The sequence below is a fragment of the Neodiprion virginianus genome, chromosome 2 (genome assembly GCF_021901495.1).
Source record: "Neodiprion virginianus isolate iyNeoVirg1 chromosome 2, iyNeoVirg1.1, whole genome shotgun sequence".
Taxonomy (NCBI): domain Eukaryota; kingdom Metazoa; phylum Arthropoda; class Insecta; order Hymenoptera; family Diprionidae; genus Neodiprion; species Neodiprion virginianus.
Window position 1 is genome coordinate 41,987,813 of NC_060878.1, and position 566,060 is coordinate 42,553,872.

Consider the following 566,060-nt stretch of genomic DNA (forward strand, 5'->3'; position numbering starts at 1 on the left):
GTCATAAAAGCTGGTAAATGACCTGAAAGCTCTGGTTTACGGCGGGTACTTTAAATAGGCAGCCAAGCACTTTTCCTTTCTTTCTCATTCTTCTGGGCTCTGTGTTAATCCAATATCGCTCGTCGTTAAGGTCCTTTATCGTTTCCCTGGAATTACACTTTTCTGCTTATCGGTAAATACGATCCAGAACTAAAGATCGAGTGAAAAGAAGAACGACCAAAAATTTTACCATTCCCTGCAGAGTGTAAAAAAAATCACAGCCTGCTCTCCCGCATTATCGAACTGCCAACACGGCGCTATACCGCCGTTTCACTGCAGCTCCTGCAGTGATTATTATCGGGTCTTATACTTTCTCATCAAAAATCACTAGGACGAGTTATTGCAGCCGCGCGGCAATACATGCCTGCAATATTATGGCTAAGTAGCAGATTTTTTGTTTATTTTTTTTTTTTCAACATTTTTCAACCCTTGTTTCATTCGACTACAAGACTACAGCCCGTACGGGGTAACCATAAATTTTTGAAATCAATACTTTTTGTTTCCGCTCGAAACTTTTTCATCTCCAAAATAACTTCCAGCCCGCTAGATTCGATTCCGCAGCCGATATCCTTCGCCTTGTTTATTTTATTCTTCCCGTTCGCCCCTTTGATATGAATACTGCTCGTGTTATTTCCGCATCGCTTCGCATCTTCCAGCCCGATTGGCGGCGGGACTCTTCAATATCTCAGGAAACAACATTCTTATAGCTATCCTCACGTCAGGCGCCCGTCGGACAAATAATTGCACAAAGATCTGCCCTGGACGGCCGTGGCATCGTCCTTCGAGGGAACTTCGTCCTCGCGATCGATCTCTCGGGTCCCTCTTTCGTCATTATTTTCAGGCCGGAAGACTTCGAGGGAAACGGCGTCTCTGTCCAAGTTCGAATCACGTCGCGTCGAAAATAAAGAAATTGTCAGAAATTACGTATATCCTCCGCCGTTTCCGGAGGTTCGGATCAGCACGAGCTATCACGTGACGTAGGTACGAGGTGCCGATTGCCTAGCCGCACTCTTGCGCGCGTTGAACGGTTCACGGTACATTGGACTAGGCAAATTGCTCGTCGTTATCCCGATAAAGTTACACACCGCGGTGTAAACACGAGCGAGTTTAGCCGCGGCTTGCACGAGACCGTATGTACGGTAAAACCTGAGTTTTACGTTTTTCTCGTTCATGGCAATTCCCGCCTTTGAACCATTGTAAAGGTATTTCACTTGTACGTTTTCTGCGATTATACGCCACGTATTCCGTCCCCTAGCGCTGTTCTCTCTTCGGTTACACGTTACTGCAGCTGATTTTTTAGTCGAATCTTTCTACTTGATGTTTGACTTCTATTTAGCGGGCGCGTTTCGATGTTTCAAAGCTGGATGGCGCAGCTTGACTTGTGCGCCTATTGCTACCCCAAACACGTTCTGGCAAATTCAGGTTAACCTCATCTACGGAAAGATGTTCCTTACTCACCGTCACAAACCTATTTTTTCGGTCATGGAGAAGGCTCTGGGTCAAAGTAACCCGGTCCCATTTTTGCTGTGTTGCCATTTCAAATTTACGAGTACGATCTACCTGAAAAAATTCCCGGAAATAGTTTCGCGCTATCAGAAATCGGGAAATTAAGACTTTCTTTGAGAATTACTGTTTTAAAGGAAAAGCGCTGTGATAATAATATTGGCCAATTTCGCTACGATGAATGAATACACAAGATGATGTCTATAAAATCACTGAAAATCATCAATTTTTTCATTTTCCAACCACGAACACTTGAAGTATTCAAGTATTTTACTTTAACGTTATTCTCGCTTGTACGTCAATATTGCCATATCCCTTGAAAACCGTATAACTGATTGTACACTGTGTACGTATTTGCGTCAGCGGTAAAACTCAACCGAGAGTAAGAGACACGAGGTTCGAGGAATTTACAGGTGTCGGTAATTGGACGCACAGAGGAGTTTATCACGAAAAATTTTGTAAATAATTGTACCGACGACAACAAAATACTTGTACAATTTGAACAAAGATCAAATTACCGATCCGCCAGTAACTGATTTTTCTTCGTCGCTGTGAAAAAATTCACCTCCGCGATGTGGAATTTCTACGCAGTATAACGCGCAATTTCCCCTTCCCGCTACCACTTGTTCAAGGCCCAGGCCCAATGTCCGTTCTCTTATTGTTAACCACTATTATATTCGCGAAAATCAATTCTCCCAGCTCCGTACCGTTTTCCCAAATAACAGGAGCTTCCTTCATCCATACAAGCCAGAAATAGGTAGGTAGGTATATATACGTTATACACGTACGTGCATGCACACACACTATGAGAAACCAGCGGAGAGCTTCTGATTTCGATTTGGCTTGGACGTATTTTCCCATTAGCTCTAGGGCGAGCAGCAATTCGGCCGAACCGAAACGACCCCATCGGTGCGATCGCGGCTGTACTTCAGATTTGAACACTCTCTCTTCACGATCTTCGAATCCACTATCCGATGTAGCCATAATCAGGGAGGGAAAGGAGAGACTCCGGAACTTGCAGTCAGAAATATATACGCGCGATCTGCGATCATCTTGCATTCGCTCAAGGTGAAGATAATTTCGACGAGGGTTGAAACATATCGAACCGCGTTCATCGTACCTCGAGGAAAACCTGTTGTCGTCGACAAAAATTAACGACGATACGTCGAAGAATAATCATTTCGTCACGTGTACGCGTCAAGGGAATTGCTGTGTGATCCGGCGAATAGACAAAAGGCGATGATTACAGTCGTTGAAGGAGAATAACTGGGTGATGAAATAAGTTAATACACGAGTGCGGGCAACCGCGAAGCAAAAATTACAGACCTGGACGTCCGGTTTTATCTGTTTCAAATTTCACCGAGGTTGTTTGACGCAAAATAATCTATTTGCCACGGGACCGAGAGATCAAAGAGATAAGCCAAAAACCTTGATTACTCGATCTGGGAGACGATTCTCGGGGGTTGGGGGGGGGGGGGGGGGGGGGGGGCGGAGGATCAAAGGGAAAGCCTCAATTCCTGTGTTAAGCACGCTGTTTCGTTCTTTTTTTCTTTCTCTTATTTTCGCTCCTATCCTTTATTCGATCATCGCAACTTCTTTTACATCGTCCCCCGTCGCCGCGAAAAGAGTTAGCGCGAAGAGAGTGCTGGAAAGGAATGTAAAGAACCCGAAAAAAGTTTTCCACTGAATCTTTTGCAAACAAAGCAGAGCCTGCCGTTAGTCAAATTCGTTGAGAATGCGTTTACTGTACGAGGCATGTAAAAATCGACGATCCATTAAATCGCTTCTTGTTAGTCGATTCGTCAAAGGTCTCGGAAAGGTGAAGTGTAATTGTTGAAACAATTTTTTTGGACAGACGTTGATTGTTAGACCATCTCGGAAACAGAAATCTTGGTGGGTGATAAATTTGCGGGGGTAAATTAGAGGCCAGCTAATTTCCCGCCAACAAAACGGTGGCGAATCGCAAATAACTTATTGATGACCGGTTTCGCATTTATGGTGTACTATACGGTCACCGCAGGTGCTAACAATCTTCGGAGCTCGGTTAACGCGGACAAATATCCTTCGGCGCGATAGCTTCGGCGACGACACCTGTACCTGCGGCGTAATCCTGAGCTACATGTATCGCTGGCCACTTTGATCGTCGGGTACACCTGATATTCGGAATAAAATGCCTCTGTAATTTTGATTAAAGAGATTTTAAAACCTTTGTTCTCGTTCACGAATTCGGCTTTAATCGGATATAGCTTGATTAGATTAAAGCGCGTTATATTTCTTACCCGATTGTGCGTTTCATAGATCGATGATTTCTGTAGCGCCGCTTACTTCTCAGAGCTTGCATGTAAATTCAATTACAAATTCTACTCGCCCGAACGTCACGCGTAATGGCTAATCTTAGTTCAGACGTCAGGGTAAATTAATATCGAACCGCGTAAACGTAATAATAATGTACAAATTGCCCTAGACCATAAGCTAACAAACAGTTGGGAATATTCTGAAATATGATTGAAAGTCTTGGGTTATCGATAATGAGTACGGAACAGCTAGAGGGAGAAACGAATTTCTCACTGCAGAGAATAGCGATCGAACTAATATAATTATTTGCACTCTATTTAATCTCGCGTGGAAAATTCTTCAGTCTTAACATGCGGAATGGATTCTCAATGGCAGGTGAAAAATGCGAGCAGAAAGAGCACCCTCGTCATCGAAATCTGGAGGATCGATCTTTGCGGGGTGGAAAAAGCCAGCGCGAAAATAAGCGAAACTTGGAACGGCCACCGTTCGAACGTATTCAGCTGATATCGGAACTTTATTTGTTACGCAGCGCGTTCGCAGTTCTCATCGTCACAATCGACGTTGATTCACAGAAAAGGCAAGACAAGGTAGCGCGAATATTCGAGAAGATGAGCGGGACGACGTTGTTATCTTTAGAGAATAGAGGGAGCGAACGAAAAGAGGATATTGCATCGCGGTCCATCACCCGAGTTTAATGAGTCATAAAGAGCTGAGGAAATGGTTTATCTTGTCAAAATTTCACCGTACCGCCAGCAGGTCGACTGAAAGAATAAAATAACAAATCGGATGTCGCGAGTCGTCGTAAATGGGGTGAAGATATCTTCCGACTCCTGGGGCACCTGAACCTCGTAACTTTGATCGACACTCAATGTCGTCTTGATTTTACTTCGCTCTGAGTATCAGGGCGACTCGGAGTCCACCCCTTTTGACAATTAAGTCAAGCTGAATTCTTCGATCAAGTTTCCGGCGAACCTATTCATTCCCTCTACCCTTCGCAGATTCGACAAGAGCGAAAACGGATAAGCGAATGGATTGTCACGCCGATAAAGTTACCGGGGATAACGCTCGAGTTATCCGAAGATACGAGATAGCTGCCTGTTCCACCCTCTCACCCTTCGTCGGAGTTGAATAGAAGCGCGTTTCCCTTCGCGCAAAGTATGGTGCATGCACCGCAGTCGCAGCAATTCGACGTATCGCCCGAGGCGGATGATATGCTCCGTTTCACCCGGGACGAGAACACCTTCCTACGGTTCTCATCTCTGACCCCGTGCAAGCACGAGGCGTTGGGCATCAGCAATATCGGGTACCTATGCGATGATCTGCTGCGAAGTGGCGAACCCCATCCCAGTCATCGCAGGAAGAACGTCCGTCATTGTATGCCCGGAAACTCCAAACTACCCCGTATCACGATTTTTCTGCTGCGGAAGTCGAGTTCGGAACAGGGAACGACATTCTTCCTCTTGTCGAGGCTCCGGTGATTCTGCGACGGGATTGGATCGCTTTCATTAATGGTGAACGTCGACGATGAAACACGCCATTGTCATTCTACGCTTCTTTGGAAACTAGGATCGAAACTGAAATTTTTTTACTAGTATCGGAGCCAATCTACTCGTCTGACATTACATTTCTTCCTCAGATTCAAGCGGAATCTCTTTCCTGCTCAGGAAGAAGCCGCTTGCTCGAACATTACGCTCTGGTAAGCTACCGGAGCTTTGTTCTGGAGTGTACTTACAGTCCCTACTTGTGCACCTACTTAAAACTGTAGACATTGTTGGCCCTACTCTATTTTACACTGTGCTATTCCAAACCAGAAGAGAATAAACTATTTCACCGAGCCGAGTAACTTCTAACAGTCTGGTAAGAAAAAAAGGGAATCTGTATAATTAAACCGATAAACTGACTCTGCAGAATTTGTTCGGTATAAATTCTATGCCAGATGGTGCAATTAATCATGACTCACCGCACGAGGCTTAATTGTACGAGTCATAGATCACGTTCGTTCGGACATCTAAATCGTAGTGTTTTCGACTTGCATATTTGACACAACTGGGTACCATTTGTATTCACATCATGGCGATAAGTGAACACGTTATAGTCACGGTCTGTATTTTATCGTTTATGACCCTACAGCAATGTGAACGAGTGTATCTGCCGAGAATGGTTGTGTGAGGTGGCGGGATCGAAAGGCCAAAAGAGACGACAGCCGCCACTACCCTTAATTGATTGCTCGCGTCATTTATCAAATACCAATCGGAATGAAACTTTTTCATTCTCACGGGTTTTACGCTCTGTCACGCAGTCGCTTTCACGCTTTTTCTGCTACTCGCATGGCGGTAAAAAAGTAAGAGTTTACTAGTTATCGGGTGTTCTACCAGTTCTTCTATACGATTTACTCGTTGCTAGTTCAATCCCAAACCTTACACTATTGCATTTTTTCATTTTCCAGGAGTAATAAAAACAAGCGTAAAATGCAGTATTGTTTACGAGGCTGCTGAATGCTTACATTTTAATTAAATCCATTATTTCACGCGAAATGTCGAAAAAGATCGCAAGAGAAGGAATCTTCCGAATTAATTAACGATATTCGTATTAACTTCTACCCGCTGCTTGCAATGAAAATAGTCGGAAAACTGCCACCGACTATTTCAGTATAGGGCCACCTTATGTATTGCCTAACTGGTGATTATTACTGCCAAATATCGATTGAAAACTTACAGCGATTTTCAACAAATATGATATAAGAAACACGAAGCTATACGCAACTACCGGTGATTGCGTTATGTATTGAGCATGTAGCAATTTTCTCGTCGTAGAGTCAAAAAAGCGAAAGTCTTTTTATAAATTTCTCTGCTGCTAGTCCAACGCTGTTTTTGATGTCATATTGTCTGCATTTTTGGGGGTCCGATTAATCTACAAGGCATCATACAAATCAGTTTGAGACAAAAGATTTTTTGGTTCAAAAAGTAGGACTAACTTCTTTGGATTTTTTCAGTGGGAGTTTGTCTGAGTTTGTAAAATAGTTGAATTACTTTTTCAGTGCACCATCTCGACTTAACTTTCCCAGACGAATCCATTGCGCAGTCTAGACACGCTGCCAGCTACGCATAAAAACTTACGGCTAAAGAACATGAATTTTGTACCTGGTTTTCAAAGAGAAGGAAAAGCAAAATCACAAACTCACAGCTACAAAGTTCCAGTTCCAGTTTATCCAATGTGCCTTAGTTCTCGTACAAGTGTTCAGGTGTCAGTGTATTCATCTATAGACATGTAGACAGTGTGTGTTCAACAAGCTGCCAAGTAATATTAAAGTGAAAGACAAAGAGACTAGGAGGAAAAAGAAGTGAAATATACATCACTTCAAGCAAAATACGAAAAACGTTGTATGAGATAGTTATTTTTGTAGTTTGTAAGTACGGTTCAAGTTCTGTCCTACACACAGGTGCAATGTATGTACATACATACATCTGCAGGATACGATATGTATAATATTGTATTATTACTAATGCATGGAACCTGTATTACAATCAATAAAAAAACAATACCCCTGTGTCCTCTTCGTATTCTCTCGACATAATTCAACGAGAGATTTGATATTCTCCGTTTTTTCACACTTTCAATTGACAATCCTAGATTTTTTAACTCTTCGAATGAAAATGTAATTGAGATCCATTGACCTAACCACGTGGGTTTCAACGCGCGGCAATCCACCGTTGCGTCGGTATCCATTTTCATGAGCCGATTTTCCCGCCGACGCGACGGCGTGAAGCTGCCGAATCAAGTCGCCGTCGTGTCGGAACCGTGCTTAGACAGTTGCCGTCGCCAGCAGGCACAGGCGCATTTCTTACGCTGCAGAGTTGACAGTACATCCAAGAGATGAAGTATCACGAAGGTAATCCACGAGTGGTACGTACGGACAAAGATAAATCCCCCTTTCGAGTCACTGATCACCATAATATAACACCGTCAATATGTATACTGACAATTAATCTAAGTTCGCTAATGTTTATCGTCTGTTAGTTCTCAACCACCCACCAGCATTCCTCGTGATAAATGCACTCTACATTATCGACTACTTTCGATATCGACATTCGCTTACCAACGAAAATTAGTTCCACGAACCTCTTCGTATCAGAGGGCGCTGGCAGGCGAAAAACGTTAGAAACGCACCTGTCAACTGTTTCCAGGGTGCAAACTGCAAAGTGTAAACTATCTAAAAGGCAGACTTGTTAAATTCATTTATATCCGTGATAAACTCGTACGGTAGAAGTTTTAAGAATTACGAAATGGATCCAGCGCTGTTAAGGGAGCGAGAGCTCTTCAAAAAGCGAGCTCTCACCACACCAACGTGAGTAAAACAACGCTGCGCGTTTCTAACCTGTAAATTAGTGAGAAACTGTGAATTAACCGCATTGCGAAGAATTGAAAAATATTGGAAGGCTCTGAAGTGCTTAGTTTAAGAAATAACCGCCTCTTAACACTTTCAGTGTAGAGAAAAAAAAGAGAGAACCCGAGAAGGAACCGATCCGTGATGAGCCGCCAAAAAAAAAGAGCAAGCCATTATCCTCCTCTGCCGCGCCAAAGTTGGACATGGTCAACTACAAGACCATGTCTGGCAGTTCGCAGTACAGATTCGGAGTCTTGGCAAAAATAGTTAAGCACATGAAGTCGCGGCATCAGGAGGGCGATGACCATCCTCTCACGCTCGACGAGATTTTAGACGAGACGAATCAGCTCGACGTCGGATCTAAGGTGATCCAAAAATTTTGTAGAACTGCTTAAAAATACTTGCGATTATTTCAATCAAAAAATAAATCGTGCTAAAGCCAGAGCTTGCATTAAAATTCAACTATACTACCAGTAATTCTATTTACCATTCTTTATTCGTGCAGGTAAAACAATGGCTGCTGACAGAGTCGTTGATTAACAATCCAAAGATCGAAGTCTCTCCAGATGGAAGATTCTCCTTCAAAGCGATGTACAAAATAAAAGACAAGAAATCGTTACTCAGACTCTTGAAGCAGCAGGATCTTAAGGGACTCGGAGGCATCCTGCTTGAAGACATTCAGGAGAGTTTGCCGCATTGCGACAAAGCTCTGAAGGTAAATCGTTCTCCCTCAGGATATTAATGAGCTATTATTTTGGTGCAAATCGTATTATTTTTTATCTTACTGATGCGCAGAGTCTCCAGAACGAAATACTCTTCATAACAAGACCTTTGGATAAGAAAAAGATAGTGTTCTACAACGACAAAACGGCCCAATTTATAGTCGACGATGAATTTCAAAAATTGTGGAGGGCTGTTGCAGTCGACGCAATGGACGATCAGAAGATCGATGAATACCTTGAGAAACAGGGAATTAGGTCGATGCAGGATCACGGACCAAAGAAGCCTGCACCCATTAAAAGGAAAAAACCAAACGCAAGGAAGAAGCAGTTCAAAAAACCACGAGACAACGAGCATTTGGCAGATGTTTTGGAAACCTACGACGACAATAAATGAAGCGGAAATTTAAAGACTTTATAGATAGATGGCTTAATCAAAGATTGTAAATATCGTTTGTATAAGAATAAATAAACAATGTGATTTATTATTGTTATCGTCTAAACTAGCTTGTAAGTACAAAATAAATATATATCTATAATATTTTGAACAATAACTAGTCCGTTTCATCTATATTTCAATTGCCATTTCTTTCGTCTCTCTAAATGATATATTAAAGACCAATAAGCCTCTCGTCTTGCAATATTTAGTTACATCGGAAGTCTACCTAGTTGTATTCGCGACTACATAGGTATGATGATTGAACCAAAGTATATTGTAGCACAAAGTTTGAAAAATAACAAAGTATCAAACGACGATCGTTGATACTTTTTCCGCCACCATGGAATTCCATAGAAAGTGCATTTCAGACATGAGATTTCGAGGATTTTCGCGCAACTTTGCAATTTGCTTTCTATTTCTCACGGCCAAGTTGTGCGAAATGGAAAAAGCATGATTTGTGATATGCATTGATATATTAGAACTGTTCAAAGTGTGTTCAAAGATTAATCTGTTCTAACGCTTGTTAAACAATTTTCTCCTGATATCCACGTTATTCAATGCTTGATCCAATTACATGGGTTCGGATTGTTGTCTTAGCGCGTTGGATCATCGGGATTCAAGTTTCCGCAAGATCTTATTTGGTAGTGGCAATTAAAATACTCCAAAAGCGTAGTATTTGAGTACAATACGAATGATAGTAAAATTAACGACGGTAATTATATCGATCTTAAAGGCACTAGGTCAAGTCTTCGGCACCTTAGGGTATAATAATTTAACTTACGATTTACGCAAATTATACAACCTTCAACCAGATTATTTTACAGCATTAATATAAATTGTAATAGTTGAAATATAACGACGAAAGCGTTTCAGCTCCACGGACATACAGGGTATCCCGTCGTAAATCATGCGTTAGAATATCTCTAATTGTAAAACTAGAGTTGCTGTTGAAAAATTTTTCAGAAAATAATTGTATGGTTCCTAGAGGAACGCAAACTGGTGATATCAGTTCAGTCGGAAGTACCACTGCTTCCGGGATACTGACACGAACTTGATTTTCTTAAATGGCAACCGATTTTTATTCGGCTACAAGAAAATTTACCCTACATCAAGACAGATTCAAACGTATAGAGTACGTGGTATAAGTGGCCAGCCTTTACGCTTGGCACATCATCGCTGCGCAAAATAAAAAATTGCCATTTTGAGATATTTTAAGACGTGAATCACGATGGGACACCCTTTTAAATGACTTTCCTGATGGAAATTACTTTTCACTTCAAGGTTTATTACCACGGTTAACATCGGACTAAAATTAATATTACAAATAGTTTAAAAGAAACTTTCTCATTTATTTTAAACGTTCCCAGTTATGAAATTATGTTATTACAAGAAAAATTCAGGGCAAAATATTTCTCAGAACACGTTCGCTAGTGTTTATTTTCCAGTTGCCATAAGGAATTATTGTATCGAAGAATATACCGACTCGCTATAGTTTCTTCCGAACAATAACGTTCCTGAACCAATTAATTTTTCTTCTTCAATTCCGATAACCGAGAAAAGAGTTTCCAAAGGATATCGCAGGAATTTTTTCAACACTCTCGGATCCTTCTACCAAATTTCAGCTGACAAATTCCCACCAGGAATGACTCAATTTCCACTCCGCCGTTCGTTTCCAAAGCCTCAACGACGACGTAGCTTTCCCGTTTCCGCGGCTGGCTCGGAGCGTCCCGGTTCCACGATCCTCGCAAGTCCCGTACATCCCGACGGGGCGAATCCTCGAGATCGATATCGCTAGTCCTTAGGTAGCGCGGAGTCGCTTTTTCCTCGGGAATAAGCTCGGGCAGCTTTGCTTCCTAGCATCCGGTCGAGGAGAGATTGTTTGTTTCGTCTCCTGGCAGCCAAGACTTCGCGGCAAAGTTCGTGAAACGCCTCAGCGACTTGGACAACCTGTCGGAACGGGCACGAAAGGAGGTACGAAAATAATCGGGGATTAAAAATACGGGCTATTCGTAAAACAATTTCACCGCGCCAAGGACCGCGATGCAGCAGCCAGCCAATCCCACGTGTATAATAATACCAATTCCCAGATATAGGTACCAGGGTGGTTTCTTTTTTAACTTTTTTTTTTTTTAAACGAACAATGATTAACTGAACCGCGATACGTTGAAAAGTAAACTAACAAGTCCGTACAGCGTGCACGTAAAAATAAATAAAAAATAATACAATAATTGGCAGCGACCTCTGAATACTTTCCTACTTCCTCCAGGTTTTACGACAATTTTTTTCAGTATTTGTGACAAATTTTTCGAGTGGTACCTTGACAAAAAAAAAAAATAAAATTAAAAGTTAACAGGTATCCAAGAGAAAATATCGAATACCTGCTCCGCGGCTGTGACCTCGCTGAACCAGCACTCGAAATCCTTGGCCAAAATTTCACCCTCCTCGGCGCTGACCTGCCGCAGGTGAACCATGTCGGCCTTGTTGCCGACCATCGCGAGCGGTATCGCAGCCTCCGGATCGGCGACGGCGAGGGCTTCCTTCGCCCTTCTAACGAAGTTGAACGACCCCCTGTCCGTTATCGAATAGACCAAAAGGAGGCCGTCGGCCCACTGCAGCGTCTCCATGGTCGGCAGCTCGTTTTCGGTCTGTAAATACATGCCACTTGAAGCCGCGACGTGTTCTCATTGCGCGGCCGCTTAAGCGGTTCCCCTTACCTTTGGACAAGAGTCTAGGATTTCAAAGAGTATCGGCTCTCCGTCGACCAGCACTTCGTGTTTGTACCGGTTTTCTGAAACGGAATAGGATTTTTAGGCATTTTTAAGCACGCGGCGTGGCGAAGAAACGCGGGGACGATAGAAAGAAGTTACAAGTTGAGCTTTCCGAGCGTTTACCTTTCAGCGGGAGAATTAGAAACGTTTACGAAGACATTAATATTACAATTGGCACGGGAGCGCGGAAGCGTGCGAAAACGAGTTCGGCGATGGGGCGTGAAAAGTGGACGGGGAATGAGGCAAAAGTTTTATAATTAACGAGTCTGGTGTAACGGGAAACAAGTAGCGTTTCGCTCCAGTGTCAAATTCGTCTATGATATATTTAGCTCGGACGTAGAGCGAGGAATGCGTGGCGGAGAGTCACGGGGGATCGGCCAGAGGCCACGCAGTTGGTGCCCATTTTTCAACTCGCTCTAGGCCTAATTTCGGGCACCGGCCTCCCATTATTCTCAAGGTGGTTAATCCCGCGAACCTTACCTGACTGGTGGTCGTACTCGCCGATGTATCTTCGCGTGAGGAACCTCACGGTTAGGGCTGAAAGAAGAAGAAAAGGCCACATAAGAAGGGGAATCGAACGTGGCTAATTTATTCGCCCACTCTACGACGATGTCAGAATTTTCATGCGAAATAGTTGCCTCCCCAGGATATTAAAATAACTCGGAACTAGCTTACAATACAGACAAGGTCATCACTTATCCGGGACTTGACGAGCTGTGCGATTAAGTTTCGCTGTGCGGAAGGTAAGAAATTATTCCTAAAGCTAGTCTCGAAAATACAACGTTTCTATGATCGTTAGGCAAACGCGACCGATGTCCGCTGGTTTCTAGATTCTACCGTATATCGTGAATGAAAACTGTTCGATTTGGAATATATCGGAATGTCGAACAAAGAGCGCGCGTCTGGCCAACTTGGCGTAGGAATACCTACCGTACCAAAGTATGTATGCGGAAACGCAACGGAGGATAATTTCACGCGGGGAATGCGTTCTAGGATATCGTTAAATCGGAGCTGACAAAAACAAACCGACGGATGTTTTCGCAATTTAATGACTCTAAGATGGACTGGACCAACTTGGATTCGCATAGCGCTAACAATAAGGAAAGCTGCACGGATTAACGAGCCTTTTCGATTTACGTGAGACCTTGGCGTACCGGAATGCTGAGATCCGCGGCTGATGAGCCGACCTTTTTATCGCGCTGATTTAACGGTTGCATCCGGCTGGACCCGTTGACCATACAACTTTTCATCTTTACGTAATAGTCGGTATATGTTCATCGCTCAATATTGCCGAAAACGAAAAATAAGAATTCTTTGTACTGGTGATGTTTCGTTGCATTTTTTATTTATCGCGAAATTAAAAGATTCGAACATTGAAGCTGAGTTTATACGTGTAAAACGTAAAGACTTCCAGGCATCGTTGTAACTTTACATTAATGATATAAAAGAACTGTCCCGCAGCTACGTTAACTTACCCATATCTATATCGCATCGTCTAAACTCAAAGTAAGAAAAAAAACCTGTGCATTTAATCCGTCGTAAATGCGTACATCGGTTTTGACCGCGAGGATTTATTTTTTAACTCACGGGTCGTTATTTTCGAGTCTTTAAAAAACATAGACAGTATATATAACCTTTCGTCGTATAATGATATTTTTAAACCTCTTTCAGCGCTATTTCAATCGCGGCAAATATATATAGATATATATATGCAATACGTGTAATGTATGATATATAATATATTGTGTATAATAAATATTTGCCTACGCGAGGAAATCCTCGCACAATTTGTTCCATTTTGGTTTAATCTACTTTTTTTTTTTTGCTATTTAATACTTTTTTCATTCAAACTTACATTAATCACGTATAATTGACAACATAATTTTTCGCGTCAAGTTCCGGGGTGTAACCGGGAGCTCTGTGGATGAGAAATTCAATTTCACTGTGCATGCCTGAATAAATCGCTGGTGATCTTGTCGAATATTAAGATTAGCTGCAAATCGATTTTCGACATAATTTTCCATCGCACGATTGCCGATGATTCGCATACGAAACGTACGTCAAACTAAGACAGTTTTAGACGAGAAATTGGAGAACGTTGAAAGACAGCACCGCTTTGAAAAGAATAAAACCGATCAAAAATTCAAACAAAACTGTCTCTGTTCGTTCAACAAAAGTCTCTTTTCCGAACTTCTGCAAACCATAACAGTTAAAATTACACGCAACTTTTGAAGTTAGAAACTTACGACGGGCGAATCGTCTCCTTGAAAATGGTCTCATACTGTTAATATTCATAAAACTGTAGGCATTTATAAACTTAGCCGAGCTTCCGAAGGCTGAACCATCACTCGTATTGTTGATAATACGATCTTCTTGTTAGTCTGAAAAAAACAATCTAGCTACCACGTAGAAACACGGTAAGATTCGGACCCTCTTCCTCACCCTTCACCTGTTGCAAAGATCTAAAGAAAGGGTCGACTCCGAGCTTAACGGCAAATTTCGGCAGGTTGTTCTCTAATTATTTTTCAATGCAAAAAAAGAATCGTCATGTTCGAACCTTAAGCAGATACAAGTACAATATTTTATAGAATTTCCATTGAAAAATTTTGAAAATTGGTTTGTCGGAGAAACAAGTATCAAAGAAACTAAACATTTTCCGTTCGTAGGTGTAATGTACAGCATTAGAGAATATGTCTTGTTTCTTTCTCTTTGCCCTTAAAACCCCTGCACGTAACCCCTCGAGGAAACCCCGATTGCGCGTCGGGGCGGCGAATCAAGTTGAAAGTTGCACATATAGCGCAGACCGAGGTTCAAGTCGAAAGCCATGCAGCAGCCTGGTGACCCGCTTCGATGTAGACCGCACTATTTTTACCTCGGACCTGTCCACGCCGCCGCAAAACCTTGTATGAGAAATCCGTTTACATGTCGGCCCCGGGGTACCTGCAACTAACGCCGTTCCCTCTGCAGCCGCGATGTTTGTTGTCTTTGTAATGTTTTCGAATTCCTCGTTTGTAGTGGTTTATACTTCTCATCGTTCCTTCCCGCCGTTTCGACACGCCGCGTATAGATGAAATCGGGATTTGTATGGGTGATTCCTGGGGTGTAAATCTTTTTTATACTTGGTGATATTACCATTGCAATGTTGTATACGGTAGGCGGAATTCTATAACCAAACAACAGTCAAGGCTCTCACCTTGTTCTTAGTCGAACGGATTTACAGGATCCGTTTTAATTTCGAGGTATCCGTGAAAAGATATGAGATTACAAATTTTTCGTCATTTTCGTAACGGTGCAATTTAATTCCGTCGGTAAAATCAACCGACACTTTCAATCACTCGCAATTACTTTACGTGAATCATTACACGGATAACTCTATATTGGTTATTCGGAGCACGGATATTATTAGAATGTAGGCCTGATACCGTAAACCGAAAACACTCGAAAAGAAAAATGTGTTTACGTCGTTCTGTACGCTCGATAAATTTCTTATTAATGAACAACTTAGCAAACGGCAAGACCGGATTCTCGAGTGTTTTATCAAGCGCTCCTGTTGCGTGTTGAAAGAATTTTTATATGCGCCGTTCAGCGACGTTGAACACAAGTTTTACTTCTTACGAAAATTCGTGTGGGATAAATTGGAAACTTCTATAAATACCACCTTTCATCACATATTTATCAGACCCGCAGGAGTAACAACTGTTTGCTTAGCGGACGCACATGTACGCCGATCAGTTATTTCAAGTCCGTATGAAGCGTGAAAGCAAAAAATAGCCGTTTCGCAGGCCTTAATTCAAGGTGGGTGAATATTTTCCGAAAAAATTTTGGAGCGAAATTATCGAACATTTGGGCCTTGTCAAAATTATTTGTCACAGTTGTAATCATTTCAAGTTTGCCGGCATTCGTCACAAGGTTCCAAGTTGATCCGGAGAAGAGCTCGTTTCGACTGCCAGGCTTTATACTCTTCGGAATATTAGACGGGATCGAAAATTTCAAACAGATTTACGTTCTCGAAGCATTGATCTATTCGACTCCGGCAGCTTCGTTGTATATCGCGCTCGCATGGTTTGAAAAAGAGGAAAACGAATCGCACTCGAAGATACAATGAAGCAGCCAGCCTACTCACTCGGTTATTTCGGATTCGCGTGATAAACGTGTAATGTCGCAGTGTCGAAAAGTCACCTGGCCGTCAATCTTCGCACGTTGAGATAAATTTACGTGTTACGTGCAATCGAGATTTTTCGCTTGATTTTCGTCGGCTTGTTTGTCCGTTTTTATATATTCGAAATAATTTGTAACACTCTGTCGTGATAGATCCTGAAATAAACTCGCAAAGGGGAAAGAGAAGAAATATGACGGTAATAACAATATTGCTATGATCAGTGATAATGATACTGAAACGTATGTTACACATGTACATCTATACTCTTGTGCCACTTAGTCCACTGTAAACATACGGCTATGTGTGTTAGCCCAGTCTATTTGCGACTGCTGGTGGCTGGAAGAAATAGAAACTGAACAACACCGAATTTATAGATTCATAGTGTTTACAGGGTGCGAGATCGTGGGCGCGAGCACCTGTCCGAGGTTTATCTTATTTATAGACGGAAATCTTCTGGATGGATCAAGTGATATCAATCCAAAAAAAAATATCACAAATGCCTGTATAAGTCGGTAGAAACTAATTGTAAGTGAGAAATGCGGTCACACGCCATTTCGAAACTGTGAAAATGAATATTGTTACAATTGCGAAGAGGAGATAAAAAAAAAAGTCGTAGAAAAAAAGAACACGCAAATCAAATATATTTATACACACGTCCATACGTATCTCGTGATCCGAAACGACTCACACGCTACAGGTACAGGCGTTCGTTCACAGCTGTTGAATCATCTTTACGGATCAAAGGATCTAATGGACTTGATCCAAACGTGCATACCTATGTATATACCATGCCACGCGTGGATCGGATCCACAGGGATCCGCCAACGCTCGGCTGGGTGAGTCGCTTGCATGTAACCGTCGCAAAGTAAACTAATAATAATATGCGTGCCGTATTAACCTTGCGGATTTGAAATTTAACGACTACTTCTCAAAATGAGTCACACGGCTACCTTGTAGCCGATGACATCGTATCGAATTGCCCAATTCTTCAGGGTAATCGTCCCTCAAATTTCCTCCTTTACAACCCGCGAGTCGTTGCCCTCGAAGTTGTTTACTTTTGGTAGTTCAGACTTTTGAAAGCCTGAAGAAAAATAATTGGAAATAATTCAGACACATCTTGAGAAAAAAAAAAAAAAAAGAAGTAAAACCGTTTTATCGCGATTACGTTAACGGACATTGATTTTTTATTCAAGACCGCGATATCTAGGTCCCATCAATGTCGTCGCTCGTGTTTATTAACCAATTGAGTTTTCAATTTTACGACCAGTCGTTTCGTCATACGAATCCGCCGGTTAAAATCCTCTTCGAGAGGCCATCGTAACGCCCGTCGTAATTTCGTACTCTATTTTCTACAATATTCACAGCGTCGAGTGAAAGTTTTCACGTAAAAAACAGTCGCGTTCGCTCTCTTCTTCATTTAAGAACGTGAGAACGACGGCTTCCCCTAGTCCGCCAGACGGTGTCTCTCGTTTTCTCAATACTTCGCGATATCGGCACTCGAACGATCGATCGCTTGCGGTGATCCAGCCCTTGTACTTTGATACGCGAAGGATGAACGAGAAGTGTGCGAAAAGAAACGCGGAAGTCCTCGCAGCGATCAGCTTCTCTTTCTAAGTCGTAAAACACGCATACTCCGTCTAATCGCCCGAGCCGACTCGCCTTGGCTCGAGTCACGGATTACTACACCTACGATAGTACAATTAGGCAAGTACGTGAGAGGATGGGATGTATGTCGGTACGAATAGGCGTGCGTGTACCGCTAAATTATACCTATGTAAACCTAGAGGAAGTTGGCGTTGCACCCGCCGAGCGGATGGCTGTCCGATTTTCTGATCACCTTCCCGGACGAATCCGCCTCGCGCGTGTGTCGTAGAGACGAATTGCAGCTTCACCCTGCACTCAAGGTATACCAGGCGAATTCTATTTTCACTCGTAACTCTTAATTCTCGGCACTCACCGCTCTTGCCAACTCCTGGAGCACCGATCACAGCAACCTTCACTTCGCAGAGGGAGCTTTTCTTCCTCCGTATGCCACGGATTGCGTTCGACGTCATGGCGCGGGGGGCATTTGACTCTGAAACATGTGTTAGCGCCGCTTTACTCATCGCCCTCGGGTTACGTAAACATCGTGCATGCCAAAATCTGGGACTCGGAAAATCTTTTTCGCGGATAGAAATTAATGCGAAAAGACAAACTGACGCGCGGCCAAGACAAACTTGTTATGTTTGCCGACTCGCGATCGGCCCGCTCGTAAAGATGATTCTTTGTTACCGCCGGAACGATATTTGCATTTCCTCATATTGTCCGCCTTTGCGTTTTCTTCGCACATATTTTCGCGCTGCTTTGGCCCCGGACCCGATCCGGCGGATGCAAGTTGCTGTTTTTCGATATTCGCTCTGCTCCATCCTCGAGACTTCGCCACCGGCGTGAAAAATGATCGTCGAGTCGCCGTTGAGTGATGCGCGTCGTATTTTCGAGCCAATGTTGAACACCGCATGCATAAAAACGTCGTAAGATTCCGTGACGGACGGCCTAAGAGCCTCGCAAAGCGTGTCCCAACAGCTCCTCGTGAATGAGACATCAGCCGGCCGTCTCGACTGCACTCGGAAGAATTTTCCGCTCTCTAATAAGAGGTGTTCTATTTCAAGGCAGAGCTAGGAGATAAAACAACTGGACCTAAAGTGCACGAGGAAAGAATCTGACCGTCGTTAAGTGCGGCCCGCGTCGTTTCATAAGACGAAAACTGTCGCTCGTGGTTTTCTAACATCTAGCATACGATCACGGTTGCGAGAAGATTCGACGTAACTTTCTAGTCGATCCCTGCCAACGAGATAACTTAATAACGAATATTCATGGCTTGGTTTACGACATAAATGGAAGAATTGCGTCAGTTTACGCAGACTGGAAGAAAGTTTTGAGATATTACATATCGATGTTGCGGCTGCACGCACGGCCGTTGAACTCAATCTCGCGGACATCTGAAACCTCAAAGCAACTCCTTTTCTCACTAGAATATTTCCGTCACCCAATATCCCAGCCCATTTCCTGTCCACTCGAACCGTGCACTTCCCGCTCACTCTCGGCTGATCCGTTGAATTACCGGCTACGCGGCCGAGACTAGGCGAAAGAAAAATATATACCCGTAATTCGAGGTAAGTATAAACTCGGCGAAGATTACGCCGCCGAAAAAGCAACGCGAGACGTGACGTGACGGTGATTGTCGCAATAATAGAACGACGTTCGCACACGTGAGTTGGGGAATTTGAAAAATCTGGTCTGGCAGCTCATACCTCTGCTATTATTACACAACGGTTTGTGAGACTGTCAGTTTTTAGAAGCTACGCTCAATGCTGATCTTACCCTAAACATTCGCTAATCTACTTCAACTGAAATAAAGTCGATCGTTCCCAGGCTGGGCAGGTTTCCTATTCCACTACCAATGACACAGATTACTAACCGGCTTTTATGCTCAGGCGGAAGCGAGTGTATAATTTATCTTTTCTTCCGATTTAACGTAACGAAAGAAATAAGATTGTACAGCTCGTGGGATGAAGGAATGTAAAAAGTTTTTCACGTTGGCAGTCGGACGGTTCTTTTGTCCCATGGTCATGATTTTTTACTAAACTATGATGCAAATTTTGCTCACTACGGACAAATAGTTGACTGGAATTAAATTTGTTTGGAATCAATTTTACAATCGAGGAATTGTTTCAATACAACTGGTGAAAATAGATGTTCAATGGCGATGAGAAATATCAGATATTGGTACCGGAAATCACCAGGAAAGGACCAGAGCACATTATCAATTCAGCAGAAATTGGTAAACTCTGCACCATCAAGAATTATAATCCAATGTTAGAAATTTACGGAAATAATTAATGACCACGTAGCGTACGAAGGTGAATATAATTACATTTATTCACTTGATGCGATATAAACTACTTTGACATTGAGTAAGAAGGTTTAGCCAAAACCTCAGCGTCTCAAATCGGATGATAAATTGTTTTCTCTTCATTTTTATACTGTATCATTACAGTGACTCTCCGTTTCGGCCATTGACGTTTCCATTAGCTGCGGGCTATCCGGGTTACATACGTTCACTTGAGAGAAAACAATCTTAATTGATAACTCCTGAACCGGTAACTTTGTATCTTATACGTATAACGATCGGTCTTCTCGTAACGTATTACCCACCTTCAGCGTTTGTTCGACGATATTTTGCCTAACTGGCGTACGTCGACCGCTTCACTTGGCGAAATGTTTTATTCGGAATCACAGTCAGGTGTTAGTTTTTCGTTTTCACCGGGTGTAAAACAACGTTTGCATTCGAAAATTTGTCCGGAAAAACGGTCGGTCAAATAATTTATTCCGATATCTGGAACGGAACAACTCATCACAAGTGGAAGCAGAGAATCCTGGCTTACGTCCGGAGAGATTATGCTCAGGAAGTAACCGTCACGTGGGTATGAGGTAAAATACGCGACCAAAACTTCTCGGTCACGTGTCTTCTGTCAGGACGAAGCGGGCCGATCCGGCGATCGTCCAACGCGCTTCTTGGTCAACGCTCGACTAACTCTGGCTCATTCTTCTTCTTCTTCTTCCGCTGCTGCAAGCTGCGAGTGAAATCTTTTTTTACCCTGAAGCCTATTACACACGATACCGTTTCCCGTACGCACTACGCCGCTCGCGGAATCAACATGACAGGAATTACAGGCTCAACCGAACGAACCCTGTATACACGATCCACGCGCGCTCCACAAGTGGAGGAATTATTTGTTTAAACCACAAACGCAGCGTGGAAATAGCTACGATAACACTGCACGCACAGGCGGTCGTGTTTAATTGCAGCGATCGGTTGCGGGGGAATAATTGGGCGCTTCGAACGGTAAAAGAATTATACAGTTGGCAGACCAACTTGTATCACCTCGCGAGTTAACTGCACGAATGCGCATTGGCACCAGACGATTAGTTGTCGAACGGCGGGTGGTGTTTGCATTTTTTAAAGACATCACTCTCTCGCATATCAGGGAATTGACGGACTCCCAGTGCGAGTAATTAACATTCATTTTCCTCTAAAGATGCGACAGCAACGTAATCGTGGAGGCGTCATACGCGAAACGTCGAATTTTTTGCTAGTAGTAGGTGTACGGGAACTTTTTCTAAAATCCGCTAATTCCTGTCAGTTAATTTCACCCAAGAATTATAGCACTGAAAGCTGAGATTGTCAGTAACTGTCTTACCAGATGCGGGTTGGCGCGAGCAAGACGAGTTGTTATTTTCAACCACATCAGCTAGGGAACCCGCGTTGCGGCAACCTGCCTGGCTCCGTCTTTGCCGACGCCGTGTTTCTTCCCAGATGTTCCTGGACAGCCGGTAAAGAGCCAGTCGAATGTTCGAGTTAGGTACGGCTTCACCCGATCTGCAACCACATCGACGACATGGATTAACCTGGGCGAGTTACCTTTGGCGATTGATCGATCGATGATTTGCGGCTCAAATTGATAAGGTCACTCCGATTCGTTTAATTTACGAGGCTTTCAAGGTCCGTGGCCGAACGGTTCACCCTCGTATTTTCTCTCTTTTATCTCCTTATCCTTATTATTCTTCACCCTTGAAGAACACTCCGACTTTTGTATCAACTTACTGGTGAGTATCGGTGCGAGTTCCTCTTGGTCTTCCAGCACCGTTTCACTCCTTAAAATGGTCAAGTCCAGCTGACGCACGAACTTTTCTTTTTCAACAGATTCGCTTCCGAATGAAGCTTCTTCGGCGACAGAGGTCAAGGACTCGGCCTGGGCGTCATCTTCGAAAAAGCAATCCTCCTTTTTGGCGGCACTGCGTCTTCGACAATGTCCGATCTGCTCGAAATTCAAAGGTATTTGTGACACTGATAGCTATGCACGTTTAGTCTTCACATACCTCATCAAAACTGCGTTTCATGTCTTTCAACAAGCTTTCGATGTTCTGCAGAACGTAATCATTCCCAACACTGTTCGCGCGCATTTTCTTGTTCACCTCAGGCCTCATCATTCGTATGGATTTCTCGAGTTTTCTTATCTGACCTCCGAGTTGACCCAAGACTTCCTCGTTCTGTGTAATTTGAGTTTGGTCCAGGTCTGGAAATAATTATTTTACTACTTTTACGCACGTTTCTGGAAGGGTTGGTTGACCTCAGAAAAAAAAAAAAAAAAACATTTATTGACCATCTACCGCTTTCTTCTTGCCTTTCACTCTCTCGTTTATCCTCACCGCATCCTTGATACGACTGACGAAATTCCCTTCAGCAGGCGGAAGTGACACTCGTGCTCTGCATTCCTCGTCATTATCGTCCAACTCTTCGCAAATGACTGAGGCTCTGTAGTTGACCCAAAGAAATAGGTTAGTTGTTGCATTTGGTACTCACCAGTCACAAGGTTTGCTGTCATAGTGATAGCCTCGACCTTCTATTCGATATCCTGGACCTTGCATCGTCCTCCCAATCCTCCACCGTATCCTTACAGTCCTGAACATTTGTCGAGACGTTCTCGTGACCCATTCGATGCCTCTGCAGATCACACGCGTCAAACTCTCGCTCTGGGTATCCCAAAGTCATTGTGCCGAATCCAGCTTTCGATTCGCCGTCGCAGTTCCACTTGGAGTCCTTCGGTAGGAACGGAAAATAAGCGAAACGAGTTACGAACCTCTATTCCGGAAACTCCTTCCGGAAGTCACGTTACCAATTCACCGAGCCCGAAGATATCGCAGTCTCTTGTGGGGCCCTCGTTCTCCGGGTAAAGCGTATTCTCGGGTCTTGACCAGCCGCTCGGAATGCCTCGTTGCTTGTTCACCGTCTGCGGGCACTGCTCTTCCTCCATTGTGTCGACGCTTTCCTGCTTGAACTGCGGTTCCATCTGCACTATATCCGATGGTCCGGTCTTTACGCCACTGGAATAAATGATGGTCATATTAATGCTGGTTACGGTCGCTCGACGTTAAGCGAAACGTCGCATACTTCACGCACCTTATCACAAACGATGTGGAATATTGAGGACCTTGAGTAGCGTAGGCGGATGAAGGATCTGCCTTCCTGTCTCCAGGGTGATAAAACCCGTTCGATGTTCTGTCCGCGTTAATTTTCAATGGAGGTGGGAATGTCGATTCGATCTCTGCCTCTTTTAGGACTGATCTCGTTACCGGTTGAAGTTGATGACGTTGTGTGGACTGACCTAATGGCTGGCTGTTTTTTTCATGCCGATGCCTTCTCCTGTCATGCCCTCTGGAAAAAATGAGGTTGATCAAAATCGACGTTGAAATGCGTGTTTTCAAATTGGACGAACCTAGTCTTTTCATCCTCCGACTTCAGGTCTTGTTTGACCTTACGTCTCCTCCGTGACGCGTGAGCTGAACCGTTATACTGTTCTGCGTGTACGTCTCCGTTCGTGGCGATGGTATGCTGGATTTCGGGAAAGCTGACGAGGCGGTTGGAAGAATAGGAGCTTGGGTAAGCTCCGAAACGTGCCTCATAGCCGAAAGAACCACTCACTGCTGCTTTCAGACAGCTCGCCACGATGTCGATCATGATGTAACATCCTCTTCCGGCATCTGAAAGAGAATCAAGTACGTCTCATTGTCAGTTTAAATGGATTCGCGAAAATAAGTCTATTTACAGGAACGAGACCCAGGAACAAAGTAGAGAACAAGGCAGGAGATGATGAAGAATACTATGAAGAATCGCTTGACGCATGCTCCCCAGCTGCAAATTGTTGCCGCTTCTTCAAGGTAGCCTGAAAGGTAGGTGTAACTATCAGAGCACTGGTTCTGTTGGAATGAGCTACTCGGAATGTCGATAAATTACTTACTTGCGGCATCGGAGGCTTTGATGAACATACATTGCACAATGAATGCGGTGTACAGTAAAACTGGAAATTTCATATCGACGATGTACGCGTCCCAAAGCTGTGCCTTGAATTTGTGCCGGTTGTATATATTTTTTTTTATTGACAGAAATTGCGATTGTTCGATTTAAATGCATCGATATTCGCTCGTCATTCGCCTTCCCATGATCGGACTTTGTTTCTCTTATCGACTTGGCAAGCCTCACACGCCGTGACAATTAATACCTGATCGGTGTAGGATATACCGTGGAAATGAGGAAAATAAGAATGGCGGAAGAATGTAAGATACATATCTTGATTTTTATTATGCTCGTTCTTTACAATATAATACAAACCAAATGATTCATACAGTTGGATAGGTATTGATAATATATGTGTAATAGGAAAAAACGTTGTGAAATTTTCTTTTGCATGCAACAAATATAATAAGTATACAATTACAGGATTGTGCAGGGTGCGTATGAAGCGTGTACCTCTACACTATCTCTGTGAGGTGTCAATCTACTTTCAACATCGACTTTATACCTAGGCCCGAGTAGATCTCTACGGGCATTTCTATACGCGTCATCTTTACAGGGAACACCGATATACACGTACTATAATTATTTAAATTATACATCGTATATATAGTAACATTCCATCAAAGATCAAACATATATGCGTAATCGGTATGATGCCTGAATTATATCTGCTAAGTAAAGTGCAGTATTAAATGAAAGATATGTCGTTGAATCATTCGGTGCTGTGCAATCACATCCACAGAGGAGATCTACTTGAAGATAATTAAATAAAAACAAACATTTCTTTCACATTAATTAAATAATAATTCACGGATTGCTGCGGTGAAAACCCGCATCAATTTAGAGTTATTTAATACGGTATCCAACAAACTACGGAACTACGCTCGCACCCTATGATAACCAACATCTTTGGAACCAAAAATACGAGATTACGAGTATGGGTGCGCGCTTATCGTGGTTAAACAAATACAACAGTGTATCAACGTATGTATACGTATGCGTACGGAAGTACGTACGTACACGCAGACATACATTGAAATGTGCGTACGTTAATAATAATCAATAATAATAATAATAATAATAATAATAATAATAATAATAATAATAATAATAATTGATGGCGACTTTATACACAAGGTGGAGACAATGAATTATCGAGATGGGGATGCGAATAATTGAATACCATGTACTGTTTCACCGCGAAGGCAAGTCTTGACGACGGCATCAGTCAGTTTGACGATATCAAGACCCGTCGCCTGCAGTCACACTAGCGACGGAGCCGACGAGGGTAGCCTACATAGGTTGATCCAATTACAGGAAAGTGAAAAAAAAAAAAAATATATATATATATATATTCAAGAAATATAATGAATGTGAAAGGGCGAGGGTGAGTTGACTTTGGGTCGCTGACGGTGTTCCGGCGTTCGCTTACGCGGATGATGCCTTAAGTTTGTTCAGAGCATTCGTTAGGTGAACCATCTCCGTGTTCATCTGCGCAACGAGACCCTCGAGCCTGTCTACGCTGTCCAGAACCTCGACGCGCTGGGTGTGCGGGTTGAACCTGACCTCGAACGATCGGCTCATGGTCGACACCCAGCGGCGGAACTTCTCCTTGGCGTCTTCGAAGCTCTCGGCCACGTAGTAGATGGGCTGATAATCCTGGTCCTGGTACGGCTGGACCGCGGTCGTCGATGGCTCGAATGGGCGGTGCTCGCACTTGTCACTCAGCGAGTGAAGGAGCTCTCCGTAAGCCGACAATAGTCCGGCACCGTAGGCCTTAACTTCGGAGCCCTCCTTGCAGAGACCGAATTCGACTGTGAACCAGTAGATGGTCGAAAGTTTCTCGATTTCCTCGTCGGAGGCGCCGAGAGAGGCGAGTCCGATTTCTTGTGAAAACTGAGCGAAGCTGGGATCGGCAAGAAGCGGCATGTGACCAAGCAGCTCGTGGATACAGTCTCTGTAACATGGAAGAACGAGGGTTAGTACGAGGTGGTTGTGAATTGGCCAATCTGTGTAGACGGTGCATGCCCGGAAAATCAACTCCGTAACTATCCCAGCTCGGGATGATAATTTTCCCTATCATTCCAACGGGACGAGAGAAGTTAGTCGCTGCTGGCGCGAGTTGACAACGCCATCGTGTCGTTAAAAGCCAATTAGAGTTCCATTACAGGCTCTGAGTAGCCTGATAATTACGTTACCCCTACCTCCGCCAACGAAGCACACAGTCACCGTGCGACATTGTATCGATTGCCACCTGACAAAGTCGGAAGCTCGACGAAGCGCGGAACAGACAGGTTGAATCCCGAAAGTTAATCATTTACAAAAATCGCGAATTCGATTAGATTTCACAAGTTGCGACAAAGTAATTCCGCAAACGAACTTACGGCTCGGGAGTGTGGTAAGGACTGTTGATGTGGCGGACGTATTGAGTGCTCTGGAATATCCTGAAGGCAAGACTAGCCAGAAAGTCTCTGGCGGTGAGAAGACCGGCAGCTGGACGCAGAGTGAAGCCGGTGTTCTTCTTTAGGAAGTCACTAACGTCTTGAAGCTGTGGGATACGGTGAGCCTCGAAGATGCGTTCCTCCTGAAGCTGCTTGAAGGCCTTCTGATACTCGATGCAGGCATGCTTCGGAACGAGGTCAAGAACGGTGTCGAATACTCGGGTCCAGGTGGTGTTCTCGGTCTCGGTGTAAGGGATGTTGGGAATCGGGTCTCCGTACTTGTAGGCGAACGCGATCTCAGCGATGATCTTTCGTCGGGCGCGATACTCCTTGTCGGCGAAGCCTGGGTGGTTCATGTCGAGATCGGGCTCGTACTTGGTCATCAGATGGTTGCAGTTGTCAAGCTCGGATGCGTGACGTGGGAACCACGGGTCCTTGATGCTGACCGAGTTGTCAGCCAGAAGGGAAACTCCACCGAGCGAAGAGCTCTGCCTCAGGTTTCTGATCAGCTGGAGCAGACTCTGCCTGGTCATGTCCACCTTGACGAGTACGTCTAACTGCATTCCCTCCTTCTTAGACGGGCGGGACTCGAGGTGGTCGACGACCCCCTTGAAGTTCTCGATCGTCTTCAAAATCCTCGCCAGCGAGCTGATTCCGTCGCGCATGCGGAGGACCAGGACAGCCTTCTGCACCGCATATTCTCCCTCCGGTGTCTCCGCGATAGTCTTAGCTAGGACGACCTCTTCCTCGGTCAACCCAGAGTCTGCGTAACCAAGAGAAAAAAAAATACCTCGTCAGATGTAAAGACAGCTAGAGCCAATCTACCAAGCGCAACGATTTCTCCCCGGTGCAGTCTGAGCCGAGAGCTATGCTTCGAGAGATAGCCCGCAAGTTCGAATCCATTTACTCGAGTCAAACGCCAAGTCGTCGGAACCTGAGCGCCCCGAGGCTCAGTAACTGGCAGGGGTGGAATATCGGTGCAAGTATGTATATACGTGTCGGCATACGGACGTAGAAATACGTATAGCGGGAGAGAAATGGAGAGGTGAAAATCTAAATGCACGACGGCTGCCGTAAGTCGGCGTAATTCAGCGAAGTGCCGGGCACTCGGCCGGATGCCGACAATGGGGCCGTTTCACCCTCCATTTCCTTCCTCCCGCTTAGCCTCCGCCACCTCCTCCGCCTGTTGCAGCTCAATGGAATTTTTTCGCGGAAAAACGAGAATGAGAAAGTGGGCGGAAGGGGTGGGCGTAAGTGCAGGCGGGTAGGTACGTACCGACATTATAAGAATTAGGACCACTTACCGTCGTCGTCTGGTTTTCCCTCGCTATCCGACGAGGAAGCCTCGGCCTTGGCCTCTGCAAGTCAAAGAAATAACGAACACGTTCAAACACACATGCGTCTCATGCCAGGGTGGGAATCGAATTTGGTACCCGGGTAAGTAAAACAATGGGCCGAGATTTCCAAGCTTACCTTCTTCCTTGGCGGCGCAGGACAGCGTCTCCCCTTGTTCATCGTCGCTTGACGAGGCGTCGTTGTAATGCTCGTCTTGCGGCAGTTGCTCCTGAGAGCAAATGATTGCCTGATCTGCGCTCGAATCTATTAAAACATCAAACACAACCATGCAAAAACGGGCGTGCAAAATCATAATGTGTCTGTATCTATACTGTAGATGCAGTAGGGTCGTGACGTCTTTATGTCAAACTCTTTTAGAATCACAGAACAACTGGGGAAATAACAACACTGAACGTCTAAACGCAATATTGAAAGAAAGCAGGAGTACGACATGCTTGGGAAAAACAGAAGAGAAAAACTTACCATTGGCTCGTTGACGGGCCTCCTCAAGCACACATTGCTTCGTTTGCTTCACTACCAAAGTCTCGAATCGAGCGTCGTCTACCAGAGAACGGCGACGTGCTGGATAGCCGTTCTGTAGCAAACGTAAAAGAGAATTTTTTAAACGGATGCTAAAAACGATCCGATCTTTGACGCGTCCGATAATTATTCGACCATCTCAAAAATGCTCGTGAAATCGAAGCATTCGCAACGAATGCCGCATTTCGGTCGGTCCAAGTTATCGTAGTTCGGGAACAATTGCGTTTCCGTAGATGATTAGAGACAGTTAAGAATGGCTGGAGCCGAATCGAGTCTGCAAAGTCGAAAGGAAGGCGCGAAACTTTCGTCTTTGCGAGAGCAGTCTGGCGCTGAAGGATCGGAAATGAAGTAATATGCTTTAAAGAAGTACAAAGCGTCGGAGGTCGAGCTTGAGACCAAAGAAGAGACGGCACCGGAGGCAGGTGGGAAGCGGTGAGGCATAAATTTGACTACATGGCTGCAGGGCTAACGCGGTCACGCTGGAAGCCCGCAAAGACTGAAAACACCGGGGATGGTATTTATTATCTTTACGCCCACCCCGCCGAGTCTACAAGACTTTTGGATCTGACGCGGCCCTTTCACATATCGCTTATTTTCCTCTCCATTTTCAAATGCGCGACGCCGCTCGAGCGACTGAAAACAGGTACGTTGTCTTCACCTGCGAAGTGGTTAGCAATTGACATGGATCTAGGCAATGTTTAGCAATTCTTCAACGCTCGCGTAAACTGGGCCAAGTACTTCGCGGTCGAATGGTTGTCCGATGAGCGGCTACTGCACACGCAATTGCGTAACGCGATGCAGGTACGCGGGTTATCTCCTGCCGTGAACTACAAATCGGTGAGTCACTTTCGTTCGACCGTTGCGAAGGGACTCGTCGCGGGAATTCTCTTGTGCGTCTCGTTCCAGCGCAATTCGATGACTGCGTAGAAAAATCCCGTTCTTCTGAAAAAACGACGAAGCATCGTGCCGACCGTTAACCACGCAGGAATGTCGTCGCCGACCTTGGGAACACCCCCCTCAATATCATCCGCGTCAACAACACAGCTTGCGCTTGCGATGGAGCCGATTTTTCTTTTCACGCAAAACCCGATCACCACCAAATTTTCACGTGTCGTTTCCCCCCGTCTTTCAGCCGGTTACCTATGCGCTGAAACTCTTCTTCCAGCCTCGCCGCAACTCGGCTGCCTTCACCCTATTATCCTTTAACAGCCCACGTGTGAATCATTAATTGTATAATTACCGTCCGCCGCGAACTCGGGCCTGTTGGACTTTAATGATCGTTTTCTCGGCCGTGTGCGAACTTGTCCGACACAAGTTGAGAAAAGAGATACAACGAGCCGCGTACCGATCGGAAGAATATCAATCCCACTCGTTCCGATATCGCGATCATGGAGATTTAATTGCAGCGATAAATATCGCCGAGCGTAGCACCGAGGTGCGTATGTTAATCGGAGTAAGACGGTAGTTATTCGCCGGTGGGTATACCGTGCTCGTAAGAAACAAATCATGCGGCATAATCGAGAGCAACACAAGTCGCGGCGTTACAGCCGCGGCGAGCCTCCGACAGGATAACGGTGTTCAAATGTTCAGGGTCTCGGTAGTGACTGCTCTTGCACGCCACTCCGTTACAATCGTTTCACGCTCATAATTATAACACGTCCGTAATTATCATGCCGACAAGGCCGATCGATTTCTCAATCGATAATTAGATCCTACGAGCCAGCCTGTTTGCGACATTACAATAATACGACATCACCTTCACCTTTACGTTGTAACCCCGGCGACTTCGGAACCTTTCGCAAGGACGCGACGCCGGTCGCTCTGCTCGATATTCGCGACGACGATATGAAAGGACCGACGGATGTCACTTGTCCTTGAATTTTTGAACTTGACTCGCTCGAGCACCGACAAACATTAGCGAATGGCACGGCACGGGATACTCGACGCAACATCCGACGGACGATTACCGCGGTCGGTGCATCGCCGCGATGCGGACTTGCGAAAGATCGCACGGAGCCCGTGAGTCATATTTTCGCATCGCGGAATGTTGTTGCAAAAATATCTTCAAGAACGAGAGAAGGGATGGAAGAAAACAAATTCTATAGGCAAAAACCCGCCAGACCGATGATGCGCTTAATCCCAAGGGTGTCAAAAAACCACGATATAAACAAATATAAATGAATGCAACTCAGCCCAAGTCTGCCCCGACAAATCCGACAAATTAATTGGCTATAAAATCTACGTGTTATTCGAATAAATTAACCTTGTTCCATCCCGTGATCAAAGTATTAAAATTCTACGCGATCAGCTGTGAGAGTGTTTTGAATATTTATGTAATGTGTCTACGTTTCGTGACCAAACATTTTTTTTTTTTTTCTTTCAACTTCAGCTCGATGTCGGTTCAAGCGGTTTGACTCTTCGGATACTGGAATTTCATCTCCATCCCGATACGCCTGATAACGATCAATTTTCGCGCGTGACCGAATACTCGACTCGACGCTGACCTAGCCCACTGCAGGGAAGCTGGTTATGCCGATGGAAAGCGAGTTTACGAAATGACAGATAAGAAAGAATCCACGGTATTCCCGGTTGGAGAATCGAAGTCTCCTGTCCGAGAAGAGTGTTACACAGAGGCGAGGCGCTCGCTTGATTGTTAACGTGGCGATCGTCGATGAGACTCGGTTAGTTAATTCACGGATAACCTGGTGAACGAGGAGATTGGCTGAGGGGTTGGGGAATTTTATACGTACCTCAATGCTATAGGATTTCTTGATGGCGAACATTTCACGGTTCTTTTGGGCAGCGGCGACGGCCATCATGTCGTTTTATCGATAGTAAAACTTGACGGTGACGGAAGACAAAAGTAATTTGTAGATTAGCACAGGTAAAAACCGGTGGTAGGTAGCACGGGTTGTTCGACGGTGAGACGAGTGGCGAAACTTGGATGCAAAACTTCGACTGTCGGCCTGATTCCTGCTTCTTTCAAGATTCACTGCCGATCTTGATAACTCGGTGGATTTTCCGTTTGACGAGATGTCGGCGCGCGGTGTCTAGGAACTTTACTAATTGCGACCACAAACAGTGACTGGTGCTTGTCTGTCGCAAGGTGATTTACTACCAAGTTCAAAATACTCCGCACGATCTACCTCGAAATCTCGAGCGTTACGAGCTTGCCTTCGGGTGAAGCTAACGAGCGAATGTGCGGTTGGGGCGGTTGGTCGCAGCATATAAACGCTGCCTCCCTTCACCGCGACTCCTGGGGTCAGGGGTGCCCCCCACCCTGGGTTTCGGGTGTCCGTACCTGACAGCCCCGCGGCGCCGCGACGCCGACACGCGGTGCTCCCGCATTTCGTAACCCGACTCGCGACGGCGCGCTCGCAAAGGACGAACGCGATTGGTCCGGACCCGGGGGATCCCGCGTGACTCACGATCAGGAACGGGGGACGCGTGCGGGTGCCCCACTATCGGCATCCCTCGGGGGGCGGTCCGAATCGACGTTAAGATACGTTAAAACAGGTTAAAACCGAAAATGTATTGGCTACGACAGCCTTCGACGACGTCGCTCGACCCAAACAAGAAATACACGCTCCGTACGTCTCAGTCACAGTTTTCGCACCTTGTCGGTCAGGGTGAATTTGTAAATTTTCAGGAACCGCTTGGGCGGAAGAAACTTTTTGCCAAACTGACGGTACCCTAAACCCTTACTCCGCGGTTGAGGCTTCGCCTTCGTCATTTAACGCACGTTCTCTGAAAAATACACCAATATTCGAGAAAACTACCGTACCTTCTCTTTGTTTCACCTGTGAACACGGCTGTCATAATTTTAACGAAACTAGAAAAACAATCGGTCAACTTTACAATCGGAACTATCGTTTCATTCCGCAACAATGGGCAATACTGCATATATGTGAAAAAATGTCGCGACATTCGTCAGACGTCGAGCGAATAAATCACTCTGCTGAACAGGTGTGCGGTTAAAGTGTACAAGTCGTGCCGTTTATTCACTTCACATAATGTTTTTATTTACCAATAACTAATTTTCAAAGTAATTTATTTCAGTCTGTCCAATTTCGAGGATACCTTGTTTTAATGATCAATTTCTGTCACCCTCTTTAGGTCAAGTTCGATCGGACCGAGCCGCGATGTTCGCTCTGTGTACAAAATAATCGTGCCGAACGTGCAAATCAGTTGATCGCGTTCAGATACTCACGTAGCCCAAACAGCCGTGACATTACGTCTATCCAAGCTGATCAACCGGCTCAGCTGGCGAAACGTTTTCACCGTCGATGAAATTCGATCATTTATAATTTGGGAAGCGATGCTTTCGAGCTTAAAGATCCATCTGGGACTCTTTTCAGCTCGGTTTTGAACTCGCGTTCGACAACCGGATTTTCGAATGCAGTTTTTGCACCAGCGCGATCCGCTACTTGATTACAAAATAATCGTTATGTCGAGCAGTAAAGCATTTCAGACGGGAATTATCCCATAAAAATCGTACACCAGGTGTTGAGTCATACGCGTCTCGCTAATTCTCCTTCGGTGTTGTGCATTTATCCCCACTCATTGCTCCCTCGACTCTCCGTAATTTCATCCGATGGCTATAATTAAACTCCAACAGCGAAAAGTATTTCATCTTCATGAATATACAAAGATTGGCATGCTTGTTCCGAAAATCATCTTCGAATCAATTATCAATTCGACCATGCAACCGTCACAGGCGTATCGTAACTCGAGTTTCTCAGCTTTCCGTGTTTCTCTTTTTCCTCGTGCGACACGTTGCGCACCTTGACCGGGAAAATCTTCTCGCTGTAGATTTATGATTTTTCAACCGCGACTCCCGGATAAACATATGCGGCCGGAGGAGCTACTCGGATAAATTTACCATAGGAATGTAACGGCCAGGTGAGCGAAGCTGTATTCGGTCCGTCGCGTAAGACTGAATTTCTTGGGCCACGGATCTCTCGAGGCTGATTAAAAAACAAGTCACGTTTCATTAGCTGCTTCCCGACTCGATATCATCCACGGTACTTCGACTCGGATCCATCTAAGCATCTAAACATGACGGTCCAGTCTGAGGATTCGCGAATCTTGGGTGTCGCCTCGCAATCACTCGTCGCTCGTGAGATGTCTCTATTTTACGATCAAGATCTCGGCAAGCGAGCGATGCTGATAAATTGCTATGGAGAAAATCGGCGGTTCATGGACCGCGGAAGGCGCGAGCGAGTCCCTCTCTGCAAACAGTCCGATTCGATTCCGCAAGGTTCCAGGGAAAAAAACACCGATTGTTAACCGGTCGATGGTCAAATATTTACCGAGTCGAGGCGTGTGATCGGTCCAGGGTATCAATTAGCGACAATAATCGAGAGTAAATACCGGAGGTAGATATCAATTTCCTCAATAATTAATTCCGGGATCAAATATTACCGTACACAGACGATCGGCACCGTACGAAAGTGCTAACGAGCCGTACCTACCTACACAACACCATCAGCCTTGAGGTTTCTCTGTAACGCAGGTGAATTACTTATACACCTGTGTATTCATATCCATCGGATAAAATCGGTTGACCAGCCGAAAATCCAACGTATTTATTAATCAACGTATTTATCAAATTGCTTCCTTGGTGCCCGTCGAGGTGATTTCTTGCTGTTGCTAAGGTTCCGTTTATCCTACTTGATAGTTACACATCGACGCCTCCGGCTCTGGCTGCGAGACCCGCTACCGATTTCAAGATCTAACAATAAGTACCGGCTGAACGGCAGATGGAAGAAGAATTCTTCAGTGTCGTAACGCAATTGCGTGTCGAAGGTACTTGCCAATGGATCATTATATCGGCCAAACTACGTCAGATTCGCATAATAGTGGATCGACAAACTAATTGCACCTTTTTTTATTCATTCAACGCGGTTCCGACTACTCGCTATGGGATAATTCCGAGGTGTCGTCAGTCTTTCGATAATTCCCTCCGTGTTATGCCAGCTATTTGTAATTCGACGTCTGCCGGTCACCGGTAATTCACCTCATTCTCATAAAACACGCGACTAATCTTGCGGTCACATGCAATAAATTTTACCCGGCTGTCGAGTAATTCTTGGTACTTCCAGCCCGAGCTGAGAGACACGCACGTTATTAATTGGTAGCTACAAATTTCTTTCGTTGTTATGAAGTGAAATGGTTGTATCGACGTGATTAATTAAAGTCCATCATATTTCATACACTTTTTCGTAACTCGTTCGTGCGGTCCAGCGGGACAAAAATAAAGGATGCATAATTTATCGCTGTACAGTAAATTGCAGAAGCTTGTTGTCTAAGTACACGTAGCCTCGAATTTCGGATGCAGTAAATTACGATGGGTGAACAAGACAAGTCCGCGAAAACTGTTCGTAGTTTTTTTTTTTTTTTCTTTTTCTTATCACTATCAACAACGTTTCGTTCTATTTAATACTTACAACGTTACGCGATTTGACAAAAAACACACGTGCACATATCGAATGTACATTGTACAATCACCCGAAAATTTCCCTTTCTTAATAAATTACACGTCTGTATTTTCCCAGTATTGTTATCCAGCTATCATTACGTTACCATAATTGCGGCTGACCAAGGACCCGAAACAATTATACGGTAAAAGCATTTCCAGGATCACTATAAATAGACTTTTCTCGACTGTACCGTGACTGAGCTCTTTTCTACGAATTTTTCATAACATCTTTGTTTAAGTAAACACGTTGTTTTGAAGGCGATTTATGAAAAACAGGGATGGGTATCCAGTTCGGATGGATCTCTTTGCAGTTCCACCTTCTCAACTCGACACTTTTCTAATCAATCCATCAGCTTGCCTACTTCGATCTTACTCGCGGCTCCGCCCAATCTTGCGTTGCAGCAAAGTACCTGTGATTGCGGAGATGACGTTTCGGCTAACCTCTGACGTCCTCACGTACGTACAATATCTGCACACCTTGCGTCACACGTACTATAGGTACCCTATAAATACACCTGGATCGCCAATTGCGTCACGGGGTCAGAAATTCTTTGAAAATACGTGCGACGCGGCGATTAACGGATGGCGGTGATAATCGTGCCGGTCCTTCCGGTTTTTCGAGCTGTGACGTTCGAAAGTTCGGATTCGCCAAATCGCGGCAACGGAGATGCGAGGACGGAGGCTTGTCGGCGGCCGGCGTATGCCGTGTATCCTTTCAAGTATCAAGGCCTTCTGCTCTTGCCACTTCCAGCATCCAGCGCCGAGACCAGGTTCCCGATAACCGAGAATGTGCGGCACTTGCTTCACGTCACCGGTACAATGCTATGGAAATTCCGCTGCCACGATCCATTGCCTTATCTAGATCACTGACTGGTTTTTACACCGGCTCATATCGAGCCAAGGTATCAATAATCGTACTTCCGGCTCCCGCTTATGTCGCGACGGGTTTCTCACCCGCGAACTCAACTCTGCGCACACTGGGCGCTGGGTTTCCCTCGCACGATCGTAAATTCGAGGGGATAGTCAATCAGATCGCCGATAAGTCAACCGGATGTACCGTTCCCGAACTATTTGTTGGATATCGGTGAAGTTTCTGGTTGGATTGAGCGAAAACGAGCCGGCATAGTTCGAAAAGAGTCATTTAATCGAGGCGGTGGATGGAAAGAGCGAGCTAGCTGAAACATTTACAGGTTCGATTCGGACAAAACTCAAGGTGGCAAAGTGTTTTCGGTCACTCTGAGGTCATTTTTGCCGATCGTACGATCGAGGACTCGAACGAAAGTGATCTTTGTAAATGGATTAGCTCGCGATCCCGCGTCGCTTGAATAAACCAAACGGAATTATCGCGGAATCTTTTTTCCCCGTGTGTAAATCCTCGGCGATTCCTGTTACAGCTACAAAGCTACAAATACGCACTTATAACGTTGTGCGAGTTTTAGTTCGAGAAATGGAAAAGCACAATTCCATTGAAATCACGGTGGAAACAAGTACGCATACCTGCCTATATACCGCTTTTTCGAAATGGAAAGCCGGAGACGCGAAGCTGGGATATTCGGTTTACAAATCGAATCGCTGTGCAAGCGGAGCTCAGTCCCGAGTATCGTAATCAGAGAAATTTGTACGATCTGAATTTCCATTCCGGAGCTAGACCATATGTAACAAATGTCAAAACTCGCGGAAAAAAAAACCGGACGTTAGATTTAGAATGAAATAATCTGCGCGCTAGCTTCAATTTCCAACATCTCGGCCGTCTAACACAACCTGATTAACCGGTGACGTACTCTTGCGCTTTCATGATAATAATTACGCTCCGAATGATCACGGAAGTATCTTGAACAAAGGTCGGCAACGCGCAACAGGGAATTGGTGATCTTCGAGGCTTGATGAGCCATCATTTTCTTCTCCATGCGCCGTTGCCATTACATCCGTGATCCGTTTTTATGGCAAACCTCGCCGATACCTGTCGTGCATCAATTAATCAAAATTGTTGACATTTCCACGATAACGTTCGCGTTCCGCATTTGACGCTGGTAGTCTTCGTACCATTTCTTCATCTCAATAACACGGCACTCGAAAATCTTGCCGGTCGCCCTTGCCAGTTTAATTAACCGAAAACGATCGGCCGATCGCTTCTTCGTGACTTCGTTCGCAAACAATTGTAGAAGATCGATACACCAAAAATGATAATATCTTACGCGTGGCGTTACACAATAACCGAGTGCAATTATTTCCTCGATGCAAATGAATCGATTAACGCAGCCTTGAATACTAGGATTTCAACGGTGTGCCCAGAGGCTCGGCCATGTTAATCATGTCGTAATAAAACAAACTCGGAAGGCATGAAGAATAGCTTTTTAATTACAGGTTAAACGCATGAATCACCGGGTGGCAGGTAGCGTGATACTTAATATTCTAGTTAACTCGCATCTGTTTGTTTAATTGACCCGTCGCTGGAACGATACAAACAGCCGTCCGTATTTATACTTCAAACATGAGAATTAGAGTAAACAGGTTCCTCGAAATAGATCTGAATTCATGCTTGCGCCTAGCGCATTAATTGTAACGTTTGAAATCGACAAGCGTTTTTACTAAAAAATCAGAATCCTAGCATCGTCGTGGAAAAATTAGAGAAATCTGAATCAGCCGGTGTGTTAGCTGAACGAAACACCAAGTTTCACACGTCTGATTCACAAACGGTTTCTGTTTTTCACTCCCGTGAACTATGCAATGCAATCCAATTTATGTGAATAAAGTATTAATTATTATCATCGTCTTACTTACCGACTACCTAATTCATGTAAGTGAAAGATAAATGAATATTTCAACCTGTAATCAAAAAATCTTTTGAACGAAACTGTAAATTATCGAAAAAGTTTTCCGCTTTCAATACTACACATTGAAATTTACAATATTTTGGTTTCAAATGCGCGACCGATTGATCGATTAACTTTTATCGATTCAATCGAGTCGTATTTTCGATCATCACTTCCGACTCGATTCATCGACGCATCCCTTATCTTTAGTTCAGTGGCCACCGCTAAATTCGGCACTTGACGGGTATTCCTGACGCCAGTTCCGTTTCGCGCGGCACGAATAAAACCGGACCGGTCCATTCGGAGATCAGCTTCTGATTAACGAGTGTTGAGATGCAGGATACGTGTAGCCGGTGAAGTGAAGTAGTGATTTTTCATTGATAGAGCGTAATTCGCACACCTTTCGAATATCGATACACCGGTGCAGTAGAGCTCGGGCAGGTTGCAGCTGACTTTGCGATTACAGATATGCAACGTTAGCGTGATTCATTGCGGTTAATCGACTAGGTTTTCCCTTCGATCGCGCTTTTGAGCCTTTATTAATTATTTCCAGGTAGGCAGCTCGGTCGGCGTGTGAAACAAGATTAACTTTTTCGAACAAAGTATCGCAATTACTCGCCTATCCCGCAGCTGCGCCTAAATCACCTTGGGAATGAAAAAAAAAGACATTGTTGTTCAAGCTTTTGGCAAAGTTTCGCGTTAATGAATCGATGAAAAAAAAAAAAAAAAAAGAACTGTACGCTCAGCTTCCATTTCTCGAGGCAGCCGCACACGCCGGTCCCGATGGTCAAATCCTGCAAATGGATCAGGGTCAACCGAACCTATCCAATCGATTCTACTTCGGTAGTGACACAGTCGATGCACACTGTGGTTTTCAACCACAACAAAATGTCCTGAAAATTTCCTACGTGTGGTCCGAATACCGAGGCGTTGTCAAAACGCTTCACCTAACGATCACATAATTACGAAATGTCGCACGAATCAGGTGACGTACCGATCCCGAAGAGGTCTTGAGGATTTCGTGAGCCGAATCCCGTGAAAATATCACGCACGACGCGCGTATCGGGAGCCTTTGAAATTCCTTGCATGTTCAGGAAAAATTGGTCCAACGTCAAAAGTTTCCCAATCGCGTTAACCGATACCTGGGAGTGTATCCGCCTCACGTTTATCTGATTAATAGCCGTGTTTATGGGACAAAGTGGTTCTGGTCCCAATTAAAGGTCACGAGCCCGGACAAAGTGGTAAAAAATGTGCGTAAAGAACGGCTGGGCATTGAACGCGATCTGCGATAAATCAATCTGCAGTCGGTTACCGCGGCCCGTGGTCGTTAGTGCAGAAACGTTGGTCAAATGGTAACACGGTGAAAAGTTTCATGGAAACAGTGAAGCAGCCGACTGGAAAACCGGTATCGAATCGTTGCAGCCTGCAACCGGATGCGGATCTTCCCGTGATGAGGACACCATTCGTACAGACCTCGAGTCCATTGTTTGCGCCTGATTCGGCGAGCCGTTTATATGACGGTTATCGCGAGCTTTCGGTACGGGGTTTGCGTGCTTCTGACGCGAAGAACACTCGGTCAATCAGCCCGGTCGATTTTTAATAATTACACATGTCCTGCACCGCGCACTTTCCGACCCTTAGCCTCGCGGTGATTCCTATGCGCAGACGTTATTTCAACCTCGGGCATTACTGTTTCGTTGCTGGAAGAGTTGCGTTCAATATTTCGGTTCATTGATGAAATTTTGCGGTTTTGTAAGAACTTGGTCTGCAAACCTTGCCTATCTTACACGTGTTTTTACCAAACGTCACTTGGATCGTTCGACTTGAGTGATTCTTTTCGCATGTGGGCACAGACTCGTCGCTGCCTTTCCGCATGTTTTTATATTTCGCATTTACAAAGCGATGTCTGTAGTGTAATTGAATCGGAGTCACCCAACTAGTGGAAAAAATAAGTATACGAGAGTCGAAATGAAAAAAAATATTCGAAGAAAAGTAAACAATCTGTATTAAATTATAGGCTGAACGGGACTGTTGTCTTACCGTTATAATTTTTTCTACTTAAATCGAGCGCCGGTAAGAAACACTGATCCAGCTTGATTCTTCGAAAATGATGTTGCAATTGGAATTTCCACGCTTTACAACAGAGAGTATAACGCAAAAGGTGATATCGGACTAGTTTTTCTCCAGTCAAATGCGGGCGTGAATCGGTGAATAAAGTCAGGCGATATCAGAAGCTCGCACAAGCTTTGACAATTTTTTTCAGTGCTGAGAATTTCACTCGGGCAATTTCAAAGAAAAAAATTTGTTCCAAGAGGTCACGCTAATGGAAAACGACGAACTGAGTTATATATTTAGCGAACCAGTCGGTGTCTCGTGAGTCATACCCTCCCTAAATAAGTATGTAACAAAAATTAAATAATCGCGGAGAATTCTTGCCGATTCTGTTATTCGATGCGATTTTACCAGTCTTTTCCAACATTCAAGCATTCGCGTAATATCCATATACCTATTGTATACCTAAATATGTCACAGTTACCACAAATCGGGTCGTCGGAAAGAAGTCGAAAAAACACCAGACTTATCTTTCTCGGTGCGCGAACAACGTGTCTCGTTAGTTATCACTTTCGCGTTACAAATGCAATACTTTCAATGTCGGACCGATTATCAACATTGTATTTCATTTCCGATTGTCATAGACTGTTGTTGCTATTACACGAGTATAATTACTCGAAGCCGGGCAATTGAGGTCAATGCTTTTATATTTATGGTTTTTGTTCATGAACGTTCGCCGTTAGACACGCTCTTTGCTACCGATTATCGAGTGCAGGGGTATCGCTCGGCTTTGACGCCGGGCCAGTCCTCGCGATTCTAATGTGAAAACGCGCGAATCGAGCGTGGCCAAGTTCTAGTCGGGACCGTGTAATCGCGATGCCATTGAAACGGAGAAACAGAACAGCTGGAAAAAAAAAACAAATAAAAATACAGAGACCGCACGAATATATCTATAAAATGTCGATCGACAACTGATACGGCATTTATTGATTGAAAATCACCTGGAGGGTATCAAGGAGGAAAGTTGCCGAGGATTTCTTAACGTGTCTTTCCTCTCTCTCTCCCTTCGGCGTTGCACTTAAAACACCATCATTATAGGAGAACCTGCGTCACGCATTGACGTCAATCTCGCCTCGAGGCGTTACTTTTCCTCCTCTGCAGACTTGGGCAAACCTTTTTATGCCAATTCGCGATCTGGCGATGTACGGAATTCACGGTATCGCCGTTTATAATCTTACCTACGCGTGGAGTTCTGTGAAAAGCTAATGGACCCAATTTTCCTCGAGTTCTTACCAAGAAGGGAACAAGCGCTTTAATCTCGGACCTTGAATAATCGCCCATCGAACGTGAACTCGATGCACAGACGTCGCATCTTCTCTCGCCGGATCGACAGATCGAAGATCGTTACGTCGAAACGAGCTTTCTATGGTCCTGCGATAGCAAAGCTTGCGACAAACGGCCACACTTTTTGCGCAAAATATAACGAATTTCACCTTTGTACGCGCGTTACAGGACATACTTTTATTTCCAACGCTGAGAACATCCGGGTGCGTTGGCCCCCGTGTTCCGGAACGTTCAGTCCGACGTATAACCGGAGAGTATCGCGGAGCATAAGAAGTGGAAGAGAATCGTGAAAAAGAGGATAACGCGACGCCGGTCGCTTGATTATGGGATATAATTGCGCTAATCTGTATAATAAAAGGGAAACTATAAATCCTGAACCCCGGATGAAAGCAAAGGATTATATCTTGTTTCTGGATTCGAGGAGCGCCGGTCACGAAATCGGTCTCGTGACTGAACGTATTATTATATTACACGTATAGCTAGCCTGGTGGACAAAAAATTGCAACGCCACGCCGAGTAAGAAGTGTTATGAATGAGTTTCTTGTCCGCTCGTCTGACGCACGGGGAAGAATAAGTGCAGAGGCGTTATAAATTCCCGAAACGTCGCGCTGTCCGTTCTTCCTGCTTGTACAACGGCCCACGGTCGGCAAAATTCGGGTCTTAAGTTGAAAGTACGTTAAAAAGTGTGAGCCGACTGCGGTGATGGTCGTTTCTCTCTTTTCCATTTATTCGGTCTTTTCTTTCTCTTCTCCTTTTGTGCTTTAGTTACCGCGATGTTGTCCGTCGATACTCGCCTTGAACATTACCGCAGTTGCCAAGCCGCAAGGCTTTGGTTTCGCAGTGACGTTCTCGGCGGATGCTCGATAAGCAAAATTTACACGTCTTCGTAAATAATTAGGGTAAGTAAACGCGATGTAACGTAATAGCGAGATTACTATAAACATTGCGAAAAAGATGGGGCAATGCGAAGAGTTTTACCGCGATCTGCGTACACCGGCTTCTAGAAATGTTCGTGATTTATATCAACGGAGGGATAAGAGCCAGCTTCGTGTTTTATAGCCAATGGCGATCGGCCTCGGAAATACGAGAAGAAGACGGAATGGTGTTCATTCAGTCGGCAGGAAATAAAGTGAGAGTCTGTCAATATTACGTGCCGACATGCGTGCGCGGCATAATTATGAGAGAGGGGATTGAGAATTTTATGTAACTTGTACGACTTTAAAAATGGAATGAAACAGGTGCGCATTACAGATGCAGACACTTCACTCCGACCGTCCGAGACTTATGCCTCCCGCAATAAGACGTGAAAAAACTCCGAGAAAGTTGACAACGTTACGAATCTGTTATTTTCCATCCCAATCTCTATCTCTCGTTTGAAATCATTTTTTACTGCAAGAATTGTCCGAGTTAACTTTCGGGGAGCATTTCGTCTACGTTATAGCGCTTCGGTCAATAAAAGATTGTAGAATCAATTTCGTAATACTTGCGAAACGAAAATTTCACCGTCGGTAATCGCAACTTCAAACCGACCAGATACTCGGCCCTAGGTATAAATCAAATATACGCGATGAATTAAACAAAAATTAAACGGTAAATTCGTGGTTATAAAAGTGCAGGTACGCTGCGAAGTAATTGAGTTTGTAAAATTTCGAAACCAATCCGCGGGGTCGTAAGCGAAGATCATTCGCGCAACCGGGTATAAAACCTACCTCGAACGGAACGCGTCAGCAATGATTCGTATCGCAAAAATCACACTACGTACAAGCTTATAAAATTAATTAGCGAAAACTTCTATCCGTTACGCTCTGGGATTGTGTATTAATTTCTGAGTCACGTCTTAATACACTTTCAGGGTGAACCCAGCCTTTGTACGAGGCGAACTAAGGACAGCTGTCATTGCCATTATACTCTTACTGTACCGGCATTGTTATGCCGATTTTCCATTGTTATTAACCACTCTGCACCTGCGAATGGAAAAGCCATCGACGCGATAAAACGACAATAATAATAATAATAATAATAATAACAACAACAATAATATTAAAAATAATAATAATAATAATAACAAGAATAATAATAATTGACAGTAAAGGTACGGATCATGCGAAATAGAACCGAATCGAGTTGGTGATGAGCATAATGAAAACATTCATGGAATTGAATTGACTGTAACTGAAACTGCAAAATCTCTGTTGTTGTCGACTATTCTTGGGTTATCGCTGTCGCTTGTTCCACCGTTCATTGGGGTCATGACGAAATATCTTGTTCCTCGACTTTTTGCGAATTATTATTGAAGTTCGCTTTGGACAGGAGTAAACAAATTGTATCGGATTGATTTTTAGCGCATGGTTATATAAATTCATTGCAGACGGCCGATAGTGATATTTACCTGCGTGGCAACCTCATTCCAATCAACCCGAGGCATGATAAATCCCTGAGGTGTTATCGCTGGATAAATGACGGACCGTAAAGGTACGGGAAGTAGGTTCGTTTCATTAGCAATTGCAACGCCAGCGTCATGTAAACTCGTTTCCAAACTCTTGCAAAACCGAAGTCATGCTCTGTTTGACCCGGACCCTGGCCTAGTGAGACCGGGGTGGATACCGATCGTGGCTACGTAGGTACAAGTTTGTGCATTCGCAGAGCGTTGCTGGCTTCGACGCGGCGAACTCGCGCCTTTGCGGTCGGACGGATGTGGCGAAAACTGCAGGATGCGCGGAACCTACTTTGCTTCGAGTAATATAATTACCGCCGCACTATTCTCGATGATTACTTATCTTTCCACCTACGGTGAGCCGGGGTGTCCGATCGGTGGTCGAGGATCGCTTTCTCAGGAAATAAAAATCGACGCTTCTTCGATACGAAGAGAGAGAGAACGTATAATTACTTTGATTCATTGCACGAAAGCTGGCGAGTGAAACGCAAGAAGCGCTTCGTCGTATTTTTAAACTGCTTCGAGTTGATCGGCGACGCAGGCGCGGATAACTGCTGATGAAAAAATACAGATTATTGCACATTCGTTGACTCGACAACGAGACTGACGTTCAAAGGTCCGAGAGTCGCGCGAAAATGAGCAGATTTTTATTTGAACACGTATGCGTTCACCAGATTTCTAGGAGTTGTCAGGTGTGCTAGTGAGAAAGCTTAACGAACATTTTCATTTTATTCCTCGTTTGCGATCCGACAAGCGGAAGCCGCAACAAAGCCGCTCTGCAATTTCGATCCCAAATTTATTTTCATTTCAACGACGAAACGAGCGGACCGAGATGGTCGTGGACCAGGGGCAGGGATCGGTCAATGTTACGTTTCCTGGACTGACGCATACTTGTAATCCGCGTAATATCTTACCGTCCCTCACGCTCGTGCACGTACAATAATTGCGTCCAATACGAGCGGTGATTACCGACCGTTTTGTTCCAGCAATTAAGGTATTTGCTTTGCAACAGCGTGTACCGAAGGTGAATATACATGTAATAATTAATAATCTCGAAGGCGGGAATCGGAACCGAAGATAATTAGCCGAATGGTAAGGAAAGCAATATCTTATAAAAACTGACCAGGGTCGTCGATCACGCGGGCGTAGGAATGTGCTTAATGCGACATGACATGGACACGGTTATCAGCCAGGAATTTGTGCAGCCTCGCCTTAGTTGTATTCGGGAACCTGGCGCGGGAGTGACAATAAAAATGTGCCCATTTTTCGCACACTCAAACCGGGGAAAATTCGCAGAAAATTCCATCACGTCGGTTTTTCTTTTTAACTCGTCTCCGTAGTTTCATTCAAAGTGAAACTCCCGTTCAATTCGAAATCTGATATCCTATTCTTGATTCTAAAAATTCGGTGCAAAATTGATCGCACATCCCACGAAGCTTAAAAAAACTGTTTCTTGCAGACCTGTATAATCGACACCGTCCGTGTCACGACGATCGGCTTCGTCGGGTGAACGGCCATTTGTTGTCGATCGGCCATTGCAGCCTCGCCGATGAGAACGTAAGCCGTGAAACTCTTGGAGGTTTAGGCGCTGGATCCTTGGCAAATTTTTCGGTAGTTGTAACAGCTCCAGCGGTGTAAAGGTAAACTCTTCCGTGGCGACGATCTTTATCGAGAGATATCCAGCCGAGCAAAAGGATCATGCACGTGACCATGAGGCGTTTTATTCGAATCGCAGCTGATCCGGCGCGGCAGCGAAATTGGTTATTCAACCGAAAAGTCCTTCTCCGCAAACCGCCAACAACTCTGGCCTTCGCGATCCTTGCCTGATCGAACTAGGTTCCCGATCCTTTTTTCTCCTCCTTTTTTCAATTCCCCTTTTTTTCATTTGGAGGTTAGTAAAAAGAAAAAGAAAAAAAAGAAATCCCCGAAACAAATGCGTCGCCGTGTATAAATTCACGTTTGATAATGTGCTACTTATCAGGGTTAGAATCAGTGCCTCCGTAATGAGTAACGGGTTTTTTGTTGAACGTAGCATACATTATACATAATGTATGCATATGTTTGTACTTTTATAATTTGTGCATGCATGTTTTCATATTTTAATTGTATTATGAATAAAACATCCGATTTCGAATTGGCCAATTAGTAGCAGCAACCGAGTTGTGATTTGCAAGTTCGGAATAAAACAGATCAGGCATGAAGATTACTGTAGTCAAATCTATCGTTGCGATTATCACCCGTGTAAGAACAAAATACTAATAAAGCGGAAGGCAAAAATTGCTCGTATGCCGGAATATTTGTGAAGGTGTTGCTAGCGGCTAAAGAATCTAACGACGTACGATTTTTATCCGAAACACAACTCTCTGGTCTGCCGTAGGTACAAACGAAAAGTGAAAATTGTAACAAACAAAGAGATCATAAATAAGACGCGTAAATAAAAAATTATCGACTCGCACGTTCGAAAAGATGTACCGATCTATAGCTGAAGTACAAGACAAGTAATGATAAGAAAACACAAATGACACATAAATGCTCATGAATGATAAAATAACAAGATTGTACGGGTTTGATCGGATCGATTCTAATCGCCTGAGCTGTATTTCCAGTTTATCCAGTTTTCTAATATTCACACGGCTGCGACAGTTTCTGTGTTTTTTGTATCAATTTTTTTTTCGCATTGATTTTTTGCCGTCGTTTTCTTTTTCCTATTTATTTACGCATGTTAATGTATTTTTTTTTTTTTTTTTTCGATCGATCTGTGTTTCATTGCCGTGCCACGCCCACCTCAATCAGAGGCTCACCTGGACTGCTACGGGAAACGGACAAACGACAACCGAGCGATTTCTGCACGTTCTCAGCCTGTTGTCAGATCCCGATAAATTATAACGTCGGATGTACGAATTACATAAGTGATACGTAATCCGCATCACGTATAATTGCCGTCCACGTTGCGCAATGCAGTGATTATTATAGGTAATCAAACGCGTCGGAAGTCTTCGATACGCGTGTATCCGTAACTCGAGTTTTGGCCTAAGTGAAAAGGTTGAAAGAGCCTTTCACCGGTAGTAAAGTACCATCGATATAGTCTGCCTGCTAAGCTATCGAACATCTTACCGACGAACCTGCGCAAGCAAAGTTGGATTTTTCCCGCAAGCATGCGCGTAATTTTTTCCTTTTCTTTCTTCTCGGTAGTGCGAAACGCCTGCTTTCAAAACTCGAGGTTCACCTTGCCGAAGATTGCTCCGCTTCGGTCAAATCCGACACAGAAAAATGCCGGATGATCTTTGCTGCGTGCTTCAAACGAATATTCATGGATACGGGGCGGAAGCTCTGGTGGAAAATATTTACCCTAGCTTGCCGTGTAAGCAAATAACACACGCCCATCGGGTAAGACGGTTTCTCACGCGTCAGAAAATTGTCGATTGAACGGAGAAGAATTTAACGATACCGGGTGACAGACTTGCGAACTTTGAAAGCTGACGGAATTTCTTCTTTGCGAGCGTTCGACAAATCATTTCCGTCAAATCGTGTCGATCCTTGAAGCGCCTGCTAACGACCGATCAAACATTGCCGCAGTATTGCACTCGGATTTGAGTCGTTGGTATCTGATATCATTCTTCTTATACGGAAGCGAAGAGTTATACAAGGACGCCGACAAATGGCGGGGGTGTGCATGTCTCTCGGCGATCGGCGTGCGGACTTAACGATGAAATAATAAATGGTAAGTCGATGAATAATGGATCTGGTCGAGTGGCGAGCAGGACGGCTGATGTGGCACGGAGGCATAGAGGCGAGAAAGGCGGCGCAGGATTGCAGGGCTCCAGGATCTGACGATGAGCCGATCGCATTTGCATCTCGGCGCAATTACGGAAACAAGTGAGATAATTAAAAAAACCGCAACATTGTGGCGGCAGGTTGTGCAACAATAATATCCGCGCGATGCGGAAATATGCTATTTGCCAAGATGCGCCAGAAGTCGAAAGTGAAAAATGATGAGAATGATGAAAATGACGAGCTCCTCCAGCCTCCGGTATCCACCCGGTTTTTCCTTGAACTTAGAAACGGTAGGCAGCGGGAAATTATATTTTTTATCTTCTCCGGCTGAGCAGAGACGATGAACGTATTATCGAGCGATCCAGTAGCTGCGGCAAGCCGCGCTCGATCGCTCTAAGGAGAGGGTATTAGAAACTCAGAAATCACATATCGTATAGCTGTGATATAACAGCATGCAACCGAGGTGTGCTGGATAACCTTGGCGAGATTAACTTCTTGCGACAAAGGGGCAAAGAAATGCAAATATCCAGCCGATCGCTCATTATTATCACTAATCGAAGAACAGGTGAAACCGGGTTCGGTCGAACCTATAGCCGGGAAAGGTGCACCGATTTCGTCGAAACGCTTTCCCGACACGCGATACGTTCTCTTCTCTTTTTCTTGACACCGTCGTCCTACGGCGAGGACTATCTCGATGAAACGCGTGAACCAGCCTGGAGAAAGTTCAGCGCCATCGTTTCAGAGCCTTTGATCGAACTCCACCGGCGCAGGTCGAAGTGACCGGATGTTATTCGGGATGCCGTCTGAGCTTCTGATCCCGACAAGCCGCAGCTCCTGCCGAATCGTGAAGCCTCGCGAAGTTGAGCTTCGCGGCCTACGTGACTGTTCGCGTAATATTTGCGGGGCGAAAATTCTACAGTGTACGCGATGTCTGAAGTCGTGCTACACGTTAAAGCCAAGGCGAACGGTAATCGTCGATTAACAGCGATGGGATTCGACGTTGACGAGAACCCTGCAGCGTGTGCCGAGGCGAATCGAATCTCGCTCGTATCTCGATCGATGATCTTCCAAGGCTCCCGCGATGAACTCGCCGACATCGCCGATATCTGCGCTGCCATTGCCTTGGGCAGGACCGGTATAATATTATACAACCACGGCGAACAACGAACGTTTCTGGGTTAAGGAGCGGAACGATTCGATGATCAAAGATTCACCGATTCGTTAATTAATTTATACACATTTTTATAATCAGTTCTACGCGTGTCTTCACATTCGGGTGCGAACTACCGACCGTCGGAGTTGAACAGGATCGACGTCGACCGCTGCTTCGATTCTTCAGCCTGCATTGATACTTTAGCCATTGTTTCTCATTTTTTTTTCTTCGTCTCCTCACTCGCAATCAGTATAAACTGGGATTCGATCAGTCTGTTTATTTTTTTTTATAATAAATTTTAACGAGTCAGTAGCGAATGAAATTGTGTGACAGTACGTCATGAGAAATTTTCCACTGTTAGAGAATTGTAAGGGGGGCTACAGCTTGGACGGTCTATGACCGTATTACATATTTTTAGTAGTTTTTTTTTCGAGAAAATGAAAATACTCAAAGCAATTCGAGTTTGAGGGCTTTATTATTTCTAGTTTGAAAAACAGTTTAGAATTTTTTTATTGAAATCAATAACGAAATGGTGGCATGGCGCATATAAGTAGCTTGAGGGTTTTTGCGATGGCGCATCTCCTGACGTCACTGTCCAACTTGTTACGGATGGAAAGAAATTTTTGACGTTAAAACACCTTTCGGATTTGAGCTCGAAACCCAAATGTTGAAAAAAAAATTTCAAAAGTACACGATTACGGACATATGATTTCATTCTTCGACCACGAAATTGCTAAAAGAATTTGTATAAAAGAGTGTTTGAGACTGACAAAAATCTAGCCACCGGCTCGAATGGGCAAAGAAGTTTTATAAATTGTGTCGAAAATTTCAAGTCGATGGGATAAAAATTGAGCAAGGAATCTGCGCCACCGGATTGAAAACGTCGACGTTCGCTACTTGTATGTACCATGTCACAATTTTGTTATTGATTTCAATGAAAAAATTATATAACGTTCCTAAAACTATAAATAATAAACTCCTCAAACTGAAATCATTCCGAGTGTTTTCTCCCCTTAAAAGTGTATTGCGATTCGTCACTGGATAGACGATAAAATTATGCCACGAACACTTCATCTTTATCCTGCAAACCTATGGAAGACGTGCTAATCACAGTTTCATCTATAATCATACAGATCCACACGACGCGCAACATAAGCGATTGTAATTGATCTGTAAGATACCTGTTACCCTTCAAAGATCTTATTTTTCCTTCCGGATCCTTAAATGTAAGGATTCTTACTCCGATCTTTATTAGTCGCTAAGAAGTTTGTCGACCTTCCGTATACCTATAACAGGCTTCCAAAGATTGAATTCCTCGGTGAAAGTGATCAGAAAAGACGAAACGTCTATTTAGCCTTTAATATTTTGAGCTATGATATTTTACCAAAGATATTGAATGCCAAATAGGTATTTGATCCTTTCTTCTCACCTCCACCCACGAATCCCATCTTCTCAAGAAATTCTCGCTCGGGAATCGCAACTCATCTATAATATGCTTCGTGTAATCTGACGATTCGCCGCTGATATCCGCGAAGGGACGCATGGATCGAAAAAGACATCACACTGCGGTAAAGCGGAACGACCGTGTAACTGACGATTAGCGCTGGACGACTAGCTCTCCAGCATGCATAGGCATAGATATTTTAGTTGGTATATCGCACGGAACTGATCACCGCGAGGCAAAAAAGTAGCCCGGTTGTAGAGACAAGCAACGTCGCGGGAGTGCATTCATTGGTCGGTCTTATTGTGAGAGGCGTGAATCACCTTTCGTTCTATTAGCATTGAAGCCTTGTGTCGGTTTATTGTACCGGTGACTGGCGATTACAACGAACGCAACTTAGAAATCTGCCTCTTTCTCACGCCGTTGCACTTTAGCATTGGGGGAAAGAAACATTACATTACACAGGCTTTCCGAAATCACTATGCAATTCGTGCATTTTGCATTTTACCGTTCACCGATTGATTATCCATTCATATTTCCACGCGGTTTCTTTTTATTCGACAAGCTTATTGGAGTAGCGAGACGAGAAACGAAGTGACCCGTGTATGTATTTGCCAGTGAATTTTCAGGTATTCCATGAGAGTATTCAATCGTAATTCAGGGCAAAGTCGTTGGAGGTAAAATCCTTCGTCGCGAAACACGACACCTTATTATAACCACTCCGTGATTCATGTTGACCCCTTGGTGGTGAAAGGATCGGAAATAATTTGCAAGGTGAAAGGTGTAACCTGTACCTAAATAGTGATATCACAGCATAAAATCTCCGAGTGGAAGGACTTCGGCTGCGCAGCTGCAATTTTTGCGAATTTCTTTGCACCGTGGTTAAGGAGAATTTTTCAACAAGTTTCCAAGGCTTTGAATGGGATTGAAAATTCTCAAAGTACCGGACCGCTCGACTTTAACCAACGATCGACTCCCGGAACCAAGTGTGCGCATATTTAAGCAACTAAAACCGGGAAATATACATATCAGTCTTATATAAATCACCTCAGTGAGATCAAGGACGAAGAACAGGCCGAACCTGTCATTACGAGTCCGTTGAATTCTTGACCAAATCATTTCTCCGATACGCCAGCCTGCGATTTGCAAAGGATCTCAATTTATTCGCACAGGCGAGTAATTTTTTGGTCGAATGCCTTTTTTGCTTTGGATCTGCGGCAGAACGAATTCACTCCTTAGCCAGAGACGTATACAGTGCCGTTCAAAAGTTTGTGAACACTTTTAAAACTTTCGATCGGGACGTGAAGTTGAATATCTCGACCAAAAGTAGGCGAACGATTCGGGTGGAATTTGAAATTAGAAAAAAAACTATCTTTCGTACCTTTCTTTTTTTCACTTTTCTCTACGGCTTTGCTTGCACTCACTAAGCGATTTGAACTTTCTTGGAAATATTTACGCTCACGCGTTCACTAGTATGATTTATGTTACATGCTTTGACAATCGATGGATGTACGTATTCACCCTCAAACATATAAGCTGGAGTTTATACCTATTTCTGAAGTGAATCAATCACCTGAGTGTACTTTGCGTTATACATTTTCAAGCAGATCCCTGCAAGGTTCTGACCACCGCACTTTTTTTTGTCAAGAGAACGCAATAACTATTATTGCGAGACGTCCTACGTGCTAAGACCATTCATTGACAGAGAAAATTCCGCGGAAACTGACGAGTGACTTTAACTCCATCCTGGTGATGGTATAAAAAATTCTACCGCTAACGAGATGTTAATCAAATAATTATCGAGGATCAAACCAACCCCAGATCACGAAATTTATCGACCTTCTTCATTACGTACCTGGAGTTTATGATTAATCGTATCTAATAAAATTCATTAATAAGCGTTGACCTTTCCGTAACAAGATCCTGGCGTTAGCATTTTCTTGTATACATCGTAAGATAATAAATAAGCACAAATCTTAGTTGCAACAGCGCCCATATAATCAATCGATCCGGTTAATCCATTTAATTATTGGCTTCGAACAAGCAGCGATAAATTGACAAATTTGTGTGTCAAATATTGGCACGTCCTCCTCTTTTTATTAAACTCAACGACCTTTGCAAAGGAAACAGTGAACAGGAAATGGAATACTGACTCACGTGGGTATAATTTCATGAAAAATGGATAAGGAAAGTAAAAGTTTGGGCCGATACGGGACCCATTGAGAAAACGATCAAGATCAATTTATTGGCAACATGTTATCGTGCTGCTAACGTACCAGAGGCGGATAATTAATTTAGCGATTGAATCAAGGCTGCGGGTTAGATCGGTGGATCGATACCAGCGGTAAAACAGAGCAGCTGTTGTCCGTAATTAAAAATCTTTCGAATCCGTCGTTCTCGTCCTCCATAAGGTCCAAGGACGATGTTAATAACGTCGCTACACCGCTCGTCATTAGTCCCTAAGGCACTGTTCGGATTATCAAGCGCGTATAACTCGAGTTATGAGCCAGCATGCATACACATAACTGAATTACACCCGTAGATTTTACACCTGCTCAGTGCATAGATTCCAGAACAATTGGCTCAAGGTATATTACAGGTTGTTCCGTGCTCGTTGCCTGCGAGATAATTGATTTCTCTCTCTCTCTCTCTCGCTCTCTTAATAACTCTCGAGTCCACCTCACCGTCAAGTTTCTTGTCAACACTCTGGGGATCCAGCTTCTGCTGGATGAACTTATGCATACATGGAAAAGACGCCGAGAACGATTTTAATTGTGCATATATCGAACACTCCGTTGTCCAATATTTATCGACGCGACGGTGGAATGAGATCACGTCATATGATACATATAATACATTTTAATACGAGAAGGCTTTTGTAGTAATTAAAAGACAACTCGTGTCGTAAATCAATCGCGCAGCAGGTCTGGCTGGATATTCGAACCAATGTCACCAGACACTATGCTGTTTTTACAATGTTTACCGGACATTTTTTATCGAGATTTCAAAAGCGTTCTCAATGTTCGAAACGGTCATTACTCTGTCGATCAAAGTTGTGCGAGACGAAGAACTTTCACATGGCACTGATTTTACGGTAACTTGACAACGGTAATTTTATGAATATTTTATACAGAAGACACGTTACGGACAATTCTACCTCATGTTTCGTCAGCACTGATTCGTTAACGTTAAAGGCGCTTCGATTCGCCAGCAGCATGCCGAGTCCTTTGACGCATCAACACCGCAGTTTACGCGTCAGTTGACCAACGGACCGATCTTGTTTGGTCTTCCGATTGCAATTGGTTTCTGTTAATTCGGAACCCATTTCGGCTGAAACCAACCGGTATGTCTTACTTTCAATTAGAAGTGCATGGCACTGCTTATTCGTAGTTGCCGGAACGTTGTATCAGGTAGTCAAAGTGAAACAGGCATGTATGGGATGTAAAAAAATTACGCGTCGCAGTTTTACCAGATGATTCCCCAGGTCGAGATCGATGAAGATCCTGAAAGACATGCTCCTGCAAAATGGATCGTGATCTTGAAACAGGGTCCAATAGGTTTAGTAAATTTGAGGGTCCTAACAAAATTCTACTCGTCGAAAGGAACAAAAGTCTCTCAGGAACGATGAGTCGCAAGCAGCTCTTGCTCATAGAAAATGGTCTTTGAACATAGAAAAATATTTCTCGTCGTCTGTCAGTTTGACAAACGGATTTTCGGATCTGTGGTACATGAGTTATGGCCTAACTGATAGAAGAAGCGTCTTTAAGACCAAGAGCAAAAGAAACGCAGTATCTGACTTATGAATTTGATCATTTTATAGGTTAATTAACGTAAACGCCTGAACTATGCTCCTTCTGCAGTCATACTGTATTTGAATAATATATTTCAAGTGTCGACTTTACAATTATCAATATTATCTTTTCATACAATCAATCGTCGACACAACAATCTGACTTCAGTTGATTATTTTGTCAATAATTTGAACAAATTCGTTACATTTAACCAATCGCTTGAAAAATATATTCTACCTTTACCAAATTAATCCATATTTGGTCATTCATTTCTGAACAATCACGTGTCCTTCATTATTCTAATTTCGTCTCAACCATTTGCACAACTCTCACAGCCCTGTATAAGACTATAGCAGCACGCACTCACGTGCCGACTTATCGAAAGGTAGGTCTTCTCAGTTTTTAATCTTTATTCATCTACTAATAAGCATTTACTAAAAGCAGGTTGGCTTTTCACCGTTTGATGCAGGTCGTTTCGTTCTTGCATTTGACTTGTGCAATTCTTTATACGCAATGTCGTAGAGTTTAGAACATGCATGTTCGACACGGTATGATAAGTGGTGTGTTGATCGATCACCGGACTGTTCCGCGGGACAATTACACGAATTCCTGACACACATTCGACCCACGATCATTGGCATAGCTGACGATGAAGCCTGCTCTGGTACCTACGCCGATATTGCTGGCATTTTTACAACTTGTAATATCTGTGGAATACCATGAATAATCAGTCAAACAGCCATCTCCGTGACGACTACGATACTATTAATCATCGGTGTCGATACACCTGTTGATACGCCTTTACAGTCGTTCGTGGTAATAAACGATCGTATGTGGGTTACGTATGCGAGATGTATAACCGCAACACGACGAACTTCCGACCACTATTTGCCAACTGCGCAGCTTATCCTGTCACAGTTATAGGGTAAACCCTAGTTAAAACGTGCCGCCTGTGATAAAATGTGAAAAGTGACCTCTCGATGACTCCGGTGTAAGTGAAATTAGCCTGCAAAGCCTTTATCGATACTTGATTAGCCTGGAAGCGCTACGTGCGCACGTTGTACAGGTACCTACGAGCATGAATGAATCGCCTGTCTGAGGTAACAAAGCTTGTGAAAAACGAATGACAAAACGACGTGAGAATCCAGCCTTCCAAAGACTGTGTCAACGATACGTTAACGAGATCTAAAAATAATCCGCTACGCGTATGAGGTAGACGATTCGCAGATATTGCGAGGAATAAAACGAGATATGGTAAGCAGCTTTGCGGTTGGTGTATCGGGTGTGCTATTTGAACGCGCATCTCTTCCAGATTGTTGCCTCGAGCGGGAAACAAGTCCGCCGTTTATACCGAATCGCGATTTCGTTCAAGGCATTGCCGCACTCTGCAAGCGGGAGGCTCTTGTGCACGATACGTCTGCCAACTCGTTAACGTCACGTACGTAATACGCGTCGTTTCGTTACCACTTCTGGGGCACTGACAACGAACGCCTCGCAAATACCGCAATCCGACCTCGGTCTTGAACTCGCTCAACGAGTACGTTCATCGTGTAGGGAAACCCCCGAGAGTCGAGCAGCCGCCTTTGTCCACCATGGCGAAATTCGTGACGAATCCACCGGGTCTTTCCTCCTTCCCGTAACAGGATGGTCTGAATATTCCAGAGAAACTGGTCTTTGCGTACGCAGCCAACGACCAGACGCTCGATCGTCAATCGGCACCGGCAACTATGCGATAATGTGCGTTATCGCCGAGCTGTCCAGACTTAGTCCGGAGACGGTTTAAAACTTGCGCGAATTGAAACTTACTAGAATCAGGCATAAGAGTTCGGCAATTTGCAATCCGGCGAACTCTGCGAAACCGATCAGCGGCAAGTTGGCGGTAATGTTTCAAATTAGCGTTAAGAAAGTTTTATCGTGTTCAACGTTTTTCATCGTTTCTCTCTTCTTTCAATGGTTGCCAGATCAGAACAGTGAGAGAGAAGGAAACACGTGCGGTCAATGTCTGTCTCTTTCTAAGCATTTGATTCGTCTTCGGTAGATGGCTCAGTAATATATCACCGTCAAGCGAACCCACGGCTGCCCGTATTCATGTAGATTATAGTCGTATATGAGCAGAGATTCCAGTGTATAAGACGATCATTATTTAAGAATCAATGTCATATATTTCACCATAGTTTTTAAATTGTATATAGGTAAGAATTTATAACTGCGAGGAGATGAAAAACCTCGAAGATCGTTTCACAAGTAGATGGAATGTCACAGCGTGAGGTTAAGTTCTTGCATTCGAGCACATTGACAATAATAATTAATTGATACGATGAACAAAGGAAAGAAACTGTTACTTGATACGGTAAATACAGTAAGAAAAACATATTGTCCTAGCACAATGCTCAATGTCTTTTTTCTACTCATTTTCGAAAACAAATTTCACACCAAGGGCACTCGATATGAAAGTTACGGTTAGAAAGAAACGGACCTTGACCACGAACGTTTCTGTCCCTTTTTACGGACCTATGGATTTTTGGCCCAAATCCACAGTCCACGCTCTATGTCTCTACGCGTGTTGCGAGTGTAAGATTTGAGCCACGTAGGTAAAGAAATACGGAGAAAATAAGAGGAAGGGAGTTAACAAGTTCTTGGAAGTATTACGAGTATAATTAATACTTTCTCGACAACAAACAAATTGCTTCAGCGTAACAGAGCTCAGTATATCAACCAAAGGTCGCTCTTTCTTGTTAAAAACCGCAAATAAAAAGCCTGGAATGACTTTTTCGAAGCAGACGAAATTTCAAGAACGGAAATCAAAAAACAGTGTAGGAAGATTCCACGCTTCTCTCCCAAGTATCAATCCATGCGTACAAGCGACGTTGAATCCGCAGGAGTAGAAAAGTAGAGTTAAAAATTTTCCATAGCCACGGAAATTTAATCGAGATGTAGGATTCGATTGCGCATGAAAGAAACATCTTGAACACCGCGAGGCCTTTGGTCCTCACACCCGTTTGTTCCGAGCGTACCAAACTACGTCCTCGATAAATCTTCGGTCCAACGATGTCGCAGAGCGATAAGGAGCGGACAACGGTGCGCAATGCCGACAGCCCTTTGTAGCAGACGCTTGTTCTTCTCGGCGGCAACGCGAAGCCGACGAAGGTCGATTCCTCCGGCTCTATAAATCGCTGCGGAGATAAAGTCAAAGGAAGCTGTCTTTGCCCTTTTCCGAGTAGGCGGACGGACACCTGTGTAATGGTTTTAATAGCTGGTCGACTCGCTAAACGACCTGCAATAATTCGCCATGCTGCAGCGTACGCGTCACGAGTTCCTACATTGTCGCGATATTCGACCGTGACTGAACGAACGTTACGTGCAAATGGCAGCATCGCCGCGGCTGCAATATCGCGATCAATCAAATTCCGGATCAGCATTGAGTCATTCGGCGAAAAATTATCACCGATGACGCGAGCCAATCTACTTCGAGGTTACAACGTTGATACAGGACGTCGACGGAGAACTGACAACGAGCTGCACATCCTGCTCGGTCCGAGATATCGAAACTTTGCGTGACTTTATTTCCTTATAAACAATCAAAGTCACGCAGAGTATCGAAATCTCGAACTTCCACGGCCCTCTTGACAAATCGCGATGCAAGCTACTCGCGATTCGGTGACTGAACATCTTCGCGTCGCTGGGAAAGAAAACTACGGATCTAAAGAGCTTCTTTTAGATGGTCGATGTTCCAATCGCCGCACAACTGAGCTCAAGTTCGAACGAACGCAAAAAAAACCTGCGACGGTGGTGAATAATAAATTTAGCTCCTCCCGTTATTTCCCAGCTACAATTTTCGCCATTGTCTAGTGATTTTCCTTCACGTCGTTCCAATTGTCATTGCGCGGACAAGGCAGGTTCTTTCCACGTGTTGAAAAAAGTCGAGCCTCAGCAAACACGGTGAATCCCCGACGGCTGTCTTACCTTCCGAGAAGAATCTCCGCAGACCGCACAGTATTGACGTAGATCGCACAGGTGCTTCTGACGGATTGTCTAATTGAATAGCGAAAGAACGTAGTTGTTATTTAAAACCGCGACCACGGACCTCTATGTGGTGGTATTCACGAATCCACCGAGTGCGTACTACCGAAACATGATGAGTGACTAAATCCCTTCACGACGGTTTTTCCATTCCATCCGCCTGTTAAGGTTTGGTGAACGATCTCTACGCACTACCTGTTTTAATTGGGACAGTAATAGCTTGACGCACGCCGGCTGGCCACACAATCCATCTGGTCATTGACCGTAAGGTTTTTGGATTGGTTAGCCGGCAGCAATGGGAGAAGAGAGATTTGCGATAGTCGATACTATACCAGCACAGAGTTTGCAAAAACTGATCACCTCCGAACGCACTGTACCTAAATTCTGCTGACGTACGAACCTGATTGGTATGAAAAAAGAACAGGAGCCGGTGTTAGATGTATGTTCAGCGATTTAGATATTATTTTATCGGCGGCGATGACGTGAAGCAAACCTGAAATCTTTTTTCATATCACCCAATATCCTTATAAGGCTCATCTATGGTGATTGGGTTCGGTATGTTTTTTTTTTCTTTGTTTTTCGTATTTTGTTTCTTGTTTTTCGTATTTTTTCAATGATCATTCCATACATTCGTGTCGTGCTATACGGAAAAAAAACCGAATGTAAAACAGACGGTAGGAATTTAGACGAGATTATATGAAGAAAAAAAAATCATACAAAATTTGCTGTTGTGTTGTCGATCGGCTTTTTCTTATTTTTTCACTTGTCATTTCAATTGCTTGATTTCACTGCACGGATATCAAAATCATTCGCGACCGATCCTTTCTCGCGACACTGTTTATTCCATGATGAAAAAAAATGTTTACCGTATGCAACTGCAAACTACGTAGCGAAATAGACGATTTGCTTTTTACGATATTTATAATGATAATGATATCATCGGGCGACCAACGATAAACTGAGTCGATGAAACGTAAAAAAAACGTAAGCTAACTTGTTAATGTACGTGTGGTAATGTGCATGTGGCGAAATTTTCGAAGAACAGCGTGAATATCGCAGAGAAGTTTACAGTTGCAAGTAACGAACGCTAATCACTCGCAAGTCAACAAGCGGCATCGCAAATCAACTATTTGAATTCATACTCGTTGCCGGTCCCGTCGTTGAAATGAAAAAAAAGACATACTCACATTTTGATGAATGTCGACTGATGAATGCGGTTAACGGATGATGTCATTTCTCATTGACAGCAATTGAAGGTATTCAGACACATCGAGACACTAATCAAGAGCGAAGCGGATCACAGTTCTGATAATTTATATCGGAGTAGTCGGACAATAATCGTATTTATCGATGAAAATAACTGCTTCTACGAAATTGATCCTCGCAACTTAATTCTAGAATGAGTATAATAGAATCGGTTTCACATTGTTCGGGGAGGAGGATTTTATTGAAGAATATTCCGTACACTACCTTTATTGCGGATCACCGTTGAACAATATCATAAAACTTGAATATTCGATTTAATGATGGTACAACTTGAAAACATAAAATGGGAGAAATTAATTTTTAAGTGAAACTTTCAGCAGTAATTAACCATACGCTTTAAACTCAAGGAAGTTACTTTAATAATAAAACGTGAAAGTACTTTAAGAGCTGGAATTCTGAGATTTGACTTGATTATTTGCGCGCAATTGCTCGAGCCTACTGTATTACCTACGTCTATCAATTTCACAACGACACGAATGTATCGCTGAGGCTCGGCATACGGCTACGTCGGTCCCTGGTTAAGAGTGTAAAAACAATTCATTCGTCAGAATAAAATGGAATAAAAATGACGTGCACAGCCGTAAACCGAGTAGAATATGAACCCCGTTATACCGGTACGAGTAGTAAAATGTCTATGCAAATCGTGTAAAATTGTTGAAAACAGAAAGAAAGAATAAAACCAAATTCAGTCAATCGCTAAAAGAGTCTGAGCAAACGTTTGGTTCATCAATGATGAATTGGAAATTTCACGCGTCTATAGAGTCGCAAGGCTCGTGGCTTCACTGAGAGTTTCCAAAAATCGAGCGGGTAGTCCCCACTTACTGCTACACCCTTTACGATTTTCCTTACAAGATGCCGAAGGCTCGGCAGGCTTCGCCTCGAACGAAGGGACTTCTTCGATCGGGGATTTAACAGCCTCGTAGCTGTCCAATTGTGACTCCAAATTACGCCTGGAGCGCATTTCGTTCACGGAAATCGACTCCGAGTTCGAAGCCTCGGCACCGAGACTCGTTTCGAGGACCCCCGACTGCTCGTTGCGACTTCCGAAGGGACGTCTCCAGAAACTGGAATGCCTTCGCCTCTTCGTCTGGGGCTTCTTAGGCTCTGGAAGTCCTCCGGATAGCCGGGAATTCGGGGTCGAGGTCGAGGTCGAGGTACCGAGGTCCTTTTTGAACTCGACGAAGCGCGCGACGTTCCCCGCTAATCCTCCGGATATCGTGATCTCCAGCCTGGTCGTGTCGTCGGCTGCCGTTTCGCCCTCGAACTGCAGGGGGAGAGAAGTACTCGCAGCATTTTCCCGGCGACTCGTCGCTGGCCGGGTCGCCGGATGCCGCAAGGACGAGTCACTCCTCGCTTTCAGGGCCTTCGGAGATCCCGAGGCGCTGGCGTATCCCTGACTCTCGTCCTCTGGGGGCCTCTTCGAGCCGTTCCCGAATATCACCCTCACTTCTATCATGGACCTCGAGGACATCTCCGCGCGCTGCGCGACTATTACCGGGCTCAAGACAACAGCTGAATCCGAGCATCGTTCGTTCGTCCTTCGCGCCGATGACGAGTCCTCCGTTCCGGACCCGGAACCGTTCGGAACTTCTTCAGGGGTTATCACTGCGGCAAAAATCGCACCGTTCAAGAGTCAGTCGGCTTTTCGTCATGATCGATATTGCGGGAAGGTGAGAGAATTCAATATTGAGGTGGAGGAAAGAGGTCACGGCGAGGTCGATCCGGAGGACGAATTGTTAAGCAATTCTGATCTAAATATGTTCTCAAGTTCCATTTCTTCACGACTGAGAATAAATCAATGTTTTTTTTTATCCTTGTTCCCGCATAACGAAACTACAGCCGTAACACTTTATGATTTTAGCATACCGTTTCGTATAAATGTTTATGCGACCAGTCAACTTTAGCGCGTGTAACAAATCATCTAAAATTAATAGCTTCAACGATCCCGCAGCGGCTTAAATCGTATCGCTATGCAAATTTCACGAATTGATACTTACGGCTGTCTTAGAAGTAACTGCAAGAATGAAGAAACAAAAATAGTAAACCGAACACCAACGTTTCGACGCTATGCGCAAAAACTCAACGATAGTTTGATGACAGTGAAAAGATGAATCGCAGGTGTCCTTGAGATAGAATAAAGTGGTTGAGAACGGACGAATAGCAGATATCGAAGGAGATACGTAACCAAACACTTTTGTGAGCTCACCTTTTTTCTTGAATCGTCGAGATATGAAGCATCCAAAGGGAATCGCACAGAACGAAAAAATTCCAACAACTGCCCCGGTTACTATGGTAAACATGTTCCAACGAACCATAAGCTGATGAACGTGTACATGAACAAAAATTTCAATCAAAACGAGAACTATTCCGGAGTAAAGCGACGAAAATTTAATACCGACAGAAGGGAGACTGAAAATGGAGCTAAGAACAGCAACACCAGCTTACTTCAAGTGCTTTCGATGGACGTGGTAAACACGAGAGAAAGAAAGTATGAGAGAGGGAGAAAGAGAGAGACTCTTCGTAGGGAAACAGAGAAAGACGTCCACGTTGTCAGTAAATCCTTGCCTTGGCAATAAATCGATGGCGTGTGTGGCACTCGTACATATTCTCACGTGCAACGGCACGACGACACACAACTTTGGACGTGGTTCGATTGAGTTGGTAAGGTAATCCCTGAATGAATTCGTTGAGCGGCGTTTCATACCTGACGGACGAATAGTGTTCTTGAAGTGCTATGGTCCAAAGAGTCAATGTCAGGTGTGAAAAACGTATCGTTCAAAGCATATTCGGATGCTGTGGATCACATGACGCGATCACGTTTGGAGAAGATTGTGTATACGAATAGAAACGTGAGATCAGACGTATGCATGCGAATGCTCGATTTGAATCAAACCAGCCCGGTGAAATATGAATTACGATATTCTCCGCTGCGGATCGAACCTCATGTGTTTATGTGATTCCCGAGAGTTGTAAAATCGCTTTTAACGACACAGCCCACAGCCTGGTTATAAAATTTTCTAACGGACCTTGGCCCAGAGCCTGAGTAGTTTTGCCTGAAACCAAGGAAAGAAAAATTCATACAGGGTAATAACGGACAAAAATCCATGCCCGAGCAAAAGCGGCGTTGCCGCATCGTATCCGTGGCTTTGCCATCGATAATTGAGTGTCCGAAGCATTACGCAAGTTACGTCGTTTGTTCCACTTCATAAAACCGGGCAGCCTGCGCGTTCGGTGCTGTATCTGCATGGTAAAAAACCCTGTTAGCATAACGCTCGTTTTTTTAAATCTAATACATCGTTGCGCTTCAGCGACACCCATTGAAAGATCTTTGTTTATTTGTGACTAAGCATCGTTGTGCTGTTAATTGTTGGAGGTAGCTAGAGAATTTTCTTTGGTTTCAGATGGACGTGTAAGCACGTGCGATCGAAATCAGGAAGTATGAAAACGAGTTCGGATTATAAGGAAGAAACAAAAAATGGTGTTGAAATCATAGGTGTCTTATTGGTTATTCGACATTAAGCAACAGGCGTCGTTGAGAAATGTATGCATTAAAAAAAAAAAAAATATATCTTCGAACAAGCTCTTCCGCACTCTGGCAGACTTAGAAGCTTGGTACTTTCATCGCTTCTATCGATTTCCGGGCGATTTAATCTAAGGTTTTATCAAATCCAAGGATTTTTTCACGAACGCCTCGATCTTATCGTCGACAATATCAAGTATAATCGTATCCGGTATCGCGTCTCCCATAATTTACACGAGAAGCTCAGAGTCTTAAACTTTTTCCACTCGATCCATATCGCTTTGAACGTTAATTACACTATTTACAAGAAGCAAGCGAATTTTTTACACACTCGACATTGGCAGTGTTCTCGTTTTTTTTACACCGTAGGCACTAACGTCTAACATAATGCGACAAATTGAGTCGAGTTATTTGTTATTTTTGCGATAATTTGCACGCATCCTCACTGAGGTCAAATTTTGAGCTGGCCGATTAGTCAATAAATTGTCCAAATTGACTTGAGACACCGGTTAACCAGCACGTAGCTCTGCAATGTAAATCAGGGTAAACAAGCTCTTCAAAGTTGACTTGCCTGTGTTGAACCAGAACAGTTGCGCACAGTGTAGAAGAGAAACCGCGTCAGCAACAGCTTGGTAATGGCACCGGTATTCAAGGAGCGACCTCCACCTCCTTCTGTCAGGTTCAACGTGATTCACACCCCGCGACAGGCTTCAAATGAAAATTAGGGTATTACAAATTGTCGTCGATATAATATCGTACTTTTCTCAGGAAGAACGCGGTACCGTACATATCTGAAGATATTTCAATGATCGCTTTCGATCGAGGAGGATCAGGTGGTCAAAATATCGCGTCGATTCTCCGTCGCAGGTTTCTTCCGTCTATTGCACAATTTTACGCCGGCCTCGCGTATTATACAGCCGAGTTGGAAAAAACCAGATCGCTTCGAGGCCCGGCAAAAAGGGCAGGCAAGCCAACCGCGGATATTCCGCACAGTGTGACGAAGAGGATACGCTACAGGTTGATAGTATTATAGTAGCTGCGCTAGTATCGGGAATAGTGGTGTTTATTTACCTTGCTACGCGTCACGCTCGATTACTCAGGATTGGCGTTTTTTTTTTTGCCACCTGAAATATCAGCTGCAGCCGCGGGTAGAGCACGTGACAATTGATTCTACTATTATTTCTCCAACTTTCGTTACACCAGCAGTTGCGGTTTTTCGCCGGTGGAAGGACGCGAGGTCCTTGATTTTCTCACTCGTAAAGTCTGAGGCCATTGTTGCCGAGCTTTTATCACGTGCGGCGTCCGTGTGCGGAGCTATCAACCGGATGCTGGACCTGGAGTCGGTTTTTGCACTCCGAACAGGAGAATTAGAAAAATAATCATGAAAGAAACCAGCAATTCCTCACCTCCGAAAGATCGCGAGGTACACAAAGGCGCGTATATCGCCTACATAACGGCCTGCCGATTCCGTCTCATTGTCAGCAAAAAGTTACAGATTTATCGAGCATGCGCTTTACAGCACGGAACAACTGAACAGACTCTCTGTGACGGTTGCTCGGTAGCCAGACTTGTACTTTACGATTGGTATAAAGCAGAAATTAGGGTGTCGCATTTTCGTATTCGGGATTATTTGTTTTTTATTCACCGCCAATCGTTATCCAGGTTTCCATGTCGCAAACTACACAGTGTTAACTCGTGCCTGGAAAATATAACTTTTCCTCCTCAAGTAATAATGTTTTTTTTTAGGTATGTAGGCTGTGTTGAATAAATATATAGCACGAGTTTTTTTTTTTTTTTTTTTTGTTTTTTTTTTTTATAGTAGATACATCGAGTTTTATTTTTATGCAAAATACGCATATTTACACATTTTTAAACAATTTTAATTTTTAAAAAATGTAATGAATATAAAACTTAACGTTTAGGTATAAAATGAACATTAGCTTTAAACAAGATTTGTGATATCCGTTGCTACTTTCTTCAAAACTCCTCTTCAATCTTTTTCTCTTGTGCTTACGAGGAGAAAACCATCGCGGGCCTGTTTAATTAATTCACCCCACTATCGGAAGATGGAAACGTGCGTTGTTAGGGATTCTCGGGAGTTAGGTATTATAGCTTTTCGACGAGCATGAACACAGACGCTAATCAGACACTACTTGACAAAGTTAAACTCAATCACAAATTTGCATTGCTTTCATTTATGACATCATTATGACAGCCAGTCGATCACTCGGCGAGATCGTTGAAAATTCTTGGCACAAATTAATCATTCATTCACCGTCAATCATGTTCATTTCTGCGAAGGTGTGAACTGATTTAAAATGACGTTGCGCTACCGTCTTGGTTTGATGGTCATCGATAGGGGATGGATGAGAAAAAATACAGCGCATTATCTGCGATCTTCGGATTGTGAAGATCACTGGGAATTAAAAAGCTACGGCTTCTTGCTATTGCTCAGGAACAAAATCAGGGTCGAGGACAAGATCGGAAAGAAGCTCATGGGTTGCGTGATGTGTGGCAACTCGGCCCCAGCTACTCAAGTTTGTCCAGGCATGTTAATTATTTTGACATCAGTTACTGCACGAATCCACTTAAAATTAAGAGACAATCCTCAGGTCTTATCTTGTACTGCTTATAATACGATTGCAGGTGAAAGAATTGTTCCAAAGCTCAGACAATCCTACGTTCTACCAGGTACATCGTATTCTGCGAGTTTGTCAAAGTAAGTACGATTGATACACGTGTAATGGGAAACTCGTCGTAGAACATCCTTGCAAGTATTAGAAGCTACTTATTAATTGTCAATCACGTCGTACTGGTAACAGTTTGACAAATTGATCGAGAATTTTTTTGCGATCAAAGAGCTCGTACGCCTTGAAAAGAAGTAATTACTAATAAATGGAATATCTGGAAGGAATTCTCTGCCAGCATACTTCTTTCCATTAGCCTTTTGGAGCGAAACCTAACATGATTACCAAATTTGTATACCCCTCCTCCAACGACTGGATTTTTTCAAAACTCCTACCATCCTCATGCGTTAAGCATCGCCCCTGCATTGCAACGATCCTCCAAAATTAGTTATCATCAATACTTTCAAGATCAGTTTTTCTACTGACTCGAGACCTTTGATCAGCTGTTAATTGTCAGGGAAAAATATCTCCGTATCACGCTTCATCTTTCCTGGAATTACACGTGTGGAATGAAATGCGACGTAGTGGCAAAATATGTAGTACGATAATTACCACGGATGACTACGTACGTCAACATTGTTGCTCGCCAGTTTTATCGAGTCTTGATCGCCTTCGTGTGACACATTATGCCACGAGTGTGCATTGTGGATTTAACACACGTAAATCCGTGTAACGTTGCACGGATAAAGCATTACTTTGAATCGACATTACCTCCGCTAATAGTAAGCGACAGTCGAGTTGTTAGCTGACAGAACCAAGGGGCCTTGGATACACCGCCTGACTTTTTGCAGACATTCCGCACAGTTCCGATCGCTATGTCGCATGCCACCTGGCTGTGTCGAACGAATCCGTCCATGGCAGGGATCCTCGTCCTGAAAAAACGCTGCTTCACCAAACCGAAATACTTTTCTGTCGACGGTTCTACCGTTGGATGTCACCTATGATAATTCGATGTGTTTTTTTTCTTTTTGTGTTCCATCTGCAGGTAGAACGAGAAGCGTTGCCACGCGGATCGATCGTGCAAATGTATTTATGATCTCTGGAACAGTCGGAACGATCGACAAGTTTCTTCAAGCCTTACTACACCTACAACTTATCCACGCCTCGACGGAATGACACCGTATTGTCGAGCACGACACTTTAGTGCGGTGAGGGTATTTAATTGTTGAGTTGATTTTTGTAAAATCTAAATATATATTTACAAGTTGAAGACAAGAAATTTCGTTACCATGTTGCAAGAAGTATTTATTCTCAGCGGGCTGTAAATTTTCTAAATCGCAACAGCAGTGACGTTGACATTGTCGATCAGTTTGTTTGTTGAATTTGTCGGATGTCGAAATAGTTGTTTATTAGATAGACTGATAATTAGCTGCCTTGATAGTTAGTTATGCAGTGTCCACATCTGGCAATCAACCGAGTATTGTAAACGAGTAAAACCCGTGGATAATAAAGGGGGAAAAAAAAAACAGCGCCGGAAGTCGCACGCGACCCTTCGACTATTTAGTCATTGTACGATATTGTTTTATCGTTTGGGTTCCTTCGGCGCGGTATCATCTTGCTAGATGTGAGACTCTTGCCTTTTACGAACAAAGACGAACGTATAGATTGAGAATAAGACTGATTATCGTTCCTAATTACATCGAAAAAAATCGTGATTCCGAGTACTCGTCGTATCGTCAGGTTCCGCAAGCGGATGAGTGACGAGAATGCGTGGGTGTCTCTGCGTGTGTGTGTGTGTTTAAGAAATAATATACAATGAAGAAAAAACGAGGCTATCTAGAACACGTGGCCTTGGCTCACCTCCACGCCCACATCCGCGCACCCGGACGACCGAGAATGTGTATCCTGTACATTTGTAGTCCGCGAAACTGACAATCGGTCGATAGGTGCGTACGTGCGGTGCATGTTCCAAAACCACCGTTTGGCAGAAAATTCGCCGGTATAATTGGCGGCGAAAAAGGCCGAGCGAAGAGGAGAGGAAGACGATCGAAACCAAGAGATAAGAACGAGGCATTAAGCATCGCCAAAGTTCAGCTCAAAGAACCTTTATGAAAGACATTGACATAATTTACTCCTAGGATAGGGAGGCATTCGAGTAATGCTCGCTAACATTCGACCGAAGCACGATAAAATTTTAACATAATTTTGAAACATGGACTAATCGGTATACGGAATGAATGATCACGGACGTGTTCGAGATTTGTTATTCGGGCGGCCGAACGGTGACGGTCAAGCTCAATGCTGTATTGCACAGTTCGGTTCGCGCTCGCCTCATACCGGCTGGAACGTTTAATTGCGTCCGAGCTGGATTAGCTCGGGGGCTTAGGGACAAGGGCGAAGGTTTGTCGAACCCTTCGTACAGCGCCGAGCCTTTCCGCTAGTTTCTTTTTCTATTTTGCTTTTTAATTTTCATTGCCGCGATTCTTGCCTGGCATTGTTTTTTTCTTTTTTAATTCCGGTTCCCGGTAGACCTTCCAGACTAATTGAGAATTGGGATTGTGTGAGTTTCGCACAACGCGTACCTACCCGCAAGAACGTACGAAAATGATCTTTAATCGGTTTCGAATATCCTCCGCGCCGTTCAAGGTGTCCGAGTATTGAACTGAAATTATTTCTGTACACCCGCGTCGATCGAAAATTAATATCACGCGTTGTCATCAGGAAACCCGTGGAGCAGGGAATTATTACCGACGAAAGTGATGAAAATAGATTTTATTTTTTTGCCGATCTAAAAGGGCCCGCTAGTCTCACACCGGATTATAATTAAGACGATATTTACCGGCAAGGACCCGCGTGTTTGAGACTCAGATTTTCAAGGTAAATTGGTCTATTCAGTCAATGTCATGCATACTTGCCTGGCTGTCGAAGGTGTGAAAGAGAGTGCCTTTGATCAAGTCTCTTTCTCTCCCTCTCCGCAGCCAGCCTCTCTGCATAGGTATAACTATACGTAACAGGTATGCACCGATTCCGATTGACGTGAGATCGCGTAATATTTACCCATTCGCACTCAAGTTATATCACCTATAATTACGATACCTCTGAACAAACTTCGCCGCGTGGAGAGTGAAAAAAGTTTCTACACGTTTATTACAGGAAATCATACTGAAAAATGACGAGAACCGTGACACGGGTAAAATCCATACGTTCTTATTTTCTTTCATGAGCATAAGTAATCGACGTGTGCGAAGCTCGTGACGAGTTATTTGGCATATGAAATTTTTGCAACTAGAACAAAATCTGGTCCAGATACCTATAAGCCTGAACCCAAAACTTGCCAACGAGCCGAACATTCGTAGGCACGGTTGTAGTAATGAAACGCCACGTCGAACGGTCCGAATAAACTTTTTTCACACGCTACGCATAAATTAGCAACCTTGGCTAGAGTAATTCAGAATCCGAATTAGCATAAAGTAGAAGTTATCTGATCCTCGAAGTAAATAATAACGATATCAAAAACACCAAATTGCCGTGTAACACATACCCGTGTATCCTCAAGTTCACGACCTATTGAGAAACTCCCGACACTGCAAAGTGTCCATCGAATTTTTCAGTAACACGTCATCCGTAAAAAGCAGCACTCGAGCATCGTGCAGGATGCGTAACGACTCGTCGTGATTCGCGACCGCCTGTCGTTGAAAGAAAATTTCATTTCAACATTTTTTGTAATCTCTGGGCGTAAATGCGACGGTGGTAAGGAACAGTGACACGTTCTAGCTGCATGCTTCAGACCGGCCTGCGCACGCGCATTGCCACAAAGGAGCCGGTGAGACCTCACGTTTCCTTTCACGCTCCGATTTTGCCGCGACTCCGGAGTTTCTATGTATATATACATATGGTATATACCGCATACCCGTGTATGCAACCGTTTCTGCGCACCGTGTGAGAATACCAATGCTAACTTCAGGGCGTGCGTGCGTCGGTACGTTGGCATAGATATAATTGGTTATTGCGTCGATACCTATCCGTGGATCGTGGATTCTTCAACTTTGGAGAACGTTCAAGTCCGATTAGACCGGCAGATCGTATGGCCGGGGGCGTAGGGTCAGTTTGCGATTCGATTCCATGCCTCGACTTGCGGCTTCGTAATCTATGTATCACCGCCGGTTTCGGGCAAGGTCAACTTTTTACCCGTGCCCCCGAATTTAATAGCCTTCTAACCGCCGTCCGTAAGCGTTTAAAGAAAATCATTTGATCGCGAGCTCCCGATAATATCACGTAGCGAGCCCTCGATGAGCGGATTAACAGGTTGCTCGACTACGCGATACAACCATGCCCGACGGGACGGCGGTTTGATAATCGATTGCCATTAAGGGGAGGGGCACAGCTTTGACGGTTTAAGATCGCAAACAATAAAGCCCTCAAACTCAAATTGCTCCGAGTGTTTTCATTTTCTTTGAAAAAGAACTCCCAAGAACAGGTATGCGACAGGTTTTTACATCTTACAACAATGTCACATTATACGCTTTTATTTATGTACTTATCAATTTGACCGCCAAATTTTATTATTTGTGTTTTTCATTTATCGTTATTTCATTACGTTTTATTTATTCTTGTCACACCAAATTTGTATCATTTTCATCCCCCCCTCCCCCATAAGTAGCAGGCAAAGGCAAAGGCAAAGGGGGCGCGTCCAACCAACCTGTTAACGACGCCGCGTTTCGAGCCCTCCTCAAGCGGTTCAAGAATGAATCGAAAGTGTTTATCGAATTGAAATGTCCAGAGTGAATTAGCGAAGGTTAGTTGTAATCTTGCGGCTGAAATCTCGGGAAAAAATACCAGTGAAATGTCAGCGACTACAAGATTTCGAACGATACGGCGAAACGAAGACGGCAACCCCGGCATCCAATTTGGAGGTGAATATCGATCCGGCTCTAAGATCGTTTCCAGCATTGACCTTTCGCCAATTGCTACTTCGCATCTGGCACAGCCATGGCAAGGGCCGTTTACCCGTCGATTAAGCCTCGACGAGGTCCTTAAAACCGTCAACTCCGATTCCGTAATTTCCATCGTTCTTGTCTCCTAACCGTTGCAGCCTTACTCGATGCGCCGTACCCCGGGATACGTGCGATATGCAGAAGCTGCGCGTCTCGCGACGTGTCGAAGGCTACGGTAATTAATCGAGAGGGAATTAGGGCGACCGAGAGAACCAGGCCGTGACAGACACGACGGAGAGTCGCAATTGCAGCTGCTCGTCGCGTTGCGCGAGCAATTCCTGCACATTTCCTTGGACTGGGACACTTTGTTCGGGCTCGTTTGTCTCTTTGTCCGTCCGAAACTCGGAGAGAATTACCTGTATCGAGGAGGGATTTGGCCGTGCAAGATCTTTCCGTTCGACGACGGTTCGGCCTCTCTGACCTTGCTCCGTGTGCTCAGCTGTAAAAGAGTTCTTGCAGCTGGTGGGCTCGATCACCGTCGCCCACTTCACTCCTCGTTCATCGTTTTACATAAATACCTGTTGTGATATTGTAAGCGCAAATTACAATTCCGATTAATTATTAATCGACCACTTCGTGCTTTTTTATACACGAGGAGCGGTAATTGCCGTAGACGGGCCGAGACTACCGAGATCCGGTCGCGAAACATCTCGGTACATTAACGCTTCGGGGTTCACTTAAATTTGGTGGTAAGCTGACCACGAGCTTCGATCGCATACCAAAGCATGTATGTACGATAATATTCGTCAATGCCTTTGGTTTCTGGCTAAATTGTTTTCGGTCCGAAAGAGAATGCGAGTTCGTTCCTGTAGGAATTTTTTTTTTCCTCGGAAGCAAAGGCAATAACGAATATTACCGTACGACGATTTTCAAGATTCGTAAAACGAAAATCAATTTTTTTCTCTTTCTTTCGAACAACAGATTGCATCGATACTTGTGTGTCCGCAAACGCGATGACAAGTGTTTGAAGCATATCACGGGTAGCAAGAATTTTGAAACGCATCTTCTTCTTTTTTTTTTTTTTTTCTCTAATCGAACGTCAAAACAAAGACGGTTATCTTACACGAAATCTAAGGTATATACGTTGTGTAAGATATAACGTGAGAATCGCATGCATGCAGAACAAACGCTTGACTGGGCAATAAAGTCTAACCAAGTGCAGCTTGGACAAAAGGTTCATAAAAACCGTGTACATTATACAACGTTCTCAGCCTAAATCGGCATGGTCATTTACCGTCTCGACTTGTACACAGGTATAATATACGGTATGCGCGTGACCGGGTCTAAGCGCGTCGAGGAATAAAATAGAACGAGGGCATCGGACGTGTTGCGACAGACGAGATATTTCACCTGTAAAATCGTATACAGAAATAATTGAATGCTTTCGAATTACAAATTCATACCGTGACGGCCATCACTTGTCGACGAAGGACGCGCGCCCTTCCTCAAAACGCTATTGCAATTTTCGACCCTCGCCCGCGATCCAAGTTGACAATTCTGACTCCCGCAGCCCTCGAAGACTTCGACGGTGATCGTTTCTATTTTTTTTTTTTTTTTTTTTTTACTTGACTGAAAAATGACCTCATCGCAACGCACCGTCGCATTGATCGATAAGCCATCATTCGTATCGCCGAACTCGTGTCGTAACGCTGCAAAATGGATTATTATTACGTTGTTTTTTTTCCCCTCTTTCTCGCAGAATAATTACAAATCAACCGAATCGGTATTTTCCCGTTTGACAGCGTCGAACGTGACGCGTTGTACGGCTGGTCGTATGCTGATTCGATAACAGGTGTGAGATTGGCGTGTAATCCATACGTATCGCTTTACAACGGCGATCCGCACGAGCCGGCCGCTGCTGCAGCCCCGTTTGATTGATATGCGATAATATCGGCTGCATATACTCCTATTTACACGCCACACCTCCGCTCCAAGGACAGATTTTAATCCCTCGTTGAATATTCCACCACTTATGTGGAAAATCTCGAAGGTGGATGTAACGCAACGGGTATTATAAGTATGTACAAGCGATATAATGGTGCGGCACCTCTGACCGCGGCGTGCGATGACCACACCCTCGGATGTGGGTGGAGGAAGAATTATTGACGGCGTCGCTCGTCGTCGCACACGCGAAACCGACGACTTTGACGATCCCTCAAGCTCACCGCTACAGAGGGTAAGACTTGCCCGTTGATTAGGGCCTTTTCAACACGATGCACGGCGCGGACGAAAGACGCGTAAAACCGGTGTGGTAGGAATGTCGGAACTCGATCCTTGGCACCACGCAGCCTATAATGGCTTGGTTGTTTGCATTATCGTTGAGCGTATAAAGGTGATGTAAAACTGGAGTGCGAAAGATATATGTTGCAGCAAGACGAATGCATAATACGCATAAACTGGACGCATAACATCTTAATCGACTCGATCGGTATCTGAATTAAATTCCAATTAATATATTACGAGGCGAGATAATTAACCGCTGCGATATTAATGAAAACCATTATTTTTTTGTTTTATTTTATTTTTTTATTCTTTCACTCTCTCTCTCTCTCTCTCTCTCTCCAGCTCGTTCCTTTTTATCTCAACTTATTTTTCACCACCGTCTGGAGGTGGGTACCCAAGAAACAGGAATATGGTTTTAAAAGCATCCATCATTGTGACGTAACGCACTAGATGTAGACGTATAGCGGGTTGAGTGCGCGGCGATAATTTATTGCTTTATATTCCCCCGGTCGGCCCTATTTTCGGTTTGGGGGATGCTTAAACACGTCGAATGACCCGACGTTTTCACGTATAACGAGAGATCGTCGAAACGGTGTAACATCGAGACGAATCTCTCGCCCTTCTCACCCAGTAAACCTCTTCTTCGGAACCTTTCCGCTTCTCCTCGGGTTACCGAAATCGTGGCTGCCATTCCTCGCGACTCCGTTCTAAATCCGTTCGTGAATCACCTGACACTTAGCCACCCCTCGGACCGGCACTCGGCGATAACTCGCGCGGTCCGATTCACCACCCACTCAACTTATCCACTTTAGCGGGGATCCACCAGGGCTCTGCTGGTCAACTTGCGGGTCACGCAGTCCTCAGTTTATCCCTGGAGCTATATAACCTTGTACTTCTATACTTCTCCCCTCGAACTCTTACTTCGACCACGTCGGTCCGACTCAACGGCACGGGATCAAGGAATATTTACGGCCAACGTGGCTTTTCCTTTCTTTCTTCGACGCGTCGCCGCTCACCCTCCTCTTTGCCCCATTTCCCCTTCGATTCGTCCAGAGAGAGACGAAACATCGCACATTTTAGACTTCATTTTCTATTTCTTACCTCAAGTATGCAGCAACGAAAGTTGACAATAAACGTCGTGTGATTATGACGATGAAAAAATAAAAGTGGGTAAAATTACTTCAACCATCCCAGTAAATTGTCGTTGAATACACGGTACCCCATTTCTTCCATGGGATAAACGCAGCAGGCTCTGTGCTCAAACTTAACATATGTAAACTGAATAACTCAGACTGCAGGCAGTCGTCCTTCCTACTTATCCTACAGGTTTTCACGCAATCTCTTTGCCTCGTAGCTACAGTCCAGGTAATTAATTCGTCACCTGATCAGCTTCGGAGGAGCTTTATAGCTGGCGGAATGTTTTACAAATCGTGCTGTACACGGCACGGCGAGAAAAGTTTTGTCTGTAATTTCATGGGTTGAACCAAATTGGAAAAAAAAAAAAAAAAAAATACCCGAGCAAATCTCGTGCGACTGGCAGCTAATCGAGGCCTGGAAATACGGGGGATAAAACGATCTCAAAGCTCGCCCCTTGATATATACGCGACTATGAGAGTTAGCCATGAATTGGTCGTCCTCGAGGTGAACCTCTTCCATTGTTTCTTCATCGACTTCCGGGCCCGTTTTCCCCTCGCAAGTCAAGTCAGTCACTTCGTTTATTGTACGCGACGGTATGAATGCCAGAACCGGGACAATGGAAATCGTACGCCGGCTCAGGGATGGGGACTTTTTAAAGAATTCTATCCCATTCGAATCTCTCTTTGTACTTCGATTCGAAGCCAAGTGTTACTCCTCGATCGGATATAATACGACGACTTAGTTTCGGAAACGTTGTACGGTTGGCTGCGTTTATTACCCTCGATCGTTACGTTGGCATAGATAGAATGGCTTGTCAAGTCCGTCGTCATTTCATCAGGTTGCATCGTGAGACGCGAAACTGGTTCTTCACCTTCTTTACAATGTCAAGTGTTCGCTGAATCGACCCAGTTTCCATGAATAAAAATCTTTCGTTAAAAATTATTATGCCAAAAATATGTTTTTACCGTGAAAAGTTGTGCCATGGGTAACATTTTTTATTCAATGTATATTTACTCGATGTTTCTATGACTGATTTCCTCTGCAACCACCGAGGACTGTTGACTTATTTTGCAAATGAGAGTTTTCTTGCAAAATTATTTAGGCAACCGTCGGTGGGCGCGATATTTTTCGAGAAATTTCTCTGTCGCGCGAATACTTTATTCGCGACAGCGCGGTACGTCCTGCGAGTTGCGGGGCGAAGGAAGAGGAGTAATCCTCGAACAGATGCATGTGTCTCTCCCTAAGGAATGACGGGATGGAAGCGAGCCGAGAGAAGGAATTGAGGGGTGGAGATCTAAGCCGATTCCCTTGCAGATCTACTTTATTTCTTTATCCCCGGTAATTAAGCTCTTCCCGTACCCTGAAGAGACACTTTTATTACAATACCGTAAGGAGGGTAATTCAACAGGGTCCATTATTACGGGGCGAATCGGTTCTGTAAAAAATCACGGCCAAATGTTAAGGGGTCACATTTCAGTTTGCACGAAAAATTAATTCGTGTAACGTACAGACGTAACTACACCTATAGAGTTTCATTTGTACACATTATCTTAAACTTGAATTGATTCTTGTAATAACTAACAGTTAGATATCCTGACTGTGAAATTCCATCTTGATATATCTGACTTAGACCCAGTCCTAGGCCGATTTCATCGACTTCTCTACGTTTCTGTTACAAAGAAGAATGACAAGATATTATACCTGTCAGCCAGGCAATAAAATTTCACTCGCGAAACGTGAGTTGCATACCATGCTGGGCGTGAATCATCGACGGATGTAGGAGCGCGATTGTTAGAATGATTAACAAGTGTGACGGGTAGTCGATGGATATATAACTGGTTCGGGAAATGCATTCGTGGATTTCGATCTGGATAATTGCATCGCCTTAACAACGATACGTGTTTTCGGATACGTGTGTCAATGTATTCTCAATTTGACGTATTCTAATTTGAAACTGCTGTAAGTTATAACCATCACCGTCACAGAGACTGTGGCGAGAAATTAATTAGGATAGTTATTATTTCTGTAGGACAATCACATTTTCTGAAATTGGTGCAACGCTTGAGTCAAGAACGGAACAGCCAGAAAATTCACCAGAGTAATTAAAATCCGAATCTCGATAGCAAAGCTTCGAAGTTTCGTTGAAAAAAGAAAAAAAGGATACGTGAGAAATATTCTTACACTACGATAACTTTCATCTGTAAACTTCCGCAGCTTTTTTGAATCTCGTACGGATATTCAGACACCGCTGCCAATCCCTTGTTACATCCAATTTGCTCGAGTGCTTCGCTACGATTTAGAGGGTGGAGGGCACAGTTTGGACGGTCTAAAATCATACCCATTTTCAGGGGTTTTTTCCTAAAGAAAATGACAACACTCGAAACAATTTGAGTTCGAGAGCTTTATTATTTATAGTTTCAAGAACATTTCAGCATTTTTACATCGAACTTAATAACAGAATGGCGGTATGGCGCACATAAGTAGCAAACGACCACGTTTTCAATCCGGTGGCGTAGATTCCTCGGCCAATTTTTTTTATCCGATCGACTGTAAATTCTAACTCAATCTGTAAAACTTGTTTATCGATACAAGCTGGTGGCTAGATTTTTCAATTTAAATCTCGACATTTCTTTGTACAAATTTATTTTTCAACAATTTTGTGGCTGAAAAATGAAATTACTTCTTCACAATCGTATATATTTAAAAAAAACTTTCGAGCTGAAACCTGAGTAGATGCTTTTAACGCAAAAACTTTTTTCCATCTACCGTACCTCTTCAAACGATCGTCTACGATTGATGAAATTCAAATCTATCGAATCCTTCCGCTTCTCGTATCCCACACGAAGCCGAGACAGCTTTTGCGAGTGTCGTCGCGCTATCTCTCGTCACACCGAAGAACCAAAAGCTCTCCGTCGTTCCAAATCCGTCCGCCAGATGGCAGATCGATGGCCGATCCGGAAACTGAGGGAAACAACAGGAGCTCGGCAGGAACATGACGGCATTGCGTCGCAACGTCAAGTGCGGAGGTCTGGTTAAAAAAATTTCGTTAATAAACGAGTTACTCGTGTTAATAAATAAATGTGAAGAGTGAGCGTGATCGTTTGCTGGATATGTGCTGTGATTTATGACGAAAGGAACCGCCCTATGTGGCCGGACACATTCCGTGGATACGTATTCGATAAAGCAGAATAAAAAAGGAAGTTTCTCGCCCGCTATCACGATATCAATTCGTTTGGTGCGTATTATTATTATCGCTGTTATTGTCGTCATTCCTCTCCGCGTATTTTTTCCAGTCCCAGCCTCCGTCTCCGCCTCTCCCACCGTTTTTCACACTCTATCGAGCGATCTCCTCTTCGTCTCGACTTATCCTCGCACCTAATTAGAATTACCTACTACAATAATACGCACGTCCGATACCCTCGAGTCTGTTCTATTTCATTCTATCCTAGCTTAGCTTGGCGTTTATTTCTCGCCTTGCCTCCTCCCCCCTCCGTCCCTCCGTCCCGCGCACACACACTCGCGTTTCGTTCGCCACGCACTCGCGGCACGCGAAATGCCAAAGGTGGCGAAAAGTAAAATAATGATTTCTTAATGCGTCACACCCCGCGATTCGTGTATTACGTATAATACGTGCGCCGTACCTCGACCCTGAAGTAAACCTAGGCACGTACCCCAAAGCCCCCCCCTCTTCACTCGCCGACCCGCTTCGCGATCGTCTATCGATTTCGGGGCAAATACCGTACTACGCACGCAGGGTGGAGATCCTGCATCGCATACGTGTACACGTTGTACGTACGGCTCGTGCATGCGTATACGCGTACACTCGTAAATACACCCATATTATATATTTAATAATACCAATCGAACGTACGTACGTACGAAAGGTCGCGGGTGTGTTCCGTGTTGTCATCCAGAGGGCATTGACCCCTAAGCGCTACCCCCACCCCGTCCCTCGTTCTTCGTCCTCCTCCTCCCTTCCTTCTCTTTTCCCTTCACAAACCCCCTCGACCCACCCCGCGGTGTCTTACCCCTCGCTTTACCCCAGCGCTACTACATCGTACCTTCATTATAGGTAGGCATATATGTCTGTGTGTGTGTGCGTGTGTGTGTCGGAGGCGCAGCTCTACCTGCCTGTATAAGCGATACTGGTATTACTTTGGCCCTGTGTATAAACGTAGCGTTCCAGATGCGGCGTGAAAGGCGTCAACGGGGGGCGGGGAGAGGGGAGGGGGGGGGGGTCAGTCATTCACACCGAGAGAACGGGAGGAAAACTTGAAAGGAAATTCACGCATCTACGATCTTTTTTCCTATTTTCAAACGCATGCCTGCCGTCTGCCTTATGCTGCGCTATTTTCTTTCGCCGCGTTCGCATTGTAGATTACAGACGGTCGAGACTGGTTCGTCGCGTGGTCTTTTTTTCCCCTCTCGTTTCTTCTTTCTTTTTCTTATCGCGCACTCCGTCTCACGGTTCTTTCGATTCACGTAATACACGTCAGGGGCGGATACAGAAGGTTCACGCTGGAGGGAGGGGAGGTTTGAAATATATATCCGAATGAGAGAAATTTTTGTACAATGGAAGCTATGCGGTCCTATGGATCATAATGACTGAAAAACAATAGTTACGAAAGCACAATTTATTACTCTACATTCTACATTAAATTTCTTATTTAATTATATACATTTGCATTTGTGAAACATGAATATTGCCTATGCACACGTATTGTGAAACCGTAGACTAGTATTCACGTCATATATATGTAGAAATATAAATCATTATTGACGAATTGCAAATAATTGCACGTATCGTAATAAAAAGAAACTCGAAAAATTCCTGTTAATAACCCAACGATTGCTGTTGCATACTTGTAACATTTAAATATCATCCCAACTAAATTACATTATTTCTTGGGAAACGATTCGAATTCAATTGGATATAACGATGTTTGCCTCAATTATAAGAGGGCTATTCAAAGTTGGTCCGAGAAAGTCTCCTCGTCTCTGATATGTTAAAATTATTTTCCGCGCACGGAGCCCCCTCCGGATCCGCCGCTGAACGTACGTAGTACACACACCTTCGTCGGCCAAGACGTATGACGTAATTAAACACACGCGCTGTTTTAACTGGTCCGCCCGAACCGCGGCAGCGCCGATCTCGAACCTACACGGCACGGCATACATACATTACCGTTTTACGAGCAGATAGCTGTACGTGCGACTCACACGCGCGTATGCATTCGTCAATCCGTATTAGACACGTAGTACGTCCTCGTCTTCCGCTGCGCCAGCGCGCTGCTTCGTCTCTGTCCAGCCTACGACACACCGTATGGTAGGGGTACGTTTGTCGTAGAGACGCATCATCTACCCATGCCTACGCGACATGTATGAACATCCGTGCGTTCGATGCGAGAGCAAGGCAGGGGCCGAGGGGGATAAAGAATCGGGAGAGACGCGAAGAAGTTTCCTCAGCTTTCAACTTTGACGAATTTACGCCGGCCCCTGGAATTCATTTGCGCGCGTATGCAAGAGCATTCATTGATAATCGACGCTTCGGCGGCTGTGCTTGCGCGGTGTGTGCGCTTGTACAACGAGTTATTTCTGGAGATTACACGCGGTCGCGGTGGCGGATGGAAACGGCTCACCGCCTTTCCTTGCGATCCCCGCATATCCGTGCACGTCTCGTTGCGGCGTCCCGTGCTTCGGGCCTGACCTGCGTCACGGCAAAATTTCTTGATAGGATCGAGATAGCGATTGAGCACGATCGCTGGTGGCGGAGGTCTCCTTTTTCCTTACGAAGAAGAAAAGAAACGATTCGGGGAGAGGGGGAGGAAATCCGTTTCCCTCAGCGCCGTATCGTCGCCGTCGGGACGGTAAGGAAAAATTCTTGGTCGGAAGCCGCGCGACCGGGCCAATAAATTTTATTGCGCCGCGGCCGCCGCGGCTGGTTTCGTTCGTCGTCGACGCCACGCTGCGCGTACGCCTCGAACACCGTCAGCGCCCGACGGACGACGGACGTCGACGACGACGACGTCGACGCAGCGTCGCTGCGCGGCACTAAAATCGAGGAACCGAGAGCGAATATAGGTCAGGCGCTCCTCAACATTGGGGTCATTGCCCCAGGCCCCCCAGGCCCCGCTCCGCCGATAGAGAAGCTCTCCCCCGACATCCACCAACTCCGCGTCGCTCGTCTCTCCTTACCGACACCTGTTCTCTGTCACTAGATGACACTACATGTGTCGTAGCACGCCGAATGCACGCAAACTCTTCCTCCGTCCGCGTGATCTCAATTTTTTTCAAGCGTTACCGAAAATGGGATCGAGACCTTACCGAGGGGCAAGGGGTCACTCGTCTCTGGGCACAATGTCCGTGCGACGGCGTGCCGGGCGACGTTTCGATAAGGAAAACACCAGGGGGTCCAAGCTGTCAGGGAAATATGGGAAACCGGAAATTTTCGGGGGATCGGCATGCGGCTGGAGAAAGAGGGAAATGTCGGGTAGTTCGGTTGTGTGTTTTGGAAATTTTTTATTTCATTCTTCACTGGTGTACCATTCTGCGAAACGAATTTGGGGGGACGGTGTGAAAAAGGTGTAAAAAAGGTCGAAGAAAAATATGATTTTTGGGGGAATTTTAAGAATTTATAGATTTATTTACACCGAAAGAAACATTGGACTCAACTTACGATTGAGACATCCGATCTCTAAGATACAACTAATTTTCATGAAAAAAAAAGCAAGTTTGTCAGTAAAGTTGGGTTGAAATGAATCCTGGAAAATGTCTGTTTTCATCTGGGAAATTGGGAAATGTTGGAATATTTGATACGTTTACGACGCTAGACACCCTGAAGATGGAACACCATTCAGCTCTGTGAACGATGAATTCTATCAAACGTCGAGCTTTTTCGCGGCGATCGAAGTAAATCATCGATCGCAAAAATAAATACTTGAGTTCTGTGGTGTGACGCTGAGTACTAGCCGCTTTCCAAGGACGAATCTGGATCACGGCCCTCGGAATTGAGGACAAAGAATTATTTTTCATCTCGTTGAATTCGTGCCTCGAAATGTGCAATTACAAAAGTAAAAAACAAATAGCAGGAATTTCGCAAAATAATTCTACTAAACGAAAGTAGTTGTTCGTTCGGTCGAAATAATTGAAGAATTATCTTCGAATCCGATTTCATAATTAATTAACCGAGGTCGACTCGTCGCGGGCATTCCACGTTACGACGACATTCAGAAATTATACCCAAGTGGGGAAAAGAATCCGCGAAGGCGTGTGAAGTTGAAAAAATTGGACTCCTTGGGGGGGGGGGGGGATCCCGATCTCGGTTCCGTCCGTCGCGACGGCGTCGCGTGCGAATTAAGTCAGCACTTAGAGGCGGTGCGAAGGGTTCAAGGTCGCCTTGGCTAATTTGCCATTGGAGTCGTCGTCCTTCTCTCTCGCTCTCGCGCGGGTGGGTTTAAATATAAGTCCAGGCGACGCGCGGCATCCGCGGTCACGGGGTTGGAGCCCATGTAACGCGTCTCGTGATATATTTACCATCGGTTGCTCCGCGGGTTCACTAGCCTCGTAGGTAGGCATGCACGCACACCCACACGCGCATTCCTGACGTAAAACGACAATTTACGCCACCGTCCGCCCTCGATGGGAATATGCGAATACGCGTGTGTTCGCGCCTCCTCGTGTAGGCGACGCCTCTGCAGATCCCGTTGTAATACAGGCACGTCACGGGTTCACCATGGGGATATACGTCCACCTGTCCCGTAACAAAACCCCATTCGTCCTGCTGGTCTTTCTATTCATCGCAATTCCGCACCCCGTGCTTTATTATGATTCTTTGCACGCGTGCACTAATGTATCAAGTTTATATATATATAAACCAAACTCTGCACTTTGTTCCTTCGGAAAAATGACTCACGGTGTGTATATTTCAATACCGAATACAAATAATCGTTGATATATATATATATATATATAAACACATATATATCAGCAGTTATTGGCATTGAAACAATTTCACCGTACTCGGAACATTGCGAAAACATTGAATTCATTCCAAAGCCACTGTTTTCGGTTGGACAAATTTTCGATATACTTCCTGTACCTGTCCAGATAACCGTAAGACGAGCAAATTGTACGAAATTTAATTTCCACATTATATTTATATATGTATATCTCGGTTGGAAATGATGAATGGGAGTCAAATCGAATGAAAGTTATGCAATGTACGAGGCGCTTAACGAGGCCACGCTCTCCTGAAATCCGAATTTTAAAACACTTGGAAAAAGTAAAGAGACATCGCAATTATTTCGATCCTAAATCTCCACCCCATGTACGATAATTAGGTATATATAACATAAGCCTCGCGCGATAAGGTTAACAAAAAAAGAGGGTGGGCATTCCGTATGTAACAAAATGTTTGACACCTATTAGAAGATGAAGCTTTTATAACTTCAAAAGATGAATAAGAAAAATAATTTTCAAAAATATCATTATTATTGGATCGCTTTTTGACGTAAGAATGAACATGAGAGCTCATCGCAATATTGCAACATCTCTCTGAATAGATATTTTTCGACCCGTATCAATAATAATAATTTCTTTTTTTTCTCAGATTATTCTTCTCATTCACCTCTCGAAGTTATGAAATCCTCATCTTCCGACAGGTGTAAAAAATTTTGTTACATTCTTTAAGATTAATGGTAAAGCCGATCTGAGTCATCGACGTAGAATCTCGATCGAGATGTCATGGAATGCCCCATGTATAATGTATATATACATATAACAAGCCGTGGCTCGCACGGTCGTTTCCTCCGACGAAAAACCTCAAGATCTATCCGCCGCGATGAAGAAGAACCTCCGGGCTTCGACCCCGGATCATGAATCAGCGGCCCAGAATGTCGTCGGTCGAGCCGTCGCGTCGTCAGAGGTCTTGCGGCGCTTTTTTACTTGTCATACTTACCTGCGTCCGAGGCGGCATGTCTCGTAGTCGCGAGAACCGTTTGATATTGGGAAAAATTTTCGCACCTCGTTCCCCGGTTTTCGACTGGCCGCGCGTGCGGGAGATTCGAGCCTCCGTCCTCCGGCCTAGATTCTTTCCGTCTTCTTTCCTTCTTCCATTTTATTTATAGAGATGGACTTGGGCGTCCGTAGGTACATACACTTGGGAATAATATACGCACTCGTTATAACTTCGCACCTGACTTTCGGCCAGAAAATAGTTGCTCATTGTTATCCCTCCGTGGCTACGTTGCGGGCTAGAATCGTTGTTGTTGAACGCTTTCGTTCTCTTTTTAGAATTCCTCCCGTTCTTCTTCTTCTTCTTCCTCTTCCTCTTCGCGTCACTAAAGCCCCCGTTACCGGATGATGAATAACAATCTGTCAAGAAACATAACTATCATACGACTACTCGGTGTTTGGCACTAGTTATCGCGCGAGATTATACATGTATGTACCGTACCACTTTGTTTTTTTTTTTTTATCTCATTCCCAACGACTCCACGATAATGTTCTTTTCGTCATAATAATTGCGCAATATTCAGGGACGCCGAGATGAGTGAGAATTTTCCAGCAATTAGTAGCGCCATGGATTCTTCTTGCGACGACTGTCGGGTCAAAGTTGATTGTAATTTTTTGTAAAATTGGTAACGTGACGTTTTTTTCAATCGCTAATTACGAATCTAAAGTCGGATTTGCAAAATTTAAATATGGCGTATTCAACAAGTTGAAAAACCTCAAAATATTTGGATTTTGATGAAAATTGGTACCCGTCGGTTTTTTGGGTGGCTGAGCACGAATCTGAAGTCAGATTGCGATATCCAATATGACGTTCCAATATGGCGGAAAATAATCTAAAAACATTCCGATTTTGGTAAAAATTGGTAGGGTGATGTTTCTTGTTTGTAACAGTGGATCCACTCTAGTGGTTCAAAATAATAAAAATCGTCATATTTTCATGCAACACGGTATCCGAGGGCCTTAAAATTATTAATCACGAATCTGAATCTGTAGTTCGGTATTCGAATTGGATATTATTCGTTTTTCCCTCCACAAACTTGGAACTAACAGTGTGAGAACGGGAAGTTCGGGAGCTGGCTCACGGCCAGTCCAAAGCCGCTTGTTTCTGTTGCGGACAACTGCGTTACGTACAATCCTAGGTGTACGTAGTAACGCAAATTTTTCTCAAATATAAATTAGGCGTAGTAATAATAATGATGATAATGATAATGATAATGGCTACAGATCGCATGCCCAAGCCATAACAAGTTGTACCTACACGTACAGAGTTGGGCAAGATTACGCAATGAGCATTTCATTTCCCGCGCAAAACCGGCCATTCGCCCCACTTACGTACGCAACGGAATCTGCGACGGACTTTTTCCCTTCTACGATGTACCGGCACTTCTGAACTATACCGGATACAAAACTTCCTTATGTAAGCCAAAACGTGATACGATAGATAGTAACACGCATACCTAAGATGATTTTCACACGCACGCATCGTCGTCGTCAGCATTTTTACGTTCACGCGACACGTACGTATATTTCGTGCAGATGATACGTGGGCGGATGGGTCATAGAAGTTAATTAATAAGCCAGAACCAATGCCCGTAATTTTGGTCCGATATCGCGGGCCTATCTTTGTATCCAATTTGGGCGCGATTAGGCGAAGTTCATTGATTATTTTCCCCGAAACCCGACAAATTCTTGGCGACGGTTTTCGCCCGTGAAATTAGCAATACCGAACAGAGGTTTCATCGAGACGATGAATCGTAGAGTTTACGACAAACGAGAAGTCAAACGAACCGGCGAACGAAAGAAATTTTTTCTCGCTCCTCTCTGACTCTTGTCAGAATATATCGACCGTGTACGCGGTGTAAATTTTCAAAGAAAAGATCCTTTCTCCAGAAACCTTGCGAACGTTTATGAACCTCACACAACGGCCAGTAAATTATTGCCGTACGTATGTAAAAAATACCGTACGGATCGTGTCATTCTGTACACGTCTCTGGGCAATCTGCAATTTCAATAAATTAGTCGCATTCTTTTCTTCTTTCCGTTTTCTTTTTCTCCCACTTTCTACGGTGTAAAAGCGATTCGGCGACTCCGCTTCGGCTGCTACTCAAAACCCCGCAGGAAGGCAGCGCAGTCGCCGCTAATCTCGCATAATTTGCATCGAACACCTACGCAGCTATATACATGTGTGTGTGTGTGTGTATATATTTTCATTTTCATCTTCATCGTCATCGTCATCGTCATCATCCATCTCCAGCCACAGCGAGGAATAGCGAGCATCGCTCAATCCGTGCGCTCGAATCACGTCGTTCCGTTGACCTTTCAACTTTTAGGTATCCATAGGCGTACGCGTGGAAAGCAGCGCTTATCAATGAGCCTCAAGTGGTACGCGGGATTACGACCTTCTCCTCTTCTTCTCCTCCGTTTGCATCGTCCGACTGTCGCATTCCGAGCCAATTAATCACCGCTAAACAAACTGCGGCTAAGATTGCAAATATTATTGGGATTGAAAAATCAATCCGCATCGCGCAGCAACTATACATGGGTATCCGTCGCTGGCGATATTTATGCACTTATTGCTGATCGGAGCGCGCGTTCGTGTTTTCTAACGTCTTGTACGTATCACTTGTGTGTAAAGTGCGTCGCAAATCGCCCGAGGCGACACACATAATACGCTTATTATTATTTATCGATAGCCGAGGACCGCCTACTTGTGCATGCATACATTATACGTTGTTCGCCTCTTCCTCCAACTCTCTCTCTCTCCCCTCGATATAATTATCTCCGATGCATGCAGAGTAGATGGGAACGTCTGTGTGCGCTAGTTTGTCAATCGTTGGTTGGTTAGTTCGTAAACAAGAGGTCTACCTACAATCTACTACTCTGTGTAACATTGTACGTAGGTGTGCGCAAAACCTCTTTATAATTCTCATCCATATCAGTTCGCCCCGATAGATTTCTTTCGATGACTGATTTAATAATAGCTTCAAAGTACGGCGTTGGCATTGTAGAAAAAATATTAATAATAATAAATCAATAAAGTAATACATATTTATCGTACTCTCATCATTCGAAGAAGAGCTTCGCGCGATGAGCAACAATTTGTGTATTTTATTAATGTTGTTGTTGCTGTTGTTGCTGTTAATTGAGAGTTCACGGTTTTATTTCAAACTTATTCGATCGTCATTTCGGATATAGATATTGTCAGATTATACAGTATACTTTGGATCGTGTAATTTTCATTTCGATTTCATGCCTATCTATAAGAGTTGAAGAATTTGAATATTTCTGTATAAAAATACGTAAATTCAGTACAATTTGTACGAGAGAACGAGAGAACGAGAAAATTGCCGTCACTGTTTGCATGTAACATAGATTCCGCATCACCTTTTAATATAATTTATTGTCAGACGTTACAATTCCGACAGTAGGCTAAGCGCAGTTTTAAATTTATCACATAACAAATGTAGGTACATTATACGTAACATATAAGTGTACAATAAAATTAGCATTCGCTGCTATAATACACAGCAAAGTAAAATCTCTCTACTTGGTATAACAATAACAGGAATAACAACAACAGGCGCGTAAGGATCCGCGGCTTGCAGCTTTGATCCGTACATGGTAATTCCGCCGTCCGGACGACTCGACTTCATTCAACCTGGCATCTATCATTTCGCGATATTTCATCGGCGGGAGTTGCACAAAATTATTTTACTCCCCGAGGCAGGTTGCGCAATCGTTCGATCGTCCGCGCATATCGCATTTTCGAATTATCGCCGCAATTCCCCGACTCCGATTATGCGACGTGGTAATTGTACGATATTGGAATCGCATTCCGTGCCCGCCATGCCTCCCGGGTAATCGCGAATAGAGCTGCTGTTGCTGCGCAGAACATGCACCGGGGATATTTTTGCCCGTGGAAATAGCGAAGAATAATTGTGTAAGTGCGGTGCGTTTGCGGCCAACTCTGTACGTATGTATACGTATACGTATCAGGCCTAATACGTATACGTACGATACGACGCGCATAGCTGCACCGCGGCGGGATGGATAAACTATGCGCTAGATAGAGACAATGTTGACTTACTTGGGAAACAAAGTGGCGATACCGATGCTTCTTTCCCTGACGCATCGTCTGGCCAATGTCCAACTATGTTATAGCATAGGTATAGCTCCTCTGCATCTATCCGTGGCATACGGATACACGCAACGTAGGTATTGAAAATTTCTCGATCATCTTTTCCCCCTCATCGTTTGTTATACCGATAATCCGTTGAACTCCATCCTATTTCTCGAGAACTAATTATAAGTCCTTGTGATTAAAAGACGTATTGTAAGCGATTCTGGCCGGAATTATCCTCGTTACTGATTCAACTTTATCGTAATTATTACATCTCCGTTGTTCCGTTCGCCAAGCTTTCGCGAATTAACGTTTTTCAAACGACGATCTCTGCAGACTGCGAGTGCTCGGTGACGGGGGAAAAAAGTCCTAGCGGCAGTTTGGTTTTGACCGATTCTAACATCATTCCACTTGCCTGCAGTTATAGCACGATTACACGCCTGCACCTATTTCATACGGACTGAAACGGAGTCGTATTTATGCGCTGTTTGAAGGTTGACTAGGTCAGGCGAATTACGCAATCGACTTTGAACGGTGCACCTTGAAACTGACGAGGAGAAAAAAAAGAGAGGAAAAAAATGCAAGAAGTCGAGAGAGTAAAAAAACTGCGTTAATTTCAAAGAACCGCGGAACGCTGCGACGGTCTTACATGTATGATATGCATAATTAACGCAGATGCTATACAGCTGAATATCACGATCTTCGAGGATCGTTAATATTCATCGATCCTCCAATTGATATCCAACAAGTTTCACCAAATTCTTTGTTCCTACCTCATTTTTATTCACGGATAAACAAGAATTACACAACCGCGATACAGAGAGCGAACTGACATTTTATCCTTAAAATTATTCGCATCCTTGCAAGGTAAATAATAACCCTGACTTTAGCTAAAGGTGAACCTGTACGTAGTCTAGGGTGGTTCATTTTTTTTACTTATTTTTTTTTTGTTCTCAAGGTGTTACACGAAAAATTTGTGACAAATACTGAAAAAAAAAAAATTGTCGTAAAACCTGAAGGAGGCAGGAAAGTATTTAGAGGTTGCTATCGATTATTGTAATATTAGTTTCTTTTTTTTCGTATCTATATACATGTACAAAAGTCCGTAAAGTGTACGCGTAAAAGTAGACAAAAAATATTACAATAACGGGTAGCAATCTCTAAATATTTTCCCATCTCCTCCAGGTTTTACGATAGTTTTATTTTACTTTTTTTTTTGTTTTTCGGTATTCGTAACAAATTTTCCGAACGACACCTTAAGTAAAAAAAATGAGCCAGACTAAAGTAGTCGTGATAATACACATTGCCAAGAAGAATAATCGCGGTTTTTTCGACGCATTTTTTGCGCTCGTTCTTTATCGTTCCGGATTTTCCGAAGCGCCAGTCCTTGAATAAAAGCTGCAAGCCTTTCGAAGATGCGACGAGGAGCAGCTGATCCAGACGTAGAGGGAAACGCGCGGCTTACAAGTAACTATCAACTTTTTCACCACTGTTTACCAGATGCACCTGGCGCAGGTGCAGACGACGTCGACGTCGACGTTCGCCTCAAGCCTCGCTCACTCGGAGATGATGCTAATTACGCAACGAGCCTCGTTCGTAAACTAAAATAGCCGTGTAAACCTTCCCGACCGCGTATTATTACCACATTGATGCGGAACATGTTTTTCAAAACTCTTCGAAGAAGTTCGCTTCGCCGCATTTCGCACAGCCCGCCTGCTGCAGTTGCTACGATTTTAATTTCTTCTGCAACATTTATTATTTATCGTCTTCCAGAACACGAGTTGTACGACATCGCGAACTCGCGATTTCCTTTTGGTAAAACAGACGACATTTTCAGGGGTAGTAATGTATTTACTCGGGAACGAATAACGAATTTGAAACGCAACGAAACGCTCGATTTCGGGTTAATTCTGAAACGCAATTTATCGATCCACGATCAACGTTGCAATTTTTCCTTTCAACGGGGTTTTCAATTACCAAATCTTGTCCTTTAGTCGATCCGGATAAGTTCGGGATGAAAGAAAGGAATCCCTCGGCAAAATTCAGGGGCATCTGTTGGAACGATCGAAATTTTTCTCGATCGGATAGCAGAATTGCTCGTAACTAGAACAAACACTGTACCCATGTTCGTGAAGTATAACCGTGTAATTTTCTCGCGCCTGATTCTCAGTTCCGATACCCTTAAAACTCGCATCATCGGCATACAACGATTAGATCTATTTCCTAGGCGTTCGCATGGCTGCGCCGCACAACCGCAAGCGAGCAAGTGAACCGTGTTTTTTTATACGTATATTTATAACCTCTCATCGGTGCACAAACATTGTTGCGTTACACGATTCGCGCATCAAGCACGATGCACGTACCTATACGTATACACGCGTAGCGTTGTCAACGTGCCATTTCGAGTAACCGACGGCTTATCGTCTCGTGCTGCATGCCACGGGTCTCAACGCGCGCTTATAATTATAATTGCACTCCTCGGTTATACTGCAGCTTACGTAAATCCTTCGAAGTTTATCGCTACGTGGCTCGTTTATCGCAAACTGAATTTTATGGAAAACTTTTAACAATCATTCGACTTTCAGCCACCTCACGTCACGGTAAATACGACGATCCAAACGACCCGCGACGCTGTAATTTACTAATTTTCATTTCGCGTTGTCACGATTACCATTTCATTGTATATTTTATTCTCTTACTCGGAAATCGATCGTGACTTTTTGCTCATCGAGTATGAAATCAGGGAAGCTAATAAAATATCAGTTCGATTCTATTTCCAGCATCGCGTACGGTTTACGGTTTGGTAATTTCTAACTCCGTACTTCGGAATATTGACCGATTGGTAGCTCGGATACGGCACGAATTCTCAAATGAAATATAATTGCGGTGGAATCAACGTTCGACAATTTATTTTTAACGTCGAAACGATTCCCGAAATACGTCGTTGATATGCCTGGTCTGCATGCAAAGAGATTACAACTGGGGACAATTCTTCAACGCCTCCGGTTCAAAACCTGTTCCAAGTCTGGTTTTTCAAGCTGACAAAGCATCGTGCGTAACTGTATTCGTACTATGCAACGTGTTTCCTTCCTGCCTGCCCCTATCTTATCCTCACTCGATAATAGTGCGACATGCGGGTACTTGCGCCGATTTGTCCGATACGTCGCGTGAAAATTAAATTCATTGCCGATCGGTCGTCCCAAGGCCAAAGTCGTTGGTGTTGTTGACCAACCTGCGTTTCTAATTTCTGGAGAATTAGACGCGACGGAGCAGTCGTTTCAATGAAAAGAAAAAAACAAAAACTGCTCCGATCATCGTTCGTTCATTCATTCGTACCAAGAAACGACGTCAACGTTGAATATTGCAAAAAGTGATTGCACCGTGTTATAGAACGGAACTCCTCGAGATTCTAAATTCTGCCGTCGCGCCGGCGTCATGCCAACTGCGTTTTCAAGAGATAATTCAGATTGCGTAAATTAGTCTTAGAGAGGTGCGACTTGTTTGGCTACTGTGTAACCTCTGAGTTACCGTTCACCACTCGGTATTCGTCGAGGAAGGTGGCTCAGGTTATCGCAAACTTATCGTTAACGTCGTTCAATTAATTGTAAGCTGCCCCGGTCACGGTGGTCGTAAACGTTCAAGTTGCGGAAGATACGGGGACTTTGGTCAATAAAACTTGTACTGTAACAACGACGATAAGGGTGCGTAGAATGGAATCTTCCTGATCTTTGTGTTCGTTTTCATAAACACGGTTTGGCCGCGACTCAAGATTTCCCGCAATATTTCGAAGCATCTCGAGAATTCCGTAAGCAACTTTAACCGGGTAGGCACCAACCTCCAAGTCCACGGTTACCTACCTAATCCCAATAAATTACCCGACCGGCTTGGTCTGGTTACTTGGAAATTTCGAGACATTTGATACCTACTGGCTCAATTATTATACGTATACCGCGTATTCGTACACTCTGACGTACCTAAGTAGATTATCGAGGAACAGACAGCAGTTGAAAGCGATTACTGATCCCCTTGATTACACGTGCAAATATCCGTACCTAAAATCGTGTCGCGTGATTGGCTATGGGGGACGGAAAGGGTGCCTTTTTCACTCGTGCGCGAAACCGACGAAGATGACGATGGCGCACAATTCGTGAGCAATCTTTGCACGGCTAGAACGATGGAATGACAATAATCGTGACAAGGACGCCTTATCTCCGTTGCGAGTCGCGGATCACGGCTCTTGCTACTCATATGGTATATCCGAAGGTGGCAGCACTCGCACCCTGTCGATCACTTTCGTTCAGGGGGACCTTGTGGCCTTGTTTCGACTCTTCGTCGCATCCAAAGGGATACGATGACTCCGGTTTTAAGGAGCATCTAATCGTGTCCCGACCTCGTACCTACAGATACGCCGCCTCTCGTATACACCGTGTACACAAAGAACAGAACCGTCAGAGCCTGAAAATGATCTCGGCAAAGAAACAGGCGGTTTTTTCTTACTCCTGTGCCGCAGGCGTGGAGGTTTTTTGTCTTCCATAAACTCGGATAAGGTATTCGCAGAAGTCTGAAGGAACTCTTCAACACAGTCATCGACGAGCGAATCGACACCGACGACGTTCCGACGCCTGCAAAGTACACGCTGCACCGGATTCAACCGTTTCGATCGCGTACCCACCCACCTACCTATATCGATACGGGAACGCGCGTGCAAAGTGAATGAAAGACAGTTCTGTTCCAACGCGACGTGGCAAATGCAAGGCGTCGTACCTTATACCTACTCGTTGCTTATCCACACCAGTCTCAGGAAAGAAGCAGTGTAAAAAAGTACACTCGGCATATCGCTTTGGGAGGAGCTCGGCGATACAAAGCGCAGAGGAGAGGAGAGCGAGTGCAACTGAGTGCAACGGCCATGGTGCTCTTGCACGCTGCTGCATAAGCCCGTCGCACCCTCCTTCTACATATTCGTGTGTGTGTGCGATGCGTTTCGTTGCGAAAGCCTCCGAGTCGTCGTCGTCGTCGTCGTCGTCGTCGTCGTCGGTGTCAACGGCCCGTCGTGTAAACAAACCTGAACAAACGGATAATACCTGCATACGGTACGGGTGTAATATCGTACTAGCTGACTTCACCTGGCGCCATTTTTTTTTTTTATAAGATAACTCGATCCGTACTACCGAGCTTTGGAAGACCGGTGCTACACGGCGCGACGAGTCGAGGATCGAAACGATACTAAAATGCTTAAATCTCCTCACGAATGATTGACCTTTTTTGGTTGCGTATCCGTTGGATTCTTACTTCGAAAGGTACCAAGATATTAATTTCTAGTGTCTGACCCTATGGAAAAACCACAATTCGTGCAGTCGGTTTATAATTTTGGAAAATAAAAGGGTCAATAAACGGTGCTCTTACAACCTTAGCTATTCGCGGCGTTTCTCTCGCGGTTTTCGTCACCCAGAATTAAATATTTTTAACGTTGATAAAACGAATCGCCTGCACCCGGAAGTTTGGGGCGAATAACGTTGCCGCCTGCTACGAGCGATACCCTCGTTCTTCATCCTCGCGGGACCTTCGGGGACTTTATCGGGCCAACAATGCGTTCAGGATGTGGTAAAGGCGGTACAACCCACGTAGATATGACAAATGGAGCCCACTTTTCGTATAACTAGCTAAATTCCGTCACGAACCTTCGGACGTGACAAAATCGTTACTGCGACAACACCGTGGTGCAATTAACAAGAATTTACCGAGACGAGGGAGAGATTTCATCGCTGCTCTCGAATCAACGCAATCTTAACTTCTGTTTTTTAACGTTCACCGTGTGATCGTGGCTCGCAGATTTTCCTGTTCCGTTTGTTCGGAGAAATTCTTTCAAATCCCAACGACCGAAAATTATACCTTACGTCGTCGTGGCTTTCATTGCGAAAGTTTGAACTTGAACTGAAAAACGTGCAAAGAAAGGGGGGTAATCGCGTCTTGAAAATTTTTTACATCATTATTCGCAAGTATTATACAATACCAGCTAATTCTACGCCGTCCGGATGAAAGGAAAACAGTGTATAAAATTATATACGCATATAATGCAGATTCACGTGCGCAAAAAGGGCAATGACACGTTATCCCCCCCTGCAGGTACACAAATCCGACGTATTATAATCGTGTAAAAGCGTTTCTTTGGGTATGCTGAAAAAAAAAAAAAAAAAAAAAAAAACTGCTAGTAAACAAAGTAATTTCGCGTTTTCACCGCGGTATTAACTCGGCACACGAGGCGATCGCCTCCAGAATTCGAGGACGATGTCACGTCGTTTTATACATACACGCTGATAATATTTGCTGCAGCAGCTTAATATAGACTTTTATTTTCACTTGACGACGTGTCTCATATTCTCGTCTCACCGCGTGGAGTCGGCGCTCGTGTCGTTTCGCCATTCAATTCAATTTTTGTTGCAGAACCTGCAGCTCTGAAGAGATGAAGGACGAGCTGGAGGACGACGAGTCCGGAGCCACTTCCTCCGGAAGTATTCCCGAGAGCACAACCTCGTCTTACAGGTAAGGCGACTACTTCGTTTTCATTCTTCCCCCCTGACTCGAGGCACGTTGCTCTGATTATCGCGTGCGTATCGAACGGAATTTGAGATGTAATCGATTGTCACGCGAACGAATATGTTTCAGGTGTTAGGGTGGTCCTTAAAAAGGTCATTTTCCTTTACCCTTATATATAATATTGTCTACAACTCTCAACCGAAGTACAAGAAGCAAAATCATGGAAATTCTCGATCCCACGTAAATTGACCGGCATATCCTCGCGTAAGCTCGGAGAAGACTGATTTTTTTTTTCTTTTTTTAACGATATCGAAACTATCGGATGTTGCACGCTCCGTAACGGTGAAATGGTAAACCTTGCCCACCGTAGGGCTCGACGCGTTATCGCGGAGAAATAACAATCTCGAGTGCCTGCGGCAGTTTGAAGAACAACGGAGCGATTGTCCGACTCTTCGCGTTATGATTATACCGATGCAGGGAGAGGAGTTGACGATAATCGAAAACTGATGGATTTTCTCGTCTATTTTCCGATCGTTGTATCGTCATCGTGAGATTGCGTTTGGTAATTTCAGCCTCTCTTCGTGCAAGAAAGAAATCTCCCAGCGAGCCGATTTTACGAGCTCGGGAAGTGAACGTGCTACGTGTAAAGTGCGATTACTTATAGGCTCCGCGCATGAAAAATGTAAGAATAAACGAATGGATGAGTAAAGAAAAATTCGGCAAACCGAACAACCGCACGCAGAGGAGTATTTTATCCGTTTTCCCTTGACGACGTCGGACGCCAAGTACGCTGTACCGACACAGATTTTTACAACCCGAGAACAAGATCGCTATCTTCACCACATCGATAACCGCCAGTAACCGTCGGCGAAACGATATTTCCCGTTTCCTCTCTGCCCTTCAACAGCCCTTCTCCCTTCTTTATTGCTGAAATAAATCAGGAACTTGCGAGACTGAAATTTCACTCTGTGCCAAATTTATACAGCTGTAAAAAAGGAGAATAAAATCAGTCGCCCCCGTGTCGAGTCCCGTAATCGGTTAGTTTGACCTCGACGTCTGCTGCATGTGGATCGTGTGACAAATTATCCACCAAATATAATCCAATACGCGACTGCAGATTCGCTGGTTGGCGAAAAATAAAAAATTCAAATACGCCGAGAATAAAAAATTGCAAAAATTCGTACAAATTCGCCCACCTATAGTATAATATGCGGACTATAATGATCGGGTTCGTCATTGCTCGTGGTGAAGACCCGATTGCATGGCACTATATCCAGCAGTGCTGGGCACAGTTCGGACGCAGGAAATCCTCATTGCCGTCGTAGACGACGAGCCTGTCCGCGGGTCTATGCGAAATCACTTCGAATATAGGTATATAGGATTTGTTCCTTTTCTTGCTTCTTTTGCTATTATTTTTATCGCTTTTAACACTTTTCCCTGCAATGTGCTTCAGCGATTTTCCTACTCGCTCATCGAGTGCCGTTCTGCACCTATGTCGAACACGTACGTATAATTAACAACCTACATGTATACACCGGAGCGAAAATAATTCGTTCCGTTCGCGAAATGTTTTATTATTATTGCAGTGTATATTTATAACGGGCAGCTTCGTTCGATTTGTATACTTTGTTATGTGTATAATATCAGGTGGTGGTAATCGACAAATTGTATAGATATATCCGTTACACGTGATCGTGGTTTTCTTTTTTTCTCCCCCTCTTTGGACTTTCTTCGAATCATCTGTAGTTATTTAAATAACCGCTGTTTCAAGTCATTGAAAATGATTTTCCGTTCTTCTATACGTGGAAACAGTTTCGGTAACTTTTTTTTCTAATCCCTAGCTTGTTGCAATAAAAGCATTTGAAATATTTCAAATTTCGCTCCTCGTGTCGAATAATCGGGCTCGAAAATGTTACTCCTATACTTTGCCGAATGCTTTTCGTAAATTTTGAAAACTTTACTCGTCGGTATTAAAGCGGAATGATATTGCACAGATTAAACAACAGACTGATTCTCACGACTCTTCGCCAGACCTGATTTCGGTGCTAGTTGGAACAAGATGCAAAAATAACCGATGCATTGTCAGCAAACCGAGATAATATTCCAATTTGGCTTGACGATAATACGCACGATATACATTATATACGTGCTGCAGATGAGAGTCCGTTTAACCTAACCTAACCCATTATACCTTCCTACCTATCGAAATCGTTATAATGACTGTATGTTTTTCAAGTGACGTCAGTGGCACTTGTCTCCGTCTCTCAGCCCGCATACAATCCGTACAGTGTGTAGGTAGGTATAACCCGTGTGCGCGTATACACATATTACAACACAAGCACGCATGTAGTACACATATCCCCTGCGCAATCTTCAACGCGTATACACTTATCTCGAGTACTGTCGGGTCGCTGCCGAATAACAAAACACCAATTACTTGATTGCTCTTTGCTATTTTTTTTTTTTTTTTTAAATTTCGTTGGTTACATTCCTTTTTTATTCTCATTTTCGTTTATCACACGTCTTTGACAAAGCTCACTCGCATCTACTTCAACATTATGCGCACTACGATTGGAAATAACGTGCAATCGTTGCAGTTCGAGGTGATTTCAATCCAAAGACGACGTATATTAATAATTAATAAACGCTGCCTCGAATTGATCGTTTTTTTTTTCCCCTTGTTTATTTTCTCCTCCTCTCGACAACGCCAATTGCAACTCGACTTCGCTTTTAAATTTCGCACATTTTCGCACATTTTCGCCAGGTTCCCTCCCTGCAACGGTGTGTGTTACACGCGCGAAATCGCGCGCAGTAGATCGCGGAATCAGCGATTGCCGGTAGATCACGCCCCCCGCCCTGCGGGCATCGCGGAACATTGACGCGTATCGTTCGAGAAAGATCGAGGACCGGCCGGTCAGCTGGTACGCGCCCACGCACGCAAGTCCGTAATAATCGGGCAAGGCGGCGGCGACGTCACAACAAACGTCCAACCTATCGCAACAATGTACGGCATTGCACGTATCACAAGGCTCAACGCGACACGCGCATACGCTGCGGCAACGTTGTTTCATCCCACGGCGGAGGCACGCGCAAATTCATCCCGCGTTTGCGTCGCACGGATCCGTTCGTACGTTCGTACATTGTCATACACGGGCCTGCGTTTACCCGGTACAGCTGTAACAAGGTGTACCGTCTCGTTATCAGTGCCTCGTAACACAGCTGCGTGTTACCCTTGCCTCGTGCATGCATCGGAGAGACGCGTATACGCACGCACGTATGTAGAAAAACTCCGCAAGGCGAGGCGGCAGGGAGGCGGAGAGGGGGGCGGCCGTCTGGCGCGGGGACAGATCCGGCGGCAGTCGAGAGTCAGCAGCCGCGGAGAGTGCGCGTTTTGTACGCCGATCGCGAATTCCGACTCGCAGGTGGCCCCGCGACCTCCGATACCATTCCGATACCTGCCGCACTCTCTCTCTATCCATCCGTCTGTCCCCCTTTCCTTTTCTCGCTCTCTATCTCCAGCTCCGGCTCTCTCTCTCTCGATCCGTTTGCCAATATCGTCTCCGCAGAGTAGATCCTCCTCATCCCCCTCCTCATCGTTATCTTCTCCAGAGAGGTGGAGGTGTAACAATCGCGAGTGTTTGTGACAATCGGACGTGCATGCGGCGAGTCGTATCTTTGGATATCGCGAACCGTCTGCACCTCCGTCTGGACGTGTTAACGAACGTCTCGCGGGTATACGGCCTGTGATACGCACGCACCGTCTCGTCGTCAACCTTCCGCGAACATATGAAATTGTGGGTGGTCGGCTGCACCGGCGATATCCATTCGTCTGGCCGTTCGGCGACGATTAACACCTACGTATACACGGCCTCTGGTGTGTTTGTTATTTTACAAGGCGACATGTATGCGTGCGTCGAGTACATGCGTCGGTCTTACTCCGTGAGCTCTCACATCGGTCGAGACCTTGCGACGACGAGGCGTTGCATTAATCGCTCGACTCGCGACTTTCGCGGCGATGAACGGGCAAAGATTAACTAACGGAATCGCCTAATTTTCTTCTTGTCGCGTGCTCTCCGTCGGCGCTGTGAGGGACGATTGAAAACTACGGGGATGAGGGGGAGGGATAAAACGTTGTCCTTCTTATTAATTACTCTACCAGTCCACCATTGTACCACCTACACCCCGACGAGATTGATCACGGCGTACGTACCGTGCTTCGTGCACACCGACGAGCGGTGGGTGTCGGTTTGCCTCGTAATTTGATCGCGGTTTGACATCACCTACCCTGGTGTACACGCGTACCTACCGAATCGTTGCCAATGAAATCAATGGATAGAAACGCGCGCGCATTTACGCTTAAATGATATCGTTGGTCCTTCGTTAGATATGCGACAGTCGCAGCTGTTATATTTTCATTTGTCACTTGGTACGACGATCTATGCACGGTACGTCCTCCCGTCCCTCCTCCTCAGTCTAGTTTGTATAGTTGGAAATACTCGGCGGATTTCCCGCCTCGGGGCTTCATCTAGGACACGGTGTCAAGGTCGCGCTCGCTCAACAAGTTTCAATTCCGATAAGGCTCTTGTGATATATACGTATACGTGACAATAATGTAACATATCATACCTATGTAACAGGGACTTGCTTGCGTCAGACACGGAGAACGTGGTTTTCAATATTTCTTTACAGCGTCGAGGTTTGATACGGGAGCGCCGTGTCGTACCGAACAACTTACTCCGCTTATTAATCATTTGAAGTTTACACCGAAAAACTCGAAAAGTCTCACGCAATAATAATTGAGGCTTATTCAAAGAGCCGGGACGATGAGAAATCCGTCCGCAGCGCGTATAACAAGACACGTAATACGTGTGCGTTTGTACACGCGTATGCGATACGCGAATATTACATGTAATATATACGTATACGTACAGGGGAAATGAAAATAAAATATCAAAATGAAAAACAATGTTACCGAAAGGGGTGTTTTTTTTAAATTCATTTATTTATTTATTTTATTTTTTTGCCTTTAATCTTTTTTTAAATTCTATCTTGTTCGCGAAACTTTGACAAATAATATTTATACAGTTTATAAATTGCGAAAAATATTGATGTATTTACATATCTTGTAAGTCGCGAGTTGCCACTGCGAGCGTCGGTTGGTCCCGCGTATATGTCTTTCCGTCTATGACCACGTATGTACAAACGCGCGTGTACGTGTAAACACACACACACGCATATACACATGTATATGTGTGCGTGTTCTTCACGTATGCAATGCATCGTGTATCCCCAGCTGCGCGCAACCAACTCTGGCAGTAACGGTGCGCTGACTACCTAACGCGGCGTAAAAATTAGCGATAAGCGGACCTGCGCTGCCTCGCCTCGGAGTGCATTCTCTCGAACGCAAGACATGCGGTGCTAACCGAAATATTACTTCGGGAGAAAAAGAAAAAGTAAAGTTGTGGGGGGATGAACGAGGATGGTGGAAGATAATGTAGTGAAAGTGAAGAAGTTGTCGGTTTAAATGCAACAGTTTCACCCTGCGCAAGAGGATAAGCGACACTGACCGAGAAAGTGGCGTTGCGTGAAAAGAGATGGTGAAAAAATGTTGCTGGTTAATCTACGTCGGATGATCAAGAACAGTGCGATCGGCGATGTTTCTTTATACCCCTACGAAGGTGATGAACTCGTTGTAATTATCGGTGACGCAGCAGCGGCCTTGAGGAAGGAAATCGCTTCCGCCTAGGTGCATACATACATATATATATACACACACACATACGTACGTGATGTACGAGGCAAACGAGGATAACAACAACAAGATGTGGCCACAACAGCAGCATCAGCATCAACAGTTTATGGGGCCCGTAGCGCCCCCTCAGCGTCCGGCTCCTCGTCAACAACTCGAGACCTCCTCGTCCTCCTCTTTGCACCATCGCCATCACCACCACCACCACCACCACCATCACCAGCAGCGAGAACTCGAAGCCTCCCCTCCAGCCAACCACCGGCTCGATAATCACCTGCCTCCCCAACAGATTACCCATCAACGTCACGGGGTCGTGGAACTACCCGCACCAAGGTCAGTCTACGAGTACAGCTATACCCGATCGATCGATCGATCGCCTCGCGAAGCGTCGCGCGCACTTGTGAAAATAAAAGAATTAATTACAAACGTCTGTACGGAGAAAAGACGACTCGCGAAATTCGTCGCGGAAGAATAAAAAAATACATTAATTTTTAATCTTTGTCATAGACGCTCGCTGCTCGGCGGAGAGCTGAGCGGATGTAATTTTGGACGATTTTAGCGTTCATTAACGACGAGGATTTTGACAAGACTTTTGACTTGTATGTATAAATTGCGGGTTCGACACCTTCGAGGTATCGATACAGCGATTCGTTGTCTCTGTTCCGGTGGTCGTCCATCCGGGACGCACCTCTAATACATAGTTATGACACGGGTGGTCCAAGAAAAGTCGTACTGAAATCAACCTAATTTTCAGAGTTTACGCAGGTAGAATATTTGAAACATCGAAATTTTCCGTAACGGCGATTTTCGCAATTTGCAGGTTTCCTTACATTAGTTGATCGTAGCATGGACGCGATTATTCGTCGTCGTGTTATCTCTCTCTTATTAATATCCGTCGATAATCCAATCTTAATAGTTTATCTGTCTGAAAAATAAAAAAAAAAAATAAAAAACTAAACGTCAATGTTTGAATTCATCAACATCGATGGATTCAAAGTCTTTTAACGCAGACCACACTGTACCTAAAATACCTAACATGAATGCAATGGGGGGAATTGATGCGAACCGAAGTGCAATACGATACCGCATTGTATGTATGTCAAATATATTATACACGAATCAAATCAAAATGGACCGAGCGAAGAAAAAGAAATGTCAATTTTGTAAGATTGAATGTCTGCGAATAACGAGATCATATCGAATCCTGACTCTTGAGTGTTGCATTTACATTTGTATCTTCGTTGTTACTTTTTTTTTTTTTTTTTTCTTACTATCATTTGCTTGTTACTTTTGATACTTATTACTCACTATCTGAATTTTATTTTGGTTCTGCAAGACATCAAAGTGTCCACTGTCTCCGTCGCCGGTGAAGAGTAGCGAGAATTGTGTTTCATTCTGGGATCCGATTCGGTGTGGATGAATTTGTTCTTCGCGATACACGATTAAACGTATCTTAAAAATGTCCGCAGCTGCAGCTAATTCTGCTTCTCCCCCGTATATTCCATTTTTATTCATATGTGATTTGTAATCACCAGGTGATCTAATCACAGCACCGTTTGACTCATTACCTGTAATAAAACCCGCAAACGTAGACCAATTATCCGCTATATTTGAAACGATACTTAGTCTCACCTCTGCGTGTCGATCTTGAGTGCCGTATACACAATACGCCAATGCGCGAAAAAGACAATTCCCGATGGGGAATCATCTCAATAATTTTCGTTTGCATGTTCATTGTTTGCGTGTCAGAAACAGATACCTGTAAAGATATTTGTCAAAGATTGTCATAAACAGCCGATGACAGCTGTCAAATTAAGTTTTGTTTGCTAGATGCTTTTTGTTTTGTTTTCGGCATCTCACCCCACCGCCAACATCATGCGTATACTATTGTTATTATAATCTTTTTTATACTATTGTTATTATAATCTTTTTATACCTGTTCATTTGTTCGAAACTTTTTTATTAGATAGAGCGATGATTACCAATATACGACAACTCACGAGTATAAAGATTACAGAAAAATTTCCACGATTAGGCTTAATAAATTTGGGGGAGGGGCGAAAATTCGGGGGTGCGTACAAACAGCAACTAGAATTGAATTCAGGTTCGAGTTGGATCGGCCTGTCCTTTTATTCGTAATCCGGGGTGGTTTCTCGCCGCGTTACGAAAACCCTCACATTTAGAAAATTCACGGTGTCAATAAAAGTGTCGCACCGATTAGTGTAAAATTAAACATCATCCGTGTAAACCGGTCGATTCTTGACACCGTGTGGTCTTAAAATCGACATCGTAAAAAAAAAAAAAATAAATAAAAACGGCGTGGACTACCATAGAATATTTTCGGCGCTACATTCAAAACCGCATTTCTAACAGTGCAATATTCTTATCGTCCTCTCACTATACCCCCTGCATCGCTGATGTAACGCGATCGTGGTAAAAGGCATAGAGAAAAAAACGAAGCAGAAGAAGATAAAGAATTTGAAACGTTGTATCTAAAATTCATCATATGTCCAGCGTCGTATGATCATTTGAAAATATACAGTTAACTCGCTAGACAAGTTGGCGACTGAATATACATGTGTGTATATGTATATGTACAATATATTATATATTTGTGTGCCCGAACCCGCCACCGCGAGACGACCACCGCGTACGTAGAGTTGCGAACAGTCTCGCCTCGGGGTACAAATTCGCGAATTCAATCGTTAGCCTTGCGCAACTTTGTATTATGCCGCCAGTTTCATGGCTCTCCCACTATTGCTGCTACTTAACTTACCACTTGGCGACATTCGTCGTCCGCGAATCGTGTTTGTTCTAAGCTTTATTACAAGTGTACCGATGGCACGTGATTGTTGCATCCTTTCTCTCAATCATCCGACCGCGGTGTGAGGATACGAGAGTTTCTGTCATATATAAATATCAATGGTCGACGGTGGTTTTGTTACCCTTGACATTTTAGCGGTCTTGCAATTAGCATTAGAACTGTACGTGTACCGAGGTAAAATGTATGATGAAGTAGGAATTTTGAAGTGAAATTGTAAAACTAGTCTGATAAAACAAACACAAAATTCATTATATTACTACTTTGGTTGTCGTTGTAAAATTCATTGTCGTCATTGGGGGGGGGGGATATGTAACGTGAAGTAAGAATTTTAAAATGAAATTATTAAACTGGACATTTTGACTGGTCTGGAAGTTGTAGTGTTGGGATGATGATTTGATGTCGACGATCCTGGGAGTAAGCGTAGTTTTTTGAAATTGGCTCTAGTTATTATTTTTTTTATTAGTGTCCAAAGTGTAGCAAGGAAATACCGCTATATACGAGGGAAAGACAATGCAGGTCTTTCCTCATTACAGGTGCACGTATACTTGCTCCACCGTCTTACCACTTTATCAATCTTCGATCCATTGGCAGGAGGAGGAACAAAAGTTCGATCTCTCTTTGATCTCTGCCGCTTACGGATCGCGAGTAAGTTAAGGAAGAATAAAAAAAAAAAAAAAAAAACGGCTAATACGAGTGACCGTTGTTGCGTAATGAATGGATATTTTCTTGGGCAGGATACCTGCAGCTACATTGTCGCGTTCCACCTGACATATGTAATAAGTACGCGGTACAATACTCTTCGATCTTAGCAGGCATGTACCACCTACTTGTTATACCTTGTACAACGCTCGTGCAGAGATAAAAATTAATTTACAATCCACCGCAACGACGATGCGTAGTTTTTATTTCTTCGATTTTTTTTCTTTTTTAACTTTAAATGGAGCAGCAACGTGTAATAATAACAATCATACGTGGACGGAACCTAATTTCGATGGGTATGTAGAACCTTTCACGCATTACGCGGGAGGCAGTCCTAAATGAAAATGACGAAGAGGGGAAGACGCAATGATCGAGGCCTCTCCTCGTCTTTTGCCGCACTCTCGCGTTGCCATTTTCCACATTGAACGGGAAAGAAGCACGGGCAATTAGAATATATATGTGTGTGTAATAGAATGCTAAGGCATGATATCTCTCTGTCTCTCTCGCACTCTGTTCGCCAATTTATTTTAACAATTAAAAATCCTTGACAGTGCTCGAGGTAACGACTCGTTGTTCCGTGCACCTTATCTCTGTAAATCGTCCGTTACTATTTACGACGACGAGTTCTTGGTCCGTCGATAAATCTCTCTCAATCTCCGAAGTATTTCCCTCGAGTTTTCGAGACCCGCAATGGCCGACCTCCGGGTTTACACGCATGCATGCAGGCAGCTTAAATTATAATACCGCGCGAATCCCATCCTCGCGGATTACTAAACACCGTCACGAAGTTGGGCGAGGATGAGGGAGGGGGTGGTGGTGGGGTTATATCGCGCTTGCGTGATTCCGGTTTTACAGACGTCGCGTTCGTTCGTGACCGAACTGTACGCGATATTGCCGATCGTCGCGAATTTCGCGGCCGCCGCGCGCCGCCAGCAATGAACGCCGACTTTTAGCGACGATCGGGACTGCTTCGGGTTACATAATTACTCACAACGGCGGACGGTTTCGCAAGTAGGTGACGACGCCGGGCGCTCCTCGTCGTTTCGTCCGTGCAACACGCAGCAGCAACGGCGGCAGCGACCCTCGAGAGGTCGCCGCCGCGCTTAGGGTCAGGGTTACTTTCGATTTTACGTGCAAATCCCCGCCCCGCCTCGCCTCGCCTCGCCTCGCCTCGCCGCTCCGATCGATCCGTCCATCGTTGGCGAAATTTTATGCATTAGATGCGCGTCTATCGCCTTACACAGCAACCAGGCCTATATTCGGGCAATTTTCGGGATTAGAAGAGACGAAAAAATTCCTTCATATGTAACGAGTGTACTCGCATACGTATGTGTAATGTGGGCCATTCCACGACGACTCGGTGAACGGTTATAACAACCCCGTGGCACTTTTTAATTTCACCGAGGAAATTGCCCTGTGATCTTTAAAACCCGCCTCGAAAACAACCAAATTGGTATTTACGAAATGAAACATTTTCACACAAGTTTCGGAGTGGGACTTCGTCTTTGTATTTTCTTTTTGACGTGTTTACTATTTTTTAAATTGTTTTCACGATTGTGCTTTGGAACTGGAAAAACAATTTAAAAAGTCTGTAATCAAATCGGAACCGTATTATGATAGATTTTTAACGGGTGCGAAGACAGAAAGATCGATTAAAAAAAATTGAGCAAATTGAGTGCAAAATGTTTCGTTTTGGAAACCAAATATTTTTTTTCTATTTCACAAAAATCAATACGAGTGTTTTTGAAATGGGTTTGAAAAATCATGGGGTAAAAACGAGTGATGGAAAAAATTTGAAAATTATTTTGGAAGCTTTTCAGGGGCCCCCCTAACATAGGAAAAATCCTTGGTGAAATTTACCGAGTTGTGGCGTGGAATGTCCCGCGTATATTGGCACATAACTAATCCAAATGCCTTTTGTTGCAAAACTATTAGATATAGCCATGTGCTTTTGCGAATACATTTCCTTTTTTTTTTCTGACCTCGTCCTTTAAGACCCCTCGACACTACTTTTCTCTATCCACGTAAGAGTTTTTCATTCACCGTTCGTATAATTTGTGGGCAATCTCACGTATTCACAGACAAAACAAGACTCAAAGTCGATTCGGTAGTTCTGGAATTACGAGCAAGCATGCGTCAAAGAGAGATTCCAAGTAGAAGAGGAGATATAATGCAATTTATCTGGTTCTTCAAGTTTAATTTTCCTTTTCTTCCCCGCGTATTTTTCTCTTAATTTTCTCTCTATTATTCTTCCCGATTATATTCACGTACGGTACGACATCAAACCATATACAGCAGTGATATCAAAAGATGTACAAGTACAAGAGCCAGATAGTTTAACAGTTATCACAGAAATCTTGAGGCGTTAGACAGTTGGGTGTAAAAAATGTCAATAGAAATGAGAACCGACTAACCGTTTATTTGTTTTTACTTTTCTTTGTCCCTCGTTTCTCATGGTGAATGTACAATCTGTCGTTTAATGCTTGTTTACCGTCTACCATCGAACTCTGCAGTCAGTGCTTATCTTGATAAACGTTTTACTACACTCTTATCTTTTCTTCGCGGCTTGTCGAGGCGGCTGGCTAGTTGGAGCCGACTGACTGGCTAATTTACTTATTTACTTATTTTCTCTTCACAGTCCAGCTATCATAAGTTCACACGAGCAAATATCACCGCGCGACTCAAATCCTTGGCGATTAACGAGCTAGAAAGAAATGTCGGAGAGGGGCGTGAAATGGAATACAAAAAAAAAGAACGAAGTAGTACAATAACAACAACAACACAACAACAACAACATGATTGAGTGCTCAACGCGCAGTTGTTAAATTGTTTTTTAGGTTGTAACGCTGAGTATGTTGTTCATGATTGCCGTCGATGTAGATTTAAGAGGTTGTATTAATTATATATCTATATCTTATTATCGAAGTATCAAAGTGAGAATATTGATGCGATGAAGTCGAAATCCGTCTTCAGTAAATTTGAAATCGAATGAATGATTAAAATATGAGAAAATAAAAACCTGCCAACACGTTGGAATTCGTTTCATGCGCTGCAGGGTATCGTCGACGCCGGCAGTTGTTCAAACTTGGCGAGAAATCCGTACGATTAAGCAAAAAAAAAAAACCGAGGTACAAATGTTTAGAAGAAAAAAAGAATCTCGAAGAGGCGAGAAATGGCAACAGAGAGTGTATAATAGGTATAAAAAAAAGGAGGAAAAATGTTTGAACGTACGTAACGTCGTAGACCCGAGTAAATTCGATTCCTATCCCTCCCCTCGTTTTTACGATAGTCAGTCAGAAATAAGGTTGGCTACGGCAGCCTTCGACCAATCGCAGCGACGCCATCCAGCGGATACGACGTCTGCTATTCGATAGGCGTGAGGTAGAAGCCAGTGCTGCCAATCTTAATTCTAAAATCTAAGGTGGCTAAAATCAGGGGGGTCAGAAACGACCCGTGTAAGAATTTTATGCGCGGAGCGTGCACGCGATACATGTTGAGCTTATCGATAGAATATGTCTATTTACTCGGGTTTGAAATATTTTTTAGGCGTCTGCCATGCTGCCGCGATCACGAGTCGGTGTTGTTTGCGTGTGTGCGTAGGCATATAGATACAGCTGCTTCTTTATGTCCGCACGTTACAATGTTGAAGATACCGCGAGAGTTTGTCGGTTGCTTTTTGTCGTTGATTAATCGCTGCGTAAGGAACAGAGAGCGTCTCATGGGCGGATGGATGGTGTCTGACATCCCGCAAGGTGGAACACCTTTGGTTATCCGCACTCCCTTACCTGTAACCAAGCTGAAACTAGCAGCCAGAGTTAGCAGCAAAACGTGTTAAACTTTTTGGAAACCGAAAAATCTAACTAAAAAATTTTCGTTATTTAGCCGCAGAAAAAAAAGGTGAAACTATTTGATTTTAATTTTCGTCATCATTTCACTATAAATAACGTCGAAGAAATCACGCTATTCTTTGCTGCTATTTTTTTCTAACAACAAATTCGTTTAGTTCGTCGAATTTCAATTAAGATTTGACCGAATCTATGAATTCGGACGATTAGTGAAGAATTCATCCACGCATCTTCGTGCAACGTGGATTTTTTCGGTGAAAAAATGCTCGAATATAATATGTAATTTCTTTAATTTTGTTAATCCAACGATAAGTTTAGAATTGAAATTCAGTGACAGACAGATGTGACGTAATTCTGACTCGCGTGACACTTTTCAAACTTTCGTCCTATCACCACTGCCGGGCAATAAAATGCTCAAATAGATCCATTCAAAATGGAAAATGGAAAATAGATATTTGAATCGGGTTTATAAAATGCGAGATGACTTACGCAATGAAATATTTTTTACATCTCATCTGTTATACCACACATGTCGATTACACTTTCGTTCCTCCTTTTCTTTCACTTTACGTACACAGCACTCGCTTTGAGGAGCAACTGCTTCTCGAACTTGTCATCATTCATGCTTCTCAGTCCATTCCACCCATTTAAAATGAAAAGTGGAAACCGCTTTGCAAGACACGATTCAAACGGATAAGTGTAAATGGTTATTTTGAGAAGATTTAAAACGTCGAACGCAAAATGCCATTTACATTTCAAATATTACCCAGCAGCGCAACTTTTCACGATTTTCATTCGAAACATTTTCGACCCGACTGTACGTCTACGTTTACGTCACAAACGTCGAACGAACCTGTTCGCAAAGCTGTCGTCGCCTTTTCGTCGCCGAATGCATCGACGACCGACACGACGTATTTCGATGTATAAATTATTACACGCGCGTTCGTCGTTATCAATTATCCGAGCGCGAAACATCCGTGACTCGAAAGCCGATCGTTGGGATTTTGTCCGTCATCTGCAGTCTCGCGACAAAATCAATAAGTATGCAATTTGCAAACCGGCCAACCGCAGCCACGGGCTTGTTTAATTCGCCTTCTTCCTTCTTCCTCGGCCATGGACGGAGTGAAATATGAATGGGTGGGTCATGAGTACGCGTCTCACGCCTCGGCAGGCATGCATACCCACGCGCAATGCTCGTATATTTGTCAATTGTTAACGTACGGTCGGTTCTCTTATTTTATTTTCATTTTTAAATTTAACCACCGTCACGTATCGTTATACCTATACATACCGGACTACCTACGTACCTGTGTACCTCTGTCGTAAGCGGCCTTCCCGACCACTTTTTGCCACGCACAAATATAACTGCAGAAAATATCGGAATATTTTAACTTTAGTTCAAAATCAGACACGCGTGCCTCTATTTTATACATACGTTCGACGGGCAATTTTCAATCCAAGGCACGAAAGGTCGAGTAATTTTTAAACACCCTTCGTACGAATAGCTGCACTCCCGGGAAAGCGGATTGAAAATCCAACATCTTCGTTGTTTTTCATTGTTCAGATCGTTAAATTGGATAGATTGATCGTCAAATGTTGATGAACTTTTTTTTCTCGCATACCGTGTTTTGGGAACAATACTCTAAATAATTTTCCTCGTCTTCTCTACATCTTTTTATTTCTCTATCCGTCTATTTCTCTGTCCTGTCAATAATATTGTTTTTTCGCGAGACTTTATTGCCACACACTTTATGCGTATACTTAGTGTGCGAAATTTTTCCCAGCGACCAAAGTCTGACGAGTCGCGTTCGAGGAAACGAAAGCGGGTTCAGGTAATTAGAACTGTTAATTGGGTTCTGTAATGAAAACCTCGTTAAAATATCGCAGACGACGCGACGGAGGCGCGTTGACGGAGGAAATCTCGAATAATATCATCCAGCCAGCAGAGCTTCTCTCTATAATGTTTTATAATACACCAGCCTACCGGCAACTTTGCTTCATTATCGCACGTCGTCGAGTCTCGAGTTCCCAGTTACAAGTTTGCCCTTTCTTGCAAAAAGTCTCACCATTCGGAAGAGCTTTACATGTCTATTATTCGCTGCAGACTTTACCCCCTACCTTGAATTACACGTACTCTATATATATATATATATATATCATATATATATATATATCTCCGAAGAAAGAAAGAATAAAATTCAATTTTCTTTCAAAGTAATAACACGTGCGTGTAATTAATACGTATCGTTTCAACGAAAGTGTCAAAATTATTGTTACTTTGCAATGCAAATAACGGAGTTTCCGAACTGTTGACAACTTGAAAAATATCTTTCGTCGTTCGTTCGATTATTCATTTGTTTTTTTGTCTTTTCGGTTGTTGGATTTGGAAAAAAAAAAACAATAGAAAACGTACAAGGTACCTTAATAATTATTTCTGTACGTCATGTTTGATGCATGTAACATATATCTATGTATAACTACATTCAATTCCGAGAAATGAATAATCCTTGCTGACAGTAATTGTGTGCGAAATAGAATGAACCGGTAACACCCGATACGACGTACCTACACATACCACGTACATCGTACAGGTATTCACGAGCACTGCAACCGATATAGAAAATTTCTTCATTCTCTTATGTAATACGAACTGGGCAAAGCAATTTTGCGAATAATCGTTCTTCGATTCATCTCGAGATAGGAACGCATTTAATAATTCCAAGTATGGTGTCTCGTTGATGAATGTTGAAATTTGACGTGTAGGCATTTCCCCCCATTCACATGTACGTGTCCGTTACGTGTAACGTTTGTATAATATTACACGGCATAAAGGAGGAAAAGTTTCTCGCAATACCTTCGTTACGAATTTGAAAGAAAGTCCAAATCCTCTGTAATAATACATCCGCGACGAAACTCGAATATACATATTCGGGATGCGGTGCCCTCACCTGGGATTTCACCCGGATTCTCGAGAGCGGATTTGGAAATACCTGCCAGGTCTGCGGCAGTGATGCTCAACGAGGATGATTATTCCCAGGCGTTGTTGCAGATCCCGCCAAGAGATTGCCGTTGATACATATATATATGTGTGTATGTATGTATTATTCGAGGCAGGGGATAAAATTGCAGTTTTCTTGACAAATCGAACAATCCAAGAGATTATCGAGCTCCCGGCGACTTGTTGTCGATTATGTTGTTGTACCTGCATTTCGAATAATAACTTGATCGCATTACGTGTGTGTGTGTGTGTGTACACGGATATATCTATGCCATAAGGAAAGTTCAGGCGATGCGCAAGTCGAAAGTCAAAAACGCAGGTGCGAAGCGTTTCTCGTTACAGTGTTACAAACGCGATATATGATATATAATCTATAGGAGCATTATCTAGATATATCTAAGGCATATTATTATTATTATCTATATTATTATGCACCAAGCTTAAAAATTCACGTAGGTACATTATATGTAGAGAGCTTGTCCGTACAACGTTTGAAAGAGATACACTCGACTCGTGCGTATATAATTGTAACGTGGATAAAGCAGAGAAATAAAAAAAAAATTTTTTGTCTAACAATAAGAAAACAAAACAAAAAAAAAAAAAAGAAATTAAAAGTAAATTGAACGACTCGCGTCTAGACTTGAAAGAATGTCCAGTTCTAGGTATACACCAGTTTTTATATACTCAGTGTCCAGTTTGAATCAATTTCCTTCCTACAAGACTTCTGCAAAATTGCTCGTTGCGATGAAATATATTTTATTTTCAAGCGAATGTTTCGCGAATGCGACACATGTAATTCTTTCAGATAACCGTTAGTCGTCGGTGACAATCGTCCGAACGTAAAAGCGTAAAATCTCCTCCCCCAGGTCGTTCGAAAATCAAAGAATAACTCGATAAAAATGTTTCTTGCCCTCGATGCCAAGAAACCTTGCTTCGTAGACAACCGATCGAAACAACACACCCGGTATAAATTGCCGACCCGTTGCAATATTTCCCTCGACAAAATGCAGGCAAGTCAGCCGATGAAACGACGTCGTTCAAAATGGCAACCGAGAAGCGCTATCATCGCTCTGCGCAGCTTCAATTCTCCTCGCTTGATTATTCTATGTTCTCGTCTCGTCTCGTCTCGTCTCGTCGAGACCTTGGGACAAATCCCAGTTCGAGTCTGGCGTAAATATTTGCCCGGTAGCGTCACTCAATATTTTCGGAGTCGTGGACGTTATACGCGAATCGACCGATTACGATGCACTTTGGACTTGGAATATTGCAATTTTTATTAAATACCCGCACGCCTATCTTGCTGTACCTACGTTCCTGGAGAATGGTGATATTTTTTATCGCGCTCTTCCTTCCTTTCTTTCACTTCGGAAGAGACAACATATTTTGAAAACACGGGTAACGATGGGGAAAAAGTTTGGTATCGTGACGTAGAAATTATAATATATGTCGCATATATTTCTTTGCATAATATTATAATTATATTATTACTTTGTAACGTAAAAAAAAAAAATAAACATCGCAGTTGCATATTATCGCGAAATGCGGTTTAATCCGGGTTCAAAGCCTCTCAATATCCGTATATATATATATATATATATATATACGGATGTATAAATGATTTCGTGATAATTCTTGTCCTGCTTCTCTTTGGGGAATAGAAAACACGTTTCGTCACTATGCCACGTCTCTGTAATACTCGTTTTACACCGAAAAACTGGAGACGTTTAAAATATTCACGTGATTTGAACCTTTAAAATGAAATTGAAAAATCACAAGTTTCGTCGTATTATTCTGATTGAAATCACTGCGAATCTCCATTTTTTCAACGTCATTTATCTACACCGAGAAATTCTGGTTCAATCGATACGAATTCACTAGATTTGCCTGAATGAAAATAAAGAAATTTTTCAACTCATTTGCCGATTGGAAATTACGGATTTAAAAATATTGCTTTTTCAGCCGCGGTGTATGCGGTTTTTAAATTTCATCAGAATTTCCGGGCACGACTGAAACATCGCGACTTTCTTACGACGCTTAGAGCTTTAATAGTTGCTTGAAACATCGGGAAAAAAAGGGCGTGGCCCTGTAATGGGTGCGAATTCCAATTCATTAGTTTTCTCGACGCTGAGTCCTTGCGACAAACTTCGATATTAATATACCAATAGTTATTATAGCTATTATATTATTGCTGAACGACACCGCTATCCAATCAACCCAATACTATGAAGGCACAGAATCTATTACCGACCTTTGTATATCAACCGATCGATTCGTATTTATACGATCATCATATTGCCGTAGTTTTTACCGTTTTTGGGAATCCGAGAACCGTCGTGTCGCGATCACTCGAATCGATTTCACGTCGCTTGCATTCTCGATTCCGATGAAAAAAATTAGCTACAAGTTTGACGAAAAACGTATTTAAATGCAATATTTATTCATGTACCGATAACGAATTATTGACATCATGCCACTCGTGAATCTTTTATACGAAATGCCGTAACGTAAATGGTTTTTTCACAGGTATTGGCCAAAATGTTTGGAAGATAAGAAAAAATATATTATCGCGGGTACTCCCGTTTGTTGTTGTTTATCGCACTTTTGTACTAATTTTGACGCTGTATTCGTAACTGTGCAGTATTCTCTCAGACGAATCGAATCGATCGGAAACAATTTCTACATCGACGTGTCTGATTTCGAGTACGGTTGTCAATTAAATCGACAAGTCAATTTTTCAATTTCCTTCCGTCGTTTGAAACCGTCAAAACCGCGTATCATTTCACTTACTTATGACTTTACATCTAATCGTTACAGTTTACAAAACGTTACATCAGAGGGTTCGTAACTTTATCGAAAATCTACCGGACATATTTGGCGAACTAAAGAATCGATCTTTCACGCTTGGATGAGAAATTAACGATCGGTATATAATATAAAATGGACCACGATGACCACGAGGACTTTTCTCATCGAGACGCGTCCTTATCGGGATACTTTAATTTTGGTCGAATATACCGACCGGAAGGTGACGACTTGGACGATCCGATGGAGCAAAAATTTGACGATGCTGAACTTATTTTAACGTTAACGTAACGATACATCCCGATAAAAAATCATTTCAAAGAGTTGGCATTTTGTTTATGGTTTGTTTTTTTTCAACATGCATCGTTTATACGGTACAACTTTACTAAGTTCATCGTCGTGAAATTTATAGGTTCTCGGACCTCGCTGCCCCCTCGATTCGTCAATCGTCCGCCCCTGAATCATCGGTGCTGTTGCAGTCGAGTCGGTCCGAGAGACGCGTCGTGTCCTCTGCCTAGGACACATGTCATGCATGCCTCTTTATCACGTCTCTTTTCGCCTTCTGTCTCTTTCAACGTTCGTACAATCCGCGTACATACGTCGCCGCGCTTGGACGCGGTCTGCGGAATCGATTGCGTAACGTATAAACGTATCGCGTGCGTGGTGTCTCCGTTTTATACGGGATTCGGAGGAGGCGAAAACCTCCGAGTTGTTGATTGGAGCGTTCATCGCTTGGTTTGGAAATTTTTTAATTTTTTCGTACCTCGTATCCAGGGCGAATTACTCACTGAATTGACGTGCCGATAGGTTTGCGAATTAATTGCAACTCGTTAAAAATTAACGGAAATGACGAGAATCAACTGAATTATGGTATGTCGAGTCAAATTGATTTGAATTGGTTTGGAAAAAAAGATATTTATTTGAATTAACGGGAAACAGGTGAGAATAAATTTAAATTTTTTTGCTACTCAATCGGTTTGGAATGAATTATCGAGAATTATGGAGAAAAAAACATTGTAACTCACGAATTCGAGTAAATTGAGTCGAATTAAAGAAAGTAGCTCGGAAATTAGCGGATAAAAAAACAAGTTAAATCGCATAAATTAATTTCAATCAATTCAACAAAAACAATTATCGCGTTACTGACATCTCGAGTTGTTTCCCCCTCGTTTCATATTGCAGCGATTACACCAGATACGGACAAGTTGTGGATAATAAACTGATATTGCGATAGAAATTTCATTCGTTACCTGTGCTGTTAATCGTTTTCAAAGGTAATGGATCACTCGCACAGCCCTGTGTAATAATTTACTATAGGAACCTCATTCATGTAGCGAATTGTAGGTATATTACTTTCTTTATACAACGAGGTTGGCAAAATGCTTGTGAACGAAAAAAAAAAAAAAATAAATAAAAAATGAAACTCAAGTCTGGTAGTTTACAATATAAATCACGGGGCTGTTGTTTCTTCCGAACTTTCCTACTAATCCATTCCTTCGCACTAACGACGACATGGGAAAAAAAGGGGAAAAATTGCACGCAAGCCTTGATTCATGATTCGTACAATGAGAGCGATATTGCACGTATGCAGAGCCAAGGAATCGAGGAGTGACGACGAGCAATTTATAATCCACGCCGCGAAATCATATTTCACGTGGCATATATGACATATATTTCGCTTGTGGTTTTGCGAAGAGTGCGTATGCAGGATTTATTTACATTTATTACGTGCTTGTCGAGCCTCGTAAACCGATGATAATAATAACGAGCGGTTAAGATTACATCTGTCCGTTTCTAGCATCGAGCCACGCCGCAGCTTGTGTCGGTCATACCCTATCTCAACAATACGCGCCGCGGAGTGTCGGTCGACGTTTAAGTCGAGCTCTACCTCCCGCACTCTGACCTCACTCTCCCTCTCTTGTACATAGGTATGCATTATATACATTAGGCTGGTCCTTGTTCAGGATGTCGACGAATTTTTGCCGCCTCACCCCTCCGAAAACAACTTCAAATCATTCAGAACACAATTGTCTAATTTTTTCAGAATTACACCTCAACTCTAAGACAGTCCGCATTGTGATCGAAGTTTCTTATGGAAATAACGTGGGAGAAAACTTTTCTTCTCGGTGTATATTTTGTTGCAAAATTAATCATGTTCCGGAAAGTCTGTAGCTGCGAGGTTTTAGTGGACATTGGTGCTATTGATTGGAAAAAAAAATTCACATCGTGGTAACGGTCGATATCGACGAATTGCACACCCTCGAAATCTGACCGTTTTTTTCATTTAGAATGGAGAGAAGATGAATGAATGCGAAAAAGAATTGGAAGGAACGCCGCTACTGTCGTATAAGATGGAAATTCTCGCCAAATTAGCTTCTTTCTTTACCTGTAATAATTAATTTTTTCCCTGGTGTTTATCCAACAACAAAATGCACACGCGAACTAAGTTTCTCAATTTTTTCTGATTTCAGGTAAGATCGAAATGACATTTTCGCTCCTTGCAACCAGCCCGACCATAAAATATTCATTCCCATCTATGTATATCCGAAAAAATTCTATCTAAGGTATGTACAACTGTTATAACCGTTTATTATCATCGGTATACGATCTACATGGTTTCGGGTTGAATTTAATGGATAGAGATATTCGATTCGCTGATGGTAGATTACGTTCTTCTGCATCGACGTTTACCCAAGCTATTTCAAAGAAAAAACTTCTCTCGAAGGATTCTTCAATTTTTTATTATCCATTTTTACTTGAAATATCTCAACGACTTCCCGCTTACTTGGGTAAATGTCGACGCAGAAGAAGATTCCGCGGATGATAATACTCACGCGTATCCTTGTTTCGATTAATACGGAATGAAAAAAAAAAGAAAAAAAAAACAACGTTTACATTAAGGATTATACAGGTTTTACAGGTCTTACGGTTCTTTGCACATAAACGTCGAAATTGACGAGACACGCCTTATTTTTCGCCGCGGAGTTCAATTGAATCTCAATGCTTTCGCAACGGTCGAAAGGTTTTATACGTATACGTTATTTATAAATTTAATTTTAGCAGTACACCTACTCGAGCGAATCTTATTTTCCTTGTGTCACTTCCGTTGCTGAAGAAGAACAGACCGATGGTCAAAGTCGTAAAAAATAACGCGATCTATTTTCGTTTCTGTACAAGACACTAATCTACATACGCGTATTATATACATGTATATTTGTACATGCGATTACGCGCGATGATCGTGTCAGTATCCGGCACACGCATACCTGTGTACATGACTATATGTATAATCTGACTTCATTCACAATTTCTTCTCGATCGACAAGTACGCTAATGGGAGCTGCAATACTTAACATTTCTTTAATAAATCACAGACTTGGGTCGTGCTACAGGAATCGTTAGTGACATGAATAATTAAACTTTCTTGGGTATTAAAAGCTAACACAAAAATTAATATACGCATATTATTTTTTTTTTTTGGTTTTTTTTTTATGCTGCAGCGTGCTTTGCTGTAAATTTGAAAGGCCCGGTGCGTGTGTGTTTTTTTTCTTATTTTTTTTAATCGTATTAACTCGTTTTACATTCGAATACGAGATTTGAGTATTTTTCCTTGGAAGCTTCGTCGATTTCTAATTTGCTCGAATGCGCTGTAATACGATGCACGTTATATATTATACAGGCGTTACAGAACAGTATAATATATCTGTTGAAGTATATTTGCGGTATTGTTCGTATATCGCTTCGGGTTGAACTGTGAAACTAAAATCATCCCAGGGTATACAATCTGTTAAATTTCAATCGTACGTTACTTAAAGTAACGCTACCATGTCGATTTAACCGTAAATAACGCACCGCGATTGACAAATAAATATTGGTCACTTCAACCCAGCGAACGGCTAAATTAAAGTGTGTCGTACCTACTCATTCATCAGGCGTCGTGTTCTTTTTTTTCTTCGCAAAGTGAGAGAGAATTTGCGGTCGTCGGTAAAACAGATTTCCTTTTTCAATACCTTGCTTTACTTGAGTCAACCAATTGTTGTTTTTTTTTCTATTCCTTTTTTTTTTCCTTTGCGCTCCTCGCGCGCCGCAGAGTCATTCCCCTTCCAGTCTCACAATCAGTATTACAGGTACAAATTAGCCCGAGGACTTGGCTACAAAGTTCGCTGGCCGACTGACTAACTTTCAAATATTTAAATGCCTCGGTTGTTGCAGCGGTATGAAATACACGTAGCGTAGATTTTCATAAGACGGAGGGAAAAATATGACAGACCGGGAAAAACTGGGTATGGTCGACGCGAAGAATTTAATTTCATTCTCAGATAACGTCTCTCCGCCTTTCGTGCAAGGTAGATTCTAGGACATCCCTAGTTTTACGTGTCTGTAAAATTCGTGCGTGGAAAAATGAAAATGAATCGGAGTTGTATGGAATTTAATTTATTAGTACGTTCGATCTATTATTAACGCGGGATTAATCACTGATTCCTCATTATTTGTGTTTTTTTTTTTTTTATTCATTCTTCGCGTAATCAAGGATTCGTCGTCCGCACGAGTTTAAATAGCTGGTGTTTTATTTTTCTCTTTCGCGCTTTACAAGCTGCACCTTCTTATCTAACAACGTATACGACAATACGCTTATCAATGTAATAAACCTATATGTAATAACAGCCGTGCACATGCACACGCAGTAGTCGAGATTTTTACATAACCAGGCGAGGTCTGCAAAAGGATATTTTTTTCCAGCTACATGGGATGTTATTGGTGAATGATAAGTTTTCGAGTGTACTGAATCCAAAAATTACTTCCATTTCCCTCCATCGCGTACGGTGTTCTTGCAAAATACAAGGTGTTTGCATAAGAAAAACAAAGGAGAACAACAATGAAGAAACCACCATTTCATTACATTGAACTGAATAATACTTCTTAGAAAATGAAAAAATAATTTACTTATACAACGTATTTAACATTCCGTGTTTATTCTTTTCGCCTGTGAAACCGTTTCTTCTCCTCTTTGATTCACCTCCGGACACGCTATCGCTTTTCATTTTCTGTTTCCTTGTTTGTATTTACCCTTGGCTTTAACTGTAATACATATTAAATGGAAGTAAGAAATCACTTTTGAATAGGATATTTAAAATCAAGAATAGGATACCAGATTTCGAATTAAACGGGAGTTTCTCTCTAAATGAAACTACGACCACGAATGAAAAAAAAAAAAAAAACCAGACGTGATGGAATTTTCCTCCGGATTTTTCCCCGTTCCAGTGAGTGAAAAATCTATATGCAACGGTATAAAAAAAAACCTGTGCAGTTTTTTGCTTTCAGACACCCGTGTTACCGTACAGCCGTGACGTTATAAATGATAAAAACGTAATGAAAAATGATTTCTGTTGTACCGTATAAAAAATATACATAATTTGGGTGACGCATAACTCTTTGCCAATAAATTATACGAAAGATGTATGTGTCACGTATACATACACGCGTATTCGTGTGTACATATTCTTGGCGTGAGACACTCGTACTCTACATATACAACAGAGATAGGCATCTCTGTGCGTATACGAGGTTTATTAGATTTTATATTATCATCACCACTGGCAGGAATGCTTACGATGTGAATCATCGCGAGCATTACACGTACGCGTACGTATACGTATGAGCATACTCAACGATGTATGTTGAGACGTACTTTTAGCCGCGTTAACACGCACATATATTTATATGTGTATATATTCACCCATACCAGCGTAAACTGTGGATTTGTGTACGTGGGGGTGTCGGTTGTGCGTGTACGTGACGCGGCATTGAACAATGCGTAAAAATATTTTTGTATGCATGTATATCACGTCCAGTTTGATCAATTATTATTAAACTGGCTACCGTTACACACGATATAGATCAAGGCTGCAGCTTGCTGCCTTCGTTTGTGTCGCCGTCGCGTCAGCCTGTCACCACTGCTTTTTTAAAAGCTTCTCTTTTCCGTTTCGATTATGTATGTATAGGTGTAAGATAATCGGCGTAGCAGTCCGGCTTTGCGACGTGCAGAATTGACAATAAATTAAATAATAATCGCTAGATAACTCGTTGCAATTATCTCTTCTATTTCGACGAACATTCGATAATTATATACTTATACCCTAAATTTTGTCTTGTCGGTTTGATGCAACCTTCGCGTTATTGCTCGTTCAACAATAAATTATCATTTTATTGGCACGCACGCTGCACGCTGCAGCTGGGAATCGCTTAAAGATGGGAGAGTAATTAATTATTCCGTGCTGCAATTTCGTCCGAAAATCCTACGCAGTGCGGATGAGACGTATCAATTATAACGGTAATTGGTAGCTCCGAGGTTTTTTTTTTCTTTTTTCTTTTTTTTTCTTTTTCCCCGCTATTTTTCGCATTACATGTTACAAGCGCACGTGTATTATCTTTTCGATAAATTGCACGCACACCTTGCGATATTTTATTATACATGTATTCACCGTTGCGCAGTCTCTGCCGCGTGATTGCAGATAAAATGGGATTATATAAAGAGCGTATAAATAACTGTACGAAGATTGCATTTAATGAATAATATTTTCATCTGGAAATTGCAGAAACTGCGAATATAACAATATCATACGAACACAATGATTCGACACTGTTTGCGGTACGTCACTCACAGTCCATGTTACGTATTACGTGCTCCCTAAAATCGCCGCAAAGCTTAAGGATGTACAGGCGTGTAGGTCGAACTCGTGCCAAGTCAATGAAAATTGCACAAATTGTTCCAACTTTGATTTTGAACGTCCGTGTAAAATTTGAATACGTTTGTCCGAACCATATTGGAATTATTCTACTTTTAACTTTCTTCTGATTTCACACCGATTCTTATGGGAAACCGTCTCTGGTTCGAAGTAAAATCATGCAAAACCGAAGGTAAAATTAAACTCCGGTATGTTTCGGAAAGTTGCGTATGATATTTTACACAGGTGTTTAAAATAAAAGTAAGGACAATTTGTGTGATTTTCATTGACCTGGTAGGATTTTAATCTACACGCCTGTAGATAAATCCGAACGTATAATTATGTCCGTAAACAATTATTTGTAATTATATTATTATGAAATATTGAATTGAACGTGCCAAGATAATTGTGTCGATAATTACCCCGAATATATATTCGTCGATGATCCTCGAATCAACCGATGTATATAAGTTTCGCAAAATATTTCACGCCGCGCTGCAGTTTACGGGAAATTATTTATTTTGCATTATGACACGTATGATATGACGGAGAGAGAAAATAGAATAGAATAGAATAGAATAGAATAGAATAGAACAAATTTTATTATACTAGGGTAGCGAACCGAGAGAGAGAAAGAGGGCGAGAAACGCCGGGCGTACAAACGACCAACCGAACGATCTATATCGATGCGATAAGATGTTTCCGTAGACCTCGCGAGGCCTCGGCCCGTTTTCTCTGTACGGACTGCACGTATTTGTTATGATATATATATATATATCATATATATATATATATATGTATCAGTATGCGAGGGACGTGTGAGAACGCGATCAGCACTTGATACTCGACGGGCCACCATCATGCGTCACGGATTATAATATCGCGCAGGGTCAAAGACGAGGAAGAGGGGGGAGGAGGACACGTTGAAGAATCCGGGCAAACAACAGCAATTAAATATCTGACCTCGAAGAGGAAAAGAGAAAGAAGAAAAAGAGAATGGAGACGCGGCGTGGTTATAGGCGAAGAAATAGGAAGAGAGAGAGAGAGAGAGAGAGAGAGAGAGAGAGAGGGGCGGAGGGATAAAAAAAGAAATAAAAAAAAAAAACACTAAAAACGAGCGTATGTATGTACGTTTTACACGCGTATGGGTAAGCTGCCGATGGGTTAAGCACGGAATCGCGAAACGCACGCGGACTGGCAACGGTGCTGTCAAAAGAAAAAGAATTCACGCCCGTTATTGTGTCACTCGGTGTCTTCTGCACCGGAATTATCCGTGCGAGTTGTCTTCCTGCCGCCGATGATCGATTTTATTCGATTCAACGCTGCTCGTTTTATTCAAGCATACGCGATTGTACGTATATCTTATACATGTGCGTTGCGACGTGGCGTTTCTCAACCAGCTAGTCGGCTAGCGGTACGAAATATTCGGTAGGTTCGAAAAGCGAAGGGTCCAAGGTACGAGTCGCGGCCCGGTCCAAGCCGTGAAACATTTTTTCGGGGCGGGGTTCAAGTTTCGAATTCGATAAGTTGCGAAAGCAACCGATTCCGAAATATTTTCTGGCGGAACTTTGAGTTAAGAAATGAAACTTTGAAGAAACAACAAAGTTTCGAATGGTCGGAAACGCGACGGCTCGAAGTTTCGATAGAGTGAAATTCGGAAAATTAAAATATACTCACACGGCGGAGTTTACTCGACGAGTGAGTGTCATAAATTGGAAAAACCGAAAGACGGAATGACCAGAATTCCGAATGTACAAATATCGAATATCGAAAACAAAGAAAGATCAAAGCGGTGAAATTTCACCAAGCCAGAAATTCACAGAACTGAAAATCTTCGATCGTTCGGAATTTCGTTGCTTCGGAGGTTTGAATTTACTCATTTTCGCACTTTCGGAACCTTGACTCGTCGGAGTTTTTCCGCCCTTTCGGCACTTTGTCCTTTCGGAAATTTGAGCGTCGGGTCTCGGGCCATTCGAAACTTTGATGTTTCGTCAAAGTTTGATTTACCTGTATATAATACATTGTTTTGCAATTGTTTTTGAATTATTTGGTGTTGGTTTGGGGAGTGGGGCGGTAAAAATTTTGTCAACACCCTAAATATGTATACACCAACTCCAAATAATTCAGAAAACAATTGCCTAATTTTTTCAAATTTTTACCTGAGAGAAAAAGTTTTCCCCATGTTCTTTCCGTAATAAGCTTCGATCACAATGCGGACCGTGTTAGAATTGAGGTAAAAAAAGCGTTGAAAAATTAGGCAATTGTTTTCTGAATTATTTGAAGTTGATTTAGAGGTTGGGGTGGAAAAATTTCGTCAACACCCTGTATATAATACGTATATGTATAAATGACACACACACGTATATCGTACATCTCCTTCGATACTCCGTGGCAAAAGCGGTTTTCTTTTTCCACGTTTTTTTCCTTCCTAACATATACCTCTTTTTTGATTCGCGTTTTTTTCGTTTTTTTTCCCCTTCAATATTCCGCCAGTTATATTGTTGGATGACGACGACCTCGCATACACACTCGCACACGTACGCATCTCCGAACTTGTCGGCTATCGTTTTTTCAAGGCGCGGGTTATCGCCCCGACGACCAAACAGCTGCCGCTGAATAATGAATCCTTATTCTCTGAAATGTACAAGGTAGGCATATGCGGACGTATCTGTACCTCGAGTGGCCGCGTGCTTCGAGCCACCTTCCGCTGTAACACCGGAAGTCTTATCTCTCGAGCCTTCCTTCTCTCTCTTCCATCCCAATAATTTGACCCCGCAGCTTTCGTCGTCGCGAAAGCTGCAGAGACTCGTCAAAGTTGGCGCTTGGAACTATAAGGTGCGGATTATTTATTTATTTTATTTCCTTTCCGTTTCTTTTTTTTCTTTTCTTTTCATCAATTGTTTCTCGACTCGAGATGTAGAACGCGCGATGACGTTCGACTGCAATAACAGTTCCTTAATTGCAAAAAATATTGATGTACGCGATACTTTTTTGTGCCGTATGGTTTTTCAGCCTCGAATCATGTCCAAGTTTTCCGGGACACAAATTTACATCGCAATTCATGTCAGCAATTGATGGAAATTTATTGCGATATCGACGATCTCTGCACTCTCGGAGATCAAGACCGAATCTAACGTTCTCGCGTATGTTGCACCGTTTATTCCCGTTTACACTGCAAGCTTGTCGTTAGTCGTGGATTTTTATACCCCGTATTATTACAGCACGAAATTGTCGATGAAATCGTTGAACGTAGTCGAGTTTCGAATACAGGTTAATTTTACCGATATTATTGTGTCGACGCGACGATCTCACGTCCATGTGGCATGCGCATACGACATATATGCATGTGTATCATAGAGCTGGGAGCGGAGACAGCAGGGATGGCCAGACGTCTCGAGTCGCAGGTATCAAATCGCGAATCTTAATTCCTGCATTTCGTTCAAGTTCTCCACGTGTTGCCGAGATGAGCCAGCGTAGCGGCCGACGCCGGGGATATCGTTTGACAAGTCTGTGGTGTCTAGACTCTGGCCGACGGCGAGATATCCATCAAAACCGCGTGATGAAGAAATTTCACGATTCCATCCATGATTGCGGTCGTATGCGCGCTCGCGTGTTTCATAACCAGACGCGTCTGCCGGTGTCTCGTTTTCCAGTTCTCTCGCAAATTCCTGCCTTATCTCGATTCTCCCGTACCTCCGTGATCGTGTCGTTCGAACACTCGACCCTGAGGAATTGAAAATTTGGCGGGGAGGGGGGATCGAATCGAAATATTAACTCGTAACAATCCAGAGGAAACGGAACGGCTGTTCTTTTTTACCTCACTTTCGCGCCACGCCGTGCACCATTTTTTTAGACGAACGTTTCTGTTAAATTTGAGTCTTTAGCCGTGACTCGATCCTTTTTCTTTTCTCTTACGTCCCGTTTCTCGCTTCGCACTTATTCACGTTCAGAGCAGATATTTTTGACGGTCGATCGACGCTGTTGACTTTTATTCGCGTGTAGGGTAATGCGGATCGCTTATCTGACAATGAGCGGGAACTCTGATAATATACGCGTTACAGAATTGCGACGATATTACATACGTGTCAAACAATACGTGTCATTGCGACAATTAATTTTTTTAAAGCGGATTCAAGTGTGTGACTCGAGACGATGCGCGATTTTATCCGGCGATAACGCTTCTTTGTTCCGTGCACTCAAACATCGGCGATAACGTATTTCGTGTGTGTGTGTATGTGTAACGATTGTGTCCGCTTGCATGCTCGAGCAGAAATTAACAACGATTAGGCTAGGGCAGGGTTGTCATTACCTTATTGTCTCGTATTGTAAAAAACCGAGGTAAAAACTATAACGAACAACGTGTACAATACTGTTGTCTATGAACAAGTATTGCACATATTTTCCCTGCTAAAATTTCACTTCGTTTTTCAACCTCCTTCGGATTCACGATACCTGATCTACGCATTTTTGCACGCATCTCATTGTCATAGTTTACATGTATATTAAGATGCAGAATAACGGAATTATCGGAATTTGGAGTAAGAAGTCGTTTGAGCTTAAATCCCGATGTTGAAAAGGGGGGAAAAATCCTTGCCTCTCCCCCCCCCCCCTGCTTCCTTCCTCCACATGATTTTTCGAAAACGATTATCGCAATTTAACGTGCGTCCGGATCGTACACATCGTCGTAATACAACACTACCAATTCATGTAAGTTTCACACCTACGGTCCCTACAGAATATACGGAAGAAAAATAGAGATAAACTTTTTTGCTTCGGAGTAAAGATAAGCTCTGCATCGGTCGAATAAAAAAATCGGTCGTTGATCGGTAGCAGCAGCTCGACAAAAGTCGGCGAACTTTTGTAATAAGAATAGCTTATTTTCCCACACAAAGAATGCCCTCCTCCTTCGCGATATCGCCTCTCTTCCTCTCTTCCTCTCTCGCTCTCATCAGATATCTAGATATCTACGTATGCGTCAGCTAACAACTCCGCATCCTCTGTAGTAGCGCAATGTCAACCACACGGCATGTTCCGTCCCCCCTCCTACATGCTTTGAAATTCTTTCTCACAGTCATTGGTCCGTAAAACTCGTCTGGCTATGCCGCAATTATACCTATACTGTACAACGAAGAAACACACGTGACACACATGCACGTACGTATATATATACGTACGTACGTGCAAAGCAGAATGAATTAATTTATTCTCCCTCTCTCTTTCTCCTTCATTCATTCTTTACTCCCCCCTCTTCCTTTCGTCTACTCCGATTTCCCAAGGATCGCGGATCGCGGATCGCTTTGTGAGATGAAACGGCGATCGTGACCAGGCGTAGTAGAAAATTCGTTTCACTCTGCCGGAGTAAATTTATTGCGCTGATCGACGGTGTTCGCCGACCACCGTGCATGGTTCGTATCATCGAGGTAACGAGGAAGTTGAAAAACAAGTGACAACCTTCGGGATTACGTCACAGCCTGGCTCGGCTCCGTCCCGCGGTCCAGCAGCCGACGAGTTGTTTGCGTCCAATTATGGAAATGATAAATTATTCGTATTTAGGTACCTGTGCCCGCCATGCCCGCCTACCTCTCCTTGTCGTTTCCTAGCTTGCTTGTCTTACGATTGTATTAGGCCATCGCGCCGAATGTCTGCACCGGCGAGGAGACGTGTTTTTTTTTTTTTTTTTTTTTTTTTTTTAAGCACTTTTATCGTTTTATTCTTGCTCTTTTGCCTCGTTTTTAATTTATTCTAATATTTCACTTCTGCGACTCGTTTACCGTAAATACGTCTGCCGTTGGTTGTTTTTGCATTACCCGACGGTCAGCTGCATTCGGACTTATGTTGCACTCTTTCACACACTTCGTATACATACCTGTGTTGATGACAATGACGAAGACGACTCCTTCGCCAAGTAACGAATGAAAAAACGACAATTTCTTGACGAGAAACTCTGCGAATCCAATCCGTACGACAACTCGCTGCTCTCGACGACGATCGGAATTCTTTATGCACGTCTCGGTTGGATGGTATAACGTGAAATTGTCGAAAGTGAACGTTGCTTGCGAAGAAAAGTATGTAAATATATGAATAAATGAATCGAAAAAAAAAAAAAATAACAATCCCTTCGAACATGAGGTGACGATGACAAGAAAATAGATTCACTAGGATTATGTTTAAAAAGATGAAACGAGAAAAATAATAATAATCCTCTTCGTTATTTATGTAACTCAACTGCACACTTGGCAATTTGCGGTGATAACGCGAAATTTCTCCTCACGACACACGAGGTGAGTTTACCTGAACGTCGCGTGGAGAATTCCGCGCGTGTTCGCGAAATCCATCCATCCATCCATCCATCCATCCATCCGTACACGGTATACGTTGCCTATGTTGCCTGTGGAGTGTAACTTGTATAATATAGAGGTGAAATGATGCCATCAGCCGACCCACCAATCGGTGCACACGTGTACCTGTGTATCCCTCGTCTCGACGATCATTTCTGGCGCTCCGGTCGGCCGGAGTGAATGTTTCTCGTCAAAGAGCACACTCGGGCCATGCGAAGTTACTCCGATTGTTCGACCAGGATCGTCATCATTTTTAAAACAAATCTCTTCGTTTCATTATTAATATTTACCGTTACGTTACTCGATCTCGGCCAGTTTCTCGTTTTGCGCCGGAGCGGAGTCTCGGCAATTCCTGTCCTTGAAGTTCGTGAGACTGATCGGCTGCTGCGGACATTCTTCCAACAACAGGTTTAAAATGTCAGCTGTTGGCAAGGTCGTGTCTTTGTACGTACGTATTTTTCGTATACCCTAATAATATGCAGCTTTGCTAAAGTCACCGCGGATATTGTACGATCATTGATCGGTGCACGCGATTCGTTCAATATCCTCAAATTTATCCGTGTTTTTGACGAAAAGTAACGAATTCGTTCCGTCCTGTCCAACGTCCTTCCGCGTTACACTCTGACTTCCTTTCCACACTCACGATCAACATCAGCACATGTACCGGCTGTGGAAATGAGAGCGCTTGACTCGAAAACGCTGCGTTGCTGGAGCAGCGAATATTTCAGCCAAAGGTTTGATGAAAGATGCGGAAAACGGAACGTCGAGACTCGTACCGTAGGCATCAAACGAATTTCTCATTTACATTGCCCCTGTCATTTTTTTCAAATAACTTTGAGTACTCGTTCGAGTTTTCATTCCTTCGAAAATATAGTATCTGCATATTCGCTTGATGAAAAACTTTTGCAACGGCTCACAATCGTGTATCCTTAGGTTCCGTTCTATAAGGGGATCAAAGTTTGAATGGCCTTTCCGAGTTCGCTATTCGCAATGATTGGCGCGATTTCTATACTCAACCGAGAATTAACAGCACCGACCATGTACACACCGCGTATATTCGTACACGTAATACCACCTCATACAGTCTATGTTTATTATTGTCTACTTGACTAAAATCATTTCCCTGCAGCCTTGATCCGCAGCCGCTACAGACGATCTGGAAACGCTTGCGGCCTTGACAATACATCAAATTTGTCCTACGTTTATGATATGTATACGTATAATATACGTAACGTACGTGCTTTATTTCTGTATACGCTCTACACCTAGATGCGGCGTGTAACGCGTCCGCTGCCCTGATACCGATGTTGCGATGTTATTCCATCCGCCTGGATCACGAACTCGAATTGTCTATCTCTGCATAGCTCTTTATAGCTCTGTATTACCGTTGTAGGTACTAATAAATACCGCGTGCGTATTCAAATTCATATCGGTGACTTGTATTTATTCGTGTGCATTGTGTTACTTCCGATCGATCGTTTCGCGGCTTCGATTTAATACCCATCCAACATTGATGGGTCTTTGCCTCTTCGTTGGCCTTATCGTCGAAGGATCGGTTATATTATTAGTAGTCTTGCGTTTGAAGAGAATCTGTAATAATGCAGAAATAACAACGACCGATCAGAGAACTGTTTATATAGTGCGGTATATGAGTTGAAAAATTAATTGAGCCTCTCTGCGAATGAATATGCGATTGCGATGAAATTTTCCTTTCCTTTGACTCGGTGGTTTTGCACGTTTTTCATTAGTTTATTTAATATTGTAACTTTTTATTACGGGGAAAGGGTTGACTCTCCTTCGAAGAGCCTCCTTACTATGGTTAACCGCCATTTCCGTCAACCGTAAGTAAACGGAACAACGCAATGCGAATTACCTTCAAACGCTATCTCGTCTTTCTCTTAATCCCTGCTTTATTACCCTCCGTCCTTATGATTTCCACAACGGCAGAAATGGACAGTCGCCTTATCCGTTTGAATTTGCAGCAAATACGTTGTGCCACGGAACTTGGGTAACCAAGCCCAGTTGCTGTCATAGGTTTTACACGGAGTATGGTAGGCCGGATTTTCCGCTCGCGTGAGTTTTCTTTCATATCTCTACGTATGTTAAGTCGGCGGTGAATTATTTGCAAACGAAAGAACACGGAGTAAAAATTTGATGCGAATTTCGCCGTTCAAAGGGGGGAAAAACAAAACTTACAACGCGTTCGAAAAAGCTCGCAAGCTGCGGGGAATTTGAACTTTAAGCCGATCCCAGTCATTGGCGAATAATTCAACGCACATTCGTCTTTGTTAGATGTCGGCTACAAACCACCGACCGCGAGATTTAGAAATAAAATTAGTCATTCTGTCATTGTAGAGCGGCGGTGGTAAAAACCTAGATAATTCGTTTTGGGTATCAACATGGCTGAGGGTTTTATACGTGCCGTGAGTGAGGATCGAGAGTGGAGAGTGGAAACGTACCGTAGGTACACAGGCGAGCGGCAAACGTGCGTACCTTGGCTCGATATTAATTGCCAGCTGTCACCCAGGATTGGTTGTATCTACAACGTACGTACATATGTATGTTTCCTGGATGAGTTTCTTCTCTTCGATCCTCGTTGTCAGTCATCTTGCCGTCGTACTTCTTTTGCCCGCTTTATACTTATCGTTGGCAGAAGGTGATAGATTTTTTTCGTATAGCCGTGATTACGTTTCTATGCCTGCGTATAATAATCTGCAACGTAATGTATCACCGACGGCTTAAAGTGGGCACCGTTCGATTTGTCATCTCGCCCAGTCGCCGTGTTACTATACTTTTTGCAACACCTGCATGAAAAGTCCTTTTTTATGCACCATTTACAAGCACCGAAAGTAGTCTTTTATACACATGCGCGGGAAAAACTTTCGCGCATCGCTAGCGGTGTGCGTATATGCAACGAGCGTATCTTTGCAGTTGGTACGTAAACAGGTATAGCGATTGAGTCGACTGGATGTCGTATAAGCAGATCTGACTCACGACGCTCAACGATTCCAGTTCGCACCAGCTGAAAGCATACCGATTCGCTCGCACAAGCTTTCCGGCTAATCTTACTCTTGTTATATACAAGTGTATGCAAGTAGTACAGTACGTATCTATTCTCCAACTCCGCGTTAGTTGAAGAAATTAATTGTCGAAAAATGCCTGGAAAATTACACCAAGTATCATTATTCCCTACAATCACGATGACTTTTGACGTTGACGCGAAGTGTGTAAAATTTCGTTGCTGGAATGACGTGATACTGCACGGTGCACGTTGTTTTGCGAAGGGGACTCACCGAGTCGGTGGCAAGACCCGTGATCGACGTGAGTTTCCTGAGCCAACTCCATCTTGCCGGAGGTGCCGCCTCACAAGGAAGGTATCCCAGTATTGATTTCTTTTGTAATATATTACAGTAGACTAAGAACTAAGCGACACGTACAATTCGTCGCATCGGTTCGTATTAGTCTTTCCCTATCGAATCCTCTTCCTCGGGTTTCCTCCCCTACCGTACGAATGTGAGCGAGTCGGTTTCGTTCCGGGCCTCGGAGCCTACCTCAATCCTCTTACACCTACAAAGATTGCACTTGAACCGAATGCTGAAGCCGGCACTACTTGCCGCATATGTAACTGCATGCGCGTATAACAAGCCGAGTCTGACCTTCGGTACCGACGTCGCAGTAATCGCTCCTCGGCCGAACCCTCAACGTGCGTCGTGTTGTCCAATCGGGACATCGCGATAGGTGTTCACTGATTCATCGGCCTGGTGAAAAAATTTCAAATTTTTGGCAATCCAATTGCAGGGCGGTTGCGACAGTCGATCGGGTCTGAAAATGACGGAAACTAATCGATGACTTTTCAAGCTCCATCGAATAAATACAATATCAATTTATGCGACTAAAAGTATCGGTTATTATCATCGTCTTACTCACCGAGGTAGCTATTTGTATATATTCCAAGTCAAAGATAAATGAATATTTTTTACCTGAAATTGAAGAATACTTCGAATGAAATTATATAATATCCCAAAACTTTTCCGCTGTTGAGACTACGTACCGAATTTTACGAAATTTCGGTTTTGAATGCATCGTTTCAAAGAAATATGATATAATCGATTAATATTTACCGATTCGATCGAGTCGTGTTCGATTCTTTTTTTGGATTCGATTGATCGATGCATCGATTATTTTTAGCTTGTGGTTAGTGGCCATCGCTAATCGGGAGGTGATATTCTAATCGCAACAGATGTTGACAAAAAAACAACAACGAAATCCCGTAACTCCCGTCATCGCAGCAATTATCAAGCAATTACCAAGAAATTACACTGAGACTAATTATTCGTTTTTTAATTTCCATTTCATATTTCTCAACTTTTATGAACTAATTGACTAGTTTCCCGAGCGCGTCTTCTATACAAATTATCACATGAGGTATTTTTTTTATCGATAATCCAAACCTAAAATTAATAAGTGTATAACAATAGTTTACGCAGGGTTATTCACGTCGGTGATTTTTATGCTTATCACCGTGATTCCAGTGCTAATCGGCCAATACTTGATACCTACGCTTAGAATTACAATAAAACCATGGGCCTGGCAGCCTGCCATAAATACGAGTCTCTTAATTCTTACCGCTAATTGCGCTATTGGTACGGTTTATGCGCGCGCGTGTGTGTGTGCGTATTTATATATATGACGAAGATACGAAGTCTCTCCCATCCGCGCGATATTACACTCTAGTCTAGAAGTTGGTAATACTGCACGTTGTTTTGTTTTTTCTTTCTTTCTATCAATTCGGTGCTTAAATCGTATTCGTTTCTTCCTTTATTTCATTTGATCGTTGATGTTTTTTTTTCCCACTTACTCCGCTGTTGCCATGCGGTACAGGCAGGACCTAGAGGCTATTACATTTGTGTGGAAAATTTACGCGTTAAATTTTGCGAACCGGTGTTTGAATTTCAATCTTTTACGAGGCATTGTGCGCGGCCAGTCTCGAGACACGTTCGAGATAACGCGAATGTTTTAGTATACTCGTGTGTACGACTACCGACGCGACTTTCTCCTGCACGGCTTGAACCCCGAATGGTATCACACGAAGCTGTATTACATGCATACGTATGTATATACGCATAAGTAACGTGAGCCGAACCTTTGATCAACCGCCCACTGTAATATCCGCATGTGCACCCTCGCTGTAAACATCTGTCAACGGGTAGCGACTAAGGTAATTCGACGTTCCAATTTCAAACGAGCGCGTACGTCAGAAAATCCTGCTTTTCGTAAAACTTGTCCGTCGATCGTACGTACGAAACCAAAGTTTAATGACGCTTTTCCCTGCCGCGACCTCCACCGACGGCTCATACCTGTAGAGGGTGGAGTTCGACGATGTAGAAATGACAAAAGACGTGACGCAATCAAATTTCTTCGTCGTCAGTTCCGTTTTAAATTTTTATACATTCAATAATATGACAATATCACAGTATCACGATACAACGTTGTACGCGTAATATTTTTTCAATTAGAGACTCTTACGACACCTAATATTTTCATTTCCGCTATTATAGGATTAGAAAATCTTGACGCGAGGAAAGAAATGGCGATTGTTTATACCCAATGCGATTGTGATAATGTAACGTAATTAAATTAATGAAATTATAACAACTATAACTCGGGCGTTGTGAAATTTTGTGCGTGAACTAGGACCGAGCGATATTTGCCTAATAATAATTATTTATTGTTGCACAAGAAGCAGTGAAATAATAACTACTGTTAAAAATAGCGTGAAAGTGAAAAAAAATAACAAAAAAAAAAAAAAACAGAAGTACTCAGATACCCAGTCAAAGCATTTAATGTGCGTGTGTGAGAATAATATCATACACCTACAGTCTAATACCTTCAGGTGGTATGATTGATAAATGTAATTCGTTCGGCATGCGTTGTCGGTTCTGCTTTACTCACGTTACATTATTTCTATCTTGGCTGGAAAATATGCCTCCGATATTCCCTCTAATTGGATTATTGAATGGTCCGCACATTCAAATGGCTGGTCAGCGGCGGGGGTGTGAGGTGGAGGGGGAGGCAAAACCGTGAAGATAAAATCGGACCGCGCCTGCGTCGTAACGGTTGTAGTTCGTATGTCTGCATATAATACGCGTATACGTACGGCCGACCCGCCACCTTGATTCAACCTCAGAGCTTACCGGCAGCTTTCGCCAAACATAAAAGCACGTAGCGGGCGGGGCGGGGCGGGAGAAGGGTGCTGGATCGAAAGCCGACGCAGGCGAAATGTGGCCGCAAGGGGGTGGGGGTGGTGGGTCTCTCGGGCAGTAGCGGCGGCGGCGCCGCAACTGCTGACGAATGTAGCGTCTGGCGCAATAAAAGTCCGTGCGAAAAAAAGTCTGACCTTCGTCTGCAGCGACGACGTCGGGATTCCAGGAACTGTTGCGCCTGATGAACGAGTTCGGCTCAACTCAACTCTTCGGAAGCTACGCCACTGTATTATAAGCAGTGCGTAGGTATATTCATGCACCTACAGCCCGCCCGTGCGTGATACCTGCAGCCCGGTTGGACGTAACGTTGAGCTTTGTAGACGCCGCTTTTTTTTATCCCCTCCATTCTATTTGCGCGTCCAGATGCGGGAGCTTAACATTATTATAATATGCACGACGCAAGCTCCTGCAGTTTCACGAAATTCAAACGGTCCGACGATGAGTAATTGACTTTAACCAGTCGGGGAAGGGGGGGGATATCGATTCGTGATAAATTGTCGATATATTTTCTGATATGCGGCATAGATTCTTCGTAGATTGACGGGAACAAAGAAATCGGTTGCGCGTATCAATGAAGAAGCTTTACGCTTCGTTGTAATCTTCATCCGTCTTTACCTTTGATTTATTGCTACGTACAGTAGAGCACACGGTATGGTAATCATGTATAGTTGTAACTTGATCGTTGTTTACTGATTACAAAAAACAAAAAAGTGATATTTACCAAAGACTCGTAGATCCGTGACTTTTTATGTATTTTGACGTACCGATTCCGAATCCCGATCTTGAATTTTTTAAATATGATTCCAGATTCGTAATCACCGATCCCAAAAGGTATAAAACATCAATTTGTTGTCAAAATTGACGCGGCACAAAAATTTGTGCAATAAAGGGTTAAGGGTGTTTTTTGGCAACTTAAAAAACAGAGTGACGGAGTAATCCTGACCCCGGATTCGGATTAAGCACGTCAAAATACACAAGATTTTATGGGTCTAGTCTTTGGTACAGAATACTTTCTTTTTTTCTTTTCTTTTTTTTTCGTGTACCTGTGTAATAGCTGGGTTATCAGGGTCTCTGTCATTTTAGAAAAGAAACTCTAGCCTACATTATAGTTATTGTGTATGATGGCGAACGATTGTTCGCGGATCACTGACGCAAAATTAGATGTCGTTATATCGGTGCTATACTACCAGTTTCTGCAAGCCTCCTGCAGCTCTCTTCCCTCGTATGTGTGTTGTGCAAAAAAAGAGACCCCAGGAAAAATAACGCGAAACGAAACAACCTGCGATAACGTGAATATCAATGGAGATATCACGTGACGCGAAGGGTGGATGTTTCCCCGATGATTTTTATCAAGAGGCTTGCTTCACGTAACGAGTCCCTTAACCCAAGGTCTTCTTTTCGACGTTTTCCGGTGTAAGGGAAGCATGTTAATGATATTTTCATCGCCCTTCGTCGACCTCAATACCTTAATACGTTGTACACTTTGTACAATTTACGTGCCACGTTGTCTGACACACTTGAAAAACCGCACGATGATCGAGGAGCTGTATGAATTCGGATTGCTTCGGTACGACTGACATTCGAGTCGAGCATACATATTCGTTTGGGCAATAATCATTTTAACTGTCATCTAAGTGTCTGTGAGAAAAAAGTAAGGGAATTTCGATCGTAGCTTATAATATATAGTACACGCGGAAATCGATCCATCCATTTTATCGTGAGTAAAATATTTCGTCATCGCGCGGTCTGCGGGTTATGGATTACGTAATACGCGTACACACCTATATGCACGTAGGTACGTAGGTATGTAACGACGGTACGTATGTACAAAATTACGGATCCCAGGAGGAATAACGTGAAAAAGAATATGACGTAAGAAGTGACGTGGTGTTCTGGAATGCTAATTGGACGATTGCGACATCCCAGATCAGTAGAAAATGCCTATGAGCTGGTACGCCGTGTTTAGTACAAGTTTCCCGCTTTACGGTTCGTTCAAACAACGCATTTTTCAGTTCCCCTAATCATCTAACCCTTTTCGTTTTGCCGCAAACACGCTGCAGTTCATTATGTACAGGAACCCTACAAAGGATCATTCTTCCGCTATATCTATTTGCTCGGTTCAATGCTCTTTCCTTCTTCTCATTCTCGTTCTTCCCCTTCTTCTTCTCCTTCCTATTCTTCGGACAGCCTCTTGTGCATGCGCGTTAGTTCGTTCGTTCGATGCATACAGTGGAATTTTCTACCCGTTGTAAGCCCGACGAAAGCGCCCTATCTAGCTTTTTACTCGACAAACACAACCGCGATGCAATGCGCGTAGGTATAACAACGTTGCGCACCGTGCACACCTGCCCTTTACCCTGGCTTGCCAGTTTCCCGTACCACGTTTACTTTTTTATTGTACTATTTAGATTATACTTGGTACTAATCTTATCATGGACGCAAAACTAAGAGAGAAACCTTCAAACACACCCTCGTAGCTGTGGTACATTTTTGTACTTGGAAATATCACACCTATAGGTAGGGATACGAATGAATGGAGAAACTTTCTTGGAAGGATCGATCAGTATTGAACGAGCGTTCAAAGTTTGCGACTCGTTTTTTCAAGCTCGTACGGTATTCGGCCACCGAATTCTTCTTTTTCACCACTCGAGAGGCGCCATTTTTGTCATACCTTCCGTCATCTTGTTTTCACGGCACAAAGGTACTTAGTTAAGTACCTACACGTTCACCTGCCGGTAATAGCAGCTTTAATTTTTCAATGCAAATCCTAAGACATCGAGATTTTCTTCTTTCGTTGAGCGACCGCAGTGACGAACAATTGGATTTGAAACAATTCCCATGATTATTGTCCCACCTCTCCTTGGGCGATCTTTTCTTCCACAATTATCGCAATAAATCGATTGAACTGTATTTTTCGCTTGATCGATCACAGTTACGACACTCGATACGTGTTTAATTGCGGTGCATGCGTGTGACACCTGCAACAACAGAGCTATCGGACAATGCTTGGAATCAATGCCGTCGGGGAAACATGCGTCAATACATATTTATACGGGTTGATTCGATTTGCGAATCGGACGCAAGTATCCTGCGTAGGTAAACCTTACGATACACGCGCTGGTACTGCACACGCGGACACGCATACCACACGTGTATAATTTATACGCATCAGTTGTATACGTAGGTATCGTTAACGATCCGCGAACATCCGAACGAGGCTTTTGGCGAATCAGCCGCAGGCAGCAACGGAAAACGGAACAACCGGACAAATTACTTTGCCAATTTTCTCTCATTACCTTCGGAGTCAATCAGAGAATTGAAACGCCCACTTTTTCTCTTGGTGTACCTCCGCCTTTCGTCCCCGCCTGCGGATCGTCGTCTAGTCTCGTCGCCTTCGCTTTGTCTAACCAAAAGTCTACGATGGCAGGGGAGGCTAGACGGCAACCTTACATCCAAACAGACCAATTGCGACTCTGCGACTTCTTTCAAAGGACCGTTATGTTAAACACGGATGATAGAAGATAGGCGGACGCGAATGGTATGTACAAAAAACGTCTCGAAAATAACAGCCATTATTTCCATTATTTTCATTCCTCGTACTTCGCGTCATTGTGCGGCAGTATTCGCCGAACGATCGTCGTGCGAAATATACGAGTATAGATTCTCCCATCGCGGTATATTGTACGACTGTGTAAACTTCGCGGTAGTCGTCGAGATTCGCGGTAGTGGAAATAACAAGTATGCGAATGGCGGCAGGACTTGCTACAGAAATCATACAGCGACACGCTTTATTTAACGCGGGGGTGAATTCTCGGAAAAGATAATAGGAGAGCGATACACACGCGTATCTTGGCTGAATGAAGCTCTCTTTCTCTCGCCGTTGGCGTTGGAAAAATTCTTATTACCGTACTCTTTGCCCTTATTATGTACCTGTAAATTTCCTGAAGACCAAGCTTTCGCACACGTGCCGGTAAACCTTGGCTATAGGTTTATAGCGTTTATAGCGGGTTTGTAAAGGGGCGGAGGCGGCGAGGGAGGTTTGAAGGGTCTGAAGGTCACCGTTCGCAATCCTTTGAGCTTCCCACCTCTCCTCGGCTTTGGCTTTGGCCTGGCAACGCAACGCGACGCGACGTTGCGACGGGCCCTGTTTGTATAACGGCGACGGTTCCGACGACGCCGAGGGACGGGAGAACGGTTTTTGGTTGTTTTCCCCGACGGCGGGGCGGCGGGAGGGCGTTGACCCGAGGGCGTTTCGAATGCGAAAGGCTCACTCGGCTCTGCAGTGAGGCAGGCCGCGCCACCGACCCCGCCAACGCTCAGACGAAGTCGCACACCAGAGGTTCCCAAATCTCTCGCGATGCTCTCTCTTCTCTGTCGAGAGAGAAAGAGACGGACCGCGGGGGGGGGATAGCCGACGGCTGTAATGGTCGTCAGATCAGAATTCACGCGTTTCTGTGCTGCATGGGGGATTTTTTTTTACAGATTTGCTGGTAAAATCGGTAAAAAAAAACAAAAAACGTGTCTACAGTTCACTCGTGGTAGAAGCGAAACCATCGGAAACTAAGGTGCGGGAGAATGGGGGGAATGCAGTATCAGGAGTGAAATAATTATTCGTTTCATCGAGTTTCATCGAGTTTCAAATCACTCTCGTGCCGAAGAAGCTTTCACTTAAAAAATTAACGTGTAGATGCCAATTGCCGTTATTTTCATTTTTTTTTCTTGTTTCCAGATTAAGCTTTTACGGGTATAAAGTATGTATGTAAGAGACGATAGTCTGGAGCGTGGGCGAAAGTTACATGCGGCGAGACTATGTACGAAACTTTCTCCCTCTCTTTTTAGGGGTTGAGGGTTGGCTGGGTGGGCCGATCGACTAACTCTACGCCGGCCAAATCGATGACGACGCCACGCTAGCGGTTCACTTGTGTATCTCTATGTAGATATAGATGCTAATCTGCGTACATCATTTGGGGACTTGTACTATACCGGCTGTGGAATGTTTTTGATTACCCCTCTGATCTAGGATAAATCGAAAAACACAAATTACAAAGGTTCGGTTATTTTTCAGTATTTCTTTGTCCCTTGAGTTGTATGTTTATATACTCAAAGAAGGAGCCTGAGAAGAGGGAAAAGGTAAACGAGTCAATCGTTAAAGTTGTAGATACCATGTAATGTATTAAATGGTATTGCGAAGTTTTTGTAACAAATACGCTGACTCTGCAATATAGCGGTATAAATTAGTCTCGAGCTTTCTCTCAGCACTGTTACAACAGTCAACTTGTCGTAATTCTCAAATTTATCGACTCAATTTCATTGATTAGAGGCTGCCGTTCGCGTGTTCGCCTCTTCGTTACACGTATAAATCAGGGATCAGACATCGCCCGAAGCCGTTATTCATAGACTCGGCTAAGTTTTGTCTCGAGTAATCTGCGTAATTGATCAATCGTACACTAGCTGAATTCTCCAAGTTCCATTGTACGTTGTAGAAATGTCAAAAGAGGAAAAAATAAGAAAAAACCATCAAAACCATCACACAAAGTTACTTTACTTGTAAATCTTGAATCGCGCAAGGGTTAAAGCATTTCTATAGGTAGGTCTAACAATTCTCCGGCTGGCAAGTTCTTCATTCAAATTTCAAACGGTTCCCCGGGGAATTGCGTACGGTATAACACAAGGATCGAGCAAATAGAACCCGGCTTACCCCTGCTGTTAATATACGAAAGTACACGCTGCAGGGTGTATTAGAACGCGAGAGCTTTCTAAGCACGCCGACGGCGACTCCCTCCCTCCCTCCCTCCCTCACTCAGTCCTGCGGCTCATTCCTGACCGTCTGACCTTGAACTTCTGGTGGGTGTAATCCAGTGCCTGTTTAATATCGACCGCCGGCTGCGACTCGGCTCTCTCCCCCTCCTTCCCTCTCTGTCCTCATCCCTCACCGCCATTTCGCCAGCTCTCGAGTCGCCCCTTCCTCCGCCCCCCACCCGCCCCTCGCTTTTTTCGCCGCCGAGCCTGGCGAACCTCCCGACGTTCGCCCTTCGAGCGAACCCCGAGTCCTTGAGGCTGCAGGGGCAGACGCGAATGGGGTGAGGGCGTCTGGGCCGAGATACCCTGTATAGGCGCACATCTCTATATAGTTGGGTAGTTTGAACGGGTCGGGACGGGCGGGACACGACCTACCCGACGTCTCGACGCCGACGCCCGTCGCCGTCGACGAGAGTTGCCAGGCTGCAGGATCCGTTTGCGATTCGTCGCGTATAATACTGGGTTTCATTTATTTTTAGTGGTGTCAGGTCGAAACGAAGAATGGTTTAAAGTAATTGGGGGGATTTTCACTCCGCAAGCTTTTGCTTTTTTTTTTTTTTTTTTATGATTATCGTAGGTATATCGATATTGTACCTATTCCGAAAGTCGAACGTTCGGGAATTCGGTTGTATTCGGTGTGGATATAACGACCTTTCGGAGTTGCGAACATTTTACTTGTGAAATTAGGCATGATGATGGTCGTTTGAAATTTTGTTGACCCCAACCCGAGATACGGAACGTTTACATTAATGACGTTGCATCAATTGATTGATAACACATATTACGACCGTTAAGCGATGACGATTAGAATGATAGTTTTCGACCTCGGTTTCATTCAAAGCTAGGCTTCTTTTTGGGATTGGACGCAACCGCGTGATCACGGCTCTCTTACCTGTCCAAACCTGAAACGCAAGAAAAGAAAGAATCAAAGAAATGACAAGACTTTTAATTTTCTTTATCGTTTATCTACGTCGCCGGAAACTATACTATTATGTTTGTAACGTTATCCGCAACGTATGCACGTGTACCTATCAATCCAGACTTCGTGCCCTCCGCGACATCATGAAGCTTTTTGTATCGCGAACCACCGTCGGATCGCCTTAAAGTTTTTACGTCACGAATTATTATTATTTTATTTTTATTTTTTACCCTCTCCGTTATGTCGGAACCCGGTTTTATTTCGCAAATATCGAAAAACTGCAGAGAAACGCCTCGTGAAGATTGAGGTGTTGGGGAAATTCATGGCACGGTATAATCGAAAGCTTCGAATTTCTTGACCTTTCTCATGCAATTAGTTTTTGATTCTGTTACTTCTTTGCGAAAGCTGAAAGTAGAAGGTGATACTAACCAGGTAATCTGTGTCCAAAACTTGCAGGAATATATTTAGCAGAATTCCCTGAACAATTCTGCCACGTTTCATCGTTTGCTCACCTCCTGAAAGCTCTTTACCACCTACGGCCTGCTGGATTTTACCTGCTAATTTCGACGTCAATACTTCTTTTCATAAACACAGTTTTCGAAGATAGTTTGAACGACTATTTTCAACGTACTGCAAATGTACCATTTTCTGAATCGTTCGTCGATTTTTCGTAACGACAACACGCCTGATTATTTTGCCGATATTTGTAAGCACTATAAACGGCCTGTGGATAAAATGACAAAACATATCAGCTAGCTGGTGTGTGTAGATTAATAGAACAGAGATAGAAATAACGAAGACTCGCGTTGTAACAATATCGAAGAACTTGCGTCAGTTCCTCATTCCCGTTTCGCTAATCACAAATCATCGTGATATTGAAAACTCTTCGATGCAGAGATGTAAATAAATTGTGACGTAACGTTTCAAACGTCCCCCCCAAGTTCGCATACTATAGTGTTGTTATAACAGCAATGTACGTTTTGTGGATTTTTTTACTACATACATCATACCTGTATGTGTATAAAAAATGTGTGTACATTCTCGCCGAGAGATGGTACCGTGCACACATTAACCGACTGAACGAGTCAATGGAATATATTATTCTCAGTACGTGACAAAATAGTCAAATAATTACCGTCTACGCAGACGCGAAATATTGTGCATCTGGCTGAAAGCAAAAAAGAATGTGTATTTAAAACATGTATTGTATAAAAATTTGGCAATTCGTGTGAAAACCGATGTCCTGCGGAAAGCTTACCTTGTCAAGGTATATTATAAATAGCGCGAAAGAAGCGCGATGGCGTGTGGAATTCGGTTCACCGAAGATTACAATTATTGTTGGGTCGAACTGCGTGTCCCGGACCTTATCGCTTCAAGCCCACATTGTCACACGGCAGAGCCGGCATGTGTTGCATTCAATTATTTCGCAACGGTGAAAAAATGTTATAATATGCACGTGGTACGCGTGTATGTAGAGTCCTTGAAATATTACAATTATCGTACACGAAACAACAAGTTATTTTTTCCCGCACTCCCGCGGGCGCTAATTTGTTAAATTATGTCGTACGGTTATCTAGACCTTTTGGCAAAGTTATAATACCTTATCGAACGCGCGGCGATCGAGGCGTCTGAAATCGAATTACACATGATTCTGCATGCGTATTACTCATATTCATGTATGCGTTACGTATGCGCTAATTCTACGTGCGTCGAGCATCAAAATGCTGTGTGTCGGTACTTTTTTTACACGTGGCATCTTTCACTTGTCATTTATCACGTGTTTATCAATCACAATTTCTGCGACCTCGCTCTCCCTCGCTTCTCTCTCTCTCTCTCTCTCTCTCTTTCTTCAATTTCAAATCGTCCGACTATCACGCCCGTATCGTCAATTGATGACACCCGGGTCACGTTTTCAAGGTCTTAATTGTCTGCAGCTCGTATTTTATGTTGATCGTCTTTCTTTGCTTGTCGGTATTTGCACGGTCCTGAGAAATATGTAGTTTTTCGGCTACCGTTCTTATTTTTCTTCCTCTCATTTCGATGTTTAAAAACCTTATCAACCGGCAAACGTATCAAATATCACCGATTTCATCGGAAAACATCATTTGCCCCAAGTATTTAAAAGTTCGACAAAAAAAGTGCCACTAAGTATGTTATTGATTTAATAAAGTAAACACCGTTCGCTCCGAAATATCTCAATATGTAATTCCAGATTATACGATAGCAGAAATTCATGAAGTTGAACATTATTGACTACGCAAATCAAGCGGTTGATTACGTCCGTGTAAGCGTCAGCGAACAACGAATAAAATGAGCTTCAAGAACTTGTTTGCATGCCTGTAATATAATGTAAATATCCGTGGTATATGAGACTTATTTAATGCAACTAAGTTTCGAATTCACATACTCGCCTTATATATATCTCAATTGTGACAAGATGCACGGCAAATATGTGCATTTACACTGTTTACCGAGATAGAAAAAAAAAAAAAAAACAATTTTGCTGACCGTGATCCAAATTTTCGTCTAGATATGTATTCGTAGTGAAATACATTGTGTACGTATGCACTACGCATGGTATGTTGTGCGACAAGGGACGAAAGTTGGAGATTGCGACGAGGGTGAAGTTCGTTGTGACAATTGCACGAATTGCGATCGCAAACTTTGTGGCCCGAGTCGCACACGATAGTTTTTGTAACGAGCGAATGAAAAGTGGTGGGGCTTTGCCTGGTAATTTTGGCGAGACGCGAGTGATCAATTTCTTCTCCCTGGGGACGAAAGCGAAGCAATTGTAGACTGCGCATTCGCGAACCTATCCTTGCAAGACTGAGATGAAATTGTCTGCTCTCATCCCGCTAAACTGTTACGCAAAGCCCCACTTTTCGTCCACGTGTGATAAAAAATATACGTCTTACGTAAACATACACACAGGTATGTGCGAGTATTAGGTGTAACTTTTTTTTAGTCATTTTTCTTCTCGCTCGAGGTTCGTATAATGTAACATTGAATTAAGTCGAATTTATGTAAAGCAGGTATACCGTACAATTAATCTATCGACGTATGTGTTTTTTTTTTCTTTTTTTTTTTATCTTGATCGAATGGTTGATCACCACTGTCTCGACGTCTGTCCTTTCCCGATCCTCCGAAAACCAACGTCGCCCTTTTTGTCTGACGAGTCGGTGTACCTACCTCAAGAGGAGACGAGTAAAAGAGGAGAGAGAGAGAGAGAGAGAGAGAATAGAAAGACGGTGCGGATCATGGGCGGAGAGGCCAGACGGAGGTTCAGGATTCGTGGGAAGCGGCAGCGTGAGCCAACGTGTGCGTTTCTCTCCTACTCGTCTCTCTTCCTCTCCTCCTCCACCTTTCATCCTGGAGCGGAGTGCGGAGACGCAGTCGAGCAAGCAGGAACAGCGACGTCCCAACAGAAACTACGTTGGCTTAGGTCTCGGATTTCTCGGTGCAGCTTATGCAAATCGTTGCGCCGCGTCGCGTCGCAGAAATTTAATTGATGTGTCAGAGGGTGACGACGAAGAGGGAGAGGGAGCGTTTTGCACGGCGTTACGTATTCCGCAAGAGCTACCCCAACACCGCAGACTCTTGGACTATTTCGTACGAATATAGGCGGGCATGCGGAGACCAGACCAGTAGATACGACCGGTCGATGCCAGACGGCCGACGCAACCTCGCCTGGGCCTGGGGATGATGCTGGTCGAGAAGTGGAGCCGGTTTTCTCTTTCCTTCGAATTCTGACTCATACAACGCGAATTTTGAGTCTGGGTTCTAGATGTCAAAATTTTTATTTCTTCCACGTAACTAACGAAAGAACGAAACAATGCTTGCTTTTGTAGAAACCGGAACGATATTTCGGATTTTAAGGTAAATTACCTGTTTTTCAAACATTTATTGTAAATAACGATTGAACAAACTTCAATTTTGTATTTTGAATCACTTTTATTTGAAAATAATAATTCAGAATTAAACTACAAATGTAAAAGAATTTGTAAACAATGTTTAAAAATTAATATTTTTCGTACTGCTTCGATTTTCGTATGAACTTTAACGCGTCAAACCCCAAACTTAATCTCCCATCGTAGTCTCGTTATACTGCCGTTGATAACGTTAATAACGATTAAGTCCGTCACATTTTGGCGAAAACTTTTTCCTTTTGCTTCCGAATAGGCACCCACGTTAGCTATCGACGAAAAACTTCAAGACTTATTTATCAACGTAAAACAAACAAAAGCAAACCTTACAAGTGACAAATGAAGATTTTGGTTATTATTCGATGTATAGAATCAAAATTTATTTATCTCATTGTCAACAGAAAATCAGAAGAAAAATTGATAATTTGGTTTTGTTGACCCGCGTTATCGCACACCCTAGGCCTAGGCACAATTTGGTCATTTTCACTATTTGAAAAAAAACTTCTCTCTAATTCAATATTTTCGCGCGATATTCGCTAAAACTGTTGTAACACAAAACGTATGCTTACACATATTTTGAAAAACTAACTCCGTGAAGCTCGTTCTTCGCTTACTCAATAATGGTCGTTTCCCCGATGTTTCGCTACACGTTACTAATTTTGGAGATTTTGGGGTCGCTGATTGCGAATCTGAAATCAGATTTTCAAAATGCAGTGTGGCGAATCCAATCAGCGACTCCGTAAACCACTCCACAGAGTTTTTAGACCGTATTCGATCAGATTTGAAATATTCGTCCACCAAATTGGAACCGCCATGTTGAATTTTATAAATCTGTTTCGAGATTCGCAATCAGTGCCCCCAAAAACCATAGCTCCTGTCACCAGTAGCTGATGTTTGAAACAAAGTACAATAATCGAGTTACACAACTAAGTGTAGCGCGTTTACTATTAAAAGTTTACTTCTAATGTTCACCGTACGGTAGAATTTCCAACTGCATAAGTAAAGAGTCGTAATTTAAATCGCAGAATGTTCCCAGTTGAAACACACCTGTAACCTGTTACCATTGTGACTAAATGCTTCCTTTATAGATATGGATATATATAATATTGTAACGAATTTCGGAATTATAACTCAAGACCACCGCAGATACATACACCTGCTATCGATAAAATGTGTGAAGAATTTCGGAATATCTGCCTCGATATTTAATCGGGGTGTCCAAGGCCCTGGGAAACGCCACTGTCTCGAGGCCACTATTATACGGCCTCGATGTGAAGCCGAGGTAGGCAATGGTGCAAGATCCGGCCATGCTCGTTGGTCAACTCGTCCAAAAATCCCCGTTACGCCCACTTTGGTTAACGCTTTAATAAAAATCTACGAAGATAACATCTTTGCGCGGCAATTGTTTTTATCGTTATCGCATATCGGACGTCGGGGTCGATTTCTTGTCTTCGAGTCGGTTGTACTTGCACATTTTCTCATCACGCAACCCGAATCATCCTCTGGCCGATGAGCGAGCTTGAAATTGGCGGTAGCTCGCGCGTTTCAATTTTTTAATAAAAGTGGTGTTTGTTTAGTTGTTATTTGCAATAAACGTTTGAGAAAGTAGGTAATTTTTCTTAATATCGCAAATATCGTTCTGGATTCTAGAAAAGGAAACTTTGTCCGATGAAACCTTTATTTTTTTTTCTTTCATTTGTCAGTTCCGTGGAAGAAATCAAAATTTGACATCCAGAACCCAGAGTAATAATTCTACTTTTAACATTACTACAGGCTCGTTGTCTTCGGGATAACTGTTGTATAATTTCAATTGATCTACGATTACACTCGGATAATAACCGTTCGGACAAGATCCGCGCGGTACAAGGAAAGGGGGATCGAATTAAATATAACAACGAATTTTGGCCCGTAATGTAGATGCATGCATACATGCATACATACGTATGTACGGACACCCAACTCTTACGATAGATATAGAACGGGCGAGGATATTTAAATATATTCGTCTTTGTGACCTACGCCACGAGCTTATTTTTGTCGCACGACCAACCAACCATCCGATCATCGCTTACGCTAGTAAAGTTACTTGTTGACTCACACGGCCACCTCGTGTAAAGATACAGATATAGATACAGATACAGATTACAAGATACATTCGTGGATGACGCGAGTCCGAAGGAAGCGCTGCGCCGAACTACTCGACCATATTGCGAATTTCGAATTGCAAAATGCAAAAGCTCGGAGGGGAGTAAAAATTTGATCGTTGTCATCCGGTGACGTCGAAAACTCCCAATTTCTCCCATAGCCTTAACACTTCCAGCTTCGACTCGAACTTCGTGACACCTTCGTGATTTTCAATTACTTCTGTTCGCAGCAATCCCAGAGCATCGCGAAACATGGCGGAAAAACAACGTCGGGACAATTTGAATACCAACATCTCGACGATGGCATCGCTGGTGCCGACTGTCGCCGGAAGCTCGAGGCGGATGGACAAGATATCGATACTCCGACTATCGGCAGCATATTTAAGGGCCTATTACAGTAAGACAACGTTTCACGTTAAAAATTATTGTTCCGTTTGCCGCACCTTATGCAACGGCAGTATATCGAAGAAATCTACGTTATAGTTGAAAAAATATTTGAAAACATGTACGCGTTCATTTTTTTACTTGTAAAAGTAATTTTGAAACGCTCGAGTACCTGCAAGAAGAAGATTAAATTGCAACAATTCGCTATTTTCGCTAATTCGCCTATCTCGACTGGTTCAATAGCACGTAGAAAAAGGATTTAAGAACGGAAAAAATAACACCCGGTTGAGTTGAATGCCCTACATGTATTATTTATCACATGCTTTTCAAACTGCTCGGTAATTACTTGCAGGCCTTTTTATTTCGCATCTAATTCGCGCAGCGCAAATCCCGTTCTCTCTCTCTCTCTCTCTCTCTCTCTCTCTCTCTCTCTCTCTCTCTCTTTCTATCACTCTCTCGCTGATCGATTCGCACCTGCGATATAGCTCATAGGTGTTACGCGCAGGTATGTATACATATGCATATATATATATATATATGTACACACACGTATATGTGCACAATCTCATCTAGCGCGAGAAAAACTCGCAGGCACGACCTTGCGTACTACGCACGCGGCGGGCGGACTTAAGTAATCGTAAACTTTGAGTAGTACGATAAATTTGTCCGCCAGTTAATCGCAATCGCATTTGTTTGTGACCTTCGTCTATGATTGGTTAAAACGCGCTGTCAAATCTTGCGAGAGCACCGATCACTGGTACGTTACACATGCGCCGCACGGCGTCATGTCATATCAATCTGTGCGGATATACAATCTATTCAATGAATCTGTCTGTTTCTTTTATTTGATTATTTATTTATTTATTTATTTAGTCATCCGTCATTTATTCCTTCTATCTTATACTTTTTTAATCTATATCGTCTCTTTGTTTAAATGTGTATGAAAAACTCGTGCGGAAAAGACGCGAGTACAAGGAATAGAAAATTTCCTGTCTTTTTATACGATACGTACATTGTACATGTGGGGTGAGTGTCACAATTATTGACCCTTTCCCAGTTGTTGACCATTTTTCGTTGTATCCGTTTGATCGTTAGTTTTCAAATCGCGAACAAACAAATTTGTAATGTCCAACTCTCTAGGAATTGGTTTTGGTAATCGAAAAATTCACAATTTGTGCCGGCAATTTATAATTTTGGAAAATATAAGGTTCAATAATTGGGTCTAAATGTGTCGATAACTGGAACACTTATCTTAAGACCGTGTCATACAATTGGAGAAAAGGTTTATCGTATTGTTTTGTTGCAGCGTTGGGCTCGGGATCGGTCAAGTTTCTTCCCCAACAATTCAACGATTTGGATCTCGAACAGTATATAATCGAAGTGAGTATTTTCAATCATACATACACGTATAATAACACGTATAACGCAAATAGACACGTGTGTATTAGAATTCGGTGAAAAGTTTGATATTAGAATAACGGTTGAATTTTAATAATCAGTGACGATTCGCGGCAACAAATCAGAATGAACTGATTTTTATAGCCCTTGCCTAAATCACGTTTATATCGATCGTAATCCGAGGCTTGGAGCAACGAGCCTATAAAAGCTTTGCAGAAGGAAATTTTGAAAAAGTAGATGAAGATTAAAAAAAAAAAACAAGGTAACAAACGCCGATTTATCATCGACAGAACGTGGTCGCAAACGCTGGGTTTTTCCTCGTGGTCACGACGTCGGGGAAAATCGTCTACATCAGTCGACAAGTCGAGGATCAGCTTGGCCACGCGCAGGTGAATATGTACATATAATTTTTCCATTACCATTTGTTGATTTTTTTTTTTTTTCTCTCTCTTCATTATTTTGCGATCAGTCGAAAGCTTCCGAAGTGACGCTTGGAATGAAATTTAACCGCGGCTGGAGACCTCGAATCGGCCGATTTTTTTACGGGGCATCTTGATATATGTAAGTATCGGTGTTAGGTATAATGGACGGGATCCAGGCTAGTAAAGCAAATGCAAAGGGAAAGAGAAATTTTTTCTATCGATCAATCGCTGCACGCGTATGCAACGTCGAGACACTCGCTCCCATGGCGACGTTTCATCTGGCACCGTGTCTGCAGACGTCTCCTTGTTTGCCCTTGCAATCGTTGGTGCGGCTGAGAGGAATAAAAAAAATAAGAAAAATAAAAAAAAATAATGCAAATGAAAATTAAAGAGACAATGGAAACGGGACGGGAGGAGCAACGTAAACTTTTCTTCCACGTATTTCTCAATGTACACAATCATATGCCTGCCGGTGAAAGAATCATGCGTCGTCACTTTTACGTATTCGGCTTGGTGATTCTAATATTATATGTCTCTAGAGATGAAAGACATCTACAACCCATATGTTTTCAAAGTCACCGGTGGGTGCTGGAATAATTTTTTTTGCTTCCACCGTAGAATGTAGTTTTTTTTCTTTTATTTTCTTTTATTTTTATCTTTCCTTTTCTTTTGTCAAAGAAAAGCGTTTATTGTGTTTGTTTTTGTTGTGTTTTTTTTTTCCCCCTTTCAGATCTAGTGAATCAGGTTGAATTAGAGAATTCGTTGTATTCAGAAATACGACTTTCTCGGAACAGGTTATAAGTAATGTCACGTAATCACTAATATATAAGCAAGCTTTGAGAAGGCAACTTCGTTAATGATCCCAACACGTGTCAACGAATCATAGCATTAATATTCTTGGGACGCCGGACGTGCAGAAGATGTTCGTCGATAAGAATTTCAACCTCCGTAGGACCATAGATGTCGTATTTTCTCATGGCAACGATAACCCAAGACATCCGTATTGTTGCTTGGTTTTTGGCGAAAGTAAGACAGGGTTTTTCGTTCGGTATTGCCGCGTGCATTGTCGAAGATCAGATTTCAGCGTGATTGATAGAAAAGGATATCTCCGACGTTAGGATTTTTGAAAGGTTGAAAATCGTTTGCCCAAAATGAATTCGATACGCGTATAATTGGCGAGTGAGAAAAGGAAAATTTATGAATTAATTATAATCATACGTTCGCCAGGGATAAACAGTCTTTCGGCGCTTATTTTCCCATTTATGCCAGCGTGGGTGTTGCCAACAACACGTCTTCTTCTACTCTCCGTGAGAGAATAAGAGAAGCACACGTGTGTGCATAGCTAGTCTCGCGTCGTCGAGAGAGAGCAGGTGGATAAGAAGGTAAAGAGAAGGGAAAAAAGCCTAGTCGGCTTGAATTTCTTACCTTCTTCCTCTTCACCTCCATCCCGTGTTGTCACGTCAATTTCCTTTGTCGCTGAGAGCTTTACTCTGCACGTGTCGTTAAATATATATATACATATGTATATGATATATATGTAATATATATAAAATATATATAAGAAAATTCGATCATTTTACAAAATCTGCAGTAGAATAGTTATTTCATCGAATAGCCAATTTTACTGCAGAATTTATTTTGACCTAAATCAGATGTCACGCCGTTTACACGTGAATTGAATGAAAAAAAAAAAAAACAAATACATCGTGCAGACGGAAATAAAATCTGGCAAAACATCCCGTATAGCCTCAGTCCCACGCGTGACCGGATTGCGCTGCTATAATAATCGGCTGTTTATAAAGAGATACGAATTAATTAGCAAACTTGTCGAGTTTTATTACCACTGTAGCTTTTACCTGCTTAAACCTGCAATAAAGACTCAAAATTGGTAAATATTCGGTTACGCGTGGATATTGGTTTTTCGTTCTTCGTGTTCGCGGATGAATTCTTAGCCTCCGTTATCCCCGATAAATTTAGTTTTTTGCTTTTGTAAAACGAACATGTTGCAGCGATCGCCGAAAATAAAATTCGGTCCCTGTCACATTATACGTTTTTAATACACGATTATCCAAGAACCGAGGTGTCGATCAGGTTTTCTACGTTTCATCATTTTTCTTCCGGCTTTGCTTGTATCTTTGAACGCAGTTTAAAGGTGCAGCAAGAAACTGAAAGAAATTATCAGACAATTTTTAGTCAAATTTTTGTCTGCCAGCATGAAAACGGCCGCGCAACAAATCAGCTACACGTATTGTTTATTTGGACCGTAAAGTAAGAAATAAAAAAATATTAAGATCTTGGCTTGCCGCTAAGAAAGCTGAACAATACCTCTCATTTGATCTCTATACTTGTATAATGTAACACTGTAGGGGATCGGTTGAGATCGCAAACTCAGTGTCGTTATTGGATGTAACACAAACTGCGATAGAAAATAGCGAGTGAAACTTTGGCTTACTTTTCTTCTATAATTGGGGTCATCGGATAAAGAAAAACGTTGCAAGGGATTGAAATGCCAAAAGTAGGTGTTACGGCCCTCGAATTCGAGTAAAGGTACGTTTGGAGTGCCGGACGCCCTTTTACAAATTGACATAATACGTCGTCTGTATATATGTATATGCGTAGATTATACGCATTCACGTATCGAGGGCAGTATGAAAGAACGTACCATCTCAAATTGTGCTAAAAAAACGTAACATCTCAGATTCTTTCCAGAAGAAGGTCATATCTGAAATTGTGAAAGAAGAACGTGACATCTCGACCGAGGCAAAATTTTTCATTGATGCGGCATTGGAATTTTGGCTGTACGAACTATACGAAGCATTTTTTCCGATAGATTTAATAATTGTTTCAAGCATTTTCTCGTTCATTTAACCTTCATGATGAGAAACCAGAAACTTTCACAACGAATCGAAGAAACAAATATTCTTCAATTTTAATATGTTATTTTCATTGAATTTTTCAATTGACGAAATGAAAACAAAAATTATGTACATTACGGAATTGGAATGCTATTTACGCAGAACCTTACGTTGGGCTTACAGAATGGTCAACAACATTTACATAAAATCAAACTCATTATGGAGGATGAATGAATGAAAAAATGACTGTAACATTTATTGAATCTGTCGGAAAAAAATGCTTCGTTTAATTCATGCACCCATAATTCCAGTGACGCATCGACGAAAAATCTTACCTCAGTCACGATGTCACGTTATTCTTTCACAATTTGAGATGTCATCTTCTTCTAGCACAATCTGAGATGTCGCGTTCTTTCATAATGCCGTCGGTACGTTCTGGGATTAACTGTCGCATTGAGGGTAACAGTCAGGCTACTATTAGTACCCAATTGTAAGCTGAAAAAACGGATCACTCTTACGATGATCGGTCCCTGATAGTGACCCCGATGTCAGGGCTCTTCGTGCGCACCTCATGGCGACCTGATACACGCGTTACGTGTACCCAGTGAGCTTTTGAGCCTTGGCATGCTCAGCGAAACGATTAAAGACGAGGCCGGGAATGGGAATGGAAATGAGGATGAGGATGAGGATGAGGAGGTGGAGGGGCTGGCTTGTTTTCGCTGTTTTTAAGTGCAATCAAGTTATATTCATGTGGGGTGAAAGAGGTGCCCCGCAGAGAAAATGAGGCACGATGTCGCCAACGCGTTGGCTTATGTGCCTGCACGAGCCGTATAACCACGTGCCATACAACCTCCGTTCACGAAATATATCGGAAACCTTCCCTTGACCGTTCCGTGTCGTATGAGAAAAGAGATAGTTTTACAGTAGCGGAGTCACCTTCTTGTCACTTTATCCTCGCTTAACCCTTTGTTGGCCACCCAGGACGAATGGACGTCCACTCGTACTTTCTCTGAAATGCTCGCTCCTCTCGATTTCTTGAAAGTTTATTAATTTTCATTTATCGCGTGACTACATATTTCGTTACTCTCAACGTCGGAACATCAAAAAAAAAACCTCAAACTAGTTACCTCAATTTCTTTTTTGAATTTTTGCTCGCCACTGAGTGGGTCAAAAATAGCCTAGGACGAATTGTTTCTGTAAGGTGGCCCACGAAGGGTTAAACGATAGCTCAAACCTGTTTCGCAATGGCTGCATTCAAGTAGCATACCTTCGAACATGAATTTTCAGTCAAAAGACCGTATTCCCTTCGAGTAAGACTTGAAAAGTAACGATAGTACAAACGTTTGCATGACTCTTACAAATTATATGTCCGATCGTCATCGTTCGTTTCTATTTTGCGTTACAGCACGAGCTGCTGGGCCAGTCGTTGTACACCTTTGTATGCCCCGAAGATTACGCCGAATTACGGAGCGGACTGACCCCAGACGAAACCCAAACTTCTACCTCGAACGCGATACAGGCGAACGACGAGACCTCGAACTCATCCGAGGAGTCGCAATCCCCGAAGACGGAAAGACAGTTTACCGAACAACGCCGGAGCTTCAGCATACGGATGTCACAGAAAGCCCTGAACAAGAGGGATCACGGACAGTACGAGTGCCTGCAGATATCCGGGCTTCTCAGGCTTGCGGACGCATGTGGGAACCAATCGAACAACAACAATAATAATCGATCGAGACCTCGAGGTGAGAAACTTTCGGACGATTTACGGACACCCGTTTTGCACCCGATCCCGGGTTCTTCCTTCGTGTCAATTGACGTTTATTCTGGCTGGGAAATACCGAGGGACCATTTTTTTTCAACGGGAAAATAATGACGACGCACGCAGTTATTACTGCGTACCGGGATGAACTGTAGGCGCTTTTCATTCACGTCTCATATTTCTGAACGATGCTGCGATGTGTCCTATTTTATATTCGGTTGATTAAAACAATTTGTTTAAGTGGCCTTCGTCCGATTTCGAGTGCCATTGGCATTGAGGCCAGGACTACAAAACACCTGGCTTATTTTTCATAACAATTGTCAAATAATATCCAAATACGTTATTTTTTCGCCAGATTAATGCAATTCGATGTTATTACACGAAATATTCCTCATTGGGAGTCAAAGTTACCGCAGTATTGTACATCAGTAGCTTCTGCAAATTCATAAGCATGGAGGAAAAAGAATTAAACGGATCAGTTGACACACGAAGTGAGAATTCGAAGCACCTTGTTCCCCCAGCTGTTCTTTCAATGCTGCATAATTAGAATGAACCGAACTTGCACCACTCGCATATATCTATTTGCGCGTGTGGTTTTGCTGTTTCTTTTTTCATCAATCTTTCAATATCCGTTCATCCTCATTACGGAAATATGACTGCCATTGTTACGTGATATGTTAGTTGAACGGTGGGTGTTGAACTTGACTAGAAATCAACGGGACCAGCAACGACATAATTTTCGTGGGGATCGCACGGCTCGTGAAACGACGCACGATAACAGAACTGTCTCTGCTCGAGGCAACGAAGGATGAATACGTGACGCGGCATCTGATCGATGGGCGCATAATATTCTGCGATCACAGAATCTCTGTCGTGGCTGGTTACATGGCAGAGGAGGTATCGGGACTCAGCGCGTTCAAGTTCATGCACAAAGAAGACGTCAGATGGACTATGATCGGGTTACGACAAAGTAAGAACGGCTATTTTACTTCTTCCGTTTCTTTTTCCTCGGTCAAACTACAGGCGAAACATCGAAGGATCTGTCATCACTCGTCGGTCGATATGTAACATTTTAAAAGTACGGATGCACATCTTTTATCTTTCAGTGTACGATCGAGGGGAGGGATTTGGTTCGTCGTGTTACAGATTATTATCGAGAACTGGTCAGTTCATCTACCTCCGTACCCATGGTTATCTCGAATACGACAAGGCTACGCAAAGCGTCGAGTCTTTTGTCTGCGTAAACACGTTGGTTACGTAAGTATTGGTCGCGAAATCACATACATAAACGTAATGTACGAGTTCTGGCTTTACGGCCTTGTATCAGTATCTCAAAGAAATTTTTCTCTGTTCCGTGAACGATTGTGAAAATAGGGAAAAAGAAGGCATCGAACTAGTGCGGGAAATGAAAAACAGATTCTCAGCAACTGTTTCTGGTCCGGCTAAAGTCGCAATTCCACTACCAAGTTCGATCACGCCTCCGGTAAGTTTCAGAAATATTTATTATCCAAGTGTTAATGTCCGACGTCAGTTGTTGATTGTGAAAACGGGGTGATACGAGGGTGAGAATACATTAGGAAAGACTCATTACGACTATCCGCAGAACTGGAAGATTGTGGCAGGACGGTAGAAATATGACAATGGAACCAGGCTGTTTCAGATACTGCCACTCTTGCCTTCAACATTACGAGCCAATAACAGATGTTATAAACCTGTCATTTTATGATCATCAATACGAAATGCCCAAGTAAACATGTTATCGCAATACGAGATCTGACGGCGTAACTCTGCTTGAATCCTTTGGAAAATGGAATCTAATGAAGAAATTCATCAACGTGCAGAACTGCTTTCCCGATAATTGTAAAACATCTTTTGTGTATTCTTACAGGTTCAAGACTCTCAGTGGACGGATCCGAAACTGACGGTCGAAGACCCCGCTCAGCTCGAGGATGCTGTGAAACAATTGATAAGTAACCTGCCGTCTCCCGCGTCCGGTATTTCGGCCTCACCTTCCCCGATAACGCATAATCAATTCTACAAAGCTGCGGTGTACTCCACGAAATTGCCACCGGCCTCTATTCAGGCCCACAAGATGGGGATGAAATCGCTGCAGCTTAATTCACCCTCGGACGAAGAATCGAGTCACGTCCTAACCGACGGTCATGAGACGAGAGAATACAGTTCGGCACAGACTGATTCAGCATCGATCGACGAGCCGCAATGCGACAGAGACATCGATGATACTCGGACGTCATTTTTGTATACGCAGACAAACACGACGGTTGAAGAATCACTGGGTGAATGTGAAACGGAGGACATAGTATTGGGACTCGGTGACGATCGTTTTGCGGAGGAGAAGCCGAATTTGGAAAAGAATATTCATATGACGGATGCCAATCGTAACCTGAGTTTGCAGAACTGTGGAGCGGCTGGGTCTAGAACATCCGATAATGTACGAGAAAAACGGGTGTCTCGTAGAAGGGCTACTCATGGCGCAGTAGGAAAGGTGCAGATGGACAAGTGCAACAAGACGATTCGGACGAAAAGCACAGGAACAGCGTCACACAGAACACACGAGGCAGTCCGGGATGCGAATAGTTCGTCGAACAATCGTTGCATAAGACCAGACTCTGCGCGAAAATACTCGGGCAGTAATTTCGACGAGAAGATTTTGACCGACGAGACACAGTACACGAGAAAAAGGTCGAGAAGCATCGAGGAGGTGCCCGTCTCCGTCTCGAAGAGAAAAACTAACAAAATGGGCTCGGCGTCGAGCAGTAACGATTTCGTGCTGAGCAACGAAGATATTAATTACTATCCAACCGTCGGATCGCCTCTGATTCCAAGGCTCGACGACAACGAATTAGGCGAATTAAGCGGCGAAGCAAACTTGATCAGTGATATTGTTCTGGAATCGGATGCGGGATTATCGAGAGAATTGGCGACCGCATCGTGTTTGCCCTCGATCGACGGTTATCAGCAGTCGAACACCGGGTTCTCATGTTCGTCGGTAACGGGCTATCAGATTAATGAGTTTCACGATGATTACTCGGGAGACGTCTTGAGCCCGAGCTTGGACGTTGACACAGGTACCACAGTAGTGTCACGTAAAAACAAAATTAAATAAAAAATTTTTAATAAATAAAATGACTGCACGTACCTACACAACACTGTTAGCACCAATCTCCAATCAATGTTCCTACCGACCAAAAAACATCTACCTTCAATTCTATAATCGTCCGTTGTACCTGAAGCGAATCTGAAACCATCTGAATGTGTAGTATCAGTTCGACCTCAATTTCTTCTTCCTAAAGCCAAAAAAAAAAAAAAAACAAAATAGAAAACAAAAAAAAAATCAACATATAAAAACAATTTGATTTGTGTGTCGAGAGATGACAACTGCTAACTCGTATTCTATCTGGCATGTTTGTAGATCTTATGAAGACAAATTTTGAAGACCTACAGTCAGTGGTGTGTAATGAAAGTAAGTTTGAAAAGTGTTTAGAACTTTCACTAATCTGTAGAGTAACACATTGGGTACCTCGGTGCAAATTGCTGCATAGTATGAAATTTTATGACAAAACCTGACCAACGATGCATGAAAAATCTTTCTCATAATTGTTGAAACTTCTGAAACACAATTACTGTCTTGCACTGCAAACTCTACTAGTGATTTTATGCTAATGTTCATGCTCTTTGGTGTAAAGTTGCGATTGTATATTCCCCAAGGCGTTACCTGATACTGCCTGCTTATACATACCAATATTGAATAGTTGACGAGTAAAATGATTTTAGATTACAACGCAATGCAAAGAATGAACAGTTATTGCCGCAATATGTTTCATTTCGTTTTTCTTTTTCTCTTACAACGATCCAGCATGTTCAACTGCAAATTATGTGTCTCTGGTGTTTGCATGAGCTCTTAAATTAGAGGAAGCACTTTTTCTACTCTGGTACTTAAAACACAAACTTAAGGTTAATAATCTTAGCACGGTACTGTTTTCCATGGTTTATAAGGCCTACGAAAAAACGTGTACAGTTTTGTCGCAAAGACCCAACTGTAATAGTTGCCAAAGTGTGAAAATTTGATAATCAAAATATTTTAAGAGAAAAACACAAACGCCAACAGTCGTCATTCCTTACTTAGATTTTTTTCTTGAAATTTATTGTTTCAGAAACCATTGACGAGGCACACATTAACGAATTTACAGCCTGCAATGTGAGTATCGCACGTATCACATCACTTATCCAAGCGATTACACATCACATGTAATAAAAACCCATGAATAAATTGATTTCTTTTTTCTTTGCGTTCTGTTACAGCAAGCTGTGAACGAAGAAATCCGAAAGACGCAGTTTCAACTGGAACAAAGCATAGCTCTCAGAGAATCCCAATTGAGCGTACTGAAGCGTGACTTGGATAACCCCGCACTACTGGCTCAAAGAAAAAACTTGAAACAAATAGAGGTAAGCAGACCACAAAATTATGTAATTCTGAACAGTAATTTAACATTTTCGAAAAATTATTATGTTTCAGGCTGAGCATAACGAGACCAAACAAATGCTGATAACGCTTCAACAAGATCATTATAACTTGCAGGTCAATGTGCAGCAAAACATCGGAGTGTGAGAATGAATGAAGGAGAATGTTATTTTAATTAACGCTGCAGCAAAGTTTGCTCACATTTCTTTGGTAATCTGAAATGAACTCAGACACCTCCCCACCCCCCTCGCTCCCCTGCTACCCATTTCCTATCCACCAATAATTTAAGCAACAAGTAATTCACGACTGCAGTGCGAAATTGCCATGACGCGTACGGAATGCAACTGGAAGATATACGTGTGTATAATAAAAAACCGACTATTTTTTTTTTTTTTCAAGAACATTGAAAAATATTCCGAGTGTCCCTAAAAAATGACCTCGGTAAAATATGAGCTCTTAATATTGATATTTAGAGGTGACGATTCTCAATTTTCTATTTCCCATTTAAATAACATGGGAAAAAATTTTTAAAAAATTTAGAATTTTATTGCTCGAAAACGAATCAGTGTGAAGATATGAACAAAACATGTTCTTGTAGGAAATTTTACGCTCTACAAAAAAGATCTGAATAAAGATTTGCGTAAGGTAAGTCGTTTCGGAGTTATCAGGCCTCAAACATCGAACCGTTTGAAATAATGATGTTGTTAATTTATAAATGCTACAAAACTGACTCATATCACTTAAATACACAATATTATCGATTTTAAAATTAATACGATAGACTTCCAATGAAATGTTAATTAATAAATTTCATTAATCAACGATATGAGTCAGTTTTGTAGCATTTATAAATTAATAACATCATTATTTCAAACGGTTCGATGTTTGAGGCCTGATAACTCCGAAACTACTTACCTTGCGCAAATCTTTATTCAGATCTTTCTTGTAGAGCGTAAAATTTCCTACAAGAACATGTTTTGTTTATATCTTCACACTGATTCGTTTTCAAGCAATAAAATTCTAAAATTTTTAAAAATTTTTTCCCATGTTATTTAAATGGGAAATAGAAAATTGAGAATCGCCACCTCTAAATATCAATATTAAGAGCTCATATTTTACCGAGGTCATTTTTGAGGGACACTCGGAAGATTTTTCAATGTTCTTCGAAAAAAAAAAAGTCGGTTTTTTGAAACACTCTAAGTGTGTGTATATATATATATACACAGTGCAGTTTGATTTGAGAATAACATTTGTAGATAAAGAAAGAAACAATCGTCTGCACCGGAAATTTGAGTATAAATATAGAATTGACCGATTATAGATGTAAAATATCAACGTAGGCATTGTAATTATTATAGGCCTATACATCTTCAATATGGTAGAGTTACTCTTATCATTGCCCGAAACAGTACAGAATTTTCTATCCTTTGCTTGTGAATGATTTTTGAGTTTCTAAGCTTCATAGCAATAATGAAAGCGTTCGCTCTTTCAGTTTTTGTCATTAAAGCGGAAAAAAAAAATTAATTACCATCCGGATCGTTAACGGCGATTGATCGTGTCTCGTGAATTCTTACATCGAATAGTGGATATCTAGTAACAGCAAAATCAAACCCACGAGCGCATGTCGGATTGGAATGACAAAGCAACCGCATTGTTGCAAGGATATTATTAATATGCAGATAAAAAGATAGGTGCTTCGTGGTTACAATGGTACGTAAACGCATAAAATGAACTGATGGCAAATGGCATTCTTTTTTCATAATCCTGAATTAAACCCCAATGGATGCATGAAAGTCGTTGGACATACTTGCGCTGTCAATCTACGTCCGTAATTCCACGATATACCCTGAATTTGTAAATACATTATATTTATACTTACTTGAAAAAATTTGGTACGAAAGCTTAACCTCATAAAATATCCGGCTAACTCGGAAACAGGTACCTACAAACCGTTTTATAAGTCTGTCGTCTATTCAACAGTTTATCAAAGTGAACGATATATTTCCCGCAATCGGGAATAATAAATAGTAATAACATGTGAATAAAGGGAAAATAATCAAGGATTAATCTGTTATCGAAATAATGGATCGTTGCCATCGATTTTATTGGCTCACTATAAGACTGCAATGTTATAATATATTATTATTACTATTATTATTAATAATTTGATTATATTATTATTATCATTTTATTTTTATGACCATTATTTTATTTTTATTACAATTACCGTCATCCTTATCATCACTACTATCGGTATCATCATCTACATAATATGAGACGATTGTATAGTAATTCCCAGATAGCGCCAGTGTGTATAATTACATGCTCAGTCCTGACTGTGACTCCTGCTACATCGCAAACTCTGCGACTGATTGAATCAAAAAACCAAAAAAGTTTATTAAACAAAACAAAAATAAAACATAAAAAAACATTCAGCATTAAGGGAAAAGAAAACTTACCATTTAAAACTCAAATAAATTAATCATAATTTTAAAAAAAATCGAAATAAAATAGAAAAACGAGATCTGAGTGCGGTGGTTGTACCTTTATTGTGCACTGACTGGTTATTATTTTTCTAAAAGCTATCTGGATGCCCATTTTGTGTGTGTGTGTGTGTGTGTGTGTGTGCGTGCGTGCGTGCGTGCGTGCGTGCGTGCGTGCGTGCGTGCGTGCGTGCGTGCGTGCGTGCGTGCGTGCGTGCGTGCGTGCGTGCGTGCGTGCGTGCGTGCGTGCGTGCGTGCGTGCGTGCGTGCGTGCGTGCGTGCGTGCGTGCGTGCGTGCGTGCGTGCGTGCGTGCGTGCGTGCGTGCGTGCGTGCGTGCGTGTGTGTGTGTGTGTGTGTGTGTGCGCACACACAAATACAAATAACAATACAATATTATAATTATGTTATAATTAGAAGTGTACCTAATTTAAAAACAAAAAATATTAGCGTGTAAGCATGGTGTACTAATAGCTACTTACATCTAACTTGTTATTTACTGTAAATCAACATTTTATCTATCTGCAATCATAATTACGTCTCAGTCGGCGTATTTTCGCGGAATCACCAAGTTATTTTTTTTCATCAATTTCTCATAAACTGTACAAGTACCTATGTCAACGAAATTAAGTTTTTGCTCAATTCGGTTTTCACAAAGTGTAAAAAATTTTAAAATTCCTGCAACATTTTCACAGACTTGTATTGTATTATTGAAATACAATAATCAGATGAGTATTTACAGAATGTTTATATCGTAATTTAAATTTGATATCCAGTTACTGTAAAAGTTACACAGTGCGGAACGTATTAGTTGAATCTGAGTACCTATTCACTGTTACATAAATATTATGTTCGCTATGTTAAATTGATGAACATAAATATTGAAGCTTGAGATTTCGTAAAATAATATCATTTCATTAACCTGTAAGTCTGAGTAGAAAAAAACTATGTAAATGCATTAATGTCATACATGCAATAGAATAAGTTGTAAAATAGTATGATAATTATTATATTACAGCACCAAGTATGTATAATATATATATAATACTACAGCCCTCCCCAAAATGTAAAGTACAAAATACAAATCCAAACTGTCTGTGTTCAGTGTTCTCCCTCTAAACTTAACAATGTACAAAGGTGGTGAAAATCATGTGACAATTTTAAGCCCACGTACCCGTCTACTCAAATTTGATTTCATACATACCGATCACGCTCACACATAATATGCAGCATATATACAATATTAAGTCACAAAGATGAGGAAAAAAAAACAAAAAAAAAAAAAAAAACGCTGGCGTAATTGTATCAAAATCACGGTGTTACAATTGTACATAATTATATATCCTACAGTTCGATTACATTACCGAATTGAATGAAAGGTCATGAGAATTTTATGACCAATTCAATAACCACACACCACACACTTATGTCATTGAAAGTCTGGAAATCGATTATTAACTTTAATACTTTTTTTTCTAATGTAAAATATCTAAAGCAGAGAAACGAAGCAAAAAACTTATAATTAATCCATATTTTGTTTCTATTTTCTAATATTTATTATGGTTAAATAAATGATGAAATATACATTATACAACACTGTAACCATCAAATGGCCGTATTTAATGCGTGATGTAAATTTTGATGATATACTACATGGATAGATATATACTATACATATACCGGATAACGTAACTGAAAATATACTGTATATGGATGAAACAACGCTCGACGAGTGAATGATTGATGTCGATAAAAGTACTGGAAAATTCTCACACAATTTTTCACCCAAGGCATATTAATCTGTGTAGCGATACAGGTATAATGCAGCTTTACAACAAATTTCTGGCATATTTACTTGCGAATCTTGGACATTGAGACAGAAAGAGATTTAGACGTGGATTATAACGTGACACAGACAGTCGGCGCTCCAGCACTATAATGTAATACAACAAACTTGTATTCTAATTAATATTATCATTGTAAATACGTTATAGATTTTATACTTCGTTGGTTGCATTTGCGAGTCGTGTTTTTATTTTTCATTTTTTTTTTTTTTTTTTTCCGAGTGCTGCGCCAAGACACCGCCTATTTATACATATGCCCTTCATGCAAATTTTTCAACCAATGCACACGAAACACACCTACGCAGGTGCAGAGAAAAAAAATGGTCATATTGAAATTCCCAAGCAGTGAGTTTTGTACTCGAAATACCCGACAGATCGATAGAGCAGTATTTCAATATGGTGATGATATTCGCATTACCTATTTCACCGCTATTTTATATTCCTCATTGACTTTTGCAGTGACCTGCAAACGGTGCTTGAAATCATGCGATAAACAGAATACAAATACAACAATCATCGGTTTACTGATTTCACTGCGTAACAACACTGCACGATACAAAATTTAGACAGCTATCTGCTGTGAAGGAAGAAGCGAGTGATAAAATTGTTAAAATGTAAAAAATCTTTAAAATAATCCGCTGCTTATGATAAAAACATAGGTATATACCTGTATTATGTGATTAAAGCATCTCTGTTCGATGCAACATCACATCTCCCTGAATGTAACAATGCCTCGTCTCTAGTACTAAGTGCAGAAATTTTGTAGACCGATGATGTGATTATTTTTAAATATTTTCAACTTATTGTCGAAAAAAACCGTGCTTTGATATTAGCGAAGGGAAGCTGCTAGTAAAATTGATAATTATGATAAATATAATATGATAAACACCTGCGACGTTCACCGAGCGTGATCATGAATTCAGCGCAACTCCTCCGAAAACATTCAAGAATTACTATTATTGTCTTGTTTTTACGGTCAACCGAATAATTTTGGAGATATATCAGTCATAAGATCGCTGACGGCTTTCAAAAGATTTTAAACGCAAGGTGTGTGCACACGTGCAGATAATACGCGAGGATGAGAATACCAAAAAATTTACTTAGAATGATTGAAAAAAGTGGGTAATTTTATTTTTAAAGATTAGTTTATTATATCGAAATTAGAGGGAATGATTTACTTGCTTGAATATTGTAATGTTTAAATTAACTTCAATATTATAAAGAACTTTTGAAATTCAATCTGATCGATTATATTCTAATTCAATATGCTACTAAGCTCGCTTGTAAAATCTATCAATCGATTAATGACCGTCGATGATAATATATTATATATGGCTCGTAAATTATTATAGCAATGAGCTTCGTGTTTGCGGCGTTCGAATTCGAACGATTCTTGCACAATTATTCATAATTTTTCTCAGTTTAACAAATGCAGGGTTTCGGCATCGTATAACGTATTTGAACTGAAAAACATTTCGTACAGAATAGATTATGATTTAAATGGAAACGAGAAGTTACTAGACGAGATTACGATCAATCAAATTCCGTTTTGACTTTTCCAAAGTCATCGCGAAAGTGTAGATATTGAACCTTGAAATGTACCGAGAATGTTCTGGACATGTTATAATTGTTCATTCGAATCCACCGATATATTTGATTGTTGAGAGTCGGAATTACTGATTTTTTTTTTGCTCGAGCTCGAATCAAAAACAAATATTAATGTACATAATATTGTGCCGGGATCGTTCATCTTGGATGGTTTACTAATAACGCTAAAAAAAAAAAATATTGTATAAATGATTACGAATTGATAATAATAACAATAACAATAATGATATAACGAGTAAAAAAAAAAAAAAGGAATTTTGAAATTAATATTAGGGATCATTGTAAACGTATAATATAATATAGTTATTATATCAAGACTGAATAATATCGAGACTTTGTAGAGGTGGAACACTTTTGTAAATAATACTGCCTGAAAGAAATATGTACATGTAGGAAAATGATTAATTAAAAGGCCATAATACATCTACGATAGTCATAATTGCGATACTTCATCCGTTTCGTTCCACGTGCGTGCAGATCATAGATCGATTAAAAAATTGAGGAACCGACTCCGCGGCGGGAGGAGGAAAATAAGGTAAGAAATATTGAACTTTTCTCGTAATTCGTAACAAGGCAGAAGCAAGCAGAAATAAATAGCCGCCGTTATAGGTGTATCGGGTAGGTTCTATCGTTTGCGCATGCGCGGCAAGCCGACAGCGCATCGCCATATTGAAGTGAGTGTCGTCCGCGCGCACGTGATCCTACGTAAGATGCTCGGATGTGCGATAGCCGATGGGATATTTTCGAAGCAGAGTTTATTGCTGCGGGGACAGAGCGTTGCGAGACAATGGACATGGCCTTGTGTGAAAGGTGGGTCGCAGGCAATTCGATGTAAATTAACGGTGCCGAGCCTTCGACTTCTCGGGACGTTTGCGCCGGGCTTCCGTTTTGCGTCGTTTTCTCGGTTTTCACGGTCAGGCGGCCCGTCGTTCAATCAGGCGCGGGAAGTTCAAACGAACAAACCATACGAAATACCCACGAATTTGTCAGCGGACGCGATACTGTACAAGAACGAGAATAGAAAACTGTTTAAGCTCCTCAACATTTTTGCTATTTCCCAATTAATATTTTGGACATATTTGGCCCACTTTATTTATACCATGCTGAAGGATACCCCTGTAAGCAAATCCCAAGCCGATAATTTACCCTGGTGGAGGAGTATCAACTTTGGCGAAAAAAAGATTCGGATCATTCTCTCTGTATGCACATTTCTGATCGGTAATTAAATTATTACAACCGAATTTATTTCACAATTTTTCCTGTGTTCGCCATAATCGATTTTATTTATTATTCACAGGGTACGCGATGTTCGCGTTTGCATGGATGCATACATTGAAGTCCGTTAAATATCTCGTCTTGCGCAAGGGTGGAAATAAGCTCACCTTCATTACGCACACTCCGTTTGGAGGGACCAGGACGAGGACGGTTCCCCTGGATAAGGTATATACATATATATATGTATACATATACGTATATATATATGTGTGTGTGTGGGAGTTCCTGGAGCCGCGCTTTCCCTTGATAGCCTCGGCTATTCACGCAGTTTACGCGAAGTAAATTACCATTACTTTATGAGCAGAAGATCGTATAATCGCCACGAGCAATTCAATAAAACTTCAATCTTTGCAGATTTGTGAAAATATTTTTTGAGTTACCAAGTTTGTAATATTTCATGAAACGGAGCTTACTACAGCATATAAGCTATTCGGTAAAGCTTGACGTTGTGTAAAAGAAATAACGGACAATTTGTTTTGTTGACAAAAGTCCGTGAAACTGTTTCACCATTATTCACAGGCTTGACAAATATTTTACATTTCCAAACACATCATTTTTAATTTTCGAATAATTCATTTATACAGGTATGTTGCAAGCTGAACAGAGCCGAAGCAAAAGTTCACCTCCCGATAAAAGTGAAAGGAGATATGATGCATTACATTCTTGACATGCGAGGGCGATTCACGAATACGAAACTTTTCGACTTCACGGCCGGCCTGCAAAGACCGATATAGGATACGATGCTTTCAACTATTAGGGCTTGCCAAGTTTGAAAGATGTAACTTTGTCACTTACTTAATTGAAATTTATTATTAAAATAACGAAAAACAATTTGTACGATTTGTAGTTACTTAAACTCGTCCCGATATTGTTTTTCAATAGTGATGTTGGAAATTTCCAATAAATCCACAAATATCGAGTCACTCAGGTAAGTAAGTATTTTCCGCTAATATTATGCAAAAACGCGAAGCTAAATCTAATTGTATTTCCAGCACCTGCAATCTGGATCAAAAACGAACCTCAGACTTGTTGAATAATTTTATTCCCTCATATGTATACTTTTATCTCTTACGTTATTAGATAATTATAATACACGGTGACTGTATACAATGATTATTACATTGCCACTCCAAACTGTTGTTTATACTAATTGTTGTATTAATGACAATGTATACGTTTGGGCACATTTTTTTTCTTCCGCATAACAAGCTAATCAAATTTTATCATCCATTTATTATGTCATTTGTTCTACTTGTAATTTCAATCTTATACAAGCCGGTAAAAGAACCATTTGATTTGTTCCATTCCCGTTTCCCTGCAATAAATCGCGTGACAATATCGATAATTATGAGTTAAACGTACTCACAAGAAAATGACACGCACCCAGGATGACCAATTTTATTGAAATTCGAACTGGTGAAATAAAACTGAATTTCATTTATAGACCCGCACTTTTTTCCTGACCAATGGACACTGGTTGCCGAAAAATCACGTATACCAAACTTACTTAGATGGCATCCCTTTTCGTCAGTCTAAAAATTTATACTGTTCTCCTTCATAAATATATGCGTATAATTGCCCATTCCACCAATTATTAGTAAGTGATACGTGGGAGAAATTTCAACTTTCCTGTAATTTCGATATCTTAATGTTTGTATGAGCTGATATGCTAAAATTCTGCAAGTAGGTACCAGCCCGCTAGCTTTTACTCGTTATCAGAAATACGTTTATTAACCTTTCAATTTTGAACGAATTAATTTTTATACTCGCATTCTTATTGTATCTTATCACGGGGAAAAAGTGTGGCCCAAGGGATTATCAATCGAGAAGAAACTAATTTTCCTAACCGTAAAATCTGTTTTACAATTAGGGTAAATCCTCTAGAACGCTCTTTTCCATAAATATTCGTTGTTATTCTATCGTTATCAACTTTGATTTGAAATTTACCATGTTTATCTGAAAGTTCGCAGTTTATGCACGAGAATCTGAATATTTTTGGAAGTTGCTGAAAATGGGATCAGGACGAAGTTACAAGTGATTTTATAAAGCGTAGGTAACATTTGTTGTTGTCACATAAAGAAAGAACCCCGCAATAATCTTATGGTAATTCGGTTTTTGATTGAAATCGTCTGGATTTTTGATAAGTTGTAGATATTGGCAGTCTGAAAAAAAGTCTCCATGGGACGTCAACGGTGGTTTTTAGCGTCCAAACTATTCATAGCAGAGGGTCGTGCTCACGGAGATCTACAACGTATCCAGAATCCAGACGATTTCGCTAAAACCCAATTTCCCCAAGATTATTGCAGGGTATTTACTTTATTTCATTCTTGTATTCAGTTTGACAAAGATTGCTGTTGTAACATGTTTTTTCACAATATTCATTTCATGAAATGCAAGTCTTCTGTCGGAAGAAAGTAATTCATTTGGAATGTAGGTACTGTAACTAGTATTCACAGCTGTCAAAAAGCTAGTGAACGATTTTTTGTCATTAGATCAGATTAGATCCACATGATTTTTTTTGCAACTACCGCGCATTGTTCGGAAAAAAATACGGATCTAGCGAGATTCGATCTGATTTGACCGGTTCAAATTTCAAAGAAACCAGCCATCCCGGGTGCGTGTCCTCCCCTCATCAGTTCATTTCCAAATTGACATTATTCACTGTCTTATACACGTTATACAGTATTAGTAATACAGTGGTTACGTTATCTTAATTGATAGAATGAAATCAGAGTCAGTGTTTTAAAAATTTTGCAGCTCATTGAAAAGACACAGAAAGGATCGGTATTTGAAGTATGTGTAACTCATCACTTGCGTACTTCACACGTCCGTGGTCATGTTAAGGCTTTTTTTCATTATTATAATTAATATCATCTCTGGTAAGAATTTGCAATTGATCGAAAGGCTCACCTTGCGAGTTCTCAACAGTCCATCAGTACACCAATTGTGAAAATCGAACGCCCAATCGTCACTGTATTATATCTATGTATAAATGCGCGAAGTTTAGTACATATTAAAAACAATTTTTCTCAAAGTTTTCAATCTCTTCGAATAATACATTTCGTCGTGCGAAAACGATATACCACGAAAAACTAATTTAATCGCTGAGGGTGTACAGCCGCTACAGAAAGAAAAATTAACGTTACCGTACGTATTTTCTTGTATTTAGGCGAACCGGCGCGAAATATTTTCTGCAAAGGCTGAACACGTCGCAGTTTTTTTACCATGCGAATAATGATTCTTTATTATCGTAATTGTTTATATTGGGCATTTGATTTAGACTTAGTACATATAAGGCTAAATCAGCTAAGGGGTGGTATTTACAAGGGAATGAGATCGTCAGCGTCAACAGCAACTTATATTTCAGCAATTCATTACTCTATGTAGATGTCCTCTATGGGGAAAGCAGTCTCGATGAATTTCGTGTAGAACCGGTGAAAGGCTCTCCTGCAACAGAAGACGCAAGACATCCACGTTCCTCGTTACGTAAGCAGAAACCATGCAACATACGCAATATATCAACATAGTTTTTATTTACCCAACTGCTTCGGCAACAGGTCGCGTCGACTCTTGGCCAATAAATACGTGACAGGCGAACCTCTGGAGCGTTGGATGTTTCGTTATGAATCCGAGATAGCGATGGTCCCGTGGATGAAAAGCGCAAAACGAGACGTTCTTCAGCGAGTAGAAGTAGTCGTGGCAAGGGCCTCGATTTTTCTGCAGGGACCACAGAAAAAAACGAAACATATTGTTCGTGAGAGTTCTAATTAGGACCGAAGGGCTACAGAGCTGTGGTTCTTCTTTCGTGAAACGAAAACTTCTCCGTCGAAGACGGTGGCTTTCGAAAATCGTTGAAAAATACTCCCCTGCCATTACCTGCGGTTTGCTCCGGTCGACCATCCGCAAACCCTGGTCAGACACTTCTAGAATGCAACTCTGAGACGCGGGCGATTCCTGACTCGGGGCACCGACGATTCTGCGAACGGCTTGGCAGACGACGCCCGTTCCTTTGTGAGCAAGAGTCTCCACCGATCCGAGGTATCCCAGTAGGTATCGTTCCCGTTTCACCTTCGGAGCCGAAGGATCGAAGTCGCTGTAGTCCATGTCCACCGCGTAAGCCGAAGGGAAGATACCTTGTCTGCCAGTCCTCAGGTTCACACCTGAAACGAGAGGAGGCTCACTCTGCTTATCGAAGACAATTCTGCCACCGGAGTTTCATACCTTCGCACCAAAGATCGTCAGCCTCCTTCTGCACGTATATCGGGTCCCCGATCTCTAAGTCGATTTCGTCGTGATGTCGCGGCACAAACTTGTGCAGCCCGCGATGAGTCGCCTCCAGTAGTTCCAGCTGCGTGAAAGGAACTCCACCGCTACCTGGAGGGAGCAAATTTTCAATACGAATAAGGTATTGTTTTTACAACCACCGTAGATTTGGATACTAATCGAAGCTTTAATAATTCTGCTACTTATTTTCTGCTTTTTTTTTTCTGCGTTCACCTGGCGTGCTGCTCGGCGAGACTGAGTTCGTATTCTGTACGGTACTGCACGGAATTGGAGACACACTCTTGGGCCCGTTGTCTGGGGAATGAGCGGTGGAGTGGCCACTGTCCGTCGTCATTCTCTCGCTGTCCGGGGAACTATCCTCATGACGGAGACGCGGATGATACTTCCTCAGAACGAGATGCGGCCGTCCCGCCGTTGACGTTGCCGCCCCCAGCTCGTCGGCGAGCGACGGAGACGAGTGAAGAGACGAATGGCACATCGACACGGCTGTCAATTAGTTATACATATACGTTCATAACTCAAGGAAATTCTCCAGGTTCCACATTTACGAGCACGATATTTCTTTTCACTTTAAACTAACGATTTTCTTAATGTATACCGTTATGTTTTCACGATTCAATCAATTTTCAAGGAAACATAGAGCTTTTACGACTGTGAAACTCACCCCTGTTGTAGACACAAGAGTAATGCATGATGATTGGAATTGCAGAAGATTCTCTTTTCATAAACCGTGTCTTTGTAGCATTCGGTGAGTACGACTATTATTTTCCACCGAGTTTATTTCGAATAATCTAAGAAATAAAGGTAAGTAACGACTGAATTCTCCGAAGATCGAGACTAGAACTGATTCGTTACATACAGCAGTTTTCTTTTTGTTTCCTTTTGCTCTCTTTCTGGCGGTTATTTTCTGTACGCTTGTCTATTTTGCGGTTAATTATGTCAACCTCATACAGCAAAAGCCTCTATTTCCTTTCGTCACACATGATTTGTGATCAGAGACTGCTAATGTTTCACGCAAATGGCGATCGACGGAGATCAAGTTACGACGACAACATCGGCATAATCTCCCGAGTCTCGTTACTTTTTCTTTGCTCGGGAGAACCGATGGAAATACAAATTTCAACAATACACCGTGAGCACGTTTACTCGTCGTCACGTGTCAACCGATGTGAATTACGTAGAACTGGCAATGCTTACATTTTTTCGTCTTTGGAATCTCCGGAAGTCGTCTCCGCCTGCGTTCGCCGCTTGCGGTGCACCCGCTTCCGCTACGATTTGACGGCACGTGTTCCGGAGTGGGCCAGGAGCTGAGGCTCGAGCAGGAGTCACCTACGTCACTGATTACACTCTCCCTGCCGCAGCCTCCACCTTCCGATCTTCCTTGTCCTCCTCCAGCCCCGGAAACCGATCGCCTCCTACTGCTCAGTCCACCGAACAAGCTAATGTCACCCAACGCAGTGTCCTTGTCACTAGTCTACTCACATGCCATTGAAATCTTCTAACCTCCCATCGAGAGTCGATCTTATAAACAGACTCATAGCTACGCGGGTTCGGACTCGCCTGCCGTTCGTATGAGCGAGAACCCACGCAAAGATGAGATGCGAGGAAAGTGCACTTGCCATACCTAAAGTCGCTGTCAGCTACGATGGAACAGTGGTGGTCTAGCTCTTCGTCGTCGTCTCCTGAGCTCTGCTCGCTGTGGTTTCCGTGACGATGAATAAGCGCGACAACCTCGTCGTCCTCCGAGTCCACGGCTGCACCATTCTGACCGACGTCTCCGTCGCTGCCCTGCGAGGACGTCGGTGAATCGTCGACCATGACATCGTGGACCAGTCTGTCGCGAGATGAAAGACGAAACAAGTAACGCTCATTCATAAATTTCACTCTTCTACCTCACGTCATATGCTTAATACTAGATTCCAGATTAGTAAGCTCTCTCCTTCGATTCATCGGTCTTTGGTCCGAAAGTGCTCGTTGAAAGAGAAGCTGTCGAAGCGCGTACGTTTTCTTCCCTAAGATGCTATTGATTACCAAAAAAAATTCACCACGCCGACCTCAAAGTTTGAATACCGTACGGAAGGACATTTATGTACCAGACCTCGTCGAAGAATAGTTTATAAACGTTTGATCACATAGCCAGCCATTGATTTTTACTAGAGCGCACGAAACGTCTATACTTACTCCGTTTTTCCAATGCGCAGATGAAGTTTCTGACCACCATGCTCTTGTGGTAAACTGAAACCCTAAGTCTGGGAGCACATCGGGTTTCAACGATATTTGTAATACGCTCCTAAAATATTTTTTATATACTAATGATCTTGGACGGCTCGTTTATGGTTCATATGATTTACCGACCATGAACATTCCGCTTCAATATCACGGCTGGTGATTTTACCTCCCCCCCCCCCCCTCCTGCATGACATGTCAATAGTTTTGGTTTCAATTACAGTGTTTCGGGTATCGATTGAAACTCCTGAAGTACATTGAAACCACATCTCTTGATTCACCCCCTCTACCTGGGTTGCGGAACATTAAAAAGACGTTATTGGATGAAATTTGAGTTGAAATAAGGCTGGCAGAATACAAGGAATACGAAATTTTACAGTTGCCATGAGAAATGTCTGAGAATCCATTTGTATACAATATGTATGCATACTCGTAAACTGCAGTTCACTAAGGCTCGGCAAACCACAAGTTGTACCAAATGGTCAGAAAGATTTTGTCGACCAGGATGATGTAGTTATATTTCTTCTATTGGAACAGTTTTCCCTGTCATTATTTACGCTGCATCGACGAATTTTTTACTCATTCTGTAAATTGCACCCCGTGTTTATTGACAACCGTCGATCGCCCCAACAAACCATTGATCGATGATGATTGTGACGTTATTTATAAATATCACCGTGCCCTATAGACCCATTAACGTTGACAAGGATAGTGAAAACGATGTCGCATGTCAGGGTGCTTCATCATCAACGCGAGCGGCTTCAACGTGTCAAGTGTTTTCCTCCACAGTAAAATCCACCACGGATGGAAAGATAACTGATAAAATTACTCACGTGTAATTTGATATCGGTGCCTTGAGATGTTGAGGCAGTCTCTCAAAGTAATGCCGGAATTCTTCAAACTCTGAATCAGCCATTCTTGAAAGGTCGGTCCGTGGAGGCGGCCGACGGCGGAGGCGACCGGGCCGGACGAAGGCGGCGCACGCGTCGCAAACCTATTGATTCCTGGACGCAACGTGACGCGCGCACCCCTCGAGCGAGCCTCGAGATGAAAAACGAATATGGGGGCGCAGAGGGATGAACGAAATACGAAACTTCTACTCGTGTGATGCAGCGCGTAAACGCCGTCCCGTCACCCGTGAACCACTTGCATCAAATCCAAGCAAATAATTGCAAGAGTTCGGACACTGGTGGCATTGATTATACCTAGAGAAAATTTGGCTAAACCGCTGTTGTTAACGATCGTGAGAAGTACCTACAATACGGATACCGATGTTGACGCGTTCAACGATGACTACCTTGTACAACTAATGCGGTTTGACAAGGTCCTTCCCCTAATTCGGCCAATGAAGCACCTCGAAATTGAGTGGTCTCACCTTTCGTACGCTTTTTAATTTTCGGCTGGCTTCCGCCTTCGTTTCTTCAGCATACCTCCGTCCCATCATTCGTGCCGAGGAACGTCGTTGAAAGGATCCTAGTGTTTGCCAACACCGAATGCCCATCATCTTGCGCCTAACCATTTGCCTCCCACCGGCTTTGCAAACGCTAGTTCGAATCGAAGCTCTCTTTAAATAACCAGGAGACTCCTCTCCACTTTCGTTCCATGAATAAAACTCCCCGCTCTCAACGAGTACTATATTGCCTGAGAGAAACCTTGTACCGAATCGCGTACGACCTCCGTCTACCTGTTACAACGAGCCTGAAAAGACTTCACGCAATTTTCTTTATCGTATAAAAATTTATGCGGATTCATCATGCTTATCGAAGTACATGTAGTCATATCTCAGAGTTTCCAGCTACCGACATCGAGTGATAACCACAGGGCCGGTACTGGGCCACCCTTAACATAACACTCGACGAAGTGGGCAGAAGCAGTAAACCGATCTCCGATGCCGGCAGACGGTCCGAGCATCGCCATTCATCTGGACCCGGTCTTGCCGTTCGCTCAGCGAATGAGACGCTCCCCGATGGATGCGGGCCGTAAGTAATTGAAGCAAGGTGAAACAGACACTTCCAGAGATATACGCAGTGTAGCCTGCGACTATCGCCCACACCCCAGACCACGGGTGAGCCAAAGTCTGGTACAGGCGTCTGTCACCTCAAATCCCCCGATAATCAGGCCACTGGATGTCGCTTGCGAACTTCGTCTATGACGCTTCTGCCCTGCTGACCATTTTTAATCGGCATGTATTTACGTCACCGTTCCTTTCGATGCACCATATGGATGAAGTGCGTTCTAGCAGCAAGGTAGGTCTGTAAGGTCGTTATTCTTCTATTGCAAAACCAAGCGAAACACCCGGTACAACTCGGCCACCTCGACTGCCTCTGGATAGTAGCTGATAGTGGTAAGTGATGGGCTGGCTGGATAATGTGCTGCATCTGCTTTGTGGAGAAGCGGTGAGAACCGATAGGACTCGCTAGGGTAGAGAAGTGGGTTCGGGCTTTTGTTAAGCATTGTCTCTCCTTTTCTCATTTGCTTTCCGTTCTCCTACTCTCGTTCCCCAGCATTTTCTCATACTAAACACACATTCATCCAGAAGACCAACCTCGCAATTTTAGAGCACAGTGTCGTACCGTCTGATGCATTTTCTTTTTTTTTTTTCTTTTCTCGACAAATTACGACGTACTCCCGTCGAATACGTAAGTCAAGTCTACGTAACGTACGCAACATCGTGACAGCAGAAGGATACGTGGTATATTTCTTGCCGATCAGACGATAATCGTTCCGTCGTCTACATTATTCGTCCATGGACATATTATGTGCAATGATTAATTGTTCGTCTGGTTCGATCCGGACTGCTGCTCTGGAGTTACGAAAGTTCACGTTTTCACGGACAAAAGAGTGAGTGTGTAACGGTCCGTGTCTGCGAAATTAAATACTATCTTGCAGCGTTATGATACTGCTCGGTTTATAAGCCATGCCAGATGTGCATCAACAATGGTCCCGTACACGACGAATCCAATTAGTAACTCATTTGTAAACGAATTGACGTAACTTGGTCGTGCATTTTATGAAAACGTCTTCTGCAGCAAACGAACAGATAATCTGTCTGAACTCGGTTAAATTTAACAGATTTTCTAGTACCTGTGTTCGAAATTAATTAAAGCTGTTCGATAATACAAACTCGACATACTGCTAATTTTTAACAATCTATTATTTCTCCAACAATCAAAGTTACACTTCTCATTGTTTCAACTGTTTCCGTAATTCGTCGTGAATATTCTCAAGAGGTGAGGATAGAGGTCAGAATTCAAGGACGTCAGAGATTATACAGGGTCTCGCCGCAAGTTTGCCGGAAGGACCGGGAAAGAGGGAGGATAGCGTCCTCAGGAGCAAGAACGAACCACCCCCATAATCCCCGTACTCCTATAGAAAACCGTCTCTGCCAATAGTTGCCCGTCATCCCCTTGCTCAGGGACCAATCGGGAGCCGATGTTGGACGAAGACAGGGAGCGAGGACGCCACGGCGGAGGGGTGAAAAGCTTAAGAAGACCGGAATCGGCTGCAGGGTGAACACTGTCGGTCCTTCCGCAAGAGAGATAGAAGCATCATCCAAGAGTGAGGTTGAACCTGCGTTGCGTTCTTTACCGAGACGTGTTTATCCAAGTAAAATCGAAGATCTCCGATTAAGAACACGTGAAATTTTTCTTTCCTGAGCCTTGCGGCGGCTGCGGATTTCAAATAAAATCCCTACGTAAATACGCAACAGTTATGAGCGGTTCTGGAAAAGGTCTTCTGGGAATGTGGCTCTACAGAAGAGGCCAAGAGTGGGCCATCAAAGAGGGAAGCCCGATGCACAAGGTTCCAGACGTGAGTACATGAAATCGGTGACGAAGGCGACCGTTGATCCTCAGAAATGAACGATCTTCTGATCCGATTATACGTGTCCAGGTCCCGATGACTGAGCGGGACGCAAGTGAGGAGAATAAAAATTCGGTAATCTTCTCACTGAAGAATCAAGTTGGAGGCTTAGCTCGAGCGTTGCAAGTTTTCCAGGTAAGCTGCTTGCCCGCTGATCGAATCAAGTACGTATACCGCAGCCGAACAAATAAGGATCCTAGATTCTTTCTTCTTGAACACGTCGAATCTCGGCAGCGAAACCAACTTTATTCGATTGGAGGATAGGCAAGTGGAGACGGAGGAGAAGCAGGAGTAGAGTGATTCCACATGATAATTTCCCCCTCTGGGAACCAGTCCCACCTTTTAAAGAAACGATAGGTGACCGGTAGGAGCGCGGGAAAATCGTTGCGTCGGAACAGTTCTTCGGATTGCGTGACACGACACTCACGCTCACTGCTCGTGACATAACGGTCCAGTCTTGAGCAACATTTCAAGTTACTCACTCGATGACACGTGTCTTGCTGCACGGAAATAACAACAAGATCATGTGCAATAAAGGCGTCCTCGTGCATCGGAGACGGTAACATACACTAGTTTCTTTATTCTACTCACGGTATTAGGCTAATTTCCGACGCTTTATAGCGTGGGAAGTGAAAATGGAATGCTATCAAGTATCGCGTGTAAAGTCGACGAAAACCAAATTCACCGGTGTTTCACTTTTCACCCCATTAATTAACCAAAAGTCTGAGTGCAGAGTCGAGAGATATTACTTGCGCAAATGTCATAGTGGGATGTGGTTAACTGATTTCTGCCATAGATTTCTATCAGTCGAGTATTATTTCTCTATTCGATTTGGCACATTTAACATTACCCTACGTTTGGAACACCGTTAACAGCGGGGCCGTAACGAGTTGTGATAAAAATTCTATTTTTACATCGGAAATCTCGTAATTCAACATACGCGTGTACATTCTAGTGAATATACGCGTTCAACTCCGTTCGGCATTGCAGAAATTAAGATACACGCCGCGAGCACGATATCTCGGAACAACATCTTTTAAACTGAGGTGAAATTCAGATAACACATGCGAGCCGGATGCACAATTTCGAGATTACGAACCAAAAGCTTTTTTTTCATGAATTCGTTCTTGCGCTAATCCGACTCGGGCTAAAAGTAATAATAATTTCAATGAAAATCCTTGAGAGTACGTCAATATTAAGAAATGAAGTGTTAACGGACTTTTATAACATTAGGTACGAGCCATTTTTTTTTTTTTTTCTATCCAAATTAGTCTTGATGCTTGTACTTATAAGTGCAGCCTTTGATATAACTATTGCATATTTGTCGCTGCTTCGGTATTGGGACAAGAACTCGTGACTCCGCAAATTCCATTGACTACTTTCATTAAACGAGTAACGAAAGACCTTAGCCAAAAAAAAAAAAAAAGGAAAAAAGAACATCTATCCCTATCTTGATGTTCAGTGAATAAAATGAACGCATGCCGCCCTTGACCGCCTAGAAATAACGTGTCCGTCAGTCCGGAGGTTTCGAGCCGTTCTCCTTGAAAACCCGAGTAGAACAAGACAGCAAATGGTTTCTACACTCGATGCTCAACGCACAGCGCATTTTATTCCTAGGTTAACGTGCGGCATGCGTGAAATATCTGTATCGCGCGATCGCGGACTGAGGTTGTTCGTTTGTCAGAAAGAACCGCCAAACCGGGTATTACGAAATGGTACTGTTTTGCGCAAGGCTCCAATTAAAACAGACCGGCCGGGCCGTTAGATCGTAGATTGGATTCCGTTTGAAATTCACATTCACTTCTGTTCAGGACCTAGGCGTCAACGTTGTCCACATTGAGTCCCGTCGATCGGCGCAACGCGGTCCCGAGTACGAAATTCTGGTCGACGTCGAGTGCGACGGAAAAAGGATGGAGCAGCTCATGAGGATGTTGAGTCGGGAGGTGGCCGCGATAAATCTGGCCCAATACGAACAAACAGGAAATATTCCTCAGCCGCCAACCTTGTCGGCTGCCCCGAGCTTCGGTCAGTCGATTCTCATGGCGTCGATGTAACCTTCCCTGTCTCACTATTCGTGTTAGAATTTGATAATTGATCGCGTATTGATCCCCATATTTGGCATTGATTCACGACTCTGATTACTACTTTCATTTTCCCTTCGGGACTTGCGTCCATACATCTTTTCGGGAGTTATATATATATATATATATATATATATATATATATATATATATATATATATATATATATATATGACAGAAGTTCCCTTGAAAAATAAACTTCGTCACGAGACGCGTAAAAGTTGCACCAATTTTATTTCTGTATAGTGAAACAACGGTTTCTCAAGATATTAAAAATGATCAATATTCAAGGCATGAAATCAACTGCGGTTTCGGTAATGCGCGGATCGGAATCGGTTTTTCCCCGCTTCGATAATTAATTTTTCATGCGAATTTGAGGTCCTTTCAGATTTCAGTGAGGTCGACATGCCGTGGTTTCCGCGCAAGATCGCTGACCTTGATCAAGCTCAAAAGGTGCTGATGTACGGCTCCGATTTGGATGCTGATCACCCAGTGAGTTCATCTGCTTACATACAGAAACTATTTTCGTCTATCCATGCTATTTGTACAACGTCGAGTTCGCCCATTTGCGGAATGGGGTTAGATCGAATGAGTTACAGTACCCACTCGGTCTCAAATTACGCAACAGAAATATTTCTCCGTTCCTGAACCATTTAGGAGATTCTCTTCCGTAACTGCGAGTGCTTTTTGTAAATTTGACAAAAAGAAAGAGCCTGCGTAACAAGAAATATTTGTGACTCTAAATCGCTTCATGCACTCAATTAATATAATCACGGTCCCCCGTCCTAGGGATTCAAAGATCCAGTATACCGAAGGCGCCGGGAAACATTCGCTGAAATCGCCAATAGTTACAAACAGTAAGTGGTGACGGAGTTGAAACTTTTTTATAATCTGCATTCCAAATTTCCTCTCTTAACCGCTTTGTCTGTTCTCCAAGTGGACAGCCGATCCCGAAGGTGCAATACACTGCGGAAGAAATCAAGACTTGGTGAGTGTGAAATTCTTGGTTTGCATGTGGGTGAAGAAATTGGGCTAACAACGGATTGTGAAAGAACGTGATCTTTGCGAGGAAGCCGAACCGTAAAAAGTTCGCAAACTTGGCAGTATAGTAAAACTCGCCGAGTTTTCACCCGTTTACGTGCTTCTTCCGCGACGAGACCAATCAAATCTTTTTCTACGTTCTTCGACTTTGTCCGGGTACCGCGGAAATTACATCTCTTCAATTCACGACTAGTTTCATTGTATCTATGGTAACTGCACAAGCCGTTTGTTCGACGAGCACAGAGGCCGAAGGGTATATCGAGGTAGGTATAACACTACGGATGGGAGATTCAAGTTCTCACTGAATGCTTCCTTAATTGCCCTGATTTCATCCGCGCGTTCAATCAAGAAACGCGAGGGAAAATACGGGAGTTTGCTCGAAGGGTTGCAGATCCGTAAAAGCGTTTTTCTTGTAAGGACGTTCACACTTGATTCTCGTCTTGATTAAATCAGCCGACGACGCGTATTTCGTTATTCGGTTATACTCCGACTTTCTACCATTGTAGCTTTTGGCAGATATCTTCTCGGCCAGACCGCTCCGTGGCTATTGGATCACAATATTGTCTTTATAATACATGTTTATTTGATAATTCGTAAACTGTGAAATTTCAGGGGCACGGTATTTTGCGAGCTGCACCAACTTTACTTGAAACATGCCTGCAAGGAGTATCTAGAAAACTGGCCGAAGCTGGTCAAGTATTGTGGTTACAGGTAAGATCAAACATTTTTATTCTTTTCATTCCTGCACATACTTCGAATTGATTGTACGGAAAGGTTGTTCAAGGAGGAAATACACAGTAGCACATAGTTGAAGCCTGTGACCACCTTGAGACGCTCGTTTCATGTTCAATCCTTGACAGCTGAAAATTTCGTTTTTTTCATATTGGCTGGGAAATTCACCTTACGCTATATTCTGAAACAAATTAGTCACTGCTTTTCATATTTAATTAAGTAGCTTCACGATCAAACCCCTGTGAGTGTTGTATTTTGAATGATTTCTTTACCATCTCTCAGAGAGGACAACATACCGCAGCTCCAGGATATCAACGTCTTCCTGAAACGTGAGTTGTGTTCGCCTAGGAACCCGATTTATTATAGCGATTACCTATCGGTCATTGGGTCAAAGGTCAACAAAGGATCTTGAATAATTTTTGAAAGAGGAGATTTGTCATAAAATGACAACAGAGCTTTTTCGTAGAGCGTTCGATACCCTAGATAAATACGTTCCGGTTTTAGCAGTATACTAATGCGTTGACGAGTTATAAAATTCAAAAGTTTAATAAAAAAGAATTTCGAATATATTTTCGACGTGTATTTAAAAAACAAAAATTGTCGATTTTTTCGATACAATCTACTATTTATACTACGTGGCTATTTTACGTTATTTTCAGGAATGACTGGGTTTCAACTACGCCCAGTTGCGGGATATCTTTCGCCGAGAGATTTTTTGGCTGGTTTAGCATTCCGAGTCTTTCATTGCACTCAGTACATCAGGCACTCTTCGGACCCCTTTTACACCCCAGAACCGTAAGAACTCTCCGTTTTTCGTCTCTGGTCCAATCAAGAAAATGTCCTGGTGACGAACCTTACCAATTAATCCGACTTCTTTTTCCTCTCATTTTTGTATCGTAGGGATTGCTGCCACGAACTTTTAGGACACATGCCACTCCTCGCTAACCCAAGCTTCGCCCAATTTTCCCAGGAACTCGGTCTGGCGTCACTTGGAGCTGCCGACGAGGACATCGACAAGCTAGCAACCGTGAGCAGTTTCATTCAATTTTCAGTGAACCACAGGATAACGATAATAACACTATGCACAGTAGCACATAGTACAAGTCTATGATAGCCTTGAACCGCTCGTTTGATGCCTGCAAAACTTGGAGCGTGGATCTTGTGTCCGTAAAACAATAGATCGGATTCTTCGTTGTAGAATTAATTACGACTCGCGTACCTGTCAACACGGAGATCAATCGTTTCACCAAGATAAATGACGCACCGACTTTGCAATATGCGGCATCATTGATCGATGCTCTGTTCCATTAAGTCAGTTCATCTTTGTGCAGTGTTTTTTTTTTCTCTTGTATCCGTCAAGTTGCGGCGGTGTGCACAATACAGTACGTGCCGAAAAGGAATAGAAAGTGTCACGTTTTGATTCGCAGCTCTACTTCTTCACGGTCGAGTTCGGCTTGTGTAAACAGGACGGCACTCTCCGCGTTTACGGTGCGGGGCTTCTGTCCTCCGTAGCGGAGCTGAGGCACGCCGTTAGCACCCCCGAAAAAACCTTCAGATTCGAGCCGGACGTTACTTGCAAGCAGGAATGCATCATAACGGCCTTTCAGAACGCCTATTACTACACGGAGAGCATCGAGGAAGCGAAGGAGAAGATGAGGTATGACGCCGCGGGTAACCCGAGCGAGGAACCTAGCTGTGAGAAAGACAAGTTTTATTCCCGTTTTTCAGAGCCTTCGCTAATCAGATCCAACGCCCGTTCGGCCTACGTTACAACCCCTACACTCAGTCCGTCGAGGTTTTGACGGATGCGCAGAAGATCACGGCTCTCGTCAGCGAACTGCGCGGCGACCTCTGCATCGTCTCGAATGCTTTGCGCAAGATTCACGAACAAGACGAGACGGTCGACGTCGAGAGGATCACCAGTCTTCTCACCCAGGGGATCGACGTTCCCCAAGAATCATCCGATAGCGATGAGGACGACAGGAGCCCCAACGTCGACGAGTCTCGAGGAGGCCGGGATGATCAGAATGAAACCGACGCCGAGTTTCACCCGCATCTGAACCTTGCTTCGCGGCAACGCTAAGCGACCTTTCCATACTCACTGCAGCCCGTTGACAATTTTATTCGTGTCTGATTGATGTATTATTTATTTCACATGTCAGCGCTTTGAGCTAATTCTATAATGCATAAATATATTGCGTATAATTGTAAGTTATGATAGTATCTGGAGTTTTTCGTCGATTTTCGAAACACGACCGGGCAGATTGTCAAAGTTAGAGTGCTAGAATCATACGTTCCTCAAGATCGAATCGATGTCCGATCATTGATGAAAAATTCCATATGTTATAACAGCGTAGAAAAAAATGGCACCACTGCATACAAACGAATCTCTATGTCTGATGATAAATAAATCAGACGTGTGTTATTACATGTATATCGAACAATATCGTTGTATCCATGAATCAGGCGTTAATAGAGTCGCGATGTAGTAAACTATTTAGTAATAAATGCAATGGGTTTCAGTGTGGAAATAATTTTCATTTCGTTATTTCTATTCGTTGTACGCTCAAAAATGTCGGAAAAACGTATATTCTGTTATTTTCGTACCGAGCATCAAGGGGTCATCGATTAAAAACAAAATTAGATCTTTTAGACCATTACAAGAATGAAGAGTTATTAATGTGTCAATTTTTCTTCCTCCAATCGAATATTACGTAGTGCAACTCGTGCGACGATGAGACGGTATTTTTGAATCATTGAAAATGGATATTCATCTAGCAACGAGTGAGTTAAGAATCATAGGCACCGATAGTCACTTTGTGTGTAAGAATTAAGAATGAAATCAGTTTACTCTACATAATATGCAAAGTTTACGAAATATGTGTTGTGTGCTTTCCAATAAATACTGTCAGTTCGACTTGCAACCAACTTCATGTAAGTTAAGTTCGTTTATTATTTTCTTTATTTCCTTTATTTCTTCATATATTATAACATCTATTTTCATCATCCACCAGTTTTCGGAAAATAAACAGCAAAAATAATCATCCGATCGAACAGTATACATTTATCTAATCATTTTTCTTTCGACAAATGATTTACTGTTAGACAACTCCGTTGTTGCCTTCAACAATTCGCAGCGGCATTCCCGCGCGTCAAATTCAAATTTTGAAATTCGAACGTAACATTCGCCGTCCATCTGACCGGGTTGTCGCAGTGGCGAAAAAGTAAGTGATCTGCCACTTCGACGTTTCGTTTATCACCAAATGATTTTACAAAGCGAAATTGAACCAAAGTCAGCAGCGGATTAATTAGATGTACGCGAAATGGCATCGCCAAGCCCGAAATCGCCTGAACAATCCGAGAGAACGAGAAAATACGACCGTCAACTAAGGTGAGGTTATGTTTATCGCAAGACATTTCAGGTTATGCCTAAAATGAATTATGACTTCTATCCTGTGGCTCAATTTGGTAAAATGTAAACTCGCCTCTGATTCATATGTACGAATTGCTCGGTAAATGTGCACATTTTACTGAATTGAGAAGCAGCATCTCTCGGATGATTCTTTAAATAAGTCATCGCTTCAAATAACAGGTTATGGGGCGACCACGGACAAGCTGCCCTCGAAGGAGCGCACGTCTGTTTGATAAATGCAACCGGGCTGGGTACCGAGATCTTGAAATCCCTCGTCTTGCCTGGTATTGGGGCATTCACAATAATCGACAGCAAGAAGATCAGCGACGATGATATTGGAGCGAAGTCAGTCCTTCATTCAATTATTTGTTTGTATTTTCGATGCTAAGATTAAAGTTTGGTCACTCCAGGGAATGCGTGATACAGTGAACATCGCATTGTAATTAATATAATTTCATCAGTTTTTTTCTAGATTCAGAGAGTGTTGGAAAATCAAGGGCAGAAATAGCTACTCAAGTTCTTCTTGAACTAAACTCCGATGTACGTGGCGATTACGTTGACGAGGGCCCTGAACAAATCTTATCAAATAGCCCAGACTTTTTCAATAATTTCACCGTCGTTATCACTACTGCACTCCCAGAGAAGTATGCATCAATATTTTGCTACCTTTTTTTTTGAAGTAATGATCATCATCCATATTTTTACTATATCTTGTTGCCTCCAGGAGTCTAATTCGCTTGTCAAAAATATTGTGGGACCTGGACATCCCGTTGATAGTCTGCCGAAGCCTGGGCTTTATCGCGTACATGCGAGTTCAGACCAGAGAACATACTGTGATAGAAACTCACCCGGACAACGAGACACCTGATTTGCGATTGGACAATCCGTTTGAAACATTGAAAAATCATTTTGATTCAATAAATTTGGACGAACTGGACCTGAAGGATCACACTCACGTTCCATATGTTGTGATTTTGTACAAATACCTTGAAAAGTGGATATCTGAGAATGGGGATGTACCAAAGAATTATAAGGAGAAACAGCAGCTAAGAGATATGATCAGGAGTGGTATTAGAAAAGATGAGCACGATAATCCTATTGATGAGGAAAACTTTGAGGAAGCAATCAAAGCTGTTAATACCAGCGTTGGTCGTTACGAGGTACCTCCCAGCGTCATGGAGGTCCTGAATGACGATTGCTGTATAAACCTTACCGCCAAGGTAGTATCGTTTCTTTTTTGTTTGAGCACTTCGACACATTTCGAACAAAACATAATGATGAAAATTTTAGAGTAAACCTTTTTGGATTATCGCCAAGGCTGTAAAAGACTTCATGGAGAATGATGGTTCAAATTCATTGCCACTCAAAGGTGCTGTACCAGACATGACGGCAGATACAGAAAAATATATATCCCTGCAACAAGTGTGAGTGTACGTGAATTTAATGTAAGTGCCGAACGGACATCTCAATGTATAATAAATTTCAGGTATCACAAACAAGCCGCAGCAGATGCGGAAGCAGTTTGGCGAAGAACAGTCCATTTGCTCAGACAGATTGGTCGCCCCTCGGATGCGATAACAGAAAAAGATGTCAAGTTATTTTGTAGACATGCTTCTAACATTTACATTCAAAGGGGATCCTGTATAGCGGATGAGTATGATCCAAAAACTGTGGATGCCAGCGAAATGGGTACGCCTTACTTTCATTTCATTCATATTTTACTTTCAGCTGTATATAGCTCATGTAAATAATGTTGACTCTTTTAGCTCAAAGTCTAGAAAATCCTGAAAGTATGATGGTGTACTACGTGGTACTCAGAGGGATCGAAAAATTCCAGGTGGAATACAATTCGTATCCAGGCGAATTCGACGATCACGTTGAACCAGATATTGTGAAACTTAAGGTACTATTTCAAAGCCTAGCGTAGAGCAAAGTTAAAATTTGTAAATAGTAGAGTATGTTTCAACTAGCGATAACTGTACTTATCACATTTGGGATGTGTGCGAACAGAATTGGGATTAGATCCAAGTATATTCTTTATAATCGTGTAATTCTGATTCTCAACAACACAGGAATTTTCAAATCTGTTTTTAGGGCCACCATACCAATAGGAACAAAGCTTTCATAATATGTAACATATTTCTACGTTTGTATGTGTACTCAGGCCTGTATTTCAAAATTGCTGATGGAGTGGGGTTGTGGGCCATTGGCCAAGGATGACTACGTCCATGAATTTTGCCGTTACGGCGGATCTGAACTACATTCGGTGTCGGCGTTCTTAGGAGGGCTAGCTGCGCAGGAGACTATAAAATTCATAACTAATCAATGCAAGCCGATCCACAACACTTTTATATACGACGCGGTAACGTCAAATTCGGCTAGTTTCTTTATTTGAGTAGTAATAGAAAACTTGCAATACTACCGCGTAATACTATAATCACGTAATCATGAAATAAAATTCATTATTTCCATACAACTTGGCTAAGCATTAAATTACCTAGTCTGTAACACACGCCAAAAGATGAATGAATATCGTTAAATTAAAAATACGAAAATGCTTTTGTGTATAAAAAAGATTTGATGATTGTTCCTGACAAAAAAAAAAAAAAAGAATTTCATTTTATTATTACGTCAGATAAGGCTTACAGGCTAACTTCATGTCTGTGAAATATCAACGTTTTTATCGAACTTAAACTAGAATGCATTGGTATTAGACTTGTTTAAGAATATAAAACGTTGGTCAGTGGTGTAATTCACCGAGGTGCGTGGGAAGAGAAATCGCAGAATACAACACCTCGTTACGTTTCTCAAAAATCATCAATGGATCAACTATTTCAAACACTATCGCCTGCCTCTTCCTCTGCCACGACCTCCACGTCCACCTCTAGCGCCACGTCCACCACGGCCTCTTCCACGAGCCGCACCTAGTACAGAAAAACAAGGATTAGAAATCATCGATATGTATTAGAATACTATTGCAAAGTCTGGATTGAATGTGTCGAAAATTGAATCAAGGAAGATTAGTCACAGAAAATACTAAAACATAAATAAAATTGATCACAAAGGCCGCAAAACTTGAATGACTATAAAGACCTCGTGCGGCTTCTTTCTTCTTTGCTTTAGCCTTGGGCGTGTCGTCAATAAGCAGAGTTTCCAAGGGAAGGGAATCAGGCAGAATGTAGTATCGAATGTTGTTTCCCCTCAAACTCAACGTATCGAGTTGTACAGGGTCTCTGTTCTTTATCGTCATCTTCACAGTTTTTAAGTGGGTGTTCATGGCTACATCCACACCTTAAAAATAAACATTTTTGTCATACATCTGCAAAAACTATTTCACTTGGAGACAAAAGAGAAGCGGCCTGCTCTATACGCTATTCCAACTGTGATTTGATTGTGTCAAGTCAAATGGCATAGGTTATGTTTACAAACCTGTGATAGTTCCGTGAACTTGGGTGCCATTTTTCAGTTCTATCGTAACCGTCTCATGGCTGAGTTTCATCAAAAATCTGAAACACGAAATATCCCAATTAATCCAGTGTCTTTTCACTCATTGCATTAATGGTGTTCGTAACGTAATTGCAACATCACTCATAGAGGCAGGTTAGGTACGGGATTTAAATCAGTATCTACAATCACACGGTAGTTAAGAAAAAAAACTATCCGAATTTATAGCAATCCAAAACTTCGATCGACGGAATGAACAATTATCGGCAAATTTTTACCTCACTAATTTCATGATGCCGATGGATTTTTCGTATAAAAATTCACAAGCACCGGCAAACCATAAACATCGTTTCAACGGCCGAAGTTCGGCGGGCTGGACGCGTTGAAAGCAGCGCCACTCGATGAACACGGATTTTCCGACAAACTGTACTTTGTGTCTATATTCACGGAGTAACAAGTTCGATTCGACAATCAAGTCACGCCAAATTTGGTTTGAAAATCGAATTTTGTTTCGAATTATATGTACACAGTTCTGAATATTGTCTACACAGAATTGTCGATTGTACAATTTTCGTGAGATACCAATTGATACATCTTAATTTTCTCAAACGTTTACCTTACGTATCCAGTTTCCAAAAGTTGATGAGGTATCTCGCAGAACGTTGGAAAATCAATTTTGTTATTTGACGATATCCATGATACGCCCACACAAGTGTTTTTTCAACTTTATTTCGATTTCCCTTGATGCGTGAAGTTGTACAAGGGTCATCAACGCATAACTCTTCATATGCCTGTATGTATTATGTATATACGAGTTGTTGTAAACATCGTGGATATAATTAATCGCCGAGGAGTATTTAACTCAAGTCACTCACGTCGCTACTCACTACTAATTGATGTGCTTGTTTTTCCTCTAGACGAACTCATCTGCACGCTCGACGAAGAACTACCTACGGAAGGTTACACATATTGTCATAAGCCCGGTTGAGTTCGGTGCACGCGATGTTTTGCCACAAATGGCCACGGCGTATTCCATCTGCACTCACCCTGCACTTACTAATCACGATAAAACGCAGGTATTATACCAGCGTACAACATACGTATGCATTGCACATCATGCGTTATACGTATCCATCCAAGGGGAGAAATTAGATAAGTTTATTGCAAGTTGTCGATCGACAGATGATTATCGTCCGTGTAAGTGGCTACGCAGCGTGTGTGCTTTACGCTGCTGTATAAGACGTACACATCAGACATATTATCCATAATATTTATATTAGGCAAGCGTTAGTCCTGCATAATTTCATCGTACGGAGATCGATCGCAATACCTACTATTAGGTAGGTCGTAGAGCTCTTCGTTCAATGCTGTTTAATATATATCTGACAAGCTTTTACAAATATTACGAGCTTACGTACATAATGTTAACCGCCAACTGTTTCCCACATTCTGATTTCAACGAAAATTAATCAATGAGTATAACCATATATCTATACAGGTCATGTTAATTAACATATGTCATACGCTATTATAAATCCGTTAAAATGAAAGTGTAAAATTAGTGTAAAATATTGTGAACCCAGATTCGCGAATCGCGGCACTTAATACATTATTGCATTTGCAGTCTATTACAGAGGTGATCGCGTATGCAAAACGCGTCTGGATTTTAAACATCGTATTGGAATAACAAAACTTGCGCGTAAGTGGTCGCGTACATCGTCGATGAATCATGTATGAAAGCGAGAGGTGGGGAGGCGAAGAATGACTCGGTGTATCCCGACAAACTAACTTGCGCCTTATATGCATAGGCACAATAATACAACGTATTTCCAACCATTATGTTCTCGATGTTTATCCAGCTTTATTACAGGCCTCCTTAAGGTGCCGCTGACCTGGATCTAAAAGTTGTAATTGATCGAAGCGCCCTCTGCGTAAGTTTCCTCGGTTCTAAACCATTCGAAGGTGGTACTCTCCACCGGGGAGTAGCGCAACACAATATCAGACAAAACGCGGTCGGTAAAAGGCCTGAATCTGAGTCGGTAACCATACCACCAGGTTGACCCGAATTTTGCATGCAAATGATGACGTCATGTGTGTAGCGATTGCATCACGACCGAACTGATTATTTTGATAGTTTTACGGTGAATATAGCAAATTCAATTTATTGTTCCGTGAAACACCCTTGAATATGGGACATTCTTTGACGAATCGGAGAGATTTAGATAAAAATCGACCGACACAATTTTGATGTAGCTTAAAATTGTTTCACGGGTTCTATATCGAAAAAATAGGGATACGTATTCTAGGATTTTTTTATTTTACATATTTCGTAACATAGAGGGGATCGAAAATTTGATAATTTGGTGTTTTCTGGCACGGAGAACTCATTTTCAAAAATTCATAACGCCGGCTCTGTTTGAGCTGAAAAGTTCGTTTTTTCAAACCAAAGCTAATAAAATAAATTTTAATGCAACAATTGTTTCATTTACGATTATTCCGAAATTTATATTGTTATAAATAATTAATATGTTTAAATCGATTTTTAGCAATTGCCTTCACCTCGTAGCGAGTTCTCAGCACGACCATCGTATTCTCCATCAATTCAAAATACGTTATGGATGAAAAATTTGACGTAGAATACGATGGTTGTGCTAAGAACTCGCTACGAGGTTGGGGCAATTGTTAAAGATCGATTAAAACATATTATTTGTTTATAACAGTATAAATTTCGGAATAATCGTTAATGAAAGAATTGTTGTAATAAAATTCATTTCATTAGCTTTGAGATGAAAAAAACGAACTTTCCAGCTCAAATAGAATCGGCGTTATGAATTTTTGAAAGTGAGTCTTCCAAGCCAAAAAACACCAAATTATAAAATTTTCGATCCCCTCTATTTTACGAAATATGTGAAATAAAAAATCCTCGAATACGTATCCCTATTTTTTCGGTATAGAACTCGTCAAAAAAAATTTCAGCTGAATCAAAAATGTGTCGGTCTCAAAGGTGTTTGGTTGTAAAAGAATGTCCCATATACATTAAAACATATCGCGCAATATTAATTTTACACAGCACGAAGTATTTTCAAAATGATTTCATAAATATCACCATTCACCATTTGTAAATATTTGGAAATATGTTCGAAAAATACGATTGAAAGAAAACGGGTACGAATCGTTGTGGTCTCGTTTTATGAAGTTACGCCATCGGTCGCCCCCCCCCCCCCCCCCCCCCCCCGCCCCCCCGCCCAACTCCGCTTCTCCTTGTCGGCAGACTTGAATGGTCATGTTTATTTTCCGTCCGTGCATTACATTGTATTCGATTATTCGTTCAGTCTACGGATAGTGACTGTGCGCGAGAAAAAAAAATCTTTGTGTCGGCAGACGACTGTGCTCGAACATTTTCTATTTCCAAAATAAAGAGTATTTCTCATTCTTCTTCAGAGGTTTTCTATGAGGTACATACATGATTATCTCTGGTGAGTATTTATACATATATATATATATATATATATATATATATGTACATTATACAGTTGTATAAAACGTGCACCCCGACTTACGTTTTTTTCGACTTACGCCGTCAATGCCGGAACGACCCATAGCGTAACTTCGGGGTATTACTGTATTGGAATCATTCTGGAATTGTACATCGCTTGTTACACACAACTCTACTGACAATAATGAAATAATTTTATGTTCGAAGCTATTTTACTAGTGAAAAGGGTTTCAAAAAATGATTATATATAATATTGTAACACTTTATTCATGTTACTATGGATATATGAAACAATTGTTGACATCGACGTTGAGGATTATTTTTATACCCTCTGGGATATTAAATGCAAGGAAATAGTATCTGAGATTCGAGGTAACTATGAAGCTGCGGGTTGTACGAAACAGTTCCTTCTCCCGGTTGATGGGAGTTTCTAACATCCTTTGCGAAGTAATGTAATTCGAACATAGTTCACCACTCCACGAAGATCTCCTCGCGGCATGTGACATTGCGTCCGTCCAACGGTTACGACGGATTATCCTGTAAAATATAAGCGTGTTTATTTGGTTGTTTCGCTTTTTCAATGCAGAATCCATAACATGATTAGTACTTGTCGATAAAAATATACTTTGGCAGAGAATTCATGCTCTCCCCTCCTTATCATATAAAGACACATACAAATACATGGGTCCTCTTCTGTTCTCTTATAACCATGTGTCCGCGCCATCTCACTATACCCAAAAATGTTAAAAGTGAATGGTCGAATCTGATGAAATGGAATAGTGTGATTAAAAATTTTGATCATCTTGAATAATCCGAAAAGTTGAGATAATTCTTTTGAAATTAAGATATTCATTTTTTACGAATCACTCTAAATTTCACCGTGTTCAATATTTTACTACCGATAGCAGATATCTAACGTATGGTCGTTCGGAATGAATACGAATGGGAAATTCCTCGTCAAACCCGACGGATTATTTGTAATCGGAAAGATTTTTTACAGAATGTATAAAATGGTAGAAGCCTCGCCAAAAAATGGTACCATTAAACAATTCGTTCGTTAATAACAATTACAATGTTCAATGTTTCCGGATAAACCAAAGTTTTCTACGAAAGCTTATCCTCCCTGCTCGCGAATGTGCTGTGAATCATTTTTCTACGTCAAATAGAACCGGAGATGAGATATTGATTCTTCGAGTTTACTGCGCGCCCATTTTGCAACAAAATTGAATGACTCGGCGCTTTCGGAAAAAAAAATCGTAGAAATAGGTTTTGACTTTTTATGCTCACATATCACTTCGAAAAAGCTTTCATTGTTTTGGAAAATACGCGGTCATTTTTTGTCAGAATGATATTTCTGATTCAAGAACCTAAATTTCGTTCCAACTGACTTTTTATGGTTTATATGATGAAATAATAACAGTCGTAATATTTATTTTCCTTAAGATTTAAAATTTCTCGCATATTTGCATCGTACTTAGGGTATATGTCAACACGTGTAAATTTCTCCTATTATCGGAAAAGAAAATTACCGTACGATTATAATAATTGAACTCTCCGAGCATTCGAATCTAGGCTCCGATAAAATTGTGGTATTCGCAACGAAGCATTCAGCAATTCTTATGTTCTGCACACTCCTAACGAAAAATCAAAATGATTATATATGAAGAGAACAGAGAAAAGAAAATTTGAAACACGTATACAATTTGGTTACTCAATATTTTGAAAAATGTATAACAGAACGACGATCGAAACAAATGTCAAAAAAACGACGATCTTTCGAACGCCACTCTTTCGAAGTAAACGTAAACAAGACGATTTGTTTTCTACATTTTTTTTCTATACTATGAAAATGCTGGAAGTCCCTCCCCACTCCTCAACGGTGTACATTTTCGTAGAAATACAATGAGCATCATGGGTACAGTGAGAACAATCTGGGGCGAGTGTTTCCATACTTATGAACGGTAGTGTATATTCATTTGAAGAAAAAAACGGCAATTTCTCAAATAATGAATTGCAAAATCTGAAAAAATTCACGCAGAGCACCTTTTAGTAGTACTTTGATTTAACCAATTATGGGTCGAAAAAAAAGTGGCCGTGTTGACGGAGAATCCTTCCTTTTCGGGTTAAATTCCGAAAATATCGATTTTTGGAAAAAAAGGTGAGAACCGAAGTTGTTCAGAATTTGATTATCAACAAGTTTGTTGCTATTCATTTATGCCATTAAGTTGAAAATAAACGAGATAATGGAAATATTTCGAATTTGTCGCTTTTTTCAGGTTTAATTCCAAAAATCTTGATCCTGGAAGAAAAACTGTAGGAACTAAACTTGTAGAGAATCAAAATTAATACAACTTTTGTTCTGACGGTTTTTCTGTAAAATCAAAACCAGCCGAGTTATTCAAGAAAAACCATTTTAACCTAAAAAAACCATTTTTCGAATATACGCATAAGCATGATTTGGTCGCCATTTTGAATTTACACTTCCAGTGACCCCCCCGAGACAGCTGTGAAAAAAAAATTTTCGTACAAATTATTTACAAATTAACCGGGGAATTTCGATATCAATTCTGACGATGACCCAAGAAATTAAAAGGTTGATCGAAACAGAAATCCGAAAAAATTAAATTTCCATTTCTTTGAATGAAAAAAGGCGTTTTCCCGAAAAATTTCTTAGGAACTTTCGACTCCAATTTTGACAAGGATTCGCCCTGTCAAGTATTTGCTGTGAATTACGAATCACCCTGCATAGCAAGTGCAGATTTGGCAGGATTCTTGTAAATGATATGTATAATTGCATAACAGAAATTTGCAGTATAAAACACTTACCATTGCAACGAACGATTCGTTCGTCGGTGCGTCAAATTTAACCTTTTTTCGGTTCAGCCGTGCGACGTAACTCATCCATTGTTGCACTCACAAGATTATTGTTGTTTGTAACAAATATCTGTATACACACTGGCCGCGTGAAAATTTGCACGTGATTAGAACTTGTGAGACGGCAAATTACCAAAACACTCGCGTTTGCTTCGTTCGCCGCGAAAAGTGAATGTGGACGGTACGCGAGGAAACGCAGAAGTGACGGCCGCGCGGATAGTGGGGACAGTGGGGTGTGAGGGATAGTACTCGGAATCCAAAGAAGTTGATTCCTTCGAGAGTTCCAAATTTCTGTGAAATCTTATAGGATTGTGCCGGATTTGATGTACAACAGTAACATATACCCTGACTTTTCGTAGGTCGTATACGATGCAGAAACCAACCCAAAACTCGCTAGCGTATCCGTAGCGTATACCATCTACGAGAAGTCACGGTATGTAGTTTTATAACGATTTCCACCTAATGAGTAACTTTCAGGTAGTTCGTCTAATGTAAAAAAAAGAGACGCTATACTGATGCCGCTTGTTTTCTTTCCGAGCGCTGTGTGAAAGAGAGAGAGAGAAAGTGGGAAAGCTATGAGAAAGAAAGAGAGGCAAAGTATAGACGTACGCTGTGAGAGAGCGCGCTGCGGCCCAAAGTATAGTTGTACGCTGTAGGAGAGAGAAAGAGGGGCGAAGTATAGTCGTGCGCTGTGAGTGAGAGAGACCGCTGCTGCCGTCTCCCACCCCAAGCGCTGAGACAGAGAGAGAGAGCGCGCGCACACGCTGGAATGGAGAGAGAGAGAGAGAGGGAGATCGCGCGCACTATACCAAACGAGCACTATAGCCAAAAAGTGTCGGTTTTTTGCTGTCGTTTTTTTCCGCCTAGCCCCTACGGTGAACGAGCGATAAGGAACTTCGTTCCAAAAATTTTGGTAGCATCATTCAGAACTAGGCGTAATTGACAAATGAAACGAAGCAAATAAAGTATGAAATCCTTATTTGTTGAGAATTAAAAACAGAAAAAATTGGCAAGCAAATTCTTGATCAGAATTTTAACAAGGATCGGCCCTGTAAAATATTTGCCACGAATCTCGAACCGTTGTATGCAGTAATTGTATGTATGTACAATGACATAGATTTTTTGCGGGATGTATTTCTAGTATTGTTAAACACATCCGGTTCAGAAACAATTTCGCGTATGTATTAGGGTAATCTTTAAAACAGGCTCGGACGATTATCAACCGGCCCCCCCCCCCCTCCATATTTGCTATAAATAAATAAATAATGGTCTGTTCAAGAGCACAATTTTTCATCTCAACCCTAAACCCTCACGCCTATACTTGCGTGTTTCCTGCAATTTCGGTATTTATTTTACTGCCGCATCTAATCTTTCGGTCAATAATCTGTAAGTATGACAATTTTGCGGACATTGATGCTACTATTAGATGAGGATATCCGGAGCGTATATGGGGCATTCTATGTCAATTATTCGCCATTTATATCTGCCTTTTCGACGAACAGAAATTAAAGGATAGGTATTTTCGTTTTTGTTAATGATTTTCTATCAAATCGATGAAAAAAGGTAGATTTAAGTGGTGCGTACTCGATGTAGAATGCCCCAAAACCCTTCAATAAAATAAAAAAGAATAATTTTCTTTGCGGAACTACGACTCAAAACGAGAAAAGAAACAGTATGTTATTTTAATATCGGGTTTTGGAAAAGCCATGAGCATTTAAAAAAAAATTGTGCGATATTTTGATAAATTTATGGTGTTTGGATGGGTTGAGACAAACATCTAAAATATTTCAGAAAGACTGCTTTTGGCAGGTACAAGAAAGTGTAAAATTTTCAATAGAATAAAAATTGGTCGAGGTCACGGGTTGGTCGGTTTCGCATGGAATGCCCCGTTCACGTATAGTCGGGCTACGTGCGATTACGAATAGTTACCGCGATTGTGAACTGATGTTACCATTTCCCAACGATGCCTTATAATATGCACGAATTTCGAAATCTAACGGTTATTCTGAGTGAGTTGTACATTTTTTCGTATCCACCTAAAAGCCTATGCTCTCGTCGGCACTGCAGATTGTTGCTTTAGCAGAAACATAGGACGTGTGCGTATTACCATGTCATTTTACCATCTGGTACCGCTTCGGTCGACTACAGCGCTTCTGGAGGTTCAACGTTGAACTAAATTACAGACTTCTCGTGCATCAGAACGGGCTCCTGTCACCTGAAAATCGCCCGCACAAATCGTGACATATTTACAGAAAACTGACTGGTGCTATAGGTTTTCCCGGATTACGTGTGTGTTTTTGTACGTCTGTATCTCCCTGGCAAAAGTGAAAGAAATTCTGATATCGTACAAACGGTGAATATTCAACAAGTCGCTAGCCCGATCGGCCATCTTTGAGGCGACGTGATTTTATTGAGTTCATCATTATTTTTATTAGACGTTATCAGTGATCTGCGATAGTAGTGACTGAGATACAGACGTACAATTTTATTCAAGCTATCTTTTAAAAATTTTCCCAGTCAGATTCATACCCCCGTTTTATCAGGATTTGTGCGGGCGATTTCCCCGCTTCTGACGTCACGAAATATATATAGGACATGCCAGGTCAGCGGGACCTTAAAGGCCTCCCGCTTTACGTATACCATAAACGTGGACTCTCCTTCATTCTGGTCCTTCACCTTTACCACAAAAACCGTCGGCATCGTTTACCCATGGTTCCTCGACGTCCGTTAGCTGGTTAGAATTATTCCAAAAACTTGTTTACGAGTACCTACATTGACGGTCGAAGTTTCTGTATTTTTATTACCTCGGTATAACTGCGTATGCGTTTATACATGTATACGGAGAGCCGCAAGTCATTGGAGAGTCCGGCGCAGTGATCTCGATACGTTAATTTTTTTTCTTTTTTTTTTCACCTTTCTTACTTGAGGTTCTCTAATCACGTCTACCCAGAATCGCCGAGGCGTACGGCTGTGACAATGATGTCCCGACGGTCTCACGCTGGTGTGACGTCATCGTCTACGTCAGCAAAATCCTCGAGGGGGCCTTGAGGCCCGATCGGAGTCGCTGCCGCATCCGGAGGCACGCACCCACGTCAAACGATACAGCGCGTGAAAAGAATTCTAGCGCAGGATAGGTGGGGGGCTCGGATAAAACGATAAATGGATACACCGATTTTTGCATATCGTACAGTCGTGCGAAAACTCACTGCAATAGATCACACGCTTTATCTCGGCAAAGCATTATAATTTTACACAAATTGGAAATTTTAAACATTTATTACGAGCTAAGCGAAAAAAAGGAATTTTGTATCCAGGATCGAACGTTTTGTTTTCTTTTCTCGTACAGGTTATACCATAATATAAATACTGCAGCGTATTATCTACAATACGATGTTGTTGAATTTCAAATATTTTCACACGATGGCGAGCACGTCCCTTGTGTAAAAATACAATTTCTAATTTGGAAAAGTAAACTTTATCAGCGCAGAGTACGCAGCGTGGTTTGCCTCTGTAAATAGCTTCCCTCCGGGTTGACCTTCTGCGTACGTTATACAATTAGCTGTAATTATCCGCGGGCTACCAAGGGACATCGCAAAGTTACACCATTAAGAATAATGTCATTATACCTATACCTAGGGAAGTTGGTTTATGTTTACATAGACGTAGCCATGTGGTACATACACGTTCCCGCGAGCAAGTTGCAAATTACATATACGGCGACAGGTCCACGTAGCCGTAGCGGACGCGACTTACGTGGGTACCCAGAGTCGCAGGGACACAAATCACACATTTGCGCTGATCCAGAGACCTGTGGACACTTGAACTTTGAAAGATAATTCAAAAATTAAACTCGTTACAGGAAGCAGAAGTCCAGTTGAAGTGGATTGGATCTTTTTCCAACTCACTCGTGCTTTCTTCTTTCGTTATTTCATTCCATTCTCCAAACCTGCTTCCCCGTTCCAGGCCTTCAAATTTCTCGTCATCGTCGCACAGGGCGCTGAAAGCATACCCGTAACATACGCGACATCGGACGACGATCATTCGATTCCGAGCTCTACGAGCTACCAATTCCGCTCGTAATTCCGTGCAATTACCATCGGCAAATCCCGGCCTCGGCGTAAATCGAGTTTAAACTTTGAGCGCGGCTGCGCGCGTCGGTGTAAAGTTGAAATTGATTGGACGCGCGGCGTTGTTCCCGCGGCTGCGGCGACGCGGCGTCATCCCAGCCAACGATCGCCGCGCGTCGTTCGTCGTCGCTGTGGCGAAGGGAGGGGAGGCGATCGAGGCGCCGCCCACCGAGTCAACGTCGGATCTCGGAGTCACTCGGCAGCACGGTCTCGGGTCTCGGCTGGCTGAAAATTTCAATATGGCAACTGTCGTAATGTCTGGATGAGTTTGTGTGTCGCAAAATGTTTTGAAATTTCCTTTACGTAATCGCGGACAACCGGTCGACGTATCGTGCATAGGTTAGTAGGGTTATGCATTGCATCGCACCGCCTAACTCAAGCCCCGCATATTACCTACGGTACGACCAGAGTGTGTCCCTCGGGCGATAAAATAATATCGAGAAAACGTGACGATTCCTTATTTTATCACCGTTCGCCCGATTTCCTCCCTTCGTTTCTTTCTTCGCATTTTCCTAATCTTTCTCCCTATTTTCATCCTCTCTTCAAAATCGGCGACCCTTCTTCTTTCGTTCGACGGACGGGAGGGGGGCCAAACTTAATATCCAGTCGACGACTTGCCCCGATCCTCCGCCAACGTATACAAATAAATCACCTCACCAAAAATGCGTACACGCCGTGTATACACGACAAATTTTCCGTATCTCTCGAACATCACAGAAACGTTTTAACGTGCCTAGACAACTGCGTTCCGAGTATCGCGTAACTACTCCTCCTCCTCCTCCTCCCTCCGACTTCTGGATTAATTGCACGTCTATTCTATCGTCACCCCTTTCCTCCTCCCCCTGCCGCCCCTCCGTCATTTCAAACTCTCGGCATCCCTTCGGTAAAATTTTTCACACCCGGATTTATCAGGACGTGTGTATGTGCGCGTGTCTGTGTGCGTGTGTGTTGTTGTTGTTGTTGTTGTTGTTGTTTGTTATTACTCGGCGAGGTCCATCGGCCGGATGATCGAGGTATGAATGAGTGAGTATTCCCGTAGAAATATCGAGTGGACATCCCTGCGAATATCTTCCAAGTCTGAATGAGCCTCCGTTAGCTTGTGCATGTTTTACGGAGGAAGTTGCGTGTGTGTTTCTGAAAGTACGCGAGGAGAAATAAAAAAGAATTCTTCGCTTCACCCTGCATCGACGCCACGTCGCGGAAAGCGGAGAACGAGGTAAAACAAACGGAAGGAAAAACCAGTGAAAAAGTGTGATTTCTAACTGTCAAATCATTGATATTTATGCGACGAGTTCGAAAGGTGCGTGCGCGTCGTCGCCGGCTTCCACGATCTACCTGCGCTGTTTGTTGTTTCATCTGTAATTCATCGGTGCCGATGATGGTGAGTTCCACACCTACCTATTTATTAAATATGTTATTTTTACCTGCTAATCGCTACATGTTTATCGAATTTACGCCGACCTCGACAATCGCGCGATGACGCATCATTCCCCCAGGTGCTCGACGATAAGAAAACTAATTTTTCTTTCGGTCTTATCCATTACAGTTTACCTATGCTTCTATTTTTCGTTTTCTTCTTAGCCTTCTTATCCGCAGCACACTCTTACACTTACAGGCGTGAGACCGATTTTCCAGAATCGCGATCGTTTCTTCTCATTCCTTGTTAATTACCGACTTTCTCACGTTTCTCTCTCTCTTTTCTCCACCTCCTCTCTTTGCGCGGTAATCCTGAGAGCGTGGGCGGAAGAGGTGGTGGGTTTTGTATATTTTGTTACGGGGCCGCGATTCGGTAAACTTACCTGCGACTATCGAGAGTACGTGTTTATTTGGTGTATCTCGAGTTTCGTTTAGTTTCGACTGTCGTTAAAACGGCAAATAAACTTTCTAACCCGTTGATATCGGTGTGAGGTGTGTAAAGATAAGGTTGGCACGTCTTCGAGGGAGATTCGCATGACGTACGTCTACGAATATAATTCCTCGGAGCGAAGAACTTACTTGAGGATTTCAACCACGCCGCATTATTTTCTCGTCGTCGCGTCAGACTAGAAAAACGTTGCCCCGTATCCCGTACAACTATTTGAAGTGTCCGCAGCGAAGGTTCCCTCGGCACTTTGAGATGATGCATGTTAAATTTTTTACACGAAAGGCGGATCTTTGGTCTGCTTAAAAACCACTATTGAGGTTGCCAGGGCGATAAAACGGAATGATTGCGCTTTGCCGGTCTTAATTTTAAATTTTGTTCCTTAATATTTCGTTGTTGCGTTAACGTTGCTAACTTCAGTCTCGCAGACATAGAATCCCACGGTATTGAATACATCATATTATACGTGATACAGTCATTAAACATGTAAATTATTCATTCCGTAAGTATGGAAAGCGCTTCGCGGAAAGTAACACGCACCGTATCACGTAACATTATGTATCGGATATACCTAGATGAAAATTAATAGAGCGTTTCACTTTTTAACAAAGGAAATAAATTCCCTCGTACCTAAATTCAATTGGGGTCATGCAGCAATTCGCATTACAGTTATACGTATTACAGTACGCGGAACGAACGAAGACGATTACGATTCATTGAAAATCCAAAGGCTACCCCAAGAGAATCACATGGCTCGCCTTTTGCACATTTTCCATCTCCCAATCAAGCGTGGGTAACGACGTAGCTGCTAACCGTCTCAACAAGCAGCCCTGCATTTTCGAGTCCTTCCTCGTTGTTCCTCTTACCTCTCTTTCCTACGCTGTTTCTTCTATCTTCTTCTCGAATATACCTACTTTTTCCCTTTGAGCTGACGAAATTTATTATAATTATACTGTGAATTGTTCGCAGCTTCTAAATTGCTGTCGTATCATTTTGCGCCTTTCGTCGATTTGTCGAAGTAACGCATGCTGTACGTCACGAATGAAACAACCTCTCGCAAAGGCGATTGGGTTGGTTAGCCAACGTCTCCCAATTTTAATCCACCAAATTACGCGGATTGGGCATTCGATATCAATATCGAGTGAATTCAGTGTGTTTCTATATCCACAGAGGGGTATCGGTTCGTCATAGCAATAATTACATCACAGGGTATCGTATGACGAACAATCGTATCCAAATGCCGGTTAATTCGGATACATATATCGAATTAGGGAAAGTTTTCAAGGGTAGCCGAACCTAAATATCAAATAAAAATCAATGCAAAAAAGTTGAGTAAGTATATCTCCGTATCCAAGACTGCAGCAGCAGACTTATAACGATGAAGTATCAATTAAATCGTGCGACTCCCTCGAAATTCGCTTTTCACTACCCTTTCGACGAAAGGCATTTGTATTTAAATCATATATTACGTTTCTTTGAGAAGGAATATATTATTACGTGCAACTGCCCGTCCACAACATTTTTACGTCACAAGTGAATCACATTACATGTGAATCCATATTAAAAATATATCACGGCGTACAATTATACCAAGTTAGCAAATTCATTTCAACGCGTTAATAATCGTCGTGTGCGTGCGTGTGTGTGTGTGTGCGTGTCTGTGACGTCATAGATATAATTTAACAAGGCTGCACGTACACACGTGTGTAAATACATGTGCATGCAACGTGTGTACGTATAATGTGTTATAAATAAAAACGTTATATACATGGGTAATCGTATATTTTCACACATCTGATATACAAACTGGGTAATTTTTTACGGTGTGGTTCACGTACGGCGGTCGGTCGGTGGTTTATCGTTACATATGTTAAACGTAGGTATATCACGTATACCCAACAGCGAGCGGAAAAAAAGTTACAGTCTCTCGAAAATCCCGATGCACCGCGTTCATTCACGGCGCCACTTATCTGATCTTTCCTTCATTCTCCGTCACTCGAAGTACGTACTCTTATTGTCAGCATCCCGTCTCTTAATTCCTCGTACGCCAAATTTTAAGGTGTATGGTATATTATTATACACGTGTCATCGTGTGTTACTATACATGTACGCTGTATCCACACGTGTATATTCTCAAGATCGTGTAAACGTGCCGCAGCTACATTATATATATATATATATATATATGTATATAAATAACGTCGCTAGTAGGTCTTCTTCACACCGTGTTTACGTACAACGACAGTATATTGTTATACGCATACATGTTTTCGCACGTATGTCGGTTCTCCGTCATTAACCCGCGATGACGTCAAGCTTTTCAAGTTCGACGTAACATCCAGCGAAACTATTCGCTACAACGCACGATGCGGAGGTGCTCGCCCTACTCGCGCATACGTTGTACACGTATCTTTATCTGTGTATTATCCGTACATAGAGATGGATGGATGGATAGATGAATTTATTTTACCATAGCGATGTTGCCAAATGAAGATACATAATCCACGGAGAGACGGGTTCTTAGAAAATAGACACGTTCGAAGAGAGTAGAGAGATAGAGAGATACGGAGATACGAAGATACGCGTACATGTATAACCTAAGGTTCCTCCTTCCTTCCTTCCATATTTCTTTCCATTCTCCGTTCGTTCGTTCCTTTACGTTTATCCATCAATCACGCAAGCGGTGAAGGATGATGTCAAATGTTTCTATAGTTCGTACAGCTTACGTACCAGGAACCCATATGTACATACATTTAATGTAATACGTTTATAATGTCCGTCGATGATTGAAACACCAACTTTATATCCGCGCGTACAGCTTATAACGCGACAAAATTACTTCGCAATCATCGTCGAGAATTTATTGCAAAATATATTTACCACGCGTGTAGTTTCTTCATCCGCACTGACCAGCCAATAATTATTATCATACTTTATCGCGCATTATTTGCGAGAATTCATTATTTATATTCTTACACATTTCCGCGGGTATTTTCATCTTTTTTGTGTTTTATTCTCACATTCCTTTTTCAAGCACAACCGGTCGGGCTATGCGAAGGTTGTAAATAAGAAAGAACGAAAACAAAAAAAAGAAAACACATTAAAAAACAAAGCATCACACATACCGATTTCGACTACGTGGGATTAGAATTAGAATCGCTGGCTCCCGGAGGCGTGCGTAAACACAGACGAGACTCGGTCGTCGTTCAATCAGTCTCGGAAATCAAAAGTATCATCTCTGTGCTGCCGTATTATGTCTATGTCATACCCATACGTGCACGTCCAGCGTTGCATACGCGACATAAATAGTACATACGTATTATAAGACCGGCATTGTTTGCACCCACGTCACGTCGTCAAACCTTTGTCGCCTTCTCTCGTTTTTCGGTTTTACCGTTTCGATTTCGTATTTTTGTTCCGCCCGGCATTACGGATCGGGTATTTTCTTTTTAATAAAAACTTTTCATCTCCTCCACGTGTAACATCGTCATTCATTCTTCAGTGACTCACTTTGGTGTACATTATTTATCTGCTATACGATGTTACGGAGTTTGCGATATGTATTGTGAGCACAAAAATAGGGCTTACAAAAATACGTGTCGAAGAAAAACAAATACTTGGCTTACGCCTGGATGTTGTACTTGGGAAGTGCATTATAATATTATTTCAGAGCTCTTCGTGGAAAGACATGTATTATGTACATGTGTGTCGTCACTGGCGTAGAAAAAAATAGCGGGCGCGATAACAACTGCATAGGCATACGTGTACGATGGATGTGTCGTTTGAGGAACGCGATAATAACGGGAAACGCAACGGCGATCAGTTCAATTGTCTAATCTTGACGAGTCACAGGTTGGACTTTGGATGGGCTCTCGTTTCAGGTCCGTGCAGGGTGCTTATCCGGCAATAAAACTAAATTGATGTAGATTATTCAATATCGGACCATTTAATTTCGAGGTACGATGAAGCAGATACGACTGCAACAATGCGTAAGCTCCGTTGCTTTTTAAATATATCGAGTAAAAAAGCGACCCGAATGTTTAATATTCAACGATCTCCGAGCCGTTTGCACGCACTCGTGCTTGTATGTTTTATTCAGACGATCAGAAGAGCGAAAAAGAATTATGGTATACATGATAATACGACGAAACGTAGTCGAGGAAAGATACGGGATTACGTTATTCGGTTATAGAAGCCACAACCTTGTCCTCGGCTAATTTTTGCGCTCGAGCAGTATCTGATGTTTCCGGCTTCCGCCGCGGGCTGCTGTTGCTTTTAATTAGTGAGTTTGTTAGCCACATTCTGCTTGACTCGAGGACTGGGTAGCTACAAGAGAAAAAGAAAAAGAAAAAGAAACGAGGAGAAAAAAAAAGGTTACGACGACGAGCCGCGTGTTGCAAGCAAACTCGTGTGAATACGAAAACACGAGAACTTCTTTTACCTGAGATGTGAGAAAAGAAAATGTGGGAAAAAAAATTCATCGGGATGTAGATACAATAATAAACGGACAGGCCTGTGTAATATACAACAATACTTGGATGTCGCAGCATTTGATCCGACGACCACGCAAGAATAAAATTTCTATCGAAATTGAATCTTTCCGCGTCCGGGAAACGGTAAGTTGAGCGTCACAAGCGGCATGTGTGGAAGAAATGCGGCAAAGCCGCGAGGATTCGAAGTGTAGAAAAAGAATTTAATATTCTTCTTCCTCTTCTTCGGCGTAAACGGATGTCTGTATGTCCGCAGAGAAGGCGAGAGAGAGAGAGAGAAAGAGAGGCTCTGGTCTCTTACACTTCGGCCTTTATCCATTCCTTCGATTTCATGCAGGATATGGATCGTACCAGACTTTACTCACGCGGTCGGCAATCCTTTCGCGCCTCGGGCCCCTAGCTCTATAATATCCCCTCCCCCCCCCTCCAATACGACTAATGTCAGATAAGCCCGGGACGAAGATTTTCCAGCGTGGCTGGTGCGATCCTCGAAGTCCCGCCGACGATCCCTGATCGGCGAATGATCTGTTTGCAAAGTCCTTCCGCGCGATGAGTAAAAATTTGCCGACGATTTCTCCGTCTATCCAGGCCGTGAAGTTTGAAATTCAATTCCGAGACGCATGCTGGCAAAAAAGCATTTTACATTACATACGACGACGTAGATCGTTGAGGAAGCGTAAGGCTATACTTTATATAATTTGTTTTTTCTCCTCTTCTTTTTTGCTTCTCCAAATTCTCGTTTAACCGTTGATTCGAAGTCGCCGCGAAGTCTGCTACGTTGCCTATATGCTGCAATGAGGTTATAATTAGCTTGAATTACACAGTCAATGAAGCGTGCAACGTACTGAATCTGCAGTGAGAGTGTTGTATATATTTGAACCGTCTGGTAAACGTCTGCGGTTAAAGTTGATGGGAAGATTGTGAAAGATCGTACAATTGGTGCATAGAACTACTCTTCCAAATAACTTGCGGCAAAATGATTGTGATTTTTTTCTCTAGAGTCTGCTTGGAAAACATAATTAACGTCTGCACATCTATACGCATATCGGCACCCAGTAAAATAAAATTGAATGAATAAAACCGGGGTCATTCGGGTGCGTTATATACGCTAGAAATAGAGAGATACGATCGTATCTGTATAATCGATCGTAAAAATGATATTACCTGTTTTATTTACGAAACCCTTTATGTTTACATCCGCAGTCGAAGAAGAATTCGAAGTTTAATTCATTTATCACGCAGGATCAGCATCGCGTTGCGAAAGGCGAAAATTCAATCGGCCGCAACAATCTCCGCTACATCCCCGAGATCGAAGTTACCGTAACGTTATAGTAAAAAAATTGAAACTAAAATCATTGTTTTGTAAATTTAGATCGATGTTAAAGAGGTCTAATTTCCGAAATGCTTTTTAAAAATAGGTTACTCGATTTGAGACGACTTTGCATTTGTGAAACGACGCCTTTTGCTAAAAATGAATCGTTACATCAACGTTACGAACTTCACTCTCCTCCACGTATCCTGAAAAATCTTTTCGCACGCCGCGTTGACTGTTCATCTTTGTACTTTGGCAACGGCGTTTATTATTAGGCTAAGGTGTCGGCTATATATCGCGACTATAACCGACACTCCCGGCCCATTCGGCGACATTGTAGGTACCAACTGCCGAACAGGTATATAGACATCGTACATCCCGGGGTCTAATTATACCTCGAGGAAGAAGCGGGGAGAAGGTTGAGCTGGCACGACGTCGCGTCGCGAAACCGAACCTCCGACCACCACTCCTCGACTCGATCTAGTCGAGCTGGCTAACGAAGGAACCGCACAACACCTGTCGGCTGGCTTTTCCCTAACCTGCGACCAACAAGTGGCAGCGGCGTTTAACTTGCGTGAGAGTCGTCTAGCTTCTCGAGCTGCTCCCTTCGCATTGCCCTCTGCACATGCACGCCGATCGATCCTCCGCGATCGTCGCGTAATACAGGGCGTACGAATTCCTCCGTGTTCGAAGCCGAAAGCTCGTCCGAGACGGGAGGAGAGGGAACTGAAACAGAGGAGAACAAGAACGAAAGTTTACGAAATCCGAAACATCGGCATGCCGCGGTAGATTTCTTTGATCGGCGCTGCGAGCGAACGAACAGGGGTAGAAATCGTGCACGCGCGGTGCGATATCGAGGCTGATCGAACTTGCTCGCTGTGTTCCGGTCGAAGTCAAAGAGGGGAAAAAGGAACTCTCGTTCCACGGAGCTTAGCGAACGGAACTTAATGAGATGAAATTTGAGAAGCTCGAATTTTTTGGTGCCTCCAGCCTGTGTATAACGTTGCACCGAAACGTACGATACGTTTACATACATGAATTCATACGCGTTGAAGATCATTTGTCAATAACTTACGTGGGTTTAATGCCTCGCAACGCACGCACGCACATTCACGTATGCATGCGTATCGTAGGTATTCCGCGGGGATGGATGTGTGGGGTGAAGATAACGCATTTGAATAGGCACGCATAGCGAAGGAAGTTTAATCTCTACGGAGAATTCGTTTGCTCGCTGTGTAACTCGCGCGGTGTTTACAGATTCGTTATCTTGTACTCGTTATCAAATGAAAATTTATTATTATATACTCACAACTTGTGCGTGAGTGTTTAATATTATATGCATATAACTAACCTACGCAGATACACGTATACCATACACGTTATTATATGGGTATAATGTGGGTATATTTAGTCGATGCCAAAGAATAATTTAAAGATAATACAAAGATAAATTTAACCCTTACTTGCCACTTCGGGGTGTAGTAGACCACTCGAGGCTTTTTTTTTACCTTAATTTTAAGTACTTGAACGGCTCAGCTGATAATTCAAGCCCTTAATGTTATAAAATAAAAAAGTTGATGAATTTTTTTTTGTAAAAGTAGCCAGCTTTTTACTTAAACTACTGCTAGTTAAATTAAATTTTTGACTATATTAACTACACGATCCTGTGAATTAAGCTTTCGACATGTTCTAATAGAAATTTCAAGTAAAAATGTACGACAGTTTATTTTTTGTAACAATTTTTATCACTGCGATGTAAAGCATGGCACTTCGGTCCGGCAAGTACGTGATTCTGAAGAAGTGAGGCAAGTAAGGGATAACAAGATTTAGAAGAAAATTTTGAACAATTTCTTTTATTCCAAATGCACGATAAAGTCATTCGAGTTGAAAACCGATTTTCGAGTCTGTGATTTTCATCCATTTCATGGTTCCTGGAGGAAACCTTTCACCTACCCGTATATTACTGTGAAATTTGTTCTGAAAAAAAAAAAAAAAAAAAAAAAAAAAAACAAAGGTGTGTATACTTTGGAGTGTGTATATTGTGTACACATTTTGAGTGTTAACTGCGTGCAACCGACGTTCCAAACAGTTGAACCGCAAATTGACCGACCGCCGGGTTCAAACTGTATATCTACCGCGATTAAACTTTTGCATACCGAAACAGCAGGTAGTTGTACGTGTGTATATATATATATATATATGTATATACACGTATGTATACATATAACGCCGCCGTTTTCCAGACGGACGGAGGTCTTCCCATCCGTGAAACGTCCGGCATTTCATCGTTTGCATAAATCTATAACAGTCGCCGAGGGGGTTTTTAAATACAGACCACGCCGCGACAATCGAACCTGAACGGAAATTCGAATTGAAATGCAGATACGGATGCCTGCAACCTGCGTAAATACGAGCTGAAGTACCACTCTTGTCGATTGTTTGGTGAAACGTTCGTTCGATCGAAACGTCACGTAACGTTTGAATGAAAAAGCGAACCGCAAAGTATGACCACGCTGAAGTTGGTAGGTAACGTTGTCGTACAACGCGTCGTGCTGAGGAAATATCGTTTCTTTGGGATTGCGGGATTGTTTGAAAATCGGTAAAGAGTAACAATGCAAATCATATGTTACTCAAGTTTTGAAGTCTTTGCTTCTTCGAAGTCGGTGTAAAAATAAGCAAATAGTGATGTTTTACGATTGCGTTACTAACTTCGATCGTAATAAACTGAAATCTGTTGTAAAAAATGAATCGAAATTTTCAAAGTTGGATCGATCTTTGAAACTGCAGCAGCGGTAATCGACCCCAGCTCCCACCTAAGTTTCGAGAGTATCGAACCGCTGTGCGATTCAACTTCCGTGCTCAACCTACCCCCTGAATGCATACACGTATAATAATGCCTGTAATAATTCTGCAAACACGCGCGAGGCGATAAAATGCCTCAAGGCGATAAAATAAAACTTTGTTCACATTCCCCGGGAGATGTGTCGCGTATGTGCACGGTGTGGGGCGAAGGTGTGCCGGCCACTCGATCCCTTCCCTGCTTACGTTAGCTGCAGGAAGTACAAACCGCCATCTCGCCCCTTTTCCAACCCTCCCGGGGCCCTAAGGTCAGTCGATCCAAATGCTGACATCGCGTGTCCGTACGATGGCTAGCTCGTACAGCAGAGCCCGGATGCCTCGTTTCCTGGGAGGCTGGTACACAGCCAGGGTTCCTACGCGTAGGGAAAAGCTGGAAATTTCGATAGTTACGGTGGAATTTTGAGTCTGTCGAAGATACAAATTCGTTGTCGAACAAAGTACCTTGGGAATAGGATGATGAATAATATTTAAACGCTGTGAATTGTGCGAGGAAGAACAGTCTCTTTTTTTCTAATGCCGGTAAGAGACTAATTGTAAGAGCTGTTCGGACCCACCGGCGCCTTGGAGGGCCCAAGGGCTTCGGGTTTCAAAGTTTCGGTCGCAAAAGCAGATAACCATATACCTATCGTCATTTTTATATCGCCTCACCGGTACTCTCCGTGTCGATTCGTTTTTGAACCCATGATCTTAAGGGCACGTAATTCTAGGTACTAGTGATTCAATAATCCAATACGAACTACTATCGATTTCGATAATCAAAAAAAAAAAAAAAAAATGGAATTGAGATTTTGTTTCGTCGCGCTGCTCCATACTTTCTACGCAGGTACATTACTTAGTACCGAACCTTCGTTCATTTTTTTTTCTTATGGAAAATCACAGGCCGTTGTTTGTGAATTGATAGTCATTAAAGTAAGATACTTGAGACGTAATATTGAAAGTATCAGTGTTAATGTGCGAAGAAATTGTCATCGATCAGCGGTAGATTTTTTGAAAGGTTACTGGAAAAATTCTATTTTCAGGTTGGAATGCCTGGAAAAGTCGGGCAATTTCAGATTCCAAAAAGCGTACGAAGTAATACGTGGATCATTATTGGTATACGTCCGTTTCGTTTGTACTCGCAGGTACAAAAGAGCCGAAGACAATTCTTCTTCTTACTCTCGTATATCCGGACTTGAACTTTACCAATTTCAACGATTCAGTCAGTACACTCGTTTCTTTCAAAGATATCTATACCTGAAATACCGTCCCAACCCGAGATTGTACTTAATTACAGGATTAGCAAAATAACACCGTTTCGATACTGCGGATCGTTTACATCTGTTCGTTTTAATTTTTTATACAACGCAGCGTAAAAGTTTAATTAGCTTACTCGTTTACTCGTTACAGAGCTGCGTAATACTTTCACCGCATCATACGCAACTGTACAAATTAACGTTTACGCTAAGAACATGTGTGCAATATGCATCTGTACCATATGTACACGTACATGGACCGCGACACGGGTGTAAGATGTATGAGAATCGTGGCCCCGTAACGGGTCACTTGACCGCGGCAGTCTGTCCGTACAAGTAATTACCCGAAATTCGATCGAATCGTATATTTCTATGCGGTGATAGCAGCTCGTCATTGCAGCTGCTGCTCGAGAGCTCGACTCTTCAATTTAATCCGATTGAAACGAAATTGAATTACTTGGTTATTCGATCAGAGCGGCTCTCGGACTTTTACACACGAGTGATAAGCGATGGTGCACGAATGGACGCGCGCGTGTGTTGTACGTTACTTGCGTATTGCCGGATGGTTATTTTCCCTGACAATACGGCATTGATGACGCGGCGCGGTGCGCGGGCGAAGGGTGGATGTTACACCCACGTTGCGAGGATCGGGAGAAGAAAGAGAATCGGGTGTCGGTGTGGGTGACAATTAGACGTTCAATTCGCTCTTCACTCGGTTCACGATTATAAACGCTGCAATTTCCAAAATTACACCATTTAAACTACACTCGGTATAATGTACCGCATATACCCGCGTATACCGAGTTACGGCTCAACGGTGTAGGTCGGTCAAGATATGACCGAATTACGAAATGTTCGGGGCTTTCGACCCTCAGGAATTTAAATCTGAAGTCATTTTTGAGCCGCATAACCGGCGTTTCGAGAAAACGACAAAATTTGACGTTTTTTGTGTTTTCCTCAAAAATTGCTATCTGTAGATGAAAAATGACTTGACCACCGTGTAGAGCGGTAAATCCTGCATCGAATCGTGTCCTCGTGTGTCGGGAACGGAGTCGGAATACAAAATTGAGGAAAAAAAAAAAAAAATTTATTAAAATTCCCCAGATGCCGTCGGTAAGTAGAATTTCTTTTTTCATAATTTGTTAATCTGATTCCGTTTCCGACATGTGAGGAGATAATTCGATGTAGAATTTTCCGCTCTACACGATGCGATGTACCGAAAATGCAAAATAAAATCAAATTTTTGCTGTTTTCTCGAAACGCCCGCCGTGCAGCTCAAAAATGACTTCAGCTTTGAGTTCCTGAGGGTCAAAAACCCGTAGAAGCACAAAAATTCAGCCATATCCCGAAAATTTTTAATTCAGACCTATTTTGGCTGGACTAATAACTACACGAATTTCACCTATCGTTTCGTACAATTCCGAACGTTTTGTTTCGCATTTCAATGACAAGCGCACAAGTTGAAAGTAGTAGTAATTATGCCGACGTTCTTGTCTCACGATAAATGACGTGCGTTAGGCACAGACTGACCAAGTACGTATCCAAATTAACACTGGGAGATTCATTCTTTTCAATACGGAATAATGACATTATTGCGTCGACTCTCGCTCTCATCGAGTTGTGTGTACGTAGAACCCTGTGCGTGACTGTGATAAACATTATATATCGCGAACACAGGCTCGTCGCGTGATATTAGCTCGACACTAGCTGGACGGCTGGCTCCTCGTACAGCGAATGTCGAGCATATCTGGTACCCAGATCGAAGGTTCGTTAAAGGACGCCGGAAGGGATGGACCTAGGCTTACTTTACACCCTCCCCCTCCCCCTCCCCCTCCCCCTGCCCCTGTCCATCCACCGTTTATATTATCCACCACCACGGCGTTATCGCCGTTGTCAGCTTCGTTGTTTTCGACGAACACGCCCTGATATTCGATGACGGAATAACGTTGCCCTAATTCACCCCTGCGGTGGCCTTCGGGTACGGTACAAACTCACCTCACAATTAGGCATACATGTATGGAAGTGTGACATTGGCGAGGAATGTAGTTATATATATTCCGATATCCTCCTTCTTCGCAACTGTTTTCAACCCTGCAACGCCGCACGATCGTCCCTTGGTTCCTTGGCCAAGTTGCAATACCTCGGAGGAAACGGGCTTTGTCGCATGCTTGGCGGCGGCGTAAGCCGGTCGTTACGTAACTTGCGAGCATGTTCCTTGTCACGGTTTATATACCTTCCCGGGGCTGACCTAGGTAATTTTCTTAGCTGCCGTGGCCTGGGTGAATATAAGCTGCGGAAGCATTTAGACGCCCGGCGAGGAGAATCGCATCCCTGCTCGGAGGTGAGGAAAACCGTTGTATGAATTCCGCAGCGGTATCGAGAGCGGCTGGGCTGCACGGATCTGTAGCGTGTATTTTAGTGAAAATTAGAAAATTGTGATTTATCGTTAGAAGTGGCGGGATGGGTTTCGTAATTTAGCACGAAACTTGTGGGAGGAAGGGAAGTTGGCTGCACGATTTTTACATCCGCATCTTGAATACCTTATCATGTAAAGTTTTTTTTTTTTTTTTTTTCACCGCAGGTTGCGCCGTATTCCGGTTGTCGGATCGCCTCCCAGTTCCGACCCTCTGCGTAATAATGAAATCTCTATTTATGCAATGCATATACGCGATTGCGGCAGCCAGTCGGTCGGCTTTCTGATCAATTGTAAAATCCAATTACATCAGGTACCCATTCTCCCTGCGGCCGTTGCGACCCCTCGTCCGTCGGGTGTTATGACGTAACACGTGAATATGACGTGGTAGGTGGATATATGTATATATATTAAAGTAAATATAAGGAATGTGGTGTAGTGAAGATGAACCGATTAACCAGGAAACGTGCGCCATCTTTTCTCTACCATGCCTATTTATACGCGCAAAAAGTTTTGTTTCGTTTTTCTTTTATTTTTTTAATTTTTATAAAAAAAATTTCTCTTCCGACGACTCAATGTCCCAGAGTATGCTTCAATCTAATTATTTACAGACGCTCATCGCGGTGGTCGTCGTTTCCCGGCGAATAAAACAGCCCGTGTCTTTCGTCGTATATATATAATATACGCGGCGTTTTGAAAACGCGCTCCCGCGAAAGTAATCGGAATAAATGTCTGGCAAAGCCGCGGGCAGGTAGGCCGGTATAACGTATAATGTGTATCTTGACACGCAAACTGGCTCGATTCGAATTACGCGAGCATGAAGGCTCTCGCAGTGTCTGCCGGCACGCGATTTACTGAATTATATTTACAACAGGTTGTAACGTTCGCCTGACTCTATGGGATTTCCTTATATACCTGTCTGCTACTTGAACAGTATTTTCAGAAACTGTAAACTTTGACACACTTGCGAAAATAATTGATTGAATGATCAGTGACACTTTCGTAAATCGAAATTTCTCACGATTCATCTTTTGTCATTTTATTGCCCCTGCAGCAGTTTTTTCCCATAAAAACAGAGAAGGAAGTAAAAAGAATAAAAAAAATATGACAACTAGTTTTAGGTATCCGCGGACCTAATTGTATTATACGTGTTTGAGTCGTACGAACCACGTTTGAGAATAATATGGTAATGTTGACATTTTTCGAATCTCTCAATACATATATGTATCGATGACGCACGCAATTAAACTAATGTTAATGCATTCGACACACGAGGATTACGCATATAGAATGTTCATCTAGCGGAATGTGTTGGCGAGAATTTGGCAGAAATTCAACGCTCTGTTTGTCACAAAACACACGTTGATGAAACATTTTTCAAATTACTTGTGGATTTTCGAATATCAGAATAAAATGATGAATCTGGAACTTGTGATTCGTCACATGGATACGAATGGGTTGTTTCGTCAATTGCATCACGTCCTCGGTAACTTGTGACGTGCTTTACGAATTTCATGTACGCATATCCTACGACAAAGTAAGAATATGTACTGCAAGTAAATTGAGATAAAATGTCTTTCCTTATCTACGATTAGTCCGTTCTCTTGCTGTCTTTAGTCCGTCCTCGATTTCTTACAAATATCGAAACGATCAGGAAATCGTTGCATCGTCACTTTAAAGAAGTCCAGTTTTTCGACCGCTGAAACTGGTTCTTTCTCACGTATTATAGATGCCGAATGGCGACGACGACGCTGGGATGACGAAGCGGCGTGGATTCGCTTATCGGTCGAGACTCCGCCACCCTCGTACCTCGCCTTTTCCCATCTGTGAAACACAAACATTTGAACCCTGTCAGACCCCAGGCTGTGCAGAGTGTGCACCCAACCCCGTGTCGAAAACCCTCCTCGTTATACACATTTTTCGCACGAACAAACCCCGCGCGAATAAACCCAACTCTGATTGATTAAACAGCGAAAAGAAAATCGCCATGCCTCATTGGCGGCTCGCTCGCTCAACGCTCTCAACATTTATCGTCCCCTACTTTTTCGGCGTTGGATTGATTATTATTTTGTGGAAAAGGGGTTAATTTCGCATCAGTGAAACGCCTGGATTTTAACTTCGGGGATTGGTAGGGCGTGCCCAACTTTGATCTTGTACACATATATGTACACGGATAGACATTTGTTTGAAAGATTTATTAAAATGACGACCAGATTATATTATTTTTTCTCACCGTCCAGGGACACATCTCCGTTTTATCAGAAATTCTTATGTTGCGTAGTAATTCACAAAGTTGACAATTTTCGTAGGAATCTAACTTGGAAAGTTTTCACTATTTTCCAAAGACGACGATGAAACGTATAATATGACAAATAGAGTAGCGGTGACTCCAAGTCTCACTCAACTATAAGAAAATCGTAATAGCATCGTCGAGCAATCTCCCATCTTGTCTTTGAATATGTTGCGTTATTTTTGCAGGCTTTACCGTCAGTGACTAGGGCGAATTGTACAGCATAAATTCCAAAAGGTCTTGGGGCGAAATTGAAATTTCATAAAAAAAAAACAATGCTCAGCGTGGAATTTAAACTGCGATGCTGGGCGAGTATCGAGTAGGCGAGTAATTTGCTATTCTCGGGGGGAATCTTTGTAATACAAGTTCTAGACTTGTGTTATATTTTGACGCAGTCAGTCCAAGATACGTATCACATCCACTCTACGTTCCTGTTCGGTACGGGAATTTAACCCGATATTTTGAGGGAAGAAGTATTAATTCGCTGGTTCATTACTCCTATTTCGTTACCGTTACTTAACGATATGGATAACTTCTTCCACTACTTTCATTTTTACTATTTGCGGATTACAGTTATTGACGTTCGTTTATTACTCGTTGCTCTGGTCAACTAGTAAGACGTAGTGTTCAAATATTAGCTCTTCCTTTTACCATAGACAATAATATATTGCGAAAAATGCCGATATGTCTTTAAAATGCCAATAATTATATAACTTTTTGAACTAATTTGTCTCTTTTGTTTTGTTTCTTTTTTGAGAAAATTATCTCCATAAGGATGAACGAAAAACATGCTTTCTTCATTAACAGTCAATTACTGTATCTGCAAGTAACGCTTATCAGCAGACACGTTAATGTGCGAAGAAATTAAGTATTTGTGGGAAAAGGAATGAAGATATTGATTGAAGTTGATTCCTTTCCATTTACCACGAATTTTAATCTTGTTTTAATTTTTTCATTCATATTTATAACCTACTTTGTCACTTTTCTCTCTGAAGAAAGTTGATAAAACATCAGAGTATTATTATTTAATTTCATTTCGCAGCTGTTGTTCAACCCCCCTTATAATTTTGCTGCATAAATGAATTTACCGTCGAAATTTATTTCACCGTTCAGTTTTATTTATCGCTCTTGCACGATACTTTTTCACCATTGCTACCAAGTGACCCCCATCTCCTTATCGGACTGCAAGGGGAAAATGATTAATTCGCTTCGGGATCGAGTGACACGATACGAATTCCGTTTCGTCGTTAGGGTTATTGTATTTCGTTTTTAATATTTCTCTGGCTTTGAAGGGGTGATTCGAGTGGCGGTTGGATGATCATTAGTCCGTTTATATATTCATTAATTCAATCGCGAAACATGAAATTCAATGAAATTTTAGGGTCCGCCCGGACTGTTCCACACTTACATACGGTGCGTGAATCGAGGATTGGGTTGATGAGGAGGTCCCGAGCGTACAATCTGGTTAAAGAGTTCAACACTAATAGAAGATCAATATCTACCTGCGAACCGAATGATTTAATCAAGGTTAAAAAATCGAAGCTGAATTTGACTCATCTATATTTTCCTAAATGTTGTAGCGAAATAATTTTCTCACTGCATATTTGTCAAGTTATCGATGTCGATATCCGAGCTGTGTAACGCACTCTGTAATCCTTTTTATTCCTTCGATAAATAACACGTCGAAAGCTCAAGCTCGTCGGTGGACACCGGGCCTTTCCCTCGTAATCCTTATAAACTCGCTCAAATACACAAATCGCAACTATGGATCCGCCTTGCGGATTTCTGCCGCAGCCGAGCGGAGAGGGTGCCAAAGGGATGCTGCGGGGTTACCGGAGGGGGGCTCCGACTAACCGTCGTGGCACCCTGCCAGCATCCCTTTCGGCGTGTCGCATAGAGACTCGGTGCGCAAAGCGGGTTAATCGTTATACGTTGTTTCGCCATATCTCTTTGCGCTCTGGGTATACGCGGAGGAAGAATGAAAAATAAAATGACAAAGGATGAACGTGGGTATTTTTTATTTATTTTTTTTTTTCTATCGATTTCGCCATTTGCTAATTACGGATATGCAAAATGACAATTGAATGTACGACGCAGGAATTTCCTAACGAACAATCGGTTTAACGTTTTGCATGAATGAATGAATGAATGAATGTTCGTTACCGGAAAATTTTACAGTCGGTAGTTTAATGGATGTTACTGTATTTTAGATCCGTATCAACCAGTAGCGGATTCATAAGAAACCGTGTGCCGGTCTGGTACTAATATTAATTGCTTGTAATATAGAAATTAACAAGTTGCAAAACTAATGCATACTTGCGTTAAATATTGCATGTTTTCCGATGGCGTAGTTAGAGTTTGAGCAAAAACAAAATAACTAATGGTATTGTCAAAGAATTTCCTTTTCGATGATTCATATTAGTCAGAGCTTTCGCGAAAACGAAATTTCTCGCGCGCTTAGATTGCGAGATACAAGTTCGACTTTAGATTAGAGCAGGCGCGGCAATAAACTGTGAAAGATTCGGAACTCGCAGAAGTCCATGGACAAATCATATGCTGTAGGTACACATCTATCTCGGTTCGATAAAATATTTACCCGATACCGCCTCATTCATCCGAAATGTTTCGCTACAGACTTCTCTCTCTCTCTCTCTCTCTGTCTCTCTCTATTTCTCTCGGACCTGTTAAGTTTATTTTTTCAATCTTTCAGCGTTTCAACCTTTCGTACACCAACCAACGCTCGGTTGTGTCCTAATGTGTTATGACTCCTGCGTCTGTAAGATGAAATCAAGTAATCCGCGAATTCGTCAATCTCGTTGCTTGGAATTTCTTGATTCGTGTAACTCTGATGTAGACTTGGCAAAATATCGGCGGCAGGGATCAACGTGAGAATGAAAAGGATAGAGTAGAAAATCGCGAAATACATTCGAGTCGACCGAAGAGCTTCTTTTTGCTCATAGTCAAGTGGTACTTAAGTCAGAGGGAGACAAAGTTTTGCGCCTTTTTTACCCTCTGCAGTACGAAAGAGATCTCTCTTATTTTCCACCAACGACGTGCAGCTCCTTTGAAGTACTCTCGATCCTATCGTTCTCATACCCTTGTTCTCCAATGCCTTTGCAGCCCTCTCTTAACGGCGCATGCCTATACAGGCCGTCTCAGGTCGAATTTCTAAAATCAAATGCTGGGTCTTCCGAATTCATGATTTAAACCAACTTCGCGTGTTTAATATTACAATCATGTGTTTTTTCGTTCGTTTTGTAATCCATTGTGTAAAAAATGTCAATCCCAGCGATCCGGAATCATCTGGACTTTTAGAGTTTGGGTAAAAAAAAAAAAAACATCGAAATAATACAATGACAAGGGCAAAAACCTGTTTTCTTGTAAGACCCGTATATTTGCTGCAACTTGAAATTCTCTTCTTGCCAATGTTGAAAAATGTTATATATATATAATATTTTCCAATTGTCAATTTGCCGATATTTTTGGAAAGCCATTTTTGGCATTTAGTTGAAACGCGGCGTGGCGCGCAAATTATCAACATCGTTTAACCTGGTGCTTAGCGAGAATAAATCGATTCAATTTTTCTATCGTTTGGTAATTTACCGCGTAAAGGCAGCACTTGACAGCGCTAGCGAAGCACGCTTTCGTTACCGGTAAAGTCGGAAATTTTGATAATTATTAGTCACGGATGGTAATAGTAGTGACGGTCGGTGAATACAAAGCCAACTTGGTTCCGCAAATAGCAATACGAATTCTTCGCTTCACGTTTCACCCAGTGTTCCGGTTTTGTCGTTGAACTTGTTGTTTTCTGTCCGTTTCGGAGAGCTTGGGGAGTAACATAGCGAATTAAAATGCGTTCACCGGCCTGACCGACTGCTGGTACGTTGTTACCGAGGGTTATACATTTCTCCGTCGATAGGACAGGGAGCATCTCGGTGAGTTACCGATCGAAAATAACAGCTGCACACGTCTGCGAGGCGGATTCGGATCAATGATCACCAGGCGGGGAACAGGGGTCTTCGCTTTCAGTCTTTACGCGTCAAGGGTATGATTGAAATTCAAGGGAATACTGCTGGTTGTTACGGCTATACCGGTTTTACTCCATCGTCCTCCTTCAATATCAGTATAATATTGAAACATATATTGTACAACAAAGCAACAACGTATAGAGAAGAAGCTTCCATGTTTTTTTCCATTTCTTTATCACTACATATTACAATCATATGTACATCTATGGATATGTATACTTACATCTATGTATGAAATTTTTGAAAAGAGCTTTCATCGCTCACTTTTCATCTACATTGAAAGAAACTCGTCTCCCTTCTCTATGTTTGTATCCCTTGAACGCAACACCAGAATCGGAATCGAGGAGCTTTCATCCCCGCGAGCGATGGTAAAATGTAGACGGTTCGAAAAACGTTGCAGGAAGGAAAAGCACGGTTTTCGTTATACATGTACAGAATCGCGTAGAGTTATTCCCACCATCTTGGAATAATATGTGTATACATAATATATTGTATACACATATATTTTATGGTCGTATAGGTATATACGCCACTTTTTCAACACCATGATTGAATAAACCATGGAGCTTTTAGGAGGGATGTTGTCTGCTTACCCTTCCGTACAGAGCTCTAAGTACTCGTGGTTGAGTTTCGGCCAGTAAATGGATTACTGCAGACGCGTATAACCTAAAAGCACTCTGAAAGCGTCACCATATTCTTTTCCGCATTTCTTTTCTATCGTGCCTCGTTTCACCTCATAATACTTCAATAAATGCTTCCCTCGTAATACAACATATATTATCTTACCTATTACGGGACTGTTGTAAAGCGTTTGGCTACTGTTTGGATACTGCGTGACTGAAATTTCATCATTTATATCAAACTCTGGTAATGTTTTTGTCCAGTTCGATTGATTATTGCCGTGATTAATATTTTTTATTTTCGATCGGAGCTTATTGTACTACCGAAATATCTTCACGAAATTGCCTGCAGTCTGTGGATTTAGACCGTGTGTGATTGTGAAATTGTGCAGCGATAAAACGTTGAATTTCCAATATGATATTTAGTACATTCTTAATTTCATGTATCAGACTCCAACTTCATATTGTGTAAATATGAAAGATTTTACGTAGCGACATCCTTGAATTAATTATTTTGTTTCACAAACTCCCCAGTGTATTCGTATTTTCACTTCTTTCTTCCGTGTTACATTTCGTTGCATACCTGTGCTAAGAAAGTTCTTGGCTGCGGTTCGTCTCGGAAATTCAAGACTTGGCGTAAACTCAAAATCCGATTTTTCGCGGCCGTTTGCACTTTACGTCGAACTTATTGTTAGAAAAGGGAACGCCTTATTAAAACTCCTAACTCCGCGTGTTAGATTTCTTCCACCATCTTCTCGATACATCTGCATCTACGGGTGTTTTATTGTGTCGTGACGCGCGTGTCCTCTTCGTACTCGCATTGTACATAAAACTCAGGCCTGGGTTTTTAACGCGTGTGTATATGTATATACAGTAGTAGTATAAGCTACGGTGTAACATTAGAGTGCGGTAATACACCTTAAACTAGATTATATCCTCTTGCCGTAATTACCTCGCGGCCGGCAACGCTGTGAAGTACGTAAGTACAGTTAACAATTATCTGCGAAACGAGTTTCCAGCTTTTGTTGTGTAGTTGTTTCGTTGTTATATCTGCTGCATACCTGCCTGCTTTGCTTTTGCTTGCCGGGCGAGCGACGGTTTATTACATAACTTACAATTAGACCGCGTTGACTAATTTGAAGTCTGCGGCAAGCAAAATGTTGAAAAGTTACACTCCAGCCGTTGCCCTCGCCCCTGCGTACGTTTCATTAATTCATTAAAAAAATAAAATTGAGGGTACCATAAAACGCACGTGAACGCAAATAACCCTCAAGCATTAGTTCACACCTTATATTTTTCCTTTTACCTTTCTCTGCATTAACCCTTTGTCGGTCAGACGTTTTTCCACTCAATATTTTTGCCTGAATCTTGTTACTCGTGGGGGTTTTTGGGATCGCCGATCATGAATCTGAACTCAGAATTTGATAATTTCTAAATCCAAGATGGTGGATCTAATATGGCGGATGTGGAATCGAACAAACTTAAAATTCGATGATTCTGACCGAAAATTAGATTTTTCCATATTTTAACACCCATACGATGTAACAAAGATCGTTTGTAGTTGTAAATGAACAGCGACAAGGCTAGGATATGGAAATCTTCGAGACGGGACGGATACGTGCACTGAGCATCCCACTGTGACTGAAAGGTTAACTAATGATAATATCCGGACCATGCACTTGATCGGAACCGGACGCCGGAACGAAGCGAGCGAGTTCTTTACCGCGGAATTATCGCGACTCGATGAAAAGTTGCCGTCCATTTAAAACTCCGACTTAGCAACTTTCGTATACTTTTAATGGAGCCATTTATCGCGAAAGATATTTCACGCTTTTGTTGGTAAGCCAGGTCACCTTTTCGATCCATGTATGCACATACATATATTTGGTATAATGCATGTAACGAATAAAAGGAGGCGCGGGCATATGGGTAAATTTTTAACGCAGCACGGATGTTGTTATTACATGCGCTTTGACGATTTGCCGCCGAGCTGCTTTGATTTGACGTTAGAGCCGCACGTGACGCGTTATTGGCCTTAAAAGTGCCGGCGGTTTAATTGCAGCGGACATACGGGAAACGAAATATTTGCCCCGATATTTTAAAAGGCATGGTGTTTCCTTATCGATATCTGGATTTATGTGCCCAGGTGTCATTTCCGGGTCTTAAATTTACCGTCAAATAAATCGTCCAGCGACCGATAGGCGTGAAATAGATACACATAAATAAGAACTGCGGTTCGCGTATGGTGGCGAGAAAAAAAAGTATCACACTCATCCGTACCAGGAATTATAATTAGGGTAATATTCGGGTGGAATTCGAAATTACCGTTTCAACGAAATATAACGAAAAGGAAAAGGGTGGAAAGTGAAATTTATTCAAAATTATTCGCAAAGAGAGGAGGACGCGTCGAATCGAATTCAATTTCGACCATCTCCGCAAATTTCGTTAAATTTGTTTTCCTTCCCACCTTCCGCCATATTCTCTGCCTGTAAGCTATACACGTCCACCTATATACAAACCTTATAACTCTGAAGTTTATCTGCCACGAGGTAAAAATAAGTTTTCACTCCTCTCGATCGTTTGCGAAAACAGAGTTATACCAACTTTAGCTGGGGCAGTGACTGATTTTTCAATCGCTGAGAGAAGATATTTCGCATAATTTGATAACTACGTTGTTACCATTTTATTCTTTTGCTAATTAAAACGTACCTGGAAGTAAAAAAATTAACGTAAATCAAACCCGATTGAAAATAAGCGAAATGGAAGAAGAAGAAAAAAAAACAAATCGATATCCTGTAACTCGGGCAACCAGTGTGTAAATTTACGGCTCTCCGGCACGCACCCAGGAAGCGATATTAGAGGTTTGAAAAAAGTAAAGCTCACGTTTTAGACGGTTTTTTTCTTCATCAAGGGAACAAGAGGTTCTTCAGTTAATGAGGAATGCAGCCGAGCGTTCAAGCTTTGCGCTTGTGTTTCTCTCTCGCTCTCTTGTTGGTCATATTACATTCAGTCAATTTTCCTTTTGTCTCGCAGCTCGTCTCGACGTAGTCTTCACGTTGAGTAAACCTGGAGAAATGATACTCTGCTGGTATTTCCCGTTTTTGAGAAACGGTTTGATTCATCTTGCATGCACAGTGGAAATACCGACACAACTTTTTCCTGTTACTTACGTCTCTCAATCAGGGTCGCGGTTTCGCGTGTCCAGACTTCGACCATTCTCATATATCTCTCTCAGATCTCGTTTAGCGAAATACTTGTACCAACTTACATATACAGTCTTGATATCGACGAAATTTTACGAAGTCGATCTTTAGGTTACACTTACATGTATGTCAACCGGTAAATAATCTATTTAATGAACGGTTTATACCAACTTCCGTATATATCGTGTATACAGAGCTTGCGACCAATTCGTACCAGCCGACAGAAATGAAAAAGAAAAATAAAAAAATTAAACAATGCAACGAAAGAGAAGAAAATCAAGATCTGTCGACGAATCGTTACAAATAAAAAACAACAATCAATGGCGAAAATTTCGAAGTATCAAATTATTTGGAACATCATTTACCGCGTAAAGTCAGAATAAAATAAAAATTATATAATCATACCGGTTATTTTAGCTTAATATTGCAGGGTGTATTACAGTCCAAACGTAGATTTGCAACCCGTCTGAATACCTCAATCTTACCGCTTACTTATCTTCTCGTAGTGGAAATTTTATTTCCGAGTTATACGCACCTCTCTGGAAATCGTCGTCTCTTAAGATATTCCAAATTTTGGATCGGAATTTTCGTACCGTTCGACGGCCGACCAAACACGGGCTTTACTACTGCGAACAAACATCGCTCTGGAATTCTTTCAAACCAGGCTAATCGTAAGATCGGAAATAAGGCCAGGAATATCGTTATTAATCATTGACTTTTTTCTCCTTCTATGTAATAAACATCTTTTCTTATTCAATTTACATTGCAATTTCTTCATCTCAATAATATCTCTTCACTGTACGTTGTACGTCCGTGAATCGTCGTGATTTCTGACTCGTTTTCCATTTCCATCCCCATTTTACCGAAACACCGTATATGATAATCCAACTCGTCGCACTAAAGCCGCGTTACCGTTAGTCGGAACGGCATGCGTCTCTTGAAACTGATCGGTTCCCGGCTCTCGACGAGGATGCGACGGAGATATTTAACCACTGCAGGCAGCAGGAGTGCCGATCCTGAGAGCAAATCCTTGTCACCGGTACCGGCTTCCTGCCTTTCGTCGTGCGACGATGTTGCAAACGCCTCGCTCGACTCCCGTATATACTACAAATTCAAATCATCAAATCGTTTCATTCGATCTTCTCCCGTTTTTCAGGTGAAGACGTCGTCGCCTTGCCTCGAATCCTCGACGATGCGACAACGGGGCTTGATATTTTCGCCGGTGAGTCAGACTTCCTTTTTCACCGCATTCGTCCGACGACGACGATGACGATGTTGATTGCTTGCGCCATGGCGCGAGGATGGCGAATGGTCCTTTGCCGGTTTAAGAGGGGTTATTCTGGTCTAGAAACTTGAACAATGTTGTTTCTTTTTCGTATATTACTATAGCTACATCTATTAAAAATATTTCGGTCTGAGACCGATGACAAATTTCCGAAAATTGAGAAAGCAACGAGCACTTGAGTGAAACAATGTACGACCGCTTGGTATTAGCCTCGATAGATTTATTGGCTTCAAGCCTAGAAAGATCGTCCTGTAAGGATGCGGTAAATGCGATAGAAGATCTCCTACATGCCCAGCAATCGCCGATAAACGATAAGAAAAATTCCCATTTTAGCTGATACAGAGGTAAGAGTGAAAACCGAGGACAAAACTTTAAACGCATCAACTTTGAATGCGTTTATCTCAAAACTAACTTTTTTTAACCCGGTTTACATAAAATCTCGACTTCTATCCAACAGATTGACTTGAAATTTGGTATGAATCTTCGGTATACATCCTTCTATGCTTGGCATACCACGCGCTTTGCGAAATTATTATAACTATTAAAAAAAATAAATAAATATTCATTCTGGTTTCAAACAGTCACCATTTTCTCCATTGTTGGTACGGGCTGTAACGACGTCTTTACCAATCAAGAAAGGTCGTTGTTTTTCTTTTCTGGATGAACGGGAGCAGTAGAATCGTGTCAATCAACTGAACCGGTTTTTTTTTCGTTATGCCCGTATTTCGACGCCTATAACTTGTTCAATTTCCATTTTGTTTTTCACAAAAGATCTGACAGCAAGTTCTTTAGACACGAATAAAAATTTTGTGAAAGAATCAATGATGAAAATATGGTTTTATTTTTGACATCAAGCCCGAAAAAATGTCCGAAATCCAGACCTCTAGACCAGAATGCCCCCGTAAAACCTGCGTGCTAAAAACCACACGAAGTTTCTAAAGAACAGGGGTCGACGAAAACCCCCCTTTATTTACTCATGCTCGCTTTTCATTCGCGTGGTCCCGCTTTATAGCCGGCTACGGGTCTCCGGTGCGTCGAGAAATCTCGGGATTCTCGTCTCAGGATCGAAAGCATGCTCAGCTCACTCCGGTTCAGAAGATCCCTGAGCTTTTGCGCTAGAGTGTCTCGAGCCTAACGTAATTTCCGTATAATATTTATGGGCGGGCAAGAGCGAGCGAGAGGAAAAGGATAGAAAGGGAAAGAAAAGCAAAGAAAATACGAGACAAGACACAATGGAAGGGAAACTTTTTCCCCGTTTTATAAAACCGTCATCCGTATCTCCTGCATCGCGCGGTACTCTCTCGTTGTATCCTGTATACTCGACAAAGTGGAAAGAAGTCGCGTTACGGACTTCTTCTTTGCAAGCCTCCTTTTTATGCCTCATGCGCGTTACGTACCATGAATTTTATACGGTTTGACGGGGGTGAACCACCCCCGCCTTACCATTTCTACCATTATTTACCTTTTCTCTTTCGGTTAATCCTGTCTTTCAGCTTTTTTCATTTTTTTCCATTTTATATGAAAAAGATCGGAAAGCAAAAAGGTGAATTTCATTTGACCCTTGTCTTTGTACAACCTTTGGCACCTATATTAATTAGAGTCTGACGGAGAAACGTTGAAAGCGGTTCAATTAAATGCGATCGTTGCTGTTTCTCGCGCTCTCTTATTTTTTAGATATTCAACGTCATCGCTGCCCCTGTATATATACACGAGTATATACAATTAAAATATCTCACGCAGCCCGCAAACAATATTCCTGATTTAATTGAGACTTTCGTCGCCTCTGGCAGATCTGTCGGTTTCAGGAATCGCAAGTCTCGCGTGAATAATATGCAGAAGGGATTCTTGCAGGTTTCAGTCAAAGTTATGGGTACGAGAGTAAAAGCAGTTGTCTGATTTCAGTCATAAAATATCCCACTAGCCTAGACTCCCGATCTTCTCTCTGCCCACAGCTATACGCCCTGAAATTACGCGAAACGATTCGCCCAGATTCGATATCAATTCGAAATCGTTATTATGCAAATGTCGAATAAAAGTTAAACTCGTATCACCGCCAGGCTCGAGTGCATTTGATACTAATTTTGAAACGTAGTGTGAAAAAAATGTGGGGCAAAAAAAAACTGTACTCAAACGTTGAATATTTTTTGGGTACATGAATTTTAACGCAAAGGCGCTGATTGAACACGGAAATATTATTTTTTTTTGCAAGGTTTATTAATGATAATAATAATTTTTACGGTGTTAGTTGTTGTAACATAATAGAATTCGAGCACTTGTAACGTTCGTATCTTTTCCCTGTACATACTTCGGGTTTCACGACAAACATGATCGGGGAAAAATATCTCCAGAATGCAGGCAGAGGCTCGCTGGAAGCTGTGAGCTGCGGCAGTAACGGGCAGCGATAACTGACCGTGGTCTCGTTTTCCTCGACAAATTGAATCGAGAAGATCGTTGAAAGTTGAATAGCGGAGCTCTGAACTATGTACGTATAGCACACAGATACTGTAAATCCGTGAGGGGAATAGTTATGGGGGTAGTCTCACGTCTCGATGACTTTTTTTAATAATTTTACTTTCATAGTAAAACTTATGTAATACTTACAAATTTTTACATATAAAAGAGGAAGTTATGTAGTAATATAGACATTTTTTTGTTAATTTTTTATCGTAAATCCGGCTGACATGATATCTCAACTTTCGTACATCTGAAAGAAAAAAAACCAAAGAGATTATCAAAAAGTATACTTGTCGCTATCGTCTGAAGCAGAATTGTGCAAATCCGATTAAAAGAAACGAAATGGCGGATATTTGAAATTTTCGATCTTTTTTTTTTGAACTTGAATTATTGAAACAACGGATTAAATATTCATTAATAAATTTGACAGTGCAGACGATAGCGACAAGTGTACTTTTTGATAATATCTTTGTTTTTTTTTATTTCAGATGCACGAAAGTTGACATACAGCGTCAGCCAAATTCAAATAGGGATAACTTCAGGTGGCCATACCAGCGAGATTTACCATGAAAATCGAACAAAGAAATTTTCCGCATTACTTTATAACTTCCTCTTTTATGTGTGAAAATTTTGACGTCATATTAAACAAATTTTACAACGAAAAGAAAAAATAAAAATAAAAAAACGTAACAAAAACAGTCATTGAGACGTGAGACTACCCCCTTGTGTAAATATTATACTCGGGGCAAAGAACACAAGTAAAAATATCTCCACAGCGTGTGACTCGTAACGTTACACAGAATACATTCAGGCTTATGGCAAAAAGTCGCCTGCAGTATGCAAAGCCACGAATAAGAAAATTGAATTTGTTATAATACCACACGCTGGAATCAGCCGAAGGGGTTCTTCTTCATTATACAAACACCATCGGTCCCACTCTATCGCGTATCTCATTGGCGGCCTGATACGTCAAGTCACAGGATTCCCGATTCCCTTTCCCTTATTTGTGACAATAGCGAAGAACAAACATCGCGACGAAGTAACAAATATCTAACGGGGTCTCCCGAATCAGCGCCGCCTATTGAGCCCCTGTCACTCGCACGCGGTTCTGCGATATGTTACGGAAATGGTAAATGGCGAATCTCACGCGAGGAGCCGCCGAGAAACAAGCCTCTCTTTTTTCACCCGTCAAGAACGGAACGAGTCGAGTCGACGGACGGTCGGGTTTTCCCGGATAATTGCGACCGACCCCGTCCCCTTTTCCCTCTACGCAATCTCTCTCCTCATCTTTTCTCTTGCCCACCCCCGCCCCCTTTTTTTTTTTCTTGACTTTACCCGCCGCGTGAGGCACGCGTGTTTTCGTCCACCATCACGATGAGGTGTACAGGGGAATTGAAATAACGGATCTATAATTAGTTTATTTAATTCACTTGCACTTCGTTTTTAAATATCGCGTTCTTCAGGCAGCTTAGCCACGCGTAATTGTTGCTTAAACGTCTGCGGGATATTGTATGCGCTATAAGCTGTACATAACGCATTTCACCGAGCTCCCGTTGCGAGGGATTAAACAAGGCGTTACGAGGCTGCGGTGTTATAGCTTGAACACACAGTCATTCGTTATTGCTTGTACACTGAATAATAGCGATGGCCGCTGGTAACCTCCGGTCGTCGCGTTGATGGATCGAATAACGAACGAGACGAAATGAAAGATGCATGTAACGTTGAAAGATTAATGTCTGAATAATAATCAGATTATTATATTTACGTAGGCGCAGACGGAGAGAAAGTGAGGAAGAGAGAGAACGCTATGAGCCACGGTAAATTTATTCATGCACGGTTGGATAGAGTACCTGCAGACAATGTATTCGATATAACGCCTGGAAGCTGCATGCTTATGTATTATGTACCTAATATACTACCTATTAGATGTAATGAATTTGCGATGAAATAATAGGAATTCATATGCACGGTTTAGTCGGGCGTGATGTTGCCTTTATTGAAAAGGTTTCACGCGGCAGTAGATGGGAAAATTATTGCGGGTAACGATCGCGAGATTTTGTACCACGCCTCGTTGTTGCAGTTGACAAAACGCGACGTTCGCTACACGCTTGCGGAATACTCTCTGATTCACTCGTGCAAGAGATTGATCAAATTTACCATATCAATTCAATATACGGATTCGACAGACCCATGTTAGTACCTCATTTGTAACGATCAAATTTCTTCCTTTCTTTCGATAATTTTCTTCAATTATACTCCGGTGAATTAGTTACAGTAAAGTTTCCGTTTTAAGGGGTGACACCACTGTAAAAACAAAAGAAAAGCGCTTTTTGACGAGCTTTTTTTTGAATGAAAGAAAAGAAGATAAGGTAATAATATTTAAGAAAGTTATCAAACGTGTATTTAAGTATAATACAAAAAATTATTATTAAAAAATATTTAAAAATAGCGGCACTGGAGTCATTCTCGCGAAGCATGCGGCACGCGGTGTATTTTTCAATTTAAATCCAGAAGAAAAAAAAACTGCTTAATCTACATGTCTATAGCTAGAGAAATGCGTAGAGGATTTTTAAAACATTGATATTCTGTGTAATTAGCGAGAATTCGAATGAAAATGTTTAATATTATCTTTTATCAAAAAAAAAAAAAAAAAAAAAAAAGGTGCATTTAATATGTTTTTACAGTGGTGTCACCCCTTAAGGGGTTGACATTGATGTATGAATGTATAATATAGAGTTACCATTTATTTTATTTTTTTGCGAATTTTCGCTTCGGTGGAAGGGAAAAAACATATTAGACCCCCCACCTTCCCAAAAAAGAAAGAAACAAAATTCGATTAAATTACTCGGCAACCCCTCCACCCCAAAGTAACGTTGAAAACTTTTTGCCCAGTTTTGCGAACGTATGTTTTAACAATCTCTCCGCCGCCGTATACATATGCGTACAGCGTTGGTATATGTACATACCTTCGTAACCACTGAATCATATCGAGGTACGTAGATAGATATATGTACATGTATGACATCGTGCGTTTGCCGCGAAGGGTTGGAGTAATTTAGCGTTAACGACTGTAATATATTTTTAAACTGGATACGACGGACACTTTTTAGTCATGGTTGGATATCTAGGTCTGCACGCTTGCGGAAAACTCGCGGAGACACAGACACAACCATCGGCCAGGCAATGTTACGCATCGTACGCACGTGGGGGGTGTAGGTCTCTTGGTGTACGTGTGTAAAACAACCCCGCCACTCTTTTTCGACGATGCAGAGGGCTGCTTTGCCGGCGTATTGCGGCGCTGATAACGGGCGAAAATCCGACGATGTCCCTCGCCAGCACTCGCGTATCTCGTTTTTCTTATTTCCTTTTACAATCTTCATAACCGTTTTTGCCCTAGTTGATGCATCTCTCTGGATACTTTACACAAGTCTGTGGTTTTTCTTCCAATCCTATTTTCGCGTATCATTACCATTTCTTTTTGTGTAATGTGGTATTAAACAAACGTATGTATGGTGTGTGTGTCGTACTTGCTTGTTGTTAGACGACAAGCTCGGAATAAGGAATAAAAGTATAATACCAATCATATCGAGCGCTCGTTGCGTGCTAGTAACCAGCCCAGGAAATCAGATTCTCGATAGGAAAAATCGATCCCTTTTAAATTACCATGTAAATGCTGCGTTTTTTTTTTTTTTTTTTTTTTTTTGCTTTCGTATTTTTTATTACTGGAATCTAGATATTGCGGGCGGAGTTTTATAATTATTCACAACGAGGCTGCCGCGATCTTTCGAGAACGAGAGAAATTGTGCGAGTGGCAAGGAAAAGAAGTAACCTGATCTTATCATTATACATATGTATATGTATATGCAATTTTCTGTATCACATTTTTCCGATTGCTACAGGAGATCCCGCGCTAGAATGAAAGGTGAATAAAGTAGAGCGAATGAAGGGGGGGAGAAGAACGAAAGAAAGTCGTAAAGTGACAATTGCAATGCGCGGCATACGCTTCGGTCTTGAATCGAGGATTGCCGACATAGCAACAATAAAATTTATACAGCTCGGTTGTAAATTCGGGCGTAAAAAATATGCAGATGTACGGATACGGATACGGATATTTTATTCACGACTACACGCTCCGCCATGACTGCTGTGTGTGTGCGTGTGTGTTGAAAATGAGCTTATTTCAGCTCTGGTGACGATTTGTTTGTCCCTTCGATTTCTTTGTCTCATTTTACTTTTTTGTTCCCGTTTTATCTCCTGGCTTTTCGCTCTCTGTTTTGTTTCCCATTCCTGAGACGTATCCCAGTTTTTTCGTATGCGAGTGAACGGAGTATTGTTCGGTAGTTCAGATTGGAACGTGCGGATCGACTGGTTTTTATTTCTCGAGAATGAAACTAGCAAAAGTGAGGAAAATCGTGTTCTCCGTAAAAGAGAGTCTGAAAATATGACAGTCATTTAATCAGCACCGGCAGCTCCTTAATTTCAACGTCCTTTCTTCGCTTCGTCTCTTGCGACATACCGTGCGAAAATCTTTATTTCATCTTCCGACTGAAATTGAAATTGAAATCCTTACGCGGCAGTCGGGGAATTACGTCAGGAAATAGTATCTTGCGCGAAGCGTTTAGCCAGTGAGTTTGAGGAAAATCATCAGCCTGTTGTCAAAGAGAACCGTAAAAAATGAAGAAGAAGAGAAAAATGATATGGAAATATTGAGAAAACAGAGGAGTGAACTCCTCATTCGATGCTGATGTTGCTCAAGGGCGGTGGACGCAAGGCAAGAGTAACAGTTATTGACCTTTTTTGGTTGAATCCGTTTGATCCTTGGTTCTAAAATTACCAGAAAATTAATTTGCCGTGTTTAACACTCTGGCAATTGGTCTCTAGTCATCGAGAAATTCACAATTTGCGCCGTCAATTTATAATTTTGGAAAATGAAAGGGTCAATAATTTATTCGGTCTAAACGTGACGGTAACTGGTACTCTTAGCTTACGTTTCTTTGTTTGCAGGCTGCGCTTCAACTTGTACGTTACAAGGTGAAGATATGTGGATGCTAGAGCACAGCAGCGAGCATAAAGTCAGGTATCATCGTGCTTTCGAACATCCTTAATACTGCGAGGCTGAGGTTGGTAACGTCAACGTATCGAAACGTTGAAACAAAAAATTACCATTTCGCACCTTTAGAATAACTAAAGAAGTTGAATGAACAAAATCTGAGTTTGTTGATGCTGCATTATAATGCGGAAGTTGCAAAATAACGAATTTCTCTAAAATTGCATCGTTACAACGACGTTACAATCTTACAAGACCGTTTCTTCGCCAGCGTAAATGGTAGACACCGGGTGTTCCCCGATTCTCGTGATTTCCTTCTACCTTTCTCACACACGAATTCTGCACGCTGCGAGTTATGCCTTAGACCAGCAATATGCACCTTGACCTCTCGTGTGTCGCTCGAGTAGCTCGCGATTATGCGAGACGTGGTGACGGTGAGGAGATATCGCGAGCTGTGGCAGCACGCATTATTACCTTTAAACTGGCAATCCAACCAAGTTTCCACAATCTATTTGGGTCATCGTCGCATAACTTCATGCTCTTACCTTATACCGCATAATCCACTTTTTCCGCCGATGTGAGAGTCGAGTAGACTGGCGCTCGTGGCGGATACTGAAAGCGAATGACGGTGTTCGGTAAAAGACATTTACATGTACTTTTTGCACAGCAGCTTCGTAATAATAGATACGAGCTTACAAATCACCAGTTTGGAAGTGCGTCCTGACCATTGAATGAGATAATCTACCCGTTGTGGTTTCTATTACTTGTCAATTGGATTTCCGACAGTGTAATTACTCCACTGTTTTGTTACCGTTCGTGCGAAACTCGACGTGTAGGTCAGCCGGACGAAGAACGGATTCGTTCTAGCCAAACTGCCGAAGCTAAACTACTAAACTACTGCATTATTGTTTGCACGGCGCTTTAATGCCGCACGTATGGATTATTCATGAAGCTCACTGGACCGCCTGCTGCCACCGCTGCACAGCTTCCACCTTCATTGTCGGTTGAGAGATGCGCACAGGTTTATGGAAAACCTGTTTAACTAAGAAATTAGCCCCCCTCCTATTTGCTACCGCACCAGACTTCCTGAATTTACCGAGATAAAAGAATGGCGGGACTTTAATGTACAATTATTTGGAAAAATGGCAGTTAGAAACGACATTAACGCAAAGCATTTCGTCAATAAAATTTGTAAGTCGATCATACCGAAATATGAGGTCTGATTTCTGTAGAACAAGTTGTACGTCTATTTAGGGAGTTTCGCGTCACTGCTGTGACTACGACGTCGTCGATTATCCGGATCGACAGATTTCGATCTGATCGATCTTGTATTCGAGGGAAGCATTATACGCAATACAGTGATCTTGGCTCCGTCGATGACAAACTCAACGATCCGCAAGGTATGTAGTCGAGGAATTTCCCTCTACCTGTAACGAAACTTGGTGGGAATGCTTCAAATTCCTCTTCTTCTTTTTCTTCTTTTTCATCTCCTCCCGACGGTTTTTTTTTTCTTAATATAATTACCGCGTGCGCGTAGCAAACGTTCGCTTAATCGGGTTACCTTTATTCCGGATAAATGTCGAATGAAATCCCCGACTTCCCTACCAATCCATCCTCCGGTCTTATACCACCTCGCGGGACTCTTAAATGATCGTTTTATCGAGTTTTTTCGACAGGTACCCTGATCAAAGTTGGGTTTTATCCAGGCTGTTAAACGCTGTTTGCATACTCTCTTCCCTCATCGTCTCCTACTCAGTCTTGGGGAAAGCTTTTCACAAGATTTTCCATCGCACCTCCCATTTATTAGTACACAGTTTCGACTTGAAATTCACGATCCAATCGTACGTTCTTACCGTAGCTTATATTTTCCTCTTCATTATTTCTATCGCTTCGTAATATTGCGCGTCTTATTTAAACATAGTATACGCTGTTACACTCCAACCGTATATTGGCAAAATAAAGAATGTAATACATCGACTGAAACTCCGAAGGGAATTTCTGCGACTCGTTCAATTTTTACCATTGCAGATGAAAAGTTTGAGTAATACGTCTAGGTACTGGGCATCGACTGTACGGTGTATGTGAAAACTTGTACGACGAGTAGGAGTCCGAGTACGGTCAGGGACGTCGATGTCGCAGTTTTATTGGTAGTCCGTCAACGCGATGAATTTCTTGCCGCAGTTAGGAAACGTTGAAGACCAAATGTTTTTTTTAACACCCGCACAGCTGCTGTGGGCAGGTGAAATGGTTTACTCGAGGTCTCCGAATCGGCTCTCTCTCCTCTCTTCCCATAACGTATCTTTTTTTTCCAACGATCTCTGGTTAATTCAATTCGGATATCATCAAAGACGGTTTTATACACCGAGCAGAAGAAATCCTTAATCTCAACCATTCAGAGAATTTTTAAACTCGTCGTTGTTAAAGTCGCTGGCCGTGCAATTATAACAATCATAGTCACGAGTCTTGAAGAGCTTCGTGTTCCTGACAGCGGTGCCTTTAAATTTACCGAGCTTTTGTAAGCATAGCGACAAAAACAATCCGAGAACGAGCAAAGGCACTTGGCACAGAGACTGAAACTTGGTGATAAAATTTATATCAATGCTGAAGTATATGTAAATCTCATCGTCGGGAGAACGGTCTGGGAATTGGGAGGAATGGGTGGAATGGGAATTTGCAGATATGTGCCCGCACTGAGTTGGTGGAGGCTGTACCTACGTATGTACCTCACCCACCTACCTTCGTACGTCTCCTACGCCGGCACACTGGTTCCAAAATCATTTGCATTTTAATTGAATAACACCGCTCGCCGCCCGCCCGCCGTACCTTATCACGTATACTTGTAATCGAATCGTCATTCGGCGTATCCTTAATTAACTTACTTATTAGCTTACCGACATTTCCGAGCTACCGCGGTTCTTTGCCAAAACATACAATGGAAACTGTAATAACCTGATTTGGCATTGTGTGCAGGAAATCATCGATGGTTCCAAGTTTGCATTCCGCGCGAACCGAGAGGTGAGAATGACGCACCCTGCGAAACACATGGGGGCATTGTTGGAGCATTTAATTTGTAACTGGCCGATAGTTTACCTCAGAATACATGTACGGGTTCGTAAAGGACCCCGACCAAATTTTAAACCGCGCTCCTCAGTTAAAAATTAATATTATCGGTTGGGAACCGTGACCGTAATTCAATTTCACCATCTCGCGGTGTGGTTTAGCCGGCGGTAGAATCGGTTGCTTGTTAGCTGTTGCGCAGAGTAATAGAAGAAAAAAAAACCAATCTCAAGATGCCGCTGATTTTTCGTGCCAGTAAGTGATTTTTTTTTTTTTCAACCATACGGAAGCAATGTTCTACCTGAACTCGTACGCTTTGTGAAAAATGTACGCTACTCTGCATTTTTTTTTTTTATGCGAACTCGGCGGCTTTGTAGAAAATGTATGTCATTTTTTCACGCATAAAATGGCCCAAAGATACGACTTAACCTTCTGCGACGAACACCGAACGGTGCATCGTTGCCTTTACGCTACTGCAGTCGAATGAGTTACACGGTTCCTTCCTCAAATTATCATCACTGATTGTATACTATTTTTTTTTAAATAAAAGAGCTTGAAAATGTACGAAAACATATTGAAAACACTTTTTTTACGTTACTTTATTACGTTTTTATTGACTTTTTTCGTACTTGCATATCCCGAAATAAATATACTTTTTCAACGGGACGTGGGAATAGCAAATTTTCTCTGTAAGTCTCATGTAGCCTCTAAAAATTCGCGTTTGAAATTGGGAAATCGATTCGCTAAAAAAAAAAAAAAAAAAACAGAAAATTACGTTTTTGCCTTTTTACAGTATTTCTTGACAGCTAATTGAGTTTTTCACCGACTAAACTTGAATAAAAAAATAAAATAAAATGTCTTATTCGCTCTTCGCTACCTCATTAAGAAAGCGAAAACGTTTATGTAGGTACTTAGAAGTCCCATTATTTCCTTTTAGAACGATTTTACGACCGAGAAACACGCGGGGCCTTATCGACCCCACTCACGAGTTATAAGGTAGAAAAAAAGATACGCGTGTTCTAGAATTAAATCAGCGCGGGGCGGGTGGCATTTAGCAATCAGATTCGGACGACGACGTACCCGATTTAAGCCGTCGACTTCCCGTGCAGGCTGATCGTCGCGGCGTCGTCGCGTTGGTCTGACGCAACAACCGCCTTCACTACTTACCGAGCTGCACTCGACTCTGCTGTTCTTCGAACACTTGGCGAATTCGGGCCTCCAAGCACCGCCGTCAGTGTGGTTGCGAATATTCACCACCTTTCTCATACCGATTCTCACGAATTCGTCGAATAAGGATCGTAGTATACTTTCGGCGCCGGTAACTTTCCCGGCACAGACACTTGAGTGGGTACGTAAGTTTCGCGATTCTGATACCTACATCACTTTCAACGAGCTGACGAAGACATTGATCAGGATTAATTGGGTAAACACTCACCGTCTCCTGCTGCTCTTGCGTTGTCCTCCCCCTCCCCCTCCTCACGCCACTGTACCTTGCGTCAAATTTCCGAAAATGGAACCCGGCGATGCGAAACACCGTCTATAAATCTATATTCTGACAGATTGATGCGTAAAAGTTGTAACGTAGATAAGCGATCCGATACAAAAATTGATTACCACAGGTTTTATGATGCTGGTCATCTTATGTAAAAATTTGCTCGTTCATTGGTTCCTTGTCGAACGTCGACTAGAGATAGGTATTTGCATTAGCGAAATTCTGTAACAGCGGTTCGTTTGGCTTCGTAAAAAAACAATTTCACCTACATTGCAGCTGACCGTGCTTGATACTGTAGGTGTCTTTTAAATGCCTTACTTACGTTAGCCGAGCTAGCGAGCAGTTTGACTTCTTGAAGCCTTTCTTTGGCATTCTTCTCAACGAGCATGCGTACAATTTGATTTCACCGCACTCTGCGCTGTACATTTAATCCTTTCTCCTCGTCCCTGTCGTTAACATCCTGACCCGGTTAGAAGCTGCACGATCAAACTTCTTCGTCGTATCTCTCAGTCGCACGGGGGTAAGGAGTAGCGGTTAGGTAGATTAATGCTAATCCACCCATGTTTACATGGCCGTGACGCTAATGCAACCTTCGGGAATTTACCTCCGGAGCGTTAACGTCTGAACAAGAATACAGCTGCAGCTGACGTAGGAGCCGAAACTCAACCTGAGGTATTCGTTAACGAATTTCGCTCTCGTACCGAGCGAAGTATATTCCTATTACCGTACTTTACTCGATCGCGGATGGATCGATTTTCCACAACATCGTGGTGCATGCAATTACCGGGATGCTGGGAGCTGGCTTTGTACAGTCGCGAATATTTGCGATACTTCGTGGAAACGCGAAGAACGCCTGTTTTGCTTCAATCGCATCGCCCGACAGACCGAGAACAAGTCTTTTGACCCATTTACACGTACGCTACATGGCAGGGTGGGTGCCCTCAGCATCGCGGTGCGTACGATCGTTCCCGACGCAATTTTCTTCACCGCGCTTACGTCGCACGAAGTTTCTTTCTTCAAAGAAAATTCCTCGCAGGCATCCGTAATTGTTCTTGACATTCGTCGTAGATTAACCTCTGTGACCGAAGTTACATTTTTATTGCGGACTCGACTAATTTAGCCGACGTATTTCCCTACCTTGAGTACGACGACTCACCTGCTTGTACTTTTCTCTTTACCTTCTATGCTATGTTTACTCGAGATGAAAATTTAATTTCTCCGTCCTCCATTCTACACCGGCCTCGTTAAAATTTACATTCAGTTCCTTTGTCTCTTTGGTGGTTATATACTTTGTTCAAAGGAAAAAAGCAAAACGACCGTACAAAGTGAAAAAAGGACGTAAGAAAAAAAATATAAAATAAAATCCCAAAAGGCGAGAACAAATAATATCCACCTGCAAAATCTTGTCTCTCCCACATCGCGCTCCCAGCTTTTCGTGCTAAAATTTTCTCTCTCTCTCTCTCTCTCTCTCTCTCTTTCCCCCCTCCCTCTTCCTTCGTTGTATACGTGTATTCCTCTTATACTCTCCTCTTTCCTTCGCATTGAATCGCGCAGCTGAATAGCTTCCGCTTGAAAAGTCTTGTTTCTCGTCGCGTTGCGACTAGAGGGGAATATTTGTAGCTTACAGCCCACGGTTATGTGCTTATACTAGACTCGGCTCAGACGTCTGTAGATTCTCAAAAAGAATAGGTAGGTACCGGGTACACATGTACGAAGCTTGGCAAGAAACGAGTGCAGGGATTTTATGCATGAATTTCTTCGGTGTTGTAAAATTTTTCCCTTTTTTTCTTTCTACCCCTATCTGTTAACAATTGGGGCGGGGTGGAAGAAGCTCTGCACTTCTGCCATAGGCAAACTGACGACGCAAGTAGGTCACTCGTTCTAAATTTTATTTCATGTTTTCCCCCATCCACTCCCGCAGGACAATTGCCAAGTATAAATAATTAAAGGTTGTTTAATCGAGGTCGAGACCTGCAGTGTTCCCCCCACCCTTCACTTTGTCATTTTTAACGACGCGTCGTTCACGTATACATGCAGGCGGACTTTTACCTTTTGTAAAAAAAATCTTTCTCTCTCTCTTTCTCTCTCTCTCGCTCTATTCGTGATATTGAAACAAGAATACGCGTGTGTTTCTCGTCGTTTTGTGTTGGTGCCCTAATTACGCGAACCTCCGGTAAAGTCTGGATCGATTTTCTTCAGCCTAGAGTTGCACGAGCCAGCTGGAAACTGCATGAGGTAGGTAGCAGTGAGGTATCAAACAGCTTACATGGTTGTCGGCAATTATTTTCAGGTTCGTTTTATATATATATATATATATCATTGTACGCGATAAGGATTTGCTGGGAAGATTTTCCAGCAAATACCACGTGTGTCGCGATATTTCGTTCGCGTTACAGTTTTTGGCACGAGTATGATATTGGTTGGCTCAAACTGAAAATTAATGCGAGACCCTGACGGACGAAAAGAGAGCGAGGCTTACGCTCGTCTCTGGAACTTTCACGGAAAAAATATCAACTTGAAGGGGGCTCGAAGTTCTCTTGCGGATATTTTGTTTATCCTTTATTCTATCTTTTCCAACTCGATGCCGACCATTCCATTCCTTTCGTTACCCTCTTTTTCTTCTTCTTCTTCTTCTTCTTCTTCTTCATGTTCCAAATTCTTCGTTCTTTTTTTTCTTTCCTCGCGAAACGTCGTTCGTAAGTCCAACCGCGATCCCTTTTCTATACACGGAGTATTCTTTGGAATTACTTCCGAGATCTTGGGGCGACCCTAATCCTCGTGTTGATAACTTACGGTATGTGCATGCGAAACACCGTGACTTCCGCCTTCTTTTTCTTTTGTGTTTCAATCGAATTTTACCGGTTTACAATTCAGATGTTCTTCAGTCATGGCAAAACTCGTCGACAAATGACGGCTAAGCATATTAGAAATAATGTATTCCCGCGGTTATAACTTTCCTTTATTTGATTTACTTGTCGGAAGTTTTGATTCGCTGCGTGAAACCACGTTGTTACGGCACCTGGCACGGCGGAAGAGCTGTAGGATTTAATTAATCACTTGTAACGTATATATTATACGTATATGTATATGCATACGACGCGAACGAATGAATGAACGAACGAACAAACGCCGGGAACGGTTCTAATTTACAATTTGCCCGAGCTGCGGCATAAACAAAGCAACGCACGTCGCAACAACGTCAAATTACTCGCTCTTAGGAATCACCGCGATTAGCGATACCAACCGGAATAATTATCGGCCAAGGTTAGAATAAGCTTCGCTCGGGCTTGCGTTGTCAAAGCGAAATTGTATGTAATGATTATTATTAGTACCTGCAAATTGGGAAGATTACGTGAGAAATATGCGCGAAGAGATTCGTCACAGAATATTCCCTATGGTGCAGTCAAGAGAATATATTTATAATGTTTAACGTGATCTCGTAACAGAAATTTACTTCAGTTTATTTTCACAAAGTTGGCTCCCAGAGAATTTTTCCGCTTATTTCGGGAACGCTTGGTAAATTCTCTCTTACATTCTGTTACAGAAAATGATACCTGCATACCTGATCTGCACAGCGAAGACGAGGCAGTCCGTACGGTGAGTCGTACTTACGTACACGTTTGATACATCGACGTAATATTCTATTTCATTCAATTTCTCGATTTTGTTTAAACAAGTTTGCCGAGAGCGATTCATTTTCGTAATTTCTTTGCTGTTTCTCTTTATTTGTTTAAACTTTTTATTCGTTTCGCTCACCTACCGCGGTATACGTATACCCACGTGGAATACGGAACATTTGAAATCGAATCGAACCCGGGCTGGCGGTTTCATTAATGCGCGTGTATTCTCAGTCGAATATCCGCGAGTTCAAACTTTATACTCTTAGTTGCAATTTTAAAACTTTCAACCATGGCGCTGCTCGTACTCTGCCTCAGGGACTATCTCCACGGCTTTACAGGGTACTTGGATGAATACAAAGAGGGTTGGTTAGTAAATTGTACCTACGTCCTAGCCTGCGTAACTACTTCACCCTGAACCCTTAGCGGCAAACGGTTAAAAGAGTGATGAATAACTGAAGAACAGAGAATGCAATTATACGAAGAATCCCGGAAGGAAACGGTTCCATCGCACCTACCCGTTATTCACGTTCGTACTCGTTGAAGTATATTTTTTCGTCATTGCTCCTTTATTGCCTCTTTTTTCCTTCCCTCACCTCTCGAGAGTCTCGAGTCCCTTGCAGGGTGTCTCTCACCGATAAGCTGAAACCCGTGTCGCGTTTGGCGTTAGCGGAACTGCAGATTGATCTTCGTCTTGCGTTATGCCCCGGACCAGTCGGAACTCATGGAAGTGGTTGAAAAATCGAGCTTAGACCCGGTTTCCGGGTCTTAAATCTTGCGATCCTAGGCGGTTGTAGAGACGGGGATGGAAGCGTTCGTTCACAAACCACGAGAATGATACTACTTCGGAAGAATAATGATATATTATATGCTGATTTATCGCAGGGTGTGAATCTCCAGGGTCTATTATAGTTTGCGTGGATAAATCATGTGTATACCGGTGTACGTCCTTAGTTCACACCGGCTGATCGGGATAATCCTAATAATAATAACAATAACAATATACTCCGACAGCCGCAGACAGACAACAATCGTATATGGGACTCTGATGAAATTATTTAGTCGAGACAAACGTTCCGGCGTGGTTAAGGCAAGGTAATCGAGATATTGCTACGGGAATAAACCTCATGAAATAGAAAAAGGCGTCGGTCGTGAAAGGTTTCTTTTTTTTTATTTATCATTATCCTTTTATTTACAATAACAAGTTTTACGAGGCGAGAATGCAGCGTATGTTCGATGTTTACTATCAAAATGGATTATTACTTCGAGACATCGTCGTAACCTCGCGCTGACCTCACTTATCTTGGAATGAGTCTAGACAGTTCTGATTGCAGTTTTTGAAATAGAGAGAAAAAGACAAAACAAAGAAAAAGGGGGGAAAAAATGAAAAATAAAAGTAGTACTTTTCTGCCCTCCATTTAACTGACGGCTGCGTCTGCACCAAAGGGCGCTTCGGGACTCGGTTCGTTTCTACCGCAATCAGAAAATGGAGAAAAAAAAAAAAAAATGGTATCAAATAAAACGAAAATATTTTCGTGGAATGAAATGGAATATAACACGGGTGGCATTGTTTCGATCGGATTCACCTCGATTGACAACAGGTGCACTTTGTTTCATCATATTTATTCATAACATTCGGCACTCACGTACGTACAGCTTACGCATGAAAAGAGGGGCGAGGTGAAGAGACCAGCCCCAGACACGTCAGAGTTCAGGCCCTGAGGTTATTTACCCTGCACACCTTCGTCAGTCAATGTTGATTAACCCTCGTAGGCGGGGAGTCGTCGCGGCTCTATATTTAATTTCATCGATACGATAGAACTTCGCACCTTCTGGACGAATAATTTGTACCTATACGAGAAGGAAGCGTTTTATTCCCGGAAGTTGAGAGTCGTAGCGTTACGTGTGGTTTGTGGGAATTAAGAAGTTGGAACGAGTCAAAGGCGTCGCTTCGGAGTAATTACTCGGGAGTAAAATGAGTTGTTTTTTTTTCTTTCATTACCCCGACCACTCGGTATAAGCGCTGTCCCCGCTTTTTTCAAGATAGTTGCCTTCATTCGTATGCGCAGAGTGCGACTCGCCCTCCGGCTAACTTCACGCCGTTTGCAGGGAGAAAAATAATGTCCTACACACCCAAGTATCGTCAACTTTCTACCGGTAAGATTACCCAGCCACGTTTGGTCAACGTTTCGATGGAAAAAGTTGAGGAAACGGTTCTCATACTATCATCTTTTCCGTGTCGCGTCGAATAGAAAGTTTGAAAAAATTATCGGTATCGCCGTTGTTTGGATTTTAGTTCCCGTCTTGGTTTTATCGACGCGTCGAATTAAAGGAACGGAGCGGGTGTTCCGGATGGGGAAAAGCCGCGCGCCTTCATCTCTCCGGTAAACCCTTTCGTTTAATCATAATCAAGATATAATCGTTTCCCCAACTCGTTTCGCTGGGGCCAATAAATTCTCTCGGGGGTGTCTTAACCCTGACAGATCGCGATAAGACGGCTGTAAGGAACTCGCGGCAAGTTCTACGGCTCAATCAGTGACGCGCTAGCTTTGAGTTCGAGCTTCGATGTATAGGTAAGAAGTAGAGAGAAGCATCGAGGTGGTGAAAGATGGTTATCGCGGCTCGAGCGGAGCTCCCGAAGTGATTAAACTCTAAGCTCTAGGCTCTAGGCCTACCATCCTTCCGAGCGATTCACCTTCCTTCCAATAACCAAATTTTCACGAGGATTCATCGTATCGTTCGTATAATTTTTCCGTCATTCCGTCTAACCGGATGGAAATTCTAGCGCGCCGTATCCGTCGGCTTCCTCGCGAGATGATAAAAAGAACGAAAAAAAAAAAAAAAAAAAATAATGAGGCGACTGAGGGGAGCGAGCTCGTACACCTGGGATTTCTAGGCGAGAGATGCTTTTCGCGGCAGACAATATGATACGGCATGGATCTCTCTCGGAATAGATCTTCAGGGGTTAGCGACGTCACGGGGATCGCAGATTGCCTTGAGTCTTGTAAGCTACCCTTTCCGAGAAACAGGGACCGAGGAAAAAATGGAGGGAGCCAGGCGGGCGAGTGTCTATGGCCAACCTCGAATTCCACCCCTAACTGGCGTATGGGTCAGGCGTATAGCCCACCAGATTACGACGGGTGGGCCTTTTAACCCAGCCAGCTTTTCCGAGCTCACCAATTTTTTAGAGAGTCTCGTCAAGTCCAACTTCAACGCGTTCCGCAATAGTCATTGTTGCGGCTGGTTAATGCGTCACCGCTCATTTTCAACCCAATTTTACGCACACAAATATTTTTTTCTTTACGATCTCGGGGTTTTTAACGTTCTTTAATAAATCTCTTCATTTTGGTGAAACTTCGTTGCAGTGAGTTGCGACAGCAGTCAAAAATCGATCGGAAAATGTTTTACAACCCGCAGGCAGAGGGTGTCAAAATTTATGCAACGAGTTTAACGAAAATTCAGCCGGGTTGACACAGTCGACGAATAATGCGTGTGGGAAAAAATACAAGACGCGCGATTATCCGTAGTTGTATAAAATTTTGTCGGTGACCTTGAAATATTATCAATTATTCTTATTGGTGAAATTAGTAATTTTCAAGAGTCACAATTCAGTCACCTCTGTATTTTCACAAACTTTATTCAACGATTACTGCTGTCAGTGAGGAGTTATAATATCGAATATTAGAATTCACTTCGCTCAGACTCAGAATTGAAGAAGCACGGTTGACCTGGATCGAATGATCGAGAGCTTGTTTGTTACTCCTAGGTAACTATGTTGGAACTCGGAGAAAACTCGGTGAAGGATGGAAAATTTGCTTATCTTCGTACTTGGAAATAGAAGAAAGTAATGAAATTTTTAGTTGTGAGAACCCGCGTGACTTATTAGGATCAATCCATCGAGAATTGATGTAAGGAAAAAAGATTTCGCATTCATTTCGAATGGTTTAAAATTGTATAATTTCTCGATTCGTCCGGATATAGATGGATGCTGAAATATTTCAATATTTGTCGAGATCAGAAATGCGAATGACGTCGAATCGTCGACGCTTCGACCCTTGACGGATGGCGGTGATCAGTGATCGGAATTTGGAAAGTAAAACTGCCGATGATTCTTCATCTCCGTGAAAAGAAACGGAGGACGGATCTTTGAATAGATGAATCTGAAATTAGCCGATACCTGGAACGGTAATAAAACTCTGCATCCGGATGACTGAGCAAAGTATATACGTCGTACCCTTACCCGTAGTTATATCCGGGTGAATTGGCATTACGTTTTCAATCACGTCCGACTGGACGTCTTTTTCTTCACCGTAAAGCCCGAGCCTCGGGAGTGTCGCCAGTGCGTTCCAAGTAGAATATTGAGAGCGGATTACGAGGATCCAGAGGGAACGGATGAGAGTCGGGAAAAGGAGGAGAGCAAGACAAGAGGAGAAAAAGAGAATCGGGGGTGGAGGGAGGTGGTCCCAAGGCAATTCTCCTACTTAAGACGTGACGATGTTATCACGGCGAGAAATTTAATTCCGAGTTATACCGCTCGATGCACTTCTCGGATACGGGGCAGGGCGCAGTTTGCTCGAAATTGTTCCCAGGTCCTACAGGAGTACGTCTGACGATATGCCGGTCAACACTCCCAGCCGAACCCCGAAACCCCTCGTTTTTTACCCCCGTCTCAATTTCGAACAAATACTCTGCCCGGCTGCTTTCATCTATCGTGTTGTAACAACGCAATTCCGGTTCATTCCGCAACTTTTCCTGCAGTATTCTCCATATGATTTGTGTTCAGAACGGGATATTAGAAATGTAAACATTATATGTTTCAACAAAAACCGATAGGTTTTATGACAGAATGGAATATGGTCGGACTACGCGCAGACACCTATCCTGTCTGTAAAAAGCGATAGCGTTGTTTTCCATTTTATTGCCGAGGGAGTGCGGGATAAACATTCCAGGTTATTTGACGGTAATGGACGATACCCTGTGGATTACAAACAGTGTCTGACTAACAGTTGAGGTTCTCTCCCCTCGTCTTTTTCAGCTTCCACTTGTAGCAAATCAGCCATCCAGTCAGTCAGTCAGTCTACCTTTCGATACGTGTTTTAGTTCATTCACCGATCTGCGCCGCGTGGAATCATTCCATCCGAGCCTCGATATTCTCACTCATTGTGTAGTGTTTCCGATACGGTTTCCCTGTCAGGTATACGCACTCGCTATATAATTCCCCCCTCGACTATTCTTCTTTTCCGTTATGCAATAATGCGAGGTATACATTTGCGATATTTGTCACATATCACGCGTGAGGTTAAAAGTTAATAACTCTGCGTTAAACTTGCTGATTGAATATCGATCTTCAAATTGTGGGACGGTCGTAGCTGGAGGTCGGGGGTTTGCGGTAAAGTTCCATTTCGAATCGAGAAAAGAATCTTGACGGATGGCGGGATCCGTCTGGCCGTCTCTCCTTCTCATGCTTCGGGTCCTTGGGGAAATTTTTGTCCTTGCCGTTCGAATCATTTTGTTGTTTTTTCTTTTCTTTTCGCGGTATGGAGTCAGGTGGGTCGGGCACACATGTTGTTGTTTGATTCTGATCTTTACCACAGTGCGTTGCGCATTTCCCAATGCTCCTGGAATCCAACATTTCGTATCTAAGTTGAGCAACAGCTCGTAGCTCGGACATTCATGTGTTCATGTAAAAATACGAATATGCATATTTATTATTGTTATGACTTTTTTTTCCAGCTTTTTACCTTTTGCCGTTACTTTAAATTGAGGGACCATTCAATTGGAAATCATTAACCACTCCCGAGTGATTTTCAATGTCAAAGGATAGCTTGAATTCAACTGATTTCCAACTAATTGCTTAAGTAAATCGCCCCTCGCTTTCGCCCAACCGTATCGGACACTTACGGTTCAATTTGAAGAATACGAAAAGACGATGATCGAAGTTCGGGTGGTGGTACCTAATAAACTAAGACATCGAATTTGCGGAAAAAAAATTATTGATATCGTAAAAAAGGTCCTCGTCGCTGTCGGCCTCGGGAGGGTTGGAGAATTTATTTCTATTTTCTCAAGTTCATAAGGGCGGAAAAAAAACACTAGCCGGTGCTTATCGCACCCGGGAGGGGAAACTGCTGGCTTTAGAAACAGGCAGGCTGGCTCATCCGCATCCATAACCGAGAGAAATACCGTCGTTCTGGTTTAATGTATATGCACTCTGTAATCCCGCGGAGGGAAATGGAACCGCGGTGATTTTCGGGAGTATCGTTCTGTATTCGAAAAAATTTTCCTCCCATGTATCGAAACCATGAGAACAAACAAAGGTTTTTGCTTCGATCGTTTAAAAACAAGTTACAGGAAAAATTGAGGAGTTTTTAGTTTCGAATGTCTGGGATCATCGATGATATTGAACGAAGGTCACGAGTGTTTCGAAACGAAAATGACAATTCGATACTTCACTTTTACCGCAACATTCGTTGACATTGGATCTCTATGATTTATCTTATCCTTGTTTCGTTTTACCGCGTATAAATCACACAGCCTGCGGTTTTTGATTTCGGTTTTCTTCAACTCACGGAATCGGAATACCGCAAAACCGGTATAAATAGTATTCGTGGCTTAGCATTCTTGAAAAGGCCAGTGAAGTCAATTTCGACACTGTGATATAAAAAAAAAGGAGAAGAACAAAAAAAAAAAAAAAAACACGAGGTCATAAAGGAAAAAAAAAAATCTTGTCGAAAAAGAGAACAAACGGACTCGTGAAAGCCGAGCAGGCTATACGACGATGTAACGTAATTCGAGTCGAGTGAAAATATCCGCAGCGACAGCCGGGCTGACCAACGTCAGCCAGTCGGGAGTCCGCCTCCTCCGTCGTCGTCTCCGTCGGGTCCATCCTCCCTGCCATTCTCTCTATCGCTCCTCCGGCTGGGTGCCGGGTGGCTCGACCCGCGGAGGTCTCCGGCAGGTAGGCGAGGATCGATAACTCGACGCCGACCCAGCCGAACCCGAGAAGTTGGCCCTGGAAATGCCGTCGTTCTGTATTTGCGGTTCTCCGTCCGTCCGTCGAGGCGAGGCGGGAAAAATATTGATTTAAAGCAATATTACACTCGCCGTTCGATTGGCCGGTGAGTTGCAGGTGAGCCGAAGTCTCGGTGAAAATTACACATTGCAATAGAAACGACTTTTCGAATACAGTTCTTACCTCGTCTCGTTCCCGCTTATTCTTCACCTCTCGGTTTTTATACCCGTCACGCAGAGACGAGCGCGTTTTATGCCTCGTTTTACCAAGCTTCGGCTGTAAGGCTTGCTCATTAGGGGAGCGGATCACCGAAAGACTATGGTGGACCTGCGGCTCGAGCTGAGCTGCCTAACCGAGACCCTCGCTCCAGGTTTAAACAAATAGCCTCCTCGTTCCTCCGCGAGTTGTCGCTGGATCGATCACAGCACCATTACCGGATTTCGGGGCTGCGTTTCGTTCCAGCTCTCCGCGATGCGTGGAACAAATGGTTACGAATAACCTCTCCGCGTTCTCTTGCTGGTAAAACGAACCTCTCTTGACAAGAAGCGTTGCGGAGAAATATCTGTGCTCCGTTTTTGTACGCTGAGTGAAAGAATTCCGATAGATATTAATGACACGGAGGCAAAGCTCGTGTCATTGATCACGGTGCGCACCTATCTGTAACCGTGCCTACCCGAAACGCCCCTCGAATTGAATTCAGCTAATGATAAGCTGAAATGAGCATTGATTTAAAAACCGTTTGTCAAGCGCAGACAATGTGCAGTGCATGGCAATTGACCATTGTTCAGAGAATAAAAGGCGTCTGATTGTCGAGTTTATCAAATTTTCGAACAGCCGGAGAGTTCGGAAGCGTTACCCGTCCATGATCGAACGAACGTACGACGATTCGTAACAGTCGGTATAAATCAGTTATGCTTCCGCAGCTACCGTCTCCGCCGGTTCGAAAAATGTAGGTCACAAAACTGAAACTTGGCATGATAGTTAGTTTTATCAGAAGCGGGAGGAACGAGAGAACGGGGAAAAGATAATTTCGCGTCGAACGAGCTAATCGTAAATTTAACAGAAGCGAATCGCGCATTCTCGTTTCGGATATTTACTTATTTTCGTTGGATAACAGATTCATGCAATTTTCGCCGTCATGGTCCAGGGCGATAAGTGATTCTTTGCAGCTGTTGTACCCGGGAAAGCGCCAATCAGGTACATCGAATATACGCGTGATCAAAGGAGAATTCGAAATAACAAATACGTATTGTCAGGAGTTTGTTCTTTTTTTTTTTGTGAAAATGAAAACACTTGGAGCAATTCGAGTTTGAGGGCTTTATTATTTATAGTTTCAAGAACATTTTAGAATTTTTTTTATTGAAATTAATAACAATATGGCGGCATAGCGCATATAAGTATGAAATTATCATTACGCACGTAAAATTAGCTGTAGGTTCATGCCTAACTTTTGTGGAGAATCTGACAAATTTACGCGTTGTCGTTAATAAGAATTTTTAGGTGTCACTATTCCTTACTTTGTAGGTTTGTAGGTACTGCTGAGCCTAAAACGCTATGTGGGCGCATTTCTGATCTCCTTTCGATAGGTATGATTGATGTTTCTCACTCTTCCTCTGTCGACGTCTCGTCTCCACGAAGCTCGAACGAGTTTTTAACAATTGCACAGCGTGTCTCTTGAATCATGAATGCTTACGTCTGGTAGGCCGGAGGAAATTCGGTGAATTCTTACTTCGGAACCGTCTTTGGACCAGTTGAAAAGTTTTCCACATGTTTGGCTTACAACGAGAAACTGCAGACAAAAGTTGACCTCATTTTTTTGTTTAACTCAACCTACATTTGGTCAGGAATTTCTTGGTGCAGAAAAATTCTACCTACTTTTGTTTATTCGTGCACTTTTTGTTTTTATTACAGTTCCCTTGTGATCTGTACTGCAATTTAAAGAAATCCGGTCAAAATACTTTTCCAAGATGTTTTTCATATTTACTGCGGTCGAAGTGAAAACTTGGAATCCGTTTTACGCACCCACGTGTTCGCCTCAATTCTCTGTGTAGGTATAATACCTACCTAGCCTACTTGTATGAACTACGACGAATCGTTGTTTCCTCGATTGCTTTATGCGACGCAAGATTTTGTACCATTTGTCGGACGGTTTGCATTTCTCGATAAAAGTTTCAACCCCTCAATATCAGGAAGGACAGATTCTCTCTTGCCTAAAATTAACGGAAGTCGCTATTCGAACATCGTGCTTCGTTCGGCTCTGTCTTCCTCCGTCCTTGATCCCTCCCCCTAGCGTTTCCTTCCATGAAGAGGAGAGACGAGTAAAATTGGAAATACTCTGACAGTATGTGCTCTCGTACTGCAAGCAAATACTCGTGATGCACAAGTTTCGTCAGTTAAGAAGTTTTTAACTTTACATCCTATAATCATTTTCCTACACCTCTTTGCATTGGAAACAAAGTGACTCACCCATCGCGGCCACCTACTTTTCGTCACGTTATGGGAAAAGTGTGTGTCGCCGTACGTGAGACAAGAGTATATAAGTTGGACCGTCGATTCGATACTTTCTACTTTTATTTTATCGAGATGATTTTGCTCAAACTAGAAGACTCTATACACACGCTCCAAAGTTAACGCGATAACCTCAGCTTTACGAACGGTGGCGACGAGACTCGATAATAGTGGTCAGGATAATGTGGTAAAAATGGAAATTGTCAGCTTCGTTGTTCGCACGACGTTCACCACAAGCGCGTAACGAATCGATAAAATCCGAGAAGATTTTGTTCACGATCGCAGATTACATTATTTAGGGGAAACCGACGAAGAACAGCATCCGAGTTGCGTATGGAGAATCGCGTACTTGAAAAGCACTGGATCAGCGGTACACATCTGTTGTTCTCGTCTATTCTAGAGCTGAAAATTGGCGTTAAACTCATGAGGCAAATTAAACAGGGATATCGTTCGTCGTTAAAACTTTCAACGTCCAATCTTGCGAGAGAAGTTTACTCACGCTTTTCGCCTACATTGTTCCGAGTATAATACGAGGTAAGGCGTGCCTACGCCTATGTCTATACCGCAAAGCCTGGTATCACGGTCTGTGCTGAACCGCGATATTCCGGCGTGAGTACAGTGCTTTCCGAGACAATGACGTCAGCAATTTGTTGTCCAGCTAACTAAGAGCCAGTCGGCTCCGCTCCCCTAAAATCTCCCAGCACATACCCCCTCGTCGTCGGTCATTGCCGCGGCGTTTTTTCTCCGACGTTTCGAGTAAACCAGGCCTGAAAAGAAAGGTGACCGACTGTGTAACGGCAAGAGTCGACGAGGTGCGATATTATCACTATTTTTCAAACCAGGCGTCGTCTGGAATTCCATAAGAAAGGATAGAGCTGTCGTTGGTCTTAGTGATGGACGTACGCTGTGCGGCAGTGTAACGAATCGTTACTCTATTCGGGGTAATCGGTTCGCGTGACGTGCGTCTTCACTTACGAGACAGTGATTTATCGGGGTATCTGCACGATTTCGTTCGGAACTGATTATATTTCGGCCGATTTGAATCCGTTTAGGTGTTGCTTTAAGGAGTTTGGGGAACGAAGGGAAGTAGAGGGGAGAGGAAAGGTTGAAAGAAAGAGAAAAACGATTTTAGGAACGTGGAGGGAAAATAAAGAAAGAGTAAAACACGTACTTGATCTCCAATAACGTCTGCATGCAGGGGAAGTTGATGTATTGCATTACTTGGGGGGAAAAAGATTTTTGCTACGCGGGTCACTCGTACTAATGTAACAATATCAAGGCTACCGCACGCCAACAGAGCGGACAACGTGATTATGTCAGATGCTCAGTCTCGGTTAAACAAGAAAAGGTATATTAAGTATATCATTACTCGATCCCGAATTCGTCGAAAACTTTGAATTTTCTCTGTCGTGCGTCAGGAATCTTAATCGGCGTCTTGTTCTACACGTTGACACTTTACCCGCTTTATCCACTTTACCCACTTTACCTTCCACTGTCATCCGACGCCGAGGCAATTTGCTGTATCTACATTTATCGGTTCGTTATCCTTTGAGCAACCGGAGTAATGAAAGTAACTCAGTCCCGAGCGTAGTGTTGGATCGCAAGAGCCACGATCCATTTTGTCGCGAGACGGCGAAAGTGAAACGACACTGACCGATACCGCTTCTGCCGTTTTCTCTGATACTGTGAAAGGATCGACTCTACATTCGTGTTCCTCTGCGATCTGGAAGGGGTGTCGGAAAATCAACATCACAGTACGTGAATGTGAAATGAGTTCCGCGTTGAGGTCGACCTCCTGCCCTTTTACTACTTGTACTTTCTCATGCCAGTGAACGGTGGAAAAGCTCCGCGAAAGAGGTGGAAGTGAAAAGCTGTTCTGGAAAATCAGGATATTACAATTTGCGGGGGAGGTGAGAGGCCATCGAATTTAACGATGCGGAATATCCTTATTGCCACGCCATAAGTTCGCCAATGTGTGTATATCAAAACAAGGCTCGGATCGTATAATATTCTACTTCACCGTTTCCTGGGTCAGCTGCTGTACTGCATGTCCGTTCAAAATTCCGAGAGATGGAAGTGATGATTGTTGGAAACAAAAAAAAAAAAAAACTTAAGTTGAGTCAATGTCAGTCGAAGAGATCATCGTTGGGCTTCTGCCGATGCGAGCTTTTTTTTTCTTCGACTCGGCGGCAAATTCTCGTCTAGCCGCGTTTGGCTCGTCCTGACAGCGAACGTCGAGCTCTCGCAATTTCGACGTCGACAGACAATGAACGCGCTCGCCTCTGAAATAGCCACCTTCATTTTAGGTGATTCCGCGCAACGACCAGGCGGCCCTTAAGGTCGTCAAGAACGAACTCTGACCCCGGCTTTATAGTCACCCTCGAATCGTGCCTGAGACTATCACGTAACACTTGCGATTGAGGATGGACGTGAGGGTGCCGGGAACTCGAATACGGTGATCAGTCTTGGTTGTCTTCGCTAAACAATCCGCGGGTTTTCTGTTGATATATAATCTCCATATCCGCAGACTTCGTAGCCGTAACAAAAGCTGCCGGATATTGCAGTGCGGGGAAAACACGCACAGCGGGATATTTTGCCCTCGTTCCTTTAAACGAGTAGAACTTTTCTTTCACCTCGACTTCTCTCAAAACGTTTTTTCCCGTCTTAATCATCGCGTGTAAATATTTGCCGCCATCTTGCGGTCGTACCGCTGTTTTCATCTCTCGAAACGAACGTGGCCGCGACACGTATCGCCGTTCCATCATTCTTCCTCCGATATTGTAACTCCTCTGCATTATTCACCGAGGACCGTGCGTGGTGCCTGCTGAACGCATCATTTCGTATCGTATGGTCGAAACTGATTGCCCCAGTGGGCGACGAATAATGCTACAATCTGTAACCATTACGGGTTCGCTACTTATGTATCTACATTTCCATCTGCGGTCGATCGAAAGTGAAAGTTTAGTCAGTAACGATTGAAACCGCGACGACTGGACTGCAAATTAATTCGATTGCGTTGCCAGCCTTCTTGGGAGTGGAGAGAATGATATTGAAAAAGTAATAATAAACCTGACGTGTGGCATCATAGCCGTGAATGCAACGCACGGTCTCGCACGCGTACCGATCCGAAAACCAGGCCTTAACGTTCAGCAAAATGAATTCCGAGTTCAACGTATATTACTCGTACAACGCATGCCTACGCGACAGAGTGAACTCTGTCGTCCGATTCTTCAGAGCTGAATTTCACATCTTCCGATACGATACGTGCCATTGGTTAATTGACATACTCGTTCTTACGGAGACGTCCAAATACGGTAATCGTGGTAATGAATTGCTGCGCATTTCAAACAAGACATTGCCCAATGACTCGATTCGACGCCACTCTACCCCTGCACGTGCAGACTCGGTACATTGTTAGTGCCAACGACTTGGCCGCCTTGGATAGGATAGGCTCCTCAAGATAATCACCAAACGCCTGATTTACGATCATTCAAATTCTCTTAATCACAGGTAAATGCCAAACTGTACCTGCTGAAACGATGGTATACGCAATGGTAAGCTAATATTGAGCGACGACGAATTGCTCTGTCCTCCTTCAACTTTTTACGAATAATAATCCGAAATCCATCTACCATCGATTCTGCACAGATGCATAATTAATTCAATTTATTTACCGGCAGATACAATATTGTATTACACATTTTCTGTAGATATCCTACGTAATTTGAACTCTCGAATTGTACCTTGATTTCTTCGGAACCCTTATTCGAATCCGTCGAAGTTTCACTTCTTAGTGATATTTAATATCGAATTAAAATTCGATCAAGTCTTCTCAGTATCGCTTGATGACGCTCAATTTCCTCAGTTATAAAAGCTAAAAAATGTAAAGATTTTTTTTTAGATTTATACACGTTGTCGTTATCGCACCAAGTTTTACTAAATGTTTCACGAAAACGATGTTTGTTTCATCGCGATTAATTGGATACAAAATTTATTAGGGAACGATTTGACAGGCTTGTACAATAGATCCGTTTTGGTATGATTATAATTTTTCAAACTCAACGATGTAGATAAACTATCATCACTGAAACGATTCGTCATTGCAGAATTCTGGAAAAAAGGTGCGGTCTTGATAATACTAGTTTGTAAAACTACCTTTCTCCGACCACGTGGCTAAAACTGAACGCTATCTGTTTCTATTTCTGCCGACGGCTGGACAAGCCAAGTTCTTGTGAAAAAGGTCAAGCAGCGAACGAATTCGAGACAGCAGGAAGCGATTCTGATAATGTATTACGGCCTATCTCTAATCCTGAAGACATTTATCGAGTCTGCCCATCCGGGAAATGATCTTCAGGTCGCTGATAACTTTGATGTAATTGAAGGCCACCCATTCATATTGCGTCCGAACGGTTGAAATTCGGTTTCTCGTTCCTAACGGGCACTATTCTCAACATTATTCTGGAAAGTTTCAATAAAATCTGTCAAGTATTGGCATGAAAGCTTACAAAAACCGCTCCCAATCATTCTTGTCGAACGAGCAGTGTTTCTTAGACATTTCTCGTACATTCCTCCAAGTCGTACTGCTGTATCATTACGCAATTCGTTAGACATTTCCGGAATGATCGCCACAACGTTTCAGCGAGCATTAATACAATCCCCGTGCGGAAACATACAAGTCCAATAAATCGCTACCAAGTTCAAGCCTACCTCCGTTATTCTCCATTGTGATCGTAAGGTTACGACTGTGCTGAAGTATGAATAGGCGCGAGTATCCGGTCACTGCATATTACAATCCATAGTTACGGGCATACGATGCTCGATGCAGTCGGTGCAGCACTAGCGTGGCGGAAGTCGCATGTTGAAACGTTACTGGAAACTGGCTCTCTGGAATTATTCTCCCAAGCGTACCTACGTCGAACGCTTCATTGCGATAGCAAAGAAATTGGAGAGAGTTGTGCACTCAAAGACCTTAAAACGTAACCCAGTCCGTACCAATCGAATAATTAGTAAGCGAAAAGATAAGGCCCCCTTCCCTATTCCGCTTTCCTCTGCTCCTTTGACATCCCGTTGGGATCGGGTTTACTTGATGTAGGCTACACCTCGCGATGTCACCGTACCGGATATTGAAAGTTATCGATTCGTTGACGGCGACATTAATTAATTCACGCAGTTTTTATCGGTCTTTGGTGATTATATACCCTCAGATTTTCTCGGATATATTCCCAAGTAATGAACTCGTTTCCATGGCGTTACATTGGGCTGTTGCGGCTTTTTTTATCGTTCTTCTTGGATGTCGACTGTGCAAGACTTTAGATCACCGATCGTAATCCGCAGCCTACCGGTACCGTCACCGGGTTAATTCAGTTTCTAAATGCTTACAATTCTGCGTGGATGAATATATGCGATCGTGACCTCTCGATGAGCAAAGAGAGAGGGGAGAATCCCGGGAGGATTCTGGAGACGTAAGTTTTACGGGGGCTGTCAGGAATGTGCCAAAGCACGAGACTCCGCTCGGTCTCCCATTGCGGTATTTCATCGCTAGTTTGGCTCAACACCGGGATAACACGGCGCACATTTTATTTCTTACCCCGCAGACATCTGGGAGAAACTGCCGCTGTAGCACGAAACGAAATAACTTTGCCCAAGAGATAATCATAAATAAGCCATTCTTTCAAGGTGTCATCCCCTTGTTCTCCGCTTGTTCTCAGTTCTCGCGTCTCTCAGTCATTCGACGACTAAGCTTTCGGGAGCTGAATAACAATAATGATATTCTGATTGCAGACTGTACGTAATGTCCTCAATTACATACTTCTGCTGCCACAAAGCGACAGTAACGACATATCGATCCAATGTAATGGATAATAATTGCTGCAATTACTCGTTTCGCATGCTTCAAAATGCCCTTGTCGCAGTATCGTGTTCGAAGCGCATGATGAATCAAAATTCTGCCATCGATCTGAAAGGGTTATGGCTAGTGGACAGGAAATTCATCGTCCAACAAGTCGAAGATCATCCGTCTGGCTGTGTAAAGGAAGAAAAAAACAAATTTATATTCGCGTAAAGTTGTCGTTTTCGGTGAAAAGTAATATGTCCCAACGAAACTGGAAAGTCAATTTCCTACTCCGGTATGACTAATTTTCGTCACAACTTTTCCTCCCTTTCTCGCTTGCGTTATTCCGAAAGAATATAAAAATTCCACAACCATCGTCGACTGATCGCAGATTCATTCGCCTGTAGGCTGGCATCGCTCGTAAACTATTCTCAGCACGGTAACGTGGTTATCTGCCGTCTCCACAGTTTGTTCCTAGCGTATATCGAACTATCTCTCTGTCTCTCTCTCTGGCGGGGGTCCAAATAGTCGAGATAATTGAGTGAAATTGGTGAGCAAAGTTTCGCCATGCTCGCGTAAACTGAATCCTAAGAAGTAAACCGGTTGGGCTGATCGATATTTGGATATTGGTTGGTGTAAATAAACTTGGGTGGACCAGCGGAAACCCCGTGGAACTACGTATAACACAACCCAGGCTGACCTAAGCGTAACCTGGGCACCGGGTTTCCGTAACTCTCGGTATGGTTCCTTCCACCTGATTCCGACAACTTCGAAACGGCGAACGGTCAGCCTGTCCCATATGGCTACGCCAATTTATACAGGGTGCGGGACCAACGATCCGTGTTCCGATGGATAGATCACGGATGACGAATGAGAGATAGCCAAGTTATACGAAACTGAAGGGTTGCGTAGAGATTCACAAGCTGTGCGCAAAAAAGAACGGAAGCTCTTCATCTTTTCTTCTTGGTGCTTTTTCGTCCCTCGAAAATAACGGCTTTGACAACGGAAGAAATGCTTTGCAAAAAACATTGCAGGGTAAAGCTACTTTTCACCGGCTACCGGCTCTGCGACGACTCTTTTTTACACACATTGTAATCCTACTGTAGTTGGCGTTGAAGCTGCTGCCTTGAGGGGAAGGCAGAAAATATTTTGAATAATGATGTTTTCGTTCTTCAACTCCGCGATGCCGTGAATTGCCAAATTATCAGACGACGCGCACCGTTCCGCTGTTCGCATATCTTCAAATATCGTTTACCTAATCGATTGGCCCGCGTTACTGAGGAATTATCGATTATCTCAACAAGGGGATTAGTTTAGGAGCTGTGCCGTATGTACGCAATGAAGTCGAGGAAAAGGAATCGTCCGACCTATACTTTTTCTCGACGTTGAGAAGTCACGACATCTTCTCGTCCCTTGGCTTTTAATCCCCCTTGCCTGTTTATCCCGGACTCCAAGAGTTTAGGGAATTAAATTGAATCTCCCGCTTCTAAAAGTTTCATTTCATGTTTACTTGCTACGTAAATAACGAAGAATCGACCAAGTCGCCAATTTACGGAAGGCGTGTTACGCACCCAATTTAACGAACCTGACACTCTTATATAATCTGTTCACTGATAAACACGCGTAATTCAAAAGAAAGACGACGAAGAGGAGAATAGAGAGGCGCGGAGGAAAGGTGCGAAAGAGAATTACCAAATAAACAGGATTCCGACTGATAACTCTCGATCAAGATGGTCGTCTAGTTTCAAAGGTTTTTGGGGAATTCTTTTTTTTTTTTTTTTAGACTAACGAAAAAAAATTTGAAGTTTGCATTTCCTTTCATTTGTTTAGCTTGTAAAATAAAAACTACCAAAGCAATCATGATTATCGCAGTTCACGCGATAGGTATAGGTATAATGAAGATGCTGCAAAAATTTGAGTACGATGGGTCAAGAGCTTTTTGAGATATCATGTCTACACTTTATTTTACATACGTTCCTATCGGACAGTATGCGTTAGGTTATATTCGCTATTTCGTTTCCAAAAAATTACAAAGTTTGTGTAAATGTCAATAAATATAATGTGAAAACTATGAGTGATTTTGTTTCAACGAATTGTTTAAACAAAAAAAAAAAAAATAAATACCCGAAAACCTTTAAAAAGAGCCTTCACACCCGACGACGACCCCGGGTGTTTATCGAGTTTAACATAAAAAGTCCGCAGGACATGCCCGGCACTTTTCGACGAGGTATGGTCGCGCCGTCTCGAGATGACGACATCGCTACCAAAGACCTCGATAAAGATAGCGACAGCCGCCGGTGGTAGGGCTGATCCATGGTTCGATAAAACTAATACCCGCGTTGTATCGCAAGAAGGGCTGCTCGCGGAGCAGTACACGGGCAGGCGGGGATCGCAGGTGAGAGAGATCGATTACGACTAGCCACCCTCTCGTTATTCAGTTATATTTCTGCAAGGGCTAGCGGAGGGCTGAATCTCGCCTTTTCAGGGATTCGCGTGCCTCGAGGCTCCGGCTCCGGCGTTCAGCACGCAGGATCGGCTGGCGCGCGCGACCCTGGAGGGACTCGGCGGGGACTCGACGGGGATTCGACGGGGAGTCGGCATCAAACCGTTGCGATGCTAGTAGGCCGCTCGCTCTCAGCACGAACGAAACGACGCAACGTCAGTTAGCACGACGACGGCGATCCGATACACCCGTCGTGCCAGTTGCTCGTCGACGCAATCGCGAATGATATCTGGGATACGAGGGGGATCCCTTGGATACATACAGTGCGGACACGGTGTAACGCCGGAGTTTTCAACGCGTCGAACATCCTCGCCGAGAAGCAACAGTCCTCGAAGCAAAACGCCGGGTTACCCCAACATAGCCCTAAACGCCGCGGAGGGATATTCTTGCCGGGATTAATCCGCTGCGATTACTTGGATTACGATATATCACCTACTCACCACCTTCCTGTTCGCGGAGATAAGATTTCCCCGCTTAGTCATCTTGACAGAGGTGTGGTTTTTGTTTACGATTTTTTTTTTCGACCTATCTTTGTCTCACTCCCTCCCTCCCTCCCTCCCTCCCTCCCTCCCACCCGTCCTTCCCCGCCTACCCCGTTATATCTCTCTCTCTCTCTCACTCTCTCTCTATACGCAAAGTTGCAGTGGTGCAAGTTGTCGAGTTTCAATACGGTGTGCCGATGGTGGTAGAAGTTTGAAATAATTTCATCTCCGTAAAGTATAATATAGTGGCCGAGAAGAAGGAGGAGGGTTTACCCTTACTTTGTACAATACGTATGACGATATGATAACCGTCGACTTTTCTACAAGGAAATCAACTAGCGCGTGATTTTAACCTCTGAATTTATCGAATGCAGCGGTTCAGTGTCGAAAGAGAAATTTAATAAAGTGCGAAACTGCGAGAACGACGACGGTTGTTTATGATTTTTTTTTTTTTTTCAACTGTGTGTGCTCAATCAATCAAATGGTTTACTCAGCATAAGATATTGCCAACGAATGATTGTGGATATATCGACTTCGATCTGCCGATAAACAGTGTCGAGTAAAAGAATTCATCTTTCTCTCACCGTACACCTCGCTCTCCACGGAATATACCCAGACAGTGACGTACTTGATAGGTAAGCCAAAACGCCATTCCTCTAATTGGCCAATCCATATCCATTAAACTTCGTTCAACATCAACACTCTGGGATGCTAAATACGCCGCAGTTTTGCGACCAGTAGAATATCAACGAGGTTGATTTTTTTGAACCTGTATACAACGTCCAGACGCCAAGCTGTAGATAACGAAAGAAATGACCATTCTTCGCATCCGTTAGACTTTCATTGAAACACGTCAGTTTACGAACATCCCAGTTTAGTTTAGCCTGTTGACTTCACTTGTTGGACGGACCTTAAAATCCCGTGAGATCAAAACCACTCGAGATATTTCGAGTGGATTTGAATAATTTCCTCATTGTTTCTCGCCCGCCAGCGTTTTCCCCCTGCTGCGAAATTGCGACGAAAAAGTGAATAACGTAGAAAAAGAAATTGTAAGAATAATGACTTGAGAAAATTATTCACTCTGATAAACATAAGCGCGCATCGATAAACACTTGTAGGTTTTTTTTTTTTTTTTTTTTTTTAGCGTCACGCCTAGCTGCGAAACCGGAGTTGTTCCCCATGGCTTTAGTGATGTTTAAAATTGCACGAAAAAATTTGCTGTGTTAAATTTATAAATGAAACAATTCACGCAATGTAACTCCAGAATCGACTATTACGATTTTTTTAAATCTTTTTATCGGGTAGAGTCTAGATACTCGGACCAATGGTCGGTCGTGGTTACGAAAGGTGTTCGAATCTTTGAAAAACTAGGTCCACATACGTACCTTCAAAGATTTATTACAGCGATTCGCATGTTTTACGACGTGTCGTTCACTGAGAGATGCAAGTTGCCGGTGAAGTTTCGCGAGAAATAATTCACATGTCTATCTGAAACAAGTTTTGCAATCGAGAATTTCATTGCTCTCGCAATGGTCACCTGATCGTGCCCCGATGAATCGAAGAACGGACGACTAGACTCATCTATTAGCTGTCGTTTCGGAATACTTTTACTCGCGTAGAACAAGTTCTGATCGAGGTTCACGCCACATAATAGGCTTTTACATTCCGACATGATTATTGACAGCTAAGGTTATCGTATATATCCTGTGCATCGATTGTGTGGAAATTTACGGGTGGATTGATGATGTCAAGTCGGTTCGGTCCGCCGGTCGCAATTCGTAATCGAAACAAGTATTACACGAGCGTATTTCGACATGATTCATTCGTTGCACGATCGGTAAAACGACTCCGGCACGTAAGTCGTATAAAACTTTTAAAATCGCCGCGGCTGTGATTTCTGGCGCGGGGAAAAAAATACCGAAAGAGGAAAGGAACAAAGAACAAATCGAACGCATATGTCAATTATTCCAAACCGCTCCCGGGCAGCGCTTTGTCGGGTCAAAGGTTATCGGTCGGCGAGACTACCGCGAAGCTGACTACGTTCGATGAATTTTTCATCCGGCGTATCCGGCACAGACAGCTTCACCTACGTCGCTGCTCAGTTATCAGGCGCTACGTATGTTTGTTAATTTATCAAACTCGGATGACGGCGTAGCTATTGAAACGATGAAGTACAGGGACGCCTCGGAACGAAGTAGCAAAAAACACCCAAAGCTGCCTGGTCATTTTCACGGGAAGCGGGATGCACGGTAGGATGAAAAAGAAAAAACATTCGTGCTAAGATCAATACCACAGCTATGGACTCGGTGATGATGTATCCCTGATCAACCAACTTGGGGTGAGGGATGATGCATCAGCTCCGCGATTCTAATCATCAGCTCCCAGAGTAAACGTGCGAAGTTCTTGAGCAGCGGTAAACGAGTCGTCGATTTCTAAAAGTCTTCCTCGATTTTTCAAGTCTTTCTGAAACAGTTTGTGAAACAACGTATCCTCTCAACGTCTGTTGTAATATCGATTTGCGATTTGTTGAAAGTAGTTCGTTCTCATTGGACAGTTTGATGAAAGTTATTTGTCGGAGGCAAACATTCGTGGCAATCTAATTCATCTTCTGTTCAAACGGTTTCGGTATTAAGTTGGAGGATTTTAGGGACAACTGGTATAACTTTCCGGTGACGAGTCGCTGATGTCAATATTCGATTCGCGGCAAGCTTGCGCGTAACTCGAGTTTCCGACTTGATCTTCGGTATTACTAAAGTTTTTCACTTGAGTTTTTGCAGGGGCCTCGGTTCGATGGTTCGATATCAGGTTGACAGAGCGAATACTGGCTAAGGTAAACCTATACGCCTGTCGGAAAAAATTTTCCACCGGCTAACGGAAGCGGCGAAAGCTCGGCCAAGAAATTGTTTTTCTTCTCACGAACAGACGCTGCAAGAACTGCGCCTCGTCTGTCAGCTCGATCGGTGTTTGAGTCGAAGTTGAAAGCTTCGGCTTCTCCCTTTTTTACTTCATTTTCTTGGTTTCTGCGGTTCGTCTTGTGTCGATACACTAGCCAGTAATTAGTCAGAGCTTGCGGCTGGCGCCGAGGAAGAAGCTAACTTCTAGATAAAGAACATGCATCTGGCTGGTTGTTTGTACGGATTATATTCAAATCGACCTTTCTCAGTACTCGTAGTTTTGTACTTTCATATTGTCTGCATCCTTTTCGTTCTTCAACCTTTGAGATTAGTGGATGTTGGAAGGAGCTGCTTGATTCCGAAAATCGTAATCAATCGTGTCGGCTGGAAAAAGAATACAAAACGGTCAACGGTAACGTTCAAATTTAATGACAAAATTTCATTTTTTACCTCGGGTTTTACTTGTTAACGCCTCTAATTTTTCAGTTTTACAACACACGTCAGACATTTTTTTTTTTTTTTTTATTTGTATTCCTAACGAAGGTTATACAGCTTGCCGGATACCAATTGTATACGTGTGATTATTTGTCACGCGGATCGATCCGGATTATATAGACGATAATTTAAAAAGCTTTTCCGTTATTTTTATCCTTTACTCATTCCTTCGTCGTAAAAACAAACCAATTATACTTTGAAAACAACTCTCGCTAATTTAGGTGCTCGCGATTCGGCTCGCCTCGCGTCTTATTGTTCAAGAAATTCAAATTGAGCCAAACCGAACGATCCATCGATTACTCGAAAATCTCGTTGAAGCGTAACGTCGGGTGGCAGATGGCTACCGGCACTAAACGATTTACTTTGGTATTTCGTCCTTGGTTTTAGCTCATGTTATTGCAGACTCGAGAACGTAAGAATTTACAGTTTCCCTAATTTTCGTTTTCTCATAATACATACTCTTCAATACTGATTAAATAACCATTTCAGCATGACAAAGGAAAAAACAACCAAGTCTCGTCTGACTTTCAGGTTTTATTCACCAACTGCCATTGATATGTTAAAGTATTCAGCACTGACCTTAGCCATCGGCATCGAGTTTTTGGTATTCCAACAGAAATTGCGGCTTCCGAAATTTATCGACACTCGTCCCATATCAATGTTACATATTTGCAAGGATGCGAGTAACGGTGACCGATATGAAACGAAAATCCATTTTAATGGTCGCGAGATAAAGATAGAATAAATAAGAGACAAGAGAGAAAAAAAAAGAAATGATACTCTGCAAACGAAAAAAGTAACCACCATAAATAAGACGTTCGCCCGTTCTTATCTTATCAAGAAATAGTCCAGCATGCGGACGGAGAAAGTCCGAACGCGACAGAGCCGACTTTCACTATTTGTTACACGTACCCGGGGACGAGTGCGTAGCTTTATCCGTCAATCGGTCTACGCGTATGCCCAACGTAGCCCCGGTTGCAGGAGTACGTCGCCGACACAGAACGTATGTAGACGAAGCGGTCAGCCGGAGGCACGTATTCAGGTCAAACGTCAAATACTCGGAGAGCACGAAAGCCAGGTACGATGTGTGCCTATGGATGTGTCTGCGAGCACGCTATCCAGATCCGCGGTTACAGGTCAGAGTTAATTAGGACTGAGATTAAACGGCTAGAATAGGCCTCCCGAAACGGTGAAGTGCTACAGGGTCGACGTCCTCGTCGAATACTCGCGGAATCTGTAGTTTTACTCGTTGAAGTATAATCCTTGTTACATCGTAGCGTCCAAGGTGGTCACGTACCTGGAAAACCGTGGAAATGTCACGGAATTTTTGTTTCGAAAAACTTGTCGCTACCCTGACTGCGTTACTTTCGATGAGATGCGTATGCACCAAGCCGCATCGCTGGCAGCAAGTGCGGCAATCTTTTTTGCCGTCCGATGTATATAGCTGGCCGGATCTTGCCGCATGTGAGGTTACACGCGTTAAACCAACATCATAAACACAACATATCCCTGCAAGTCGACCCTTCCCCTCGTACCACTACTGGTGGCTTAATATCTTTTGCTGGGATTCTAAAAATACCGTTTCCTGTTACGTACATAACGCGATTGTTGAACGCGTTCGCGTTCTTGTTTCAACCCGTTTCATTATTCTATCGAGAATTTTTAACAGTATCTTTATTTGTATTCCCGCGTAATTTATTCGGGCAACCGATCGTGATGAGAAACACGCGCGTTTTCGACTCGCTATTTTTGCATACGAAACGTCTGTTTCTCGTAGCTTCGGTTCCGTTTTTATTTACCCTCGACATTTTCACCTCGCCTCTCGCACACCGTACTCGTCGTGTCTTTTCGTATTACACACGCTGAGAATTATCTTCCCTTGCGTTTTCTTGTTTCCTTTTACTCGTATTATTCACCCAGCTCACCTCAAGCCGTGGTATAAATCTGTGTTACCGTGTAATTTCACCTTGGCGCCTCCTGCTCATCGACGACCCTACATTGCAGAGGAAAATTGTGTAAATTGTAGGTAACATTTACATATCGTATAATGAACGTGATACTTCAACTTGGGGCGAGATCAATTATTGCCGACACTGTCCTGTATTCGCGATCTAAATATCCTTCGGCAAAAAATTACACACACAATCTTCGCCGTCATTGACACTCGTGCCATAGCCGTGGTACTATACAATTAAGAGAGAAAACAACAAAGAGTTTTGCGAAATTTAACTTTTTATCCCAGTTTCTCGTGTTACTCCCTACTGACTCTCACAATTATAATTAGTCACGTTATGATTGAATACTTTACCGGGCACTGACAATGAAACACCGGATATGCATCTTATCGAGCACTCTATCTACAATAGGTTTAGAATATAATCACAAACCAAAGGTGCGTGTAAACATCACGAGCAGCAAAAATACTTCCATCTATTCTGTTCGTTTTTGAAATCCTTTTATTATTCATTTTACTCCTCTTTTTCGGGCCTCCACTTTGCGTAAATTAACTTATACCGCTCGCGCTCGTGTTACACGCTATGAAATGAAATTTGTAAAAAAAAAAAAAAAAGAAAAAGGAAAAGAAAGAAGTATCTGAATACTTTTCACTCTTTCAACCGGCCTGATTTACACATAAACTTTTTAACCGTTAACCTCTTCTTTCTATACCATATTTCTCTTTAAATTTTTCTCTCGCATAAGTTATAATAGACATACATTATCGGTGATTATTCGCTATGACTAATACATTTTTTATTCTTTTCATTTTCTAAACCTCTGTAATTTAGTGTTGGAAGAAAAATCTATCCAACTATCAAATTATAACGGAATGTCGAATAATCGGCAATCGCGATTCGCAACTTGATGTTACAATCAATTAAGACGTCGTGAACTATCTGAAACGGGCCGGACGACTGTTCAAATAATCGTTTAAAAATATTTCGCTATACATGACGCAACTCCAATATCGTTGTTTCTCCGGCGTTTTATCCCTTCCGTTTCTTTTCCCGCGTGGCTCTCTACTCACTGTCCATCAATTTTATCTCGGCACACCACCTACGCAATTTTTCCTCGATCGCGACGGTTTCTTCATCCAGCTGCATCGATTTTCCTTCCAACAAAGCGTGCGCGCCTTCCTTATACATATACGTACGTACCAAAGACGACAGCTTACGTGTTAGTGACTTATATACGGCCGTCCACGAAAAAAGCACGTCTCCGTCTCTCGCGGTTGACTCTCGGGGCTCTTTTATTTTTTTAGTAGCTGAGGGCGGGGGGCTGATTTCATGGCGTTTCCACAGGCGAGTCCATCAGGCCTGCGATCGATTTCGTTTGAGCCGTATGGCAGGACTTTTTGTCTTCTTGTGGTTATACCGCTTCTTTCTTTCATCTACTTTCCTCTCTTCTCGCGAATGGCTTCTGTCTATTCCAATACTATTTCTTTGGTGACATCTGCAGGGGGGGGGGGGGGGGGAGAACAACTTATCAGCTCCGAATTCTTCTGCACATTCTCTCCCTACTTCTTCCATCTTTTCATTTCATCTGTTCTCTTTTTTCTCTTATTCCATGTCCTACCCTCCCTGGCTTACTTACTAAGTAATGTCTCTCTAACAAGCAACGTTCTATCGCTTTGCTCATTAGCAAGTTTGATTTATAGATCAAGACTGCATGCGCAATATTATTAATTGAATACTTGGCCGTCTCACGGGCTGCGCCGTGATCGATAATTGCTAGTCCAACGACTCGTTACGGTAAGATAAGTTACGGCTTAATCATTGTATAGAAAACTGCCTCGCAAACTAATAATTTGAAACTGTAGCCATGCGAAAATATTTCTAAAAAGATTCGATAGAAAATAAAAAGGGAAATCGTCGAATCACGAAGCTGGGCGCTTCAAAGGGAACGAAGCTTGGCTTGCGTTCATCAAGGCGAACGCCACGAAATTTTCTGTCTGTTTTCTGCGCTCTGTAAAAAACAGACGGACTGGAATAAAAGAGAAATATAAATAAAAACTATACGCGTAACCTACGACTAGTTAGCAATCAAATTCCAACCGTGCGAAGGAACGTAGCCATGCTGTTGAAAAAATATTCCGTCATACGTATCTTGTGTCACAGGTATAACGACCCCGTTATTCCTATTGCGCAGTTTGGCCAATATTCCATACCTAACCCATGTCGCCACCACTTTCTCCACTTAGGGTCAACGAAGTACGATTTATACTATATTACGCTTACACCGATTGTGAGCAGCGTATAATGTACCTTTTACTCGGTCACGAATGACATAATATCGTCTGCAATCCGTAGTTGTACCCACACTTTCCATACACCTATAATCAAACGAATCGTTGCGAGGGCGTCACGAAGGTGTATTATCAAAGTTGCTGCTGCGGATGTTGAATACAAAAATGTTTTGATTTCTCGAAAATTAGACTTTATCGGTACTTCACGTGTGTTCAATTTAGACTCAGTACAGTACAGTACAAGTATATCAGGCAGGCGATCGTTACGTTAGCGTAAGAAACAACGTGACGTAAAACGTCAGTCTTCCCGTTTCCGGAGTTCGACAAAATGGAAATCGCACGTCGAGAAAATATTCTGTGAATAGTCCCCTCCGTCCTTTAAGAAAAGTCGTAATTTACTTTCTTCTGAAAATTTAACGATATTTTTTTCTTATATATTTTCAGGTTAAAAAATGGGGTGCTTCGGGAGCAAGGATAAGCTGAGCAAAGAGGACATGGATTTCCTGAAGTCGCACACGCGGTACGACGAAGCCACCATCAAGGAATGGTACAAAGGATTTAAGGTCAGTCGACGAAGCACCTTTCATTATTTCAAAGGTCGATCGTCGTATGAGATTTGAAAAACGAGGCCGTCGCAATTCCGACTCGGTTCCGATTTATTATCCACCGGTACTCGGTCGTTGACCGATAAATTTAGAGACTCATATTTCTTCGTGGAGTAAAAAGAAGGCAAGCTGCAGAGAAATCCAGCTCCCGGATCTCGGGGCTCAACGTAGTTTTCAAGTTGTCAAATACTTGAGGTTGGATTTTAGAGCTAATTAACATTCTTGCCGCGCGTAAACCTGCAACCGTTGTTTCTGTTCGCGGAATTTTCCCTCAATGCTTATTGAGCGGTAAAATTTATCGTTGTAAATAAAAATCTCGCTAGACGAGACGACCGTTTTTTCCTCCATTTTTTGCCTCTCATTTTCCTCAGCTGTCACGTTTGCATTTGACTTCAAAAGCATTCCCACAAACCGAGACCCTCGTTGACAAAGCAAACTGACCAAATACCGCTTCAATTAATCTCGCTCGCGTGGCACACGCGCTTCTCATTCTAATCAGCGGTCAAACACAAGCATCGCTGTATGTAATCGACCGTGTTAGTGACATTAATTGCGGGTTGCGAATGTTTTCTTACAATAAACAATGCGCGAATTATCGAAACGAAATCCGATTTTCAATGCGCGTTATACGTTTTTCAGTGAAGAAGTGGAACGTGATCCCTCGGATTCCTTGATGGACCTTTTCTCAATCATAATCCATTTTTCTCTCTCCTTAATTTTACCTTTCAAAATTCTAACCCGTCTCATTCCCGCAGAGAATGCTGTACCGTCCAATTAGAGCACATCCATTATGCTTTTGTAATTTATTTTATACGGTAGGTCTGTTCGCTAAGGTTCCTTTGACAATACCTCATCCTCACGATATTCCCACGAAAGTATTTTCGCTTCTATATTAGGGTTTTAAACTCGTTTTATTCCACATTGCCGCAGTACGATCGCGAAGGTGCTGGAAAACCGATCCTCTTCCCTTTTTTTCCTTCTGCTGCATAATTTTTTTCATTTTTTCTTCATCAATCCTAAAAAGTTGGCGAGAGATTTTGTGGCGTTCCCTGTCTTTTGTAAACCCTGTAAATTATTTACGCAGAATGTGTCTCCGGCGTTGTACCCGAGGAAAGTTGGTGTGGTTTCCCAGTTATTTAGTGGAGAAACTTTTGCCATTCCTCGTCAAAGTGGCCCTCGAAATTCTGCCTTCTTCACCGCGCGGTGGCGGAGTGAACCGGCTGGCTGGTTGGATCATTGATTCGCAGATAGCTGTGGGTGTATAACCAGCAACCGCGAGTAAACTTGACTCGTGAAAACTCGTTTGCGGCTTAACTTTAATCGCGCAATGCCGTTTCGTGTCGGTATGCGGCATACGCGAAACAATTTTATCATGCCCGAAAAAGGAAACGACGAAAATGAAAATAAATAAACGTGCGTGTTATAACCGAGGGAGGATGGATGAAAAACGGCGAACGAGAGAAACACGTGTACCTAGACTTCCAAGATGATAACAGGATCAATTTTACCTTATTGGATTATTGTTACGGCGACGTTTAGTTTTGTCGATATGTGATGATTTCTTAATTGCCCCAATTATACAACTATAAATACCAGTTGCGTACATCGCAACGTTTGCGGTATTAGCCTCAAAGGCTGATTGCATCGGAGTGCAGTGCAGTGCAGTGCAATAATAAGAACACGAATTTCATCATCGTGTGCATGTTACAGGTTGGAAATGCAGCGGTGGCTGCAGTATATCTATCTCGAGAGATCGTGGAATAAACGTTCGCCTTTTAGACCATATCAAAGTCGGATACCGTTTCTGTTGCGACATGGAAAAAAGGCTTGCAACCTTGTGTATAAGTCGATAACAGCTATGGGGATCAGTTGCCTTGCAACGCGCAATACGCAACACGAAAGAGACAAATAGGCGGTTTTATCTTTAAAATCAAATGATCCAGGACTAGAATTCAATTTCTGGGACATCGCATCGCATCGCATCGCGTGTCACTCATTTTTCCATATAGGTACCGTTTATGTGAAGCGCGGTGAAAAATATTGCTGATCGTCAGCGATGGTTTCTTTGTCACGGAAATTGCATCGTTTGCCGAAGGGTGGCTTTCAGCTCTCTATTTTTCCTTTCATTCGTTCAACCCGTCTACTTCTTTCTTTTTTTTCTTTTCTCTCTTTTTCTTCTTCTCTCTCGCCTCATTTACTCTTTCTTTCTCATACTGCATCCGTAGAACTGATCGCTCCGCAACTCGAGACCTTTCCGCGTTCGTCTCCCTTGTACTTACCCGCGCTATTATCAAAATAACCGTTGTAGAACGTAACTTCGGAGCTATTTGCTATTCAAAGCTTTTAGCCTCAATTCCATGGAATACGCATATAATAGACGGAGCGACGGCGTATGTAACTATAATACCTTCGTATTTTAGGCGCTTACCCGTTACTTAGGTTTTAACTTAGCCGTTGGTTAGTCACTTATATCAGGGATTGGTAGAAGAGACTTGACTGAAAAATTGCCAAGTTACCGCTCTGCGAGTAGCGGGGCAGAAGGCAGAAAGATACAGAGTAGGACGGTTGATTTTGCGAAAACGTGTGACGAGCCAAAAAGGCGAGATTATGTTTAAAAAGAGGAAAAACGTGTAAGATAATTATTTAAAATACAAGACAAGTGAGATATGAAGATCGATTTCTTTGATCGATCCTCCTGAATCTCCTACCCACCTCTTAGCTGTAACTTGTATGTGCATCTTCCGCCTCGCTGTCTACGCGGACATCGCGCCTTGTTGTCTAATTTGGTCCAACTCCGAGCGCAAAGTGATCCTAGCCATACTTTCCACGCATGTCGTTATAAATTTTTGCCAACATTAACCGTTTAATTCAAGTCACGTTCAACGTCCTACCTTTGTTTTGCAGCTTCATACTTATTAAACTACTTTTTGGTAACAACTGCTGCGTTTCTTGGTTCCACATGATCCCGGAAATATTTCCAAGTCTGATAAAAATATGAAATTTATTTATTTATTTATTGTAAAAACAGCCGGATGAAAAGCATTTTTTGTTAATCTACCATGAAAATTCTAACGTCAATTTTTACACAAACTTGATACACACCAAAAAATTTTACGCAATGTTTTCAATATATTCGAATTTCGAGTTTTCCGACCGACGCAACTTGAAGCATGCGTTAGCTGGAAGTTCTCCGTGTTTCGTGACATCGACGCGCTTGCAGACGATTCACCGTCACCGACCAAAGTTGTTCTTCTCGTCACCGCGTAACGTTGAACCGACGCGCGACGCGGTTAATTGGATTACGCAATTGCTTTGTTTTTGTCAGTCGGGCATGGCCGTGACCCGTATAATTGCGAAGGAACGTATCGGGTGTATGGATGACGGAACGCGACAGAACCGATGTCAACCATTCGGCGGTGTTGCAAAATTTTTACCGATCAATCTAGCGGTTCGATTCAGTGGAAATTACACTTTCGCCTGAAAGCGATGCGGCCTCGTCGTTACTCTACGTTGCTCTACACTCGTCAAGTATTCGTATATTCCGTAAAAATCTTCAACAATAATACAAGCTTCAATAATAAATTATCACTCGCATAAATTATTATCTGGAAAAAACAAAGTATGATGTTCGTTCTACATCGTTTCGACTAATATTTACCAGGGTTGTACCTACACTTTAATCGAAGCCGAAGTGTCGGATCGGAGGAAGCAGCAGATGAAACGGATCAACTGTTCAAACAACGCGAAGCGTTATTATGCATACCTGCGTCTTTTCACGTTGATATATTGCACGACGAACAAATATAGATCCCACACGATCTGCTTCTTCACCTGCGCTTCTATTGTTCCCCTATTTTTAACCCTTTCACAGAAGCCACTATAGTGGCACATCTTTTTCTTTTTATTTTATTGTTACTTCTGTTTTTTTATATGTTCCATGCAAAATTCTGAATTTTTTTGCATTTTCAGGCAACTGAATTGCGTGAGTGAAAGGGTTATCCGGATCCTGTTCTCTTTCCGCATGAACGTCCTGGCTGATCCTTGACTCTCTCCCTCTCTCTTCTTCCTTACTTCCTTACTCGAGGAACACCGGAAAATTTTACACGTGGGCATGAATAAATTAGGCAGTGAAAAACGGGTCGCGTCAACCCTCGGCATACCCGACCGCTTTTTATTCCAGTCATTTTTCGTAACTTTGGTGGAAAAGTTTGTTGTACCTACTTGAGTGCAAGTTCGCTGTTCCAACTTGAAGAGCGCGAGTACCTCGATACGCCGAGAGAGTAGATAAATAAATAAATAAAACCGAAGAAAAACAAAAGATAAATAAAAAATAAAAGATGTCGAGAAACGCAAAAGGTATCGCAAGCGGAGCGTTTTACATTTTTCACTTCATACTTTAGCTTTGCTCATTTTGTTCCTCTTTCATACCTCCGGATTTTTAACACGCGCGGTATACTTTAAACGTTTGTGAAAAAATTCTTCACCGCATATCAGCATGTTGGCACTCGGCTCCTCTCGCATCCCTCTGATTCACCGTACGACACAGTTATTTCACGCTGATACGTGAATACATGTACACATATATCGGAGAATAGGAGAATTTTCTTCGTGTCGCTGCGATTTGTTTTTGGTTATGTTGTTCGATTCCCATTATTTGTGTATTTACTTTTGTTGGACGTTACTCGCCGGCTACGGGGAAATCTGTGGCAGGCTTTTCTCAATCGATACGACCGCGGCCATCTTCTTTGCTCGCCTCAATTTCGATCTCTCGTTCCACCTCCTCGTCCTATTCTCTACGGTAGACTTGACGCGGATTTATGTATATTAGCTTTTATTCAAGACAGGTGTGGGGAAAAAACCTAGAATAATAAGCTCACCGTTGCGGCTCTCTTTCTCTCTCTTTACACACGCTCAGGGTGAGGTAGAAAATATTTGCGCCGGTGGGAAATTTCTACTCACAGTCAGAGTCGGTAAACAAGGGGCGAAGATCTTTGTTCTAAATAAAGTCTGCCTATAGCTTGAGGAATTCCATGGAAATTGTTTTAAAACGAAGAAAGACAGTATCGTGATCGCTGGATGAAAACTACATAATCAAACCAGTGCAGTGGACCGCTCAAATTGTCGAGTCTAAAAGTTAAAAGCTGTACAAAAAGATGTAAAATTTTACAGATTTTTGGTGTTTGTTTGTTATTTTAATATTTTCTGTTTTTTTTTTCTCTTTCATTTAAATGTGGGTAGATTTTTTCCAACGAGAGTATAATCTCGTTCGGAATGATGATACCGTCTTGCAAAACTCCCCGTCCTTTTGTACAGAGACCCGCGGGGTTGGGGTGAGTTCTCTTAATCCGTTCATGTTCTCACCCCGGCCCCGACAGCAGTTGTCGATTCCTCTCAAGTTCGTACCGACGTTGAAAGGATCTCAACAGATAAGAAAGCTTCGTAAGCTCCTCTTAAGATGGACGAAACGGTTCTGTCGGCGAAGAAAGAAAAAAATAATAATAATGGAGAATAAAAAAGATGAAGTGAAGCAAGAGGCAGGGCGTATTATTGAAAAAGTAAGGAGTCTGCTCATTTCCATGGATCCCTGTTCCTCGAGGTGCTTTAAAATTCTGTCGGAACAGCGGAATTATAAATGATCGCGAAATATCTTTCATAAGTTTCAATGCCTGGGTATTTTTGGCATCGGGATTCGAAACTCGGACAAGGAGTTTTTCCTCACATATAAATTTCCACGCCTTTCTCTAACTCTCTCACCGTCAGTTTAATCTTTGCGCTGCCCGCTTGAAATGCTAAGTGATTAGTATCTCCTCTTTGCTCGCCTCCGACGTTTCCCGCACTAGAAAATCCACTCGCACTCGGTCCGTTCGCTCCTTTGTCTTTCTTCCTTTCTATTCGGGGTTTAGGTTCGCGTGCCTTGTACGAGTCCCTCGAGTGGATGGCGGGCTCCTCCTCCTCGACATCGTACAGACCTCGAGTATCGTTTGCCGTTTTCTTTCCGACCTCATCCACGATCTCTTACCCGTTTCCGTTACCTCCCTCTTTGTACCCGCTTTCGTTATACGCTGCTAGCTGTGAACCGATAACGATGCCGAAGTGCCGTGCATTCGGATTAACCTAACCTATCGCGACTCAACCTAACCTAATGGAATTTAAGGAGACTAGAAAGATGTCCGTCATTGCGCGATAGTTGGTTGCAACTCAAAGCTATGATTGTCTAATGGAGCGTAAGTTATAGATCAAGTGAATAAGGTTAGCAGCATATTTTCAGATTATTCGGAAAACTAGTAATTGACCTCTTGTTTTTTCGAATATCTTTTCAACATTGTTCTCCAAAAATTAACTACAAATATGAGATCCTCGTAGAAAATTTTCAGTCGTACGCACGACGGTGTTGTGTTACAACTGCGGTAGTCCAAAGCGAGAGCAAAATAGGGTAGAGTAGAGTTTACTCAGAGAGAGAATGCAACGTTGTAAGTTTATTTGTATTAATAGCGATATTGAGTAGTGTGAGACAAATAAAATAGAAATGGAAAGACAAAAAGGCTTAATAATCGCTGAAGACAAAGAGAGAGAAAGAGGGGAAGAGAGGAGGTGAGATAGAGGGTGACGGAGAGGTGAGGGACAAGTTGAATGAAAACAAAATAAAGCCTCATCTAGCAAGTGGGTCAGAGCTTGAAGTCACCGCCACGTCCTTCAGCTCTTTCGCTCATAATTTGACATGTGTTTCCTACAGTCGTGTAAGGGTTAAAATATGGGCTAAAAGCCTCCCAGTTGTTCGTCTCGGGGAACGTGTCTAACCCGTTGTCTCGTACGTGCCAATGGCAGTGAATCATTTCTGAAACCGGACCTCGGTGAGGACCACTTACTCATCTCACTGTATCTCGACAAGTTTGGGTATTTTTTCTAACCGACGTGATACTTTTTTTTTCTTTTCTTTAGCAAGTCACCGATTTTATATGTGCGTGGTTTTGTAGGAAATCGGAGGTGTTCAAAAATAGAATAGACAAAGGAATAACTCGAAGACGTTGCAAAAATTATATTATACCGAGTCTGATCGATTGAATCGTGTCAGTTCGGTCCAGGAGTATATCTTCACGTACAAATCAGAAGACGTAATCAAAAATGAAACGATGCCGGACTAGAACCGCATTCGAAGAGTTTGCGCTCGTTCGGAGTGACCTCGTTGAATTCTTCTTCTAATGTGCGATAAATAAGCATAACTCACTCGAGAGTACCTTAAAGAGTCTCGGACAACCTGCGGTACGAACACTTTATACATACATACATTGAGCAGGATCAATATTGATTTTACATTTGTCCGAGGCATTTTCTACGTACAGGTACATATTCTCGTAGTTATTACGCGGAGAAGCGGAGGAGGACCGAAGGAACGGTCAGCGCTCGCTTGCGTAATCGAAATTGCGACACGGGTGTGGCTAAACCTCGTCCTCCTCCTCGCCTTCCTTCCTCGACGGCGGTAAAAAGACGCGTCGCCGTCGCGTTTTAACGCCGACGAAAATGTCAGCGTAACGGGGTGACGGCTAGGCTCGTGCCGAATGATCGATAGGCACCGTGCTAGGCGTCCCATGCGGGACAGGCCGAGGCTAAGAATGCTCGGGGATTTCGGGGATGGAACGTTCAACGAGTCGGACGGGTGTGAAGCCCGTTTCGCCTCGCGTTAATCCTGATAAGGTCTTGGCGTCGAGAGAGGCGGAGCGGTAAAAGCGGCGAGCAGCCCGACGCCAAAGCTTCGAGTCGTCAGCCGTCGAGCCGTACCTCGGTCATTAAAGACGACGAAATTTCGCGGCAATTCCCGCCCAGGACCTTTCCCTGATTGATTGTCGATCGAAGTTGATGTAATTTCCGCTTTCACCCGGTCCCCCGCGTCCTGCTCCTCCTTCTCATCCTCGATCAACAGATCGTTGCAATCTTTCGTCGCTGTATCGTATATTTCACGTTTCATGCCACGTGTTTCTCTTTTTTCTTCTTACAGCAAGACTGTCCAAACGGCAGACTGACTCCGGCCAAGTTCGTCGACATGTACAAAATGTTTTTCCCCTCTGGTAATGCCGAGGAATTCTGCGACCACGTCTTCCGCACATTTGACATGGACAAGAACGGCTACATCGACTTCAAGGTAATTGGTCTTACTGGATTTTACATATGTTGTACACGTCGTTACGCCCGAGTGCAGGTTATACTTGGAAAAGACCCGATCCTCCGAAAGAGGGATTCGCGAAAAGGTTCAACCGTTTCCCCACTCGTTCGCAATTTATTATTCCGACATTGCAAGGAAAGAAACTAACTTGGGGGAAATTCTGTATAGCGATGACCAATGGGTCCTTATCTGGATCTTCTTCCGTCTCAGGCAGCGTACGGTAAAAGTGATACATACAATGTGCATGTCGCCTTGGTTGCCGGTACCCTGTTATATGGAACGAAGTCACAGCCGACGTTCGTGATTACACAAGCGGCGTAAGATATTATACAAGAGTTGCGCTATCGTTTCGTCGACACTAATTGCAATTCGCTGATTTTTATTATACGTGTACCTGTATGTACCAGCAATCAGGATGCCTCTTGGCGATACGGCGGCCGCTGACATGCACCAGCGCAATCCAATCTGCGCCCGAACGAATACCGGCCAACAATAAGTGAATAAATAAATAAACAATCGCGCTGTGCTGGAATACCGAGATAATTGCGTCCCAGTCGTCGTGCTTACGTAGTTACCGAAGGAGTGCACCTGGAATTCTAAAGCGTGTATCTTGCAAGTGTGTCGCTTTCTTACGAGTTGCTTGAAACCAAATTACAAAAAAAAAAAATAAATAAAAAATAAATAGATGACAACTACTTGAGAGAATAAAACCAGCCGACGATTCTTGTATCGGACTTGTTAGTTGGAAAATAATTACTCTTAGTCACCGCTGTTAAGTCGGCGACCAATCGGCGTTGTTGAGGATGCGGTTTGCATTTATTTATTTTGTTTTTTCTTCTTTTTCATCTACATTTTACAAGCTGTAAAGAACAAACAGTACTAAATGAGTACAGCGGCTATGCGTTCATAATTCATGGTGTCCAGTAAGAAATCCGTAACAAAGTCGAGGATATTTTCTGGTTATTCAAAGACATTAAAAGTAGAATATTTTCAGGACATGAGAAAAATTCAAGGATAGTTTCCAGCACTTTCGAAGGGCAAGTAAAATTCAATGACATTTTCAGGAGCACCGTGAATCATATCGAAATGTTTTTGTTTCCATTTTCATTTTATCATACTCATTTCCGTACTTCTGTAGTCGTTTGCGGAGAAATCCTGCACGTTCCCATAACAGGCACGAACGTTCCCGGATAATTTTGGTACCTAATCAAATAACATTTGTCGTATATGCGTATCATCCAACACGCCGCCACGGCGAAATGTCAGGCTGTTTGACAAAATGCCACGAGCGACGACAACGCACGTCAATTCGTATCCGCAAAACTTTAAACTCGATTTGCTCGTACACGTGCCGAAATTTTATCGGACGTGAAACTTGTTCTCGTTTTCGTTTAGCAAAAGATTCGAATTTTCGTAAGTGCGATTCGAGGGTCGATCGTTAATCGATCCGATCGATAATAATCGTTTGTTATCGTGTCTCCGCGGGCTAGAAAATTGAAATTTGCTAACGCGGATGTCTGCTATTAGAGTATTTCGCAGGCAGGTGGCATCGCGAAAGTTTCCGCGTCACTCCTATCAGTGAGGAGACGAGGTGATGCAGGGGCGAGCAAGACGTGGACTGAATAAAATATATATATCCAAGAACCCATCGCCAATCTCGGGTAATTATGATAGTTGCGTTGACGCCGAACGTTCTTAACGACGTATTGTATTCTCACTCGGTGAAATAAATCCGCGGACGCATAATAGCTTATTAAAGTTGTTATATAATTAAACGAACGAGGTCCCAGCGCCACGTCTGCGATTATAACGCCCGGTTCTCCTTACCGACAAATCAACGTAGCTACGAATTTTGCCTCGAGACAAGTTCCATGTACATACGTGACCATCCGACGTCAGAAGGTGTCTCTGTCGGAACTGTCGGACGAGGAATAAAAAGTAGGTGTTAAAGGAAGGGGATACAGGAAGCTTCAAGTGTTTCGCAGTTTCAAATCTAACCCAATATACATACGTTATATGTGAGGTATTCCATGCCAAATCGACAAACGATTTTCCCTTACCATTTTTCATTTCATTCGTAATTTTGTATACTCCGACACATTTTTACGAAGGTAAATAATTCCATTTTTGAAAATTTCCTAATTATTCTAAAAAAGATTCTTCGACCCGATACCATGCGGGAAATTCATTCGTCGAGTTGGCATGGAATATCTCATATGTACGTGCGATACCTCGTACGGTGTCTAAATTTTTTCGCCGTTCCTCGGTGTCTGTACGACGTGATTGGATAATCTATAACAGGCAAACGACGCGATCTTCCTTATTGTCTGTGGCATTATTATCACTCGGGTAGATATTGGCGCGACCACCTATACAAATTTATACCGATTACCCACCCCTAAACTCGAGTGACGTCCAAATAAATGGTCCTCGATGTACATTTGTATACCGCTCTCTACACTTATACCGGCTGTCTTATCTCGAAAACCTCATTCATCCTCCCCTCCTACTCATTGAAGTCCAGGGCGACCTTTGGATATTGCGTATACATTAGTAAAATGTGTAGGTGTTCCCACCCGCGTGTAAGTATATTATATATAACAGCCGCCCACCAACCCCCATTGTAATACTCACCCTGGATAGCCTTTGTCAAATATTTTCTTATACCCAGGATTAATTCTCCATTCTTTGATTATTTTCACAAAGCTTTGCAGGGGAGCGAGCACAATGCGTACGCATACAAAAACTTGTTGTCGTCCTTGTTATTATAATTTTCATTTTTATCACGTGCGTGTTACGTCAGGATTTCCCACGCAGCGTTGAGGAACCGTTCGATCGGTCGTCTCGAGAGCTTTCGTTACTCGATCTGCTCCCACTCACCTGCTTCACCCACCAGCGGCTACCTCGCGTATCTGTTTTAATTGTCTATCCTAGATCCGACGTTGATTAGAATTGCCTTTGTATCATGGTTAACGCGCTTTAACTTTCCGCTCCGTTCAACGTCACTTCTCATCTCTCCATCTATGGGGCTTTTCCTATCCCATCGGACTTTCTCTTCGCGGTTCGACGGGTTCGTTAACCCAACCTAACCTAACCTAGCCTAACCCAATTCGTAATCCACAACCCCGCGTATTAGCGAAGGACTGAGAAAAACAATATTAAATTTCCGACGTTATTAAAATCTGGCGGTATTACAGGGGTCGATATTACCAGCTAGCGGGGGAAATTGCATTCCGGAAGGATTTCGAATATCCATAGTTCCGTTTTCGAATAATTGAAAAATGTGTGAAAATGTTACGTTGTGAGGAGAAATGCGATGCTTGGGTTAACTATACACCGCAAACGGTGTATTTTGTGAATTTATATTTTGCGAGTAATTGACGGAAACCACTTTTGTCTTTCCCCTGCATCCAGCTGCGAGGAGTGAGTCGGACGTCTCATCGACTTTGACGTGTTTTGCGTATAGTTGTAGGTTATACTTGAAAAAACTAGTATAACTTTAAATACTGGGTAACAAGGATGCAGTGACAAACCTCGATCCTTGGAAGATTATTATCCCTCTTTCGCCGTGAATTTCACACCCTCTCAACTCGGTCTCTCGATTCCTGTGTCTCGAAAGTTAGACGAGAAAACGGCAGTAAAAAGTTTTCCTCCTTCGATTAGGTTGTACCTATATAAAACACTTCGAGTCGAAATGGCCGGAGAATTACCTTTATAGGAAACTTGGCGAAACTTTTTATCTCCCCTTCATATGCTAGATTTCCCACGCTTGATGTATTTTATATACGTACTTATGACTATGCAGAGTGAATTTCTAACGACCGAACACCCCGTCGCGTCGTCGCGTCGTCCGCTAGAGTTTAACGCGAATCCTTGAGAATCCTAAAGCGGCTGTCTGTCAGGGTGCTGAGTTTATTATTGATATAAACTTTTGTGCACCTCTTTCATGAATTTCTTTAATTCTCATCGAAAACCACGTCCAGTTGAAACGTGAGCTTCTTTTCTCTTTTCTCTTTACTCTTTGTGAATTCTATCTATATTCAACGAGTTCCCGAAATTTGAACAGGTACATGTCTCAGGCTGGATTCTAGAATTTTTCACACTGAAAACATGACTGTTTTATCACACGTTCGTAAAATTAAGTCAAATAAAAGATGAGAATTTCTTCCGCTAATTCAACGAGCTCCAAGATCAAAGAATAATTGGCTCATAGATTTTTTTAAATATCGCTACGGAAGATTAAAGATAAAGCAATAACGTTTTCAAAGAATCGAGGCTCTCTTGTCATTGGCGTACGAATAAACATTTCGCTCTTTGACGTGCCTATGATTACCTGCGATCACAGTATAACGTAAAACAGTTTCTTTGAAGTTTCCCGCGCTTCTGTACACAAGCAATACGTAAGTGAAACTTCAAGTTAACGCGGCTTTTACGTAGAAGTACGAATCACTACTTGGTGTAACAGATTGCTTCGTCGAGAAGAATGTCCCTGATAAGCCATCCTCGTCCTTGAGAAGTATCACCGATAAGGGTGAACCGAGCGATGGATTTGCCGAACGAGGGTGTCATTTTTCTGCTCGCAATTAGTCACGGCCCGACTGAAAGAGAGAGGAAGAGGGAGAGTAGACAGACAAAGAAAGCTTCGTCGCGAGTACCGTCAGCGCAATGCCATTTATTGTTAGGTGCGAGGTGACGAACCGACGTAACCTGCAGCACTCGTCGATTCAACGCTCGCCGTCCGAATTACCGTCGCCTTTGATGAAAGCACGTCATGCAACCGGGCGTTTCCTTCCTTCCTTCCTTCCTTCCTTCCTTCCTTCCGTCCGTCCCGTTGTTGTTACCTAATCCGCGAACCTTCACCGTGATTCTTTCGCATGCGAGGCTGTCCTAATCGTTAAAGAATTCAGCTCCGGCATCGCGTCCATTCGTTTCACGTGCAGACGTCGTTAGTTCGACGAGAAAGATGGCCTAAATATAGCTGGAGAAAATTGATGATTGAATCATCGGAGGGAAGGAGAAAACGCCATCCTCTGTATCTTTGATTCCCTCCACTTAGCCAGTATGACGTCACTACAGAGGTCTATACCAACTTGTATCGTTCACTTTCGTCCTCGCCTCTGCTCCCCCCCCGATTCTTTCAAGTTTTAAGAAAATCTCGAACCGCAAACTTCCTGCATCCCTTGTCGTTCGACGAGGATTCGGTGAACCAAACCAAGGCAACACGACTTCCGGAAACAATCGAGACACGTCGTGCCTGCCGCCGAAGATTTACTCAGGTCTCGTAACGAGAGTCCGAAGTTCTCTCGTCCGCATCTTGGAATAATACGCACGTTCTCGTAAAAGTGCGAACCTGCTACGTTGGAACTTTTATAGTCTGTGCAGTTTCGTGCAGAAAGCGGAATGTGCCTCGTAAGATCTTTATCGCATTCCTTTCAATCCCCGACCACCCTCGTCGTAAACTTTTCTGTCACGGTCGATTAAACCCGTTTTTATATCTGTATATTAACGGGGGCATTGTATATTTCGCAAGAGGACAATATTATGAACAGCGAATCCGCTCGAGGAGATGAAATCTTTCAGTGACACACATTTTTCCTTCTACATTATACCTGCCCATACGTCGCACGCCAGTTTTATTTCCGTCTATTTTAGTGGGTATAAAAATGCTGGAAAATTCAAACGTCTGCTGCCACGCCGTACCGTCGCTTTCCAGCGTTAAAGGTACCATTCGATTGTAATTCAAGCACCGTATCAACGGGATTAAAAGTGCGCGGAATCCAAGTAGGTGCCTTACATGTAGCCGGTATTATCGAGGGGTTTATCACTCATGTAATAGTTGGGACAGCTGCAAATGTAATGTCCATGCAATGGTATGTAATCTCAGTACAATACCATGAAATATTCGTGTAATATCATGCAATAGTAGTGTAACGCCGTGTAATACTGTGCGATAGTTATGTAATACCCTGTAATAGTCATGCAATATCATGCAAATACCATGTAATAGTCGTGTAATATTATGTAATGGTGGTTGCAATAGTCATGAAATACCATGAAATACCTGTGTAATACAGCATGTAATAGTCATGTAATACCTGCGCGCGCAGTACCAAGCGCATGCGCTTTACAGTGTTTACCGGATTCGTGACATAACCTTGAAATTCGTATTGGCAACTGTTTGTATAACCTATGGACCGTTATTTCTCGACTTGATTGTGTGAGTCTGCCGGCTACAACACGTGAATGACGGAAAGGTACGTACTTAATTTAATCTGTCGCTTAGATCTGGCAAATATTCAATTATTTCTTGCTGACCTGTACAAAAGTTACAGGCAATTGAATTTCAGCGGTTTTTGTTATATAAATATAAGTAAATATACCTTAGCATGGGTGACGTGATATTGTTGTAATTTCCGATCCGTTGTATTGCTTCTAAGTTTGCGTCAATCCAAGAGAAAAGAAAGAATATGACCTAATTTTTTTACCACCTACCAATTTATGAAATGAAAAATAAAAGAAAAATCCTAACTGTCGCATAGTGCAGGACAGAATCATCTACAAGTGCTCAAAAATTGTGACACACTATCAATTATTTCAATTAAATTCCAAATAGATTCAATAATTATGCGTTTTTCAATTGACTTCATGAAAACATACGATTTCGTTGAAAGTTCTAAGAAATCAGATCTCTATCAGTTTGTCCTGGTTCCTTACTCATTGTTCATTCCAGAAGTGTCACAAATTGTACTATATTTTGGAATCAATCACTCTAGTTGACATTCACAATGTCAGCAGGTAACTGTGATGTTTGATCTAAAACTAGCTTGGAGTTAGGCATGGAGGAATCAGCGAGCAAGGCAGAAAAGGCGAGGGTATTATACCAGCGTCGCTATGTCGTATCCCCGAGAAGGCATCGTTTACTCGGGAGCAGCCATTATCCGGATTACGATGGACTGTTCTGTACTTTTTCATCTCTAAGGGCATCACCCGGCAGTTAAGAGAAACCGTTTTACAAAATGAGACCTCTCTCGTCGCGTCAGAAAATCGGGCTTTCCGTTTCAATCGGGAACTTCAGCCTGATCTGTGTCATTTTTCCCGTTTAAGGTGAGTGTACCGGTTACTGACCCTGCCCCAATTATTGACCTTTTTTTGGTCGTATCCGTTTGAACCTTGGTTCTAAAATTACCAAAAAAATTTATTTGAAGCATTCAACCCTCTAGCGATTTAGCGATTGGTTTTAGTCGTCAAGAGATTGACAATTTGTGCCGTCGATTTATAATTTTGGAAAATAAAACGGTCAATGATTGGGTCTAAACGTGTCAATGACTGGTACACTTGCCTTGTTCGTGAAATTTTACGTTACCGGATAAATCAGTCCATCCAATATGGCTCGTGTGTTGGTCCTTCAAATTCTGTCTCTCTTTTTCTTTCCTCGATATCTATAATTACTGCGTCGAAAAAATCGATGTGCAAATGCAAGCAAAACTATTTTTTTCGTCAAACGAATTCAACAATCAGTCCAGACGGAAACAATAAGCGACAGCTGGAGCGGTGCGAACGGTTGAACGGACAGAGATTTCGAAAGGATATCTCAATAGCGGTATAATAAAAAAAGTTCCTCACATCGTCGGGCCGATGCTGCAGCGGTAACAGCGGGGCAAATTACTCGAACCGTTGATTTCCGGTTCAGGAAGCTGTAGGAAAGCCCAGGGGAGTCTGAAGTGAGAAAACGTATCTCCAGCTCTGCAGCTGAACGGAGAACATCCTCAGGTATATATTTTATTTAATCCGCGGTATATTCTCACTACTGAAAAATGAATAAAAACGCAGAAATCGAATACACCGTACGAAAAAAGAAAAGCACACTTTAGGTGAAAAGCTCGTATTTCCTCTCGTATTTTCCGAGCGGATACATATACATATAGGTATATATGTATAGGGTGAAGCATGCAGGATACGAAGGAAGGTATGTACTGCGGATAATCGTTACTCCGCCTTTCGCCCCAGCCAATAGGTTTCGAGCTCGTAACAGAATCGGGGATGATTCGCCCCATTCATCGTAATGAACCCGGAATTCCGGGACACGAATTTCCACCGCACGTCCCCTTATCGTCTATGCGGCCCCCGAATCGGGACTAAGAACCGTGAAAATAGGCTCAAAATTTCTGCTAGAAGACATTAGAGCGCGGTTATCTTGAAATCGCGAGGATCCTTGCGGATTCAGCTGCCGCTGGGCGATTATTAAACAGGGTGAGCGTTAACTCCGGATTAACGTGCGAACGGCGCCGGAAAAACTTTGAGATAACGGATATAATATTATCGGTGAAACTGAAAGCAAACCTTTCATGGATATCGTTAATTACAACTCATTGCCAACAGTTTTCAACACGCAACGACCTTCTAACAATAAGCTTACCGAGCTGACGGGTTTTCGTGCTGATATTTTGGACTGATCTTCCTTGCCTGCTGTTGCGAACCTCGTAATTTTTTTTTTTTTTTTAATTTTATCTGCCTCAGATTTATGATTACTCTTTTTTGCTTTCTATTTTTTTATCATACTGGTAAAATCGCTTTATTTGCTACCAAACCGTTACTCAACCTCTCGTACCATTTTTAACCCGCATCAGCAGCAGCACGCGGAAGTTGACACTTACGGTGCTCGGTTGGAGTTATGCGATAATTGGATTACCTTGACCTTTGAAAAGTGTTTTTCGTTTTTAAAACGAAAGTATCAAACCAATCAGTTACGTTAGTTTGTTTTTTCAATGAATTTTTTTTTTTTTTTTTGCAAACCATTTTACGAATTTCTCGCGAACAACGGAAGTTGAGCTTGTTAACTTGAAGCTTTTTATGATTTGTAAATTTTGCCAGTTAAAAATTGAATTACAGCCTTATTATAAAGGTACACGCACCTCTGCAGATGAATTTTTGTATACCCTCATTTTTCTGTTTCTTAAACTTTCTGCAAAATAAATCTTTCTTGTCATAGCAAACGAACCCCACATTACACTTTTCACGCGACAGAGACAAAATGATCAGAAAGGCCTAGGGGAAGAGACAGATGACAAATTACTGAACGTGTGTTATAACTGTTCTTGAAAATGTCGGTCGACAAACATTCGTTCTCACAAGGATACCTTTGTTGTCGCTTTCTAGAAAAAAAAGTGCCAACATGTATATATATATATATTTTTTTTTTCTAAAGCTGACACTCCTGGAAAGAAAAGTTAGAATGAGAAATCAAGAAAAACGGCGACTGATATGAAATGCCATCGATCTTAGCCGACTAATTTATTTCAGCATACTGCGCAGTGTCAAGGCGATATGAAGTAAAATTGATTTGTCGACGTCGTCTCTCGGATTGTTTCACCGACAGTGGATCAGAAGCTTATCCGTGACGTCTTTTTCTCATGAATATGAATTCGTGATATATGAAAACAAGAAATTCTCCACACGGCATATCCGCATCGCTATAATATCGCACTCCTCCAGCTTCTATTAAGAACAATCAATCATGTAGAGATTGATTCATTCCCACTTCGCACGTTCACCTTCTGTGAAGATTGTCCTTTTCTTAATCTTCTTGAACTTTCGACCCCAATTTTAAAAATTTTTTTTATTCGCGCTGGCGAATTTATTATAATTCGAGCAAACAAGGAACCGTTATCTCGAGATTGATTCAACCTACGGTGAACTACACGTGACTCACTCGCATTTCTAATCGGAAATCGATGGCAAGTCGGGCTTCCTTAGTAGTGATGTATCGTGTTTACAGTCGGATTGTCGCGGGATCGGAATGGAACGGTACGGATGCAGGCAAGCGTACGCGGTGCAAATGAACGAGGGAAAATCGGCTTACTGTATTTGTTCCGTCAACCGTGAGTAAACAACGTCGTGGCAGGTCTGGCAAATCACTCAACTTTCGCAGTGCAAGTGCCAATAAGAGAACTGCCCCTATCTTCTCGCATACCCTGCTCGCCAGATAAAATAGAACCCAGTTCCGTTGACTCACGATCATTCAAACATGGATTCTTCATCTTTTGCACGCAAAATTTGAACTCACCGATAATTCTAGTTGACGGCAACGAAGCGCAAGGAGAGAAGGTAAAGCGATTGCACAAGAGAGACGCCCACCTTGGTCTTGGACATATTCGAGCAAAGGAGCAGTCATGAATCGAAATGGAACCCAAGTGTCCGGATCGGCGAGTCCTGCGCACACGGAATTAATCAGGAGAACGGATCCCCGGATAGGCGGTAACGAACCGCATATACACGCCGTGCCACGTTGTCTATCTGATTGTTTATAATAATCTCTCGAGCCAAGGTCGTGGAAAACGAGCGTCTCGAGTTTACGTCGAGATTTTCGCCGAAGATTATTACAGGCGTAGCTGCCAGCTCTGCCCGAAAATGAGCAAGAAGTACAAATCTCGGGCGTTTAATCTGCCACGTCGCGAAATATACGCGGTTGTTCGCTCGCCGGTAAGCTGATAAGAAACGCTATAGGAACCCCCTTTCGGTGCGCGCCGGGAGCTGAAAGTGCCGGCGACGACGCCCTGCCCAAGGAAAACCTTTAACTTCTGATCCCAATCTCCGTGTGCAGCTCAACACTCGAATTCTACAAGCTACAACGTACCTTGGAATACAATCACCTGTCACTAATCCGCCGTCATTGCTTCGCGGAGCGAAAGGCTGGTGAATAATCGGACGCGTTAAATCCTGCAGCATCCGTACGCGTTGCAGTTTTGAAGCAACGTAAGGACGTAGTGGCTATACGTTCTTTATTGCGATGAGATAAAATTCAACCACAACAATGACGATAAGAAAATTAAATTTCAATAATGATAATGGCCGAAAGTTATCAATAAATTGTTTGAAACAAAACATTGCTGCACGGCCTGATCGACGACCGTCGCTCCGACTTCATCCAAGCTTCAGACGCAACTCTCGCGTGTCGGAGTTAATGATAAAATCCATACAGGTTTGCTTGCTGCATATCTGCGGTACATCTGGCGAAACGAAGGGCTCGAAGGCGGCTGCTCCGGCTGGGTATGGGCCTCGTGTCGAGGGTCTGTTGTAAGGGCGTGGTCGCGACACGCGATACGACCCTTAATCCTTCCTACCTGGAGCCAAATTAACCTCCTCAGATCTTTGATTCGATTAGGCATATAGCTTCCGCGCCGGCGAGTCCGACTCAATTCAATCATCTGCTGAATTAATTTGCCATTAATAGTTTTGCCAGCGATTACGTCCTCAGTGTTTGCATGTGAGGTCCCAAAACTTGTACTACCTATAACGGGGACCTTGCGCTTGCCCGTGCGCGGCAACTGTTCCAGACAAATTGTTACTAACACGGAGCGACGTGAAAAAATCGCGGGAAATTTACTGCACGAGCGAAGCGACAACGAAGCATCATGTTTCGCTAACCGGCGACAGCTCGAGGAGTCTCCTTACATCAAGCGACTACCTAATTTACTTTTTCTTGCCGTATGTAATGGGACATGATACTGACGTAGGCAATCGACGTTGCCGGAATACCGTCTTCACTCGCAAAGTTTAAGAACACCTTTTGCGAATCGTACTGGCAAGGCGCTAACGTTACTCGCTTCGACAACGCTGGATGAAAGAATTTGGTGGGAATCGAGTCAAATTGATGAAAAGAGTGCAAAACCAGGTATACCAACGCGGCGAAGAAGAACGGAAATACTCCACAATCGACTCGACGAAAGAGGAACTGTCGCATCGCACATTGAATGTTGCAATTGCATGCGAATTGCGCTTGGACTTGCAAGCCGAGTTGACGTGCTGCGGGAGGTTGCACGCGCCTCGAGGTCGGCTTGCTTGTCCTCCGTGAATCATTAATTATTGCGCGTTGCACATTGCGAGAAATGGGAGTCGCTTACTCTCGACCCAAATTGCTGTGCTGAATAGTTGGAACGACATGCTCATGCACCGCTCTCATCTTTCTAATGGGACGTTTATGCATATGAAGCATTCCAAGCTGCAGCTATCACAGATGCAGGAATTGAATGAGAATTATTGAGAATTTCATCAATCCCAGTGTTGATCGCTGCGGAACCTGCGATATTCACTCTGCGGTGAAACTCAGGCTTGATTAACTCATCGATGAAAACTGGACGTCGCGTCCCTTGATCAGTGGCTTCTCACAAACATATCCGAGCCGTTGACGGTGGCCAAATGGTGGGAAATAGGTTGAATTTTTTAACGCTTCGGAGGATAGATGTGTTCGGTCGAAGCTCCGCAGGCGACCCGGTGTTACGAGTGCTTTGGCATATTTCCCCTACATTACCATATGCACGTACATCTCCCATGAATCGCGACGGCTCAACCCCGTGACCATTAATATTCCTCACCCGGCGAGTAGGCATTTATAACGCAGAGGTTCTTCATATTCTTCGTCTTCCGCCTCTTTCTTTTTTTTGTGTTCTTGTCCCCCGTATTGAAATAACGACGATGATAAAATTGGAGAAAAATGGTAATAACGCTCGGCGGCGATGAATCTTCCTTACAAGGGCGAGTCGTGTAGGAAAGAATTCCCCCATCTTCATGGGTGGCATCTGAATGAGGCCTGCGCTGGGGGTGGCGGCGCGAACCTTAGGGTCAATATGGAGAGAGACCCTCCAGGGGTCACGTGGACCGGTAAAGAGGTAAAGTCTCCTCCTTCCCTCTCCTTCCCTCTCACCCTCGTTCCTCCTTCCTCCTTCTTTTCTCGTATACCTACCTGAAGCGTCGGCCGACCTAGTTCGACCCAGTGTATGGATCTGAGTGTATACGTATTCATGCCGCGTTTTACCGAATGCCGGGCAAATTTTGTAAACTTCAACCGAAGAACCCTAGGTCTCAAGGAGTGGGGGGATACAGCTTAGACGGTCTAAGCTCATATCTATATTTGGAAGTTTTTTTTTTTTTTTTCTACAAGTAAACGAAACAATTGGAGCAATTCGAGCTTGAGAGTTTTATTATTCGTAGTTTCAAGAACATGAGAGAATTTTTACTATAAACTATAAATAATAAAGTCATGAAACTTAAATTGTTCCGAGTGTTTTCATTTTCTTTAAAACATAAAAAAAAAAATTAAAAAAAACTAAACTCCTAAAAATAGGTATGACTTTAGACCGTCCGAGCTGTACTCCCCTCTTAAATTTATTTCAACCATTCTTCTGCCTCGGATAGTCCGTCGACGGATCTCTCAATGTCAGCCCTACCCTAACTAAAAATGCAGTTCGGGGTCTCTCCGATGCTTTCAATAGTCTATTTCGATGTCCTGGTAGTTCCTTCGGTCTTGCAATCTATACTTTATGGTTTGCCAGGCAGGAATGGTAAAGTCACAAATAAGACACTTGATCTTATCTTTTGAAACTTTTCAACATTCTTTTTAGTTGTAAGAATCTTTTTCGTTTTTTTAAATATATGTATTATACGTATTGATTGGTGTTGAAAAATTTGTTGACGAAAGTCACTATGCTTAACAATTACAGCCATTTGTAATGACCAATGAATGGTAAAAAGATGAATGCAATTGAGTAATAATTTTTTATCGAGAATTTATACGGTGTTTTATCAGATTATACAGGAAAAAAAATTTGCTTCTAGCTAGATCTAAATAGATCCAATTGTATATATTAATTTTGTTCCACGTGTTGGGAACTGTAAAAACGTCTTTATATTTGAGAATACAGAGGTGTTGAGAATAAAATCGTGCACGTCGACGTTAAATCAGACGAATCACAAGTTAGGCCTGGTAGTAAGAAAAAGTCGAGTTTTCGTCGAGACGGAAACGAAGCGAGACGAATCGAGGTGATATTATTGTTAATTTCCGGTGTACCAGATTGGCACCGTGCTCTGAATTTGTGTAAATTCAAATTGGGGGCGTAAGTTTGAATATCGTAGAGTTAATTAATCGAGTATAAGCCCTTCGCTCTGATCCGTCGAATGAACCCCGTGTTTTTGTTGATATGTTCCAGGAATTCCTATTGGCGATAGACGTTACATCTAGCGGGACACCCGAGGAGAAATTAAAATGGGCCTTTCGAATGTACGACGTGGACGGCAATGGCGTAATCGACATCCAGGAGATGACGAAGATTGTACAGGTAACGAAATTTCGTTCATTATGTTTTTATCATAAGTGGGAGAAGAGTTCTACAGCCCGGACGACGTCGACGTAGCAGTCGTGTCCTAGGCCTCGTTCCTTTACGCAATCAGTTTCTCGTACGAGTCCCAGAAGTTGATACAAAAAAATTGACACACACCACGGAACCTTCTCTCTCTCTCTCCCTACAAACTAATCAATCACGAATCGCCTATCTCGGCATAATTGATAATTTGACTTGGATAATTAAATCAGCCGATCCGAAACTTGCTCCCTAAGTTCCCGGCCATCCCTTCCTCCCGCCTTCGCCGCCCCTTGCCTTTTAAATCCGCGACGGAGGGCTGTCATCGGCGAAATTGGGTCAAGGGACTCGACTAAATCACCGCGTCGGTATCAACCGCGCTCTACGTGGCGCTGACGTCAGCGTACCGGTGAAAGGAAAGAGGAAAAAATGTTTAAATAATTAAAAAGAAAAAAGAAAAAGAAAAAAAACGGAGTCATCGTTTCGGTTTTTGTGTTATTCTTTCGCCGATAATTCATCGCGTTGAATGAAAACGAGAGAGTTGAATATTATGAAGAATATGCGAAGGCGTCCGGCAAGTTTATTGTCGGGGCGTATATAATAATTTCGCAACCCGCGAGCGGGCTGAAATAATAATTGGATCAAGGTATACATTCGGAGATGAAAATGTGAAAAAGTTTCATTCAGAGGAAACTCTCCAGGCTTGCAGACGGTGGGCGCGTCGCGGAAATTATATACCGTTCTCGAGACGCCACTGATGCTAAATGAGAGGAGGAAGAAGCGTATAATTAATTAGAGAAGAAAAAAAGGCGAGAGAAGAATCGGCAAAGATTTGCATATTTTGTAGGTACGGCAGATACTTGAAAATTTAGCTTGCAACGGTCTTTTGCGTAATTGATTACCAATTTGTTGATTCGTTTTGGCAAAGTTTGATCAAAGACTTGTGATAAAACGGAGTTCAAAACTTCGATATTCCTAATATAACTTTACCCAACGCCCTACGGATCGTGGAATTCTGATGGAAGCAAGTCGCTAACTACTTGCTGTAATTAATTACTTCAAAGAACTCGAGGAAAGTGATGGGGCCACGTAGCTGGTTAGGTGAAACAAAAAAGTTTTAGGTTTCCGGGACGCGTGCAAAGTATCGGGAAATCGCTACACGGATACGGATACAGCCTTATGTAACTAGGCTAGAAGTACAAAATCATTAAATATAACACGTATGAAAGAACGGAACTGAAATTAATCGAAGTCATTCGATTCCGTCAATATTACGTCACGACGCTACAGAAAAAAAAAAAAAAAAACGAAAGGAAACTACCGTCTATTTGAAAACTATAAGAGCTCAGCTATCAACAACTTCCGAAAATTCTGATTAGTGGATAGTTGTTTTGCAAAGAAGTTTCTTTAAATATTACAGATTTCTAGCTTGTGGTACTTGATAAATAAGTGAATCTCGTCGCGGTTTGTAGGCGTTTCATCATTCGAACGCTTTTGCAGTAACGAGGTAACGTCTAGATATCGTTAAATAGAAAAGGTTTTTTTTTTTATTTTCAACTACAATAAATTCTTGCGATACTTCTCCGAGTCACAGGTACTATTTTGTCCGACTGACGATTATTCATCGTATTCAATTATATTCGGGGTTGAAGAGAGCCTTTATAGCTCTCTCACTAAATTTATCACCTTGATGAAATGGGAAGCGCCGATTAATCTTCTCGCCGATTAATTCTGCGGAGAAATTTTTTGCCCCCCTTTGCGACGCCTTGGCTTATCTTGGGCCTAAAAAGCTAAGGCAGGGTCATTAGAACTGATGTCATTGTGGAAGTCGAAAGGACGCGTCTATCTGTATCGCAATAATCTTGAGAGTCGACTCGTTTTTCGAAATTTGATCATATAGTCAATTGTTTCGCGAATATAATGTATGTAGAAAGTATCGAAGACGCTTGTTTATTGAACTTAAAAGGGCGCAGAGACTCTGATTTTCGCCCCCGTGTCAGGCAGGAAAAATTTGCAAATAATTCACCAGCAGTTGTCAGCGGCATTTAAAGATTAAAGGTCAACAACGCGATGGTAATTTCGTTCGTTCCGAGTATAATTAAATTACGAGTCGAAGGACTATAATTGTGTAAGCTGCTCGGATAATCGTATGATTAACGAGGGTAATTGGAACAACTGTTCGTCATCAGCATCCATTAGCGGTGCGATTTGAACTGGCTCTAATGCTACTTGACTATTTATCGGTTAGGTGTGCCCGACATGCGACACCGTAATAATAACTGGGCGCACAAATACGGACGTAGTAGATTCTCCTGTCACTATTTTACTTTTCTTATAATTCAACACATTAGCCTGACATTGTTGGGAGTATAATAAATTTTCCAAGCCGCGGCGACACTCCGATTACGGTTGTACGTTATGAAGAAATAAAAACAGACGTTCGGGTTGAAAAGTGTCGAAAAAGCTTGAGTTGAGAAAAATCGAACACCTACCTACGCGTAATCACTTCCAACGGCGTGACTCACAGGGCGGTTTTCATCGCGTAAAAATCAAGGCGACGTTTCGCTCGCAACGCCGTCAGGGAGGAGAGTTTGATCGAAGGTCTGGCGGTGGTGAAAAAAGCTCTAGTCAGCCTCGGCATCGGGGCCGAGTCGATCCTCTTTATCCCTCCCCGCACCACCGACTGCGAACAATACAGTAATTAACGGAGCGAGGCTCGCGGTTGTAGAGCCTTCGCTTATAAATCCGGACAAATCAGAGCTGCGGCACTTTGGGACCTCGTTTGGCGAAGCTCGTCGTGACCTCGACCCGCCTCGCCTCGCGTCTTTGCTTCGTCGCAAGCTCGCGAAAGCGAAAAACGGGGCAAAGGCTCGGATCTTCGATCAGAAGGCTGTTCTTTGTGCTTCCTGATCTTCGACGCGGACAAAGTACGAGGGGCTTTTTCCCCTGCGTCAACTCTACCATGAATTTTCATCGTAGGTAGTTCCACGAAGGTCGGATCAAACGCGATTCGAGTCTGCAGGATGTCACTAATTCGTCTTACCGGCAAAAACGGGCAACGGATGATAAGAAATATCGGTCGACGTTTGTACCTAACCTGGATGGTTGCGGGATTAAGTTTATTTGTTTGACTCTGTCGGAGAATATATCAAGTCTTCAGATTTTCGAAGAAGTTGAGCTTCGAAAAGGTGAAAATTTTCGAAATGTAAAGGTCAAGTTAGAGGAAAAGAATAAAAATGGATGACCGTCAACCGATCCGGTTGCAGGTTTGAAATGTCGTAACCACACCGTCGTTACAGAGAAAATAAACAGGTTCGTGAGCTAATTAAGGGAATGAACAGGCAGCGAAATTAAATTATGAGGATAAATGCTCTAACAAGCAATGCGTGCTTACAAGTTTACAGTCAGAAACAAGACTAGGCTGTTTTTACAATAATATTGATTGACGCAGCAGTCTTATTCATTTGGTAACATGTGAAAGCTCTGTAAAGCGTATTTCATCCATGGCGACGACTACTAGATGAGAAAAGAAGGGCAAAACGGATGATTTCACCCTGTGTAACAATATTTCTAGGATGGCGTGTTGCCGTTGGGGTGAAGATGAAAAGAAAAAAACTCACCCTGCAGTGTTTCCGGTTTCCGTTGGTTCGCCGGGCTCGTTTTCCTCGGCGCCGAGGGACACGCGTCGCTCTTGCGGGGCTTAACGAACCATTTTTCTTCGTTTCTAGAAAATTCCAGAGAGAAACGGAATCTCGTTGGACGAGAAAATCAATTCGTCCTCGGCATATTCTAGGACAGCCAGTGGGCAGCGAGTCTTTTCGGACAGTCGTCGAGTCCTTGGCTTCCTCTTCGTCCAGCGTGGCGCGACTCTCGGAGGTCTTTGATCGTTGATGCGAGCCCTTTCGTAATTGGGAAAGAGAAGACTATCGGCCCGGAGCCGAAGGTAACTTAACGTTGTCAGGTATCACCGTCCTTTCGCCGCCTGTCCGTCAAAGCGCCGCGGTCAGCCCTGCGAGGAGCTCGACACCATTAATTGGTAGCGACTGAGCCGAGACTTTGGACCATTTGTAACAACCAACTAGCCGCAGACATTGTCAAATGCTGACCCCCTGGATATGGGTTATGGTAATCTACCCGGAGCCAATTTGCCTGTACGAAATGCCGGACGAACTTTAGGAAATTGGACCCCCGAGCTTCCTTCCATCCTCGCTTATACGCAAAGACTGCCGAGGGTTAACGTCCTCTAAAAACATTCCGCCGTTCTCTGTAAGAACTCTAATACATTAGGCTAGGTTGGCGAGAAATTAGCCAACGTTTCGCGGAGTGTGTTGTTTTCACGGGGACTGAAAGTGAGGGCGGACTCGACGTTCCCAGTAGTACAGCCTGTGTTTGGTCAGCCCTGCGGTTCCAGTTTATAGTACGCTGGTAAGTTTTGAGGACCCTTTACGGGTGTCGAGTAGTCGGAAAGTGAGGGCTGATTCGACGGACGTCCCGTGCTCATCCTTAGTCGGGAAATGTGCGAGAGTAAGGGGCCCGAGCGTGACGTCATACTACCCATTACGATCGAACGTGCGGAGGAGAGGCGGGGAAATCGTAAGGCAGTCCTCTTGTATTTATTGGATGAACTTACAACAGCTTGTTCGATTTTCTTTGGTTGTTTGGTGTTAATCGACGCGACGAAAGATGGATCTGAACCATGAAGCTTTGGCCGAATGGTGGGAAAAAACAGTTGGACTAAAAATGAAATATGAGCTTACGCGTTCAACTTTGTTTTTATATTTTCTTCCCTCCCTCTTCCTTTCTCCAAACTAATTGGGAAACGATTTCCAAATCCGGCTTAGCGCGTGTTACAAATTACACTTGGTCGACGAATTCACAAACGAGAGGAAACGTGACCTACGATATGTTGCTGACAATGTTGCAAACTATCTTGTACCCTGTGTTTCCAGGCGATTTACGACATGCTCGGCGCATGTTCGAGCAACAGGCCAGCCGACAGCGCTGAGGAGAGGGCGAAGAATATCTTTGCCAAAATGGACGAGAACAACGACGGACAGCTGACGCAAGAGGAATTCCTTAAGGGCTGTCTGCAGGACGAAGAACTCTCAAAGATGCTGGCACCTTAATCCCTATTCGCCGGAACAAGATAAGATATATACATATATACAATATGTTGATTTGCTAAACACGGTCACGTTTCAATAACAGCGCATATGAAACGCTATATACAGAATATACCTACACTAATTTACATTCGGTACGCGGCGTTGATCTTGATACATGTAAGTACGTACACCGTAACGGTCAGATCTGGAGCGAAATGCGCTTTCTTTCCGCGTTATCTGAAACCGGATGAATCTTCCGTTCGTCCGTTCATCTTTAAATAATGGAAAAATAAAAAAAAAATGAAAAGAACAAACAAACAAAGAACTGCCGATCAAAAAAATATCATTCTTTCCTTTGGACGTTTTCATTATTTTTCTGTCATTCAGACTGGGCGTACTGGAAAGAGTCGCGTATTTTTTGATTCAATAATCGTTTGATTGGGATGCGCGATCGAAACTTGAACGGAAAATATGAAGAAAAAGAGGTCTGACCGTCGTTCCGCGCTGAGGACGGAAATTCAACCGGTATCAGGCTGCGCTCGCGATAATTGCAGTTATAACATTACACTCTGAATCTGAATAATTCTCAACACCTATATGTCGATTATTCGCAATACACCTATTATACATACGTTGTATTATCTTGATTGAAAGTGCCATGGAAGAAATATACAGAAATGAATCGCGCCGCACGGTCCGATAATCCAGTCGTCTTTTATACATATATAGGGGATCGCATTTGTCGTGAACCATGCTTACGCACGTAAAACGATCACGCACACGTCATGCATATATAATATATTATATAACTAATAAATAATGCCGGCGAAACAAAACGGAGTTCACACGTTGTATCATAAGGCTTTGACAATTACATCGATTTTAGTCGGTTATAATACATAGTTAATCTTAAATTATAAATTATAAATTATACATACACACACGTACACAGACGCGCGCACACACAAATATATATTAATTATATAAATATATAAGAGAATTGAGTGGCACATTCCATTTATAGATTTGCCAACGGAAACCGTAAGCGTACATATGACGTGCGTATGCGGAGATAACTAGTATAAATTATACAATAGCGGGGACGTTAAATCGAGGGTTTATTTCGTGGAAAATATTCCGCTGATACAGACGAGGAACGAGAAAGCTGTCTTGGAAAACATGAAAATCGATAAATCGTATTTCGCAAGCACGGCCACGGATCGAGAAGAGGTGGTGAGCGCAGAAATTGAGAACAAATAATTGCTTGCAAACGGTGAATTTGCGGCTTGAACGGCTATTGATCGAATGATGAAAATGAAGAAAAAATGAAACGAAGCGAAACTAATTCCAAATCGACCCCTCCGACGATACGTGCACGTACCCAACAACGCTCTGTTCCCATTACCTTCGCGAAGTATGCGCGCAGAATTAAATTCCGATCGATACTACACATCCCACCTTACACGTACGTATACGTTGAGCTATTTTAAAAGAGAATCGTCTGCCAGGCTTCATCATACCTCCGTACCGTGTATATATTTATATACATGCATATACATGGGGTGCAATTTGTCGGTTTGATTATACAGAAATGCCTGGTTGAATTCGAACAGCCTCGTCACGTTCTATACAAGTATAATATTTTGCGCGGAATATACCCTCAAAATTTCTATATTGTATACACCCTGCGATTTCGGTGGCAAGCAAGAAGCTTCTCGCGCTTGAGTAAAACGAACAAAAAAACAGAAAAGAAATTTATTAAAAAAATTCCTAACCCTTTATATTATCTGATTGTTAGATTCAAGATTTCTCGAGGTTATTAATAAATTTGTTATTGTACGAAAGAAAGAAAGAAATATGTCAGCTGATTAGGGTTTCAATATACCTACGTATATATGCCTATGCATATGCATACCTACACGTATGAGTTGTAACAGATATATATATATACCTATATGGAATATACATGTATATATATTTCAATAAATGTTCATATTACACCGTTGTCATTTTTATCTCTGGTTATACGTATATATATAAATATATTATATATAGTTAAATTTTAAGATCCAACCCGATATATCAATAATAACGATATAATATGAACATATATATATACCATACATTACGCAAAGGTAATATACTTACTTTTACGATATTTGCACACCGGCTAGCATTTATATATTATTATATGATACAATACGCGATAAATGAATAATTAATTCAGTAATTAAATATTACAGTATAATTACTCATCGAATAACAATAATAATTATATGGAAATAACGTATAAGATGCGATTACAAGAGAACGTGGTAGAACGAAATAAAAAAAGAAACCACGTTGAAAAAAAAAAAAAAAAATACAAAGCCTGCTGTTCTTTGACACGTAATGCGTAAGCAACGTTGAAACGTTTGAAACGTTGCCGCGCGGCTGAAGCAGTAATGTTGAAAAAAAAAAGATAAAGAAAAAGCGAAACACAATACCCGTTGCTTATTACTTTTCATCAATCTCATCTTTGCCATTCCAATGATTTATCGGAGTTGTGAAGATACGCAATTCGAGAAATTTAATCATTCGCTTGCACTGGAGTAATTTAACTCATTATCAACGTGGATACAAATTTGTTTATTCGTCTCTCGAAATGGAAATAAAGAGATTAAAAAGAAAATAAAAATTAGATGCATGCAGCGGCAGCTGCGCGTACACGACGTTCTGTCAAAGCGGTATCTGAACCGTGGTTTCCTGAAAAACGAATATTCAAATTTATTCCGATACCTAAGCGTTGCATTATTTATTTTTTTTTTAATTTTTCTCCTAGTCGCGATTTTCCAATTTTCTTGTCGTGTCCAGCAATTAGAAATATTGGACAAAAAGGATCCCTCTACACGCTATAGCACTTAAGGTTACCTGCGTAAATTCTTAACTAATCACTTTTACCTATATACCTACACGTACACAAAATCTAGCGATATAGGCGTAAGGGGAATTTCAAATCTTAAAACGTTAGGTAGCAACTTAATGATACGCCTCATCTGCAGAGTGATTCGTATTTATACCTCTATATAATATATACCGTCTGTAATGAAGTGTGAAGAAACGTAAGCAGACTATTACAATATAATGTCTACGAAATTAGTGATATAGCATTCGACCAATTGCATGTCTTAATTAGGAAACAATAATTAAAAAAAAAAAAAAACAAAAAAAAAAAAAACAAAAGAAAAACAAATCAAAACAAAAACAAGAACAAATAACTAAAGTGAATAAAACAATACAAAGTCTCTACTTCTGACGAAACTTTGCTACTGTGAGAGACGCGACGGTATCGCTTATCGATCGTTATGAATCGTCATTGACCTGGTATATTCGCTGAGAAAAATTGCCTGTTGCCATGATCGCAAAAGTCGATAAAATAGACAGATTTTTTGTATTTTTCCGATTGCCCGAAAATGCGGGAACACATTAATTTTGCTTACAACCGTATAGATGGATATCTTTTATTTCTGAAGTCTGTAACAGTTTTAACTTGAGCAATCACTGAAATTGGATTCCCTTCTTCTCAACGGATTTCACCAGGCAAAATCTCCAAACGGACCTGGCGTCTATCTCATCAATCATACATCTAGTATATTAGCTACATATCATCATCGCGTCCTTCCATATATTTCTACAATACTTACGTATAACCTTATCTTGTAACTTGTAATCGCAACTTTCTTTCTGTGTACGCTTTTAGGTACTTCTGTATACAATATATATATATTGTATATAATATACGTTACGTAAATTACTTATATACAACTATTACTGTACGTAGAGTAAATTTTAACGCGGCGGAGCTGATCCTGCAATTCATATATTATCTTAAAATTATATAACTTACATATGTACCGATAAATTATTGTTGTACCAGAAACACCAGCATTTACCCTTGCGTTTTTGATTGGTCCACTAATTCGTCGTTCGCAGCTTATACCTACCTTTTAGTAAAGGAAACAATGGAAAGAAAAATATCCTCACAGCGTGTGATAATTTCTCGCCGATTGTTCCTTTGTTTCTCACTCGAATTAGTAATGTCTTAAAATACGTACAAATTGCATCAGATTAATATTAACCGGCATCGAGTAACACTCGCTGTATAATCCACTGCTGCGGCGGAAAGTCAAGCATCGACAATCTGTATAGAATGTTCACGAAAGATTTACGTAACATGCAGAAATGAAAATATTTCCAATTGCTTTACGCGTATTTAGACGGCGGTATAATAAATGAAAATAAAAGGAAAGTGGCCGTGAGAGCCGAAAAGTTCGGAGTTTTGTTGAATCTCCTCATCACAAGTTGTACATATTATATATGTCATCATTTTGTCACCGTATAATTTAAGCGATTATTGCCAAACCCCACGCATGCGAATCGATTAATAATGTCTGCAGGCTGAGATTTATTTATTAAAATACACCAACGAAATCAACGAATATGATGTAACCTACGCGATATCTAATATTTTGTATACCTGCATCTAGACATATGTATTATATATTACGTGTAACAAGAAACGCGTGCTAAACAACCGAGGCCTTTATATTTCGTTTGATCATTTCGCTCATTCGTTCGTTGATTTGACGTAAAACGGTATAAAAATTTATTGTGCAAGGTGACGATCCTCTCGACGAGGAACGAAACGATGTCAATTCTCGAGAAAAAAAAACCAAAAAGTAAAAAAAAAAAAAGATAAATAAAAAATTGAAGGAAGAATATATATACATATATCGAAAAAATTAAATCTGTGTACAACGATTACAACTGACCGTAACTCATTGTGCATTATTGCTATATTTTATATTTTTCTACTTCGCGTAAAATTCCCCCTTGCTGGATTTACCCGCGTGTAACTTCACCACTATCTCCTAAATCGAATTGTCTGCACAGCCGGTTTTATCCTCTCCCTCCCCTGTCCTCCTCCTCCCTCCGTAATCGTCTGGAGCTTTTCGTTAGCACGCAACTAAACCTGCCGCGTTTACCGCCTATTGCAAGCGATGCAAGTCTAGGCTTAGGCGTAAAAATTTCCCCTCTTTCGCCTGTTTAGCTCACTCAACTGCATCGCGTTTCCCTTTCGCCTCTCACTTGCTAATCGCAAGCTCTGCTTGCCGAGTAGTCCGGACTCGACCGCTGAGTCGGGCTTATTCGGCTGACTGATTGTCAGTCCGTAGGTATCCTCCATACCCATATTCAGCTCTTCGCAGATGGCGGGTAACTCTTCGAGGAGTTACCGAACGAATCTCTGATTCCTGAAGCTTTATTGCTGCAAGTGAAAATTTTTGGAAAAGTTTTCCTCTTCACGTTCCAACCGCGAAGTTATGAAATAATAAACGATCCAGAGAAACTCGCCTTCGAGTTTTTTTTTTTTTTTTTTCATTTAACACAAAACTGTTTCGAACTCGTCTTTCTAACGAACTTTACGCCAAGGTGAAAAGATTCCGATAGTAATTCGTCTCGCCTTTTTCATAAACTGGCAAATTAGCATTAATCACGAGAACTGTGTTTTGACGAAACCCTTTTCTTTTTATTAATATTCATTTCTTCATATGTCTTCCCCCTTTGGTACATCGGGATATTTATACCACGAGGTATTCGTTTACACGAAATTCCTCGTATTATTATGCCTGACTCAAATTTCATTTCATTGTGCTGTATCGTCACTTGAATTGATGTATAATAATCTGCACCGCGGTCGCCAATGTGACTCGAGTTCTGATTACGAGGCAAAAGTGTAAAGATATGCTGTTCACCCTCATTATTATTATTATTATTATTATTGTCATAATTATTGAAATAAATTTACCGAGTATTATTGTACAAGTATGATAAAATAATCTCGAATAACTACTTTTATTTTTATCTCAGCGTTGGCTGACACGTGCACGCATACATACCTGTATATTTATATGTATATGTATACGTGTATATACATATATGGTAATTATGACACCCAATACGCGAAAATAATCATATATACATCATACATAACCTCTGTAACGTTTCTTAGGATAAATTGGAATACATCAAACCTCTGTGTTGTAATAGATAGTAATATTATATGTTAGACACCTAACGAGGATCGCATAGGTATAGTTTTTATACGTACACACATTATGGGTGTGCAAATTGATTCTACCGTACGTACGTAGGTACGTATGTACAACGTGTACAATGAGTCTATGCACGCTATAATATTATTATATCGTCCATCGAGACGTACGTACATCGTATATTATACTTTGGATCGTATAGTTTATCATCGTCGCACGATGCGCGAGTTGCGTTACACCGATAGATGAAATTCCAAGTGCATGCAAGAATGATTATTGTCATTGCCATTTACACTCGCGGCAAACTATACCGCATTATTATATTATTGTACGTGATAAACGTCGGGTCTTTCAAATCTTCGTGACGTCGTTTAGCAAAGCGACGCTACGACGTTTAATCTCGAAAGTTATACTTGTTAGGGGAATTGTGACGGCGATTGTACGAGTATAACGAATTAATTGTCGAAACTCGTAAACGCGTCGGCTCATTCTATAACTACCCCCACAATCTGCAGCCTTGGACCCATTCGAGTTCCCTCATTTTGCTCGAACAAACAATCGTATATTGTTACCTCGGATGTGGGGCAACGCCCTTGTTTCGTTTGTTTAAATTTTCACCGTAACTTTATCTTTTCAGTTCGTAACATTTGCGGCGAGGAATAACAGTTGCCAAATACTTGGCTGCAAGTATTGAGGATATCGCAATTTTCGTAAAAATATTTAAATTAAAAATCGTTGAGTTACTGCGGAATATTAGATTATTGCCATGAACTCGGAAGCATAAAAACAGGTGGAAGTAAAGCCGGGCGGGGACATGGATACATTCCTCGGAGATTCGCGAATCAGTCCTTTACTTCAGAGGTCTGCGACGACCTCAACTTACGCGCGGCACAGAGGATCCCAACTTTCGAGTTATAACTAAAACAACAACAACAACAACAACAACCAAGAACAAGAACAAGAACCGCCTTGGCGAGAACGTTCCAGAGTAACAGTTTCCATTTGCTCTAGGCGTGCACACGAATTGCGCCCAGGATAGAAACTGCGCGGTATAAATTTCCCTCCACGTAGCGAATAATTCTCGGCATTAACAATCAAAACTGATCGCCGACGGGTCGCAACAAATGGCAGGCTGCCCCCGTTAACGAGATCGGTCGATAGGCCTCCCTCTGCAACGGATAGTTTTCAATTAATAACCAAATGCAATTCCGGCTCTACCTCTCGCGCAGCCATGAAAATTCCTCGTTGCGGCGCGGAACCGCATCCGGAATATTGGGGGTATAGGGCACGAAATGTATTAGTCCCTTCTAACTGTGAAACCCGTGCACGGGCATAAGGGAAGCTTGAAAACGTTCGCGCGGTAACGAAAATCCAACGCCATCTTGCGATAACGGAACAATGTGAAAATAAATCAATTGCGTGCTGCGATAATCGATTTGATACTAGTCACCCGGTTTACGGGATTAACGACAAACCTTTCGTCGAAACTCATGTAATTGTACAGGGTTGCATGCAAATCACGTTTATACGCGGCGTGTACACCGATTCATAGGTAAATACGTACGTACGGTGCTTAAAGTATACAAATATACGTGTATAAATTATGTTGATACATGAACAAGTATTTATACATAGTAGATATTATACATATATTAATATATGTATATATGGTGTATTCGTTATAATTTAGGTAATTCTATATCGTGTACCTTCAACACATGCTGCTGTCTCGGAAGAACCTCGTAATTTTTATGTAGGTCATTATTATTATCATCATTATTATTACAACACTAAAATAAATTACACTATGCTCTGAACGCACTGTTGTTGATCCTTAACGATAATTTTCTTTCTGTTCCAGGTAATGTGGATGGAATTTGAAAATGTACGAATGGTATGCAGCGTGGTTGGCTTGTGTGAAAATCTGCAATATGTGTGTCGGTATATTTGCGTTTGCCAATTGAGGGAAAGAAAGAGAAAGAGAAAGAGAAAGAGAGAGAGAGAGAGAGAGAGAGAGAGGGAGGATGGATGAGTAGGTAGCAACATACCGGGAGTCACAGAGACTCCCCGGTATGGTCGCGTATGAATCGGCGCGTATTGAAAATTGCGCCAAGCACCCCCGACGATTGGCTCGAAAAGCGATGGGAGAAGGGTTGCCTGTCCGTTTTATTGCACGTCAATTCGTATCGCGTACGGGAGGCGAGGCCTTCCCTAACGGGATTAAATTAACGCCCCGCTGCTTTGCAGCCCCCGGTAACAAACACGGGTACAAATGAATACGGGTAGTGACGAACGTGCGCGGAAAATCGGAATCGCTGCGGGGAAAATATCTCTGGTATGCTTTGACGAACCTCGACGTTTCACGTTTCACGTCCCGCTCTGATCCATCCACGTTTCGTTCGATACGCGACGCCTTCTTTCAAATCATACTGTCACAGTTTGCCTCTCGCGGCGACTAATCGATCCTCGATCAATATCAGTTCGACAGTACAGTGCGTTTTCTAATTTCTAATCTCTTTACAGACCTGACGTCAGGTGCGGGTTGGCCAGACGCCGCGCCGCTGCTAAGCAGAGAAGAAAAAAAAAAGCAACTTCCCACGTAGGATAGTTAGATTAGATTGTAAGTATTAGGAGAAACGGAGTCGGAGAACCCGCGGCATTCGGCGGGCCTTGAGGGAATCGACTATGGGGAAACAAAACAGCAAACTGAAGCCTGAAGTGCTGGAAGACCTCAAACAGAACACCGAATTCTCGGGTAACGTAGACCGCGTGCTGGATAATTTGCAAACTTTCGTTCGTCCTACGATCGGCCCTCGTTTTATTTTCGATATCGTCTCATTATTGATATCTTGTCAATTCCACCTTCCCCCCCTGCTCCAGATGCCGAGATTCAAGAATGGTACAAGGGCTTCTTGAAGGACTGTCCAAGCGGACATCTCAGCGTCGAGGAGTTCAAAAAAATTTATGGCAATTTCTTTCCTTACGGGGACGCGTCAAAGGTAGGATCTTACAAACACGAGGATGAAATATATGTCAAAATAAGAAAACGAATTTCACTTCCTGTATATCGTAACAGATCGCGAGGCGGTCATGTCGGATGCTACTGAGATATAATAACTAACCCGTATTTACACACGCAATTCGTATTATTATCCGAATCACGCCCACCCACGTATATTTTAATTACTCTCCTGTTAACCATACTCTGGGGGAAAAAGGTAATTTTTGCGTAATAGCCAGCATGCGATTCAATTGACATAATAATAATTGATTAATTATACAAATGTATAATATTTGCCACACCAAATGGCTTCACACGTGATTCTCTCTCGCTTTACGTTCAAGGCATGAATTCTCTAACTTACACACGTCTGCTTCATGAAATTACACGAACAGAAAATAATTTAAAAAATTATTCGACGGTACTATGTTCCGGCATTTTGATAAACTGTCGATTGTTAAACCGGTATGAGATATAAAGCAGTGCAAAAACATGTGTGCTTAGTCCGATTGGAATTTACCATTAAAGCTGAAACTGTACAAAATTTGACAGAAAGCACATAACATTTGTGACAACAAATTTTTGACAGTTTTCAAACACATAAAAACAAAAATTCCGTAGTACGATTTGAATCTTTGGGAATGTTAAGAAACCTCGAAATTTTTTAATTCGATTTTAATTTTAATTCGCATTTTCAAACAGTGACAAAATTAAAAAAAAAATCAGTTCTTATATGACTACCGTGTACGTGATTAACTTTATCAGTACAGAAATAGTGCCTGAATGGACTGTAAAACCCGAATCTGTTTCTTCATGCGTCGAGTCACTTTTGATGAGTCAAGACTCTTCTCTACAACAATTTTTCCGCACCCAGAATGCGCAAATATGAATTCCAACGACTGCATGTCCCCCGAAGCAGCTTTGCAAGCTTCTACGTAATGCCACAAATATTCTTCTGCACATTCTGCACCACTAACGTGTCCCTAGATTCACCAAATAATATAAAAGTCTGGCAGAGGCGGGTTGACGGCGACTTTCGTAATGAATAAAATTTATCGAACTTATTCGTTTCTGAACCGTTGGATGAAAAATTGTAGAGATCCGGGTATCCGGACCGTTTCGTTAACCTGGCCTCTGTGCGGCACGACGCATCCGCAAATTCCTACAGAGAGGTGAAACGGTCGCGTAGCACAGCTTTGATCATGTTCTATGGTGTGGGTGGTTCGATGAAATCCGAGGTGCCACAAATCCGTAACGTTTTTACGGTGTGATTAGTTTGCAGAGCACGTATTTAGGACGTTTGACGCAAACGGCGACGGGACGATCGACTTCCGGGAGTTCCTCTGCGCCCTCAGCGTAACGTCCCGGGGCAAGCTGGAACAGAAACTGAAGTGGGCCTTCAGCATGTACGACCTTGACGGGAACGGATACATCTCGCGGCAGGAGATGCTCGAAATAGTGACGGTAGGTACAAGTGGTGGGGAACAGAGATGAGGCGAGATTGTCAATCGTAGAAAATCGTACGCTTCGCCGCAGCGATTCCGAGACGGATAAGTTTTCCACGAGTCGGTTACGTTGGCAATGCAGAATCAGCCCGCAGCGCCGCCATCGGCCAGCCGTGAAGCAAGCTCAATCTTTCGAAACGTAACAACTCATGCATGAACATCGAATCGGACCCAAAAATAAGAAAACATAACGTCACCCACAACCGTCGAATCCAACTCAAAAATACCAAGTTCGACGGTAATGGGTCATGTTACGTTTCAAAAGATTGAACTTGTTTCGCGGCTGGCCCGTGGCCGCGCTGCGAGCTCGTTTCGCATTGCCAACGTAACCGACCCGTAGAAAAAATTAACCCTCTCAGAATCACTGCCGCCAAGAGTACAATGTAAAAGGTGACTGCACGCGTGACGCTTCGTTTGTAATTTCGCAGGCGATCTACAAGATGGTCGGCACCGTGATGAAGATGCCGGAGGACGAGTCGACGCCCGAGAAAAGAACCGACAAGATATTCCGGCAGATGGACAAGAACAAAGACGGGAAACTCTCCTTAGAGGAATTTATAGAGGGCGCGAAGAGCGACCCGTCCATAGTACGGCTGTTGCAGTGCGATCCGCAGGCCCAGTGAGGCCTCGGGACCCGAGACCATGCTGCGGCGCCCGGCCCAAACAGATCCGGCGGCCCCGACAAGTTAGAACTGACTTTCTACCTCCTCCGCTTCCGGCATTCCTTCACGCTTCCCTTTACTCCTGCAGTTCTATAACCTTACTTGTATACATGATTACGAAAAAATCGCACCACTTCCGTTTATACGAAAGTCGTTCAATCGATAACGCGCAGTCGAATGTACGTACATGTAACGTATATACGTACCTACCCACGATTATCGAAATCCTGCCTAAACGTCTTCTCCTCTGTAGTCTATACCCAATACACACAGGCAGACTCACACCCGTACTAAGACGAACACAGAGTCGCGTAGAATACGATTGTATTTCAACTTGTTGGGAAAAAACGCGGCGCGAGTTTTGGGCCGGACCGGTCGTCCGGGGGGACTCCTGGGCCCACGGCGCTTGCACTGACCGCTAGCTAGATGGTTGAACTAGTCCAGTCGCTCTGTCTCGCTCTGAATAGAGAATAAGGAATGAATGCAAATGGAGGGTTGGTAGAACGAAGAAAAATAATAACGGTGGGTCAAGGAAACGAGAGGAAGGAATGATGCGAAACGTCAGTCGGCCACACGGTTCGGCGGACTTTCAAGTCCGGGCGGAGATAACGAGATGCCGAATCTTCCCCGGTAGTTTATTATTCTGGCCAACGTCCCGCGTGGCCCGGTGCCTGAATCCAGCCTCCCGGAAAACGGGATGCGCGAGATGATGATCGTCCTAGTATCTAAAAGGACTCGCGACGCTTTTGCGATTTTTCGGCTGGTGTACATATAGCGTATATAATCGTTATTGTATAATGTAATAATGTAAATTAGCCAATGTCTCGCAGGAGCATCGCGCGGCAAATATTATACCTTTGCGGTGATCGAATAAATTTATACGTACAATATAATTATATAGAAAGAATTTTGACAGACAAATCGGGGGGTAGTCGTGTTCATCGTCGAGCCTCGTTCGCTCCCTGAATTTGTAAATGCTTTAGGGGAGGTAAAAGTGAGGCGGAGATGTTAAAAAGAATAGCAACACGTTGGGAAGAATAACAGCTGAAAGTGTAGCTCTTCTTTTTCATTTAGCTATTTTCCCTTCCGTTCCGGTCTTTTTATCCCTTTATACATACAGATATGCACTTCGGTGGCAGCATTTTTATACGCCGCGAAGTTCACGCTCGTTTGAAAGAAACCCGCGGAAAGTGAAAAAAGATCAAGTTTATTTTTATCATTTCGACGCACAGAGAAAAAAATTAAGTGAAAAGGTAAGAAAATTCATGTTCATTTTTTTCGTTCTCGAATCAAACTTTCAAAGGCAGAAAAACACATACAATTAAGGCTGCCACTGTTTTGTCTAGTTTGCAGGATTTGAAAAAAAAAAAAAAATTTATTCGTGGTAAACCGTGCTATACATATAAATACACTTGTACGATTAGCAGCTCCTGCAATGGAGATATTATACACAGGTGTATCTATACTGAATATGCATATATCAACGTATTACTTAAAAATATAGGAATAAACCGTGAAACATTTACGAATCAAAAGAACCTTGTAAAAAAATTTTGGTATTTCAGGTGAGAGTACATGTATACGCATTGAAGTGAAATGAGAAAATAGTATAGAATCGCGAAAAAATCCATTGTACGCAGGTTACCACGTCCGAGAGTATTTTTTCTCCATTTTTCCTCTACACTTATTTATCTTTTAGTTCTGTTTGTTCTGGAGTGAAGTGTGATGCAGAAAATAAATTTACACACACACACAGACACACACACCCATGTATACATTATACATACATACATATATGCATATATATATATACATATATGTATGTATGTATGTATAAAATTAAAGTAAAGTATAGAAGTAACATAAATTAAATTAAATTAAATTAAATTATAAATTAACTTAAACTAAGCCGTTGTCATTTGCGTAGCGCTGATTATCATATATTACTGTAAGAAAAATAATAATTTTTGAAAATGCGTTGCCAACAAATTAATGTGAAAAGTTAGTAATATATCATTGCTACTACTACTGCTACTACTACTACTATTATTATTATTGTTATTTTTATTTCTACCTTACAAGAAATGACACATTCTGCGTCATTTCTTATTTTATTTTGTCATACTTCGTCGTTCCTTAACAATTTATCGTTATGAAATAGTAACAGATATACAATATTATATACGTTAATGATAACAATTGAATCCTTATGAATTATTCTATGAAATGGTCAAGTCACGGCGCTGTGCCGGAACAAACTGATTTTGCAATCAACGGCGAGGGGGCACAATAACGCGTTCGTGATTCCAGCGTTAAATTTCGGGGCTACCATCTTAGTGCTACAGCAACTCATTATTGTACACACTATATGTACTACATCAATTTTCCTCTACAGTACCTACATCTTAACTAGACATCTATTATATTCATATACTGCTCATTAATTAATATTTATAACATAATCTACTACATGCATATAATTCAAAATTTTCCCCCAACTCTAACTTGGACATATTTCGTGATGTTAAATATCTAATAAATTATTAAATTACCCATAACATTCGGAAAAGAAAATTGATAGAGAAAAGAAGATAAAAAAAAAAAAAAATTGAATTTATATGAAGCAATTAATACATAAATTACTATAATAATACAATTTATGTATGTATGTATTACATACATTTACCTACTAGCATAAAATGTGATTGTTTTTTCCCCTACTAAAATTGGTCTCTTTAATAATTACGAATGCGTCTAAAAAATTTAATAAACTTCAAAATATTGATAAAAATGAACATACAACAATATTCCCAAAATACATATATAACAATAACAACAATAATGACTCAATATTTTGTTATATACACTCAATATTCTATTCAGCTACACGGTGTAAAGGTATAATGCGTTACGAATAATCAGGATGAAAAAAAAATGAAATTTAAGAAGCAATAAAACGCATAATATATATATATACATATATACATATATATATATATATATATATATATATATATATATATATATATAATATATATGTATATATACATACATACTTATATATTATTTATGTGAACTCAGTCGGAAGTACAACAGATACCGCAAGATACGTATGTCGACAAGTCGTCATACGTACTCACGTATAAAATTGTTCTTGCCTTTTTGCATAATACTTATATCTCACTAAGATGTTTATAGATAATGGATTTACACGTAGGTGGTTATTGTTATGATTGATGAACATTGCAACATCGGCGACTCGGGCATGCGTACATAGCATGAAAGTAGTGAAGCGTGTAATATTTTCGCTAATTTCTACCCTTTTACGTGAATTTGACGAAAGATTTACTCATTCAAAATTCACCTCAGTCTTCATCACGAGTAACTTATCCTTATTTGTAAATCCATCCTACGGAACAGATAATTAAACGGGTTTCACCACAAGACCTTAACGAAGGAATATATAATGAATACAACAATGTTTCAAACACATAGTATTATACTACGATATAATAAATATGCATGCCAAACGAGTCAGGTCTGCGCTACACTGTCTCGTTGGAATTATTATTTTATGCCTCCTCTCAGGTGAATACGATTCGTAGATATCAAAATAATATTTCTCTAATTCTACAACTACTGTATATCTTCTTCGTCTTTTTACATTACTTCTATTGAATAATTAGAAGAAAAAAATAAAAAATAAAATTCCTCCCGCCTAAAACCGGTCTGCTATATATAGAACGGAAAAGAGACTTACAGTGAATTTTAATGTATATAAACGAATGAATATTAATCCCGAATAAGGACGAGTAACGCAACGGTCGTGAAACATTTTCACCCCTGCGTACAATATGGTATATATAAATATACAATATATATAAAATACACGCATGGCATTAGAAAACGCACGAGTACTTGGCTCGTTACTTTGCCAAGTACCAACTAGGCGCGCGCAATACATCCCCGAGTAGTCTTCGCCTTGGTTCAAAGTTGAACAACATTAATTATTTAATTAATTAATTAATTAATTCTGTCGCGGCGCTTATATAGGCGGGTGTGGATAATATTATGCAAATATCAAAGAACTAATTTAGCTTAGCTGTGAGCTTGCGGTGGGCTTCCCCTGCTGCGCAAGGTTCATTTTCCCTCAGGCACGATGTCATCTAGGAGGAAAATTTACATAATATTTTCGCATCTCATTCCTCTTTGCGCGGTATTTAGAGGATTTACATTTTTTTTTCTTCACACCATCATTTATCCATTGTACTATATGATTATTAGTTATTTTTTTTCGAAATTAAAGCAGGCTTTTTGGTGTTCACCGCCAGGAAGAAGACCTGTAGAGCACTTAATCATTTGCTACGCCTACACGTACGGAAGGCAGTCGCATTTTAATCAATACCGGTAAAAAAGATTCCGTAATTACCAACTCCGTTATTCCGAAATTACGGAACCCCGGGATTATAGATGCCGATTAATAATGAACTCGGGGTTCAGAGATAGCGTCGACGACACCCAATGTGCCCGCGTAAAGTTACAGTCATTCAAATTTTCAAAGTTGAATCGCGCGTCGAGCAACCGCCATAGCAGGTTTGTTTTTTTTTTTTTTCTTTAATTTAAATCAGTGTACATACATACCTTACGTAGAATAATTACATTGTTTAACCGAGATAAATTTGAAAAAAACTTTTGCCAATCTGTTACAAAATTTCTTCTACGAGTCAATTTCCAATCTGTAGAAGCTTCGTATAATGCGACAATACCTTTACTGGTGGGGAAAAATAACAAGTTTCGGTTTAAACGAGATTGTGAAGATCTATAAATAGTTTGAATCTACGCACAATAATTATTCTAGGCTTACCGAAACGGGCCTCGGCAGTGATAAGTGAAAACCTAAGGGTGAAATTCAACCGTAACCAACCTGCGGATCAACGTGCGCGTATTACAATATATTGTCAAATGCATTGTTGTACGGTAAGAATAGTATTACATACTTACCGTACAATCAAGGCACGATTCGTGGGGCAGACGTGATACTGGCCACGATACTTATCGAAACCAAGTTGTAAAGAAACTATTGTCAGTTACTTATAGCAATAGATATTTGATTTAATATTATTTACATTTCAAAATGTATTTCAATACATTCCCCTAATCAAGAAAAAAAAAAAAAAAAAATCCAGAAATTGAATGAATAGGAATCTACCAGCTAACGCTACTTGTTATCTACGTCTCACTATTGGTTGGGAATTTTTTTAATTATTCGTTTCAAAAAGAATCTAAGCACCGCGCCACCAATATTCTCTGTACAGAGCACCTTACGCACGAGGACTTGTATCATCTGAACCAAAGAAATGAATAAACAAAATGAAATAAAATTGTAACACAGTCGTGTACAATCATAGGGTTTAGTGTTAAAATGTGAATTTAAAAAAAAAAAAAAAAAAAAACGAAAAGAAACGTGACCAACAGCCTGTAAAACTATTTCATTTTATAACTTCTAATAATACAATAATTCTAAACGATACAGGATTGTTAAATTGTTATCAGCGCATAAGCGCATATCTGCGAAACTTGAAACAACGCACTCTGTTTGATCAATTGATGCGGATCATTACCATCTCGCGAATTCTATCGATCAGCGTTGAAAGCCCTCGGCGTACGCTCTCAGCTAAAAGTCCCTGTTCCAAGTAGTCAGATGAACATGGCACGAAAGATGACGAAATACTTGGTCACTGTTTACCTCTTTTCTCCGTCTGTGCTCTTTAACTTTCAAATGTAACAATTCGTCATTGAATCGCTGTAGAGTATGTTTGTCAGAAGACGTAGCATACCTGCCCCGTAAGCATTATACAGATGTATAATTTATTGGTGCTAAGAATAAGTAAATAAATCAAGTATGTACCGTGTGTTCCGAACAGTATATGACCTGATACGCGGCGTGTATTGTTTCACGGCCTGACGCATGTGCAGAGCGGCTAGTAATTTTTAACATGTCGTTGTAATCGTTTTGCAAATTTTCGCAGCGAATAAAGATTCGAGATAAAGAAATAGTAACACAATAACGAAAACAAACGGTGATAACGTATAATCATTTTGAAATTAAAACTGATTACCTACCTACGCGATGAATTTTATTCTACAAAAAAAAAACATATTTTTATTGTAATTGTTGTACTTTGACCACACGGTACACCGCAGCGGCTTGAGTTTCGATCTTCGGAAGAAAACAAAAAAAAAAAAAAATAGCGGAAAATATGAGTAAAAACAACATCTGTCATCGGAATCGAAACACAAACCGCCGTTTTTTCCCTTGTATAATTATACTCGTATTGCATATTGTAATTACATTATAGAGTTACGTGTGTAATGGAAGAAAATGAGAGATGCAACCTCGGGCAATGGTATATTTGTATATGACGACGATTACGAAATGTTGAAAGTTTGCTTTGCTTTGCGACATGCACATATATATATATTGAAGATATATTTAGTAATATTATATAGTTATACTAATAATTATTACCGATCAATTATTATTATTACAAATTAAAAAGTGAAGTAAAAAATAAATCTAAACTAATTTAAAACAAACCGACAAAAAAAAAAGAAAACGAATGAAACAAATCATTTCTGTATCAAATTCATGAGTATACATTAAAGTGTTGACATTATTATACCCGTTCAAATTGTGTCGAGTTACTTAGAAGTACAAAATAGAACAGATTCTCTCCCTGTTTTTCCCCTCAAGCTACGGTCGACACTATTCTTCTCCATTTCGTTTCTATGTTTTGTAATTGAACAAAGCGCCCTCTAATTGTCAGTTATACTAGCGTGTCAATATTAGTTTCCATACCCTGGAAGTAAACTCGTCAGTCTATAATACGCATTTCGTACTGTACGGATCTGGGAAAAGGATTTAAACATTTACAATTGCAACAAACTGTTTTCTGTTTTCGATTTACTCATTTATACATGTATATATTTAGCAGTAATTGCGTGCAAGAATAATACATATTACCCGTTGATAATAGTGAATTCGGGTTGACGATCGGTGCGGCTTTGAAAAATTTCGATCACTTACACAATTGTAACAAATTCGCCGAAAACTTTGAGTAGATCCATCGAAAGTATCCGAGTCTTGGCAATTCACGTTACTTACGTGAATGAACAAATAAATAAATATACAACAAGTATGAAATTCCTTTCAGTGTATCGTTTTGCAATATTCAATTAACGCAACATCCGACGTATAACGACAATCCCCCGCGTAGTGAATTACGTCCCAATGCGGACGAAGTTTAATTTTCGGCAGTAAGTTGGCGCTAAGAACGGCGAGGGGGAGGGGCGTACTTTATAAAATTCGTTCACTGGATCGCCTGGTACTTCATACTGTAATAGGCGCGAGTGTGGTAACTGTAGTATCCCCTGTTGTCGGGCCTCAACAGGTTCATCACTCGCATATCCGCCGCCCGTTTACCACTTCTCACCGGAATCTTCCCGTTGTAGGATCTCAGCACTCGTTCCGACCATTCCTGAGCCCTCGGTGTGTCGCGCCAAATCCCTCTCTGCCTCCTGTCCATGAAGTCGATCACGTCGTCGTAGTAGTTTTTCCTTCAACACGAAATTTCATTTTCACCCACGTTATCCTCGCCCGCGTCCTTCCTGTTCTAAGCCGACTCACCTGTAATCGTAGAGGTAGTCGTAGTTGAGGAACAGGGGTCGCACCCAGTGGAGGGTGTACTTTGGCGGGTCACACTTGGGGAGTCCCCTCCAGGAGAAGGCTGGTGCCTCTTCCGCTGCCGCCCCATCCGCTGCGGGTGCGCCCTCTCCACCTTCTCCGGTCGCCGCAGGTGCCTCGGTATCCGGAGTGTCCCACGGTGCCGGCTCGTCTCCCCACATTTTGGTGGCCTCTGAAATTTATTCACTCGAGCGTCAATCGTCGGTACGCGGTAGCCCGGAAGAGTGTCGAGAGGGATCGTGCTTCGAGAAATTCATTCGGCATTACGAAAATCACATCTTTCCGACACGTACCTACATCCAAGTTACGCCGAGCTGAGAAACGTCGGTTTTAACGAAAGATGTGAGATTTCAAATTGGACGTCATTTTTCAAAGGCATACTTGCGCCGTTGTACAACTCATTCGTCGCAGTTTTTTACCCTTGGTTTGAAACCATCGTATGAGCGGATTCGTTTTTTTCAAAAATTTATCATTGGTGCAATCAGTCCCGATCGAAGAATGATCCCTCCTCGAGCGTTCGCGAAGCATTTCAATGCGATTCGTGTCATTCAAGCATCGGCGCAAAGCGTATTGTTGAGAACAGAGGTCGCGGCGCACACGGTTCAACAGCGATTACAATCGAACGAACCCCCGGCAGTATCCGACAAAAGATGTAACGCCGATCCATCGTCAGCGAGATTCGTCTGTCCGACGAAATCGAGGTAACAGAGGATTCAACATTCCTCGCGGCAAAGGATCGATCGATTCTAGTTCAGTGCAGCAGCCCGTGTGCTGCTGCACACACAACGGTATTACACGATGACCGATTGGGTTTGAAAAGAAACGCTTGTTATAAATAAAGCAGCTGAAAGCGTGGTGTTAGAAATAGCCGGTAATGCGAAGCCCAGCGAATTACACAAGTTCTCGACGTAGGAGGTTCCGCTCTGACTTATCCTCAGACCTTCTCCAGTCCTCGACAATTACTGACCTGATTGCGTATCATCCGGAGGATATTCTACGCTTGATGTTTTTACGTCACAACTGTAAATGTATCGTGTTTCGGACGTGTCCATGTTTGTGTATTCTGTAAATGAAAATTTCACTTTGTAACACTGACCTACAGGCAGGGACACGAAGTCCGCCTAACGGATTAGATTGACTGGCACGTTCAACGTAAATTTTTATCGACGCCCTTTTCGCGACATCGCGTATTTGCCGAAATAATTTGTGTAAATGTTCTTGGCGACAATCCACACCGACCTGCAGAATTTTCTCATTAATTATCGCCGCTAAGCTGTCGCGGCAATGATTAGAAGGCATCGCGCTGTTCGTTCGAATCCCTATTTGTAAATAGGATGTGACGAATAAAGGTTTCTACCGAGCGGCTATTTACTACTCGATAATAAAAAAAGTAAAAAAAAAAAAAAGAACTACCCATCACTGTCCTCCGATTCGCAATTCTCGTACACAACACGCATCGTCTCGAGTTCCACTTCAAAGTCGATATATTGCGAGAAATTTTTAATTCTGTTGCAAAACTGTGGTATCGGTAACGTCGATCTTATTCTTCGAGATCAAGGGTTAGGTTCTGCTAATTTTAAGGCCTCGGAAATCTGACACAATACTCGGACAGTTCCGTTCCAATGACGAGTAACAAAGCGACGTTGAAAATAGATCACGTCGTTGATAGACAGCACGAAAATGGTCTGAGAAGTTAAGTGGAGACCTTGAAATGTGAAGGTTTTTTTCATTTTAAACGACGTAAAACATACTTGTTTCCAACCTAACACGGATAAGTGTGGGAATTGCATTCCATACCAGATATCACTATTGTGTCGAGAGTTTCCTGTACTTCAAGGAAAGTAATCACCCACCTCGGACAATGGGTTACTTGGATCAAGTCTCAGCTCGAAGCGAAGACTCTACCAATCGTATTACAAATATATATATATATGTATTATTTATATATTTAGCTTCAGTAACGCCTATTACGTGAAAGCTATTGATCAATTGGTTGAGCCGCTACACCGGGAGAAAAGATTAATCAAATTCGTGAGATGAGTCATTATACGAGAATCAGTCGTTTGATCACTAAATTCGGTCGTATCCAAATGAAACTGAAAGACGTGAGATTAGACTACGCGTTATCACCGTTACCAGTTTGAAAAATTTAATAATTGTAGAAAACGAAAACTGTTTAAACCTTTGAATTCAATATTCCAGCATTCTTACTTTAATTTCTGTGTGATCGGTATGAAACAGATTAGAGAAAAAACTGATGTAAATCGAAATTTCACGCGCGCGAACCGGCAGTCTAGTAAACGATCTTTCATTTTTGACGAGCCAAAAATATCCAAATGCTGTGTTGAACCGTTCTTGGTTTGTTCACCAAACGTACACTTTGAGTAAAACGGGAAGCTGTCAAAGAATCGAATGACGGAGGAATAAAGCAAGCTTTGTGCAAATGGTCAATTTCAACGACTGCCTCAAACCGCCTGTCATCCATCGATTCACGGCTCGGTCGATGCTTGCGAGAAAGTATCTTTCAACATTTCAACAAGTAATTCTCGTAGAAACAAACAAGCGAAAGAAGTATTCCTTGGCCGTGGCAGACCCGATAGCTTCGTTGTTCCACATTTCTGGCGCGAGTGTTGCTCCGAAAATCCGAATCAAAGGTTTGCGCAAGCCCTCAAACATCCTCACTCCCTCGGCGAACTAACATCGCGGCGCAATTTCGTCCGGTCCATCCTCGAAAGAGGGACAAATCGCATATTCACTGACCGATCACCACCGCAAATATTCGGTTACCTGTTGTCTCTTCCCGACCGTGTGAAACACCTGTGCAGACAGACTCGTTAGAAACACCCTTTCGCTTCGGCCGCTCGTCGGCCACTTGCTTTATACCACTACCCCGTTGTCCTTCCGCTCTTACGCTTTTATTTTAGCTTATACCGTTTCGTTTTCTCCCTTCCATTCTCCCAGTTACCCCCTCCGCAAAAATCGCTCCGAAAACCTCGGGTGAGTGCCTCGTGAGTAATTCGCGGGGGGGAAGAGCGGCACGCACAACTTGCTGTAATCATTGCTGCCACAGTTGGCAGAGCTGCCTTCTGCACATGTGCGCATTCCCATACACATGCGGTACGTGGTATTAATTAACGAATCGAAGGCCTGCAAACTCGGCTAACCTGACAGCACGCTCACCGTTTCAGCCTAAATGTCGAACACGGCTGTTTCTTCGATCCATCCGGGAATCAGCGGCTTCACGTTTTCACTTGCGCATATGTGTATCATATACGACTGAAACGAGCGTTGAAGGAGAAAATGGTTAGCCGTCATTTTGGTTAAGGAAACGTCAGCCAGACACTCTTGTAAGTTGATCCGCGCACTAGTCCCTGACCATGGGATCTATATTTGCATGACGAGGATTAATGATTCCTACGTAAATCGACACTTGGGTAACGGCGACGATAATTCTAATCAAATTAGACCGACACGACAATGAAAGCGTTGACACACGTGCCGTTTTTACTATGGCAATCTAAGTTTACGAAAATTAACGAAGTGTGTCTTCTTTCAGTATCATCTTCTCCGTTTTCCGATCCGCCAAGCAAAGGTCGCATTTCCAACAGCCGGAAACCAAGTAACCATTGCAAATGTCAACCGAGACAACGGCAACCATTAGGTAATGCAATTTGTTACAATCCCATCGTGAGAAAGACGGAACGCGAGGTGATGGATACCAAAGATTCGTACCTTACATCTTTACGTTATATATGTATATATATACCGGGAAATATACAGTGTGTTATATATATGTATGCAGAAATTTATATCGTGCAGCTTGTTCCAGCGTAGAATGCATTAAGCCAAAGCACTTAGCCCGGTACGTGTTACGGTAGAAAAACCAAGCGTATCTCCGCTCAATTACATCCCCTGCGATATACCTAGGCCAAGGGCTTACTCTTAGGCTCACGCTTAGGGGCTGGCATTCCGGTTGAACCAGAGAGCGGAAGAAGTGCTTCTCATTTTCCCACGTGTACGTGTGCGTGCGGATGATTTATGCGTGCTTGAGAGCTTGGATGAATCCAGCAGGTCTGTAACGCTGTGCGAGTTAATTTTGAAACTTTTGAAAAGCTTTCCGGCCTCAAAGCCAAGGCCTCCTGTGTCTCTCTAACAAGAATATAACGAGGATGTCTTGAGTCCTCCGGAGGGCGACGGAGACCTTTCACCTCCACTCACTCGCGCCTATTCTCCTTCCAGCGTGTCTCAACATCCTGCGAACGCCGATGACACTCTGCTGGCAACGCTGCTTCTGCATATTTGCATGTATAGATGTTTTGTAGCAGATTGCTGACACTGATCATTACCAAGCTTTGCAGCATATAGATAAAAGCTGGCAACAGACGCACGCGATGAAACATCCAATGAATGCAATTGTCATTTCGAAATTAAACCATCCGCACCTTGAGTCAGTTTCTTTGTTGGTTGTCCAAGGTTGAGGATACGTGACCATTTAATCAGTTGGTACAACGAAAGAATACCGTACATCCGGGGTTAACTTTATTTTTCACAATACATTCCGAGTAGTTAATTGTACAAGGAATACAGCGATAAAATCAAACCTTACAGGCATATTCCTAGTCCTTGCGTCAAATACATGTTGTTGTGTTCGCCTTTCTCTTCACATTGTCAAAGTAAGAACATAACGCGCAGCTGCTGGCATCGATGCCGACAGTAAGATAGTATAGAAATAGCAGATGCATGGTATAGCGATAGATTTATAATTGCGCAGTAGAAAATCGAAAGTATTATACGAAAGTGGGTGAGGGTGTCGCTGCGCGAATAGATAGACCTTGAATGGGGATGGACAATGAATTTTTAGTCATAGTCCGGTCAGAATATAATGTAAGATTCAGTTATCGCCTGCAGCAATTAGCTATATTTATAGGTACAATGCAAAGTGCTGCGCTGAATTACGTTATATCACCGTGATTGGATTTTCGAATTTTATCAAATGTCCGAGGAGGCGCAATCTCTCCTAAAATGAGACGGTCTTCTTTCTCTTGTCACTTTTGAAGGCCGACTTTGGTTTGATCTTGATCGCGGGACCTTCAAAGGGGAAATCCGCGTTCGTGTTCTCAGCTATGAGCGAATTGATTCGAGCTTTCCTAGCCGTAATAGATTTCAGTTGAGTCGGGTCTTCCTCCATTTCAGAAACTTTCGCCCACTTGAATGCAGCCTTAGGTCTTGGCTTCTCTTCGACTTCAACGTCCTGCAAATTCCTGTGCCTGTTCGTCTTTTTAACCAACGTTGCGTCCTCGAAAATTTCGTTGTTGTCAAACTTCGTTGCGTGACGCTGAAAAGCAAAATCAGCTGCCTCCAGAGTCGACTTGGCACGTTCGATTTCTTCGTTTATGTCGACCATGTCGAACATTCTGTCCTGTTAAAAGAAACGACATTCAGGAAATATTTCGGTCAAACTGTAAGCTGATTTTTTTTTTCAACATGTCAAAGTCAAAGTACCTGCATATCTTTGCGCTTGCGTCTAAGCTCTGCTAAGTCGGAGTCGAATGCGGCAGCGGCTCGTTCCTTGAACCGTCTATGAGTGCTGACAAAGTCATCTTCAAAGTTTTCCTCGTGTACGGGACGGCCGCGGTTGTCGAATATGAAATCCAGGTCGTCGAACGAATCGTTACGAGATTCGGCCAAGCCCCGTGTTCCTGAAATGTTAGTAAAAGCGCGCTTGTTATAGCAGTTAGTAAATTATTAGGCGATATCCGACAGCTCGGCCGTTTTAATGGGTTAACCGATATTGGAATACAACATTAGAAGCAACGTAGCCGAATTACACAGCGAAGTTATATTGCGATGGATACGTGAGACCTGATTACTTTTATTATCAATTATAATCAGGATTATGGGGTGGACAGTGTTTTTTGTCGACGTAACATTTATACATTTGCAGAAGTATCTGGTATCGGTCCGTAATTCTGTGTAAATAAATGCGAATGAAGACGGTAACATATTAATTTATTGACACCGAACGTAAGTTGTATACATTCAAAAAATACATGGCGAACACGTACATACAGAGCAATAATATTTTTGAATTTTTACGCTAGAACGGATTTGACGTTACGTGCACGAATTTCGTATATGACGCGAAGGAAGAATCATCGAGAGAGAAGAAGAGAGAGAGATGAGAAAATGAATTCGAGCGCACGAAAGCTAATGCAAAAAGGATCGTGCCTGGCAGAAGCGGATAAAAAATCCAAACGGTTCCGAAAGTGAGGTGGGCAAAAAGACGAAGTGACGGGCGTTCGTAGGAGCTGTTCGATTCGTTGGCAACGCGCTCGTTTCGCGCGTATCTCGTGCGGCGTTCTTTCGAATCCAAGAGGAAGACTCTGTTCGTCGATCCGTAGAAAGGACCGTTTTCGAGGAACATTTATAATGTAAGAGAGAAGGGGCTGGCGGGATTCTTCCGCTTCTCCGCGCAATGCCCGCAGGTTCGAAAGCTATCGGGGGTGGAGCGGAGGTCTTCGCCTAGAAGGAAACGTGCTTGTCGGACCTCTCGGCCCTCTCGGCGCGGACGGAAGAGACCTTCTTGCTGGTGAAGGAGCTCGACAAGTTTTCGCTGGCGGCGGCGTTCTCGTTAACGAAAGCGCGCAAGGCGGCGCTGCGCTGTTCGCGCTTAGCTTGCCTCTCGGCGATTTCCTCCATCTCTGTCTCCAGGTCGTTGAGACGGGCTCGGGTCTGCTTGGCTCTGGTGGCCGCGGCGCTCGGGGCGTCCTCGTCGAGCCCGGCTACCTTCGACCATTTCGTCAGGGCCGGCCTCTCCTCGGCGACGACGTCTTCGCTGAGGAACCTCGAGCGACGCTTGAACGCCGTATCGGCGTCCTCGATCGCCGCCCTGGCTCGATCCGACTCCGCCTTGACGCTGGCGCCGAAAGACTCGAAGAGCTTGCTGCCCGGCTCGTATTTCGGGCGCCGGTTGTTCTCCAGGTCCTCGTCGTAGCTCAGCGCCGCGACGCGTGCCTTGAAACGACGCGTCGTCGCCTCAACCTCGCTTGCGAAATTATCGCTTGCGGTATCGCGGCGCGTCCGCTGACCATGACTGTCGAACACCGTGTCTTCGTCGTCGATGAGCACTTCGCTCGAGGGTCGGGCGCGGGGACGGAATTCGGATTCAAGGTCAAGGTCACGCCCAAAGGAGTCGTTGCGGGAACCAGCAAGATCGCGGGAGCCTGCAACCGATCGAAATATAGTGAGCGTGTGATTTAACCGGTTAATTTACAGGAGCCCAGAAATATCGGCGATACGGAAACCGTCGGGAGTTTTCAAGACTTTGTCTTTTCAAGCCACATGCGGAAGGGTCCTTCGTCTTGTTTCAAACAGTGGGAGACTTCGACTGTGCAACTTTCGGTACAGGGCTTAGCTGTGTGTGAACAACAATTTTGACGAGTAAATCAAGAAAAAAAAAAAAGACATTGACTGCGTCCAATCCTTTGGCTTGCAAAGAAAATAATTGCACTGAACGGATTTGAAAATTCTCAACATGTCGTTTTCAGAATGCAGGAATGCGAAAATTCCAAAACCACCCGTGCAGGTAACACGCGGTTGTCAACCGACATAATTGCTTTTGCTTTATTTCCAACAGAATTTATAGGACATGGTATATAGGACATTTATAGGCAGCTTTGGCGCGTTACCGGCTGTTTAGCTTAAATACCGTCTCCAAAACTCCAGGCTTTCCGTACCGCCGAGGGTTATGAGTCCCCTTAAACCTGCAGCGGTTATGACCCGCGGCACTGCGGTAAAAAGCGAACCACCGGGAAAGGGTAGAGTATATTTAGCAGAAACCTGGGATAGCGAGGCAAGTGTGACGTTGTCTCGAAATCATTTTTAGAATCTCCAACTTCACTGGGTTTGCAGAACGCTTACTTTTTATTTTTCGGCACGAAGGAACCTTTCACGGCCGATCCGCCAATTTGAATTGGGTCAAGGCCACAGGATAAATGACTCGCGGAACGAGCGAAATCTAAAAGTTTGAATGAATTTTTTATTTTTTTTTTTCTCTCAGCAGCAAAGAGCCATTCCTTTAGATCAACGGCCCACCGGAAACTGCACGTACCGTGTACCCTGAAATTGTCCTACCGAACTCACAGCGATTGGCAGAGTTCTGATTCAAAGACCAACGAACTTCGACGCCGAGTTGCGTCGGAACTGCAGAAGCAATTAATTTCATTGAAGTCATGGAAGTAGGTCATAAATTTGCCGCACGTTTACACCCATGGGTGTGAAATAGTCGTCCTCCTCGTTATATGCGGATATAACTAACAGAGCCAGCTTTGGATGGCACCCAGTTCATGACGCCTTGGGCAAAATCCCACTTCGCTCTATTTCAAGAGAGTAAACAAACTCGCACTACTCGGCATTCGTGCAGAACCCTCGGCACCGTACCTACGTAATGCTTCTATTCATCCCAACCAACACGAGCGAACGGCGGACGAATGGCTGCAGTGAATTTTCACTCGGAATGCATAACAAGCGTTGAGACGATATGCTTCAAGTGCCAGGATATGGAACTATATCTGGGAAACGAATATTTTTCAAATGCGACGGATGCAAGTCAAGCCTAATGCAATCCGAAACTTCACGTGCGCCTCTTTCTCTCACGGCGGCTATTTCGTAACGGTTAATTTGCTAAATCGTTATGAATTTACTACACGTTTACTGTACAAAAGAGTTGTCAATTTACAAAATCAGTTTGTAAGGTCACAAATTCCGTGCAGCGTCGTGAATTACTATTAATTTGTCTTAAATATACAATAAAAATTGTCGATTACACGAAAAATTTATAGGAAAATAAGAAAAGGTCATTTGAATTTAGTAACTTGCGTAGTAAATTTGTTGTATATGTAAATTCGATAAACGGTAAATGCATCGTGAATTCGCTGTTCCGTATCCGAATAAAACTTCCAGCACAGTGTAGGAAGTTCCATACAGAATTTTTTAACAGTGATACGCGAGCTGTACTAACCGCTTACTGATATCAGATCAAGGAAGATTATTTTTCAAGTTGCGAGTGATAAAATGTTCTCTAATCGAGCGACGAAAGTTTTATTCTTCCTTTTTCTGTAACATTCCGATGAAACACAAAGATGAGTCCCGATGCAGTAGCCTGCAACCACGATGCGATGTAAACGATGCAGCATGCAACGGACGTACAAGTTCAACTGGACTTCAGTCAATTTAAAGTCAGAATCTTCGAAAACCAAACATTTATTCAACAATCAGGTAATACAATGATCATGAACAACGGCGTGTAGAACATATAGAGATAATGATAACGTGACAGGGGGAGAAAATTGAAACGTAACAAACTATTTACATTTCGAGGAACCGTGACTCGGCCGTGAAGAGATTGAGATGAGATCACTGAATATGTGCGTATGTTGTCTCAACTTTTACGAGTACGCGAATGCTCGTCTTCTTCGGTGCACTTCGCGGTTCAACTATCGATTCTCATCTTAATCTACCTTTTTCACGGAGGCACAATTTCACAAACATATTGATCTAAGGTGCGAAGCACCGCGACTGAAAGAAAATGGGAAGAGTGGAGAAATAAAGTCAGGTGAAGAGTGACGCAGTTATGAATTTCAAACGAAAAAGGAACCGAAGAAGAGGATATTACAGTAGAACACACAGACGGCAGGCGATACATCGATACAAAGGTGTTTGAGGTGTCGAAGTGTTGGCTGTTACTTTTCCCTTACTTATTATTATAAATATGATTAGAGTACCGTGCGGGAGGCACGTGCCGATGTGCGGGACTGTGTTTTCGAGCGCAACGTCACACAAATGGGAAAGAAAAATTTGCGTGCCAGTGGTCAAAACCATTTTGGAAAACGACTGAAGCTTTTACCGATGTCGCTTCGGCGCGCTGCGATCTCGTCGGCGAGGGAACTTCTTGCTTCCGGGAAAAGGGGGCGTCCGCTGTACTTTCGGTCAAGGTGGTCGACCATTGGTTTGTAGTAGGATTCCCCCTTGTCGTAGTTGCATCCGTAGACGCGGGTGCGTGGCCTGCTTAATATCGGCCTGGACATCTTCGCTTCCTAAGGTAGACGGGTGCTCTTTTCTGAAAATCAGGAACTCGTGTTAAGGTAAGAATCAGCCGATGGGTCCGTACGAAAGTTTCGCCGATCGACAGTTGAAGAATAAAGCCAAGGCAATGAAATTTCCTTCCTTATCAGCAAATACAATTCGACTTATCTTGGTCGTATGACGCTACATTTTTTACAGCGGCATGGATCACACTTTGAATATGCATTTTCAAGCCGCGTAAATTGCACGATTAATCGAGAATTTCCGGGTGCGAGAAAAACTTGAGACGGTAAAATATCTCTGGCTGTAAAACGGCAGCTTGCTTTTTGGATTACCAGAGAAGTTCGTAAAAGCTGTGTGCGAAAACGAAGCGGGGTGATTTTGCGAATATCATCGAATTGTAAGCGGGAGAGGAAAGGCAACGGTTTCTTTCACGCAAGCGGAGAGTTGTTTCGGTGGTTGCGTGGCCCAGTAGTTGTAAAATGGAACGACCGACTATATGTCCCGGTCGAAAATAGATCGAATCTAATTTGGCGCCCGTGAACCAGCCGCACACAAGCCGAGCGCGGTTTGGCTGGCCAAAGCAAGCTCTGCAAGAACCAGGCAGGCTGGCCGAAACTGATTTGACAAAGGCTGGTGACTGCGGGCGATGTTGCAGATCCGAGTTTTCGATTCTTTCGGGAAATTCCTACCGGGAAAGCGAATTAACCGGCGGCATGCGTAACACACGAGAGCCTTGGTGCCGCATGCGTCATTTGCGGGAATCTTGAAAACACGGCGTACGTTTTCATGCGTAGCGCAACACTCGCAAGTTGACCACTTGGCATTCAATCAAATTATCCACGCGGTTTCGTTTTTTTACCGCAGTAGTTTGACGAGACCGAGTCCCGATCTCATGGGTCGTGTAAAATGTGCGTAGAGCATTCTGCTTTCGAAAGCCCAATCATCTTAAATTAAACTAGACGGTGAGGTGCCGGTTTTCATTCTATTAGTAGGAAACTGGGCTCCCTTCTCGACGTCTAGAAAGTGGAAATTGATTGAAAACTGCACCCTCGTACAGAGGAGCTCGAGTTATAGGCGGTAAAAATTAGTTCTGCAGTTCCGCACTCCGCATATTTCATATCTCAAGCACCGTTAAACTATTTCGGTACTAATCTTTACGGCACTTGATTGGCCATGCTTTCTCAAGTGCGAATAACGTTTACCATTCATTAACACTGTGTTTTCGATGTACAGGAGGGAAGGCTAGAAAATTCGGATTGAACCAAAGATGATAATTTTTAAAAAATTTCAGCTCTAGCCGTTTCTAATTTATTTGTATAATAATTTTTTTTTTCAATTTTCATCCTACCCGTAGTTCGAAGCTAACAAGGGGCTTTGGTTTGTCATTTTTTCTCGATTGGACGTAGTCAGTTTTTGCTTATACGTAAGTAAAAGTCAACAATGGTCAAAGAATATTGATTCCTCTTTGCAGTAGGTACTCAAAAGTAGAAAGTTTTCATAAATATTGATGGATCGCTGCTTAGAGAAACGTACGATGTAAAAATTTTGATTTTCACGAGTGGAAGAGCATTCGCAGACGTCACTACGATTAATTATAGAAAAAATTCGACGTCTCGATTTATAGACGACAAGGGGAATAATAAAATGAGAATATGAGCGCCGAGTTGGCGGCGACGAAGCGGCGGGGTTTGAGACGTTTGTCACCGACGCGCTAGAAACTAAACCAAAGATTATTTTTACCTCTTGGCAACAAGGTTTGACAATCGGCGCAATCAGTATTTGATAAATGAAATCCCCTGTCAACGCTCCGTGGCAGCGGGGTGGAGTCAAGGGTTCAATTTGACTTCGACGTCACAGATTTTCTCCGTAACTCTACATACGTCATCCTTATATACGGATCGGCAAGATTTCGGTGTAAACGCATTCCTGCCACGTACCCGGAATCCTTACGCTCACCCTGACGCAAGTCTGCACTCGACCCATATCGTGTATATCGTGTCTTCGGGTCGCAATGTTCCGAGATTCTATCGACGCAGAATCGAAAAAGCTGAACTTGGGGAGCGCGGGCTTTGCTCCGGGGTCCATTTTTCTAATGACCACTTGCCTGATCAAGCGATCCTACCAATCGTTTTATCCTAGGTTACGAAAATAGTGACTAATAACTCCCGACACCTACTCAACGATCAGCTTGTAAGCTTGAGGCGTATGAGCTACGTCGGAAAGCATCACGGCCAAAATTACCCCGGATAATATGGTAGGCGCGCTGAGACGGACGTAAACGAGTACCTAGACAATACGCCGGTCACTCATGGCTCCGTGGCGACAATCATCCGATACGGATAAATGATGGACATCCCATACTCGGAGTCCGTCTCCTCGCTCTTTAGTCCTGCTCTCTTTCTCGAAGTCTTTAAACACGGATCGCCGGCGTCACCTCTCTTTCAGCCAGCTCCCGGGACGTCGTATTATTAAGTAGCCTCCCGCACGAGGCCAAGTCATTAGGAGTTGGGACCCCAGAGGGGGGCCCGTGCAACGCTCGTTTAACGGATGAGCGACATCGCGATTTAGCATCTAGATGCGCCAGCAAAGCGAGACCAGCAACGAAATATGCTCCTCACTCCAATACACACACAATTTTCGATCTGCGGAGGGTGTCGAATATTTGTGGTATTCTCAAGGTACCTCAAAATCGTTCTCATTTTTCACAGTAAAATTGACCCGTTGTATCGGATTTGTTTTCAAAGCTTACAACACGCGAAAAATATTCCAACACCGATGCAGGAACCAAAGCCATCCTACTCCAGTGACCACGCATCTGCGATGCAGGGTGAATCATACGCCGGTATGTAACGTCAAACTAGATTTCCAGCCTTGATGTCTGTCTGTCCTCGGTTATTTGTGAGGTGGCCGGAAGCCCGCATGGAATGCTAAGAAACCATTAAAAACCGCCCCGTCTACCGCGTCACGTCTCAAAAATATCACGCGGTATACTTTTCAGTATATGTAGGTCTGCACGGGTACACCCGTGAGATAATATTTTGTCTCTTCTCGCTGTGTCGCCGAATATAGCTATACGTACTCGACACTTCGCTCAGAGTTATCTTTTTTTCGTTATCCCTTTCATTTTATGTTACTTCTTTCGTAGCTAAGAATAGTCGGTGATTATTTATGCGATGCGACGCAAACGGCCTTAAAGACTATTTCAAGATTATTATTATTATTACTATTACTATTATTATTATTGTTGTTGTTGTTGTTGTTGTTGTTGTGGTTGTTGTTTTTGTTGTTAATGTCCCCGTGATTACATCCACAGATTCAATCATGATAAGTAAATTTTGTGGCGCATTGTTCGTACGTAAGTCACTCCTTGTATTCTATCGGTAGGACTTGTTACATGCGTATTTCGATCTGGCAGCGATAGTTCGTTATGCAGCTATGAATACAATAAATTCCCGCGGAATAAATGTTACCGTGTCGACGCGGCGACGAGACATGTATTATAAGAATTTCCCTCCCACAAACGATCCCGTAATAACTTGCGCCATTATTTCACCTCTTCGTTTTCGCATGCGCGTAATTGTCGTACAGGTTTAATTTCACCCCGGCAGGTACCCGGCGTAATTGCGTAGCTATACGACGAGTCGCGGCATCCCGCGGTCATTGAAATTCGTACTAGTACATTGAAATAGTCGAGCAGCGGGCACGTCGATGGAGTTTCGTTACATAACGAGTTGAGGAACCCAGAGGTACGCGGGCGACGCGCACGTAAAGAAAACCCCGAGAGCGACGAGGAGCCGAGTCGAAACAGACAAGAAGAGAGCGAGGGAGTCCAAATTTAGCTGGTGCAGACATTGTTTTAGAATCGGTGATATCGATTACAAAATCTAATTATCTAATGCGCTAATCTATTTTACTACTGCGTGTACTCGTTGGAGGCTCGCCAAGCTTTTTTATTTCGATCTCCACGTCACGCGATAGCTAGGCGCTAGCGCTATCCTGTTATTTGCATGTCAGGATACTGGAGATTTCGAATACACACGCGTTTTGGATTCAATAACCGACGACTTGCATGGAAGCTCTTGACTTTATCGCCTCCGACACGTGCACGAAACCGATTCCGTACGAGCTTGTAAGTGGGTGCAATACCACCGTAGTGAAGCCGTAGGCGAGGAGAAAATTGAGTTGAAACCGAGGTTCAAAAACTTGCTAAATTCCGTAAAGGGTCAGGAAAAGAGAACCTATCGTCGAGGAAAAGGTATATATAAATTGACGGACTGCTGTATACCACGCGTAATATCAAACTCACAACTCGACGTTCGTACGAATGATTTTTTAAATATAAATCCAAGTCGACAAGATATTTTAAGCGGAATTTGATACTTGCGGAGCTGGTGTTGCGTGGGTACAGGAAAGTTCGCAACATCGGTATTAGTCGGTGGCGAGGTAATGAAGGCCGTATCAGGTTTTGACATTCGGATTTTACTAAATTTAATTACGGAGGCGGATTACTCCGTTAAATTTCTTTGATAATTTCCTTGGTCTTCCAAGGAAACAGTATGAACGCGGCGATGGGATGAAATTGCGAGAGTTGAGGAGACCAGAAGAGAAAAGCTAGGCGAGATGGTCTTAAGGTCAGCACGCGTTTGTCGGTCACCTCTACGCGTCAATCACGAAAATTGGCGAGCTAACCTAATTGCTCTATATCGCGAATCGATCGACTACATTAGATTTCGGTGTCAAAGGTTAGTATGTCCGAAGAGCGAAGCCAAATCAATCGAAGCTGGCAAGTGGTAAATTAAATTTCAACAGACAGTCAGCGGGTGGATGGACGGTGGATGGGTGGGTGAATTATGAGGACTTGCGGAGAGTAAAAGCCTAGACAGAAATCGTACCTAAGTTAATTTTCAGGGTATTCCTCAAGGTGCGACGTCTTCAGAGGTACCGGCACGACTTGATCGGGCGTCTCGACGTCCGGCGTTTCCCACTCTCCTTAGGGTTACCCCTTCCCTCCCTGTCGCGAGGCCTCCGTTACACGCGATTCTGGGTATTTTATGCTCCGTGCGTAGGCGTATGTTGATTTCGAGGCCAGTTCGGACGAGTAGAAAAAATCCAGAGATTTCTGTTTGGACGTGTAAATCGTATTAGTGTGCACGATCGTATATATAGGTATGTACGTGCATGCGTGTGTGCGGGAGGGGGGCACTTGTATGATCAACAATTTTTACTGATAATTCGAAATTTGTTTTGAGTCGGAAGCACTAATTTTAGATCTTGTTTCAGGTAACTCTGCACATACCTTCGATCTGTTCGCTATATTGGTACACGACGAGTGAACCTCGTTTCGTGGGCTCCATCCGATTGGACTCAGCAACACGAATTCGTCGCCTAATTCTCGGAAGTGCAATAACAAAAATTAAACGTGAAATAGTTGTAGCTATTATGAAAAAGGATAAGTTAGGTTAAGGATCTCTGGATAGGTGCACTCTGGTTTAATGACATGAAACTGCATATTGAAGCGTTCGCTGAAACTGTACTTATGACTAACTCCTTGAATGCGGGAGGATTACAATACAAGGAGGCGTTTGGACAGCATTGCAGCGCTGCGACATTCTCAAATAACGAACAAAGTACATCGGATAAACATCGGAAATACAACTTGTTTAAATTCTTCCTGATACCTGCTTCCGCAACTGACACATAATTCATATCTATTCTAATGCTCGATACAAAGCATTGATTCTGCAAGCTATTGAATCGTCTTATATCAGATGAGATAAGTCGGAACGCATGATGGATGATCAAAAATGATAACACAAAATAATATGCACGTGAAAAAAACACACAGGCCTCACCAGCATACAGTGAGAATATGCACGTCCGACTCCTTAGCTGTGGGTCCTACGATGTTCTGGATGCCGTGATTTTGACGATTCTGAATGATGTTGGAATCGATTCTTGAATGCATTATTTCGACGTAATTTTGCAGAAGGAATCGTTTGGGCGCGGTCCAAATACGCTGCGCGCAAGAAATCCAGAATTGCAGCCAAAAGCATCCGATTCCTACCGAGTTTTCAGATGGATGGGAAAGGAAAATTATAAGTTCACAGTGACAAAGTTTTTGTTTCAGTTCAGTTACAGTTTATTCAATGTGCCTTAATTCTAATACAAGTGTTCGCGTGACAGTGTACGGTACTTAAATAGGTTGCCTAATGGTAATTATTATAAAGTTGAAGACACAGAGAATATGAGGAAAGAGAAGTACAATATAAGTTGCTTTGAGTAGAATGCGTGAATGGTTACATCGATGTGAGGTATATGTTGTAGAGTTGAAGTTCTGAGCTATACACGTGTGCAATGTACATACCTCTGAAGAATACGATATGAATAATATTGTAATTTTACTACTGCATGTGACCTGTACTGAAATCAATAAATTGATGATCTTCCCTGTATCCTTTATGCCTTTTTTCTGCTGTTGTTTCTACGGTATTTCTAGTGTATTTTCGGCATTCCTGAGTGTACAATTGATTGGAACACGGACACACAAATGAATTCCGTAGCAAACGATTTTTTGCTAAAAAAGTAACCCCTTTATATTTTTGGCGAAAATTTTCGTGATTTTGAAAAGTGCTGGAATAAATTCTTTCTGCCACTATTCCGAAGTAATTTTGCGAGAGGAATCGATTAAGCGCAGTCTCGATACGCTGCGATCAACGCATCAAAAGTTAGAGCCAAAAAACGAGAACCTGTGTTTTCGGCATTTTTCAGCAGGTGCTTTTTCCTTCGTAACTTCTTCCCTGTTGATCCCACGCTCCTTTCGCTGCGTTTTCTGAGTTCCTGGGGGTCCAATTAGCCAGAAAAGGGTCATACAAATCGAATCCGCCACCAAAAATTTTTGGTCGAAAAATGGAAAAAAAGTAAGGCTAACCCCTTTGTATTTTTGGCGAAAATTTTCGCGATTTTGAAAAGTGCTGGAATAAATTCTTTCTGCCACTATTCCGAAGTAATTTTGCGAGAGGAATCGATCAAGCGCAGTCTCGATACGCTGCGATCAACGCATCAAAAGTTAGAACCAAAAAACGAGAACCTGAGTTTTCGGCATTTTTCAGCAGGTGCTTTTTCCTTCGTAACTTCTTCCCTGTTGATCCCACGCTCCTTTCGCTACGTTTCCTGAGTTCCTGGGGGTCCAATTAGCCATAAAAGGGTCATACAAATCGAATCCGCCACCAAAAATTTTTGGTCGAAAAATGGAAAAAAAGTAAGGCTAACCCCTTTGTATTTTTGGCGAAAATTTTCGCGATTTTGAAAAGTGCTGGAATAAATTCTTTCTGCCACTATTCCGAAGTAATTTTGCGAGAGGAATCGATGAAGCGCAGTCTCGATACGCTGCGATCAACGCATCAAAAGTTAGAGCCAAAAAACGAGAACCTGAGTTTTCGGCATTTTTCAGCAGGTGCTTTTTCCTTCGTAACTTCTTCCCTGTTGATCCCACGCTTCTTTCGCTGCGTTTTCTGAGTTCCTGGGGGTCCAATTAGCCAGAAAAGGGTCATACAAATCGAATCCGAGACCAAAAATTTTCGGTCGAAAAATGGAAAAGAAGTAAGGCTAACCTTTTGTATTTTTGGCGAAAATTTTCGCGATTTTGAAAAGTGCTGGAATAAATTCTTTCTGCCACTATTCCGAAGTAATTTTGCGAGAGGAATCGATTAAGCGCAGTCTCGATACGCTGCGAGCAGCGGATCAAAAGTTACAGCCGAAAAACCAGAACCTGAGTTTTCGGCATTTTTCAGCAGGTGCTTTTTCCTTCGTAACTTCTTCCCTGTTGATCCCACGCTCCTTTCGCTGCGTTTTCTGAGTTTCTGGGGGTCCAATTAGCCAGAAAAGGGTCATACAAATCGAATCCGAGACCAAAAATTTTCGGTCGAAAAATGGAAAAGAAGTAAGGCTAACCTTTTGTATTTTTGGCGAAAATTTTCGCGATTTTGAAAAGTGCTGGAATAAATTCTTTCTGCCACTATTCCGAAGTAATTTTGCGAGAGGAATCGATTAAGCGCAGTCTCGATACGCTGCGAGCAGCGGATCAAAAGTTACAGCCGAAAAACCAGAACCTGAGTTTTCGGCATTTTTCAGCAGGTGCTTTTTCCTTCGTAACTTCTTCCCTGTTGATCCCACGCTCCTTTCGCTGCGTTTTCTGAGTTTCTGGGGGTCCAATTAGCCAGAAAAGGGTCATACAAATCGAATCCGAGACCAAAAATTTTCGGTCGAAAAATGGAAAAAAAGTAAGGCTAACCCCTTCGTATTTTTGGCGAAAATTTTCGCGATTTTGAAAAGTGCTGGAATAAATTCTTTCTACAACTATTCCGAAGTAATATTGCGAGAGGAATCGATTAAGCGCAGTCTCGATACGCTGCGATCAACGCATCAAAAGTTAGAGCCAAAAAACGAGAACCTGAGTTTTCGGCATTTTTCAGCAGGTGCTTTTTCCTTCGTAACTTCTTCCCTGTTGATCCCACGCTCCTTTCGCTGCGTTTTCTGAGTTTCTGGGGGTCCAATTAGCCAGAAAAGGGTCATACAAATCGAATCCGCCACCAAAAATTTTCGGTCGGAGAATAAAAAAAAAGTAAGGCTAACCCCTTTGTATTTTTGGCGAAAATTTTCGCGATTTTGAAAAGTGCTGGAATAAATTCTTTCTGCAACTATTCCGAAGTAATTTTGCGAGAGGAATCGATTAAGCGCAGTCTCGATACGCTGCGATCAACGCATCAAAAGTTAGAGCCAAAAAACGAGAACCTGAGTTTTCGGCATTTTTCAGCAGGTGCTTTTTCCTTCGTAACTTCTTCCCTGTTGATCCTACGCTCCTTTCGCTGCGTTTTCTGAGTTTCTGGGGGTCCAATTAGCCAGAAAAGGGTCATACAAATCGAATCCGCCACCAAAAATTTTCGGTCGGAGAATAAAAAAAAAGTAAGGCTAACCCCTTTGTATTTTTGGCGAAAATTTTCGCGATTTTGAAAAGTGCTGGAATAAATTCTTTCTGCCACTATTCCGAAGTAATTTTGCGAGAGGAATCGATCAAGCGCAGTCTCGATACGCTGCGATCAACGCATCAAAAGTTAGAGCCAAAAAACGAGAACCTGAGTTTTCGGCATTTTTCAGCAGGTGCTTTTTCCTTCGTAACTTCTTCCCTGTTGATCCCACGCTCCTTTCGCTGCGTTTTCTGAGTTCCTGGGGGTCCAATTAGCCAGAAAAGGGTCATACAAATCGAATCCGCCACCAAAAATTTTTGGTCGACAAATGGAAAAAAAGTAAGGCTAACCCCTTTGTATTTTTGGCGAAAATTTTCGCGATTTTGAAAAGTGCTGGAATAAATTCTTTCTGCCACTATTCCGAAGTAATTTTGCGAGAGGAATCGATTAAGCGCAGTCTCGATACGCTGCGAGCAGCGGATCAAAAGTTAGAGCCAAAAAACGAGAACCTGAGTTTTCGGCATTTTTCAGCAGGTGCTTTTTCCTTCGTAACTTCTTCCCTGTTGATCCCACGCTCCTTACGCTGCGTTTTCTGAGTTCCTGGGGGTCCAATTAGCCAGAAAAGGGTCATACAAATCGAATCCGAGACCAAAAATTTTCGGTCGAAAAATGGAAAAAAAGTAAGGCTAACCCCTTTGTATTTTTGGCGAAAATTTTCGCGATTTTGAAAAGTGCTGGAATAAATTCTTTCTGCCACTATTCCGAAGTAATTTTGCGAGAGGAATCGATTAAGCGCAGTCTCGATACGCTGCGAGCAGCGGATCAAAAGTTACAGCCGAAAAACCAGAACCTGAATTTTCGACATTTTTCAGCAGGTGCTTTTTCCTTCGTAACTTCTTCCCTGTTGATCCCACGCTCCTTTCGCTGCGTTTCCTGAGTTCCTGGGGGTCCAATTAGCCATAAAAGGGTCATACAAATCGAATCCGCCACCAAAAATTTTTGGTCGAAAAATGGAAAAAAAGTAAGGCTAACCCCTATGTATTTTTGGCGAAAATTTTCGCGATTTTGAAAAGTGCTGGAATAAATTCTTTCTGCCACTATTCCGAAGTAATTTTGCGAGAGGAATCGATGAAGCGCAGTCTCGATACGCTGCGATCAACGCATCAAAAGTTACAGCCGAAAAACCAGAACCTGAATTTTCGACATTTTTCAGCAGGTGCTTTTTCCTTCGTAACTTCTTCCCTGTTGATCCCACGCTTCTTTCGCTGCGTTTTCTGAGTTCCTGGGGGTCCAATTAGCCAGAAAAGGGTCATACAAATCGAATCCGCCACCAAAAATTTTCGGTCAGAGAATAAAAAAAAAGTAAGGCTAACCCCTTTGTATTTTTGGCGAAAATTTTCGCGATTTTGAAAAGTGCTGGAATAAATTCTTTCTACAACTATTCCGAAGTAATATTGCGAGAGGAATCGATTAAGCGCAGTCTCGATACGCTGCGATCAACGCATCAAAAGTTAGAGCCAAAAAACGAGAACCTGAGTTTTCGGCATTTTTCAGCAGGTGCTTTTTCCTTCGTAACTTCTTCCCTGTTGATCCCACGCTCCTTACGCTGCGTTTTCTGAGTTCCTGGGGGTCCAATTAGCCAGAAAAGGGTCATACAAATCGAATCCGAGACCAAAAATTTTCGGTCGAAAAATGGAAAAAAAGTAAGGCTAACCCCTTTGTATTTTTGGCGAAAATTTTCGCGATTTTGAAAAGTGCTGGAATAAATTCTTTCTGCCACTATTCCGAAGTAATTTTGCGAGAGGAATCGATGAAGCGCAGTCTCGATACGCTGCGATCAACGCATCAAAAGTTACAGCCGAAAAACCAGAACCTGAATTTTCGACATTTTTCAGCAGGTGCTTTTTCCTTCGTAACTTCTTCCCTGTTGATCCCACGCTTCTTTCGCTGCGTTTTCTGAGTTCCTGGGGGTCCAATTAGCCAGAAAAGGGTCATACAAATCGAATCCGCCACCAAAAATTTTCGGTCAGAGAATAAAAAAAAAGTAAGGCTAACCCCTTTGTATTTTTGGCGAAAATTTTCGCGATTTTGAAAAGTGCTGGAATAAATTCTTTCTACAACTATTCCGAAGTAATATTGCGAGAGGAATCGATTAAGCGCAGTCTCGATACGCTGCGATCAACGCATCAAAAGTTAGAGCCAAAAAACGAGAACCTGAGTTTTCGGCATTTTTCAGCAGGTGCTTTTTCCTTCGTAACTTCTTCCCTGTTGATCCCACGCTCCTTACGCTGCGTTTTCTGAGTTCCTGGGGGTCCAATTAGCCAGAAAAGGGTCATACAAATCGAATCCGAGACCAAAAATTTTCGGTCGAAAAATGGAAAAAAAGTAAGGCTAACCCCTTTGTATTTTTGGCGAAAATTTTCGCGATTTTGAAAAGTGCTGGAATAAATTCTTTCTGCCACTATTCCGAAGTAATTTTGCGAGAGGAATCGATTAAGCGCAGTCTCGATACGCTGCGAGCAGCGGATCAAAAGTTACAGCCGAAAAACCAGAACCTGAATTTTCGACATTTTTCAGCAGGTGCTTTTTCCTTCGTAACTTCTTCCCTGTTGATCCCACGCTCCTTTCGCTGCGTTTCCTGAGTTCCTGGGGGTCCAATTAGCCATAAAAGGGTCATACAAATCGAATCCGCCACCAAAAATTTTTGGTCGAAAAATGGAAAAAAAGTAAGGCTAACCCCTATGTATTTTTGGCGAAAATTTTCGCGATTTTGAAAAGTGCTGGAATAAATTCTTTCTGCCACTATTCCGAAGTAATTTTGCGAGAGGAATCGATGAAGCGCAGTCTCGATACGCTGCGATCAACGCATCAAAAGTTAGAGCCAAAAAACGAGAACCTGAGTTTTGCGCATTTTTCAGCAGGTGCTTTTTCCTTCGTAACTTCTTCCCTGTTGATCCCACGCTCCTTTCGCTGCGTTTTCTGAGTTCCTGGGGGTCCAATTAGCCAGAAAAGGGTCATACAAATCGAATCCGCCACCAAAAATTTTCGGTCGGAGAATAAAAAAAAAGTAAGGCTAACCCCTTTGTATTTTTGGCGAAAATTTTCGCGATTTTGAAAAGTGCTGGAATAAATTCTTTCTACAACTATTCCGAAGTAATATTGCGAGAGGAATCGATTAAGCGCAGTCTCGATACGCTGCGATCAACGCATCAAAAGTTAGAGCCAAAAAACGAGAACCTGAGTTTTCGGCATTTTTCAGCAGGTGCTTTTTCCTTCGTAACTTCTTCCCTGTTGATCCCACGCTCCTTTCGCTGCGTTTTCTGAGTTTCTGGGGGTCCAATTAGCCAGAAAAGGGTCATACAAATCGAATCCGAGACCAAAAATTTTCGGTCGAAAAATGGAATAAAAGTAAGGCTAACCCCTTCGTATTTTTGGCGAAAATTTTCGCGATTTTGAAAAGTGCTGGAATAAATTCTTTCTGCAACTATTCCGAAGTAATTTTGCGAGAGGAATCGATCAAGCGCAGTCTCGATACGCTGCGATCAACGCATCAAAAGTTAGAGCCAAAAAACGAGAACCTGAGTTTTCGGCATTTTTCAGCAGGTGCTTTTTCCTTCGTAACTTCTTCCCTGTTGATCCCACGCTCCTTTCGCTGCGTTTTCTGAGTTCCTGGGAGTCCAATTAGCCAGAAAAGGGTCATACAAATCGAATCCGCCACCAAAAATTTTCGGTCGGAGAATAAAAAAAAAGTAAGGCTAACCCCTTTGTATTTTTGGCGAAAATTTTCGCGATTTTGAAAAGTGCCGGAATAAATTCTTTCTGCAACTATTCCGAAGTAATATTGCGAGAGGAATCGATTAAGCGCAGTCTCGATACGCTGCGATCAACGCATCAAAAGTTAGAGCCAAAAAACGAGAACCTGAGTTTTGCGCATTTTTCAGCAGGTGCTTTTTCCTTCGTAACTTCTTCCCTGTTGATCCCACGCTCCTTTCGCTGCGTTTTCTGAGTTTCTGGGGGTCCAATTAGCCAGAAAAGGGTCATACAAATCGAATCCGAGACCAAAAATTTTTGGTCGAAAAATGGAAAAAAAGTAAGGCTAACCCCTTTGTATTTTTGGCGAAAATTTTCGCGATTTTGAAAAGTGCTGGAATAAATTCTTTCTGCCACTATTCCGAAGTAATTTTGCGAGAGGAATCGATTAAGCGCAGTCTCGATACGCTGCGATCATTGTATGAAAAGTGACAGCCGAAAAACGAAGAATTTTATTCGCCATTTCTGTCCTGTTCGTCCTACGCTCTTTTCGATGCGTTTTCTCAGTTCCTGGGGGTCCAATTAGCCAGAAAGGGGTCATTAAAATCGAATCCGAGACAAAAAAATTCTGGCTTCGAAAATGAAGAATAATGTAAGGCCAACGATGTGTCTCTACGAATCACACATGAATATGCTGTGTCCAGCTATTACCAGTAATTCGTCCGTAGTTTCCGATTTTCACAATTTCTTCATAGAGCTTTGCCTAACGGAACCAATAATAATCATACGTTACGGAAACATTACAATAAAAATGATATCATACGTGTTAATGTTTCAATTCAGACTCACTAATGGTTGAGCATCAGCATCACCGACATACACATATTGCACAACAGTGACTTTGTCAATGAAATGTCGATTATCAATCACTATTGAAAGTTCATTCGGGTCAGGCGGCAGAGCAGACGATTGATAATCCTTCATTCTCACAATCTAAGACGAGTAAACATATATCTTCCCGTTGAACGTGTTCCTTGACAAACCGCTGGAATATATATTTCACCGTAGAACAGATGCAGCCTACGCTTATGCATAGATTCACTATGTTCTAGGAGTCACGAAAAGTTGCCTGCAGTGGGACTGACTATACAAGTTTCCTGGAGACATGGTCTAGCTAGTGGAAAATCTCACGATGAATGAGAAAATGAGGCACTTATTACACTAATTGAGGATGAATGTATGGAAAATATGTTTGTTAGTGATCAGTCACACACAAATCGCTTAGACATTTATAATGTCATATCTAAAATTGAGTCGGAACGCTGTAGCATTACTGTAAGAGCCCTTAAGAAAATTGTTAGATGTAAGCAAAGGACGCGGGGTTTTGATTTAAGTACACACACGTGGGAGATATTCTGAAAAACATGAATCAGGTTGACGGGTAATCGCACAGAACTGTGTTCATTACAATGTTACAATTTTTTGTTAAATAGTACATTGTGCTACTAGTGCGAAAAGTGAGCGATGTCTAGTTAAACTTTTCAACCAAGTGTTGGAAAACGATATTATACGTTGATGTTCACAGCCTGCACATCAATGTTGAAAATGCAGGTATTTCGTTTATTTCCGCGGTCATCGATAGGGGGAAGGTGGAAAATAATTAAATGTTGAAATCGAAATAACGAAAGTACAATATATCCTAGATTAGTTCACAACATACAAAGTTTATTGGAATAGTCGATACAGTCGTCAAAAGAAGAATTCACAATCTTCGAAATCAGCACTGATAGTTTTGCACACAATATTCTAATTATTTTTTTAGTAATAAATACAATCCATGTATTTGCGTAGTCAGTCTTTTTGACAAATTAACAAAACTCTCACACTGCTGCAAGGAATTTTGTTCCGTAATATAATTTTACTCCAAGACGATCGCATGGTGAAAAACGCGCATAACGCAAGATGATTATCTAAACCGTCAGAATAAATATAAGATCTAATATTCTCTCTGTGCTCGTAACATACATTTCAATCATTATTATTCCGTATATAACAATTATTTAATACACTCCTTCTGAGGACTATAGGAATATCATCTTTGTTAACATTAGTTAAGAAATAATTGTGTAGGTAACGCTGCAGCGTATGGCTGGTTTTCAACAACTGCCCGCACAGATCAAAGCCGGGCAACTTTATACGCAGGCACAATGGGTGGGTATGGTTACACTGACTGGCTAGTTCTGATGCAATCGGTATAAGGGAAATTCGGTATCGCGAAGCAGACGCGACTGTTCACTGTGCTTGTCCAGTTTTCAAGCTTCCTAACTAGGAAGTGACGTGTTGAGCGGAGGAATCCGATTTATTGCTTCTATAGTGAAGATAAATTTGAAAACATACCAGGCATCGAAAGAGAAAAAACCATTACCTCAAGCAAATTTGGTCGCGCTGAATGTAATAAAACGATAATCCAATTTCTAAATAAAAAGTAGGATCAAGGTATCTTACTATGTTTAAGCAATTACGGATGTGGCAAGAATTTCGACTGAAATAATTAACAATCACATAAATCTTATACATTTAGTTGATTGAAATTCGATAAACTGTACGAACAACAAACGTTGAAGAAGCATAACATATCATTTTTTTTCATTCAATTACAACTTGTCAGCTTATTTTTACAAAGAAATTTCACTCAAGCGGTCGATATTCATCAGAATTCTACCGTTTCAATAAAATTACTGTGTTCTTTGGGTTTGCCGAAAACTTATAATTCTGCTGACTGCGATAACTACAGGCGCCACGTGTCTTTTTTTTTTTTTTTTATTCATGACCATGCTCATTGTCATTGCTTGATCATAAAAATATATTGTCCAATTTTGGGCTATAGTAGGATAAGCTGTGTAAGGGCTTTCAGCCATTTTGTGTAGGAAATGAGTGAGTTTGAGTCAGCTAATTGGACGGTTTTTTTTCAATATTTATCATGAATTGTGTAAACGTGGCACTGATGGTACAGAAAAAAAAAAAATGAACAAAAAAAACCAAGGAGATCTGCAATGGCCTTGATCGACTCTCCACCGTTTAAATGCTGTCATATTGTTAGGATATCGGCAAGGAAAGAGAGCGGCCGTCAATTGAAATTTATTGACGTTCATGTTACACATCTTTCAACGCGCTGATGACATTAGTGGTCAGCGGACGTTCAGAATATGACCTAAAAGTGAAAAAGTTCTATTTCAATAGTGGAATATCGCTATTGCGGTCTAATCTTAAAATGTTAAAAAATTGAACCAACACAATGTCAAATTTAAACTAAGATACACATAGAGGTAATGTCATCAGCCGTTCATGCGTCCTAAACGTAGATTCCTAATTTTAACATATACATTTTTATCGCATGTTAGAATTCTACAGTGTGTTAAATTCAATGATGCATTATATCATATTTAAATTGACAACAACAGTTAGCTATAGAGTAATTTACCTCGACCCATTTGTATAACAATAATTTGAAAATCGCTCTTTACAATAGACAATATACGTTGTCTTCTTTCCTCCGTGGAAACCCGGGCAACTAGACGCTGCTAAACGATTCAAGAATAGTATAATTATTTTAACACAATCATAATTATGTCCTGAAAAATCATTCTCGAGGTTCCAAAGTCAACAAGAACAATTTTCCGGTTGATTGAATCGTAATAAAACTTTGGACATTGCTTAACGTCTCGTCGCCCGGGAATGCGATTTCTTACAATAAAAATATATGGATTGTTTCATATTTTATAATACCTATTTACATATCACAATTATACTAGGACTTTGCAAAATTCGATGCGACGAATTACGTAACACATAAAAGCAACCGTAGTTTAAATAATGCAATACAATCATGAATGTTAAACTTAAATAACGATACGTTTCACGTTTTAACGCAACTTTTGCCGAAAAATAAACAATATTCAATTAACTAAAAATTGTATACATGAATATTAGTAACATTGAAATATATTTTAATAAATGGAGCGATAACCATTATAACGCCAGTGAGAACTTAATTTACTATGCGGCACCAGTAAAATGTGTGTACGACAAGCTTTGTACACATGCTTATATATCGGCGTGTGTATACATATACATACGTACAATATACTAGAAGTTTCAACGAAATTATTCAGTATGTATGTATATGTATGTATACACTGTAACTTTCAATAGACGCCACAGAGTAAGATATAGTTTAAATTATAAATCTGACATTGGTCAGAAAGTATTTTTCATAAATGCGCTCTCACTATTCTGATAATTCCATCGGGTGTTTCGTGTTCGTTAAGGCTCAAAAATTCGTTAAACAATCAAATAGCAGTTTGGTCACTCTTCGCAGAATCGAAAAACATTGTAGATTTCGTTGAACCATTGAGTTATTATTTCAGTGAAATCTACAAGCACCTAACGATTGATGGTAATGAAATATGTCTTTTGTATCACATTGATGCAGTTTGGCATACAGGAACAGGCCCAATAATAGATTAATTGTCAATTCCCACCAAACTTACCAAATTGATCTCCAATATGTTAACCATACCTGCGACTACTGATGGAAATATTCGATCGTCTCATTACGGTTTGTTGCGTGGTAGTGATTGGCTAAATTCGAATGTCAATCAATACCCTGCCAGACAAGTTTACACAAAAAAAGTAATTGATTGTGAGCTAATCGAGCAAAAGTGCTGTATCAAGAATACTTTCATCAATGACGTTAACAAATAAACAAAACTAAAAATAAACATAAACATAATTATAATTGATAAAGACAAAAATTAATAATCACGCTACCCAAATGTTTGTATGGTTGAATAAATTTCCCATAACGAAACTGAAATTTGAGAGAAATTCGGAACTTTGATTACAACAGGTGTATAACCCGGGAAAATTGCGATATTTCCCAATATAAACTTTTTTAATTACGATATAAGTGTGTAAGAAAACAATCATTTTTTGTCAAATTTATTCGTAGGTAAGGCATTGATCTTGATTGGGATATTTCTTCTGTTGCAAATTCAATTTGATGGCGAAGCGTCCCTGCTGGCTTGGATTTCATTTATGTCGTTGACCGATTCATCAATTTTTTCATTCGGATCACAGATTGATCCGTCATCGGAAAGTTCTGGATTTACTGCGTTTGTGATTGAGCGTTTAAATTCACGATCCTGAATAAAAAAAAAAACGACAATGATTTAAACCATTATCAGTCTAAAAGACTAGGTTGCAATTGAAAATGACTGTAAATGTATTGAAGTGAGAAGCAATGTGCAACTAATTCTAATAAAACTATAGAGAGAGTAATAAAATTGTAACATATGATTACCTTCTTGTGCGACTTCTTTATTGATTCAATTTGTATCAACATATTCGATTTATTCGGTGGAGTGTGAACCAAATCTTCAGGACCACCCTCGTCATTTGGATTAGCAGATGCTGTTTTAGATCTCAAACTTGTTTCATTTTCCCCTTCCAAAATATCAATCGAGTCGTTAGCACCGTTTACGTCAATTCTGTCGCTACTATCGAATAGCGATCCATCGTCTGACAAGTCCGGATCTTTATTAATTGTACATTGTCTTCTTTGTTCACGAATTTTCTTATGAGATCGTTTAATAGAGTCTGCTTGGCGTAGCTTTAAGAAGCTTATTATTCTTGAACAATTCGGAGGGGTTGTAGTCAAAGTACAGCCAAGGCTGGTCGATGGTTTGGGATTTTCAAACTCATTCTCCAAGATCAATTCATTGTGTTTTATAGTTTGAAAGCTGACGAATGGTTTTTCATCTTCAACTGATGTTTTAGTTTCTATGAGATGAAAATCGTTCTTTTCACTGTCAACATTCAAGTTTCTTCTCAATCTACTGCTTTTTTTGTCTTTTTTGTGGGATTTTTTTATCGAATTAATATCAAAAATTAATTCTGAGGTGAAACGATTTTTTGGGGTAGATGGACCATTTGAATTTTCACCATCGCAACCTTCTCCACTAATTTGAGACTCAGAATTACTCTGTGTAACAACCGGAGAGTCTCTCTCGTGATTGGGAGTATCGAAACCATTTTCCACAGATTTAAAGCTTCCATCTTCCGTTGACAAGTTTTTGTCCCCTGAACATTCCAAAGAATTTGATTGCTTCATTTCGGCGTTTGTCTTGGGAATAGTTTCAGAATCGGTCGGTCTTAGCAAAGATCTCCGCTTTTTTATTGGTGTGAAAATTTTAAACTCTTCTTCAGCACTCTCATATTCCATCGACAAAGATTCAATATGACACGAATCACCTGATGAGTTGCTTATTCCAGTCTCATTTATCAGTAAAGATTTTTTTCTTTTATTCGGACTAGATCTATCCAATGGAGATCTATCAGATATAGATAATTCAATGGAACGATCAATAGCTAATAACTTGTCAGGTGTGGCAGAGCTTGCCTCACTTTCAGTCGCAGGTGCAGATCTCATCACAGATTCGTCAGACATTGACTTGTGTCTCTTCGATGCACTGGATGCAAAACTATCACAAGATAGAGGTAAAGTTTCAATACCGCTAATGAGGCATGCGTCGTCCGAAGTTTTTTGCTGGGTGTCACTATTGAAATATTTGTGACGTTTGGCAAATTCAGTAACAATTTTTTGGTGTTTATTCTTTTTGTGTGACTTCTTTACAGAGCTATATTGTCCCATTAACAATCTACTTGAATTGACGTTCTCTGGCGTAACAGCTCTGACAACGCTTTCAGAACTATTCAGATTGCTTGTAGGACTTGACGGTTGAAGTTTTTGGCTGTTATCAGGTGACGGTGATTCTACTAAAACGTTATGTACAGACGCATGAGGCTTAAATAAGATCTTCTTCTTCTTATCTTTTATTTTCTTATGCGATTTCTTTATTGAATCTGTCATTATTTGGTCCAATATATTAACCACATTCTCAGGTGTCACTGATCGCTTAGCATTCTCATTGTCTGCCTGGCTGCAGGACTGTATCGCCTCTTGCTCATCTTTTACAGGTGAAATTAACTCCAACTTGTCAAATGATAACTTGAGTGGCTCTCTGTCTGCAATTTGGGAACTGTGACTCGAATCATCCTGTACATCAGTTTTATACGGTAAATTACCGATATTTGTTTCACCTTTGGTTTCGGGCGTTGCTGAAGAATCAAAACTTGAACCACGACCAGAAAAGTCTTCGATAGAGTTATCCAGGCACATTGATCTCTGGTCGACCTCCTGCTCAAATGGGATTACTCCGAAACCTGAGCTGGTATTGCTGATAGGGCTCAAATTATTCTCGGAGCTATTTAAAATTTCACTCTCAACGATTGGTTTGTTTTCCTGCATTTCTGTGTAATCAAATATCGATCCCGAGTCGGATATTTCATCTTCTGAGTGGTTAATAATGGTTCTTTTTTTGCTTTTATCTTTCTTGTGAGATTGTTTAATAGAGCCGACACTATAATTCGGACTTGGATAAGAATCATTTGTAATTGGAGTGGCAGGTCTCTCATCCGAGTGTGTCAATATAATAGAATCTTCTGATTTATTTTCTGTCTTTACACAATTCTCTATTAATTGGCGCGCATACAACTTTTCCGAACGATTACTCTGCCGTTCCTGCAACATAAGTAATTTTCGGATCAAATAAAGTTTGTGAATAAAAATGTCAACAATTATTATTTTCTGGTAAGGTAAAATTAGAATTAAAATACAGTCATATCTGAGATACCTTTTTGTGGCTCTTTTTGATAGCGCTCATACTTTCTGGTACAAACTGTACAATATTTTCCGGTGTAGTCGGTCTCACATCTTTATCGTCGTCTTCGAAATCTTGAAACAAGTTCCTGGGAGTGCTGACGCTCATTCTGTCGTACTGCTTTGATTTTTTCACACTCTGTTTGGCAATGTGGAAGTCGGGAGTTTCAGCATTATGTTTGAGATTGTTTATAAATTCCTCACGAGACATTGGAGTTTTGTTTACAGACCTAGGCAAGTTTGCATTAGGTTTTGGACTCGGTGTAAGATAGTTCAGTGACTTTTTTACTTTTCTGTTTCGATGAGATGGAGTTTGATTTTGATTTTCATCAATTGAATCAATCGATGTACCTAAACAGCTACTCAAATTAGAGCTGTTCGAACTGGAGCTAAAGTTCAATGTTTTGTTGATCTTTGAAGTTTTGCTTAGATTGGAATCAAAGTTTGGCGACTCTTTTTTGCAAAGATTCTCAGCTGAATTAAAAATTTTTGTCGGAGTCGGACTTAAGTCAAAGTTTAAAGCCTTATTTATTTTCGTTGTTCTTTTGTTCGAAGGACTGTAGTTTATATTTAATGATCGTAATATTTTGGCAGATCTGGTCAAGTATTTCTCATTACAAATCGGACTTTCATCTGAATCAAAGTTTGGTGATTTAAATACCGTGTCACGCCTAGGCGCGCCGATTTCAAAATTTAACGACCTATTTATTCTATATTGAAATAAACTTCGCTTTCTTCTTGGGACTGATCTGCTAAGTAATCTCGTGCTGCCGAATCGATGCTTAGATATATGCCTGATGTCTTCGGTCGGACTCCATTTTATAGTAAATTTTTGACCAGTTTCAGTATTACAAAAATCAAAATCGTCTTCGGAATTGCCATCCAACTCGGAGGATTTCATCAAGTTTCTATCTTTGTACATCGTGAACACAATGTTTTGACCGAGAGTGATTATTTTTCTTTGTTTTGATTGTTGAAATGGTATTTCAGCTAATTCAATTTGTTTTTGCGATGAAATTGTTCATTCTAATTATATTATAAAAGATGATAAGTGTATGAACATTGTGTTTAAACTGTTTGTCGCTTCATTGTGACAAACAGGATTTTTTTCACGATATGGCAGTCATCTGTAAAAGAGAAAAAAAGAAAACACACAAGTCATATGAGCAAATGTTGTAAGGATCATATCAAGTGTCAATATATAATTCAGGATTTATTATCAGCATATGAACCGATAACAAAATACTCGGGAGAGAAATAAGAGCCAGGCAATGACCCGTAGGTCGTTGCTACCGTGCAGCTACCCCAAGATAAATCAGAGTACCAGGAAATATAATTATTGTATCCCACTCAAAAATTCACTTCATTCTACCATGAATTCCAAAACACGTGTTTTTTCTCACTGTAATATTAAAGCAACCGAACTAAATAGTTTATTCGAAAGAGCAGCGACAAGTAAGGCAATGCATAGAGAATAAAGTGGGTGGAGCATCCTTACAGTAGACAAAAACCTATTGTTAGTAGACACCAGCCTGACTTGGTGAACTTTTAGATTAAAGGAGTATCGCAATTGGTTTATTGAATAAATATTAAATTTAGATTAAGGAATTTGGCTAGAAAATATGGTTAGGAACCGACGATATATAAAAATTTGTCACTCCCACGTAGAATAAGCATTGAAACAAGTAAACTGACCAGCCCAGCGAGTTTGGTAGAGCGCGACGCAACAGGCGGCTAGTTATTGTGAGAGGAAGAAGGACGAGATTGTGTTTTATGGTGTTAGAAAGCTCCGCGCGGGTTGGATAGAAGTCATACGTATGTACGTTATGTCGCGTGTACTCACGTGATGGAGTCGCATTGCAAACTCGCCGACAGCTCGAAACGTCGCGATTACACAGCAGCAACGAATCGACGATAATATTGCTCTTACCACTGATTAATAGTCTCTTGAAACACAACTGAAACACTCCTCGTTAACCGAACGCACCACCATTTGCTCCAGGCGTTCGTTGCGTCCTATGCAACGAAACTCGTTTCCCCGGCCCCCGACACGTATTATCCTAGTTCAGCGGCGTGCTGCACAGATGGCGTTCCGGTAGTTTAAATACTATAGATACCGGAATCCCGATGATTAAAACTGTCGAATATAAGCTTCGCATCAACGACGTGACGTGTGTTTCACGCGACCGACTTATCATTCGAAAATTTCTTGATTTTCCATTATTTTTACATATACTATCGGATTAGTAATTGTTTTATTGTTTCCTGCTTGACGGAACGAAATCTGCCACCTTACGCACGTTTCCGGCTGTCCTGCGGATAAGACTGAAATGCAATTCATACAATTGTAACGTGAAAAATGTATAAACTATGGGAATTTTCTGACGCTACTGTACGCCATGCAGCATCTATCATTGCTCGATCGGAAATTTTTGATGCTAGGAATCCGGGAGGACGTATACTGCGAATATTCCTCCGGCACCTGTTGCTCAACTTTTCCGCATCGAGAGAGCTGAGTTGAGAATCACTGATCGTTCAAAAGGGAAGGGATCGCCGCTGCATTCAGTCATGGCATGTTATTCGAGAATGAATTTATATGGACATACGCAGTCCAGTGAATGCACTTGACTTTCAGCACTTCTCCCGGCAACGTAACACGGTTGCAAATGCCGTGAACGTGCGATCTGAGAATGGTCGAGAAATTTCTTGCAAAAGTATTTCCCATTCGAAGGATGAGAACCCTGCAATATGCATTTGAAAACTAAAACCCCGATGATCCGAACCTCCCGCCCCTTCCCTTCCAGGAAAGGCCCAAACAACGAATACTACCTGCGAGCTCTCGGGTATCTCACATAAATTTATGCACGGTCCCAATTTTCACGAATGCGCAAAAAAAAAAAAAAAAACTAAATCAAAGTATGACTTATAAGGGCTAAAGTAATAGTTTTCAGTACACCTTATATGTTTTATAACTGATTCGTAACTTGTGCAGCATTGTTTATTGAAGGATCGGATCGTGTGACACAAGTGTGTTGCTTTTCATACATCTGTAGTCATTTTTTATTGATTGCAATGTAATTGTAAAACAACAGGTATACGTGTTACCTACACCCGGTCATCGTTGCGGCCGGAGATATTGGACGACTGTACCATTTGATGGCAGATGATATTTAAAGATGTTGTGTAAAAGTCCTATTGTTTTATAAAAGTTATTTTTCATCATATCATTTTCCCAGTTTGTCAATTCAACGGACTGAATTGACAATTTAACGGTTTGCAAGACATTTTTCATATCGTACATAACATAATTTATCTAAATCGATCTAGAATTTTTCAACTCTCAGAGCCACATTACTTATTATGTTAACTACGCCCATTTGTTCGAAAACAGTTCATTTCTCCCGACAATTTTGTTTTGTAAGAGCTAGAACATGTTTGCTATTTTACAAAACATATATTTATTCGAGGTCTTTTTACAACTTATTACAAATATGTATTATTATCGATATATTATACATTATACATAGTAACATTAATAATATTGGGTGTGTCACTTTATTTACAATATATAATTACTTACTTAGTTATTAATAGGTATACTATATGTTCATTCAATTAGTATTAGAGTTGTATATTTATCAACTCTTTTCATATCGCCAACCAATCTCGTTTTGGCCTTTTCAGAACGGGCCGATATTCGTCATGTGTGTGGATAGAAAAAAAAAAGAAGAAAATGCTGTATATTTTTAAATTCAAACGTATTACACAAAGCCTGGGATAAATTAGGTGTTAGATATTGAAGTAATAACTACTTGTACAAAAAATTTTTATAACCCCTTTATGTAATATATTTGTTCGTTAGCTGCAGATTATTCTCGATCTATTATAAGAATAGATAAATATTCACGATATGCGGCCAAAACAAATTTTCAGAGGATAATCAGAATTCTTTAAATCGAATCGTGCTGTTCCTAATAATTTTTGGATAATTATAACAACAATGACAATAATAATAAATTAACATATAATATACTACGCAGAATGTAATTTAACAACATCTTTTTCTAGCATTGAATACGAAATTTCTACACGGAACGGCAACATCTTATTATACAGCGAATTTTGAGCTGAAATTAACTAACCATGTGACACTTTATGTAAAAGTGTCATAGAGGAATGTTCTGATAGTTTTGCTAACGCCGCTACACAATATTTTTCAAGTCTTCCCCGGATCGTTTTTTTAAAACTATTTTTCAGGTCGGATTCGGAGACCGCAGCGTTCTAGCCCGCAATTCCATTAGTGTACGACCTGCACACACTTGTTGTTAGTTTAATTTAACATACAGCTTAACACAATATCCGCCAATCGTTAACTTCAAAATTATCTACCATTCGACATTATTCACATGCATTAATAATTCAAAAGGTCGAAGGGCACCGAATGTGTTGAAAGTTATAATCGTAAAGGTATGCATCAATATATATAATTCCGCCCACACTCACACAGCATCTGACTGGCTAACTGCACGACGAGTGTATATTCCGAGAGAAGAAATCTTTTACAAAAATTTTAATGAAACGTTATTAACGGAGACAGATATGCAAATTTGGTTTAACGTCCGTACAATAAATCCTCTGCTTCCAATATTCAATCGAAATTAAGCCTTCAATGATATTTCTCGCAGTTTAGAATAGCAACCGATGTGTTTTTTGCGACAATCTTATAGAATAGCTCGGACATTAGCCTGTCGTAATCTGTATTATTTCAACTTTTAATTTATAGCTTTCATCGTGGAGTGTAACATACGATGAAAAAATAACTAAAATTGCGTTTTCTTGTTTACATAATTTGACGTTATATTGACATAAGCCTATTACAATGTCGTTAACGAGATTGGACTGCAGGTTGCTGGTGAAATGCGTGTGAAAAATGTTAGGAGAGAGCTACAAAAGTCCAAAGTAAAAGAGTAAAACAATTTTCCAGCGAAATTTTATAACGAAGCACGTATAGGAATCAATTAACGCGATCATCATCTCGTTTACGTTTTAAGGCTATTTTCTTTTTTGTCGCTCCATTATCGAGCGATGATAACGTAAATAAACAACATCTTCTTTCAGCATTGAATACGATGATCCGTTACGAGAACCAAATGCGTAAGTTGGCGGAATGTTAATCAGTAATTGCAGACGCGCGGTTTCTGATCAGGATTAGGATAACTCATCCCGTATATTATACGTGTTAAAATAGTGCCGAGAGAAATTTTTGCTGTCTAATATTAAACAATAATTTACTGTAAACCGTAATACAATCACACGTGGGTGTTTGAAACTTAAAATCTATAATTTTACGATGGTGTGAGACGATAATAAATATACAGGGTAGGGAATCGGAGAATAGATGGAATGTTTGCAGTGATCAGTTGCCGTTTCTGATCCGTACGTACACACACATGTATATTTTCGTGGATGCATGCACATATACATGTATATATACTTACTTTACACTGGCTTACACTGGAACCTGTAAAAGCAATGATTGAGAATTTATCGGATCTTGAAGCCATTGTTTGGTCAACTCTTGGTTAATTTTCCCCTACTGTACCAAGCCAGGCAAGAGTAATGGTCAATTTTTAGACGCCAGTGATTAATTACTTTAGCTTGGAAAGTAGCGGTGTACGGCGAAACCAAATAGAAAATCAATCATGATCTCGTTTGCCGTGACCGCCTGTATGTATAACCTATACCCGTGCCACAACGTAACAAGCTCTTTTATTCGCCGAAACTTTATTCCGCGAGTCTCTGGTGGAAATTCTAGTCAGTAATTAAGTATGCTGTTTTTTTCTTGAAATTTTTAAATATTTTTTTCAATCGGTACTTTTCAGAGTATTACAAAATACAGACAAAATCAGAGATTATCAGTAAGTGCTGAACCAAGATTTTCACAAAAAGGAAAAATTCTCATACGATGTAAATATATTTTGTTATTGAAGTGACGAATTAATGGGAGAAAGTGATGCAATCTCAAAGAGTCGATAATTTCTAAAAAAATCTCTGAATTCAATATCATACTCAAATTTTTCTCAAATAATACATTGCACCGCTCAGAATCCATTTACAGAGTGTGAAGATCGGGACTTGCCAAATTAGGTGAGCATATTTGACGAGAGAGATTTTCCCAAATTTGAGAACAAAGTTTTCCGTAAAAGAAATTACCAGAAAATAATATCCACCAAATGACGTACAGAATAACGAGTTATACCGATGCTTGACTTACACTTTCTCCAATAACAACCACGACGTCGGCGATCGTCGCTTATAACATCGTCTAAGCATTAATTTACCCAAAAATTATCTTATCAAGGGCGTTGCTATAGATTCAAATCACCGTCTAAACTACGGGCATCGGTCCCTTCGGCTTGATCATCATCAACGCCTTCTTCAGGGTGTAGTCCCAGCCTCTCCAACGGAACCAAACGATTCCTGGGACAAAATTGAAATGGCGCAAATAAATAACACACATACTATAATCGAATGATAAGACAGGTGTGAAACGCACCTTGTCGAGCTGTAAGGTCCTGCGGATCATTAAGGTACAATCCGTTCAACCCGCGACCGCAGGACTTCCACCACCATCCACCCTTCAGCATCGAGGCGCAGTTCAGCGACGATCTGTCGTTGTCTCTGTAAATGAAATTCACACACGTGCCGTTTATGCATAAGTTACGAGTGCCTGGCTGGTTTTATTCACGTCTGACGTCTCACACTGATAGCGTCAGATGAGCAGGACCCACCTGTTATAGGTTGAAAAGGGGCTGTTGTTCGACCCGTACCAAGGGTCGTTCAGAGAGTCTCCCGCGTTTCCTTCGTACCCGTCGATTTCCAGCTTGTAGTATTCACCCTCGGAGTATATCTTGAAGTGAGAGTACTGGGCGTACCTGACACATCCAACGTAATTACACGTATATGTATAACGAGATGGGTTAGATTACATCGCTTTGATGATTCGCCAGTTGATTTCGAGTGCGAAAAAGCGAAAATTAGCGGGAGGCGAATTTGACGTACGTAAGTGTTTTGCAGCTCTGTGTATTATATAAGAGATTTCGAGTAGTGAACGTGGTCAGGTGATCGTCAAGAAGGCGTATAAATTATTGAGAAAAGATCGTGTATATGTATAACGCTTATAGTTCAAAGATCTCGACCTTTTCCTTTCTTCCGTACATGACGGTTGAATTATTATTTTCGTTTCGCGCCTGTATCTTGTACGGTTATGCGCGTGTGCTTCCCGAATAACTTTTGCTCGTTAGTCTGACAGGTGGGTGATGGTAATTTAAGAGCCATACACTGCACTGTCAAACATACTATCTATGAACAGAGTTCTTACGGACTATTCAATTCTCAGTCCCCTTCAATTTCTTTATCTTCTCCTTTTACAGAGCGAAAGTCATTAAGTTTATTCACATTTTCTGACGAATTATATTCGAAATTTATAGTACAGTGTTTGACGCAGCTGGAAAACGTGGGCTAACGATGACCAACATGCTACAAATAATCGATGCGTCGATTAGTTGAGTACAAAAAATAATCTAACACGACTCGACTGAATCGGTAAAAATTATTCGTTTGATCGATTATTTCCTAGTTACTTGAAAGCAAAATTTCGTAAATTTCAGTACGCGGTCTTAATAGCGGAAAAGTTTTTGGATAATTTACAGTTTTATTCAAAATATTTTTCAATCCCAAGTAAAAATATTCCTTTATCTTTCACTAATTATATCAAACAGGTACTTGGTAAGTAAGAAAATTATAATAATTGATACTTTGATCAAATAAATTGATATCGTATTACATCGTTCATGGGAGTAAAAAACCAAAACTGATTACGAGGAAAAATAATCGAGTCGGTTGATTAATCGATTCTGAAAAATGATCGAATATACGTGATTACTCGGTAAAAAATAATCAATTTAATCAAAAATCGATTGTTTTTGGTAATTCTTACCGCGGTTCAGCGAAACGCGCAACGCCGCGCCGTCGCGATTTCCGCACGTCTGCTTCGGGCAAACGCGACAGCGACGACTTACTTGCGGAAACACGGTTTACATAATACGAAAGTAAAGTTCCAGAAAGGCTAAAGGTTTCTGGTCCAAAATCAAATAAATACCAATCGCTTTACAGGCAGACATACTCGTACGGTTAGCGACCAGCAGCTAGCAGTAGGTCGCATATATTAATCGTGTACGATGTACTTATAAGACACGCACACGTGCACAGAGAGAGCAAGTAAGAGCGGGCGCAAATTCGTCGGCTCAATTTGCGGCGTACAGAAAATAACATGGTATGTCGAAAAGCGAGCAATACGACGATGTGTACACATCGTTGGTCATAATGTAATAGCATAAGATTTACAACTCGTTCGCCGATTCAATTGCTGTTAATTTCAGCGACCTTTTTGCCACCGGCGAAGCTCGAAGCTCACCTACGATATACTTTTACGCACGTGGACGTGAAACATGCATCTACCTCCGTATCTTCTAGCGTTGGCAAATCTCGTTTCATAATGAGCATCTCGGATCATTCTGTTACCATTAACCCACTCGTTCGTCTGACGTCCAACCGGTGAATGCGTCTGTGAATCGCAGTCGCACTTACTCGTCGTTTCGCAAGACGTTTTATAGAAAGGAAGATGCTCCTCTTGAGCTCGACACGTCGCACCTACACGGGGTGATTCGAAAACGATTCGGAATATAAGCTGAGACCGGAGTTTACGTGGGAGTGTGAAACGTGAAGGAGAAGTTACCCGACAACGTGACGCAACGCCTTTACACTTTTACCCAGAATCTATCGCGGCATCTTTAGGGGATTTTCACACCACAAGAGGGTGGAATATTTTAAACAGCTTGAATCGTACGGAGCATATTTTCAAACGAGGATTTCTTCAATCGTAGCGTCTCGTTTGTGCAGAAGGTCTCGAACCGAGGACTACGGCTGGTTCGATATCTCACGAGTGACTATAAATTTTGTAGAACGTCTTCCGAATAATGCTGAGCTTCCACTTTTCAATGCCCCCTCGTTTTCGAGAGACGCCCTCTTTCACGGTCAGTAGGGATCCCGAGTTACGATTCCATAGACTCGTATTTCACGGAATGAAAATAAATACCTGTCTACGCGTGCGTCGGTCACTAGGTAAGTTGTCGGGGTTCGCTAATGTGCAGAACTACAACTACGAGTCACAACGACACCTAAGAATGGCGCTGGGGATTGGACGAATTACGAGTACGTGGTACAAGTTGAATAACCAACCTTTTGTTTCCTTCGAAGTCCTCAAGCTCGACCCGCAGCATGTAGTCCTCGTTATTCGTCAACATGTAAATGTTTTCATTACCGAGCCAAAATTCCCTTGCGGGATCACCGAAGCCGTTTTTATAATCGGCCCAGTCTCGGTTGAAGTTTTCCCTGGAATCGCCGAAGTCATCTCGTCTTTGAATCACCTGAAACGAGACGAGGGTTTGCGATCGTTGTTTCACAATTGATACGAGATAGGTGAATGGGAAAATTTTTACGGCGATTTGGCATGTGGTACAGACGATAATTTCGGGAACATGTATCACAGGTTCCGTGCATTTATTATCGTTGCTCGATCGGATGTAAGTCGAGTGTGGCGTACGGCCGGTGTACAGCCACAAACTGTATCGCGAATCACGGATATGATAGGCATCCATTACGTTGTATATAAAATAAAATGTAGAACCTTTCACTATCTGTTTACGACCATGAACCCCAGTCCAGTTCTTGTAATTCTTACAAAATGGCTTATAATTGGTTAATAGTAGGACGGATCGTAAACTATACATCTCGTATGTTAAGCAAATGATGCCATCGACGACGGCTCAAATCTGGCACGAAACTGATCAAAATTCATAACCGACACCTAAATTAAATGCAGAGTTTTATGGTCCTATACCCGGTTACGGGTTTATATTTACAGCTAATTATCAATCTTCGTAGCCTTCATCGTGCCTTTATGCTCCATTAAAATCCGCTTAAATACTTCGACGCGACAAGACGTGTACGAATTGATCAGACGTAACGTCGTCCCTGAGCTTTGGAAATAGGAAATTGATCAATTGTATGAATGAGCAGCGAGTAAGTAGCGGCGAATGAAAAAATGTTATGAAACACGGAGAGAAAAATTCTGTCATCAAACTTATAAAGTCGGGACAGGGCGAGATTTAGTGGAGCTCTTGCAATTACCTCGAGATAGAGTTGTAATTGGCATTGCGTCAGAAGCCGAAGTTATTTACTGGTCACTAATCGACTCAATCGGCCCCTTTTCGCCACCAGATCGAAGCTAATTACCACAGAGATACGAAGCCAGAATCACCCTAGGTAGTGCAAAATTGGTTCGTATACGACGTTAATATCAACAGCCTCAGGTTCCCGCTTAAGGGCAAAAAGAGACGTATAATTCACCATACAAATTTGCACCTGTCATTGCCGTGCGAATGCCTATAGAACTGCCAGGTTTGTAGATGCCGATCTAGATTCGAACGTCAAATTTTATTTCAAGGCGATAATACACACTTTTGGGGGTCTTAGGGAGAACAATTTCATCCATTGTAACTACACCGTGTACAAGGTGATGATCGTAATCTATAGCCGCTAGTCTCCGGCTTGTATTTGCTCGTTATTATATAGATCCTATCGCGTTTTCGTTCGATACTTTATATAAAACGCACCTGCGAGACAGAAATTTGTGAGGAGATTGTTCGAATGCAGGAGCTGTACAATTTAAGAACTAGGTATAATACGTACTTTCCAATTGTTTCTCGGGAATGTAATTTGGCTGCACGAAAAATTGGAAACAAATGTTAAATTAAATATCTCGAATTCAATTGATTCACGGATAATGCGATGACACGGCACGAGAAAATCGGTGTGCGTTCGTCCAATTAGAGTATAACGGGAATATAATTGCACGTCGTTGAAACGAAATGCCAAGCTTCGTGGCAAGGTGCAATTTCTCTGACTTCGCGATGTGTGTAAGGTGCACGTAACATGCAGCTGTAACGGACTACAGAAACTGATCTTTGACTTTTACCGCATGGTTTGCAAATGACGCAACGTTGCAGGAAATTCAGTGAACCAACGAAAGTTGGTCAGAGTCGATGAGATGGAGTGGACTAGGCCCTTTTTCAGATCGCTCGCTCATGAATTTGTGGTTTTGCGGGGAGAATGCATTAACACTTCGTGCACCGCACACGAAGCCCCGCGTTTCCTAACTCCGCAACTTAATTTGTTTTGCACGTTCCTTGAGGGTCTATTGCAAATTGAAGGGAAAGTCAGCTGCAATGGAGCGCGGGTTACGTGTGTGAGGTGTTTAATTACTCGAAAATAATATATAACTACTTGATATTGCTAAGCAGCGTTTATGCGACTGAAATTGGCAAATGACAACGGTCCGACGATTTATAAGTCAATAACGACTGCACCGTGCAAGTTTCGCGGAGTTCGGCTTTTCCTTCGGCAACGCGGAGAGAAATTAATCGAGTGAAATCAGGGTATTTGCAGTAAAGACGTGCGCAAGAAACATCCACCTCAATCGATTCCTATTTATCACGTGTTTTGCATGATGGTAGGTACCACCCAGTGGCGCATTTTCTACGCTTAACGATTCAGCGTGATCAAGCCGGAGCTAAATTTCTATGGATGGCTAGTCCGATGCCGTACAGGAAGGAAAGCTCACCAATTTTTTTACCCCCGGTCGTTACACCTTGTTAGAGCAAACAAACTTATTATATACGAACGCGCGGGCACAAAACCTTCGGCCTTATATCCCCAGGGTCTTGAATTGTGAGAGTTGCATTAAATTGTCATCCTGCACCGCGCTTTATGTGCCTGATGTATTACACCTATTTAAAAATTCCTACCGCAATCGCAGACGCGCGCCGGAGAAAGCGAACGAGATAACAATTGTTACGCCATGATAATTTTCATTTGGTATATGTGGGCATATCGTATGTGTCGTGTGTACAAGCATGCGGCTATGTAGTGCAGACGTAACGTGTTACAATTGATGGAAAAACATGCATATCGAACCACCAAAGGACCTTAAATAACTTTTGAAAGAGTAGATTTATCATTAAATGATGCGAGACCTTTTTTGTAGAGCGTTCAATTCCCTACAAAAATACGTGCTGATTTTATCGGTACACTGATGTGTTGACGACTTACAAGGATCCAAAATTGCAAAAAAAAAAAAAAAATTTTTTTATTTCAACGTTATTTCAATGGGAAATACAAAAATTGCGACGAGGTACCTCGAAATATTAATATTAGGACTCGAAAATTGGACAGCATAATTTTTTCCTCATTTCGAACAACATGTCCGACTTGAATTTTGAAGAAAAAAAAAATAGTGTATTTTTTCATACAGTCTAATGTACGTATACATTCATATATGTATAATATACGTGTATCGTTGAATAACTGTATCGAGAATGTTGTATTTCTTTAGCCTAAACTTCATTTGTTCGTCTCCGACGAAAAGAACGATTCGTTCAGCCACCGTGAATAACTACGGACCATCCATCTACGACTGAAATACGAAGCTGCAGGGACGTGAATCGCGGATGAAGTTGTCGATGGGGAGGTAAAAAAGGAATGAGAAAAGAAACGTCGGAATATCACCTGTAGGGCAAGAGGATGATGACCCAGAGGTCCGTCAGCTTCAAAGACTTTTTTTTACAACTTCATGTTTCACCTGTCACCACCGACGAACCGATAATCGTTTGAAATCGCGTTACTTTCGCTTGCTGTACCGTGGGCATTTTTTTTTTCCCACTTCGTTTTTCTTCAACCTGCATTACATATCGCACGCGGTGAACGAAAAAGAGAATAGTGAATTATAGGGAACGGGGCGATTATTGGAACAAGAACTACAATTTAATTACACGCTTCGCTTGAGCACGAATAAAATAAGTCGATATATTTTTCATCTATATAGACATGACTTCGTTGAAATATTTTTTCTTAGGAAACTTGTGCATAATGTAATTGCGTATCATATAAACTGTTAAAAAAATTTAACTAAACATAATGTCTCAACAAATTCACTTTATATTTGTGTTGTTTGTTGAATTTTTGTTAGTAGATATGACGCAAGTTTTTGTAATTTTTACATTTTAATTGCCACATCAACGTTTAATTTGTAGATTTGTATTTTGTATTTCAGTGAGTAATAAATAAAAAAAAAATGGTTAAATCAACCCGAAAATATTCGTGGATCTGTAGGGACATTTTTTTTCTAACCGTGTACGCCTACGATTGGTGACTGCATGAAAGATGTCGATTTATAATGCTGTGAGAAAATTGAAACTTCGCACGATGGTCGTAAATAAATAAATTTTTTTACAGTTTTCAACATAGCATTGGTATAATTTTATAACACATGTAACACGCGTCTGTCACAGCTTACATGTATACCATTTTCTTTCTCCGGTCCGTCTAGTAATTAATTTCGCTGCAGCTTACAATTAGTTCATTTGGTGCATATAGATAGTCGGACATGCAGTATAATATAGATTTAGGCTGACTGCGGGATATAATAACCGCAACACTCGATCTACCAGCGTGATCTATTAATATATAGCATACATAGCGCGTCACTCGTTTTGTAATTCATCGTTTATTTTCACTTCACTCCGTATTATTTGTACTTTTCTGTTTTTTATCTTGCTGCCTGCCTGAGGCCAAGGTCTCACTTTCGGACACAACCTAATTGTTGCAGCAGTTGATGAATGATAATTTCCGATCCATTTGAAATAATCGGTCCGATTATGTAAGGCCACACGTACACATGCATTACGTATCTTATAACACATAAGAGCCAGCAGCTGTGTCCTTGCACTGATAGAATTCACACGCCGGATAAGCAATCGCGGACACGGCACACGTGTGATTACGTTACATAGGCGTGTACACCAATAAAGCGGCGGTTGCGCAAGCGTGTAATGAAAGAAAGAACGAAAAAAAGTGAGACAAATAAAGAAACAAATAACTCGGAGGAAAGTTGTCTGAAAGAGAGAAAGAGCGAGAGCGAGAGCGAGGGGCAGGGAGAGAGGAGAACAATGAAATATAAAAAGTGCGGAATTGCATGTTTCTCCCATTCATCTATACGTATACGTAATAAAATTGTATCAGGACGTTAAAATGTAGTATGAACGTGTTACGTAGATTACAGAATATGTGCATACCTGTGCAACCACTGCAGGGAGCAGAGAATATTGCAGGAGAAAATTTCGCGGTGGTTATAACCCCGGCCGTAATGAGTCCGACCGTAGGGAAATATGTACGCGGGTTCGTGCCTTATTCGGAAAATTCGCATGCATGCGGATGATTAGCTAGACGATTCTTGTTGTACAAGTACGACGTAAATTTCACAGCTTCTACTCCACGTGATCCAATTGCACGTAAAATCGGCAGCAAAAAAATATTATGCCAAATTTTAATGATGGAAAAATTTTACTACTCAGCTGTTCGGTTGTTTATGAATTCAGAATATAAGCAATAATCTACCGGTGAAAATCACTGGATTGAATTGAATAATCGTAAAGAAATGTGTACAATGTTACCGAGTGATTGTGTATATATATGTGTGTGTATATACATACATATGTATATATATACCGGCGGTACACTGGTCGAAAATAAGTAAGGCGAAAGGCGAGAAGCAAAAAAATATTGCTGGTTCTAATTGTGAGTTCGACTAAGATAGATCGATGTATTTATATAACCGAGCAATGAAATTCACGATCTCGCTCGAGCAAATGATATGGTGATCATTTTTCATTAGTATTTAGGTAGTTATTATAGATATGCCTGGACGACTATAACGTTACATAGCGTGCAGGATGATATCGATAAAAATGGCTCTTGCATTTCACGAAGGAGAAAATAAGTGGAAGAGGATATAAAAAGTTGGCCGTAAAAAACTTGAATCAGAAAACAGCACCGTTATAGGTGTGAAAGGTATAAGAAACGGTGTGTTACACGAATTACAGTTTAACCCCAGCAGTTAAGTCTTCGGTCACATTGCTCTGCAGGTACAAGAAATGTTTGTGGAATTGCTGGTCAAATGGAATAGTACCTAAGTAATAGGATACGGCTGAGGAAAATTTCTATACCAAGAACCGCAAGGTATTATCATAGTCACAGCTTTTACTCACAATTTGTCGATCCGTGCATAAAGAAAATAAATGAGGGAAAATTTAAAACCGCACGTCGATCATGCGGCGTGGTGAAATTTCCGCAATCAATTCAAACCCGCACTTGGAGTGAGGTAATTGGTGACGATACCTACGTTATAATTTTCCGACATCCACGAATCTTCGCGTCGAATCCACGCGCAACGTCTTGCTAAATTTCCTCACGCTACAACTTAAGCGACGTGATAGTGATAAATTATCCACGTACGAAAGAAAAGAACAACAATGCAACAGTAATGATGATTAAACAGGATATCTACGGTGGGAAATTCGGCACTCACCGTCCAGCCTCCATCGGCGAGTTCCTGTTCACAGTATACCTTGAGGAACCAGTAGGTTGTACCTCGGATTTGAAGGTAGTAAACGCCGCTGTCCCTCATTCCAGCGTTGAGGAGATCGACGCAAGAATAGCCCTGTGGAATCGGATGAAATTCATTATGCAGGATAACGTTTACAGAACAGTTTAAACGCGCGTTGTGATGCACGCAACGTGCACTTAATCATGTAATAAGGTATTGCGAGTAGAAAGTGAGCGATGGGAATTGGCGCCGATCACTACGGCGTAATGAAAAATGAAATTATGGAAAGATCGTCTGAACCCGGTTCATCTATATTCGTAATTGCGACACTACGCGGCATCGAATCTAGGCTGCATCGGGTCCCACAGTACTTTAGCTGCATCCCGTTTATCGATCGTGACCGAATCAGTGTGGAATCGAGTTAATCGGCATCTTTCCTTGCCGTGGTTTCCGATCGAAGGATCCAGAGATCTCAACGTGCCGCACAATTTTCCATGAAAAGAAATTTTACCTACGGAAGAAAAAACTCAATACGGTGTAACAAGCAAACTTGTCGGAGTCTGCGGCGGACTCTCGGCGGTTTGCCGACGCGTAAACGGACCTCCGTTACTCGGCTACAACCGCAATGACATTCAATACGAGTGACAGGTGACAGGAGAAATGCTCGACTATCCGCCTGGGAGGAATAAAAAAAATTAACGAAAAAATATTTCGTAGGACTTGTACTGTGGAATCCTTCGTGTTTCTAGAGACTGGACATTGTATCTCGTACCTACCATGAACGTACGTCTCACGTGTTCGGAACGGTCATCGGCGGCGACAGGAAACCCATAGCCTATCGCAAGATTGAATATTCAGCATCGTACCAATTATCGTCGTCGTCACGCCCTGTCGGTGGGAGGAGGTGTCGAAAATATTTCGAGGAAAGACAAAGTACAACGGAGTTTCTATATCGACGAGCCGTCTTCGGTCTGCACTTGATTGGAACCTATGAGAAACGATCTTTTATCTGGAAGCGCGCGGATCGGAATAAATTGCCGATAGCGAAACGCGGGATTAAATTATAGGGTAGCAGCTAAGCTAGTCTGCAATTTTGGTAGTTACGTCTGTCGGTAGGTGAGTATTTACGAAATACGCGTGCCCGGCTTCAGGGCGGTGCTCCCGAGCTGGTTTCCTACCAATTTACATTGATTGGGTACTCAGATATCGCGGTCACATTGTGTTAATCGAATCCTGCAGCCACCGGATCCGAGGCAATTCTACAATGGAGAGAGGCAGGAGTAAGGCCGTTCAGATCCGCCTTTCCCGACTCGTCTCTTATTAATGATTGATAATTAATTATTAATGTGCCTCGAGACGTTTGCGACTGCTATTATGACAGATGCGTGTGTGGGAAGTGGTCAAAACGACGAAAAGAAGAAATTCTATTTATGCCTCACCTCGGGCAAAATTTCTATTTCTATTTCACGTTCACGCGTCGTTAGAGCGTAAAGGAGTATTTTTTAGGTTAAAATGTGGGCAATGCATCGGTGCCCGTACAATGTGGATTAGCCACAGACATTTCATTGCCATCCGTTATTCACCGCGAGTTGTACACCGGCGAATCATGCTTATCGCATTACACGCCATGAGCTTGATCGGCGTTCACGCCGGGTGAGCAATCCACCGAATCGTTACCATCAATTTCATACTCCGCTCAGGAGTTAGACTTAAACGCCGGTGCTGGACACGAACAACGCGTTTCTACCGCAGTACTGTGGAATTTTCACGCCGCGGAGTTAACGACGAAAGAATACGGAACCAACTTCCTTATCGTCCGTCGGGCAATAGGGGTCGAATGATCCGTGTTAAATCGCCTAGGTACGTGTTTCGGTGCGAAAATTCACGGCAAACGAATACGATTCGCGCATAAAACTCAATAGGTAATTAGCGTCTACATTCTATGTTTTCCGTAGCGTCCGACCGTGCAAGTAGAACCGGTCGTCATTGTTCTCTGGAAATTGTTTGCTTTGCGTGCGATAATCGAGAGGAGCTGATACGATTTAGATCAGGGACGTACGTGCCGCGTACAATGCAATGCAATATGTGGGGGCACCTACAGTGAATTATTTCGCAACTGTTCTCCTCAATCATGAGCCTCACCACCGCGTGCGCTTCAAAATTACATTTCATTGTGAATACCTGCGAACATATAGTGTGGACAAACTTGAATTGCAAGAGTTCAGTTTTTCAAACATTACAAGCATAAATCCTGTACTGCTTTCCGTATCTTATACCAGATGCCTATGGTTTTATATTTACGCAGTCCATCACGTCTGTCGAAACGATGATATAAGTCGTAGAAATCCTATAGTATAATTCTTTTCACCGGAAAAGGGTGGGGAGTAGGATGAAAAAAAAAAAAAACTTTCTACTTCTTGTTTGACCAGCCAATTTATCGTAGAGTGGAACTGTTTTAATTGCTTTACCGCGCTGTAGTTATGTTATTTGTTGAAAATCCCAAGGTATGAACTTCTCTCTGAATTCGGTATGCGACGAACACCGAAAACGTGTCAGGTGAAACGATTGCAATTCGATTGAGAGACGTATTTTCACTCGCGTATCGTTTTCCCTGCATCGACTAGAGGGAAAAATTAATACGACGGTGAAATCAAGTGACTCTTCAAAGGTCGTGTAAATAATGGGATCAGGGATTAAACTTTGTTCAAGAAATGGATCGGAGGACTGACAGGCGCAACCAGATCTCGTGGCTTAATACTGGGTATATAATATGTTAAATCACGATCCATGCTGCAGCTTAAACGCGCCACGTGCTGCTTCAATCATCCCGAGTCTAATTCTCGTTTACACATGCGTAATAGTTTTCTGTTGAACGAAGCCGAGCACTCATGGATCACGAAAATTCGACACCTGTCTATCGGTATTACATGAATTGCAACGCGGTGCAGAACGATCATCATGCCGGCGTTGAAAGTATCCGAGACCCGAAATTATATTACATGTATAAGGTACGTGCGCAGGAATGATAGACTCGTTCGTTCGAGTTTTTCGGTACAGGTACAGATCCATACACATGGATGGAACATTGCGAAATACAGTCGAGAGCAACACCGCACTTGATACGCGCGTCAAAAGTGCGACGTGGTGCCGGAAGTTACGCGTGCTTCTACTCTGGCTCAAGGTCAGAGGACCCAGAAGATGAGTCGTAGTTACGTATATTTATTAATCAACGTACGGAGACACTTTTATTCAAATTCACTTGCTCTTCGATTTATTTCAGTTTCGTACAACATTCACCGTGAGTGGCCGAGCGATGCTCCGGCTGCCTGCATAATGGAGAGTAAACAAGAAAAAAAAAAACATTGAACGATTAGTAGCGGTCCTCAGTTCTGACCGACACTGTTTGAAGTAAGAAATGGTGAACCATCGAGCCGAGCTCTTGAAATATCGTTATACAGGCGTATCCCTGTGATTGGGAAATCCTAAATTGGCAGCCGATATAAATGGCCGTTCATGTTACAGGTACAAGCACGCACCGGCTACGGTAAGTATTATCTGGTCGATAAAAATATCAGAGTTTACGGTGTAATACCTGCAGCTCGGGAAACGTGTGGCGAAAATACGGCAGCTCGTTAAAGCGACGAGTTTGCAACGCAGCGGCATAAACGACGGTGGCAGTACAAGTTTTTGTCCTTGCGCAAAGCCTGCGGGGACAACAATGTGCCTCGGGGTGGCCTTTGGCTCTAGGTAAAAACTGAACAACGATTGGCAAAAATCCAGCAATAATTGAAATAGTAATCACCTGGTCACGGCAAACGACTTTAGGGATACGGATTGTCGACACTTGTCGCTTTCACCTTACGCGGACGGATATAGATTTCATGAAACGAACTTAGCGCGGCTTAGCCGTTATTGCACGTACCCGGAGACATCGATTCGAAGTCAAAAAATTCCTCAAAGCGATTGATAACAGGACAACGAATGATGCGAAGAAAAACTTGAGCACATTTAGCCGGATATTCACGATATTATAAATTCGTTATAATTTCATTTGTAGGATTACACAGCTCTCCTTTCAGCCGAGAAATCGCTCATACGAAGACTGTTTGCAAGCATGACTTCGATACCAGAATGGATCGAGACGCGTTGGCTTTGTTTTTGGCTGGGCCAACCGTCGACGGATATTAGTATCGCAGTTCGCGTGTGGTCTCTGCTTCCTGTGATTCACTTCACGGTGCGGTGGTATTTTCGGGAGCAGATCGGCATACGGAACGATATCTCAGAGCGACGTAGAAGGGAGTTAATGACAAGTGGATACAGCGATGGCGAGGAAGGTGAGTTACGGCTGATACCCGTCATTGGATCGGCGAGCAAATTAATGCCTGCTACATTGCGATGGCTCATCTTCTCGTGTGGAAGGTTTGATGCGTTCGAACCGATCGTTTACAAACTCGGCCTCGTACGTACAACGCGCAGTGCTAAGACCTTCTTATGTAATACATTTTCCCTTCTATTCCAATCGAACTTACTTAGACCGATTTATTGATCGTCAGTTTCAGAATCAGGGGTGGCTACGTTGTGACTTGCTAGTATTTCGGCTATACAGTTCCTGCAAGCGATCGATTGATTTTACGCAATTACCGACAGAGTAGAATTTTTTTCGTTCACTCTTCGAGTTTCAGAAACCTGCCATAAATCGATCTGCATCATCGTAGCGTAATAAATTCATTAGCGGAATGATTAAACGGATCTCTTAATTGACACCGACTGTGGTAGGAACTATCGACCAAAAAACTTTTAATGTAAATAAATCTTCTCATCGCGAAGATGCAATGTTCCGCAGCCGTAACGATCGGTGAAATTTCCGCCCTGACCTCAAACGTAATAGCCGAAGAAAAACTTGAAATCAACCGAATCATCGATGACGATGACGATTTTACCTTGATGTCTTTGAAGTTGGCGAGGATATCGGATGTGAACGTTGAGTTGGCAGGGCTCGGCTTGTTCTTGACGCTCGGGAAAATGACTCCTCTGTTACGAGTGGCTGGTCTCTGGCTCGAGGAGGGCGTCGTCGGGGTCGTTACGAGGATGGTTTGGCTGCTGGACGGGGGCGCGACGGAGGAAAGAGTCGTCGTCGTCGCGGGTGGCATTGTCGTCGTGACGAAAGCATTCATCGGCGTTTCGGTTGGAAGCTCTTCGGGTATTCCGACGTACCTGTGAATCGAATGCGAGGAGCTTGACCAAGATTTACCTACAATACATTGGCTAATCGTAACCGTTTCGTTCCAACTATTTTACCAACCTGCTCGGGTCGTACTCGACGAGCCTGTCGATGGTTGGGTCAAGTAGAAGTTCAGCCGGCACCGGTCTCTGGGCCAAAGTGGCGACGTCGTCCTCCTGCTTCTTGAGCCTGCTCTCGACGCCTTCCAGGTTCTCGATTATCTTATTAGTCTTCGACCTTAGGTCGGCGTGAATTTCGCTTATGGCTCTCTCCTGGCGCTGAGTCTGCGTCAAGAGCTCGTCCGACTTGGGAACGAGGTCGTCCACGGAGCTCTTGGTGCCAACCTGACAGAAAATTACGAGCTTGAGTAAGTGGATGCGTGTTTCAGAATAATGGAAAGTTAGAAATCAAATTGTTAACGTCACTTTTTCTTTGCTCACCACAACGTCCCAAACTTCGTCCATCTTTTCGGAGACCGTGAGCATCGGGTGCATCTGTTCAACGATCCTGTCGATCTTGCTCTGCTTCGGGGGAGGCTGCGTCGTGGTAACGTTTACGGGCGTGTCTTTGTCGACTATCGCCTCGTGGACATCGCGTATCATGGTGTAAACGGCGCCGAGGTTGTCCGAGACAACGTTCATGTGGAATTGAAGCTTTCGGTCCATGCTGCTGGTCGCCTGCCGCAGATTCTCGATCTCGACGGAAACGTGATTCATCACTTCGTTGTTCAGAGCCTTGGTTATCTCGATAACGTTCATGCTTATCGGCTTCTTCTCGCTGGCTTCGGCGTTTATGTCGTCCGCTGGGACGAAATTGTTGTCCAACTGGTTCTTCAGTACGACGAGTTTCTCGTCGATATCCGAAACCTTTTGATCGAGCGACAAAAGCTTCTCCCCAAGAGATTCCGGTGACGGGTCATCGTGATGAATGACGCGGATTGTCGGAGCTGCAAAATTCTTACTTTACGTTAGGTGACCAGTGATTCGGAACTGCAAAGGCCTGCCAAATCCCACTCGACTTACCGGCATGGTCGACGCTGCTCCTGCTCTCCGCTGTCCGAGATTCGACCACCGCTTCCTGCGGAAAACCAGCGTGCTGAGCGTGAAATAGCTTCAGATCTAAGGTCCCCAGTTTTGAAATAACCGCGTCTGTCTTATCAATGTTGTCGTTCACCCGCGAGTCGAGAGCCTCAACCCTTCTCATGAGGTGTTCCACCGCCTTGTCGAGGTTTTCTATCCTCTGTAGCTTTGATTCGAGGGTGGAGACAATCACTTCGAAGACATTGAAGAGGTACTGTTCCCTGACGGGGGAAAAAAATAAGAAGAACATAATTATCATAATACTTGTGTGGTTGTCTGGTATGTCGGGAAACTATAACCAGTGTGAGAAATTCTTCACTTTTCAGGAAGTAATTCAAGTACCACCGATGAAATGCCGCAACGGGAATAGAAAGACGGGTGTGGTTCGCTTATCGGGGAACATTTTATCATTGGTACCTACACAAGCATTATTCTAGGGTATAACTCCATTGCGTGTGCGTTAGTTTCACTTTCAGACCGTTTACGAGAGACATTTCTAGCTACCGATGCTGCGGGCATCGTGCAGACCGATTCCTGGACGCGGGATGCAACTATTTCACGACTGGTTTAACGCCGGTGCGAATCGACTTTCCGAAGCAATTAAAAGTTGGGGGAAAATGGTCAACAATTCGACATCGTCGATTGCGTTTGAAAATGTGCTCACAAGACTGATCGTTACGTGCAGAGATAATTCCACTTGCGCGACTCGCCGTAAGGGAAAAATAATGATAGTCATATAAAAGTGAATAAAAACAAATATTCCAGACCCTAGCGATGGCTAACGGAACCTGATTACAAATAACACCGACTTATTGACCAACACGAAGATGGCCCCATTTCGAATAAACTCTTGGCTGAACTATGCGTATTAAGTATCGAGGAAAACCTCGATCTTTCGAGGACTAGCATGACAGTGTCGAGGGAAATAGATGGATAGAAGCGAGGCTTATAAGAAGAGTTTCCATACGGGCGGGCCTGCATTCAACAGATTGAAAGAGAAATTTTTTTATTACCTAACACCCTGGCCAGTAGGTAGACCAGTCCCGTTTTAAACTGGAGTATTATCGCGACTCAGCCGACGCGGCGACGCAAGTGAAAAAGAAAAAGACGCACACCAGCCACCACGTGAGCTTGTAGCGGTAAGGTATTTTGTATGAATGACTCTGTGGGAACGTTGATGTAGTGTACGAGCATCTGTCGGTATACTACTGAACGATTGCACATGACCGTGCGTTGACTAACCAATTGGTGTGTACGAGCGCTGTCAAGGGGTAAAAGCACTTCGTCCTTTTTTCGAAACTAATTGTAAGAATGTAGGGCTTAGAGTAAGGTACGTTATGTGATCGCTTCTTGCCTTCGCGGCTGATGGTGAATCGGGTCCAGTGATCCATCGTGTTAGTGTCTGGTGTCAATCGTTAGAAATCGTTGGAAGAAATAAAGCCAGTTCTCCACCGGCACCTGCTGTCACGTTTATTTCCGGTATACGCGTGTGAATGCTGGATTGCAGTAGCCTGCCTTACGGGGTAAACAGAGTCGTTCTAAAGCCGCTATGGTTTCAACATAATTATCGAGACATTCGAGACCGACTTCTTAGGACGGTGAAGAATGACACTTCAAGTGTCGCCGATACCAGACAGGAACTCGCTGTCAGCGATGAAAAAAAACCTTTTCAAGCAAATGACGTAAAAGATTCAAACTAGCCACCTGGGCTGAGCAGGAAGAATAGCGAAAAAATATTTGATTAAGACGGTGAGTCGCTTACGCTTGCTCGTATTAATGGCTGACGATGACAATTAATATCCTTTGATCGTTGACCAGCTAACGCTTCCCACGGGCAGTTCGAAGAACTTGATGAAATTCTCCTTTTTAAGAGACACAGGCCCGTTTGTCTGTTGATCGAAAGATGAACGTTTCACGCCGAATCGAATTAATAGCTGCACTATTTACCAGTTAATGTCTTCATTCGTGAAAGTTTGTTACCCACTCAGCTGTTGAAATGTGGTCGAATCGTGTTGAAGCGCGATCAGGAAAAATGAACATTCCGCAAGTGCTTATAACGTTTATCATTATTTTTACTCTCGATGCATTTCGTATTCAGGCGTTATTTTTTGCCTTTCCTTTTTACTCTATCGACATTTCTGTGATTTCAGGCACGTGAACCGAAGCGTTACAGATGTTGTAAGGTGTGAATGATAGGAGCATGTTGATGGACATGTTAAAGCTGTATCTTCTTAAATTTCCAACTGCAGAACTGATTAAGAATTTTAATCAAGACGGACATTTCGGAAATCTTGTTACGATCGTATGATAAGAAAAAATACATAAAGAGAAATAGAAAACGAGTGATAAAAGTGACGTACATTAATTGTTTATTTATACCTTAGTGATATCTGCCGCAGGTCAAGGCTTACCTATTCTTTCGCGCATTAGATCCTCGGCTAGCAAATCTAGAGTCAAAAAGGAAGCCAAGAACACGAGGAGCGCACCGAAAGACACAATTACGGTTATGAGAGTAACGCTGCGTAAATGGTCAAACTTAATGTTTCGAAATGGTTGGTTCACCTTGGGTGAGCACTGTTGATTCCGGGTGCGTCTAGTTAGTCGAGATGAACGACAAACGGTAGGTCAATACACGGCTTGATATCCTAGGTAACAGTTGGCGGGGAGATGATGGGGAACATGAAAGAAGCGAAGTTGGGCAAAGTGTTGCATCAAACCTGTTCTATCCTGTATTCGTAATTTGTAGCTACTCAGTTTACATCCTAATGGGTAGACAGACTTTGAATAAACAAGGGCTGCAATTCCACAGGACCAAGAAGACCAGAGTGTACTCAGAAAAGTCACGTAGCAAAAACTTGACTAGTCCTACTTACGTGAGGGGAGAGAGAGAGAGAGAGAGAGAGAGTTGGAGCGATAATGGAAGAAAATGAAATACGGAAAGCAAAAGAGCACGACAGGTTGGGGGGAAAAAGAGTGAGTGAGAAGGAAAGAGAGAGAGACAGAGAGAGAGAAGGAGTGAGAGAGAGACATAGAGAGAGATCCGGCGCCATCGCCTAACACTTTCACTTTTATCTTACGAGATCAGACCCGAATCGGCGCACAATTGCAACCAACGTGGCGTACAGAATCCGCGTACTTACTACGTTAATGCGAAGATAGAGTCGACTCCGGCTTGCCGGACACTTGTTATAATTGTGGAAAACTAGTTAAGAAACATTGAGATGAAAAACTCGACACTACGACCACAAGTACAGTGTATCAGCGTTTGCAGCTGGATCAATCTGATCGTTTGTATAAAGTGAAAAAAGGAAATACGTCAGACGTTGTATCGATTAGTGAGTCGTTCTAGCGCCGCGAGCGCGAAACGTAACGAAGAATGGTGTATAGTTATACACAACCGAGTTAAAAAGCCATTGGTCAAATAATTAAATACCCCTCCGAGGTTATTCGTTTCACAGCTGGATCCTATAGCTACTTACGGATGGAATTCCACACAGTTACAGCGGTGAATATAGGAAACCCTGCTAGGCATTCCGCAGCTTCTGGTATAAGCAAAAACGTTACGCAACATGGATAATTCAAAGTTGCACCCATGGTACACATTTATATACACGTCACGCGTTTCTTGTTCCCGGAGGACAATTAAACTTTCCCGTCTCCCAATCCAAGTATAGGTGCATACACAGGATAAGCATTACTCTGCATCGCGTACGAATTGTTTAGCTTTCGAACCAACGTTAGAAAGATAACCCCTTGTTTGGCAATCGCTCGCGCTGCGCTCGTAACGCGTGAAAAGCTTACGATTGTCGCAAAGGAAGCATGTAATCAGTGGGCGATAAATGTTTCGAACAATACCTCGAACGTTTCACGGTATATCTAGTCAGACGATTGTGCAATCGGCCGGATCGCCTGAGCTACTCAATTTTCACACCATCGATTGACACGCACCTGAAACACTTCTTGTTTAAAAAGTACTACTGTTCCTGCATAGTAATTGTTAAACGATTACAAGCCGTGATGAGTTGGGTACCCCCCACAGAGTCGGCACTGTTGGCTACACATCGCTTTCTAAACCTCCGCGTGGCTACCACGTGCTGATCGAATACTCCGATCATTCAACCCTCAGAATTTTCGCGATTGCACGGGGTGGTGCAATATCACTACGAGCATTTATACGATAGCAAACACTGTGTCAAAACTTCGAGGTCCGAAGAATGGTGAACAGTCTTTCATTGACACATTTTCTTCTTCTTCTCAATGTCTCAATAAATGAATTGAGAAACAGCAGCTGGTATATTTTATTATACATGTATGAGGCTTAATCGAATCCGATTTGAAAAGGAAAGAAAGTCTTCGTCGACGATTTACCGAGCGGTTATACTTACACCGAACTTACCCACGGGATTTGACATTTGGCCTCTGTTTATTGGGTATCGTTTAAAATTCATCTAATTCGTATTTCGTAATGCACAATTTATCTGGTGTGAGGTACACCTGTTGATACGCTGATTATGTGGCCGCTGAGTTCCGATACGTAACCGATTCGAGATGTCAGAGGTAAGCAACATCTACTCTAAAGTCTACACATACGTAGATGTTCGACCGATTTCGATGCAACGACTTTTACTGTTCATTATTAAAGAAGTAGCGAAAGATCCCACCCTCCCAGTTTTATCGAACCAAGTAATAAAAACTCGATTAAAATAACGATCAAGACTATCATGTTACGTCGGAATATTGGTTGACCGACAGAAAGAAAAAACATTACCGTACACCGTGGAAATTTATGAATTAACCAAACAGCTGCTCGATGAGATCCATGCATTGGTATCAGGAAGGACTTACATACAAATTTCGCTATAACTGTTCAATTTGCGGAATTCTATTAGGAGTGATGTATCAATCTCTCTATGCAAACGTTCACCTTTCGAATCGTAATTAATATCAGTTTACGACAGGGGGACTATGACAGTCAGATGATGTGCGCGTGTGAGGCCCGCGTGACGTCGTGCCAGCAGGGGGTCCCCAAACCTTTGCGTTTGGTCAGCAAACGAATGGCGGGCCTTACGCGTACACATGCGTGTAAAATACACGGACGCTGTATCAATCATTCTATGTATACTGTACGTTTTTAATGTTTTGGGCCAGAAGCTTCGTTGCTTGCGGTCATTCTCCTATCGACGAGGTATCTTCCGTTATTTCAATCTCTCACCGAAAGATAAATCGGCCGAGTGGTAAAAAATAGTCATACTAATTTGGATGTGTATCGATGATACATACGATATGTCTTCATCCTAGATTGTTTATATATACATCCACGTGGAACGTAGAAAGTTCTGTGAAAGAGTTCGATTGTCACGCAGAATGATCATTGAAGTGCTATTAATAAGGTCTTAAAAATGTCCCGGGACGTATGAGCTCAAATCGTAAAAGAACTCATTACTCTTGAACAATAAAAATGTGTGAAATGGCAAATCAATTTTATTCTCAACGACCGATTGTCCCATTAGGGTTACGGAATGTACGTTACCGGCAGGAAGGAAATGAACTAGCACTGGCAAGTTTGTGCACGACGTTTACCCAACTCGTATGATTATCGGTAAATTTTACAGCTGCAATCGTAAGACAATTAAGGTTATTAGGTTGCCCGGATTGGCCGCAAGAGATTTCACCCTGGCCTCGTGGCTTGGCCACAGTGACCTCTGGGGCCAACAGCTGAGTGAGAAGATCTCGCGACTTCATGTCTCAATAATTTGCCTCGTGACCGCGTTAGTAACACTGATACTCGTGAGGCTATCTTCAACGCCATGTAACTGATCCATGATCGCTCCTATCAATTCTCTGATTTCCCATTTCCCCCATGTACCGACGTGATGAAAAGATCTGCATGGCACGGCACTGTTCTGCGTTCTGCGCACAAGAGTAGGTACGAAACACTGAAAGTCTGAAGGAAAACGGCTGCGTGCTCTTGAGGCTTGCCCGGAGCGATGACGCTTAACGGTATAATTACTTTATTGATGCTAACTACGGAATCAATACCTCTATTAAACGAGCCCCACGGGTCCGGCATAGAAAGGTGCGAATAGGTTTATTGCTGAGGAGCGACAGCTGCCGCCTAAGGTATGGGTTTGGTACCCTCGCGGATATAACGAGTGGTCAGAGTAATTTACCCTTTTATTATCCAATTCCATTTCTAAACAGTCGTCTTAATTCCAGGTAATTGCCACCGTTAAAGATGTTGGCTTATCATTTAATGTTATAATAATTTTCCCGTCAACCCACGATTGCCTTATTCTTGCCACTTTGCGTGTGCGTAGACGGTCCTTGAAAATCTCGTTACCAGGTTCCACCGGATCCAGATACTTCGATTCGGTCTCCAAGACAAAAGAGTTTCCTAACTAAGAGAGCAGCGCATGCCAATCAGGGATTACCCCTGTCGATATTCGTAGTAGATAATAATATCGAAAGCTGATAATATTCAGAGAGTAAAAATTGGTAATGGTAATGATTTTGTAAACAAAACCGTTGAGTCGAAGCTGCTTTGATCGTCTTCGGCACGACGTTGACAAGACTATAAGCGTGTAGTGCAGTACCACAAGCATGAATGAATTGGTGAGACATCGCTTGCCCAATGATAAAGTAACGTTTACAACGAGATGTTTGAACACTCTCTTAACGATCGTGTGCACGATTACACTGGCAGTTGCAGCTGATCCAAACGAATCTTATTTGCTAAATGTAGCACTGTTCACTGTTACACGTCAATGGCTAATAATTGCGTCACATACCTACAATACAGGTATAACGCGGTGTGTGTTTTGTGGAGCATTGATCGATGAAAGTTGTCGTTTGGTGTGCAGAAGTCGGTTCCCCATACGGTGATAGAGTGATGGAGAATCGTTTACGAGGAAGGATGTAGTGATGATTTCTATTTGGTTGAGTCGTGGCCCGGTGGTATGGGTCAGGCTGCGTCAACTGTTAACGTTGTGACAGCCGCGAGCTAAGGTAATGAATTCGTTAGCGTCAGCCTTGACACTGAGAAAGCGTAGCGCCATAGCCAAAGCCCTCGGCTTACTAGCACACGCGGTAGGTTGGACATTTTGATCAGGATATTGTCCAAGTGCAATAATATTCAGAATAGCTAACTATCACGCTGATAAGTGAAATATATTGTTAAAACCAAAACTTCAAAGATGACAGGATTTAGTGGAATTACGATGTAACAGATGGTGAAGAAAGTTGGAACGGTTGCTGAAGGCACGACCGTTCTCTTAAAAATCCCTCTTTTGTCCGCTCCCGTTTCAAGTTTTTTCAAAAGGGTTGGCCGTGGGTAAGTACACCTTCACACTCAGTGTAGTTAATTTGCCACATATTCTGAGTGCATACGAGGGAGCTTACCGAGACCTTCTTTACCTAGCTCTCAACTGATTGTAAGCCGCTTTCTCTGCTTTATGCCCCGTAGCTTTGTGAGCGTTGAGTGAGCTTGCCCTCTACTATTTTAAAACTACTCGACAATTGTCTAACTTTCTACAAATTTGCCAATTCAAGCGTGTGGGTTCTTATGCTGTGGTTCCTAGTTTGTGGAAAGGCGTTTTAAGACCCAACAGTCATCACTGACTTCGTCCTAATTTCGTGACTCGTCGAACGTTCGGAAAGTTTCATACGTATGATTTTGGTGCGGCTTCTTTCCATGCATATCAATTGCTTGACACCCAACGTTTATTTGCCAAAATCACGTACCGATACGCGATGGCTCGATATGTGGAACACCGAATGTAGGCGAAAACTATACGAACGTTGGTATTTCTGAGGGAAAAGTTTCCCGGACCAATCTGGGCCACAGATATAGGGTTTCCTTCTCACGATTGTAAGCCAATATCAGTGTTTATTTACCTCTTAATTTTTTTTCGGGGCCTTGAATCACAATGAGATGTTCACCATACAGTGAGGCAGGTCGACAACGAAGTTGATATATTTGCCTCTTTACTATTTATTCACAGCTCCACTGACAGTTGTGTCTTTAACCTAAGTACGATCACGGGCAGTCTATTAACGAATGCAAGAGTACGTCGTATTCGTTGCAGGCCTTAATCGAATCACAAGTTCAAATTCCGAATCAACTCACGTCCACGAGAGTCACGGTCAAGCCGCTTAACGGTTCTCCACGTTTTGCAATTCCCGGACGAGATTTATGGCTTTTAACTCATTGTCAAGGTTTGCCGGGTAGCAATTTTCACCACATTAAAATATAAGCTGGAATCCGGACCACCCTAGAAAAATCTCGACTAATCAATTCATGCGGACGTTTAGTCTATAGGCATAAATTTTGGAAAAGAATGGAGAGTTAAAATCAGCTTGAGTACTATTCCGTGTTCAGAGTAGATTAGCGATAGTTGAAGTAGCAGCATATGAGAGTCATGTCAATCCTTTTTATGATTTAATCCTTGACCTTTTTCATATCAAAATTGAATGGATAAAAATACGGCTTTATTGAGACTGCAGCATTCGATTATTCCAAGTCACGCGACAGGTTCCAATCCGATGGAAAAGCTATAAGTTTTTCATCCGTGGTCTCCGTATGAGTCCGATAAATTTTTGATAATCAAATTTGAACACAGTCTCACTATTTCGGCAAATTTTGCATGCACTCCTATGATCAGGCTAAAGAGAAAAATGTATTTGACAATTCTGATACGGATTGGAATTTATTCGAAGCAAGAAAATGTATATCAATATTTATTCCTGTACAACAAAATTTTCTCGCACATGATGATTTTCAAAGACCATATTAACCACTTATTGTGGTCACAAAAGCGACCGAAGGATAACCCCGAATTAGTTATTACTAGTTTCGACATTAGTCATCGCTCATCCTAATTCCAGATGATTGTTTTGACAAGTGACCAAAAGTCATCCATAAGTAAAGAGTAATATACAACAGCCGTGTCACAGCTCGAGGTGCTAAGCTATTTCTTTAGGTTTCTCTTTTTTTTTTTTAATTCTCCACGGAGAATATCTGGCGACAGAGGCTGTAAGCCAGTCGTTAGTCGTTAGTTCGTCCGTACGATCTCGAAAGAAAGCGGTGATCCTATCTTCTTGTATTTATAAAGCCTATGTCAGTACAATCTGCGCTGCGTGATATTCGATGTACGAGGTGAACGAACGAACAGGACCATGTTACCTCCGAGTCATATAGGACACGTTGTCGCGACTTTGGAGTCGGTGTCTACCATAAATACCGGATGAAAGATCAGTATCTACCAACATATGTTCGCGACCGTGTAGATACGCAGCAAAATGTACTAATATACACATCTCGTGTACACCATCGTACGGGGTTATGACTATCAAATATCCGAAAACTTGACCATCGAACGATCCTTGTATTTTTGCGGTTCTTGCGGTCAAACAAATAACCACACAACACTCTGCACGTTGTACGGATTATTTGCTTTCTTTACGGGAACTCGAAAGGTGGGACGCTTTGCGGATGAAAATTTTCGGCCACATGCGATACGGCAATGCAGAAATCCCCGTCAAAGGTCGAATGTGCAATTAGAACTGGACCGGACTCGGCGTGGAAAAATGTCTCTTACAAGACGTTATTACCGCAGCTACTATGATCCTCAGAGGCGCGAAAAAGTCTCTCACTTATAAAAACAAATTTCGCAGCAACGAAAAGTGTCGGTGCTTATAAGGCTGTGCCAACATGCACGCTTACCTATCCGTCAAGCCAAGAACCACCGGAGGCTTGCAGCGCTAGGTTAGCAGTTACGTAATCGCAAAATAAGGTATTGCTCGTGTTAAGAGGCTGTGCTGGTCACTTTGTACCGGCATCACCGACAACCGCGAAAAAGTGAATGTCTGCAGAATTGTATTCAAGTCGCTAAGTGGTAACCGCCAACACTTTAGCGGACTATGTGGTCTACCCGGCAAAGTAAACTCCAGGTATCAGGTACATGCGCTCGAAGCAAACATGCACGACGAAGGCTCAATTCCTGTGACCCGGAACGATTCTAATTCCCTGCTGAAATGCACGGTAGATATTTTCGCAAACTATCTAAGGAGCAAATCAACGCATCTCCACGATTTCGTGTCTAATTTTGTATAAATTACGATTCATTCTAGTGTATTGCCCAAAGTGAGAACTTGAGTATGCGTCACTAGATCAAGATCTACCGAATTTGTCATGTCTTTTTTAGGCCAAATGCGGGCAAAGCTACATCAGCAAGACGACATTTTGCCCCGAGACTTTCGCTGGCACGAGGAAGTTACCTTTTTCTCAAATATCCATCTAAGGACGACGGTACCAACCTGGAGAATGTTCGTGACTTACGTCTAGAAAGGCACCACAGCGTGCGGCGAGACGTTATGCAACCGTGGTGCTGTATTGGGTACCGAAACAACGCACGTGGGTTATGCGAAAAAACAGCTCGGTCACAAGATGATAACGGATATGTAGAATAATTTATGCACCGTGAAGCATATATGGGTGGCTGTTTGAGTAGTTAGAAAGGATACGGCCAGACGGACGAGCACGACAGGTGTATGGTAAATTTTTTTGTTGCAGAATGTGGTTATCTTACAATTCAACCGAAGGACAGCGATGGGAGAATTTCAGGATAATTTAAATAATTTTTACACGATCGACTCCGGTCGACCTCGCCCTGTTTCTTGACATTTGACGACTTTTTCATCGAACGCGTCAAATCGAATGCATCGATCAGAGATGTAATTCGTGTATCTAAAATTATGGTCCGACAGGAACTCTTCTCGTGTCGCTCGGTATTCAAGGATATCAGGCGCCGCTCCAAAACTTGCGGTACGTGAAAAGACTGCCGGCTGGTTCGAAACAGGTTGCAGAACCTTTTTCCCGAACATGTCGCACTATGCATATATGTATGGCATCCCGCGGTGCATGAATTAGGCGAACCAACAAATTTGTACGTAACCTCATGTTTTCCGCCTGTGTTTTTATTTCTCGCGTACTTCTTGTACGAATTTTAATTAGCTTCGTTCCGCATCTCTCACCGGTGGACACCCGTTTCTCCTTTACATTTCGAATTTCACATTCCAAGTCTCGAGAGACACCCAGTAGGTTAAACCGATCCCGTTTTCCATTTACAACGACTCTAGAAAGTTCAGTAACCGCTTGCAATGAAACATTTTTCAGTAAAGACAATCACGGCATATATTATAGGCACCTGAGATACGATAGGACACGATAGAGAAAATCTATCGCATTAGGGATCGTTCGCGGACGAGATGCGGTGTGAAGATACAACAGATACCTACCTGGGCATGTCCCTCTAATGCGAATTCCCTATGCACTTTCTCTCATTGTTCCAAGCGAGCCTAGCCGGATCTCAGTCGAGAGCAGCCTAACCTCCGAAGACCCTTCAAGATTTAAAACTACTAGTCGCAGGGCAGAAGTCATGCCACATTTTTCATCAATTATACGGCTTCTGAAGTTACACGCCATTGATGAGGTTTGATGAGCCTTCGAATTATTCCAACAAGCTATTCCCATACACGTTCACTTCGTCATCCGGCTCTCATTACGCTCGCGTACTTATCATTTCAAGTAATTTACGTATCTCGATTAATTTTGTTGAGTTTTAAAATGATCCTGCGACAAAAGTTTGCACCTTCGCTTCGGGCAGTTGTTGCGTCAAGTACGCACTATTGGACAATCGAAGATGCAGAAGGACTGATGGGTTGACGGTGAGCGATTCAAATTGATGTGGCTACTGCGTCCGATCGGTGAAATCAAATGAAGCAGATAAGCTTAAGTTGGTAGGATAAAGTGACTCTGAGTCTGATGGACAGCCACCTTGTTTGGTGAGGATGAGAGAAACCCGAGTGAATGCTTTTAGTTTTGGTTTGTTGGCCTCCACTGCTGCAGTACGGAGCTAAGCGTTTTCAAAAGCACCATGCATTCGGATTACGCAAATGAGTCAAACATGCCGACAACTCGCCTGCGGCAGGTTGGTCGTAACATAAATGTCACATACTCACATCTCTCGTTTTACAAACCAGCTGGATGGTTACAAATGTTCAATACTGGCTGGAATTTAGATTTTGTGAATGAGATGAGGAAACTGATTAGAAAAATTACTATCAATTGATTCAAAGAAATCCAGAACAAACGGAAAGTTTCTCAATTCAGTGATAGATGAGTGACCTGCACAATTCTGTATCGAGTTTTATTCCATTATTACTCGTTATACCGTTGCATCGTACCTGAAAAAATTTCGCAAGCGTAACCTAGTTGTCCCCGAACAAAATGTCAAACCAGTGGTACCCGACATATGCTACACGAGCTGATATCATTAAAATCCAAGTCCAGCTCGTTGAGTAACGCGTAAAAATAATCATACGTCTCGAGGCGGTGCAGCAAGCAGCAGCAGCAGCGGCAGCAGCAACATCGCTACCACCACCACAACCACCACCGTCACGAATCGAGTGAAGATTCTGGGCTCCAGTTAAATTTAAGCTTCCCGCGAAAAATATGTTAACCGAAGACTCGGCCGAAGTCAATTAGTCCCAGCACCCGAGTGATCTTCACCGGATCGTTGATACCTCGACGAAGAAGGCGAACGGTTCGTAACTATTATCTCTCCGTTCTGCAATTCAATCGCAGAGTTACACGCAACTAGACGGCACTAGCCGGAGGCACATAGTACGAATAAAACTAGCAGTTTATCGTCCATCGCAGACAGCTTGGCTACACGTGCCACGGTGCTCACTTCATCATTTTTAGCATATTATTCTGCCCCCCATTGACTTATCGTGCCTGCGCCTGTCGCATCGAGGTGCCAATGAAATTTTTCAGCCAAAATCAGCTGCCCTGTATCGCAACGCGCCATTGCAGCATACATACTAGTCTTGGTGTACTTTTTTTCTTCAATACCATCGCGGCTGGCCGACTCGTCGATAGTGCAAGGCATATGTCAGCGTTTTGTTGTACTTGTGCCATACCGGTTGTAGTTGTCAGTTGTTACACCACGAAGGATAACAAGGCGTTGACAACAATCTCCGAATTCGATAGATCGAGAACTCGCCTCGACGCAGCATTCTCCCTCTCATTCCTCATTCTGGAACAAATAGAGCAGCGTTGTACGCGGTGCTGCAGCGCTTTCAATGTCCCGAGACCATGAGTGGGGTAGGGAGGCAGGTATGCGCCAAGTTCTGCACCGATACGAAGCATAGGGAATAAATTGTATAAAAATTGACAAGTGACCGAACACGCAGACTGTGTATAGCTAGGCTGCAACGCGGTAAAGATTTCTGCTTCCTTTGACATTCTCTTTCAGAGGCAGCCCAACTCCATCCGTGAGTCTAGAATACACGTCCTAACGCCCGATAGGTCCGAATGTGCACTTAGGTGGGCCTATACCTACTTTATACCTCTACTCAATGGCATTGCATAACTTCTAGATCGTTGCTAACAGATTAATGATGAGCTATATGTATGTTTCTCAGAACACATACATCATAATATGCATACATGCTGCAGGCACGGCGCTCGCAGGGTGCACGTAACTATAGTAGCGACATCGGTGCTGTTCGTAAATTTGTCAAGTGTCGATGATGACTTAATCAAAAGCGAAAATAAACGCACACTATAATATTTCACCCACTCGGTGGCTTCCAGGTAACGATGACGCGTATGTGCCAGTGCATGTATCGGTGGTATTGCCAGGAGCAGTACGATGTGGTCGAAAATCAGTTTTCCAACAATTATTGAGGTAGAGTAGTATTTCATATGACGTAAAATTTTTTTTTTTAGTTATTGTTTGATTTGCATCGTGCTTCGGTTAAATATGTTATTTAACAGTGTAATTCTTTATGCTTTTGGTATTTTTAGTACACTTTCCGAGAAAAAAAAATAGGTATAAATGAATCTGTGCAATCTTTCATACTTCGGGTTACTACGATCTGATACATTCGTGAAACTATTTTGACTTATATCAGTTGAAATAGGTAAAGTTTTGTTTGTTATTTCACCGAAATGTAGAAAACGACGTCATATTAAACGCCATACCTAGTGAGTCAAATAAGGGATGCACTCTAGCCTGTGATTGGTTCGGCGTGCATAAGCGTCTCTTTCTTTTCATTTATATCGTTTGAGTGAAGAACAGTTCAGAGTAAATTGCAAGCTCAGTAAAAATTATTTTGAACAATTGCAAAAATAGCCTTGAGTGATGATGAATTGTAACATCCATCTTAGGTTGAAATGTTTGAACGGTCTGTTCAGTCCGGGTTTCCGCTACACATAATTTACAAAACTTATGGTCATTGATTTTATTTCACAAGTTTAAAAAAATTTAAAGGCCAGAAGTGCTCGGGTGTAGAAAGCGAACAAGTAATACGAAGGTTGAAACTCTGTCATTAAAGCAATGCGCTATTAACAAGACAACCTTGAACGATATTTTGCAGATCAATAGTTGTTAGTCATTCTGAACACTGAGTTACCAAATGAACCCCATGAGTGTACTCCGAATTCACCAAATCGGGTGTCCGTACGGCATGTAAGACTGAGAAAAATAGGAGAAGCTCTCATTGATATTTATATAATCGGAAAAATTTCACACAGAGTTATATTTCAGTATAAACCATTCTTGTCGTAATCTACTATTTTACTGTGCTAAAATAGTCATGTACAATAAGGTGGTCTTTAAAATGGTAATTTTTGAATTTCAACCGCCCCACGGACCCAAACCGGCTCTAAATACTGTTAAAATAATTCTTTAATTTTTCTGGTTTTTATCTCAACTCCAATCCGTGCCCGCAAGAGCGTGGATTTCCCCATTGAATCCTTTCTGGGGCAAATCAAATGTATCAAACGGATTTCGATAAAATTCGATACAGAGGTTCTTGGGTTGCTGATTACGAATCTGAAATTGAAATTTGCAAATTCAAAATGGCGGATCCAATATGGTGGACCAAAATCCAAAATCCACCCTGTTCACAGCAAAGAACGGCTCCTCACATCTGTTACTTCAAAGAGATATGCGAGTTTTCGATTACCAATAATTCGGCAACCTAGAGCGGCGTTAACAGACCGTCGAGGTCGATGAGTGTTGACAAAGAACCAAAAATGCCAAATGAATTTACATATACATGTATAGAATGGTGTTCTAGATTTGATATGTAGGTTATTGCATCAATAGTTAAAATGCGTTTAAAAAATTCCGAAGTATTTGGTTTCTCATACATCTTATCGGTCCCTGAGAATCAAAATTGACTGAGATAAATTTCTATCAACAGATGCGTGATCCGTGTGAAATTCTTTCATTACAAACAAATGTTAGCTGTAATTTGTTGAAAATAATTGTTGCTTGAATGTTCACTACTATAAATTCTAGAAATCAGTCTGTTAATATGTCAGAACAACTTATGGTCCATGACCAGATGTATTATACCATTAAATACGTAATGACGAAAGAGCTTGAATTAGGTGGCGAAGTTAATATTCTAGCGATAAGTTGCGTCCCTGAAGACATTAGGAGCGCAATTATTACCAGCTAATAGAGCTACTCGTAGCCTGAGACCGGTCCATTACATTAATCTCGGTATATCAGGCCGAATAATAAAACGGACCAATCGCAGGCCACAGCACCTCGCAAAATTCGTTCCCGTTAATAATTGATTGTCAGTTGAGCGGCTGATCGCGATAGTCGGATTCTACTTACGGAGTACACATTTCGTGTATGGTTAAAAATCGGTGCATCTCGGTCACATTTCATTAAACGTCGAAATTTTTATTTCGCTGCGCAGGGGAATGAAATTTCAAGATTTTTCAAATTTATTCAGTACTCCCTATCAGCACTGGTGACCGTCATGAAAAACCTAACGAATGACAATTTTGCATTTGAATGATTCTATTCGTGCAAAATTCCGAGATATGATTATTAAAAATATTGTTTCGCACGTCCGTCCCTCTATATTAGGAAGCCTGATGTCCGATACATTTGATTGCCATCTTTTCGTTAGACAAAAAGATAATGCTATTGAGTTAACATTCACCAAAACCCGTTTAGTGTTCTTTAATCTATGAAATAAACCTGTCTCATTATACACCTACCGATTCTCTTGAAAGATCAAAATATTATTCGAGGTGCTCCGCGCCCCGTGCCGATTCGAATGCAGGTAGGTAAGAGGTACATGGATGTACCAGCGTATATTAATACCGCATCGTCGATGATGTTACCAGCGTATTATGCAACGGCCCCGTAACTTCTTAAACGGAAATTACACCCAGTTACATAAAAACGTATTATATTCTCAAGTGGGCGGGCGGCTTCACCGGCGATCAGTGCCCAGCCTGCGTTCATCGACATACGTAATCTATGATATACCTACACTCGCGAACATCGAAGTCGAAGAAATTTTTAACGATCATCGAGAGCGAGAGTGGGACGTGATCGGTTGTTTGAAATCGATGATCGGGTCCTACACGTTTCTGATCCATTTTATCACCTCGAACGTTCTATTGAAATCGAATGACGTACGTCGAGCTGCACCGAAGCGTCCGGGCATCCAGGTTTTCGATCACCCACGAGGTGTCGCCCCTTCGATATCCATATCCCACTGGAATCCCGCCGAATAAGTTTATCGCAATTATCGGCCAGACAACTCTGCGCTGTTGCGGGGTCATTAGCTATGGGTAAAAAATACTCATTTGACCGCAACGTTGTTTTAATTACAGGGCGGCGGGTCGCTTTCCTTCCTCCCATACACGTCCGAGTAGCGCAAAAACGAGATCCACTTACGCGATACACATTCACAAATTATAATTCTGATCAATTTGATATTAATGATATCTTGCCACTGCCCTGGGCGTGTACGCTCTTGTGAAATGTAACGTGGCCGTTGCGGTAGGGGTACACATACACCGACCTCCCAGCCGTAGGCTTGCGTAATCGCTGCTCGCGATTACTATCGCAACGGACGGCTGTTTTATTATCATGTTATTTATTGTTTCTTGGCTCCGTTCTTTTTTTTTTCTTTCTTTTTTTTCATTACACCTTTTCCCAACATATAGTTCGGTTCGTTCCATCTTCGGCAATGGATTCCTGCCTCCGGGTGACCACCGCGAATACTCGACAGCTTTTGCCACATTAATTTCCCATCAATACTATACAAGCCGAGATTTCGAGCGATTGGGTAACTCGGAACTTACTGATCAACGTTCGTTACCCCGTTCTGTGAAGTGGGAAACCCTGCTCTTGAATCGTCACATGTATACCTATGTAGAAGAAAATCATCTCATTTTCCTCTATTCTTGCACACATACCGTGTATGTGTATGTACCAAGAACCACTTGTCGTATCTTCTTGTCGAATTTTTCAAATCTGTCACTTGTACTTTGGACCTTCCAAACGACGCTTTCGTGAAATTCTCTGATGTTCCCATATTTTCTAGGTCACTGCTGCAGCCTGCGGATGTCAACGCGTAGGAATCAGTTTTGGTGGGAGTTAAAACGAGCTCGAGGTGTACAAGATTTAATCTCGTAATAAGTTTTAATTCCATTCTTTTCGTCGCCGGAGATGAAAATCTGGTTGTCACGGCACAAGAATGGGCCGCGAACAGCGACGACCTTGAAACCCGTGGCAAATCGTAGGCGACAATTACCTACATGATGTTCCGCCAAAGTATGCGTTACATTGTACAGGCATCGCCCGGGCGCAAGGCAGGTGAAGTAATATCATCGTGTGTTAGGAAGCTCTTGAATACAGGGTGTCCCAAAATCTACGCAAGAAGTAATTTTCATAGAAGACACAGGTTTGCAGTTAAAAATTGAAATTTTTTCATTGATTCGTAATGTATACGGTTATATATGGAGTAGGATATCGGATAAAATGGCCTCCTCAGCTTTGCTGGAACATTCGCACTGTTTTGTTGAAATTTTCCTGCAGCTTTAATTTCCCATTTTGGTGATCAGAATCGGCCACCCGGACCATGCGATTTAGCGCCGTTGGACTTTTGCCTTTGGGGTTTTTTCAAGTCCAAGGCTTATACAAACAAGCCGACGACCACGCATATCTTGAAGGAGGAAATTGAGCACTGGATCGACGAAATTCAGTCACATTTATGCAAAACGGTCTTGGGAAAATTCAACAAAAGAGTACGCATATGCCAGCAAAGCCGTGGAGGCCATTTACCCATTATCCTATTTCATACATAACCCTATACCGTATACTTCACGAAACTATACAATGAAAAAATTAATTTTGAATCACAAACCTGTGTTTTCTGTCAAAATTACTTCCTGCGTGAATTTCGGGACACCCTGTAGAATCAACGCAGTTACAATACATTGTAGTGTTAATAACGCGCCGACGACTCCCGTAATATTGTATGTAGCTACACGACCTACTGCCATTGTCCATTGTTCGCGATCTACACCTGTTCGGGCGGCAGACTCACTTTGGACTTCTGGGTCAAGGAAGACCCAGTTGCCGGGGCGAAAGACAATTACACCGAAGCATTGCCGTATCGTCGTATAGATACGTATACGTGACAAGCACCGGTGTATGCGTGCACAAGTTCGGTATTTTATAACGTTCCGATGGTGCTACGGATTTTGTGTTGTACGTACCGCACGTGTAAAATGGAGTTCAGGATCGGATCTCAAGATCCAGCAGAATGATTCCCGGTCAGTTACAGGTTCACAATCAGATTTATTGACGGAGTTTTGAATCGTCAGTTGATTCCTCAATTCATTCTGAGCTGTGATCCCCGAGGGAAAAATTGATCCTTCCAATCATTGAACTGAGAAGACGAAAATAGATGTTATTATTCCCATGAAAACACTATCCGACGCTTTTAGAAATACCCGATCAGCTTACAGTGTCCCTGCAATTAATCTACTTGGTATTTTTATACTCAAATTGTTAACGAGACGTAACCAGAATATTTTAGACACAGAAATAAAAAAATCGACTACCGATGCCTGATGATGAGGCAACGTTTCGAATCAAATATCAATCGCAGAAGATTTGACAGATTGAAATAAAATGCAACATCATTGACACGGTATTCTGATCCATCAAAGTCACAGATAGATCTTTTTTTATTCCTATACTTTTTGTAAAAGTGCAAATTAGGATACACGCACTTTTTCCAACGATTGAGAATGATGATCCCGCGCCTGCCAAACCTGTACAGCCAGGACATTAATCCTGTGCGTCCGACATACGCGAGTAACGATTACCGCGAGGGCTTACACTCGTGCCTCTATTCATACTAACGTGGCAACGCTCACGTTTCAGGATTTGTGCCACGGTGACTGCATTCTTGAGCGGATAAAAACGGGGCAAAAGAATAAAGCTTGAGAAACCTCTCGTTCTCGGATCGTTACGAGCACTGGCAGTATGAGTGCCAGTGCAGTTCATGTTGCACCCGACTACGTCGCGGCGCCTGATCGACGCTCGAGTCCCAGGTTCGTTCGATTCTACATGTGATATATGGGACATCAACGAAGGACATCCAAGGTTCAGCCGTTGGGAGCGGGGTTGAAATTCCGAATTTGATAAGTTCCGAAAACGCCACGATCCGAATTTTGTAGTCGCGAAACTTAAAGTAAAGAAATCAAACTTTGACGAAACATCCAAGTTTTGAATGGTCCGAAACCCGACGCTCAAAATTCAGAAAATGCAAAGGTTCGAAAAGGCGCAACTCCGACAAGTCAAAGTTCCGAAAGTGCGAAAATGAGAAAATTTAAAAATCTGAAACATTGAAATTCCGAACGATCGAAGATATTCAGTTCTGTAAATATCTTTTTAGGTGAAATTTCACCACCTTCATCTTCTTTTGTTTTGGGATTTTCGATATTTTTACGTTCGGAATTCTGTTCGTTCCGATTTTCCGTTTTTCTGATGTTTTACACAGACTCGTTGAGTAAACTACGCTGTCTGGGTATATTTTAATTTTCCGTATTTTACTCTATCGAATCTTGAATTTTCGGAATCTTGCATTTCGGAACTTTGAGCCGTCGGGTTCCCGACCACTCGAAACTGTGTCGTATCGTAAAAGTTTGATTTCTCCACTTCATGTTTCGCCACCAAATAATTCAGAACTTTTCAAATTCGGTTCTTCGACCCCGCCCGAGCCGCTGCAAGTAACCTCACACGAACAATCCATGTGGGTAGCTCCGATCGACATTTTTAGTGGTCATGATCTTTTGAGCGCATTTCTGTCCCGATATAATACCGCACGAATAGGTATAAGAAATGCTTTAACGACAGAGTAATTTTTCTCTGAATGTCTCTAACGAGATTGCGTTTTTGTGTTTCAGGAAAACATTGTTATGATATCTTAAAAGAAAGCTTGGACACGTGCGTTCACTGCTGTATATCAACAGCCGATCAATTATGTAACGATACAAGAAAATGTACGATACCGACTTCGCTAGTTGCGTGGGAGAAATTAATCTTCAGCCTGTCAAAAATTAAAAGTGTTGCAACTTTTGATCAGCAATATATGATTGATGTTATTTCATTCGTAAGTCGTATAGAAACTAATATGTTCATGTATCAGAGATTCAGTATTTGAATGCAAAAAGTTGAAAACGCGTTTGTGGAAATAAATTAGATAGTAAATTTCGAACTCGTATAGTATATAATGCACATAATATTAACAATTTCGAATTCTTATTATTGAATTTTCTCAAGCCTGCGTAGCTATTGTAATGATTATTCCAAATCAATCGTAATTTCTTTTTTCTGTTACGTCTGCAGCAAAAAAATGTCTTCCTCCAATAATTATCGTAAAATATCAATAAAAAAAATCATAGAGTTAATGAGTTGGCAGTAGGATATTCAACAATAAATTCATAAATCTGGCTAATAACAAATTTAATAACGATGTGTATAACTCAAATTGCGTAGCAATTACAAGCCTTCGTTATTTATTCGTAATCGTTTTAACAATCGTTTACGTTTGTAATAATCCTTGAAATGTTTTATTTCCTAATTGATAATCGTGAAGCACGAAGACTGGGCTCATTGTTCCAGGTCGATTTATAATTAATATGTAGAAGAATTTTGAAAAAGGGGAAAAGCCCGGAACTCGAAGGGACAAATAATGAATCTAAGTATCGTTATAATTGTGTAATTTGAATCTTATGAACGCTGTTCCTCGAGCATAACATGCACTACGGCCGTGGAATATACCTTGTGAAGTGGTATTTTATACTCAGTCACATGGGCCATAATAAAGCACTTTTTCCTCCACGGAATAACGCTAATTTTAAGTGAGATATATCTATCAAGCTTGTCTATTTTCTACTTTTGTATCGCATTATGAGAACTATCTTCAAGAACATCGTTTCGAGGAAACCGGATATCGCGGCACACAGGACAGAATATCGCCAAACTGATTCCGGGTGGATGCCTGCAAAGATTGCGAACAGGGTCATGCTTAGTGCCTAGCGCAAAGTGCCAATGCAGACTTTCGATGACTAGACTCAAACAAAATACCGCTACAGCCGCTTGGATGCGTCGCCGACGGATACGCGAATCGTCGATGACGCTTATCAGCCTGGTGCTGAACCAACCGCCTATTTCGCCATCAGCTATCAAATAGAAGCGTGTTTTATATATAATTCTTTGTTTTTCTTCTACAATTCTCGTAAGGGAGGTTTTCTTTTACATATCTATTTTGTAAAGCCACGAAGTTAATGGTATTATATCTTTTCTCTTTTCTTATATTTTCTCGCCGTTTTCTCTGCGTCAGCCACGTGAGCTGGTACCTTTCCGTTTTCTTATACAATACCGCAAGTAACTTCACGACTGGTCAGCACTTACTTGTTTAATCTGTAGTGACTGTTGCCTTTTTCCTTGATCTTGTTGCTTGAATTGATTAATTACCATTTCTTCGCTTACGCTTGATTAGAATACCTTCAATTGCCTTGCTTTACTTGAATTTCATCATTTATTGTTTCTCTGTAGTGATTGGTAAATTAGTTAGCCTATAAATTCTCACAGTTTATCTTTGTCTCTTATTATCTTTTCTCTCTCGTCACTTAGTCTTTTCTATAACTTCTCTAATTTGATTGTAAGTTGCTTTCTTACCTAATATCTTTAAATAATTAAGGAAGTTGTAACGACGTTACGCGGCTAATCAAAATTCGGTTGCGTTGCGTGTCTGACCAGCGTAAGTAATAGGTTTTTCAGAGTTTGGTAACGTCGCGTCATCTTATTGCAAAAGCTTTGTATACTAACTCTATATACCTCCACGATCTGTCATGCATAAAATCCATTTCTTTTTCATTTATAGCCGAAAAGTAACTATAATACAACAATGTCATGTTTTACGCATGTGTTGCGCTGTTGCCACGTCACAACGTGTTACGGCCTGCACAGCTGGGTACAACCTCAGACATGTATACATGTTTGTAAATAATTTTTTCCACTATCATGGAAGTGATGAATAATTCTGAAATATGTTTCTTCATTGTTATTAGACTTGCTTCTACTTGCAAAAAAAATTTCATTGAAATTCGAATGTCACTTTATTGCAAATTGAATTGACAACTTCAATTCCCGTTCATTCCTCCATAAGAATATGTGTAAAATGAGCGAAGACATATTTGCTTACATCTCATAAACAATGCCGTGAACCGATACAAAATTTCAATCTGGTGATTGAAATACATTATTCCATTAAATTGCCAATTTTATCGAAAACTGTCTTTCTGAAAACAATATCTTTATGCTTAAGTATCACTAATAATCAGATCACTGTCTGCGCCGTACGGTACCAGGATTTCCACCCTCGAAATTATCTTAAATATCGTATCCGAGGAAACCCCTGCGTTACAACCTACATTCATACGCAGTGCAACAAAATAATGACGAGCTTACGAATCCTCGCGATATTGAGATCGTTCTATTTACGGGGAATGGACACGTGCAAAGTTTGACGTCATTCAAACCGATTCGACGGCACGCCAACTGATTAGACCGAACGTGAAGGTGAACAGGCCATTATAACAGACAAGTATGTCTATTCGTATACTGGCAATATCTTGATCATTTATACGGCAGATTGAGGAAGGATAATTAGTTGTAGAGAGAAAACAGCAGCTCGGGACAACCTGCGCCGCATTGCGTTCAAAGTATAAAAATAAAATAATAAAATCATAATCTTTATGGTACAGATCAGAAATAGCTAATTTGAATATTAAGCGACACTGCACAGTCGCTGCTGGATTCGTAGATCTTCGGTTACAGATGACGAATGGCATGTTTAAAGGCAGTTACGATAGAAATATAAGCCTAGTTTGATAGTTCGATGGTTATTATTTCGAAACTGGATCCGAAGGTTGTCACTGTGCGTTACTGTAACGTTCTGCAAGTTTTTACATGGAGCTGAATACACAGAGAATTTAAAAAATAATCGCTTGCACTCGATGAAAAAAAATGGATAATTAGACAAAATGCTTCTCAGTTTGGGTAATAATGAACCCTGGACCGAATTGTCCAACTCGCGGCATTCATACATAAGCGTTCTCCAGCAACTCAGCGACTTTTTTTTTCCTCCCCTCACCATGCTTACGTCATGCAGCCTCGCTAAGCCGTCACCACGCCACTGCCGAACGATGGAACACCGTAGAACTAGTCAGCCAATCAGCATTCCGCGACAGCGGAAGTCAACGATAGCGGTAAGTTAGGCTATAAGAATTTCATGAGATGAAAACCAATCGGATCGGGAAAATTTTTTCGTGACCGATAGCGCGTATGTTGGAAGCATGTTCGAATTTCGGCTCCGCGTAGCGAAGCTCGGCACTTGAGGCCTGGCGACAGTGCGCGAGCGTTGTGATTGAGTAGAAAATAAAAACAAAAATTTATGTTTGTGCGCGCCACGGCCGAGACCAGGGTTGGAGACTTTTTGGTGTGGTTGCGAAGCGATGAGAGCTGTTAATTCTTTGCGAACATATTTCGAGTACGATTTAGATCGGCGCACCGACCAACGGTTGGCCAGTTAATAATTGAGTTAGTGGAGCACTTGAAATTTGTGTGCCGATCTTCTTGTGTGATGGCCATAGCCTGAGTTCTCGCGATAACGCGTAGAGTAACTTTTGTTCATGTATCGTCTAGAGTAGAGTCACCGTTTTGAGTCGAGTCAAACTTGTTGCAAATTGAGTTCAGCCAAATTCCGCCGCACGGGGTCCTGTCGAGTCAGCTTATGTAAAAGTGTCACCTCTCGTGTAGGTCGCGTATCGTCGTGCGTGAGCGCTCGGTTTAGCGGAGCGATTTGTGAACTTTGGAGTAATTACGGGTACGGATTGAGCTCGGATGCGTCGTGCTAAGCGTCATGCGATTACTGTTGAAAAAAAACAGAAAAAAAAACGTCAAATTACAAATAATAATTAGAAATGAGACTAGCGCGTCGAATAAGGTTTCATTTTAGTTATTGCCCTGGTGGTTTATTATTATAGTCTGGCGATTAGCGCTGTATCTCGTAGAGAACAATCGCGGTTAGCGCGTCACGTAACAATTTGTTTCTATTTTTTTGTTTATTATTAAGAATGCAACTAGCGCAAGTAGACTTAAGGTTTCTTATATAGTCGGTTTTTCTCAGTTCTGTTTGTTTATTTTTTTTGGATCGCGAAGAGCGAATGTTGAATTATTCTTCTTCTTTGTTTTTGTATCATCACTATCGTCAAATATATTATTTCATTTCATTGTTGTCAGATAACGTGTGGTTGTCTCTTCCAAAAATTACCCGTCCCCTCTCCGCGGTACTGAGCTACCGAGTAAATTCCCGAGGTATAGCGAATTAGCGATTTCGAGGCGTGGTAATCACGCCAGGCGCCCAACATAGTTTTGCGATATCTTTTGTGGGATCCAGTTTTTCAGCTTAAATCGCGGGCCGCCGAATTATTGTGTACGCGGTAAGTTCTCGGTCATTTCTCCGAGTGACCGAGGTACAGGAAAAGACCACGTCACAGCATGTAATCTTGATGACTTTATCCAGCCCAGGGCAGGACACTGTCTGCTCGACGCGACGTCTGTTTCCTGTATAGATAATGCCCGAGCTGAATGTGCCGCATTCTCATTAGCGATGCAATCCATTTCCATACACTCGGGGCGTACCTGCCGATCTTAATCGCCTATGTTCATATGTTTCGAGCATTGACACGTGCTCCGTTTGCAGACGTTGTGTGAATCTGGAAAATTTCGGAACACTGATTGCTGTTTTTACGCTCGTATATGCGAAAAGTTGTAAGCTGAGAAGTCGTTGAATTTAGGTCAACGGCGTGTAAAAATGTTAATATGGAATATTTGCAAACCAGAAAGGGGTTGTTTTCGGTTCAAAATAACGCGGCATACCGTGTAGGTACGGAATTATCATCTCAGTATCGAAACTTGTGCAGTTTTCATAAGTAATAAATTCATAGTAGTAATACAAGCCCAGTTCTTGATAGAGATTCTTGATACCGACACTTACCGATATCTTACCGAGACTTAAACCCTTCTCCGCGATTTTGACCTTCGAGTCGGTACAGCAGGGGGTTGATTGCGGTTACGTCATCGCGGAGAAGGGTTTGAGTCTGGGTAAGATGTTGGTAAGTGTCGGTGGTAGGAATCTGCATCAAGAATCGGCCTTGTTTACCACCCTTCATTCCGTATGGAATGGGATCAACGACTTCGCAAACGAAGGAAGCGGTGATTCAAATGAGCTTTCGCAAGATCTTGAATCAGTTCGGTATACTGCAGAGTTGCTTGCGGGATAATGTTGTGAATTTTATCCAAACGAGTCGTTTCGCTCATGATAATGTACCGCACAATCCAGCTATGATACGTAGACTAATTTCATCTCGCACTCTCGTAGCCGATAAATTACTTTCGAAGGTCAGCGCACCTTTATTATTATACGTTTCACCGTAATAATAGACAATACAACGCGAGGACCGGTAGGAGGCTGCATGAACGGATCTGTAATCACTCCGCTCTACACAGTTCCTACGCGTATTAATTTCTCTAATAGAAATGTGCATGCATAATCAATGCGACACGTATGTATCTGCAGCTCACGAACATTCGGGATGGGCTCGCTTGCCAGTGACCCGAACGGTACCCACGCCCCTTCATTTCCCGTTTAAACCCACGACTGCTCGAAAATTCGTTTCGACTAATCGATGGGATGGGCTGTTTCTAACATTTCCGGAAGAAACAGATATTTTGAAATATTTTTGCCGAAAGTCCTTTGATCAACATTCAATCTAGCTATATTCAAAGAGTGAAAGCTTCTTTACCTCTTATTGGGTACTCTTGCAATTACAATAACGAGACCAAAGATAATCTTTAGTTGAACCTCGGTATTGATGTTTCATTGATTCTATTTTATCGATTGATCTTTTATTCCGCTTAAAATGATTTTATAACATCTAATGATTAGCGGAAACTCGTTAAACTGAAACGAGCATCAGAAAGGTTGATACTATATCCTGTCCAGGTTACTGCAGTTTTTGGTTGACTTGGAAATTAGTTTTTCAGAAAATAATAACAATGTGACTGCGGAACCGTAGGTTCCCAATATTTCAAAACTTCATTCTACATTCTTATCTGAAGTATGTCGCTATTTTTGTACGACAAAAAAATTAGGCATAAAAAAATCGAATAAAATTCCAGTGAAAAATATCGTGGTACTGCATTCCGCAAGTTGCGCATATTTCATGGTGAGAAACAGGACTCGTGGTAAAAATTAAAGGAAATAAATCGATCCGATCTATACCGAACCGTGTGATCTTCGAACGGGAATAAATATTGATGAAAACATCCAATATCCTGCCGGCAGATTACTTTTTATTTTCAGGAAAATAATGGCATCAACGTAAGCCAAATTCATGTTCATCGTTATTGCGGCCAATATAAAAGCGATAATATACGTTTCATGTCCTATTCGATGTTGCGATTTTGTACCAAAAAGTAGAATGGATACAAAAAACGCGTCACAATGGTCCCAAAGTCGAATGGCAACATTAAGTCACGTTATACGCTCGCCAAAATCTATTCTCAAGCTACAAGCAGCATCTTTTGTATTGGTTACGCAATCTGTTTTGAATCTCGTAAAATTTTCAAATAGTCCAATGTTCGAATTTTTATTGCCTCCATATGACGTACGAACCTGACACACGTGCCAGCATCGGCAAATTGGTGAGTTTTTTTGCGTTTTAGATTCGAAACGCCACGAATCATAGGTAAAAGTGTATACAGTATGTATCGAAATAACGTAAAATGGACATATTGTTGATATGAAAGTTTCATACCGGGTTGTACATTTTTTGCACGACTAACGCAACATCTTACATCAGGTAATAACATCAAGTTCAGTCTTGCTGAATTTCGAGATCCAAGTTGTAAAGACAGTTCAAAATTCTTCGTGCCGTTGGAAATTTTCATTTTTCTCGCCGACAAAACAGAAAGTCCCCGGCACGTAATTACAGCTTGTACATACATAGAGGTGGACTGGACGTCATGTATTAGCAGATTTATGGGCGTTATTTCACGGTAGAGCGAACACCCTGGCCTCAAACGAGACGTGTAATCGGGCAAGAGAGCCGCGATTGTCGGCATACCGATCACATAAACACGGCGAAGAGATATTTCTATTGAAATGGGTTTGACGAGCTTGCAGCGTCGCGCGTCGCGACTAAACGGCGACATGTTTCGCGTAGCCTCGAATTGTGGGCAGATGTACGCAAAAAACGAATCAAAAAGTTAACTAAAATACACCCATAGGTATAATGAATAACGCTGAATCGATCATCACCCGGCGTTCGAGATAACTCATAAATTCACCTGACAACGAGACCGTCGTTTTCGGTGATCCAGCTGCGACGGATCGTTGTTTGATGATGTCGTGGCAACGGCGACGTCGACTCCGACATCAGCGTCTACTTGCGATTGACAAAAACTCGTTGAGCACCTCTCGTGGTTCGATATACTCTTACATAATAATATTGGAAGCATTTAAAACTACAGTGCTTCTAAGAGTCGTAAATAAAGCATTTTTTGCACATTTGTAAAACTTATTTGGTAATCTTAGTTTCCTTCCCCCACCCCCCATCTGACTTGGCTTGCCCCACCTAAAAAACTGTGCTTGATCCGCGTTAGCGTAATAAAGTACGTGTGCGTCATATTTTTGGAAATATTAAAAGTCCGATTATCCTCGTACCATCGTCAATTGGAGATCGTCAGTCCAGTGCATTACACTGAGCGTGATTCCGTTCTTCGTCGAGGCAGCTCGAGCATAAAGAAAAATAATACGTAAATAGTTGAGAGTTTGAGAAAATATCTTCAATACTGCGAGCTGTGTTTCAATGGGGTAATTACTAACTTTAAGAGTTTTCAATACACCCTTAATAATATAGATAAAGTCCAAACCCACGTTTCCTCGTATCCTATCGACGTCCTACTAATTTCTCTATCAACTATCACTTTGCTAGACTTTGGCATTTGTATTAACGAAAGACGAACGATTATTACTGGATATTTCGAACCGAAAAGTGAATGCAATCATTCCGGGAGAATTGATCTATTTTCAAGCAATCGACAGTAAAATTCACCACATCAAAGACTCGCAATGTGAAGTTTGACAGGTCAGTCGGTAACCTTAAGTTAGCAACCAGAAGTACTGTAGATTTCACTAAAGATCGTGCTACCCCTATAATTACCAGAGCCGTACTTAAGTCTAGGCTAACAAGGCACATACTTAAAGGCGGCGCGGCGTCGAACAGACTATTTTCCCGCTCAATTTTGATTCTCCCCTTAAATTGTTGCTTTGGTTGTTTTGAGTCATGCGAATCATATTTGCCAATCAGTAAGCAAACCCAAACATGAAAATCCGTTTCAAATTATTTTACGGAGGTATAATGTACGAAAATACGGCTGGCAAAGTGGGTAGATTTGGGGAAATCATGCTTCGACAACCAATCATTTCACTCGTTTGGGGTTCGTCTTTTCAAAAGTATGTGAGTCGAGATTCATTTTTTTTTTTCGTTAAAATCAATCGTCCGAAAAAGCACCTCCGGTGCAAAAACCTTTCGCCAAGTACATTAAAAATGTGATCTCATCCTTTATCAAAAGAGATTGAAGTTACATCCTACAGCCAAGACCATGACTGTTAATTCACAATAAAAGCATGATTGAAACTTGACCTTAGCTTAAAAAGGCCCACCAACTGAGACGGGAAAGAGAAAAAAAAAATTTACCGTAATGGGGTTCCTATATTCATATAAATTTCATTCTTCTGCTTTCACAAATATTGATTTCGAAAATAGTGAAAATTTTCCCGGAATTATTTTTCGGGTTGGGACATCATTTCTCATCCAAAGTCATGGAGAAAAAAAATCAGCGACCTTGTAGCAGGTATATATAGTAGGGCTAGAATTTCACTTGCGAGTCCCCTTAACTGATCCCCTGACGGACTGGCTGTTTGACTAAGCTAGTATAACTAAAACATTGAAAATTATCATGTATGGTATAATTTGAATTTAAATGTACAGGGATCACGACTCAAACTTGGACTTCATTGTGCAAAATGAGAAGAGTCGAGAGTTCGACCTGGAAGAGGTGGTCAACAAGGATGTCAGCACGAACGATAAGTTTTATCACAGACTTGTGATTCCCAACCTGTTGTACTTATTCGCCCTCCACGTGGGTGCAGTAATTGGTATTTACCACCTACTGGTGCACGCCAAGATACTCACAATAATATGGGGTGAGTTGAAATCATATAACTCGTAAGAATGCAGATATAAGAATGACGGCGAGGAACAGCCGAATTCAGTTTCAACAATTACTTATTCTTATAACTTCACCACTCTTTTTTTTCTAGCGGGTTTCATGGTGTTCTGTACCTTGGAAGCTGTAACATTGGGGGCCCATCGATACTATTCTCACAAGAGTTTCAAGGCCACAACGTCTCTCAGGCTGGCCATGATCATTTTTCAAACGGCTGCTGGACAGGTTAGTGAAATCCAATTATTCGCAGCTAATCACAAAAATTGCGATTTCGCCAAAATTGTGCGCTCGTTATACTCGGGTTGTCAATACACCGGGTATCATAGGTATAACGTAATAACAGTCTTTGACGATTCAAGATCAAAGTGCTTTTAGTGCTGTTGGGTCCCCCCCCCCCCAACTACTTTTTAATAACTGCGCGACAATCAGGCGACATTAGGCATACCTTTCGTATTGTAGAACAGCATGTATACCTGGGCAAGAGACCATAGGCTGCATCACAAATACAGCGACACGGACGCTGATCCTCACAATTCCACCAGAGGATTTTTCTTTTCCCATGTCGGCTGGTTGATGTTCAAGAAACATCCTCTCGTTAAAGAGAAAACCAAGTGCATCGACGTCTCGGATCTACTCGATGACAAAATTCTCATGTTTCAATACAAGTGAGTATCCAACTTCGAACACTATAGGTACCAATTTCTTTTTAAAGTGAAATCCTCACGATTTTTCGAATCAGAAACGTGAAATACTAACTAGAACACCATCGACGGTTTTTTTTCCTCATGATATCGCGATATAACCGTGGCTGTTTTTTATCATCCCAATTTACTTGCAGATATTACGTACCGTTTTACATACTTGTGGGATTTCTTTGTCCCACTTATTTGCCAGTTTACTATTGGAATGAAAATTGGTGGACTTCCTTTTACGTCGCATACTGTCTTCGCTACGTCATCGTCCTTAATGTAACTTGGAGCGTAAATTCTGTCGCTCACATGTTCGGCACAAAGCCCTACGACAAGTAAGTTTACGATCACCGATTCATTTCTAAAGCAGATGTAAAACGAACGTGGAATGATTCCCGAGAAACCCTGAAACCCTCAGGGTTATAACACTCTTCGTTTATACTTGAATGAATTTCGATAAAATTTACAATTAGTTTAATGTGAAATAACGTAGTTGAAAATTGTAGAAGAATCGCCTCCGTCGAGTCCAATCTCGTTTCATTTCTGACCGGCGGAGATGGATGGCACAATTACCATCACAGTTTTCCCGGGGATTGGAGAGCTGGAGAATTCAGTCATCGGGATGGTATCAACACCAAGTTCTTGCAGACTCTGGCGAATTACGGATTCGCCTACGATTTAAGAACGGTCTCGGACTCGGTGGTCGAAGGGCGTATCAAGAAGCACGGCGACGGAACGCATTCGGTTATGAACCAGGGCTGCAAAATTATTGATTGAAAAGTAAGTCATGATCCGTGACCAAAATAATGAGTAATAAATGAAAACTAATATTTGCAGTTACATTATTGTCGCTGATTCTTGTACGTGTCGTAAGCCAATAAATACCGATCGAATACATCTATTTCTTTGGTACGGTTTCCTTTCGCACAATTAATGCTGCCTCGGAATCGAAATAGTTGAAGATTTCTTGCTCATTTTCTGATTCTTCAGATGAGGATGTGTTTTTATTCATTTTACTCTATAACCTTCTTCACATTAAATACAAACCACGTGTAGAGGTCCGTCATACGACTTCGAAAGAATTAGTTTTTGAAAAAAAAATAATGTAGAGTTACGCCGTGAAAGTATTTTCAGATCTGTAATACGAATGAGAGATGAAGGTAAAAGAAATCACCAACTTCGTCCGCTTCCACCAAATATCCCCGATTGGCGTGTTTTTGGAAATTCTTAGTTCTAACCGGCGACGTCGACGTCGTCCTCCTAAGCGTCGTCGTCACACGGACGCGATAATCATTTGCATACGTGCCCGTGGCATCACCCAACCTATGCCGGTTATATTTTAGACCGCGGTCCTCGCGCAACGAAAATCTGCCAAATTTAGCCACTCACGAAAAGAGAGTTGAAGAAAGGCCATCAGAGCTACTTGTATACGCGTAAATTCTACGAAGGATCCAAAAATATCATATCCCCCCAAAAAGCACCTCTGGTACAAAAGCCTTTCGCCAAGTACATTAACAATGTGGTCATTACCCACAAAAATACTTCCTATGATCGAAAATGCGTGCATATAATCAAGTTATACAACAGAAAAACATTTCACAAAAACACAACGTACATAAATATTCTCATCCTTTGACAGACCAAATGTACCCGATTACATGAGCATAAAATTAGGCTTCGCAAGACTATTAAATCTGCGTTCAGCCTCATCGGGAGCTCCGCTGTTCATCGAACTGATTTAAAGTAGTCAAATAATTATCACTAATTTGTATATTTTCACTTAGTTCTGAACTTACGACTATGAAACACACGAACGTCACTTTTTTTCGTTACATAATACAAATTGAATCAGTTTTTCGACGATGTTGGAAATATTACAACTGGTATATTTCGGCTCCCCGTGCATCGATCGCATTGATATAGGGCTTAAATGAAAGCTTTTAAAATCCATAATCGTATAAAAACTTCCGAAATGTCGAATTTCATTGGGAGAAGGGAGAAATATGTGACACTGTTTTCGCCGGTTAGGCCAAAGGCTTCTGTTCGCGGTAAAAGATAGTGCGTCGGCTCGCGCGCGTTCATGTTTTTTTTTTTTTTTTTAATGAACTTGGCGCTATCAGCGACCACCGATCTGCAGTCACTTATACCTTATACCGGTGGTATAATATAGCGTGGGAACCATGCGAGCGTGAGCTGAATTTCAAATTGGCCCTTGCCATGTCTGTCTGTACCGAAAGCAGGGAACGTTACCCGATATTTTCCAACGGCTCTCACTTTTTGATCATCGAGAGCCTCCGAGCAACATCGCAGGCTTATATGTAGAGCAGAGACATACAGGTGTTCTGTACACGTTACGCTAATCATAGCGGGCTGTACATGCACTTGATCAACACCTCTGTGACAAAACGCGATTTACTTGTCCTATTTCCTCTATACGCTTTATAGGTGTTTGTGTCTGATATCCGGCTATCATTGAGAGATCCCTCTTAACACTCTGCAACAGATTGTTACTTTCACAGGTATGAAAACGCTTAGTCTTCAGATTCTACGCATAAAGCTGAGCACACATGGATAAACTATTGACCAGCTTACTGGAAATTGAACAGTCTAAATTAAAAATGTCCAAAAACACAGGGCCTTAGATCGTATGAATAGAGGATTCGTACAACGATCTTATTATTCAGGGTCCGAACACGAGTCGATAATATTAGTGGAAAGTACGACACGGGCACGCGTGCCTACTGTACTATATATCACGAGTAATTTCACCGGGGTAAAATATTCATATTTATGCATGATAAGCTCACGGGATTGGGCCGGAGTACCATTTCCGGTGGTCTACGGGAAATTTGAAACGGTGATCGTAAACTTAGTATTTATTCAGCAATAAGCGAACCGTGCGCCGCGTGCTCGAAAGGTGTGATTATAATAATAGTACGGCAGTAAAAGCGCAAATCGGTACTTCCCGTGAGGATAGCTGCCGAGTAAACCGTTTGTTAGAGTTCCGGTAGGCAGACAACAGCTGGAAAGTGAAGCTTGCAAGTACACGTGAATGAAACCCAGAAATACCGCCACGCTCTCGCCGAGCACTGGGCTTCGATTTTCTTACCATAGCCAGGATCTAGACACGGTGAATTAACATGAAAGCGAAGCGCGGTTAACTACAGTTCAATGACTACGATTATATATACCTACGATCTTCCGGCGAAAGTACAATATCATTCGTAAATTCGGCATTTATTTGCTTTTTACCGAATAACTCCGATTACGGTATAAATTATACTATTATACGAAGATACTATAGATATAAGGTTGGAAGATACTTTCGAAGCAGCAGAGAAACATTTGCTTACAACGACTCCTCCTTCCGTTATAACTTTAGCGAGAACTATAATATTACACATTTTGTCCATTTTACCACTAATAGTATTTAAGTGAATAATTTTCTGGCAATATTGTTATTTTTATGCATGTAAAAAGATGGCGGTTGATCGTCGATCAAATCAGGCATGTAATACCGGTACCCAGCTAACAAAACAACTATTAACCGCGCGAAGGAAAATCATTTTTTCAAACGACGGTTCAACCATCCGTAATGCTGCATCTTCGATGGACAAACAAGCCGCGGCGCTGATCCGAGGCACGAATGGTTACACAGGCGTAGGCGAAAGAGGACAAGGATATACCTACACGTGCAGACTTCATTCTTAAAACACGGTCAAAGTGGAGCGCGGGTCCATTTCTGAATGCAGATCCATACGGTACACTCTACAAATTCCCACCCATATCCTACATCAATGTACACGTGTGCACTGCAAGGGTGGATATTTATCTTTTATGCTAATTGGACAATTTATGCATGCGTTTTGTGTAGTGACAGTAAATAACCGGCCCGCATCGAGATCCCTCTATTTAAACATCGACAGTTGCATAAGGTAAGTGTAACAGTTATTGACACGTTTCGACCTAATTATTGACCCTTTCATTTTCCAAAATTATAAATTTGCAGCACAAATTGTGAATTTCTCGACGATTAAAACCAATTGTCGGAAGGTTAAGCGATACAAATTTATTTCTTGGTAATTTTAGAACCAAGAATCAAACAGATGCAACCAAAACAGGTCAATCATTGGGACAGGGTCAACAACTGGCACACTTGCCTTACCTGTAATACTGTTGCATGCAGTTTACTAATACTATGAAAAATGTGGATTTTCAATTGTCGTTGGGGACCACTATCCAATGATCTTTGACGTTAGTTCGGAAATATAGCATCAAATGGTGTCAAGTCGACACCGCATGGTCTATAGAAGTCCACGCCGAAATCTATAATACAATGAACGTGTATGAGTATCAAGTACAATTTCAACTCGTAATTAAGAAAGAAGGTGCCGGTAGTGAAATGATTTCTAAAACTATCGGACCGCTCACGCGTCTACGACCCATGGGCAGATCTTATTGTTCGCTGCGTACATGCCGACATGTACGGGAGGCGTGATGTTACGTGAGTGCAAGGTATAACGTTAGAATTGAATTGCAACGACGTTGTATGGTGCATGGCCAGCCGGTATAATATACTCGACGGAAGAAAGGAAAAAGACCATTGCGAAGTGAAATTATTAGAATATACTTTCCATCGCCGCCGCTACACACCGGTATGACGAACAGCCGCTTCATGCCGATCCGAACGGTAATATCACAAGTGTTCGAAGGTAACTATAAACCTGTCGAAGAAAACTAAAAAAAAAAAAACAAAAAAAAAATAAATAAATAAAAATAAGAACATGGGAATATGGGAAACCGAGCTTATAACAAAATTCATTTCCGTCCCACTCGTCGTTTCTACCCCGAAGCTAGATACCGTGACCAACGTTTTCTTTCCATTGTACAAGGAAAATGTGATCAAGCATGGTAGTGTAAATATACATATTTATAACGGGTGAACGAAGAATGGGTACCTACGAGTTATGTCGATAATATCCTCATGGGAAACTTTAATTTTTTCACATCCGAGCACAACGCCCTGAATTTAATCTCCGGTTCCAAATTGCCGCATGCATAGTGTATGTGGTTCAAGCTGGTTTCACCAGCTCCGCGAGGCACAATTTTACAAGCTGCTACTTTAATGAAACGGTCTTCGAACAAACGACGAGTTTTATGTACAGACAGCACCGTATATGTACATTGGAGAGGAGGAAAAAGTACAAGGCAACATTGTGTCGAATCGAGAGTTAGCAGGCACACTTCAGATCTGTACGGAGATAAGGTGAGGCGTTTTCATCCTCGAACCCTGCCAAGATCGGCAGGTACACGATGCGAGACGTTGACCGACAATGAGTGAAATAATTGGAGCTCTGCGTCGACAGAATTTTCTAATTGCACAGCGCGTTAACTCACGCCGTTAAATACACGCTATGACAGTTTATGCTATACCGCAAACTTTTTAACATTCATTGACTGACAAACCCGAGAATGAAATATTGCGCGTATTTCACTTGGAACAGTTCACCCCAAACAAAATGTGATTTTTTAACGTTGTATCGATATTGCAAAACCACCGGATACCACCTCTACGATCACAACCCCTAAAATCGAAAAACTAATTTACAAGGTTGACACTGAAAATTCAACAGCTGCCTCTATTCCGAATAATTTGATTATTTTTATGGAATCAGTGCGGAATTTCACCCTCGATTATTTTCCTCGACGAACGTCCCGAGCCTTAGGCAGATGAAAATTTGAACGATGAAGAGATTCTTGTTACATCGCTATCGAAATGAAAAATTATCCAATATTTTCGCTCATTCGTATGTTTCTTTTCACTGGGGTATCCCGTTAAGAATAATTTGTGCAAAAGTGTTTTTGCGGTTAATATGTTCTGTGTTAAAATCAACCCTTCTATAAAATTTATACAAAATCCGCTGCATTGTGTCAACACATTTCAATTATCAACACTTGATATGCGAGCGCGTGCATTGACACAACATAATTTATTCGGTCGACCTCCGGAGACTTAAAAAAATGTTGACATTGAAATGTTTGTTAAAAAATTCACTCATACACAGCTCGGCACCTAATACCTACCGAACCGTCCCACCGGGTATAGCGAATTACCGTATATCGTCCGTGTACGTTTGTACCCTCAGCTTTCACTATCGACAGTTGTGCAGGCTCCGTTTGTGCCTGAGCGAAGCAGCGACGTTATACATTTAATACGCGGTAATTCATGATCGGTCGTATTCGTCGAATGATCACTTTATCGAGAATCTGCGGAGACCCCGAGGACGGAAGCTAGATCGTGATGACGGCGTACGAAGGAGGGATTAAACGATTCGCACCGACTTGCGAAATTCGAGCATTCACCTCGCGCGGTTACATCACGGCACACGTCTTTACAACACACAATACGTCCTATCGCCGCAGGTAAATTGGACCTGAATCGACAATTACAGATTTAATAAGTCGGTTATCACTCCTTTCTTTCGCGTGTTCGTCTGCCATTTACTTGAAAATGAAAGACTCTTACAAAAATAATCCATCACATCCACGACCGAACGCATGTATGAATTATTCGTATATAGGTAGGTCTACATACGATTACTAATATTATTATGCAACTCGACGCCCGAGGGTCATCCATTCAAGCTTCCTCCAGCGTACCTTGCCTTGCCGTAAAGTATACGTGTCGTACTTGTGTTACCATTTCCTTTAGTTTTCTTTTCTTTCTCTGCTCGTCAAGTCATCGTTACAGCGATCCAATTAGCCAGAATCGCCAGGCGCAACTATCATGGACTGAAAGAAGTAGAATTGTGCAATAACGATAACCTGACAACTCTTCGGCTACATCAGGAGCAGACCCAGTTTCGTGAATCGTGCAGAGATATTGAGATAAAGACAGAGAAGAGGTAGCTGAACGTGGAATGGAAAGAGTCTCAAGGCAACGGTGTTATGAATTTGTTGCTTAAATCGATGCAGAAAAACATGGTTCGTACGTACCTATGGGTGGCAATGCGGCGACCTTAAAACAGGTTGACCAATTCCAGCTGGACGAATAATTGCGGGTAAGCCGACGATAACGACATATTTCTTCTGGCAAAAAACGCCCAATGAGTTTAAGAAATTCCGTTCGTGTCCGCAATCTATAATTCACCGTAGGAAACACCATAGTTTTTTGCATCACAATACGGACGTATGAAACTAAAAGGCGATGAAGAACTACGTCGATGAATAGAAATGGACTGTACTGAATGTCAAGAAGTTGTTGCCGAGGCAATTAACTCGGATTAAAATATGTAAGTATAAAAAATCTGTGTGCCTACATGCATGCCGCGGAGTAATATTCTTTTATCAATTAATTCCCGATTATAAACGTTATTGAGCATTTATTTAATGGCTATTTATTTCCTCATTATAAGTCTGGCTGTTTGGCTCGCTGTATTCACTACCGCAATTAAACATGAATGGAAGAATATGTAGTATTTTACTGTGAAAAGAGACTTGAAGATTTTACAATTTTATCCCGTCTGTTATGGGATCGGTGAGAATACTTAACATTGCATGGTTAAAACAATAGTTCAGGGTCATAAAAACCATAGGTAGTTGGTCCTGTGGTGAAATTGTTTTTTTTTTTTACAAGGTTCTGTTCTCGATTTTACCTCGGAGTGCGCACTGAGTGCTCGTAAAACTTTAAACGCATTTTTCTCGAAATCACTTTGTTCAAACTGGGAGGACAGATTACTTGAACGCCGTTGCATGGAACGATTTAAAATTTTTATAGTAGCTTCATAATTACATTTTCTATGGAAGTCCGTAGCCGTTTTTTTTTTCTTTTTTATCTAATATAAACTTTTTTTTACAAACGATTTACCGCTTATTTTTGTGCAAAAAATCGATTCAATTCTTTAATAATGCACTGTTTCTACAAAATTTGATTTAAAAAAAACCCTACGCACTTCTACAGGCAATAGTATATAAATTATAAAATTTTCGGCTTTTATTCCAGGTCTTATATTTTACGAGAAATTCGTCCTGCCGTGAAGGAGTTTTAAAAAAAGTCATTTCAAAGATTGCTCTGTCGTCGCAATTTTGCATCGAAATGCTTACAAGGCAGTTTTTTATTCATACTTCAATATGTGTTAAACGAATCCCCTGAAAAGAAATCCTGCTCCTTTTTCTATACTCCCAAAATAAATCGTCAAAGTTAGGCGTGTTTTTCGGCCACCAGATTGGCGTTACCCCTTAATCGGGTGAAACAAGGTGGGTAACATATGAACTTTAATTCAGCCGCGGTTCATCTCTGGATATTGCACTTCGACCAAATGTACATGTATATGTGTATTGCACGCGCATGTGCTGTACGAAATATTATAAGGTAGAACATTTTCTGTCGAGGAATACCTCGATACCAGAGTTAAAATTACATCAGAGTGATGGAACAACTACAAATCGACGACTCAAATCCATACATCGTACAGCGACGAGAAAGTGTACGCGTTATAAAGTCTGCGAATAGTCGACGTATATAAATACACTATTGCAGTGTCCGAATAGCTCCACGTATAGATAGAAACACGGCTACTTGTATCAAGGTAGGTATGCCGGCTGCCTCAAAGATTCCCAACTTAGCATAATCCCGGCTAAATGTCGTAATAAGTTAATAATAAAGTGTGATAACTGTTGCATAACGATTATGAATTCATTTGGATGATCGGACGCATCTTTGGCTGAACGACACGTAACGTGTCTAGGTGAGAGAAATATATCTTAATTCGGCAACTATCGGGTGTGAATTGTTGCCAATTTTCCAACGGGATTATTTTATCATAACAAAGTTATGTCGGTATTTAGCACTGTAATGTAGCGAAACTCAAAACTTGTACGTCAAATTGTAACACCACATTTCTTTGAGTAAACCATTATCAAGTCAACCTCTGCTCAGATTTTACACGTGATATCGGTATGATTGATCTGTCAAAAATTCCCAATGCTTATCGGATGATCCTATGCAAAGAAAAAATCTTGTGTAAATGTATTCTAGCTACGAATGGATACGATTTTTCAATTTTGTTCGGCTACTTGAATATTAACCCGGCTGATCAAGTGTCTTTACTGGACAATCAGGGACCCTAGAAGATCCGATATCTAGTTGAAGACGCAATCGGCTTTGTCCGTTAGCAAAAGACGAGCATGAAAAGAATGTGAAACAATCCGAAACCGTGAGAACTTTGACATTTTGTACATAACGGATACGGGCGACAGTTACGGAATAAAACTTGTTGAAGTGTGCGTGAATCAACGTGCGTTATGGCCTGAGCGGTAAGTGGTCAGGCTTTGAAACTTATACACTTACATTTCGCAATAGTTGAAACGCTTAAAACCTATCACTGGTATATACCTATATTTACAGACGCAGATTGAACTGAATTCTTGAAAGCCATTCACCGCGATGGCAATGGATGATTGATAAGCTGTTTGTATTTTTAAAAGTCCCACAGATGCACGAGCCTTGTTAAAAGCATATGTCACCATCGTTTTACAAAACTTTGTTTTCAATTTCGTAAATGGTGCGATATAAATTACCCACGCACGTCACCCTGGCACCACAGACTTTCGTCGTTCCGATCGCTAGTTATTAAATTCAACAATAATACAATGACCTCGATGGGACAGGAGAAGAAGAAGCGAAAGAAGAAAGAATAGGGCGGACAAAAGTGCAACGGGTGCGAAATGTAACGCGGGTGATGTTATCCCTTCGTCGTTCGGCTCACCGGTAAACTGGGCTGATAGTGAGAAGGAGACCTTGATCATTTGATAAAGCTTAGTAGGAACCCAAGCCTGCAGCTCCGAAAGGACTGATTCGCTGCCTTCCGATTTCTCTATTTCCAAACGACGTCTATAGCCGCATACGTGGAGCCTGAGAGACGTATAGGTATATCGAAAGTTAGCACCGGCTTAAATATCGCTTGTACTTGGCCGCTTGAGGCTTCGCGAGCATATATGTGTATATAGTAACACGGCGGAACGGTGGTTCGTAAAAATGAATTTTCTTTACGCGCCTGCGAGCGGGAGGCGGCACGAATACTTCAAGAGCATATGTGAAGCGATAGTGAAAGAGTGAAAGAGCGATTGGTCCGAGGGGGATTTGAGCGTTGAAAAGCAAACACAACGCGTACGTATACCAGGGCATGACACGTAGGAAGCACGGTGAAGAGGACAGGTTCAGAGATAATTGCGTAAGAACCGCTTTTACAACTTCTTATACCGCCGCCAAGACTCGATCGGCGAGGCGTCGTCGCCTCGTGCATGTCATCCTTTGCCATCCTTTTCTTATTGCGAAAAAACTGCTGCTCTCATTGCGATACGCAGCCGATTAATAAAGACTCGCTCGAGTGGATGCGCAATCGGTTCCACACATTGAACCAGTTGTGTCCGAGTGAAAGGGGTTAATTCTTCTCCTTCGCAAACCGGACCATCCAACACTGATTTGATTCGCACGTTTGTTCGAACAGAAGCCTACAATTTTTTTAAGAAATTTTATCAGCATGGCATGCTCTGTCCGTCGTGACGGGCATAAATTTGTGCGACTGGCGTACACTTGTGACCTATTCATCGAATGATGAACATTCGTCCCTTGATCAATTAAAACCTGTTCACAACGTACGATCGGGTGCGTGCACGACGGCACGTATTCTGCGGGACAATCCGGGAGGGAAATCCATCCATTGTCATTGTCAGGGTGACTATTTGTGACTAACCAAATAGCATAGTAGTATTGCGTGGCAAAAAGGCACGGTCGTAAGAGTGATCAAGTTCAATATTATCGTTGAGTCTCATACTTTGGTTGAAGAGCGATAATTAAAGCGGGATACAGCATGGACGGTCTAAAATCGTACCTATTTTTGATAGTTTTTCTTTTTTCAAGAAAATGAAAACGTTCAGAGAAATTTGCGTTTGAAAGCTTTATTATTTATAGTTTCAAGAACATTTACATATCGTAATGATTCGAATGTAACCGCTCAATGAGCACAACGTGAGCGGATGAGTTTAGACCCATTGAGTGGGACACCTGGTGTGTGTCGTCGCCAATTTCAAGTATAAGAAGATAATGACTGCTCTTGGTCAACGTCTCTCTAGTAGGAAGGAGGTGCAGCGGTTCCCATCACCGAAATTGAACATCAACTACCGAAAATCGAGGAATGTGCAAGAAAGGTGAATTTTACCACAAAGAAGGACGTTTAAAACCTAATTAGTAAAAACTCCGAAGGCCACATAAAAATTAAAGAGAGGTTTAATAGAAAGAAACGGGACAAACCCAGTGAAATCCAAGAGTATAGTGCCTCGACGAAATACAATTATTTACAATTATTTATAACTTTAACAATATGCACCATTTTTAAACAATATACATACGGAGTGGATGAACGAATGAATTTTAAGTATAACGGCGGCTCGTGTTTTAATATATCGCTCAAGAAATGAAAATGTCTCATGCTAGTCGTACCTTATCAAATATACGCAATATTCATTATTTAGTAGAAATGATTTTAAATTTTAACAAATTCTTACAACCCCCACCCCAACAGTTAATTGTAAATATAGGACACGCATCGCGTCAAGCGTCGTAGAGCATACGTTGTTTTGTTTCCGCATTGATTCAATGTTATCACCGTCGCCAAGGCAGTCAACGCCAATTCTTTCATCTTGTCCCGATACTTTGTCGGTGGCTTTGCCTAGGCTTAACACCTTTCACTAATCAAATTAGAATTCATCTATACATTGATACACGTATAATACGGGCTTCGCCCTGCCCTACAAGCATATTTTCTTGTCCACAGCATTATGTATTCTTTTTTCATCAGTACCAATTAGCCTCACAGTCAAAGTTACGAATCCCATACAGATAAGAACAGTATCTCAGTAAACGTATCAGAAGAAATAAAATGCCAATGTCGGGTTTATGGTGATTTTATTAGTATCAATTAACATTTAGTCGAATAGCCATGTAACAATCTGCTGATATATTTCAGGTTTATGCGGGAATCCTGTGATTCTGTAACCTACACGAACAAGGATTTGCAATATTTTTAGAATCGATCGATGGATCGCTGACTATAATCTTTACGCATAAAATATGTGGAGATATCGCACGAATTCTCCTTGCCACTGTTGATTAGTGCGCACGCAATTAGCTCTATTATAATTGTATTCCCAAACTCAATTAGCCACATAACGATCCCATTATTTTACGTCTAGCATAGTGGTATAATAAAATTATTTATACCGCCATAAACAAGATTCGCTTCCGATTGAACGACGTAGTTTGAAGAATTGATCGATCATTGGCATGCGATTCCTTACCCACGGCTCAATTCCTTATCCTCGTTTACATGAAACGGTTACATCTTCTAATAGGTGATATTCAATCTCAGCACCGTGAATGCCAACCGGTAATAACCGTTAAAGGCTGAGCTGGTAATTATACGAAATAAAGAACACAAATCTGTGGCAAAGATGATCCAACGTTACTCACAAAATTACAAAATATCACCGCAAATCGTGATCGTTTTCGAGTCTCTCTCATCTGTGCGTGGGATTCGTAGATATATAGCATTGTCTCTCTCTCTTTCTCTCGCTATTCCCAATTTCCCAATCAAACAAACTTATGCGATTACCATAACGAAAGGACTCCGTGAAGTAGCCACGATGAAAAGGCGCTCTAATGGGGACGGAAATGGGAGAGTTTCCTGGTGCCATTTCAATTACTAACCACACGCAATACACAAACACACACACAGCTATGCACACAAACCGACGTTTCGAGAGAGAGACGAAACGGCCACGGCGCGTGGGCGACGCACGCCTCTAGGAACAGGTGTCGGTCTGTGGAGATTTTCGATCAGGTGAGTAGGTACCATTGATCCAGTCCGGCACCTCGCGTAGCTACGGATGAAGCTGAAGCTAGCCGCCAATAGCAGGCCACCGATTAACTAAAGCTTTGTACACGTGCGAATTGTTTACCATTTTCAAATTATTTGAATCAGTAGATAAGCATTATAAATGTCGAAAAGCCATAGATTAGAGTGGTTTTTTTCTATAAAAATCACTTCGAGTGTGAAGTTTTCGCGAATCGATGGCTAGTTTCAGGCACGCGTTAAATCAATGGCAGGGCTATCTCGAGATGACCCACCACAATAGACCAATGGGATTGGCTTTCTCGACGCGGTTCCCTACCCTATGTTTTATCGATGCTTGCAAATATGAGTCATTTCAATCGATCAGAAAAATGGAGGTAAAAATCAGGTTCCAGAAAGTGCGCTTAGTTTGGCATTCTGCATGACTTTCCCCAAAGTTTTTACACTCCTCCATTGGCAAAACAGTAAATATTTATTGCTGATGATCGCCGTCCGATAGTTGAGCAAAGAATGCGAACGAAAGGAAGCAGAATAATTGGTAAGAATAATTTATGAAGCTTCATCTCCAGCCAGTTCATCTCAAATCTTTCCACTGCTACGATCTGGAGGGTTATAATATGGGTTTTCAACATTGTCTAAGGAAAAAAAAAAAAAAAACTTGTTCGGGTCGAGTTTGGAATAAAAGCTCTCCGTTCCAACGCAATTATCCTTGATTGTTGTTGATTAATGGTGACTCACGGTTAAAAAATTAGAAAATATTAGTTTGAAACTAGGTTAATCCTGGTAGCAGCTATATAGCCTATATAGCACGACTAAGAATGCTACCTAAACTAATTATCTTATCCATCTTTCCATGACGAGTGCGGAGGTGATGTTCTTTACGCGGTACCAAACAGCATCGCTAATTCGCTTTGAGAAACCTCGCAATCATGGGCTACACTGCGGTCTAAGTTTATTTCAATTGTGGTATAGCACCGTCGTAATATTTATCCTGGACTCTTGAAGCTTTTGAAGAACTCCGCGAAACATGTTGGATTATATTGCTGTAGCGTTTTAATCAAAATTTCCTCCATGAATATGAGATGGTCATCGGTTATCGAGAGATTTTATCCGTAGATTACGATGTTATTACAAGTGCCTGCGTATTTTGAACGTCGATTAATCCATCGTGCATTGTTCGTTGTGCATAAATACAGAGCAAACGCTTTCATTATTCCGTCGTCCTGATTCTCAGATATTACAGTATATCTACTTCTCAATTATGATCACAGGTTCAGCAAGTCATAACAATTGAAACTGTGCGCGGAATTACGATTGTGTGTAAACTGTGGGAAATACTTTGCTTACTATCAATGTTTCCATGTCATTGACCTTGTTGTCGTGAATGCTTCTTCACAGGTTTGTCGCACGTTGTTGAATAATCATTCGAGATTATAAATTCTCGAGAACAGACGTCGGTACCCGATGATGTATCTACGGAACATTGCAAAGTATGTACAACCAGCGGGAGATGAAATGTACGAGATAGTCGACAATAGGATAAAGTTGTTCACCACCCACGCGAGAGTATTTGATAAACGGATACGGACGATCTTTCGAATCATGCGAATGGATACGAGCGCGTTCGCGATCTTCGTTGGGTATCTTTTCAAATCCCTTCGCTCCATGGGTCATCAAGCGTGATTTATCGACACCCGGGGTAGTTGGTTGATGCCTTAATGGGAAGCTTAGCTCACTCACTCGGCATATTTCGTTCTTTAGAAAAACAAGAAAAACACTCACGACTGCAGTGTACATGCATTAGTACCTACTGGACGTGCTGTGCTGCGCTAGTTACTTATATCGATGCATTAAATATAAAGCTTTTTGAATGATACATGCCTTAGTTGCGACATTAATTTACCCATTTTATAATTGCATTCAATTGATTCCACCACGATTCTTGATGAAGGAAAGTTGCGTAGTCGAGAGTACACGAGACACCGTTGCGAAGTTTCCAAAAATTTAAACCTCAAAACCCACTCCAACCTCTGCGCTGATAATTAAGACCTGTTCCTTGTCATCAGGCAAGCGCTTGGCCTATGTTACATACGGAAAGATCTGACAACATCACGATCCCGGTAAAGATCCAAAACCGCCGAAGACCCATAAAATGTCGGCAGCAGCACGCAACGGAACCGCGGACGCGAAATCTCATTCTCTCGAAAGGCTCTGTGCACAGGCACTTTCTACTTCGATAATTCATGGTGATAAACGGTGCTTGCACGCTAATACCGCGACGAGCAGATTATACCGCTGACGAACCGAATCAATTTCAATTGCGTTCACCTGTAAAATTGTACTGTACCAAAAACGCGGCGAGTGATCCGTCCGAAAAATCTATTGGACAAAGAAGCTGACATCTGTGTGATTTCCTGCGAGAAGCGGAGCATTTGGCCTTAAAATTATGATTCAACGCACGGCTCGTCGACCCAGCGACGCGGAACACCCGGGCTGGCGAAAATCATCTCGGGCAATGCTCCAAGAGTATTGGAAAAAGCTAAAGCCAGGCGACTGAGCCTAGAGATCCGGATGATGAAGAGCTTGCGAGGTTCGATGTAGGCATATCGTTAGGTAAGACTCATGGAAGCTGCGTGTGCACATACTCAAGGTACCGTTACGCCCGGAGTAGGTGTACACCGCATACCCAACAGCACAAGTTGTAAGAGAGTTGAGTGAGTCCTGTTCACGAATGACTAGCTTACCGCGCAACGTACATATACAAGCACGCTTTCCATCCTTCCCGCTATCTCGTCTCGCGGTCTTCCCCAAGGTTAACACCTGCCAGGTTGCGTCTTTCTTCCTTATCGCATCGTCGCCGCATCATCGATTGAATTCAAAGTAGAAAAGGTTCGTACACGCGACAGCACGCGTGTCCGCGGTGGTGTGTGTAACCACAACAAATGTCAACAGTAACGTCATTCGAAAGTACCCAGGAATGAAAGGAAGCAAAGAAGGAAGGAAGGAATTGACGCCCCCAAGTATTACTGCGTCATATTGTTATGCTCTCGAGATCAGAGACTGCGAATCAGTGATCCCCGGAATGACGAATTTTAACTGACCTCATGACCTGACCGCACGATAATTAAGTCCAAGAAGTAGACAAAAAACACAATCGTTCTCGTACGGTTTTTGTTGCGGAATTTTTTCTCCCGCTTTTTTTGCGAGTCTAGGAGTACGTAGAAACACGTCGGTTGGACTGATGATCATTTAGTGTAGTTTTGTCTCCCATTGAATCGCGAGTCAAAAACGAGAATGCATGACTCAACTATGCTGAATGGGTCTTCGACGAGAGTTTGGATACCGGGATACTTTGCCTGGGTATGTTTCATCGAGGTATAAAATTTGCGTATCATTTAAATGGTGAACCAATAGAATTATAGAACCCACTAACGATCCACGCAATGTCTTGTGAATTTGTTTCGATAACCTCAATAACTTTCACGATACTCCTTCGTAACGAAGGAGGACGACCAATGCACAGATGCAGTGTCAAATTGCATTCGCAGCGTCGAATGGTTCGTGACAAGCTGGTTTTGTCTCAGTCATAGAATAGGCACGTCACTGTAATACAACAGCAAAAAATCGTGACAGTTTTCAAAACAGAACCAGTTACCCAAATCAATAACATTCAATTCGATCGAGTCGTAAAGCCTGTGCAATCAGAGGTTCAGCCTCGAGCCTTAACCTAGATAGATAATCTCGACAATCCTTCTTCCTTGATGGTTGCAATTTGAATCTGACATTCGGTATACAAGCGGCGAGCAACAAGGTACAAGCGTCTAAAAACAGATCACCGCGTGTCCATCTCGAGTTGTAAATTGTTCGAAAGGCACGCCGATGCCGTTCTTATGTAGGTGCAGATACGGCGGCACCATCTGGTTTTATAGGCATCGTTGCGTCGTGGTGACAGATCTTTGTACACCGGTTGAGTGTATCAGTATAGTATCGGTAAGTAGGTGGGAATTGAGAAAAAAACGAAGTGCAGAAAAGAACGAGCTTTTATAATTTCCGTGCTACTGTACCGAACTACCATTCATATTAGGAACCAGTCTATGACCCCCATGACTCAATGTATACGCATGCGTAGGCATACATACAACATCAGTATAAGGTGGATTCAAGGCTGATCCAGTCTAAATATCAGGATTCGCATATGTATCGGACTAAGGACTGGCAAGGAATGTGAAAAAATAAAACAAAAAAATAAAAAATGCTGAGACACATCAATGTCGGTTTGTTATCTCATGCGCCAATAAATTCACGATCATTATAAGCACTGGCTTCTAGAACTTTGTGTTTATATACTTGACAAATTGGAGGAAGAAGAGGAGCCGCAGTTCCGGGACAATCTAAGAATACTGTTACAGTGTTCTAGTTTTCCACGACTTTACTTTCGTTTTTTTACACCTCGATTCGAGATCGATGAGAACGTGATCTGGTGAGCAAATTTTCACAAAGAATCGTGTTTTTAACGGTATAAAATATAAGGTTCAGCAATTGTGCTTGATCACAGCCGGAGTTCAGTAAAATCAATTAATTATTAACAACGTCCTGCCAGTTGCTACGTTAAACTGTGAAATTTTTCACCCATAGCAATTTCGCTTTCTATTGCATCACGGTAAGATACATTCGTGTAAAGACGCAGCGCTAAACGTTTTTTTGTTGGTGATTTCCGGCTGTGCAATGATGCGATATTACAAGTTTACCAACTTTTACTCTCTCAGTTTGATGGGTAAAAAATATAAAATAAACTTCGAGATAACCAGCTCCCAGACATTTCTAAAATTTTATTTAACCCAATGGTGTTCGGTCGTAAGGACTCGATCGCGCGTCCAGTTTTCATATTTATCGTCGAGGCACTTGGCATTTAGAGGATGTGCCACAAATTGTCTGATCTGGCCGCATTGACTTAAATATTATAATTAAGCGAGATATCGAAGTAGGCGCGTTAACTAAATTTTACGGTGTATCGACGTAATTTATTCTCAAAATTACACGCGCACCTGTTAATGATATTTATATACCTTGCACTGGGCCGGAGAGAAGCTGTGTTTTTAATTATTAACAGACGCAACGAAAGTTTAATCGTTAAATTGTGAATTTTCGATTCCAACGTAAAAGAAAAATCACTACAAGCACTGTCGGAATCCGAGTAGGTAATATCCTTCAATAAACGCGCACACGTAATTCTAGCGAAAGTTCTCAAGCAGCTCTGTTTGTACTCGAGCCGTGAGCTACTCGAGGAGGCTTGAGAGGAAACCGAATCCTCGTCAAAAAAAATTTGACAATGATTGAGGTAGGTGTACCAGTTATTGACCCTGTCCCAATTATTGACCTCGTTTGGTTGCATCCGTTTGATCCTTAGTTCTAGAATTACCGAAAAATAAATTTGCATCGTCTGACCCTCTGGCAATTGGTTTTACTCATCGAGGAATTCACAATTTGTGCCATAAATTTATTATTATTCGAAAATAGAAGAGTCGATAATTGGGTGTGTCCGGTAGGCTTACCTTTAGGTCAGAAGTTACGGATCTCATTCAACAGGCGTGCTCGGCAACGAAATATGACAAGGAACTCACCTGTTCCGATTAGCGCCTCGCGAGGGAGCGGGAAGAAGACTTCCGTTGATGTTGTTGCTCGTTGCGCTGCTAATGCTGTTTGCGTTTCTGATGCTGCGCTGGTCGGCCGAGGTCCTAGGAAGTCTTGGACTTCCGGCAAGCACGAAGCCTAAAAGATACGCCGCTAGCACAAATTTTATCATGGTCACTGCCGTTCGGATCTCGGATTTTTCTCTAAGAACCGTTCCAATTTAGTCACAGTATTTTATGCACTATAACAATATCTTATTTGGCTCAATTCCTTTACACCACTTTTCCGATTATATTTTCACTTTAATACGATTCACCGAGTTTATTTTCTGTCATCAATTTTTGACTCGCCCTACTGCTTTCTCCCTTTATCTATTGATTTATTTATTTATTTGCTTATTTGTTTATTCATTTATCTGTCATCGCCATTTTATTGTTAACGTGTTAAAACCGTTAAAACGTTCAGGTCGCGAGGCGCAGAATTTCCGATTTATAAGGGCGATTAGTTCCTCTGGATCCGTGGTGTTCTGTTTATTCCACGTAATTTTCACTGGCAATGGGTCTGCGTTGCTCGAATTTGATCCGAGTCAAAGATAAAAGCGAACAAGTCACTGAGTGAATGCAGGTTATCAATTCAGACTCGTAGCTGCTTATCGTCCTTCCGGTTATCAATTCACTTTCGCCACGTAGCAGTCCAATGATTTCAGTGGAACTGTACAACCAGCACCATATCCTCGGTCGAAATGTCTCGTTTTGAAAAATGCATGATTAAACACCGTGCTTATGAAAATTTATGTCCCGATAGTTAATCCAAGTATCCCTCGTCTCTTTCGTCCAGGCCAGACTATTCTGCTCCAAGAAAAAAGAAAGAAACAAACGTTGATTTAGTTTAGTATTTAATTTTTTCTCCAACAATTATCAATAACATGTAGAAAGTGAGCCTCTCTAAATAACGATTATATATTTGCACGACCGTCCGCTATACATATCAAATTTCTTCTTTCATCCCAGGTCTACAGAAATTTTCGAAAACTGTGTGACGTTCGATTCATGTTTCCAATCAATCAATTGACCTTAGCTATAATTAACGAATTTTTACTACCAATTTAAATATATTTTTCCATACATTTCAATTTTGCAATATTCAATGTGATTAAACACGCTATTTCAAATTCAACGGATATAAAAAATATATAAGCAACTGTTATCGTACAATCTGGGTGTGTTGCCGAATTTTCAAACGGCGAGAAAGGTGGAGAATCGTTTGTTCAACGATCAGGAACCTCTCACGGCTGTGTCGAGACTGAACGAGATTTGTGTCGAGAACGAATCTATATATATGCATGAATATTGCGAGAGGGGAGGAAATGAAATTTTTTTTTTCCAGCAATGCTTTTTCTCTTCACGCAGTCCCTACTCAGTCCGTCGCGTAAGTGCAAACAAAATTGGCAAGACGGTGAAGTTATATTCCAGGTATGTAACAAGACAGTTTTTGTCGTTAAAATTCAATGAAACAGTACAGTAGGTACAACGAACGTCTCACAATTTCCGAATCAGATATACGTATTAATATATCAAATATTTACCACATGTGTAACAATATGTCAGATAAAACTTTTCAACGAACAAAAAATATAGAAAAAATAAATAAAATAATGAAAAACTATACAACTGGTGCGTGTGCCGATATTAAGTGTTTGCTTTTGTTATTATTTTTCGGCGGGTTTTTATTTTCACAAACTCTTGCGACGAGAGGCGATAGAAGTATTATTGTTCAATTTTACGATCTCGACTTGGCTCCTCGTGTCAAGCGACAGTCTCTGTCTCGGTGGGTCCGGTCCGTCCGTAGACGCGGCAGCTGGCAAAGTGTCTGTCCCTACCTTCGTCTGTCTACCGCGAACTCGGTGTCCTATACCCAGTCGTCCCCGGGCCAGGGCACGCGCTCTCAGTCAACCGGCAGACTTACTTTCACATAAGATCCTTACCGGCATGGTGGGGCACGCCGCGTGCATGATAGTCGGTGCTACGGATCGATGATATATATCGAAAACCGAACGAGCGAAGAGAAGTAACCAGAACAAAACGGAACGAAGGCTATTTATACGCGGGGAGAGGAAAAGGAGCAGATTTTACTCAAAACTGCAGAAAAATAGGGACACGTAGAGGGTTTTGCTAAAATATACCTGTGTCAAATACATTTTTTTTTTTTACTGTAGATGTAGCAGGTTTTACTCTGCACGCAATGGTTTTCACTGTTTCTAGAATAAATTCTGTATTTTGAGGAACTATGATTTACAAAAAAAAAAAACGTCACGTGTCCCTCTTTTCTTGTAGTTTTTAGTAACACTGCATTTTTATTCTTTCCGTGTATATATGTACACAAAAAACTTGGTCGGGCGAGAATTTTCGCCGAAGAAATGTTTTCTAACAGGTACTCCAGTACCCTTTGTCCGTACATACAATTGGGCTGTAATCATGTAAGTATCAATTGGCGGTATGGGGAAATTTTTACAAATTGCAACTATTAAATTAACCTGACTCATTCGCTTAATTAACGCGGCTTGATATTTTGGCACAAATGTTTCACAGATGCGGAAGTAACTTTTTAAGTACCTACAAGATTATCATTCCCAATGTTTCTGCACGTATAACATAGCTCGGGGAAAATGTAAATGTAATACTTAAACTAAATGATTATATTTTATGTACCGAGGACAGCAATAATTTTTTTAATTTATCTTGTACTCGATGAGAACCTGCCGATTCATTTATTGCCAAAAGAGATGACTAGAGGCAAGTCTCTATCTACGTGAGAGGCAAAATATAATAATCCATTGGTAGTTGAAACCATGCCATATCAAATGTTGAATTCTGCACAAGGCTACGGAATCGATTAAGTTACCGGTACACGTTGTTACAGGCCGATCCTATTTTGACACGAGACACACACGATTTATACCTATATGATACAGACACGCGCGTTCGCGATTGTATAAATGCCACTAGAAAATTTAAGTCAAGGATAATCGCGATATTATTCATTATTACTATTAGATTTTTTCAAAGCAGGATTCAATATTTTGGGGACCACAACGTGCGGCACGATAGTCCTTGCCTGTCTGCGTACACGGGGTTATCCGATACGTCGTCATATCGGAGGAGCGTTTTTTCGTACAATTTACTCCGGTGTGTTCGTCGCGTGTCGCGAGGGAAACTCTGATCGAGTAGGTGAGCTTTGATAATCGTGTCGGGGGATTGAAATCGTCTAGTTTTGCGGCCGCGCGATATCTGGGCTACCTGCTGCTGGTTAATATCTACAAGCTGCAAGGTAGGCTAGAGCCACGATATTCAGTCGGAGGAAAAATGGTCTATACCTGGATATAGAAAGGCTGGCACTAAGATTGTCCTAGAATCGTCGAAGGCCGTAGGTGGTCGTCGGCTCGGGCCGAAGTGAAACACCATAACGCTGCACATTCCCATTGTCTTATAGAAACATCGTTCGTAGCTCGCAATCATGCTTCTTATCGGACTATCACCGGCGCGATTTACACCCGGAGCTCGGGTTCCACTCGACGTACAGCTCGAAGGCTAGTTCCGCTGGAGAGGCTGCAGTTTCGCAACTCCGAGGACTATTCCGCACGTCGAGACTGATCGATCTCGAAGTGGACCCGCAACTTTGAAATTTTCCAGCGTCGAATATTAATTAATCTGTTGTTCCCGCGAACGCGGCCTGGCCTGTCATTTTTCCAGTCCAGAGGGCCGAGTGTCGAAATATACCTATCGTCAATTACCGCAAACGTCAGAATGTATGATAATCGTCGTTTGGCCCACAAAATGCTCAGAGCGACGCGTGTTTCTCCGATCAAAAGTTTCACTGTTCAAATACGACGACTCTTGGACATTGTGAAACGGTATTTCCGGCTGCATTGCGGACCGTCGCGTGGTTCGCCTCCGGCGTGATCCACGATGCGTCGGAAATCTGCTCGACAACGATTTGCCGAATCGCGGAGCAGGCAAGTCTTGATTCTCTTCTTCGCATCTGCGGACTCCTGGCTCGCGGTTGCTCAAGAGCAGAGTCTGCGAAACGCGGACAGAGGCGGTGTGGAAATTCCAAATTTTGAAAATTGCCACAGCGCCAAATTTCGAATGTTTCGGTGGCGAAACTTAAAGTAAAGAAATCAAACTTGGACGAAACATCGAAGCTTTGAATGATCCGAAAACCGACGCTCAAAGTTCCGGAAGTGCAAAATTCTGAAAGGGTAAAAGCCTCAAAGGACAAAATGACGAAACGGCGTAACTCCGACAAGTCAAAGTTCCGAAAACGAGAACATTGAAGAATCAAAGATCGAAACTCTGAATGATCAAAGCTTTTCAGTTCTGTGAAATTCTGGCTTGGTGAAATTTCACCACTATGAACTTTCTTTGTTTCGGATTTTCGATATTTTTACGTTCGGAATCCTGGTCATTCTGCTTTTTCACACCCCCTCGTTGAGTTAACTACGCTGTGTGAGCATACATTGATTTACGGAATTTTATCTATCGAAACTTTATTTTTCGGAATTTTGCTTCATCGAATAACTTTACATTTATAGGAACTTGGCTCTATCGTAACTTGGATTTTCGGAACCTTGCATTTCGAAACTTTGTTCTTCCATAAAAGTTTGATTTCTTTACTTCAAGTTTCGCCACAAAATAATTCGTCATCAGGCGCTGTCGAAACTTTACAAATTTGGAACTCGAACCCCGCCCCATGTCTTTGACGAGTGCCATTTCCTAGTTGCAGTCGATACAACAAAAATTTATTCTGTCCTTTGATTAATACCTGGAAAATCATTGTACTTCCAAACCGAATAAGCACCACTGTTCGTTTCGCGCAACTGCTAATGAGAGTTGATATCTTCTCGGAACGATCTCGTACGAGTAACGTATAGACGAAAACAACCAAATGCCAGACATATCGACTGTGAATCCAAATTCCTCCGATATTTTATAATCCAGGGGAAGACGTCACACCTGTAAAGTTGCTTCGCGGTCGAGTTCACCGCCCCCGCTGCACGCGCCTTTTACACAACGTAATAACACCCGCTCCGTTACGTGCACAACGACTTACAAGATGCAGCAGTATACGATATTACACGAGTAAAGGTTAAACGAAGTGCAAGGCAATCGACCCGTGTGCCACGCTTCATTCCGCGTATCTCGTTATTATCTGTTCATCGGTGGGCGCGGGGTATATGTATAGGTTATTCATTGTCTGGCCGCCCCAGACGTGGGACACGAGACGGAAGGTCGCCGTCGCTTGTATCTAGCTGTTCCCCTCGGATAACACAGAAAAACAATAACGTAAAAAAAGAATTTTTTATGCCACCCTGATTTTTTCTGTGAATTTTGGTCTTCGAAAACGTAGAATTTAAGAATAAAATCACGACTATGTTCGTAAATTCTTCGTTGCCAAAAACGAAAATTCACGGAAAAATAATCGGGGCGGTAATAAAAATTTTTTTTTATTTGTTCGTCAAGCCGTCTAGTATTGTTTTTTAAATGAACTTTAGATAATTGAAAAAAATCGAGTTTAATCTAAATACTGCTTTTTCAGTCGCTTATGAAGATATCTATGAAATAAATAACTGGAGCCAATTTTGGAAAACTACGCTTACACCTAGGTTCGTTGACATTACGTCTTACTAATAACACTGAAATACCAAAGGTAACAAACCGCTGTTTACCAGTGTACCTAATTATTATTAGCCTCATATTTAGCTATTGCTCGATGAATTGCAAAGATTTTTATTTTCTTAATTATTATGACTAATTTCAAGACTCTGAATTTACACTGTTACAATTTACAACAATGCAAATGCCGCACATTAAGATGAATATTCGGTACGGGTACAGTAACTTGAAGCGAAGAGAAAATTTGGGTAAAGGTACGTAAAAATCAATCCTTTGTCTCATCGACCTGGGCTTCCCACAATTTTTCCGACAAAAAACCCCTTCTTAAAAATTTTAATTCCTTTTTGGTCTGTGTAGAATTGTAACGTGCCACGAGTACGGAGGAAAAGAATTTCTTGGCAACGCCAACTCATAATCTACATGTGTACAATATTATTTCACTTATTAACAGTAATTCTTAGTAGTCGTTTCACCTGATCCCTGATAATAACTGCTCGCTTTCATGTAATTAATATACGTTAAGGTAAAACTGAAGTTTCAATCTATGTTAATAGTATCACTGTCGCTACGGTTGACACTGTCTCACCCGTCAGATAAAATATAACACATACAAATCTTAGCTCTGAAAATATCACTTGTTAAAATACAAAGCGGAGGCAAAGATCACTTCATAACTATTATTACTGCAACTACTAAATTTCAGTTGATACACTAAAAAATCCTGATTCACGATATAACTTCGTATACAAATTTTCATAATGTTCATCAATATATTGAACTTGGTAAAATTAGAGTAGACTTTCACCAGCTTTTACTCAGGGCTGAATATGGGAACATGTGACATGTGCTTAACAACTGCCGCAAAGATCCGGCTTATCACGATCCTGCCCTAAGCAAAAAGTAGTGAAAGTTTAATATAATTTTACCAAGATCAATATTTCAACGGGCATAAGAAGATTCGTACAGGGTTTGTGTCAGGGTTTGCTTCTCTGATTGTATGGCAGAAGAATGAGGGAAAGAACACGAAACTTATTAGGATTTTGGCGCATACTCGAATACGGAAAAACACGCATGTTGTATAATTAATAATTAAAAATTAAAGAAGTACAATTTTTTCGTATTGAAAACTTGACATCTTCCTGATATCAGTAAAATGCATTTTGAAAAGCGTAATGCATTGAAAGATTTCATATGCACTTACTGCAGCAGCACGAGGTATGTTATTAATCAGCCTACGTGTGTGTTTTCTCCGGAACGACTCTCCGCGTAATTAACATGGATGCCGTTATATTTTATACCGTATAAACTACAACTTGAGTTGTGAATTTGAAAGGCTACGCGACTGTAGGAATAATAAGCAGATTAACGCGTCCGCACCAGAATACTTTAATGCGAAAACGGTATTAACTAGATGTAACTCATTGGTCTCGGCTCATTATGGAAACGGTTAACTTTTAATCAGTGAGTCGGCACCGCCAACATCTCGTGAGTAGGAAATTTCTGCAGCCCAGGGTCCGATCAACATCTGCAGCTATCGCAACGCGTAGAAGTCGTATCTCATCTGCAATATCCCGAGGACGAGGTATAAACCCTGGTGTTATTCAGAGTAAATATTCACAAGTGATCATGCGATCGACCAACGATGCGTAGCGAATGCGCTGGAATTTAGAATCTTTCTTTTTTGCAATTATCCCTTCAGACGAGACGTCGTGACGTCGCCTATGTATAACCTACAGGTATATGCTGCGCTTGCCTTGCTGCAAGTTTTTATTGCATACGCTCGTATAATGAAGTATGCAAAAAATAAGACTTCCTGCAGGCTGTACATTCAATGCCTTTGGAAGTAGGTGAGAATTTATGAAATGTATAGGGCAACCGTCAATTGTAATGACCATGTTACGGCGTATACATGGTATATAATGTATAATATACATTTTTAATAGTAAGTGCAGTCTGCACTCTGCAGAGGGGCGATTTCCAGCACTACAATTCGATATTGGAGTAAGGTCGAATCTCAAACGCTTACCGCGGGAGAATGTTCGCCTTGAAGTTACACTCGATTTACACCTTGGATCGTGCAGATATACTTGTATGGTTTACACATACGTGTGAGAAAGGAAGTTGTAATAATTAACCATGCGTAATTCTCAATATTCTTAATATTGGAGGAACAAAACTATTTATCCAGTATACTGTTCAGTAACGTACTTATATCTCCAAACCAAAAGCAGATTAGTAGCCGCAGGCTTGAGGTCATGTATTAGTACTACCTTTACCGACCGAGCAAATTCAGCCTTTTTCTTCCTATATGAAATAAACAAACGAACGAAAAGAGTTCAAATTCCGACGGTAAGTCTCTCGTTTGTAGGAAAATTCGGGAAAGTTACTCGTAACCAGAAAATCGTTAAAGAAATGTGTACTTTTTTTGACGCGTGTTACCATTCCCACATTTCGCGCATTTCAGGGACCAAAAAGTGCATAGCTGAGTTACTTTGCCCAATTCCGGCACGAACGAGGAGTAAAATGAGCCATCGTGAGACTGTTTTCGTGCAATATTGAGCACGTTAGACGAGAATTAGGGATTACAATAATTTCGTAAATAATTAGCTCTCACGATCAGCCGGGCGCCTTAACAGTGTCTCTCTTCGGGATACAAGAATGACTTTGTGCAGGATATATATTGTTGTACATTGTGCATACCTGCCTGATGTATTAGACACCGCAACCGTGGAAACTCGAAGGATTTCAGTGATATCGTAAGCACATAATGTGAACTAGAATGTGGTTTTTTTCCCAACTTCATGCGAACGGTCATGCACCACAAGTCACAGGTGGGTGGAGAGCCGTAGTTACATACGGTATACGTAGCATGGAGAACCGCGGTTGCAAGGATGATCAGGTGCAGTAAGTGAAGAACGATGCGATACAATATTTCGTCGTAGGAAAATATAATTCCCGTTGCCTACAGAGTCTAACGATCTATACGTACGCCATCTAGTCTGCGGACAATTTATGCCGGCGTGGGTCGTCGATTTTCTCCGTGCATAACGAAAAATGATGTGCCTTATATCGGTACCCAACTGACCCAAAGAATATCGCAAGTGAAACTACACACGCCTGTATTTCCATCTAATATACTTCGAGGGGGAAAGAGTTGCGCACCGCGAAAATCTCGACTAGATAGCTGTTATTAGCGGTATATCGAACCTGGCACGTAGGAGGAGTCATTGAAATTGTGTCAATTTCAACGGTTCGTGACCATGCACGCACCGCGAGTGCGGATCTCTCTGACATCCTGTACTGCAGAGTGCGTCTGTATTCTAAGCGCAGCCAACGTCGATAATATGGTGGTAAATTGCAGCTACCCTGGGCATTCGCAACGTTCACGAGCGGCACACAATATCGACTCATGTCTGACTATGACTGGCAAGAGGTAATAATCATTCAATTTATTTGAAACGAATGACGAAAAAAGCCCAGAGTTCACAAATGTCCTCCAGATCGTCGATGAAATCTTTTATACCAGCATGAAAGTTGGCTGTAAATCGACTTGCTAACACAAAAATGGACTGCAATGAAACCTTGAAATTTTAATATCTACAAGATTTCGTCGATCCTATATTAACATGCCCTATGGCAATGTACTGTACGATTACATTCATTCTTGCTCCAACTCGGTCTCGATTTCGACGTTTCCGCGAGGACATATATTTCTGGACCTTAAATACACCACCGCATACCTGTTCGGGTGAAACATATGCTCGAGACCACCTTCAGCTTCAGGCTTGTTGACCGTCATCAGCCAAGTATCAGACTAGTAGTCAGCATTTTGCCGACATTATTTCGATAGTCGGCATCTTTGCCATGCGTGCTACCTGGGTTACATACATTATTGACACATTGGTACACTGCTCGGCAGTCGTTGGAGCAAGCTGGACTCTTTTCCACTCACCTTTCTGCAGCTTGCGCAACATCAGTGTGTGGCTGCCCAAAGTTCTAGGCATGCATGCACATAACTCATACTAGAGCTGAGGTGTGAAACGAGGTTTATGTCGACCGCTGAACAACGTAAACTGCCTGCGGATTATTAAATCAGAGTCTTGAACGGCCATTTATTCGTATCGGTATTGACTCGTATATGCATGTGTGCCCGTACCTAATACAAAATTATAACTCTGGCCGTTGCGTAAAACTGATAGAAAACTCAATTCCTCGACGCAATTATTCGTAAGCCCCCCTCCACGAGAGAAACATCTTCCATTTTATGTTGTTCCTATCTCAAACTTTTATTTTGGTATTGTTTTCTTTCTGGTTGCGGATAGGCACTTGTACATGGAAGGCGACACCGCAGTTTTTGCATTTATTTTCATCGCGTCGAATGAGTGTTGTATACATATCGTCCTGTATATGCATGTTGTATCGATACACGTTATAATAAATAATTTAAATGACACAAGGTGACCGGGCAAAAAACGCGATTCCGAAAGTAACCATAGAAGAACTGTTACAGGGTGACCAGAGTAATGAGATATTCCTGCGGAACAATATTAACGAAGCACCACAGTTATGGTAGGAAAAAAGTATAATTCTTTATTTCGTATTCGGCAATATTATTTCGCAACAATACTTCAGATCGCTTATTACAGCTGCTATGCTGTAGTTCGGCTTATGGTACTTCGGAAGTTTAGGAAAATAAATGATCGGTTTTTAAATCGTAATTCGACCGATCGAATCCCTATAGATTCAACTTACGTTCTCGCTCAGAATCGCAGCATCGCTGTTAATCTTGAAGCCTCGCGTTACTAAACATCGGTTCGATGAATATCGGTAGACTTTTTTTTTCTGTATCTTCCTCTTGCAAATCGGAGTAGCCAAGATGAGGTGCAGATCGGTTTATTTATCGATCCCGTTTCTGCGGACAAATATCGGCGTCAAGTGTCAGCGGCGCGGGCGTAACGGTTTTATTAAACACCGGCGCGCGCCGTTCGAAGGCGCAGGCATACTTGTTTGAAACGTACCACGTGATCGCTGTCATCGTAATGGCCTGCGTTCTGCGCGCGTTTGACGGTTTCACAGTCGTGCCATCTCTAGAATGTCGGGAAAAGCAGCGCGGACTTTGATGAATCGTGAAATTTACGTGCATACATCTGTACCTGGAATACTTTAACATAGATTTGACGCCTGGTATGATCAATCAGAAAAATGTATAACGAATAAATAAGTCTGTCGTGTAACCTAGTTCAGATGTATGCATATTTTATATAAGGTGAGAAGGTGCGTATTAAAATTTTTGTTCAATTCAGCGTCGCCCTCTAGGTTATGGATCTCACAACGTATTCATTTTCTATACGTATGCATGTATGCACAATACCCGTTTCGTACGTTTGATTTGAAAAATAACGTACCTGTTATCCCAATTATTCGTAGCGATTCAATGCTAGCCTAACCTATCCGAATCAATCGCGTCGATTCCATGAGAATCTTACAATTTTCACAAGTTTCTCAATCGTTATGTGTTGTTTGTTTCATTGAAAATTGACACTATTGTGCAAGCATAACAAATAATTGATTTTCCATCCCGTTCTTAGTCTGATGTTGTTATGCCTAACAATTATTACTAAATTACTTGGGCACGTAGCATAGAACAACGTATTAGACAGTTTTTACGAAAAATTATTACTCACCCTGCCTTTAGCAAGAAAATTTGTTACAGTGTATCATTATTCCAGGAGTGTCGTTGTTTGATGAAATATATATATATATACATATATATATATATTCCAATATGCTGGATTTTTAAACGAGCAATGAGAATATGAAGAGCAACATTAACAAAGAAGAGACAGATACGAAAAAGAAATATGTGTTCTTTACCGATCCTGATGTTATCGTCAGACGTGCCGAGTCTTCAGCAGCTGTAAGATATATTTTGATCCTATTCTACTGTTTTATTGAATAACAACGCTCATTAATTTGGTACTTGTATCCATGAGAATCAACAGAATAATTTAATTGAGTATGCCAATCGAAAAAAAATGAATAAAAAATTAAATGGTTCAACTGCGTCCCTTTATTAACGTTGCAGGCATCGCAGGCTCTACAGAGCTTCAAAATCAATGAACAGTTGCGGCAAAGCAATCCAAATGTAAATCAGAGCGAAGCAGAAGGATTTTCCAATCTGCAGACAAAATCGGATATCAAGGGGTTGGAAACCCTTCTCACCTATCATCCCGTACAACCTTATCCCTTCACCTTCATAACAGCAGTTAAGCGTAAGCTTGCACTTAATATGCATGCCGAGGCATGTAAACGAGCTTACGAACCTGAGAATCTTGACAAGCCTCAAACTGATAGAGGTGCTAATAACACGAACACTGATTTCAAACGCAGTATCAATCAAGTTGTACAAAAAATGGATTTTATAAAGCCGCTGAAAGTTCCTGATCTGAAAATCTCCCCAAAGACTTTGGATTATTCATTTCAAACAGCAGGGGGCTTTGGTAATAAAAAATTTGATATACACGGGCTGGACGAGCAAGTTTCCTCGGCTTGTAACAAATTGCCGAAAAGTGCCGAGAAGGTTCATCGAAAGCTAGATTTTAGTGTACTCGAGAGGTCCCAGAGTAAAAATTGTGAGAATATAGAGCCACTAAAAATCCCGGATTTGTCTATCGGTTCTAGTTCGACTAAGAAAAAAGAACACATTAGAGATAGCTCAAGGGAAAAGGAGAATAGGTCAAAAAGAATCAAAAAAGATGATTTAGCGCTTGCGAGGCAAGACGACTCACTCAAAGAGACACCTAGAAGGTCCAAATTGTCAAAGCATGTTTCTAGAAAAGATGCGGAGGAATCTGCTGATTCGGTATTGGACATGCTGAGGTCAGAAAACTTTTTGAGCAGCTTACCAAGAGAGAGTGACTTTGCTTTAAAAAAGCCTAAGAGTAAAAATTTTATAACTTCTACAGTAAAAAAAAGCGATGATAAGAAACACAGATCAGTTAGCATGCAGGCTTTAAGATCAAGTCGAGAACGATCATCAGAAACGAAAACTAAAAATTCTGAAAATGATTCAAGTTCAGAAAATAATATGAAAATACATGAAAAAATTACGCTTAGGGATAATTTTAAAGGAAAATCTACTGAAAACTTAAACGATGTTAAGTACAAAAATCCAGAATTATTGAATTGCAAACAGCAAAAGCACGCTACGAAATTGCCCTCTCAAGGACAACCAAAACAACTTGAAAACCACCCCAAGTCACAAATTAGACAATCGTATGAAAAACAGAAACCATCCAACACAGAAATGGAATTTAAAGACATGAATATCTTGGATGTTTCAGAAGAGATTAAATCTGCTTGTGCTTCAAGCTCCAAAGAGACCGAGAAACAGTGTAGAAAAGATTCAAGTAGTAAGACTGATGATATAATGAGAAATGAAACATCGTTACAACAATCAAAAAGTAGTAAAACATCTCGCGAAGCAGAGCAATCGGATCATAGTTGTCAAATATCAACTCAAATGGAAAAGCATCATGAAAATTCGGGAAATGCAAGCAGCACTGACAAGTTTTCGAGCCAAAGCTTAAATGTGGACTCGAAATTAGCTGAGAATCCAATAAATCAAGTTGACAGTAGTACAACTTCATCCCAAAGCAAGTTAAACTCTGAATACATAAATCCGCAATCCAAATCATTCTCAGAAATCATTTTAGACCCAACAAGAATTTCATTCAGGGATGAAAGTTACGGAGAGCAAAATGAATTCTGTGACCTAGTAACACCGGATATTAATTTACTACTTCGGTCAAAACGAAGGAAAAATTTTTCGCACAAATCAGATAGTGAGGATGATCTACGCAGTCCAAAACACAAACCAGCTAATAACGTTCAAGCGGAGGACAATGGTATTCAACTGGTAAGATTACACAAAACTTGAATCACTTGAATATTTTTCTATATCAAACATACAGCAGTCCGTACATGTTTCAAAATATTCAATTCAGTGCATTTTTATTGTGTGTGTAAATTTGCAGTTACACCCAACAGCATTGCACATGCAATTTCAAGCCGAATTACGCCTGCTAGATTCGTTCAATGAATCACTGTGGCAGGTGATGAATGTTGAAAAGCAAAAAGAAAACGAAATGAGACGAAAGAATTTGATGCTTTTGCAGGCGGGCAGAGATACCATCGATGCAGAAAGACATCAGGAAAACCAGAGCAAATCGGATCAGGAAACAATCGAAAAAAGTGAGTAGACAAACATTCGTATTAATCTGGAAACAATCGAAATCACCTACAATGTATAATCCAAATAAATTCTCTGTCTTTTACAAGTTGGTCTTTTTCCACCATAGTCACATTCACGTACAATGTATAATTTCAAATAAATTCTCTTGTCTTTTTCAAGCTGGAGATTTACCACCACACCACATCAATGAAACAAATGATCCTAATGTTGAAGTGATGAATACGAGCAATGAAAATCCTAATACCAAATCCGTTAGAATGCCTGGACATGTTAAACACTCCCAGGATAAGACCCTGGCAGACTCTGATAATTTCTTGAAAAAGAACGATCGTACATCTGTCAGAGTAACGGAGGTTCAAACTCAGACTGCAAATGATATTGCAACACAAACAGACACACACAGGGTTAGGCGTAGATATGTATGTGTAATTTCTGACGACAGTGTGATTTTATGAAGTTGTACGTGATTTTTTTATGCAAACAATTTTTTATGTACAGATTGCTCCAGCCAGACAAATTCCTGGTTTAACATATGAAAGAGAAACGTCAGATATAGAAGAAATTCCTCAGCTTTCGTTCGAATCGCTCAATCAATTTGAAGATTTTGACCAAATCGAAAATGTTTCGTTGCCGAGCAGAATGCACACGATGTCAGAAATCAGTTTGCATGAAACAACGTCTTCAATCAAAACTGAAACTGGGACTGAAATTAGTATTTCAACAAGAGACGTTACCTGCTCTTTTAACAAATATCTTGATTCAGAGGTACACCTGCTATTTTTTGTACGAAATTGAAAAATACTCTTCCATCACTGAGTTAGATATAGCTTGTGCGCAATAATGTCCACACCTTGCATTTGATAGATCATTTACTCCTTATTGCTCATATTGCTTTGAGTGTGGGTGACCGTACTTTATTTTACCTGAAAACTACATAGTCTCTGAGACTACGCATAGCCAGCATTTTACTCCCTATGTAATCCAAGTGCTAGACAGTTCTGTTTGTATGAACTTTAGGTACAATTAATTGTTCTCAGTTTTGCTTATGTGTTCCCTTTGGGCGCCAAAGAGTAACTGGTCCAATGGTACATTGTAATCGTTTCAAAATATATTATTTTAAAACTGATTTGTTTCACTTATAGTAGGGAAATTCGCTTCCAAACAGGTGATTAATATTATGAAACGCAATCTATTTCAGTTGGCTCAATTGATTAAAGACGAAAAACAAAGATTTGATGAAATTGAAATGCTTTTTAAGTCTCGAGAAAAGACTTTGAATGATCGCACAAAAAAGCTGGTTAAATTGGAAGAACAAAAACGTGCCTTACGAGATATGGGTCAAGATAGCCGAATCAGTTCAGTAAAGAAAAAGCAAAGAGCCTTGCTTTTAAAATTGCAACAAGAGAAAGACGAAATGAACAGGTAAACGCAGTCGATTCTGCATATTTTTTTTATTTTTTTTTATTTTCTTTATTATCACCCTTTGATAACTGTAATTTGCTAGGTTGAAGGAACTACACAAAAAGGCTAGTCAGGAGCGTAAACTTATGCTTCAAAAACAAAGAAACATGTTGAATCCTCAAATGTCTACGAAAAATATTCTAACAAAATTAAAGAGAAGCGCGGACAATCAATCCCCGCGACGGTTATCCGGCCCTATGAAAGGGTATGACATTAGGAGTCCGAGTTCCATGAGCTCACTTCTAGATTCAGATAAGTCACAACTTGACCGTTCTCATATGGAAATGAAACCTCATGGAGCCGAAGGAAAGTTACACAAATATGAAGGGAAGATGCCGAGGTCTGACATTGCTTCCAGCCAAGAGGTGAGATTTTTCATCATACCACTAAAAACATTCGGTCTTGTGCAAGTATGGAGACCTTTCTAATTTTGGATATTATTTTTCAGGGACAGGATACAAGATTGATTAAAGCTAATCAATTTGATAATATGACAGAACCATCTGATACTTCTTTTATTGACTGTAATATCTTATCTCCAGACTCACAAAAATTTCTTGCAAAAGAACAAAAAATTCACAGTGCAGCCCAAACATTCGATGCGAAGCTAAAGTATGAGACAAAACCATGTAAATACAAAGAAGTGATGCCCAAACTAGATATTTTACACCATAAATTGCATGGAACTGATATTGAATCCAACATTAGTTCTAAGAAATTAAGTAAACAGGACATTCTCACTGGGTTGGAAAAACCAAAGGTGAAGGAGCTCCAGCCAAAGTCTGCGTTGAATGAGTTGGACAAATCAATTTGCGATAATGTTAAATCTGAATCCGATACTCTGGTGGATGAGGTTTCAAAAAAGTCAAAGTCTTCACAAGCAACTGAAATTAATTTTGAAAACTTGAAACTGAAACGTGAAAAAGAATTGTTATATCAAAAGAATCCATTTGTTTCGGAGAATTTAAACACAGAATCTGACGATATTGCGGAAGAATTAGGTTCAAGGCAATCGAAATCATCGCATATTGTTGAAGATATTTCAGAGATGACTTCTAAGAGTTCAAAGAAGACACAAAATACGTCAATGATCAGCAAAGAGAGTTCCAAGAAATCGCAAAACAGTTCTAAGATCAAGTCGAATTCAAAACGGAAGGGGTCAAGGAGTTTAAAATCCAAATCATCGTCTGACATTCTGTCCGAAAATATTATGCGATCAAAATCGAGTTCACAAATTCCAGAAGAAATTATGAAGTACCATAGCAAACGATCTAAAATGGAGAAAGATGATGCCCAGTCTGAAGAGGATTTTGAAAATTTGTTGACAGATCTTGAAGCTAATGAAAGTCAGAGCTCTCTGCATGCACTAGTTAAACACTCAAAAGCCGTCAAAGAAAAGAATTATCAAATTCTTAAAAATATAGCAAACGAACACGAGGCCAAAGAGAATGTTCCTTCGAAAGATTCCGAAAATATGCGGAGTATTTCTGGAAGACAAGATGGAAATTTCCAAAATGTGGGAAATATGTCTACGAGGTCGCAAGTCAGCACGCTTACCATTTCACATCATAGTTCAGGAGAAAGTGAAAAAAGTTATTCTCGATCTGTTGTAATACGAGCACAAGATCATCACTTCAGAACAAGCAAAAAACTCGATCAGTACGTATATACTTGCTTTTTCTTTTATTCTGGTAATTCCTTCAATCATAGAAACAATCGACGATCTTCTATGTTAGTGCAAAACTTATTTTTTTTCATATGCAGCTCAAATTATAGCACAAATCGAAGTTGGTATTTGTTCGAAATTTGCAGGTATTTTATTTTGACCCCAACACAATGCAAATTATTTAAGGAACACAGTGTCTAGATATTGCACTCGGGCACAGGTCTAATAATAACTTGAAAATGCGTATTTGCTTGCCGTGTACTGTTAAAAATAGATTTTCTGCTACGTGTCCCTAACTTGTACCGAAGATACTTCAGTCCTCGCAATTTCGCCCTGTTGAAAAGATCTAATTTCCAGGCGTCTCCCTCTCCAAAGAAAATCCTCGTTTATGTGTGATATTCTTCACATTTTTGCTCGTAGTATATAAACCATTTGAACCTATTTTAATTAGTTAAAATCATCGATGAATGCTTGGGACTGCCTGAGTTTTATGATTTGATCAAAAATAAGTACTAGAATGAAAACATTTCCTCCAGCAAAGTCGTTACAAACTTGGAGAACTGGAAAAGTTAGAAGAAGTATGTGAAGTTCATCATAAATCTTGAGCTTACAAGCGTGGTACTAATGTTTCGATTAATCATAGTTCACTTATCTATGGCAAAAACTTGTTTTCCAAGTATCACCTTGTGCAAAATTTAACTAAGATCATAATTTGCACTCTTATCACGATTCGCTATGATGCTTATCGCAGAATTTCGAAAATGATAGTAGGATTATTAATGGGCTTTACTTTCGATGCCATGTCTTGCCCCATAGTTTGTACAAAGAATCTTAAAGTTGTATCTAACAAGTGAATTTACCATTTGGATAATCTGAAGAAGTTGGGAAGTTTTGCAAATGAAAATTCGTGACAACCTTTAATTTTGCATATAACACAGTTCAACTATCCCTTGTTTCCCAAAAAGTATAAGTAGAGTAGATAGAAGCAACTTTACCTATTACTCTAACGGGTCTGGCATTGTTATCCGGAGTGTCCGAGATATTTCTTTCCTGACATTAAATAATCGGTTTGTTTATTTTTCTAGAATATTAAGTGCTAGGGAGGCAGCTCTCGCTTCACGCAGAAGCTGTGTAGAGAAGTGGATTGCATGGCACTCACGACTCCGTGCCGAGGAAAACCGTGTTACTCGCATGGAGGAAGCAATGATCAAACTCGTCAGTGGTACTCATAATGCTGTATCGTATCATGGTAAAGAATCCCGACTCTCAACTCTTATTCTTGCAAATTATTCACCTAATTATTTACAGTACAAGACAGCGACAGATTTATTGATTCACTACAAGTATTTGAAAGATTTTTTATGTTCGTAACTAACTCAATTGATATGAATTTCCATTATTAGATACAACCATATCATCAGATACAAGCGACGTGGAAAGCAGAATTGAAATGTTAGCTGAGAAGCTTGCAGAGCGACGAACTGAAATGACTAGATTAAAACGAGAGGCTAAACGGCAAGCTAAACAGAGGCTGAAAGCATTGGAAACGAATCTTCTCAACCAAATCAAGGTACGTTATTAGGTAGAGACATATCTAACAGTCCATTGTGTGCTCTAACTTTGGATGCCCATTAAATTGACAATGAAATTTACAATATGCTCTACTCTATTATATCTACTCTGTTATATGTATATACATTTACTGATAATCAATAGAATGCAAATGGATTTTAAAATAATTAAACCTAATTCATCGTTACATGGATTTGTTGATAACAGAAATACGATACAACGATCCACGAAATGCGTAAGAAGTTGGAGAATAAACGAGGCGCAGTAGCGAATGATGGCTTATCGGATAAACTTGCTATTGAATCAAAATCACTAACTGATTTCAAGATACCAGAGATTCCCATTAAAAGAATCAAAGAAATATATAAAAATAGCGATTTACTGAAGTCCCGTTCGGAATCTGAAATCAGAGGATTGATGTCTGACGATAATCAGCATAAAGATTTGGATATGTACGGAAGTGAAAATTCAAAACGTATTTCAAGTTACAAAAAATCGCCAAGGTCTGCCACCAGTGATGTCACCGATCGATCCGAAATGATAAGTGCTAAGAGAAAAGCTGAAACCGAAAGTATAAAATCAATCTTTGAAGACGTTAAAAGCACTGCCTCGAAAGAACCAGACATTACTTCCGACTATATAGGAAATCAGTCGATATCTGAGCAAATTGAAGAAAGTAATCGTGCATTCCATAGTGAAATTTCCATAGTGAGTTCACAGTGTAAATCCGATTCAAGTCGCAAAGAGTTACAATTGTCACAACATAAAGAAATCCGTAATGAGGGTATCACGTCAGGCCCATCAAGAGCTTCTTCAAATCGCGAACCAGACTCAATTCCGGAGAGCATTGAAACTACCACTTCCCTCCAAGAAGTACAGTCCAAGCCCATGGAAACAGTTACTGATGTTGAATATTCAAGATGTTACAGCATTTCCACTCAACCGTCAATTTCAAAAGATATTCCTATCAAAATTTTATCGGACTTGGAAAAACGCAATCACAGAAGTATTGTGGAGTGCAACTCATCACCACATGCGACTTCAGATGGTGAAACTATCAGTGATTACATGCTTGAGGAAATTTCCCAGAGAGATGATAAGAACGTTTCCATATCGGAAAGTCAACAATTGATTTCATCAAAACGTATTTTAACTAAAATTACAGATTCCGAGGTACGATCAGATACGAGTCCCTCGGAAGTACATCTGATTAAAAATTCTAGTATTGACAACGTAACCGATGGATTGATCAGTGTCACTTCGAGATCGAGTTCTGGACAGAATGCCCCACAAATTATCCTGGATGAAGCACTTACTACAAAAGGACGCTCTGACATTGATGAAGACGTGCTTGAGGAATCTGTTCAGGAATCTGAATCAATTTCCAACAAACTAAGCTTTCTGGAGCTGGGCAATAAAAATTTGAACGATGATATAAGTACACTTGAAAATGACCTCAAAGCTCTTTCCGAAATGATGTCGCAGTTTAGTAAATCATCAGACAACAAATCAAAGTCTGACAAGGAAGAAAAGGTAGTTGGTGTTCGTGTGAATGACTCAGACAAGGGAACTTCCACAGATATCACTGCTTTAGACCATCCAAATAATTTCAGTGACCAAGAACTTATGTTTAATTCGAATAAGAATGCCACATATATTGTAGATGAAGAGCGCGAAAACGTTGACTTTAATGAGAAAGACTTGAATGCACAGGTGTCTGAAATAATGCAGAAAATAGTGCCTGAAGATACGGCACTACGAACATACTCTGAACAGGAAATTGATTTCAAAGCAAGAAGTAGAGAAATCTTGAACGAAATTGAGAAATCAATTATATCTGACCATGTCAAATCTCCTGACAGAGTCGACATCAATACAAAAAGTATCGAAATAAATGCATCCTTTGAAGAGAATAAAGATGCGGAAGCAATCAACCACTTGAATTCTTTGAAAAACGATATCATGTCCATTGCGGAAATCATTTCAAATTCATCTGAAGCTAAAAAAGATTTCACATTAAGCGGAAGTTTAGAATGTGATAATCTATTAGAGGATGCTAATGCCATTGAGGCATGTTCAAACTCACACCCGCATGCATTTGAAGAACCTGTAGTGTTAGAACAATTTGTTGAAAAGGAAAGCCTTGAAAAACCTGCTTCGAAAATGCCTGACGAGTGTAACTTGAAAGAAGATTCGTTTCAAACATCCAATGAAACAAACCGACCCGTTCATAGTTTGAATGATAATATAGAGATTGTGAGCAGTAAAAAAATAACTGAAACGCCTCCTCCTGAACTACTAGAGACGAATTTTGGACATTCAGATCAGAAATCCACATTTGAAACGATCAAAGATCCGGAGTACGAAGATATATCAGAAGAAAGTTTAGAGATTTCAGAAATTATGGATAAATCTGAACGGCAAAGATCCGAACGGGAATTATATCAGAAGTCCAGTAGATTGCCAGAGAAATATCAAATGACACAAAAATCTGAAGATGTATTGAGAATTTTAGACGAAATCACTCAGAAAACAAATCAAGCGTCGCAAAAGTCTCAACAGTTTTTAATCACACCTGAAAATAATGGGAAAAAAATAGGTGAACTGCTCCAGAAGTCTGAACAATTATGTAAAAATTTTCAAGCCTTGACATCGATACCCCGTCGATCTGATGCTGAGTTTGAATTACCAATTACTGAATCACATATTCCTAATAAACGGTTGATTCTTCAAACGAAAGTGACTTCTGAACAGCCTGAACAAATTCTAAATGAATCTGGTTTTCCTCAACAAATTGATATACCCGAAAAGACAAACCAAACAGCTCACGAACAGAAGACTGAATATGTTTCACATGATATTGAGATAGAAATTTCATCTATTCCCAGTGATAAGCCAGAGACGTCAAGTAGTGTTGCTGTTGAAAGTCACTCTACTAAGTCCCTGGATGAGCTGGAAACGGGTCAAATAAGGAATAAAGAAGATCCAGACAAATTCGGTACATGCCAAACAAAATTCACTAGAGAATCAACAAAATTGGATATTTCTATGCATCAAACTGATATTCAGCATCAGAACCATAAGGAATCGGTCGTAGAAACAAGGATGTTTATAGGGAATCTAGTAGATACGTATAACCCTATCGAAAGGTTGAAAATACCCTGTCAACACGATGAATCGCAAATATTTGATACCAAAATATCAGCAGATATTGGTTTACCTGATGCTGACGTGAAAAGTTATAAAGCACAAGGTTATTCTACTAAGGAAGAATCAACTCAACAAATTCAAGAAGAATCTGTGGATACAGCATCAGAAAAGTTCGATAACTTGTCTGATAAATTTATCAAGAGCGTAGAAATTCCTGAGCAGATTTCACTAATAGGCGAAACCAGAATACTCTCAGAGTCTTCTGAATATGATATTGTATCGCATCAATCAAATCTGGGTTCTGCTAATGAACAATTAAAGCAAAACTTAAGTATAACCAAATTAAGTGAGGATACCGGACTTGGTGATGATAATGACGATGAGGGGAAGTCTTATGAGAAGCTGAAAAAAGTTAACCATTTGGGTAACATCAATGTACATGTACACACTATTGAGGAGAGCAGTCTGATACCATTGTTTGGGAAAAGTTCTTTAGAAAATGTTGAGAACAAGGTGGACACTTTGAAATTAAAACACTCCGATGAACAGGAACCTCAAATGACTGTTGAAGCACTTGCAAACTTGGAAAATCAATGTGATGAAATTCTGCAAGAAAGTTTTGAAAAGTTGGATGAGACACGAGACTCCAACTTGCAACTTCAAGCTATCAACGAACCCATACATGGATTACATGCTGGATTTGAAAACAGTGAGAAATCTCAAAACTCTGCAGATTTATTACCGGAACTTATTCATTCTGAAAAATCTAGAGATATATTGTACAAAAGCGATATAGCCGATAAATCGGATTGTGCTTCACAAAAATCTGACGAGTCTCAGGTATCGGGTAAATCTGAAGATAATTTACAAAAGTATGAAGTTGAACTGCCATCTGAATCTAGCGAGGAGGCTGAAACACCGAGAAGCGTGTCAGAAATAGAAATAGATTCACCTAGAGATCCCAACGATTCTAGGCTGGACATCGAAGCCTTAGATGATGATCTGCTAGCAAATGAAAATAATTCCGAGACGAAAAACATTAAACTGAAGAATGAATTCAATGCAACACCAGTCATCGCCACATCCGAAAAAGACATTGAAGCTATGATCGACAAGTTAAAAGGTAATTTTCATTCAATGAATTATACCAAATGTCTCACAATAATATTCACAAGTATTGAATATTTTCTATAATTCACTGTCAGCATAGAATCTAATTTTGCAAACACGAGATCAACATTCGCCGAGATATATTACTTATACAGTTCTATTCTATTGTATACTGTATTATTCATATTCTGGGGTCGAATTTTCGAAAATATGTTATTGTTGTTTATCTAGATATTCGTTTATACTATTGAACAATTGGTAATCGTGAAGCACTGCATATGCATACTGTCATTAATTTACTAGCCACGTGTACCATAAAATTTTCCTACATCGAAAGTGCATTTTTTACGTTTCACACAAACACAAATATATTTGAAAGTTCTTGTAATTTTAATTGGAATGTAGTTTAGGACTCTGTGCAGACGAATCATGGGCAAATTTTCAATCAGCAGCTCCTCATTTCTTCGTTCTCTCTCTCCTTGCTGTGGTGCACAGAATTAGGGAATTATGTAGAGATTCCAAAGTTATAAGTCAATATTTAGAATTTTCATCATATTATCGACAAAAAATTGCAGCTATAAAAATGTTCTTCCCTTTTGTTATGATGCACCCGCCATGAAAAATTATGATACACACTTTGATACTCAACGCTGGTACTTTGATAGCTAAATTTTCTGTACGATTATTAGAATTATTAGCCTGGGCTACAAGTATTTGCTGTGACGTGCTTCGCTGTATTGAATTATTTCTGTGTGCTATTTTATATTTATCGATAAATCAAATCCTAATTTTTGCAATACTTATTTTTGGCTAATGTGTGAAGCATCTGTGGTACAGCCATATGTTGTTTATTTTCAGAATAACAATATCAAGACAATTTTTACCTCGAAGGTAATTTACTACAAAACTAGGAATGTAATAAACATTGATTTGCCCTCCTTTTTCCAATTAAATGTCGCATGAATGCTTGATCTTGATACCTTTGTGTATACAAAATAATCACTCTAGCTATATATATTTTACAATTGTCGAAGCATGATTTCCTACAAACGTCTCCACAGATTGTTTTTGAAGTAATAACAAACTGTCCATACAATTGATAATGTGATGATGGTTCACAGGTTTGTGCACAATTTTATCGATTCACTGATATACTTGACGGACAATTATTGTTCAATTTGATAAATGATTAGTCATTCCTACAAAATTCTTAGACCAATCAAATTGCAATCGAAGTTTAGTGATAAACCTGGACATATAACGGTTTATTATAGACGATGCTCGCATTATTGAAACTACTCGACAGCTACCAATATAATAATTGCTTGGTATCTACTAAAAAATCGTAAAACGTTAGAAACCACTTGTCACTTTAGAACAATTGATATTCATCTTCGGATAGCAATTTGATTTCACCTTTGATGATAATTTAAAGAATTAGCCCTCAAGAACGCTAAACGAACATTCAATTTTCAACTCTACATATTGATATTTAGTAATGATTGTTACGGAATGCTTATGAAGTTCATTTTAACTTGATAACATATTATGACTATGAATAATTTGAGATACTAGGCGTGTACCTATAGCACTGGAACAAGTAATGCTAGACCTGTCCTATTTCATGGATGACATTGTGTAAAGAATAAAATGTTAAGAATGAACCATACAACTATGCGCAGCTTGTACCAACTAATATTTTGTACTGTAAAAAATTATAGTGTCACTGGAACAGCCGGGTTTGGAAGTCGCTGAGCTAGAGGCGAAGCTACTCCGGATTCAAGAACTCCAAATTGAATTAGAGGTAACAGTTGAGGCAGTTTATTATCTTGAGAAAAGAATTTGACATTGTCCTAATACCGAAATAATGAATCAAACTCTTACAGATCAAGAAACTAGAGGCTGAAGAGGTCTCCTACTACGTGAGAGAAATCCCAAATAAACCACCACCGCCCTACACGCCTCCAAGTGGAGGGCGATTGTCCATATCGCAGACATCGCCATCAACGGCACCTGCTGTGGTCCCAACTAACGTGGAGGACTTAACATCCTTTACCGAAAGAGCAACGCATTTAATTTATCAAGCCAAAAAGTCCGGAGACGATATAATCAGCCTTCAGCTCCCAACCGAAATCTGCGAGCCGAGTGAAGACAATGACGAAACGGCAATAAGAGACAGAAAAATATACAACACATTTTTATTTGACCTCTGCAAGGAAACTATATCAGAAGTTTATCAATCTGAATGCGAAAAGCCTGGACCGAGTTGGCTGAAGCCAAATGCTAAAACAAAGCCGGCAATGAAGATTCCGACAACGGTTGAAGGTCTGAATGATTACGTGAGCAAAGAAGTTGCGACGTTATTTGGCTTCAAGACGAAATTGCAAAGAGAGAACCTGGTTATGCGTTGGAGTAGGAAACGACGCGACAGGGTGGACGAGTTATTGGCTAGAGAGGCCCAAGCCGAGGAAGATGAATGGACTAAGTTTCATCACGATGAATTGGCGGTGAAAAATGAACTAACAACCGCGATATTGGACTCGCTTATACTCGATGCTGCTAACGTCGTTAAAATGGCTTACATTAAGAAACGACAAGTTACGAGTTGAAAAATATCGTGCATAATTTTGTGGGAACCCACAGATTCACTCACAATCAATCATGCTTCAAGTTAATGATTGATGAAAATTTAACGCGATTTCCCGAAACAAAGGTGTACTAACTTGAAGAACTGTTCCAACTGTGACAAACACTTATCATCAAACTGTAAACCGGGTGTTTGGTTAAAGTGGGCACTAATGTCTGTCGAAGTGACTGTGTCCTAAGCCATCGCTGCAGGTTGTCGCCCCCCCCTGAGCATGAGTGGCCTCTTACCTCAAATATTCCTGGGTAAATGAAAAATGTGACATTCACGCTTGAATTTGTATATAGTGATATCGTTCCATATACAAATTTCGACAGCTGTTTGTACAACTTATATATGTCATCTTACAGCCGTACAATTCTTCTTTAATTTTCGTATTACTCGCAATGTGTAGGCTGGATCCTATATTATTTACCTTATACTCGTAAGCTTAAGATTTTGGGTAATTGTTATCCCTAAATTCAAGGTGACATGACGTATCTCTACGTTTCCAATATTGCGGCATCGGTTACATATCTCTGCAGTGGGCTACGATTAGTTTATTGGTGCAGCTGCGGTCGAGAGATGAGGTAATTTCACTGCCTCAAAACTCAGTATCGAACTGACTACTGTCAACGTACAAATATTATAATCTGTGGGCGTATGGCAAGCATGCGATTTTGTTATAAAAATCGTAAAATGTTCGTTTACAAATCTTGTACCTAAATGCAACGCAAAAACCTTCTTTTATATTGTTTTTTTTTTCTCTGTTGATAATTTAGTTATTTATTCTGTTATAACTATGATTGGCTAGGTGACTAATAGAACAATGGATACTAATTACGGCTCAGCGTGCCGGGCTCAACTGTTTTAATATGAACTTGACAAAATTTCCCTAGAAGACTGAAAGACTGGAGCCATTTTAATCAAAATTACTACCAAGTTTTTGAATTTATTAGTATTAAATTAAAATTATATGAGTGGTACACCTTAATCGGAATATCCACAAGGAATTTATCATTCAAGTACGTGGAGGAATTTGAAATTTAATTATAGTGACAGCTACGTCGCGGGGATACTTGCATCGTTAATTTTTCTTACATATGTGTTCATGGTTGTGATGTAAATAGTACAATATTCAACGTATTCACGATGCCCATAGGGCTTAAACTAAACTATCCATTCTGCAGGACTCTTTATCAGCTAAGGAAATATTACGTGGCAATCATAATCATATCTTTCTACCGAACTTAATATTCTTACGGGTGCACTTACCGTCACAGGTTTGTTTCTTAACGTTCTCTTCCTAAAGCGAGAAATACGATAATCACGATGTTGCTTCAATTTTTTTTACCGACTTTCCTCAAGTCCGTCGCGCACATAAGCAAGCTCAAGTGTACCGACTGGATTTTATTTTTATAATACCATAAACAATGATGTTTCGTGTCGATACTTTTATTTATACCGAGCATGTTAGCGCTAGTGTATGAAACAGTATTTATACGCTACTCAGTTATCGATAGGATGTCCACGTACGTAGTTGAATATGTACTTAATTAAGTTCTGATATATTTTATAATAAACTTTGATGAAAAATAATCGTAAAAATTCACCCTTCGCATTTCCTTTCAACTTTTGTTATTATTCACTTTACACAGCACCGTGAAATTTAGTCTCTCCTGTCAGACGATGCGGTAGATCCGGTCAGTTGAGCACTCACGATTGAACTGAAACAACCGTGACCTTACCTCTCGCAATGTTGACAAAATCGGGATTCCAGTGTAGTAAATGTGGCCCGCGGATACCCGATCGTTTCAATCGGATCTTCGACACAACCGGATAACACGTAGATGTCCCCGGATAATATACCCGTTTTGCAGGAGTCTCACTGAACCATCTTTTGATTTTTGTACAGTTACAACGATCCGGTAATTATTACCCTCTACCTATATTTCCACGCTTTTTGCGACTTCGCACACGAGGCCATTCAACCAGCAGAGGAAAGTAACACGCATAGTTTGAATATAATCCTTCCATACCCCATGTTTATTTCGGCAATGCCTTTTAGATGAAAAAGTACAACACCATTTCTCGAGAGGGACAATACATTATTACGGGGCAGTGCAAACAGACCGCAGAAAGTATATAATAATCACTTAAATATAATAAACTTAAAGATAGAAATATTAATGGTAATATGATCGAACCTTAGTAAAATAGAAAAAAAAATAAAAAAAAATAAAAAAACGAACTCACAAACAATAAAATACAATAATTAACGATGAATAAAAAAGTGTATATATTATTTTATATGATTTTTAAATTATCATGTATTTCGGATTTCCTATTATATAATATATATAATATATATATGTATGTAGAAACATGCAAATGCGATTGATAATGCTCAACCGTACTTATAATTTTCTTTTATCTATAATCAACTACATATCGTTACTTCAGCTCTACGTTGAAACCAGTTAAATGAACTCATAGCCAAATCCATTTGTCGTATTGCGAAATCAATTGATTCTCAAAGACGTAGGGTAAAAATTATTGCTACCGTGGAGGTATAGGTACTTTTAATGGTGTTTTAATTCATCTCCAACCGCTACAAGTAAATAACGTATACCCCGACGATTGGGGTCCGTAAGTATATGTTATACAATATTAGTGAACGGGATTAGAGAAGATACTGCGTTCAGGTTCTGATTTCAAACATTTCAAAGCTGAGACATGACTGGGCGCTACTTATATTTCTTTCCAACCATCTTAGCGAAGTAGATCAGCTGCTATACTATAACCAATTATCTGCATCCTCAGCAACAAGATAATCAACATCAATTTACGATAAAATGCCTACCTTGAGGGCAGTTTGAAAAGATAAAGGTGAGAAATTGCCAATTATTCAGTAAATGTTATAAAAATTTTTATACAATATCAGGTTGGCCATTGCATTGCTTTTAGAATTTTTCTTTTAATTACTATTCCAAAATAGTTATATTTCGCACTAATCCGCATGAGATTTTTCCATCTTATTCAGTGCAACGTGCAAAATAGAAAACATACAAATGTATATTTTGAAATTGATTTTATTATTGCCATGCTACACAATCCTCTCAGAGGCAACACTTCTTATTTGTCATTTAATTTTTAGATCACGCATTAGATCGATTTGCTTAATTTTATTTAATTACAATTAAGTGTATTCGTTTAAACTTTAGGTTTCTTTTAAGGATTAGTTTTATAATTGGCACCAAGTACTTTGTGAATTTATAGCATGTATATAGATATATGTATATCGTAATGTATTTTTCTAATTTCATTGTATAATTTTTTCTAAACTGCCACTGTACGTTCTGAAACAAACTCAAACATAAATAGTGGTATTCCATTTTTTTCTAATATTTATAAGACGCAGCAAAAGTTCATTGAATTTGCCGATTACGTGTAATATGTATTTGTATCTGTGTATACATGTATACATATATATATTTATTGAAAAAAAAGGTTGCGTAGTTTTCGTACATAATAATCTGATAATAAACGAAGCATAATGGATAGTCTTTTTGCAATTTTCAAAATTTTCTGACAAAATAAGGGTACAAGGTACAGACGCGAGGAATCTGACTAATTGTAAGGATGGAACGGAAAAGTACATCCGTACCATATCTGATAATATACTTTTATCTTTAAAAATGCTTCGGCATTGTGCTGGATCATATAGTGTGCATTATTAACACACTGATCAGTTCCGAAATCATACAACAATCTACTTTCAATCAGATTCTAAATCTCAAGTCCGTTTGTCGTTGTGTATTATATGTATTATTTAGGTATAGATGTGGGAACAATTCTCTAACAGCGCACGAACTTGTAGAAACTTTTCGGTAACGTGGATAGAGCGCTATAAGATTTTAGGTGAATTCCTGAAATTTCGCCGTATCGTTCGTGCTGTTAGGGAAGTAAACGGTTATTATGAAACAGAACGTCCCATATGATGGGGGAAAAAGTAACCGGCATATATATATGCTGTATATTACGACACGTATATAATTCAGATTGCAGAATGATTCAAGCAAAATTCGTACTTGGAGTTTGAACCGCTAAATTGAAAGGTGAACATTTTTAATCGCCTTATACATTACATATACGTTGTTTAAAAAAGAGATAACAAAATCAGTCAAATAGTACGTTTTTCCCCTTCAATCGATATAGTATTGCCGTGCAAAGAAAGTAAAACTATGCACCTTGGGTAAATACTGAAAGTTGTTAAAACGTGCAAACTTCCCATGCCGTCGGAATTGTCCGCAAACCGAGGCACTGAAAATGTGTTCATATATTGTTAACGTGCGTATAACTATACACGGGTGCGATACACGTATGATTTTTGCCCATTGATAACTTCTTCGCTACTTGACAACATACCTATTCGTATATTGTATAACGATTGGTATGTATGATTATTAGTGTTGGATACGACGTTATTACCGATTTGATCAGTCTAATAGAGGTTCTATTGATTTATGTACATATTAATATTATCACCATAACGATAACGATGATAAACTCATTGTCAGATGAAATGTATGTCTAGTAGAGTAATTTCAACAGTGGTACAGCATAGTTAGATCACAGAATAGAGAATCGGTATACGTATGCATGGGATTATGTACGCATGCACGTATACATGTATGTATGTATGTATGTATGTATGTATGTATGTAGACGTGGAATATGCGGCAATGGTGAAACGATCAATGGATAAATGTGGTTAAAACAAATTTCCCTCATTATTGCAGATGAAGAATGTAGTATACACGGTACAGATGACGTGCTTCTATCACATCTACAGTTGAGCGCCGAGTGTGAATAAAACGGTACTTATCCACAAGAAAGATGTGTAATTGATCGTGTCTAATTGGAAATACCAAGGCGTGGTGTGATATATCTACTATTTGGCGATCGGTTAAAATTTCCACCGCTTTGCCAAGAGCTTTTTAAGCAAACCTATACCGTATTTACGAAACGTGTAGCCATGAAAAACCCGAGTAAATATAAATTACCGATTTCTGTACGAGTACCAAAACATATGCCACGAAGCATAATTTCGGCATATGAATAACGGATAAGCCTTGCAAGTGTGTGTAAGAGAGAATCATACGCCGGGTGTTTTTCAAGTATGTATTCGGTTTCTTACTGAACTATAGGAGAATAATGTAAAAATCATAAATCATATTGTAGTAAATGAGTGCGCACGCGTACGTATAGTATTATTTAATGTGAACTTTTTTTTACTTTTCGACGCACTAAATAAATATTATCCATGGGATAGCATAAGATTTATAACTAACTTCTACCAAGCTAACGATTTATAAAATAATTAAATGAAACATTTGTACTTTAGCAGTATAGAGCAGTCGTTTGTAATATAATATATATGAATATTTATTCAATAGACAAAAGAAAAAAAAAAACAAGCAATTCCTTGCGCGAATTTCCCTCCCTTTACCGGTTATCACTCTGTATCCTGTGCGTGTGTCAAATTAAAAAGAACGTTCGCAACAGAATTTCGACAGATCGTCGAAAGGTATATTACGCCCTGGTTACGTCAAATTACTGTAGAAAATAAAACGATATTTCGGAATGCAAAAAATACGAACTTTTGCCGAATTCAGATTTAACTTGACACACGATCTTAAAGTTTAGGTATTGAATACAATTCTCAGCGTATTCGTCATAATATTAGATATACGAGTAAGTATAGCACCGAATTCAAACAATAATAATAATCAACGAAACGTATCAAACGTGTGAAATCAGCCGAAATGATTGGAGTCAAGAAACGTTCACGAATATATATTCGGAAAAAATTAACTTACTTTAGGCGTACCTACTAAAGCTAGACATTATGCTAATGATATATTTGGCCGTTTCAATTTGACAATAACGTAATATATTACCAATTCCAGAACTCCCGATAGCACAACAAAAATCAGGACTAGAAATTTTGAAAGAATTTACACTTATCGCATATACAATTACTTTCTATATATTCTGAAACAACATAATATTCTAATGAAGAATTTTCAAATATACCTTATCGTGTAGATTTACCGTACCACGCAGTGCCTGCAGCCGAGGGTATTTTAATTCCACGAAAAGTTTAAGTGATTCGTTGACTTTTTTTTTTTTTAAGGATAATTTACGGTCGTAAAGTAGAAGATCAAGACGGAGGAAAGATACGTTGAAAAACAAGACGAACAATTTGGAAAAACAGGCGAATGCGAAGAGACTCAATGAACAGGAATTTCTTTAGCCACGGCACTGAGAACGTGTTGCATTAAATCTACACTTATTAATAACAAATATATTATATTGAACTGTAATATCCTTTCATAATATATTAGATAGGTATGATATGTTTATTCACAACTTGATGTGAGCGCTTAAAATTGAGATTTTATATCGTGAAGATAATAATGATATATATTTATATATATATAATGTATGTGTGTGTGTATATAATATATATATATAATATATAATTGTTGATTAAGTACAATCTCTATGTAACGTTAATTTCTCTATCAAGAACAGCAATAATATTATTATTTTTTTAAAAAAGTAATAATATAACTAATAATAATAATAATAATAATAACAACAATAATTCCATAGTACGTAATATTATTATTATGAGTTATTCTAGTCATTGTCAGAGAGTTATTAGTGTTCAGAGCATGAAAGAGAGACCGCCGTTTGAGCCGAAACATAAATCCAATCGAATTAACCAAGGCCCGAATTCTCCACACACCAAATTCAAATTTCGTTGCAAGTTCGCCAACAAGGTTTGCAAGTATTTAAACTAGTAATTTTCATTTTAATATTTATATCGCGAAACTTCATTAATTATCAATTAGCACATTACAACTAGATCAATGCTGGCTCAGCTCGATTGCATTTCTGTTTCAGTACAGAGCGCAGTAGGTATATCCTAAAGTGTAATTTTCTATTCTACATCGAGTAATAAAAATAGATTGCATAGATCAAGATTCGTAGCGCATGCGCCTAATAGATATATATGTATGTATGTATGTACGTATGTATTCATACGCCCTAGAGGAATTCCTTAAGTCTTCGGGGATTTCCTAGTACTTTAATTTCCGATATTTATATATTTCACTATATTATATAGTTCATGTTACGTGATATATTTAAATAGTTAATTGATGGATTAATTTCTCTTTCCAACCTATAATATCTCCTTAAGCTTATATTATATGTATTATTAGAACTTTGAGTAGGACAGTTGGACTGTAGAGTTTATAATAAAGTTCAGGTTGATGTGTCGAGTGAGCTTCGGACGCCAAGCCCGCCTTCCAATTTGTCAACCGAATCTCCAATCGGTCGGCAATTTTCATCAAATTGCATTTCTGTCTGTCGGAGCCCGATCATACGCTTAAATGCAGCCCAAGATGGGAACAACGAAACTTTGTGACGGATGAGTATTAATTTGTAGCATAATCGTAACGTGTGCGCGCGCGCGCGCGCGCGTGTGTGTGTGTGTGTGTGTGTGTGTATTGTATACGTACGTACTAAAAGGTACAGATGTATAACTGTACTTATTTGTTGTCAAGCCTGTATGATTGATCAATGTAATATTCGCAGGGAAAGGCGGTTGGTATTTTTTCGCGATGAAAATAAAGCGGCTAGCAATCGGGTCGATGGGTCGGATAAAGCTCGCAGACGTTTCACATACGTTACTCAATTAATTACTGGGCTGCGAATGAATCTTCAACGAATTCGTACGAATCAATATTACCTGTGTACGTTTGTATGGGGGTATATGATCTGTCGACTTGATAATATAACGCGTGATATGATAACATTTGTCTCGATTGATGAACCATACGCACAGTATGTGGCATGTGTCGGAACAAAGATATAATACAAGAATATACAATATTCAACAATCAGTGCATTTTAATTGCATGTTTCAATAATAATATATCCTAAGTGTTGTATAATAATGATATATATTCATCGTTTAACAAGTAGTTACACTGAAATTGAGCTTTGTCCACTTATTTTTGCTATACCGATGAAAACTATACACCGCATAAGGTATATTCGACTCTGTTGACCCGCTAACAAATCGTCTAATTATAACTTCCGCATTGAGTATTTGAATTGATGTTTAAGTACGAGATGAATTGTGATAAATTTCACTTCAAAATTCTGACTTGTTCTTTCAGATTTATAATTTTATCGCTCTGACACCAAAAACATATTAGGTATATTTGTTTTTCGATCACCTCATCATCGTCAGTTTATCTCAGAGGAAACTAAATTACGAATTCCTTGTGATTTATCATGTAACATGTTTAGTTGAAGAAAGAACGAGAAAGAGACTATTGACGCGTCGTTCTTCTTCATTATAAAATCAAATAGAATGAGGACGTCACACGAGTCACCGACCCTCTGCATGGTATACATAATATTAGCACAATTTGATCGGACGATACCGAAAATGAAAGGGTAATTCCATAGACGAAGTTTGAAATTATACTATACAATGCGCTATAGACGGCAGACCCCGGTATCAGCTCGTACCGGAACATCTATTGAGCAAAAAGGCGTTGAGAAAAAAAAAAAAAACTTTTCTCCTCGAAAGAAAGTTAATCTCAGTTCAAAGTAACGTCAAAACGTGTAGCGGTGTATCGATATTTTGGAGAAATAATTGAGGAAAAGAATAACGTGGAAGAAAAAGAACAAGAGGACCACGCCCCAGCAACGTTTAGCAACGGGGCACCTATACCTATTGCTTCATCTCACGTAACCGTTTCTCTGCCTTATTTATGCTGTCCGAGCTAGAACGCTTTTCACCGACATTTCTACGACCAGTCGTTGTGACACAGAGAAGCAAGATATCCGAGCATGAGTTATCGGAATTATCGAAATACCCCGGAAAAGGCGTGGCGCCGAAAGTTCTCCTTCCGGGCAGTTGTGTCACAAGACCGGCTTTGCGATCGGAGGATTGATTAACCACCCCCGTAGTAAGAGAAAGATAAAGAGATACGTAGACGATACTTTCCGCACAGCCGCAGAGCAAACGGATGAAACGATGAAAAATTCACTGCAGGTCTTCCTCGCATTTCGGAATGTCGAATATTTCGGCAAAGAGCGGCGGTAGCCTCAGCTTCGGCCAGTTCCTTCGGAACCAGTCCAACAGGTTGGCGTGGCGGCTCCCCAGGGTTCTTAGCTCGGGCAAACGTTGGGCAACGCTAGTGGCTACGCTAGCCTCGCTGGTGGCGTGACTTCTCGCGGCCTGGACGCGGAGGGCCTCGAGGAGTTTGTCCTGCAGTCTCTGCACGGCCTTAACGTCGTTAAGCCCGGGCCTCTCCCCAAGGAGGACAGCACCCGAAAACAGGCCCAGCTCCGTGTCGGTTAATTGATGCGCGTTTAGGGAGGCGGCGAACTGCAGAACCGCCGAGACGAAATCCGGCTGTCGAAAATAACGTCGGTGGTTGAACGAAAGCAGGTATCATGTAAGACTGAATAACTATATGCAGCGATCGCCTAATCCATCTTCCCGCGGCTCCGTCTGTAAGGGCGCGACGCACGTGTAATCTCTTACCTCGTACATGAGTTCCATTTGGTGTCTCGTGATGTAGGTGCCGTCGTCGAAGGTCATCGTCGTGTCGGATACCATTTTAGCGACGTGGGTGAGCCAGATTTCGAAGAACCCGACCTTGATCAATATCAGCTGGTCGTCCTGGGTGAGATCGCAGAAGCCGGGTACCCTCTTGGCGAACTCCACGACCCTCTGAACTGACGGCGTTACTCGGGCAGCGAACTGTTGCCACAGCCAAATTCTCTGCGACTCGACCGTTTCCGCTGTCGACGAAGCTGCCTCCGGATCTTCCGGACTCGCCGGCTGAAATACGGGCGGAAAGGACGACGTTAAGCAACGCTGCTCTCTGCATGGGGAGGAAGATCCTGATTGATAGAAGGGGAGGATTTCGTTACCGGCATGACCATCGGCTTCCGAACGAGTCCTCTGGTCAGTTCCTCCGTGAACCCGCAATGGGCGTGATGGGCCTGAGAAACTGTCAGGATCACGTCGTAAACTGCCAGCTGTTTCGTATCGGCGTCGGACTGATCCGGTTCCACGGCGGCCGGCGGCACCCTGTCGGTCGTCGACGGCGGTGGCTGCGAATTTCCGGTACCCGTTATCGGCTGGACCCCCGTTGTAGTCAGGACAGCGTCGTCCTGGCCTCTGTCGCGCGAACGTTTCGGCACGCGTCCGTATCTCACCGCTGTCGGAACATGGTTGAATGTTAATGGTCGTTATTGTTGATAGGTTTGAAAAATGTGGGCGGACCTCGTCACGAGTAATTCTCAATGACGACCGTGTTGTACGGAGTTATCATTCCAACTCCCGAATGCAATGAGTATAATTTTCTGTAGGTACTCACAATCCCTGGACATCCCTACGGCGAGACACTTCTTGAACCTGCAGTACTGGCAGCGATTACGATTCAGTCTTATCACTAGACATTTGCCGTCCCGAAGACACCTGTATTCGATCTGCTTCTGTATACTTCGTCTGAAGAAGCCCTGAAGCAAAATAAGACATCTATAAGCGGCGTGGAGAAGTTTACATTCGAAGTTTCATATAGACGTTATTTTTCTGATCGCGAGATACCACTTCCGGGACTTACATGATTTAACGAGTAATGAATACGGTGTAAAATTAAATTCGACCGCGAGCATTCAAGTATGTTATACCCGAGAGACTGATGTTGTAAAATTTCGAGGTGATTTGCTCGAAATATCTGAATACGAAAGACTTTACCAATTTCAACTTATCTCAGACGAGAGTGCAGAATGAATAAATATTATTTTTTGCTGTTTCGCTTCGACGAAATAAATAATACCTTACATAGTGCGCACATACGTTGTTTACTTGAAAAGGGAGAATTCGTTAGATCAAATTCAGCACGAAGCAGGAACGAGGTTGTACCTCGATATACCGATATACCTTGGGCATCGAACGATTTCGGAAAGAAAATCTGTTATGGAAGTAATGACAATTTTAAATCTGGAACGAGAACGATCCTCGACTCGGCACGCGACGTACCTGTAAGAGAACCGATCGACGGCACGTCCGTGAATTTCGCAGCAGGACGAACGCTTGTAATTTTCTCAACGCCAACGGACTTGACGTGACGTGACTCCACCTCTTGGATAATTTGTTCTTATCGTTAGTCGCATCTGTTTGGTGCGACGTTATCAATATATACGCTATACAGCAATGGCCGACTGAAACATGCCAACGAAGGCAGCGAACGGATGGCCGGAGTCGTATTAATGCCACCAATGTGATTTACCATCGTTACCATGTATGATCAATTCATCACGGTCGGTCACTGGTGGAAATTGTCCCATTGGTTATTTTCTAATTTCGTATTTTTCCATTTCACGTCCTAGTGCGGTGGTCTACGTACGAGTCTCTGCGTACACGTTCAGCTAGAATCCATGCCACTTTCATTCCCCTGGCGTCCCAGAGACTTATGCATAATTCAATTTTATTTATCTACCCCTGCAGAGTATGTAAGTACTACCTACGATGCGACGTTGCAGGGACAGCGGCACATGGGTCATGAAAAATGGAACCCCGATATCGCCTCTCTGCAACGTTATTTTATCTTTCCATTCTCTCGATACTGGCTATATACGTACAGACACTATACCTTCCGGTCGCTCCTCCCTTTCCTTCGCAATAATAAAAGTATCGGCAGCCTTGCATACCCTCGGCAGAAAAAAGGAAATAACATTTTGCCTCGCTCCCTCACAAGCTGGCGGCCCCTTTTACGAATACATTCTTAATGACTAGGGTACCATAGCAGACCCTAGTCCACTCTGACCAAGTATACCAATCTATTCGCGTTTGACTCGATTGTGGTCCAAAACTTGAAATTCAATATCCGCCCATGTTAGCGGAATGCTTAAAATCTGAAAGAAGCGAATCGGAGAAAATTACGGCGAGAGTCCCACTGGAATTTCGTTTACTCCCGATATCACTTGTTACGGTAGATATACACCACGTATTGAAGAAATCTTGCGAATGACGAATATGCATGTATTGCACGGCGACGCTCTTTTTTCCATTGGAGGATTACAACGTTTATCACAGTCAAAGATGAGATCGGTAATGTGTGATTTTTAATACGCAGTTCGTGGAGCAAAACAGTGCCGCGGTAGTTGAGCTTGGAACTCTCAGTACAGACTCTCAACTTTGAATAGTGAATCGAAGTGCCGGAAAATTGCAATGTGTCATGATGTTTCAAGTTTTCAACGAAACTTCATTCAAGTGCGTTGGCACACAATGTCAATTGTGTGCGAAGTTGGACCTCACAATAATTAGTGGAAGCTATTTAGAAGCGGAAATATTGTAGGAAGCATACGATTTTGAAAAAACGATTTTTGTCCAAATTCCATTACGACGTTGCAGCTTAAGAGTTATTGTGTGAAATAAAAATTTAAAATCATAAAATATTCGAGAGCAATTCTTTCTCGTCTGGCTCAACGGCTGGTATATATACGCTGAAGTTGGGTTGCGTGAAAAATATCATGTAACTACCCTCAAACAAACATGATAAAATATGGGAAACTTCAGATGGTCAATAAATAAGTTGAGAACTTAGCACGGCGCTGTGTGTATGTGTGATAATAGTTAGAGAAAGTGACATTGAAAAAACACGATTAGCATTCACCAACTTGTTAAGCAATGCACAAATTCGTCTCGTCTGGCTGATCCCTTTGGAAATACTCTATACATTCAGAATTTCGTTCACGATTGAGGACGTGTAATTGACAAAGATTATGGTTCGATATTCCAATATAAGTATAATCGACTCAGAATATCTATCGCGTAAAATTATTCGACAAGTCAACGTGCAAAATTAAAATTAATACGAAACGTGTAATATTCGATTGGGTCTCGTTTTATTCGGTACAAGTTTTGCAATTATTCGGGGTTATGAAGGAGGAGGCTATCGGTTGTTTGGAACAAGCACAGGGCACGATCATGAATTGCTGGCAGTCAAAATGTATGCCCGGTAATTGATGCGGCGTTCGCGTTAATTAACGAATTGTATGTACAGTGTGCAAAACAATCCAGCGTTAAACAAACGGGCGGAAAGGTGTGTGGGAAGTACCCCCTGACGGCCAATACCCTAGCCAACGTATATCATCACCAATGTACATACGCGAATTACCCACATCCCAACCAATACGGTTACGGTTGGTAGGTATAAACTAAATCAATACGTCGTCTCCCAGCAAAAGGTTATACAAGATGTGGACGAAATATGTGTTGAATCTGTATGCTTTTAGGATGATTTTTTTCATGGAGAGGCGTTCTTGCGATTAATGGTATTAACCCTTCGCCTGCACACTGCTGCCGCGACCCGTTGACTGCATATGGGGGGGATATTTCAAGAATTGCGAACTTTTTGAAAAACAAGGCGGAAACAATTTTTGTAGTAAATTGATTAAACTTTAATTCTGTGCAGTCAGATTTGCAAAAATAAAAAATATAATCGTCGAAAAACGTGCTTGAAGCCGACCGTACGGCACAGCGCTATTTGAATTAGTACAAAGAAAAATTTGGGATCAAAATGATCGCGTATGCAGGCGACGGGTTAACGTCAACGCGCACTATGCGAAAGCGAAGCGAAACGAATGTTTATCGGAAGTGGAACAAAGGTTTTATAAACGATCGAGATTATTTGAATGATAAATTACTGCAATCCCGATCGTTTGCAGAAGCTTTAGTCCACTTCCGATAAATTGGGGTAACTTCGTCTTGCTTCCGATACCTTCCGACGGCTTCGTCCTTCTCTCCGCTTCGGCATGGTGCGCGTTAACTACCGTTGTCACACCACTTCTGCATGCGGCTGGGCGTGTGCTATTAGAAAAGGCAAAGTAGTAACAACCGTCGTGACCAGCCGCTGCCTGGCGCCCGTGAATCGGTGATAGAGGCGAGCACAGAGTCGGCTGAGACAAGTAGAGAAGCCGGCGTGGGAATCAGCCGCTTCGAGTAGAAAAGCCGGCGTGCGGTCAGGCGCGCGCGTCACCCTCGCAAACGCGTTGACGCCTTTGGCGGAAGAGGAGAATAGAGACCAGAAAATAGATGAGAAATACGGAGAGGAAAATTTTCTGACGGCTGTCAACGTTGCTGACCACGATATACGATGATTTTTCCCCATGTTGTAAGTACGAGGTTCCACTTTTCGTGATCTCGTCCGTAGGATATTGGACGGAAACGTACCGGAATAATAAACGATTGGGAAAATTGATATGTTGCTTTTGTGGTTTATTCCAATTTCACGTGAAGGGCCCGCGGCGACGATTCATTATAATTTTCCTCGATACACGCGCCACTCGTGGCTTAGACTTGAAATTCTGTAGCCAACCGGATTCGCAGAGTTAAACTATAATTCACCGTTATACCGCCGGCTCAGCCGCAAGGCTTCCCTATTCCAACTTTGACTGAGACGACTGAAGCAGGCTCGATCACCGGATTCTGTACTTTGAATTCCTTTTAGATTACTTTTCCACGAGTCTTGTCGTATGCTTGAGAATGGATTTTGGCATTCTACCCTCTGTTCGGAATCACTTACTTACATACATTTGATTTCTGTATTTTTATGTACACGAAAGTGGATAATGGATAATCGTTCAATCTTCACGAGAAAATTACAGCCGCGGTCATTTTTTCCAACATAGTGATTGTTCGTCGAAATAAAGAATCGTAAATGGCAAAATTGCAGGCTAAAATGCGCTGTGCTTTTTTCTCCATGCGAAAGAACACCCTCGGTACGTACGAGGGCGCTAATACCTCGCAATGGTTGACAAAATAGGTTACACACAGACATGCACCTACGTAAGCAAACTCGGATCGGTCGATTGATTTCTCATCGCTAATGGTGCTTACCTTGCAACCTTCGCAGCTGGTAACTCCGTAGTGGTAACCGCTGGCCTTGTCACCGCAAACTTTACAGGGTACAAAACTTTTCGCTGGAGTCGAGCTGTTGGAGTCCGCCGCGGCGTAAAGTTGTTCTGTAACAAAAATAAAGCATTACGATTTTGTTCTTTCTACTAAATCGGTCAGTAAAGTAAATTATTAGTTATGCCATCGTATATCAAGATAAAGAACAGTATCGATTCACCTCATCGTTACAGAAATAAGTTTGAAGATCGTAAAGTCTAGAGATAAAATGTGAACAACAATACCGTGAAATTCATTTATATCAAATTATAACAGAATGAGAAATATATTGCTAAACAAACGACAAATTTTATGCTTATCGTTAGTTGGATCATATTACGCTAACGTTACGAAATTCAAACCCGCCATTATTTTTCACGTGGATTACCGTAAAAAAGAAATGGGATTCTCGAGGCGCCAATATTGCTCTTGAGAAAATTGCAACAATCATCGCGTGTCTCACGTGTGCCACCTGTGAGCTTGACGGTCGATTCCGTGAATGCAACGCTCGGTGCATTCATAATACAGAAGAAGGGCAAGGCAACGGGAGCCCTGTCAATGAGCGTGTATATGTATAACGGCATTGGCTCGCGTCACCGTTAGGGCGAGGTATACGTACAAAGGAGAAAAGATGGCGGGATAGAAAACGATTGCAACAGGAAGACGAGAAGATGGAAGAAAAAAGAAGAAAAAAGAAGAAAAAAAACTTGGCAAACTAGGAAAAAGAGAAGACGATCGTGGCGAAGGGACCGTTCAGCGTCTCCCAAAGGTCTGAAAACTCGACCTCCGACCGGTCTGACTTGCTCGAGTCCCCACAAATATGCTTACATCCCCGAAGGGGGGGGGGGGGGGGGGGGGGAGTAGATTGGCTCATCGCGCCGGATCGCAGTTGCAATAGTACTTAACTGCGCAAATATAACAGTTAGAGAAAAGAAAACTGGAGGCCTTATACGTAAAGAGATGGAAGGAGGGGTGGATAAGAAAAACGCAAAACGCACACGCCTTTGTCAGCAATACCGTTTCAACGCTCAGCGGTTACACAGTTTTATTTTACTCAAGACCGGGAAGTTTTCGATTTCTCGGAAACGTGGTCTTTCCTTCGGTCACACCCTCTGCAGCTTGAGAGACAAAGCGAGCCGAGGTATTCGCTCCTTCGTTAATGACTCGCTAACGAGCTGGGGCCTGGCGTGGCGTCTTCGCTTCGTGTATAGCGTTTGCGCCTGTACTTTGTAGTTAAGAATCATTAGCGGCGACAAGTACCGCGGTATTATAATGCAACCCAATATTTTTCCTGAACCTTTTTGCACGTGAAACTTGTCGTTCGTCGACGATGTACCGCTAATTCTCTTGTTCGTCGTACTTGTCGAGGAACAATTTCCCGTCAGCAGAATAGATCACGGAGCGTTCCTCGGCCTTTCATAGTTCTGATAATCGTGCGGAGGTTTCCACGCCGCCGCGTCAGAAGCAGTTTCCAAACCGTAGTGAATCCTCCTCTTGCTTCTCCTCCTTGTTCCATATCTAAAAACAAGACTGCGAGATGTCATCCACCGCGAGCTTGTCCTGTCACTCGTCAATCTCGGAGAATTCCATGATTCGATGAGAGCTTTTTCTAGTTTCCCGGAGTCTGTGAACCCGTCCTCGACGTGTATACCTCGGGTATACAAAAAACCGCCGTTACTTCGGCGAGATTCTCAGACGGAAAGACGACGCCGGTATAAGCGAGGAAATCCATAAAGAGGCATCGTCGCTGCTGCAGCCGTTCACTGCTCGGGTCTGCGGGCTTTCGTACGATTCATCTCGAGGATGACTCTGGTAATTGGTGGTAGGATCCGCGGCTCGGTAAAACTCGACCAATTACCTTATATGATGCATTTATCAACGTAGATTTTCCGTCAACTCTCTTACCGTATACCGATTGAGCGATCATTCGCAGCACGAATACCAATTGTAAAATCCCATCTAATGTATAACTAAATTGATCGCTTCCTTCGTACAGTCGTTTTCCGCTGAGCGCAATCTTTGAGTAGAAAAGCGGAAGCTTAGTGCTTCTAAGGTAAAAAAAAAAAAAATTTCAGCAAATAATTCTGTCCTGAAATCTGCTCGTTAATCGCGTAAAAAGGATCGGTCGCTGCAATGATTCTGCAAATGCAACTAAACGCTTTACGCGTTTTGCGGCATCTGCAAAATTTGGACCAACATAGGGAAACGTTCCTTTTGCTCATGATTATATAATAGTAAGAATAATTCATTCTTCAGCTTATTCACGTTTTAGGCAGGAAGTTTCGAAGATAAGGTTCCGCACGGCAATTTGCAATACCGCGAGGAAATTGCAATACTCAAAATGGATATTCGTGAGGCTACGTCACGTACCTATCCGAGAAGAGAACGATGGTTGTACAGCTTTTCTTTCGTCTTCGCGTTACGCCTGATGGGTTTCCAGAATGAGGTCTATATTATACACACCGGGCAAGGTAAATTCCGGGTAAGCCGGGTGCTGAACTTGTTTTCCAAAGTGCTTCAAGCTTCTCCCCCCATTTACGGCTCGCCCATCTAGCGGAGGGTTGCTCGCTGGCCTTCGCGAGGTAAAGCCGACTTCGCCGCGTCCCGGCCTCCCCGACGAACTGGGTCATAACGCTCGAGTCGAGTATACCCCCGACTCCTCCTATTTTCATCCCCGATTTTGCACGTATGTTTACTTCTCGCCTGTCCTGCTCTCCGGGACGCTCGTGAAAATATGACGAGCTCGATTACTGTGGCAGTAAATTACATTTAACTGGGCTCCGCCTGCGTGTGGCGAGGAAAGCGGACGACTGCCTCCCTTGATTTCCGGGGCGCGTTTTCCCAGGCGAGCCGAGTCGTGACGGGATCGCGGCTCGGTACAGTGCTGTATTTACATGGTCGCGATGGGCTCGAAGCCGAGGCCAAATGCTCCGTGAAGTATTTCCACGTGATCGGTTGCCAAGTTGGAGATACTGTCTCGTCGAGTTGACGGGGATAGCATAGCGTCGAAAAATGAGTACAGAGTAGCCGAGCCAGGAACGCAAATGGAAAATAGGCACGCGCGAGATATAGTAAAGTAATAAATGATCAGGCGATTGGACGGAAAGTGTCGTGTAGTATAGGCACGCGAGCAATGGCGGCGTGGAAAATGGTTGATTTACCATCCATTTTCACCCGTGGAATATAAAATGAAAAGCCGACGTCATTCCCGCACGTACTCGTTTCGCCATTTCTGCCCCTCTCTGTCTTTTTCGCACGAATACGGATACGTGCCCGCATCTCTTTTTCCCTCTTTCCCTCTGTTTAATGCATATTCAATGTCCTCGCCGTTCCACCGTATGACATGCCTCCCTTTCCTCCCGCTTCCAGTCCTCTGATCAGCACTCTACCTTCCCGTTTTGCACGCTTATTTTCACTCCAGCCCTCTCGTGTGCGAATTCACGCTGTTCATGCCGCCGATCCTAAATTCAATTAAATCGTCAGTTATACAATTGATTAATCGTTACAGCGCGATCATGCACCGCAGCGGTTCAAATCACTCGATCAGGACTGTTCGAAAGAACAAATTTCGCCGAGATTATCACATCTGTCTGATTGTTAGACATGCTGTAGGTATACGCGAGACGCATAAGACACGATGATTTGACCACCGAAGGAAGAGTATGGCTCGTTACCTCGTTATTTTTGTCACCTCAAAATCAGCCTGCAGCTTATTCTCCAGAATGAAGACCGCAGGATTCTCGCATTTATAACTTTGAGGCGGGAGTTTGCTACAGACGAAGTTACGTTCCTTGTCTTCGGTAGTGTGGACGTAAAACTTTTTACGATCTCTGGACTGACCTTAATGGAGGAGAGAACGTTGTAGAAGCTTCAGCGAAAGCTGTTGGATTCTTTCTCTGAGGTATAAAACTGCATAATCATCCATACGTTTAGAGAAATCAATCTTCCAAGAATCGTCCAGTAAACTGTCAAAGCGTTCGAAAACATCGCTTCTATGAAAAGGTAAAGGAGATTGTACGTACGCACATTTTCTGTCTTAAATGCAGCTATTGGAATAAATATTACCGTATACATAAGATAATTGCGAAACGCAAAACTAGGGTCTTCGGCAAATTTGCTATACATCACCGTATTTTCCACCTCGCGTAAGACGTAAAATAGAATCGTAAACGATGCAAAGGTGTAGGACCGTAGATTGCTGGTGGCGGTGGAGACGGGAAATTTCTTTTCATATTTTTGTCTTAAGAATCGTGAAATACTATTGTTTGAAGAGTCAACTTGTATAAAAGTATACTTACTCAAATCTTCGATCAAATTTTGCAACGGACTAGAATGGCCGCCAACATGCCGTTCGATATTTCAAACTGAACGGTGGGAACACCCGGATACAAACGAATAATGGCAGAATTCGTATTCTCCGGAAATTCAGTGACACAATGCACGATGTGTTTGAATTTTAGTAACACGGTAGATTCTGGCTAAACTGAACTAATATGGTTCCACCTTAGCTCGGATAATCGAAAAACTCAGATAATAGAGAATAAAGATATAACGATACATTTATGAATGATAACGCGTAGAAATTATAGGCTTTGTTATGAATGAAGAGACTTACGTGGTTACATCAACTCAAATATCCTGAAAAGCAACTTGAATTGCAATTATATATATTTAACAATAATCAAGAAAAACAGGTCACGAAAGCAAAGCGAAGACGAACTCGGACAAAATTGGCACGGACAAGCGAGGCTCTACTGTACCGATTGCTAGATCAAAGTATTAATTCGTATCGGCGCAAAATACCAATGTCAAAAGAGGAAAGAAAAAAAATTCATTAATATTTTCACCCATTCCGGTTAGCTCATCTCAAATATGTACGCTGGATAAATCGTTTGGTTTCTAGCATATCACAGTTTTGCAGGCTTATCGCGATGTTTACCCTTCATCTACTAGACCGAAACAATCGAATGAATTATTCACTATTGTATTATTGAAAGGCTCAGCTTACGACTTTCGACAGCGAAGCACTGCGCAAATTTACTCGCAAGATCAGTGTTTCTGGAAAATTGCATCTTAAGACGGAGGATTGCGAGAAGAGTCATTTGCGAAATAGTGGAAGTGTTTTGTCCCGTGAGTAAACACGCCCGACTGAACCCGTAGTAGTTACAGGGCATGGTCTGGTGAGATTCTACCTTTTGTAAAGTCTACGGCACCGCAATATGGCTCGCAGAGTTCGTAGATAACGCACGTAGTCCGACGCACAGAAAGACCCTCCGGGACCACGGCTCTTCTCCCTTCCGCCTCTAAGCGCCGTACGACTTGGGTATCACTTAGCATGCTATTAATAAACGCGGTTTGCTCTATTTACATATTATTAACTCGATAACAGCGAGGGCGGCAAATCGTATAGTACGTGGTAGGTCCGGAGGAGGAGCGCTTCTGCGGCCTAACGAGTTGGCCGTGCTAAATTACTGGGTTTTTTTTATTAAGTGAACCAAGTGTCTGGCAGTGGGAGCTAGATGGCAACCGTTTTGTGTCTCGGTAAAGAATAAGAAATTGCAAAATAACGAAGGAAGCGAAAAAGTGAGTCAAACGCTCTGAATGTGAATCAATCGTCAGTGTACTACTGAAGAAACTCGGTGTACGCACTCTGGGAATCAGCGAATCTTCACCGATTCGAATTTAGAGAGAAGTGAATATCCCGACGAGCGTAAAAAAGGGGTTGGAAAAAAAACTTACAATCAGATGCGAAAGAATTAACTGATGGTGTAAAGAAGCATGGGCCAAGGCACGGTAGTCAGGAATGACGTGTACCGTCTAGTGCCCCACGAAGGAGTCAGAGCGTCGCAATTGTCCTTGGGCAGTCGAGCGTGTCTCTGTTCTACGCAAGTTCAAGTGAACCACTGCAATGTCAAGACGCAAGCGTCGGCAAAAGCGTATAATCTTCAGACTTCGTCTTGACAGGAGCCTAGATTCTCGCATACGTAGAGTCCGCATTCTACCATTCCACGTATTCCAAGTCGGCTGCACCAATATCCGATTAGGCCTACAGTACACCGCACACCGCACACCGAGCATACACGGTTTAACCGATGAAGTTAGCGATTACTTTCCAACGATAAGTATACCTATCCGCATGCCACACCGACATAGTTTTTAAAGAAATATTGCGGTGTGGCAGGAATAACGCTAGCACAAAGTATGCAATCGTTACTGGTGAGAAATCAGAGCATCATTTGGTTGAGTGAACCGTTTTGACGAACGTTCTGTAAGCAGCCGATTCCAGGAGTTCTCTCTTATCACAGCCCCGAATCCGGTTACTCAGCGGTTTTCCTTACGCACGGGCATTTTTTCGCTGTATCGTCACGGGCTCAGCTTTGTGGATTTTCTTTCCATTTGCATATTGTTTGCCGTTTTCCATTTAGTCTGCAGGCGATGGGTGTACCGCGGAGCAACGACACTGACATCGTGAGAATTGCAAGCGTAATGGTAGCCCATTATGATAATAAACACTTCTGGACTTAGAATCAGGGATACCTGCCATGGCGAGGCCAATTGACCTGCACCGCAAACCGTGTATCGCGCAGCAATTTCAACAGCCCTGTAGACCAAGCCACTGGAATTTCGACGTATAAATTATACCTATGTTACTCAGTTTACGGGTACATGTGCAGACTTAGACTCGCCTCGACTAGACCACCAGCTCCGTCAACGTCCCGCAATGCCCGGTGCGCTACCATTGCGTATCTGACGCACGCCGCACGCAACGCGTAGCATATTTTAGAATTATCTAAGAGCTCTGCGAAGAAAACATGTGCATAACATATTACGGCGATATTAAGTGCCCGAATAGGCAGGTTCGACTCTGCGGTACCTGCCCCCATCTTGGATCGACCCCCAAGTCTAGAACCAGCTGGCCGGTGGCGCTTCGATATCGAGGATTTGAAATCTCCACCGAATTGGCTATGACTGAACGATGAGATCCAAGATGTGGCAACTCGATGCCTCTTTCCTTCCGTCGCAGTTAGGGTCTGCGAGGAACTTGTTTGCACTCGTGCCAAGAAAGTAGTAACTTGAGGTTACCGACTAGGTCCGCCGTGACGACGGGAGGTCGCATAGTGAAGGTCGAGCGAGGAACGGGCAGCATCGAACACCCCTTGTTTACAAGGAAGCCTAGCCTCGTCACCGTATATATTTACTTAGGTCACCGCATTCGCATTCACTAAGCGTTTGTTCGATCCTCCTTTCCCCCGTTCCTCCGTTCCCCCGATCCTACGCGCAAAGTGCAGTGTGCGAGTGTGCCTCTAGTGCCGAGACGTGTCGGCATCCGTACCCTCCTGGAACACTGTGCCAGGAAGGCCGCACCCTTCTTTATTAAGTACCTACCTGCCGTCCGCACGAGGAGCCGAGCGCAATCTAGGTTTCCTCTCTGGCCATTCCTTTCGCTTTTATTTATCTTTCAGTTTGATACACCATCCGAACGGCACCCTGGCGCTGCCTGCGATTTGATTGTTTTCCTCGCACAATTTCAATCCAATATCATACGTTGTCCGCGTATCGATCATATGATGTAAGTCATCTCATATTGAAATAACGTAATTGCATTCGCAAGTACAGATTGCTATTGTCAAGGATTTACCAAAGAATCAGTGGCACAGAATGACGTGAAAAACCACCGAACAAAGTATCAGAGTTCCTTCTTAGCGCAGCAGCTGTACCGTCGACCAAACGACGTTGGATTAGTTTTGCAAGAAGCGGTGTAAAAATTATACAGCAAAACCCGCAGCTTGTCAGTCGCTAGGCGCACGTACGGTGTGAGTTTGTCGGACGTCTAATTGTAGGATAGTTTTGCGATCAAGAGTCTGGAATAGGACAGGTATCCGCGTATAGAGGCGGAACGCTGCACCGAGAGTATAATTTATGATTACGTTTACTCGCGCGTTGCTCCTTCGCGGAGACTTTCCCAATGCACTTTCTAGCCTCCGTCACCCACCCATGCAGCTTATCCGCGCCTATCTATTTATCTATCCATCTATCCGTCTATCTATCTACCCTGTTAGCCGCGGCACAGGCCTACGTATGCCTCGACGTAACTTATAGCTCCGATATATTACGATCGCCCGGACTGGTTCTACCTATAGGTATTTAACATTATACCTATGTGTACGCCTGTCTCCGCACGTAGGTATACTTACTCTTTGCTTATTTGTACCCGGGTTCGTTCGTTCCCGAGCTTAATTGCAACGCGAGGCGAACATGTTGCCTAGATCCTACACCCACACGCGCAGGCACTTTCGCAAAAGCTAGTACGTACAAGTGGCGGATGCATTGGTTCTCTGCGCGCGAAGGAGGAGAAATCACGTATGTGCACCTCTCGACGCGCATGGCTACAGTCGGATGTGTTCAACCTGCTTGTCACCGCCGCGCACGTTGCAGGACGGATCAAAACGCGATCATGGAGAGATTATTACCCTCGGGTCACGGAAGACGTCGGCATAAAATTCTGCGGACGGTGTAACCTGCAGCGAGGGCTTGTAGCGAAACAGGTGTTACGTGATGAAACACGGAAACGTCCGCGTAACGAGTCGAGCCTGCGAGCGGTGCTAGTTATAGGCGTCGGTGTTGCACTTACTGTACACCTTCGGCCGCGTGTAATTGACTATTAATACTCGGTCCCCGGGGAGGTTTCGAACTCTCCTTCTTGTAGCACATTCCTCCGGAGTGCTCGGTCCTTTCTGCTTTCTTAGCTGTCCGTCCGCTCGCTTCGATCGAAGAAATTCAGACAACGGCGAACGGGCGCGGATCCGTCGGTTGGTAGACACCAAACAACTCGACGCATCGCGGACGTGGAAAAAGAGTTAGGCACGCATCGGAATGATTAACCCGAAGCGATAACGGCACACGCACGGCACGGCACGACACGGCGCGAAGCGACACGGCACCGGACGGTCTAGTGCGGAGGGTACGATTCTCGGGATACAAAAACCGCAGGGAAAAATGGAGCGGAAGGGAAATGGAATAAAAGAGCGTATGAAGAAGATTCGCATCGCGGTTCTTTTGTGCTCGGGAGCTGCAGGGTTCCCCTCCGCTCTGCTTGTTCGACAACGCCGAGCCTCGAGCCCGCGGGCGTCGACCTCCGCCAGCCCGGGACTAAATTCTCATTCGTCGCAAGACGTACTCGGATTCGATTAGCGAGATTCGCCTTTCGTTTTTCATTTGGTGCCAGAAAAATCTCTGAAGTAGGCGGAGACGGAGGAGGGTTAATGTGCAGCTAAAAACGTAAGGAATGCGTAAGCGTTGGTCAAAAATTGGAAGGATCAATATTTGGAATGGACGATATATCGAGATTTCAAGCATGCGAAATCAAGATTTCGAACAATTCATATTTGAAATTTTGATATATCGGTCGTTCCAAATATTGATCCTTCGAAGTTTTTACCCCCGCCCGAATGCACAATGGAACGAACATCGCCGCTGCGCGATAAGTCGTTCATTTTCATGCTGAAACTAGGTGTATTATATCACCAGCGATGCGGGGACGTGCGATGAGATGAGGCCAAGCATAATTTTCCGTAGGTATATAATATTCACCGTAAGGCTATCGGCGTTATTAATCTGTAGCCTTGTATCCACCGTGGCAGACACGTGAGAAAAAGTTACGAGAGATACATAGTCGAGTTCATTGCCACGGTTATACCTACACGTATAACGCATGTAACGCGTTGTTGTGCAACTCTTTAATTACGTCTGAATTAATTGGATGATTGTGAGCCGACTAATTAGGGCCAGGCAGTGATCCCCACGTGGAAAAATTATCATACGTGAATATCCGGATAAAACCGTTCATTCCGATCCGTACAATCACGGACTTGATTCCCTTAAATTATTTGGTACGATCGCGCACGAAACAATACAAGGGAATCAGATCCATGGGCATCCCTCATCCAGCGCTGATCGAGTTGGCAATAACAATTGCCAGGAAACATAGACGGAAGTGCAACGTAGCCTCTCGGCATTTCAACGTTCGTATACCGGGCGCAGCTTTTAGCGAGTTGAATGCGGGGATGTAGGTAGGTACTGTCGGTTTTTATGAGCAGCACCGGAGGAGCTGCGGAAGACCGGCGGAGTATCTCGGCGGACGGACGGACAGACGGACAGTCGAACGCTTATGCATAATTCATAATGGCAAGGTAAGACGCAACGTAACAACCACGGGAACACCGCCCTCTCCCTCTTTCCCTTCCTCTCCGACCTCTCTCTCTCTCTCTCTCTCTCTCATTCTTCCGGGCAATTATACCCATTATCGGAAAAGTTTGAAACTGAGAAAATAATGCAACGGTGCCCGACGAACCATCGTCAACGTTGTCATTACGCTCCGGTTACCGTCGTATCTTTCCGAGCTACCTTTCACGTCGCCGTCGAAGAAACATGTATAAATGATTTCAACCAACTGTATCCCAAAGGCGCGCTAATCGCCGTAGGGGATATATACATTTAACTTTTGACGTTCATCTCTTTATCTATGCTTCTACGTAATACGTTTTTTATCCCACGTCTGTCTTATTTTCGTCCTCTGTTTCGCATGTGAAAGGAAGCTATCATCCGCCTCGTTTATGCAATAAGTCGTCGAAAAAATTGAAGAAAAATTTGTTTCCCCGATCTATTGACAATGAGAAAATGAGATTCGGAGCCAATTACTTCTTGGATCTGTCATCTGACTGGCGGCGTGTATGCGTTATTAAAGTCCCCTCTCGAATATATAAAGCCTGTATGATCTACATTATTATCATTTGTTGAAACTTGTCTCGACCTTAACCGAAAATGCGAGCATTTCCCCCTCGGGCCCGGAGGCGAAGCAACTTCCGAAGGAGCTTCGTTATCTTCTACTTGTATCAATGCTTCAGAGATCAAGGAAAGCGTTTTCGTCAGGCAAGATGTGGGACGATTGACATAATTCGATTATGACCCAATGGGCTGAGAATTTTCTACTTTTTCACGGTTCGGGAATATTTGGCAAATTGAGTAATCGAAATAAACGTAAAAAAAAATGTTTTTTTTTCACTTTTCTCAATTTCATCCTATTTCATCGATCGATAATAAATCAACTCCATTCTACACAGGTATCGTTGCACGAATAATTCAACTCCAAGGGAAACTTTACTCGCAAAATTAAATTGTAATCTCGTTTCATTTATCATAAATATAATCTTACTTACAAAGTGTTGATACTAAATAAGTGAAAGATAAATGAATGTTTCCACTTGAAATTGAAAAATATTTCGAATGAAACTATAAATTATCAAAAAACTTTTCCGCTATTAAGACTAAATATTGAAATTTACAAAATTTCGGTTTCACATGCAGCGTTTGTAAAAAATACGAGATAATCGATTAATCGCTTAATTTTTACCGATCCAGTCGATTAGTTTTTTGGATTCGATTAATAGATGCATCGATGATTTTTAGCTGATTGTGAGTGGCCGTCGCTATCAGTTCGCGCGATTCTGGGATTGCAGCATCCTTTTCGGCAGCATTAGAACCGGCAGGCTTGCAGCGAATCTGTAATATGCATCCGTAGTTATAATGCTGATATAATATGGGCATATCTTCAGCATCGTGGCGATGCATCGTCGAGGGTTCGGAACGGCTAGAAACCGCGAGGCCGGAGGTTACGGCTCTACCGGGACGCGGATCGTGTATACCCGTAAATCTCTCGTAGATCCTAAATCTATAAATTCACGCAGCTTTCTACACACGATCCTAGATATATGGAACGCATACACGATATTGCTAATCCGCATGGACGAGGCTGAAGATTTCGAGGTGTCCGTTATAACGCTGCATGGAGATATTCATCGAGCGATTCAAATTCGTACAAGATTATACATACCCGTGCAACTCCAGCGCGCACTACAAGCATGCTGCGGGAGTTAATTAAACTTCACACTCGTCACGATAAATCATGAAATAACACTCAAACCCGTTTCCTTAGAGATAAAACTAAACACGCGTAACTCTCACGAACGTGAATAATTTTATTCACTTTGCGGGGGATCCTTTTATACACGCCTATCCTCGAAGTTTATCGATTATATATACCATATATATATATATATATATATATTGTTACCTAGATTTATCATCTGTAACATCAACCTCGCAGAGAAACAACTTGAGTCTTCTCAATCTGCGGATATCAAAAATTTATGCCGCGGAACACTGATAAATCAAACGTTTCACCGAAATATTGTTACTGTTATTATTATTAAAATAAATTTTATACTTGTGAATACGGAAATTGTCATCTTTTATGCCTCATTCGAGAAAACACGTTCCGAAGGGAAGTTTGTTGACAAACTTCTCTTCGATTTAGATTCTAGAATCTAGAATTTTCAGTACAGAGCATCATCTGAATTAATTGAAACGGCTACTGTGACCTGCGTTATTCATGCGGCATAGAATTCGCCGAGGTGACGTGTGTGTGCGATTTGGGTCATTGCTCTGTCGTAGAAAAATATGCGTTATACATGTATACACGTATATGTATATTGTACACACACCGCGCGTATAGACACGTAGACATGTGTTCGCGTACGTGTTTCCCAAACGTGAGCTGAAGATCGAGCAGCAGTAACCGCTTGCTACACGTCTTACTGACGAAATTTTTTAAGCTGTATAATTGACGATGACTCAAAAAATGAGACAAGTAATTAAATAAATATACGTTAGAGATTAGGCGTCTACAACCGTCGCGACTGAATAAATCGTAAATTTTGCCCCCCTGCCCCCTGCCCCCGGCTCTCTTCCTCCTTCGGTTGTCGGCTTGTTATTAGAGACAGCACCGCTTAAGTAAGATGGCGGCGGCTGGGAGGTAACGGTAATTCGAAGGTGAATGCTCTAGCAAATTGCGAATCACAACAGACGAACGCTGCGCCAACACTCGGCTGGGCCAAGAAAAGCCGAGCCAACAAAACCGAACCGAACCGAAACAAACCCTACCTTAAATTACCATACATTATCTCATCTGCGAAATTGTATGTGAGTATGTGGATAATGTTTCAAACTCTCGTTGAAGAGTCGCCGTAAATACGTATCGGTGATTGCTGACAAAGTTATAAATACCTTCTTTCTACGCTGGCAATAATTTTTCTCTGTACGTCGACTGTCGCCGGATCCTCGCTACTGCGTCTATTAAAAAAAGTTACATGCTGTTTGGTAGGGGTGACCAGCTTTCGAAATCGGATTAAATCTGTCGAATTCCCGTACAAATTTCGCGTTTTTTTGCAAATAAGCTGTTTCACATGCAGCCAAAAATACCGAGAAGACGGCAATATATGTACATGATGTGCGCGGAATAGGATAACCACGAACGAAGAAATTTATTGGTGTACATCGGCGAATTTTTACGCCGCAGAAACACAACGAGAAATATCGGTGTCAACGATCTCCAAACGAGTTCGACATTCCAACGCGTTCAAACTTGCGTAGAGTGTAAACAGCCGCAACATAATCGGTTGGTCATCCTACCGAACGAGAAAGGATCGAAATAATTTCGACGCAATTGCGGCATCGTGAGTGAACTAAGTTTGTTTTTTTTTTTTTTTTGCAACACTTGCTTGGAAACTTCCATTTTCGAAGCCTGTGGGACGTGCGTAAAGTAACATATTTCTTAACAGTGGAAAAATATAAATTTACGGCTTGTATCAGCGCATGCGCACTCTCGAATGACGCTGCGTTGTTTTTTTTTACCAGTACCGAACTGTCAGTGACGCCATTGTGCGTGATCTCGGTTACCTGATTTCAATTTTACCCGCTGCCAGTGGCATCTTCGGTGTTTCCAAAATCGAACTCTCGTCAACGGAAATTCTGAAAAACATCAAGATGGGTGACATCTGACTCGTACGATTACAGCGCCAGCCTTCGGCTTGAACCAGAAGGCACACCTATTCGGATATCGCTTACTTTCCACACTTGTCGCACGATTATAGGTATTTATACCGTTGATTGCTCTTCAACGAAAGAACGAAATGTCGAGTACTGTACCCAAAGTCAAGTCCCGGGCCCTATCATAGGTTCAACCGAAAAGACCTCGATCGGCAGTACATATAATATCAGGTCCGTTGGTGTTGCTGGTGACAATGAGCACAGCTGCTGTCAAACTCGTCGAACTGATTCTACCGGTTCTCAATGACACTCCTTGCCGGTCCTCGTATTATGCCCAAGCGTGTAACGGTGTATGTCAACTTACGTAAGGAGCTTACGATATCGCGGCATGGGAAAATGTGTTCGGATCCCCGGACCATAACGTTGCTGGCGCAGGACTTGCATCGGGATTCTGAGGCTCAGGAGTCGCGCAATTTCACTCCCGCCGCAGCTCGAAGATCTATATCAGTGAGAAAGGATATTAATCCTGGGACCCCCGCGTAACAGACGCACTTTCTATTCCCGGGGGTTCACGAGGGTCGTGCAAGTGACTCGACACGCTCGCGTTGATAAACGCTATGCCTATAATCGTCGAAGTGTCTGCATCTGGCAAGCTAATGCTCGAATCCCTGGAAGGCGAGGAACTGCAACAGTCTGCGTACCGCGTTGTGCATCTTGCCAAGACCAGGCTTGCCGTTTTTACGCAAAGCTGCAACAGCGATCCTGCTGACAGGAGAAAACGAAGCGCGGGGCTATGTGGAACGCTTTCTATCGCAGGCAGCGGCGCACGGGCAAATGACAGAAAAAGTGAAGCGTGCAAAAGGAGCTTCGAGATTAAAACTGAAATAAAGCTTTGCCATATTTAGCCCCTATCCCGTATTTTACATCCCAGGCGCGCAACGTCCGTAGTCGACTCTCCTCATTTTGCTCTATCCCAGGATTATCCGACGCGCAATTTTTCAGCACTAAACTGGGTTTAACTGTTCAAAAATTAGGCTCCGGCACCTGCGATAACTTTTGTAATTCGTCATGCGATAGGTACTATTCGCCGGAATAACTCTGCGCTAATTCCGCGTGGAGGAAAAGTTTTTGCCTCTTCAACAAAATCGATCTGTAGCAACCTCTCCCGTCATGGATGGCATCCCGTCACGAAGCCAATAAATATTACTAGAATATCGTAGGAAAATACGGTGAGATATCTTCGTTCTTCGGCCCATTTATCTTAGAAAATTTTGACCTACTCATCGCAAGAATCCTTCTCAATCTTCCCTAACCGATTTAAATGCGTAGATTAGATTTTGCTGTCGAAAGGACTGAAGCATTTTTCTTTCGTGTGGAAAATGATTCAAATAATTTCTTTGTTTGCGTCGGCACAATGTTTGGCGGGTTATACATTGAGCCAATAATTTGTTCTTGATAAGATAATTTCGCTCAGTCAAAATTGAACATTCTTCGGAGCGTATTGCGCAGTTTTTACCGAATTGAAATGCTTCTGAAAGATGTCAGAGAATATCGATCGTACCGAGATAAACGGTATATGTATGAGCGCCTAGAATAATTTTAATGAAATATTCCGTTCAGTCAGTATGCCTTTCAAGTGGCCACAATGCGGTGGCGCGCAATTAGCCATCCTTTGCATGTAACGATCCCGGCCGTGCGGCGGAGTTTTCGGTCACGCGATTGTTATTAATGCAAGTCGAAGGTGTTATCGACTTAGCCTGAAAAACCTCGAATCCGGCCGCGCCTGCACTGCATCGACCACGTAGTCCGCAAGGACTGAGGAATTTTTTACCGAACACTTTTCGTACCAAGATCGATAACTTTGATTGACAATCGCTCTGGAAGATCGATCCAACGCGCAACGTTGCGGATTAATCTGCGATACCTGGATATATCGAACGTCGGTGATCAAACCAACGTCAGTCCTCGTTTATTCGCCTCAGATACAACTGTTAAGAACCGTGAATCTGAAGTTGACGTTGGGATGATCTTCGTGGCTCAAGTTTTTGACAATATCCTCTCTCCGTTCAGATTCAAATCAGGCTGATCCGAAAACTTTTCGTATTCCCGAATTTTCAAGGAAAATCGAACGTACGGATCGACGATCGAAGTTAACTGCAGGCCGATCACCTGCACTATTGCTGCAGGGAGACTTTAATTATCTCCTTACATCGGACTTATGTCAGACATTGATTCCCAATCGCTATTATGCGTAATTAAGTCGTTATATCTGCCGCACGATTCGTAACACAGCGACGCATATTGCATAACGGCCATGCCGCTGTTACCGTCTTGTATATCGCGTAAATCAGAAAGTCGTCACTTTCGCTATGTGGTTTACGAAATTGCCGCATGGAATCGGATTTTCAATCGAGATGCTGCAGAATTTTTACATGAATTTAACAAGTTTTCATTGCTGATTGGGTGAATTTTTATTTTTACACGTAACATAATTACGCGCGTAAAATCTGTGACGCAACTTTTTATTTTTTTATACATTCTTATACCGCAGCGTGATATCGACCCCGCGCTGACAGAGTAAACGCTCAGAGCAAGAAGAAAAGCAATATGTATTCCAACTCTGGTACTTCAGCGTGAAGAATTTCCTCGTCAACCCGTAGTGGAATAATAGCATAAGAATTTGATATGATTTATACTTCGATATTCAGAAATACCGAGCGAAAAGATCGTTCCATTTAAATCGGACTATTCGCAATCGAACAAACTGACAATTCAATTCAATAAAAATTTCTTTCGTCGAAATAAATTTTACTTCAACTGATCAAACTTTTGTCGATCTTTCCCCGCGTACATCTTCTCAAAGTACAACAGATACTTGTAGCGCGTCGATCGTGGATAAATTGACGAGAGAGCACACCGTCGATCAAAACGAGGAATAAAAGAGATCGCAGCAATTGTACCGTGATAATATAATCGATCTAATAAACTATTTCTTCACCGTGAATTACAATGATGTATAGACATTCAGCTGTAGGTGAATATCAGCGAGCCAGAATGCGCGCAACATCAAATGCAGGAACACAGAGGGGCTTTGTGATCGTATCGAGCAGTCGGACGTCGTACAGTTCAAGCAGGGTATGCAGGTATACCTTTTACCGGGCGTTGCGTAAGACGAGATATCGCTCGTGTTCCCCTCTCGCTTCATCTCCATCTCTCCCGTGCCTTTCTCTCCCTTGCCCCCCGCCCCCCTCCTTTCCCCGTTTAGAAGTCTATCAGCTAATCCAGGTAACGTGTAATTCGCTTTTTCTCCCACCTAGATCCGCGTCTCATTTTATTTCATTGATTTTGTCAGGCAGTTGCTTGCCGCAGCTGTTTCCTGGATCGCCTGCCGCGGCCAGCGCAGACTCTAGCTGTGTAGCCACGGAACGACTACGTATTTACATTAATACGTGTTTTACCCGCATGCGTGTACATGTGAGCCTGTGTGCACGGCTACAACCAGTCTGTGACGTCACGACCGTAGTCGAGGCACAGAGAGTTCTAAGGTTTCCGGGTTCGGATTTGATTTATTTAACCCCATGGAATACGATACAACGTCGCATCTCGGCAAGCCGCCGCTGCCGCTTCCTCCGTGCATCGAGAGGTTTATCATTTCGAGAAAATCCGACGGTGCAGCCCGTAACAAGTAGTTCACGAGAGAAAATCACGAATCATCGTGGACTCTTATTGATCGCCGATAGTTTGCATCACCGTGGCGTAATTAAGCCGGTATTATACCTACTGAACGCAATATAATGAATGCGACGATGCGTCGATGATGCCCGGCGCCTTCGCTCTCGTTTAATCGTAAGAGTGCCGTAGAATTTTACACGCAGGAACTTTATCCACTAACCACCGGACAGAGCCGGGCTAGAGTCAAACTAGGAAAGCTCTTTGTTCGCCGAGGGTTCGAAAGTGGGCTCCACCTAACGTACAAATGACCCTTTGTCATGGAATACCGTACCAGCAATCAGATCCATGGAGCTCCGGAGCTCTCTCCTTCTCTATTTTTCTCTCTCTCCTCGATCACCCCGCTTGGGCACCTCTGCCATTTCCCATGGATTCATAGCCACACCCATAAAACGGTTGCAGGAGATACTGCGGCAGGCCAGATTGCACATGGTTCAATCCGGGAACAAAAGCCCTCGAACGTGTACAGCGAACTATGTTGTCGTCACGACTGTCACCGATTCATCCGCCAGCTCACCTTTTGCACCTACGATCATCCAAGCTGTCTTTCATTTCGCGGAATTTCTCGATAATCACCAACAGCCGACGTCCCTCGACGAGAATATTTTTTTTATCTAACTTTCTTTTTTCGCTTCCATAACGCGAAATCATTTTTAAGCTTCGACGAGATATTCTTCATGCGGTGCCTGGACAGCGTCTGGTAATCGACACGGGATATGAGATGAAATATTCACGCCCTGGCTGATTCCGTTCATTAAACATTTCAACCACTTGATTTTACATCTCTCTGAATCCGGAACATTACGGTTATGTGTCTGGACTTCCAAGTAGCCGCATATGTCGTGCTCCTGATCGCAAGGTGAATTATTTCCTCCGATACGAAATACCACGTGAGAGAGTGGATCGACGATCGTGTTGGGAACGTGCACGTACAGTGTGTTCTTCCCACACATCGATGCATTTGCATTGTCGTGATCGCGTGCAACGAAGCCCGCCCTGTCCGTCTTATAACGAGATTGCGTAAGGATCGGAGCGTTCTAACGCCTTATGCCTTATGGGTTATGCATCGCGGCACGCAGACGTAAGATCTGCCGGCCGAACGCGGAAGAGGCTGCGTCTCGATTGGTACAACGTGATACGTAATGCGCTATTTAACTCCAGCGCACAGATATAATATTCGTGGTGAGAATTATCCATTGATGGACTTGTATCGGATCGACTATACGCGCGATCGTTTCGTACGCGTCTCACTGTCGGCTACTTCAGGAATTCAAGAAAAAACCGCAAGTTTTGCAATGAAAAATATTATCAAAATTTCCCCGTCCAGCTGATTCTCTTTGTTGGGCGATCGAATGTTTTCTTCGTCGTGTATGCTAAAAGCATAATTTACAGAAACGCGTAGTTTCCTGCTCGGAAATTCAGATTCCACTACTGTTTCCGTTTTTCTCTCTCCTTCTCATCTTCTATCACGCATTTCCATATATCCGCGGCCATCTTCATTGTTTTGTCATACCTCTTCTCGGCTGGTGCAGATTCGCCCTGGCAGTTCGCCCCGTCCTCGTTTCACCCACGATCAGAGGAAGTGGTGCAGGTAGCAAGCGTGGCCGGATCTTAGAGCGAGAGATCCATGGCCTGTCTCAATGTACTCATGTTGCTAACGCAAAACCGAGCACAACCGAGGCTTAACCCAGTCAGGAGGCTCACTACCAGAATAACTTCTTCCGCGTTGCATTATTAGACGCGATTATTTTAGCGCGGAGAAATTCACGAACATTTCTTTTTTTCTTCCACGCCACGGGCAGATGCTTTTGCACATCGTAAAGCTACTGCGCTTCGAAGACGCTTTTCTAGAGAACCTTTAGCTTGATGGATTTTTGAGGTTTCGAATCGTGAAGGTTTGAGTCTTTGTCGCGGACCTCTTAGCAGCGAACACAAGCCTCGATGCGTTCCGATTTTTATCATTCTCGTTCGTTTCTGCTTCTGCTACTTTCGACCCCACAGCGCAATGGCGACCAGCGATTGGCTTGTATTTATAGAGATGATTGCGTCAGACATTTCGGAAATAGGTACGATGCGTCGTACGATGGCAGCCTGAGACTTGGAGATTCGCGGTAGAAACGTGGGCAGGTGGACGCGCCCCACGTGTTATAAGTATACCTGTGAAAGGGTACCGGAGACTTTGTTCTCGCATGGTTCGAATGCCTGATTTTCTGCCGCGAAAAACGTTCCGTAGCTAACGAGGAAGACGTATCCCAGGTCGATATTTCAGATTTGATTTCTTTTGTAATATATCATAGTAGATTAAAAACTAGGCGATTCGTATCTTTTTCTATCTGCCGTTAAACACTTTCGGGGGGTGAAACCATCCTCCAACATAGGACGTGTCAAGGGGTGATTTGGCAGTCTTTGTTTTCTTTTTTCAATTGATAAAATTAAAATTATATTTTTCATGGCTTGTCACGAGAAAACTTTTCCCGTTGGATTGGTTGAAAAAATATTGTGTTCTTGTGGGTGAAACTGACAAATCTGCCCTTGACATGCCTTACTTTGGAGGGATTCAGCCCCTTAGAGTGTTTAATGGCGATAAAAGAAAAATACGTTTCGCCTAGTTTTTAGTCTCCTGTAACGTATTACAAAAGAAATGAAATCGGAGAGATCGACCCGGGATACCTTCCTGGTGAGATTATGACCTTTTGCCGTATACTCCCTGGGCGCCCGATGATGCCTGGGTATACGTATATTGAGCGCCAGGAGTGCTGCAGCGAAGTGTCTTTTCGTAATTATTCACCGTGTGGTCAGACTCGCTTGCGTCCGTAGGTACGACTGTCGTCGGCATTCCAGCCACAGCGCCAAGAGTTGACGCGCGCACGCTTAAAATTCGTCTTAACTCTATCTTAAGACCATCTGATTCCCCCCTGGGTTCAATGCCTTGTTGATGAATCCCCCACCAAGGAAAAGAGCGCGATCAAATATCGTCCAGCCTTGCTTGACCGACTCCACGTGAATCTGGCAGCAGCAGACGGACAAGATTTACTCGTCTCGAATCGTTCCCGTCGACTGTGACGCGTACGAGTTATTTTTCCCCCAATAACTGTGCCGAAAAACTTGTAGTGTATACGTTCATTTGACATGGGTAGCGAACAATGGACATGAATTAGGTGACTCCGTGCGAATGAATTGTTACCCTGCAGCCAGCAATCAAACTACGTAGTTTCCTTCAATCTTCGCCAACGTTACATTCGCTTCCGATTTTTCGACTCTTCTCCACACTTGTCTGCAGACTAGTTTCTTTTCGAATATAACGTTTTTTTTTGCCGACAACCACTTATTGTTAGCGCAAATCGCATAATGCACGTTATCGCACGAGAAAAAAAAATGTGTTGTACGTACAGGGTAGATTAAACTCTGGTTTTAATATTGGCAGTTTGCTAAGAGTCACACAGACCCAACAATACCATAACCGAATGCTGCGGTTTACACTTCCTGGACAAGGTTATTTCCGCAGTATGTGTTATATCTATAAACTCGAAGTTGATGCGACGTTCGATTGCACGGATTATTAGTCACCTTACAGAGGAGATACGATGCGTGAGTGTTAATTGCAGACATGTCCGAGTATAGTGAAATGAAATTAATAGGTAATTGCGTGGATAGGAAAGCAAGGCAGTGCCGGGACTACTTCGCCGCGGTAGAACCTAATGGTGAATAAATATTGAACCGCGCGTTGCAGGAAGTGTATATCATTTGCATTCGCGTACCTACGCCTTCAAGTATCTTCGCCGTATCTCGACGGCCGCTCTCCCTTAGTTCGCACACTCGGAGGTAGATCTATGTGTAACCGCCGTAACGCACACAGCTGGGAACCCTCCCGGTATACCGAGAACCGAAGGAAACTGGAACACCGTACCTAACACGTTGTTACACCGACATGTACGTAGTAAGTATCAACACAAGCGGAGGGGAAACGACCGATTCTAATCAATTTCACTTAATTTCACTGTTGCATGACCACTTCATACAGGCGACTCGCCCACTCCTTCTCATTCCCCCTCTCTCCGCCTTCCTACTTTGCCTTCCTGGTTGGCGCCAGGGTAGGTATTCTATCTATCACGCTACGATTCCAGGTTGAGAGTCAGGCTCGATGGGACGCACTGTTAGTTCGATGTCTTGGTCGAGAAATTAATCGGACAGGGACACTTCGTACCCCTGCTCATGCTGTTCCTGCATCTGTGATCGATTGCAAGTAAGGACTGAATCATTCGGCGTTCATTGTCTTTTTCTTCGCACAGCCGATCCGGTGTTGAATCGCAACGTCCTTGTCGGTGTTTTGAGATTTGGAAAGCAGCGCGAGCTGTGCAAGGAATGATGAAAAGAGATACGACTGACCGGAAGTATTTGGAAGGAAATTATATGTACGAAGTGCATGTCGAGTACGTAAATGGTAGTGGAGGATAGGTTATTTCGTCGCTGGTACGCGGAGAGTTTTGTTCTCCGTCAGTTCGTCCGTTATGGCGTCTCCGAGGCAGATCAACTTTTTCTCCAACTTGAGCCTCGGGGAACCAAGGCAGTCGGAATACTAAGTCACCGCTCTAAGCCAATAAGGCTGGATTCCCTATTCAGAACTAAACTTCTAAGATCTTTGCAGATGTGACAGGTGCATGGTTACTCAGGCACAACCTTCCGCGAATCATAAAATAATCCCATTTCGTTTCCAAACCACCAAAAAACACCCGATGGGTAACGTCAGAAGCACATCGTCTGGTTAGTAAACACGATTCCAACGAAATCTCAATATAATGGAGGATGCTGATTCTCTTTTTGCTCACGGTCAATTAGATATCTGAATAAATTCTATTTCTACGGTGATGATACATTCAACGAAATGAACAGATTTAATCGGTGTGTGTATATATATATACATAGGTAAGGTCTGAACACAAACTCATTAACTGGTTGGTTTAATTAAAGGTACATGCTTCCGGCGGAAGATCTCGCGGTGTATCTATACCTTTATACCTGTGTGCGAGGTGTACACCTAGGCACGTTGTACGTAGATAGGATAGTACAGATTAGGCTAGGATAGGATGGGATGGGATGGGATAAAATAGGATAGGACAGGACAGGATAGGATAGGTACGCTGCGTCCAACAGGTACCCTGAGAAACCGCAGGGTTTTATTCGGTAGGTTGTACCTATACGTATACCGCCTCGTACACCGACCAAGACGGCTTCAAGTGTACGGTATGTACGTGTATACATTGGTAGCATCACTTCACTTCAACGATGATATATACCCTCATCGAGTTCATTGCCCCTCGAGGTGCGACAGAGACGTAGGCACCGCTATGCCTGCAAAGTTGACGAGACGGTTGTGCCCAGGACGGAGATGGCGAACGGGTGGGATAGAGTACACGGAGAAGGTAGGAGGAGGGGGGAGGGGGGGGGGGAGGAAGGATAAGAGAAAGAGAGATGGAGGAAAGGAGAGAAGACGAGATCAACACACGCCTGGTTCCCTCTTGCGATTAATAATTCACACGCAACTCCGATATGAGACTCGAGACATGCTCAATGGATTATTCTCTTTGTCGTGAGGTAAACATCTACATGTCAGCCTGCCCTATACGCACACGTGGCACACAACCAGCGTATGGAGACGACGCACGTTGCGTCCTGCCAAACAGTCAATCCTCTGATGCGGTCCTGCATCGGACAGATTCCCCGAGTATTTGGAGAAAGTAGGGAATTGATATTTCTGCGTAGGTATAAGTCTTGCGCGTATGTGATATACGCGGATCTGCAGAGAATGGATAGGTATATGAGATGATATGTGCAGAACGGATCCGTCAATTCTCGGGGTCATGGACGAAACGCGTTGCCCCCGACTCATTGATCGTCGGTATTATGTGATTTCCCGCAAGAATTTTGACGACCTGAGATCTTATCCAGTTTTACGACTTCTCGCGATACGCTGTACACAGGAATCAGCAAACACGTGCAATGATACATCGTGCAGAGGTGTAAATACCGATTAAATAAAAAGTTTTCGCCACAGCTTCCTGGTCGTTTGAGATATAATCGCTTCACCGTCATTTATACGAGGCAGTGATTATCCGTGACAAGTGATCAAGTTAGTGGTGAGTAACCGAGCATCGCAGGATACGAAACGAATTTGCTATTGATAGAAAGAATTCAAGTGAATTTATGTCGTGTCTACCGGTAAAAAATTTCTTCACGTTGAACAAAATTGTCGATATTTGAAGAGAGCGAACGTATCTCGCATCTAGAATTTCGCGCTAGGGATTTCATTGATGTTGAAAACCCTGGAAGCATTCGTAAAACTTTAGACTTTCCCACTTCCCCGAATTGTTTGCAGGACGCAGTTTCGGAAAGGTAATTTTACCCGAACATCGTACATTTGTTTCGTCGATCAAGAAACAGTGATTCGGAACAAGACGAGGTGAGTGCAGCTCGTCGATCGGGTTCTAGATCGACAGCGTCAGGCATAACACATAGTAGGTAGGTACCGCGAGGTATGCTAAGCCCCTTATCTCACAAGCTACGGTACAAGGTATGATCAGCCCGTGCGTCGTCATACATGATACAGCGACTACATGTGTGTTACGGCCAAAGGCGGGGGCGGAGGCTGCGGTAGGAATACCAACAGATGAGCGATAAGGATGAAATAATTTCAACCGGTCGGATATTTACGCCGGGATCGGCGTATCCTCCGGTGCTTGCCAAATCGCGGCGGTAGACCCATCCGTCCCAGCGAAAACGAACATATGCTGCACATTAGGTACGTATATGTATTTAAATCTCTCCCAGGATATTCCGGGCTGGTTGTTTAAAGCACCGACCGCGTGTTGCGGGAATTACAAATGACATATATTCCAGTACGCCGAGCGAACCTCTCACCGTTTGCGGCCCCCGCATTAAGATGTCACATCACAATATCCCTAGTCGCCAGTGTCCGTCTGCATTCGGTGGAAAAGCTTCGCATCCATATCCAGGACTAGGAGATCGAAAGGTGCGCGGGTCTCCCGGTATCGGCATATATTATACACATGTCCACGGCGTCTCCACCTCTCTCTCTCTCTCTCTCTCTCTTTCTCTCTCACCGACGTTCATCGCTCCACGCGTTATTCTCATGCCGCATGGGAAGCTCGTAGGTATACAAGCGCAAAGGAGATGCACGGTGATTTTTAAACAGCTGGGTTACGCAACCTTCGGATTCAGTTGAGTTTCGTCCGAGGCGATGCCACTGTCCGCTGACCGCTGGCCGTAGATACCGGTCGGTCACTGGGCACCAGCCGGCGTCCGCTGGTCAACGGTGACCGTGGCACTGAACTAGTATACTTGAAACTTTCACGCCGGATGACCGCCGTTCGCGATCTTTTCGCCGACCTTCGCGATAAGCCGCGGGACGAAGCTCGCCGCATGTCCTAGGATTAGGCTCCGGATTATCACTTTTCCGATGTGAATCCGTACAGCGGCAGATGGGGTCGGAAAAAAATGGCAGCAGCCTGCGGCGTAACGAACCGAGTTGTCGACTCCACTCTTGGAACAAGTTGAGAATGCAGACCGCTTATACGTATGATATTTGATCGTTGCCGCCGAAAGACCCCCAGTAAATTGTACCAGCGCCGGGCTCGATCCCACAGAAAAGAGAATAATTCGAACGATCCAATCATCATAGATCGCAGTCGTCGAAGGGCAAGCGTTGAGATACACGAATGGTAACAAAGATGATGTTGGTTCCGTTTCTGTTTTTTATTACGAAGAGTGGTGTCCGCATGAGTAGCGCACGGTGGATTATTATAGGCATTTGGCCAGGCTCTGCCGTGGTATAAGGCTTCAAAACGCCTTTCGAATAAATTTCAGTAATCGGGCCTTGACCGCTTGGAGATTGAAATTCAAAGTCGAAATTGTGAGACGATCGACAGATTAGCGTCGTCCGGGGTCCGTGCCGTGGATCGCGAATGTATAATTCAGTCCTATCTGGGTGTCAGTCCTCGCCCAGCCAGCGTCTCTACATACAGTTCCCTCTTTGATCCGTGTGTTCTTTGGCCATATTTCTCATTCACCGTTCCATATTTCCCCAGTAGCCGGAATCTGGCTTATCGCGAAGGGCGTGGGTATCCTTCGGTTTATTCCGAATCACTGATTATTTTCATTCCTATCGGTAAATCGAGCGAGAGGCGACCCCGCGCATTGGGTCATCGGGTACGATGTATATTCCATTCCAGACTGTCGATGAGTACCTACGACAAGAATATGTCCAGAGTTCCGGGTGACGCATCAGCTGGTGGTTCAACGTAATTTGATCCTAATTCTCCGGCACGCTATCTCAGAAAACTCTCGTTCTACCTTCATCATCGAACCGCGCTGAGACTGATTTACGTCCAAGTGCGAGATTCGAGGTCGTCGAGGTCCACTTTTGAATAACGTGAAAGCCTATGTTAGGGTCGACAGTATTCTTGGCACAGGCATGTGGCTAAAGAATATACTTTTGCCTAGTTTCAGATTTGGTTGCAGCCGAGTAAGGTAATATCATACATCTCATACAGCCCGCTCTGATTGGGCTCCGATACAACTTGTGCCAAACGACGGACCACAGACTCGTGTATTCAGGTAAAGGTTTTCGCAAGCTTGAGAGTTATCATCGATACACCGAATTTCATTTCCAACTCTATGCCTCTAAATATCCCATAGATTGCCATTCTACGTTTAGAATATGAACTACGTTTTAGGCGTCAATTTTTTGGCCCAGTTTTGAGCTTGCTTCGATACCCATCATCCAGTCTTCCTGGTTTCGCGTTCCTCGAAGGACAAAATGGCGACTGTTAAACGCGAGAGAGTGCAGGTTGCAAAAGGAAATGAAAGGCGAATGATTTCGCCCGGTCTGACTCCGCGCGAGCAGTGCGAGTGAAATGTCAGCCTCGAAACGAGTGGGAGAAAGAGTAAGCAGATCGTAAGTTGTGTATCCACATACCTACAGTATATACCTTACATACTAACACACTTCTATCGGAGCAAAGTAATATCGATATTTGGCCAAGTTTTATTTTGTAGGATAACGTAGGAAAGATGGAACTAGGTATCAGGCAAAATTTTCCAGCAATATTTTCACCATTACTATTGATTCATCGGCACTAAGAAGAAATGAATATATAATGAATACGTCCGAATTCATCTTTTCAATTTGTTCGAGGCTACAAGTTCTGTACTGCTTGCGAGTAAGTTGGCAATTCGTCAATGCCACGTGGATACCATTATGCGAATGATTAACGTTAACGGAAACCCGGGGGGGGGGGGGGGGGGGGGGGGGGGGGGTTGAAATTCAGAATTTTATAAGTTCCGAAAACGCCAAATTCCGAATTCTTTCGAGGCGAAACTTCAAGCAAAGAAATAAAACTTTGACGAAACATCAAAGTCTATAATGGTCCGAAACCCGACGCTCAAGGTTCCGAAAGTGTGAAAATGAGAAAATTTGAAAATCTGAAAAACCGAAATTCTGTGTGATGGAAGATTTTCAGTTCTGTGAATTTCTGGCTTGGAGATATTTCACCACTTTGATCTTTCTTCGTTTTGGATATTAGAAATTTTTACGATCGAAATCTTGATCATTCGAATTTTCGGTTTTTCCAATTTTTACACCCACTCGTTGAGTAAACTACCCCGTGTGAGTATGTTTTAACTTTGGAAGTTTATTCTATCGAAACGTTATTTTTCGAAATTTTGCTCTATCGGAACATTACTTTTCGGAACTTTGCCTTATCGTAACTTGAATTTTCGGAATCTTGCATTTCGGAACTTTGAACCGTCGAGTTTCCGACCATTCGAGACATTGTTGTTTCTTCGGAGTTTGATTTCTTTACTCCAAGATTCGCCAGCAAATAATGCGGAATTAGGCGCTTTAGCAACTTTTCAAATTCGGAATTTCAGCCCCACCCAAAAACCCACGTGTAAAATATGAAACGCCCGGGATGAATGCAAGGAAATGAATAAAAGTAAGAACTTAAAAAAGAAACAAACCTTTCTTAACCACGACCCCCGGCGGGGCCTGGACGATGGGGAGGGACGTACTCGTCGGATTTACGGCCAAGTTCCCCGGCGTTCCTGGGGGCGGCGAGGCGCTGGCGCTACCGACGGACCCGTGATCGCTGAAGCCATGGGTACTGTTATCCTCGGGGCCGTCGAAGAAGCTAAGACTGAAATCGCTTCTGGCGTCAAAGGACACTTCCGGCGTGAGGGTGTCCGGCGCTGGTGCGCTACCCAGTCCCGCGCTCAGCGATTGGTCGATTTTGAATACGTCCATCGTACGATACTAGTTGGCGAATTCATGAAAGTCGAACGTTCGATCACCCTGCTTCGCGAATAAATACTTGAGATTCAAATATCGGATATATGCCACAGGCTTCCGGTGCACCTGCTCTAGGCATTCGTGATCAGTGATCCAGACCCATTATTGTCCTTCCACTCGTACGCGTTTTACTCGTATTTATAGTTTATTGCACCGGAGTACAAACTTTATAGCTCGATGGACGCGTATAATCGACGTATTGAACAATCGTATTAAGCACTGAACCGCAATGTCGTCACTTGGATTATCACTACATTATTATTATTATTATTATTTTTATCATCGGTGTCGTTGTTGTGTCTTCAATAAAAATTGTGTAAAAATCAGTTGAAGGAATTTGAAACCAGTAAGTTTTCAAACAAATGTATGCGTAGTTAAATCTTGTAAATTTACCGATACACCTCCGGTTTCGCAAACGAGAAGAGGATCAGCGTGTTATATGGTTGCAGCACCGGTACTCATATTTTACGCTGATCTCAATTATGATGGAATTACAACGATTAATCAGTTTTGTAAATTATAAAAAAAAAATCATATACCGACATGGAATATAATTCGAGAGTATCGATCACGGATTATTTTCGTTGCTGCGACAAATGAAAATATCAATTTCAACGTCACAAGTTGTGTCATACCTGCAATTGATATGAAATCTCTAAATTTTCGTTTCCGCACTCGTGAGTTTTGTCGATTTTTGTCCCCCTTTTTACTTCTGTTGAAAAACGTAAGCGGGTGTGAATCACGAAACACAACGGTGTAGAACTTCAACCCATTCTTTTCCAACTCTTAATGTCCGACGTCTCTCCTTAAGGTGAACCCTTTTTTCGAGTCACGTTATAGCGGCAGGGTATTTTCATTTCACACCTCAAGCTTGGGTACCTCATCGCTGAAACGAAATAATACGAAGAAAACGTAAATAATTAAAATCATAATGGTGTAATGGTAAAACAAGAAAAAACGCGAAACCGAAACAAATTAAAACCTTTCCATGTTTCAGAAAAACTGTACTGAAGTTTGTCGAAAAAGTTATGCGCGCTCAGAAGAATCAATTCGTGGATTCGTATTTTCATTTGAGGAAGCCAGTTTCCAAAGTACATCGTCAGTCAAAAAAGTACTACAATTGTCAGAATTTCTGCGGTCTTCGGAGATTTTAAGTCAGTCAAACGCGAATTGACCGCGTATTCAGCCGATGCCTACATCTTGAAAATATACCATCAGTCTTACAGGAGTGAAAATATAGAGGCAATGCGGAGACGAAATCCTACCACTGGTATACGTCTAAAGTCAGTATATTTATATGCGTATATGGCATAATATCGCGAAAAATATGAGAAGCGAAAAGAATTGGTATGAAAATAAAATAAGCAGTGAAGCGATGTGGCATCACGAGCAGCGAGAAAAAGTGAATGTCATTGCCGTAATCTTCGGCCGTTGACTTCAGGACTCGTCCTCTTACCTATATCTATATACGTATAGTATACTTATTATACGGTGCAGCTCGCGCTCACCGTAACCGCTAAAACTTTTCATTCCGTCTGCGATCTTTGGACTGTGAGTACGTATATTAAATTTGCTGTTTCACCTTCTATTATTCTCTAATTTCCTATTCTCCTATTACTTTTCCTTCTCCGGCGATTCGACTGACACTCCGTACAGCAAGAACATTCAGAAATATCTTATCTGCGGGCGGCAGAGATCGATAGGCCGATTGTTTACTGCCCTTAGCATGTGGTGGGGAGCTTACAAGGTTCTCCCAACACCGTGGCAGCGGAAAGAGGTATAAAGAGCTGCGAGAGCAAGTTATACGACATTCGTTGATGTTCCGCCGCGCACTATTATGTTGCAGAGCTTGCAATGCGCGCCGATTTAATAGACGTGAGATAGGATGCAAGTATATAAGACGGGGGTACAAGGAGGCCGCAGCGCGGATTTATTTATCACCGCGAACGATGCCGCTAGGAGATGCAACGGCGAACAAGTCGCGTGTCTATTCTACGCCGCTGCAGGCATGCAAAAACAACGACGACGACGACGAAATTGCAGCCTCGCGCCGTCGAGCGGCCGTGCGAAAATTTCGAGCCGATCTTCTTTCGAGTCATTCGCTTACTGTGATGTCACGCAATACTACACAGCTAATTTTTATGCCCCTCATCCGTCGTCGATTGTACCGAACCCGCGTGTCTCAATTCGTCACGTTACAATAATTGACAACCTGTCTTCTTTGCGCTAGACAAAATTATGACCCTGTCCCTTTCTACCTCGGAGTCTGTTCGATTATTTATATAATACGTATATATTGCTTGGAAGGCGTGTCTGGCCTTAATGAAGAGAAAAACACGCAGGATAATGAGAAATCGGCTGTCGCTCTTTAAATGCAATACCTACCGTCTACCGCACCGTCATCCACGAGGACCGTAGATGAATTTATCATATTATTATAATGTACTACGAAATTTGATATTTACGTATCTTCAGCTATTCCGAGTCGTCTCGAGTTTCTGTTTTATTAACGATATTTTGTTGACGTGTGACTACCGGCAATAGAGTGAAATTACAGTTTTGGATCCCAAACATTTACCTAAATTTATTCCGAGACCCGAAGAGACATGTTTTTGGCGTACGATAATTTTCTTTCTCAGTCGTTTACCTTTCCTGCGTAAATTCCGAGTAGTATACGTATGTTTTTTCAATGCACAAAAAACTCTGCGTTTAAGTGAAAAGAGAAAACTATCAAAAGTAACGAATATCGACACTATAAAGAATATTCTAAAGACTAACGTTGTTGAAGGTGAAATTTTAATATATTACTAGACGTGGTCTAAAGCTTGCTATTTCGCAAATCCTGATCATTCGATGACTCAACCCCCTTTCCTCTGACATATTATACGTATGTCTTTGAAATCGCGGTGTAAAGTTTGAACGACGCCTTTTCGCGACACATGCCGAATTTGGAGTAACCTCTACGTTTGTTTGAAATTCAATGAACAAGGGAAATGAAAAAAAAGACGAAAGCAAAGGAAACGTAAATAATAAGGAACAAGTAAGATCGCTGCAGGCGTTATATTCAACGGTCAATTCACGTGAACGTTTAACCGCGGTTATTTTTGAAGTAGATAAACAGGCAAGTAGACAGAAATGAAAGAGATCGACGAGATCCATGCAGGATCAAGTATAGGAACATATGAACGTCGGTTGTTTTCTCTTTATATGCCACGAGCTTTCACGTCACGAACCATACCGCAACAATCGAGTGTTGCTTTTTATTCGGGAACGTTTTATCCTATTTGCTATAGTAGATGTAAAGCATGGAAATTCACCACGAAAGCTATTGGAGCTGGAACTTGAAACATTTTCATTGAAAAAGTAATGAAAATCTTGGGGTGATGATAATTATCCTTGTTTTAGATCTCCTAATGGACGAAGCCTATGCAAATAGTAGACGCAAAGTTACAGAGTTCGAAATTACATGTTGCCAAAATTGACGACGAGAATATTTTCGGAGTTACGTGATATAAATAATGCAAAATTGGCGGTAATTGGAAAAAAAACAAAAATTTTTACCTGAATAATCATCGCCGTGCGTTTCGTTCAAACGGAGTCACGCGGCAGACAGTCATTCATCCGTCTTGTGCAACACCTACGGAGGATCTTCCGCGTTCCTCTCGCGTCACAGAGCAGTGCGTTCACCTCAGTCTCATTATTTAAATTTACAAATTCCGTTCCTTTTCGTTGTTGTTGTTGTTGTTTTTGGAGGTTTTGCCTGCTTCTGAGAGTAAAGTAAACAATATTCCGTGGCGGAGCACAAAATTTCCGATCAGAAACTGAAAGTATTTATACTTGATGCTAGTTCAACACGCAAAAACATCCTCCGCGAACATATTTTACCGTTATCGACAATCATCGACTGCTTATCCTTTGAGCGAGGATGATCTTGGAATTGATTTTTACCCTCTCGCTCGATCAGGTTCTTCCTTTCAACCACCGTCCTCAGGAGGTAAGATCCACTTCCCGATTCTCGTATTAATCACACCCTTCGTCCCATAGGTAATCGACGTCGTGGGTTTCTGCGTTGATCGTTTCACGTAGAAACGATAAAGGGAGCACTCTCACTGCCAACTCACTGAACGGCGAAAAACATCTCACGTGGAGCAAGTGGTAAAGAGTCCGGCTGTCAAACTTGTAGTCGAACGGCGAGCCGGCTCGCGTGAATTGGAGAAACTTCGAATATCCATGTGCGATACACAACACCGTTCACTTGTTATTCAACTTGCAATACGAACCATTCGATTCGTGGCTCGACAGTCCGCGGTCGACGACGCGTGGGAGATGAGACGAGACGAGACGAGACGAGACGAGATGAGACGAGATGAAAGGATAGAAGAGAAGAGACCACCGATATCCTTCCAATATCTTTTCCCGCACGACAATCACGCGCAGGTCAATTCCGACAACTCTCACCATACGAGTAATGAATACGTAAATTTATAGTGATTGCGTGAAGCCGGCGTCCACTCTTGGTTCACCCGCATCCCCATTACCATAAGGTCAGCTTAATCAGCAGCGACAAAATCACGGTGAACCATGATGAGAAGGTATCCGCGTCAGTCTTATGTCTTATGCTTCTTCTTACTTAATCCTCCGACACCCACCAAATATCTGTATAATTATCATGCAGGACCACCAGAGTGGCAAGCAGCGTACAACAGCGATGTACCAAACTCGCGGCGAACAAGGATGAGTGCGGACCGGACGATAACGCTGCAGGGTACACGTTAATACAAATCACGTGTGTGCCTCTCGTATAGGTATTATAGGTATGGTGACTCGCTCGGCCGCGACTTGTCAACGCGTTTCGAGCACTCGAGCACTCGGCCGAGGCACGAGTCAGGCAAGTTGCGCGAGCTGCTCGCTTACCTGTGCCGTAAGTAAGACCCTGGCACCGCGCTGTTACGGCATTGCAACTCACGGGGGGGAATTAAGTGAACGGGGCGAGGGCAAGGAAGAGGAGGGCGGGGGGGGGGGGGAGGGGGAAAGAGAGAAAGAGTAGAGGAGAGACGAGAGGAGGGGGTGGGTGGAGGGTGGAGGCGAAGGAGGAGGAGGAGGAGGAGAGAGGAGAGAACGAAAGGAGGAGGACGGGGTGGAGAGGAACGGAGCGGAGTGGAAAGGGGGAGGGACGGGAAGGGGAGCGGAGGGGAGTCGGAGTGGACCAACTGGGTTCAGCAGCAGCGATAGTTCATTGACCGAGAAGAGCCGAGCGGGCCCGAACCGCACGTTTGTATACCTACACCTATACCTGCACCTACAACTGTACCTGTACCTACACCTACACCAACACCTACACCCACACCTACACCTACACCTTCACCTATGCCTGTACCTCTACCTCTACCTCCACCTCCGGCTGTATCTGCACCTACACCTAGGCCAAAACGTACGGGCAGCGAGAGCTATGCATGGTTACTAAAAGAGAATTTTTACGGCGTGCGATGTTCGCGCCCGCGAGGCCGGTCTCGCACCCTTTGAAACAAGGCGGGTGAGCGGGTATGTTACACATTTACCTCGTGCCGTGGGCTTGATGCACGCCGCGTTGCGTGCGTTACTCCGATAACCCCTGGGGATAGATTCGATTAGAAGATATCGATGTACGGGTAAGCGAACATCTCGCCGTCATCGCGGTTTCAGCAGCTCTACACGCTATAACGCATGCGGTTACCATATCGTGCGCAACGTTGCTGCGTTCTCCATGCCTATTTAAATACCTACACGGATGCGTTGTTATACCCTTACAATTTATTATAGGCGACAGACGCTGTGGGAAGTAGTAACAAACGAGCAAACATAAACTTTTATTCGAATAACCCAAGTTCAGAATTCAAGCGGTCCTAACAAATATCAAATGACGTCAATCAGGAGAGATGAAGCAAACGATGGTATATCTAAGCCCGCGATATTATGCCGATGTGGGCACTATATTTAGAACGGATTTTGGTTGAGAAAACTGTCTCCTTTTTTACTCTACTGTGCCGAATAACCTGTTTATAGTTACAGAATTTTCGGGGACATTGGCAATTGCACGGGGAACATGAGGAATTTTGGGGATGAGATGAGCGGAGACGATGCGTTTGCTTTAAATACAATAGTAGATACTTACGAACGAAACGCAATGAACTCGCTAATTATCTCGTATACTTTTTAAGTATTTCAGGATCGTTGTGCCCATTTTCTTCGATTACACGTACTACGTTTCAAGCTCAATGTCAAGGCAGAGCGTCGAGGGCTCACCTGATATTTACACCTCGTCGACTACTTTTTCAACCAGTCGCCTCGGACCCTCTTCCACCGGTGCTCGAGTGCAGCGGTTTCTAGACCAACCCAAGGCAATCACAGAGCGTGCAAATTCAAAATCAGTTCTTCGATAATCAGATAACATATAAGTCGGAGCGGAATAAAGCATAGCACCTTTCACGCCTGTTATCTCGCATTAGCCGAAAAATCGTTGGCTTCGTACAATTACACAGATTATAACGATGCACGGTATTGAGAAAGGAATGATAGGCGAAAAAAGACTAACGCTCTTCACGGGTAAACATCGGGCCGTGTACAAGTTTCGCCGTGCGGGTGAGCGAGTTGGCAATGACCAGTCGGCAGCAGAAGCCGAAGCAGCAACAGCAACAGGAACAGCAGCATGGAAGCGGCAGCACACTTGTTGAGAAGGAAGGAAAGGGAAAAGGAGGAAAAGGGAGGGAAGATACACGCTCAGAGTAATGAACCTCGAGAACCGGTTAGTTCTGCACGTGTATTATACAGATCGGTTTGGTGCATGTTTCTTGCGCATACGCTCCGCATATTCCGTGCGGTATATCTAATTGAGTTTTCCCAACGATTTCCCCCCACGCTAACCCACTCTACGACTCTGAGGCCTGCTATATTGGTTTTTCGGCATGTTTTGGGTTCCGTTTCGAAGATGGCGAGGAGAGGAGACGAGCGGAGAGGATAGGAGAGGAGAGGAGAGGGGAGGGGAGATGGCGAGGGGGTGAAGCCGAGAGATAACCATCTCGTTGGTACAACATACGTAGGCATATCGTACTGCACGCGAAGTTAACCACGAAAGGGTTTGGACACGCGGTAGTTGCGGCCATTTCGCATACCGGTTCAGAGAAATGACAAACAGCCTTTTGCAGCCTTATTGTATCCTCGTCTTAATTCTTTGAACGTCTATCGCTATGCGCGCAAGCCTGCAAGGAAATCGCACGTGCATTCCCCATGAACAAGAAAACTGTACGCACATTTCAGTATTCGGTATTCGGAATACAAAATGTAGTTCCAAATAGCATATCGGTACAATTACGGTACGTGCACGCTACAAAAAAGTGACCAAATTTCGATGAAATTGAATTTGCCGTAGTTTTCGTTTAATTTCGCAGGGCGTGAAACTGACGATCGACTTATGAACTAAAATTCAAGGTACAAAATCGACGAAATTTTTCGACTCCGGTGATTCTGCATCAATCTAAATGCCATGCAACAGTTCTTCCGCATATGTTGCTCGTGCATCAAATATTCATTATTAAATAATACCAGACGCAAGGAAGATTTTGACGTACTGTTTTTATCATCATCTTTGCGCTGATTCGTCGAAATTTATCATCGAATACACCAACGATCGGAAGCAAAAATCATTATCGTCGACTACAATTGTGATAACACTGTTAGTGAGTTTTTCATACCAGATTGGTGTAAAAGTGACGCGAATAAAGAGGAAGGCTCACTTCGGGACAGTTTCTACCAACGTCTTGACAGGCTCACGTGATGTAGATATTGGAGCAGTATTAGAGGGGCTTATACTTCTTTGAGCGGCGCACTTTCAAGAATGTTGGGATGTCTAATCCCAACTTTCCTTAGATAATTTGAATTATAAGTTTTCGGAGTGAAATATAGTGAGCACACGTCCGTTCGTTGGAAAGTGAGGAATTTAGTTTCCGATTTATTTGAAAGTTAGTGTTTCCGTACCTCGATACACAGAGTAATTGTTTGATTCGATAGGAAAAATTCAACGAACGAGTTTAATAGTATTCAAGTTGGAAGATTCTGTCACATGTTCCGTTAGTCTTACGACATATGTACCATGACTGTGGAGAGACATAGAGCGAATAAATCTCATGATTCTTGCGTAGGTATCGCAGAAATGAACAGCGCCGCGTTTCTTTATTGACAGTTCCCATTTCGGTTTCACATTCTTTTCAATCTTATTTAAAAAAAAAACTGACCCCTCTTAACGGGTATGAAATAACCAAGAAGCGCTGGCAGTCATTCTCAATGTTAATTCAAACGCATTGAAATTGTCAGAATCTTGATATTGAAAAAATTCTATCTCTAACCCATTTTTTGTTGGCTGATTCTTTTCTTCTCAATCGTCCCCTCCGAGCAACGTCCCCATAGATCCGCCCCTGTCTTCTGTACCAACGGCAAGCGATCTGTAACCCCTGCGTCACTTATTGTTTCTGTTCAAGATATTATCTAAATGCAGGAACTTCCGCAAAGAGTCTGGGGGGGGGGGGGGGGGGGGCGATGGCATGGGGCAGGAAGAACGAGGACGATGGGTATCGAGGTGAGTGAGAAGAAGTGAGTATCCGCGGAAGAGGATGGAGGGCAAAAGGTAGAAGGTGCGGAGGGTGGAGGGATTCGTGGCAGAGGTACGCGGAGAAAAGTGTATTAGGGTGGGGCGCGAGCTGCCGCTTTGAATCGATCCAGCGCCAGCTACAGCTGGAACCTCGTATACCCTCTCGAGTTTCAGCGGTTCTCATTGTGTCAGCCTGCAGCTCTGCGATGAATGTGAGGAACCGTGTGCTATTATCGGGGATCATTAGAGCCATCCTATTCTCACCGATTTACGCACGATCGCCTATATTTTACTTTTAACACGGAAACGACGAAGAAGTATCCGCGGACAGGGGTCAAAACGTGGAATGGTCGATATATCGAAATTTTAAACATGCGAAGGTAGAATAACGGAAGACGAATTGTTCGTAATCTTGATTTTCGAAAGTGTTGAATACCGATTAGAATGACTACTTCGAACAATTAATCTTTGGTTATTTTATTTTCGCACGTTTGCAATTTCGATGTATCGGCCATTCCAAATATTGATCCTTCCAAATGTCGAACCCCACTCCTATCTGCAACTGCATTTACGTACCTATACATCATATACATGTACCTGTATTTTAATATTCTATAGGTAAAACCTGGATTTCTATGCGTACAAATACGTTTCACAGTCGTGCTTCAGAAATCCCCCCGATGAAATGGCGTCCTTTTTGAAACAGTCTATACATATATACCCTGAGGAAACTTGTTCTCATATACTGGAAATTAGCCTCCAGGATGTATGCATAGATTTTCTAACTCGTAGCTGCAGGCTGGAAAGATGGAATCGATGTGTAAAACACGTATAATTCGCGCGGCAATCCAACGTGCGGCATACATATATTTACCCATATACAGATTCGGTGATTCACCTGCCACTGCAGCTGCTGCAGCGCTGAAACGTGTTTGACACAATAAATCGCTGCGAATCTCACACTCGAACGTCAAACCGTGAAAATATACTTATATTAACGCTCTTGTATCGCATGAAAATGAAGTAATTCTTGTAGCAACTATGCCGAGGGTATAGATTTTGTACGGTGTGAGGGTGTACTCAAGGCTTGTAGGTATTATATACATTACGTGTACGGATACGTTATGCATGCATACATATACGTATTACACGCGATAAAGAATGTAATAAAAGTAACTCGCCAATGTGCGGGTCACGTTGCTCGTATAACTCTTGAATAAATAAAAGGGTGAACACCGAATATGTACATTTATGTACCAGACCGTTGAGGGCAACTCACCATTGTTGCGTAAGACGGACCCGGGGCTGGCGGCTTCGAGAGGGCTGTTCGGCTCCTCCGAGTCTGGTTCTCTCTTCACGCTGGAACGAAAAACATCCTGGATTATTTACATTGCCGAAACGATTCGGCCAACATTTGCTTGACGGAAACGGCTGTTGTGGAATCAACGGAGCGTAGAGAATTAGGGAATTACACGTAAGTCGCACCGTGCTACCTCTGACTCCGGCAACCTCATCTGCCCTGAATCCTTGTGCGTTCGTCGCGGAAAAGCAAGCAAGTACGTCGTCACGACAAACTTCACCACGAGTTCTACCGCTATACTCGTGATTGGCATTGCGGGCTTTCTGCGGATACGAAATTCCGCGGAACTTCAGATCCCGTGGTATCCGTTATACCACGTAACAAGAAGCATGGAGAGGAGAAGAATATTGGAAAAAGAGAACGCCGAGAAGCTCAATTTATCACTCAATGGAACCAATGTGAGGTATCTTTAACAAATGAAGGAAATTGTATACAACTGCGGTCCCCAGAATTTTAATCCTCGCGTCTATTCCGATCTGCATCGATAGTCATTAGGTTACGTCGTCACTTTATACACGGGATGGATCGCGATTGAACTAGATCATTCCAAAATACCCGGTGAGGTAGGCCGGCAGAGTAGTGTAATAACGAAAGGGACGAAAGGGAGAGTTTGTGTACGATGGGTAGACGATCAAGGCTCCGCCGATGAAGGATACCAACTTGTGAGCCTTCGTGCAAGCAGCGAGACTTGAGTATATGAGGAAAGAAAACTGTGGTAGCCCGGTTTTCATAGCAAAATGACTTTACTCGGTATTTGGTTTCGAAGGCTTCATTCAGCCCACTGTTATACTGTAAGCGTAAGACTCGTAAGCAAATATAGTAATCTTCGCTCAACAGTTATAACAGCATTAAGCTTGGGACGAAAAATGTTTGATATCCGATTAAAGTTCGGTCGCGTGTAAAATGACGTTATTTCAGGTGGAATTGTTTCCTAATAAATCTAGTCCGAAATAGCATCAAGACTCCGAGCAATGATTCAAAACACTGTTTTTAGTTCCATCTCGACAACTTGGATTCATTATATACAGCGCAGCAACGAAGGAGCTTTTCGGAATCACATAATTTCCCTAACTAATGCACGTGAATTAAGCTCTGCAAATCGCCAAGACCCTGGGAGAAAATCTTGGTCTTGATACAAGTTCCCGAGTTCGCTGAAATTCCTCCACAATTTCTGTACTGCGTGGCAGGTTGTAAATCAGTTTGGTTGAAAATTCAATTTTTTGCGAAGGTATCTTCGTTCGAACGTCAAAGCAAAAAGTATGTGTATTCATAACGATCACGATTTGTGCACCCCAAATCATTTGTCTTCATCTAAACTTTTCATGTGGATACATCTCGCGTTGAAACTTTGAGAATATCTTTCAGAAGGTTTATACGTACATACGTATATACGTACATATTACGTTGGATAAGTATGGGAATAAGAAACCAAGAAATACAACGTGCTGGTTTTAATTCATTACCATCGTTAGACAAATAACAAACCGCTGACAGGTAATACATATGTAAATTGAAGTATCTGCGGAAATGACTATTATTTAAATTAACAGAAGAACAAACAGTTGCATGATTGTAAGTATAGAATTTAGTATTGTTTGCGTTCTAAAGACGACGCGCGCGTGCCGTGATGTGAGTATTGTACGTATTGAACGTACCTACGTGTATACCTCGAATGGCAAGACGGTGTTTAAAAATGTAACGGGTTTGTTGAATCGATAGGAAAAATTACCCAAGGTATTATTTCCCCGCAGTCGGTATTGTCCCTTATACTTATACGTATACGTACAGCTACCTAATTGTTATATCCTTTACATCGTCAGTTTTTCTGCTTTATCGTATCTGAACTCGAGACAGATGAACGGTACGACTTTCAAACTTCGATAATACATCAGGAGTCGAGTTTAGCGTAAACGACGCTATTAGCGCTACTTAAACTTTGTAAGGTGCGTTATTGAATATGAAGTGATGTTTCAACAAACTCTATGGCTCATAATAACTAGTGTATCAAATGTTCGGGTTTCAGTTGCGATATTTGAGAATTCGATAATGTAACTCGAGTTTTTCACATTTTTACACTCTCGTCACGGTTCAGTTAATCGGAATCGTTCTCCATTCAACCATGGAAACCAAAACTGGCGAAAATATAACAAAAACCGAGGTATCAAAAGATATACAATCGGACCCCTCTTCCACTGACTACTAATAATCCAACCGATTGCCACTAACCACGGGAAACTTTTACCGTTGAATTAATAAGAATTTATATAAAAGTCGTCATCATCCTCTGACACCTTCCAAGCCTGTACGCATCGACAGAGATACACGACGTTAGTAACAGGCAAACAGGGTAGTCAAAATCGAACAAGAGAGACTCGAATTACGGACCCGCAGTGTAATTAAGCCTATAAATGTCGGGGTGGTGTATTTGTATCGGATGGATAGGTGGCTGTGGTACCTTATGAAGGTGGAGTCCGCAGCTGGACTGGACGGCCTCGGTGACGAACTCGCTGTAGACGCGGTGTTGGTTTCGTCCTGTACGTCCATCGTCGTTCATTCCCGTCGAAAATTGTGGAGCAGCGGCAGCATTTCGTTTAGGGAGGGGGAGGGGCTGGGGCGGTGATGCAGGGATGATCGTCGGATACGAAGAAAAACTTTGCCCGCACAAGGTGGATGTCGTGACGGGGCTTTTCCCTGGGGATGAGCGTAGGAGCGCTTAGTTGATACAGGCGTATATTACAGGTATATAGACGCGTATTTCGGATAATTCGGGTTAACGCGGGGAGGCGGATTACAGGGTTCAACTCGTTGCTCCACCCACGCCCGTCCGCGACCGCGGGCCAACGGGAATCAACTGACAACCGCTAGTTTTCCACCCCCGTCGACTGCACATGCCCCATACTCGGGGGTGGCGAAGACGCACGCGCGGAAAACGGAACTAGGTGATCAGCGAGCCGCTTGACACATATAGTTCCCGAAACTTATCAGCTCCCGTCGAACTAGGACTAGTTGCGGAGACGGGTAGAGGGACGTTTCCTTACGACCCCCCCACCTCCCTCCTGCCCCTTCGCCCACTCGTCACACGCGGGAGACCAAAGTAATTGGAACAACGAAACTGTGTTACTTCTGTGCACGGCATACCTACGTTTGTGAGCGCCTACTTTTTGGAATACGTATCATTGCGAGGACAGTAGTTCCTTGGTTTTAGTTCGTTGTACGTTTGTTTGAAACTAATTGATGCTGAAACGGAAATATCCCCGTGACGGTATTAATGGAGATACAATGTTTATTCTAAGAATTATTTCGAGTATCTTTCTTCGTTTGCAGAAGGAAGAATGAGGCTGAAGTTAGCGACGTTAACGTAAACGAAACGTCAGGGAAAAAATCATTACTGCGCAATTTCTAAATGACTTTCAAAGAGTTGGCTTGTAAAAATATGAATATGTTTTGTTTGTCATGGTTTATCAAATTTCAGATGATCCTAAACATGCATTGTTGGAGTAACGTTACTAACTTCATCCTCGTGTTTCGTAAAAAATATCCGTTTATTTGACGCCGAGGAAAGTACCGTACTCGCATATTATCTTATTTCATGAAAAGATTTGGCGTGGGTTAAAAATACATATCTTTATTACATCATACGTCAGATACAGCTCGTTCTTTTGAGGAATGAAATTGACGGGCGAATGTCTCACCGACTAAAAGTGGAAAGATGAGGGAAGCTTCGGCATATATCTGTTCGGACAGAAAATAGAACAGAAAAAAAAAACGGTTAGTATCAAACAGAGACAACCTGTGTGCGTTTTACTTGCTGCGCGCATCGAGAAAATGTTTCAGATCACAGAAACACCTCTTTACTGGTGAAAAATGTTTCAATGCCTTAATTCAGAGTTAACTGTAGCGACGTAATATTATTTTAGCCACCGACATAGTAACATTTCTTTGACGCCAGAAATTTTTGTTTTTCTACAGTGATAACCGCAATCGCACGAAGAAAGTATGAATGGTAATATTACTTTTACAGGAGTTGCGTCTTTCTTGATTTTTCCCCACGAAACGGCTTCGTCGGGCCTTGCGCCGCTATCGCTACCGTCAAACTCGGAGGCTGTGTTTAAAAAGACAGCGTAGTCTGCGCCATTTCGCTGTAGGGAATTCAGCAATTCAGTAATCAAAGTAGTTTGGTATGAAAAATGTGTGTACAACTTACTATCGCAAAGATTATTACCATAAGATTTGCGTTGCAAATATGATGCTTGATTACACCCCCGCCTAGAATGATGATACCGCTGTTTACCGCTTTCATCGCCATACTGTTCAAACGCCTTAAATCTACCAAGAGAAGTTTACGCGAATAAATGGGGTAGATTGAAAGCTTGTAGTTAGATTGTTACCTGATAATCGAGGAATATATCTTCAGATTAATTAAAAAACTACCTGATAATATATCGAGTACTAGGCCAGGATTTCGGAACGAATGGAAGAACATCATGTCGCCTAGGCTACCGTCGGTCAATGCGGGACTAAAGACTGGAATCTTATTTTTGGCAGCCCAATAATAGATAGAATCTGGATTGTCAATTTCTTCACCTAGTCTCGTAATTACCTTTGAGGGTGTCCACAAAGTACCCTGCGAATGGAACGTTCTTGAATTTGAAAGGACAAAGAATGCGAATGAACAGAAAAACATTGACCATTGAACGGTCTAGTAAAAAAGCAATTTCTATTTAAAATAAAAAAATATACACACATGCATTATTTCGACCTAACGGTAAACGGGATTTCTAACTCCTCGATTTCTGATGCTGTGACAAAAAGAAAAAGAATGCATGTGAAATTTTCCTCAGGGTAAAATTACAACTGCTGAAATAAATCCGTTCAAGTGTCACAAAAAGCCAAAGTAAAAGACGATAGCGTGATACATACTGAGCAGCACACATAATTACCTTCTCTTTCTGTTCAGCCAACATTGCATCCAGCTTTGGGGTAACCCAGTCTTCGAAAAGACAATAGTTATCATTTGGAACAAGTAAATTCCCGATTCTATTAATCCCATTTTCTCTCAGTCGTTTGCCTTCGAGGTGGAAATCCCCAAGGTAAGTCGGTGCCAGGCATTTTATTAAATCCTCTTCGACTCCACCAGCCGAGGCAACGATACAGTCAACCTGTGGGATGTATGAGATTATCTTGATGTACAGGGAGATGGAGAAAATAGTTGTATAAAATAGCATACACTCGGATTACTGACCATTTTGTGTTGAACCAAAAATCTAATAGTGTCTCTCATCCCACAAGATGCCATATTAGACGTATACCCAAGAAATATCGTACAATTGCTCTTCCTCTTTATAAATTCATCTTCCTCTATAGAGTCGATCTTGTCATCGTCGAGCGGGACCTTCCTTGCGTTGATCATTTTGTTGATTTCGTCGACAGCTAGACCAAAGTTAGTAGCCTGAAACCCTGAGAATTTGTAGCTCTCGAAAAGTGTGTGATAGTCGACACCGGCATTCCAATCATATCCTGGGAAGGAAATTGTTCAGGTTGACAATTGCCCACTATGAAATTTACAAGCTTTTACTTTGCTGCACAAGTAGACTCAAGCGCAGGTTCGTTACCTTTAACTGTAGCTGCACCTGCGGGCAGGGATACGCTCTGGACCAGCACTGCGTCTTTCAATTCAGCAGGGAGTTTGTCCTTCGGATTTTCACACATTCTTGTACAATTTGAGATTCCAATATCCAATAACAGCCAAAACTCCCAGAGTTTAATTAATACAGAAGTATTTACTTGCGGTTTTCGCATACACGTGGCTATGACAGAACCGGTGTTCGTAAATGACAACGGGAACTGACTAACGACTAGCTCGAAATTACGAATCACTTGGCAATCCACGTGTTATACAGGTTAGCCCAGCTATGAAAAAATTTCGCACAAAACGTATCCGGTACAATTCATAGAATGTACGCTGGGGTATATAACCTCAAATTTTTAAAGGCAGTAGCAGACAAAATCATAGACCGGCCGAATAGCAGGACACTAACGGGGAACCACTTACCGGCTAGAAATGGGATCTCTATTACCGGCACTGCACAACTGCCGATATACGGCGAGGGGTATCGGGCCCCGCGATATTTTCAAACGTCGAGTCTTCATCGACACAAAAGCCGGCACCCCTTCCTCTCTTTCATAGCTCGCAAAATGATGAACCACGTCACGTTTTGGTTGTAGTGGTCGTAAAAAATTTGAATGCGTCGATAAGAGCGACGACAAGTTGAAATGTATGGATATTACTTTGCACAGACTGTAAAGGTTTTCTACATAAAGATGAGAAGGTTCTTCTCATTTAAATCAACCAGCAATAATGCCGTTATATGTTCGTTCGCATAATTACAATTTTACATAGTCTGTGACGCAACTATTTGTAACTTAATTCACCTATTCGTTAGCGGTATCTTGGATTTCAATTACGATCTCAAGTAGGGTGATTCGCAATGTATGTAAGATAGATCGGAACGTATACCTATCTATAATTTAGCTATCATAATAAGGTGCAGGCAGTTAAGAAGTTACCTCGATACAGAAATGCTCCGCCTCTCTATGCGATATTTTGTTAATCTATTTACTGAGATTATACATATACTCAAGTGTCCCGTACTGTAAGGATAAAACAAATACCGGAATAGTGAACAGTCACCGCACAGTAAACGGGAAAAGAATTCATTCGATTTTGTTGTTGATTTAGGGATTCAAAATTAAATTCATTCATGTTATACTTTATTACTCTTGCTCCAAGTGGAAATTTAATATTTCTCAAGAATTGGATCGAATTTTAATTCCGCTACAAATTAGAATAGACAAGAAATCGGGAAAGTCCAACCAGAACACCGATGGGGCTATCGTTCTTTGAAGCACAACCAAGCTCATCGGATCTACCATAGGTATATTCCATAGAAAACTAATCACCGTAATGTATTTCGTGTAGTGTCTCTATAGTGTATACCAGAATGTAATCCTAGTCTATAATATATTCGTTATACATCATATTATATCTGCTTGGCAAAATGTTTTTGTGATCACAATTTACACGTCTGAGGGTTCGTGTAATCGAGAAATAATTTAGAGAGAGCCTATACTACGGTCCCCGCAATGTTATACGTCGTATCCATTTAATACGTGTGATATACCAGCACGTGTCAATTTTGTCAAGCAACTTACCAATTTGTAAGTCTGTACAATCGTGCAACGTATGTCACATAAATCCTAGAAAGTGTTTTTTATTCACGTGGCTCATTCGAATTAAGCAATTGCAAATATGAACAACTGTTAGCGCGAACGTTCGCGCGTAGAAGTCAGATCGTTTACGACGCAGGCCTTCTTGGCAGTGCTGGATTGGCTGCGATTATCGATGACGTTGCTTAAGCTGGTGCAAATGTAGGTAAATATTTGAAATAGCGCAAGTATTTTGGCAGCTGTGGAATACAGGGAATCTACTCTTACGGCCAGGCATCGCGCGTCGCTTCGAATGGTATTTCACGCGGAATTATAAATTTCTGGTCTTCCGAGTAAAGCGAAAGCCTTCGAAAGCGCGCGTGCGCACTTAAAGAGATATGAAGTTGCGACGTTGCCAAGTATCGGCGAACCGTACGTGTCTGACCCCAGAACGGCGGGTAGGGATACGTCGTCGATGGAGCCGCGAGATACTCGTTGTGGGTTTTAGGTGACGTTGAGCGTCCGACGGCATCAATCCGTAGAATAGTATTATTCAACGTCAACTGGATATCGGATAGACAACGGGCTTTTCGCCGTCTTTAAAACCGTGGCGAGTAACGGTGAGTTCAAATACGTATACTGGAAATAATATTTAATTTGCAGAACTTCATTCAGAAAATTATCACAACACTCTCTCTAATAGTAACCTAAGAATAATTGATTATTTTCATGCCCGTGGATGAGGAAAATATCTTTTATTTCGGATCACGTTGTTCCAAACAAACGAGGAGTTGAACTCTAATCGAGCAGCTGACGTACTTCGATGATTTCGAAACAAACAATTCATATGCACTATTTACACATATCGATCCGAAGCGCTGATTAAGGCGCGAAATACGGGGGACGCGTCACGGTTCAAATTTTGAATTCATACAAATATTCGATTCCTTGCAGGAAGAAGCAAGAGAAATGACGATAAAGAAAATCTGTTGCATCGGAGCTGGGTACGTCGGTGGACCCACCTGCAGCGTGATTGCCTTGAAATGTTCCGACATCACCGTGACGGTTGTCGATAAGAGCAAGGAAAGAATAGCGCAGTGGAATTCGGAGAAGCTGCCGATTTACGAGCCCGGTTTGGACGAGGTAGTCGGCAAATGCCGGGGGAAAAATCTCTTTTTTTCGACGGATATAGAGACGGGAATAAAGGAAGCAGATTTGATATTCATTTCCGTCAATACGCCTACCAAAACGTTCGGCAATGGTAGAGGCAGAGCCGCCGATTTGAAGTACGTCGAAAGCGCGGCTCGAATGATAGCGGAAATCGCAACTGGGGACAAAATAGTTGTTGAAAAGAGCACGGTGCCGGTACGTGCTGCCGAGAGTATTTTAAATATTCTCAGGGCGAATCACAGGCCAGGTGTGTCGTATCAGGTAATTTTTACTCCCATTCTCAGACACGACACAGCAGTGGTTCTAGGCACTGCGAACGATTCGCTATATCTGTGTAAAAGATAACGTCCTGCACGCAAAATTGATTACACACTTCGATTCTTGCGCAGCTTTACGACGTTTTCAATTTCAGTTATCCTACTGCATGACGATACTTGAAATGTAATATCGCACCACAGGAGGCAAAGTTCTATAATTCGATGAAATCACCGCATTTCAGATTCTCTCAAATCCGGAATTCCTGGCCGAGGGAACAGCCATCGACGACCTGGTGAATGCCGATCGAGTATTGATCGGAGGTGAGAATTCGCCCGAAGGTCACGCAGCGATAGAAGAACTTTGCAAGGTCTACGAGCGCTGGATACCCAGAGCAAATATATTGACAACGAATACTTGGAGTTCAGAATTGTCGAAACTGGTTGGTAACGTTGCGATAACTCCACAATACCACGAAAATCCATCAATTTTTTTTTGATTGAACAGCTGTGATCGTGGTAGAATCGATTTGTTTAATCCACGTATATCTACGCAACTGATATCTGCTTCAACGAACGTGAAAACATTACAATTATCAGTAGACTGATGTATGCCAACATTTTTTAACGTATTCGTTGCCTCGTTCACGTCTCTTCTATGCTTACGATATGAAACACAGTTGAGTATTTCAAAATGCAACCTTCGACGCGTTCGCTGCAATATACCATACAACGACCTTCAGCCCGTCCTAACTCACAGCTGGTGCTAACTAACTTTGAATTTATCACTCTATAGGCGGCAAATGCATTCCTGGCCCAACGAATTTCTAGCATTAATTCGTTATCCGCCGTATGCGAAGCGACAGGTGCGGACGTCTCCGAGGTCGCACGGGCCGTTGGCTGGGATTCGCGAATAGGATCGAAGTTCCTGCAGGCATCGGTTGGATTCGGAGGTTCCTGTTTCCAGAAAGACATTTTAAACCTGGTATATATTTGCGAGTGTCTCAACCTTCCCGAGGTAGCGGCGTATTGGCAGCAAGTAATAGACATGAACGAGTACCAGAAGTCCCGGTTTTCCGCCAAAGTGATCGAGTCACTCTTCAACACCGTTACCGACAAACAGATCGCCATGCTTGGCTTCGCATTTAAGAAGAATACCGGGGACACCAGAGAGTCACCCGCGATCCACGTCGCCAAGACATTACTCGACGAAGGAGCGAAGCTCCACATATACGATCCGAAGGTGATAAAATGATAAAAGGAAACACCTCTCCAATTTCAGTTACCTTCAGTTCTCATCTAAAAATCCCTCTACGGGCTGCGCGTGAACTTTAATTCATATATACATAATACAGGTAGAGGAGTCCCAAATAATGGAGGATTTGACTCATCCGAGTGTCACCGACCACCCGGAGAACATCAAGAGGCACGTCAGTATCTACAGGGACGCTTATTCCGCGACGAAGGACACTCACGCAATTGTGCTTTGCACCGAGTGGGATGAGTTTATGGTAACTATTAGTATTCGCGACGTTGCATTGCCGGAGGTGTGCACCTACGTATACGTATACATACGTTAACATTGATCTGCGTTTTATCGAATCAACGCGATTACGTTACAGGCCTTGGACTATGAAAAGATTTACGCCGGAATGATGAAGCCGGCGTACATATTCGACGGGCGGAAGATACTGGACCACAACGCGTTGCAAAGAATCGGTTTTATCGTACAGACTATTGGTAAAAAGTTGGCTAGAACGGCTGTCTCCAGATCGTGGGGCAGTCAAAGTCAGATGTGAATTGCGACGAGATATATTTACTACGGAACTTGACTGCAGGCTTTTCAGCCGTGAAGAGCTTGCTGAAGATTTGGTGCTTAACATAATTTTCACTCAATTGAAGAAACTTGATGAGACGTGACACAGTGCGGCAAAGCAGTTTCCCGAAATTTCACGTGATTCGTGGTGGGGCGAAGGCCGTTTCCTTACGATTTATGTAAAGAAATTCCTTAACTATAAGCAGCCCAATACTGCCTCAACTGAGTTGCAGCTGTATCAAAGTAATACGAAATTATTGACGCCTACTGCGGTGGGATTTTTTTTTAATTCATAACTACATGACTCCATCATCGTATAACATTGAGTATTAGACTCGGTTGCCGCTACCAATTACGCAGACTATACAAATTGATGAATACGGATTTTTAATTATATTCTAACGATTTAACCAGCTGCGCATGCTTGCTGGAAACTCAATTTCCTATCAATATTGGTGAGAATGCCTGGGAGTTACATATAGCGACAGGTTTGAACTGGAATAAGGTAGTTACCGGTATAAAGTTTTTAAGCCCAGTATTTATATTATATAAGTCCAATATTCCGGTTAAATGATACGTTTATTAAACAAGCTTATGTTTCTTTTAAGTCATGCCGACAGACTGGTCGTTGTGTCGGTTTATTTTATCACTTCCGACGGTAATAAACTGGAGCCATCGGTAATATTTTCGTACGTGCGTGGGTTAGTGATATTCCGATCAGAAGTATTAATGGAATCCGCATTTACAAATTATTAGGTAATGCAGAAAGCAATAATTATAAAATAAGTAAGTATAGGAGTTGAATTTTGTATTGAAAAGGTACGATTGCAGAATGATGGGATATCGAATAATTAAGTCTTACTACTTATACATCTTCAAATCCAATAAATTATTTTACGGATACACAATAATCGTTTAAATGGTGCTACAAATATTGCGAATTATAGGAATGATTCATACCGCATGACGTATACGTATACGTGAGTATGATATATCATGTATCATAGATGGATCGAAAATCTGCCACGCTTTTAGTCCATATATTGTTTACAAATAGAATATATTAAATATATTTGATAAACAACTACAACAACCACGCGTTGCAGTTTTTAACAACATCCTTTGCTTCTAGAAATGTACCGAGGTGACAAAAACGCGTGGCCGCATAAATACTGCATTATTGAACTAGCGATTTCCGATAGTTAGCAGGAATTGCTATTGTGTTTTCGATTTTTGTGAGAACAGCATCAATGCCGATGAATATATACCGACAATGAATACTTAAAGCGTATCCATTATCTACGTGAATCATATTGCTGACACAGCTTGCAGTGTTGTAGATATGAATTCGCTGGAAACGAATATACGAAATTTTTTACGGTATATTACAATAATTCTCCTTCGGTAGTGAAGTTTTTACTCAAAACATGTGGATTATCTAGTTGCGGTGCAGATTTCGTGCACGAATGCAGATGATTGTGGGCTCTTCGTGCAATGAACAATTTGTCGATACCTTGGATATTCGGCACTGTATCGGCATCTCTTTCTGGTTCGCCCGAGTAAAAAAGACATTGAGGTAAGGTAAGAGGACATGCATACGGAATCATGCAAATTTTTTAATATCGCACAACCGAACGACGTCAACAAAGTCGACGGTCTTTTTTCCAGGTCTGGAAACACTAGGTGCAGGTGGGGCTGAACCGCTTGGCGATGCTGATCTTATCGTTCATAGTTTGGCCGTTGAGGGCGTTGATGTCGACGGGTGTTGTTTCGATTGTGATTTTTTGGGACTTTCAGCGTTGATAACTCACCTTGGTGACTTTCGCGATCATACGCTGTCTTACATTTCGGAGCAGTGCAAGATTCCGGCGTGTTTTGTTAATTTGTTACATCAATCCAAGATTGGATCGCGACACCGTTGCATAGGTGGCGACTTTCGTGGTCTTGGATAAAAGTATCATTTCGGATTCGCCGAGCAGTCGTCCACCCCCACCAGAAAAAGAACTTTGAGTCAATGCCACTCTCTGGGTAGCACGTCTCGACTCTCGTGCCAACGAGCGTGTCATGGCGTCGTGTCACAACCGCTTAACACTTGCACGACAGGTTTACCTCGGATGTGAAAGTCGTAAGTAAACTCGGTTGAAATACGCGTGACAAAAGATAACCGGTGGTGGATCCATGAACATGAGGGATAAACGGACGTGGCCCAGTGCGAAAGGGATCGTCGTTAAAATATCGAAGGTGACTTAATGCGGACTTGATATAGTATATACGCTTGCAAACTAGGCTGGGCCTATTTTGCAGAAAATGGCTGCGAACTGTTCGCAAAAACGAGTGAATAACAATTTCACGTAACCTGTATCAGTATCGCAAACGCCGTGGACGACAGGAATGACAACCGGCGTTATGATGATCGAAATGTGAACAAGTGTTGTACTATTAAGGGAGCGAGAAGAGCGATGAGATTGTGTTAAGTGGCGTGCATTATTGTTATTTAGCGATGATGAAAAGTGTTACGGCGTGCAAGACGACGGGTCTGCTGGTTGCGCTGGCGCTCGTGTGTTTACTTCAAACATGCTTCGTAAATGGTATGCAAAAGACTTCGTCATTTCTCAATACTACCCATGTATATAATATAGGTACCCTTGAGAATCACTGTGACATCGATTTAGGCGGATCAAGGGAGAAGAACAAACCGAGGAACGTCGATTTAACTGCCAAGTTGGCCATACATATCACTCGTCCGTTGTCCGACCCTTCGTAAATGTCCCCCCTCCCCCCCCTCCCCCCCTCAATCTCTCTCTCTCTCTCTCTTTCTCCATCTTTCTGTTTACACAGCAACTCTACCGAATTAAATCAATATTGCGCAAAAAGCATCATCTGCTTTATCTTGATGTACGCTATGCATGTTTTATTGCTCAATTTTCATCCTTATCAACGATTAATATCAATAAATAAGCAGAGCAGCAAACCCGATTACCCCACACTGCTCCGAAACAACTCGACCGGGTGATGTACATGCACGTGCATAAATACTACACGATCCCACTGTGTCAGCTAACCCTGCACATCGCATCGCTGCACCGGCAATATATATACATACGTATGTACATGCAATTGCACACGTACGTCAATTACGTGACACGGCCCAATTTGTCGTTTTAGCTCTGTCATCTGGATCGCCCTTTACTTTTTAATCTCATACGATATCCCTCCGCTATCTTGCTATTGAAACGTGCCTTGAGTATTTTGGAGAAGTACAATATTCGCGGGCGTTGGCACGGATGTAAAAAAGAAAACGAAAAACCAATCAATCTGAGAAACGACTGTATTATTTTGTAATTCCCTTGAGATGCGGCACCACCGACGAATCACCTGAAGGATAGCTCCGTTTACCCAGATTCGTCGATCTCTTGTCAAACACGGACAAAGAAAAAAAAAATCGTAAATCGAATCTCAAATATTGTAACGACACTCGGGGAGAGTCCAAGGGTTTGTTGTGGCGTCGTCGCCGCTATGCACGAATCTATCAATGTTCTTACATTGCGTGTCCAAACGTGTCACAGGTAGACGACAGATCACGATGACGATGTTCCGCCTACATCGCACGTGGTTTTCTAGGTTTTCGCCGAGTCGAAGCATCAAACGTCTCGCATGGAACGCAGGAAGAACGAATGAGTATAATCCGCGTTGTCGTCAGTTTCGTCACAATTCCGCGGTATGCGAAGCATCCATCTTACGCTGGATCCAGGTACGCGCCGAATCCTCTGCATAAGCGTTTCCTCGGGCTGATTGTGAGGTGGGGCCTCTTTGTAATAAGTTGTCGGTGCGAGGTCGGAATGGGTAAAAGAGATGAATAAAGAGGGGGACCCGAATGTAGGCGTGCGCTAATGACGTGAATTAAACTCGTTTTGTTAAGTCGTTATGGCATGCTTCGCGAGTTGCCCCAGGCAGCGGCCAAGACAAATAATCTACCGGGTGATATTCTCGAGCCGAATAGAAATAACAGTCCATGTCCCATCGTGGCAATATCTTTCTTCTCTTTTATTTTTCTTCCTTACGCCTCTCCAATCCCCTACAAGGAACTGCAGCCTGCAAGGACCGCCAAGGTGCGTCCCTCCGTGTCGAGAGAGGGGAACGGCACGCAGGGTGCAACGGCTCACGATCATGGGGCTTACGGCGATCGAAACGTGCCAAGTTGCGGACGTGCGTTCCTTACTCCGACGAAAGAGAATAAGAAACTCGACGTGTCTAGTCGTGACCCGGCGGTAACGACGACGGTACACACGCACGTACACCTTCCTGGGTTACCCTGAATACCTGATAAAGCCGGGTAAAGCTACCAACTAAAATACGCATACTCTCGTCGCATCGCCGAATCGTTAAAATTGCGCGGGATGGGCATGACAGTGGGGTTATCGACGTGTTTCAACCCGCCGGAGAACCGTCGCACCTGCCGTTCAAATATACTAGCCGCCTAGCAGAGCGGCAGACTCCTGAGCTTACATTGTCGAGATCTGTAAGAACTAAACTGGCTAACCGGAAATGACGTGTGAATCGCTTATGTTAGATCTCTCGCATTAGCCGAGGCGCACCACCACACCGGCGGTCCGTTCCTCCTCGGTCCTTCCTTCTCCTCCTCCTCCTCCTCCCCCTCCTTCTGCTCCCCCTCGTTTCCCCTCACCGAGCCGGCACGGTGAACGGACAAAGGTGTAGAACCTTGAAAGAGACGTGCACAAACGGGTAGCGGGATAATAACTAGCACTTAGTATTGCAAATAATTTAACATCAATACGTACACGTCTACCTATACGTATTCTTAAAATGAAATTCTATGCACGCGAGTCTACCAAAAAATACACGTACGTGGTTTACATGTATGCGTTCTGTGTACGTACATGCTCCTTTAAGTCGAAACTGGCGACGTGTGTGGGTGACGAACGAAGGTTAAATGCAGCAGGAAGGTTGACTTGCTGTACCACGGTGAACCACGAGGTTGGAGTTAATAACGTTATCGTAACGAAACATTGGGGAACAAAATCACTATTTTCGTTAACTTACAATGATTTTTAACGTACTAAAATTTGGAAATATCAGTGCGTTTTGGTTTATTACGGCTTACTGAATTTCGGACAATTACAAAATCGCGAAATAACGGGTTTTTCCTCAGTAAATTCAATTAAAAAATCTCCTATTCCTACCTTTAAATCTCCTCACAATGAATCACACTACCCGTTTATTTTGCTGTCAAGGTAGCAAGGGGCACTTGCTACTTTTCGGTAGGTCCTCTACTCCTATTTTCCATGTAACATGGGTATACGCAAAAAGCAATAAATCGTAGCGTAAGTATACCTAAACACACGGGTATCAGAAATAAGTCTCATCACGTGTAACACGCTGTTTGCACGATTTATCTCACTGCGAAAGACGAAGACAGGATGCGAGGAGGGAATCATGTCACGTAATACTTGCTGGACTGAAGATAACTTTATCCACTTGAAGTGGATTGTGTTACAATGTTACAAAATGCACTTTTCTCGTTGAGGAGGTGGCGGAAAAAGAAGAAGAAGAAGAAGAAGAAGAAGAAGAAGAAGGGAACGGGTGGCGGCGACAAGGAGTCTTCTTCTTCTTCCTTTTCTTATTCTTCTTTGGTTGTTGTTTGTTCGCGGCATTCGCATTACGAAAGTCCAGCGAACGAACCGTTGGCTCTCTGCACATGTGTCGCCAGGTGAAACTGAATAGCCATGCAATACGGATTGGAGGAGTGAAGGAGTGTAAGATATTATATAATCACACGGAGGAAGCGTAAGAAATTGAGTCACGCGAGCAGCGGCTAGCGATAATGTCTTCATGCAATTGAATTCAATTATTCACTCCGTGGTACAGCGGTAACGGGAGAGTTTACATACGTATGCTTACTCGCATCGCCACTTTAATTAATTTTATAATTTACTCGTCGCTCGTTTACATCGCCATACGGCACGTCAAAACCATACCGGGTTCCTCTTCGCTCTGCTATCCCGTCGAATTGTGACATGCGGTTATCGGATATTATCGTATAATTAATTCAATCTCATACTTCATCTTTCTTTTCTTATTTCTTCTCCACTATATGCATAATGCATATACATAAGTATGTTTATATTTATGTATAACGCTTCGATAACAACCTCGACTTGTTACACCTCGTGCAAGTGAACACACGATGGGTTAAGAAATGGAAACGGTTGCCAGCTCAGCACGTCGATCCGTATTACAGGCACTCGGGGGTAACCTTAGACCGTGGAGTAGGTATAAGGTTCGTGTGTACAACGTACAATTTATCCCAGGACAAGTCCGAAGGATGTGGGTATAGGACGCCGCTGCAAGTAACGTATACAACGTGAACTTATACCTCCGTGCTTGCGACGCGCGACGCGTCGTTTCTTACGGCCTACGTCTTATCTCGAAAATGCATACATTGGTACGCGTTGAATACACAAATTCATTTGCGTACGTAAATTAGCTATAACGTATGTTGCACACATATGTCTATGCGAAGTATAAAATACGTGCGGAGGCCTGCGTCAACAGAGATGTACAACGGGAATGGATTTTGTGCGACGGTATATCGTCGATTCCTGTCGATGCTTCGCAGATTTCAATTCACCTCTCGATGTTTCGATTTTTTATCACCAAGCCTCGATGACTCATTAAGAGTCTTGTTGTTGACAAGTGGTTACGAAAACACTCGACTCTCAGAGATAACAAGTTTTTATCTCGACTTTCGTCCGCAGTACGTATAGAACACTTTCAGGGTATGTATGTATGTATGTACGTACGTAGCCGCAACGTATCACGTTAATTGCCATAGGAATCCCGAAAAATTATTGATCACTGAATTGTATTTATCATAATTGAATTTTGTAGCATTCAGGGTGACTGCGTACTGACACGATCGATTCGACCGTCATCAATGATCGAATTATCCAAGAGTAGTTGATTTCTAGGCTCTACCATATTTGCCAGACCCCCAAATCGGAGCTCGACGTTCGCTTCGATCATTGCAGAGGATTTCTCGATGTAACATCAAACTTATGACACTCTTCGGAAGATGTACAATATTCATTGACATTGATCAGACTACGCGTTCAATATAGCTCGTACGTAATGTCTATTACAGTGCCGTTGTGCAACAAATGTGAGACAGTTTTGCGCCGAACTAGACATATTTTTTGGGAAGAAAATTTTTTCGGTGGACGATATCGTCCCGACCAGCTCGGCGATAGGATGTCATTACAAGGTAAAGGCCGTGGAGGGAGTCGTAAGTCGTAAAGCATGCGCGCGTGGATAAGGTGGCTAGGCTGGCTGCCGGATGGATGGATGGTTGGAGCGTAAGTATGCTATGCGTGCGGACACGTGTGCATGCACGCAGTCGGTAGAAAACAGGACCCTCGCCGCCGCCGGCTGCGGCCGAGGCAGTGGCCTGTCTCTGCGTTCCTCGAGCTATACCTAAAAACAAAATGAGAAGGGAAAAAGTAAAGAGCCGACCTCGCGAGCGACGCGAATGATACCTAGACTAGTCACGACTACTGGCTAGCTGCTACACCAGACCGACAGACAACCCGGAGCGGAGCTGCGGAGGGAAGTAGTTGAGACTAGACTAGACGATCCTATTATTAGGTGCGTCCGGAGATATAGGCGACGGCGACGACGACGACGAGGACGACGGATGTTCGTCTCGTCTTGCGGAAGTTTTAAACCAGTTCTGTTATTTCGAGAAGACGCCTCGTGCCGTCCCGTGACACGTGGATGCACGCCCTGCCGCGACTCACAATCAGCTAACGTAACGATAAGAGGAGGCGGCAACCCCAAATTTCACTTCACAGTCCTCCCCTTCACCCTTGAAACGCTCACGTCGCACCTGCCGCAAATGTGTGGCTAGTTTTACTCGCCACCTTTCCTTGTTCCACGTAAACTTCTTCATTGTTCCAGCTTGTTTCTGTAATCGATCGTTTTTTTCACGGAGCTGAAGCTAGCAGACTGATTGTGAGTTAGTAGCCAAGCGTGTTAAATTTTCTAGAAATGGAAAAATGCAGTTCAATTTTATCCTCATAATTGTATGAGAGTATCGGCGATTCAATGCATTTTCCAAAATTTTTTTCTAATTTTCAAACATTCTACTTCTGGCTGCCAGCTTCAGCGTAGTTTTTTTTCCACGTGAAAACTTTATACGTGTTACGTGTATGACCGAACCTGCGGTGCATGGAATATATGTGTTGTACACATTTTAATGCAAGGATCGAAAACCTGCGATATTCACAAAAGGCCGGATACATTTTAGAATTTCGACAATATATTTTCTATATAATGCTATTCCGCAGACGAGCCTGATGCCGTATTGGCTTCGTTCTTTTATTCTTTCAGGTCTGAAGTGCCACTGCGACTACTGCAAGGATACGAATTACACGTGCGAGACAGACGGGTACTGCTTTGCAAGTACATCTCTAGATAATGGCGTGAAAACGTATGCCTACAGGTAACGCATCGGAGCAATTTAATTGCTTCAATCTTATTACATACATTGAATTTTACGTTTATATTTACATCATAAATTTACGAATTGAAAACTTCTCGAGAGTATGACACAGCAATAATGTGTTAGGCATCTATAAATATGATAATATAATGTATACTTGTAGCCATACGACGATTGTTATATTATATACCATTGCACGGCCTTAACGACGTGTCGATCAAATGTGAAAAGAGAAAGAAAACAAAAGCAGCAAGCATGGATTTGACCATGATATCGGTCGGACTTGATTAATATTTGTACACGATTTCCATTTTTACGATAACTATAGATTAATCGCGTGTATGTATATCTATGCATACATAGGGTGTGTCGCGGAAGGTCAGCGACAAAGGTCGCAATAACAACGGAGCCATTTAGATGCGATGTTTTTTCTTTATTTAAACTTATTTATTTCTTTATTTATTTATTTATTTATTTATTTATTTTTCTTCTCATTCGTCAGTCAATGAGTGCAAGTGGCAATTTGGGCTGATGCATATGTACGTACGTACATTCGGAAAGATTGAATTTCATTTGCACGTAATAGAGGTGTCTGTAAATTTGTCAGTATGGTGCGTATATATCTATAAAATTATACATATCGAGAGAACGCTTGATGAAATTTCAAATAAAGTAGGGGCAAAGTGTCGATACTGAAAAAAATTTAATCTTGGAAAGGGATGACATCAATGTCAAAAACGTGAGGAACAATCGAATAAAACGAGCCTAGATTGGCTATTGAACAAAGTTCTTACCGGATATCTTTAAAAATTTCCGGCGAGTGGCAGCAGGGACAAAGCGTATCTAATTGTAAGAAAATGCTGCGTTCAAATCTTCGACCGTCCGTTTTCTTTTATCTCCGTGGGGCGTCTGAAGGAAATGGCGAGAACCTTGGAGAAGGTGCGAGGATGGATTGACCGCAGCGAACGAATTGACAATGCTGCAATGGGGAGAATTTTTACGGAAAGTTTCGACGACTGGATGGAGCAATGCCAATGCCAATGAAGGTGCAAAAGCATCGAATAAACGATTTGAACGCAGCGTTTTTATAATACTGACAAATCAGCCTCTCGTCATTAAAGGTATAAAGACATCGTGGCTAATTTGCAGATACATTAAATCATTTTAGACGGAACGTTGGAAGTTAGAAGTCCAGAGAATTTTTAGCTATAAGCTTACATATATGATGAAACACCTTTGTAGGTAAATTCAACCTCTCCGAGTGTTTTGTACATACATACACCACCGGTGTACGATGCCTCGTATCATTGATGTAATTCGCGTTGCAATTATTTATCATCAATAAATCTGTTCCTGCTCTCGATTTACACTCCGTCTACAGAGAATAACTTGGGGTAGAACGGAGGACGAAGGGGAAAGGGAGGTAGTTGTATCAAAAGAAAAAGACAAAAAAAAAAACACGTCAAAGGAAAACAAACGGAAAATTAAGTTCAATTACCCGAGAGAGAAAGAGTGAACGGATCTTATTCACGGAAACCGTACAAAGTTGGCGAAATTGTTTGTACGTTATGGACGGGGGTGGGTGGAGGTTGGGGGTAGCCAAATTAAAGCGAATCAAAATCAGCCCTCATTCGATCGAGTTTAACAATATTCATCTTAGCGTATTATGAAAAAGAATACGCTGTAATAATAAACTGCGCGCGGTGGGTTGTTTAAATTTTTACATTAATATTTTCCAAATTGAAAATTTTTGCTAATGACGACAAGACGATATTATAACACCGAAGGTGTTGAACCTCTTTTTCACTGCAATCATATACTCGAGTCAAACGAGTCAACGGAAAGACGGGTACCCAGATTTTAATTTTATTTATTTTTTTTCTTTAATGCAAATTCAGACGCTTTTGCACTCTCGCGTGTCCTCGTTCATTTCATACACCTATAGTATTATATATATATATATATACATATATACATACCATATACGTATGTGTTACGTTACCACACGATGCACACCGCATGCGGCAATTTCGAGACCTTCGCACATCGCCGTCGGCCCGGCGCATTTGTATACCTGTAAGTAGGTGTTCATACCGTGGCTAATCGAAATTTGACGTGATATCTACGAGAAGTTGCGACGTTGAACGTCTACATTTCGCACCTCGCATGAATGATTAATAATGATTGAAATCACTCCACTTTCGTTCGCAGCTTCTTCCACCGGGATTAATAAAATTTACTCGAAGCTCGCGTTTGCTCGGCTTGCAGAAATTAGTTTCACGTTCAGTAGATACGTAGTACGAATTGTCTGACAATGAGAAGTAGCTGTTTTGTAATAAATCATTCGGTCGTTAATATTGCATTGGTATTACGGACTGTACATCTGTGCCGACGACGAAATTAATTATTTATGCTAATTTCCCATCACCTGCGCAACCACCGTACCATTTATATAGATTATATTCCGTATGCCAAGGTATTTCCACTGACTGTGTCCTGCATTTGCTGATTCGTATCTCTACGCGTCTACGTTCAACAAAAACTGCATGTGCCAAAGAAGACCTCAATATCAGAATAAAGGTCGAAATTGTACAGATGAACAGAAAGGGAATTGCTAGTATATACATGCAAATTAACATACCTGTCTAAGACGACTCCGTAGCGAGGGCCTCTGATCTCACCTTCGATTGAGCTTTGGTGTATTTCTACGTAACAGATTAAAAGTAAAATGATACCGTATCATAAAAGCGTTGGTGAAGTTGAAAATTTTTTTAAAACTGTCGTAAAAATTACTCGAGTAATTAGCTGAAAAATTGGCAATGCAGGAGAGAGCGGAAACGGTTACAAGTGCAAACGGTTAACGGACGGCTAATTATGGCGGGAAATGATTACAAGTTATACACGCATATGTTAAAAGAACAAGGGATCATTGATATTGAGAGATTATACATGTAATACAATGTTGCATCGCGAGCAGAAGTGAGTGAGGCGAGTATGGTAGTGTAAATAACGATTGAATATAATCCCGTAAGGTGCTTCGATCAGGGAAAATGGTATCCGCCAGAGGAACCCGTATTCTGCTCCGACCGAAGGAGAAACAAACAGGCGGTAATATGCTGCAAAACTGATAACTGCAATGCGAATTTAGTTCCGGTTATCTCACCGACCGACTCGCCAAAAATTCCCTCAGGTATTATATTGGATTAGCCATTCAGTGTGCGGCATTTGCGACATAATACATTTACCATCTAACCAAATAGACACATAAATAAATAATATATTCTTACGCAGCAGATTCTTGAATAACAACCACATAATAATATATATTTTCACATTAACTGCACCTATATTATTATTACATATTTCGTACCTTCTGTGTAGTAGTTTTAATTTCACCATTATTACTCATCAGTTCTTCTCTATGAATTTTTTTTCTCTGTTATACGGCATATTCACGATCTTTTTTTTATTCTACTTTTCGTTCTGTTTCTTAAATTTTTTTGTCCCCCTCTTTGCGCCGACAAGTCTAACGTTATTCCGCTTGTCGTATCACCTCGGTGTGTTGCAGCGGTGATTTCCGTCAAATCACACATACGCGAAAATCAAATTATCTCTGGAAGATTTGAATCAAGTTGGATATCGCATATCTGTAACCACCACCGCAACACGTCGTTGGGTTATACATGCAATTCCAGGATATCTTGCAGAGTTACATATTGCTCAGATTTGCCCTGATTAGTTTTTGCAATCTTTCATCGTTTCTTCATTTTCTTTCCTATTGTGAAATTAACATTTACACCACAATGCACCTATAATACCTATAAAATTCTAAACCGAGCACGCGCATCATCTCCAAGACTTCGAACTGGCTACCCCCCGACCGTTACGTTCGTTAATTCACGTGTTATTTTACTTGGTGTTTCGTTGCACGCTGTTTTGGTTTCTTTTCTTTTTTTTCTTTTTTTTTTTTTGTCATTTTTTTGTTTGAGTTTTGCTGACATTCTTATTTTCCTAGATTATTAGCAAACATTTTGTGTTAATTTTACGCGCGTGAAATACTGCCGAGGTTAGAGATTTACTGCATCAATAATAATTACGAATATTAGTCTTTATGCCTATACAACAACTACTCGAGAAAAAGACACCGATTGCGTGTATACGTATATAGTATATATGCGTGAGAAAGGGAAAAACGAAAGGACATGGTAACAATGGTACCGATGGTATAGCATACATATAATAATAATGATAGTGATCACGATACGCTTCAACGAGATGATGATCCTACCGTTGCTGCAGGCAAGTCCGTGCAGTCGAAGAACGTCGTCGTAAGTACTTGTGTGCAGTGAAGTTGTTGAAGCGGGGTGACAGCCCACTTCGTTTTTCCCCCTGCAGATATTTTCGTCCTATTCGTATAAATAATGTGTAAGCCCGCAACATCTTCGACCCCTCGTCTGCATTGTATAGAATAATTACAGATATCTACAAGGTACATACCTATAATCGTGTATTATAGGTGACAGGATGCCTACCTAGGCTGCATACACGTAGACGCACACGCATACATTTACATATAATATATATAATCCTAGGTTAGCAAAGATAATAAAAAAGTAAAATCGATCGATGTATTCCATTGAAATTAAAAATGGCGTTGAAGGTGCGTGAATAAACAGCTACCCCCGCAGCAAGCCGAACCGCGGATCTTCTGCTTCACCAGCAACACAATTAACACGACCTTCGTCATCGAGTGCTGCTCCGAGGATTTTTGCAATCGCGGCCGACGACCGCAGCTTCATCCCACATCCCCGACAGGTACAGTTTCCTTCTTCCGACGGAGTTTTTTCACCGAAAGAGTTACGAAACGAAACGGAGGTCGCTCGGTCCTTTTCCGCTCTGCACCCAAATACAACAAAAATTCATTCGCCAATTATTCTATCTTTTTTTTTTTTAGTATTCAAACGAATCGCGCCGCCCGTAATATTCGTTCGCCGAGTCATTATTACGCACTGCCAATGAACCGGAATCAATGTGTGATCTACAGTTTTTATATCGCAAGCTTAGTCCTCGAGGTGGCCGGAATCAGCTTCTTAGATATACCTATGACGAATTCTCGGACACAGCATCCGTTCACTTCGGAGCATCGTGAAACTTGTTATAGATATGTCCTGACAGTCGGCGGTCCGGCTCGGGATGCGACAGCCGTGTAGAACTAACAAGGAAAGTATCCCAGGTCGATCTCTCCGATTTGATTTATTTGGTAATATGTTATAGAAGACCGAGAACTAAGCGACATGTATTTTTTTTCATCTGCCATCAAACGCTTTAAGGGGGTGAAACCACCCTCCAAAGTAAGGCATGTTAAGGGGTGATTTGGCAGTCTTACCCACAAGAACATAACACTTTTTAACCAATCCGGATAAAAAAGTTTTTTCGTAACGAAAAATGAAAAATGTAATTTTCTTAAGGGGACAAAAAAATAAAAAAATGCCAGATCGCCCCTTGACATGCCTTACTTTGAAGGGTGATTTCACCCCTTAATGTATTTAATGGCAGATAAAAAAATATACGTTCCGCTTAGTTCTTAGTCCGCCATAACATATTACAAAAGAAATCAAATCGAAGAGGTCGATCTGGGATACCTTCCTTGGCAGCTTGAACGTGTTTTGCTATTAGAGATAGAGTCGTCGGTTCAGAACTGTTTGCTTACGGGCCCTCCGACAGTCGCGTCCATTGACCGTTTTACTCTGCAAGTATGTACTGCGTTCACGTAAAAAAGCTCATGCTGACCCTTTCCCGCGATATAATCACAGCTATGTACGGTTTCAGTTGTACCCTCTCCTATATGTACGGTAAATTATGTCAGACGACGGCCTCGGCACCTCCGTAAGTTTCGAATACTCCCTCGTAAGTATGTACATCGCCAGTTTCGATATCTCTTCGGTCTCCCCATTCTTCAGCGGGAACCCGAAGTCCTCGTGTAATTAGAGGGCCTGGAATACGGTGCTAGCATGAAATTCTCTCTTCTTTACGTGATTTATTTACTTATACACACGTGTACAATGTGCATTATACATTTATACTTACCATATCTACATCTCTGACACCACTGCATATACTGGCTACCCCTAATTATCGTACGTGAGGCATTCCACCCCAAACCGACCTACGTCTTACCCTCACCAACGGCGATTTTATTTATTCTCACAAGTATGCTGTAGAATCTACAAGAATATTATCTTTCACCAAGATTTCTTGAACCACGGGTTTGACTTTCACTATTCCCAATAATGCAAAAACCCAATTTTCAAATAAATAACCCTAGTCGATTGGCTTTAAAATTTTCTCATGATCAATTTGTTGGAAAACGAAAATTTTCACACCAACATTGAAGTAAGCAAACTTTTGGTTTTGAAGCTACACGCGAAACAAGTAATCAAAGAGTGAGAAAGACCGAATTGAATATAAATTATTCTTTTTCAAATTTATATTCAATTTGATTTTTCTTACTTCTCAATTACTCGTTTTGCCTGCAGATTCTAAACCAACGGCTCACCCGCTTCCATTTTCGGCGCAAAATTTTCGTTTTGCAACAAAGAATTCATGAGCAAAATTCGAAGCCAATCGATTGCGGCTATTTATTCTCAATTTAGTTTTCACGTTTTTGGGAGCAGTAAAATTCACCAAACCCACGATCCAAAAAATCTTCTCGATCCAAAGAATTTTTTATTTTGTACACTTTACACCATACTTAAAACTAAAAAAAATCGTCGATGGTGAGGGTGATACGTAGGTCGGGTCGGAGTGGAATGCCTCATATACGAAGTAACATCTATTCATATATATTCACAACACACACACGCAATGAATTTTTTATTCTTCCAACGCACATTCTATACACGTATATACTATATGTACAAACACACACTTATCGTATCTTAGCAAAGCCAAGTGAGGTCGATTCCGATCGCTCTAATATCATAATAACAGGTCAGAAATAACGAGGTTGGCGTCTCTGACGTCTAACATTCACCGATTGGACAACGCACGCGGCATCGGCTTGACGCGCCGCTGTCATTGGTCGGAGACTGTCGATGCCAACCTCGTTTCTGACTTGCTGAAACTCAAACTAGGGAGGGTCAAAATCGACCTTACTTGAGCGTACATGTATTTACACTCATTATTCTTATATAATATTCATACTTGCAGATTTGGTGGGCAACTTTCTAAGCGTTTATATTATACATATTATTAGCCTACCTATACGTATATTTTATATATTCTTGGCGTGTATTAAAAACATTTCCGAAGTAACCCCTGGTATGTAACGTATCTACCTGCAGATCAAAGCTCAGGCTGCAGAGAAGCCTCCGCAAGGACCTTGGACGGGGGAGTTTTCTGATGAGAAATTTTCATTTCCCTTTTATTCGTGTCGGATTTCACCCGTTAGATCGCATAAATTCTCTGTATAATAGAAGCTCTCTGCAGCCGGCCGTAACCCGCGGGATGATGTACAATCCTTACTTTCTTTTTCACTATTCTTGGCTTTCTCTACGCATGCCATAGCTGTCGCACACATAGAAAATACTTATATAGTACACCCGTAGGTATGCCTGTATGCGATATTATATCATATTGTTATACTGTACATGTGATGTCGATTCTTATGCATTGCCGGCTCGTTGACGTCTTAGCGTATGGATATACATACCTACGTAATACGCACGTCAGCTGGTAGGCGGAAAAATCGGTAGGAGAAAAAAGACGTAAGCATAATCACCACGTCTTTGAACCTTCTTAAGCGATAAGCACACCATGATAGTAGGTATCTACTTAAATATACGTGGTCTACTGGGATAACGGCGAAGCGCCTCTCGCTCCTACACTTTTCTCTAATGGTATCTATGTACGAAAAAAAAAAAAAAATTACCACGTGGAACTCCACGGAATTGTTCCAATGAATATCAACTATCGATGGGAGACACGATGTGTCTGCTGCGTCTATTATTCACCGTTTCCGAAACGATCGTGTATGCCTACCTATGCGTTCATGTAAACAGACAGACGTTGTGTCGGTATACTTATTATTTAATGGTCGCACTTCTCAGAGACATCAAATATACCACACTCTTCACTACTGTTAATAAACTTGATAATAATACTATACCTGTTCGATTATTGCTTTATAAATTCAATTGAAGACTATGTAAGCCATTGTGTCCTCCGTGCTCGAAGGAATTCCGTAAGAACTGCCTAATTTTTCGGTACTAAAAAATTAATGAACCTCAAACAGATGCGTCGAGAACAACCCTAACTCAATTTCCTGTGACGTTCTTAACACGAAATCAGTACAATTTTTTTCACGGAAACAATTGCGCGGTTTTTAAATCTTCTTCATACATTTTATTCGACATTCACTCAAAGTGAGAAGAATTTATAAACATAACTAAACAAATGCTTAAGAATTATATGCGCAGTAGCGGCAAAAGTGATGAATTTAAAATTGGGAATTTACATTTTATTCCATGTTCGACGTCAGGGTATATAAAATATACTGACAATAAACGGACACGATCAATTTTCCCTTCATACTAATTAATTTTTTATTTATATTTTTTTGTCACGCTTGGACTTTCGGCATATACGTATAAGTCAGTTTTCACTTTCAGTAAGGCTCGAAATCGAGGCGATCAGTCTATGACTGGACTTTATGACCGTCTTGTGAATATAAGAACTGACTATAAATACCGGGTATGGTCTTCAATTGGGTTTCACCAACGTTTGTAACATAATTTTCTGACGCTAATTCTCTAATGTTATTTTTCAGTACAATTCCGTAGTATACAGGGGAGAGCCGGGAAAAATGGACCCCCTTAACCTTTTGACTGCCGAAAAGTCTAAATATAATCTCTTCCTGTGATCGGAAGTTTACATGTGTTGGATATAAGATACAGACACAACCTTTTGAGACCTTCTGAGGGGAATAAAGCTCTCAAAATCCCGGCAGTCTAAATGTTAAGAGGGAGAAATAATGTTAGACAAATTTCGGCAATACCACTTTTTTGACTTCGGCATAAAAATACATTTCCAGCGTTATCGACACTTTGAAATCCCATTTGATTGTCCAGGGGGCCCATTTTGCCCGCCTCTTCCCTATATTATTCCTTGCCCTGTAGTCGCACACTCACATTACATCTCTCTACCTATTCTGTGTATCTAATACCAATATCGGCACCTTTCCTTCTTGTTTCTTCACTTTTCTCTACAACTATATGTACCAAAGAGAAGAGTATTTCGTTTTCTCCGCTACAAACAAATCATACACGTATACACCATACCCACCAAGAGTTACGTTGTTCGTAGGTACACGGTATTACCTACAGGTATATCAGTTGCTCTCCCATCTTTTCGACGGTCGTGCAATATATTACAGAGTTATTTATATCCGTGATCGGGAGATCGTAAATATTTATTGTTCACCACGTCGCGTTTATCGTCCTTTACATACATACGTCGTCGATATCTTTTCTCAGAGTGTTCTCGATAGATTTTTTTTTTTTCTCCGAACTTATGTAACGCAGCCGTCGATCGCTTCTCTTTTCATAGCCCGGTTGTAAATTTATTATACATTCTCGGTACAGCAGTGTAAAATGGCCACCAAATTTCGACTTTGTCACAGATGCGTTTACCTCTCCTTCAATCTACAATCGATCAAGCGTAATATTTGGGTCGTGTGACGTAGTCAAAGTTCCGAAATTTCTGGCTCACATTCTGAAGCAACACTTTCGCGCGGTTCATAGACAAATATCAAAGAATAATTAATCTTTTCTAATCGCGGATATATCGTAAGCTGTAGTATCAACTTCGTCGCTACATACAATGCAACACAAATACATAGAGATGTCACTCGAGAAACATTGAACACATTGAGAGAATATAAGAGAAAATAAGAGAAAATAAGAAAAGGAGGAAAGTTGCGCGCGTTCGCCCCCACGTATTAGCTGTGAATTTGATGACTATGATTGGGGAAAAAATCCCAGCGTGAAATGGATGGAAGAAAAAATTATTCTCGATTTGGCAATACTTCGACGACGCAAATCGCTCCATGCCGCTCGTTTTCACCGCACGAATGTCGTCGTGTAGTCCAAAGGTGGTTCGACGCTGTTATCACAGCTGTAATGTAAAAGGTATTAGGCCACTTGCATACATACTAGATTAGCAATTTTGCAGCATTGCGCGTGGGCGATCGCGACTTGGATGGAATGACTTCGGTGAGGGAAGTAAAAAGTTGGGAAAACAGTAAATTGGAAGGAGTGTTGTTGTGGGACTGTTGGCAGGTGTTACAATAAGACAATTATCTTCCCGGACCCGAAGTACCCCGTTTGGTGTAATTCGGCAAACGATGATGTCTCCGTAGTGTTCTGCTGCAACGACGCGGACTTCTGCAACTTCAATGTCAAGCCGTCTTTTCCCTCTGAACCAAATACTTCTTCGACACACGTCACTAGAATCCCTTCCGATGGAGGTATCTACGAACTCCGATCAATTTTCTTTCTTTTTCACCGCGACCCGATCACCGGGCGCAACAACACATATTATCATAATACCTGTTATTTATACAACGACACTGTCGCTGCGGGGGTTGTCTCCTCATCTGTCTGACCCCCCCCCCCCCCCCCCCTCCTCTGTATATGATTGTACCTTCTATTTCTACCTCTACTTTATGCTCTCGTTGTTTCAATATCAGTTATCTCTTTCAACGTCCGTGGCCTCCCCCCCCCCCCCCCCCCTCACACATTTCTCGTATCTTTGTAATAGAGATTTTTTGAATTTTTCACTACTTTCAAGTATTCCTCCTTTTCCTCCCTTTATCGCGTGTCATCCTAGATCGACAATCGTGCAGTATTGCAGCGGTCATTCGCAGTCGGTTGGTTATTTTTTGGGCACAAAATGAAACCGCGTATGAAATTTCCCCGGTTCCGTTATCGGTTCATTCGAATAACACTCGATCTTTTGTATACCAAGGCCTCGAGTCTTGGGGTATTTTGACGGTAATACGAAGTAACAAGTACAGTATCAATTTCCAACTGTTTCACCATTGGTCGCGTTTTAATATATACGCCGGGTTTACCTACTTATCCCATAATTGATTTGGCTATAGCGAAAAGCTATCACCTCATCTTGCCGTTCTTCGCGTCGTGTCATTCTCATTTTCTGGCAAGTTCCACGAAATTGTTACCTCTTTCAAGCGGTGACTCGGTCTTGACTCTTCCACGACGCGATATATATCTGTATTATATTACAGCTGGGCGTCGTATCGGCAGTCGGCCGTGAACGATGTACGCTGCCAGCTATTGGTAGATGCAATTGACGGTCGAAATTTTTTTAACGGTGACCTCGATCGCTAATTTTATTATCACAATCGGAAGCCAATATATGTCCTCACGTCAGAGTAAATACATGATAATGCGAGTTTGGTTCAATCTGTCTTGGCGTGGGATAGGTTATATTATATACGAATCGCCGGGCCGCATGCAGGCAGCTCGCTTTTCGCTCGCAAATATTTAAAATATAAACAAGTTGTTCAGATGAAAGTCGATTTTTATGCAATGCGACGAATAAAAAGAAGAAGAAGAAATAGTGAATAAATTCAACGCTTGGATGCATGATTATACAGCAGATTTGGAAATTATATTTATAATTGGGAAACCCTGATGCGCAATGAGACAACTTTCGTGGCGCTGGTGTCACATCATATTATATAATTATATAATGAAAGGGAAGAACAAAAAAATTAATAAATAAATAATGAATGAAAATACCCACTTGGTAACCAATTGCAAAGCTTAAATTGTGTCGTTATGGGCCTCTGAATTTTATTCTCTCTTTCCCCCATACGTGTACCATACGTGTATGCACATGTATATGTATACACACTTCACTATATATCCGTATCAATACTTTCCTATCTCTGTATTCGTTTCTGTGTCTTCTGAATCGTTGTAACAGCCGGTGTAATCCTAATTGGTCTTTCTCGGGCTTCTCATGCAGCCTTCCATACGTGCAGCGGGAGCAAAATTTTCAACCGAGGAGAAACTTACCGCCGATATGTTATATATATATATATATATATAAATATATATATATACGTACACCTATGCATACTTGGGTAGAAGCAGCACTCTGACAATGACGGGATATTCGCTGGTGTAATTAAACACCTTATAAATGACGGATCGAAAAATGACGCACTGCCTTGTTCTACACGATTAAAGGAAGGTATCTGCGTATTAATTTCTGCTTGTCGGCTTATATTTTCTCACAATTCTTTCATTAAATTCAAATTACGAGCCAATATCACGTATTATTGCACAGTTCCGTTAACCGGATGACCGCGTTGAATTGTCTCTGAATAAAAAATAAGCAGTCGAAAAAACAAAGAGTGAAATTGTGACGACAAGCAGACGGACCCTAAGTACCCGCAACTCTGCACGTGTTAAATTAGCGTGATATATATCCACACAGTTCATCTTGGGTAGGCATCGATTTCTCCCTCACGATTTCTTTCGTTCGTTCTAGTTTTGCCACGACCTCGTACATCATTTCATCCTACGCGAGTGAGTTGTTAACTGTGCTGAATCACCGCAGCAACTGCTTTGATACATTTTTTTTTCCTCCATTTGAAACACAAGCAATGAATATTTGAAATTGATACAGCAACGACTGGGATACAACTTCTTGCTTAATATTATTTGCGTGGGCGGTGTGATACGTGATAAGCAACAGCCACCGGACATCCTCGCATACTTCATACGTATGAAAATTTCGTCGTTCACTAGTTTTGATACCACACACGTGTTTAACGCTTAGTATATAAAACGTTGCAACAAACGGCAGACAACGCGTGTTTCACGTTCTCTGTCCGGAGCGATAAGATAAAACACCGTTTGTATTGCAACTTTCGCCGCAACTTGTGTTTGAACGCTTACAACAAGCTCATGGAAGGCGTGAAATTTCGGCGTGATTATTTCCCATCTTATGACTCCATGTCTAGATAATTCTATGCCGAATACAATGACCTGAGTAACCCACTTTTCTTCCGTCGTATCCATATCGTTCAACGATTATCGAGAAATATCTGCCAGATTATTTCTCGTGAAATAATTCGCGTTTCAATATTTTTCTCTGGGTGGTTTTTCCCCTCCGTTCGAGAATCTGATAGATTTTACTTTTTTTGATAGAAACTGATAGGAACTTTGTGCGTTCGGAAATTCAGAGACACCCTTTTTCAATTCACATCTCAGACTCGAATTCCTTAAAATTTCAAGAGGGAGCCACTCTCTCTCTCTCTCTCTCCCTCTCTCTCTTGAAAGTTTCTCGCGTGCCACGTTCCCATCTCGTTACGATCCGCAAGACGCTATCGGCGCTATTTCGCGATCTGTACGCGTCTAGGTTCAATCAGCGTTGCAGAATAAATTCAGGATTCCAGATTGTTTGTTACGGACCACGACGTCCAGGGTAAGATTGTGCAGGCCACAGAGCCAGTCACGTCTCGCTGCCCTCATCTCAATTGCTAATTACTTCGCGGTTGCGCATGCTCACGATGCGGTTGACCTGCGGAATGTATTTTTTTCTTCACCCTTTTTGTTTCATTCGAAGAAACAAAGTCAAGCTAAAAATTCTGCCCAGCGTAGCCTCCCTCACCGAAAGTGATCAACGCTATAAAATCCGCCCCGCTTGTTTGTCCGATGCGACTTCGCTTATACCTTCGCTTGTACATATTGCGTGTAGATAAACGTTTCTTATCATACAAGAATTCAAGCGTATGTCCTTCCGAAATGAACGGATCACCTAGATAAAATTTCTCCCCTCCTTTCAGCCAACTTCCACAACACACAGCCCACGCTAAAATTGACATTTACACGTGAATTACGTGAATATATTCTGTATGTTAAATTCGAACCCAATTTCAAGATTTATGAATTTCTATTTGCGTAGTCACCGTTTTTATATAATAATTTAAATATAATAGGAATGAATCAGTGATTTTTAACACTCAGTTAACATTAGCATTAGTTTGTACAATATGTACAACGTTTATACGTGTATAGATTGTGAAGGAGAGTCCCGTGATTTTCCCGCAAACGAATATCGCCGTCCTGGCGTTTTTAAAATGATTTTAACGAGTCCCATGAAAAGTTTCATTGCGAGCAAAGTGATACCAATAACTACAAATAAGCATTCACTTATATTTTCCGCTTCTTTTTTACGAATCCCGTTTATACATCGTTCCAACAAGGCAGTCGTCCACATTATCTGTGTATCGCACGTATGGCCGTTATCATATGACATACGTATGTAAACAGTCACGCATATATCGGTAGGTGTACATATATACATATATAATTTCAAGCAAGGCATACACGTACCGGTACCTACCCGGACATGTATATAGAGGATCATTCCTGTAAACGGGATTGGTCGAAGGCGTCCGAGTACCAAGTTGTCAAACCTTATCGGGTCTTCATGTTCTTATATCCATATACCTAACTTACCTACCTGACGTTCGACCGACAGTAAAAGATGCACGCGCGCGACATCAAAGAGAGAATACGTTCTCTGTGACACCCTCGTTTGTCTGCAGGTGTACCCGCTTGTCCGTCCATCCATGTCAATAACGTCACCTTGTATGTGGATACCCTTGTCTTATGTGATGGATTTCAGCAATGGGTCGTCACCGTGACGCTTCGTCGGCTGCTTTCGAATTACCGCACCGTCGCATAAGAGAGGATGAAAGAAATAAAAAATACATTTGTAGGAATGTCTTGTCAATCGGATCATCGTCGCGTAACATTTTCATCATCTGCATCTCAAGGGCTGTACAGTGCGCGTGCATACATGCATTCTTCTGTGGCAACGAATCAGTGGTCGGATCTCAAATTCCGTCCTATTTGATTTATGAACATTCATCGTTACTGAGAGCTTGACTGGCACCATGGATGTAGTTATCGGGTTAAGAAGGAGATAACTTTTGCATCGTAACTTGATCGTGTGACGAGTGTCCCTCACGATCACGCTCAAGTGCATTAACGTTTGTATTCATAATTTATCTTCGCTTCTTTACGCTGTGTACCAGGTGAATTCCAGTTCGATTCCCAGTAACTCTACACACCTTCTTCTGTACTCATCGCATTGTACCTATACTCTGTACTTTGTATTTGTCACTATATTACTCAAATTTTACACTCGGACAGATTGCATCCGCGAATTCTACCTTGAACTTTTGCTTTCAACTTTCAGCTACCATACACAATTTTTGGGAGTATGCTTTGGGCCTAATACATGCAAGCACATGTTTTAACTTAAGAATTTTATGTCTTAATACAGGCTCCGGTGCAAACAATGATCGAGAATACGACGGCATTATCTCGATCAATATCAACTTGCTTTACAATGTGTATATACAGACTACGACTATGCAATGCGATTTATTATACGTGACTTATACACCTACCTTCCTACCTACCTGCTGCTCTACGTATAGACATCACTCAGACATAACATACGTAGTGATTGACCAGGCCGTAAAGAATCCTCGCCTATTGTGAGGGTGTAACGCGCACACGAATCGACAAGTGAAAGACATCGGGAGGCAGATCGAGTTGAGAAAGCTTATTACCATTCATGAAATTCTTCCAACCCTCGCACCCAGACCGCTTCATTTGGAACAACGCATTAACAATGTTTTGGATTTATTTTTCTCCTTTTGTGTGAATTTTAATTCTAACACACTAACAGCAACGTGTTCTTATTAACAGAAAGAAGGGAATTAAAAATTAAGAATGAAAGGTTGCAAACGTAGAGCAGAAAGAAACAAATAAAAATCAGAGCAGTCCCGGGGACAAGAGAATCACACAAGGTAAGCTATGAGCCAGGATTATATCGTAGGTACTGTGCACATTATTTTGGATTTAGACCAGCGAGACACGGGGATCAGCGTGCGACGAGAGGCATCCAATGAACGTTGAGTTTCGGCGTTGAAGATCAAACGTTCCCGGACCATCGGGACGAAGGTTGCCCGTCGCTATGTCGCTTTGGTCTAAATTCTACCTTACTTGTCATTTTTACGTTAGATCTGCGTTTCGTTATCTCAGATTTTTTTTTTAACATAAACAGAAATCGTATACTAACGTTCGAAATTCGATTCCTCAGAATGGAAGGCAGAGCCTTAATTATTTTTTCTTGACTGAGCAAAAAGCGTGAACGTGTCACGTATTCTGAAGTGCAATGAGACTCGTCTCAACGCTCCTTATATAGCCATAATTTCTCCCACCTATGCGGTGATATATACTTGCGAGTGCGCGTGTTTTCTTCAACCCACCCACCACTGAAACACATTTATTCTGCAAAATACTGACCGATTAAACACAGCCCGTAGCCAGACCTACAAATACCTTGTGGTATTTCAACGTATACACGTTATACATACCTTGTCGTATCCTGCAAGTTCTCTCTGCCTTATACCTACCTTCCTCAGTATACCTATTCACTTACATATACTTACCTACTGTACGTTCTTGCTCAAAGGGCATACCCTCTTGCCTCATGTCGAGTCGCAAACGATTTAAACTACTGCATGTAACTTGGACTGAGTAGATTTGCTTGATTTGCTTAATTTGCACGGTTTCACATCGGACGTCACGACGACTCGCCGTAATGCATATCGCCACTTTCAGGTTAGGCGTGTCATACGTTAGGCTGTCATGGTGTTTACCTCAATAACTGCCAGCTGCTTTTAGTGTTGTCGGTGCACGTTTTTCATGTCTCCTTGTCGTAGTAGCTCGTTCTGTATCCCTGCAGTTAACACTGCAAGATACTTGGGCTTGGAGCCATTGACGAAGAGGATGTGCCCTGCAAGCTTCCGGATGTCGAAATGTGTTGATTCCTCCGGCTGCGGGCACATCCGCTTCGATAATCCGCTTACGGACCTCGGTTTTGGACGTTAACGCTTTGCATCAGCTGATTGTGAGACTAAGCGCTTGCTTCGGTAATGCCCCTCCGTATAATAGTTTTTTCATTGCGTTCAAAGCTTCTCCACGTGAAAATGACGGACCATGGGCTGCTTGGAAGATGGCGTTGATGATTGCCGTCCCGATATGCATCATCTGCGCCCTTGTCATGACGGTATACCACATCCAGGTGACCAGGAAACGACCTCCGCGGCACTTTACCGAGGATTCCCTGGGAGCCCCGGACCAGCCGATACTCAGCGCCGTCTCCATCAGGGACATGATCGAGATGACGACCAGTGGCAGTGGCTCCGGTAGGTCTAAATACCGAGTGGAACGTAATTCTGAGGTTATAAGGTTCCTTCGAGGTTGACAGATGTGTGTTCCTTTCGATGCGAGGTGGCAAGCTCGTCGCCCACAGCCAACCGTATCCCTAAGAGTCCTAAGACTATCATATCGTATTATACCTTATGTATCCTGGATATGTTACCACGCCAGAGAATTCATCGTTTTTCACGGTGTCTCCCTTTTCTTATCTCTCCCTCAAGTAGGGCTGCCGCTTCTGGTTCAGCGAAGTATCGCGCGCCAGATCCAGCTTGTAGAAACGATCGGTAAAGGTCGGTTTGGTGAGGTCTGGCGCGGCCGATGGAGAGGCGAGAACGTCGCCGTAAAGATATTCAGCTCCCGTGAGGAACGCTCCTGGTTCAGAGAGGCTGAAATATACCAGACAGTCATGCTTAGGCACGACAATATCCTCGGCTTCATCGCAGCCGACAACAAAGGTAAACTATACCTGCAAATACAATGTATGATAATCATTATAGGTGCAGTACCAGCAAGTTTGTCGCTATACAAATGGTATATTATCCCAGAGGTGTAAAGATAGAGTGGGGAAGGTATAGGCTCTCGTACAAATGGAAGTGTCTCGCTTTTAGTTGGTAGGGTCATTTTTAAAGAGATTAATTACGTAGTATTTCAGATTACGTTTACCGACCTCTAGGCTGCCTAGCGATATTATCAGACTCCTAGATATTTCTAGTTCTGCTTGCTCTGTTATTGAACTTATTTTGTAAGGTTGTCGTACTTATGGATAATAAATTCAAGTTGAAATGTTTGCTTCGGTTAAGAACGAGGTAAAAGGACCATTGAAAGTAACATTGAGGTTGAAGCTTTTATCACCTAATAGTATTTGAAGTATCCTCATTTGGAGAGAAGTTAAAACTGTCGAAACATTATCATGTCGTAGGTAGCGGTACCGTGAAAAGTACCAGGACACTAATTGATTTATTATACGTAACCTGGTTCTGCGCATCGACGAAACATTCAGGAGATACGTATTTTTTCTCACCACTTACTTACATTGTAGGTTCTTTCCATCTTATCGTTAGAAGTTCATCGATGTACATACATATGCACATATGTTTCAAAACATTTGATAATTCGTGCATAAGTGTTGAAAAAATTCTTGTACGATTGTCAAATTTCATCAGCAAAGTGTAACTCGAACTGAAATGTAAACATGAAGCAACAGCAATAATACAAGATTCTCCTGCGTCAATTACGAATCAGCCAAGAAACATACTCTTGGTAGAGAAAGATTAACGAGTGCAGTGACCGCACCTTTTATCGAAGTTCTCAGAAACAAGCACACATTAATTCTAATTGATCATTCTCCGTCGAATTTACTTGCAGAAATGTTGTACACACGGTTCAGGCGGTGTTCTCATCCTTTCGATCAATTCCAGACAATGGTACGTGGACGCAGCTCTGGCTGATAACGGACTACCACGAGAAAGGTTCCCTCTTCGATTATCTGAACCGTTCGACGGTTGACACGAACGGGATGATTCGGATGGCACTATCGATCGCAACGGGGCTGGCCCACCTGCACATGGAGATCGTGGGCACGCAGGGGAAACCAGCGATCGCCCATCGAGACCTGAAGTCCAAGAATGTCCTCGTCAAGACGAACGGCACTTGCGCTATCGGTGACCTGGGACTCGCCGTTCGGCATGACGTGATCACCGACACCGTCGACATACAGCTCAACAACAGGGTCGGGACGAAGCGGTACATGGCACCGGAAGTAAGTTCGGATCCAATTGAGGAATTCAACAGCTTGCGCGGTTAATGGTGCCGAATTCGCGATACGCACAGTGTGCATATATTCAAAGATACGCGATGCGTGGGTGCCGAATGGCGTGATGCGGACTTCGTACATATATGCTTCTTATTGTTATCGACTCGTTAGCCTGACAAAGGAACCTTTGGTCGGTTGTAGATCCTCGAGGAGACGATAAACATGAATCACTTCGACTCCTTCAAGAGGGCGGACGTTTATGCTCTGGGGCTGATACTATGGGAGATCGCTAGACGGTGTAACGTGGGTGGAATGCACGACGAGTACCAACTTCCGTTTTACGATTTGGTACCGTCCGATCCGACCATTGAGGAGATGCGGAAGGTTGTATGCGGTGAAAGGCAAAGGCCTTCTATTCCGACAAGGTGGCAATCGATCGAGGTATGTGCGATACGGTGTTGAAGTCAGCTTTGCATTGCATTTCAGTAATCAGTCTTTCATTACGATTCGGAAACTTTTTTCCCGCAAACCTGAGTAGACAATTCATTTCGGAAGAACTCAAAGTTTGTCCAGAAAGTTGGAGAAATGAAAGTCTAAACACGAGGCACCTGCACGGGCTAACGGTGCTGTATCTGTGTGAAACTTTTGCGAGTTTCGTGATAGCAAAAAATTCTGTAAAAGAAATTTTGCAATTACATGTGAAAATGCTGGCATTTTTCTTTCCCTTTCAGGCGCTCCGGGTAATGACGAAAGTAATGAAGGAATGCTGGTACCAAAACGCGGCTGCCAGGCTGACCGCACTCAGGATTAAAAAGTCAATAGCCAGCTATTGCACCATCGAAGACATCAAGTAAATAATAATTGTATGAAGAAGAAAAAATAATAAGTGACTAAAGTACCTTTACGATTGAACAGATACTAGGTAAAACTACTAAAAAAAAAAAAAAAACGAAGTGACACAGTGGTTTTGCTAAATCACGTGACATTCCTTAGTTGGTTCTTTATTGTTAACACTGATTGGGTGTTGAGTGGATGTAAATTTTTTTTTTAATACATTACCTCCCACGGAAAGATGAAGAAAGAAGATGGAAAGAAGATGCGGTCATTTAACTACACGAGTAACATCGATGATGTGGGGAAAAAGTCGGTCTTCCGTTTGACAAACGAACGGTGTATATTACTAATAGAATAGGGACTGATATAATGGTTATCACGAGCTGATTTAGGATAGTTTTTGTCATTTGATGCGGTCTTGACCCAACTGGTTCCAAGACTTTGACGGGAAGCTGCTCAGGATATTTTCAAGAGAATTTGAACCAAACAATAAAAAGGTTTGAAATCAGATGCGGTGGCAGAAGAACTTCGAAGGGTATATTGGGCTAAATTACTTGGATTCGGCCAGCAAGTCCTCGGTCGATTGGGATAGATTGTCGCCGCGGCACGTAGTTTGATCTCCGAAAAGATGCGTCCTAAGACATTTTAGTGATCGGTACTGGGACACATTTATACTGTGTAAGACTGTCGATGGAGGAGAGTAGTATACCATACCGAGATTGTCACGTGCGAATGGTATTGCAGGTAATTCAGGAAATACGATGACTTTTGCATATCCGCTGTCTTACTCTGAGGATTAACATAAGTATTTTCTCTTTTACCAATTTCGCCCAACTTTTTTATACAAAGTCTTTGAAAAATCGAAACACTAAGGGTGAGAGAGAGAGAGAGAGAGAGAGAGAGAGAGAGAGAGAGAGAGAGAGAGAGAGAGAGAGAGAGAGAGAGAGAGAGAGAGAGAGAGAGAGAGAGAGAGAGAGAGAGAGAGCGAGAGAGAGAGAGAGAGAGAGAGAGAGAGAGAGAGAGAGGGTGAGGGAGAGGGAGAGGGAGAGGGAGAGGGAGAGGGAGAGGGAGAGGGAGAGGGTGAGGGAGAGGGAGAGGGAGAGGGAGAGAGAGAGAGAGAGCGAAAGGAGCGGAGGGGGAGGGACAGCTAGATTCTTTAGCGTCGACCGTGTTTGCGTCTATTGCGAGCAAATTGAAATTGAAGGCTGCTTGGTAATTGCGCGAGAGAAATATAGAGTTACATGGAGGGAACAAGATTGAGAATGAATAGAAATAAAAATTTAAATAGTTTTGTTTAATACATAAACATAAATGTCTATTTTTTAGAGTACTTTATTTTTTAGAAAATTTTTTGATAATTGGTAAATTGTGGTTCCGGAAAATGAAGTATTAGGTCGAATAAGTTTTCCTTGCCAAAGAGGACAAGGGGATTCACTTTGGATTGATAAAATTACAATTAGTCCATTTCTGTTTGCTTGCTAGGACGTATGGTATGTCGTGACTCTTGGGGAGATTGTGATTCACGGAAACAGATCTAAATGGGCAAATATAACACTATAATAACGAGAAAAAATAATGGCCGCTATCAGAAATGAATTCATCTATAATAAACAGCCGAACGTGATTCTTGACGAAAGGTGTAAATATTTGAGAGAGACAAGACAAAGGTAGAAGTAATTTCTAGAAATATGAGAAATAGATATATTGCATACATATAATTCTATACATACATACGTACATACATACATACACACACATATATCTATCCAAGTAAATAATCTGTCATTCTGCACTTACAAGATATCATATATGTATATATATTATACGTGTATATATATATGCATGTGTGTGTATGTGTGTAGATGTGTGGTCGCGTGCGAGAGAGAAAGAGAAAGAGAGTGCATGTGCGTGTCTCAGTATAAATCGAAGCCGCAACAATATCTTACACAAATGGAATGAATAATCTTTGTCATCCAATAGTCAAGTTAAAGTCTGCAATATCACAATGGAACCTAAAGTACTGGAAACCTAGAAAACAAAATCATATTTTTATACCATTTATTTCTTTCCTAACTATTGTTTTATGTTTTTTCACACAACAAATGGGGCCCAGTGAATTTTGCATCAACACATTGTGCTCTCAGCGTCGCTTGGTTGAAGATTGATTCCAGTTCGGGCAGGCTGTTCGATCGTTTGAAAGACAAAAGCTCCCGTGGCACAAGTGCATTTTACCCTCTGATACTGATAATTTCACACACATACCCTTATTTAATACATTCCTGGAATACGTAGGTTAATTTAATGAATGAATAATACTCGATAATGTTTTGCCGCTCGGTGTTACTTTTTCACACGGCAAATGTTGCCGAATCGTTGGAGAAGTACCACCGATGGGTCACCCTACAGATTTCTACCACTAGTACAATGATGTGCCAATACATGATCGAAGGTTCACTAAAGCCGTAACTAATAATAATGTCACCACGCGTATACGTTTTTAACGACTTGCGAATGGCGCAAGTCTATGCTCCCTTTTTAATAAAATTCGCTGAGGATAATATTGGCTGGGCCCCTGAACGAACAGTCTGATCTTTATTCTGATACAAAACGAAACTGCCAATTGTAGAATCATCCCTCAACGCCTCCACAAACCTGGTACAAAACAAAAAGCAATTACACTTTAGGAATTGAAAGTTTTTTATTCCATGTTTTTCTCTTTTATCTTTGAAGCCGATATCTCACATTCGTATTATAGTTCAATTACACCGAGTTCAATTTACGGCCATTAATGCATAGCACGAAATCACTTCGAGATGTGAAAAAATCCCACAGCACTAGGATGCTTGCTTACTGCTAAAACTTGTCTAAATGTAGAATTTCATATGAAGTCTTAGTCCGATCAGTAAAGAAGAAGAACCTCATGTTGTGTTTTGCAATAGAGCTTATACCTTCAAGAAGCAATCATTTTCTGTAAACCGGATTCATTTCAGACGAGCAAAAAGGATTTCGTACAGAAAGTATAGTGAACTCTTGAATGAACATCACCTGTTTTCGATAAAATTCATTGCTTATAAACACCTAATCAATATCTTCAGTCGATCGCGATAGTGAAACATTATAAGTGTCTCCACCACGCATAAATAATGTATTTTAGCGTGATGGAATTAATTGGTATTACTCATTTGGCTAAAAAAAATTATCTCTAGTATATACTCGTACCACCAATCCTTTCAAAACTATGCTGCATAATCTTCGTACTCCATCTGTTGTACACTTTTTCCAATTTCTTACCGTTGAGATCCAAACTTACCAATTATAGGTATTTTCCTTGAATATGGTCCAAATTTTAAATGACACAGTTTTCGTTGCCCTCCCTGCCTGTTGGGAAAACGTTATATATTCCATCATCACCATTATTCTTATAAACATCGTCGTGTTAAGTGCCGTCCATTGCAGTACCTACCGATGAAACATTTTTCAATCCTTTCCTCAATCGCGTTACGCTATGAATTGAATTAGTTGGTGGATTCTCAATTTTTTTGTCTGGTCTCAAACACGCGTGGTGTCTTTCTATTTTGTAACCTGAATTTGGATCAATACGGTATTACGTATTTGCCAAAATAAGTATATATGTAAGCATTTCAGTGCTTTCTATCTGTTCCATTGCACTGTAAGAACAAGCTTTCGAAAGAGTGATGAACTTGGAAAAGTCCTGCCATGCATTGGCATTGGCTGATAAGAGTTTACTGTACGCAGATTATACATTTTTCATTCTATAACCCTATCATTGTCTACCTTATCTGTATGATATAACTTGTAAATAACGGTGTAAATGTTTATCACAACGATTGTAATTAAAAAAATAATTATTACTTTCACTCCTATTACTATTAAGACTATTATTGATTACAAATATTATAATTTTTGCATATGATTTGGTAGCTGTTTATTTGCTGTAAAATATATTTTAGTAGTAATGAATATATGTTTTGCGATCCCAAATGTTAGGTGGTAGTCAGTTACGTCGTGTGGTATCGTTGCTTGCGGGGAAATGTTTTGAAAAACTTGATCTCAGTCTTTAACGAGCCCTGACTAAAATCGTGATAGGACATTGCAGGACTCCGAAGAGGTATTGAACCCGGATGGTCCTGGCGTTTTTTTTTTTTCCTATGCCCAGTAATATCTTGTTGAGTTTCGGCTTTGTGCAGGTTTAACAAAACCTTACACGTCCCAGTGAGATTTATGCCGTGCCATGCTGTGTGTAAATATGGGGCTTATACTCTGTCCTACTTTGCAATCGAGTACATTTAAGTATTTGCAAAGAGAGGTGCGATGAGTAACCCAGTAAATATGGCTGCTGATTGGGTTGTTGGGAACAAATACCTTTCGAGCAACACTGCATTTTCGACGAGTTACCGATATTTATCAAACAATTCTTAAAGTGTGATTGAAGCTTGGAATGATTTTTGGAATCGAATGGCCTTTAATGAATTTATATTTAAGTAATAATCGGTGAAAATAAATGATACAATTAGCTATATAATATTGTAGAATGCTAATATTAATATAACCCGTTAAGAGATAAGAAAGAGGAATGAGAAAAAAATTACAATTACGAAAAGTACGAAAAAAATAAAATTTAGAAATAGAAGTGATAAGGAAGAAAAAAAAAAAAAAATTAAAACATGTATTTTCAGAATTTAAAGTTTTTCTTTGGTCTAGCAATTTTTGTAATGCACATATTGTAATTATAACGTCTAAAACTCTTATAAATAATATTACTGTAATCGTAACGTGGGGTGAGTGATAGTGGTATGAAAGAGTCTTAACTTTCTAAGAGTCTTAAGGATTCAAAAAGGGTAACCACAACATCTACACATTAGAGTCTCCTTATACATCGTGCATGCAGAGAAGAAAGTTCTTACTCACACATAAACCGGGCACAGGAAAACAAATTCGAACTCACTGGGGATGAGAGATATTAACGACAACAGAGTCAGGGCGGCTAGGTGGTCTAGTGGAGTAAGGCTCCGGTCAAGCATCTCTAGACGCCAGGTTCGATTCCTGGCTCCGTCGTTAATTTTTCGAAATCACCAATTTTTCGAATTTACATTCTTTCAACAAATATTCTCTCGTAGATAAATGATTTGCACATCCGCATATCATTCAATAGACGGCATTGCTTGTCTTTACGGGCTTCTCATCGGAAGCAAGGATTCAAAAAGGGTAAACTGAACATCTACACATTAGAGTCTCCTTATACATCGTGCATGCAGAGAAGAAACTTCTTACTCAGTCTTGACATTGTTGCAATAGACCTACGTACCTAATGATACCGTCACGTTTCACCCGTAGTTGAACGGGAAATGATATTTTCGACACGAAAATCTGATCAAACTTGGTTGAAAAGTGTGCAAAAGATTAGAAAGGAAAAACTCACCAGTTTCTGACGTATATTCTCTTGTGGCTATCTTATGTATTATAGGTACATATAATTATGTCGGGTTTTTGTATGAAATTATCAGCAAAGAATAAATTAATTGCAGCATATCGAAGACGGTACCAAAAAAAGAGAAACTTATGAATAATTCATATGACCATGCCTTCATTGAACACACGCGGTCCAATCACTTACCATGCACAATTCTCACCGTAAGATTACTTACACCCTTAGCCATGCGTCAACTCGTGAAAATTCCTATATCATTTTTATACGATGCTTGACACACTTTATGTACACATTCAATAATTATTCAATTGCTAAACAAAATTTTTCCCATTTTTTCCGCGTATAAAATGATAATCGAATTTATTTAAGCAAGAATGTCTGTTGAAGCATCATACAAATGAACGGTACAATAAGACCGTAATTTAAATAGTGCATTCTTGAAATTGCGAAGACATTGCAAAGTGCAGTAAGCAGATTTTCGTACACCTCGATATGAGAAAATATCATCATTACGGGTACTGCTATCTAATGTTACTCCTTTCTCAACTGCGTTAAACGCGTACCTCAAATATCACGCCCGCGCCCTGCCGAAATGGTGGAATTACTGATCTATTGGGTGGATAGCTTCAATTTGTATAAAAGTTCCACAGGGAAAGCGTTATACTTTGGGCATTGTCGTTGCTGTTATTATAAATCTCAATGAAGGACGATAAAGAGACTGAGTAAAATTCTAAAATTTGTTCAGAATTAGTATTTGACGTGTACGTACACAAGGAATTAATTCCTAACAGCCAAAATATATTTTTTATTCTATTACAACGCTCATGCAGTGCCTAGACTCAAGATTTTCGAGTTTCTGGATTCAAAAAGTTTTAAAATGCTTGGAAAAATTTTCGCTTACATCATACTTTTTGCAATTATTTCCCGACTGTCGTACGTAAAACGTACTTTTTTATTCTGCGAGTGATTTTTGCTTGTAGCTCGATGTCAAGTTAGCGTGAGAACAATTTTTTCGTTTTCTTCCGGAAGCATACGACAAATGCCTGTTGGAGAAAACCTAGATCTATCTACACCACCAGTTGTTTCATGTTGCGAAGAAGGCATATTATTTAAATTTTTTTTGATCGATCACAATCGACATCATATTTACATAAACAACTATTGATGACATTCCAACCAGGTAGATGGTATCACTGTCGCATAGCCGAATAGATAGAATCGATGATCGGGTAAGGTAAGGGTTAACAAGATCAAGATAGTATAAGACTTTCAATGTCAACTGATTTTTAACTGATCTCTTTTTATAAATTTATCACATTTGTTTTGTCGCGCGGATACTACGAGGGGGGGGGGGCATGACCATATAAAATTACCAGTGCGCAGTTCCTATATCAAGTAATACGAGTATGTTCTATAGATTCAGATTTCTAATTTTATTGCGAGATGCCGGATGTTGAAAATTCGTATTTCCGCAGTTACTGGTTTCTTATTGCTCGAATTATAACTCGTATGCGGTTAGTTCTAGTTACCTCAGATCTTTCACCACAAATATCGTTCCAGATGGATTATTTTTTTTCATAAAATTATTCGCCCTCCCGTTAATATGCCGGATAGATATGATAATGACAGGTAAACTTGAGACTTCACTGAAAAGATTGCGGCTTGGTGCTGTGGAAACCTCGACGTACAGGTACAATGAGTAAATACTTAACATTATGTACTGGTCCGTATCTGTAAGTCTAATGTTGTTAGTAAATCGAGAGCCGTGTTGAATCGTGGCTTTCGTTAATTTTGTCTTAATGTTTTAATTAATTGTAATCTCACGAACATATTAATACTATACGATGATGGTTGCACCAAACTGCGGCGACTATTGGAATTCGGTTAATAACAGTTATACGTACATATTATTATGAATAATGATTTAATATGTTCCATGGTTTTACTTAATTTCTCACTATTGCCAGGAAGGAAGTAACTATACCTCTGCAATGAATACAAGCGAATGCAGTGTACGAGTAAGCAGGGGTTGTATCTTACGGCTTGGATTTATACAAAAAATATTGGGAAATCTTTATTCAGTAACAAGACCAGTGCTCCGGAGCAGCGATGAACAATAATTATTGTTGTTGTTGCTATTGTATATGTATATGGAAGATTCTCCAATTTTTTTTTTTTTTATGTCGTACGTACGTGTTTCAGTTTATTATTAAATTAAAGATGACATAAGCTATTGTATATGTCGTACAGTGAAAGAGTTGTGTATGGGCAATAGTACCTATCTATAATATAGACAATAGAATAGAATAGAATTATTATTATTATTATTATTATTATTATTATTATTTAAATACAAGTATGTATAATAGACGTATGTGTTTTTGTTTTTTCTTTTACTTAGTTTATAATTATAATGATATATCTTAGTAATTGATGATCTTTAAATGACGCGCTTCTTCGGGGACGAGAATTACGTCGCAAGTTGGTGTTATATTATACGTATAGTTTTATTCTTCGTTTCGTTTACACTCGGATAGAAACAGTTTCTGAAGCTGGAAGGTTCTCCTTTGGCTTGGGCCGCAGCAGCCTCTCGCCCATCCATTAGCAATATCTGGTATATCTGATGAACTCCCAGCTGCCAATGATCGTTGTACAAAGTTGTTCGTTGTTATTCGGAAGTGCCTGTGAAATCGATTGAAAACGTGAAAAAAGTGCCGGAGAGAGATAGTCGAATGACATGAAAAAGAATGTGCGAATGTTCAGCGCCGACGAAGCAATCCAGTCGATGGACTGTTTCAAAACCTACGTGATAGTGATGATGACGGTGTGGTGTCAGAGCTGCGATGGGTTGTGCTGTGGCCTAAACGTCCTGCCTCGTCTCTTGCACGAGGTATACCTGAGACCCGGGCACCGTCGATGTGGTTACGAAGCTGCGGTGCTTGGCACGGATCAAGGTCAGGTTGCTCTCGGCGGTGTCGGCGCGGTCCTCCGCGGCCTCAAGTTCACGCTGGAAGCGGCGCACCCGCGTAACGCTCTGCTGGGACATGCCCTCCTGTTCCTGGAGCTGCCTCTTGTAGATGTTGACCTTTTGCGACGACTTGTCTAGTGCCTCCTGGAGGAGGGCGATGTTCTTCGAGTCCTCCTCTACCTGGATCATCACTTCCTTGATGTTGCGCTCCTTCTTGCGAAGGATCTTCACGGTCTCTGCGTGTCTGCGCTTCTCCTCGTCAAGTTCAAGCTCGAGATCACGGATCTGTACGTAGATCAGTGGTTCGTTCAGCGATTAGCGCGAATCGGTATTAACAACGAAGGGGAGAAGAGAGAAGTCAGACGATCGTAGTACTCACCCTGGCTTCGAGTTTGCTGATGATGCGCTTTCCGCCGACGATAGCGTTGGCCTCAACTTCCTCAAGCCGAATGGACAGGTTCTTCACTTCGATCTCCAGAGACTTTTTGACAGCCTCAATCTTCACGATACGCTCCTGCTCGTCGTGCAGGATTTCAACGGTATGCTTGAGTTCGGTCTGGACGCGTTGGAACCGTTCGTCGCTAACGCGTAGCTCCTTGGTAACTTCCTCGTAGTCTCCAGCGAGGGTGGCCAATTCCTGCTCAATCTTCGCCCTGGCTGAGGAAATGTTCACGTTGATCGTTGTCAGCTCGTTGATACGGCTAACCGACTCCTCGTACTGCTGCTCGACAGATCTCTTCGCGCGAAGGGCCTAAAGACGAGACAAGAATGAGCGCTTGTTTCTCTTCATCACACCCTTGCGGTTACGAATATTTGACTATCACCAACTTACAGACTCGTAGTTGCCGCGAATTTCCTCGAGCTCCGAAGTCAGGGATAAGAGACGGCGCTGGCTGATGCCGAGTTGGTCCAAAGTCACCTGCAGCTGGCGTTGAACCTCGTCGTAGTGCGATTGCAATTCCTGAAAACAGCATTGTCAATTATTTATCTGTATTTTTTTGTTTGTTGTAATTACTTGTGTCTCGAACCATTTCGCCGTTCAAAGAGATCACTTTCAAGTTTTCCTTACCGTCAATGTCAGGGATTGCTTCTTGATAGTCTTCTGCAGATCGATGTTGCTCTTGTTGGCAACATCCAGGGAAAGTTCCAATTCGGTAATTTGGATCTGCAGCTTCTTCTTGACGCGAGCTACTTCGGACTTCAACTTGGTCTCGGCTTCGACGACGCGGGCGTTTAGCTGTTCGATCTCAATGCTGGTCTGTTTGCTGTTGGAAAATAACAAGTTTGTTTAACAATAAGCCTGCAACTCCAGAAGTTATTTCTGGATAGAGAATCGGTCCATTGTCAGACAATCAACACAATTATTCACAAAGAGAGATAGAAACGTTGTAGTGAGAAGGATTGGGGACTACATCGTAGAGATTTGTATTTTGGGTTTGAACTCCGTTTCACGGGTACTTGCGATTGGATTATTTTACAAAACCAGATTTGTGTTATTTTCGTCTGGGGACTAGTTTCTATATGCCTAGCGATCACATGGATCCCGTGCCAAAGTCTGTCTACCTCTTGTCCAAGAAATAGCCGCTCGACTTCTGCTCGAATTCCTTCAGTTCATGGCTGAGGTTGTCGAGAGGCTCCAGGAACTTCGGATCGTCCCTGGCCATCCGCGCTCTGTTGCTCATAAATTGTGAGTGCATCCTGTCATCCATAAGGACGTGTACAGCATTTCTTTGAAATTTCCTTATATCTGCCAATTCCTGGCTTTGCGAAAGATTCTGCAGAGCGTCAGCTTTCAAATGAAACTCTATAGCCTTGGCAGATTTTCCGCGTAAACGCCTGCCATGCTCCAGAGCATCCTTCACCTCTCTCATAGTCTGAACGTCCTGCAGAGATCCAAGTTCCAAATCGTTCATGATTTTTCGCTCTATTTCTCGGGGCTCGCTTCTTGGACGCACTTGAACGGGTCTGCAGATGACACGTTTCCTCGGAAAAATTTCTTTCGTTACGTGACTCGCGTGAATTGTTTTTGAAAGGCTGAAGTCCGAACGCTTGGCAACCTTAAGATTACGTTTCTAAGGTTAGTTAGTGAAAATCAATTGAATGTTTTTTATAGCACAGAAAAAAAAAATTCCTATGAAGCATGTGCAAGTAATCCTGGCTTTTACCCAGCACTCCGAAAAGTATCACGAACAAAGAAATTTCATCGACAACGATTTCTTCACACGCGGTTTGAAATTATACTTCGAAGCATTTAGTAGCCAGGCATAGATATTCGCGTATTAAAATAATTTGCTGCAAAAATCACTACGGGCTACCGACTTGGCACCGACTTCACAGAGCAGCTTTGCTTTCTATCCAAAATGGAATCGAACGGATTTCGTCAGCGTTACCATTCCGTATTGAACGACCAGGCCGACTGGCGTGTCGAAATTTCGACGGTTCTTCACTTTGCTAGTCTTGGCTGCGGGGAATAGCGATATAAGGCGTTTTCCGTTTAACAAATCTCAAACACTGGAAACCCGCACGTGGAACCTAGAGCTTTGACCGGTTTAATTTCTCGCTGACGCCGTAGTGGCAGCTTAGTCGAATTCGTTTATAAATATTCAAATAATCAACGCTGATTACCGCGAGTGTATGATTCCATTAGCGTAAATCACGATGCGCTATCAGACTATCAGAGACTCAGAGTGCACCTTCCGCTGAGACGAATTTAGAATTGAAAAGGTCAAGTCGCCACCGAGTCGCGTGCCAGTTTGTAACACCACGCTTTCCTTTGGTTCCTCAAAAATCCTTGACGTTGCGTTTAAAAGAACTTGCGGAGAGGGTTTACCTTGAATGTACTTAGATGATCTTTTGCCTGCACCTCCGCGTCAACCGCCAATCGTTGTAGATCTCTCGGCGTGTAAGTCTGCACCTTTTTGTCCTCCCAGAGCGCGCGACTGTCCGACCACGGGAGGTGGGGATACTCGGACTTGGCTCTGGCTCGATTTTCTCGCTCATCGATGTAATCGATCATTGGTTGGTAGTAGTTGATCCCGTATGCATAGTTCTTGTTGTAAACGAATGTTGGCCTATGCCGCCATTTCGGTTCTAACGGCATATGGGAGAGCGGCACATGCGACGCCATTCTGAAGTTTCCTCGTAGCGTCAGCTGTCACCGTTTCTTCACCCACCTCTTTACAGTGTCTTTTCTGTTCTATTTTTCAACTTCAATCCTTGTGATTTTTTGTGCAACGTTATCCTCAGGTATTACTGAATTCTTTCACCATCTGTTATTTGTGACAAACGCTTCAGGGGTGCGATCTTTTCCTGCCTAGCATCCCTACTGAAGTTAAAAGGTGCCAGACTGACAGCTGCGCGGTATGTGCAGGACCTGCTCTCGTGACACAGGCACACGTATGCTAACTGACGTTTAAGTAAAATTGAAGCACGTCGTCATGCAGGGGTTTCATTTGTAGCTTTTTCATTGATTGCTTAATAGGGTTGAAACGCTGTGTGTAGCCAATCAGAGTCTCTCTCTCTCTCTAATAAATGGAGCATGTCTTCACAAAAGCATACCTCAGTATTAATAGAGAGATGTGATGACAGCCTCGTGCTAGATATCTGGTAGCTTTCTCATACCAATTATGTCCTGAGCAGTGTTTTACATATAGTGATGAAGGTTTTTTTTTTTTTTTTTTTAACAAATACCATATATAATAAGAGAAAATAGTAATGGTTCAAGGATATTCTGGGAAGGCTCCATGTATCATGACTTGACCCATCGAATTGTCCTTTTTTGATCACCATCAGTTGCCAATATTGATCATTTGTTTTTATACGATAACCAAGAGACTCTTCTAAATTACTTACATGAGTAATGAGTATCCGACTACGCCGACAAATATTCGTCACTTCTCACCCAAGATATGTAATATCTTCTGTAGATAATTATTTGAATGTGTGTCACGTAAATGTCCGATGTAAATAGCCGATGATGAATCAGAAGACAGCGTAACAATCGAATAAAAATAATCAAGATTACATCAGCCATAGGATGCCCCGAGCCAAAACATGATACCCTCTAGCATACGATCAATGTATTGACAGATGTTGGGTGAGCAGCGGTAGCGCACGTTATCGATCGGTTATACCATTACCGTCTTGCCGAAAGAATCAGTTTGGTCGTAGATGCAAGATCTACCATTGAAACAACGATTTGCATTGATAGCACGCGTGCATTTCGGTAATTATTAAAATGACTCGATCAACGCGTTCCTGTAAACTTTCTGTTACTAGGCCCAATTTTGAAAAACATCCACCTACCGGAACGCTTCGAACTCCTCGTCCTTCTCCGCTAGGCGACGCTCAGCCTCGTGACGGAACTGGCTCAGCTCAGCAGCCAAACGCTGAGAGCGCTGTTCCTCAACCTTGCGGCCCTATTTTTTGGAAAGAAGGATTCAAATAAGCGATGCAGTTAATATCGTGGAGATTAGACCCCTTGCAAATATACTCACTGCTTCGGCTTCCTTGTATGCGGCAGCCAACTCCTCGCGTTCGTTCTCCAGGCGACGAAGTTCCAATTCCAACTCGTGTAGGCGTCGGTTCATGTCTGCCAGCTGGTTCTTAGCGTCGGATAGATCGTCTGCAATAATAAAGGTAGGAGATGTAACGCGTTCCAATGGATAACTTGAATAGCTTTGCCTTACAAACCTGCAAGCTTCTTGTTCTCGCGACCCAGTTGATCTTTCATTTCGCGGGTCTTGTCGAGCTCAGCATTCGTACGTTGCAGTTCCTGTTGCTTGTTGCGCAGGTCGCGTTGAGTTTGCTCGTACAGCTGAACAGTTTCTTCCAACCGTGACTTAAGCTCGATGTGGACCTTCTCCATATGTTCTACGCGTTTCTGGAGCTCCCGAGCTGTTCCATTGGCCTGGAAACGACGTAACAAGGTTATCGCTGAATCTTCCGAGAGTATGTTAGAAAATGATATGAATAACGCTGGATTAGAAAGAAAGCCAATCGCACCTTCTCGAGATCGATAATGAGAACCTCTACTTCAGACTGTAGACGTGACTTTTGCTTCTCCAAGTTGTTGATCTTCACCAGAAGGGTCTCAATTTGTTCCTCCTGTTCCTGAATGCGAGCTGAGTACTTGCGGCGAAGTTCCTCAACCTGTTTTGCAAACGAAGATGTTCGTGAAAAATTACGAGGTTCAAGAATCAATAGATTCACTGACCTCTTCAGCGCGAGCATTCGCCTCGGTCTCATATTTGGACCTCCAGATGGACACCTCACCGTTGGCCTTGACAAGCTGACGTTCCAGGTCTAGACGAGCCTCGGATTCCTCTTCCAGTTGTACGCGGACAGATTCCAACTCGACTTCGACCTACAAGTGATTGTGTTATGATCCAGAATCAATTGCCACTCTTGATTTACTATATCACCTGCAATTGCAGGCGAATCTTGCACCTCAAAATGTCGTTATTTTGAAAATACCTGATGAAGAGAAGCTTCAACCAATGAACGACGGCGTTCCTCATCCTCAAGGCGGCGTCGGGCATCTTCAAGTTGGCTCGCAATCTGTGACTTCAGGTAAACAACGTTCTCGATGTTTACCTAAAATTTATGAGTAGACCATTATTATCTTGAAGTTGCTCGGAAAGGTATCGAGAGGACGGGATAGGGCGTAATACACGTGTAATAATGGTCCAAGTGGAACCCCAGCACTTGCCTTCAGGTCTTGGACTTCCTTAGTGAGCTCGATATTTTCTTGGGAGAGACGGGTCTTGTGGCTGGTAATATCCACGATAGTGCGATTCAGTTCCTCGATCTTAACGTTCAGTTCTGAAACGTGAATCTCTAGCTTCTCGACTGTCTTGATGGACAGGAGCTTCTCCTTCGTCACGGAGTCTACCTGGGCGAGCAGCTCGTAAACCTCTTGCTGGAATTTTCCCTTCTCTTTGTCAGCTCTGAAAGTGAATAAAAATTTCCAATCTGAGACACTGCGGTGATTCTGTGTACGAATTGAAAGTCAACCGATGGATTTGTGAACTTTTAAATCCCACTTCGCATCCTGGCTTTGTTAATCTGTGCAGTGGTAAATCAACGGGTGATACATTTTTTGGGAAAAATTTCTGTAAGCTCGTAACCACCTACGCAATGCGCGTGGAAAGGTGTAAGGTGTAAGGTGTCAGCCATTCGGTTTCGAGTAAAGTGGGGGATAGTCGTGGACCGGTGGCGTGGACTAATATGGCGCGCCAACGTTGGTTGCGGCATGCTTTAGACTCCCGGGGTTAAAAATAGTCATAAGCAGAGCGACTGAGAGGGAAGAAGAGAAAGAGCGCCCTGTAGTTGGACTCGCTATTTTAACGAGAGTGAGCACCGCGGCGACGTTGCCCTCCTCAGCCACGATGCCCGTTCAACAGGTGAACTATGCGTCCCTTTTTTCAGAAATTATTGTTGGTTTTCTAATTCTTCCGATGTGGACTTATAGTACGTGCGATAGGCAATTTGATAAAAAAAAAACGTTTCACATGTTCACCAGAATATGAAGTCCGAGCTATTGGTCCAAATAGAATTTCGACAAGGTCAATTTTATCGATCTATACTCTTCAAGGATGGAGATATTATTACTTATGTCGATTTAGTCACCCAGTCTGTATCGTTTCAAAATTAGAACCATAACGAATTCCCGAGATGCTTCAAACCTTACATTTCACAGCTCGATACGATGGCATCGTCGACACGTGACAACTGTCATTTGCTGTTGGGCTTCTGTCTAGAGCTTTCCAACCCGGAAGTCGTTACAACAGGAGGAAGGCTCCAGTGAAAGACAACATTCCGCGACTTTGTTTTCGTGGAGTGTGTCGCAGACATGCAGAAGCAAAAATAGATGACTGAGATTCTTCTTGCTCTCACATGTCGATGGTATATATGCCAGAGCGAGTCGTAAGTCCATTGCAAACTGGTGACCATAATATTAACATCTCGACAAATTGGGAGATGGACATATTATGTCACTCTCGAACCTGTACCAGAAATAGTATTCCGCCAAAACAATTAGCGGGGACACTTATTATCCGTTGACGTCCTTGTAACATTGTGTTCGATACACGCCGGTCGCTGGGACGATAGTCTATGTTTAGAAACTGCCGGACGCTCTATGTATTTCAGGTGTGGAGACTTCTGTGCTTGGACCCTGGCCAGCCACGGAGGCATACGCTTTGAAATTTTCAGATATTTTCCACGGACTAGCTATATTTACCTTAGATACCGTATGTGAATCACCGGGGTGGATGTAATTTCTTATTTCCATGTTACCCGAGCGGTGCGTCGAGCAAGCCCCGATGAATCACGCTGGAATCGTGAGCGGACTCGTGACACCTTTTTTGACTTGGATTTTTTTCAATTCTCCCACTAATACTAATTACCCACGACATCAGCCCTGTCCAGAGCAACATGGGACGAGGAGATTAAGATTGACTTCTGGGATTCTTTACCCACCTGGCACGAGCCTTGGAGAGTTGATCGATTTGATCCTGAAAGTCGGAGACGACTTCCTGGTGCTTCTTGCGGAGAATGTGTGCGGTTTCCTCGCTCTCCAGGTGAACATCCTCAAGAAGTTTACGAAGCTTCGCCAACTCCGTGTCCCTCTTTCTGTTGATCTCAAACTAAAATAACGCAAGGATGTCGTATTGTACGGTGGTAAGTCATACGCAATGGTTTCTGACTTGCACGTGATACTATATTCATCCCATGCATATAGCTGTCATTCAAAGATGCAACATCTTACCTGAGATTCGGCACCGCCCTCAGCTTCCTCAAGGCGCTCGGACAATTGAATTACCTGCACGCTCAGGTCGGCGCGCTCGCGTTCGATCTGCAAAACGGAACAACTCCGTTAATCTCTAAAATTAACCAATGCAATGAGGGCAGAACGGTATCCAGGCACGAAGGTATCATCGGAGTGTTCAAGTTCTCTTATTAAGTTATAAACCCTTATGAGACGTACAGATGCGTTTCCATTTCGCTAAAATCCAGTGATCCGCAAAATTTGATATCACGCTAATGATGACGCGACGGTACTGATCCCCTTGGGGTGCGCATGACGTCATATTCCTTAAATAGCTTCAGTCTAATTTCGGTTGGCCGACTCACTTCTAGAGTAGCCTTATTAATATTACGAATACAGGAACCGTCATTTCACTTGTCTTTTAAATTGCGTAACTTTCTGTACCTACAAGATATTTGTCACCTGACTTTGTTCATGCGATGTGGATAATCGTTTCAACATCGTTCACCGATTTTAAAACTTATCGATAACTTAAGCACCGCTTGAACGGCGTCGCTTATGCGTATACTTGAAACTTGCGATCCAAGGACCACTTCGGAAGTGGTAAGTATCTCCGTTGTGCCGAAAGGTATTCCATGACGGACCTTGCCGACAAAATTTTTCCCCGTACGCATCAACCGCAGCTCTTGGCAATTGCTCAAGTTACGCGAGCCTAGGCCCAATCAGCGGTGGCCCAATTGTTTACGTGAGATACACAGAAACAGAGTCAATCAAAATTAGCTGCAAGCTTAGTACGCTTTAAACGACAAAAGGTTCATCGTACGATCAAAGATCTACAAAGAGTCCACGCGTCGATTTGTTCCGCCTCAGCATCCTTGTTGATGTAATTACAAATCGACGACATTTGATATTCGCCAATATTTCGATTCGACCGGGGGTTAAAAATTTGGTTCATTGGATATAAGAACGCGTGTTTGAAAGTAAAGGGCCGAACAATTTTTGGGGTAAACTACGATTTTTCATATTAGCATGAAACATGATGAAAGAATTCAGAATGCGAAGAGCTTCTGAAGGCCTGAGCATCTGAAAATAGACACAGCGTGAGCTGGACATTCTTCAACACCTCTTGCCCCCGTACCGTTTCTCCGCCGCCGCCCCCCCTCCCCTTCTGCCAATCTACTAGGTTTTCTTTCTTCCACAAGTTGAAATTCAAATCTTAATACTTGTATAACCGAAAATAAAAAATTTCGCATTTGCCGTTAGCGTAAATTTTTCGAAATCGTTATTTACTTGACTCAAGAATTATTCTGCTATGCAGCCGTAGCGTCGATTTCTGATTTCAACACCGACAGATTTTTTTTTTTTTCTTTTCTTATGTTCTAGGACAATTTTCAGAAACTCACCCTCTGACGCAACTCTCTCTCAGACTCCAGGTCATCTTGGAGCAGGCGAATTTTGTCCTGAAATGAAAGAACGGATGCATAAAATTAATACGAGGTATGAGGAAAAAATCTGAATTAAAAACAAAACAAAGTTGATCGATTACGCCATATGTTTATTTACTTATTTTTAATTATTTTTATTTGATAGTTTCAATTTCGAAATCCACTGCCTTAGCTTACGAAAAAATATTAGCTTTTCCCGCTGAACAAAAGTACGTTAGCCTTACTATGATCCAATTATTTTTTTTATCATCATATTACGAATGCATTTAGAGTTTCGGGATGATTAATCGTTAAGGTTTTCCGGCGATTAACCGTTACCGTTGTATTATTTAAAAATAATCCATTACTATTTTCGGACTCAGCTATCCGGTAGCCACCGTAGCCGTATCCATCCGCTTTTGGTTTGGTCAGTTGCCATTGAGCGTGTCTTTTGGTCACTGAACTTCAGTACACATGTTTCTCTCTCACTCTAAAATACGGAACCTCATCGTTTTCATTCACTTTTATGGGGCACAGGGTCACGGCAACGACAACCCCGTTTTTATCTTACATTGCATGACGGTGATTCGACAGTGAGATTTCCAGTGCGATTCATAAAATTTTAGTCGAAGAGAGAAGATCCCAATCAATTATTGCTCACAACCGATCCGGTATTTACGTTATGCCAGCGAGCCCGGCAGCCTAGTTCACACTGTTACGTAGTTATTCATCCGCCATTTTGGATAACCAGAATGATGAAATCTACGGCGTGGTCTTGAAAAAATATCTTTCCGGTGGTCTTGAAACCACTCGAAGAAGCATCGCATAGTCCCAGCAAAGGCGATCATCAGACGTTCCACTTTCTTTTATTGAATCTTACGGTTTCACAATACCTTCATAATCACTCACACAAAAGTTTTCCGCAATTTGGATACACTTTGCTCGGCTCAAAAAACGCGCTGTGTAACCGGCAGTCGCGGTGCAGATATTGCTCGTTTCCAGCCGCAGATCAGCGTACGCGTATCCACAGTTAGCCGATGATCGAAGGCCTAAATCACTTGGGAAGAGAAGTCGAGAGATGTGTGAAAAAAAAAGTGTAACATACCTCGAGTCTGGAGAGAGCGCTCAGGTCGGCGCTGTACTCGATGCTAACATCGGCAGAGCCCGCACCACCCGAAGACCGGTACGTGTACTTCGAACTCTTCGCTACCGCTGAGGAAGACATCTTTATTTATGGACTAGTCGATCGCTGCCGTATTATTATATGGGTTCACTAAGAAACGAAGCTTTCCTTTCCTCTTCACTTCTCTTCGTCCGCGGTTAGTCTTATTCAATTGATGGGCGAGGAGTAAGTCTACGTCTGTCCCAGCCTTCGTCAGTCGCTCTGTCGTGTGTTGCGTTTCGGAGCCGACCAGCGCCCTACTCGTAGTGCGCGACCCGTCGTTCGTATGACTCGACGGCAACTCCATGGCCCCGTAAAAACTACCAGCGGCGACGCATGCGTCCTGACCGCTCCGCCCCGTTTCCAAAAACATTGCCAACGTGATCGTGGGACTGAATAATTTCATATCTGCATCAAATCTTCCACGATACCGGACAGACCTAAGGCTGTTGCACCCCCGGCTCGCCTGGGCTCCCGTTCTCCTCATCGCCACTTCTTTCCAGATCGGTCTATTTGAATCGCTGCCAGCGCATATCGCATCCCCTGCAGCCTGCCCACCGATAACAGAAAATTCTTCGACCCCGCAGGTTCTGGCCAAACTTTCATCCTTTTCAACCAACTCCTGGTCAATCCATTATCAGATCCGGTCTCTGCGAATCGAACGGCTGGCCAGCATTTTTCACCAGATTCACTATCGATTCATTTGCTTGACGGCGAAAGGTAAGAACCACCATCCACCAGATTATTCTTACGGATACAGGTAAAAAACTATTTTTCCATCAAGCTATCTAGGTTACACGTTCGGTGCATACTTGAAGGCGAAACATGATTAGGGTATTGCCCTATCTTTTAAAGTTCAGTCATTGTCAACATGCTGGATTCAGAAGGGGGGAAAAGAATGGTAACAGCAACGTCAACAATAGCATTGTCTTTGCGGTTATCAATCGGACCAGCAATCTGTAACCTGCAATTAATCACCGACGTATGAACGTGATCTCAAGTTTTCTCGCAAAATGAGTGGGGAAAAAAAATCGAGTAATGAAATGATGGTTTTCATTTGGATTCCTTAGCCTCCCACCGTGCCCCGCTGTTCGAGTGTCTATAAATGGTTGCTGTGAGCTGTGGCGGGCGAAGAAGTATAGCAGCGGTGCGAGCGCTCCTCTGCGTAATTTGAGATTAGCCCGAAGCCCGCAGACTTCTCGATGGTTCGCCTCTTTGGCGTCACCGCGGCCGTCGCGGACGCTCGCGCACTCTCGGCGCTCTCTCTGGTGAAGAATTCCAGATATTAAGGACCGGCCCAGAATAACCTGGGCACTGACGAAAAGTCTTACCCCGCAAACCATCCTCCTGCCTCCTGCCAACCAATAATACCAATGTCATTAGTTTATCTGTCATAATTGACATCTATTCAGGGAACCACGCTCCTCCCAAAGCCTGCCCATACAGGGAGGATGGCCTTGCGCTCGAAGCTTTTCCGGCTTATGTTCTCTTGTTCACGGCGATATAAGAGCTCAGATTTGAATGGTTAAACCGTTAGGTGTTCTCTGGGTCAAACTTCATGCAAGCGTGCCAAGAATACACTAGACCACGGTACATAGTAGATTATTTCTAACCGGTGAACATTTTCGACGGTGTCGAACGCGTCGCGGCATCGCACGAAGTTCACGGATCACTTATCGCCGATAATGACCAGACGATTTGCTGATTCGAAGGATACGTAGTTTTATTTTCGAATACAGGATCGATCCACAAAATTCTCCTCTCACCCTAATCCTTTCCAGAATGTAATTTGATGTAACTTTCAATCACAGTAGGTACGTGACCTCACTGCACCACAAGTATTCACTGATATTATAGGGTGTAGGGTGATTATACAGATTTACGGAACTCAGGTCATTTTTCAGAGCGATCAATGAGATATGAACGATGACAGAGAAATTTGACCAACGGCTGTGGGGTTTGTGTTCATTGGATTTCTGCAGTAGGTATCGTATCTAATCTGACTTTCAGATGCCGAAAGTAACGCGTCAGAACGGAGCTAATTATTTCATGTTTCGTCGGAATACCGAAACTCCAACCGAAAGTTGGCAACGCTAGAAAATGGATTGGCCGTGGTCTAGGGTCTAGAATCATTCGGATAATCATTTATTGGCGTAGGCTGATTTCGAGAGTAGAATGGCTAGTGGATCGTGGATTGTTTGACAACTCGAGTGATTGGCAACTGATGTGGTCATACAGAGTACAATCAAGATCAGAGACCTTGCCGCATGACTTCTCACGCCCATTTCACATTGTAAATGACACATGGTTCGATAAGAAGATCATTTCCTGCAACCCTGTCCAATAACATTGGTGCTGACCGAGACTGGTTGACGCGTAATCGTAACAGGTGGCTTCTCGGTGGGGCTGCTATATCTGAGCTGGTCGACTGAATCGATTGATTTAAAATTAGAAGGGTCAAAGTATCTTGGATTCAGAATACTTGAAATCGAATCATAAGCTACAACTGGTGCCAGTCGATGGAATAATGAACGATAATGTACGAATCTAATTGTACGAACGTATCATAATTATTGACATTGACCGTTCGCGGATGTACAGTACCGGCTAACTCGATCTGTGATCGACTGACCATGAAAATATCTATAAGTTTGGAATGTGATTCAGGGGTAATAGAAGCTTGAAATGATTGAGCAGTGGTGGACGGAGCTAAGAATAGTTGAGGTATTGTAAACAATAGCTGGCCCAGATCCGCACAGTTCTATACTCGAAATAGTTTTATCGCTGTACCAGTTTAGTAAGCTCCGTAGGGCCTAGGTTTGATGAAAATGGAAAAACAGGTTAGGTATACGTGGCTTTGAGTATGTACCCATCGGAATAGCACTAGCGGCACGTAGTTTACTATTTGTGAGGAAAAAAATATTCAGATTTTTCTGAATGCAACTGAAAGTACAGAAACGATATCACGAAACGGATGCACGTGGGAGTGATCTCTGAGCTTGGAAGATATTTAAAGTCACATGAGCAACATCTGCAATCACATACCAATTTGTATATCTATCGTGGATGAAAATATAACGCCATTGAGTCAGCGGCCAAAAACGAAAGAAAATACTCAAGCCAAGATTATTTTTTTTTACCACTGACAAGGGGAATACAAGTCGTTCTATTTCGTAAAAGCTAGTTCTCTAGGATTTTTCTCGCTTTCCTGTGAATATTCGTAACTCGGTAAGCAATAAAAATAGAACAACGTGTCCCGGTGCGCCTGCGCAATCGAAGGTGTATTGTATGAATGCAGATACGGCACTGGTGATCATTTATCAACAAATGTTGAGCCACTGCAATTTTTGACGGATCGGCTTTGGTCGAGCATCGGTAGGAAGTAAAGAAAATGCAAGACGTCGATTTCACTAGAAAATCGTGGCGACGAAAACGAAATGAGTCAGCTGGCGAGTCAAATTCTGCAAGTGAACAATAGTGTATTTTTCTTCGATACTGATTCCGCTGTTACATACACATCTAAATAAGTGGAATCAATTTTTGCGCCGTCTATCCGAACATTAATATTCTCAAATATACAGTTACCCCTATCTTATTTTGTCTCAATTTGACTCGCCGTTTCAGACGCATAAACAATACCTGAAAATCAATTTTTAACCATCTTGAATGATTTTTCATTTATTTTAATTCAACAAATATTGAAAGATATTGTCAAACGTGATAAGTTTGACAGTTTTGAAATCAGCAAAGATACACGAATCTAGATGTTTTCTTTTACGAAATCTACTCTTTTTCCCAGAAGAAATCTTGTCTTTGTCACACAACGTCGATGAACCCATAAAAACTGTTATTCAACCCATGTGAGATCACTAGTATAAACCGTGTCGTATGAAACACCAAATTAGATGGTGGTCTTTCATGACGACTCGCCTGTACCTTGTATACTGTACTGTACTTCAATAGATTACCGTGACAAGATTTCTGGTAATAAAATTCAGGATGAAATTCGAGTTTACGATGCAGTTTAGTTCCGACCAATTTCCTTCAAGACAGATGGAAAAAGAAAATTATACGTGAAACTCCAAGAAGCGAATTCGGATGTATGAACCGAGTAATGATAAATGAGAATGGTAAATTTAACGGTTAATCCGAGTAGTAGATGGGTACAATAAAATTTATATTAACCGCGTAGCACGCCCGCTTGTTAGTTAGAATAGTAATTTTCGTTATCGTCACCGGGTTATAGCGGCGCTACCACTGAGACCATTCAGTGGCGCCGTGTTACAGAGTATTCGCGAACTTCGAAGTCTCATCGAAATAGTTCTTGACTCACGACAACAAAACGAGATACTGGCCTCTGCACTGCGGGTCGCATACAATAAGGCTGAGAACTTCAGTATTTGCCTGAACGCGCGACTTCGCATAAGAACCGTCGCTGCTTATTTCAACGCAAGTCCACAGAGATCAGTATTTAGGCTGAGCGGTAGAAAAAAAGTTTGCAACATCTAGATCAATCCATCCTGCTACATTTTCAGCATGTGTCACGCCGTTCGTTTTGCCTTTCGGAGACAAAAATACTGAAGCCTTAATTTCGAATGGGCCAGAAATGTTAACAGTTGCAATTTAACATAAACCGTAAAATCACGATGCACCATTCTTAAACAATAAGTCTGACGTTAGATTGGAACAAGCGTTTGAATTGCTGGTATAACATACGTAACAAATTGTCTACAATAGACCGAACCCGTTGTCCAACGCCGGTGATGTAGAATACCTGCATTAAATGATTTCTGTCATAATACCGCCGAAGCACATCAAACTTACCATCTGAGTTGATTTGGGTAATATTTCAGAGGATTTGTAAGTAGGATTACCACACTATGTGCAACAGAATGTGACAGTTGAAATTGAAATCAATTTAACATCCAAAGACGTTGCTGATGATTGTGGATTGTTGTACTTAAATCTGGTCGAAGTGTCATACAAGTGTACACGAATTGACTTAATTTTCAACCTGGAGTAAACCAGGATAAACTGGGGTAGATAAAAAATTTAGCAGGAAATGTTTTCACCCTCTTCCACATTGTTGGAGCAGTTCTACTTGATCGCAGCATGACAAATGTGCGTTTTTGTTTGCAGCTTCGAAAATTAATATTATTTTCAGTAATAAGTAAACAGGAGTAGGAACATATTCTAATAACCATCATCATGTTCTCTTCGCCTTGAGTGCCCTACTTTGATCCGGCCGCTCGTATACACAAGCTTTACCAAGAGTCAATATTTGCGATGCAAATCGTAAGAATAGTGAAAGAAAAAGAATCAATTTTAAATTGATTATATATTTGTATAGGAACAGGTAATCTATTCGTGCAGCATGACTGTTACAGATTAATATTTAGTGAATGAATAATGAAATCTGCCCCGACGAATCTGCCCAGAGTAATATTAATCATTGCGGGCTGCTCCGTAGTGGGATTTGGTGAGCATCCTCTGGTAGGTACTCACAAAATTTGATCCCTGAAAGTATAATAAAAGTGTAGAGCAGGAGAGTTAAGGGACTTGCAGAGTCAACGTGGGAAAGATAATGATTTTTCATCCCCCGTGAGAAATACGTCCTAATCACAAAGCAGAGCTAATCACGTAAATGTTAACTCTGTTAGAGTAATGTATCAATTTCAATTACTTGCCCACCATGCAATGAATAACCATGTCACAATCCCAGCGTGTCAATACTTGAGTGCGCACTTAATCGTGTTACAATAATTCATGCACAGACTACAGAGGATTGGATTGACTGTAGGTACTAGCGTGTATACTTATACCTTTTTGAAATTAACGTTCGCACAATGCCCATGTAATTCAAATGTAATCTATTACCGATCGCTATGTCCCGTAGGGCTCTTGAATCTTTTATCAGTATTCGCATTAAAGTTAAATTCATATTACTGAAAGATATTTCTCTTTATTTTAGTTTTACGCCTTGAGGGATCGTTTACTTCAGTTTTTCAAGTTTGATCCTGGTATTGGAATAATATGAACATCATACACGGTGACCAGGATGCCGTACTACCCAGGGTCAGCGGCATCCTTGGCTTTAGATTTGCAGCCGACCAGATGTAGTGGATGGCAGGCGGTAACTCCTCCCAAATCTCCTGAGTTAGTCCTTAAGTACAGCTGATCAAAATATCCGATATATCCGCGAGGTCTCGTTCACACTAACAAGGGAGGTATCCCAGGTCGATCTCTCCGATTTGATTTCTTTTGTAATATGTTACAGTAGACCAAAAACTAAGCGAAACGTGTTTTTTTTTCATCTGCTATTAAACACTTTAAGGGGGTGAAACCACCCTTCAAATTAAGGCATGTCAAGGGGTGATTTGGCAGTGTTTATTTTCTTCTTTTAATTGAGAGAATAACGTTTTTCATTTCTTGTCATGAAAAAACTTTTCCCATTGGATTGGTTGAAAAATATTATCTTCATGTCGATGCAACTGCAAAATCACCACTTGACAATACTTACCTTGGAGGGTGGCTTCACCTCCTTAAAGTGTTTAATGGCAATTAACAAAATATACGTGTCGCTTAGTTCTTGGCCTGTTACAACATTTTACAAAAGAAATCATATCCGAGAGATCAACCTGGGATACTTTCCTTGTTAGTGCTGGTACCGGTGTTTTCCGCGTGTGGGGGGGGGGGGGGGGGGGGATTCCGCTATTTTGCATCGTGTGAGAAAAGTCAACATGTAATATGTTCGGAATGCGTTTATGATGGATCTGAATCAAACATAGTAACTGCTGAAAATTCTTAGCCATCTCTTGAATCGCGGTTAAAAGACTAATTTTAACAGCTTACGTTCGTACGGCGGATAGACTTTTTATTTTGGCGAACTTTTGCCAGAGTCAGCGTCAAACTGATAGTGAATTCACTTATCAATTCACAAATCCCAGCTGACCGCCGGCGATTGAGGCAACGACCGGTCGGTGTGAGGTTCGCCTGAGCCAGAGACGCAGAGACGAAGAAAGAGATTATAGCCAGTCTTAAAATAGGGCTGGCGCGAAGAGTGCGGAGTTGAGCGGTGCAGAGGGCCGGGCACAGGCTCGGACACAGCAGGGAAGTCGTACGTCTGCATCGTCGAGGCGCTAAGGTTTGGCTCGCGCTTGTCTCGCGGGCGACTAGCGCACGAATCGCGCGAGCAGTCGCCGACTCCTGAGATCCGTGCGCAGCGAGTTAAACTACTTGAGAACAGACAGCGGCGCGAAGCTGCGTGCTGGTCCCCTGTACCGAGTTTTAAATCTTTTACCAAGCAGCGTGGAGTTAGGATCTTACCTGACAATCGAACTGATCCATTCACGCATTTTGCCTCAGTGTGTGTTCGTATCAAAGAGTTAACAAGTGTTGGTTCCGGTTCAAGTTTTACTTGTCTGCAACTAATTTCTAACCAAGAGGATCGGCTCAAGGATTCCTGTGCCTAAGGATTCGGAACAGAAATGTCTTCTTACAAGAGTTACGTAAGTTGACTGCAGTTGCGAGGTAAAAGCCTGAGCATGAATCAATTTCGCCTTCTATCCGAAACCTGATGTCAGCCAGTCTTCGTTGTTCCACTGAATACGCAACATGTGCATATCGCGTATCTCGTCCCTGCTCAATGTATGATAAAGTTCATCGGTAGTTCCTTCGGCAAGTTGTTTTGCTGACCATGCACTAGCTGATATAGAAGACGGTGTTGCCGGTTTGTGTGTAGTCTCTACCGGATGTCAAGACGGTGACACGACTTTACCTCCTCGCTGTTGATGAGATCATGTAAAATTTCGGGAACTTTTACCAGCGAAGTTGTGAGAATAAAAGAAGAGTTGAATCGGCATATTGAAAAGTGAAGTTGGCGAGGGAGAAATATTCATCGGTTAAAAGAGGTCCGAGGTCGTCAACGCCGTTACGTTCGTCATCTCGATGCTTCAAATAACTAAGTCGTTCGGCAAATATCGCTTACACGCTAATTCCGTGTTTGCCGGCATGTGTATAGTGCCGGTCAATAAACTTAATGGAGTCAATTTGCATTGCATAATTGCACAAGCCCAGACTAGCCTCGCATTCGCTGGGGACCAGCGACGCGATGGCAAATGCCACGTGCCGGACAAAAAACAAACCTCTGCAATACCCTGGGCCTGCAGTGTCGCGTTCCGATCCCCCTGCAGACACCCGTAACTATAGAAATTCTCGCCGTCGCGCGAATTCGGCCCCGGGGTCAGTTACGTTTTGTTTATAATTAGTGTAGAGAGAGGTCGTACATCCGAATTAAAGAAACTTCATCGCGGTATTAATTATAGGAAAGCGCACATTAAGCATCCGGCCATTGAAAGCTGCATATCCTCCACGACTTATGCAACACAAACTCAGCAAGCTGAGGCCTGTAACGCGCATACTCTCGGCACGGAAATATCAAATGATCGTGATATCGAATATGCAGGACATGAATCTTCGCCGTTAACGTAAAGTTTTTCATTTCCATGAACCATTTCGATTTTACGACCTACATATTCCGGGTGTGCGTGAAGGCGCGAACGTATTCAAGTAAACGCCAGATTCGCACGCGTCTGACAAAATTAGCCGGGGTTTTCCGCACTCGTAAGCTTCACTTGGAACGATCTGCAAGCAGCGGGCCATCAAAATTTAACAACGCTTTGAAAAATAATCATATCTAGCATCGAACACAAGGAGTAGCCCATGCAGGGAATAATCGATGGTTAATCAGTGGACGTCTAGTCTTCTACCATCATGAGTTTTTTGTATCTAACCTTTCTACGTCGGCAAAAAATTAATAAAAATGCACATGGAAATAATAATTTCTCAGAAACTGTGTCGCTGCAGAATTAAGCTTCTCTCGCGCATATACGTGCAAAGAAGGAAGTTGAATGGACACGTGCGCCGGCCGGACACTTCGGGACGCAAACCGCTCCATACGGAATACAGATACAGTTACGCGTCATTTCTTGAGGCTCATGTGTACGTTGGCTGGAATAATAAATTGGTGTACAAGCCGAGCCGGGCTCTCGAAAACCGTGGTTATACTTGGTCTACTCTTACGCGCCGGAAGTGGCAAGTAGGTGTTATTCTCGATTTTCTGTCATCGGCTCCACCTCGTTTTCTCATAGTAGAGATCCCCATCTCTGTCACTCTCGAACGAGAGGAAGGGTCTTCCTCGATTTTTCGGGAGGGCGGCGTCACGGTGTCTGTTTAAATATAGCCCGTGGCTGCCTAACTCCCGCCGGCATATCAACTATACGCACTCGAGTCCGCCTGCCCAGCGAATGACCCGAGACTTTCAGAAAGCATCCCTAGACGCCTGAAAACCATTGAAAAAATACTCGAGGAATGTCAAGTGTTTTGCTTCTTCGTTTTCTTCATCGGCCCTTTTTTCTCCTATCGTTTGTTTTTCGTTGCCTCTTTTATGCAAACGGCTTTGCAAGAGTACCGCGTGCCTGTGAAAACAGTTCTGCGTAGCTCTTTTATGCCTCATCGCGTCGTATCGAATACTCGGTCTGTACCCTGCTCATCCATCCACCCTTTCACCCACATCCTTGATAGTTATGCAAGAAAAGTGTTTGTTATTTGTATTAGATTTTCTCACTCGGTAATATCCGAAGCTGATATTCTTTGCTCAGCCGATGGCAGAACTTGCAACAAAGTTCAGGGTTCGAGTTCACCGCACTTCTTAATTAAAGTGATGGTAAATTCAGTTCAAAGAGCTGTTGAATTCCGAGTCAAATTTCCCCGAGGCAACTTTAAACGCTGTCTTCTGATGCTTTCTTTGAAACCCGAGACTACCCCACATAGTGCAGTCGTTATCGATTGCTCTACTAAGGATCTACATACCAGCCATTGCTGTTGCCTAGACGTCGTTTCTCGCTTGCCGTTTTAATTATTGTATCAGGTTCTCGTCAAGTGTGCGCCGCTGCTTGCGTTTCCGGTGCGTTTACCGAGTTGAGCATTTTTTGTATCGTGCGTGAGTTATAAACGCGTGCCCCAACCGCACTGAGACGAGTATAAAGAGGAGCACACATGTAATCGTTACTGACCGCATTTCACGTGATTCTACTCCGTTTCACTCTTTTGATCTCTGCATGGCTCTATGATTAGAAATTGTAGCGTAATGTAAAGCGTAGGTATACGTCGAGTGTACGACCTATGTATGAAGAAATCATCCTGACCTCAGAATTTATATGGAAATCGAAATCTTGGACACGTGGGTCTTGATGAAAAAAGAGACGTCATTTTTGTCAACGTTTCGACCCTTAGTGTGGGCCCTCCTCAGGACATATATTTATTTATTTGTTCGTTGAAATTTCTTGTTTCTTACTGTATAGGGTATGAATAAATACATTTTCTGAGGAGTGCCCACACCAAGGGTCGGAACGTTGACAAGAATGATGTGTCTTTTTTAATCAAGACCTGCATTTCCAAGATTTCGTTCTACATATTATAGTTACCTATGTAGTATGTATAATAAGTGCGTATGTGGCCCTTTGTGCAAAGCTTGGGTCGTTTTATCCTTAAATACTCGGGTGATGCCGAAAAGAAGGAATTCTATAATCTTCTGTGTGGAAATAACAGTGGATTCTCTTGTTCAATGCCTTGCGTTTTGATCGAGTACATCCGGCTCGCTGGAAAACAGAATTCCTCGCTCTTGCGTAATTTTTCGAGATAATTTATCGATATCGTGAAAAAAAAAGAGAAACAAATACCGCGATACTTGAATCTATTAGTATTTCGGCATGACGTGGTGTTCAGTAGGTAGCGTTGGTCTGTGTCGGCATGTGTTGGTCAGTGGCATCCCTCGTGCCGATAATAGAGGATAACAGAGAGCAGATATGGTATTGCAGGCGGGAAGAGATAGTGCGGTCCAATTGTTTCAAATTAAACTCAATCCTATAGGGCTGCGGGGTCTCAGTCCATCGTGTCCGTGGACCAAGCCAATAATTGATATACCGATGGTGAAACATTCGTCTGCACTCGGTGTTGTACGTTATAAGTCCGCAACGCCAACACTTTCATTCTTCGAACTGCAAGGAACCTACAGCAATGGGTTACGACGATACCAGGAATTCCAAATAGGTAGGCGTACGCGATTTTTCACGATCGGACGATATTTACTCGTGGTGCCAACTTTTTTCCTATCAACATTTCTTGTCCGATAAATTTTTCATCGATTCTCGCGTTTATTTGAAGTGAAATATTTGGATACTTCAGACCTCACCTAGTCTTTTTCACGATTATGATGTAATAATTCTTTTGTCCCACGCACAGGACGAATGGTTTCGCGACAGAGAAGGTCTTGTAAGTGACGTAGTTATATTCGACCTGTAGGTATGCAGTATGTAAGAAATCGAGTCCAGGCAACTATTTAAAACTGACTGTAAATTATGATCTGGAACGGTCGTGTAGGGATTTCGGATAGAACAGTCCGAATGCTGGTAATGATCTATTTTATTTATAACAAGAAATCGCATCGACGGATTTATCGAACTGAAGATTTGCCAAACTCTTAGATTCAGCCTATGTGGTTGCAATTCGAGGCCGTTTATATTATGATGAATATTAATATCACGCTGGTGAAACGGCGACATCAATCGATTGCGGTCAATTTTTTCATCCATGATATAATAATAGCTAGGTTCTCAACCCTCTCCTTCGACCGTTTTCAATTAATAGTATGCCACGAATAAAGGTGTCGCCGCGTCCTCTTCGATGATTTCTCAGTGAGTTGTAGATATATTCGATTCGGTTCTATTATGTCAACGTCGAGCCATTGCGGCTTGTTACACGTGTCATTTTGCAAAGATATATGGATGTGACGTGACGTGGTGCGAAATTTTTAATCTATACTGTTGAAAGGCATCGTGGAATTCAATTTATTTATCTTATATGCGCCTTAGACACAGATTCAACAAGGCATAGAAGAGGACGAGTATCGCAAACATGCGAGTCGAATGTCGATGGTACCACAAGCATTCAGTAGCAAATCCGCGCGTACGATACTTACAGAGTCTTATGAATTCGTGATGATCCTTCGTCCAGTGTGTACATCGAAGAACGAAGTCAATTGAAAAAGTGTGCGCGATTTTATTTTCAGCGTGAGAATTATACGTTTAATTGAGCCGAATTATTTTTTTTTTCTGACAGATGGGGTCTCGTCATTTCCGATGTACGTTATACGTTTTCGAAATTTTCCTAATCATAAAGCACGGTAGTTGCTATTTCCCGTCAGTAATAATCAATCGCGAAATTCTAGCAGATCGTTACAACTTTCGCGATTAACGGTTAGAAGGAGTCATAGTCTTGATCACAGGAGAAGTGTTCTCCTTTCCCCATAAATCTGAGTACTTTCATAACGATAACTCAGGGGCCTCCACCTTCCATCCCTCTCTCTCTCTTCCTCCGTCTCTTCGTCCCCCGTGACACAGGCGCAGCCTCGAGCGACACCTGACTGCGTTTACAACCATCCGTAGGGATCCCTCGTGGTTTTCCAATTTTCGAAAAAGCATCTGGTAAGTAGCTTAACGGCGGACCCTCCCCTCCCCGCCCCTCTTATGCTGGCGATGTAAAATGTTGCCAAAAGTCGTTATACCTCCGGACGATAGATTTTCTCGAGGGATGCGCGTATTTTGCGAAGTGAGTCTCGGACGGCTTGAATCTCAAACGACGGTCGCTCAGCTGATCGAGAGCATTGGCTTCGGAAATCAAATAGATCATGGAAATCAATCATTGATACGGGATCGGAGTCAGCCTACCGCGGCATCAAACCCACGCATAAATATCATCGTTGGCAATAAGGCTTTCTATTCCTGGTCACTCTCACAGCATACGGCGCTAGCTGACGACGGTGAGAACTGCAGGGGTTCTCGACCCACCGCGCATGTTGAACCGCGTTGGCCCCTGGCGCAGCTCCAATACGTGAAACGTAGAATAACACCGGTCAACTTCGTCGCCAAAATAACAAACGGATGTAAATTTGATTCCGTTTTTCCACGTTTCACGTGTTTCTTCGTTAGGTTTTCTTATCTTATTGAAATCTGACTGTTTTTTCTTACGTGTCGGGACACGATATAATAACGCCGCACTTGCATTCGACAGACAGTGGCCAGGACACTGTATTGTGGAGCTCATGTATTCTGGCTGTACTTCAGGGGTCAGTAATAGGTGCGTGAAAGTTATTATTTGATTGCGTGGATAAAGCGCGAGCTTAATAATAACAATATTAGGGATGTCTTGGTAGGTGATTAGTTATCGTATTTATTACAATGTCCGTTCGCCAGGCGGCTGCACCGCGGCATTCCTAATGAATTCTAATGACATAGTTCATCCACATGGTGTAAGGCTAAACATGGTTGTCACTCTTCAATTATATGTCTCTTGGTTCTCGCTGTGTCAAAAGAGAGACGCGCGGCAACATCTCGGCTACATCCTCATCACAGAATTGATCAACTGTGTGTGCGAGGACTCAGATTCAATCTCGCTTTATAATCTCTCGGCGGGATCTTATGATTCTACAGTGATATCTACGGTAATTGAACAAATCTGGACCATATTCTTGCCGAGGCCAAAATCTTCTGTTATCCAGTTTTTCACGGATTGTGCTCTATGTATCTGACAGATCATTTTTTATTCTTAGTTGAAGTTATGGTAAAGTTTACTTTCAATTTTTTTCAAGACTTCTCCTTCATCATCAGAAATATCACAGACTTAGTTGGCTTGATCTTGTCTCTGCAGGAGCGTGAACGACAAAAAAATATTATTTAGAAGATTGCCGATGAAGTTATTAAACAATTAGTGACAATCTACGAATCGTTTTGATTACAGCAGTTGCGTATCGTCGGAATGTCAAGCGTGATTACTATTATAGAGTCTGATGAGTGACAATGTGGCAGCATATTTTTCGCTGGATAGATATTTCAAATGCAAACAAAGTTGCCAACGATACCCATATGAATTTCAATCGACTGACGAACGCGACGAGAGTCCCAGGAATCTTTACGCCACTGAGGTTGGGCACAATTCTTAGCACTTCCCGCTTACAATATGAACTTTGATCCAACGCTCACCACTACATCTTGTGCGCGTGTTGCCTAAAACGATTTGCCTAAATGACGACCTAAACTTGGAAGATCCTAAACACTTTCGGACTGTATGATTTAATGTGATCGAATGGTGATTTGAAACTTTGCCAGTTTTCAATTTAACAGTCTTGAGCAGCTATTTTTATGGTTGGCATTATAGCAATATTGAAAGTCTCGCAGGCTTGGTAACTTTCAATGTCTATCATAGCTATAGAGGTATACATGATGTGAATCGTAGAGTTGTCAGGTATAAAATACTGCCAGGCGATGCCAGGCAATACCGAATCGCAACGGTAGTGTGAAAAATTGGGTCCGGTCGTACCGCCCCTGATAAATCTCGCCGCTTTGCGATTTTATCGCCAGTTCATATTTCCATTGATTTTCACAGCCAGTCGAGTTCCTACATTCATTTCAATACCGTCGAAATGATACGCGTGGGGAATTGAATGGCGAGTGGTTGAGTTGTGAACAATATCCATCCGATTTGTTACAATGCCGTCACATTTCTCGAAATTACCAAACGTATCCAAGTGTTGATATTCTATAATTTGATAAAGGAAGTTTCATCTCGTCTTGTGTTGGAAAAACCATAAAGATATAATATACCGCATTACGGGAATTTCCAAAACTATCAAACGACGAAACTATCCAATTTCGTAAATATACGTACATGCATCCGTGCTTAAAAGGCTTCCGCGCGCTAAGAAGTCACTTTTCCAAAACAACCAAGCAGCAACGCCATCCGCTCGTCGAAGTTGCCTTGTGCTATACAGGCGGCAGCTGGGATTGATAGGGAACCGGTGCGTGGAGAGGCATTTGTATACCCGGTGGCTCGGTAGGCTCTAAATGCAGCGGAAGCCGTTGGCTCCGGCACAAATACGATTTCGTTCCAATGCGATGCCGGGTGTCGAGATTCCGAAATACCCGTGGCTACCGGGCTTATACCGTACTTCCTAGTCGACGGATCGTCGGGGAATCATTTATGCGATGTCTATAGTTACAGGAACGGCGATGGCTTTGAGGATATTGCGAAGCATAAATACACGTTGAGTACCATACGTATGGAATAATCTTGAAAACTGTCATCCTGATACTTAAACTTTGGGACTTTGTCGGGAATTTGCCACAATGAAACGTAACTCCGAGAAGGGATATATGGTTCAATGTCTCCATGTACGCAGGCCTCTCTCCCTTGTTATATATACCTATATATGTTTATACAAATACCGTGTTGACTGACACCGATTTACCTGGCGATAAATTGTTCATTGCGTTGAACGCGTGTTAACTTATTATCAACCTGGTAGTGGGCGAACGGCGCAGGACTTGATTGACGGTAGACTAATACTGGTATTCAGTAGGTTAGCTGGGTATTTAGGGAACCAGCGTTTCCGAACTCGGATTAGAAATCGTGGAGGTAAGAACTCGAGTCGTTGTCCTGGCTGCCGCGAGGGTTGGCCGCTGTCGAACGCCAGAGCAGCGAGATCCAATCCTCGCCGACTACGCGACGCACTACACGGAGTGAAACGAATTCCGAGACAGTAATAGCGGTGACTCGATTCAAGTTATCACTTCCGGTCTCTTCTTCAACTTCCGGGAGGGGAACCACCTTGGTGGTCTCATTGCTCCAGCCCCGCCAGCTCGAGATATCCGTTGAATTTAATTGAATTTTAATATTGCGGACACGTCCCCGGTAGGTACTCAAGGACGGCGCTGGAATAGCTCCTGCGAACACTCCAGCTGCTTATCAATTATACTTTCAATATCGCCCCTGGTCAAATATACGACGGCAAAACCACGTACGGAAAATCCCGAAACTACAGATGCGATATGTACACGCGAAGAGTATCATAAAAATGCTCTGTCAATGCTGTAGTGAATCTTGATGAAATTTTTCATTAAAATTGGATTTCAAGGTATCGTAACTTTCTCAATTATATTTCACTTTTACAGATAATTGAGTATAAAGACGTATGCTGATTTTCACACAAAGCCACTATAATGTTTCGCAAGTAACACAGAATAATTGACCTATACATTTGCATCGTATTAATTGTGATTAGAAGGAAGCCAGTAGTTATTGAATGACAGTGCATACCAGCTCGTTCGAGTCACCCGCTAGAAGCAAAGAGAAACCGAAAGGTTGTTACACTCAGCCAGGTCGAGGCACTATTTCAAGCGCCGGGCAATTTGCCAAACTTATGTTAATTAAACGAATCATAATTTCTTTTTCCATACGTGGATATGCATACAGGCTACCTGATTATTGTTACATCGATTACTACGAGGTCCCTGCCCCCCCCCCCCCCCCCCCCTCCTACCTCCCGCCTTATCGATGTACATTCGTATATTTCATTCGAATACTTAATCGAGATGCGACATGCACTGGGATGCGTTTTAATATTATGCCAAGCCATATCTCTTTATTTCAATATAATTCAATACACCGCTATTTACGTTTAAATGTGTATCGAATATTGTGGTGGACTTTGGGGCGATCGATCACGGGGAAATATGCAGCTGGCCAGTATTAACAGTTCTAAATTGGTATTTGATTGACGTTTTCATTCGATGACTCTAGGTGCCGTGGAGCAAGCGTGAGCGAGAGAATTCATACAGTTCGACGAAATCTGATTCGTCAACGCAACAGGTTCGTTCTTCAAGCGAGGCAATAAAACAAATTTATTTCAAACAATTTTGATTCAATGTTCATTTGATTAATCCTAATGGGGTGTGCTTAGCAGAATGATGCAAGCGGCTACAAGTCGAGGACTAATTCAGCTTTGGGTGCAAACGCTTTCGGCCGTGGTACTTCGACTGCGAGTCAACTGCCAAGCTATAGAACGTCTTATTCAACCGTCAGTCCGGCAAATTCTAATCGAGCAACGTCCAAAGAACGTACCCTTCCGAGCTACGGATCGAGTTACACGAAAAGGGAGAAAGACAAGCAGGAGGAGAGACCGACGTACAAATATGTTGGTTAGTTAACTATGGTAACCAAATTTGAGGACATGAGTCATGCTCACTGCAAATCGTTACGATCCAAGTGAGACGTGTTTTTTTTCTTTTCTCACCACTTCCAAGGTCGACAGTCTGGTTACGGCATTTCAATAAACATTAACCTCACCCACAGCAGCAGAGAGCCATTCTACATTCTGATTATTTTTTTTCAGCCGGCCCTAAGGACTCGGACAAGCACCGGCTACACACTGAACGAGCTGCCGTGAAAGAGGAGGCGAGATCGAAAAGTCCACTGTCCGGGAGCAGGAGTTCCCTTCTGGAGAAGTACTCAAACCTCCGGGACCCCACCGTCAAGTCATCAGACAGGCCGACCTCAGTTCTGGATAAATACACGCGTGGTGCTTCCAGGGAAAGAAGTCGGGAGCCCGATACCATTCCGCGTTTCGTCTCCAGCACCTACCCAGGTACAACGGGGGGTAAAACCTACACCAGTGATCATCGCCCAGTCGAGAAAAAAGAACGCGCTGAACATCCTCCCATATCGTACAGGGGCATCCGAGTCCCTTCGGGAAGATCGTCACGTGAACCGAGTCCCGAGATTGCGGGGAGCAAGAGCAGCTGCTACTCCAGAGTTTACTCGAGGGCACCTTCTTACGGCAGGACTGTTTCCGGGGGCCTGCGTGAGTTTTGGTATCCAGTTTTGTTGCAGCGAAAATGTATACAGCTCGGCGAATTAATGTTTCCACCTTTCCAGTCGCCTCAGAGTCCGCGTCAACTCCGGCTACCTCATCCAGGTACAGCGCGGCGGGCACTCGGTTCGGTTTGACGCCTCGAAGCAGTTCGGATCACGTTCCAACGGCCATCAGCTACTCCGGTTCGGACAGATTCCGAGCTTCAAGTAGTAAGCGGTCGATGACCCCTCTCAAGGATGACGTAGCTTCATGTGTATCGATGTCGCGTGCAGATGGGCCTCTGCGGAACGATGCTTCTTCGCGAAAGACCGAAGTCAACCCGAAGACGTGCGAGAAATCCGACGCTGCAAACAGTCAGTCTTATAACGATCAACAGGATGACGAGGATGAGGTGGAGGAGGAGGAGGAGAACGAGGAGGCAGAGGAAGAGGAAGAGGAGGAAGAAGAGACAGAGGCAGAGGAGGTTGAAACTGTAACGGTTGTAACACGAGGAACGTCGCCTTCGTCATCAACCGCGTCGTCGTACGTTCGATCTCGAAGAGCTGACACCGCGAAAATGATAGAAAAAGAGATAACCAGGCCGAAGCGCCGGCCGGAGATGAAGGACGAAGAGATGCAGTCCGACCGGATGGACGATACGGCAAGATCTTCACGATACGGAGGGGGCCGAGTTACGGTGACCCCGTGGACCTCGTACCTGGGGAAGTATTCACCAAGTTCATCAAAATCATCCGGCTACACCTCACGAAGTTACGGTACCGGGGGTGGGCCGTCTTCTCTACCCTCGAGGATCGGTGGATTCGGATTTCCGAGGTCAGCCGATAGTCGGATCGCGTCTCCAGGAGTCGGTCAAGAGACTCAAAAAGTGCCGAACGATTCTAGTGCCAAAGTACAAAGTAGCGAACAGCGCCCTAGCAGTATTACTAAGCCCTCATCCTCGAACGGCCCTAGTCATTTTAATTCTACTACAAACGTTGTGAGAGCCGTCGTGCCCGTTCCCAGTCGCGAAGAATCCCCTACAAAGACGGACGGGTTTGGCTCTGGTTCGCTGAGTGATCAAAAATCCGACTCACTCTACGAAGACGAGAGCTGTTCGGGATCAAAGAGTTCCATACCAAAAATCGAAGCAACAAACCAAAGAACAAGTTCGCCGCCAAAGATTGAGACTCTTTCTGGGTCAAAAACAGAATGTAAATTGACCAAGTCATCCTCGAGTTGTGATTTTTCACCATTAAAGGGTGAAAATGCTAATAACCGACACAGATCGACCCCAAAACTGGATAGCGTCCGTTCTGCCTATGACGAGTCACTCCACAGGCGTGAAGGTACGCCAGGGTGGAAAGAAAATTTCCAGTCCCGCAGGGACTCGTTGTCAAAATCGGACAGCGGTTCTTCGCACAGCGGTAGACAGTTGTCCGGAAACAATTCGGGGAAAAATGTTTCTCGACAAATATCCCGGACCGATTCCTCCGACAGTGCTGCCAACGCGTCAAATGGAAGATCCAAATCTTCTTCGGCCAGTTCAATGACGAGCCTGAGTGCAAAAATAAGAACGACGCCTTCGCCGCTGTCGGGGAAATCTAGCTTGGGAAGTACACGTCAGAGTACTCCAGTGGACGGAGGAGCTCGGGGAAAACCGCCGGTGCCAAAAAGCGACAGTGGGGGAACCGCGAAGACGTCTGCGAAGTATATCAACAAAGATTTTCGTAAGTCAGCGTTGAACATGGAGAGTGGGGAAATGTCGCGATCGAAACTGGAACGGAAACGTTTGAAGAAACGTCGAAGCGCGTCGATAAGTTCTCAGGACTCGCAGTCCGAGCCGAATTCAGAGTCGATACATCAGGTCGCCTCATCGGGATCCTCAACATCGGTCAAATCGAATCAGTCTGGGTCTAAACTGAAGCTACCATCGACCATGTTGAAGGGCTCGATTCCGAGAGTTGGCAATCCACCGCAACGTGGCAGCCCCGTAGCTTCCGCTCAGGAAGGAAAGAGCAACAGAAGCTTTTCGAAGTCACCGCCGAACAGAAGGAAGAATCAGTCAGGAAGCGCAACCTCCAGTTCGGAAAGTATAACCT

The 566,060-nt window shown here is 42.2% G+C and overlaps 26 protein-coding genes and 2 long non-coding RNA genes across 56 annotated transcripts; 13 read left to right on the plus strand and 15 right to left on the minus strand.

The window, feature by feature from the left end:
* The first annotated feature begins 7,984 nt into the window (after positions 1-7,984).
* Positions 7,985-9,669, plus strand: LOC124299345 (transcription initiation factor IIE subunit beta). The gene is made up of 4 exons (XM_046752520.1): positions 7,985-8,182; positions 8,322-8,586; positions 8,727-8,936; positions 9,017-9,669. The coding sequence occupies exons 1-4, from the start codon at positions 8,121-8,123 to the stop codon at positions 9,335-9,337; spliced, it is 858 nt and encodes a 285-aa protein (XP_046608476.1). The 5' UTR covers positions 7,985-8,120; the 3' UTR covers positions 9,338-9,669.
* Positions 9,394-21,069, minus strand: LOC124299346 (ras-related and estrogen-regulated growth inhibitor). 2 transcript variants are annotated; one of them, XM_046752521.1, is made up of 6 exons: positions 20,501-21,065; positions 18,264-18,380; positions 12,628-12,684; positions 12,094-12,167; positions 11,758-12,024; positions 9,394-11,326 (listed from the first exon to the last, which is right to left on the minus strand). In XM_046752521.1, exons 2-6 carry the CDS (start codon positions 18,358-18,360, stop codon positions 11,171-11,173), a joined length of 651 nt encoding a protein of 216 aa, XP_046608477.1. In that variant the 5' UTR covers positions 18,361-18,380; positions 20,501-21,065; the 3' UTR covers positions 9,394-11,170. The 2 variants fall into 2 exon arrangements, with proteins under 2 accessions (XP_046608477.1, XP_046608478.1); XM_046752522.1 differs by lacking the exon at positions 12,628-12,684 and having other exon boundaries at positions 20,501-21,069.
* A 1,473-nt stretch (positions 21,070-22,542) lies between these two features.
* Positions 22,543-24,172, minus strand: LOC124297839 (uncharacterized). The gene is made up of 6 exons (XM_046749160.1): positions 24,145-24,172; positions 23,953-24,069; positions 23,623-23,887; positions 23,307-23,561; positions 23,023-23,230; positions 22,543-22,946 (listed from the first exon to the last, which is right to left on the minus strand). The coding sequence occupies exons 1-6, from the start codon at positions 24,170-24,172 to the stop codon at positions 22,728-22,730; spliced, it is 1,092 nt and encodes a 363-aa protein (XP_046605116.1). The 3' UTR covers positions 22,543-22,727.
* Positions 24,173-24,461: 289 nt separating this feature from the next.
* On the minus strand, positions 24,462-31,721 carry LOC124299343 (tyrosine 3-monooxygenase). The gene is made up of 6 exons (XM_046752519.1): positions 31,267-31,721; positions 28,460-28,571; positions 28,115-28,240; positions 27,946-27,999; positions 26,585-27,404; positions 24,462-26,157 (listed from the first exon to the last, which is right to left on the minus strand). The coding sequence occupies exons 1-6, from the start codon at positions 31,333-31,335 to the stop codon at positions 25,629-25,631; spliced, it is 1,710 nt and encodes a 569-aa protein (XP_046608475.1). The 5' UTR covers positions 31,336-31,721; the 3' UTR covers positions 24,462-25,628.
* Positions 31,722-59,237: 27,516 nt separating this feature from the next.
* LOC124298139 (uncharacterized) lies at positions 59,238-63,424 on the minus strand. The gene is made up of 3 exons (XM_046749785.1): positions 63,393-63,424; positions 63,177-63,313; positions 59,238-60,690 (listed from the first exon to the last, which is right to left on the minus strand). The coding sequence occupies exon 3, from the start codon at positions 60,554-60,556 to the stop codon at positions 59,840-59,842; it is 717 nt and encodes a 238-aa protein (XP_046605741.1). The 5' UTR covers positions 60,557-60,690; positions 63,177-63,313; positions 63,393-63,424; the 3' UTR covers positions 59,238-59,839.
* Positions 63,425-76,571: 13,147 nt separating this feature from the next.
* On the plus strand, positions 76,572-155,870 carry LOC124297146 (uncharacterized). Of its 7 annotated transcripts, none has more exons than XM_046747845.1 (14): positions 76,572-76,821; positions 93,160-93,258; positions 144,511-144,677; positions 145,971-146,044; positions 146,353-146,451; positions 150,745-151,084; positions 151,811-152,071; positions 152,208-152,358; positions 152,476-152,584; positions 152,990-154,190; positions 154,535-154,585; positions 155,277-155,320; positions 155,425-155,568; positions 155,639-155,870. In XM_046747845.1, exons 2-14 carry the CDS (start codon positions 93,179-93,181, stop codon positions 155,729-155,731), a joined length of 2,814 nt encoding a protein of 937 aa, XP_046603801.1. In that variant the 5' UTR covers positions 76,572-76,821; positions 93,160-93,178; the 3' UTR covers positions 155,732-155,870. The 7 variants fall into 7 exon arrangements, with proteins under 7 accessions (XP_046603801.1, XP_046603797.1, XP_046603796.1 ...); XM_046747841.1 differs by lacking the exons at positions 76,572-76,821; positions 93,160-93,258 and adding exons at positions 96,860-98,444; positions 98,546-99,334; XM_046747840.1 differs by lacking the exons at positions 76,572-76,821; positions 93,160-93,258 and adding exons at positions 96,860-97,126; positions 98,546-99,334.
* Positions 155,871-162,158: 6,288 nt separating this feature from the next.
* On the plus strand, positions 162,159-163,623 carry LOC124297152 (transmembrane protein 223). The gene is made up of 3 exons (XM_046747855.1): positions 162,159-162,735; positions 162,815-162,957; positions 163,377-163,623. Exons 1-3 carry the CDS (start codon positions 162,228-162,230, stop codon positions 163,524-163,526), a joined length of 801 nt encoding a protein of 266 aa, XP_046603811.1. The 5' UTR covers positions 162,159-162,227; the 3' UTR covers positions 163,527-163,623.
* Positions 163,624-164,005: 382 nt separating this feature from the next.
* On the minus strand, positions 164,006-170,279 carry LOC124297150 (JNK-interacting protein 1). Of its 2 annotated transcripts, none has more exons than XM_046747853.1 (8): positions 170,136-170,279; positions 168,701-168,910; positions 168,274-168,494; positions 167,290-167,562; positions 167,014-167,166; positions 166,669-166,952; positions 166,331-166,509; positions 164,006-166,239 (listed from the first exon to the last, which is right to left on the minus strand). In XM_046747853.1, exons 1-8 carry the CDS (start codon positions 170,216-170,218, stop codon positions 166,167-166,169), a joined length of 1,476 nt encoding a protein of 491 aa, XP_046603809.1. In that variant the 5' UTR covers positions 170,219-170,279; the 3' UTR covers positions 164,006-166,166. The 2 variants fall into 2 exon arrangements, with proteins under 2 accessions (XP_046603809.1, XP_046603808.1); XM_046747852.1 differs by having other exon boundaries at positions 168,274-168,515.
* Positions 170,280-172,374: 2,095 nt separating this feature from the next.
* LOC124297148 (tryptophan 5-hydroxylase 1) lies at positions 172,375-179,945 on the plus strand. Of its 2 annotated transcripts, XM_046747847.1 has the most exons (12): positions 172,375-173,112; positions 173,194-173,298; positions 174,975-175,188; positions 175,633-175,736; positions 176,034-176,101; positions 176,182-176,232; positions 176,898-176,996; positions 177,300-177,346; positions 177,677-177,812; positions 177,918-178,044; positions 178,445-178,674; positions 178,746-179,945. In XM_046747847.1, exons 1-12 carry the CDS (start codon positions 173,014-173,016, stop codon positions 179,098-179,100), a joined length of 1,635 nt encoding a protein of 544 aa, XP_046603803.1. In that variant the 5' UTR covers positions 172,375-173,013; the 3' UTR covers positions 179,101-179,945. The 2 variants fall into 2 exon arrangements, with proteins under 2 accessions (XP_046603803.1, XP_046603804.1); XM_046747848.1 differs by lacking the exons at positions 172,375-173,112; positions 173,194-173,298 and adding an exon at positions 173,544-173,722.
* Positions 179,946-180,207: 262 nt separating this feature from the next.
* LOC124297149 (NEDD8-activating enzyme E1 regulatory subunit) lies at positions 180,208-183,227 on the plus strand. Of its 2 annotated transcripts, XM_046747849.1 has the most exons (8): positions 180,208-180,408; positions 180,610-180,774; positions 180,891-181,073; positions 181,154-181,649; positions 181,720-181,853; positions 181,916-182,118; positions 182,196-182,332; positions 182,594-183,227. In XM_046747849.1, the coding sequence occupies exons 1-8, from the start codon at positions 180,341-180,343 to the stop codon at positions 182,822-182,824; spliced, it is 1,617 nt and encodes a 538-aa protein (XP_046603805.1). In that variant the 5' UTR covers positions 180,208-180,340; the 3' UTR covers positions 182,825-183,227. The 2 variants fall into 2 exon arrangements, with proteins under 2 accessions (XP_046603805.1, XP_046603806.1); XM_046747850.1 differs by lacking the exon at positions 180,208-180,408 and having other exon boundaries at positions 180,616-180,774; positions 180,902-181,073.
* Positions 182,463-193,320, minus strand: LOC124297158 (probable small nuclear ribonucleoprotein Sm D1). Of its 3 annotated transcripts, none has more exons than XM_046747868.1 (4): positions 193,157-193,320; positions 183,859-183,935; positions 183,523-183,720; positions 182,463-183,353 (listed from the first exon to the last, which is right to left on the minus strand). In XM_046747868.1, the coding sequence occupies exons 2-4, from the start codon at positions 183,926-183,928 to the stop codon at positions 183,271-183,273; spliced, it is 351 nt and encodes a 116-aa protein (XP_046603824.1). In that variant the 5' UTR covers positions 183,929-183,935; positions 193,157-193,320; the 3' UTR covers positions 182,463-183,270. The 3 variants fall into 3 exon arrangements, with proteins under 3 accessions (XP_046603824.1, XP_046603823.1, XP_046603822.1); XM_046747867.1 differs by lacking the exon at positions 193,157-193,320 and adding an exon at positions 184,490-184,643; XM_046747866.1 differs by lacking the exon at positions 193,157-193,320 and adding an exon at positions 184,152-184,287.
* A 1,214-nt stretch (positions 193,321-194,534) lies between these two features.
* Positions 194,535-303,690, plus strand: LOC124297154 (neurocalcin homolog). Of its 2 annotated transcripts, none has more exons than XM_046747857.1 (5): positions 194,535-194,768; positions 298,210-298,441; positions 298,567-298,685; positions 299,963-300,151; positions 300,621-303,690. In XM_046747857.1, the coding sequence occupies exons 2-5, from the start codon at positions 298,372-298,374 to the stop codon at positions 300,813-300,815; spliced, it is 573 nt and encodes a 190-aa protein (XP_046603813.1). In that variant the 5' UTR covers positions 194,535-194,768; positions 298,210-298,371; the 3' UTR covers positions 300,816-303,690. The 2 variants fall into 2 exon arrangements, with proteins under 2 accessions (XP_046603813.1, XP_046603812.1); XM_046747856.1 differs by having other exon boundaries at positions 194,535-194,709.
* Positions 194,790-292,780, plus strand: LOC124297156 (neuronal calcium sensor 2). 4 transcript variants are annotated; one of them, XM_046747862.1, is made up of 7 exons: positions 194,790-195,751; positions 219,835-219,900; positions 235,558-235,610; positions 262,039-262,157; positions 270,193-270,336; positions 284,340-284,468; positions 289,439-292,780. In XM_046747862.1, exons 4-7 carry the CDS (start codon positions 262,047-262,049, stop codon positions 289,613-289,615), a joined length of 561 nt encoding a protein of 186 aa, XP_046603818.1. In that variant the 5' UTR covers positions 194,790-195,751; positions 219,835-219,900; positions 235,558-235,610; positions 262,039-262,046; the 3' UTR covers positions 289,616-292,780. The 4 variants fall into 4 exon arrangements, with proteins under 4 accessions (XP_046603818.1, XP_046603819.1, XP_046603820.1 ...); XM_046747863.1 differs by lacking the exon at positions 235,558-235,610; XM_046747864.1 differs by lacking the exons at positions 194,790-195,751; positions 219,835-219,900; positions 235,558-235,610 and adding an exon at positions 253,567-253,972.
* A 3,485-nt stretch (positions 303,691-307,175) lies between the features above and the next one.
* Positions 307,176-311,520, minus strand: LOC124297155 (flightin). Of its 2 annotated transcripts, XM_046747858.1 has the most exons (4): positions 311,386-311,516; positions 309,566-309,661; positions 308,542-308,770; positions 307,176-308,471 (listed from the first exon to the last, which is right to left on the minus strand). In XM_046747858.1, exons 2-4 carry the CDS (start codon positions 309,648-309,650, stop codon positions 308,225-308,227), a joined length of 561 nt encoding a protein of 186 aa, XP_046603814.1. In that variant the 5' UTR covers positions 309,651-309,661; positions 311,386-311,516; the 3' UTR covers positions 307,176-308,224. The 2 variants fall into 2 exon arrangements, with proteins under 2 accessions (XP_046603814.1, XP_046603815.1); XM_046747859.1 differs by lacking the exon at positions 309,566-309,661 and having other exon boundaries at positions 311,386-311,520.
* Positions 311,521-311,570: 50 nt separating this feature from the next.
* Positions 311,571-312,389, plus strand: LOC124297159 (uncharacterized). 2 transcript variants are annotated; one of them, XR_006906539.1, is made up of 3 exons: positions 311,571-311,715; positions 311,787-311,945; positions 312,155-312,389. It is a non-coding gene; the product is annotated as an uncharacterized LOC124297159 (long non-coding RNA). The 2 variants fall into 2 exon arrangements; XR_006906540.1 differs by lacking the exon at positions 311,571-311,715 and having other exon boundaries at positions 311,779-311,945.
* A 726-nt stretch (positions 312,390-313,115) lies between these two features.
* LOC124297157 (uncharacterized) lies at positions 313,116-314,460 on the minus strand. Its single transcript, XM_046747865.1, has 2 exons — positions 314,101-314,460; positions 313,116-314,017 (listed from the first exon to the last, which is right to left on the minus strand). The coding sequence occupies exons 1-2, from the start codon at positions 314,104-314,106 to the stop codon at positions 313,616-313,618; spliced, it is 408 nt and encodes a 135-aa protein (XP_046603821.1). The 5' UTR covers positions 314,107-314,460; the 3' UTR covers positions 313,116-313,615.
* Positions 314,461-314,590: 130 nt separating this feature from the next.
* LOC124297151 (uncharacterized) lies at positions 314,591-323,728 on the minus strand. The gene is made up of 3 exons (XM_046747854.1): positions 323,577-323,728; positions 318,503-318,715; positions 314,591-315,821 (listed from the first exon to the last, which is right to left on the minus strand). The coding sequence occupies exons 2-3, from the start codon at positions 318,681-318,683 to the stop codon at positions 315,121-315,123; spliced, it is 882 nt and encodes a 293-aa protein (XP_046603810.1). The 5' UTR covers positions 318,684-318,715; positions 323,577-323,728; the 3' UTR covers positions 314,591-315,120.
* A 9,715-nt stretch (positions 323,729-333,443) lies between these two features.
* Positions 333,444-341,215, minus strand: LOC124297513 (uncharacterized). Its single transcript, XM_046748627.1, has 4 exons — positions 341,021-341,215; positions 339,152-340,304; positions 336,760-339,039; positions 333,444-336,601 (listed from the first exon to the last, which is right to left on the minus strand). Exons 2-4 carry the CDS (start codon positions 340,097-340,099, stop codon positions 336,452-336,454), a joined length of 3,378 nt encoding a protein of 1,125 aa, XP_046604583.1. The 5' UTR covers positions 340,100-340,304; positions 341,021-341,215; the 3' UTR covers positions 333,444-336,451.
* Positions 341,216-343,370: 2,155 nt separating this feature from the next.
* On the minus strand, positions 343,371-411,952 carry LOC124297662 (angiopoietin-2-like). Of its 7 annotated transcripts, none has more exons than XM_046748926.1 (11): positions 411,912-411,952; positions 410,023-410,880; positions 360,983-361,260; positions 360,386-360,906; positions 360,042-360,304; positions 359,680-359,974; positions 354,722-354,853; positions 348,478-348,665; positions 345,969-346,112; positions 345,734-345,858; positions 343,371-345,657 (listed from the first exon to the last, which is right to left on the minus strand). In XM_046748926.1, the coding sequence occupies exons 2-11, from the start codon at positions 410,202-410,204 to the stop codon at positions 345,566-345,568; spliced, it is 2,220 nt and encodes a 739-aa protein (XP_046604882.1). In that variant the 5' UTR covers positions 410,205-410,880; positions 411,912-411,952; the 3' UTR covers positions 343,371-345,565. The 7 variants fall into 7 exon arrangements, with proteins under 7 accessions (XP_046604882.1, XP_046604880.1, XP_046604879.1 ...); XM_046748924.1 differs by lacking the exon at positions 411,912-411,952 and adding an exon at positions 411,816-411,902; XM_046748923.1 differs by lacking the exon at positions 411,912-411,952 and adding an exon at positions 411,618-411,894.
* On the plus strand, positions 373,541-381,688 carry LOC124297664 (uncharacterized). The gene is made up of 3 exons (XR_006906653.1): positions 373,541-373,641; positions 380,320-381,190; positions 381,345-381,688. It is a non-coding gene; the product is annotated as an uncharacterized LOC124297664 (long non-coding RNA).
* Positions 389,253-392,391, plus strand: LOC124297663 (acyl-CoA Delta-9 desaturase-like). The gene is made up of 6 exons (XM_046748930.1): positions 389,253-389,383; positions 390,564-390,778; positions 390,896-391,026; positions 391,261-391,466; positions 391,640-391,825; positions 391,997-392,391. The coding sequence occupies exons 1-6, from the start codon at positions 389,379-389,381 to the stop codon at positions 392,265-392,267; spliced, it is 1,014 nt and encodes a 337-aa protein (XP_046604886.1). The 5' UTR covers positions 389,253-389,378; the 3' UTR covers positions 392,268-392,391.
* An 8,806-nt stretch (positions 411,953-420,758) lies between the features above and the next one.
* Positions 420,759-437,135, plus strand: LOC124299240 (centrosome-associated protein 350-like). The gene is made up of 14 exons (XM_046752305.1): positions 420,759-420,978; positions 421,434-421,621; positions 421,790-423,622; positions 423,741-423,957; positions 424,118-424,377; positions 424,457-424,723; positions 425,157-425,380; positions 425,463-425,784; positions 425,868-427,078; positions 428,171-428,334; positions 428,489-428,655; positions 428,865-432,930; positions 434,639-434,721; positions 434,804-437,135. The coding sequence occupies exons 2-14, from the start codon at positions 421,520-421,522 to the stop codon at positions 435,524-435,526; spliced, it is 9,639 nt and encodes a 3,212-aa protein (XP_046608261.1). The 5' UTR covers positions 420,759-420,978; positions 421,434-421,519; the 3' UTR covers positions 435,527-437,135.
* A 422-nt stretch (positions 437,136-437,557) lies between these two features.
* On the minus strand, positions 437,558-491,242 carry LOC124299238 (ecdysone-induced protein 78C). 2 transcript variants are annotated; one of them, XM_046752303.1, is made up of 7 exons: positions 491,013-491,242; positions 488,477-488,556; positions 450,548-450,672; positions 446,022-446,163; positions 445,573-445,862; positions 445,181-445,480; positions 437,558-445,048 (listed from the first exon to the last, which is right to left on the minus strand). In XM_046752303.1, the coding sequence occupies exons 1-7, from the start codon at positions 491,099-491,101 to the stop codon at positions 444,677-444,679; spliced, it is 1,398 nt and encodes a 465-aa protein (XP_046608259.1). In that variant the 5' UTR covers positions 491,102-491,242; the 3' UTR covers positions 437,558-444,676. The 2 variants fall into 2 exon arrangements, with proteins under 2 accessions (XP_046608259.1, XP_046608258.1); XM_046752302.1 differs by lacking the exons at positions 488,477-488,556; positions 491,013-491,242 and adding an exon at positions 478,250-478,846.
* Positions 491,243-492,162: 920 nt separating this feature from the next.
* LOC124299239 (probable deoxyhypusine synthase) lies at positions 492,163-494,600 on the minus strand. The gene is made up of 7 exons (XM_046752304.1): positions 494,170-494,600; positions 493,800-494,074; positions 493,498-493,716; positions 492,989-493,181; positions 492,780-492,883; positions 492,571-492,696; positions 492,163-492,289 (listed from the first exon to the last, which is right to left on the minus strand). Exons 1-7 carry the CDS (start codon positions 494,354-494,356, stop codon positions 492,191-492,193), a joined length of 1,203 nt encoding a protein of 400 aa, XP_046608260.1. The 5' UTR covers positions 494,357-494,600; the 3' UTR covers positions 492,163-492,190.
* A 1,625-nt stretch (positions 494,601-496,225) lies between these two features.
* LOC124298461 (UDP-glucose 6-dehydrogenase) lies at positions 496,226-500,090 on the plus strand. The gene is made up of 6 exons (XM_046750505.1): positions 496,226-496,383; positions 496,718-497,194; positions 497,433-497,630; positions 497,984-498,430; positions 498,543-498,698; positions 498,810-500,090. Exons 2-6 carry the CDS (start codon positions 496,733-496,735, stop codon positions 498,984-498,986), a joined length of 1,440 nt encoding a protein of 479 aa, XP_046606461.1. The 5' UTR covers positions 496,226-496,383; positions 496,718-496,732; the 3' UTR covers positions 498,987-500,090.
* A 766-nt stretch (positions 500,091-500,856) lies between these two features.
* LOC124298460 (TGF-beta receptor type-1) lies at positions 500,857-527,643 on the plus strand. Of its 4 annotated transcripts, none has more exons than XM_046750501.1 (8): positions 500,857-501,591; positions 507,410-507,521; positions 517,859-518,046; positions 524,611-524,844; positions 525,082-525,312; positions 526,276-526,616; positions 526,812-527,051; positions 527,342-527,643. In XM_046750501.1, the coding sequence occupies exons 1-8, from the start codon at positions 501,504-501,506 to the stop codon at positions 527,462-527,464; spliced, it is 1,557 nt and encodes a 518-aa protein (XP_046606457.1). In that variant the 5' UTR covers positions 500,857-501,503; the 3' UTR covers positions 527,465-527,643. The 4 variants fall into 4 exon arrangements, with proteins under 4 accessions (XP_046606457.1, XP_046606458.1, XP_046606456.1 ...); XM_046750502.1 differs by lacking the exon at positions 517,859-518,046 and adding an exon at positions 510,554-510,711 and having other exon boundaries at positions 500,860-501,591; positions 525,079-525,312; XM_046750500.1 differs by having other exon boundaries at positions 500,860-501,591; positions 525,079-525,312.
* Positions 527,644-534,992: 7,349 nt separating this feature from the next.
* LOC124298459 (paramyosin, long form-like) lies at positions 534,993-546,513 on the minus strand. Its single transcript, XM_046750499.1, has 16 exons — positions 546,162-546,513; positions 545,036-545,092; positions 543,633-543,719; positions 543,344-543,510; positions 541,572-541,809; positions 541,337-541,456; positions 541,077-541,226; positions 540,866-541,012; positions 540,554-540,770; positions 540,358-540,485; positions 540,167-540,279; positions 536,931-537,126; positions 536,694-536,822; positions 536,241-536,612; positions 535,700-536,146; positions 534,993-535,575 (listed from the first exon to the last, which is right to left on the minus strand). Exons 1-15 carry the CDS (start codon positions 546,279-546,281, stop codon positions 535,754-535,756), a joined length of 2,634 nt encoding a protein of 877 aa, XP_046606455.1. The 5' UTR covers positions 546,282-546,513; the 3' UTR covers positions 534,993-535,575; positions 535,700-535,753.
* Positions 537,040-539,213, minus strand: LOC124298462 (paramyosin, short form-like). Its single transcript, XM_046750506.1, has 2 exons — positions 538,692-539,213; positions 537,040-537,918 (listed from the first exon to the last, which is right to left on the minus strand). The coding sequence occupies exons 1-2, from the start codon at positions 538,986-538,988 to the stop codon at positions 537,421-537,423; spliced, it is 795 nt and encodes a 264-aa protein (XP_046606462.1). The 5' UTR covers positions 538,989-539,213; the 3' UTR covers positions 537,040-537,420.
* Positions 546,514-566,060: the final 19,547 nt, after the last annotated feature.

Bases quoted from the DNA above. Each gene is read 5' to 3' on its own strand.
- LOC124299345 (XM_046752520.1), top strand. From the start codon at position 8,121: ATGGATCCAGCGCTGTTAAGGGAGCGAGAGCTCTTCAAAAAGCGAGCT. The intron at 8,587-8,726 runs GTGATCCAAAAA...TTATTCGTGCAG, and splicing joins AGCTCGACGTCGGATCTAAG to GTAAAACAATGGCTGCTGAC. The intron at 8,937-9,016 runs GTAAATCGTTCT...ACTGATGCGCAG, and splicing joins ATTGCGACAAAGCTCTGAAG to AGTCTCCAGAACGAAATACT.
- LOC124299346 (XM_046752521.1), bottom strand. From the start codon at position 18,360: ATGACGTCGAACGCAATCCGTGGCATACGGAGGAAGAAAAGCTCCCTC. The intron at 12,685-18,263 runs GTGAGTGCCGAG...TTCTTCTTTCAG, and splicing joins TCCAGGAGTTGGCAAGAGCG to CCCTAACCGTGAGGTTCCTC. The intron at 11,327-11,757 runs GTATTCGATATT...CCGTTCCGACAG, and splicing joins AGGTCACAGCCGCGGAGCAG to GTTGTCCAAGTCGCTGAGGC.
- LOC124297839 (XM_046749160.1), bottom strand. From the start codon at position 24,172: ATGTTCATCAAAGCCTCCGATGCCGCAA. The intron at 24,070-24,144 runs GTAAGTAATTTA...CCTACCTTTCAG, and splicing joins CAAAGCCTCCGATGCCGCAA to GCTACCTTGAAGAAGCGGCA. The intron at 22,947-23,022 runs GTAACGTGACTT...TTCCTACCGAAG, and splicing joins TCTTCGGGCTCGGTGAATTG to GACTCCAAGTGGAACTGCGA.
- LOC124299343 (XM_046752519.1), bottom strand. From the start codon at position 31,335: ATGATGGCCGTCGCCGCTGCCCAAAAGAACCGTGAAATGTTCGCCATC. The intron at 28,241-28,459 runs GTAAGTTTTTCT...ATGTTTTAATAG, and splicing joins GGCCCGTCAACGAGCCAATG to ATTCGAGCGCAGATCAGGCA. The intron at 26,158-26,584 runs GTAAGTTCGTTT...TCCATGTTACAG, and splicing joins CCTTACCACACTCCCGAGCC to AGACTGTATCCACGAGCTGC.
- LOC124298139 (XM_046749785.1), bottom strand. From the start codon at position 60,556: ATGTCCTCGAGGTCCATGATAGAAGTGAGGGTGATATTCGGGAACGGC.
- LOC124297146 (XM_046747841.1), top strand. From the start codon at position 99,042: ATGTACGAGGCAAACGAGGATAACAACAACAAGATGTGGCCACAACAG. The intron at 146,045-146,352 runs GTGAGTATTTTC...TATCATCGACAG, and splicing joins TCGAACAGTATATAATCGAA to AACGTGGTCGCAAACGCTGG. The intron at 154,586-155,276 runs GTAAGTTTGAAA...TTATTGTTTCAG, and splicing joins GTCAGTGGTGTGTAATGAAA to AAACCATTGACGAGGCACAC.
- LOC124297152 (XM_046747855.1), top strand. From the start codon at position 162,228: ATGCTCGGATGTGCGATAGCCGATGGGATATTTTCGAAGCAGAGTTTA. The intron at 162,736-162,814 runs GTAATTAAATTA...TATTATTCACAG, and splicing joins TGTATGCACATTTCTGATCG to GGTACGCGATGTTCGCGTTT. The intron at 162,958-163,376 runs GTATATACATAT...TCATTTATACAG, and splicing joins GGACGGTTCCCCTGGATAAG to GTATGTTGCAAGCTGAACAG.
- LOC124297150 (XM_046747852.1), bottom strand. From the start codon at position 170,218: ATGGCTGATTCAGAGTTTGAAGAATTCCGGCATTACTTTGAGAGACTG. The intron at 168,516-168,700 runs GTATGGCAAGTG...GGGTGACATTAG, and splicing joins GTAGCTGACAGCGACTTTAG to CTTGTTCGGTGGACTGAGCA. The intron at 166,953-167,013 runs GTATGAAACTCC...CTCTCGTTTCAG, and splicing joins TGACGATCTTTGGTGCGAAG to GTGTGAACCTGAGGACTGGC.
- LOC124297148 (XM_046747847.1), top strand. From the start codon at position 173,014: ATGAGCGGTTCTGGAAAAGGTCTTCTGGGAATGTGGCTCTACAGAAGA. The intron at 176,233-176,897 runs GTGAGTGTGAAA...GTGAAATTTCAG, and splicing joins GCGGAAGAAATCAAGACTTG to GGGCACGGTATTTTGCGAGC. The intron at 176,997-177,299 runs GTAAGATCAAAC...ACCATCTCTCAG, and splicing joins GTCAAGTATTGTGGTTACAG to AGAGGACAACATACCGCAGC.
- LOC124297149 (XM_046747849.1), top strand. From the start codon at position 180,341: ATGGCATCGCCAAGCCCGAAATCGCCTGAACAATCCGAGAGAACGAGA. The intron at 180,775-180,890 runs GTCAGTCCTTCA...TAATTTCATCAG, and splicing joins GACGATGATATTGGAGCGAA to TTTTTTTCTAGATTCAGAGA. The intron at 181,074-181,153 runs GTATGCATCAAT...TGTTGCCTCCAG, and splicing joins ACTACTGCACTCCCAGAGAA to GAGTCTAATTCGCTTGTCAA.
- LOC124297158 (XM_046747866.1), bottom strand. The intron at 183,721-183,858 runs GTTTGTAAACAT...TTTATTTTTAAG, and splicing joins AGTTCACGGAACTATCACAG to GTGTGGATGTAGCCATGAAC. The intron at 183,354-183,522 runs GTCTTTATAGTC...TTTCTGTACTAG, and splicing joins GAAGAAAGAAGCCGCACGAG to GTGCGGCTCGTGGAAGAGGC.
- LOC124297156 (XM_046747862.1), top strand. From the start codon at position 262,047: ATGGGGTGCTTCGGGAGCAAGGATAAGCTGAGCAAAGAGGACATGGAT. The intron at 262,158-270,192 runs GTCAGTCGACGA...TTCTTCTTACAG, and splicing joins AATGGTACAAAGGATTTAAG to CAAGACTGTCCAAACGGCAG. The intron at 270,337-284,339 runs GTAATTGGTCTT...GATATGTTCCAG, and splicing joins ACGGCTACATCGACTTCAAG to GAATTCCTATTGGCGATAGA.
- LOC124297154 (XM_046747857.1), top strand. From the start codon at position 298,372: ATGGGGAAACAAAACAGCAAACTGAAGCCTGAAGTGCTGGAAGACCTC. The intron at 298,442-298,566 runs GTAACGTAGACC...CCCCTGCTCCAG, and splicing joins ACAGAACACCGAATTCTCGG to ATGCCGAGATTCAAGAATGG. The intron at 298,686-299,962 runs GTAGGATCTTAC...CGGTGTGATTAG, and splicing joins CTTACGGGGACGCGTCAAAG to TTTGCAGAGCACGTATTTAG.
- LOC124297155 (XM_046747858.1), bottom strand. From the start codon at position 309,650: ATGGACACGTCCGAAACACGATACATTTACAGTTGTGACGTAAAAACA. The intron at 308,771-309,565 runs GTCAGTAATTGT...AATAAATTTCAG, and splicing joins TCCGGATGATACGCAATCAG to AGGCCACCAAAATGTGGGGA. The intron at 308,472-308,541 runs GTGAGTCGGCTT...TTCGTGTTGAAG, and splicing joins GACTACCTCTACGATTACAG to GAAAAACTACTACGACGACG.
- LOC124297151 (XM_046747854.1), bottom strand. From the start codon at position 318,683: ATGTCCAGGCCGATATTAAGCAGGCCACGCACCCGCGTCTACGGATGC. The intron at 315,822-318,502 runs GTAAAAGCTTCA...GATCGGTTGCAG, and splicing joins AGCGCGCCGAAGCGACATCG to GCTCCCGCGATCTTGCTGGT.
- LOC124297513 (XM_046748627.1), bottom strand. From the start codon at position 340,099: ATGTACAAAGATAGAAACTTGATGAAATCCTCCGAGTTGGATGGCAAT. The intron at 339,040-339,151 runs GTATCTCAGATA...CTTATGTTGCAG, and splicing joins TCAAAAAGAGCCACAAAAAG to GAACGGCAGAGTAATCGTTC. The intron at 336,602-336,759 runs GTAATCATATGT...TTTTTTATTCAG, and splicing joins TAAAGAAGTCGCACAAGAAG to GATCGTGAATTTAAACGCTC.
- LOC124297663 (XM_046748930.1), top strand. The intron at 391,027-391,260 runs GTTAGTGAAATC...TTCGTATTGTAG, and splicing joins TTCAAACGGCTGCTGGACAG to AACAGCATGTATACCTGGGC. The intron at 391,467-391,639 runs GTGAGTATCCAA...ATTTACTTGCAG, and splicing joins ATTCTCATGTTTCAATACAA to ATATTACGTACCGTTTTACA.
- LOC124297662 (XM_046748926.1), bottom strand. From the start codon at position 410,204: ATGATAAAATTTGTGCTAGCGGCGTATCTTTTAGGCTTCGTGCTTGCC. The intron at 354,854-359,679 runs GTAAAATCGTCA...CCGATTCCACAG, and splicing joins CCAACTTCAAAGACATCAAG to GGCTATTCTTGCGTCGATCT. The intron at 348,666-354,721 runs GTGAGTGCCGAA...GTCTCGTTTCAG, and splicing joins TCGCCGATGGAGGCTGGACG to GTGATTCAAAGACGAGATGA.
- LOC124299240 (XM_046752305.1), top strand. From the start codon at position 421,520: ATGAAGAGCAACATTAACAAAGAAGAGACAGATACGAAAAAGAAATAT. The intron at 428,656-428,864 runs GTACGTTATTAG...TGTTGATAACAG, and splicing joins ATCTTCTCAACCAAATCAAG to AAATACGATACAACGATCCA. The intron at 434,722-434,803 runs GTAACAGTTGAG...AAACTCTTACAG, and splicing joins AACTCCAAATTGAATTAGAG to ATCAAGAAACTAGAGGCTGA.
- LOC124299238 (XM_046752302.1), bottom strand. From the start codon at position 478,532: ATGGACGTATTCAAAATCGACCAATCGCTGAGCGCGGGACTGGGTAGC. The intron at 446,164-450,547 runs GTAAGCACCATT...ATTTTGCTTCAG, and splicing joins CCAGCTGCGAAGGTTGCAAG to GGCTTCTTCAGACGAAGTAT. The intron at 445,049-445,180 runs GTAAGAGATTAC...TATTTTCGACAG, and splicing joins AAATGGAACTCATGTACGAG to CCGGATTTCGTCTCGGCGGT.
- LOC124299239 (XM_046752304.1), bottom strand. From the start codon at position 494,356: ATGCGAAAACCGCAAGTAAATACTTCTGTATTAATTAAACTCTGGGAG. The intron at 494,075-494,169 runs GTAACGAACCTG...TTTCCTTCCCAG, and splicing joins AGGTGCAGCTACAGTTAAAG to GATATGATTGGAATGCCGGT. The intron at 492,697-492,779 runs GTAATAATCTTT...AATTCCCTACAG, and splicing joins TTTGCAACGCAAATCTTATG to CGAAATGGCGCAGACTACGC.
- LOC124298461 (XM_046750505.1), top strand. From the start codon at position 496,733: ATGACGATAAAGAAAATCTGTTGCATCGGAGCTGGGTACGTCGGTGGA. The intron at 497,631-497,983 runs GTTGGTAACGTT...ATCACTCTATAG, and splicing joins GTTCAGAATTGTCGAAACTG to GCGGCAAATGCATTCCTGGC. The intron at 498,431-498,542 runs GTGATAAAATGA...TACATAATACAG, and splicing joins TCCACATATACGATCCGAAG to GTAGAGGAGTCCCAAATAAT.
- LOC124298460 (XM_046750500.1), top strand. From the start codon at position 501,504: ATGATGAAAAGTGTTACGGCGTGCAAGACGACGGGTCTGCTGGTTGCG. The intron at 501,592-507,409 runs GTATGCAAAAGA...TTATTCTTTCAG, and splicing joins TCAAACATGCTTCGTAAATG to GTCTGAAGTGCCACTGCGAC. The intron at 527,052-527,341 runs GTATGTGCGATA...TTTCCCTTTCAG, and splicing joins CAAGGTGGCAATCGATCGAG to GCGCTCCGGGTAATGACGAA.
- LOC124298462 (XM_046750506.1), bottom strand. From the start codon at position 538,988: ATGGCGTCGCATGTGCCGCTCTCCCATATGCCGTTAGAACCGAAATGG. The intron at 537,919-538,691 runs GTAAACCCTCTC...CGTAATCTTAAG, and splicing joins ATCATCTAAGTACATTCAAG to GTTGCCAAGCGTTCGGACTT.
- LOC124298459 (XM_046750499.1), bottom strand. From the start codon at position 546,281: ATGTCTTCCTCAGCGGTAGCGAAGAGTTCGAAGTACACGTACCGGTCT. The intron at 545,093-546,161 runs GTATGTTACACT...CTTTCATTTCAG, and splicing joins GCGCTCTCTCCAGACTCGAG to GACAAAATTCGCCTGCTCCA. The intron at 543,511-543,632 runs GTAAGATGTTGC...GCGTTATTTTAG, and splicing joins AGGGCGGTGCCGAATCTCAG to TTTGAGATCAACAGAAAGAG.